At 38.6% G+C, this 566,702-nt stretch overlaps 2 protein-coding genes across 4 annotated transcripts; both read left to right on the top strand.

The window, feature by feature from the left end:
* The first annotated feature begins 11,901 nt into the window (after positions 1-11,901).
* Positions 11,902-38,493, top strand: FH (fumarate hydratase). Its single transcript, XM_012751271.3, has 10 exons — positions 11,902-12,086; positions 16,546-16,680; positions 19,468-19,578; positions 21,086-21,262; positions 22,798-22,980; positions 28,392-28,557; positions 31,843-32,046; positions 33,711-33,838; positions 35,669-35,822; positions 38,304-38,493. Exons 1-10 carry the CDS (start codon positions 11,961-11,963, stop codon positions 38,444-38,446), a joined length of 1,527 nt encoding a protein of 508 aa, XP_012606725.1. The 5' UTR covers positions 11,902-11,960; the 3' UTR covers positions 38,447-38,493.
* A 105,751-nt stretch (positions 38,494-144,244) lies between these two features.
* On the top strand, positions 144,245-546,032 carry RGS7 (regulator of G protein signaling 7). 3 transcript variants are annotated; one of them, XM_012751212.3, is made up of 19 exons: positions 144,245-144,572; positions 145,634-145,759; positions 337,479-337,575; positions 419,008-419,058; positions 448,065-448,171; positions 452,676-452,727; positions 483,465-483,529; positions 484,430-484,506; positions 484,613-484,694; positions 507,670-507,744; positions 514,445-514,543; positions 515,742-515,803; positions 516,858-516,968; positions 518,070-518,195; positions 523,830-524,016; positions 526,878-526,967; positions 528,359-528,412; positions 529,155-529,235; positions 545,325-546,032. In XM_012751212.3, exons 2-18 carry the CDS (start codon positions 145,682-145,684, stop codon positions 529,227-529,229), a joined length of 1,488 nt encoding a protein of 495 aa, XP_012606666.1. In that variant the 5' UTR covers positions 144,245-144,572; positions 145,634-145,681; the 3' UTR covers positions 529,230-529,235; positions 545,325-546,032. The 3 variants fall into 3 exon arrangements, with proteins under 3 accessions (XP_012606666.1, XP_012606670.1, XP_075851623.1); XM_012751216.3 differs by lacking the exon at positions 528,359-528,412; XM_075995508.1 differs by lacking the exons at positions 528,359-528,412; positions 529,155-529,235.
* The last annotated feature ends 20,670 nt before the right edge of the window (positions 546,033-566,702 follow it).

Here is a 566,702-nt window from a genome sequence, read left to right as displayed (position 1 = left end):
AATTGTAGTTTTTTTCTGGAACATAAAATAAGAACATAAATGAAGATGCTTCTTCACTTTCAGTGAGAGCGCAAAGAATTCAGAACAGTTTTTCCTCGGTTGGGAATTAGTTCAACATCATTCAATAGTGACCCCTTGTGGATAAGTAAGGTTAAGTATTTTATTAATTTATTTTGAATAGGTGATACATTCACATGATATCAAATTCAAAAGACATAAAGGGGTACTCAGTGAGTGAATAGTAATTCTTTTCCTAACCCTGACCTTTGGCCACCTATTTCTCCTGCCCAGAGACAACTGTTTTGGTGTGTGGGTACCTTATTCTTCTACAAGCTTGTTTATGTCCTTGCTTGTTCTTTCCTTGTTTTTCTCTCTCTTTCTCTCCCTCTCTCTCTCTCTTTCTCTATCTCTGTCTGTCTTTCTGTCCCTCTCTCATTATCTGTCTCTTGCTTTCACTTTCTTCCTGCTTCCCTTCCTTCCTTTGTTTTTAAACATAAATGGCAGTAAATTTTACACCCTTCCTCACACCCTTCCTATTTTTTCACTTTACAATGTATAGCTCAAGAATTCTTCAATATCAATATATAGAGAACTGTATCTTTTTTTTTTAAAGCTTTTAAATTATGGACTGTAACACAAATGTACAGCATATGAACTTAAGCAAGCATGCACGTAACTACCACTCAGGTCCAAAGACAGAACATCTCCAGAATCCCAGAAGTCTGTGTGTCCCTTGCTAATCACCTCTCCTTTACAGAGGTAACCACCATACTGGCTTTATTACCTCCTTGCTTTTATTTATGATCGGGCCACCATACTTACATTCCTAAAACAGTTTAGTTTCACCTTTTTCTGCTATACATGAACTCATACTGATTTTTTTCTTTATACAACTTGTTTCTTTTTCTAAATACTATTTCTTAAGTCCATCTGTGTTGCTGCATGCAGCTCTAATTCATTCATTTCATTCATTCATTATTGTCATATATTATTTAATCCATTCTATTGTTGATGGACATTTGGGTGTTTTCAATTTTTTAAATATCATGAATAATGTTGCTGTCACACAAATTCATATATATATATATATATACACACAATGTAGTACACACATGTATGAGTATCTCTAGGATTGATATGCTCCCTATGCATATTTTTAACCTTCCTAAATAAACAAAAGTTACATTCCAAAGTAGGGTACTAACTTGAACTTGACACAGTGTATGAAGTTTGTCTGCTGCCACATTCTCACCAACATGTATGTTGCAGGAATTTTTAGTTTTTGCCAGTCTGATGGGTGTACACTATATCTCACTGTCCTTGTAATTTGCAGTCCTTTGATTATTAGTGGAGTCGAGCACCTTTTTATACCTGTTTATTCACAATTCGTTTTTCTTCTTTCGTATGGATATAAATAGATTTTGGGGGAGGTTGTCTCTTTTCTTTTTGACTCTCATTGGATATGAGCTTTATTGTTTATATATGTTGCAAATTACTTCTTCTTCTCTAAGGCTTGCTAGTTTGCTTTCTTAGTGGTACCTTTTGATGAAAGGATAGTCTTCATTTTAACATATTCAAATTTATCAGTCCTTTCCTTTGTGGTTGGAGCTTTTCATGTCATGTTTTATAATTTGTTTCATAAGCTTGAGGATATGAGGATATTCTTCTATGTTATCTTCTAAACGATTTATAATTTACCTCTCATTTTTAGGTCTATAATCAACATGGTGTTAGTTTTTCTGAATGTTATGATATACAAGCCAAAATTTTATTTTTTTCCCCAAATGAATACTCACTCTTCTTGGTACTACTAAATAAAAAGACTCTCCTTTTCCCACAGCTGCCTTTGTTGTAGATCCAGTGTTCATGTATGTATGGGTTTGGTTTCAGGTTTCTACGTTATTTCATTCCATCTAGTCTATACTTGCCTAGACCAATGCCAATTCCACAGCCAAATTACTAGAGCTTTAAAATATTCCTTGACATCGTAATCAATTCACTCACCTTGTCCTTCATTACAATGGCTATTCTTGGTGTATTACATTTCCATCTAGGTTTTAGAATCAGTTTGTCAATTTCATTAAAAACAACAACAACAACAACACCAGAAAAACTATTGGGATTGCTTTGAAGTTGTAGAGCTATCTGAAAAGAATAACAGATTTAAGCTACTCAGTTTTCAATCCATAAACATAGTATATCTCTGCCCCCATTTTTTGTCACCTCCAAGTTGACAACCTCACAAGTTGTCCAAACCTCACAAAGTTTTATTCTTTCACCTGTAGAGGTTTTGCCCCTTTTATTAGATTAATTTTGGGTATGTATTTTTATTTTATTATAAATTATATCTTTAATTTCATTTCTACTATTGCTAGCATGTCAACATAATTAATTTTTGTTTATTGGGCTTTCATCCCATAACATTACAAAACTATTTCCTTAATTCTATTAATTTGTCTGCAGATTCTTTTGGATTTTTTTTTTTGCTCACCACAATTATAATGATGGTTTTGTTTCTTTCTTTCTTATTGGTTGACTGAATGATTACCTTACTGTGCTGGCTAGTCTCTTCAGGACAATGTAGAACAGAAGTGTATTTCTTTTTATTTTTTTATTTATTTATTTTGAGACAGAGTCTCGCTTTGTTGCCCAGGCTAGAGTGCCATGGCGTCAGCCTAGCTCACAGCAACCTCAAACACCTGGGCTCAAGCGAGCCTCCTGCCTCAGTCTCCCAAGTAGCTGGGACTACAGGCATGCGCCACCATGCCCAGCTAATTTTTTCTATATATATTAGTTGGCCAATTAATTTCTTTCTATTTATAGTAGAGACGGGATCTCGCTCTTGCTCAGGGTGGTTTCGAACTCCTGACCTTGAGCAATCCGCCCGCCTCGGCCTCCCAGAGTGCTAGGATTACAGGCGTGAGCCACCGCGCCCGGCCTAGAAGTGTATTTCTTAAGTTTCAAATACATGGGGTTTCCTAGTTATCCTATTGTTATTGAATTTTAGCCAAAGTTCATTGTGGCCAGGTAATATGCTCTATAAATCTTCAAACATTTAAAACTGGTTAAGGCTTGTTTGCTGGCCAAAAAAAAAAAGGGTAAATTTCTGTAAATGCTTCTTACGTGCTTGAAAAAAATGTGTGCCCTGTAGTTATTGTATTTTCCTATACATATCCATTAGGTAAAGTCTATTAATCATGTGCTCAAAATTTTCATATTCTTACTAACTTGTAGTCTGCTTTTTTTGTCAATTACTGAAAGAGGTACCTTAAAAAATCTCACACTGAGATGATATTGGTGATTGATATTTGTCTATTTCTTCAGAGTTCCTCTCTATATGGAACTATCCACCTTTAAAACTGCTACCAATTACTGGTAAAATGAAGCTTTTATCATTATGAGGCACCCTTTTTATCTCAAAGAATGATTTTTGCCTTAAAGTTTAATTGCTTAATATTAATATTAGATTTTTATATTTGGTTAGCATTTACATATTATATCTTTTCCAATTTTTTTATTTCAACTGTCTTGTATCCTTATGTGGCCTTTGTAAACAGAATTCTGTTGAATATTTTAAAAATCCAATCTATATAATCTTTATCTTTTAACTTGAGCCACTGGTTTTATGTAGGTTCACTAATATGTATCTAGGTAAAAATTTTTTTTTGAATCCTAGTAGGGATTATTGGATTTTTTAAAACAGAGATTGATTTCTTTCATCAGTTCTGAAATATTCTCAGCCCCTACACCTTCAAATATTGTTTAGTCTTCAATGTCTCTTACCCTTTTATCTGTATTTTCATCTTTTGTCCTTTTGTGTTTGATTATGATAGTTTCTTTTAATGTATTATCCAATTCCTCAATTCTCTTTTCTGCTGTGTCTAATCAGCTGATAAACTCATCAATTGTGTTCTTCATTGTGATTATTGCAAATTTTTGTTCTGAAAATTTGATTTCTTTTTCCTATATACTAAATTATTTTTTAGTTTCTAATACCCTTACCAAAATTCTCAAGCTTGTGTTTATTACTTAACATAATAAAAATGATTGCCTTATGAGCTGTGTCGGATAATTCCTATTGTGAGTTTGTTTTCATGGTTGTTAATTCACATTTTTGTGAGTATGTATTTTATCTAATTTCCATGTGGGCATTTTAAACTTTAAGTGCTCAAAATTGTACTTGGAAAAAACCAAACAAAATATAAGTAGTTTGAGACTTAGGATACCAGTATATTGCTTTGAAGATTTATTTTTGCTTGCATGTGATTCAGCCCTCAGTCACTGTGTATTACTGAGGTCTGTCTGTCTGCTATAGTTGTTCTTTTGGTATCTACATAGCCGATATGAGACTAAACTAGTGATCTTCATGTTTTTTGCTATCTTTTAGCCTAAGGGAAATCTTTTCCCACAAGACATCACATGCTCATTTTAAATGTTATTCATTTGAAAGACAAGCTCTCATGGAAGTACTCCATGGCAGTTTGACTACAGATAAGAGAGCCTCAAGTTTACTTACAATTCTGTGCTTAATAGCTGGAAACTTACCCTTTCTCTTTGACCCAAAGAAGCACACATTCAATTGTATATTATTATTTGAGTAATATTGCATCACTTATTTTTAAAAAACAATTTTCAAAATTTGATATTTTAATTCTTATATATAACATATTGTGACCCATCTCTCAATTTTATAAAACAATGTTTTATAAAATTGAAATTGACTATGAAGATGCTAACAACTGTTGTTTGATGATGTTTCTAGATCATTTATGAGGTGAGTCAAAAAATCTTTTATTTATGGGCCAAAAAATTATTTATCAAGCAGAGATTTTACATAAAAGAGATTAATAATGCAATCATGCAGTTCTATGCAGCTTATAAGCAATATGCTAATAGATTGATAATTAATAGCTATTATTACTTTGTTACTAAGTCTGAGCTCTTTTCTCAGTTCACTCTAGAATAGGTAAAATTATTTCATATTATTACCTCTTAGGAATTTCCCCAATCCCTGTAATAGGGAGAGTCAGTAATATATGATTGTTTCTCCAAAAGAGTTTCAAATCTCATCTTGTGTTTTCTGGATGATCCAAATCTAAATCTAAATAAAATTTAAGTTGATAAAGTAGCTACATTTTATAACAACACTTCAATAATTTGTATTTGATGTTGTTTGAGTTGGAAGCAGATGGAAAAGGTAATTAACTTTTTGTATGAGGTTAGGCAAAAGAAAACAGATCTGGGTAGAATGACACCATTGATGATTTTTAGAAGTTGAAGGATAGTGTGAGAGTCCCCAGTGCCTGGTAAGAGAAAGGGCAGCAAAAGCTGGAAAAAAGTCCAATGATTATAAAGTTCCAATTTTGACCAGGGCTACTTATCCCTCTATTCATCCTAAAGGTCAGGTAGAAAGCACTGCTTTGGAGAAGCCTCAGGAGGGTTCAAGATCACCACCCCTTCCTTCTCCATATGACTTTCTGGAAGGAGAGAAGAACTGATAGACTGGTTTTTCCCATTCTCAGAGCCTGAAGGATTTGAGAGTGTGGGACAAGTTAGGGATTTTCAGAGTAATTTGTGTCAATAGCAGCAAGCAATTCATCCTCATTGAGATTCAGTTATTTGTTAATCCCTAAAATGGGTACTTTTACCACAGAATGATTCCAAGAGAAATATACTTTTGTGAACTAAAATAAATCCTAAGCCCCCCACTGATGGAACAGACCCCCTTTGGCCAAGGAGACCACAGAGAAACCTTAAATCTGAGTTCCTAACCCTGATAGGATGGGAGGTCAGACACGCCTCATTATACCCCAGTCCCTTGCTAATGGCCATTGGGCTTTTTTCTTAAGGGCTAAACAGAAACCAGTCTCATGATCCAGACCAGCATTCTTTTTTAATAAGAGACTACCAACCTTGAAGCATGTGTTCCTGGCTTTTGGCCGGGGCTCTGATTTCTAGCCTGTTGGAATGGGCACCCACAGGCTCCAACCTTTCATGAAAAGTAAAGTTCTCCTTTCCAAATTTATGAACCTTGTAATTTCTTCAGTTAACACTTTATATCAGGCACCAAATATTTCCACTTTTCTCTGTACATATTTATGTATTTAACAAATAAGCATTATTGGGAATAATAAAAATCTATGAAAAGAAATTAAAATTTAGTAGAGGATCAATCAATCAATACAGTGTTTGCTCTCCTGTTTTCGACATTCTCAGACTGTTAAAGTTGACAGAACATTGTCTCAATTTGTTTGACGAACTCAGCTTGCTCAATAACTGTTTATTCATTTTACTAGGTCTTTGCACTTGCAGCTCTCTGCCCAGAATGCTTTTCTACCATTGCATGGATGGCTCTCATTGTTTAAGTCTCAGCTCAAGTACAATATCTTTAGCTTGATCACCTTATCTAAAAAGAAGTATTCTCTCCATCATTCTTGAAGCCTCTTCTTGCTTATTTCTTCTGTTGTGTTTACTATTATAGAAACTACCTGGTTTATTTGTTTACTTATATTTTAATAAATAGATATTGGTGAAAAGAAAAAGAGAGGAAAGCAAATAGACTCCAGATACAATTTTGAGGCAGAATGGCCAAAATTTGTTAGTTAATTGGACCATGTACACATGAATTTGGGAAATGGGGCAGATTTCAGGAATCAAGGAAAACTTGTGGGTTTCTAGCTTGAATAACTGGTAGCACCATTAACTGAGCATGAAAGACGGGGGTGAGGGTGCCCATTAATTAGGGATTATCATTTGGGGTATATCGAATTTGAAATACAAGTATTGAGTTAGATAACTAAATAGAGATATTGAGTATAGCATTGGATATGCGAATCTGGAGCTGGGAGAAACCTAGGTTGGAAAAATAAGTTTGGCATCTTAGTATATCAGCACAAATATGGTCCTAAAAACCATGAGAGTGGAGAACCCACCTAAGGAGAGAAGACTGGTTGATAAAGAGAATAATAGCATTTATAATTCAATGTCATTTACATAAAATTTTTAAAATGCACAGAACAACTGTACAAATTTTACAAGAGTACATATAAACAAAAGAATACAAAATAAAACATTATAATTGTTTTCAAGGGGTCTGAAAGGAGAACAGATACAGGAAATAGGAATAGAGATAGAAAAGGAAATAAATGTTTAAATAAAGTAAGAATGGATTTTATACACCATAATGTGTCATAAAGTTAGTGTAGTTCACTCAAGCCTCCCTATCTGAGGTCCACTAAAAATTTTTTTAAAGGGGGGGAAAAAAGGGAAAGACCATTTAAGACTGAGCTCATTTATAGGTGCGAATCTGGCAAAGATTAGTATGAAGGTGTAGCCAGTGAAATAAAGTGAGGATGGAGGTGGGGGAGGGAGAGAAGGAGAGTTCAATATTTTAAATATCAAGAAAGAGATATTTTTAAGGGGAAAGTGTGTCAACTGCGTCAATGCTACTGAAAAGAAAGAAAACTGTTTATTGGATTTGCAACTTGGAGGTCATCGGTGATCTTGACAAGAGCAGTATCGATGGATGGAGTGATTCGTCCTGGAGGCAGAGCGTAATAGAATGAGGAAAGAAAGAGATGTGCAGAAGTGAAGATGTCGATCAAGTATGTCCTAGAGATGAGGAGGTAGTTGAAGTGATATGCAAACTTGGGCCAGCTTTTGTTTGTTTGTCTTCAATATGAGAACTAAGGCAGCAAAGTTACGGTATTAACTTATAACAGGGGCCAAGAAGGAGAAATAAACCGATGAAGTAGGGAAAAGAGTGGAAAATTAAATAGGCCATGTTCATGAGGGGGCATGAAATCCAGCATTAGCAGAGGAATTGATCTTTTTCTTTGTTTTTCTTGGGAAGTGGAGAGAGTGGTTGGCTAACTTTTTTGTTGTTAATTTTAGTGTTTTGCAAAGTCTTCGTACATGCACATAGTCTTTTTTTTTGTTTATTTTTTATTTTTTTTTTACTTAAGTTTGCGAGATCTGAATGCACATAGTCTTGGAAATAAAAAAGTTGTACGGGATATCCAACATAAACAGTAGTTGCCCTCTCTACCGCTCCATCATTTACCCTTGCTCAGAGGCATTACTTCCAACTCCCACGTATATACTACCATATCTCTGAATATTACTTCCTGGTTTTTTTTAGTTTGTGGTTTTAGGTATTAGATCATGACATCTCACTACCAAAGATGAGGATTGTTTTCTCACTGTCTCCTAATCTCTCTAGATACCCATACTCTTTCCATCTCCCCATTCTTTCAATATATTTACATCACAATTTTGGTTAGATCAATATTCAATATATGATTTATTATAACTATGGCCATTCCAAGTAGATAATTATTATTCTTCCTTTCCTGAAAAATATAACTATTTGTACTTCTCAGTTTCATAATTATTGTGTTTTTTCCCCCTTTGGTTACTTTTCTAAGACTTGTCATAAATTCAACCTCCAAACTCTCCCCCAGTCATCAAAATCTCTTCTCAGTACATTCAAAGCATTAGAAATTTTATGTTTTTGAAGAAATATCTCATGGAGGCTGTGATCTGCTCCTGTCTGAGATGGTTGATTTCTGTGCTAAGTGCTCAGCTGTCATATCCTCATCCAGGGAATTTTCCATGTCTATCTGCTGTGTCAAAGATACTGTTTTCGGAAGCCCATAAGTTCCTCTTTTACAGTTTACTCCCAAGTTATGGTGGAATACTTTCTTGAGGAGTTTTCTGAAAAGAAAAAAAAAATGTAGATAGGAAGTAAATTTTCTGAGATCTTAACCATGTGAAAATATTTTTATTCTATCCACACACTTGATTTTGCTAGGTATAGAACTAAAAGTTGGAAATAATTTACCTTCAACAATTTGAAGACAGAAATCAACTGTTGTCTGGCTTCCAATCTTGCTGTTGGGGAGTTCTAAGGATTCCTAATGCTTTTTATGGGACTTATTTATTTTTCTCTCTAGAGGATTCTAGGCTCTTCTCTTTGACCTCAGTATTTTAACATTTCTTGTTGACATGACTTGTTCTGGCTAGTTCACATCTACTAGGTCTATGACATTTTAATTTTTAAAGGTTTCTTCTACTTTTCCTAATGTTTCTCCTACATTATTCAGATGTTGAACATACTGGACTGTTTCTCTAATTTTATGAACTTAGCTCTTTTATTTCCTTCTCTTTGAATATTCTCTGTACTTTCTGGGAGACTTTTACAGTTATGTCTTCCAAACTTTGTTAAGCTTCCTCTAAGAATTGCCCTGGTAATCTCAGAGGCTGTGAGGTATCCTAAATTAGAATTTTCAAAAAGTCTTCATTTAGAATAATGAAAACATTTTGGTTGATAAGATTCGAACTTTGCTATCAATTTTGTTGAGCTTTAGAACAGAGGAAAGAGAACACCATTGCATTGTTCCCCTGTCCCTCATGGCAGGACACTGATTATACCCTAACTTGAACAGAAAGCAAAGTAAAACAAACACTAATAAACCAGGAAAGTATTAACAAGAAGAAAGCAAGTCAATATTATTATCAGACAAGTCCAAGGTTTAAGAAAAAAAAAACAAACTCTAAGCAAGGTAAAAACATCATTTTAAATACACAAAAGGTTGCACCCTAAAATGAAGACATATAATGTCAAACATTAACTTAAAAGCTTTAAATACATTTTTATTATTAAGTAACAAAAATAAATTAACTAAGCCAATGTTTTCCAAATTTCAATCATTTATATAGCACCTTTACGATATACTTAATATTTTGCTTCAAATTGATGTACATTTTATTTTAGATTAAAATAGAACTTCATATGGCTGGTGCATATAGAAAAATTAGTTTCACTAATAAATAGAAGGGAAACACACAAAGAAGTACTTGGATGCTGTTGGGCATCAATTTTTTCTTATATTAACAGGAATAATAAAGGTACCTATCTCATTGGGTGTTTTTGAGTGTAAAAAGAGTACATGTAAAGTGCTCAGAAAATTTTCTAGAACATAATATGTATCATAGATGATTGTTAAAAGAGACTAAAATAACTGATTTATAAAAAGCTTTAATTTGGATTTAAAAAAGTTAAACTGTATGGTAGAAATAGGAGATAATCTCATATCAAAAATGAAACAAAATACAATAAAATGAGAAATAGACATCAGGCAAACAATAAACAAAACTGAAATATAGAAATATCAATATTTTTAAAAGAGTTTAAAATAACAAGCAACAATAGGGATAAAGAAGGACATTACCCAATGAAGAGAGAATCTATGAAGAAATTGTAAACTTAAGTTCATTGAGGCATTGTAACTGCAAAAAAGTCTATTAAGAAACTGGATAAATACAATTCTTTATATTCATGCAAGGCATATAATTAAGTTAAAAAGATCATGGCTATGTCTCAAAAGCATAGAATTCCATTATAGGCCATTAAAACTTTAAAGTGAAATTTAAAAACCATTGTTTGCCTACCAGTATGCGAAACAAAAAATACACAGGTGAACTTAAAGGATACATATTAAAATAATGATAGCTGCTAGGAATACGGGGAAGAAAATGCTACTCCATTATAAATAGCATTTTATTTTTTGAGGGATAGGAAGCGAAAACATCAAAATGATAGCATTTTCTAGAAAATGCTAATACCTGTTAGTAAGCGTTTGTTATTATAGTTTTCTGTTAAACCAATGATAACAAAAATAACAATATTACAATAATAACAATATTATCTTCACATTAAACATTAAAAGTGTTGTTTGCCTTTTGATGCTGGCAAACATATGAGTAAACATATAATGAAATAGGTGGCTTGTTGTTTCCTAAAACCATTGCTTTATCTTTTGATTCATTTTTTTTTCTTTTATTTTGAAGTTCTACCTTCTAAATAATCCTTGGTTTCATTTTTTCATCAAGTATTTCTGTAATTTCCGAATCATTAGTTGACAGAGAGAGGAGATACTGAGCTATAAAAAATACCCGTGGGTTTTCTGGAGTGTTTTGATTGTAATTCTGCTATTACAATCTTTCATTTAAATTTTTTTTATTTTAAATGAGTCAAATTCATAAGTCATAAAATAACACAAACAATGTTTCCAAGAATTTTAACAGAGCCACTGTCACTTGTGACCTTGCCTTTGCAGTTTCTGTACTTTTGACTTCTGGACATTGTCCAGTGTTTCTCTTTATTAATTGCCATCTGGTTCCAAACAATAGAAAGGAGAAGAGGAGATAAAATTGTGGTTCAGATGCAATTTTATGTCAGTTTATGTTTTCTGTCATCACCTATCATATTAAAGCTATATACCTTTCTTAATTTGAAAATGCCTACATTAGCTATGCAAAAAACCTGTATACAAATAATACAAATTCCAAGGTCACCTATTTATGGACATCTTTCTCACTACATTTAAAAAAGAGAGTTCTGAGAGTACAGGCTGAGAAAGGAAATTGTGGAGACCTCAAAATTAAAAGAAATGAGTAATTATTTTATTTTTGAGTAGTGAGATTATGAGTAATTCTCTGTATTTTGCTTCGCTTTCCAAACTTTCTACACTTAAGATATCTGGAAGAGATGAAAAAGGGTTTCAAAATAGAACATGTAATGAGTGATTACTCGATAAATACAAAAATAAATATTGCTTTCTAGCATATTTCACCAACCAAACACTAACTGATTCATTAACTAATACTCTCGCCTCCTAACGGACATACACAAACTGGCTCTAAGAAAAGCCTGAACTTCGTTTCCCATGATCCCCTTCTTTCTAGTTTCCCAAGAATCTGTGGGCTTTAAACACCACACCGCTACAATTAGGAAGTTAACCTGCCCCCTCACTCTTTATTGGCCACTCACGCTTGGCTCTGCCCCCTCTCTAGGTTTTAGGCTGTTGATTGGATAAGAGCGGCAGGACTGGCTCTGACAGCCGGCGCGGAGGCGTGGCCACAGCAGCCCAGAAATCTACCCAGGCTTCCTCAGCACCATGTACCGAGCACTCCGGATCCTCGCGCGCTCGCGGCGCCTCCCGCGGGCTCCAGCCTCAGCCTCAGCTCCGGGCTTGAGTGGCGCAGCCGTCCCTCCATCCTGGCCCCCGAACGCGGCTCGAATGGTGAGCGCAGGCCGTCTGCCCCCTGGCCTCCCTGCGGTGACCTTCAGCCCTCCTGCTCGCCGGCCCGGGCGCCCGCGGGCTGGCGGGAGGGATTTCCCGGGCGTACCTGCCGAGCCCGGCTCTGGGCTCCGCGCCCGCTCCGGCGTGGCGGGCCTCCCAGCTCCGGGCGCCTCCTCCAGCGCGGGGATGGGTCCTCTGCTCTAGTCCGGCGCTTGGGAGGGCCTGTGAGGGTCCTGCTGGGCCCGCTCCTGGCGGCTCCCCGGAGCTCCCACAGCTGGGCCGAAGCCGGGGCGTTTTGGGGTAACCCGCCTCAGCCGTGCTTACCGCTGCGCGCCTGCCCTGGGGAGGCCGCCAGCCCCGGGGCACCGGGCCGGGTGGGAGCAGGACGTTGAGAGAGAGGCAGCTCCCGCCCCTGCCTGCCCCTTAGCTGGGCCTTGCAGGCCGGACACCTGCCGCTTGCTCATCTAGTCGCCTCCGAACCGTGGCTTCTTGGCTAACCAAGGTGCAGTGCACTGCTTTCAGCCTTCAGGGGTGCTGGAAGGTTCTTAAAAGGGTTTACTTCTCAAGAAATTGCCTCTTCAGTTTGTTAGGCTGAGTATGGTTTCCCCCACAACTTTTGTAAAACCCTGAAACTCGTAAACATAGGCATAGTGTTCTGAAGCATGTCTGAGCAAATCGGATTGGACCTAACTAAAAGCTGAATCAGTACTTTTTATTCAGAAAAACAGTCAAGGAACTTCAGAGATCCAAGTTCAAGTTATGACATGCTTCCTTAAGCCCTGAAGAGTGTCACCTTCGGTAAATTTTAGGCTTTGAAAAGCATTAAGTGTATTATGTATATTGTTAGAAAGAGTTTGAGAAATTAATGACAGTTTAGGGAAAGTTATAATTCTGCACTCTTCTCTGTGGTTTGCAGTCTAAGAGATATCTGTAATCTCACTTTGCTGCTCAGTTGAGACTTTGGGCAAATTGTCTTTGCACCTTAGTTTCCACGTGTAAAATTGAAATAATTACAGCTATTTAGCAAGATTGCACATGTGAAAATACCATGTATTGAGTGGTCATTAAATAAATGCTCCATCTAGGGTATTTCAAAGGATCAGTACATTTTCTGGACTGTAAACTTTAAGATAATTCAATTAAATCACTGTACCTGAAACTACAAAATCCAGGATGCTTTACATTCCTGGAACCCCCTGCCGTAATAATTTTAGTACATTTTAGAACATGTAAAATTTTTTATTTCAAAAGGTAAACTACAGGACACCAAGAAAAAAAAAGTTTAAAAGTTTAAAAATATAATTAAAAATTTTTTTTATTTTTTATTTATGTACTATTTTATGAGGGGGAACAGGGAACTTCTGAATCTGTTATATCTTGTCAGGGCAAATGTCAAAAAATAGCACTGCTTTCCTCTTAAGTTTGTAATATTAGCTAAAATAACATGAAGATAGATATTTTTGTTCGTAGTTCTAAACACATCTTTCACCCTCTGTCCTTCTCTCTCAGTTCTAAAATCTCTGTTGATTTTGTTAAAAGTTCTTCCTGTTCCTAGTGTTAAGAAATTTACAAAACCCTAGATGCCCCTACTTACCTTTCATTTAAAAGAACACATACAAGTTCATTCACTAGAAAGTGTGTTTTTTGAATGCCTTGTATGTATTGAGCCCTGTAAATAAGACACAGTCCCTATGGGCTAGAGTTTGGAGACTACTGGGAGAGATTAAATAAGCAAAGCAGTTAAATAAGCAAAGAAATCACACATGAATAATTACAATGTGATCTTTTAATTCCAGGCCATAAAGTCTGGAAAGATAGATAATCTGTATTGCAATGTAAAATCAATAAACTATTATTATATATTTGCCTATTTTGAGACTTCGTAGTAACCTTCTATTTTAGAACCAGGCAGACTTTTTCAGGAAGAAACTGAAAACCCAAAGCACAATGAAATCAAATATTGAAATTTTATCCCTTGTGACAGTCTTTTTGCATAAAAAATTATTTGGATTTTCTTGAACACTGAAATACTCTTAAGCCACTTTAAGACTGTGAATCTGAAAAGCGTTTTATTTTTTCTTTAGGAAATGCCTTGGTTTAGTTTAATGGGGATGTCTTACAGGCCCAAGGACTGTATTTTTTTTTTTTTGAAGCCTGTATCTTTTGGCTGAGCTAGCATGCAAATTTTGGGACCACCTTATCAGTTCCCGAGGTTCCTGGGGCTTTTAGCAGTACTTGGTATTTCTAGGACTTAATAGCATTCATTACCCACCCATTATTCCCCAGGAGGAGAAGTGATTGTAAATGTCAGAAACCAATCTCTCTTCTTTGGAGCCAGCATCAACAAGGTGATGAAGAGAAAGAAGATCCTAGTATTCTTGGTGCCACTGCTGTCACTGCTAATGTTATTGGTTCAAAGTATGTTTGAACATACTAGGATATTTACTTAGGATATCTAAAACAAAGATCACAATGCAAAATATTTTTATTTTGATTTACATGGTAGGAGGCAAATTGGTGTACAGTGGTGTGTCAGTGTAACCAAGTTCCATTACAGAAAAATCTAACTGCACATATTCAGCCCCTTTTATTTTACAGGCTAGGGGTACAACTCAAAGACTTGTTGTGGGCTGACCTGTAGTTACCCCCTCAGTTTCTTGGCTTATGGAGGTGGTGACAGAAAAGTAAATCTAAACAGCTCTTAGAGTCCAACACAATAGGGTTTGAATCTAGGCCTTCCCCCTTGCTATCTGGGTGATTTGCTGAGGTTATTTAATCTTTCCAAGCCTGGTTGTCTCTTTTAAGGTGGGAATAGTAATAGTAAAATCTCCTAGGTTGGTTATGAAAGTCAAATTAGGCAATACATGAAGAGCATTTGCTATATAGCTCTGTAAATGCCAGGGTATGATTCTTTTTATTATTAACTGCCACTGCTTATTGGTCTAGGCCAGTCCTCTACCTACCTTTTTACATAGAAAAAAATGTACTTCATTGGTTAGACTTCTGTATTTCTTCCTACATATGATGATATTTTTCTTTTCCTGTATCATAAAGTATTTTGTAACTCTAGTCCCAGGGGATAACTATAAATTAAAATTTTCTTGTTAGTGGACTATTTACTAAAATGAAATTACTTGGCTTGGGATTTTAAAATTTTGAGTCATCCAATCATCTTTATTTCATACCTAATGGAAGATGAACATATTAAAGTTCTGACTATCTTTCTGCAGGCTCCTGAATATAAACCTATCATGTGTAGATTCCAAATTTCTAGTGTTTTACAGTAAGTTTTTTTTTTACAATATTATAAATATTTTGCATAGTTACTAATTTTTATTAGTATTAGTTGATGTACTTGGTAGAATACTGGCTTCTCCCTAAAAGCGAGTTTGGGTCCATGAGTTCTTACTCTGGGTGGTGATTTGCCTTCAAGATGGAACCTCCCTAAATTATTTGTAAAATTGTGCATAAATGTGTTTATGTTCATGTTTCCAGAAAAAGGATTCATAGCTTTCCTCAGATTCTCAGAGGATTCTATCACTCTGAAAAGGTTAAGAACTAACCTAGCCCATCTCCCCGTGTCTGTACATTTATTTAATTTATAGATGAGAAAACTGACTTGTTGAAGGCAACACGGCTACCAAGTGGTGGGTTGTCTGACTACGAAGCCTGGGCTGTTTGTATTGTACTATGCTATCTCTCAGCATAGTGTTTATAGACCACATCTAAGCTTGCTTAAATCTATATTTACAAATTTCAAAGTATCATACTTAGACTATTTTCAAAAGTTCACAGTAAATATTAATCTAAATACATTGAATTGGGCAAATCTTGACCAGTAATAGGCATGCTCCTGAAATGGAAGATCACTATTTGTATTTCAAAGACTTCCTTTATATTTATTATCTGCATAGTATATGAATCCTACAATCTGTCTTTAATATCTTCATTAATATATTTGTGTGGTCCCAAACTTTGCATGCTAGTCTAAACCAGAAAGGTCAGCCAAAAAATATGGAGTTCAAAAAAATACAGTCCTTGGGCCTATAAGATGTCCCTATTAAACTAAACCATGGCATTTCCTAAAGAAAAAATAAAATGCTTTTCAGATTCTCAGTCTAAAGTGGCTTAAGAGTATTTCAGTGTTTAAGAAAATCCAAATCATTTTTTATGCAAAAAGACTGTCACAGAGATAAAAATTCAACATTTGATTTCATAGTGCTTTGGGTTTCCAGTTTCTTCCTAAAAAAGCCTGTGTGGTTCTAAAATAGAGGGTAACCACCAAATCAAAACAAAATTTTCTCAAGGAAGGAACTTGAAGGCAGGGAGTAGAATGAGAATCAAAATGGAGTTTTGTGTCTCTGTGTTACTTCATAAGATTTCTTTCCCTTTACAACTGATAAGATGCTGATACTTGGTTTCTTTTCAAGCTGTAACGCTGCCTTACCCTTGTTTTTAGGCGAGTCAAAATACTTTCCGGATAGAATATGACACCTTTGGTGAACTCAAGGTCCCAAATGACAAGTATTATGGCGCTCAGACTGTGAGATCTACAATGAACTTTAAGATTGGAGGTGTGACGGAACGCATGCCGGTAAGTGGCTTTTGTGGAAATGTTAGCTTATTTTGAATGAACCGAGCTGTACTCACATAAGTCACTTTATAAATAAATATTTCAGGGAGTTACGATGTAAAGTTATTAGAGAACTAGCTTTGTGAGTAATAAGATGTTCTCTTTCATTAACACGTCAAAGAACTTTTTGAAGTTTTAACGTGTTATTATTTTGAGCTATGGCTTTGCATATTTTGGATTTTTATTTGATAGAACTAAATGCTTATCTTTTTATTCTTGCTGGGTATTTATGCATTTTTACTAGGATTTTAACATTTATATTTCAATACTCAAATTCTTTTCTTTCCCACTGATTTAAAACTCTGATTTTTTTTTTCATATCATACATTCTATCTTGGTTTCAGTTTCCAGAAAAGTGTATAGCACATAAATACATCAACGTATTACTCTTCACCATGTTTGACATGTAGTAGCATATAATAGATACCATGTTTGACATATAATAGATAATATGTAACTATTTGTTTAATGTCAGATGAATGATTTAATGGTTAGAAAACTTTTCACCACCTTTCATTAAATTTAAGGTGCCATCAATTAGAAGATGCACTGATACACACCACTAAGAAAGAAAAAGACTGCCAATTAAGGTTGTGACCTGTCATTGATTGTAAGGTGCATCTTGATTTCAGAGATGTTAAAGTGTGAAAAGAATTGATAAACTACATAATGTATTCTATGGAGCCCAACTGGAGTATGAAAAACAGTCAATACAGGAGTGCAGGATAGGCTTTAGTAAGGTTTCATCTGGTGAGATATTCTTTAACAGTTATCATCTAAATATACTTTTATTTTGTATAATTTAACTTCCATTTTTTAACTCATTCTTAAACCTTCATGACTAACTCTTTATAGATTTATAGAACTTAACAGGCAGCGGAATCTTTGAGGAAAATCTTTTTGTCATTGCCCCCCAAAGCCTGCTTGGTAGCAAGGTAAACAGGATCTGACTCCATGGTTGGGTGACAAAGGGTAGCGACCAATCCTCAAATACTTTTATATAATTCAGCTCCTGGTATTAGGTGGTCAGCTCCAGCCAATATTGGTGGAAGTGAGCATGGCTCATGTTTTAATCGTCCTGCTCTACCCCACAGGTTATGTGGTTCTAGGGGTGTGTGATTGCTGCTTGCTCCAGAGACAGGGCTGCCATTTGGATTGTATGTCTGTGAAAGGTAGACACTGGGACTCTCGATTCTGTCACATTTGACTTCGTCCGGATTAATATCCTGAACTTCATTAAATATAAAACAGATTACATGTACTGAGTAGCATGATTAAACTCAACCCTTTTTACCTGAGGTCCAAAGGAAAACAAAACCAAAAAAGATTATGACCTTCTAATGTGAGTGCATTAAGAATAATGTAACCTGTCTTTTCTACCCAGTGATACATTTTGCCATTTTATCTTAATGGTGTTCAGTAAAACTATTTCTGCTATGACCCTTTTTCATTTTTATGGGTCCATAAATATTGGGGTCAGTCACTCCATTCAGATAGCCAGTGTTGATTGATATTCAATTAAGATTTTGGTAGTGGTTCAGCCCACTATACTGTGTTTGTTCTTGTTGAAATTTAAATCCTCATTTGTTTTCATGTTTAAGGCTTTGCAGTTTCTAATCCTGTGTTCTATTTGTCTCTATTTCATTTGAATAAAACATTTATAATGTTTTAATTTTAATTACTTAAAATACAAAAATGAAATGAAAACTTAAAATACAAAAACAGAAAATTCTTTTCTGTTTGCCCCTCAGCTAATACTTACTCAGGTCCAGGTTTATGTGTTTAGTGTGTCTTACTCATTACTATACTTTGCTTTTTCTACTTTGATTCCCCTCTGAGGACTATAGCTTCTCTTTTCTTCTGTTTTGTCCCCATTCGAACCTGGTATAGGATCTGTACCACAGTCTGTATTATTAATTTTAATAAGAACTCATAAGTCAGTTGTCTTACCAAAAGTAGGTTATCATTTCATAAAATGTCATCAAAAGTTATTCCATTTATCTTTTTAAAGTTTGGTGAGGTGATTTGAGATAGATGATGAAATGATCTACTGACTAACAGGGTCTGAAAATATGGTTACATATATCAGAAGCTATCAACTTTAAGTCTGGAGAACACTGGTTTTAAAAAATAAAATTTTTCTGAGAGAAATTTCCAGTGATTATCACTGGAAGTGTCAAGGCTTCACTAACTTAACTAGAATATATTGCTTTGGAGTGAAATGATAACCCATTCAGTAACTGGTAATCTCATACTGATTGGCAGTTAAATATATCGTTGACTTTTTTTTAAGAGAGGAAAAAAATTATAATGCAAAATGGGACCCAGTAAGGGAAAATAATGACTCTTGCTGGTGAAATGATTGAGTACCACTTGTTTTCATATATAGTGTATGAAATAAGCACATATACTTTATAGTGCATGTATGTGTATATAATAGGATGAATAATGCATTGTATATGTTTGAATATGTGTGCGTGTGTATGTATGTCTATGTGAGAGGCATACACACACATATATATGAAGAGTCAATGTATTTGCCTTTATTTGGTTCCCTAAACAAATAGATATATGATAATGGTGATTCTTGGTTCATTGTTTATCTGTTTATAATCTTTACATCCTAAATATTTTAAGATTATAGTATTAATTAAGTTATTATTTTATGCTCAGGTTTTACATCTTCCTTAAATAATAAACTTTCATGATTAAATTATAAATTTGAGATATTTTTCTGATTAATTTTAGATCCCAGTTATTAAAGCTTTTGGCATCTTGAAGCGAGCGGCCGCTGAAGTCAACCAGGATTATGGTCTTGATCCAAAGATTGCTAATGCAATAATGAAGGCAGCAGATGAGGTAAGAGGTGATAAGTGTGTTTACTTAGCATCAGGCCCATGTCCTCCACTAGATGATGATATACTCTGGCAGGAGGAAAGGGGCATTGTGAATTCTTGAGTTAATAAATTTCGAGGTCGAGCATTAGCATTATTGTTTAGTGAGAATATTAATATGGTAGTTAAAATATTATGACAAAATTTCTGGATGATTTTATACCTTTTATGTTTAAGCCTTTTGACATCCTTTTTAATTTACATAGTTTTAAAAACATTTTTTGGAAAGACACTGTTGGAACTTTATTTCTTTTATGTATAAATGGCTCCTTTTAAAACTAGTTAATTATTTGATAATATGTATCAAGGATATAAGTTCACTAATGGACTAATAACATTGCCTTAAGGAAGCAAGCAGAAATAACAGTTTAAAAACTCTATAAATAGTGTGTAGTATTGTTCATTACAGTACTATTTATAATAACAAATTAGACAGTATCTAACTATGATAACTGCTTATGTAAATTATAGTTACATTGTGAATTATAGAAAATTAGTTTTTTGAATATTGGCATGGAACAAGGCCTAGCCTATGAGAAATAAATAGAAAAGTTTGCAAAAATGTGTATGTATTTTATAATCCTAATTTTGTTTAGAAAAAAATACACAGAAAATGTGTTCATATAGCCACACACCCACCCATTATGTGGGATAAGAGACTGGAAGGAGACACCAACGTGCTAAAGTCATAATTTCTGAAGATTAGAACCATAGTGACTATTTATTGTATTTTTCTTAGTTCTCAAAATTTCTACATTGATTACCTATTATATAAGTAGAAAAAAAGTTTTATTTTAAAATGGATCAATTGTGCATTCTGATTTTTTTTAAGCTAAAATCATTCCAGAAGTTATACATGCACTCTTTAGAAAGCATACAATCCAAAAACTAACATGAGCTGAAAGTAAAAAAATATGACAAAAATAGGGGCAAATCTGGGCAGTGTTTGTTTCTACATTTGGCAATTGCTGCTCATTGGACATCTGTGCAATGAAGTAGCTATTAGTGAACTCACATTTTCAAGTCACTAGCTCATTATCCCGCTGACTCTGGTGGTAACATCTGTTGGATATTCCTGCTGAGCACCAACAATAAATGTATCTAAAGACTTCACATACTTGCCAGCCTTAACAGGTGGCCTGCTTTTAGAGGAGGCAGTTGGAGAAAAATAAGAAAGATGGCTTTGGTTCAGTTTTCATTTGTAACCAGTGAATTGTCATGCCATTCAGAATAGATAATATTTCACTTTCTAAAGTATCAGTGGTTGGAATAAGTGATGGCTGCAGAAGCTTAGATTTGTGGAGCAACTGTATTCAAACTCTTTGGGACCATCAGTAAGTCATTTAGCATATGAAAACAATGAACATCTTTAAAATAGTTTTATAAATGGAACTTACTTAGTCATAGTTGACTAAAATAGCTAAAAGAATATTATTTATTTTAAAAAATTCATTTTTAACATTTTCCTGCAGGTAGCCGAAGGTAAATTAAATGATCATTTTCCTCTCGTGGTGTGGCAGACTGGATCAGGAACCCAGACAAATATGAATGTAAATGAAGTCATTAGCAATAGAGCAATTGAAATGTTAGGAGGTGAACTTGGTAGCAAGAAACCTGTGCATCCCAATGATCATGTTAATAAAAGCCAGGTCAGTATATGATCTCTTCTTTTTTTTATTATAAATTAAAAAGCATACCTGAGATTTTTCTTGTAAAACAAGCACTGGCTTTTTGACAAGGGGAGTTCATTCAGCTTATATTCTTTAACAAAGAAAACTTCTTATGTGTCTTATTTCTTTTAGGAATCTTGGCTTTATGTCTCAAACTTTATAAAAGTCATTTTTAGGATACCTAAATTTAGTATATATGTATATTTTTATTATTTGGTTTATTTTTAAAATGCTTTATTCCGAAATAATTTTATATTTATTAAAGACTTTCAAGAATATTTCAGAGTTCCTAGTTACTATATTCCCTTCACTCAACTTCCTTTAATGTTAACATCTTACATAGCCATGGTATATTTATCAAAACTAAGAAAGTAACCTTGATACAATATTCTCAGCTAAACAGATTTTGTAGGATTTCCCTAGTTTTTTCACCTACGTCCTTTTTCTGTTACAGGATTCAGGCCAGGCTATACATTACATTTAGTCACATGTCTTAGGTTCTTCCAATCTGTGACATTTTCTTGGTCTTTTGTCTTTTGTGATTATCTCAGTCCATTGGGGCTGCTGTAACAAAATACAATAGACTGGGTAGCTTATAAATAACAGAAATCAATTTCTTGCACTTCTGAAGACTGAAAATCTAAGATCAGCCACCAGCAGAGCCATTGTATGTTGAGGGTCCACTTCCTGGTTCGTAGATGGCCATCTTTTCTCCATGTCCTTATGTGGTGGAAGGGATGAGGCAGCTCTCTGGGATCTCTTTTATAAAGGCACTAATTTCATTGATGAAAACTCTGCCCCTGTGACCTAATCACCCCTTAAAGGCCCTGCCTCCTGATGCCATTACCTTGGAGGTTGGGATTTCAACATATGAATTTATGAGGGATACACACTCTCAGACCATGGTAGTGACCTTGACACTTTTGATAGTAGTGGTCAGATATTTTGTAGAATGTCCCTCAATTATTGTGTGTCTGATGTCTTCTCATGATTTGACCAAGACTCTGATTTTTAGGGAAGATTATCATAGAAGTGATGGTCCCCAAGGGACTGAGTGTTTCCAGGTCCTAAATATTTTGGCAAGTCACATACTCTCTTTGAGAGCGTGGCTTTCCTACTTTTAAAGTGTTGACCTACATCACAGAATATTCCTAAACTTAATAAATAAATGTTCATGAAAGACTATGCACTGTTATTATTATCCTCAAATGTAGTTGTGAATGATACTTCTCAATGTTTTACTGTCAATTATTAGCAGGAAGATATAATATGTATCTTATATATATACATAATACATTCAGTATATGTGGTATATATACTGAGCATATTATATATAGGAAACCAAATTGCTTCTTATTTGATCCTAAGTGACCTATGTGACTTGCCACACATAAATGTTGAGTACTACATACAGAGTTTTGAGCATTAGTGAGTGTTTTAATTGAAACATTTAAGTTTGTTTATTGTTGCCTCTGATTTAACATTTTATATTTCTTTTGCAAAATTTCCAACAGAGCTCAAATGATACTTTCCCCACAGCAATGCACATTGCTGCGGCAGTAGAAGTTCATGAAGTACTGCTACCAGGACTACAGAAGCTACATGATGCTCTCAATGCAAAATCCAAAGAGTTTGCACAGATCATCAAAATTGGGCGTACTCATACTCAGGATGCTGTTCCACTTACTCTTGGGCAGGTATAGTTTGACTACATTTATTCAATTCAGGGCTTGATACAAATGGCCAATGTATCACCCTCAAAATCTTACTGATTTAAAAGGCCAACTTTATAACAATTAAGTTTGGTGACAGGGATTGTTCTGTATCAACCAATCAGTAGTTTCTATTGACATCCACTTAGAAGAAGAGCAGAGCGTACTGGCTGTAAGCTAGACTTGGGTCAGCCTGCTTGATTTCGAATCTTAGCTCTGCTGTATGTAAGCTGTGGGACACAGGAAAGTTATTTAGCCGTTTTCTGTGTCTCAGTTTTCTGAGCTGTAAAATGAGGAAAATAATTTTTCTTTCGCAGGATAGCTGCGAAGTTCTAATAAGCTGATTCATGTAGAGTGCTTAGAACCATTCCTTGCACAAAGTAAGTACCCATTAGTGTTAGCTGTTGTCATCATCATCTTCGTCAATATCATTATCATGATTTCTTTATCTTATTCTAAATTAATTCGTTATTTAAGACTTAATTTTAAGTGATTAAGCAAGGTAGGTCTTACTCTTTAAAATTGTTTTGACCACATGTGAAAGAGATATTATTCTCTTCTCCAAGATATGAGGAAGTATTTTCATGTTTCTTTATCAGTACCTTAAAGAATATCTAATAGTATTTAACGTGAAGGAAATGTAAGGAACAGATTTTGTCTCAATAAGCCCATATTCCAGTTTGGGAAGTAGGACTTATACAAATGATATCTCGAGGTGATTATAAATGCTAAGTATCAAATAATAGTTTCATAGAAATTGAGGTGAAGGTGAGAGTTTGGCTGCTGGTTACTTGGATAGTTTCTAATTTGTGATTTTGTTTAGATGATAGTAAATTCACACCTAACAGGTACAATGCACACTATCTGGGTAATGGGCATACTTATAACTTTTATTCAAACAGTACAAAAGCAATTTATGTAACCAAAACATTTGTACTCCCATAATATTCTGAAATTTAAAAAAAAAGGGTTGATCACTTAGCTTAACTTAATTATGGAATGAATGAGGAAAACTCAAAATGATTAATTGAAAAACAAATGATGGGACTAAATTGAATTCACTAGGTTATGTTGTCCCTTAAAGGCTGTGTTTCACTTCTCTTTGCACCATTGGTTCTTAGTACCATGCATAATTTCTAAGAAGAAATAGCGTATGTGTTTGAGACTTTTGAATAACCTTCAGGTTTCTATTTTTTTCCTCTTTTGGATGTGCCACATGTTGAAAATCACTATGCTAAAGGCCATTTGGACCATGACTCAGCCTTCTACATAAAATCATCATTCTACCTGTTATGACAGAAAATTATGTTTTTCTGTTTGACTTTTATCAGAAGCATTTATACTTGCTTTTATTGGAATTGTTTTTTGAGTTTGTGCATTTTTACCCAATCAAAATGTATTTCATAAGTTAATCAAGCTGGTGTAGGGGTATATGTGTATGTATTTGTGTGTATACCTATATATATAAACACAGTTGCTTAATGACAGGGATATATCCTAAGGAATAACACGTGTTGTTAGGCGATTTTGTCATTGTGTGAATGTCATTGAGTGAACTTATACAAGCCTAGATGGTAAAGCCTACTACACACCTAGGCTGTATGTGATAGCCCAGGGGTGGGGAACCTGTGGCCTTCTAGGTTCTTAAGCATGGCCCTTTGACTGAATCCAAATTTCACAGAACAAATCTTTTTATTTTTATTAATACGTTTTTGTTTGTCTTTTATATTTTTATTTTTAAAATGAGTATATTTAGAATATTAAAGTATAAAATAAGTTTCAATGAAATAACCAGATTGACCAGCACAATTAGAACATTAGCAAGCTATAAGATCTAAATTGATGGCTGCTACACTCATGATTTAGTTCTAACTTTCCTTGCCTGACTGGCACCGCTACCGCATGAGGCTGGTTGGAGAGAATTTAGGGGGCTCAAGTATGCCAGTCTGTTAACAGCTTTGACAGCGGTGTACTCTGTTTCTGTGTGAAGTGGAATTTGTGAATAGTTGCACAGCTCGACAGTATTTATTAATTCTGTCTGCTTAACAGCCCATCATGTCAAAGAAGACCAAGAGAACGCTGAAGGAAGAAAACAGATTTTTAAATGAGGATTGGGAATTGCAATATTATCTTGTTTCTGCTACAGATAAGATTATTTGCTTGCTTTGTGATACTGCAATATCAACATTAAAGAAATTCAATGCTCATCAGTGTTATAACACTCATAAGGACCACAGATATTTTAAAATTAGGGAGAGGCACAAAATGTTGTATTGCAGAAATTAAAAGATGAAAAGCAAAAGCAAAGACAACTCTTTCAAGCAGCAGTAAAAGCTGTAAATAATGCCACAAACAATTAATAAAGTACCTTATATATTTGGAAAAAAGGGAAGCTGTTCAGTGATGTAGAAACTGTAAAAGAATACATCACTGAAATTGTAATATGCTTAAGACCCCGATAATGTTTCAAAGTACAAACAACTGCCTTGTTCATGGAGAAACATAACTGACTGGCAGCGTGAATTAGCTTTCAACTTAATAGAACAACTTCTGAATCAACTGAGACTGCTGAGTTGGTGCAGGTTTTGTACTCCATTTGGGTCATAACAGATTTTCTTTGCTACAAAGAGTTACTTGCTTTGGGCACTCTTGGGAACAGAACACAGGGAATAGATATTTTCAACAACTTTCAAGATAAATGTGAAGTTAGATCGAATTTGGTAAATTCAGTGAGTGTATGTACAGACAGTGCACCTTCCATGACAGCAAAACATGAAGGGTTTATTGCATAGATAAAAAAAATATTAACGGATAAGAAAGCTCTCATTTCTTTTCATTGTTTCCTGCATCAGCAAAATCTCTGTGCTAAAGCTACTATTTTAAGTTACACTTTGCAACAAGTTATAAGTATTGTTAACTATTTTTATGCAAATGCAACATGGCATTGTCAGTTTTGTCACATGGTAAAAGTTGAAGGGGATAAGGTATTCAGTGTGGATTTGCCCTATCATTCAAAAGTGCACTGGCTATTATAGGGACAGGTATTAGCCACAATTTTATTTCTGTAAGAACAGATAGTTAAATTTTATGAAGAACAGAATCAGCAATGTGAATTATTGTAAGAAGATTTCTATAGAAATACAGCATTTATGTGTGATACATCAAATCAAAACAATTTGGCCGGGCGTGGTGGCTCACGCCTGTAATCCTAGCACTTTGGGAGGCTGAGGCGGGCGGATTGCTCAAGGTCAGGAGTTCGAAACCAGCCTGAGCGAGACCCTGTCTCTACTAAAAATAGAAATAAATTAATTGACCAACTAAAAATATATATATACAAAAAATTAGCCGGGCATGGTGGCGCATGCCTGTAGTCCCAGCTACTCGGGAGGCTGAGGCAGTAGGATCGCTGAACCCCGGAGATTGAGGTTGCTGTGAGCCAGGCTGACGCCACGGCACTCACTCTAGCCTGGGCAACAAAGTGAGACTCTGTCTCAAAAAAAAAAAACAATTTGAATATTTCTTTGCAATGTAAAACTAAGTCTGTGTATGATGTGTGGCAAAAAATCAAGCTATCTTTTTTAAAACACTTCTTCAAAAGGAAATTACAGATTAACATTTTGCCCAGTTAGCAAAGGTCATTGATGAGCAGGATCATCATTTGAATCATTTGAAGAATATGCAGCTGTTATAGGACTATTAATTGGAGAATACATTGAAAGCTTCACTGACTTTGAGAATCATGACATCACACTCAAATTAGCTTTTCAGTGTCATCTAGTTGATATCACCAAGACACCTAAAGAGCTACAGATGGAATTGATTAAGGTCTCAGTAGATGACATTTTAAAGTCATTGTTTGATGCTAAGAGAGATCCAATTGAAATATGGAAAAATGCAGTAGAAATACCCATGCCTTAGGCAACATGCCTGAAAAATACTTTCTTGCTTTTCAACCACCTATTGCTGCGAATCTGCATTCTCCTACTTAAACCAAATCAAGATACCCTTAAGATTACAAGTGACTGAAACCCATCTAGAGGATCAGCTGAAACTGCAGACCTCCATGCTGCAACCAAATATTCAAACGCTTTCCAACAAAAAGCACACAACAAAGTCATTAAAAGGTTAGTTAACTTTTACAATTAACAAATAGTTTACATTTTTAAAATTATTAAGTACATAGTAGTTAGATTATTATAAAATACTATACATTTTTAAGTATTTCTAATTAAAGTTTCTTGAATGAGGCCTTATTTGATTACAGCTAAATTAATGTGGCCTTCCAACATGAAAAGGTTCCCCATCCCTTGGTATAGATAGCCTATTACTCCTAGGCTACAAACCTGTATGGTAAGTTACTGTACTGAATATCATAGGCAACTGTAACATAATGGTAAGTATTTGTGTATCTAAACATAGAAAAAGTATAGTAAAAATATGGTATTATAGTCTTATGGTAGCTGTTATAGATGCTGTATGTCTTTGACCGAAACATTGTTAGGTGGCGTATATGAGATGTTCTGTCAGATGGATTAGTTCTACCTAAAGGAAGTTATATCTTTTGAAATGTTTTCTTTAGAACAGCGTGAAATTCTAATACTTATCAAATTTATTCATGGTTTTCAGGCAAGAAAGAAAGATAGATTTAATGTGACCATGTATTTTGGCTTGCCCATTTAATTCCTAGTTTATGCCTTTCGTCCCTGCATAATTATTAGTAGGGCCCTCCTATGTTCAAAGCATGATAAATTCTATGGTTGCCTTAATTAAAGTGTGTCATAGTTTGGGAACCAGTGTGACATTGGCAGCAGAATTAAAATGCTTATTGAAGCTATAGTCTGACTCTAACGTTAGTATTTTGTGCTGTTCAGTGAGTCATTTAGCTTCCCAAGTCCCTATAAAATGTCCTGATGTTCCTTATCAAGTTTTTGAACTAAAATTATATAGAGAATATTTCTATGTTTTCATTTTTCTTGTTAAGAGGATTTAGTGTTTTTTTCTTTCTCAAAGTTGTCTGGGGCACACTAAATAATAAGAAGTTACTTCAGTTTATTTAGTAGACCGTGAATAAACTAATAATTTAATGTAGTAAAGTTGTTCTGTTTAAAATCTTATTTCCTATATTGTTTTTCTTTGCTTTCTAGTAGTAAAAAACTAGATTATAAAGAGCCTGCTGCATGTTATCAGTGGCATTGCCCTACCTTATAGTTTTATAAACCATCATCCTTCCACATATTTGCTTATCATATGAATTAAACTAGTATAAATACCTCTTGGGTAGCTTATAATTTAGTATTCTGAAATACATTTTAAAAACCTTCTCTTTAATGCAGTTAGAATAACTTACAAGCCATTAGGAATAATTTATTCTCATCTTAATTTTCTTTTCTTTTCAGGAATTTAGTGGTTATGTTCAACAAGTGTCATATGCGATGGCAAGAATAAAAGCTGCCATGCCAAGAATCTATGAGCTTGCAGCTGGAGGCACCGCTGTCGGTACCGGTTTAAATACTAGAATTGGCTTTGCAGAAAAGGTTGCTGCAAAAGTGGCTGCACTCACAGGTTAGTGACCACATGAATTATTTTTTATTTTCATTATGCTAGTCTATCAGGGGTTCGTGACATCCCCAATAAAGATAGGGTCCCCTGGCAGACTGTGTTATAAGAGATGAGGAAAAACAAAGACACAGACACAGAAATAATAGTTAAGAAAGCAGGAAGGTCAGGGGACCAACAGCACTCCCGTGCTAAGGTGGCAGTGACTGAACCCCAGCACTTGCTTTTTATTCTCTTTGCCATGTTGCAAAATACAATGATCTCATGTGAAAAAATCATGGGATACAATGATCAAAGGTTTCGGGGGTCCCCCCAAAGTCACAAAGTGTCCTAGCTAATTTCTTTCTCTTTTCTAGAAGTAAAAAACACAATTCTTCAGTAGGTACAACCCTTTTGATCAAGGTAAACTGATTTGTCCCAAGCTCAAGGTATGTACATGAATATCAATCTTTAATGTCAGTAGCTGTGACCCATTTGATCAAGGAACAAGGAAACTACATGCTTCCCACTGGGAGACTGGTTTTACATGAACTGAGGCATTGTTGAGAGAAAGAGAGAGAAGGAACTTGGCCCAGGGTTCAAACACTATGGAAGCCTTGAGACTCTTCTCCCAGGCTGACTTATTGCAATCTACCTCTACACCCATGAGTTTTCATGTCAGGCCACTCGCGGCTTTTCACGCATGAGACCCCTTAGGCTCTGAGGTTGGAGCATGCTTTGCTGTACTCCCAGGTTGCTGATATATGTCCCCCAACTAAGCAGTTAATATCTGCACTTATTTTAGGCTTCTGCTCAGGCAATTCCTTCACCTCTTATCATCTGACAGCCTTAGACGTAGCATCCCTAAGTCTTAGTGGTCTTAATCCCATCACTAGTCTAGGTGTTTCTGCCTTGAATATTTCTAAATTTAAAGTTAGAATTAATATTTTCTCATCAAACTTGTGTTTTATATCTATTTCCAAAGTTGTAATGTTAATTCTTTTGCTTTTTAAAAGTTTTCATATAGGAGTTTATAAGTCATGCAATAAAAATCTACCAGTGTTAACTTTGTTTACTATCTGGTGATATTCAATTATTTTCCCTTTAAAGTGATTTTGAATAGCAATTTTCAAAATAGGCAGAAACAACTGATTGTTGAAAAAATTATTTGAATGGTAAATATGTTGTAGACAGGCATAATTTCTTTTTTTTCCTATATTATGCTGTGAATTATTGACTTTTTTGAATCCTGTCTTCAGTAGAGGAAGTACTATGCTCTAGATACTGATAACTATTATTAGTGCCTAGTTGTCATCTCTGGAAAACTATTAAGATGCAGATGTTACCAGAGCATTAAGGTAGAGATAATTATACACTGCACATTATACTAGTTGATTTGGGGTTTTTTTTGTTTGTTGTGTTTTTTTTTTATCGTTGATTTGTTTTTTAATCAAATTTTACTAGAAAAGAAATGTATTCTTTGGGTTTAGAATATGTATATCTTTAAAATTTTTAACATGGGAGAGATCAACTGAGAACTTATAACTCATTATAGGTCCCTATTCTCTCAGGGATCTTATGGGCCCCTGGCTAGTGAAGAGAATGGGACAGAATAAAGTGGACAAAGAAAATTTTTTTTTAATCGTATTAAGAAAAGAGTGTGGAATAAAGCAGAGATAATTCTACCTACTTTTCATCTTTACTCAAGAGTGGTCAAGCATCATACATGCGTGTTTGCAAAAGGATGGTGTTTTTTCTTTCAATACATATTGCACTCGATAATTCATCCTTTAAATATAGTATCAGATTCTTTGTATTCCTTCAAGACTACTTTAAAAAATGTAGACAAAGCTTGAGTCTCACAAAGCAGACAAAAACATACACTGAGGAAAGGACACCCTGTTCAGTAAATTGTGTTTAGAAAATTGGATAGCCATGTGCAGAAGAATGAACCTGGATCCCTATCTCTTATCATATATAAAAATTAACTCAATATGGATTAAAGACTTAAATGTAAGACCTGAAACCATAAAAATTTTAGAAGAAAACTTAGGAAAAACTCTTCTGGACATTGGCCTAGACAAAGAATTTATGACTAAAGCCTCAAAAGCAAATGCAACAAAAACAAAAATAAATAAAGAGGACTTAATTATTAAACTAAAAAGCTTCAGCACAGCTATAAGAAATAATCAACAGAATAAATAGAAAACCTGCAGAATGGGAGAAAATATTTGTAAACTGTGCATCCAACAAAGGATATACCCAGAATCTACACAGAACTCAAACAACTTAGCAAGAAAAAGACAAATAACCCCATTGAAAAGTGGGCAAACAATGTAAACAGACATTTTTCAAAAGAAGATATATAATGGCCAATAAACATATGACAAAATGTTCAACATCACAAATCAACAGAAATGCAAATTAAAACCACAATGATATACCATCTTACTCCAGTTAGAATGGCCATTGTTAAAAAGTCAAAACACAATAGATGTTGGCGTGGATGTGGTGAAAAGGGATTGCTTATACACTGTGGAAAAGTAAATTAATATAACCTCTGGGGAAAACAGTATGGAGATTTCCCAAAGAATATTTCAAAAGTAGATCTACCATTTGATTCAGCGATCCCACTACTGAAGATCTACCCAAAGGAAAAGAAGTCATTATATCAAAAAGATACCCGTGCTTGTATGTTTATAGCAGCACAGTTCACAATTGCAAAGGTATGGAATAAACCTAAGTGTCCATCAGCTGATGAGTGGATAAAGACATTGTGATATATATGCCATGAAATAGTACTCACTCATAAAAAAGAATGCAATAATAATATCTTTTGCAGCAATTTGGATGGAACTGGAGATCATTATCCTAAGTGAAGTAACTCAGGAACATAAAAACCAAATGCCACATATTCTTACTTATAAGTGGGTGCTAAGCTATAGGTTTGCATGGTCATACAGAATGGAATAATAGTCACTGGTGATTCCAAAGGTTGGAGGGTGGGGGAGGTGAGGGATGAAAAATTACCTATGGGGTACAATGTACACAATTGAGGTGATGGGTGTACTAAAAGCCTAGACTTCACCACTATACAACATATCCATGTAACAAAATTGCATTTGTACCCCTACATCTATGGGGGCGGGGGGAGGGGTAGGAAAGCTTGAGTTTTAAACATTTTTTCCTAATGTAAAATTTTTATTGTTTTTGTTTTTCGTATGTTGAAACTTTCTGTTTAACTTGCTGATAGTAGAAAAATGTTGATTTTTACCTGTTCACTTATACAGGTTATTTTTTTTTCCCCTTCAGGCTTGCCTTTTGTCACTGCTCCAAATAAATTTGAAGCTCTGGCTGCTCATGATGCTCTGGTTGAGCTCAGTGGAGCCATGAACACCACCGCTTGCAGTCTGATGAAGATCGCAAATGATATTCGTTTTCTGGGTTCTGGTCCTCGGTCGGGTCTGGGTGAACTGATCTTGCCTGAAAATGAACCAGGAAGCAGTATCATGCCAGGTAATCACGTAGCTAACAAATGTTGGTGTTTGAATGTGGATGTTCTCAGCTGATCCCAAAGCTGAGTGGGGATATGTGGGGCACACTTGTTTCAGAGTGTCCAGGGGCCATTTTTGATCAGGATTTCTGAGAACATCACCTAACGAGATAGGAAAAAAGAATCTGAGTTAACAGCATGTATTTTGATTCCCACCTTAGAAAATGGATAGTAATTCTGTCTTTCATAGGCCAAAGCCAAGAGAATTCTACAGTAGGCTGTTAAAGTGATCAGCATGGGTTGAATAAAAACAAGACATACCAAACTCCTCTTATTTGATTTTTTTCATTGTGTTGTGGGCCTCTTAGGTAAGGAGAGTGAACAGACGCTGGAAGTCTGGATTTCAGCAACTTATTTGGTAGAGTGGCATGATATTCATTGACTCCAGTGGAGCAACCTGGGCAGTGCTGGTCTGGTAAATGAGTGTAGCTGGGTGAATAGTGACATTTAAGGAGTGGACTAATGTGCTGACTTCAATCTGGAGGAATATTTTGGTAACAAGTTGAAGGGCTCTGCCCCTTTACCACTTTACTGGTGACCGAGGGTGAAGGCAGAGAATACCTGCTGATCATATTAGCAAATAACAAAGTTGAGCTAGCAATATGTTAGGTGACAGAATTGAAATACATAAAGGCCTCTGCAGGTTGGACTGAAACTGACAAGGTGACTTATAAATGGTAGGAAAGAGAAGCCTGACTGCAAATTCGTTTAAATCTATCCATGTGTAGAATGAGAAGAGATCTGGTTTTAAAGTATTTCATGTTGAAAAATGACATAAGAGTTTAGTTGATTGCAAATCCAAGGTGATTGCCTAAAAAGAAGTGGGAAATTACAGATAAAGGAAGTAATCTTCCTAGTGTCTTACTTTGTACTACTTAGAGGAATCGGGGATATTTGGTTCAAACATGAGCTTATCTGAGGAGTATTACCAGGATGTTGGTGTTCCAGAGATTCATGTGATGAACAGGATAATTTCAGCTTAAATCAGCCTCCCATTTGTTGGTGATGGGTCTCTCTTATAAGTGTCCCTAGAGCAGCATACACTTCTCTGATTTACTCCTTATCTATTGTAACTGCCAGTTCTCTCTCCCTAGCCTCCAAGTTCTGTGAGGGCAGGGCCTGCATCTTTCTTCACCATTGCATATTCAGTGCCTGGCTCCATAAATATTTATAGAGGGTGCAGTGGCATGTGCCTATAATCCCAGCTATTTGGGAGGCTGAGGTGGGAGGATCACTTGAGCTCAGTTCAAGACCAGCCTGGGCAACATAATAAGAACCTGTCTCTATAAAAAATAAAATGAATAAAAATTTTTTAAAAAATCAAGTTCCGTAAATATTTATAGAATGAACAAAAGCCATGAAGGTGGAGAACTATGTTTAATGTATAGTTAAGGTTACTTATTAGCAATTGAATGATTCAGTTGTGGATACCCATCCGCCTTTCCTTGGTTTGTTTTATCAAATTGACACTGATGGTTGGGCCTTGCTTTATTGTAATGTATTACTTTATGTAAAGAAATTGGGTTTCCTTCTTTTCTGATTATTTGGATTAAATTCTAATATTAACTGATACTTGAAACCATGAGTGTATCTGATGTGGACTCTGTCACTGGTGGTTTTCTTGAAGGCAAGGTGAACCCCACTCAGTGTGAAGCGATGACTATGGTCGCAGCCCAAGTCATGGGGAATCATGTCGCTGTAACCGTTGGAGGCAGCAATGGACATTTCGAGTTGAATGTTTTCAAGCCAATGATGGTAACTTTAAATTTGATTTTTAATGTTTTTTGACTGAAGGCTAATTGTCTTGTTTTTTTGTCTTTCATAAAGGTTCGTAGAGATTCCATATTAGAAAGCTGGATGACATAAGTAACAATTGCAAATCAAGCCTTTATTAATGTTAGCAGAATAAACCTGGATATTAGGATTTAGGTGACTTTTAACTTCAGTGATTTGGTGGTTTGCTTTTTTTTTTTTAATAGCACCATTTAAAAAAAAAGTCTTCCCCACAACCGTGTCGCCTTTCTCAGGCTGCTGTTTTCTTCTTTCTTCAAATTCAGTCTTGAAAGAATAAGCCATATTCACTTTCATTTACACTATAATCACTGCAGTCCAGCTCAGCCCCGTCTACTTGCACTTAAATTGCTCTCCCATTCATATTGGCCTCCTCACTCCACTAGACACGCAGGGTTCTTCTTCCCAACACCTGATGTTGACTGTTCCTCCTTGAAACATTCTTCATCCTTGGTTTCCTCAACATTTATGCCCAAGTTCTCTTCCTGTTCCCTCTCAAGCTTTCTTTCATTGATTGCTTTTACCTCCTCCACATACCTTGAAAACATTATCGTGTCCACCAAAACTGTTCTTTTGCTTTCATCTTTACAAAGACTGAATCATCTTTCATCTAGTTTCCTCAGCTCAGACAGTGGAGCTGTCCTCATCATTTAGAGTCCTTCATTTGCGTAAAGTGTTAGCGGCTTATTTCCTCTTAGTGTCTGATGTAAAGACTAGTTTTAATTTGATAAGAATATGTAAATGTCAAATTTGAAGTATAGTCATTCAGTGTATTCACCAAATATCTATTGAGCACTACTCTCTCTGGCATTGTACTGGGTCCTAGCTACAGAGCAGTGAACAACATGGATTTTTTTTCCCCCTCATGGAATGTATATGCTAGTAGTAAATAAAAAGGCAGGTCAAAGCAGAATTCAGACCTATAAAATTTTGCTTCCAGGTCAGATTCCAAACAGTTAATACCAGCTGCCTGGCATATTTAGGTGCTAACAATAAATGCCATTTTAATCTACTTTTTGTCTTGAATATAAAATAAATTAAGGTAATCAACATTTGCCTTATAATGAAGTCATTAGTTTCAAATTAAACCTTAAATTTCCTTGCCTTCTATTAGAGTCCATTATGGGAAGTATAGTTTTCAGACCCTGGGTTTTAGAGCAAAGGGTTTAGGATATGGATATATCTTAATACATATTAGAAATGTTACCAAAAAGAAAAAAATGCTAAAACAGACTAATTGATTTTATACTGTCTTTAAACACTGTATGAAAAGTTATTTTAAAGTGACTGTGGAATATTTGTTTTATTAAGTATAAAAAGCCTGGTAATCATTGAGAACTAGGAAGCCCTGACTTTACTGATTGCGTCCCACACATGCTGAACTTTCTCACCTTTGCACCATTGCTGCCCTTCGTTCTGCATGGAAGAGTCTTCTTCCATCTCTGGCTGTCTCAGTCCTCTCCATCAAATAGGGCTTCGTGGTTCCTGCAACTGGAATTAATGTCTCTTTCTCCATGATCTCTAACACTCCATAACTCTGTTTTAAATACCACAGATTATCTTGTATTTTAGTTATTTAGATCTTTTTTACCTTTTTTAGACTTCTCTGCCTTCTGATGTTTATAATTTCTTTCTTTCACATTTGTTTTCTTGGGTGTAAAGCACTAGCCTTATAATAGGTAGGAGTGCTATATGTTTATTGAATTATATATTTACTATGAACCAGCAAATAATATGTTATTGGACAACAAAATGTCAGGCTTAGTAATTTCTCTCTTTCTCTCTCTCTCAAAGATTAAAAATGTGTTACACTCAGCCAGGCTGCTGGGGGACGCTTCAGTTTCCTTCACAGAAAACTGCGTGGTGGGCATCCAGGCCAACACAGAAAGGATCAACAAGCTCATGAACGAGTCTCTAATGTTGGTGACAGCTCTCAATCCTCACATAGGTAAGGGTTTAAGGAACAATAACGTCATTTGAATACAAAGTAGAAAAGCTGAAAAATTTTTAAGAGAATACTGAATTCGTATTTGAGGACAGCAAATTCCTTTTGGATGTTGTTTCAGTAAAATCTCTTAAAATATTTAAGATTGTTAAAAGAAACTATATATAACATTTATAGTGTCATAGTTCTTTCAAAAACTTGATCCATTATGCTTTATTTTATTCCAAATGTGTTGTATTCAGAAGTAGAAGTTCAAACTTATTTTAATCATAATGGAATTCAGATGCTAAATATTCTATGCAGACACTTAGGGAAGATTAACTATAAGAACCTCAACTGGTACTGTCACTAGGTGGCACTGGCTGATTAGCAGCTTGGAATGACTTCATTTTTCTGCCTTCTCTAGGTGCTCTACAATGCTTTGATTTTGTTGTTTTATTCATTTCAAGACTGAAAAGTTATAATTAAAATCAAAGAGAAAAGGTTATGTATTCATTGCTTATAGGGAATAGGAGGAAAATGGAAATGTTTTACCTAAAACCATGCTTTTGTATTGCAAGCCTTTTTCAGAATTATAAATATTTCATTAGGTAGAATTAAGCGTACATGTTTGGATTGTAGAGTGACGATAGTGATCTCATTGAGTAGATTGTTTTGACTTTTGTAGGTTTTGAGGCATTCATTGCATTGTGTTATCGTATGTTAAAAGCCATTTTCCCCCTTCTCCTTTCTGCTGAGTTGAGGTTCACATATTTTTCTATTTCCTATTTTAGAACAAGTTATGATACAGTCATTTGGCATGATATGGTTATTGCTTTAAAACATTCTTTTGTAATCCTGAATTTTCAAGGCAGACTTTATATTCCTGGTTTCACATCAAGCTATAATTATACTTCATTAATGTTAGAGCTCATTTGACTCCTTTAGGTTGCTCTAAGCCCAATATATCATTGTGTGTATGTGTGGGGTGTGTGTGTGTGTGTGTGTGTGTGTGTGTGTAGTAGTGAGATTGGTAATGATATTTTGATCCATTTAAAATTTTATTGTACATCAGCGTTCAACTGGAAAGATGCAAAGGGGAACCCAAAGGCTGCTATGAGAAATGTTTCATCAGGTCCTTATTTCAGAACATGTTGCCAAAACTTTTAAAATAGAGATATCTCCTGAAGCTGGATGATTGGTAAATCGTTCTTGAAATCAATGTAATGTGAGGTAAAAAGGCTTGTCAGAGGTCACGGAAGGATAAGATGGGCAAACACCACCTTCCTAGATGGCTGAGCACAAGCCTTACAGCCCTCCAAATCATGGGTTCTCAGTGTCCTCATTATTTAACGGGCCGATTGCTAATAATGTGGGACTTGAGAACAGAAAGTGGTGAGCACTAATACTTAGACTTTAAAGTCATCATGAACATAAAAGTGCAGGATATTATATTGACCCCAAGAGTTTAATACATTCTTTGTCAGAGCTACTCTGCTTTGAGAAAGATGTTCTTTTCAGTAAATGGCATCAGTAAATGCCCTTTTCAACATGTTTAGCATTCACAAATTCAGTTAAGTAATAAAATTTAGTATGCCTTTAATTTGTTTTATAAATGGTTAATAATTGCATACTGACACATAACATCATGTCTGCTTGATGATCATATTGCCTCAGCAGGCCTCTTCCCTTTGGTCATCTTCCTCTGACCTCGTTTTCTTGGTTCATTGGTTTCATTTCCATTCTTGCTTTAGACGCCTGACTTTTTTTGAGGTTATGTTGAGACATCTGGGAGAACTACCCTGCCCCTACCTTCATTCATATAAAAAGCAAACAACTCTGAAGTGAACAGTATACCTGTGATCTTTTGTACAAGTCTCTATTTCTGCCAAAACTCCCCCTTGTAACGTCAGGGAAGAGGCCAGGGAATGGAAGCCATTGCAGCGGAGAGCTACGTAGACAAGAGTCGCTGCAAGCAGGTCTGGAGGTGCCTGTCCTCAGAGCCCTGCCTGCCCCCCTCACTGTGAGAGGACTCCTCTTCTCACCTTGCAGAGCCAGCCACCACTGTTGCCAGTCATGCAATGCTGTATTTTCTGCAGGACTGGAACATTTAGCTTGTTAATGCTTCTTTAGAAAGTAATTATTTCTGGTTAAACATGTTGTTTGAAAAATATCCCCAGATTTTTATGTTTTGGTGCTACAGTTTCTTGCCCCCTACCCATGAAAATATCTGAGTTAGTAGGCAGTTTCAACTTAGGAACAAACCGGTTGTAGTAAGTGAGGTGTGTTTAAGTCTATATTTCTTAAGAAAAGTAAAGAAAGGTTTTTTTCTATAAAAGAAATGACAGTTATTGACATAACCAGTTAAATATTTTTAAAAATAAAAAATGTTACTTAAGAGGCTAATATAGCATTAATATCAAGTAAACAATGATGATTACCTTTTGCTTTAGAAAACCAAATTTCACTACTAACTCCTATGTCATCTTTTTATTTTTTCTTCAGGATATGATAAGGCAGCAAAGATTGCTAAGACAGCACACAAAAATGGATCAACCTTAAAGGAAACGGCTATTGAACTTGGCTATCTCACAGCAGAGCAGTTTGATGAGTGGGTAAAACCTAAGGACATGCTGGGTCCAAAATGATTTAAATACATTTATAATGGAAATAAACATGTTGTGTAAAATAAAAAGACTCCTTCTATTTTTAAAAAATGGATAAATTTGAAAGGAAATTGCTATTGAACTTAAGTGTCTGTAGAAGAATGATTTGATCAGTGTATAAAACCCCAGGATGTTCTAGATCCAAGGTGAATTACATAAGTATAAAATAAAATACATTGTGTAAAAGAAACCAGAATAACTTTCCTTTTATATTAATTGACTTATAGTTGAATCTCTGAGTTTTGTGCATGTACTCATGACTTTAAGTTTTCTAAAAGAGCCGTATGAATTTTTAAAGACTTTTAATTTTTTTGGTTGGTGGTGATTTTAAAAAATTCCCTATAATGTCTTGTTATCTCATTCCCAAATCATGTTCTTAGCCATCTTTTATTTTCCTGCGATTTGGGGTATAAGCTGACAAAAACCCTTCTGAGTAGGGATATATGTGTATGTGTGTATATGTGCACATGCACATATATGTATATATGTTAGGAAATAGCATAGGTTAAGAAAATTGGGATATATGTATCCTATGTACTAATCACACAAACACAGACACACAAACTCCCCCTCTGACCCTATTTGTATTATAGAAAGGCTGGGTCAAAAATTACAGGACATAACCTTAACACTTATACCCCCATAATACACTAAAAAAAAAAAAAAAACTCAAAAAAAAAAATTACAGGACAAAAATTAGGTAAAGGAAGTAGGCATGAAGATTAGAAAGGAAGGAAAGAAGGATGTTGTGAAAGTGAGTCTTGCCCATCATCCCTCTGCACCAGTGCCAAGATTTTTCAGCAGGAATTCACTTGAAACAGCCTCAGGGGATTTTGAATTAGCAGTTCTAGGGAGATCCAGAATAGTTTGACCTAAACCCAAAGCTAAAGGACTTATTTAAAATAGAAGCAGCCTCTGTTGTGTGGGGAGTTGAAACAGACGTTGGGTTTCTTTTTTACTTCTTCCACATACATAATAAATAACAGGATCGTGAAGAAATTCCTGAGCTAAATTCCCTTCTATAAGTGGCAGTTGATCTGGTACATTTTTAAAAATGGGATACTTACCCCTAATACCATTCCTGGAAAATTAATCACATTAATACCAGCTGCCCTGTGGAAGTTTGAAAGTAGTTGCTTTATATAGAATTTAAAAGTATAAAACAAAAGTTCTAGAAACATTGTGATGAAAGATGAAATTTATATTCTAACTAATTTCTTTAGTTTGAGTGAACTCTCTTATTGTATTAATAAAAAGGGTTTTAAACTTTTTCAGTAGTACTATAGAGCCCATAGGATCTACTTTTCAGCCCATGCGATACTGTTTTTGCCAGTGTTTTTCAGATGGCGATGATATGATGCTTGTGCAGCTTGTTTTAAAACAAAGGATGCTTTCCCTAGTCCATTTGGTTTAAAAGATGATTTTTATTGGAAATAATAAAATCAATCAGACTGTGTAGCAGTGCTTGGAACTCAAGAACCAAACTGGCAACTGATCTATATTTGTGAAACAGTTTAGCTCCAGTGATGCTGAGTGTTTTGCCTTAGCAGGCATTCTCAATCTAAATAGGCTGTCACTTGAGGGTCACTAGAGACATAATGACTTATGTAATAAAGATTACAGCTGATCAAGTTCCTAGCTTCAAACAGTCTTTGCGCAGCTGTCTGCTATATCTCAGCATATTATAAGCCATCATGGAGTCCTTTGAGTTGACAGTCATCTTTCTGTGATGTTAGTGAAGTAAAATTGTGCTTTATGGCGTAATCTAAATAAGGCTTTTAGAATTCCCTGTTGGAGGGTTGTAATGAAAGTCAACATCAGTGCTTTTTCACTGAGGGCAATTTTGTCTCCCAAGGGACGTTTGGCAATGTCTGGAGACATTTTTGGTTTTCACAAATGGGGAAGGGGATGCTACTGGCATCTAATGGGTAGAGAGAGGCCAGAGACGTTGCTGAACATAATGTACAGGAAAATACCCTACAACAAAGAATTTCCCAGCCCAAGGGATTAATAATGCCAAGATTGAGAAACTTAAAACCAAATAGTATTATCTCTAGAAATACTTACCATTCAGTTAGGCTTCACTCTCTGTGTGTATGTCCTGGAGTTGCTGTGACTTTATTCATTGAAACCCTGGGATGTCATGTGAACATGGACAAGAAAGTGTTCATGAAACATTAACTGATCATGGTGCTCATGCCTTGGAATGACCTATTCCCAGCAAGGTGTCCAAAGATTTGTGTTGGATAAACACAATGAGGGTCAAGGCCTTGCAAAAATGTCAGGTAGATATGTTAATGGTGGAGACAGAAGCAATCCATTGATCTCTCTGAGCAAACATGAAGAAGGACAGGGGCTTTCTTGAGCAAACAGATTGCAGAGGAGGAAAGTCATGGGAGTCATGAACTGGTCCATCTGGAACCACCCGTCACTCAATACACAGGCAGCAGAGGAATTCATAGTAAGCCACTGGTCAAATTCACTCAATTTTTACTGTTTAGTTTGGTTAACAGAAAAAAATATGCACAAAATTTTTTTGAGAATATTTCATGTGCAGTTTAAATATTATGCTCTTGTGTATGGCTATGTTACATTTCTTTCTCTTCTTCCTCTTCAGCTCTCCTTTTGGTCTTTACAGCAGAAGGAAGTCTGGGATAGACAAATGTGTGTACATATATAAATATATATGTTTTTAAAGGGTATTATAAAAATAAGATTAAAGCTAGTAAACTAAAGTGATTTTTTTGGGTGGAGAGCAGGGAGTAAATTCGTTGACTTGGCCATTCAACCATTGACTTTGGAGCAGTTGAGCTAGAGCTTCTACATGCAATCTGGGTGAGGAGAAAGAAGCTGCTGGTTATTGTCTGCCATTGGTGATGTTAAGAAGCAGAGCGTTGAGATCATAAAACACCTGTGTCAAGCCAGGTAGATGAGGCCATTGTATTAGTATCTCCTGATCATCTTGGAGCTACCTGCTGAGATTTCACCCTGCTCTTCAAGGCTCTTCCCAGAAGACTGACAGTGGGTACCCAGCCATAGACCAGGGTATTAAGACGGGTACCACAACAGCTTGTTCCATCCCACTTGTTGCATTAGCATTAAATATCTGCTCATAAACCTATGAGACCTGAGAATGAAAAGTCCTGTGTCCTTAGGATTAAGAGGTAGAAGAAAATGAGATATGTTTCCTATATCAAACATTGCACTCTCAAGGATGAACCTTCTTTTTAAGAACTTGGGGTCCAGCGTGCTGAATCAGGTGAGGAAGGATTTAGAAAGCTGAGTTCTTGATGAGAGTTATACATATCAAGATTTAAACAGAGGTGAGATTTAAAGCTGAAACGATAATGGCCAAGGAAGATGAGAGATAACCACTGAAGGAGAAAGATGTGGTCCTGGCAGTTAAATTGGAGTGGCTCATATTATAGACACTGAGGGAAGAAAGGGAAAAAGCTGGTAGATCCAGTGGGGCTAAATTCCACCTCTGCTGCCTACTAGTTAACATTTCTGGGCACCACTTTATGTCTATAAACCCATTTCCTTATCCTTACAATGGAGCTATGGATACATGTTTTCATATTTACATGCCTAAGCCCATGTGCATACATAAAGCACTCAGCACAATGTCTGCCTCAGTTAGCTTTCTAATTCCCTGAAAAGAATGGGCAAAATTACCAAATGGTGAATAGATTTTAAGAGGGTAAGACTGAGGTAAAATTGGATTAAGCCATTTTTTTTCTTCAAGAAGAGTATTGAACTACATAATTTAACATCCAAACTCAAACACTTTGAAGAATGAAAAGAAAGAGGTACCAAAATTTAAATTGTGTAATTTTTGAAATTTTTATTGACCAAAGAATTAGTTTTTATCACATTGGTGGAGCTATAAATGGTGCTACTCAAAAGCTAATATTTCAAAAATAGAATTTTCTCCAAAATAATAAAAACATACATATGAGTATGTGTGTATACATTCAAAAGCAAAATTTTTAAAAAATTTCTATTGATTATCTGAACATTGACAATAACAGAATAATTGTTCTTGGTACATATTCACATAATTTGATCAGTTTTTTATTATTTATGTTTAATAAATGTCACTGGCATTTTTCTAAAGAATATTTTTTCAAATAGAGTCTTATTATTTTCAACTTTTCTATAAAATTGTGTACAATCTTCTTTAAAATTCCAATTATGGTGAATAAATGTAAAATGTTGACATTTTCAATGAGCTCTTCTCTATAGATTGCAATATTTTTAATTGAACAATTAGTCTCTCTATAGCTGCTAATGTACCTAAAAAGCTCAGAGCAAATTCTAATAAATGAAGAGTACTTTCAATACTATATTTTTTAATTGAAATGTGTAAATATTTTAACCTAATATTCTCTTTTTGCCTATATTCAGACTAAATTTGATAAATATTTTTTTAAAAAACAAAATTTATCAAATAAGGTGTTACTATTTCTGATTCATTTGCCATATTTAGATGCTGCAAAATTTTAGGATCGCTCAATTGATCCTATTCCAGTACGGAATATAAATTTGCACAATTATAAGTAGGAATTTCATCAAATGATTTTTCTCAAAAGCTGAGATACTTCAAGTTAAAGCTCATGCATGATTTGAACTCTCATCATTTAATTTGTTCAGATCTCCTCTTATTTTTGTTGATATAGATTTCAAAGTCTTCTATTTGCAAGCTTTGTTTTCAATCATTGCAACTCAAAGAGCTAAAATCCTGAAGTTTTGGTGATATATTCATCAAATACCTTGATTAAAGATTTCCAACTCTGTAACAAATTACCGCAAATTTGGTGGCTCAAAACAATAGAAATTTATTCTCTCACAGTTCTGGAGGCCAAAAGTCTGAAATCAGTTTCGCAGGGCTGGTGGTTGCCAGCAATTCTTGGCCTGTGGCTACATCACTCCAGTCTATGATCTCATGGTGACAGTGCCTTTTCCTCTTCTGCCTGTGTCAAATTTTCTTCTGTCCCTCTTATAAAAATAAAGGTACATGTGATTGCATTTAGGGTCCACCTAGATAATACAGGACAATCTCCCCATCTCAATCCTCATCTTAATCCCATCTGTGAAGTCTTTCTTGGCCATATAAAATAACATTCACAGATTCCAGGGGTTAGGACCTAGATACATTCTTGGTAGCCATTATTTAGCCTACTACACCAAATAATATTGAACAAAATGCAAATAAAATTTAGAAGATGCATTCACAAAAATAATTCCACTGTGGGATGGTTAGGATGATTTATAAAGTAATTCTAAAAGCTTTAGGAAATGTGTGTACTACCAACCTAGATTATGTTGTTTTCAATGTCAGCTTCATCACAAAACTTTTTGATTCAGTTGCTCTAAAGTTGTATACACTTTGACATGGACAATTTCTATTTTAATTGGGAAAATATCCCAGCTTGTTTCAATTGTGTTTGGATCACAACCATTTCTAATTACACTTTTACTCCACAGGCTTCTTGATTTAGTAAAAATATTGCCTTTACCACAACCCTGTGCTCCACCAAAATAAGTAACCATATTACTGTAAGATCAAATTACTTTATCTTCAATGTTGAGTTTTTAATAGAACTTACAGTAACATTCATGATACTGTTTCACCTTCAACACCTCAACAAAAAGAACTTCCAGCCATTATTGAAAATAATCAATTTTCTATTGGAAACATCTGATGCCTGATACAAAGATGGTATTGTGTAACTCTTTTATTAATGAATACAACGTCATAAATTAGCCCATGAAATGGATAATTATTTATATCTGAAAGCTGAAACAAGAAGGTAGAGCCTCACCTTGTTTGACCTCAGCTGGGAGCATGCATGTTAAGTGGCCCATGTCTTTTGCCACTCTGTGTGGGTCCATAAATGACTGCAAAAGTGCCACAAGAATTGATTTGGGGGTTGCAAACAGACGTTTGCCCGTAGGTGAATACAGAATCTAAAGATAATGAAGATTGCCTGTATTACGAAGCTCTTTTTCAGAGAAGTAGTACAAATTCACTCTGCTAGTAGGATGTATGAGGATATTTTTTTCAACCAACAATGACCATTGTCATTTCAAAAATTTACCAAATTAACCTTTTAAAAGTACCTCATTGTTTTAATCTGAATTTCCTTAGTCACTATTGTAGTAAAAAATTTGTAGGCATTTATTACTCATTTGTTTTTCTATAAAGTTTTTGTTTCTTAACTTTGCTCACTTTTCTATTGGGATTTTAGTGTTTTCATATTGATTTGAATGAATTTTGTATGTATCAAGTTTATGGACCCTTTGACATATTTCATGTAAATATTTTTTCCAGTTTTTTTGTTTGTCTTATAACTGAGTTTACAGAATGTTTTGGCATACAGAAATTTTGTGGGTTGTTTTTTTTTATGGAGTTCTCAAATCCACCATCATTTCCCTTAGGCTCTTTCAAAATATTTGTAAATAAAGGAAAGAGACAGGGCTTTATCTTAAGGGACAAGGAGAGTCCAGGAACGTTTGATTCCTGCTTATTTTTTCTCCCTCCCTCACCCCTGCCTTCCTCCTTTCTTCCATTACTCTTATTCCTTCCTTCTTTCCTTCCTTTACTTAAAAGATGCTGAAACCTGAACTTTTTATTGACATAGAAATAGATTTGAAGTGAAAACAGACCAAAGATACAAGAAGGAGGTGTTTGATGGGGTCTGTCCCAAAAGAAAAAGGAATAGTTTTTACAGATAGTTTAAAATTCAATTCAGCAAGAAATAGGATGTAGTTTTCATTTTAAACTGGAGGGTGCTGAAAGTGAAGAGGAATTAGGTGACCTAAGGAGAGGTATCTTATTCTTTTCTGGAGTTTCTGTGCTCTAGAAAGCCTGGCACATTGGGGGAGGTTGCTCGACAAATTCTTCAGTAGCTGAAGGTTGGTGGCATAGCTGGGATCGTGGTCAAGAACTTTCTTCTTACACCACTTTTTTAAAGTTCACCAATGGGCTTTTTTGTTTCTTTAAGTGCTGTGCCTTACCGGTGCACATGTGAGACAGTATTTTAACGATTGAAACAACACAATGAATACGTACATCTTTAACCCAGTGATATGAAGAGTCTTGGTCTCAATTGTCATTCCCTTAAATATTCTTTAGAAACCAAGAATGAAAGGTAAATGCTGCTAACCAAGAATGAAGGTGCATGTCTGCTTAACCACTTCGGTACGAGAGTCGACTATAGTCGATAGCCACAGATGAACGCACACAGCAACTTTAGCCGACAGCCATGATATGACTTTTCTAATTTTTCATTTATCAAAATAAAATTGTGAACATTTTAAAATAACGCCATGAAAACATATATGCATATGTTACCTATTCTGATTTACATTACAAGTTAAGCTGCCTGTAAAGTAAAACAAGCTGTCAGTGCTTTAAGGCTTTCCTCATCACACAAGAGCAAAACGGACCCATCGTCAATGCGCAGCACAAACTATCTTGGGGACTGTGAGCTGTGAGCTGTGGGCAAGAGTTCGCGGCCGGTGAGCGCCAGATCGAAGTGGTTAATAGCAGAAAGTTAACTGTCTTTCCCATCAGAGACTAACTTGACTTTAACTCTTTCATTGAAAACTGTATTGAAGACTGAACCGTTGAGAAAACTATCAGGCTAGGCGCGGTGGCTCATGCCTGTAACCCTCATCCTAGCACTCTGGGAGGCCAAGGCAAAAGGATCGCTCAAGATCAGGAGTTCGAAACCAGCCTGAGCAAGAGCCAGATCCCGTCTCTACCAAAAATAGAAAGAAATTAATTGGCCAATTAAAAATATATAGAAAAAATTAGCTGGGCATGGTAGTGCATGCCTGTAGTCCCAGCTACTCGGGAGGCTGAGGCAAGGGGATTGCTTGAGCCCAGGAGTTTGAGGTTGCTGTGAGCTAGGCTGACACCACGGCACTCTAGCCCAGGTAACAGAGTAAGACTCTGTCACAAAAACACATAATAAAAAAAGAGGAAACTCTCATCCAGAATTCTTGTGGATTAAGCCAAACAGATTTATCAAATCAACCATGTCCTTTATGGCTTACAGGGAGGAGGACTAAAGGGTTGTTTAAATAGAAATTGTATGTTCTTGTTACTGTTACACCAACCAGCAAGGATGATGGAAATGGTCGCCTTTTCACAACAGTAGCTAAAGATGTGTTAATTTTAATTAAAGCTATTCCAAATACATTTCACAGCTTTTGCAAGGTACGAAGTGCTTTACAAGCAAGTAACCCAGAAAAAGATTGTTTCCTTATTTGTTTTGTTTTTTAAATTATTAATGAATTAGTTAAGAAAATTATCAGTGTAACTTACAAATTTTGATTCTGGATTATGTAACTATATATGGTTTTATTTGGTATATGAGTAGACACACACAACAAAAATACAGGTTTAGATTTACATCATGTAGTCATCTTTTTTTGTGGGAGTGGGAAGGGGAGAAAAAATTAAACTAAGAACATTTTTTTTTTTTTTTTTTGGAGACAGAGTCTCGCTTTGTTGTCCAGGCTAGAGTGAGTGCCATGGCGTCAGCCTAGCTCACAGCAACCTCAAACTCCTGGGCTCCAGTGATCCTTCTGCCTCAGCCTCCCGGGTAGCTGGGACTACAGGCATGTGCCACCATGCCCGGCTAATTTTTTATATATATATCAGTTGGCCAATTAATTTCTTTCTATTTATAGTAGAGACGGGGTCTCGCTCTTGCTCAGGCTGGTTTTGAACTCCTGACCTTGAGCAATCCGCCCGCCTCGGCCTCCCAAGAGCTAGGATTACAGGCGTGAGCCACAGCGCCCGGCCTTAAGAACATTTTATATACAAAAATAATCTTTAGTGAAATGGGATGAATTTTCATTCCACTTGGGATAAGATAATGATAAACTAAATTCTTCTGACTTTGTTATTTTGGGTCATGTTTATAATTATCATTATTTATATTCAATTTACTTAGCATATTTCCTGGCATCCATTTCTATTAAAGTCCAAGAATATTGCTTCAAGGACTGAATTATGGTATATCTTGCCAAAATGTAATTTTTGATTATAGTATTTATCTTGTATATCAAATGACAGATATATTTGAATAAAAAGCATCTATAACAGTAATTCTCACTCTAGTTATGGGAGAGAGACACATTAGAATATCTTTGGAAATTTTTAACACATCAATATCCAACTCAACCTCTCTTGAATTAAACCATAATTTCTGAGGAAGGGGACTGGGTACTGGTATATTTATAAAAAAAATGTCCCAGGTGATTTTTATGTGTAGCCAGAATTGAGAACCACCAATCTGTATAACACAATGGTAATTTTTCAATATGGAAATTACTAATCAATTATATTCAAGATAAAGTTATAATCATTTCTAGTGTGACTCATGAACGTACATTGTGCCATCCTTGTTCTGAATCTGTTTGGGTAATCTGGGCAGGATTTCACATTATCCATCACTTCTCTTCCTTTAAATTCTCTAGTTATTTCTCTTTTATTGCCTTGAAGTCTTAAAGGACTTTAATTACTAAGGAAGAAAAATTTCATTGCCATTTTATCCTAATAATCAAACATTTTTTCAAAAGTGATTTCTTGGCTGGGTGCAGTGGCTCACGCCTGTAATCACTGCACTTTGGGAGACCGAGGTGGAAGAATCACTTGAGGCCAGGAGTTCGAGCCCAGCCTGAGCAACATAGTGAGACTCTGTCTCTACAAAAAATAAAATAATTAGCTGGATGTGGTGGTGTACACCTGTAGTCCCAGCTACTTGGGAGGCTGAGGCAGGAGGATCACTTGAGCTCAGGAGTTTGGGGTTGCAGTGAGCCATGATCGTACCACTGCACTCCAGTCTGGGCAACAGAGCAAGACCCTGTCTTGAAAAAAAAGTGATTTTTCTATATTAATGACAGCCTTTCTTTCTTTCTTTTTTTTTTTTTTTGAGACAGAGTCTCACTGTGTTGTCGGGGCTAGAGTGCTGTGGCTTCAGCCTAGCTCACAGCAACCTCAAACTCCTGGGCTCAAGCAATCCTATTGCCTCAGCCTCCCGAGTAGCTGAGTCTACAGGCATGCGCCACCATGCCCAGCTAATTTTTTCTATATATTTTTAGTTGGCCAATTAATTTGTTTCTATTTTTAGTAGAGACGGGGTCTCACTCTTGCTTAGGCTGGTTTCGAACTCCTGACCTTGAGCAATCCTCCCACCTTGACCTCCCAGAGTGCGAGGATTACAGGTGTGAGCCACCGTGGCCAGCCTCTAACAGCCTTTTGATGAGAATAATAACATCACAGTTTCTTGGAATTTTGTGTTATTTTTCCCAAAGGAAAAAGCCCTTTCCCCAGCACTCATACAGTTAGCAAGTATTCTCTACTGATACTCTGACTTTAACCTAAGCAGTATTTGACTTTATGTTATACTTTCATAATTGTTAGATATAATTTTATTGACTGTTTCTCACTTTTCTTTTCAACATACATCAAAAATGAGCAGGCATTCCAGAAAATTATCCTAACTTTATAGGTAAAAATAACTAAAACACAGTAAAACACCATGTTTCCCCCAAAATAAGACCTACCCATAAAATAAGCCCTAGCAGGATTTCTAAGCATGTGTGGAATAGAAGCCCTACCCTGAAAATAAGCCCTAGTGCTGGGCGTGGCTACGCAGTGCATCTGCACAACCCATGCATTTCGTCATGGACTGGTAAAGAAGACAAGCAGCCCTTCTCATCTGCCCCATCGTGACAGCCACTATCCCAGAGGTGACCGGAAAGGTGCGGGCAGCCCCACCAACAAGGTCGGCTCCCCCTGTCAGGTCCCGGCCATCCTGTGCGTGCTGCAAGCTGAGGCTTTGAGGGGAAGATAACTCATCCCCTGAAAATAAGCCCTAGGGTGTCTTCTTCAGGAAAAATAAATATAAGACTCCGTCTTATTTTCAGGGAAACATGGTACATCCCATAGTATTTTCTCATTCAATATGTGAGAAAGAAAATATGTGTGGCAGTTTACTCCCTATTACTTTAACATAGTTCTAAGCTGTGTGGGCAGTCAAACCTGAGCTGAAAACCAGGGTGTTTGTGTCTAGATTGCTTTGGTTGAGTCATGGAAGTTTATTTATTTATTTATTTATTTTGAGCTAAAAAATTGGATCAAAGACTTCCTGTCACCTAACTTCAGTTCATTTTCCCAGCTGTGTGACTAGCGTCCTAGTGTTTGCCTCACTGACTACTCGCTATTTTTATTTGACTTTATTTTATGAAACTTTGTATTTTGACCTATTTTAGACTTACAGGGAAGTTGGAAAAAGAGTATGAAAAGTTCCTTTATATTTTTCACCCAGCTTACCTTAATAGTAACATCTTACATAACCATAGTGCAATGGTCAAGAACAGGAAATTAATGTTGGTTGGTACAATATTATTATTAACTAAACTATAGAATTTTTCTCAAATTCTACCAATTTTTCCATTATCATCCTTTCTTTGTTCCAGGATCCTATCCCACATTACATTTGTTGTTCACTCTTCTTAGTCTCTTCCAGTCTGTAAAGGTTGTCTTGCATCACTTGACGCTCATTGCATCACTTGATCACTCATTGTCTTGCATCACTTGACGCTCGTAAAGAGTATAGATCAATTGTTATTTTGTTTCGTTTTGTTTCGTGTTAAAGACAGCATCTCATTATGCTGCCCAGGATGGAGTGTAGTGGCTATACACAGGTGCAATCGTAGCTCACTGTAGCCTCCAACTCCTGGGCACAAGCGATCCTCCCATCTCAGCCTCCCAAGTAGTTGGGACTACAGGAAGATATCACCACACCCAGCTTGATCAGCTGGTTTATAGAATGTCCCTCAATTTGTATTCTTCTGATATTTTCTCATGGTTGGAATGAAGTGATGCACTATTGGCAAGAATACCACAGAAATGATCTTGTGGTGTCCTTGGTACCTCATATTAACGGGTTCATGACCTCTTTATCTTATGACTTACCTTGATTGCTTGGTTAAGTGGGTGTCTGCCATGTTTCCATACTGTAAATATGCTGTTTCTCCGTTTGTAGTTAACAAATATCTTGGGGAAATATGGTGAAATTATTCGACTCCTGTTTCTTCTCAAACTTTCACCCACAAATTTTTGTATCCATAGGTGAATCTTGTCTGTTACAGTTATTATTGTGGTGGTTGCCTAATGGTGATTTTTTTTCTTTCTTTCTACATTTACTTATTGAAATTATACTATAAGAAAGAGTTTTTTCTTCTCCCATGTATTTGCTTATTATATTATTTATTTATAACTGTATGGAACTATGGATATTTTTTTTATTCTGAGTCCAGTACTATCATTATTTTCTTTGTGACTCAATTTGTTCTAACTTTGGCCATTCAGGTGAGCCCTTGTGCTTTGATGAGCCCTAATTTTTATTTTATTTTTTTGAGTGTTTCCTTACTTTTCTGGGGCCACAGAATGTTCTTCATTTTGTATGCCTAGGATCTTCAAGCATATCTGTAATGAAATAGAACTGCTCCTGTAAACTTTGAAGTGAAAAGTTGATTAATTTATGTGACTGGTAGTTATCTACTTTATGAATTAGCTCACTTCTATGTCACAAGCTGTACAATTGTAAAACACTAGTGGACTGTGCCTCAGTGAGACCACTGTTACATGATACTAGTGAGTAACTGAATATCGACTAAATATCACCCACAAATGAAAAACAATAGACTGAATTCATGTCTTTGTCTGGGGGAGGATGGGGTGGAGTTTCATGTACGTTGTGTGTATTTTCAAATGAACCCAGCAATACTTTAGATCATTGTAGGGGGTTCGAGGAATTGACTGAGGGACTGATTAAGTAAAAAGACATGATCACAACGTAGGAATAGCACATACCAGCTTTGCTCCTCTTTGACAGGTTTGCACAGGGAAGGAGTCTCTCTCAGCATGTGACCCTCTAGAGCAGGGGTCCTCAAACTTTTTAAACAGGGGGCCAGTTCACTGTCCCTCAGACCGTTGGAGGGCCGTTGGAGAGTGCGGTGCACATTCCACACATGCGCACTGTGGGCGGGGGACAAGTCGGCTGCTAAGCAGGACAAGCAGCGGCAGCAAAAACACCCAGTGGGCTGGATAAATGTCCTTGGTGGGCCGCATGTGGCCCTCGGGTGGTAGTTTGAGGATGCCTGCTCCAGAGCCTAAGGGGAGGAGGGCAAGGGAACGTCCAGGGGAGAAGAGAATTGGAGAGAGGGCTTATGTGTTTACATGCTGTCATTCAGCAGCACAGCCGGAGTCTCTGAGTCAGAGAGCTCCAAAGGGCAGCTGTAACTTGGGGTCATTATGGCCTAGAGCTTATCTCATCTATTGCCAGCAGATGTTGGGTACAGTTTTACAGGGGACACAATGTAGACTCTAAATGGCTAAAAGTCTGCTTGTTTGGGCTACCTGCTTATTTGGACTGATTTAACAATCAGATGTGTAAAAGTTTGAGGTTGGTGCTGGCAGGCTTTTGAGCTAATGAGTCTCTGCCTACAGCAAAGAAATAAGCAACCTAGAGTCTAACCCACAGAGCCATCATTGCTTCATTTGCATAACACTCTTAAAGTAGCACCATACATTTTCATGCTACATTGACTTTCAGTTTCATGAATATAATGAATGATTATGGAGGGTGAGCTGGAGAGCTGAGCAGCTGGAGAGCTGTCAATCAGCTGTTTCATTTTATGCAGCAAAAATGATATGTTATTAGCTTGGGACTATTGCAATAGTAATATTTTAAAACCTGCATTGCAACTCTAGTCTTCCACCACGTGTGCATCCAATGAGGAGCTGAAGATGGCATGCAAATCCTGATGATCTACTCATACATCTCCAAGGGGAACTTGGGGGGAATTTGAGTTGGCACCTGTGGTGAAATGGACAATGGTGGACTTAGAGTTCAAAGTAGTCTTCAGATCCCAACAGTGCTACTTATTTGTCTGCGGCCATAGGTAGAGGACTTTAGCTTTGCAACAGCCAGTTTCCTCTGCAAAATGGGAATAGGACTATCTACCTAACATGGTGGTTGTTTGTGCTGAAATGAGTCCCAGAATGTAAATGCTGCCAAGGACGACCTTCTAAAGATTGTCTGTAGTTCATGTGGTCACAGTGCTGTTGATCTCCCTACCTGATGTGATTTGAAGAGTATTGAGACCACCACTCTACAGTGTTGACTTGAAGACCCTCTACATTATAGTGCTCCCTGAGACAGGGACCTGTGCATTTTGCCTACCTCTGAATATTGGACACCTTACACAGTGCCTGGTTCAATAGGTACTATATAAAGACATCCCTTGAACCACTTCTCTGAGAAAACCTCAACGGAAGGCATGTATGGGAAATGAATAAGTTCTAGAAATCTCCTGTACAACATTGTGCCTATAGTTAGTCATACTGCATTGTGCTCTTAAAAATTTAAGAGGGTACGAAACCTTAAAATCTGTACCCCCATAATATGCTGAAATAAAAAATAAAAAAATAATAAAATAAAATATGGTCTACAAAATGAAAAAAAAATTTAAGAGGGTAGATCTCAGGTTAAATACATTATAATACTAAAAAAATACAAATAAAAAGGCAACAATCCCTGATAAATGCAAATATTATCTATTAAATCATTAATGTCTTGGCTTATTGCAATCAATCAAATTAACTTCGGTCAGTTAGCAGTACCCTAAAGGAATGGGCATATTTCGATGGAAGGAGGTCTAGAGCACGAGCTATTGGTGAGTAAGGAAAACGTGGTGTTGGGGCAGGTAGTTGCTGGGCGGACAGTAGGGAGTGAGAAGAGGATAAATGCATTGGAAGGAAAACCCTCAAAACGAGGAGAGGGCTCATGAAAATAGTCACTGACAACAAACATGAGCAACTTCCCAGGAATGAGTTCTGTGCCTACACAATGTTTAATGTGTATAATTCTCTATCTTACTGAGGATAAGATATGATGGAGTGAATTGTATCTTGAACATGGCTTGTTTTTACTAGAAGTGCAATAGCATTTTTGCAGGCTCCAATAGGCAAAGGAAGATAGAGGAGAGGGAGTGGGGGAAGAGAGCGACGGAAATGGGGATTGAGTGAAGGAGGGAAGAGGCAAGGGAAAATAAGGGGGAGAAAAGGAAAAATGAGATGCCGGTAAGACTGAGAGTTGATGCCATAGGTACCACAGCTCCTGCTCTACTCAGCGACTTCCTGACGTAGGCTAAAGTCCTCAGATAACTTTTTCCCTGTCATTTTCATCCACAAATCTCAACTACAATTGCCTTTTGAAAGGTACTCATCTGCTTCTCAAATGTTGTTCCTACAGAAAGACATCTTTCGAATCTAAACACTATTGTGTGTCTCAGCCACCTGAAAAGAACAATTACGGAGAGTAATTGGGCAAATTAAGGGTATAAATCCCAGAAGAAACAATGTATTTTGACAAGAAAAATTGGTTGGCAAATGTTAGGTTTTTATGAGTAATCATGATGGTTCTTTAAGTAATTATAATTTGTTCTACACTCTGTCACAGTTGTTTTGATTTGTGGCTTTTTATTAGTGAATAAAGTTATTTGGTTGTCCTTATTTTTAGGAAGAGATTCACAGTATTGAAATATTTCAAATACCAGTGATGTTAAATTTCTTGAATATCTTCCCTTTCTAGTGTCTGATGAGTCATTGGACTGTCATTCTGTCCCGAGAACATTATGGTGACACCAGTCTTAGTCACAAAATCATTACTGTGGCAACTGGGCGGGGGGCAGGATACGGGAAGAAATCTACACAATGAGAAAGAATTTGGCTTAATCTTAAGGTTGAAGTTATCACCCACAATTTTAAAGCAAATTTATCTTAAAGTACATTTTCAAATTTCCCAATGCTCTGCTGCCCTGTTATAAGGCTAATCTCAGATGAATGAAGTCTAGGGGCTGCAGGGATATGCAATTTGGATGCTGTAGCTTCATAATTCAATTTTCTTTTCACAAACATGATGAATGAGGATTAGGAGTATTATTCTGCAGGAAAACTAAGTGCAGTCATGGAACGTAAGCCCAGCTGTGTTCTGTTACACCCTAGAAGCATAATGCTAGAGCACATCTAAAGGCTATCTGGTTCAGTGCTCAGCTGAAATATAAAACTCACAATAATAACGCTCTTATTTTCACCTTCATGTGGAAGCAAACAGACATCAAATATTGATTGGTTAGTAAAGCATTTGCATTGGTAATGCATTGCATACTGTTGAAAAATCTGAATAGAAAGAGCTGTTTTCAAACACAATAAATAGATCAAATAGCTCTTCTGTAAGAATCAAAGCAGCTTTCCTAGTTATTTTCCAACTCATCAAAATATAACACAATATTGTGACTTTCATTTTTCAGTGTAAAAATGAGTTACAAGTGGAACGACAAGTAGAACTGACTTTGTTTTTCACTACTCTTCGGAACTGGGTGGTCAAAGATTTGACAACAGGCAAGGAAGATAATATGAATAATTAACACTGTAAATTTGTCTCCCTTATTAATACATTAAAACTCAAAGAAACTAGTCGGGAATCTAACGTTATCTAACAAACATTCTTTCCACAGTGAGTATTTAACCTGTACTGTCTTTGGCTCTTCATTAGGCCTAAGGCTTAAAAGCCAAATAAGACAATCTTAACACATTGACTACCACACTAGGATAAAAAAAATTCTTCTTGGGGCCACTGTGTTTTATTACAAAAATAGAATAAAAATTTTGAAAGCAAAATGATCCTTGCTAATTTAAGGAAAAACGAAATTTATTGACTTCATTCATTTAATCCACACTTTTAGAATTAATTTGTCAATATTAATTGTAACAGTAAGAACATCAACAAGTAAGATCTTCATGAACCAGCTGCAGGGTTTTGCCCAGGTTTTGCTTCACAAAGAAAAAAAAAATGCAGCCTCAGTAACTGTTGGGAGCAAGAAATGTCCTAGCCAAGCTCAGTGAGGAAGCAGCAGCAGAATGGCAGGGCTTGGGGCACGTGATCGCACATTTCATATACTTGGCAGCACCTCAGACTTTCATAGGAATAGAAATGAAAGACTTTTTAGTTCTCAAAAATAAAATGTTTCAGATTTGATTCGCCTCTGAATTATACTTAGGAATAGGGGAAAATTAGCTCAATCTCCAAGACACCCTCCAACCCTCCATCTGCCTGTTCACCCCCATGCCACCCCAACACCTTCTGTGCTCCTATCCCACCACCAGTGCCCACCGGATTTTGTTCCCACAGGCGTCTCTCTGAGCCTCTAGTCTAGGCATCGTCAAACTATGGCCCGTGGGCCACACGCGGGTGTTTTTGCTCGTTTGTTTTTTTACTTCAAAATAAGGTATGTGCATTGTGCATAGGAATTTGTTCATAGTTTTTATAAAAACTATAGTCCGGCCCTCCAACGGTCTGAGGGACAGTGAACTGGCCCCCTGTTTAAAAAGTTTGAGGACCCCTGCTCTAGTCTCTGCTACTGGTCTATACCCTACAAACTACGTTCACCACCCAACGCCAAAGCCTTCTTAACACTCCCAGCAAGCCTGCAAATCCCACTCCAGGAACAACGTTGTATCTAATGTCACAAGCCGTTGAACCTCCTTTAGGGACAATTTTGAAAGCCTGGCTTTTATGCTTCCAATAGTTGTGATTTGTGAGCAAATTACCAAACCCAGAAAGGCTGCTAATCTTTGCTACTTGCTCCTATGAGCATGTTGTTAATAACGTCATTATATTATTTGTTAATGATAATCATGTATTATTTTGTTATGGTAATGAACTATTGTTCTTTCAGATTAACTCCACAAGGGCATTCATCTAGCCTCTACTTTTGCCTGAATCTGTTAATTAAATGGCCAGAGGTATCTCTATAAATTAATCACTTCACCCACCACTGAAACCTAACAGCTGTCTATATGACACAGAACTGTTGTTTGCTTTGGTGAGAAGCTGTCTCCCCACAGTTCTGGCCAGAAATGAAGATGAGTAACATAATGAATAAGCATCATAAGGGAAAATTCAGGGCAATTTAAATTAAATCATTTCTGCTTTGCTGAATTGCCCATGTATGGCATGATACAAAAATTAATACGTGATTTAAAATACTGGAGACAGGAAAGAAAGCCCGCCATTTACTTTCTTCTCAGAATTGGAAAATAGAGCACAGATACACCGTCTTCCTCAGCTTATTGCTTATTATTTTTATAAATCTCATGATTATTGGGATCTTGGTTTTTGGAGGACAATAGACAATGAGGAAAGCCATTATTTCTACTTTCAGATCTCCCACACTCCTAGTCCTTGGCAGTTTAATCCGAATAAAAAATGATCACTCACTTTTCTCTAATTTTCTTTCTTTCTTCCCCATCATCTGGTCCATATTCATAATTACTCCCTTAGATTCAGATAATTGTAGAGATTTTGATAAACATGCCATGATATCTGTGCATTCACAACAACCGAAATCGATTTGGTAACAGCATTCGATAAATATGTTGAGCAACTGACTAGTAAGTTGGCTAACAGAATTGTCTCTCAGGATTTTCCTAGCATGGTCCCTACCCAGTAAAATATATAGAAATTACTTGTGAACAGGAGGGTGACTTGAAGGAAGCACATTTTTGTTCCTCCGCCCAAATTTCTACTTAAATGACCACTAAAATATACCACTATATTTTTACAACAGCTGAAAACTAGACATAAACACCATCCATACACTGTACATTTTGATCTACAGGAAGGCTGGCATGATTGTCTGATTCTGAGAAATCAGGGTGTAGAGAGTGTGAATGAGAGAATGCCTTGAAGACTTCCTCTTGATCAGTCTTAAAGTTCAAGAACTAGAGGCAAAAATGCATTCTGCAGCTTTAAAGTCCCTCTTAGCTTTTCCCACCCGCAAGATTTGGACTTTGCTAGTAAATCACAGGTCTCATGTTCACTCCTGTTTTGTGGGGCCTAGAAAGTAGAGATCAGAGACAGCTCAGGTGTGCTCCTTATGCTCACGAGATTATGAGGAGAGAAATGGCAGGACCGCCTGTATAGTGACCTGACAATATTGATGGTATAGATGAATGTTTACTAAGTGAGAATCTGTCACTTATGTTCTCTCTCCACACCCCAGGCTGTTAGATCATGAAAATGGTTTGTATCTGCAGACTGTTCTAGACTGGGACCAAAAGGATTCACCCTAATTCCCATTGGACCCAACATTTCCCTGTGGGATGAGTTAAACTGAAATATTGTTGGATCTATGGAAATATGCTGTAGTTTGTATGAAATGGATCGCCGAAAAACAATTAGATCTACTGCCCTCTTCTGAAATGGAGTTTTCTGCCTCACTAAGAAAGGAAATTCTAATGCCTAACAAAATGAAGAATCCATTGATTCTTTGTATGATTTTATGATCAGTATTGGTGAAGTGGAGACAATTTTAGGACAAGAAGGATTATGTGGAGATGAAAAACTTAAATGTTAAAATCTAAAAGACGGTGAGGTGAAGACATATGCAAAGTAAGTTACTAATTTATTAATTGCAAATAATAGAAGGAGGCAGCAAGTTAATCTTTCTTCCTTGATGTGAGAAATAGAGAAAACCACAGAATATTTGAGGGGGAAACAGTTTTCAAAACACAGTCCATATCACAGTATGTGAAAAAAATAAGGAGAGTATAGATGTCTTAAATAAAAAGAAAGCAAGCAAAAAGTATGATAATTGGCATTAGTCAAACATGTCATTTTGGCAACGTAAATGGATGACATTCCCTGATTAAAGTGAAAAATTTTCAGATTGGTTAAAAATTAAACCGAACAACCCCAAATCCATACGATACTATTGTAAGAAATATACCCAAAATAAGAACAATGAACTATTAAAAATAGAGAAGGGCAAAGATATATTAGATGAGCACAAAATAAAGGAAAGCAGAGGCATTGGCATTAATAAGCCAGTCATCATTTTTTCTATTCCCATTCATTCATTTCCATCATGATGTACCTCTTATGTGCCAGGCAATTTTCTAGGCACTGGGAATATGACTGAGTGAAACAGAGAAAGTTCCAACCCTAATTGCGCTTGCTTTGTAATGGGGGAAACACATTAAACAAGTAATTGCATAACATAAAGTCCAATAATGACAAAGGAAACTAAAGAAGAGAATGACTGAAGCAGCCATTTTAGAAGGGAGGACATGACATTTGTCAGGGACCTGAACGGAACAAAGGAGAGTCGTGTTATTTGGGGATGCTTCAGCGATCTAGAACATTTCTTCTCAAAGTACAGCCTATGGCACATTTGTTTCCAATTAGTGATAAGGTAAGAAGATTGCCCCCAGAGTGCAAACCAACTACATCAGTAAGGACCCTGATTGCTGCAGCCAACATTTTTCTCCTTTATTGTGAGACTTTCTCGATGAAGGAAGTAGAGTGTTCGTTTGCACTCTGGCTCTTGCTTTTTTTTTTTAATTATGGCATATTATGGGGGTACAGATTTTAAGGTTTCAATAAATGCCCATTTCCCCCCCTCCCCCCACAAGTCTGAGTCTCCATCATTGGCTCTTGCTCTTTATCCTGTGGCACTCTCAGTCATCCTGTAGACAGAGGGAGCAAAGTGCAGAGGCCTGAGATAAAAGCATAATTAGCATATCAGGCAAGGTAAACTGATCAAGGAGATGAAGCTGTAAGAAATAAGTGTATTTGTCTTACCTACAACCAATAATTAACTAAATAATGATTTGACTTAGATCATTGTCTTAATTGTTTAAATAATTAGAAATATTCCTTTCAGAGATATCAACATTCAAAAATCTGTAAAGATCTCTGTCCTGAACCCACGACTTGCATCAAGACACATACATATAATTTTCAACTCACTCACATGTCACTTTGCTGTCAGTCCCAGCGTGTCTCCAGCTGCTGTCCAGCTCACAGATTCCTGAATCTCACTCTGTCGCCTTTCCTCTGGGTCATTGAGAGAGAGAGAGAGAGAAAGAGTAAAAACGGTTCAATAAGGAAGTCAGAATATATGGTTCTTATTTTATCCATTGCTCTGCCAGCCATAAGATATGATATTACTAGTGGTAAAACAGTGATGATTTCAGTTATAAATCGTTTACTATCCCCATAGAAAGTTGAAATGAAGTTGGTTATGTTTTCTTCCATTTAAACAGCTTGCTCTGGGAGCTAGCCCTGTTTTCTAGACCTAGTTTGGCACTGAATTCCAGTATTCTGTAGGTCTTATTAAATACATAAATCTTGTGTATTCTAACATACTGCTTTCTATCAACAAACCACCTCAAGTGCTTACTCTCATTTTAAAGGACAAGAACTTTGGGGAATACTAGGAATATATTGGTTTTAGCTAGAAAATGCTAACATTTGATGCTTGGATGTAGCAGAATAGCCTCAGAGTGTCCATACTCAGCCAACTAGGTGAAGTTTTAGTTCTCTGTTTGTAGGGAAAAAAAAGTCTCAGGGTACCAGCTCTAGGAGTATCACTTCCCAGGCCTCCCTATCATTCTAGGGTATAAAGAAAAGTAAAGTGGTCCCATCAAGGAAGAGTTAAATTTAAATGCTCTCATAATATAGCACTTGAAAATAGTAAATTTTTTTCGACAAGCAGTAATAAATAGTACCTTACATTTGTCTGAAATTTATACTTTACAAAGTGCTTTTAAATATACCATGTCATTAAATTTCACAACAATTTGGCAAGAAAGAAATGATAATCTCCATTTTGTTGATGAGTAATGAAAGCTATTATCTACTTCACACTCACTTCTTGCCAGACACCATGCTAAGCACTCATTCGATCCTTGCAACACTCTTGTGACGTATGTGCTATTATTATCCTTGTAATACTTACATTGAAAGCGAGGCTCAGAAAAATGAAGGAATTTTCCTAGGGTCAGGCAATTAGCAAGTGGCAGAGTGGAGATTTGAACACAGGTTTTTCTAACTCATAGTGCTCTAAACCAGTGGTTTCCACAATATTTTTGGCCACACGATGTTTAAATGCTCTGTGTGCTACTGTGTTCCTATGTGCATTCAAATATATACAAAAATAGAAATTAAAAAGAGAATAAGATAAAAAGTGCAAATAGAAATTTAAATTATTTCTCTCTACACTCCAATAGAGTATCTTGTACAACCCATGAACTTAATCTAGATGATGATGCTTCTAGATGATTACCCTCTATGGGCTTGTGTGGATGAGGACACCAAGGCCCATCATGTCTTGGTAACTTGCCCATAATCACACAATCAGTAAAGGATTCAGTGAGAACTCCACCTCGCCTCTTCTAACTCTCGGTCCTTTCCCATTCCATTCCATCGCCTCTCAGCCAGCCTCTGACCATGGCATTCTGTATCATGCTCTTGGCTAAAGGCCCACAATCCCTAGACTGGTCACAAATACCTACCCCTCTGAGCACTAGTACCACTGTTAGACTCTGAAAAGAATGCTATGGTTTGAATGTTCTCTCCAAAACTTGTTGAAATGTGGTTGCCATTGTGATGGGGTTGAGAAGTGGGGCCTTTAAGAGTTCATTAGGGCTAGGCATGGTGGCTCATGCCTGTAATCCTAGCACTCTGGGAGGCAGAGGTGGGCAGGTTATTTGAGCTCAGGAGTTCAAGACCAGCCTGAGCAAGAGTGAGACCTGTCTCTACTAAAAACTGACAAAATTAGCTGGACAACTAAAAATACATAGAAAAAAAAATTAGCCAGGTATGGTGGCACATGCCTGTAGTCACAGCTACTCTGGAGGCTGCTGAGGCAGGAGGATTACTTAAGCTCAAGAGTTTGAGGTTGCTGTAAGCTAGGCTGACACCATGGCACTCTAGCCCAGGCAACAGAGTGAGAGTCTCTCTCTCAAAAAAAAAAAAAAAAGGCCATGAGGACCCTGCCCTCAAGAATGGATTAATGCCATTGTCATGGGAGTGTGTTAGTTATCACGGAAGTGCCTTCCTGATAAAAGGATGAATTCGGCCCGATTTCCTCTCTCTGTCTTGTGAGCTTGTTTCCACCTTTTACCCCTTTGCCATGGGATGACCCTTGCCAGATGCCAGTGCCATGCTCTTGGATTTCCCAGCCTCCAGAATTGTGAGCCAAATAAATCTCTTTTTGTTATAAATTACCCAATCTATCGTATTCTGTTATAGCAGCAGAAAATGAACTAAGACAGAGTAAGAGAAATTAGTATTCCAGCTATTATAATTGTTTGAATAAATCAGGTCCAAATCCTCTTAAATTCCAAATTTTCTTGATTGACAACATCTGCTTTCATTGGATAACTGCTCACTTCTCCCCTTGATGCCATGGAGGGCTGCCTGTTTAGCACAGTCCAACATATACTTTTTTTTTTTTTTTTTTGCTAGAGTTTGTATTTGACTGTACTCTCATTTGGGGGCTGGACACTCCCCAATTTAGTGTTTACCACTTTACTTGTTTTTGTTAACATCTAGTGATTCTGTGAGTTCACTTTAATATGAACAATATAAACTGTTGTACCTAACATTGTAGGTGTCCTCAGCATACGGAAATCATCATGTCTGATCCTGAGTGCTTACCTATTTTGGGGCCAAAGGTGGCACTGCAAAATTGCCAGAGTGGTGAAGCCTCCAGGTGTGGGATGAGATGGGGTTGGAAGCCCGGCGTGGTTTCTTTCCCATAGGTGAGTATGAGCCTGAACAAGCAATGCCACATCACTAAGTGTCCTTAGCAAGAGTCTGCCAGGGACTACTATACAAACACAGGACAGGAAAAGTGAATCCAGAAGGCAGGACTCTGGAAAGAAACCAAGGGGAGCAATTGCTTTATTGAGTTGGGTTTTTTGTTTTTTGTTTTGTTTTGTTTTGTTTTTTTGAGACAGAGTCTCACTCTGTTGACTGGGCTAGAGTGCGTTTGCATCAGCCTAGCTCACAGCAACCTCAACTCCTGGGCTCAAGCAATCCTTCTGCCTCAACCTCGCGAGTAGCTGGGACTACAGGCATGCACCACCATGCTCGACTAATTTTTTCTATATATTTTTAGTTGGCCAATTAATTAATCTTTCTATTTTTAGTAGAGGCAGGGTCTCACTCTTGCTCAGGCTAGTCACGAACTCCTGAGCTCAAACGATCTGCCCATCTCGGCCTCCCAGAGTGCTAGGATTACAGGCTTGAGCCACCGCGCCCAGCCCTTTATTGAGCTTTTTATTCCAGGGACTCAAACCTTTACCTTTAAGAGTCAATTCAAAACTCCCCAGCTCTAGCCATTTATTTTTTAAAAACCATTCATTTTCATCAAATATAATGCCAGGCAAGTAATAAAAGAAATTATATTCCCTTTCTTACATTTTGTTTGCTTCAAAGAGTAGCCTATCAAAGACAAGGAAGTCGGTACTGCTGCAAATCATTTTATTTGATTTGATCTCCCTTATTCAAAAGACATGTAAGAAGTTCCTGCCATATGCCAAGTATGATGATTTGTGCTGGAGGATACAATGAGCAAGACAGGCTCCCTGTCCTTCAAAAGCCTGTAGCCTGGGAAAGGAGAGAAGGCACACACAGTCAGCTGCACTACAATTTACTACGTGACGTGTCCTGGAAGTGGTTTGGGTGTTAACTGTCTGGAAGTTCATACAAAACACAGCACTAGTTTAACTCCCTTTATCTCACCCACTTCTATATCTACAGAGACTTCAGGTGGGCTGGACACTTCACACAAGGATAAAACAAATACCTGCGGTCAACCTGGAATAGGACTGGGGCCTCTGGGTAACTGGACTGATGCCCTTGGCATTTGGCCACACTGTCTTCCTTTAGGGCATTGTGAGTGGATCACTCTTGAAAGATGTGTTCGGGATCCTTCAGTGATGGGACCTTGAATCCAGTAACAATGAGAATGACTAGATCCATCGCCTGCCTTCTTTAAGAAATCTCTGAGAAGAGCTAGAGCAAAGGCCCTTATGAGCTGGCCCCCCTCTTTGCCCCAGAAAGGGGATTTTCATGTTTATTCCTTTAGGGCATCTAACTCCAGTCATCCACAGTGATTTCTTCTCACTGACACTTGGGAAAATGTTATTTGCTGTATTTCAGCTCCTCCTGCAGGCCTAGCCCACGCCAGAGTCACAGTAAACAGAGGATAGGTGTGATCTCCCTGAGCACTCTGTCTGAAACAGCACCCACCTTCCCTTGCTTTATTTCCTTGGACTTCGCAGCTGATGGAGTGTATCTCGTTACGCTTGTGTTGTGGTCTGTGCTTCCCAGTAGAGCGTAAGTGCCTCACCAGCAGGGCCTTGGTCTAGCTTGTCAGCTGTTTTGTTTCCAATTCATAGAACCCCACTGGGCCCAATGATTGTTGGCCGGTTGAATGAATGAGCAAAGATACAGACAAACAGTTGAATATCTTGCTCTGTGAATATCTTGCAAAAAGGCCAATTCTATTAAATTCTTACCAAGTAGGTGCTGTTTAAGAAACTCAAAGATAGCCTTTCACAAACCAGACCTCCTATATTTGTGACCCTTCATTCTCTTGAAGGCATTATTTGCATATTCTTAACCCCTACGGGCCTTTCACTAGAGTTGTTTGAGTGACTTGGAATTCTAGAATGACTTTCACGTGTTCCAGTTATCAAGGCTCCCCAAGGGGGGTACATTTTATCTGTCTGACAGTGTATTCAGCACACTAGGGTCCCAGGTTTCCCGGAGAGCCCTTCAGAATAAAGTCTTTCCATCAGGTTTTAAGCAAGCACTTTTTTAGTCATCAAATAGAGACTCCCTAATGCTACTTCAAGTGATGGTGTGTCTATGGAGGGGAGGAGTGGTGGTTATCGTAGTAACATAGACACAAGGAAACCCACGGAAATCTGCACAGCCAGGCCTTGGGAAAGTGGGGGTTCTGTAGCAAAAGCAACTGCAACAGCAAAAAGGGTGGATTTGTTCAGGTAGTCTCAGCTACCTGCCACAGGCCTGTTTTTTATACTATTATCTCTTCTGACGCTCTCTCTGTTATAGATTTCTGTGTAAATAGGAATATTAAGGTAGATGTCTTCTGTCTACCTTACAGTTTCTGCTTACTCCTTTTTTTCTGTTACCACATAACTACAACTTGCACAGGTTCATCATGAGCCATCCAACCTCTCTCTTCATTAGAACTTTTGTAAGGATATATAGCAGGTTCTTGAATAAAGTTGTTTCATGCCATGTTGTTTTGTTCAATATCAAACTTGGCTATAACATTGAAGAGAAAAAAAAATTGATTCCTGGCCAGGATCACTGTCTGTGTGGAGTTGGTACATCTTCTTCATGTCTGTGTGGGTTTTCTCTGGGTTCTCCTGTTTCCTCCCACATTCCAAAGCCTGCTAGGTGAGTTGGTGTGTCTACCTGGTCACAGTGTGAATGAGTGTGGATGTGGGTGCTAGTGTGCCCTGCAGTGCGACGGTGTCCTGTACAGGGTGGATGCCAGCCTAGTGCCCTGAGCTGCTGGCATAGGCTCTGGCCACCCCGGACCCTGAGCTGGAATAAGAGGGTTGGAAAGAGAATGAGTGCGTGAATACAAATTATTGTATAACAAAATTTCATCAAGTATACAATAATCATACAAATGCACGACAATAAACATTGCAGTAAGAAAGCACCCAGTGAGCCAGTGAGCCTGCCTATTTGTTATTGATCTTTTCTTCTTTCTTTCTTTCTTTCTTTCTTTCTTTCTTTCTTTCTTTCTTTCTTTCTTTCTTTCTTCCTTCCTTCCTTCCTTCCTTCCTTCCTTCCTTCCTTCCTTCCTTCCTTCCTTCCTTCCTTTCTTTCTTTCTTTCTTTCTTTCTTTCTTTCTTTCTTTCTTTCTTTCTTTCTTTCTCTCTCTCTTTCTTTCTTTCTCTCTTTCTTTCTCTCTTTCTTTCTCTCTTTCTGTCTTCTTTCTCTCCTTCCTTCCTTCCTTCCTTCCTTCCTTCCTTCCTTCCTTCCTTCCTTCCTTCCTTTTCCTTCTCTCTCTTTCTTTCTCCTTCCTTCCTTCCTTCCTTCCTTCCTTCCTTCCTTCCTTCCTTCCTTCCTTCCTTCCTTCCTTTTCCTTCTCTCTCTTTCTTTCTCCTTCCTTCCTTCCTTCCTTCCTTCCTTCCTTCCTTCCTTCCTTCCTTCCTTCCTTCCTTCCTTTTCCTTCTCTCTCTTTCTTTCTCTCTTCTTCCTTCCTTCCTTCCTTTTCCTTCTCTCTCTTTCTTTCTCTCTTCTTCCTTCCTTCCTTCCTTCCTTCCTTCCTTCCTTCCTTCCTTCCTTCCTTCCTTCCTTCCTTCCTTCCTTCCTTCCTTCCTTCCTTTTCCTTCTCTCTCTTTCTCCTTCCTTCCTTCCTTCCTTCCTTCCTTCCTTCCTTCCTTCCTTCCTTCCTTCCTTCCTTCCTTCCTTCCTTCCTTCCTTCCTTCTTTGACAAGGTTCCCTCTGTTGCCCATAATGGAGTGCAGTGGTGCAATCATAGCTCACAACAACCTCAAATTCCTGGGCTCAAGTGATCCTCCTGCCTCAGCCTTCTGGGTATCTGGGATTACAGGCATGCACCACTGTGCACAGCTATTGTTTGTTTTTGAACTGTGTAGTAGTACAAGGTGCTCTTGACAATTTTTACTTTGCAAACATTTATTCCTTGATTTAACCCACCACCACTATGGCCTCCATAACTCACTGATTCACCAAAAATTGGATAAATAATTATCTTGTTTTTTATTAATCTTTCTTAAATGCAAATGCATTTAAGCTATAAACATAGCTCACATTTATTTTAATATTTAATATTAGAAGTGTTTTGGTCTGTATTTAGAAGTTTGATGATGTTTCACAAACACTGACTTCTGCAAAAGGAAAAATAAATAATTTAAGAAGTTTGGTGATGTTTTTGTGACCAGAAATATACTGTAGGAAATTAACTCTTGTTTATATCAATTAGTCTATGGTAATACTGGTTTCCTCATGTGTCCCTTTGCTTAAAGTCAGAGTTTCCAAGAACGTATTAATGATGTTAAATGAGTACTTACTGTATACAAATTAAAAATAAGAGGCTTAATTTTTTTTTATTGAAAATAAGGGAAGAGATTTTCCTTTCTTCCTTTTTCTTTGAGCATGTACTTTAGGAAACTTCTAATTGTAAGTATTTTTGCCTCTCTTTGAAATGTATATAAATCCTTTTGAAGACTAGACAGGACTTTCCTCAGATTTAGACCCTAGAATGTCTTTCCCAAGGACTGGCAGCCATCTCTTTGAAATGTAAATATCAAGGGAGACGGCACGCTTATCTCCCAGTTTCTATGGCAGGGTAAAAGCCTAACTTCAGTGGGTACCTTGCTCCAAATTGCAAAACTACTTCCTGTCATAAGATATGAGAAGTTTGTTTTTTTATTTTTATCTTTTTCAGGTAAAGCCAAGTAGCTAATGCTGGTGGTCTTCCCCATTACCAGGCAATGTCAGGATGAACTATGTGTGATAAATGGTGCTACCAAGTCCTTTTACTTGAGGACTAGTTATTGCTTATCTTGAGAATATGTATGTAATGGGTTGTAGCTCTTGGCTATATAAAAGGGTGAGATTTCTTTCCATCTTTGCAATCTCTTAGTGGGTTGCCCGTGGTGTACATTGCATTCCGGCTTAATGCTATAAAATAAGATTTATGGGTGGGCATTGTTTGGACTGAGCCCCTGCACTAGGCCCCAACAGACCAAGCCAAAAGGGAGTCACTCATGCTAAGTACCACATAATCAAACTGAAACTTTAAGGAAGTAAGAAAATCCCCAAACAACCAGTTTTTTTCTAAAAACAAGAGATTTACAGCCATCAATCAGAAAGAACCCAATCAACCTGAGCCAGCATTATAAGGAAGAAAGAAAGTAACCTAAAGTAACTTGATGTTAACCAATCTACTTTTTAAATATTATTCTGTTTCCCTGTTCCTACACAAATTACCTTACAAAAAAAACCCAACTGTTCTACCATGTCCAACAGAGCTCCCTCTGTTTTTAGACAGGATGCTGCCTGATTCATGAATTGCTAGTAAAAGGCACTTCAATCTTTAAATTTGTTAAAATTCTGTTTTTAAAACGATGCTTATTCAATCATGAAAATTGTTTTCTTTCTATACTACCTGTGTGGAGAGGATTTCTGGGTTGGGAGAAAATTTTCTTTTTAATTCTATTTTTCCAACTCCTATCCCTTTTATTTTCTATAGCTTCCTGACTATTTTCCTTTTCTTCATTCAAATTTCTTGGAGAAAGAATATTATTGGACAGCTCTCCCTTTTGAGCAAGGTTGTCAACCTATGAACAGGCTGGCAGTGGATGAAGTGCCCTCTCCTGGTCCAATCTGTGAGGCCAGAGGTGAAGCAGGATCTTCTGCCCTACACATGGTGCTAAAGACTGCTCATCAGTCGTGGTTGCGAGCTAAGTGCCTCTCTATATGAAACTTTTGAACATTTTTGAAAAGCTAAGGAATACAAAGATACTGGCTGGTTGCTCCTCATGTTTCCGGACAAAGTGGTGAAAGAAAAGAATGAGTCCAGCGAGTTGAATCCTCAGCTGAAGAAACATAAATGACCCAAGATCTTCAGGATGTGCCCCGAAGAAGAGCCTTATCTCCTGTAGTTGCAGGGCTGAAATTGCTGAAAATCAATTGTAAGACCTCATCCTGTGATTGGCTATGCTACAGTGTGAGTTGAACTCCCAGACTTCTAGGTTGCCAACTGTTAAAATGAGGGCATTGAGTGGGAAAGAATGAGACCCTGTAAGTTGGGATGGAGACATCTGGGAAGACACTGATGAAGCTGGGGACATTAAGCCCTTAAATTCTGATAATTTTTCTTTGCCAGAGGAAGAGATCTTTCCATCTCCTGCAGAAGAGGCCTCCCTAGTCCCAGTGGCCCGCAGTGGTAGAGGCTTTTCCACTTCTGTCTCAGGGGTTTAACTCTGCATTGCCTGAAGAAATGGTAATGGCCACTCCAGGGAAAGTTGCCAAGTAAGAAAATTCTGATTCTCTTCAGGTTCTTCATGACCTCTCTTTGGTTCTAGACCTATAACTTGACTCAAGTCCCAGCAGGCCCCTAAAGGTGAGGTACACAGTGTGACCTGTGAGGAGGTGTGCTACACTCCAAAGAACTGCTTGAATTTTCTAATTTGTATAAGCAGAAATCCAGGGAACAAGTGTGGGAATAGGTTTTAGGGGTGTGGAACAACGCAGAAGGAACATCAAGTTGGATCAGTCAAATGTACTGACATGGGCTCACTAAGCAGGGATTATGCATTTAATGTTGCAGCTTGGGGGATTAGAAAAAGCTCCAATACTTTGGTTGGATGAAATGTGGGCCAAAAGATGACTTACCATCAGTGAATTTTGAAATGCCTGACTTCCCTTAGTTTAATGTAGAGGAAGGGGTTCAAAGGCTTAGGAGATTGGAATGTTAGAGTGGATTTGTCATTTAAGACCTACTCATCTACACTGGGAGGGTCCAGGAGACATACTTTTCACTAATACTTTGAGGAATAAATTTGCAAGGGAAACCCCAGCATTCTTGTAGAGCTCTGTGATTACTTTTTTGTAGGCCAGACCTTATAGTGGGAAGCATAGCCAATCAACTAGACAACCTATATACAATGGGAATAATCGAATCCCATTGTGCCAGGGGCTAAGTGACAGCAGTTATTCACCAAAGGCAAGGTGGGCGTAGTTACTGTAATGGAGAGCACATCCAAACCAGCAATCAGAAGAGTCTGACCCCAGGAGACCTATGGTGTTGGCTAGTTAACCATGGTGTTCCTAGAAATGAAAAAAGTAGGAAGCCAACTAAATTCTTACTTGATCAGTATAAGCAGAAAAGTTCTAGGTCAAAGAACGAAAGTCTAACTCAAATCATAAAAACAGAGAATCAGGGCCATTCAATCAATTCTAAAACCTGAGCCAGTCTACAGATCTAGAGCCCCTTGAGTGAAGGGGAGGCCAGGAACCCTGGTAGGACCATGGTATAATACCAAAATTTTATAGTCTTAATCCTTCTCCAGCCTTCCCCAAAGGTACCTATGGCCAGATTCAGCTATGGTGATTCCCACCACATCTCCATTCATCTCTCCTATTTGGCCTGTGCAGAGGACAGATGGGTCTTGGAGAATGAGAGTGGGTTGTCGTAAACTTAACCATGTGGTGACTCCAATTGCAGCTGCTGTCCCAGATGTGGTTTTATTTTTTGAGCAAATTAACATATACTCTGGCACCCGGTATGCAGCTACTGACTCAGAATATGCTTTTTTCTCCATCCCTGTCTATAAGTCCCACCAGAAGCAGCTTGCTTTCGGTTGGCAAGGCCAGCAATACACCTTCACTGTCCTATCTTAGAGGTCTATCAACTCTCCAGCCCTATGCCATTATTTAGTTCACAGGGATCTTGATCACCTTTCCCTTCTGCAAGATATCACTCTGGCCCGTTACACTGATGATATTACGCTGATTGGACCTGGTGAGTGAGAAGTAGCAAACTCTGTAGACTTACTGGTAAGAACTTTGGGTGTCAGAGGGTTGGAAATAAATCTGAACGAAATTCAGGGACCTCCTACCTCAGTGAAATTTGTAGGTGTTCAGTGGTGTGAAGCCTTTGGCAGGTTCATATAAGTGAATCAAAAAGTTCAGGACTTTAGGATTTTGGAGCAAGGCCCTGACGTCCCCTGCAGATAACTACTCTCCTTTGGCAAGACAGGCCTTTTGTGAGGCCTGCTACTAGGCCTCACTGGATACTGAATGGTTGGCTATGTGGCACCAGGTTAGGACGTGACCTGAGATGCCCATTAAACCTGGGTGTTATCTGGCCAGCAAGCCTTAAAGTTGAACAGGCACGACAACACCTCATCACCAAATGGCAGTGTTATATACATGACCAGGCCCAAGTAGGCGGTGAAGGCACAGTAACTTACATGAAGAAGTAGCCCAAATGCCCATGGCCTCCAGTTGTGCTACATTGTCTTCTATCTCCCAGGCTGCACTCATGGCCTCCTGGGGAGTTCCTTGTGATCAGTTGAGAGAGGAAGAGAAGACTTGGGCCTGGTTTATAGATGGCTCTGCATGGTATACAGGCACCACCCAAAAGTGGACAGCTGCAGAACTCTAGCCTCTCTCTAGGACATCCCTGGAGGATAGTGGTGGGAAGAAATTCTTCCAGTGGGCAGAACTTCAGGCATTGCACCTGACTGGGCACTTTGCTTAGAAGGAGAAATGACTAGATGTGCAGTTATAAACTGATTCATGGGCTGTAGCCAATGGTTTGGCTGGATGGTCAGGGACTTGGAAGAAACATGACTGGAAAATTGGTGACAAATTTAGGCAAAAGGAATGTGGATAGACACCTATGAATGGGCAAACTATGTGAAGATATTTGTGTTCCATGTGAATGCTCACCAAAAGTGACCACAGCAGAAGAGGACTTTAATAGTCAAGTGGATGAGATGACCCATTCTGTGGATAATAGCCTCTTTCCCTGGCCACCTCTGTTATTGCCCCATGGGCTCACAAACAAAGTAGCCATGCTGGCAAGAATGGAGGTTATGCATGGGCTCAGCAGCATGGATTTGCACTCACCAAGGCCAACCTAGTTATGGCTGTCACTGAGTGCCCAATCTGCAAACAGCAGAGACCAACACTGAGTCCCCGAGATGGCACCATTCCCCGGGGTGATCAGGGAGCTGGTGATCACCCTGGTGGCAGAGTGATTACACTGTACTGTTTCCATTATGGAAGGGGCAGTTTTATGTCCTCAGTGGAGCAGACGCTTCTCTGGATATGGGTTTCCTTCCATGTACAGTGCTTTTACCAAAACTCCCATCTATAGACTTAGTGCCTTATCTGACACCATGGTATTTCACACAGCATTACTTGGGATCAAGGAACTTATTTCACAGCAAAAGAAGTGCAGCAATGGGCCCAAACTCATGGAATCCACTGGTCCCATCATGTTCCCCACTATCCTGAAGCATCTGGCTTGATAAAATTCTGCAATGACCTTTTGAAGACCCAGTTGCAATGCCAGGTAGACAGCAATACCTTTCAGGGTCAGGGCAAGATTCTCAGCATGCCATATATGTTTTGATTCAGCATCCAATACATGGTGCCATTTCTTCCACAGGAAGGATTTACAGGTCCAAGACTGTATGCTTTGCTGCCCTGCAGGTGTTAGTTCTGAACGAGAAATGCTTCCAGCAGGAAACACACGATTCCATTATGTTGGAAGTTAAGACAGCCGCCCAGCCACTTGGGCTCCTCATGCCTTGCATTCAACAGGTAAAGAAGGGAGGTAGGTGTTGGCTGGGGTGATTGATCCAGACTACCAAGGGGAATTGGACTACTACTCCACAGTGGAGGCAGGAAAAAGTACGTCCAGAAAACTACAACAACACAATACAGGCAGGGCTACTAATGGCCTAGAACCTGCAGGTTTGGATCATCCTGCAAGGTGAAGAACCATGACAAGGTGAGGTATTTGCGGAAGGCAAATACAGAATGAGTGGCAGAAGAGGGTGTTTATAAACACCAGCTAAAAATAAGTGATTAGCTGCAGAAATGAAGAGTGTAATTGCCATGAGTATTTCCTCCTTATTTTGTTATGAATAAATACATTCGTGTGTATGTATACATATATTAAGCAACTATATTCATTCCTTTCTTATTCCATTATCATATAAGAAGTATTGACTTTTATCAACATTTAAATATTTAAGTGTTGTTAATTTTACACTATAGCATTTAAGTTAGAAGGTATCAGAAGAGTAAAACATCACTCAAGGACTTTACCTTTTCTTCTAGGGAAGGGATTAGTGTGTTTTTGGTTGCACACAGAATAGTTGCATTATGTTTGGTGTAGTTATGAGCTTATTGTTGTCTTTATTTGGAGGTAAGTATGGTTTCAGAAGATGCATAGAGTTGATTCGTGAGGGCTGGACTTGTGATGGTTATTTTATGTGTCAACTTGGCTGGGCTAAGGGGTGCCAAGGTAACTGGTAAAACATTATTTCTAGGTGTGTCTGTGAAGGTGTTCCCAGAAAAGATTAGCATTTGAATCAGTAGACTAAGTACAGAAGATTACCCTCACCAACGTGGGTAGGCATCAGCCAACCCACTGACAACCCAAATAGAATGAAACAGCAGAAGAAGGGTGAATTTGCTCTCTTTCCTCTTGCAGCCGGAGCGTCCATATTCTCCTGCCCTTTGTCATGGGCACTCCAGGTTCTGGGGCCTTTAGACTCAGATTAGGACTTATACCATTGGTGCTCCAGTTCTTGGGCCTCTGAAGTTGGAGTGAATTACACCGTTGCCTTTCCTGGTTCTCTAGCCTGCACTGTGGGACTTCTTGGCCTCCATAGTTGAATGAGCCAATTTCTATAACTCTCACTCTCTCTTTCTATCTACCTATCTATATGTGTATGTATACAGAATATATATGTGTGTGCATATGTATATTCTGTATGTATATTTTCCCTCTATATATGTACATACACACATTCTGTTTATCTGGAGAACGCTGACTAATATAATATTTTAAGAATTTAAATAAGGTCATGTTTCTTTAGCAGAAAATCCTGAGATTCTTTCCTTTGATGGCATAGATTCAGTCATTCAACTCCACCGCACAGCTGTGACCACTGGGCTTTGTGAAATCTCCCTCTCTGGAGAAAACTCACGCAGTTTCATAAAATTACTTTTGTCTTCAGGATGGAGGTTTATTGGTTCCCTGCACAACTGGAAAATCATTCCTTTTGCACTATGGAGAATCTTGATTACTTCTTCCAAATTAGTTTTTACTTCCTCTGCTGGAACTTTGAATCAGTACAGTTTTCCGGGAATAAGGCAATATATCCAGAAAATGGAATGCTACCAGGCTTTGCAAATAGCCATTTCCCAGGAGGCCTATAATTTCTCACTTCATCCTATGAAAAAAATGGGCAATGAATGGAAACAAACATATACTGAGACTTACTAAGTTCCCGGTCCTACTGAGGTGCTTCATAAGGGATATCTCATTGAATACATGTAACACTCTTACGATGTAGATACCATTTTAAAAAGACTACATGAAGCCCAAACAAAGTGAGTAATTTTCCCAAGAACTACATTGTGTAAAGTGATGGACATAGATTTGACTCCTAATGTTGGGCTTTCTGTATTATAGCTGCTTGCTACCTGTTATCCTCCAATTAGGCCTGGGCTAACAACAAGGCTGAAGTGGTGCTATTTAATAAGATTGATGCAGCTGAACCAATTTTTTGCCATCTACAGGAGGAAGACAAAAAGTTTTATAAAGCTCCTCCCCTAACCCACAACAAACCACTCAGCTCTAATTTTGCTTCTTTAATGGAGACACTATTTTTTTTTTAATTCCTCTGGACATGTATTCCCTCTTATTAATTCAATTTCTTTCTTTTAATTTTTCCTCTGTGGTCTTTTCTACCCTTTAAGCAAATCAGTGAGATTTACTGTCCTAGTGAAAGGTGGGCAGGTATAGCCCAAGTCCATAGGGTAGGAGAGAAGAAAGTGATGACTAGGAATATTCCTCCTAGACAGGAAGTGGAAGTAGAAGCTCTTCCTGGGTTATAGGTCAGGGAGAAAAAGAAATTAAGGGAAGAATATCCAAGGGTCAGGATGTTACCTGGATCCCTCAACAACCCAGAGCCTCTAGCCTTCAGGAATTACACATGAGGCTGAGGAGTGCAGGAGCCAGCAAGAAGGAACAGAGGATAGGGAAGGCAGACACTTTAGAGGACAAAAATCCCATTTATAGGAAGTTAGGTTGTTAGATATGAAGTATTTTTTATCAGAAAAAACAAGGTTACCTTATCCTGGTCAATTCCAGGGTTTCTTACCAGCTGGTCAGTGAGAATAGGGCCTCTGCATTAGGATGAGAGAAATGATATTAAATGGAAAAGTCTACATTTGTAGCACATCCTGCATTTGTAGTGTATTAATTTTAGACAATGTTGTGCTTCCATAAGTTATTCTTTTGGATTATTAATAAGAGCTCCTCTCAAAATACAAAGAGATCATCTGGGAGGCGTTGCTAAGCATCAACATATGGCATGAATCGGGTGATTGTGGCTCATCTCAGGGATGTGGAGAGACCTTCAAGGACCCAGTAGAGACTGATATGATGGGGCTATGGTCCATAGGGTAAGTCCCTGCTGAGAGACGCCAGGCCCAGGAAGGACTCTATTTTGTAGAAACCTAAATCTAGGGACAAAAAGTGGATATCTAGGCCTTAGCACTTGGGAATGGCCGGAGAGGACAAGGAAAGGTAGGCAAGGAGATGAGGTTGGGTTGGGGCACCTGCAAGCATATATCATGCTCCATGTGTTTGCATGGCAGCAATTTGAACCTTAAATGGCTATCTTCAAAAATGCATAGAAGAATATGAGTCATCACAATTTATTAAGCTGTATCAGTTAGCATATGCTCCCTAACAAATAAAATTTAGTGGCTTGACATAATAATCATTTATTTAGCTCATGATTCTGTGGGGTAGCAATTTGGGCTGTGCGGTTCTTCTGCTGAGCTCAGCTAGGTGCGCTCACGTGGCTAAGGTGCAGTGCTGCTTAGCCGGACAGCTTTGCCTCTGGGGACAATGGGTAACTGGAGCTCGTGCCTTTCATCGTCTAGCAGGTTAGACTGGGCTCTTTCACAAAATTGTCCTGGGTTCCAAGAACAGCATTCCCAGTTTTTAGAGGATGCATCTCTCAATTTTCAAGTATTCCCTTCCAGTCATCTGTCATCTAATTATGTCCTCAAGTATAAGCGACGTCCTCAATAAAATATATTATATTTTATGCAGATATTTCTTCTACACCTCTTTGTGTGAACCTTTCTTGAAAATAAAACCGTTTATTCTTTCAAGGAGCTCACATTTTAGTGAAGACAAAAAAATACCACCCATAATTATAAAAAAACACACACACACACACAAAAAAAAGGGGGTATATGAGATACGGGAATGTTAAGTGGAGCACTAAAACCAGTCTGGTGAATGGAGAGATGGAACAGTCAGGAAAAATTTCTTGGTGGAGGTGGTGCCTAAACTAAAATCTCAAAGGAGTTCACCTTGATGGGTGGAATGGGGAGATACAGTAGATAATGGTTAATAATTGTTGTAATGAATGAACCCTCAAATTTCAGTGGCCAACATAGTGAAAGTGTCTTTGTTCTCATTAGAGTTCCATGCAGGTGTTCCTGTCTGCGGAGTAGGGGTGCTGCTGGCAGAGTAGGGGTGCTGCTCTGCCTCTGAAGTCATCGGGGGATCAAGGCTGACAGACACTGTGCCTTTTCCAGTGCACAACCTCTACCGTCCCATTGGCATCGTGGGGAGAAAGGACAGGATGTAGAAGGCAAATCTACATCTGAACCCCTTCCCCATGCATCGGTGCTATGAAGACTGCAGTGGTGAGACTAACCACATGGCCCGGCCATGGGGACGGGGACTTCTGCTTTGTTCACTGCGGGGTTCCCTGCACAAGGAGCAGCCCCCAATACATGCCAAGTGTACAGCAGACACTTGTCAAATTTATCTGTGATCGAATGGATTCTGGTACTATTAGCACAGCATTTACCATACTTTCTATAAATATTTGTAAAAATGTAGCTTTCCATCCTCTCCATTCCTGTTGTTCAATGGTGTTAAAATGTAGCGAAAAATCTGAGACATGGGAATACATGGACTTCTTAGTTATGAACCTGAGAGCTATCACAGGCTGGAAAAGGCCTAGGAAATATTTGTTTGTTGGGCACCAAAGATGAACAGTAGCTCTATAATCACACTCTCTCCCAGCTGATGAATTCTTTCCTTCCTCCCTCACTCCATCCCTCCCTCCTTTCCTTTCTTCCATTTCTCTGGGCATGGACATATTCCATAGTGCTGCTGTCCTACGTGTTCAGGGGCATACGGAGATTTAGTAGAAAAGGATTCCAGAGACATCACCAAGAACAAGTGAAAAGCAAACAGTGAAAAGCACAGATAGCAGCACCCCCTTGCCTGTTCTGCGGGGCTGACGGGGGGCTAGCTCTAAAACACTTTCCACATCAGCTGTGCCCTTTCTCCATATGGACTCCCTGGTACATATAAAGTGCAGGTGTCACCTTCCATTTCCTTGTTCCAGTGAGGGGAAAGTGGCAAAAAGATGACTGTGTGAAGGCTTTCTACCGGCAAAGCCATAATTTTCATGTCAACATCTTATGCCTCCCAAGAGATCTTTACTGTCATATATATGTGTCTGAAAATTATTCTTCCCATGAAGAATATTCTTGGTTGTCAGGCCCATGGATTAGAGTGACGCATGCCAGAAGGACAATTTATACCCTCTTTAAGAAGTAAATTAACGATAATATGTATAAATAGCTGTTCCCACAGATGCAGCTGAGTTCGGAGGACATGGTAAGCAGCAGGGGTTATTGATATTTTTATGTGATCAGAAGAACCGGCTTAAACAAACATTGCTTCCCAGTGAGACATTCGAAAGTCAGCACATAAAGTCAAAAAGTTCCAAGTTCTCAAGGATTTTGTATTAAATGTATCATAAGTCCTTCAGTAGCTTGAGGAATATGATGTACATGTAGCCCTGGGGATTCATACTTAGTTACAAGTATTACAGGGCTGACTGATGGCTCCCAAGGGCACCAAGGTTAATGTTAAGTTAATGTCATTAGAAGAAAAACAAAGATTCCCACTACATTTCTTTTTTATGAATAAAGGCAGTAAGGCAAATATGAACATAAAACGTGTCTTGTTGAGATATCAGCTGAGTGGTCGTTCGTGTTTTCAATTTCAAAGGAAGACAGGGAAAACGTGGAATATCTTCAATTTTAGTCATATAACTCTAGGAGAGTCAAAACTCCACCTCCACTCTCTTAGGATCCTGGCTGGGCCAGAGGATTAAACTGACAGATAGATTAACAGGAGAAAAGCGTACTAAAGACCCAAAGAAACAGAGTCATTCACTTATATATTGAATTGGACAAAGAATACTAAATTGTGAAATGTGGTTAGGTAAAGGGGCTTAGTCAAGAGTAGTTAATTGGGTGGCAAAGTGACTAGGAAGACAAGGGTTAGTCTAACAAGGTGTGCGTATAGTGATTTCCTTGGTTTTAACTTTCTGTTCTTGGTAAGAATGATGCTTTCATAGGGAGAACATCTTTGACGTGGCAATTCACCTCCTGCTTTTAAGAAACAGAATGAAGGTCAGAGTGATCTTCTTGTACCTACTGTTTTTTAAGGTGCCTTTGCCTTAAATGATCAATCTTCCAGAGCAGCACACTTTTGGGTGGCATATTCATAACTCTTTCATCGCCAAGAGCTACATTGTAAGCATTTTTAACTACATGAGCCAAATTCTTGGTGTCAGTCATGAAAAGACATCTAAATGGAATTTATTTTCTTTAAGGTTTGTGAGGAAGGAAAAAAACACTCTGGGTGGGAAGAAAGGTACCTAGTTTCCTGTAAACTGTTGTCTAATAACGGTCAATTCAAAAGTAACAGGGTTGTTTCACTTTTAAGAAAGCCGACCTTCCTTCCACAGGTGTACTTAGCAAAAGCAGTGCGAGCCGTACACTCCTTGCATCTGTGGCCCCTGTGACTCTAGGACCACTGTTCCCTAAACTTGTTTCCAGGTCATCATCCAACCCAGGATGCAGTCGCAGTACCCCTGAAAGTTTCTTAATAAACAATCTATAAAGTATGCATTTATTAGGATTAGAAAGGGTATCTCTATTTTAGGAAGCAATGTGAATAGTGACAAATATTCAGAATCATATTGTTCATTTATCAGAATAACGACTTTCAAAATGATGTGCTGATTCAGAGAACCAAATCTGTATTTCCATTCTGCCACTTACTATCTGACTTTGGACAGATAGTAAACTGTTTCGCTAAACTGTTCTGAGTTCCATTCACTCGTTAATCTTTAGAATGGAGGTAATATGCTTTGCCTTCCAACTCCAAGGAAGTTATTTTAAAGTATGAAATAAGGTAAATAATGTGAAAATGCCATTTAAGCTAGAAACAGCTACAAACTATTAAGATAAAATAACAAATAGCCCACGTATATTAATACTTATGTTTGTAAATGTGAGGTGATAAATCCTATCTATTCTACAGTAAAAAAAATACCCAAGACCAGATAAAATGAGCCACAATACTTTATTGTTCCTATTATTTTTAGCTCTGGAGGTATGTTGATTTGGAAGCAAACTACTTTAAAGCTTACTAGATCTCCACAACTGCTTGCTGTGTTAAAGCAACTTTGAATAAAACTTAAGTTAATAAAACCACTAGACAGAGAAAATGATAATCCTCAGAGACTGGACATTTGGAAACAGTGTCTTGCCTCTTCATTAAAAGCTTGGACAGAATTTTTGTAGACTTTATAGTCAGAGAGTACTTATTCTTGACTCTACTTATCTTTGAAGTTACGAGGGCAAATGAATGTCTCAGTATCTTAAAGTGAATCTATAGATTCCTACATGAGCCTAACACACTGACTTTTTAAAAAATATGAAGAGTAAACTTTGGCCTACATTATTCTAAATGATGGATTGTGCTTACAGTTAGCTACTGAAGTAACCAGTTTTGGGGTTTCAGATAACTTCAGTCAGAATGTGAATTTGGTTGATCAAAGATACATGCTCTTTAGCAGAAAGCATTTAATCCTAATGCAATTCGATACCTGCACACCTCCTCTTCTGTGAAGCTGAGAGTTGAGAGACTGTAGAAACAAATATTTGCACAGGAAGGATCTTCGGTATATTCCAAGTCTGGGTTGGTGCTAAGCTATATTTCAATGCCTTGAAGAGAATGTAAAAGTGAAAATCTCCAGTGGCTCCTTTTCTCTTTTTGGAGCCAAGCACCTCATCATTTACTGCTGATGTATGAGTGACAGTTGATGATTAGTTTTCCATGTAGCAGATGTATCTTGATGAATAGAGGAAGAAAACGTTCTCCAAGCATTTTGGGGGAACTAGATGATGCACTGTATTTGATTTTAACCCATGTTGAATCATCAATAATCAACAATGCAATATTATAAAACAGACTTTTGCATGGCATTTCATTTTTTAAAAAAATAAAACAGAAACTTTTATTGAAATATTAAAAATATTTCATCTGACTCTTGCAAAAACTCTATGAGCTTGGTAATTTTATTAGCTCCTAGTCTTTATTGAAAGTTGAGAACATTGAGGTACAGAAATTGCAAGAGAACAGTCAAAGCATTTATTGTTGTGAGAGGAAAATTAACACAAATACTGAAGTATAAGCAAATAGTGAGCTGACTCTATATGGATGCATATACAAATATGAGCTTCAAAAGTCAGTTTGGCAACTGTCATTGAATGGTGCCCCCCACAGTTAATGTCCACCTGAAACCTCAAGATGTGACCTCATTTGGTAATGAGGTCTTTGCAGTTGTAATTAGTTAAGGATCATGAGATTAAATCATCCTGGATTTAGTGTGGGCCCCAAGTCCAGTGACTGGTGGCCTTATCAGAAGAGAAGAGAACACAGAGAGACACGTAGAGAAGAAGGCCTTGTGAAGATAGAGGCAGATATTGAAGTTATGCTGTCACAAGCCAAGGAATGCTTAGAGCTACCAGAAGCTGGAGGAGGCAAGGAACAGTTGTTCATCAGAAGCTTTAGAGGGACTGTAGCTTTAATATTACTTAAATTATAGAAGTCCAGACTCCAGCAGTGTATAAGAGTAAATTTCTGTGATGTGATTTTAAGCCATGAAATTCTGGTAATTTGTTACAGCAGACCTAGGAAGCTAATACAGGAACACACAGGCAGGACTTACAGTGGAGTGGAGTAAGAGATTTGGTACTTCATTTTCCCAAAAGGCAGTAAGTTAGAGAACTATTTCAGGACTCTGGAAATTGATAAAGTCAGAGAAAATAAGAAGCAGTTATTCATGAAAATCCACTGAATCTGAAATATTATTGCCTGGAGCTGCTCCACTCTTCTCTCTGGCTTGGGAGCTCCACAGTCAATTTGAGATGATAGAAAAAATAATATGTGAGTTAAAAGACAGATCAATAGAAATTATCAATCTGAAAATAATAGAGAAAAAGAATGATGAAAAAGAATGATGAAAAATTAACAGCTCTTGCCGGGCGTGGTGGCTCACGCCTGTAATCCTAGCACTTTGGGAGGCCGAGGCGGGCGGATTGCTCAAGGTCAGGAGTTCGAAACCAGCCTGAGCGAGACCTCGTCTCTACCAAAAATAGAAATAAATTAATTGACCAACTGAAAATATATATACAAAAAAATTAGCCGGGCATGGTGGCGCATGCCTGTAGTCCCAGCTACTCGGGAGGCTGAGGCAGTAGGATCACTGAGCCCCGGAGATTGACGTTGCTGTGAGCCAGACTAATGCCACGGCACTCACTCTAGCCTGGGCAACAAAGTGAGACTCTGTCTCAAAAAAAAAAAAAAAAAAAATTAACAGCTCTTCAGAGGCTTGCGGGACAAACTCAAGTACACCCACAAGTATCAATAGATGAGTAATGGGAGTTTCAGAAGGTGATCAGAGTGAGGGAGGGGCAGATATAAAGTATCTGAAGGAATAATAGCTCCAAAGTCCCACATTTGATTAAAAACATTGATCTACAGATCCAAGAAGTTTGACAGACTCCAAGTAGAATGAATACACAGAGAACCACAGCTAGAAAATCTAAGTCAAGCTGTTGGAAATCAAAGACAAAAAGAAAATCTGGAACCCAGCAAGACAAAACTGATCCATCATGTGCAGGGGAACAGCTACTGGACTTGTCATTTTCAAAAAGGAGGCCAGAAGACAATGAAATGAAATATTCAAAGTGGTGAAAAATTTTGTCAATCAAGAATTCTATACCCAGCAAAACTATACTTCAAACATAAAGGAGGAATAATGACATTTGGAAATAAAATAATACCAAAAAATTTTGTTACCTGCAGACCAAGCCTTACAAGAAATATTTAAGAAATTCATCCAGTCAAAGAAAAGAAATGACATCAGACAGTAACTTAAATTACACCGAGAAGTGAAGAGCATGGGAAAAGGTAAATCTGTGGGTAAATATAAAATACTATATAAAAATATATTTTTCTTTTTTTCAGTTAACTTTTTAAAAAGATATAAGATTTCATAAAACACTAATTAAAACAGTACATTTTGGAGTTTGTAATATACATCGATATAATATGGATGACAGTAATATATATTAAATGTGAATGAAACTAAACACTCCAATCAAAAGGCAGATGTCATCAGACTAGATATGAAAAAAACAACATCCAACTCTATGCTGTCTATATACTTAAATTCAAAGGTACAATAGGTTGAAAGGAAAAGGAAAAAGATATAACATGCAAATAGTAACTATACCAGTGGCTATATTAATAGACTAGATTAATATAGATACAACTGACTTTAAGACAAATCATATTCTTAGAGACAAAGAGGGATAATTTATAATGATAAAAATGTCAATTTATCAGGAAGATATAACAACTAAAAATATATGTGCAAGTGACAACAGAGCTCTAAAATTTATGAAGAAAAAATTGAAACAATTAAAAGGGGAAGTATACAATTCAGGAACAACAGTTAGAGATTTCAATAACCTACTCTCAATAATTGATAGAACAAAACGAAAAATCAGCAAGGATTTATAGACTTGAACAAAACTATCAACCAACTAATACTAATAAATTGTATAGAATGTTCCACTCAATGACAAGAAACCATACAATCTTGTCAAGTGCACATGGAATATTCTTCAAAAAAGATCAGATGTCAGGCCTTAAAACAAGTTTCAATAAATTTAAAAAAGATTGTAATCATAGAAAATATGATTGACTTAGAAATTAACAATAGAATGAGATTTGGAAAAATCCCCCATTATTAGGAAATTTTAAAAATATACTTTTAAATAACTCAATGGTCAAAGAATTTGCAAGGGGAATTGGATATATTTAAACATTTAATGGGTGGCTGTAAAATGGCATAACTACGTTGGAAAACAACTTGCCCATTTCTTAAAAAGCTAAATGTAATCCTACCATATGACCCAGTAATTCCACTCTTAGCTGTCCAGAAGAGAAATGAAAGCATATTCCCACAAAAGACATTAATGTTTCTAGCAGCATTATTCATAATAGCCCGAAACTGGAAACACATGTTCAGCTATGGGTAAATAGATAAACAAAATCTAGTATATCCCTACTATGGGAGATTATTTGACAATGAAAGAACAAACTGGTAATATATGCTATAAAATGGATGAACCTCAAAAACATTATGCTAAGTAAAAAAAGCCATATGCAAAATACTAAATATTATATGATTCCATTCGTACAAAATGTTCAAAAAAGGCAAACTATAGAGACAGAAGGCAGGTCAGTGGTTGCTTAGGTCTGGGGTCAGAAGGGAGATTGACTCCAAATGAACACAAAGGAATTTTAGGGGAATGACAAAAATATTCTAAAATTAGATTTTTGTGATGGTTGCACAATCCTGTAAATTTACTAAAAAAATTGTTGAATTGTGCAGTACAGTGAATGTAAATTCTACCTCAATAAAGCTATAAAATAATAATAGCCATTAGCGGGTAGAGGGTGGAGAAGAACAGATGAAATAAGATTGACAATGTGTTTACAATTGTTGGAGCTGGCTGACTTATAATGGGAGTCCACTATATTATTTTTTCAACTTTTATGCATGTTCAAGTATTTTCATAATGAAAAGTTTCTTAGAGGTCAATATTAAAACAAAATAAATAAAACCTAAGTTGGACTTTCCACGCTTCTGGTATCTAAAGTATCACCACCTCTCTTTAAAGAGGCACAGTATCCATCCTCAAATGTCTCATTACATAAGTCAACTATGAATTAACAAATTCAATTCAACTTCACAGATTTTGATTGAGCATCAGCTATGTGCAGAGTTTTGTCTTGATGGTTTCTGTATTTTTATTTCTTCAGTTTCTATTTGGTTGAAGCAGATATTCATGCCATTGTTTTTAAATTTGGTGATTTTTGTGTTTTTGTGTGTGTGTTTTTTGTTTTTTGTTTTTCTTTCCTCTGAAATTTTATTATTGACAATGGTATAAATTTAGATATATTCTGTTCTATCTCTTGCTAGATTATCTATCCTTTTTATGTTTTGTCTGTAAATAATAGAAGTTTCTTTATAAATAATGGAGTTTTTACCCCCACAATTCAAAACATCTGATGGCTAAAGTAAAATACTTTGCAACATGCTAAGATAATTGAGTTTTGGGAAAAGTAATTAGCCCCCTCAGGTGATGTCCAGCAGAGGCAGTAATTCACTGCTATGCTCTGAGTGGCAACAAGGTCTCACTTTGTAAAGCTCATTTACTCTACTTATAAATGACATGGGTGAGTTTTACCCATCAAAGGCAATGTACTTACTGAAGTAGTGTAGTCATAATTCTAGCTTCACTTATTTGAAAATCCCAAAAGAAATAGAAAGATTAAGGACCAATTTTAGAAGGTTTTGCATTACCTGCTTCCCATGAAAATAGAATCAACAATGGTAGGACATTTAACAAATTACATGCACAGCCCTCATAGAGATATTTATTGGGAGGAAGTGGTTAGAACCAAAGCAAGACTGACTTCTTTCTCTTGATAGTCTCTAGGGATTATCCAGCCCCAAACAGTACTAACTTCTAGGTATAATGTCAGGAAAGTCAACATAAATTAAACATATTAACTATGTATAACCATACATAAAATATAAGATTATGAAAGCTTCCTAAAGTTCATCCTAGTCTTAGAAGAATCTCTGAAACATTTATCAAAAAACTCAGGTGTTTCTGAAATCCCCCCATTTCTTATGATGCCTGTCAAAGAGCAGGAGCTTAGTAAAAATGCATCAAACTAAATGTTGAACTTACCAGCGTCAACAGTGACTAATGTAAGATAAACTAGAAGCCTATTAATGATGTTGTGCTTCAGGTAAAAACAATATATTAATATAAGTGTTATGATATGTTAAGTCAAGGACAAAGAAACTTAAAAGTGTGTGTGTGTGTGTGTAGTGACTAAGGAAAAAAGACATCATCTCTAAGAGGTAGGAGAATGTCTGTTACTAGAAAAGCAAACTACAAAGTAAAGTAGGAAAAAATATCCAGGTTACAACACAACCTAGATGAAATGTTTTACAAGACACTCTTAACCTCTTTGCTCTGTTTTACCAAACCACCATCTGATTATTTAATCTGTATGGAAAAACTTTCCAAACTGGAAGGCAACAGATACGAGTATATTGGTCATCAAAAAGATAGCCTCCATTGGACATTAAAATTGAAATCATGCTGTGTCGATCAGTGTTTAGTCTCAACTTAGCTAGCATTAGTTGTGTGACCTTGAGAAAATCAATTCACTTCTCTGTGAAGAAAATCAGTTTCTTCACTTGCACAATTACAGCATGAGATTAGGTCAGCAACCCTTCCTCCACCCCACCGTTTTTCTCAGAATGAAAGTTTTAGCAAAGTGCTCGATCTGCCAGAACGACTGGACATCCACATGCAAAAAAATAAATATAGACACAGACCTTACTTCTTTTACAAAAGCTAACTAAATTGGATCATAAACATAATTTAAAACACAAAACGATAATACTAGTAAAAGATAACATAGGAGAAAATTGAGGTGACCTTGGGTTTGGCAATGACTTTTTAGATAAAATACTAAAAACACATGTTCCATGAAAGAAAAAACTGATGAGTTAGAGTTTATTAAAATTAAAAATTTTTGTCCTGTGAAAGACTGTTTGGAGAATGCAACAAGCAACATGCTGGGAAAAATATTTGCAAAATACATATCTGATAAAGGATTTGCAATTATGCAAATAAACTCTCAAAACTCAACAATAAGAGAACAAACAAACTAATTTAAAAATGGAGAAAAGATCTGAGCAGACACCTTACCAAATATGATATACAGATGGAAAATAGGTTTATGAAAAGATGCTTGACATCATACGTTATCAGGCAAATTAAAATAACCAGAGATGCCACTACATACCTGTTAGAGTGATGAAAATCTAAAACGCTGGCAACACCAAATGCTGGTGAGTATGCACAGCAACAGGAACTTTCCTGCATTGCCGGTGGGAATGCAAAACAGTACCGACACTTTAGAAGACAGTTCGGCAGTTTCTTGGAAAACTAAAAATATTCTTACCATATGATACAAGAATTGCTCTTCTAAGTACTTACCCAAATGAATGGAAAACTTATGTCCACGTAAAAAACTCACACAGAAATATTCATAGCAGTTTTATTTGTAATTGCCCAAACCTAGAAGCAACCAAGATGGATAAACAAACTGTGGTATATCCAGACAATGGAATGACATTCAGAGATAAAACGAAATGAGCTATCAAGCCACAAAAAGACATGAATACACATTGCTAAGCAAAAGAAGCCAGTTTGATAAGGCTGCATACTCTATGATTCCAACCATATGACATTCTGGAAAAGACAAAACTACAGAGACGTTAAAAAGATCAGTGATTATCAGGGACTCTAGGAGAAGAAGGGAGGCATGAATAAGAGTAGCACAGGAGATTTTTAGGGAAGGGAAACTATTTTGTCTGACACTGTAAGGGTGAATACATATCATTATGTATCTGTCAAAACCCATAGAATGTACAAAGCAAAGAGTGAACCCTAATGTAAACTATGGAATTTTTGTTATTAATAATGTATCAATATCGGCTCAGCAATTATAACAAAGGTACCGCACTAATGCAAAATGTTAATAATAGGGGTGAAATGAAGGGAGAATTGGTTAGAAGGCTAAGAAGATATATGGAAACTCTGTACTTTTCATTCAAATTTTCTGTAAATCTAAAACTGCACACACACAAATATGAAGTCTATTAACTTTTTTAAACAGGTGCTCAGTGTAAAAAGGGTTTTATGGCCAAGTAATTTTTGGAGATGATTCATACTGTTTGAGATTCTCTTTGTGATTCATATAGAATATTAGGTTTGAAAGAATGAGAAATCTTGCAGTAAAAAAAGTATGCTTAATATTGTTTATCCTTCTAGTAATGAATATTTGCCCCCACACCCAGAAAAAGCGCCTTTTCTTTTACTTAATTGAAATAGGGAGCCATTGAGGATGTTTGAGCAGAAGAGTAATTGACTTAAGTTAAAGGATTGCTGTGCTGAGAATAGACCCAGATAGTTTGAACATCTAATTTATGGTTGCCCATTCACTGTATCTCATTGGGTTGAGGTTAGAAAGGATTTAACAAGACCAAAATCATGGCAAAGGTTCATTACGCCAAGATGGGCCCCGGAGAGGAGTTGGCTGTAAGTTAAGCCTAGAATTAACATAGTGATGGATGTAGGACTCCAGCAACAGAGTGGTAATTAGAAAAGGAAAATGTGGCTTCATAATCTCAGCCTTACTCTTAAGTTTGTTTTCTTGGATGCACATCTCTTTTTTCTCCATCTTGTGGAAAGATTTCAGTTTTTAGAGACTGAATTTTCTCTAAAAGATTTCGTGTTTAGTTACACATAAAACTTGAACTTTCAAGGTCAATGACCAAAAAAAAAAAAATCCCACTGTAAACCTAATTCATATATTTTTGAGCATACACCATTAGTCACATGAAAGTCTTTTAATATCTGTTGATTGATTCTCTTGTTTTCATTGTTTTCCTTCTCTTTTTGCCTGTCTAGTTTCACTTAAAGAATTCACTTTAGAATAATTTTCCAAATAAATGTGAGAATCTCTCTTGTCCTCTTTTGGTGACACCAGTTCTCTTTTCCCCAATTTAGAAATTAGAAAGTAAGAGATGCTCCTACTCTCAAATAGCCATATGTATTGCTTTGATACTCCTTTCTCTCTTATCTAAACCATGGATTATTATTCATGTTTTTGACTATAAATTAAAAAATACAGATACTGAGCACCCATTAAATTTAAAGCACTGTGCTGGCGATTGAAATATGAAGATGGGCAGGCGTACCCTCTGAGCTCAAGGAGCTCAAAAGCCAGTGGTCATCTCACTCCAGGTGACACTTTCTTATAGGGCCCTAATTAAGTCATTCCCTAGTACTTTAACCCATAGCATGGCCATGCAGAATTAACTGAGATGACTGGGGTATTGGCTACCTCTCCTTACTGCACTGATATTAAGGAATAGGTCAGCTAAGACTGTAGGAACCTTCACATCTTGAGACACTGTATAGCCTGGGGTCACCTTTCACTCTAGGTGACCTTCTTAGCTCACTCTCATCTTGTAAGATCACTATGGGGATTCAGACTTGCAGGAGTGTTTCATATATTTGAACGATTTTTGAAGAAAACCAATACATACAAATCCATATTTAAATAAGTCAATAACTGATAATTCATTTTACCAAAAGATTTATAACCAAATACTTTGAGGCAAGATCTACTTAAGCATTTAAAAATATGATCAAATCCATTAAGTATTCACAATTGACATGCTCCTCTTTAGGGATTCAAATAGCAGAGAAAGAGAGGTATAGTTACACCTGAGATGTAGTATTAACTCGTCGTATTAGCTCTCCAAATTGAAAAGATAACAGCGTTGGAACTGGGGGTTCCATGAAGATAAAACCTGTGTCGAAGAAACTGAAGGCAGTTCATTGTACCAAAGAGAGAGAGGGAAGGAGAAATCCATTGTCATTCCTCAAGGGCACACTGAGGAGAAGAAAAAGGAGCTGTACTTTTCCACTTCCTCCAACAAAAGGAACAGCTTTTAGAAGACACTGTATTTTTTAAATACCTTTCCTATTTTCTGTGATTCTGTTTATTTGTGTGTGTGTGTTATCTATGTGTCTATATTTATGTGGATAGATCCCTCTCTCTATATATAGGGAGAAATAGACATAAACATATTTGTGGTAAATATTGCTACCTAATACATAATTTTATCTATTTATATTCTCTTTCTCTCTGTGTCATCCACCTATACCTTTGTGCGTATAAACAGCATAAAAACTCTGTTCAAGATGAACAGGGCAAAACATTTTGTGAATGTTTTACACAAAAATCTTTCCATTTCTAATTCTAGCCGGCTCTGGAACCTAGTGTCGTAAATCCATGAATCACTCCAAAAGTGAGAGATTATTATGGGTCTCTTTCATTTTCCCATATATTATATTTCAAGGCACTTCGACAAATCAAACGGCAAAGCCACCGTCGTCGCCGTGTGGCAGATAACCACACCGCAGGCACACACGTTGTCTTCTTAGAGTTTATCGTCTACCCAGAAGGTGAGCCAAAGGCCCGCAGGGGAGATTCAGGTACACGGGCTCCCGGTGCAGGGAGCGGAGGACGCGGGCACACGGGGGTGCGCAGAGGCCACCTGGACGTCTCGGTGCATCCTTTGCGCGACCCCCGCGCGGCAAGACCCCCACACCGACTTAATCACTGGCGACAACGAGTAGACCCTTTCCTTTCTTTTTCAAGCTTTTAACCTCATTTTTGAAGGACACACCCCTGCCTTCTGCCCCTCCTCCGAAAGCCCTGCAGGTGGCTGAGTCACCTGGGGGGGGGGGGTGCGGCGCCCCTCCCCCGTCTGTCTCTGCAGGCTCCCCATGCATCCACGACCCACCGACACGGTCACCACCGAATCAACGTGTCCTTCCCTACACGCCTGCACCCCTGCTGCCGGGATTCCCGAGGTCGTGGGAGGCCACGAGATGCCCACAGCGTGCCAATTTTAATTTATCCAACGTATGCCATCTATCGCCCTTCGATCAGAGGAGACTGCAGGAGAGAAACAGAGACAAACACTTAAACCAAGGGAGAGCGTGAGCAGGCGTCCCAGAGTCAGAGGCCCTGGTCCCTCGTCTTCCACAGGGGGCGCTGCCGGACGGGGCCCCCCCAAAGAGGACGTAAGTGAAAAAGTCCGCAGAGCTCACCTGTGAGGGCCCAGGCAACCACCTCCGTCACTCATCTCTTTCAGGTCCCCAGGCACTGCTTAAGGTCCTGAAGCCACGCTCTCGTACTGGGGTGATTTAGTGGCTTGCAGGAACATTTGGCCGAGATTACACAGTCTTGGCTCAGGGCTGAAGCATACGGCTGGAGAGAGCCTGACTCATTATTTTCTGATAATGTTTACAGCCCAAGCCATCCACTCAGATCTAAAATACCATGCGTTCCGTGGTGGCATCTGCATGTGACTGTGACTCACGGTGCTGCAGCGCTGGCTCCATTCTGTGGATGGAAGAACTCACCTGGTTTCCACAATGTAACCACCATGTCATGGCTGTCGATTAGCTACAGGCACCGTGACTTGCACTGTCGTTCTCCTTTTGGTCCTCTATGGTGCAGTTTTACCCCAACTATAGATTAAAGTGATGAAATATAAAAAAGTGCCAATTCTTGCATCATTCAGGTTGGGTTCAAATCTCAGTTCCACATCTTAGTAAATGGGAAAAACTGAGCCAGGCACATAGGCTCAGAGCCTTGGCTTATTTGTTGGTAAAATGGGAATAATATCATGCCATCCACCACACAGGATTATTGTGAGGAATAAATTAGATCATGGAGGTTGGCATGACTAGAGTGTAAGAAATGCTAGTATTGCCACTGGCAAACCTGCAGCCAAAGCTCCTTTCCGTGAGCTGGGTTATAGGCGACTGTATCCCTGCTGATTTACGTAGTAGGTGCAGCTGAATGCATTCCACCCAATATAGAATTTTCTACCTGACAGGAGATGCTGCAAGTCAGATTCTAAAATGTAGAATTGGCCGAGAGCAGGAAATGGGGCTTTGGACAGTGAGGTCTCAGATATTTTAGGCTGCAAATCTGATGACCTTTATTATGTGGTGGCCAGACATTTGGTCAGATTGTCACCTGCTGTTCCTTGGGATACAGACCATGAGCCATGGCAGCTTTGTTATTAGGATAGATAAGTAGTAGGAAAAATTCAGAATGCTGGCATATGGTTATAGATATTTTTTTTATTTTTGAAGAAGTCTGTGCTCAGACTGGAGTTAGCCAGTCTACAAGCAGAAATGGAAGATGTATTCTTTACCTGTACTCTAAATTGACTGAGAACCCTACATTTTGGGTGCTGCAGAGTCTTAAAAAGAAATTTATCCTTATCAAAATGAGCAGGCAAGGACAGTGACAGCAAATCTGTAGCCTAAGTAGATTGGGACCTTATGACTTTCCCATCAGTCTCTTACAAGTTCTTCAGACAAATGTCAGTGGGCATTACACTTGGTATCTCCCCATCGTCATTTTGAATGATTTCCAGGCATTGGCTACTAAGCTATGAAATAGAGGACTGGGCAAAGCCCAGAGATCAACAAGTAAGGGAAGGGAATCTTCAGACTGAATATTTTTTTTTTTTATTTTGGCATATTATGGGGGTACAGATTTTAAGGTTTCAATAAATGCCCATTTCCCCCCTAGACTGAATATTAATACCATGTCTGGATAAGCTCTTTGCCTGTGGTTATTTACACATGGAATTAATTGACGAAGAGCAATTATTCCAAGATTGGAAATTTTATAAACTTTTGAGGGAATTGTATTGTCAAAGGCTAAGAAGAGCCTATAAATAGAGCCTATAAAGGCATCAGTATCTGTGGTCCCAAAGGAAGTGATCTTCTATAATACTTGCTTCATATGTGGTCATGGATGACAACAGTCAGGGAAGAATCTCCCTGGGAGCAGGACCCGAAAATGCTGGAATGGGTGACCAAGGACAGCACCTATTGATAGAGCACAGGAATCCTGAGTTTTCCTGCCAGACAACGTTTGGTATTTACTTGGCACTGTCTCTGTTGTGTGCCTCCCATTGTTCTCTTTTCTGAACAGGAGTTAATGTTGCTTCTAATTAAATATTAAATAATAATTTAGAAGGAGCAGAATAAGTGCATTATTAGTAAGTGCAGCAGGTAGCATTTGGTATCTGTCCCTCCTCTTTCTTTCCTCTCTTCTTTTTCTTCTACTTCTTCTTCTTCTCTCTCTCTCTTTTTTTTTTTTTGGCTAAAATTAAGCATCAGTGCCTGGAGGTGGAGTAGCCATGTGGAGACCATTACAACAGAAGCCATGTGCTAAAGATGGAGGAACAGTAGGCTAGCTGGAAAGAATCGGTTCTGGATGACTTCCTTGAGCAGTTACACCAGCTCCAGACTGACTGTCAACTTCTAGATTTGTTGTCATGTAAAAATAAAAAAGTTTTACTCATTTAGTTCCCTGGAGCTTAGTTTTTGTGTAAATGCCTGTTTGTGGCTAAATTTTAATAAACCATGGCTTGATTGGCAAGAGAAATCAGAGGTCATGGAAAAGAGAGGACGGTCACATGTTCTCAGTTTGGGGCAGTCAGTGGAAGCAGTAGCGGAATGGATGGACATGGCAGTGGGGTAGTGCAGGAGGCTGGTGGAGGGATGGTGCTCGGGCAAGTTGAGGAGGTAGAAGAACGTGGCTGTGTCTGGGGACAAAACAACAGTTGAGAGGCAGGAGCAATGGTCAGAAGGACAGATAGGACAAGGAGTAGGCAGCAGTGATCTCTTAGGCAAAATACCCTGGGGGCAGATGAGGACCTGTGTCCAGTGAGGTACAGTCTACCGTGGCTCAGGTACAATCTGGCAAATGTCACTTAGTGCAGGTTGGAGCTCAGTGGTGGAAGATTCAGTGGGACAATTCCCCATCTTCTTGACATCCTGTGTAGAGGCCTGTCTGAACTGATGTGCAGCTGGTCATATCACGGGGCTCCTATTCTGTGTTTTTACAGGACAAGCAGGGGAACAGTCACTGAGAGGGCTGAAGAGTCTGGGTTTAGGCTTGGGTGCCTGTTTTCTAGAAGAGTTGTCTGAGTATGCACCAGTTTCTCATTTCTGGTAAGTCAGAGGGAACCTGGGCTGAGCGAGTAGAGCAGCCACCACCCAGGCCTCCAGAATTTCCCGCAGTTAAACCCGCTTCACTCTCCTTGGCTTGGGAAGGCATTTATTTGCCTTTCATATATTTTTTAATTTGCTAATTGCATTTCTGCCAATGAGATGCACCATTAGGAATAGAGTCTCTTTGTCTAATGAAGGTATAACTGAATTCTAGTTAAGAAAAGCAACATCTTGGTTACCTATATAAATATCTGAACCATTTCCTTGGTCTCTCTAATGTTTCCTGATTTCTGTTCTTGCATTTTAAGAAATTACAAAGGAAGAAGCCTATGTTCTCAGACATAACAGTCGTCTAAGCCCCAAGTGGACCTAAATTTGGAATGTCTGAAATTTGAAGCTCTGATAATGGATTTGCTCAAATCAAGCAGAAGGAAAATGGCATGAATAAAAATGATCATAACCTTTACTTTAAGTGGCATGGACTGAATTTTGTAATTCTGAGAAAGGAAACATAAAATGGTGTAAGAAAATGGGAAAATCTGCCCATTCCTGTTATATCACCCTTTTGCTTCTGTATCAGCCAGGGTTAGGACTAGGTTAGGATATAGAAATATAGAAAGAGAGATATAGCTATATAGAGATATAAATATATATTTTCTTATAGGTCATAAAATAAATGTATACATACATAATATAATTGCATATAATTTACATAATATAAATAATATACCTTATATATTTATATAGATAGATAGCTAGAGGAGAGAGAGAGAAAGAGAGGGAGAGAGAGAGAGAAATTTATGATAAGGAATTGGCTCACACAATTAAGCTGGAGGCCCAGGAGTGCTGATGGTATAGTATTATTCTAAAACCCAGCAGTCTTGAAACACAGGAAGAACCAATGTTTCAGTTCAAGTCTCAAAGCAGGAGAAAATCAATGTCCCAGGTTGGAGGCAGCTAGGCAAGGGGAGTTCCCCCATACTCAACTTTTTTGTTCTCTTCAGGCCTTCAACTGACTGACATCAGGGAGGGCAATCTGCTTGACTCAGTCACTGACTCAAGTGTTAATCCCATCTCAAAACAACCTCACAGACACCCAGAATAATGTTCGACCAAATATCAATCCAACCTCATGGCCCAGCCAAGTTGACACCTGAAATTAACCATCACAACCTAACCGAGATGAAAAAGTACATGTTTATAGCCTAGATCTGGCTCAGAGGCCAATGTTTTTTTGAAGACTTTTCTAGCTAATTGTTGTTAAGCCAATAGATCAGAGACTACCGGGAACATATCTGTAGTGAAAACACAATTAGATTTCTTTACATTCTTGCAGCAAGGGTGGTTTCCCTCTGGAAAACCCCTGGAGCATTCAGTAAGGAGTAGTGGAGGGGGTATTCTTTTAGGGTTTGGGCTTGTGTTAGATGATTTTGAGGAGGGATAGGGAAGCAGAGATCAGTTCTGGGATTTCAGACTGCTAAGAAGCTAGGTCAATGCAGAGGTTGGGTATCTTTCTTTTTTATTTCAGGGTATTATGAGGGTACAAACATTTTGGATACATTTTATGTCTTTGCCTCACCCAAGCGAGGGTTACAGGCATGCCCTTCCCCTCTACAATGCTCACCATGTCCTTAAATTGTGTGTTTACCCCATGCTCCCCCCCACTGCAACCCCTAATCCCTGGAGAACATTACTACCACATGAGCACCATAGTGTTTACCAATCAGTACCAATTTGATGGCGAGTACAAGTGGAGCCTATTCTTCCAATCTTGTGTTGCCTCACTTCTTATAATGGGCTTAAGCTCAACCCAGGAAAATATAAGAGGTACTAGATCACTGTTGTTTCTTATAATTGAGTAGTATTCCATTGTATACATATACCAAATTTTAATAATCCACTCGTAAATTGATGGGCACTTGGGTTGTTTCCACATACTTGCAATAGTGAATTGTGCTGCCATAAACATTCGGGTGCAGATGTCTTTATTATAGATTGTTGCACAGGTTGGGTATCTTAATGATTTTTTTCTTGGAGGTGGAAGCATTAAAGTGGGTCTAGAGGTATAATTGTTACCAAAGAAGTATCCACTCAGAGACAGATGATGTTAGTCTGAAGAAGGGGATGTTTAGTCATTTTGGTGGTACAGCTTAGACTTTGCTATGTATTTTCCAAATATGATTATGGAGAGACCTTATCTATGTCTGGTTTTGAGCATTATTTGTGATCTTTAGGGAACATTGTGGTCTGGTTGTAAGTGTGGCCATTTTTCACTTTCTCATTACCAACATTGCAAAATCAGGAGATTTTTGCCTAAAATCTAGGTTTGTCTTCTCTTGCAGAAATTTGAAATAATTGGGCAATGTTGGGCTTTTATTTCCAGATGACACTAATTGGCAATCTCAACTCCAGTTTGCCCTAGTCTCCACCTACTTCTTTTTTTTTTTTTTTTTTTTGAGACAGAGTCTCGCTTTGTTGCCCAGGCTAGAGTGAGTGCCATGGCATCAGCCTAGCTCACAGCAACCTCAAACTCCTGGGCTCAAGCAATCCTCCTGCCTCAGCCTCCCAAGTAGCTGGGACTACAGGCATGCGCCACCATGCCCGGCTAATTTTTTCTATATATATTATTTGGCCAATTAATTTTTCTATTTATAGTAGAGACGGGGTCTCGCTCTTGCTCAGGTTGGTTTCGAACTCCTGAACTCAAACGATCCGCCCGGCTCGGCCTCCCAGAGAGCTAGGATTACAGGCGTGAGCCACCGCGCCCGGCCTCCACCTACTTCTTACTATTTGACACCAAGCATACTTTGTTTTTTTTTTTTTTTATGTTATCTTCCTAGCCTTTGCATACATATGCATTTTCAACCTCTGGTTTAGATGATTAGCTAACCAGAGATTTGCAATGGCCTGGCATTAGCATTTCCAATTAATGCAAAGGTTCAATTTTCAAAAATGTTTCACAGTTCAAAATGAAAGCATTTATCATCATTTAACTAAAGCGCTATACATTAAAATTTGGTCTATCTTACTTTTGGGAAAATAAAATGAAAACCTTGAAGCATAATTTATCATATTTCAATTGATTGATTAGTCTCTAAGTGGCTCAGCTGATTTATGTTGTCTTTAAAAGATAGTAAAGAAAACTCCTTGTCTTTTTCTAGCTAACCCCCACTGAATGGCTATAACTTGCCTATCAGTGGGACTCTTTAGTGCCAGTGACAGAATAATCTCACTCAAGCGGGCTTAAACAAACAAACAAAAATTATTGGCTCACATAAATGAAAAGCCAAGGATAAAGTCTGTCTGTACATTTTGATCCAGGCATATAAATACAGCTATCTCTGGGTATGGTCTTTTGCATTTCTCGTCTGGTCTTTGTTATGTTGATATCAATCTCAAGCTTTGCATAGAAGTGGCGTGGCTTTTAGACTTGACATGCTCACATGCTTAAAAACAGAGGACTGTTTTCCCAAGAGGGTGAAGGAGAGTTTTTGGTCCAAATGCCATTGGTCCAAACTGGGTAAGACATTCATCCCTACGCTACTCATTTTGCAAAAATAGAATAAAAGGATTGTCTCAGTTCTACTTCATATGTCTGATCCTGGAACTTGAGGTAGTCAGCTCCACCCATAGACATTGAGTGGATCTCAAAACAAAAGTTGGAGTGCCACTAATGCAGAAAAGGTAAAAAAGAGGCGGGAGTTTCAAACAATAAATGTTTGGGAGTCTCACACAATAAATGTTCACTGCAACTTGGTAGGGTCACTACTTGTTCAGGGTGTGATCTTTGAGAGGTTTAGCAACAGCACTTGCAGATGTGTCAGGTCATGGGTTCTAAATGGATGCAAACCTATTGGAAACTGATTTGTATAATCGCCTCAGGCCTCCTAGGAATCAGTCTCTGAGCTGAAGACATGTGCAGGAAGTTTATTGAAGAGTTCTCTGAGCATGTTTGTGAAGGAGTGAAGAAAGTTGAACTGGGAAGAAGAAAAAGTTTGAATGTGAGGAAGTCACCATAAAAGGGCTTCAGCTGATGTGATGGGGAACTCCAGAGCAGGACCGGTCCTTTAATATGAGAGCCAAGACTTTATGTTATCTCCTTGGGTGTAGGTTGTTCCAGAAAAGGGGCACGGTGACTCTCTTTAGAGGAAAGCAAATCCCAAAGAGTGACTCAGCTGGGAGCTGTCAGGGACTAACACTCCCAGCAGCCGGGCGGGGTGGTGTGAGGGGTAGGTCTTGGTAGCATAGAACAGCATCCACTACAGTAATGTACAACTCGATCCCAGATGTATAAATACTACGTCAGTTCATCAGAGCATCCTATTCAAAGAATGCAAGTTTTTCTTGGAAAACAAAATAACTATCAAGATGTCACTTGGTGAACAAAGTAATAAGACAACAAAGTAGAGTAGAAGTGCACTTAAAAGGATCTATCTCCCTGCAGCCTTGGATTGTGTTTGCTCCCATCATATTCATACATCTGCCCACGAGGCAGAGCAGAAAGCTCACATTCTGCCGAGGTGAACCAGACCAATTCCTTCTCACAGCAGATCCTGGATCATGTATGTGTTGATCCCTACTTTTCAACTCACTTTATCTAGGATTTCTTATTAATTACCCCAAACTTCTATCTTTCCCAAATGTTCTCATGACAAACTTCCTGTGCTTTTCTGATACATCCGACCTTCTATTACTGATACTAATGGAATACTTGCCTTTCCAGGAAGGCAACTGAGGGGCTCCCCTGAGAGCTTGAAGAAGCACCCTTTTTTCATCAGCAACACTGACAAATTATGCCTCACTTTGGCTGGTTAATTCATCTGTTTATGTAAATTCCTTTTAGTTTAACCAGAGACTCATTCTGACCTGCCCTCCTAGTTATGTGGTCTTGGTCAAATTATTTAACCTCTCAAATTCTCAATTTTCTCATCTGTAGAATGAACTATTATAGGACATGTCTCTAAGAAGACCTCTAGTGTTCTAAGATCCTAATGTTCTCGGATTGCTTTTCTTTCATTTATTTATGATAAAAATAAAACAGATTCAGTGGTCCATGGGACATATTCAAATGACTGCCTTCCTGTTCTATCAGTCAATGGGCAATCAGGAGACAGAACAGTAAATTCGAATCTCTAGTAAACACACATATATCAATGATGGCAGACAGATACAGGGTTCCAAAAGAATAGTTATAATTGGATGAGTTACTTTGCTTATGAATTTAAGGAAGCTAGACTGTGTGTGCTTTTCTTATGGAATCTGTGTAAATTATACCAGAAAATAAATTTGATTCTGAAAACTGGGGCTATTTCTTAATGCTAACAATATGTTGCATGCCTTTCATGTCACAGGCAAGGCAATTCACAATTCATAGAAGTTGCCTGGTACTGTCATGAATCAGAGATCTAAGTTCTAATTCTATCTAATTCTATCTATTCTATTCTATCTGTTTTAAATGCTTTATGTGTATAATCTTATTTAACCCTTATAATAACTCCAAAGTTACAAATGAGAAAACCAAAGTTCAGATTAAATGATTTTCCTAAGGTCCTAGAGGCTATAAAATAGTATAGCTGGGATTCAAACTCTGGAATTCTGACTCCAGAAACTATCTACTAACCTTACTCCATAGATATATGTCAAAATTAATATATAAAACTATTTATGTCTGTTCCTGAACAAGAGATAAAAAGGATTTGATGGTATATGTCAGAAATATATTTTCAGATCCATTGTATGTAGATGAAAATTTAACATGTAATTTTCTTCTTGTAAACAATTTTCTTTCTACTATATATATATATATACTAGAGCCCTATAGTATATACATTACAAATATAGTTTAATATTTGAGTGTTTCTTCTTTTTAAAGTTGTGCATTCTCTTGTTTCTAAATTCTCAATTCAATTTATCCATCTCACCACTTCTATGCATAAATTAATGAAAGCACCAAAAAATCAGCAGTATCTGCAATATATCACACACTGTTGGTAGGAATACAAAAGTGGTAGGAATACAAAAGCAAACACAACACATTCTCTTTCTTCAAAGAGCGCAGAGTTCAGTAGGGGATTCAGACAAATAAACAAATAATTACAATCTAATGGGCTGAATGCTATCACAGCTGTATGTGCGTGGTGCTATGAGACCAAGGCTGTTAGATCTAATTCTGCCTATCGTGGGTGTGGGTAGGATGAGCAGGAAAAGTTTCACACAGTAAATACTCACTGAGCACCTACCATGTTGCATACCTATGCAGAGAGCTGGGTACAATGAAAATGAGAAAGCCCTCATATGGTTACCACCCATAAAAGATGAGGAGGAGTTTGTCAGAGGGAAGGTGGTTAGTGACATTCCCAGCAATGGAATAATAATGTGCTAAGATAGTAAGACATAACCTGTTTAGAAAACTCCAAGAATTTCAATGTTCCTGGGAGAGGGGCAGAAGGTGAACATGAAAAGATAGGAAAAACCGAATCACAGAAAGCCATGAATGTATGAATTGTACATTATAAGAGATGAAGAGCATTCAAGGTGTTTTAATTTGAGTCATAATATAAGCAAATTTCTATCTATGCAGATAATTATAGCATCTGTGTGAAAATGGATTACAGAAATCTGAGATAGGAGAAAGGAAACCAATTAGAGATCATTAGATATGTTAATTTTTGAGTTAAGGGTTTAGACTAAGGCATGAGCAGTGGAGGGAAATTTCAATAGATCTAGAAGTAGAACGAATGAGATTTTGTGTCTCAAATATGGGAGGAGTCCACAAATGAATGCTGAAGATGATACCTTGAGTTTCTGGGTAATGAGTGTGGTGCCACTAATAAAGACAGTTATTTAATATTTAAATATAAGGGGGTACAGGAGTAGGTAGGTAGGGTGAGGAGGAGAAAACAATTCCATTTTATAGATACCAAGTTTGTAGTACTTGCCTGCATTATAATGCTTTCCAGAAAGCAGGTGGATGCATGGGCCTGAAACTCAGAACACTGGGGCTGAGATATATAGATTTATAAAACATCAACCCCGGAACTGAAGAACAGAGGCAGTTGAGAGGGAGAATGTTTAAAATTTTAGAGGGAGGCTGGGATGGTACCTGGGGTACAGCAACATTTTAAATGTAGTTGGGCAAAGCAAAACAATGGGAGAGACTTACAGGTAAAAAGAGTATGACATTTTAAAGACAATGGAAAGATGGGTTTCAGGATGGGAGTGCAGGCAATAGTGCCCACAGTGGCAGAGAAGTGAAATAAAATAAAAACGAGAAGTAGTTTTTAGATTTGGCATCTTGATGACTGTAATAGTTTTGGGCATCGATGGGGGGATACATTTAATAAGCCAGGTGGATTGAGGAATGAGTGGGAGATGAAGAAAGAGTGGGTGTAGCTTGACTTTTCCGGAAGTGTGGTGTCTTATTCCATTTTGTGCTGCTCTAACAGAATCCCACAGATTGGATAATGAACAAAAATGTACTGGGCTACAGCTCTGGAGGCTGGGAAGTCTAAGATCAAGGCATCAGCAGGTATGGCAACTCTGACTCCAAATGGCACCCTGAACACTGCAACCTCCGGAAGAGAGGAGTGCCTCATCTCCACAAGCAGGGCTGAAGGCAAAAAGACAAGAGGAGAAAAAGGGGCCAAACTTGACCTTTTATAAAGACATTAATCTCACCCATAAGAGCAGAGCCCTCATGGCCTAATCACCTCTTAAAGGTCCCACTTCAAACATTCAAGCCATAGCACTTGGCAATTAAGGAATAAAGAGATGGGATGGCTAGAGGAGCTCTCAGGGAAGAAGGCTAACCTTTCTTGGTGATTTGTTTTGTTATTGTTGATTTTATTACAGGTGGGGAAGAAGTGAATATGTATACAAGCAGACAGGGCAAAGCTATGGAGAGCAAGTTCCTAATGGGCTGTGAGGGTATTCATGGAGAAGGAACACAATGGAGACAGGAGATGATGAAATTTAAAGCACAGCTAGGGGAAATGGCTCACTGGTTCTCAGGCCTAGTTGTGCATTAGATGCATCTGAAGAATATTCACAAAATACCAATGCTGAGACCCTGTTCTAGACCAGTGAAATTATAATCTTTGTGAGTGGGGCCCAGGCACGGGTATTTGTAAAAGTTCTTCAGAGGACATCAATGTACAGCCAGAACTCCCTAAGACAAATAAGACATAGCCAACCTTATCAGAAGTGTTGAAGAGTAGGGGATATTTCCAAGGCTAGGATATCATGAAAGGTGCTTGAGTTGATCCTCCCTAGCCTGGGCACTTGTCAGGCTTTTATTTTTATATTTTTGTCTGGAATCTGACCAGTTACAGAAGTAAGACGTGGTGGCCTTGAAATGAGTCCAGAGCAGTGCAACAGTGAATGACCAAAAAGGTCGAAAGAGTCCTCCAGGGTCCAGGCTTCAAGGAATTGAATTAATTTTTCCAGAAGAGAAGGCTGTGGAGGCACTTAATTACAGTCATTGAGGAGTGATCAGATTTTGTTAGCGGGAGGTGAACATCTGTTCACCCTGTTCACTGAGGCCAAGACAAAGGGGAAATGACTTATAATTCAGCAAGATGCTAATTAGATACTAAGAAAAATACATACTCTCTGGTCACATATATGGGTTTTGATGTGATGAGTAATATGTCTAAAAAAGTTATTTTGTTTAGAGAAAACAGACAATGTAGACACAGAAATGGATTAAGTCAATTCTAGGGATCTTTGCAATTCTTGAGAAACTTGTACATTGATTTACTTCATAAACCTCCTGTCATTTCTGTGGGAGAAAAGATCGATTTCTAATTCTTTCAACAACATTCCACCAATACATATATACACAGACACATACACAAACCTGAAGCTAAAAGCAAAACCAAAAGACCAATATTTAGAATTTATATCAATTATGAATATCTTTGCCTGTAGGCAGCAAAGCATTGTGACTCCGGTGATTTAGCCCCTAGGAGTTTTTCACACAAGGTCACTGAAAGCCAGTAGCTGTTAGTGTTGACCAAATGACTCGAGAATGACAAGGCCAGAAACCTTGTGATTTGTTTGTCCTTTATCCTTCCATTCCACCTCTTGGGATCAATCCACATTCAAGGCTAGGAGAGCAAGGGACAGGGGCTCTGCAGGCTGCGACTTCTCTACTTTATGAGGAAAGCAAGGCTCTCCTGAAATCTCCCTCAGCGGCAGAGACTGACGGCTGCTTATACAACTTTCATTCTCCAGCAAGAACGCAGGTTTGTCTGGGGCGTCACTGCGCTCAGATGAAAGACCACGTTTTCCAGCTTCCCTGGTAGCTCGAAGTTGTCAGTGTTGTGGCATAGCAGTTGCTGGGTGTGGCTCTCAGGAAAGCTCCTCAGGGGCTGGTTGGGACACAGCTTTCGTGTCCTCCTGTATTTATTCCCTGTCCCTGTCCCCCAAGTCCTGCCTGTAACGTGGCATCATGGCTGGGGCCCAGAGTCTCCAGAGGGGCCCTCCCACTTCCTGGCAGCACACAGAGAGCAGGAATGGCCCCTGCTTCTTGACCACATGTTTCCAGTTTCTTAGCCCACGCTAGTGACCCTGGTATGGTGACTGGAGGGCAGAGGTGACACACTGGGGAACCCCCTCCACAGGGAGGGAGAGATGCCAAGAGCAGAGAAGCAGCATCCACTCACCAACCTGCCTTACCTTTTAATTTTCTAAACCCACGGGACTTAATTAGTTAGCGTATAAATGACCAACTCCAAGACTAAAATCAGTGGTTTTTTTTTCAGGAGACCTGTTCTCAGCACTGTCCCTTTGTGTATTCTGCTAGGATCGGGGGTGGACAGTTTATATTTTACCCTCAAAGGAGTTTGACATGAACCCCTACAAACCATTAATCAAAGTGACTCTGAAGCCAAACTCCAAGGCAGAAAATCCATTTCCTATTCTATATTCTATTCCCTGTTCTATTTGCTGTCCCCAACCATGTCGAGCCATGTCCCCAAATAGACTTTTGAAGTTCCGCAGTGAGACTGGATGACAACATTACCACACTTTAATGATAAAATGTCAACAGAGGGATGTCCTACATTTGGATATAACTTCCTTCCCATTATCACATTTGCAGGGCACAATTAAAGCTGACAGATTAATTCCCTTTGCCCTGATAACTAAAAAACCAAAAAAAATTAAAAGCTCCAAATCTCTTCTGCCTAACCTTTTATTGTACTCTGACCTGGCTAGAGGGGTATCAGGCAAGGCTGGGCTGGACTCGGGCAGCTGTGAGCTGAGCTGCCTCATGCTCTAGTCATTGTTCAAAGCCTCAGAGACTCTATTAGTTCAATATTAATTCTTTGAGACGCCTACTTATTAAGGAGGATGAAAAGCTAATAATAATAGTAATACCTAATAGCTAACTCTGTTCTAGACATTTTTCTAAGTATTGTGCTATTTAACTCTTTGACTATGACTATATTCACTATATGGTGGTGTTATTCTCACTTTTAGATTAACAAAATTGAGGGAAGGCAATTAAGAAATTTTCCTGAAGTGATTGAACTAGTTTAGGGAAGACACAAGTGCAGGCAGTCCAAAAGTCCATTATTCTGTCTCACACCTCCAGATTTACAAACAAGCTAATTCCCAGTTTTGAGAATAGTTAATCCAGGTAAAATTATTTTCGGACAACCTCGTTCTCAGTGATGTCAAAGACCAGGAAAGAAAAATTCAATCGTTTCTAAAGAAAAGAAGGTAAGTGGAGGAAACAATTTTGGATTTAGTCTTTTTCACAGATAACAGTTTAGAGTTCAAACTTAAGTTGGAAGAAATTACCCACCAAGTGGTTAATTTGCAAATAACGCATATACCAAGACTGGGGTTGGGACAAGTAGCTCTCCCGGGCACCCACTTTCCTCTCTCATGGAGAGTGGCATTTGAGGCATTGCTATATTTATGCAAAGTTGAGCAATTTGCCAGGGTGACCTCCAAACAACCAGGTCTTATCTGAGGTGCTTGTATTGCCATTCATCATACTTCCCACATCCCCACTTGCATGTCCTTTTGGAAATCGAAGGTTCTGGATACAGTGCTGATCTAGAAGTGGGCTCTGCCCAATGGACCGGCCTCGGATGTCCCTTTGGGGCGTCTCCTGTCACATGTCATATGGATGCTGCCACTCCTCACTCTATGGAGTTCTTTAAACCTGTGAATCCCATCCGCTATGAAACTGTTTTTCCTCATCCCCCTCCAGAATCCTCAGCTCAGCAGCTGCTGTGATGATTTCAAAACTCTGGAGCTTAGCAAGGACCAAATTCACTGCTTTCTTGCTTCAATATCCCAGACTCTAAGTAGTGCTTCCTACTGTTACGCCTTTTCTTGCAGGAATAAGAACCAGCTCCGCCGTTTCTCTTTTCCTTCTGCAACTTATCCACTGTGTTTGTAATGCTTTAACTTACTGCTTTGATCAGTCCCTTTCTTTCTCGAAAACTCACAGGCCCCTCTTAGCACAGGGACCACCTGGGTGCTCCTGAGATGACTGCAGCACCTTGAAATTCATCCAGCTACCCTGTAAGTATTTAAAAACCCTCAGTCTTTGGGCAAGCTACACATATTCAAGGTTATCCATTCACCATTTGCTCCTTGGCCCCAAAAGCAGAACAAAATTTGGGCAGCAGATCTAGCACTTTCCACCTAGGCTTGGCATTAATAATTTCAAGGTAAATTCTTCCTAGTGTCTTTAGCATACCTGGAATACAGCTGCCTTGGAATTCAAAAGCAATAATTATTTATTTCTTCTGCCCACCAATGCGTAAAAGGCCTGTGCATGGAAAGGTTCTCTTTGTCCTAGAGTGGAATCCTTACTTCAGCTACAACAGCTTAGAAAAAGTGTGCCTTCTAGTTTAAGGTCAAGCTGTGGTGACCAGCACCCCACAGCACACGGTATCTCTCCTGAGGCAATTGTACTGTTCTCCAAACCCCAGTGCTCACAGCTTTGTCTCTATAGAAACGGCAGCTCACTGTGGACAAAGTTGCAGTAAGCTGATCTGAACCACCACGGTGAAAAATCCCACATGGCTGTGCCTAAGGCGTAAAGCAGTATTCCATGGTAAGGACAGCTAAAAGCTAAATAGATGCACAGTTGTAAGAAAAAGCCACATGGCTCAGGGTAATCTCTCGAGGTTGTTCAGGTCAAAGCTGTGTGCTTACCGAAGTCCAAATTCCTGTGCCCTGGCCTAAACTAAAGACTCAGCACGTGTAGTTGTTTCAGTTTGGTTCTCAGATTTCCAGCCCAACATAATGAATATTGAACACGATATTTTTTCCCCTGTCCAAATGTTGAACCAATCGAGAAAGAGAGGGGAAGTGGCACGCATGCCAGCTTTATGCCCCAAACTCACCAGTTAGATGAAGGGATTTCTCTGGTTTTGAGAGAGAGACTGTTACACCAAGGAAACCCCATCCAGGAGGAAGGAAACATTAGGCTCAGAGAGGTTAAGCAATGTGTGCAAGATTGTAGCATTCAGTAGTATTAATGCTGGAATTTGAACCCGGGTTGAACAACTTAAAAGCCACTGCCCACTCATGCCTCATTTGCACAACTCTGTTCCTTGTGCCTACCGCTCTCACTACATCAATTACAGCACTTTGCTGTAGTTCACAACACGGCTGACTCCCCTACCAGGCAGAGATCATGACTGCCATCTTGGAGTCTCCATCTTGGAATCCATAGCACGTGACCCATGGTAGGAATTCAATACATGCTTGTTGAGTCCAGCTGGACTGAACTGGTGTCTTTAGAAGGAACTTGTGATTGTTCCTGTTCTGATTGCAATCACTGCGTAAGAAATTACCCTCCAAAGTAGGAGCATAGAACGGCCATTCTATTTTCCTTATGATTTTGTGAGTCCATAATTCTGGAAGAGTGAGCTGATGCTATGCTTGCTTCATGTCTCTCATGTAGTTGTAGTCAGATGTTGGCTGGACAGGACTGGCTGTTAAGATGGCGCTATCGTGTGGCCGGAAGTTGATGCTGGCTGTAGGATGGATGGGAACTCAGCTGGGACTGACAGCAGAACTGCTTCCTCTCCAGCCTGGTGACCCCAGGGTAGGCAGACTGGCTTTCTCCAGCAAGCCTCCCAGGAAAATCAGGTGGAAACTGGGGGGCTTTTTCTGATGAAGCACTGGAAGTCACTTCTGCTCTATTTTATTGGTACAAGTTAGTCACTCAGATCAGCCCAGATTCAAGGTGAGGAGAGATAGACCCTACCTCCCAATGGGAGCAATGCCAACACATTTGTGGACAAATTTTGAAACTCCCACATGAGCTTCCCCATTCGATTATCCACCTCCTCTCGACCCTCACCCCCTAGAAATCCATAACTTATCTCCTTTGTGCTCATTCCTCTCAAAACTGATAAATTAACTACTTTTTAACTAATCCAGTGAACATTTGTGAATAAATATATTGCTTCTCTAAAGTAAAATATTAAAGAATGCACTCAGAACTGAAAAAAGAGCTAGACTAGGTTCTTGATTTTCAAGAACGATGCTTCGTGCAGAATACGTTTTTGAGAAGACAAGGCTTTCAGTGGGACTGAAGTCACATAGCTTGTAACTAACTGCATATAGATGGAATAAAATATGGGGATTGTGTCCTAGGTAAATGTATTTATATAAAGTCAGGTCCTAGGATATCAAGTGCAATTGAGGGAGATAAAACTTGTCGGTTATTTTAGTGCAGTGACTGCCAACCTAGAAAGGTACTGATGATCTCAAATACTGTGTGAAATTCTCAAAATACACATTTTAACTTGAAAAATATATGCCCTGTGGTACTCCTTAGAGCAGAAAACTACAGGGTGGGGCCGTGATAATAGAATGGCGCTCTGGATTGCTGTGATGGTTCACTCTGGTTGTTTGGTGATCAGGGCTGAAGGGGCCTCAGATTGAGATCATATTCAGTGAAAGAAGCGAGATAATATTTTTGGAACATCTTGGAAAACTTAATTTATATTTCAATATAAAAAAGGTGTCTGTAAGTATTCTGTTTGGGGCAATGTATCAGACTAAAAAAATCTCCTGGTAGACGCCAAATTAAAGTATACAAAACATCTGTTTTGGGGAAACATTTTTGACTGAAATGCAATATATATTCAGAAGAGTTCACAAATCATAAATATCTCTAAAACTTTTACAATTGCTATTTTGAAGTTAATGCTGAGATTAAGAATATTATCAGCCTCTCAGCACCCTCTCTCAATCTTTGTCACTATTCTGACGGCTACAACCACAGGTTAGTTTTGTCTGTGTTTGAACTTTACACATACAGAATGTTATGGTATGAGCCCCATTGTGTCTGGCTTCCTTTTTTGCATGTTGTTCATTATAATGGTAATTTTCTTATTTTTACTGCTATGTAATATTGTAATGAATTAATATGCTCCCCATTTTTTTTATTTATACTACCATTGACAGGTTTTTGGATTTTTTTCAATTTAGGACAGTGGTTTTCAACTAAGGGTGATTTTGCTGCCCCTGGGGGACATTTGGCAATGTCTCGAGACATTTTTGGTTGTTACGGCTGGGAAAGGCTACTGGAATCTAGTGAATAGAGGTCAGGGGTTCTGGTAATCATCCTACAAAGCCCCTCACCACAATAAAAAACTATCCAGCCCAACATGTCAATAGTGCTGACATCAAGCAAGTCTACTTTAGGACTACTGCTGTAATCTGATTACAAACACTATTGTATGTATCTTTTAGTAAATTATGTATGCATTTCTCTTAGGTAAATACTTAGAACTATAATTTCTGGGTAATAGAATAGGCACATATTCAGCTTTCCAAAGTTTACCAATTTACATTCCCACCACCAGTATAGGAGAGTTCCAATTGCTCTACGTCTACACCAACATCAGATTTCTGTAGTCTTTTGAGCTGTGGCCATTCTGGTGGTTGTGTAGTCATATCTCTTTGTGCTTTCAATTTCCATTTTAGTGATGACTAGGGGAGATCACCCTTTCACTTACATGCTGAAGTCTGTGCTTCCTCCCACCAAAAAAAAAAATTATATTAAATTAAACGATGACTAGAAATTATGAATGCTTTTTCATATGGTTACTGGCCATTTAAATATTCCCTTTGATGACGTGCCTATTCAAATGTTTAGTAGTTTCTATAAGGTTGTTTGACGTTTGCTTATTCATTGTAGAATTTCTTTACACATTTTGTACATGCATTGAACTCAGGACTTTGTTCTTGATGCCACGATGTGTCCATACATATTCAGCCTGAAAGTGCAGGGAGCCATGGCCTTTTAGAGTGAGCTTTTGAAAGCTGGGAAATAAGAATTGATGGATAAATGTTTTGCCTTTTTATCTCACTCTGGACAAACATCCTGAAAGCATGTTATATGTTTACTCAGCTCATTCCATGGATTGAGCAACCAGTTGCCCAGATGAGAGGCCAACTCAATAATTTATGCTTAAACTCCAAAATCGAAAGAACTCTCCCAAGACTTTCCTGAAAAATGATCTGTTGTGGTTCAGAGTTTGGGATACCATAAAACTACATGTACTGTTTTTAAGTCGATCTTGATTGATCACATGAGTAACGTGAGTACTCAAGGTCTCAAGAAATCCAACTGTGTCCATACCCTTGGAGAGAATATAATATTGATATTAGAAGAAATACATGCTAGCAATTATCTTGTCTCTCTGCAATGTTCACTCCGGAAGCTTTCTTAGAGTTGTCTGCCCCAGAACTCAGCTTACCCCTTCTTTGAATTGCTCTAAGTATCATACAGTATTTTTTAAATGAAGAGCCAAAATGTATTCATCTCCAATTTTCACAAAACAATAGATAACTTTCAGTGTGTATTTGCTATATTTACAATACTTTGCTAAGCCTTTTATGTGCATATCAGCAAATCCTCACGTGCAAAATGATCATTCTATTCTTAGCCCCATTTCACAGATGAGAAGATTGCACATAGAAGTTTAGCAACTTATCCAAGATTAGGTAGCTCATATGTTCTGAAATACATTTGTATTTTTTGGTTCAAAAATCCTATTTTATTAACTGCAAATTTCCACTGCTTCACTTTGATCATAGCTCTCAATCCAAACATCATATATTTGCAATTTCAAGCATATGGACATGGCCACTGTGTTTTTCCTTAAGGCTGCTTATCCGTGTTTTCATATTGATGATGACGAGGAGGTGGAGAATGAAGATGAGAATGATGACTATAAATCACCTAGTCTGGCTTCCTTTCTAAGATACAAAGTTGGGAAATCTCGCGGGGAAAAATGTCGTCTGCCTGTAGAGGAACAGATGGCTCCAGTTTATAAGGAACTAGGCAAACACAACTAGGAAACTGGAACCTGCCCCTAAGCATACAGTGGGCTAATAAAAGAAAACAAACATTTAGTAACCAGTGTTGAATGAGATAACAAGAAAAAATAACCGCATCCATAATAACAGGGCTTTGAGCGAGCCACCGTGAACATAAAGGGAATCTCACTCTTGCAACAGTGTAGTTATCTCCCTATTTTCTCATCCTGAGAACATTTAATCTCTGTTTTATTACTAGTGACTAACTCACAGAAGGCAGAGATTACAGTGAAAGGACCACGGGCTTTGAGGCGGCACATACTTGGGTTTAATATCAGACTTTGCCACTTACCAGCTCTATCTCTTTGGGATCATTGCTTGATCTCTGAGGCTCAATTTTCTCCCCTGTAAAATGAGATGGATAAAACAGTGCCTTCCAGCGATTTTGTGAAAGGAGGTGTCTGGGACTGGTTTCCTGGCAAACATGATGAGATGGCAATTTGCATGTTAGAGTTTTATTGAGCTGTTCTCAGGATTGACACCTGTAAGGGAGGGAAGAAAGCAAGACTCGTTTAATGCAGGTGCAACAGAAACCTCGTCTGACCCTGCAAGAGCTCTGCAGGGGCTAGCCCTGAATTCAGAGTTAGCCTGCCTATGGCAAGGGGGTAGGCCTGCATGCTTTTCTCCCTTAGACCAGACATTGGATGTGAGCTGCTCCCGGGGAGACCGCGTGACCTTGGGCTAGGTGGCTCTCTTTAGCCTAAGCAGATTCCCAGAGAGATGATTCCCCAAGGACTAGGGAGGAAATGAGTGTTTCGGTTGTGAAGGGGGATCTGGCAATGGCCAGATCTAGAGCAGATATTATGCCAACCCCACGATTCAGTACACACCTCCTCACCTTGACCCTCCTTCCCAGAGTCTCCTTGCATTTTCCCTTATCACAGTATAATTGGACTTCAAGGTGCCACTACTGGGGGCCACCCGAGGCTTTGCCTGTCTTCCTGGTCCCAGTCCCAGTTTCCTTCCCTGCTCTAGCCTTTCAGGCAAGACCCAGCCACCCAATTTGGAGACTTTTAGAGCTTCCTAAAAGCCATCAGCTTTTCAAGCCCAGGTTTTAGAGCTATTTACCTTGGATGTCTTTGTACGTCACTATTGATTTTTGCTTAGTCCAGATACTGGAGCTTAATCTCCAAATGTGAATCTGGCTCAAGTGAGACAGTACAAAAAACTGCCAGTCGCCAAGCAGGCCAGGCAGAAGCCTACAAAACAAGCCCCACTGAAAGTGTTGGTGTGCAGGGACGGGGACGGGGTAGGGAAAATGAGTGACCTAGCTGGGGACAGCCAGCTGCCATACACTGCTCCCCTCATGGGCCCCAGGACGACTGGGTTTTATTTTGCACAATACGCAAACCCTTCCACAGCAGTGCTGGCTTTGATTGATAGCAGCTAATATTTATTCAGCCCTCATTGTGGGTCACGTGCTGGGCTAAATGCTCCGTGTGGGTGATCTCATCCTGTCCTCACCGCTGCTTGATGAAGCTCCCATAAGGAGGGGAATATTATTTTCCCCATTTTTTTTTAACTGAGGAACACTGAGGCTTAGAAATTATTTGCTTGTGAAAGGTCCGCGTACTTTGTATCCAGGCAGTCTGACTGTTAACATCCATGCATGAATTACGGCCTAAGGCATCGGGAGAGGAGCAGGATTTTTACCTGCTCCCTGACATCCACAAATGACCCTTTTCTGTCACATGGAGCCACATGGTATACAGTGGGTTGAATAGCATCCCCCTAAATTTATGTCTACCCGAAACCTCAGAACGTGACCTCATTTGGAAATAAGGTCTCCGCAGATATGATTAGTTAAGAATCTTAAGATGAAATCATCCAGGATTTAAGGTATAAGTCCCAAACCCAGTTACCGTTGTTCTTACAAGATGAGTAGAGGACACAGAGAAATACACAAAAGGAAAGGCCATGTGGAGACAGAGGCAGAGATTGGGGCGATATGGCCACAAGCAAAGGATGCCTAGGACCAGCAGAAGTTGGAAGAGGCAAGAAAGAATTCTTCCAGGAGGACTTCATGAAAAGCGTGACCTGGCTTACTATTTGATTTCAGACTTCCGTGCTCCAGAACTTTGTAAGAATACATTTCTGTGGTCTTAAGCCACCAAATTTGTGCTAATTTGTTACAGCAGCCCTAGGAAACTAATACATGGTGTGACTGAAACAGCTAACCTGGGAACCACTGGCCTTGTTCTCTGGGCCAATTTCTTCTATAAAATCAAGAGTTTGGTGTGAATGACCTATGGGATCTCTTCGTCCCTCAGTGTGTGATTCTAAATCTTGCCATTCCCCAGCGCATTCTTGGTACCAGCCATTCTATCTGTCACATTTGCTAGGACTAGTACCCAGGTGCAGTCATTTGGCTCCTATGATATTCCTCTTTAAATGGCTTTTGCCCTGCAAAACTCTTAAATAAAATGCAATCTAAAATGACTTCAATTTCGAAAATACCCTTCATTTGTTCTTGCCATTTCTTCACCTCCTCATCCAGGCACTTACAGCACAAATGACAGCATCAAAGGTTAATGCAAGCATTTAGATTTGCCTGAATTTGTCATTTTTTCCAGTGGACTGTGTCAGTAATGTCTAGGCCCTGGAGAGAACCTGACTTTTAGAAACAGACAATCATATAAATAGCCCAAACAAGGGTGAAGGCTACGCAATGCAGCACTTTTTACAGCAGAGACAATGCCCATGTGATTGGTCTTCTTTAACTTTGATGAGAAAAGACTGTGACAAGCACCTCCTCTTCCTAGGAGTAGAAAAACTAAAATGATACAATAGTTGACGTCAACCCCTAATTGTCGGTGGTAATTATAAAAGGCAAAAACCCACATTTGATTAAGGTAGCACTGTAGAGGAAGTGGGATGCAATATTAAGGAGGCGGAAGTTAGATATGGGAATTAATTTGATGTGAAAGATGCAGGAGACAGAAGGCTGAGGTAGAGAACACCTGCGTTGTGTCTTGGTAAATAAGTGTATGGTGGTGACAGTCACTTAGGGAAGGAGTACAGGAAGAGGAGGGATATGCTGGGAGACAGACGGTGGGTTCTGTTTTGGACATGCCAATTGTACACCTATTCCTATGGAGGTGTTCAGTAGACAGTTGTCTAAAGGGTGGGTATATTAATCCCACTTTTTGCATCTCTCCAGATTTGCTTGGCTGCTTTTGCCTTCCAAACATATGGCCACTTGCTTAATGGATAGCCCCGACGGCTGCCACCTAGACAGTCAACACTCCTTTCGGTCTCAGCCACTCCTGTGGGGGACCAGGCTCTGGCAGCTTCTGCTGTCCCCAGTACAAAGGGAGCCACTGCCATTCTGGCCTCCAAAGCTGGCCTGATCCATGGCTCTCGCTTCTCCCACCACCTCTGGACTCAGATGAGTGCTATGCTGAGCGGTTGGCTATCCCCACAGTTTCCCATAACCTGGAAGGACAGGGAAATAAACATTCCATGTGGCACAATTTGACTAATAAGAGGCAAAAGAGGAGAGAGCCAGCAGATCTATTATCCTCCTCTTTTTCTCTCTACTGACCATTCCACAGCACGGTGATTCCAACATCCTCTCTGGAGATATCCCTCATGAAGGAGCGACAGAGCTGTGCATTCTTGGAGGCTGTAGTCAACTTGGCCATGCGTAACTTTATGTTATATTTGTTCTCCCTATTTTTCCTCTCATTCTTGATTCCTGGATTGTACCTCCTACCTAAAGAAAGCATTAGCACGCAGCCTTTGCCTTTGCCTCTCGTTTGCCAGGGAGCTTGGATTATGACAGTTGGCACAGGAGTGGCTCTAGAAGCAGATAGTCAGCATGGGATTTTGACAATGGTTTTCCCACCTGTCTAAAGGCAAGAAGAACCTGAAGTCTAAGTGTGATGGCAAAACCCCACTGGCATATAGAACATGTGAAATACTAAAGCTTTCATATACATTTAATTGGGCAAGGGAAGGAGATGAGAGATTAAGTGGGTGCTGTATTAGATTGGTATAATTACAAGAGCTGTGGTAAGTATTTTTAACAGTAATGAAGATCTTGCAAAAATATGAAAACAGTAGGTCCAGAGTTATTTGCCAACTTAAGGAATACTATAAAATTAGAATCTTTCTAATTTAAAGCCATAAAGGAGATGATTGTCATCTGAAGCCTGAGATCCCACTCTGCTGAAATTTCAGTTTTAGTATTTGATTATAATTGTGACTGAGTTGCAAAGAAGGCTGAATGCATAGCCTTGAAAAGTTTCCTAGGTCAAAGTCAGGGCACTGACAGGAAACTAGTAGACCTTGAGACCTGGCATGGAGACATGTGGGAGGACTAACCTAAACCTTATACCCATAAATTCCTCCCGAGTCCTTCTGGCAGGCAAAACAAGCTTCTTGCTTTTGCCAGAGAAGAATAGATTTTCCTTGCCTGGAAACTGTCCAAGATCTCATCTGAATGAGGTCACTTACAATACAATGTTGGGTCCCAGGTTCCACTCTTTCGACTTCTCATTGACTTCAAGCCAATGAATGAGCAGGGTCAGACCTTAGCACAGACTGAACAGGGAAGTGCCTCTGCTTCGGGAAAAATATATGACCAAAACATGTAAAATGAACTGCAGACATGACTAATATGAGCTAATATCAGAAATGGGTGGGAAAGGCAATATTTAGGGTGTTAGACTTGGGTGGTGAGCAAACTGGAGCATGGGGAATAGAGATGAGTTTATTGACATGGGCAAAACTCACCTGTGACTTGGGATTGAATATTTTGCCCTAGAAAGACATGTGTGCAAGACGTGAGGCATACTTCTGGTGAAGGCTCACGGGCCTGGCATATTAGTGAAATGAAACTGAGACTCCTGCCTGAAGCTGGTTCTTATATTTTGTTGGGATGACTCCTTGAAGCCGAGACATGACAATGGGCTAGAATAAATAAGAAGATGCCAGAATTTCCTTGGCCTAAGATTGAGGAAGGGGTCAGACAACTCAGGGAAATGCAGTATTGGGATGGATGTGCATGTAAGAGGCCCAAACCCACCACGTGGCAACATTTCTCAGGAGTGTCGAGGATGTTCGTTTCACCAAGGCAACAAGAATGCACTGGTGGGGGAGGGGAGGGACCAGAATCTCTGAAAACCTTGGTGATGCTCTTCTGCAGGGCGGGGTTGAGAGTGGGAGATGCTACCGCGGAAATGGTTTCCCTTATAACAAGGGGTGTTGTGGGTGTCTGGAAAGTCAGAGGCCTGGTGGGTGGAGCATTTAACTCTCAGAAGCAAAGTAAACATATTGTGTTAGTTATATATTGCTACATGCATTTAATAATTCTAATGGTTTGCAGATTCCTTCATGTTTTTTACATATGTAATCATGTAGTCTGTACAAATTGAGAGTCATGTCCATTCCTTTCTGGTCCTTATAGTGTTTTCTTTTATCCTTTTATTGCCTCTTAAAATGCTAACAGTTTTGTCTCTGCCCTAATCTCAAGAGAAAATATGTCAATATTTCATAATTAAATATAATGTTTGCTGTAGATTTTTTATAGATATCTTTTTTCAGGTTAAAGAAGGTCCTTTCTCTCCCTAGTTTGCTAAGAGATTTTCTTCTTCTCATTGTTATCATTATCACTATTAATGGGTGTTGATTTTTAAATTATTTTTCTAAATTTATAAAAATTATCTTTAATTTTTCTTTTTTCTGTTAATGTGGTGAATAATCTTGATTGCTGTTTGAATGTTAAAACATCCTTACATTCCTGTAATAAACTCAATATTTTGTGAGATATTTTTGTTTTGTATCATTGAATTTTATTTGCCTATTTAGTTTATTTTGTAATATATGTATCCATGAGCAATATTGATCCTAATTCTACTTTTTTAGTAATGTTCCTGTCAGATTTTAGAATTAAGTTAATGCTGACCTCAAAAAAAATCAGGATATTTTCTTTTTTTTCCTAACCTCTAAAAGAGTTTATGTGAGATTCACATTATTTCCTCCTTAAATGTTTGAAACAATTAATCAATAAGACCATCTAGGTCTGAATATTTCTTCATGAGAAAAGTTTTAATAATGAGTTTAGTTTCAGTAATGGTTTTAAGACTATGCCTAAGTTATTTTTTCAAGGACTGCTTCCAGCTCATTGTCAAATTTATTATCTTTAAGTTGTTAATAATATGTTATTGATTATTTTTTATTGTCTGTGTGGTAGTAATGTTATCATTTTTATTCCTGATATTGGTAATCTATGTTTTCTCTCTCTTTTTTCTTTGATCAGTCTGGCTAGAAGCTCTTTAGTTTCATTAATTATTTTGTAGACCCTGTGTTTGAATTGTTATTTTATTTCTGTTGTTCATTTAATCTCATTTCATTGATTTTGACTTTTATATTTACTATTTATTTCATTTGATTTGTTTTTTCTATTTATAGTAACAAATTCTTAGATTATTTATTTTCTGCCTTTCTTCTTTGGTAATACATGTATATACACCTATACATTTCCTTTTTCTGAGTACTGTTTCTGCTTTATTATACAAGTTTTGACATGTTACAATTGCACTCAAATTAAATTCAAAATATTTTCTAATATTCATTTTAAGTTTTTTGAATTATGTGTTATTTAGAAGCTTGTTGATTTATATTTTTCACACTTAGAAATTTCTGGTTGTCTTTTTGTTAATGACGTCTAGCTTAATTGCACAACAATTAAAGAACATACTATCCAGGGGAGGATCAAGATGGCGGACGAGAAACACCGCCAGACAGAGTGTCTCTGCAGAAAAGACAGATTATAGCAGAAATTAGAAAAAAGAAGCAAAAAGACGAGTATACAGCGGACGAGGGTCAGAAGGACGGGTACCTGAGATCCCGGGAGACTCCACGGGAGGAGGCTGCAGAGGAGAACTGGAAGCTGAGACCACCGGTGCAGCCCGGACACCAGCGGGAAGGGTAAGTGGATCAGTCACCTTTCCCCTCCCCTGCATTTGGGACTGCTGGTGGGCTCCCCAGCGGGTGGAGAGACCTGTGGACACCAGCCCAGAGACAGCCGCCGCCAGCTAGCGGTGAGCCTGTAGCGGACTCGGCACCAGGCTCCCAACTCCCTCCCGGCATCTCCCTGTGCACAGACCCGAGCCATGCGGCAGGCGCCATATTGCCTCCTCCTCCCCTCCCCCGACCCTACCCGTGGCTGCTCAGAGAGACAATACAGCCACAAGCTGGAGGCACCTCCAGGGAACGGGACCTTCCCTTTTGGGACCCTACAGCTGACTAAGGGGAACTCAGACTGTGAGCTCCCTACCCGCCAGCCCTCCCAGGTGCTGCTGGCACGGTGTTCCCAGGAGAACGGTGCCAACTCAGAGGCTGAGAGACATAGACCCAGCTTGGGCTCCCTGTGGGTGAATTGGGACCGGGACTCCTCTCCCTGGTGGGGATATAGTTTGAACGCTGGGACCCAGAGGTCGGACCTGCAGACCAGATCCCGTGCACCAAGGTCTAGCATTGCCCGGGGCACAGAAGGGATATACCTGAACAGCCTACTGAGGTGTGTGTGCCCTCAGGGTGAAGGGCACACTTCAACAAGAAGAGATAACAATTTTAAATATATATGCACCCAACTTAGGTGCACCCAGTTTCATAAAGCAAACCTTACTGGATCTAAGCAAATGGATTAATAGCAACTCCATAATCACCGGAGATTTCAACACCCCACTGATGGCACGAGACAGATCTTCCAAACAGAAAATTAATAAAGAAATAATGGACTTAAACAAAACCCTGAAACAATTGGGTCTGACTGACATCTACAGGACATTCTACCCCAAATCCACTGAATATACGTTCTTCTCATCAGCTCACAGGACATTCTCTAAGATTGACCATATCCTAGGACACAAAGTAAATCTCAAGAAATTTAAAAAAATAGAAATCATACCATGTACCTTCTCAGATCACAGTGGAATAAAATTAGAAATCAACCCTAACAGAAACTCACATTTCTACACAAAAACGTGGAAATTAAACAACCTCCCACTAAATGATTACTTCATTAATCAAGAAATCAAGATGGAAATAAAAAAATTCTATGAAGAAAATGACAATGGAGAGACAAGTTATCAAATCCTCTGGGACACAGCTAAAGCAGTTCTGAGAGGAAAGTTTATCTCCATAAATGCCTATAACCAAAAGACAAAAAGATCACAAATAGACAAGCTAACGAAACGACTCAAAGAGCTGGAAAAAGAAGAACAGACCAACCCCAAACCCAGCAGAAGAAGTGAAATCAACAAGATCAAGTCAGAACTAAACGAAATTGAAAACAGGGAAGCTATTCAGGAGATCAACAAAACAAAAAGTTGGTTCTTTGAAAAAATAAACAAAATTGACACACCATTGGCTAATCTAACAAAAAGCAGAAAAGAGAAATCTCTAATAAGCTCCATCAGGAACAAAAAAGGAGATATCACAACTGATCCCAAAGAGATACAAGATATAATTTATGAATACTACAAAAATCTTTATGCACACAAACTGGAAAATGTGGAAGAAATGGACAAATTTCTAGAAACACACAGCCTCCCTAGGTTCAACCAGGAAGAAATAGATTTCCTGAAAAGACCAATCTCAAGAGCTGAAATAGAAACAGCAATTAAAAATCTCCCTAAAAAGAAAAGTCCCGGTCCAGATGGCTTCACACCCGAATTTTACCACACTTACAAAGAAGAACTAGTACCTATCATGCAGAAACTATTCCACAACATGGAGAAGAACAGAAACCTCCTTGACACCTTTTATGAAGCGAATATTACTCTGATACCAAAACCAGAAAAGGATGCAACAAAAAAAGAAAACTACAGACCAATATCCCTAATGAATATAGATGCCAAAATTTTCAACAAAATCTTAGCTAACCGAATCCAGGCGCTTATCAAAAAAATAATCCACCACGACCAAGTGGGCTTCATCCCAGGGATGCAGGGATGGTTCAACATACGTAAATCTATAAATGCAATTCACCACATAAACAGAAGCAAAAACAAAGACCACATGATTCTTTCAATAGATGCAGAGAAAGCTTTTGACAAAATTCAACACCCTTTCATGATATGAACACTTAAGAAAATAGGCATAGAAGGGACATACCTAAAAATGATAGAAGCCATATATGACAGACCTATAGCCAACATCATACTGAATGGGGAAAAATCGAAAGCATTCCCACTTAGAACTGGAACCAGACAAGGCTGCCCACTATCTCCACTTCTGTTCAATATAGTGCTGGAAGTCTTGGCTACAGCAATCAGACAGGAAAATGGAATTAAAGGTATCCAAATAGGGGCAGAAGAGATCAAACTTTCACTGTTTGCTGATGATATGATAGTATATCTAGAAAACCCCAAAGATTCAACCAAGAAACTCCTGGAACTGATCAATGAATTTAGTAAAGTCTCAGGATACAAAATCAATACACAGAAATCAGAGGCATTCATACACTCCAACAACAATCTAATTGAGAACCAAATCAAAGACTCAATTCCCTTCACAATAGCAACAAAGAAATTAAAGTACCTAGGAATATACTTAACCAAGGAGGTAAAAGACCTCTACTGGGAGAACTATGAAACACTGAGGAAGGAAGGAAATAGCAGAGGATGTAAACAGATGGAAATCCATACCATGCTCGTGGATCGGCAGACTCAACATCATCAAAATGTCTATACTACCCAAACTGATCTACAGATTCAATGCAATACCTATTAAAATCCCATCAGCATTCTTCACAGATATAGAAAAAATAATTTTACGCTTCGTATGGAACCAAAGAAGACCCCGGATATCAAAAGCAATTCTAGGCAACAAAAACAAAATGGGAGGCATTAATATGCCAGATATCAAACTATACTACAAAGCTGTAGTAATTAAATCAATATTGTATTGGCACAAAAATAGGAATATTGACCAGTGGAACAGATGTGAGAATCCTGATATAAAACTATCCTCATATAGCCATCTAATCTTTGACAAAGCAGACAAAAACATACGCTGGGGAAAAGAATCCTTTTTCAATAAACGGTGCTGGGAAAACTGGATAGCCACCTGTAGAAGGCTAAAACAGGACCCACACCTTTCACCTCTCACAAAAATCAACTCACGCTGGATAACAGACTTAAACCTAAGGTATGAAACTATTAGAACTCTAGAGGAAAAAGTTGGAAACACTCTCCTAGACATCAGCCTAGGTAAAGAATTTATGAAGAAGTCCCCAAAGGCAATCACAGCAGCAACAAAAATAAATAAATGGGACATGATCAAACTACAATGCTTCTGCACAGCCATAGAAATAGTCATGAAAGTAAACAGACAACCTACAGAATGGGAGAAAATTTTTGCATCCTATGCATCTGATAAGTGACTGATAACTAGAATATACTTAGAACTCACGAAAATCAGCAAGAAAAAATCAAATATCCCTATTAAAAAGTGGGCAAAGGACTTAAACAGAAACTTTTCTAAAGAAGACAGAAGAGCCGGGCGCGGTGGCTCACGCCTGTAATCCTAGCACTCTGGGAGGCTGAGGCGGGCGGATTGCTCGAGGTCAGGAGTTCGAAACCAGCCTGAGCAAGAGCGAGACCCCGTCTCTACTATAAATAGAAAGAAATTAATTGGCCAACTAATATATATATAAAAAATTAGCCAGGCATGGTGGCACATGCCTGTAGTCCCAGCTACTCGGGAGGCTGAGGCAGCAGGATTGCTTGAGCCCAGGAGTTGAGGTTGCTGTGAGCTAGGCTGACGCCACGGCACTCACTCTAGCCTGGGCAACAAGTGAGACTCTGACTCAAAAAAAAAAAAAAAGAAGAAGACAGAAGAATGGCCAACAAACATATGAAAAAATGCTCAACATCTCTAATCATCAGGGAAATTCAAATCAAAACCACAATGAGATATCACTTAACCCCAGTGAGAATGGCCTTTATCAAAAAGTCTCCGAACAATAAATGCTGGCGTGGATGCAGAGAGAGAGGAACACTCCTACACTGCTGGTGGGACTGCAAACTAGTTCAACCTCTGTGGAAAGCAATATGGAGATACCTTAAAGCGATACAAGTGAATCTACCATTTGATCCAGCAATCCCATTGCTGGGCATCTACCCAAAAGATCCAATGACACTCTACAAAAAAGACACCTGCACTCGAATGTTTATAGCAGCACAATTCATAATTGCAAGGCTGTGGAAACAGCCCAAGTGCCTATCAATCCAAGAATAGATTAATAAAATGTGGTATATGTATACCATGGAGTACTATTCAGCTCTAAGAAACAACGGTGATATAGCACATCTTATATTTTCCTGGTTAGAGCTGGAACCCATACTATTAAGTGAAGTTTCCCAAGAATGGAAAAACAAGCACCACATATACTCACCAGCAAATTGGTATTAACTGAGCAGCACCTAAGTGGTCACATAGATACTACAGTAATAGGGTATTGGGCAGGTGGGAGGGGGGAGGGGGCAGGTATATACATATATAATGAGTGAGATGTGCACCATCTGGGGAATGGTCATGCTGGAGACTCAGACTTGTGGGGGGAGGGGAGGAAATGGGCATTTATTGAAACCTTAAAATCTGTACCCCCATGATATGCCAAAATAAAAAAAATAAATAAATAAAAATAAAAAAATTAAAAAAAAGAACATACTATCGATTATTTTAAATCTTTGAAATGTATGGAGGCTTACTTTCTGATGCAGCATGTGGAGAGTTTTGGTCAATGCTTATGTGTATTCTGTCATTCTTGGGCATTGTGTTATCTATTAATGTATGTGAAGTATGTAATGTTCACATTTCTACATTGTTATTATTATTTATCTCTTAGTTCTAGCACTTATTGAGAAAGATGTGTTAAAATCCCCCAATTTGATTGAGGATTTATATATTTATTGAAATTTTCCTTTATTATAATATCTTTGTCTGTTTTAGTGCTAGGTTATAGAATAAGTTAGGAAGTATTCTTCTGCTTCTATTTCTTAAAAGATATTATAGAAAATTAGTATTATTTCTTCCTTAAATGTTTGGTAGAATTTACTAGTGAAAGCATCTGGGCCTGGTTCTTTCTGTTTTGGAAGGGTATTAATTGTTGATTCAATTTCATTAATAAACATATGCCTATTCAGATTATTATTTTTTCTTGAATGAGTTTTGGTCGATTATTTCTTTCAAGGAACTGGCCCATTTGTGGGTCTAGAGTTGTTCACAATATTCCTTTATTGTTCTTTTAATGTTCATGGCATCAGTAATGATGGCCCATATTTCCTTCCTGTTATTAGCAATTTGTGTCTTTTCTCTCTGTCTCTTTCGTTGTTGTTGTTACCCTGGCTTCAATTTTATTGATCTTTTCAAAGAAGCAGCTTTTGGTTTTTGTTCCTTTTCTCTATTAATTTCCTGTTTTCAACTTCTTGATTTCTACTCTGATTTTTATTATTTCTTTTCTTCTGCTTACTTTGGATTTGATACGTTCTCCTTTTTCTTATTTACTACTATGAAAGCTTAGATACTTATATTTAGATCTTCTTTTCCAATATATGCCTTCAATGCTATAAATTTCCATCTAACCCCTGCTTTTGCTGCATTCCACAAATTTTCATGAGTTGTATTTTCATTTTTCACTAAGTTCAAAATACTTTTTAATTTCTCTTGAGAATTTTTCTTTGGCCCAATGTGTTGTTTATATATGTGTTGTTTAATCTCCAGATATTTTGAGATTTACTAGCTCTTTTTCTGTTATTTATTTTCATTCTGGTCTGAAAGTATACTTTTTATGAGTTATATTCTTTTAAACTTGGTGAGATGTGTTTTATGCCTAGGATGTTGGTGAATGTCCCATGTGAACTTGAAAAGAATGTATGTTCTATTGTTGTTGGATGAAGCATTCCATAAACATTTGTTAGATCCAGTTGACTGATAGTATTTGGTTCAATTATAGCCTTAATGATTTTTTTGCATGCTAGAACTGTTATTAAATAATTACTGAGAGAGGTGTTGAAGTTGCCGGCTATGGTAATATATTTTTCTACTTGTCCTTATAATTCTATTAGTTTTTGTTTCATGTAGTTTGAAACATGGTACATACTTTGTTGGTACATACATAATAAGAGAGAATTGGCCCCTTTATAATGTCCGTCTTTATCCTTCATAGTTTGTGTTGCTCGAAATATACTTTGAAATTAACATAGGTAGTCTACCTTTATTTTCATTAGTGTTAGCATAGTGTAGCTTTGTACATCCCTTTTTCATTATACTCCACAAATATTTTCCACTCATTACTATATTTCCTTTTCATTTTTAATCCAAGTATTTCCATTTGATTATTTTCTGTTAATATGTCTTCCAGTTCAATAACCCTGTCTTCTGCCGTGTCAAAACTGCTTTAACTCACCTGTTTAGATTTTTAGCTTGAGTTATTATATTTATCTGTTACAGAATTTAAATTTGTATTAGATTGAATTAAATATAATTTTTCTGGTGAAGGTCTCCATCTCTCATCCATTTTGGGCATCTTTGCCTACATTCCTGCATATGATAATCATAGTTATTTTAACATCCTTGTCTGCTAATCTACTGTCTTGATTGCCTTCGGGTCTGTTAATTGTCCTTTTCACCTCTCTTAGCTTGCAATCATATGCTCTTGTCTCTTGGCATGCTTAGTAATTTTTTTTTACTTTAAAGGTAGACATTATATATAAAAATTGTAGAGGGTCCAGTTACTATTTTTACACGGATGCTTTACCTTTTCTCTGTTGGACATGAATAGAGAGGCTTGTGATTTTCCTCTAGAAGCTGTGCTGAGTCAAGGCTGTGTTTTATTTTCTGAAAGGCTCTGTCTACCTCATAGTTACTTTAAAATCCTTGTTTGCTATGGATTGCAGGATGTGGATTTTTAGTGCTTTCTTCTGAGAGCCTAGTATGTTCACTGGGGGCCTTGCCCTTGGCAAACCCTGAACTCTAATTCTTGTATCAGTATTGCAGGGAGACTGCAGAAAGCAATGGTCTGCACGTGTGAGAACTTACGCAGGGGAATAGCCTCTCAAGTCATTCGGCTTCAGAAATACGCAAATTCCTAGAGGGGAAAATGGCTCTCTCCTAGGCTCTCCACTCTGCCTTTCTCACTGGAGTGCTGCCTGCTCAAGTTCAAGTTCTCAATTTTGTCTCTCTAGTCTTGTGAGACTTTCACAGTCTCTTCTGGTTCTGTCCCCCAGCTGTGGCCCTCTGCCTGAGAATAGCCCCAAACCAGCTTCTTATTTTGCAACTAGAGTAGACAAATGGCCTCTGTTATAAAGTAGCTGCCAAACATCAGCATGCCTTTCTGCGGTTTTTCACTCTCCAGAATCTTGGTTCATTTAATCCTTGCTGCTTTGGTAACTGTCTGATACTGTTAAACAAATATTTTTAAAATGTTTTGTAGTCATTCTCAATAGGGACTACAGGTCCATTGCAAGCTGCTCTATCCTGCCTGGCAATAGAAATCCAAATTACCCTTCTTTGAAGTGAAAGATGTCAATCTAGGATGTTTTCAAGAAGACTTTCACTTTTTCTAAGGATCTAGAAAATACAGAGATATTTTAGCTTGAGCATAAATGTTGAAGCAGTTTAAGTAATAAGAAAAGAAAGTGATCTCAGATTCCAAGTTCAAGGAAAATTGTGTTGGGTGAAAGAGAAAGAATTAGGTAAAGCATGTACTGGATATTGAAATATTTCTAATTTACGTAACACCAAATGAATGACATGAGACTATGGAACCTATAATGCCCTCATTCTTTTTCTTTGTATTATGAAATACCCTTGAAAAATAAATAGTAATAATTGCTGTTTGAATATGTAGAACAGCTTTGGACTGGATCTAGGAGTGGGTCGCACAAGATAAAGGATCAGGCAGTAAATGTTAATGACCTGATCTTGTTTTGTCCTTTGTGACATGGGGGTAGCAGTATAATGTTACTTCAGAGACGGGACATGATTCCAACTGGAGACGCCTCTGTTAGAGAGCTCATTAAGGTTTCCTGTTTACTCGTAGGTAATTCCTTTGGGAGTGTTTATCTTATAAAGACATTTTATGGTGAGCAGTGCAAAAGAAAACCTCCATAATGATGGAATTTTTAGTGCTGTGTAGCCATTCAGATTTCTCTAAGTATATGTAAAGCTAGTTCTGTTCATTGGTCATGAACATCTGTGTTTTTGATTACACATGCGAGTATGGAACGGGTCTGATTTGACGCCATCCATGACACCCAATCTCACTTTCTCTGGGTGGAAAGAAGTGAATTTATTGTCCTTTGCTTCTCTTCCATTCTCTCCTTTTGCCAATGGAAACATTCTTCGCTGGTTTCTTTCACCAGGAAAAAGTGTAGTCTTAAGTGACTGAAATAGCTCTTGGTGTCAGATTAATGTCTGACTGTAAAGCTATTGCCTTCAGGAAAAAAAAAAAAAAAATTCTAGCTTTAAGCTATTGAAATTTACAAGTAAGCAAGAGAGCTGTTGGAGATATGAAAAAAAACAAAAAACAAAAACGGAGCATGATTGAACGCTGTTTGTGGATTTTAACATTTTGTTGTTGTTGTTGCCAAATGTCCAAGGCTAAAAGTTACTTTGCAGCAATGTCAATATATGGAATTCATAATCAGCTGTTACATAATGTATCAAATGCATACTTTCCATCAGTTTCCATTGGTTCCACTGGTTTCCATTGGATTTGTTGATGACTTTGTGGTAGTTTCTGGGAAACTTAAAGAAAAATAATGTGAGACAAACTCATTTCTGCTCCAAGAAAAACACCTCAACGTTCTCATCTTGTGAAAGCAGCTTAGTGAAATTGCCTTCCTGCAACTAGACCACAGGAAAAAAAAAAAAAACATTTTTAAAATTCTACAGGTTAATGTAAGCTCTATGTACCTTATTTAAAATGTATTTTGTGATCATTTCTTTCCAATCATTTAGTTATCAATAGATTTAAAAAAAAATGGTGATGATTACTTTCTTAGAAGTCATCTAAAACTCCCATTCATTTAACAAATGAAGATATCAGACCCAAAGCAGTTAAATAGCATCCCAAGAGATACGCAGCTGTTTGTGATTGGTGGGGAGGGTGGGGACCAAAGACAAAGCGGTTTTTGAGGTTTTTCTATCCTCTCACTGGTCATCTGGCCTGTTACACCAACCCTCAAGTGGCTACTTCTGTCTCCACCTCTTCTACCAGCTGCTTGTTTTTTCCTTATTTTATGTCAGCTTCTTGGAATAATTCTGCTGTATGCTGTGGGTGACAGCATCAAATTGATAACACCTATTTTCTTCGGAAGATTTCCTGAAAATGAGGCTTTCTTATATAATTTTTTGAATAAATAATTCACTGTCATGGCTTACAATAAAAAAAAAATGTAGAAAGCACTATACTGTGAAAATGCTCGTGCTACCCTGCCACTCACTCAGCCACCAAATTCCCCTCCCCACAGGCTACCTGTGCGTAGTACGTTCATGTGCAGCTTTGCAGATGTGTTTAATGAATGTGCAAGAAAATAAACCCTGTATATTCTTACAGTGTCCCTTTTCAGCAACAGCTTTTACTGTGATGATAAACAAGTCCAAATGCCAATGGCAAACACCAAGGAACTTTTTTGCTCATGGGTCTCTGGGTCAACTGTGGCTCAGCTGGGTCCAGTGGGGATCATTTGAACCAGGTTTGGTTCAAGTCAAGTCAGCTCCATGTGTCTCTTTCTGGGATCCAAGCTGAGGGAGCAGCAGCGACCTGGGCATGCTCCTCTTAGGACAGATGGTTGGAGCTCCAGAGGGACTCGCGAAAACATATGCTGCTCTAACTCCTTTCCTTATGATTGGCACTGTCTCATTTTCACTCACATGCCATTGGTCAAAGCAAGTCACATGGTCCAATCAAGAGTCAATGGGGTGGAGAAGCATATTCCTCCCGCAGGGTGATCAAGGGAGTGAATATTTGATGGCTAATGATGCTGCTTATTAACTTAGTATGGGCTTATAAATTATATGCACTGTATTTTTACTTACTATATCTTGGGGATATTTGTATGTCAGTATCTAAACGCTTTTTTAAAAAATTTGATTACTATACAACATTCCATTTTATGGACATCCCTAATGTAATTAATCAGTTTTTTATTGATGGAAATTTTAATTATTTCTAGCACTCTGCTATTACAAACATTACTGCAATGAGTACTCTCATACATATATCATTTTGCATATGTGCAAGTTCTATCTGCAAGATAAATTCCTTGAAGTTAAATTGTTTGACCCAAAGACAGATATTTAATTGGGGTAAATATTGCAAATTTCCCCTCCAAAGACACTGTATCCATATACACCCCCAACAGCAACATGTGAAAGGGCCTGTTTTGCCACACTTCTGCCAGCTCACAATATTGCCAAGCTTTTGAATCTTTTTTCAATCTCGTGGAAAATAGCATAGTGTCTTTGTTGTTGTTTTGTTTTGTTTTTAATAACAGTTAGGTTTGGATGTAATTCACTTACCATAAAATTTACTCTTTGAATGTGTACAATTCAGATTTTAGAATATTGACAGAATTGTTCAGCCATCAACCAAATATAATTCTAGAACATTTTTACCACCCCAAAAGAAATCTTGTACCCATATCAGTGATTTTCCATTCTCCCTCCTCTTAGACCTTATCAAATGCTAATATACTTTTTATCTCTATGAACTTGCTTATTCCAGACATTTCATATAATAGAATCATACAATACATACCCTTTTGTGACTGATTTGTTTTTCTTTGCATATTGTTGTCAAAGTTCATCCACTGAACCTTGTTGTGGCATGTGTCAATACTTTATTCCTTTTTATTACTACATAATTTCTCATTATATGGACACACCACATTTTATTTATCCATCCCTCAGTTCATGGGCATTTGGATTGTTTCCACTTTTTGGCTATTTTTCATAATGCTTCTATAAACATTTGTAAAGAAGTTTTTTGTGTAGACATGTTTTCATTTCTTTTGGTTAGATATCTAGGTGTGGAATTGTTGGGTCATTTGGTAATTCCTTATTTAACAATATAAAGAACTGCCAAACTGTTTTCCAAAGTGGAAGCACAATTTTACAATCCTTCAACAATGAATGAAGATTCCAGTTTCTCCACATCCTCACCAACACTCTTTAATTTCAGGCATTCTAGTGGAGGTGAAGTTGTATCACACAGTGATTTCGATTTGCATTTTCCTAGTGCTAATGATTTTGAGCAAGTTTCCATGAACTTTTTGGCCATTGCTATATCTACTTTGGCAAATATCTTTCCCCTAATTTTTAATTTGATTATTTGTCTTTTTATTGTGTAATTGTAAGAGTTGTTTATATATTCTGGGTATCAGTCTTTTATCAGATACATGATTTTGAAATATTTTATTCTATCATATGAATTGTCTTTGTTAACAAAACCATTCTCTTCCCATTGAACGTTCTTGGTTTCCTTGCCCAAAATCAATTGACCATAGATGTATGGAATTTATTTTGGGCTCTTAATCCTAATTTGTTCATCTATGTGTTTATTCTTGTGCATTTGTCATGTCTTGATTTCTATAGCTTTGTAGTAAAGTTGAAATAGGGAGGTATGAGTCCTTCAACTTTGCTTCTCTTTTTTCAAAATTGTTTTGAATATTTTGGGTTTCTTGAATTTCAGTATGAATTTTAAGGTCAACTTGTAAATTTCTCCTGAAAAGGCAGCTGCAATTTTGATAGAAATTTTTGCATTGAATCTAGTCAGTGTAGTTTTAAATTGCATTTATTTATGAATTAGATAGGATATATTTTTTCATATTCTAAATGCCATTTGTATTTCTGTTTCTGAATGAAGAGCTCATATCTCTGGCTCTTTTTTTGTGAGTATCATTTCCAGTTCTGTTCTTACACCACTGAAATTATGTTTGGAAACAAGAATAGAAGGATGAGAATGTTTCATAATTAACTGGAATATAGAGTCATATATACTTTTCTCCATGATTTTCTCAAAAACATTATGCACATTGATATTGTGGTATAAAATATTTCTGATTAAAACAACCATACCCAAGAAATTAAGTTAAATTACCAAGGAAAAAAACCCTATTTTTCCCTTTTGCTCAGAATACTAAGTTGTCCTTATTAAAATGCCTGTGGATTTAAAAATGTCCCAAAATAAGTTTCATTAAAATATTCAGACAACTCATCCTTGGAAGAAAGTCATTGCACAAGAGTTTATTCTTAATGTGTATTTTTACACATTATTCTTAATGTGTATTTTTCCATCAGTTGAGTTTTCTTAAGATGTTTCATTTCTCTGTTCTTTATGGAGAGAATTTGTGGGATTCTTGCCCTTCCTCTGTTTTGAAGAAATTTTCTTAGTTTTGTGTATGTTGTCTCTTCTTCTTCTCTTATCTTGTATGAGCTTATAATTATTTATGCTTCTTTGTATTTCCCAGGTTTCTAAGTCTAATTTATGGATCTTAAATTTAGTGCAGTCATGCTCCTTGGGAGAAAGGAGCTTAGGTATATAGTAGCTATGTCTTGATAAGAGAAACAGCTCCCAGATGTGTTAAGGCCAGAAAATCAAGTGACATACAATGATGGAAGGATAGGGAGCACTCTCTCTGCATGTGTTGCTATAAAGGAATACCTGAGACTAGGTAATTTATAGAGAAAAGAGGGTTTTTTTTTGGCTCAGGGTTCTGTAGGCTGTACAAGAACCATGGCACTGGCATCTGTTTTTGGTGAGGGCCTTAGGCTGCTTCCACTCATAGCAGAAGGTGAAGGGGAGCCAGTGTGTGCAGAGGTCACATAGCAAGAGAGGAAGTGAGAGAGATGGAGGGGAGGTGCCAGCCCCTTTTAACAACCAGCTCTTGTGGGAACTAACAGAGTGAAAACTCACTCATCCTACCCCATCCCTCCTCCTCACCAGGTAGGGCAATAATCTACTCATGAGGGATCTGCTCTCAAGGCCCAAACACCTCCCAGCAGGCCCCACTTCCAACATTGGGGATCAAATTTCAACATGTGATTTAGAGAACACAAATATCCAAACTGTAGCAACCACTCTCCCTACTGATCAAAGGTCAAGGTCACTTATTTTGCTCTTCTCTCAACTATGCTACAGGTAAAATTATAAGTACAGGCCTTTTCAGCCTGGAGTGCTGAAAAGGTGCATTTTCATTCCCTCTAAACTGGCTGTCAATGCCAATGGGTATTAATCAATTCTAGACCACTAAACGACTCTGTAGATTACTAAGTGGCTCCTACAGTCCTTGATAACACATTAGAGAATGAATAAGGCAGTGGCATTAGAACATAATTAAATTCAACTCATAAGCAAGGTAAGATGACCATGCTTTTTAAGCAAGTTTTTTTCTAAGAGCTTGCTGCTTTCTCTTTGAAAATCTACTCTTGGGAGTAGCTAATGTTTTCCATCTGCCCAATCTCTCTCACCTTTTTAATGTATATTGTTCTATATGATGTCTCATCACTATTTTTGGTGACAGACACAGTCTTGCTAATGGACACAGTCTTGCCCATGGACCTATGGGCTCCCTGGGGAAATGGCATCAAATACCCAGTAGTGGGATTGCTAGATCAAATGCTAAATCTATTATTAGTTCTTTGAGGAGTCTCCATACTGTTTTTCATAGAGGAAAATTTTTAGTTCTACCAACAGTGAATAAGCATTCCTTTTTCACCTCATCCATGTCAACCTCCATTGTTTATTTTCTTATTTTTTAGTAATAGCCATTCTTATAGTAATAAGGTGGTATCTCGTTGTGGTTTTAATTTGCATTTCCCTGATGATTAGTGATGTTGAGCATTTTTCATATGTATCTTGGCCATTTGTTTATCGTATTTTGAAAAAAGCTTTGTTCATATCTTTTGCCTACTCTTTAATGGGGTTATTTGGTTGTTTCTTGCTGATTTGGTTGAGTTCTTTGTAGATTCTGGATATTAGTTATTTGTCAGAAGTATAGTTTGAGAAATCTCCTTTTCTGTAGGGTGTGTATGTGATATATATATATATATATATATATATATATATATATATATATACACACACCATGGAGTACTACTCAACGATAAAAAGAATGAAATAATGTCTTTTGCAGCAACTTGGATGGAACTGGAAACCATTATCCTCAGTGAAGTATCTCAGGAATAAACAAACAACTGCATGTTATTATTAATAAGTGGGAGCTAAATAATGGGTACACATGGCCACATAGTGGTATAAAGGATGCTAGAAACTAAGAAGGGGAAGGGTGGGATGGAGGTGAGGAATAAAAACTTACCTATTGGGTACAATGTGTACTACTCTGGTGATGGGCACACTAAATGCCCTGACTTCAGCATTTTACAATTCATCCATGCAACAACAACAACAAAAAACACTTATACCCCCTTAAAATTTTGGCAAAAAAGTAATACAGTATGGAGTCTGGATGTGGCATTTCTGCCGAAAAGTAATCTGAATGAAATTTTGCTTGTACTTATTTAACTTCATTCTCCTAAGAAGGCCAAGGAACTTTATGTATGTCACTATGAATCATCTCTGCATCACTCAGAAGTGGTACCAAATCCAGAAAGCCTTTTAATGGTGCTAGTATTAGCAGAGAGGATTGATGTTTGGCATTCCTGGTTAACCATGTTCTACAGGCTTTTTCAATTCAGTTTTTTCAGAGAATAAGATTTACTTCAGTTGTGGCTAAAGCTATTTCATCAAGAAATTGAGGGAAGAAAGAATCTAACCTCTATAGAGGTCCTCTTAAGTGCCAGACAATATGTTAGATGATCAAGAAGTATTATCACATTTGATCCTGTGAGAGTCCTATGAGGTAGGTTTTATTATCTTCACTTATTTCAAATGAGGAAAATGTGTGGACATGAGATCAAGGTCATGCAGCTCTAACATGGCAGAAGTGGGCTTTGAGACCTGGTCTAACTCCGCAGCTTAAACTTTCTCTTCTGAGCTCACTGTTCAACCCACATAGAAGCCTGTGTTCAGGGCACCGTGGAAGGGACTCAGTTTCCCTGGCCTAAGCCCTCCTTGTCCATATAATCAATCACATTGCTATTATATTCCAAAGTGCATTTTCCCCTACAGGGATTTAGAAAATGCTTTTCAATACTTGTAGCTTTTTTTCTAGGACAGGGGCTATTTCTCAAGCTCCTAGTCAAGTTCACTGGATATGGGTCTTTTGTTTGAAGAGGCAAAGCATGACAGAAGTCCCTGTTACAAGTCAGCTATACCAAGAGTCACCTGTGGATGGCATTTTTGGGCCACTTCACTCTTAACATAAGGATGTGAGACTAAAATGTTTATTCGAGGAGAGGCTATATTTTCTCCTGCTCTATAAGCATGGCCAGAGAATGAGGGTTGGGGGAGCAAGAAGTAGCTGAGGTCAAAATAGAAGAAAGCAAGCAAGCCAGGGAAACTGATAACTGTATCATGTCAGCTCCATTGATGGGACTAACCTACTACAGCTGTCAGGCCTGGAAGGGAACTCAGAGATCATCCAGCTTAACCACCCACTTTTCAGACAGAACAATTGAGCCCTTAGAGAAAAAGTGACGCACCCAAAGTTATACAGTTCAAGACTCCTCACTTCTAGTCCAATGCCCTTTCTTTTGTTTTTTTTTTTTCTTTTATTTCCGGTATTATGAGGGTATAAACATTGTTGTTACATTTTATTTTTTATTTTTTTTTTATTTTAGCGTATTATGGGGTTACAAGTGTTAAGGTTACATATATTGCCCATGCCCCCCTCCCACCTCAAGTAAGAGCTTCACGCATGTCCATCCCCCAAACGTTGCACATCTTACTCGTTGTGGTTGTATATACCCGTCCCTTCCTCCCCCTTCCCACCCTCCCGACACCCGATAAATGTTACTCCTATATGTCCACTTAGGTGTTGATCCGTTAATATCAATTTGCTGGTGAGTACATGTGGTGCTGGTTTTTCCATTCCTGAGATACTTCACTTAGTAGAATGGGTTCCAGCTGTATCTAGGAATATACAAGAGGTGTTATACCACCATTGTTTCTTAAAGCTGAGTAGCATTCCATGGTATATATATACCACATATTATATTTCAAGGCTATGGAATGTAGATGGCTTATAATTTTTCTATTTTCAGTCTGATATATGATGTGTTTTATATACGCTACATTTAATTTGCCAATCTGAACTTTTCTTGAGCAAGAAATAACCTTTTTATTTTAAGCCACTGAGATTTTTTGTCCATTAGCACAGCATAGCCTGCCTGTCCTGAATAATGTATGCTATTGAGATGATCATGTATTTTCTTATATTAAAATATTTTCTGATGTTGAGTTACCCTTGCAGTCTTGAGACAGTCTTTAGATTATGGTGTAGGTACACAGACATGATTTATTTTATATATACTACATTTAATTAACTAATATTTTGTATAGTTTTTGACTCTATGATTACAAGTGAGATCAGTCTTTCATGTCTTGTTCTTGTCCAGTTTTGATATCAGGTTACACTAGATTCATAAACTGGCTGACTTTTTCTCTTTTTGTGTTCTGTAAAACAGCTTATATAAGATAGAGATGATCTCTTCCTTGAGCTGTGAGCAAAGGGGAATGTAGCATAAGGTGAAGTTGAAGAGGTGATGAGGGGCCGGATGATTTAGGATCTTGTAGGCTACAATGAGAATTTTGAATTTCATTCTAAGGACATTGAGAAACTATTGAAGGATTGAAGCTGCTGAATGCCATCACGATCTATTGTGTGTTTTGAATGCAGTCGTGGGTCGTTTAATGACAGGGATATTTTCTGAGAAATGTGTCATTAGGTGATTTTGTCATTGTGTGAACATCAAAGCGTGCACTTACACGAATCTAGATGGTATCGCCTACTACAAGTCTAGTCTACAAGTCTGTACAGCATGTTACGGTACTGACTACTATAGGCAAATGTAACACAACGATATTTGTGTGTGTGTACATATCTAAACATAGAAAAGGTATAGTAGAAATATGGTATTATAATCTTACGGGACAACCATCATGCGTATGGTCTGTTGTTGATGGAAATGTCATTAAATGGCACATGCCTTGATCTTGCAGCATCTACTATCTGAAGAATGCATTAAGGTATTTGAGAATGGAAGCATAAAGACCAGTTGCAAGACTACTTAAGTAGTCAAGGTAAGAGATGATAGTGTCTTGGGATAGAAAGTGGCGGAAAGGGTGGGAGAATTCATTTCTTTTCATGTGATATTTATTTTAATATATATCAACAGTATTTTTAAATAGATTACATACAAGAATAAGGAAAGGGGAAGGCTTATGGCTTTCTGGCATGACTCCTAGATTTTTGCCTATGTAACTGGGTAGAGAATGTCCTACTTATTTATATGGGGAATTCTGGAAAAGGAAGAATTCTGGGGAAGTAGGTAGGGAAACCAGTAGTTCTATTTTGGATCTGTTTAAGTAGAAATGGCTGTTAAATGTTCCACTGAAGATGTAAAGTAAGCAGTTGGAAATACGGGTTTAGAGCTCAGGAGAGAAATCAGGGTATCATCAGTGGCACTCAAAGCCATGGAACTAGATGAGACCACCAAAAAAAGAGTGGAGAGGTGAAGAAGAGATCTCAGGACAGACATCTGGAGTAGGCAAAAGAGGAGATCATTAAGTGCTAATCATTAAGTGCTAATCATTAAGTGCTTAATGATTAAAGGATTGATTGATTCAGAAAAAAATGCTGTTATTTCTGGGGCTGATGCTTCGGAATCAGTAGGAGCTCTCATGGGCAGCTTCCCAGGCCCCTCTCCACCTGCAGTGGCTCAATGGAGAGACTTCAGGTCCTTTCTCCTCAAGGATTTCCTAGTCTAAATGTTCTGCTTTTGGTCAGAGTAGAGTAGTATCGCCGTGTTTGGGAGTCTATCTCATGCTAATTTGGGATGGGAACTGGGTGTTTGGGATGGTTGCATCTAGTATCCATCATATACAGGTCCCAGGAGGAAAGGACAGCCTTGAGCCAGGGCAAATCTGACAGCCTAAAATGTCTTATCCCTCATCCAGGGCAGAGACAGTTAATCGGTCATAGCATTCCTTTTGCTGATCTTTCAAATGTTTTCAGCTCTTTCTTAACAGACAGTGCTCAAGGTGGCTGAACAAAAACAAAAGAAAAAACTTTTTTGCCAATCAGGAATAGATAGATGTTGGATTTAAGAGCTGTTTGGGGAGTTCAGTGACGCGTGTTTAGAATCTCAAAAGGACCAAAAGAGATGGCTCCAGGCCCCTTGGCCTGCTGCTGCTGTAGGGTCAGCTCCCAGATGGCCACAGGGCTGAGGACCTTGAAAAAACTCTTGAGAAGATATTGTCTTCCAAATATCTAGTTAATGGGCTTTATTGGTCAAAGGTAAAAACAATTGATTTTCATACCTTGAAAAATTAGCCCTGAAATTACCCATGATCAGGAAAGAAAGCCATTTCTTAGAGTCTGATATTTAAGGGGCAGTAGAACACACCAACCGTATCAAGTAGATTGAAAACTGGAGAGTAGTTGGATACCGTACTATAAGAGAAAAACTAACACAGCACAAAAACTTAGTTCAGGTCGCTAAGCTCTGTACTATGGATTGTTCTAGTCTTTTGATGACAGCATCGTGTGTTGGTAGTGACGTCTTATAAAATTCAAAGAAAAGGAGAATCAAATAACTACAAGTGAGTTTTTGACTTGGGTGAGCAGGTGCCCTCTTATCCTGATCACAACAGAATTTCCATCTGCCAAGGAACTGTAAGGTGCTGACCAACAGATGCATTTCAGACAACCATGTGGAGAAGACCAACCTCATAATAACACATAATATTATAAATGCTTCTGGGTGTGCCATAAAGCCTAAAGCAGCTTTTCTCACGGTCACACTTCAGCAATGACCATCATACATCCTTTCTGCCTTTCCAATATTCAAAGCTAAGTCAGTCCCCTCCGCCACATGAAGCCTTCCCTGGCGCTACCATAACTCAAAATGAACTCAATGAGAGAAACTATTACTGGTATCATTCATCTGCCATTTTTAATATTTCATGCCAATCTTCTCCCAATTTAGATTAAAATCATTCAAAGTCCTCATAGAACAATGATAGTGTTCAGTTTTCAAATGACTTCCTCTTAGAGCATCTCATTTTGTAGTCAGAGAACATGGAAATTGGAAATAACTTTTGTAGTCACCTAGCCCGGCATCCTCAGGGTAACCGACCCCTCAGCAGCCTCTCAGACTGGGGCCATTCAGCTTTCCTCAGACACCCTCACTCACAGCCGTGTGGCTCACCTCCTCCTTAAAGCCATGTTAAACAGTCCTAATTGTTAGAAAGTACTTCCTTGTGTTGAACTGAAATCTGTCTGCCTGACATGTCTATATAATATATCACACTTAAATTTGTCCTCTGGGGCTTGAACTATTATGTTTGATTCTTTTTCCACAGAAGGGAAAGGGCTCTTCCAAAGAGCCCTTTCATGTTTTAAGATCATAATCACGTATCACCCAAGCCTTTTCTTTCAGGGACAAAATGTCTTCTATTTCTTCCAGTCATCAGAGTGACTTTGAGCACATCTGCCATTCTCACTGCTTTCCTCCCATTTCACTGAGTCACTCCCTCAGTGAATAGCTACTGTACCCTGCTCTGTGCCTGGCACTGGTCTAGGCACTGTGTATACACTAAGGGTGAACTAAGTAGTGAAAATAGGACAGAAATCTCTATGTTCATGGATCTTGCATCACAGAGGTAGAGTCAGAGCATAAATGAAGGATTTATGTCCTTGGCACATGGCATCCAGAATGTTCTAGACGCATCTGCACAGAGCAATTCTGTGACAGGCTTGCTTTCTACCACCTCCATTCATTTGGTGTATATTTCTCCACCACTGTATTTCTAGCAAAGCAGCTTGTCATTGCATTATCTGTTTGGGGTAGTTGCAGGCTCTTTTTGAACAATACTGAGTTTGCTTTCAACTACAAACAAAATCCCTGCGGAAAAACATTTCATTTGAACTGGTGCTCACTCATATCTTGTCCGTCTTGTATTTAATGTTAATTCAACTCTTTCCTATGTCTTAGTCTGTTCCAGCTGCTATAATAAAATACCATACACTGTGTGGGTTATAAACAGCAAACACTTATTTCTCACAGTTCTGGAGGCTGGAAAGTCCAAGATCAGTCAGTGTCTCGTGGCCCACTTCCTGGTTCAGGGATGGCCATCTTTTTGCTGTGATCTCATGTGATGGGAGGGTTGCCAGGGAGCTCTTCAGGGATTCTTTTGTAAGAGCAGCAATCCCATTCATGAGGGCTGCACCCTTATGGCCTAATCACCTCCAAAGGTCTCACCTCCTTACATTAATACCATCACTTTGGGAGTTAGGATTTCAACATATGAATTCTTGGGGGACACAAACAGTAAGACCATTGCACCCACCCAAGTATAAGGCTTACCATGTACACTTTCTGAATTTCATCTTTTTTGGCTCAGCCCATCTTTTCAGGCTTCCCAGGTGTCCTTGGGTCCCCATGCCATTATTCAGTGCATTAGCTATTCCTCATAGCTTTGTGCTATTTATAAATTTGATAGGTGGGTTATTTATTCTCTGACTTGAGTCACTGTGCCCAAGAGCAAATAGAACAAGGACATTCTGAGGGCAGAACTCTGAATCTTCCCCATGAACTCTCCTTTTCAGGTGTGTCCTAGTCAATTAATCAGTACTTTTTTTTGCTAGCCTCTTTCAGCATGTTCTGATTCCAGTGAACTGTTATTCAAGCCCCAATTTTACCACTATGTTTTCAAAGCCAATACCAAAGAACCTGTCAAATACCTTGCTGAAAAACATATACTGCTTTAATGTAGCCCTCAATGGACAGGTTAGAGACCATACTTAAAGAGGAAATGAGGCTAGTCTGGCATGATGTGTGGTTGGTGAACATTCATTGACCCAATTCTCACCATTTTTCTCTTTAAGTGTTCAAAACTCATCCACTTGTCGATTGTTAAAGCCCAAACTTTCCAGCATGTGTTGTAGGTTCTTCACAATCTGTCAACAAGTTATTGACCAGCTTCATTTCCATCAATATCTCTCCCTCTCTTTGAAACCAGCCATACTAAATTTTTGCAATATAGCAAACTTTAGCCTTTATTTACACTTCTGTAATTTGGCACGCATTAGTTATTTCGCCCTCCTGAAATGCTGCTGTGTTCTTCCTCCTCTTCATCCATCTAGACGATTCCTGATCAATTTCTAAAGATCCTATTAAAATGTCCCCTTTTTTGTGGAAAGTGTGCTTGACTCTTATCTCTGTGCTTTCGTAACACTTTGTAGGCAAATGCACTTCACACGCCTGCACTTCAGTGATTTGTATGTCTGTCTGTCCTACCAACCTCTGCCTTGGAGAAGGTCTGTTCGCTGTCAGAGACTGCCACATGCCTGGCATGGTGTAGGAGCTTAATAAACATTTGTTGAATTCCATTGCAGAATTTTCCTATGGGCGGGCTCTCCGTACAGATCCAGCTCATGTATTTATTTCATGCATTCGTTTCAGGCAAAGTGGCTCCATTTTGATCTTTTGCTCTTTTTTCCTCCACCATGGGAATTTCATTTCCAAATCCTCTCAGTGGCAATGGCTGGAACTGCTCTGACTGGTGAGAACCACCACTGAGTGCTCTTTTACTGTTTCTCCCCTTATCTTGGATTTCAGTTGCCTCTTGGAGAGTGAATGTAAGAAGCACCAGATTTGGGATCTGAAGACTGGGGGGTAAGTCCTGGCTCTAACTCCGCCTAGGTGTGTGACCTTGAGAAAGTAAACTCACTTCACCAAAGCCCAGATTCTTCATTTGCAATTTAAGTGTTATCTCTTCCGGTTTTTATTATTTTGTTATTCTAAGTATGTCTTTTATCATTTCTAATATGAAGACTGTCCTTGTTTTGGAAACCAATCGCGAGACGAGTTGCTCTGTGTTTTCCTGCCTTCAGGGGTTGTGATCTCCTCTCCACGGATCCCATCGTCCAGCTGCTGGAGCTGTGCTCCCATAATGCTGCCCCAGGAGTGGCCTGTTACTGTCACGCTCAGCCCTCCTGTGGGGACTCTGCCTCTCATCTCTCCTCTGTCATTCTGATCCAGTCACCAGGCTTGTCACCACGCTTTGGACACCACACACGACTTGTTGGATGGACTGTTTTCAATTATTGTAGCTACAGCTGCTCCCAAAGTCTGCCTGGCAGAAATGGTGGTTAATTTCTAGGCCACTGCTTCTATCGATATGGCCAGCACGACTGCTACTGGAATGTCTTTCCAAATGCTTCATTTGCCTTGGAATAAAATGAGTTTCACAGCAGAGCAAGACAAGGCAGATGACACAAATTTTGCTTTGGGAAACCGAAGCTTAGAATGGTCAAATCAATTGCCCAGCGTTACCTAGATTTTAAGCAGTGGAGTCAGGGCTAAAGCTCAAATGTTTTGATAGCTCCTTTAGTGGTATTCCACCATGTAGAAAGGGCAGGAACAAAGGCTCAACACTTTCTGCCTTCCTTCTCAAACACTATACCACATCTCATTCACAATATGTGCTCCGTTAATGACCTTTAAATATTGAGCAATTTTGGAAGTACTCTAAATCAGACTTTAAACATTTCAATAGGAAGAGAAGATTAAACTTATAATAAAGACTAATCTTAGTTTTTACTTCTTTTTTTTTCCCGCCAGCCCTATGACATTGGTATAGAAGTTCTAAGGGCTACAAAGTAGACAAAACTATGGCAAAATTGAAGAATAATTCATTAATGAGAATATTGTGCTGTAAATAATTGGGAGTTCACTACTAAAAAGAAAGCGTCTCTTAAAAACCTGTCATTTTAGGGTGAGATTTCTCAAGCCACTTTGCTTTTTTCATCCTGCTTATACCAATCTTCAATCAATTATCCCATAAAATGCCCATGTAGCGTTGGTTGCAAACAGCGTCATCCCTTTAACATGGTTCTCATCTTTGTGCTTGCCCCATGTTGCTTACAATTCTTTCACACAATAAAAGCCTCAAATTAATAAAGTGCTTCTCTTAGAAAATCAAAATGCTTTCTCCACATTGCCATTTAATTAATTCTCAAAGCTTTCCTCTGCAGAGTGGGGGTGTGGTGTGAAACGGAATTATTCTTTCCCTTTATGACACATAGGAAACAGGTTGCAAGGGAGATCATGTCTATCCACAGTGGAACTTGGTGCTAATTCAGTTCAGTTCAAGGTTGTTGACTGGGCTCTTACAGTCTGCCCAGTGTTTCAGACAAAATCAAGCTCATTAACTTATTTACTTAGTAATCAGCCCATGATTATTGGGTGCCCACTCTTTGTCAGATCCTGTCCTAGACACTGGGGATATAGCAGTGAACAGGAGAGGGAAAAAAATACCTACCCTCATGGAATTTAAATTTTTCTAGGGGGAGACAGACATCAAACATAGTCAATAGGTAAATTATACAGTAGATTAGAAGGAGATAAATGCTCAGTGTAAAGAGGAATGGGAGTGCAGGGAGGGTGCATAGATTTACATGAGATAGAGTAGATCTTAGTGAGAGGGTGCCTTAGTGAGAGAGTAATGAGTTGGAGAAAGAGAGGAGCAATACCAAAGGGAAGAGCATTCAAGGCGGATGAACAGCCAGTGCAAATGCCCTGAGGCAGCCACATGCTTGCAATGTTTAAAGAATCCAGGAGGGCAGTGTGGCTGGAACAGGATAAGAGGAAGAAAAGAGCACAAATTGAGGTCAGATGTGGCAACAGAGGGCTCATGTAAGGAGGCCATGTCAGCATTTTAAAGATGTCTTTCCCGTTGAGAGACATGGTGTACCTTGGAGGGTGTTAAGTAGAGGAGGAACTTGATCGCGCAAGCTACTGTGCTGAGAAGAGACAGGGGTGAGAAAGGGTGCGAGCAGAGAGCCAGGTAAGAGGCCATTGACTCCATCCAGGAGAGAGTCCATGGTGGCTCACAGCAGGGCGGGATTAGAGGAGATGCTGAGAGGAAACAGACCAGGGACACACATTTTACGCAGAGCCAATAGGATTTGCTGATTGCATTGATGTAAACTGTGAGAGAAAGAGAGGAATCTTACCTTCTGAACTAGACTGGGAACTCCTTGAGGACAAAAGGCACCTATTATATTTCTCTATGTTCTTTATAGAAACAGAAGCATGCTTCATGCACAATAAATAAATGAATAAGTACTTGTTGAATAAAAAAAGGAAGAAAAAAGCAAGTCTACATCAGTTGTTCACCATTTGGGCTTCCTGTACCCCTAGACATTTTCAAATATAGGCTCTATTTCCTGTATTTCAAAAAATAGAAAAAAATTGACTTTTTTTTTCAAGGTAAGACTGATAAAACCAAAAAACAAACCCCCAAACCTTTAAATGTCTTTGTTTGGGCTGGAATTGCATTATCTTGGCATGATAACAGGTCTTTTCTCTGCTATTCAGAAGTTCTACCTGGCACATAATTATATGTGCCACGTATATTATAATTTAATTTATTTGACAAAAATATCACAAAATATAAGGTATAGTCAAATAGCTTTTGGATGATGATGGTTGGAAATCTTATATTTACATGATTTTGAAAGAAACAGGAAGAAAACCCCACAATATACATTTTTTTTTTGCTTGTTTACAAAATATTGTCCCAATTACATATGAAGGAATCACACAAGAGAACATATTGAATCTTATCATGTGTTTTTGGAGATGATCTAGTCTAATTCCCTCAGTTTCTATTAGAAAAATGTGAGTCCTAGAAACGCTAAGGTGATAGGCATAATGTTGTTTCCAATATACAGTAACACAAATTATGAGTTGTCTAATGAGGCTTAGCAATAGCAGTAGAGAAAAATGGTGATATATGTTCTCGCTCGAATCTTCCTCCTTGGTATGTGTCTGGTAACAGTAATTAGCCATGAACAACCTTGAGTCATAACTGCCCAGACAGCAGGTGAGAATTAGGTGTGTGGAGGGATGACAGATGAGGGAGACAATAGAATGAGAGGCATCTTGGTGGAAGAACTGTAGATTTTTAAACTCATACTGTTGCTAGGAGGCATTTGTGCATAATTTTTTTACAGGGCTTTAGAGTCACACAGAGGCATATTTGAATCCAAGCTCTGATATTTAGAAGGTATATGACCACGGCCAAGTTTCCTAACTTGGACACTGGTTTTTTATATACTTTTATAGGGTAAATTTTGTCAGCTATTGTGAGACTATTTTTAACGTGTTTAAGGATAGCAGGGATTCGATACGTGGTAGTTTTAATACTAGTAATTTTCTCAGTGGGTTTCAGCATTTCTTGCTTTTGTGCTTTCATAGAAACCCTTTCACCCTCCATATCCACAGGTAGATATCCTGTCAGTCCTTGAAGAGCCCAGTTTGAATGTTAACCTCTTTCCTTTAGTCAGCTCACATAGCGTCTATCATTCAATTTTGCACTGACATGCAGCTATTTGTTTCAAGGTCTTATCTCCTTAAGTTGGATTTCTTTTGGAATAGTGAAAAGAATCTGGAAGACTTAGATCTGTTATGGAAGAAAGCCACAACGAGTATAATGGAATAAAGGATGTATTACAAGAATAAAAATTTACACTATTGTGGAGAAAGCTGTAAAGGTGATTTTCCACAAGAGGGGATTGACAGATCTGAGAAGAGTCACTGCTAGACCCTCTGAGGTCCTTGTGGGGGTGGGGGGGGCAAGTCAGAGTATACAGAGAAATCTGGGAAGTCAGGCATGTCCAGGTGTTGGGGGTGGGGCTTGAAGGTGAGCTGGAAGGAAATTCAATGGAAAACTGTGGCCTGTGCCTGGCTATTGCCTGTTTAAGTCCATGGTAAAGCCCTTGGGATAGGCGTGTGGCTACTGTTGGTCATCTGGGCTGGAAATTTGGAAGATCTGGGTGTGAAGTAGGGAAGTAGGGGCTGCCAGGACATGCTAGGACACTCCAAGACTCTGCATGGGTTACTACATCCAACTACAAAGACCTTCAGAGAGGAATAGGTGCTATTATACCCTGTTTCCCAAATCTTGCACGAGTTCCTCTTTTGGCCAACTGTACTCACATGCATACAGACAAAAGGAATGCCATTCCAGCTAATCAAGCTGACACAGCACAAACCACCGGAAGCATTATTGCCTATGTTGGTATCAGACACTTTACTCAGCCGAATTTCTGATCCTTTCCTTCCCTATTGGTGTATTGATGTAAAAGAGATTATAACTATTGTAACAATTATAACTAGCTCTGTATGGTTGTTAGTAGGGATTAAATAGATAATAATGTAAAAAATCCATTGCAAAATATAAAATAACTGATAAGATTGCTGTTATTAGATACGTCCATTAATTCAGTTCATGTATGTTTACTATGCATCTACTGTGGGCCAGTAACTATCCTATGCCTGGAATACATAGCAGTGAACTATGTAGACAATCTCTCCGTTAGCACAAAGATAATGAATGAGATATATATTAGATATGTAAAAATAAGCAGTTGACAAACTGAATTTCAGGGAATAGGTCCAGGTTAAAAGTGTATATTTGGGAGTGATTGTATTTAGGTAGCATTGAAAGGTATGAACCTGAATTAGCTCGCTTAAGGAGTGCGTGTAAACTGAAAGATGATGAGGCTCAAAGTCTGAGATCTGAGGCAGAATCTGGGGGTCAGTAAGATAAAGAAGAACAAGCAATGAGGCTGACAAAAAGCACCAGTGACACAGAAAGAGAAACAACAGACAGTGGTGTCCAGGTAGGTAGACGTAGAAAGTTTTTGAGAAAGTGAGAGGGATCAACTTTAACTTCTGCTGAAAAGTCAGCTCCTGTGATAATGGAGAACTGACCATTGGTTTAGCGACCCAGAGATCACTGCCAGAGTGGAATGGGCATAAGACAGAATGGGAAGAAGGGAAGTTTTTGGTGTGAAGGGAAGCACAAAAATAGGGTGGTAATAAGTGGAAAGTGTGTCAAGGGAGATTTTATATATACACATCTATATTTGTGTGTGTGTGTCCTGTTAGTTGCTGATGGGCATGGCCCATCAGTGCTTGTGTAGGGCTCTCTATCAGGATAGACCTTTACAGAGAGCTACAAGGGCCAAAGCCTGCTTCATTCAGGCACTTCCCTCTTAAGAGGAAAATGGTCAAACAATGCTCGGTTCTACTTCCAAACCCATTAACCCAAGTCATGTCACCTTCCCAGGAGTAGACTGAGCAAAACGGGGAGAAAGAGGTTCAAGGAGAAGAAGTCGGTTCCAGCTACAGCAAGGATGTTAAGGAAATATTCAGAGAAATTGAAAGCGAAGCGAATTTTTGCTGAAGAAGAGGGCACAATGCAAAGACCTGGGGACCTGGGGAAGAGCGGGAGGTGGGTCAGCCTAGGGCGTGTGGGGAGTAGTTTGAGACGATGATCTTTGTCCCGTAGTATTTGCAACAGGGTCTTGGTCGGATATATATTTGTTCCTTGAGAGAAACCCGACAGGGCCTGCGAGGGTGGGGGAAACGCATTGGTCCACAGAGCCCCCTCCTCGAGTAGCTGCCTGCGGCCGGATGAGTTGTATCTGCTTAGGCCCAGGGCTAGGGAGGGGCTTGGTGTCATTGTCGTCTACCTTCCGCCCTGTCCTCCACACCTGGCCCAGCGGAGGATGGAAAACCACTTCAAATATTTACAGCTTCCCAACACCGCCCCTGAAGGCCAGAGACACAAGTGGCAAAAGTGATTTTTCTCCTTCCCGTCGTTCTCACAGGAGACTCTGTGGCACCGACCTGAAGAATGGCCCGAGGGGTGCGCCCGCGGACGCTCTGTGCCAACTGCTGGCGGATGAGGCAGTGGGCGAGGGCAGAGTTCCTCGGGCACCGTCTGGAGGAGCCAGGCACTGGGGACGTTCCTCCAGTTCCCGAGACCCCGGGCTGGCAGCCTCCAAATCGTTTCCCATTTCTGCAACTTAGGAGGAAGCTGTGAAAGCCGCAGGCGAACGAGGCTGAGTGAGTCACTGGGTCCTGGCCACTCCTTTCAGTCCTAGGCTGTCTCAGGGTCTCTGCACTCCGTGCTTTAAGCGTACTGATGACCAGTCACCTGCTTCCCGGTAGTGTCAGCGCGGCCTTCGGGCACGTGAGGGCACCTGCTGGATGCACGGCCCCGCGCCTGCAGGGCCGTCGGTCCTCCCCCACCGGCGCCGAAGCGTCCCTCCCTCCCGCCCCCTCGGGGCCCCGGCTCCGTGCTGTCAGGCCCGGGCGGCGCGTCCCCCGGGCGGGCGGGCGGGCGGAGTGCGGGAGCGGTGCGGGCCGCGCGGGCAGGGCCGCGGCCTCCCGGGGGCGAGAGGGCGGGCGCGGAGGCCCGGGCGGCCCGCGCGGAGCGGCGGCGGCCCAGCCGAGCCCGAGCGAGCCGGCACCTTCGGACGGCCCTGCCCCACGTGACCGTCCCCTCCTCCCCGCTGCCAGTCGCGCGCACGGGCCGGGCGTCTCGCCTCCCGCGCGCGCTCGGCTGGTCCAGGTCCCCGGGAGGAGCGGCGGAGGCGGAGGGACGAGCGGCGAGGCGGCCCCGGGGAGCGGGCGCGAGCGGCGGCTGCGGAGCCGCCTGTGCACGGGCGGGCGGCGGCGAGGGTGGCGGTCGCCTGCGCGGGAGAGCCGGGCGGCGCGGGATCCGCATCCGCCGCGAGTGTGATGAGGCTGCCCTGCCTCGCTGCTCCGCTCGCCGCCAGCTGACAGCGCCCGCGCCCAGCGCGCCCGGGAGGGGAGCCGCCGGGGCCGTGACCTTGGCGGAGGAGGTAAATAGGGGCGGCGGGCGGGGAGGAGGCAGCGCCGCCCGGAGCCCGCCCGGCCCGGCCCGCGCCCGCCCTCGCCCTCGCCGTGCGCCGCGGGAGCGCCCGCGGGCGCAGGGCGGCCGCCCGGGGACCCCGCGCCGGGGCCGGGCTGCGGGCTCCGAGCGCCCCGCGCCGTCCCCGGCGCCGAAACTGCTGCCCGGAGCCGGCGGCGGCCGCGGCGGGGCACTGGCCCGCCTGCCATTTGCTGCCGCCGCGAGCGCCGGGCGAGGGGCGCCGGGCTCTCCGGGTCTCGCCTCCCTGCCTGGTGGCTTTGAGGCTTCTGCAGTTGGGGTTTCACCCCTGGCGACCTGGGTCATTGCCTGGGGGCGCGACCTCCCAGCCGTTCTTGTTGCCGGGACTTGTTCTGGCGCCTCCGTGCAAGGCTGGGCAGGGTTACCTCTCGACTTCCCGAGTGGAGTGGGGTGACAGGAGAGGAGCCTGGCAGCGCAGGCAGGTGAAAGTAGGGAACATGACTCCGGCTCTGCGTGGGAGACCGGGGGGAACGAGGAGCAAACACATGTGCTGGAGAATGACGCTGGGAATGGGCCTCCCGGACGCGCCTGCATGAGGGAAACCAGACAGACACCCGGGAGAAAGTGTGCTGCCCACCCCCCTCCGGGTGTCGCCTTTCCGCCCCTTTGGGAAAACATCATCAAGTGGAGGGGCAAGTATTGGGAGAAAAAGAGAACTCTGTACTGTGAGAATGGCACCCATGGGCTCTTAGGGTGAGCGTCAGGCACTTTTTAACACGAGTACCCAGAGCATGCAGTCAGTTCAAACCACAGACAAATGGCTCTGTCTACCTGGAAGACTGTAATTTCTAAATTTCCCTGGAGGCATTGTAGGTGGAAATTCATTTTTTTAAATCCATGTCCTGGGTCACTTCCTCCAGCCAGCCCTAGCTTGTATGTAGGCACACTCCGTGTTGGGTGCATGATGTGAGTGAGGAAGAAGAATCGCGGCAGTTTTAGCCCCTGTTCAGCACGACCACTAGGTCTCACTGAAGTCTCTCTCAACCTTTGCAGGGCAGACTGATAATTCCTGTATCCGAGAGTGGACCAACTTTGGGTGACATGGCCCAGGGGAATAATTATGGGCAGACCAGCAACGGGGTGGCAGATGAATCACCCAACATGCTGGTGTACAGAAAGGTAAGAATTTCTTCACTTTCTTGGAAAAAAGGGAAACTTATGGCTTTCTCGATTTTTTTTTCCACCTAAATCAGAGTATATGTCAACTTTGTGGCCTTGTGGATTCCCCAAATCGCTGATGTTTGCATGCCGTACTTGAAGATGATCTGACGTTCTCAAGTGACACATATGTGTAGAAACACAGTGAAGTAAATGAGGCCTCACACTTTCCCTGCTGGTTTTAAATAGATTAATCTGTCATGAGCAATCACAGCAAGTTTGGGCATTCCAGATATTTTGTTTGTTATACGCATGATTTAATAGCATCCATAATAATTTTAGAAGCCTTTTTCTTATACTTCTTCTAAACATTTAGGTTATAATAATTACATAAGTGTATCACATTTTAGAAATAAAAATAGACCACTTTGCAGTTCCGTGACAAGAGTGAATGTGTCTGTGTGAATGCATGTGGTTTCATGATTTTACTCCTAACTAAACAATGGTAGTTTTTTTGTCTTAGCCTAAATTATTTTTTTTTACTTTGCTTTATTTTTATTATTTTGCTTATGGCTATTTATATTCTAGTGTCATGCTCATTAAATAACTCTCTATATTCCAGTAGATATATATTTTTTTGTGGCCATAAACAGATCTGATAGCTTTATGCATTTAGTAGAACTGCTATCAACAACAAACTTGTAGACATTGAGCCACCATAATAAAGATGCATTTGAATATTGCATGTGCTTTAGAGTGGTTGCTTAGGTAACTTCACTCTGGCCATAATCAACAATCTGACTTAAATTAAGGATGCAGTATTCTTTATTTAACTTATGCACCAGTCGTTTCTGTTGCATTTTATGGCTGATTTTTTTTTAGCATATTACCAAGAGTGCTTATTGGGCAAGATTTCTTTAGTAAAATGCTAACAATGGTAAAAGGAAATCATACCTTGAAATTTAAAAAAATGTGAAAGATTTTGATTATAGCGAGCCCATTGAAGAGTCCAGGATGAGTTTGCATATGTTTTTTTTTTTTTTATTTTCGGTAAGAGGATCAGAACTGATTATGAATAAAGATGAAAGGCTATGTGCTACCTTGACCTCACTAAATCAAAACTTTTCGTCTATGTAGCCCAGAATCATTAAAAGGTAGTGATGACTGTGTGTTTGAGGGAATATTGTTACTGCTTTAAGGAGAAGATCCTGGTACAATGCTAGCTGTTTTGGTCTCTAGCCTTGCAGGCAGTACTGTAGTGTGTACCTGTGACTGTAGCTATATGTGTCTAGGATAACATAGTGTGATGAAAAAGAAAAACTGGGCATTAGTTGTCTATTTTAGTCTTAGAGCATTCTCACTGCATAAATCGGGAAAATAATCCACTTGAGCTTAGATTATTACTATTGTATGCCTACGCTGATTGAAATAACTGCATATTTGCCTATTCTATTTAGAGTTGATTTTGAGAAAAAACATTTTGGGTGGCAGCTAGGTGATTTTAAATGAGTCACGATATTTTCTATTGTTTGGTATGACTGAATTTTGTAATATACGAGATGTAAGAATTTTGAATTCCGTTTTATGGGTGTGTATAATGTGTAGAGTTGGACTTTTGGATGGAAAATTATGGTAGTATTTTTTTGTTGGGCCAAACAACTGTATTATTTCTGTTTCCCTAAGAAAGATTAAGGGCTGAATAGATCAGACACCTAACTGTTATCTTGATTAGAAATAAACATAATGTGACAGCAACCAGTGTGTCTCATTTAATTATCATGAGAACAAATAAAATAAGAAGATAGTAGTTTTAGAAATAGTTATTTTATTATTTATTATATCTGAGTCTCATATTGCTAGTTTTTAATTTACTCTATACATTGTTGTATAGCAACAAATTGCTAGTAATTCTACTTTTAAGTTAACAAACTATGATGACTTCAGGAAGAGAATGTAATACATTTTTTTAAGCATTATTTTGTTGGTTAAGCTTGGAACTTCTGTGCTGCTCAGTTTGCCATCCTTTTTTTTGGCTCTTTGTGTTTAGGGTTAATGACATATATAATTTATTTTTCAGAAAAAGATTTCCCTGATCAATCATTGTTGGAAAAAAGTAACTTCTTTCAGTAAATTTTACTCATAATCCTTGACTATGGATTGCCTGACTTTTCTTTTATTCTTTGAACATATTATTTTTTTACTTTACTTTTGATATAAATAATAATGTATAAATCAATGCCAGGTAGCTTACAAAGAAACACAGTGTCCTTGGTTATCAAATGCTGGTTATCAAGTCGAGTGGTCTATGTCTTTGTACAGGCATGCAACATGACATCATGGATTTCATATGACCTTTGTATGTCTATTTCTTGTATCTTATATGGGTTTTCCACTTAATATCTTCTTAGTAGTGGTCAAATTTTAATGTGAAGAAGAGCAAAGTAATTGGAGAGGGATATACGTTGAATACATGTGTTCAAATATTTCAACTGCTCCACCTGCATACAAGAATAAGCACTGTATTATAATGCTTATCAATCGGGAATTCAATTGAAGGCCTAGAAAAGCAGTTCAGTTCCAATAGAACCTTGCTCAATAAGAGTGGAGGGAAATGGTAGAGGAATTCCCATGATATTGACTCATGTCCATTTTCCACCTCTACTTCTCCATTGCAGCACAGTTCTTGAAACTGAGTTCTAAATTAGCAACATTCACAATGTCATCACCATTTCCCCCACTCTCCTACCCACGACACCTCGTTTCCTTACTGCTCAAGATTCTGATAATTTACACACACGATGTGTATGTGCTGTTTCCACTTTATCTTCATAGGCTAAAATGACACTCAGCGACATTCCTGGGAGGGCTAGGAAACAGTGAGTGGTTACCCAAGTGGAATACACAGAAAAGCTGGGGTGTGTGAATTTCCTTTTGGTCTGATGCGTCTCTCCACCTTGATTATCCTCACACAAATTATGTAAGTCCCTCCAAATCACGGAAAAATTCCAGGGATCTTTTTTTCATGGAGAAGTCTATAGTGATTTATGGAAAAAATGCACGGTGGATAAAACTCTGATCCTTCAGGCAGAGTGGATGCCATCCTAGTGTAGGCCACAGGTGACAGTAATGTTGCCTCATAGGCAGGGTGGGTGACTGCAAGTCAGTCTTGTATGGTTGGCAGTAGCTTTTTGGCTTAATATGAACAGTCGCTATTTGATGTCAGAGATATGTTTTAAAAATATGTGGCCAGGCCCAGTGGCTTGCGCCTGTAATCCTAGCACTCTGGGACGCTGAGGTGGGCGGATTGCTCAAGGTCAGGAGATTGAAACCAGCCTGAGCAAGAGCAAGACCCTGTCTCTACTAAAAATAGAAAGAAATTAATTGGCCAACTAAAAATATATAGAAAAAATTAGCCAGGCATGGTGGTGCATGCCTGTAGTCCGAGCTACTCGGGAAGCTGAGGCAGTAGGATCGCTTGAGCCCAGGAGTTGGAGGTTGCTGTGAGCTAGGCTGACGCCACGGCACTCTAGCCAGGGCAACAGAGTGAGACTCTGACTCAAAAATAAAAATAAAAATACATATGGACAAAGTATTTGCCTTACTAATTCTTCAATTTATAATGCTGCCTTTTCATAAGCAGGTGATTAAACTAGAGTGGTTATGTTGTTTGATGTATCTCATTTCAAAACACACACAATTATGAGGTTTGCCTACATTTATTCTTGGGACTTGTTAGGCTCCCTTCAGACAGGCCCAAACTAGATTGGAACTAGAAGTCATGAACCTCCTTGAGAAGAGATGTGATTAGCTCCAAGAAGCCTTGCATCCAGACCAGCTTCTTGAAGAATCTGTAGCAGTGATGAGTCAGAACTCAGTGTTGTTTTGGGTAGATGGACCTTAAACACTACTTTCAGTTTTGGTCTGTTTTGGATGAAACCCATTTCTGTGCACCTGTGGCTGAAAAGGACTACCAGGCTAGAACCCAGAGCACAGGGAGACAATCCAAATCTGGTGTCTGGCCAGCACGCTGCCCACCAGACAGTATATATCACTTTTTGTCCAGAGGCTGACATTCATGCATTTGGAAAACAAAATTACTAGGGCACTTTGGGGCCAGGGTTTCAAATTGGCTGGAATGCTGGCCTCTCACTAGCAAGAATGCTCAAAAACATGTCCAATAATTTCCGATATCACTGCAGCAGCCCTTTATGCTCCAGCTGTCAGAAAAGAAAATGAAAATGTTTTCCTCATTTGGTGTCTTACTAGAATGTACAGGTTTTTGGAAATAGCAAACTTACTAATGCACCATGCCTCTTCCCTCACCTCCCTCTCTTCACTTTCCCCTTCTCCCATTCTTGCCTTCATCCCACTCTCTGCCCTCCTCTCCTCTCTCTTTATTTTCTATAGTTTCTTGCCTTCCATTTGTTTCTTTTTTTTTTTTCCTTTTCAAAGCAGAAAAGATAAAAATTTCACTAGGATGCTGATTCATTTTAGTTGTAAAAGAAAACACAATGTCTTCTGGAGAAGAGAATGGATACCAGCCTTGTTGGAGAACCTGTGAAGCACAGGCACTTGGATAAATCTTTTAAACATGGTATCGTGTTGTGGTAGTGATACAAGGTTAGTATTATTGGCTTAGGACTGTTTCATTCTGGAATGGCAACATGGGGGCACTGGCGTTTCTTCCATGAAGGCACAGTGGGAGCTGACACCCCACTAGGAAGGTCACTTATGTTGATTGGCTTAGCCCAAATGTTGTCTTTGAACACTACCTCTGAAGTCGGTCTGTTCTGTTTGAGGAGACATTCCTACAAGAAAGTGGAGTGGCTTGATGTGCTCTTCAGAGGAGACTGAGCCACAGACATTACTAGTGTCTTAGTGGTGAGGTAGCCGACATTTTCTACATTAACTCGGGGCATTTGGCTCTGCAGAATTGCCAATCTGGTCAACCTTGAGGGTGTCAACCCCCATAGTAAAAATTAATTTTTTATTTTTTGAGACAAGGTCTTGCTATGTTGCTCAGGTTGTTCTTGACCTCCTGGGCTCAAGTGCTCCTCCTCCCACCTCAGCCTCCCAAGTAGCTGGGACTACAGGCGCGCACCACTGTGCCCAGGTTATCTTTGACATTTTTGAACCTGAGTTATCTTAATCTGTCTGGGTTTACTGCGTGTTAGTAGAGAATATTTACAGGTGGCAACAAGACAAAGGCCCATTAGAAAAGGAAAGAATGTGTATAAATAGATCATCCCAAAAGGCATGGGCCTTTTAAGCCCTCAGATTTTTAAATTAGGGGCTCAGATGGCAGATAGGCACTGAGAGAAATGTCTCACCATGTCTGAAAAATTCTAAAATGGAGTGTCTCCTCGAAATCAGATTATTTGAAAGAACCTTTCTGCACCAAGGGATGTTGTCTACTATAAATGTTCAGGTCTGTTTTTCTTTCAGTGACAAAAATGCTAACATGAGCCCTGAGATAGGATAGAACCATCATCGATTCCATGATGATATTTCTCGATAAGAAGTAGGTAGAAGCATTATATGAGTAATAATTTAATGATGAATTTTGGATAATAATTAACTTGAGTTCTGAGCAGGAAAACCTTCCAGGGCTGAGCTCGTTCCTCACCAGTCATTGCCTGTCAGTGCTATTTGTGGGATTAAGATAAGGATTTGTGGCCTGAATTTTATTTCTTTCATTTCCCACCTCCAATCTCTCTGAATCTAATTGATCAGAGGAAACTGCAGATGTACAAAAGAGAAGCTCTCTAGGGATTTTATTACCTTCTAATAGCCTTTGTGGTTCTGCTGAGAGATGGAAAACAGGGTATTTTTAGGCAGTGTGGGTGACAGAATGTGATCACTGCAGGGACTACAGAAATATTTTGGGTTTGGACAGTTTGGTGACTTAATAAATGTTAAGTCTCCTTGAAAACAGGTTTGTGGAAAATAAGCAACACAAACAAGTGACCCCACTTCACAACAGTGATGAGCAGGCATTTGAATGTCAGGGTTACGGAGACTTCTATTCTACAAAATATCAACCTCATTGTAAAATAATTGTAAATGATGGAGTGGGTGCCCAGTTCCTTAGGAAACAGAGGCCCTGCTTCTCTCTTCTTCTTGCTCACAGCAATATAAAGACTTAACTTGCCTTTTTTAAAAATTTCCCTTTGTCTTGTGTCTAACTCAATCAGCCAAGGTCTCAGGACATTGGAACTCTAATAGACAACCATGACCTCGATTTTAGCTTCATTGAAGTTGCCACCTGGTCTGGACCAGAAAATATTTTGGCTGAGGGGCCTATCCAGTAAGATAAATTGTTATTCTGTCTTCTGAAAAAACACACAGGAAAACAGCAGCTTTGTGAGGTCAGCTGGGTTCTCCAGAAAAAGTCTAGGAGCCTTCTTATTTTTGGTCCTTTCTGGTGATTAGCAAGTAAAAACTTTCCTAGGGAGAGAATGGGCTGAAATGGAAGAAGCATGTGCACTAGAATTGAGTAGTCTTGGATTTAAAATCTCAGCTCTGCTACTGTTTAGTTGAGTGCCTGTGGGTTAATGACATAACTGCTTTCACATCAGGTTCTTTATTTATAAAATGATGAAAAAAATGTTTTCTTCATTAGGGCTGTTTAATGACAAAAATGAGATAGCCTTGGGAAAGTGCCTCGCATAGAACCTAGTATGTATTAGGTCTAGGATAAATGCCTGCTGTTATAACTAATATTATTATTATCTTATTACTGTTTAATAAAAATTATTAAACACCTTGTATGTGCCAGGTGGGGTACAATATGCTGTTACATTTTTTTGTTAAAGGAAAAAAGTGAACATTTTTACCACCTCCAGTTATATTTTTCTGGTAAAGAGGCGGATTCTGTAGGATACTTTGGTCATACCATTTTTATGACACAATGCCCTGTCTTTTATTGTTTAGCCCCATATAGCTGGCTGCTTCTACTTGTTAATAAGCTGTTCGAAGTCTTGTCATGTATATCTTTGAAGCGTGCACAGTTCCTTGGATATTATGTAAACTACATGAAGCCTTAGAATCCAGGAATTTCCGAGGTGAAAAAGAACTCAGAATATATCTACTTTTTTATTTTGCAGGTTGTAAAATCAGAGAAGTAACACAATTTGTCTAAAGGCACAAAGGCTTGAACTCGGGTCTTTATTGCTTTGTCTTCCTATGATTTCTCTCTCTCTCTCTCTCTCTTTAAACGCAGTAACTCTCTGTGTTTGTAATTCAGCGTCAGTGAGTAGTCAGCGTGCTGGCTGTTCCACGGACATCCATGGCTTTTACACCAGGATGTCTAATCACCCACTGTAAATAGATTAACTACCCTTTTCCCAGACCTGTAGGAAACCCTAGGAATGATGAGGCTGGGATCTTAGTCTGACCTATCCTGGTACTGATTTTGTTCTTTTTTGATCCTGGTTGGAAGTTCTGGGCTGATAAAGACCCAGGATTTGGTGCTCTGTGGAAGTGCTATCCAATAGGACTTTCCTTTGTGATGGAGATGTCCTGTATATGCACTGTCCAATTCAGTAGCCACTAGCCACATGAGGGAATTGAATACTTGAAGTGTGGAGAGCATCAGTGAGGACCTGAATTGTAAATTGTGTTTAATTTTATATTTATTTATTTGGAGACAGGGTCTTGCTTTATTGCCCAGGCTGAAGTGCATTGGCGTGATCATAGCTCACTGCAATCTGGAACTCCTAGCCCCAAGCGATCTTCCCACCTCGGCCTCCCAAAGTGCTGGGATTATAGACATGAGCCACCATACCCAGCCAAATTGTATTTAATTTTAATTAATTCAAATTTAAATTTAAATAGTCCATGTGGCTAGCAGTATTAGATTGGACAGCACAGTGATATGGAATAAAGGACTTTGGAAAAATAGCATCAAATCCAAGAGAAGAAATAAAAGAATATGCTATACTTAGCTCAACATTTGCATACAGTGCTTAAAACAAAGTAGGGCTCAGCAGAAGATTTTTTAAAAAGAATATAACAAAAGTTTTAAAGGAAGACCATGGCCTGATAAGGGAATGGTAGATATCATGATAAATGACGTCAAGTATTTACTCACTTTATGACTTTTTTTTTTTCTGAGACTTTCTGTGGTCTGAGTGGGTAGCCCTCCTAAGGTTAGATGACAGAGGCTGTCTTTCAGTAAGACAAAAAAAGCCTGTGCATAGCATGAATATACCATGCAGGGAGCCTATAGGGCCTCAGGTGATTTGCTGATGTGGAAAGTATTCCAACTAACCCTTATCGTGTAGCATCCCCAAGATGCATCAGCGCCCTTCCAATTTCTGACAAGAATGAGGGGAAACCAGAAGGTTCTGGGTGAAAGAGATTTAAAGTAGTCGGAATCTTTTTTGAGAATTTAAAATTGGGGTATAATGGGATCTATTTCATTTGTTTATAAGCACCATTCTCTCCTTTATGTCTTGGAACTTTTAAAGGAAGGAGACAGTGCATGCAGAGATAGTAGTGGTGGACAGTCAGAAGACTGCAAGTCAATAGGGCTACATGTGAATTCCGGCGTTACCCCTGACTAGCTGTGTGAGCTTAGGCAAGTGTCTTAACTTCTTTTAGTGTCCGTGCAAGAACAGACTTTGCAAAGAGCTTCCTGACAAGTCTTCCCCTGCTTGCTGGGCGTCCCCATGGCCATGGGTCATTCAGAAGCCCAATTGACATGATTTCCCCTGTTTGCTCATTGCTGGAAGATGTCAAGAACAATACAAATCTGCAAGACCTTTATTGGCCCCAGAGAGTTCTCAAGGTCAGCCAAACTGGTTCAGTAGAAATGTTTTCTCTAGTACAGAAATCTGTGGAAATTTTTCACCCTTAATCATTGAGATGATGTATTTCAAAGGATTTAAAAAAAAATAGAGTACTGTATAGACAGAACACATTAATACCAATATTACTATTAACACATAATTCATATTACTACTAATATTTCTCTCTCGGAACTTGTCTAGATGCATTTCCTCTGGAAATCAATGTCCTTTGTCACTTGTTCTAAATTTTACACTTAGTACTTTGTTTTTAGATTTTTGGTTTATTGTTAATTATTGAGTGCTTACTTACCATGTGCCAGGTCTTTTACATATATGACCTGTTTTCCTTAAAATAATGTGTTTCAGGGCCTAGAACAATGGCACACAAATATTGGTTGCATAAATGTATGAATGAATAATGAAATGAATGAATGCCTGGCCCAAAGACTCTACTCTTACTTCTTCACTGTGTTGCTGTCCAGATAAATTAATGGACAGGACACTCGGAATGCAATTCCATTCATTACACATGCACGCAGCCTTGGCTATGTATCGAGTGGCTGTGCATGTGGTAGGCACCGAGGATGGATTTATGGGCAACTAGACACAGTCTGAGCCATCATGGAGCTCATTTTATAGTGGCAAAGACAGATGTCAATCATCTCATCATGGAGTGATTAATGCCACGAGAGAGGAAGAAACTGCATGATATGAAAAGTATTTTATTTTGGTCATCTGGTTTCTAAAATAAAAAATATATATATTATGTTGATTGCTATCTTCTGATTATGATTTTGGATGCCTAGTGCGGTGCCCAAGGTCTGACTGCCTCTGGCACTTAGTAAATGCTTAGTAAATGAACTAAATTGAGCTAAGCTCATGTTGAAAATCCTCAGGGCTTTCCTAAAACAAATGAGGCAAAGGTGTTGATCATGTGTCTTAGAAAACCAAAGATCTCTTTCTGTACGCTGCCAACCAAGCTTCCCTAATTCTGGCAGTTGAGGATTGATGAGAATGGCTAAATTAGCTAGCAAGAAAGGATAAAAACTAATTCTGTAATTAGTAATGTAGTTGTAGTGTAATATACTTGTTAAACTTAAGGATTTGCACGCAGACTGCCTAGGTTAAAATGTGCCTAATATAAGTCAATTTACTTTACCTTTTTGAGTCTCAGTCTCCTCATCTATAAAATGGGGGTGTGAATAATAGGTTACTATTAGGATTACATAAATAGTACATGTAAAGTTTGTATAAGTAGGAACCCTTCCATATATATTAATTATTAATTATAAGTGCCCACAAAAAAAGGACCTGGATTTCCCTACAAATGGAAGCATCTAAGGCATTTACAAAGCATTTTCCTTTTAAAAGTTTCTTAATCATATTTTAGAATTTGCTGCTCTTCATTGGCTCTTGATATTTTGTTTAACACTGTTTTATATGGTACAGCTACAATAAGAAGTACTTAAAATTTTTCAGTATTGCACAGTTCAAACAAATACAAGAGTAGAGAAAATAATACAAAGGACCTTCATGTCCCCATCACACAGTGTCAACAATTATTAACCACAGGTAAACCTTGTTTCATTTATACTTGTCCACCTCGGCTATCCCTCAGTTGATTATTTTGGAGCAAATCCCAGAAAATATATCATTTAAGATATAAATTCTTTAGTATGCGTATGAGATATGAGGTACTTTTAAAGAAGATGAAGGTAAATAAAATGGTAATTAGTATTTGTCGTAGATGTCTAAAATGACATAAGTAAGCTCTATGAGCTTGTATAATTTTTTTACATGTATACAAGTACATCTATTCTTTATTTTTCCTCTTCTTATTGTGGTAAAATATACATGACATAAAATTTACCATTTTAACCATTTTTAAGTGTACAGTTCAGTGGCATTAAGTACATTCACATTGCTGTGCGATCATCATCACCCTCCATCTCCAGAACTTTTTTCATCTTCCCAAACTGAAACTTTTTGTATCCATTAAACAATAACTCCTCATTCTCCCTGCCCCCAGCCCCTGGCAACCACCATTCTACTTTCTCTGTCTCTGAAATAAACTACTCTGGGTACCTCATGTAAGCAGAAACATACAGTATTTGTCCTTTTGTGACTGGCTTATGTCACTAGTATAATGTCCTCACGGTTCATCCATGTTGTAACATGTGCCAGAATTTCCTTCTTTTTAAATGCTGAATAATGTTCCTATGTACATATGTACTACATTTTGTTTATCCGTTCATTTACCAGTGGGCACTTGGATTACTTTTGCCTTTAGCTATTATAAATTATACTGCAGTGAACATGGGTGTATAAACATCTGTTCAGATTTCTGCTTTCAGTTCTTTTGGTGCACACCCAAAACTGGAATTGCTGGATTATATGGTAATTGTATTTTGAATTTTTTGAGGAACTGCCAAACCATTTTCTGTAGTGGGCGCACAACTTTACATTTCCACCAGCAGAACACGAGTGTTCTGATTTCTCCATGTCCTCACCAACACTGGTTATTTTGTTTCTTTGGTAATAGTTGTCCTAATGAAAGCGGTATTCCATTGGGGTCTTGATTTGCATTCCCTTAATGATTGAGCATCTTTTAAATTTTGTATTGGCAATTTTAATTGTTTTTTGGAGAGTCGATGAGCTTTTAAAGGCAGAGGTTGGATTGTCCTTAGTCGGGAGTTTGGGCTTACAATCACTTAGATTTCTTTCTAACCAAAATACTGTTATTTTTGTTTGTATTTATTAGCTACCTTTTTAATAATGTGGAGGTCTTTAAAGACTTTGTAAACTTTTAAATTGCTTTACATTTACTTATTAGCTCAGTATCCACTGGGGAACTATGAACTCTCAGCTCCATAAGTTAATTTGTAATTTTATTAGCAATTGAAATAATTTCATGGGGGTTTCCCTCCTTCCTGCAGCACTCTTGTTGACCTTATCAGTTGACTGATGTTATTCTCATTTCCTTAGATCACCTTTATTACTACTGGATACTGAAATAACATTTGTTGAATCTCTTGGTGAGGGGATAAGGATTTTACGTGCTGGAGTGCTGACGGGCCTGATATTTTCTTATTCCTCCCTCTATGATGAGATTGTTGTGATGTTCACTATTTCCCACAGGACTGTTATTTCTAGCTGACTAATATCAAGGCGGTATAAAAGTTAACAGTACCTATCTATACCAGACTGTGTGGATTTGAATCCAGGCCCTGCCACTAAACTAACGGTATGATTTGGTCAAGTTACTAAACCTCTTCAAGGTTCACTTTCCTTATCTGAACATTGGAGTAGTAATAGCACCTGCCATATAGAGTTGCTATGGTGATTAAATGAGCAAAGACTTAGCACAGTGCCTGGCATACAGTAACACAATGCTAGCCGTTGTTATTGGGTTTGTCTATTTCCCCTTCTTTCTCTCTCCCTCCCTCCCTCCCCCCTCCCTTCCTTCCTTCCTCCCTTCCTTCCTTTTCTCTTCTTCCTCCTCCTTCTCCTCCTCCTCCACTTCCTCCTCTTTCTTTTTCACCATTTTCCATCCTAATAGTTTAAAGAAGCAGCAGCATATAAAACTCCATATAATTTTTACACTGAACATTTTAGCTTTAGTAAATATCTGGCAAATTATGTTTTTCGGTTTATAAGCTATTTTTACATATACTCTCATTATATATGAGAACCTGTGGACTTGTTGTTAATTACTTTTACTTTACAGACAGATGTCATGGAGGTTAAGTGACTTGTCCATAACTCATCTAATGAGTTGAAGGTGTGGGACTCAGATTGGTTCCAGATAATAATGGACAAGTCACTTTCTCTCTCTGAGCCTCAGTGAGAAGCGGGCATAATAGTGCCTGCTTCTAATCAGTTTTTTAAATTTTTTTTTAATTATCTTATATTATGTGGGTACAAATATTGTTAGGGTTACATATCTTGCCCCTGTCCCCCCTCCCCACCCTGCTATGCCAGAGCTTCAAGCATGTCCAGCCTCCAGGTGGTGTGCACTGCACCCACCATGTAAGTGCGTACCCTTCCCCTCCGCCCCCTTCCACCTGTTCACCTTCCAGTAACAGATTTTTTTTTGTAGACATTTTGGTTACAGTGTGTATCTTTGCCTCTCCCTAAAAAGGGATAGAGGTAATCCCTTCCCCCTAAAATGCTCGCCACATCCTTAAGATGTGGGTCTCTTCTAATCAGTTTTAACCAATGATGTCGTAAGGATCAGATCTGATGCCCTAAGAAATCAACTCTGGAGCTACCATTTAATGACTGTGTGGCGTGGGTGGAATGTCTCCACGAGGTTTTGTGTTTTAATATGTAAAATCTGGGGCATATAAAAATAGGGCTGCAACATACTTGGTGTCCACCTAATGGTGGCTACATTCAAATCAAGTTTTTCCTACTAAATAATTGCCTAGATGGAGCACCCCGTGCAGAGACCCTCACGCAGTCCCATCCCTGCGAAGAGGGTTGCTCTCTAGCTCCCTGCCAAAGCCTCCTCTTTCCCTTCTGCTCTCTTCCTTCTCTGTATATGACGCCGGGCATCGATGTTCTCATTACTGCTTCCATCTCTCTCTCCCTTACTCTCTTGCTTCTCCCATTTTCCTTTAAATTCATCCTCTCCTTCTCTGATTCACTATCTAGTGTTTCATTTTGCTTCTAGTTTCCGTACTTTTATCTTCCTCCCATTTGTATTTTTCTCTTGTCTTTTCCTTATTCTTACCTTTCTATCTTTAGCTTTTAGGGTGTCAGAATAAAACCTCAATAATTGTCCCTTTGGGGTGATGGTAGTGATAAAGTTTAATTAATACAAACAGTAAGGTAATATAGCACATTGATAAACAAATTCAGTTTTATTTGTTTTGAATCTATGAAATAACTGCTTTTGGGGGTGTTGGGATGGAATAGGCAACCCACAGCTCTTAAAACTCTTATAAATGATTTAAGGAATATCACAGACTTTCTCACAATCATTTAATTCTTCCCTTTTTTTGGCTTTGTTTGGTCTCCCTATCCTTTTATTCCTGAGGCATTTAAATTTGGATGGTATTAGTGACTATAGAGTGTTCCCTCTATTCTCAAAGTAAGAAGAGAGACGTATTTGATTACAACTAGCAAAATGACTATTCATTTAAATTAGTGTAGAGAGATCATTTCAAATGGCTCTCTCCTTTCATCTTAAATCCTGGTCTTATGCAGTAATTTATTTTTGTCAAACTATTTAATTAACTTGATGTAGCTTAGTATTAAGTCTTAGTATAGATGATTTGGGATGGGAATTTAAATCGCTTCAATCAAAAGCAGTTATCTGTTGGCAATGGGTTCTAACTCTCCTCATTAACTAGCATTGGCCTTAACACTCGTGTGATAGCCTTACTCTGAAAGTTTGTTAGATACTAATTAATTTGCTTGCTCTGTATTGATTTGTTTGACTCAAAGCTCATTGTCACTTTATAAAACTGTAGTAAATCTCTCTATCCTTAATATTTCTTTTCCTCTTCTTTTGTAGTAGCACTCCCCATTCTTCCAGGGACATGGACACTAGAATAAACATTACATTTCCCAGCTTCTCAAGGAGCTAGGCATGGCCATATGATATATTTTGGCCAGTGAGGTGTGAACAGCTGGGATATAATATCCGCAAAGTGCCCTTAAAGAAAGGGGATGTATTTTTTTTTTTTCTTTTATTATTCCTGCTGGCTGGAGAGCAATCATCTTGGCCAGGAGGTAGAAGCTGAGAGGTGATGATAGTAGAACAATAAAAGAGGATGAACCTGGGTCCCTGATGATTACAGAGTTACCATACTGGCCTGCCCTGCCCACATAAACTGTTAAGTTAGAGAAAAAAGTAACGTCTGTCCTTCTTCAAGCTGTTGTAATTTGGGTTCTATGTTCCCTTGCAACTAAATGGAAATCTAACCAATTCAACAACTCTATCCAATGCCTTTTATTTTTAATCTGTAAGATAGAAATAAGACTCAAGCTTCATTTGGAATATAAGTTTCTTGTTTGATTTTAAGAACAATCTACTTAGTCTCCAGGAGTAAGTCTAGTTTCTTTTAAACAACTTAATTGAGAGACTCTGACTTTGATTAATTATGCATATGGTTCAGTTTAATTTAGCAAGCATTTTTTGAATAATTATTATGTGCAAGACAATTTGCTAGAAGTGGCTTGGGTAAAGATTCAGTGAAGATGTTAATACGTTCTTTGTCAGAGCACTGTACAATCCCAAGGTTGGAGAACCTACAGGTTCAAGTACTTTCACATATATATATATACACACACACACATACATACACACATGATACACATACATATACTGGGAGTATATATGCAAGTTTATATACATAGAAATATATATATATATATATTTATAACAACCTCATAATGGAGTAGTTATTGAGTTTCTTAGAAATTTCTGTATTCCTATAAGGAAACTGAAGCCTGGAAAGATTGTCATTTGCCAATATCAAAGAATAAATGCAAATAAAAATCTTCTGATTCATTTTATCGTCAACTCATATGCCAGGGGTAAGAGGAAGAAAAATTTGAAATATTTAAACAGATTTCTTTACCCAGAAAATTGGTTACTTATGTGACAGGTTGTGTAGCTAAAGAAGCTCTTCTTGCAATATCTTTGCTTATTTGGAAGTTTAGCTGATTTAAAAATGGAATCATTTTACATAATAAAATGAAAGCTGCTTGAAGTTGTAGAGATAGGCCAGTACTGCATAGATTTATTTCAGCACTGTATTTGATAAACTATTTTATGTTTAGAAGCATTTTATTAAACATATTGTGAAAAGTAGTATGATTTGTCCCCTCTTTGGTGGAAATTGTTCCACCATCCTTAACCATGGAGATAAGGGGCTGAGTTTGATTTTAACAGAGTCAAATAAAGCCACCAATTTGTGGTGCCTCAGTATATAAAAAATATCCACACAACAAAAGAAAATACGGGCATTTCTACTATAGCATAACACATGTGTCCCTTTAAAAAAATTCCACATTCTGAAATATCACACACTAAAAATAACTGGCATTTGGAGGAAAATAGAATTGGAACAGATCACTCAAAACATTTTAACCACTCAAAACATTTTACGTTCTAATTAAATACTAACCAAAACAATAGCAGTCTTATTAAAAATACTAGTACAACTGTAAAAACACGTGAACTTCCCTACAAATAAAGAAATAACGCAGTAAATATCGGACATCTTCAAAAAGTGAAAGAGAAGGTAGCTTGATGCAAGAGTCCATAGGCAAGTATGGAGTTGGCTGAGTTATGGAAACAAAGTCAGAGGGACACTGGCACCAGAATTTGCAGGTGGAGAAGCAGTGACAGGCTTAGCATGAGATGGTTCTGGCTCCTTCTCTAGTGTTTGCTTGTTTGTTTTGTGCAAATATCTGAGAGAAATGTGGCATGAATGCCTTTGGAACCAAGCATGTAGCCAGACTGAGCCAGGAGGAAGAGTGTGGTCTAAATGGGCAGTGGGTGCAGTGCTGGATTCCTCTGTGGCTTGGTCTTGGTGGCACAACATACAATACGCTAAGAAAAACTGCGCAAGAACCAGTGGGGCTTCCATATTGGACGGCCATCATTCCCTGATTTCCCAGTTATGGGTGGGTGGATTCTTGTACAGCAGTATATACTCTGTATGAAATGTACTGTCTATCAAATGACGGTTAAACTTCTCACTATTGAACGGGGGAGGGCTGCCAAGTCAGGGCAAGAAACAAAACGAGTGTGTTTGAAATAAGGATGGTACAAGGGAAAGAGGCGTGAACAATGGTGTAGAGAAAGGTAGAAAAATGGAGGTGAATGTTTTGAGAACCTACCCTGTGCCAAATTTTATTTTGTTTGATCTTTGTAACAGTCCAGTGAGGTAAGTCTCCTTCTCCCATTGTGTAAAGGAGAAAAATGAGGCCCAGAGAAAGTAAGGATTTTTGCCCAAGATCACAGAGATAGGAAATGGTGGTGTCAGAATTTAAAATCCAGTATGTCTAACTCCACACCCTGTTTTCTCTAAACTATACCAGGCTCCCTCCCTCCTGGGTTGGAATATGCAGCGTGAAGCCCATGCGCTCAAGGCAGGGAGCCTCCACTCCATAGCTTTGTGAACTTGATTGAGTCTTTCAAACTGAGCCTCTTTATCGTCACATATGAAGGAACTAGGAATATTCTACTCCAGAGGATTATTGTGACAACTGTGTGATAACCCATAGGGAAGTGCTTTGTAAATGTTAAAACATTTATGCAAGCAATAAGGCGTTTTATTTTCCCTCCACAAAACCTCCAGCTCTTTGCATTAAGAATGATTATAAATAATTTTTAAGATTATAGAGTTAATAGTTTATATAGTCATAAGAAAGAAAAAGAGAAAGAGGAGGGTTTCTGGAAGGAGGCAAAGATGTTTGGTTCCAAAGCAAAATGCATCTGCGTGCGAAGAAAGAAGAAAGCCGAAGGAGGGACCACTGCTTACAGCTGCAGGCGCTGTTGAAATTTAACCGCAAAACCAAACAGGTGGCGTGCCATTCAATCCTGTCTGGGGGTTTCTGCAGAAGCAAAAATATTCTTGCCTGGATTCCTATATTTTAGGAATTATCCTTTCCCTAGTTCCCACTTCCCTCCCCTTCTTCCGCATACAGACATTCTACTATTGAATATTTGAAATGATTAAGAATGTGCAGAAGTGGCAGGCTCTGCAGATGTATTTTGTAGGCTCTACATGGTCATATGGTGACAGGGGAAGGGCTCAGGAAGGCTGAGTGCTAAATGAAATCTTATGATGCCTCTGAGAAGTCGGACACTCCGTATAGCATTTCCTTTCTTAGCTCTATCAGGACAAATGGCCCTAAAGCTAATCTGAGGTGCTGTCGAAATATTTTAGCCTCTCTACTCATCAGGTAATTCTGGTAATGCCAGAGCTATCTAGAAAAAGTGGTCTGGGATAAAAATCATTCTACTAGTACTGATCTAGAAAATGTTCTCGGTAAAACAGGTTGGATGCTGAAAAGGAATGTTGAAAAGAAGAAAAAGCAACCATAATCCCACTACTCTAAGATAACAACTATAAAATATTGATTCATTCTTTTATATATACATATATATAATTTACATGCGTATGAGTGTGTGCATATATATATGTATCCATATTCTTGTGTGTGTGTGTGTGTATCAGTCATGATGCAGTAGAGCCAGCTTAGACAGGCTTCTATACGTCTCTCCAAACCCACAAGTCCATGTTCACTGATACTGGAAGATTGAAATCATCCGTAGTAGGAGTATTCACACCATGGGATCTACCAGCACACCACTGTGTGTGTGTTTACGTTTTAATCTTTTGAGCTCCTTAAGAACAGGATCTCATTGTGATTTCTTTGTGTGTCCCTACAGTACCTAACACATTGCCCAACAAATTTAGCGAATTTTTTAATAAATGCCTGACAAGGGTAAAGAATGTACGAAGGAGGGAATGGTTAGAATTGTGGGTAAAATTTTGACGAACGATTCAGTACATTTGCTGACTAATACTTTATTAATAAGCAGTTCCACCAACCCAGACAAAAATGGCAGTTTCAAAGTTTTCTGTGTAACTTGTTGAATTCATAGAGATTGCATTTGCTCCAATTCCAGGAGCATTAAATATCCATTTTAAGTCCCCGCAGAGTGGAATGTGCATAGGACTAATCCAAAGACCCTAGTCGTGACCTTGCTCGATTACTAGGGGTTTGATTTGGACAACCTGTTGGGTCTTAATTCCTAAATTTGTGACATGTGCATGTGTGTGTGTGTCTGTGTGTGTGGAAGGGGTACAGGCCATGTAAAGACGATTTCCATGCACTGCTGAGTTTTCAAGATGCGATTTCGGGTGCTGGAAGAACTTTCTGTGATCCCCTGGAAACCTGGGAGACATGATTCATTTCTCAAGGTTGCAGACTCCCCCTTATGAGTGGGATTGGTCTTTAGTTTCTTGCTGTGCTGTTTTAATTTTATTTGATTTAGCCCTACTTATTAGTTTGGAGATTGAAATAATCAATGTTCAGGAAATTAATTGCCCCATGAATATTATTTTTGACTGCTCAGAACATTAAACTGGCAGAACCCAGTGCCCCTGCCTGCTGATTGCTAATGACTCCTAATATGTCATAATTTAATAATGCTTGTAGAAGTAAATGTTTGCTTTATTTCGTATTTGCGTATATTAAAAAGTCTTTGCGTAACTCAACTAATGATTCTTGAAGTGATTCTATAACTAGAATACTGATAGGGCTTTCTGCCAAGAGGTGCCCTTTTCAAATTGCAATTTCTTCTTTAGTAAAGACACAGAATGGTCATAGCGTTTAAGGGAAACTGAAAAATCCATGCATAGTTTATGCTACTCAAAAAAAAGAAAAACAACTACAATATGGAAAGAGAACTTCATGAATTGAGTGGGTGCTACTGTTTTGCAGGGAATGCTCAATTTGCTATATAGTCCCTTCTCACTGTATTGCTCTGCAATGTAAAAAGAGCTTTCTGACTGTGGCAGCCATTCAGTTGTAGAATGAGCTGCTCCAGTAAGGTTTCCTCTCCTGAGAGGTGCACCAGCTAGAGGGACTGACCACTTGGGGGCTGGGGGGAGTCTAACTGAACTTATTAAAGAATCCCATGGTCTAGAATGATATTTATGATTCAGCCAACCCTAGCTGGACTCTAGTACTTGGACTCTTCATCTCCTTTGCTCTTCAGCAACTAAGAAGTGCAAACCTGAGGATGAACCTCGCTATTTCAACCATTGGCCTGGTGATTAGTGGGAAGATTGATGACTCCTTAATGGAAAAAGATATTTAACTTCTCAATTAACTGCCATCTTCATAACTTCAGTCCAGAAGCTGAGAATTCTTAAAAGCTTTTACTCTTCTCATCCATTTTCTGCTTATTCTAGGTAGAGATTTGATCTCTGGTTTATCTTTTTTTTGGGGGGGGGATAGGGGAGTAATATACATATTGTATATACAATATGCAATTTGTATGTACAATACAAATTTCAATGACTTATTCCACAGGTATTATATTTCTGAGCAAGTTCATTTGTGGTTATGGCTTTTGGTTTGTTTAAATATTGTAGAACCAAACAGTGTTCATGAAACTATAATGTTATAATTGCTATTGCAATTATATTTATTGTTATTTATGTAGAAGTCATCCAACTCTCACAGAAACTTATTAAAACAGAAATATGAAGGAGTAGTTTTTAATTAAAAAGATGAGAGAACTAAGATGCAAAATAAACAGAAAATTTTTTGTACTAAAGAAGAAATCTAAAACTCAAACAGGCTTTTAATAGTCTTTCAAATAGATCATATTATCTAAACAAAGTATAACACAAATAGTTTTAATGTCCTTACTAAAATAAGAAAACATTGTGAATTTCCTTAAATCACTATTAAATTATTGAGATTTAAGTCAAACCATGACTATTCGGTATAGTAAAAGACTGTCATATCATAAGACTTAGACAGTATTTTGGACTACACAAAGTGCTTTCCACAGTATTATTTACTTTCCACAGTATTATTTTTAATCTTTGTAGTAATCCTCTTTAGGTATGGTAAATGAAAAACCTGAGTCACAGATTTCTCCAAGATCCTAGGTATGGGGACATGAACTCAAGTTTTCTAACTCACAAAGTAGATCTTATTCTCCCAGCTCAGGTCTCTTCTTATCCCCAGCCTTATCCGGATGTCAGTTTGCATCCATCCATTATAGTGGACGCAAAGCAACAATTGGAGTGAGCCAGCTGAGGCACGCCACCAGGTCACCCACGGCAAATTGCCACGTGTGAAGCTTCTCTTGCTCCCAACCGCCCCATCTCACCAGCTGCGTGGTTTTCTATCAAAACCAGTAGTCTAGCTGCCCTTGAGAGGAAAGTGGCTGAGAAAGCCCCGGGAGACAAATGACAATACTGTAGCTGGCGGTGCCTTTAAGGAGCGCCCGGGTCTGTGTCTCTGTTGATCTGCTTTGGAGATTCTTGCTGAACTACAACCCCTGAATTGCCTCACTGTGAAAGACCTTTCAAAACAAAATAAAGCCTTGTGTTTCTTATCCTTTCTGTCCCCCAGGTGGGGAGGGAATGGAGACAGAGTGGGGGGCGCAGCCTGCCGTCCCTGTTCATCATTTTGGAATAAAACTCGCCCTCCCTTGCAGGTGGCTTGGATACAACAAGGGCTGGTGGGGAGATGGGCCTGTTCCCTGCATTCCTAGAATATGTCAGCCCCCCTCCTGGGTGGTTCAGCGGTTGGAATTTTAATTTTTTTTTTTTCTTGCTCCTGTTCATGTTCATTTGTGTGCAGAATTGAGAGTTTTTAGTTTACTGGCTATGCTAAGCCCTCCAAGGAAAGTGAAGCTGCCAGTGAGCTTCTGCTTTTGTTTGGCTTGCAGATATGCAAATGGAAGATGTAAAACACAATCAAGTTTTCAAAACAGCTTCCCACAATTAATTAGGTTTTCTCTAAAAGAGAAGTGTTTGATCGTGTTAGATAGTTCATAGACTGTGAGGGAGCCGTGGAAGTTCTCTCCTTCAGTGGTCCCCAACCTTTTTTGGCACCAGGGACCATTTTCATAGAAGACAGATTTTTCATAGACTGGGCAGGGGGTGGTTTGGGGATAATTCAAGCAAATTTCATTTATTGTGCACTTGATTTCCATTCTTATTACACTGTAATGTATAATGAAATGATTATACAACTAGGCATAAGTTGGGGACCTCCTCACCATGCCAGAGTTTTCTCCGTCAGGGTGACATCTCTTAGGAGAAAGGAGTCCACATCCTCAGGAGGAAATCATGGATGGACACCTCAAACCATTATTGATTAGTCCCTTACATTAATATAAAATGTATTTCTCTGGCATTCTTTCACTGTGGTTCTAATTTACATTTCTGGGATTTATGTAAGATATCTAATCTTCTTTCACACAGATCACTTCACCTGTACCAAAATATCAATCATGGCTTCCCTAAGCCTTCTCTTTCCCAGGATTAGAATTTCTATTTCATTTAATCAAGTCTCACATGATGTGGTTTGCAGACCCATTATCCTTCTTGTCGGCCTCTTCCGGACAAACTCTAACTGGCTGATGCTTCTCTTAATTCCAGTCCTGTGCTTAAAATTTCTATTACTGCTCCTCCTGTGATTATTTTTAAAAACTACATGATGCTGTTTGGAATAAATGTTTAAGAGTCAACCTCATAAAAATGTAAAGACTGCAGCAGAGGCTGAGGGTGCAGTGGTGGAACGGCGATTGAGCGATGAAAGTAACCCAAGAATAATTTAGAAACTAGGTTGTTCTCTTAGTCCATTACAATTTAAACATTCCTGGGCCAACAAAATTCCTCCTGCATTTGCTGAACTCCCTCAGAGTTTTATTGATGTTTCTCTCATGACATTGATCATTTTTCATCTCTGCATTACCATAAATCTTTGTGCTGTGAATGAATGAATAATCACCTTATGACTTTCCAACGTTGGATGTCTGAATGTAAGCTGTATTGCTCATTTTGACTCTCTGTAAAACATTGCTGGTCAGACTTCTACCTAGCAATAAAATTGCCCAAACTCTACCCCTGAATATTTGCTTATTTACATCTTTCTTATTAGAAAGACTGTGTATTGGGTGAAATTAGTAAGAAAATACAGAAATAAAATAGCAAACACAATTGCTAAATCTCAAGTCTAAAACTTTGCCTCACAGTATGCAAAAGTGAGTAAGTAATAATAATATCAATAGCAACAACAAAATAGTGAAAATGTATTATGCCTTGACCATATGTTGGTCATTGTGCTAAGCACTTATGCTATGTAACTTAATCCTTAAACTACTCACAGATTTGGAGAAGGTAAGGAACATTCCAAGGATAAACTACATGTGGCAGAGCCAGGATTCAAACCCAGATTTTTTAAAGCCTGCTCTCTCAACCATTATAAGAGTCTCAGTACATTTTCGTTAGCATTTTTCCTTTCTGAAAATAGAGCTCAGAGGTCTTATAATCTGAGAGATGACTTTTAGTTTAATAAATAACAGGGCAATGAGTGAGTGAATGGAAATACTGTCTTTCTTAAATTAGACTCTTTCTCTTGTTTTTAATAGAAAGGATCTGAAGTTGGTAGCATATTTGAAGTGCCTCTTAGTTGGTCTTTGACATTTGCTGAAGTGAACAGTTTAAAGAAATGGAAGAAAGGATCTACAGAAGAACATATTTAATGAAGGAATCATGGAAAGCCAAACTAAATAGAGATGAATCAATACACCAGTGCAAGTTTGTTGCATACAAACAGCAACAGGGTTTTGTTTTTCTGTGTGGTATGGAAGAATATGCCATTAGACTCTAGGGTAAAATAGAGTTCCTATAAGCAAATTAAACTACATGGATGACTTGACTAATAGAGTGTATGGCGAAACTCTTACCACCTGTTTTCTGGACACTATAATTCCATTAATGCATGAATATTTTCAAGAGTTTTTTTTTTTTTATCACCCTCTTTACACTTTTAGATCATACTGAGTTTGCAATCAAAGGAAGACTCCAGGTTTTTTTCAGATAAGCTTTTTCATAACTGGACTCTCTTCAAGTTCTACTTTGGTGATTGATTAATCCAACCTACACACTGGCTTTATAAATAAATCTCTTTAATTACATTTTATTAAATTCAATTTGGCTTTCCATCATGTTGGGTTTTTAACCTGATAAATCTTATGCCATATCCCTTATCACCCTCGGGTGTATGGCATCTGCAACTTAAAGCAGACCATGTCAGATGAGAGAGCCATGAGGCCTCGCTTGAGTTAGAACTTGCCATCAAATTTCTATTGACTTATTGATTAGCACTTTCCTGTATAGAGCTGTGAAGCATAGTTATAAACCATCCTGTATGTTTTGTATCTACATCTCATCTACCAGCATCACTCAAGACACTTTGTCAAATGTCTCCCAGGATTTCACTCAAGTTACTAAAGCTAAAGGAAACCTTCTTTTTATCTAGTAACAAGGACAGTCCCAAGGGAACACATTATGCAGATATCACCAAGCCTTGTGTGAAAGGTGAGCTCTTTGTTGCATTATCATCAAGTGTCCTGTGAATGATTTTGTGAAGGATAATGCTGGAAGGAGACAGGATTTTTACTATTAGTGATGGGCACCCCATCTGTGAAGACTGTCAAGCAGGTGTAACTGGGTTCTTAAGCATTTGGAAATTTTAAACTCTTTAAGCAACCAATTGCACCTTCCATACCTTTCTGATCTTCATTGACAGAATGCTTTTCTTTGCTCTCAAACAGGCTTTTTCACTTTTTCTAATGATGGTGTCCCTTTTATCTAATCAAGGTAAATTTGGAATAGATTCTGTAATTCCCTTGAAATCAGTTGATTACTTTTTTAACTCTCTAGTGTACCTTGGATATGGAAGGTTTTGGTGTGGCTACGAGGTGTAGCCAATCCCCTGAAAACATGAGGGGATAAAAGAAACCCTCAAAGTTGGCCAGTGAGGAAGGATAGACTGGCTGCTAGTAGCATTCTACAGATAAAAAGACTTTTTGAAGATGGAAACATGCTAACTGTATAACAACAATGGTTATCTTCATCCCTTTATGTTTCCCCCAAGGGAAAAGAAAGAGAGCATTGTTTATAGAGGTAGGTGGTGATGGCTTCATTTCACATGTATTGTTGATTTTTAGATATGAGTCTGTGCATAATGTTCTAGAGAATAAAAAAAAAAAAAATCCGCCATCTCTGGTGGACCTGTTAGTTGGTTGAGCATCAACTTCCTGGAGTGTTTTCATAAAATAAATTATCCTACTGTAGATTTATTTTGGAGTAGGTAACAAAAGCTAAGATAGCCTTTTCTAAAGTGTTCATATAAAGACCCAAGATTTAATAAATTGTGGTACAATAAGGCAATATAATATATTAAAGAAGCCACCAGACAGTAGCCAAGCCTAGGAGATGAACAGGCATGCTGCAGTGCCTAGCTGTCAGAGATCAGAACAGGCAGCCATGATACAGGTTAGTTAGGGAGTAGATGAAAGTTAGAGATGAGAGTAGGTGGAAGGTTGAAATTCAGAAAGATTGAATTAATCTGGGCAACGTGCTGGCCATCCAAGTGTGGCTATAGGAGTTTGCATTGGTACAAATAACTTTATTTATAGTCCACCAGGACATATTCTAGACTTGGGCTTGTAGTTTCTGATAGCTAAGCAGCTGCACCCTGGCTTAAAGTTGGTGAGTTAGTGGTTTTCTCAAAAGCCCACAGGGTCATAAAATGTAGGGCATACACTGGACCCGCTAGTCCTTTATTTTATATATGAGGAGATAAAATTGTCTAGAAGATAAATGACTTGTCCAAGGTTGCTAGCTAGTGGCAAAGCCAAGACTCCAATCACAGTCACCCATCATGCATCAAATTATGTTAACAGGAGTAAGTTACTATGAAAAACCCACATGGGCTATTTTTTTTAGCAGTCCTTAAGAGGATTCAGCTCTTGCAAAATATACACTCCAGATTTTTCTGTGACAATCCTGACTTTATAGAAAATTTCCAAGAAGCCATTAAATGCAAAATCAAATGTAATTTAAGATGGTCACAAATTGTAGTCTTTTATAAAAATAAACTTCCAAAATCAAATATCATTTTTGAAGCCATATGTTCTGATTTCTGCTTTGAAAAATATGGTCACTTTGCCCTACAGTCCATACTATAATGTGCTAGTTGTACTCTGGGAGACCTCTTTCTATCAAAAATTGAGTTATGCTCATAATTATTTCATTGGGAAAAATGACAGTAAGGAGTTTTGTATTTTCAGTTATAGTTATTTTTCCCTATAGGAATTTCAATAATAAGAACTTTTAAAATATCTATAAACATATATTCATAAAACCTAAATGTCCCTAAGTGAATTTATTCTTGACCGTTTCTAACTTTTGCCCTAGAGTAATGGCTTTTCTTTTCTTTCCACCACCAGAACTATCATGAGCATTGCATTCTTTCACATTCTTATCGCATTTACCAACGAATGACACAATCTCTTGGACAGATATTTTTTGGGAATATAGTGCTCGATGCTCCAGTAATAATTGGCATCCATTATTCATGGTTGGATTATGAAAACTTACGCTGTAGGCTTTTCTTCTTGCCTGTTATGTATATTATTTAAAATGGAATCCCATACCAACCTGTTCTTCCTCTTTAGGCTTTTCAGTTCATCTCCTTCATCACTGCAATATTTATATATCCATACTCAACAGATTAAGTCTTATGAAGTTTACTTCAGATACTGTATTTCCTGTAATCAATTGCATTTTCCCTGAAACACTGAGATGTTCAGAGTCATACCTGTAATGGAGTGCAAGGGACTACGTGGCAGGTATTCTGATTACCTAACTCTACCTATGGCTTGATTCCACTTTGTCTCCTCTTCTTTTTGCTTCCTTGGGATTTGCTTATTTTTGAAATGTAATGTATCTTTTTAATTGGCCTTTCATGTTTTTAAAAGATAACGCATGGCGCAAATAATAATTAGAGAAATATCAAATAACATTTTTTAAACAACAAGATGAAGTCCAGGTAATAAATATGTGCAAAATTTGCTGAAGCTGTTGTGGACAGGTCTACTGAGACGTAGAAAAAGAAAGGCAATGATAGCTGGAGGATTCTGTACATTTAATAAGCTGATGTGCAAATGAGGAAGAGGTTACTTATGCCCAGAAGACAAATTATGGTCTATCCAATTCTTAGAGGGAGGTCTTGAGAGGAAGCCAGGCTAAGAACGGTGTTCCTTTGCTCCACACTCTGGAGTTGGTGTGCTTACTACATGACTGGTGCCCCAAGAGGAGGCTGCTGAGGGATTTCTTCTTTCCCTCAGTCTTTTCCAATCAGTGCTAGAACCGGAGATGAGGCTCCTGGAGATGCCTCTGTTTGGGTACAAATCCTAGGGGGAAACTGAGTGCTTTGAAGAGTTTTATGACTTTTCCAAGGAAGCTAGTAGCCACTGGGGAAGCTGACCTTTGCTGGGTGAAGCGGCAAAGGGATTACTTTGTTTTTTCAGAAGATCCTTTTCCCCTGCATTTTAGCTTAACAGTGTAGCCTCCTGAGTAGAGGGTACTGGGACATAGTGCAAAGAAGAAGAAAAATGTAATGGTTGTTCCAAGTCACCCTGTTTGCCTGGAGAAGTGAGGAAAACTACATTTCCCTGTAACTGACTTAACAGATATTCTAACTCTGGTCTCCCCCCTCCTCCTTCTCTCTCTGTCTCAATATTTGATGAAGATTGAATTAAAAAGAAGAGCTCATGATCAGAATGCTGCTGTTGTGTATATATGTGATATAGACACAACAAATATCAGATTTGAAATCCATGCATGATTCCATAGTCTTTTTTAAAAATTAATTAATTTTTTTATTTTAGCGTATTATGGGTGTACAAGTGTTAAGGTTACATATGTTGCCCATGCCCCCCTCCCCCCTCGAGTAAGAGCTTCAAGCATGTCCATCCCCCAAACGTTGCACATCTTACTCGCTGTGGTTGTGTATACCCCTCCCCTCCTTCCCCCTCCCATCCTCCCAACACCCAATAAATGTTACTCCTATATGTCCACTTAAGTGTTGATCCGTTAATACCAATTTGCTGGTGAGTACATGTGGTGCTTGTTTTTCCGTTCTTGAGCTACTTCACTTAGTAGAATGGGCTCCAGCTGTATCCAGGAATATACAAGAGGTGCTATATTACCATTGTTTCTTAAAGCTGAGTAGTATTCCATGGTACACATATACCACATTTTATTAATCCACTCATGAATTGATGGGCACTTGGGTTGTTTCCATAGCTTTGCAATTGTGAATTGTGCTGCTATAAACATTCGAGTGCAGGTGTCTTTTTCATAAAGTGACTTTTGATCTTTTGGGTAGATGCCCAGTAGTGGAATTGCTGGATCAAATGGTAGATCTACTTGTATCGCTTTGAGGTATCTCCATATTGCTTTCCACAGAGGTTGAACTAGTTTGCAGTCCCTCCTGCAAACATGGAGTCTTTATGTAAAGGTTGCCAGTGACCCAGATGGAGTGAGAACCTCTTGCCAACAGGCACATGTTGCTCCCCTCCTACAGGAATGAAGGAAAAGTCAGTAAAGGTTTATTTGAAAGCAGGTTCAGGTGTGCACCTGAGTCTGGCAGGGTGCTACGCTTATATGAAAGATGCTGTGAAGCTGTTCAGATCCTTTCATTTTCTCCTACTTCCAACACTTATATTAACGATATAAATATCTTTTTCACTGTCGTATGGTCATTTTGCATTTTTTGTTTACAGCTTTGTGTGAGTAAATGTGGAGAGCCACATTATGGATTTCAGCAGCAAAATAGTGTATACTGTATGACTTCTATGTAACCAGTAGGTACACAAGTCCCCCGCTAGTTTGGATCATGGTGATCACTCAGTAAGAATTAACTGAAAAGGGCTGCATTGCTCCCTCATACCTAGTTTCACCTTGTTGTACTCAAGAGCACCAACTTATTAGGAAAGTTTGTCACATTGAAATAGAGAAAATCTTTGTTGTTTACATCATTTGGGTTTTGTTTTTCCTTAGTAACTGGAATCTCTTTTATTTCTTCAGAATCAGGACATGAGGATATTAAATTATATCCTATAGAATAGTTTCAAATATGTTTACCAATGTTTTTCCCCTATCAAGGTTCCCTTGTTTATGGATGTCATGATCATTTTTTTCATTCTTCATTTAAAATGTAGCTACCACTTATTTTGAAAGATAAAGCCTTAGCTTTATAACAGAATGTTGTGTCTTATAATAGAAATATAGAGTGCTTTGTGACCACAGCATATTGTTAGTTCAGCATATAGGGATAAGAGAGATTTTATCAAGAAAGAACATTTGAACATAGCTTTAAGACATAGGTCAAAAACTTATGTTCTTACCCAGACCTATAAGTCAGAAGAGGATTTTAGGCAAGGAAAAAAGGCCAGAGAAAATGAATAGATAAAAGAAAGGGCCGTGGGAAGCTGGTGGGCAACAGTAGGGGGTGAAGCAAGGAACTGGGAGCAGATTGTGAAGGGTCACAATGGTCCTTGTAAGGGAATCTAGACTTTGATCAGCAGTGGTGTGCAATAGAAGAATTTTTCATTAGAGGTGACTATGAATTGGGAGATTTTTTTTCCTGATGCAGTGCAAAAAGAGTGCATATATGAGAAAGCAAGAGGTTCAGTGATGAGGCCATCATAAAATCTCCATGAGAGGTAATGAGTGCATGAGTTGTACTCTTTGCAGAGAAAATGGGTTATATATGAGATTTAGAATCAATGGTGGTGGTAGGAAGAAAAGTGAGAAATCTAAGTTTTAAGTAAAAAGTTGCTTTGGGTTTCTGCTTTCATATCTATTTTTATTCCACCCCAAACCGTCTCCAAGGCAATGCCATGCTATGTTTAAAATATTAACTATAATAGTCTACCTATTTTTTAAAGTGGACAGCTGGTAATAAGCAACTAGAGTTAAGTTAAATTTAAAGCTCATTTATTCCTCTGTTGAGCCATTATGCCAGTGTGGAAAACAAAATCATCGTTATTGTCGTTGTCATTCTCATGATCATGATCAGCATCTAACAGCACTGAAGGCTATCTGTGCTAACCACTATGCATCCATCATCTCACTTATTGCTCATAATAACCCTTTGAGGCACTGCTATTATATCCATTTTACACATGAGAAATATGAGACTAAGAGTGATTAAATAACTTGCCTAGGGCCACACGGGTAACAAATGACAGAGCTGGGCTTTGGGCTCAGGCAGCCTGGGCTTTTAAAAATTGCTACTTTCCTATGCCTCTTTGTTACAGGGGGTCTATCAGTGGGTTAAATTATATTCTTATGAACTTCTGAATATGTCCCATCATTTGAATGCCTTATGGCTCTGTGGAGTTGAGGTTGGGTTATATTTCAGGGTAGTTGTAAGCCTGCAGGTCAACTGGAGTCAGAACCTCAAGGCATCAGGACCTTGGGCAGCTCTCGCATCTGATCTTTGAGGCCATCTTCATTTACTAGCCTTGTTTTGTACTCTGTTCTATCATAGATCTATGCTAGCTCATTCTCCTGATTTGCAATCTAAATTTTTGAGATTCAAACCTGATTTCCTGGTTTATTTTTTAATACTTGGGCATAGATTTGCCACCGACTAGTTTGCTCCATTGGCTGTCTTTAAGTGAGGACACACTTCTTATTCATATAACTGGGCCTCGGGGGAAGACTGTGGTACTTACTAAGCCATATCCCCCTCTACCTGGCCTTTTAGCATGTACAGTTGGTGGCAAAAGTTCTAAAAAGGCAACTTTATGCTTTAGAGGAGGTAAAGAGTGTATCTTGCAAATGCATACCTATTTAAGTGACAAAACTTGTTACAACATCTATTGGTATTTAAGACATTGCCTATTATCCCAAGTTTGGTGTATGCATTGACACTTATCACCAAAGAAACATATTATCAAGAAACGTTATGTTATCACAAAACCAAATGCTTCACGTTTTCTCATTTCCAAGTGAAAATATCAGAGCAGTTTTGGGGGGTTTGCAGTGTACCAGAATAAATAAAATATTTAAATGATTAAATAAAATAATTAAAATCCCTTGGGTTTTTTGTTTGTTTTCTACCTTGATAAGGTTTGTATTTCTGTTTTTTTACTGTCAGTAGAATTTTGGAGTCATTTTTTCCCCTAGCCATACCAAATTGATTTCTGTCCTTCAGTGTTGTCTTACATTGCAGCATAAAAATTCAAGGTCTGAGCAACATTTGTGATTCTATTTTTATTTGTCCCTCACTTGGGAATTAATGAATTACAATACCTTTATTTTATATTTTATAGAATATTTTGCTAGGAATGGTAAGATTATTGGTGGGCCATATAACTGTATGGTGGTTATACTTACTAATAACTACTGCATGATCTAAAAGGATTTCCAAACTAACATTTTCAATAGTAGCTATGTTGGTATTTATCATTCTATGCCATAAGGGCCTTAATGTTCTCTGAGGTTGAAATTTATGAAATATCTAAGGGATTGCCTAGCATCAAGGCTCAGACCACCCATGAAAAGCAACACATGCAGCAGATAATAGAATTCAGGGTGGCAGATATGCTAACCTCCTCTTTAACTTGAATTTGTATGAGTAGCATATTCAAACATTGGAATTTTTCATACTCTCTTTTTATATGAGAAACAAACAAGCGGCAGATAAGCTGCTATCAGAGATTGATTTGCTAAAACAACTTCTAATGTCAGTTGTAGGGTGAACACAGAGGCAATCAATATCTTGCAACATCTGACTCTATCAAATAATGGCAGTGGATATGCATGATTATGTGAAGAAAGGAAGGAAGTCTAAAATGCCTTCTGAATTGTTATTTTAAAAGGTTAAGCCACTCACTTGTAGTTCTGTTATTGCGTACCTACCATGTGCTAACTGCTGATGTGAGGGCTACAAAGGGGAGAAAGATATGGTAGAAGTGGCAAGAGAGATATAAGCCAACAGAGGAGAGTGTAGAGGGCAGAGACATTGCACTCTGATGGGACCATGTGGGCAGGCTTCATGGAAGAGGGCTTTTGATGAGTTGAGTTTGAATAGTTGAAAAGGGAGAAAGGTTGGTCTAGTGGAAAAAACTGTGAGAGAGCAGATGTGGAGGTGGGATGCAGTCTTTTGGGGACAGCATATAGATTTTGCATGGGACATGTGGCTAAATCAGCAAAGGGGCCAGATTGGAGCCAGATTATGATGAGTTTGAATTCCAGGCCAGTGGATTGGACTTTATTCCATAAGTAATGAGCAAGAATTACGCACTGTCGAAAGATTTTTTTGAGCTAATTTTTAAGAAATCTATCTGGCTAGCATGTGTGGAATAGATTACAGAGGGTTATTTAGAATTATGGCTATTATTAAATAGTTCTAGGTACAGTTTGTTCTTGAAGGTTGGCAGTAAATATATGATATGTGTCTTAATTCTCACATGCAATGGGAGCAGCAACAACCTCCCATCTTCCTTTTGTTTTGCACAAATGACAGTGTTCTATGGCTTAAAGTAAACGTTGTGAGAAAGAAAAGTTTGAAAGAGATAAAAGTTGAAATAGTTAAAAAAATCTAACTTGTGATTCTGATGAAGATGTTTCGTTTTGCCTTTGGAAAGCGCATCTGACGTGCTTGCCCAGCGTCGTGTCCGTGGAGCTGCATGGAGCCAGGGTGAGGCGGAAGGGAGGCTGGGTTTGAATCCAGCTGGAGACTCCGAATTGCTTTGGAACAAAGCAGTGGGGATGAAAAACGGCTCATGTGCATTCTTTTTTTTAAAAAAATAGAGATACGGTTTTATTCCTTTAGTCCATTCCTTTGGGGTCTAGGAAGGGCAATAATGTCCAAAGTTGAAATAGCAAAAAAATGACTTTGTCATTCCAGAACAATGAAATCCAACAGAATCCCTGTCTGTGGTGGTGCAATTTGCGGAGAAATCATGTACCATCCTCCCCCGCCCCAACTTTGGACCTACAAACTGAATTTCGGAAACAATAAATCGATACTAGATTTAAATGTTTATGAAGTCTTCCTCAAATTCCCTTTTCCGAATTTATATTTTTCTGTAGTGAGTGACAGAATGTCTTCCCATCTTCCACTGTGAGCCAGTGTTCACAATCGTGGGTTCTTCTGTTTTCTGTCCATTCAAATTACATAACATCAAGTTGATGATATTAGCCAGGCAATCATTGATGATATTAGTCATTGATGATATTAATGTCAGTCATTAATGATAATATAGTCATTGATGATAATGTAGTCATTGATGATATTAGTCATTGATGACATTAGTCAGGCAGGTATCTAGTCCAGTCTCTATTGTGTGTCTCCACGCCCCACACCACCCCTTTTTGTTACTGCCGCAGAAAGTGTCTCAATGCAGCAACTGGAACACTCTAAGTGTAGATTTACCTGCCCGTTTCTACCACTCCCGGTTTGTGGAGGAAAGAAGAACTGTCACTCCTGTCTGTGTTCCAGTGCCTAACACAGAACCTGGCACTTACTTTGCCACCAGTCGATGTTTATTGAGTGAATACTCTTTTATTAAATTGATGGATTGCATTTACCCAAATCACTGTAACCCTTTTTAAGGTGTCAAAACACCTAGCTGGTTTTACCACTCTAGTCAAACAGTCAGTCCCTTAAGTGAGAGGAAAACAGAAAGGTCAGCCATTCGTTTATATTATGGGCATGTCAAAGTTGCTTATCCATTCATTCATCTCCTTATTCGGTAGGCACTGTGCTAAATCACTGGGGAATGACGCGTTCCACAGTTGTTCCCTTGTGATAATGCTTACCGTTGACGGATGCATAGAGGTCTGTCGCCAAAGGATGAGCGTTTATATTGTACTGGAGAGCTCAGAAAGGCTCCCTGGAGAAGGTTTTAAAGGGAAACCAGGAGTTAGTTACTTCAGGAACAGAGAGAGGGGACAGTGAGGTATCAGGAACAGCGCCTTCAACGGCTCAGAGTTGGAGTCATGGAAATGCTTCAGCGTGGTGGGGAAAAACACCAGGATGTAGTTAGCTTCCTTTAGACATTTTCAAACATTTTTAAAACAGAAATTAAATTATAAAATATTTTCTGGAAGATATTTAATAAGTAAAATGAGATATGGTTATGTTCTCTCTCTCTTTTTTAAATGTCAGAGTATTACGGGGGTACAAAAGTTCTGGTTACCTGAATTGCTTTTGTGCCATTTGAGTCAAAGTTATCACCAAGATAGTGTGCATTGTACCCTTTATGTTTGAATGTTCTCATCCCCACTTCTTCCCTCTTATCTGCTTGATTTCTGCTGAGTTTTAATATCCCATGTGCACATGAATGTCGATCAATTAGTTCCAATTTAATAGTGAATACACATGTTGTTTGTCTATTCTTGCAATACTGTACTTAGAGGAATGGTCTCCTGTTCCATCCAGCTTGTAACAAAGGGTATTAGTTCACCATTTTTTAATGGCTGAATAGTATTATATGGTATACATATACCACATTTTATTAATCCACTCATATATTCATAGGCATTTGGATTGTTTCTACATCTTCGTGATTGTGAATTGTGATGGTGTAAACTTTGAATGCAAGGGGAGCATGGCACAAGAAAAGAGACATAGACCTATGGATCAGAACAGAGAACCCAGATGTAAAACCATCCTCATATAGCCATCTGATCTTTGACAAAGCAGACAAAAACATACACTGGGGAAAGAATCCTTATTCAATAAATGGTGCTGGGAGAATTGGATAGCCACATGTAGAAGACTGAAACAGGATCCATACCTCTCATCACTCACAAAAATTAATCCATTTATCTTTATTAAAAGTAAAATTTTATTTCTCTATCCCAAGAGTAATGCATAGTCAGTATAGAAGCTTGGCTAGCATAGAAAACACAAAATAAAATGAAACACCCCCTTTAATTCCTCCATTCGGGGAGACTACCACCATTAACATTTCGGTGTATTTTGTTGTAGTTCTTCTTATGCCAATATTTAACAGATACCACGAACAGTAATATTTTGATGTATTCTTATATTTTTTTTCTTTTATATAACTTTCATATTTTATTCCATGGATATAGAACATGGGAAAATCAAAGTGAAGTCATATTTTTGTAAGAAATCATCATTAAATACCTTTTATATTAGAAAGGGAGAAGAAAGTTAACATTTATGGACAACCTACTAGGTGTTTCATGTTAAATATTATCAGTCAACCAAGTTAAAGTTGCCAGAGGCGTCCAGGCTGCAATCTCTAAGGATAACAAGTTCTCATGGGTGCTATCATGCCTACAGAGATCTCATGTTGCAGCTCAGGTTGTTCACTTAATTGTTTTAACACTCTGATGAATCATTTGAAAAATCACAGATGATCCAAATATCTTGCTTGAGTGGTAATTTATGGAATAGTGCCCCTCATTTGATCATCTCATTCTACTTTTGTGTTATTAAAAAGTCACGTGCCATGCATTTTTAAAGAGTTAATTAAGCCTATTCACTCTTTTGTAAATAAAGCAGGGACTTGAACAATCAAATACTTATTGCTTTATAATGATTAAAAAGTAATACAAATGTCGATCATTTCTGCTTATAAAACAACAGTCCTACATTGAAAGGTTTCAGGATAGAAACACTTTAAATCTTGGTAAGTGCACACATGCACACAGAATATTTTAAAATGCTATCAAATATAAAAAGTGGCTTTTTAAAGTGGGGAGCTCTTTAATTTCATCCACTTGGTAAATTTTAAATGAGTCTTTTTTTATACTTAATGTGAAATATTATAGATTCCTAAAGTTTTATCATTATTTTATTATTAAAACTGAGATGCTTTAGTGTTTGCTCTTTGGATTCCAATGTTGACTTAATAATTTTAACCTTTAGTCTGTGTTTGTGTATGTATGTGTGTATGTGTGTGTGTGTGTGTGTGTGTATGTCTTTACTCACCTATTTCTATCAGAAGGCTTACTCTTTGGTTATGAACTCGTGGGTGACAGGGGATATGTCTATAACACTTAGACGACTGTATTGTACAACAGTAATTATTATGCTCAAACTCTCAATTGGGGAGGTGAAGTGAGTCAGGGGTACCCGGGTGGCGGAATATGGTTTCATGTGGAATACACAAAGAAAGGATTTAGTTTATGTAGGGAAGCCAAGGCCTTGAAAGGAAATCTCTGAAGAACTGGGATGGCATATGATTCAGTGTTTACTGCCAAATGTTATCTTCTGCTTTGGCAGAGGAGATGATGATATTATTGTCCTTATAAGATATATTCGGAACCTAAAAATATATCCAACAGAAGCGACTGATGAGTGGCCAAGAAGCAGAAGTCTGAAACATTGATAATCCAAGGAGATACATCTAATAATGTGAACAGTAGAGATGTTTATTCCATGATGTTTTATAAAGGGTGCACACTTTATAGCCACTTTTCTCCCCAAACCCATTACTGCAATCCTGGCTGGCTGGGTATGTAGTCCTCATTGTCATGGGTTCTTATGTGAGATATCAAGAAGCCTGGTTCAGGGTTCAGGGTTTGGTTCATATGAAAGGTTGGGAGTAGCTTCCCTTGTGCACATTGGGAGACCCAAGAAAAGAGCAATGCAGAAAGTAAAGGGGAGGTCTTTTCCCTACATTTGGCTCCAGATTATCCTAACGAGTTGTTTACTGAAGACCAAGCTGCAGTGGTGTGCTAGAGCTGACTTGTACTATTTCACAAGAGCCAATTGTTAAGTTCTCAGTAACTTCATGTGTTGGCTGCATTTAACATAGCTAGTATTAAATAATAAATTATGTAAACTTATAGTTCATTAAATTATATTAAAAGGAGGTAATACTCTAAACTCATAACTCCCTAGTTATTTTTCCCCATTTGCTATTATCTGTTCTTTTGAGGTTGTTTGCAACTTGTAAGTAAACTGCTCATCTCTTCTCATCTCCGCATTCCATATTAAATACTGGAAGCTTAAAATCAGTCCTGTCGGTAGTATTTACACCACAGGAGTCGGCAAATACTTCAAATTGGTGCTTGATTGTTTTATCAACTGTCTAGACTTCAGAAAGTGATGGAGAAAATGTTAACAATGCAGATATAAACTTAAAAGTGCCTCATATCTGTTGCTATTATATTATAAATAGTAAAAAAATATTCATGCTGTATTTGAAAACTATTAAACTGTTATCTATCTGATTCAACAACAAAAAAGTTGCTTATATCATTGATATACAAATGAAGTTTTGATTCATCTTACAATAAATTGAAGAAAAAGGAATACTTATAAACTCATTTTATGAGGCCAGGATTACCCTGTTACCAAAGCCAGATGAAGACACTTACAAAAACAAGAAAATTACAGACCAATATCTGAGATGAATATAGATGCAAAAATTCTCTACAAAATACTAGCAAATGAACTTCAGCAGCACATTAAAAGTATCATACGCAATGACCTAGTGGGATTCATTCCTGGGATGCAAGAATGGCTGAACCCATGTGATATTGTGAAACATAGGTTTGGTCTTCCTTCAGTTTTCTGGCATACCACTCCGAAAATCCTTAGAATCTCCAAAGTGATGTGTCTTTTTGTATGCTAATGAGCTGCTTGCCCACCCTGGCCTTGGTAGCTTCAGGTTGGGGGCTGGTCCTTGGAGAGACTGAGGAATGATTAGAGAGGTAGGACTTTTAGCCCTGTCCCTCAACTTACAGGGAGAGGAGAGGGACTGAAGATTGAGTTGATCACCAAATGGCCAATAATTTAACCAATTATGCGTATGTAATGAAAATTCCATAAGAACTCAAAAGGACTGGGTTTAAAAAACTTTTGGATAGCTGAAAACTTATGGAGGCCCCTGGAGGAGGTGGTGCACCCAGAGAGGGTATGGAAATTCTGCACCTATACTTGCCCCATCCATATCTTCATCTGTGTTCCTTGTTATCCTTTGTAATATACTTTATAATAATCCAGTAGGTGTAGGTGTTTCCAGTCAGGGGTCCTCAAACTTTTTAAACAGGGGGCCAAGGGGTTCTCAAACTTTTTAAACAGGGGGCCAGTTCACTGTCCATCCGACCATTGGAGGGCCGTTGGAGAGTGCGGCGCACATTCCACACATGCGCACTGTGGGCCCAGGATGAGTCAGCTGCTAAGCAGGACAGGCAGCGGCGGCAAAAACACCTGGCAGGCTGGATAAATGTCCTTGGCAGGCCGCCTGTGGCCTGTGGGCCGTAATTTGAGGACCCCTTAGGGCCTAAGTTCTGTGAGTCCCTGTAGCAAACTAAAGGAACTCAAGGAGGAGGTTGTGGGAACCCTGATTTCATAGCTGGTTGGTCAGGGCACAGGTGAAGCAAGCTGGTGATTGCTATCGGCATCTGAAGCTGGGGGTGGGGAGGTGGTGGGCAGTCTTGGGGACTGAGCCATCAGCCTGTGGGACCTGGTGCTGTCTCTAGGTAGATAGTATTGGAATTGAATTGGAGGACACCCACTGGTGTCCATTGTAGAAATGATTGCTTGCGTGATGTGTGGGGAAGAATCCCACACACAAATGGTGTCAGAAGCATGTTATAAAAGTACAGTAGGAAAAATGGAGGCTGTTTTTCTACTCATTCACAATTAATGTAGTTCCTCATATTGATGGAATGAAGTATAAAAATCACATGATCATCTCAAAAGATGCAGAGGGAGCGTTTGACAAAACTCAACAGTGTTTCGTGATAAAAACTCTCAACAAGCCACATATAGAAGGGATGTACCTCGATATAATAAAGGCCATATATGAAAATGCCACAGCTAACATCATAGTTAATGGCGAAACACTAAAAACTTTTTCTCTGAGATCAAGATAGGATAAGGAAACCGCCAACAACACTTTTATTTCAGCCTCTTCTGGCTTTCCACCTGCAATTCTCACCAAGTTTGTTGTTTCTAACTTTTGATTTCAGGTGAGAGATACGTGACTCTTCCTTTCACTTAAACACTTAGAGGCCATTTTAGGGTTTTAATTGGCCTCATTTCAATACCGTTGTGTCTCTGGGAATAATGAGGCCAAGGGAGAGAAATGGGGACCAGCTGGTCAGTGGAGCAGTGAGAACACATATAACATTCATCCAGTAAGTTCACCATCTTATACGGGAGTGGCTCATGGTGCCCCAAAACAATGTCAGTGGTAACATTAAAGATCACTGGTCACAGATCATCATAATAGATATCATGATAATGAAAAAGCTTGAAATGCTATTGTGAGAATTACCAAAATGTGACACAGAGACACAAAGCGAGCACCTGCTGTTGGCGAAGTGGTGCTGATGGCCTTGCTCAGTGCAGGTTTGCAGTGAGCCTTCGGTCTGTGAAAAAAGGCAGTATCTACCAAGTGCAGTAAAGTGAAGCCAGGGCCTGCATACGCATCTCTGTGCTGCTGTTTGTAGTCTGTTTCCGTCACTAGAGTGTAAGCTGTGTGAAGACAGTTACCTGTGTCTGTTTTGTTCACTGGTGCATCTCCAGTGCCTGACACATAATAGGTGCACAATAAATATTTACTGAATAAATAAAGATCAGAAATAAAAATTTGTTGAATAATTGGAAAATGAAAGGTGATGTATGTTCAGTAATCTGCCAGTTAGTGATCTAACTTTGTGAGATTTAAAGTTTGAGACTCAAAGTTAGTAATATGCTAGGAAGACCCAGGCGTGGTGAAACTCACTTTTGAAGCCTTCTATTTTTTTAAAGCATCAAATGTTTACCTATTTGCTTATAAGAAGAGGGAAGCTCAGAGCATCACTGAGTTGCTTCTTCCATGTATGTACTCTTTTTAAGTAACAGGGCAAAGAGAATCAACTGATTTTCTCTTAATTTGGGGGCGGGTTTCCAGTTTGGGGACACATTTTATGATACAGTCGGTTCTGCTATAATGCTCATTTGAAAACACAATTTGTTCCAACACAGTTGATATATTAGGGAGCAATTTTCATGCAATGTGACTTTTCTGATTGTTTATGTGTGCTTTCATTTGTGAGCAAATGTAGAAAACTGCAGCCCGTTGAGTTGAGCCCTATGGAAACACATAAAATGCCCATTTCTCAAACATCTGCCAGCTACTTCACAGTTCAGGCCTGTGTTATGAGCCACACCACCTCCGTCTGGTGATGCAACTCTAATTTCAGACAACCCTCTTTCCTATCACTTCACTGTAACTCACAAGCTGTAATTCTGCCAGGCCCACTTCCATAAGCCAACTTCCAGGTCTTTTTCAAGGTTGAAACAATATATTGTCTTGAAAATGTGTAACCATTATGGTGTGTATGTGGTTCTCAGCCAACTGACATGTGAAAAATATCTGTGCTATCATTTTTATTAGGTTCCTATCTTTGTTTTGTATATGTCGCAAACGAAGTTCTTAGAGTGTTGTGCCCCTAATTCTATTCTTTTTTTTCCTCACAAGCTCTGTGTTTTTTATTGCACAATTTTGCGTAGTACATGATGTTGAAGAATGCCCAAGTTGTGTTATATAGCAAAACTAACTGTGTTTTCAAAAGGGACCAGCAATAGCATTAAAATCAGTAATACTTTTAATTATCTTATGCTTTTCGATCTATGGTTTTTATTTTTGTCATCTCATTTTTTATTTTCATAGCTACTCTCTGGGGAAGAGATTTTCTAAGTAAAGAGTCAAAAGATGAGAGAGGGTTCGAACTTTCTTGGCCAAAAATTAGCCAGTGTCAGACTGTGGTCAAATCCAAGTCTTCTGTCTTCTAGTGTAGCTCTTCTGTGTTACCAATTCCAAGGACCAAGATGAGAGGGTACTGGCTCATTTCTTTCACCACTGTCTTGCAAACGTACATTGCGTAGCCCTCTGTGGGGGAAATATTTCTCATAGCCAGATGAGCTCCCTTGATAGAACAGTGAATTTAAAAAAGCACCACGAAAATCTTAAATTAAGGAATTTTTTAAATTGGAGGTAGCAACAGATTGAATAGAAAAGAGGACAGTTCTGAATTGGATGAGAGAAGCATTTAAAGGCTGAGAATGATTCCTTTATTCCTCGAAGCACCTCTTCATGAGCAGCCATTGACTTCCTGGGAATTTTCTGATGCCCAGGATATTATCCTAGGCATTGGTAACTTTCTTGATGGTAGTGGGCAGGACATAGGTAAAAAGGACACATTCCTGTCTTCTTGTGTTATGTATCTCTTCCTCTCTCTCTCATCTCCCTGTCTCTCTCTCTCACACACACACATACACACAGACACACACCCTCCCTTTCTTCATCTAGGTCTTAATTGATACTGTTTCCTAAGATAAATATTCTTAGGAGAAAATGGTTGTCTTGGCTACATTAGAAGCCGGCTGGCTACCAGGAATCCATTTCTCAAGTTCTTGACTTTTTTCATAAAGGCAGTCATGACTGTAAGTATTGATTTCTTTTGTCCTTTTGTAATGAAAGTTTGTTCTTTGGGGAAAAAAAAATCCACCTTTTAGATATCAAGAAGTAGCAAACATGCTGCCTGCCTTGGAGACACGCCATGTTAACTCATAACGGAAATTCTCACAGGGCAGCATTGCATGTCGTTTTTGGGCTGACACATCTCTTCCCTTGCTCTGGGATGCTGTCTTGTGACTAGCATCCACCATGGTGTCACAACACCACTCACTAGAGTTCTTAAGGATACTTATGCCAGTGCGGCAGAAATCGCTTCTTTTAAATTAAATAAAAAAGAATCTGGGCACTGGGTGGTGAGCTGTTAAACTGCGACAGTCGTGGGGATTCGGGAATCTGTGCTACTTTGATGCACATGGTAAGTGCAATGTTGTAATATGAGATTAATTCTAACATTTGCATTTTGCCTTGCTTCCGATGCCAGAGAACCAAATGTCACAATCTGCATCTCCTTCCTAAATTTTCAGTAAATCAGGACTCCTGAATAGGAAAAGGCGCTGTGAAGTATAACATTATAGCACAGTGTTCCTCAGACCTTCACATTTTACTGACTTTGCCACATGTAGCATTCTAGTAATGCTTTAAGGGAGGAGCTTATTGTCTATATCCTCCCTATCCAGTGGCAAATGTCAGATGCCTACAATTTTAAAACCAGATGCCATAGTATTTTAAAAATTTCTTTTGGCAATCAGCTTTCTTCATAGCAGCCTGCAACATGACCAGGGTGATTGAATGCTTTCTGTTTCTCATGGACTCCTTAGGTTGTTTGGTTTTGCCATTTTCTATCGAATACCTGCATACTCTGCTACTGAAGTCACTGGGAGATAAGCAAATGAAATAAAATGAACAGCTTTTGTGTTCCTCTCTTGTCCACGTATTCACTCATTCATGGCCCTCTGGTGCAGCTGATGGCTGTCCTCTGTTCAGATGGCATGATGGCGACCTGACCTTATATGAACTGGTCTGTGCAATTTTTAAAAATCTAGCATTTTTGGGGAAAAAAATTTCTGCATTGGCTAGCTTTCCCTTAATGAATTCCCCTTTCTTTTCCTTGCTGAATCGACTGTCTTTTCTGTGTGCAGTAAGCTAAGAGGATCCACACATAGTAGAGTATAAGTACTTGGTGAATCAATGAACAGGCCCGGAGAACATGCTGGGAAAAGCAGGCAAGAGTCATGATTGGATCTACTAGGGTGAGGGCACTTGTGTCCAGGCCATGATAGAAACCTCAAAGAATTAGCGACTGTGTAGCCCAAGCCCTTCGAAGCATTCACACAGCTGAGCACCGTCCTCTCTGTGTCCCTCAGGTAACAGACCAGCTGGAAAAAGCCAGTGTGCTCTGGTCCTCTGTCCGGCTTGTTGCTGGGATCTCGCAGAGCAGGTGCCTCACCCAGGTGCTTAATCCACATCACTGTGAAAACACAATGTTGCCCTGTGCTTTCCAGCAATGGACAAGTTAAGCAAAACTGAAGTTTTTAGAATATAGCTGTTTTAGGCTGGTATTTTGGTGGTTCTAGGCTAAATACTGAAATGGGATCATGGCTGCTTCTCTCCCCAGTGGACTGTAAGGGATCTGACATGGACGCCAGGTTGTCCCTGTTTCTCCATGCTGGTGTCTGTGTCCTGCACTGCAGGCTCAAGAAAGCACCCAGTGTCCCCACTGCCCCTCCACACATTCTGCTCATCTCCCCGGCAACCGCGATGGCACCGTTTCTAATTGGCATCATTGCCTGAAACAGGCCCCTGAGAAAGAATAAGCATCATTGTCCCCAAAGTTATTCCTAATTTCCCTTAGGTAAGAGTGTTTGCCTCCATATGCACAAACATTTTAAGTGCAAAGTCACAAGAATTAAATCATTTGTTGGAATGAGGTGAAAAGCCAAGTATCAGCATATAACTGAAATCCTCACTGCACGCATTTCCTTATTGCCTCTGATTTCTTTACTCTGAGGCAGAGAGTGGGGTAACTTTTGTGGAGGACACCCACCCAGCGCTGTGGAGCTGGGGGCTAATCACTCCTCTGGGAAGACACCCTGTTCATTCATTTATTCATGCAAAAGTATTGACCCATCATCTGTCGTTGTATCAGACGCACGGGTGCTGGAATGTACGGCAGAGAAACAAACAAACAAATACGACTCTTTCTCTTATTGAATTTTTATTCCATGGGAGAGATATTCATTTCTTTTCTTTTCTTTTTTTTTATCGAGACAGAGTCTTGCTTTGTTGCCCAGGCTAGAGTGAGTGCCATGGCGTCAGCCTAGCTCACAGCAACCTCAAACTCCTGGGCTCAAGCGATCCTCCTGCCTCAGCCTCCGGAGTAGCTGGGACTACAGGCATGCACCACCATGCCAGGCTAATTTTTTCTAGATATATATTAGTTGGCCAATTAATTTCTTTCTATTTATAGTAGAGACGGGGGTCTTGCTCTTGCTCAGGCTGGTTTCGAACTCCTGACCTCGAGCAATCCACCCGCCTCAGCCTCCCAGAGTGCTAGGATTACAGGCGTGAGCCACCGCGCCCGGCCGACATTCATGACTTGATTTAAGGCATGAATAGGGCCTAGCAAAAGGCCTGCCGTAGTATGGTGATCAGTGGTGGGTAACCTCTTCTTATCTTCTTATCTAGATTTTAATTTTCTAAAGTATACCTATGTCTTTTAGTTGGTTTGAATGAATACCTAAATCTCTTTCAATAGTTTGTTGAGATCTATCCATGAATTAATTGAAACATACTGAAAAGGCCTACCCACTGTCTTCACTAAGTGGGAGGTACCAAGATAATTGATACACTCAACAGTCTCATGTTTATTTTTACATAGTAAGCATTTGGTATTATTTATTTCCCATGACAGTTGGTTACATTGAATTTTCATTAGATTCTTCTTCGTTGTGGCATTATTAATAGGCACATAAATTTAGTAAGTTTTCCTTTAACCACTTCTAAATTCATTAGGAGGGAGTACAGAGGAGTGCACTTTGAGGGCCCACTCATAGTATTTCGGATGTTTTCAGCATCCTCTCCATAAATGACTCATTCATTAAATTGCAGGTAGAGATTGGACGGGAGCAAGAGCATTTTCTATGGTCACATTTACAGCAAAGCTGGAAGAATAATATTTAAACCACAGGAAACACAATACAATCTTTCAATAAAAATCTACTCAAACAAAACACACTCAACAGGTGAACAAATACTGATTTGGCTGCTGAGGACTTTTATTTCATTTTTACAGCCTTTGTGCTTTACAAACCATCTCATTACCTTATTGTTAGTGTGCTATGAAAAAAAAAATGCTGGGACAACCAGTCATATAACATCTGTTTTGCCAATTAATCTCTTCTGTTCCGAAGTAGGTATCTAGGGTTTTGTGTGTGTGTGTGTGTGTGTGTGTGAAAAAGAGAGAGATGAGAGAAAGACAGGAGAGAGAGAGAATATAGTTATTCAGAAAATACATTAATGTCCTTTCTATTTATTCTTATGTGAATTCCATATTTCTGGACCCATAAACCATATCCAAATTCATTTCCATGGGCTGGTTACAATAACCTTAGAGGAAGTCATTTCACTACTCTGTAGCTTTTTCTTTCTATCAGAAAGAAGGTGGGAAGAGTGAAGTTCCATCAGAAAACCTTCACAGCCCATCCAGCTGTACGATTATTTCATTCTTGTGATAAGTGTCTTGGAGGAGAACATCTGCTCAGATTCTCTGCCTCTGTCCCCTAAGAGCCTGACATGCTCGTTAGCAGCGGTGGCCATGCCTGAGCTGTGAGAACTTAGATGATCAATGAGATAAAACTTGACCTAGAAACCTGAGTTAGAATATGATGTGGAGTTCAGAATCAGTTTTGTTTTTTTTTTATGAATGGCTTGTTTCTCCAGTTGCAAGTTTTCTATTAATAAGTTAGAGAAAACCAGTCAGTGGGGTTAGAAGTGCTGGGAAAAATATATTCATTTTTAAATTATTTCATGAAAACTTGGACAAGGAAATTAGCCAGTGAAAGCAGTTAAAACCCCCTAAAAGAATCTACCTGGGAAAAATATGAAATATCTTCAATGGCATCAGGCAATTGCGCCATTTAAAAACAGAATGTTTGAAAATTTTAAAACCTTTTACATAATATACCAGATAAGATTTATTGTCAAATTTGACTGTTAAGTAAAAGAACAACTTTCTTTTTGCCAGATTAAGAGAGTTACAACAGGTTATAATTACTACAATTAGTAATTGTGATTTAATTCACAGAATACATGCCACCTTCCTAATAAGCACCCATTTAATGCCCCATTGTGCCCACAGCTCTGACCCAGAACTTCGGATTTTCTAACATGACAGTTACATACGTAGTTTATGCCTTTAATTTACATATTAAAATCAACATGCACTTTACATATTTAAACATTAGGACAGTGCCTGGAAGATAGTGGTTATTCAAAACAATTTTTTTTTTGAATGAATAGTGGTAGCGTCTGTGAATGTCACAGAATTTTTCTCTTCCTTTGATTGACACTTCTGATATATTACCTGACTATCCATTTAAAGTATACTTTTGGAAGATTGAGCTGCTGGAAATACCTTTTGAAATTGATAAAGATGGTGCACATTGCTTTAGATTCTATTCAAAAGGTCAATACAAGCTGTTTCTGCACCAAAATGCTGAGGAGGGAACCTTTTACTATCCTAAGTATCTTAAAAATAAAATCGATATGCTTCAAGAGGAAAATGAATGACAGCTTCATCAGTTTGCTTCCAAAGTGGATTTCCCTTTATTTTAATAAATTCACAAATTTTAGTGGGAATGCTGGTTCTTTCGGATCCTACTGCACTTGCAGAAAGCCTTTCTCTCCAGTTCCCATAGTCCTTCCACACGCTCAGACAGCTTAACATGCTGCTTCCTCCGTCAGTTCATCTAGATTGCTTAACCCCTGTACCCACTAACCGCCATCCCTAAATATTCAAGGGAACGGCCCAGTAGGAACTTCAAGGAAGAGCAAATCTCCTTCCTTTGTGGACTTTCAAGCAAACATGGGTGATTCTAAATGAATCCCCCAATGTCAGGGCCTAAGCAAAGAGCTTGAGAACTTGTTTGATGCTTTTTCATATATGTAGTCGAGGCGCCGGGGCCTAAATGCTGTATTAAATTGTCTGGTTTTTGAATTACTTTCTATTTCCACGCAGCTTTCTTTGCTCCAGCAAACAAAATGAGCTGTTTCAGTGACCCAGGAATTGTAGCTCGGCAGTGTAGAATGTGAGAAGCATGGCTTATTCTTTGATTGAATCACAGCCAACTGATCATTGAAGGGCTTGTTTTTATTCTGTTGCACAGGGGATTTGGTGGGAAACTCAGGCCGTGGTAGAGATATGACTAAAAGGAAAGGCCTGGGAAGTAAGTATATGAAAAGATGCTCAATATGTGTGTCACTAGGGAATGACAAAGCCAAGTAACAATGAGATACCATTATACACCTATGAAAATGGACAGAGTTCAAAATGCTGACACTAAATATTGGCAAAGATGTAAAGTGACAGGAACTCTCATGCATTGCTGGTGGGAATGCAAAATGGCACAGCCACTTTGAAAGACAGTTTGGCAGTTTCTAACAAAACTAAATATACTCTTATCATGTGAGCCAGCCATTGCACTCCTTGGTGTAACCCAAATAAATTGGACACTTATGTCCACCAAAAAACTTGTGCACAAATGTTTATAGCAGCTTTATTCATAATTGTTAAAACTTGGAAACCACCAAGATGTCTTGCAGTGGGTGAATGGATAAAACACTGTGGTACATCCAGACAATGCGATATTATTTAGTGTTAAAAGGCATTAGCTATCAAGCCAGAGAAAGGCATGGGAGACTCCTAAATGCATATTACTAAGTGAAAGAAGCTGATCTAAAAAGGCTATACACTATATGATTCTAGCTGTGTGACATTCTGGAAAAAAACAAAACTATGGAGACAGTAAAAACATCAGTGGCTGCCAAGGGTTCAGGGGGTAGGAAGGATAGATACATGGCAAAGGTGTCCTGAGACGTTGCAAGAGCAGCTCAGTTGACCTTACTGCATTTGTTTCTGTATTTTTTCCCTAGAAGCTTATCTTAAAGTAGTCAGAACACCATGAAAGGAATACAAACGATGGACACTATATTTTTTTCTCTGTCATCATTGGAATCTCCTTAGAAGATTAGGTGATGGAGTCTTGGAGACTTTGGAAGAGCCATGACCTTTCATGATATTGCTACTGCCAGTTAACAGCCAGCATGGTTTCCCCGTGGCTGCTACTACTCAGATGTTTGCTTCACGTTTGACATGTGCAGAAAGGAGTGAGATGTATCTGAGGAAGATTCTTTCTGAGACGCTTCTGTGGTCTACTCTCTGTGGGTTCTAGAACTTTCTCTAAAGTTGTATCTTGACTTCCTCTTAGGCTAAGTATCTCTATAATAATACACGAGGATGCAGACAATCATGTTGAGTGCTAAGAAGCAACAGGAGAAGGTGCAATCAGGGAATGTATCAGAAGACCTGATTTAGTTGGAGGGACGAGGTAGGGAAGGTCTCCTTGAATTGGTGACATGTAAGCTGGGACCTGAAGAGCTAGTAGGTGTCAATCAGGAAAACCCCGAGTTAGACTAACTGACCTTATTTCAATGTTTCAAACATAATATGAGCTCCGTCATCAAAGTCTTCACACACACCGCTGCTACTTTGGCTAGGAACGCTGGTCTCCGCCTATTTTGCAATTACTTCTGTTTGTGATTATCTATCTAATATCAGTCTTCCCTTGTAATCTTCAATCAGATGATTTTTTTTTTTTACCTTTATCATTCTCTATTTGGGTACCTTAGCATCATTTGTGATTCCTCTTTTATATCCCGTTGGTCACTGTCCAACCAACTTTTCCTTTGAAGGGAGCAGTTTAAGATGCTGATAGCAGATCTGTATGAGAAATACATGAGACTTGGCTTGGAGATCTTCCTGTGCTGCTTGAGTTTAATGAATGATTTTGTTGGTTTTCTGATTGACCTTTTCCAAAAAGTATTAAAATATTGATTTGCCATTTATAGTGATAGCACACCTGTGTTTCAATGTTTGGTTGAGATCTAGTAGTAATTAAACTTTGTAACATATTAGAGGTGTTCCTTCACCATTTCACCAGATGCCTTCAGACTGAAGTAGGTGCTTGGACGTGTTGCCATTTTGAGGCAAATTGCTTGATTTTTACTTTCTTTGGCACTTTTCATTAGAAAAGGATTATCCACTTACCTCTCAGGATTAGCATGTTTTTAAAATGCTATACCTCCTTAAATCAATCAGTTATTGAAGACTAGATTAATGGGAGACTTGAGAGTTTATAATGTCAAAAGCTAACAATTTCAGATTCAGCCCTGACATTGTTTTCATGTAGCATTCATAGCAGCTCAAGCTTTACTCTGCAGTTCTTCCTGGCATTGGCTGATTATACTGTTGGGTTTTTATCTTGTGCTGATTTGCTGGTGACATGGTCACGCTTATTTGCTTAACACATTCTTAAATTTCTGAAATGGAATGTATAGCATGACAGAGGTTCTTATGGATTCCATAGCCCTGGTCCCTGAGTAGTTCTGAAGAATCAAAGTTACCTCCAAGCTGGAAATAGAGAAGGCCGATTGAGTCTATATTCCCATATCTCATTACACCAATTCATGTCTTCTCCCCACATGAGTGGAGCATCCTTTTCACATCCTCTTTGTATTCAACCCACTCACCTTGACCTGGTTTTGTAAGGGTGCTGCTGTTCTTCTGAGGATTTATTCTCATAATGTATCTCTGCTCTTCCCACCTCTTCTTTCATAAATCCATTCCACAGGCAGCCATTGAGCTCATTCCATTGGCCAGACACTGATTTAAATTCTGGGGATACAGTAGTCTATTGAATACACAAAAATCACTTCCTTTATGGAGTTCATATCCTAAAATGGTGAGATAATGAGTAAAACAAATAAGTGAAGTATAGTCAGGGGCAAGGTGAGCATGAGCAAGACCCACCAGGTTCATCTTTGCAGGGATATTTCAGGTGTGAAAAGTTTCCTCTTTAATATGAAGGGAAAGAGTCAATGTGATAAAGGAGTTGCTAAAACTGTGACTTAAAAAAAAATGAAACTAATTAAAACAAATTCAATTGGACTTGATAAATATTTATTTTTAGATCAGGAAGCAAGGAATTAATTTGTCTCTCCTGCCTGCTACCTTACCGCATGACAGATTTCATCATCCCAGTAATTATAGAAAATACTCCAAATCAGACAGTGCTCGCCGACACCTGCAACCAGACTGAGCTCCACACAGCAGCGTCGGAAAGAGCAACTTCATTCCCATGCAGGCTGCAGACGGGGATGCAGTTAGTGACGGACAGAGTTAGAATACAATGGTGGTTCTGTCGGTTGCTGTGGCGATGGCCTCAAACTGTTAGCACTCAAGAGATGAACATCTCCAGTCCATCTGGATGAAGCAAAAATGACTTGATGCTTAGGGTCTTGGACTCGAGATGTGTTTTTAAAATGGCAGTTCCCCCAGAAACATGTCCATTCCAATTACATCAGACTCGGTGATTTGATTTCTTAGTTTTGACTTTAAAGATTTTTATGTCACTTGATCTCCCAATCACAATGTCCAGTAGCCATTTCTCAGCACTCTGCCTCTTGGAACTTTGCACAACACGTTGCGCTGGGAGTGACTCTCTTGTGGGCACTCAGCTCCTCCTCTGCGGTGCTGAAATACGTGCTCTTCTTGCTTCTGTTTGCATCTTCTGGCTCCGTCTGTGGCCACTTCTCTTCTGCAGTGTGGTCTTTCCATCTCTTCTCCTATCTTCTTTTTCTGGCTTTTCTGCACCTCATCTTCCTCCTCCCCCCTCTCCTTCCTCTCCTGCTCTTTCTCTCCGGGTCTGCCCTTTAGTGTCCTTTAGTATCTGACCACCTCTCACGTGTGTACAGATGATTCCATATCCATTATCACCGGCCCAGGCTTCTCTTTTAAGTTGCAACTTCACATTTCTCAATCCCAGTTGGAATCTCCTCAAGATGCTCCGTGGACACTTTAAGCTCAACATGTTCAAAATAGACTTCACATGTCCCTCCTCCAGTTTTTGTGAATAATCTAGATCCCTGACTTAGTCCCTCAGAATGGAGTCTCCGAAGCCTTCTTCAGTCCTGTCCTCTCCCAGGCGTTGACACGCAGCCATTGGCCGAGTCTTGTACCCGACACGCACATCGACCATGTCACTGAGACCACTTGGTCAGGCAGGTGCTGCCTGCCAGTTGGATGGTCACACTAGCCTCTCACCTCTAATCCATTGAAATGGAGACATTACCTGCTGGAGTAAAAATACAGCCCTTTGTGATATTCAAAATCTGTACTGTGGACAGTAGACATTGACCGTCCCTAAATATGGCCTTGAGGACCCTTTTCTGACTGCAGTCTCTATTCCGGCCTCACCGGGCTTCCGTTCTCACTCACCCCAATTCTACAGTCACTTTCCTGCCACGACTTGTGTTTTCTCACTGACTCGTCTTTGCTGATATTGCCCTTTTGCTCTGAAAGCTCTTTCCCTCAACCTCCATGTCTGTGTATTTGTAAATTTATCTATTTTTCTTAAAACATAACAAGTTTTAAATTATGAAAATCACCTCACAGAAATTTTGGAAGAGAATAGAAGAATAGTAGCAAGGAACTAAAATTCTTGCATAGTCACATCACTCAGATGCAGGAACTATTATATCATTTAAGTTTCTTTTCATTGCACAGTCATGTTTTGCTTAATGACAGGGATATGTTCTGAGAAAGGCGTCCTTAGGTGATCTCATCACTGTGCGACCATCATACAGTGTGCTTACAAACCTAGATAGTATGGCCACTTCACACCTAGATGGCATGGCCACTTCACACCTAGATGGTATGGCCACTTCACACCTAGATGATATAGCCACTTCACACCTAGATGGCATGGCCACTTCACACCTAGATGATATAGTCACTTCACACCTAGATGGTTTGGCCACTTCACACCTAGATGATATAGCCACTTCACACCTAGATGGTATGGCCACTTCACACCTACATGTTATAGCCACTTCACACCTAGATGGTATGGCCACTTCACACCCAGATGGTATGGCCACTTCACACCTAGATGATATAGCCACTTCACACCTAGATGGTATGGCCACTTCACACCTAGATGATATAGTCACTTCACACCTAGATGGTTTGGCCACTTCACACCTAGATGATATAGCCACTTCACACCTAGATGGCATGGCCACTTCACACCTAGATGATATAGCCACTTCACACCTAGATGGTATGGCCACTTCACACCTACATGTTATAGCCACTTCACACCTAGATGGTATGGCCACTTCACACCCAGATGGTATGGCCACTTCACACCTAGATGATATAGCCACTTCACACCTAGATGGTATGGCCACTTCACACCTAGATGATATAGTCACTTCACACCTAGATGGTTTGGCCACTTCACACCTAGATGATATAGCCACTTCACACCTAGATGGTATGGCCACTTCACACCTAGATGATATAGTCACTTCACACCCAGATGGTATGGCCACTTCACACCTAGATGATATAGCCACTTCACACCTAGATGGTTTGGCCACTTCACACCTAGATGGTATGGCCACTTCACACCTGGATGGTATGGCCACTTCACACCTAGATGATTTAGCCACTTCACACCTAGATGGTTTGGCCACTTCACACCTAGATGTTATAGCCACTTCACACCTAGATGGTATGGCCACTTCACACCTAGATGATATAGCCACTTCACACCTAGATGATATAGCCACTTCACACCTAGATGTCATGGCCACTTCACACCTAGATGGTATGGCCACTTCACACCTAGGCTATATGGCACAGCCTACTGTTCCAGGCTACAAACCTGTGCAGCATGTTACTGTACTGAATGCTGCAGAGAATTGTAACACAATGGAAAGAGTTTGTGTATCTAAATATAGGAAAGGTACAGTAAAAATATGGTGTAAAAGTTAAAAAATGGTATACCTCTATAGAGCACTTACCATGACTGAAGCTTGCAGGACCGGAAGTTGCTCTCAGCGAGTCAGTGGTGAGCGAATGTCAAGGCCTAGGCTAGGACATTACTGTACCCTACTGTAGACTTGATGAGCACTGTACATTTAGGCTACACTAAATTTATAAAAAAATTTTTTTATTTCTTCAGTAATAAATTAACCTTAGTTTACTATAACTTTTTACTTTATAAACTTTTAATTTTTTTTAACTTTTTGACTCTTATTTATAAAAATATTTTCTTTCTTTATATCCTTATTTTATAAGCCTTTTTCTGTTTAATTTTTTTTTTTTTTTTTTTTTTTTTACTTTTTAACTTTTTATGTCAGAAACTAAGGAAGAAATGCATCCATTAGCCTAGGCCTACACAGGGTCAGGATCATCAATATCTTTGTCTTCCACCTGTACATCTTGTCCCACTGGAAGGTCTTTAGGGACAGTAACATGCATGAAGCTGTCATCTCCTCTGATAACAATGCCTTCTTCTGGAAGGACCTGAAGAACCTGCCATAGGCTGTTTTATGGTTAACTTATTTTTTTATAAGTGGAAGGAGTACATTCGAAAATAATTTTAAAAAATAGTCAATATATAAAGCAGTAACATAGTCATTTATTACCGTCTTCAAGCATTATGTACTGTACATAGTTACATGTGCTATCCTTTTCTATGACTGGCAGTTCAGTAGGCCTGTTTATACCAGTGTCATGTGAGTACTGTGTTGCACTATGACATTATCATGGCTATGACATAACTAGGCTATAGAAAAATTTCAGCTTCATTATAGTCTTATGGGAACCCCATCATATATGGAGACCACTCATTGACTAAAACATTGTTAGATGGTGCATGATTTTCTGTCTACCATATGTGCAAAGTTTTGTAAAATTGACAAACACTGTATATACAGGTTTTGCATTCAGCTCTTTTCACTTAATATTACATTGTAAGAATTTTCTGGTGCCTTTAATATTATCTGAGAATGTGAGTGCTAAGAGCTGCAAAATTGTATCACATGGATGCACTGTAATTTACTTAAAATATTCTGGTTTGCGTAGTAAATAATTTTAAAAAGCTATTCTTTACCTCCAAATTTTCAGAATCATTGTTTCTGTACTATCTTTTCAAGACTCAGGTCTCTTTCCTCCCTCCCTCCCTCCCTCCTTCCTTTCTCTCCATTTTCTCTTTATTTTTCTCGGAGTGAAGAATGCTTAAGACAGATTAGATGTTGGCCATAGCAGAGTAGATGGCTTGTCCAGGGATCCACCCACTGGACAAGCCTCTTCTCAGGTGGTGATGCTGTGAACAGCTTTAACCCTGAGCCCTGCACTGTCCTGTTGGATTAATGGGACCCTCTTCCATCCCCACTATTTGTCTCTCTGGTTGACTGCATGGTGGAGTGCATGAAAATCCCCCAGTCAACACTGCTACCAGGACTCTTCTCCAGAGCCCACTGCACACGCTGCCCTATTGCTTGTCAAAATCACGTCCCTTTCCAGGGAGAAGTTTATTTTCTGACTTCACCTCTTTGGATCCTCCCTTTTTATTTTTTGGAAGTAGTCTCTGTCGAGAGCTGTGGGAAGAATAGTATGGATTAAAGGAGAGGCCAAGACATGGTTTCTGGCCCTCTCTCTCAGGGGTTGTGCTACAGACAGAGGCTCCTAGTGCTTTGCTTGGAATGGCAGGAATTCCCTAAGCCAGAGTGGGAAGGACAAGGCTTGCATCTGCCCTCCCTCAGGTTGGCAGCATTGCTCCATTTTAGGCAATAAGCTATTTTCTGTCCTAGTGTGAGCTTTGGTTTAGCTCCAAAAGTTGGTGACCAGTGGAAATTCCTCCAGGCTTCTTTATTAGAGTCTCATCTGCCTCAATTTCTATCCTTTCCTGTGTTTGCACATGTATTTCCACTGAAGGACCTAATTAAGAACTATACACTGCTCGTCAGGAAGGTCCCTACCAATTCTATAAGATCCGTCTAAAATGATCCCTTCATTAGGTTGATCCTGATGTCCCAAGGGAACTTGGCACCTGGTTTTTCTCCCTTAAGTTCTCATATCACCTGGATTCATTTGCTCTCAAAGTGTGTATCTTTCTTGGCCTAATCTATGTGCATTTTGACCCCTGTACTAGTCTAAGTTCCTGAAGGACAGAGAAGTGCCTTATTTCTCTTATCATTTGCCCAACCCAGCAAAAACTCTTTAAATCTGATAACGAGATAGGGCAAGTGGAAACAGAATATGAGCACCCACTCTGCACTGGGCTCTGTGCAGGACATTTTACTGGTGCCATTTTGTGCTGCCATTATATTCTGATTAATTGCATCCATGCACGCAAATCTCCTTTAAATTCTAATGTCACATTAAAAAGTAGAGTTCATATACACAAGTGTTTGTAAATGACAAGTTTGTAATCCATCTAGCCGTTCCATGAGGTGTTGTCTACTGTCATCTCTGTGGACAGTTGAGAAAATCGAGGTCTAGAGAGTTTATGTAATTTATCCAGATTCACACAGCTACAAAGTGACAAAACATGACAAAATCCAGGTCAAACCAATTCCTAGGCCCCTTGGCCACCCTCTTACCTGATCCCCCTTCGTTTGTAAATTTGTGCTCAAGTGTTCGGTGAATGTGCAATTGAGTAGATTGTTTATTATTCTGGGAGAGTTCATTCTCTTGTTTAATCAAGCAAGCAACCTAACGTGAAATAAGAAAATTTCCCTCTTGCTTAGCATAAATAAAAATGAAACAAATAAATTTTATTTTGTATTCTGAGTTAGTGGGATGATGAGAGCTAGATATATAGGATCTCATATAACCATGCTATTTTTATGTCATTGCTCTATTTTGGTAAGCTTTTGTCAGAGAAACTATTCATATATCTTAAAAATTCAATCTGTTAGCTAGTAGACCATGTCTGGGAGAAATGTGCAGACATTCTTTGGAATGGCAGTTAATTTTCAAATCACGTGAATCGCACGTTTTGGTATCAGCTGCTGCTGTTTTTCCTCCCGATCATCTTGCCTATAGCAGTTCTGGGTGAGACGTTATTACATATGCACTCCCTAAATGACAAACTCCTCATTTACAAATACCTGTAGACATAAACCCTGGTTTCTAATGGGGCATTTGAATTTAAAGGGAGATTTGCATGCATGTATGAAACTAACCAGAATATAAGAATACTGAGATGAGAAAAGGCAGTATTGCTTTAGCCTTTGCATCAGTTCTAATGCTAGGTCTCCTGGCAGGATAAGAAGGTTCACAACAGAAGATGCACCCTGAGCTGGAGTAAGTGATGGCGCTAAGACCTGCCTCTTCCCATGTGGGCGCACTAGGCTGTGCCGTGCAGAGTGTGCATCTGCTCAACCTTGTCTCCACCTTTCTCGTCTTCTTACTTAGGTAACAGCTGGCACAGTCATGCCCTTACTCCAGTCTTCCTGCTTTTCCCTATCCCCAACCCCCAGGCACCGATTGTTTGAGAATCCTCGCAGGGATCTCTCCTGCACCCAAGAGACTGCGGAGAGAAAGGCTACTTTAACTTAGAATCGGTGCTCAGGAACTCATGTGCTTTCTACATAGACTTCATCGCGGCCCTCCATAAACATTTGTTCAGTCAATGAGTGAATCAGGGGCACACTTTCATTAAGCAGTTCTTTAGCAACTACTATGTGATCGAATTTGGAAATATAAAAGTGAACGAGAAAACTTTCTAAAGTGCCATAGAATCTAATCGTTGGTGGGGGTGCACAGATGAAGGCAGTAGCTGTCACTATACAATTTGGTGAGTACTGTGACAGAGGAATGGCCAGGCTGTCAAGCGAGCACAGAGGAAGGACTGCTAAATCAAGCTTGTACATCAAGGAGTGTTTCTCAGATGACAGGACAATGGAAGGGTAAGTGGGCATTTTCTAGATGGAGAAGGTCTGCACGGCAGCAAGAAGGAACAATTTGTACTAAGAAAAGTACAGAGGTAGGGAAAAGGATGATGTGTTTACAAATAATGTGAATTGACTGGAGAAGGGGGGAGGGGACAGTTAGATGCCACCGGGGCTTGATGGAGAGACAGGAGCTGGGTCACAGAGGGCTCCTGTGCTAGGCGTCTTGTGGGAAGGCTGACTTGCATTGTCCTCGGTAGGGGGGCCGCTCTGAGGACAGCACCCTTAATGGAGGCAAGAATTGGCGCATGGATTTATTTTGCATATTAGGCCTTGTACAACCAAAGCAAGCGACAACAACAAGTGGCCTGGGTGTTTTCAGAGGCTGAATGGTGTTATACAATCACTGAACAGGCAGGTCGTTTTGGTTTTGCTTGGGTCTGGTGTCGGGAGAATGTGGTCACTGGGTGGCATCCCTGCGATAATTGTCCTCCAGAAAGGCTTAGTTATAATGAATAGCTGAAGGGCAGGGGCAGAGGGACCCTTCTGCAGCCAGAACGTCTAAGCAAATGTGGAACACAAATTCCAGAGGTTGGAGAGGAGTCCCATCCTGCAAGGCCTTAGTTTTTTGACCAGAGAGGCTTTGGGCAGGGCACAATAAAGAAAATTTTCAACTTTCCAGAAACAAACTCATTCCATTACCGGATTTTGCAATGGTCAGGAGCCACCGGTTTGACAGTAAAGGTAGCCCTTGCATCTTCTCTCACTTTTGCGTGCTGACAGATGAGCTTGGGCTCTGCAGCAAAGCGGCTTCCCATCCGAGGTGTCTTGCAGATCAGAGAGGGGGTTCCTGTCCTTTACGCTACTGCACGTACTCCAGCATGGCGCAGCAGATTTAGGTGGAGTTTGAAGGAGGATCTGCTGAACTCTCCCGACTGCTCACTTCCTCCAGAAAGCTTTCCCTGAGGAGAAATAACAGGCATGCCGGCCTCCCTACCCAATCAGAGATGAAGGAGCCTAAACTAGGTACCTGAGAATGAACAGAGCATTAGGGTGGCACGAACCTGGAATCAAATCCTGAATCTTCTCATCAGTAGCCATGCGATCTTGAGCAACTTCTTTTATCTCTCTTAAGTCTGTTTTCATGTGTGTGAAATGGAGACACTGCCTACTTCATGGGTAACGAAGTAGCAAGTGCTTGGCCACATGAAATATATGCTGTCAATGTTCATTTCTTCTGCAGTGCCAACACTTCACCGTTTTTGTATTGTGCACATTTTTACTCTTTTACATAAGTTTCTGCATCAACTAAAATGTTAATTGGTTTGCAAGTGGGTGTCCCCCATTTTCTAGGAGGGTCCCATTTTTAAATAATTTGTCCAGTATCCTATATCTCGATTTGTTGATCAGAAAATATGGCCACCATGTATGACCAAGCCTGAGAGTCATTAGCTTTAGAACCGGGCAAGAGCCTGATTCCTGGCAATACATATGATATTTACTCTTGAGAAGTCCATCTGGGATGTGTGTGTATGTGTATGTGTGTGTGTATGCACACAGTAGGGTATCTAAAAAATTAAGGGTAACCAAAGGGGCTCTCCTTTGCCTAAGATTATTATATGAGGCAGGATAGCTTGCAGGTTATAGAAAAATAAAACCAGGAAAACTAGAGGCAGGGACTTAAATGCCATATGCTTTACTGGTGACCTCACTGCTACTTGTCCCTTATGCCCTCAGAATAGGTTTTTGCCTTTACTGAAATTCGTTATGTTAATGGGCAGAGACTGCTTCTTTGGTACTGAGACTCCCGGACATATCATGACTTTTCTCAGCATTGATTGGCTTAAAATGATCTTATAATGTCTACGTTTGTCAGTGTCCAGTGGCTTATTTTCTTTTAAAGAATACTGCAGTCGTCTGTACTTTGAGATTTAAGGACAGGTTATTTCATTGTGACACACAGAAATCTATATCGTGCAAGCGTTCACAACAGTGTGTTCAGATGAGGCTGCAGGGATTTGGCACTGGATTCTAGATGCCCCTTGCTGATTGTAGTGGGTGGTGTAGGTCACCGAACAGAACAGGAGGGCTGCAAGTGGCATGTTCATGGGACTGTGAAGTCACTTTAATGATATTTCTCTTCCTTGAGCAATGTGGCATAACCAGAGACTTCTGGAAAATTACTGTATTCAAGCTGGCAGCAGCAAGCCACAGGGGGCTGGCACTTGTTCAGGAAGCTGAGAAGACCTGAGAGAAAGATTCCAGTTGGGGCCAGATGGAGAGGAGGAGCAGGAGCTCTGAGGTTGAATCAGACTGATTTCCTGGCGAGGCAGGTTTGATATGATCTGCGTGGTGGAACAACTAGAGAGTCTGTGCATTCGCGCTGATTGACGGGGTGACCATTGTGCATCCTCCTCCATTGCCTCCCCCCCCTTTTTTTTGCAGTGGGAATTCTTCTTGCTGGTATTCCTGAATTATGTTTAGATGAAAGGAATGGAAGCGACTTGCGTGAGAAATAAGAAACAATCTCCTACCACTTTATCAGAGCTGGAGAAGGGAGTCAGTGTGTAGCATGTGGAATGAATATAGTACTGTGTTCTAGTCATGGTTTTACCACTGTGAAGCAGGGCAACATTGCTTAGTTCACTTAGTTATCTTGTCACCTGTAAAAAGATCCCTAAAGTTCCTCCCATCTTAATGCTTTTGTAACTTTCAGTGTGGCAGAAGGTAACAGCATTGTTGAAGTTTTATTAAAAGGGATGGAGATGTCTTGGGATAAAGGCTGAGAGAATGGAAGTGACTAAAAGAAGAGCATTTGAAAGAATGATTACCTTGAAGATAATGCAGCAAGAATTTGGAAGAAAATAAAAAGTGTTGAACTCAAAAGAATGTGATCAATACACACAAGGATTAATTATAATTGCATTCATGGTTCTCATTTTGAGGTTATTGTTAGCTTTCATGATGGACTTTCAAAAGTAAGGGATGTGATTGATTTTTATGCTTATAGCCCTGTATCTTTTAAATTTGGTATACTTTTGTGGATAAGGGGTGGGGAAAGGGTGGGACATGTAACCTGAGGGCTGTGTCCCACAGAGGGCACTCCCACCTATTCTGAAATAATCGGGTGTCCAGCCCTGCAGGGACAGACCAACCAAGACAAAGGAGGAGCTTCCTCATGAAAATTTATTATTTAGAAGGAGTGCTATATAGTGTACTGACTCTGGAGCCTAACTTACTGAGTTTGAAACCTAGTTTTGCCAGTATTAGCATGTGACCTTAGACAAGCTACTTGACCTCTCTGTGACTCACTTTCCCCATATGTAAAATGGAGATGTTAGTAATTCCACTTCAGAAGGTTATTATGAGAATTAAATGAGTAAATGCAAAATATCTAAGACAGACTCTTGTTTCCAAGAAGATGGGGTAGACATAGTTTTCCTTACCCAATCCTCTAAGTACAATTAAAAACTCTGGATACTACATAAAACAAATGCATTTTCTACAACTATTAATTAAAGGAAACAAGGATATAGTAATATTAGATAAATTAGGCTTTGGACAAAGAAAATTATTGGAGACAGAAAGTGACATTATATAATGATAAAAATGTCAGTCGACCAAAAATAGAGACAGCAATTCTAAATGTGTATGCACACATGCAAAAACAAACAAACAAACAAACAGTTCCTAAATATTTGCAACAAAACTGATAGACTTGAAAGAAGAAATACACAAATTTACAATTATAACTAGAATCCCTAACACTTCTCTCTCACAAATGGGTAGAACAACTAGATAGCAAACCAGAAGGGATAGAGAAGAATGCAACTTCACTGTCAACCAATCCAATTGATATTTAAAGAACACTACACAAAACAACAGCAGTATACATGTACTTTTAAGTGCTCATAGAAAATATACCAAGATAAACCACATCGTGGGACACAAAACATACCTCAGTAATTTAAAAGAATTGATTCCATACAAAATGTATTTTCCAACAATAGTGGAAACAAATTAGAAATCAAGAATAAAATGATAAAAAATCTCCAAACACTCGGCAACCAAATAACCCATTTTCAAATACATCAGAAATCAAAGAGGAAGACAAACATTAAACAGTTAAAAAATATATTAAACTGAATGAAAATGAGAATACAATATACCAAAATTTGTGAGAGACAGTTAAAGCAGTGCTGAGGGAAAATTTTATAGTACTGAATACATATATAATAAAATAGGAAAAGTATCAAATTAGTAATCTAAGCTCCTCAAGAACCTAGAAAACAAGCAACAAAACAATAGCAAAGCAAACAGAAGGAAAGAAATAATAAAGATAAGAACACATATCAATAACATTGAAAATTAAAAACAACAGAGAAAATCAATGAACAACAAACCGATTCTTTGAAAAGATCTATTAATATAAATTGACAGATCTCTAGCAAGATTACCAATATAAAAGAGAGAAGACATAAATTACCAATATCAAAAACTAATAGTAGCTATCACTACAGGTACTATAGATAATAAAGATAAGGGAATACTCTACATACATCAATTTGACAACTTATACAAAACAGACCACTTCCTCAAAAAACAGAAGTTACTACAACTCATTCAAGATGAAGTAGGTAATTTGAATAACCCTATAACTGTAAAGGAAATTGAATTCATAATTTTGAAATTCCCCCCCAAAAAGCTACAGGTCCAGATGGTTTCACTGGAGAATTCCACTAAATGTTTAAAGAATTAATATCAATTCTATGCAATTTCTTCAAGAAAATAGGGAGGAGATAACACTTTTCAACTCATTTTATGAAGCTAGTATTAATTATATACTATAATCAAACAAAAACTGCACCAAAAAGAAAAAAAAAAAAAGAAAGAAAACCTCAGGCCAATACCCCTAATGGATATAAATGCAAAAATGTTTAACAAAATAATCACAAAGATAATTCACACCATGATCAGGTGGAGTTGATTTCAAGTATGTAAGGTCAGTTTAATGGTGGGAAATCTATTATTGTAAACTTCTGTATTAGAAAGCTAAAAAGGAAAAATTTCATGATCATATTAATCTATGCAAAAAAAAAAAAGTACTGGACAGAATTTAACACTCATGCATGAAAAAAACTCTCAGGAAACTAGGAATAGAAAGAAACTTCTTCAATTTGGTAAAGAACATCTATAAAGCCCTATAGCTAATGTTATTGTTAATGGTGAAAGACTAAATGCTTTCCCCCTAAGATCAGGAACAAGGAAAAGATGTCTGTCCTTATGACTGTTATTTAACACAGTGCTTGATGTTTTTGCCAATGCAACAAGGCATGGGGAAAGAAGGAAAAGGACATTCAGATCAGAAAGGAAGAGGTTGGTTTTTTTTTTTTTTTTTTTTGCAAATGACATGACTGTCTATGTAGAAAATCCCAAGAGATCTACATAAAAACTCCTAGAACTAATAAGTGAGTCCAGCAAGGTCACAGAGTAAAAGATATATATCCAAAAATTAATTGTATTTCTGTGTTACTGTAATGAATATGTGGACATCAAAGTTAAAAATATAATACCATTTACAATTGCTAAACATTAAAATGAAATGTATATCTAACAAAACATGTACAGGACTTGTTTTGAAAATTATACAATGGTGATCAAAGAAATCAAAGCAAATCTAAATAAACTGAGAGACATACCATATCCATGGATTGGAAGACTCAATATAGTAATGATGTCAATTCTCTCCAAACTCATATATAGGTTTAATACAATTCCTATCAAAATCCCAATATGATTTTTTTGTACATATAGACAAGAGTATTCTAAAATTTATAATGAAAGACAGAGGAACTAGAATAGTGAAACAATTTCAGAAAACAAAAATGAAGTTGAGAGAATCCATTTTCTCAATTTCAATACTTACTAACTATGTGGTATTGGCAGAGATATAGATCAATGGAACAGAATAGAGAAACCAGACATAGATTCATATGAATATTATCAACTAATTTTTGACAAAGGTGCACAAGAAATTCAATGGACAAAAGATAGCATTTTTCAACAAATTGTTCTGGAGCAATTAGACATCCATGGGCAAAAATGAACCACAACTTCTGATAAGTCCCACATGAATTTCTTGTACAATAGTCACATAAGTACCATACTGCATTTATCAATTCCGTAAGTTTATGTCATCTTTCTGCAAGGGCAGGTACCACAGCTGCAGACCTCAATCTAAGGTACATTACAAGCAATTCAATTTTTCTCGTAATGTCACGACTTTTCTCTGCTTATTGGGGTCACTTTCAGTGTCACTAGTGGCACTTTGTATGGGTCCTATGGTGTTGTTCAGGGTTTGTGGTATTGTACTAAACATGATGAAAAACATGTGAGAACCTCAAGAGATCATTTTTTTGCTGCAATATGTAATTTACTGGAGAGACGAGCTGCCCACGTGGAGATGATTAGGGTCACATGGCATTTTAAGAGGATAATTGAGCTCATCACAAAAGCAATAGGAGGTGGCTGCAAAATTATCATAGTAAAGTATATGCTGCAGTTAATTTTTATGCATGCAATTATAATTTAATACTGCATCTTTATGTTTGTTTATATTTCTCTTGACTGTGAATGGTGCCATGTAACTTCTGTGTTTTGTAAGTTTTGATAAATATTTTTTATAGTGAAGTCATTGTGTATATTTTATGGTTGTAAATGATAAAATAGACTAGTATTCACATATATTTTATGCATTCTTCATATACCTTTCTCTTAATGTTTTTGATATTTCTAGGCTACATTGTTTTTCTACAAGTTTTTTTTTTTTTTTTTTTTTGAGACAGTCTCTCACTTTGTTGCCCAGGCTAGAGTGAGTGCCGTGGTGTCAGCCTGGCTCACAGCAACCTCAATCTCCAGGGCTCAGAGATCCTACTGCCTCAGCCTCCCGAGTAGCTGGGACTACAGGCATGCACCACCATGCCCGGCTAATTTTTTGTATATATATTTTTAGTTGGTCAATTAATTTATTTCTATTTTTGGTAGAGATGGGGTCTCGCTCAGGCTGGTTTCGAACTCCTGACCTTGAGCAATCCGCCCGCCTCGGCCTCCCAAAGTGCTAGGATTACAGGCGTGAGCCACCACGCCCGGCCTTCTACAAGTTTTTACATTGTGACAAATGTCTAAAAATATTTCCAATATATTTATTTAAAAATTTGCATACAAGTTGACTCATCTACTTCAACCGTGTGTGCTTCAAGAGTCAACTGCAGTTTGGCAGTTTCTTAGAAAAGTAAAATTGCAACTACCATTTTATCTTCCTAGCATTTGCACTCCTAGGCAGAGAGAATTGAAGACTATGCCCACACAAAAACTTGTACACAAGTGTTGCAGCAGCTTTATTGGCAGTAGTTCTGTGTTCATTTGCTGGAACTTCTGTAACAAAGTACTACAGACTGGGTGGCTTAAACAATAGAAATGTATTGTCTCACGGTTTGAAGACTAGAAGTCTGAGGTCGAGGTAGCAGAGGGCTGGTTCTTTCTGAAGCTGGGAGGAGGAATGTGTTCCATGCCTCTCTTTTGGTTTCTGGTTGGTTTTTGGCAATGACTGGCATTCTTTAGCTTGTAGGTGCATCATATGATCTCTGTCTTCATGTTCCTGTGGCGTTCTCCCTGTGTAGCTATCTGTGTCCAAATTTCCCTTTTTTATATAGACACCAGTCACATTGGATTAGGGGCCCATCCTACTACAGTATGCTTCATCTTAACTGATGATATATGCAACAATTTTATTTCCAAATAAGGTCACGTTCTTAGTTACTAAGGCTTGGGACTTCAACATAAATTTTTGGCACACAATTTAACCCACAGCAAATCTCAAACTAGAAATAATCCAGATGTTCTTCAACAGGTGATTGCTTAAACAAACTGATATAGCCACACCTTAGAATACTACTTAGCAATAAAAAGGGACAAACTATTGATACATGCGACAACCTGGATGAATCTCTATAAAATTAGGCTGGGTGAAAAAAAGCCAATCCCCAAAGTTTACATGCTGTATAATTTCATTTATATAACATTCTTGAAATGACAAAATTATAGAAATGAAGAACAGATTAGTGGTTGCCAGGAGTGATGTAGAAGGTGAAGTAGAGGAAAGTGGGTTTGGCTATAAAATGGCATTAAGAAGGATCCCTGGAGTAATAGATATAGTCTGTCCTGACCCTACTAATGTCAGTATCCTGGTTGTGATATTATATTACACTTTTGCAAGATGTTACCACTGGGAGAGTCTAGCTAGAGTTCAAGGGATCTCTCTGTATTAATTATTACAAATGCACACCAAACTATAGTTATATCAAAATAAAGTTGTAACACAAAAAATGCCTACGATCTAGGCACATGGTACATAGCTAAGTGCTCAGTGAATATTATTATCTTTGATTAAAAAAAAACATTTTTCCCTTGCAACTGCAACACCTAGTGTGTTTACATAGAATGAATTTGTTCTTTGCCTTCCCTCAAAGAAGAAACACAGAAAGAATAAGAAAATCAGTGGGAACCAACACTCATCCTTCACTGTAACTGAGCTCTGCCCTTTTTTCTGAGCCCTCAGTGGAGCTGTCTGAGCTCTCTTGGGTACTAAACAAAGTAAAATCTTTTTCCTAATCTCTTCTCTGTTTCCCAGTGTATTACTGTGCTCACTTATACTGTGGAGAAGTTAGGAGATTCTGCTGCATTTCACATTGCCCATCCATGGTCTTCACTGGGGAAGGAGCAACCCAGAGTGAGCACAAAGTACGTCGTACCATGGGGAAGGTGGGTGTGTTGGTGGAGGTGCCCAGATGAATAGCTGTGGGAATGTCTTCCTTTTATGGTGGAGTGAAGAGAGGGCTACTTCCATTTTTTCTCAGGAAATGAGATTAGAAATAGGATAGATAAAATCCATTTTCAGTGGCACCAGAAGGCATTTGGGGTTTGCCACCCCAAGCCCCAGTATGTGAGCAAGGGTGGGCAAGTGCACTGAACAATGTCAAGGAGAAGTGTGTGGAGAGTCTGAGTCAGGGTGCTTGCAATGGCAGTTCACAGACAAAGCCAACAGAACATAGATCTTCAGTGTAGGTGGCACAGCCTCAGGGGAAAAAACCACCATCCATCATTGGGAACGGTGGTGAGGTGCTGGAGGGGGGAAGGTTAAGTAGTGGTTGCGGGTGAATGAGAAATGAACATTGTTGTACCGTGGTTGTGAGGTGGGTGATGAGAGAGGATCAGCACTGGGAGCCTCCTGCAGCTGCTGGAAGGACCCTCACCCAACCCTGCACCACGAGGGCCCTCCCTAACAACCTGTACATAGCTGCCTCACAAAGAACTCACCTTATCCAAAGACAAGTGATGCAGTGAGGGGTGGGGTGGAGTGAGGAGAAGAACCAGGAACAGATTCTGTACAGAAATAATATAGACAGAATTAGAAAAAACAAATATAAGTGGCAGATGGAGAGCATGCACCTAAAAAATCTTCCCCAAACAAAACGACATTTGTGTTTAAAATATTGGCCTATGTTGCTTTTTTTCTTAAAGAAAGCAACGGGTTCCATAAAATAGAAACTTAAACCACGCATGTAAGAGTTCATGAAAGATGTGGGGAAGCCATGGAAGAAGGTGAAACATGAGCTCGTCAAGCTTAGGAAATATGTGGAAGAAAGAAAATAAAAATCATTAAACATGAAGTCCTATTTGGAAGCAACACAAGGGAAATTAGAGATTTTTTAAAATATGGCAAGAAATATGGATGTGGAGCATTGAGAACAGCAAGTGAATGAAGAGGATATGAGCGAAGGGTTAAAATAATTTTCAAAAATGATAAATATGGAAGACAGATAAAGTGAATCAACAAATATTTGCTATTCCTGAAGAAGGGAATCGAAGAATGAAATGGAAAACAAATTCTAATGATGCAATTTAAGAAAACTTTTTATACCCAAAAGAAGCCTGCACTCAAGATTTGAGTGCTAAAAAATTTTAACATAATGATCAAAATATTCTAATAAATTTACTAGACTTCAAAATTGAGAAAATAATTCTTTAGTCATAACAGGATTAAAGAGATGAGCCCAGCCTTAGATCTTTCAACAGAATTATGTAGAACAGAAATAGAAGACATTGGAGTAATGCATATGATGAGAGTATATACCTAGAATGTAGCAACTCTAACAGTATGGAATGATTTCTAAGTTATATTTTAAATGAAAAACAGATGCTATTTTATATATATGTCTTAGGATATATTTTAAAAACTGATGATAGAGATTGTCTCTGGGCAGGGATACAAGAGATACTTCAGTTAATTTCCATCCCCTTTTACTATTGCATGCACTAGTACAATAAAAAAAAACATAAAAAAAAAACAGACTTGTTCATTCAAAATATCACCTCTACTAGAGCCTGAAAATTCCCCATTAAATTTGCTTTTCAGTTTAATTCATTGCCTTTCATTTTAAGTTGCAAATATTCATGTGCCAGGTAGAAAACTGAGAGTCCTTTGGGAAAGAAGGATCATCTTTTGTTATTCTTCAAAATACTTTTATCAAAGAAGATGCTTAATACACACTGATTGTCTGGACATTGACTAAGCCAAAATGAAGCAACAAAAGATGATGCTTATGATGATTCATACTGTTGCTTGAGTATGCAAATCTTAGCAGATTGTCATCATTGCCCCTTAAACCCATTTAGCAAAATGAAATAGGGAATTGAGAATTGGAAATAAAATTTTCACTTGCAGGCCATTTCCTACGCTGCCTTAAGAACTGTATTTTTCCTTTTTGGCCAGAAAGATATATATCTCTGCCTGTGAATGGTCACATAGAATCAATATTAACCTCTTAGGCTTTATCAAGGGCTAATGTACTAATGGCAAGAGTTGTCCCATGTTAATTGTGTTAGGCTAAACCATTTATAGATTATTTTGATCATTGCTCTTTATAGGGCATTGCACAAATGAGGTCCCAGGGTTCTTTTGTGCTCTGATCCATTCTGAGCTGTTCTCTTAAAGTCTGATTTATACTTCAATCATTTCCAAATTCTGTAGGACAAATCTTACTGTAACCTCCATATTCCCACTACCAACACAAAAGTTAAGAACAGAAAAAAGCTTTAATAGGAAGCAGGTAATAAATATAATTGGATGTCCTCAGTATCTCAGATACAACCACTTACTCTCTCATCCATCAGCATGCCATCTTTCAGCTGTGATTTAACCCACACAAGCCTGTATAATGTACCTACTTAGAATCATTAAAAGCTTCAAATAACTAAGTCTCCATCTGAATTATTGGTAGGTTTTGCCTTGGTTGCTAAAGCTCTACCAAACAAATACATTTTTCTTTTACTAGTTTGATTTTGTTTGTTGCTGTAACTCTTTGAGTAGTGTACATACAAGTGATAGAGCTGAGTGATAAGTTGCAGCTAAAATGCCTTCTGGAATGGCAATGCTTGCACCTTGTCTGGTTAAAAATGCATGTTTGATGCTCTCGGTGGAATCACTGGATAAAGAAGTTCCCTGCCAGACTGACTTACACGGATAAATATCCTGTCTCCTCTTAACTCCTGTTTTCCTATCTGGGGGCCATTAGTAAAGATCTACCAGCTGATCCTAATTGCTTCAAGAGAGTGAAAGATGCTCTCAAGGGTCATCAGAGTTTCCTATCATGGAGGGTTTTAAAGAATCAAGTCAACATCTTAAACTATCATGGGATGCAAATAGGAGGCCAGCATACTCCCAAGGCAACCGAGTCTAAGAACATCTAAACAAGTATCCTGTTAGGGGTGTGTTATGACATGTATTTTTATAGATGCAAATGACTCATTGCACAAACTGTTCCTACTAAATATTACCTTTCCTTGGAGTGAAAAAAATAGACAGCTTTCTTAGCTCAGAATCCAAATCAGTAGGTACTGAGCAATGTTTTGTCAGTCTCAGGTCAACACATTATTGCTGCACTGTGGCTATTGATGTGTGGCTGTGGCCACATTTGAAGTGTTTTCTTAATAATCTGCTCTGTTCCCCCAACCAGAGCTGAATGGGGGCCAGTTTTACTCAGTCTTGATGGTGAAAGGAGGTCTGAAAAATTGTTCCGCTGAGCCAGCCGTTGGCTTGCTTGTGGTATTTGATGCCACAAGCACACTCACTGTACAGTGACTGTTTTGACCCTTGTTTCACGGGCCTGTCGGTAAACCCAAGTAGCTTTTCAGATAATATAAAAGCAAGTTCACTCTGCCAAAGTTAATTTGAATAATCAATCCCTCCTGGATAAGGAAATGTCTTCGCAGTGCTCTGGTTATGATATTATCTGGAAGCACATATTTAGAAGGGGAATGATACAGATAATTCAGTCTAATTTCTCAGCCTAATATGAACCAGGGGAAATGTAGGCTTAACAATTTTCCATAGTCAATCATGAGATTGAGAAGAAATACTGAGTGTAACCACAGGACATTTCCATGGGCGGTAATGAGGTTTTACTAGTAATATAATTGTATTCATTTTAAACCTGGAAAAGTCATTAATAATGAACCAGGTCATCTCTTCCATTTAAAAAAAATTCTAAATTTGTATATTTTCCACTAAATACATCAGAGTTTACTTTTTCCTTCTCAGTTAATGTCATAATTATATCTGCACAAATTACAATGATTTTTCTTCATCTGCAAAATCTATACAGACTTCAGTGTTTCAAGATCATGATAAATAATATTGGTTCCAAGTACAAAGTTGCCTTAGAATGGCATCATTACTAAAAATGATTTAAATAGTTCTGTTATTTATGTAATCTTTTCCTCTTCAAAAAATTCTGGGCACATTTATTTTTATCTTTTTCCCATAAGATGTCTGCTTAATACAAGCAATTAGGTATCTTATTAATACCACTCTACTTCTTTTTATGTATCCAACAGAAATTTTAATGAGTGACTACCAAATACCAGTACCAGTTGAGATGCTGCAAATATAAAGATGAAAAAACCATGGTGGAACTTCCACATCTGGATAGATGTAGGAAGTTATAAGAGACTGTCACTCTTGTTCTAATCTTGACCTCAAGACAGATACTCCACAGCAGTCTAGCTTTTCAAACCCATTAGAGCTAAGTATGCAAAGAAAGACAATTAACTGAATTCCAGAGAGTAACAAGCCATTTCCATGAGAGAAGAGACCCACAGTTGCTCTCATTCTTGGTGGATTTGTAGAAGAAAAATCTACCTTAGATAAAGAGAGGTAAGGTTTGCCAATGCTTAGATAATCTTGTTAAACAGAAAATCCTAATCATGTCTTCAACCTTGTAAAGCCAGTGATTAACTGAATCTCACTAAAGCAAAACCAGGCTCAGACCCATCTCAAATACAGATTAGCCTAACTCCACCCTGATAGAAGAAGGAGTGTATTCTCTTTGAAGGTTATTATTATTTGCTTTAGTCTCTAATATTATTTTACCTACAATGTTTGAACCACAATAAAAATTGATGAATTACATGAAGAAACAAGAAATATGACTCAAGATCAATGGAGGAATAGTCAATAGAAGTGGATCCAGGGGCGAGTCAGATGGTGGAATTATCAGACAGATTTTATATATATATATATATATATATATATAAAAATATATATTTATATATTATATATATAAATATATATATAACATATATATGTTAAAGCATCAGTGGAAAATGGACAATAAAAATGTAGAGGAAATATCAGCAGAGAGATAGAAACTATAAAAAAGAATTAAATGGCTATGTTACAAATAAAAAGTACAATATCAGAAATAAAAACTTTATTTGATAAGCTTAATAGCATATAAGACATAGAAGAGGAAGGGATCAGTAAACTTGAACAAGTGAGTAGAATTTATCTGAATTGCAAAATAGAGAAAAAGAATGAAAAAAATGAAACAGGCTACTTTAGACCTGAAGACAATATCAAATGGTCTAATTGGAGTCCAGAGGAAGGGAGGAAAGATGAGAAAAAAGAAACATTTGAAGAGATAGTGGCTAAGAATTTAAAGACCCCAATCATTGGAAACAGAGCTAGCGAGGGCATTTTCAAGATGTCTAACTAGAAGAAGCATTTCAAACATACCTTTTCTGCTTAGAAGAACCAAAATAGTGTGTAGACACAATCACAGTTCGAATCCATTGTCCAAGAGGGAATACAAGAGTTTGACAGAAACATGACAGGAAACACCAAAAACTAGGAAGGTGAAAGAAAACTAGCAGCCTGCTTGGCTAGGAGAGAGTAAGTGAGAGTCTTTCTGTAGTCCGTTTTCCCACTGGGGGATTGTGCAATTCAGGCCATAGGAGAGCATCTTGACCCTCATGAGTCCTGAATCTAACTTAGGAAGTGATGAGGAGGCTATAAGAAGAACTGTTACAGAGAGGGAATTCATCCTGTCTCCCAAGCCCTTTCTGAAACCTAAGCAGCTAAAGCTTGAAGGCATTCTCAATCCTAGCTATTAAAAGACTGTGTGTGGTCCTGGGAAACAGCATTGCCAGTCCTAGGCATTAGAAAACTTGGACTGCTGCTTGCAGAACTGGGACATGAGTTGGGGGTGGACTCCCACACCAGGACTGAGAAGTGAGTGTTGTGTGGGCTGCAACTGATGGCATTCAAAGCAGGCACCACCGCCCCCAGGACTTGAGTGGAAGGAGAGAGTTGCCACAGAGCCTTGCTCTAGAGCTGGGTGGGGGCTCCTACAGCTTGGGGCTGAGTTGTGGGCTAAGTACAAACTACCAGGCCTGATGGAACAGCTGGGTCATCTGCAACAGCCAGGACTGGGGATTAAGCCCTGCTGGGATTGGCACTGGGGCATCAGAGGAATATAAGTCTCCCGCTTATCGACCAAGGCTGTGGCTGTTGGGGCCAGCTGCACCTTCCCCATGGCAGGACCTCAGTACAGCAGTAGCCATCCCTCACCCAAGCATAGCATTCTGCCAGAGGCCTGAGGATCACCTTGCTGCAGCCTGTCATGGCTAGTGCATGCACTTACCAACGGGGGACCTGAGCAGAATTGATTGGTCTGGTCTCACCTGCTTCACTGCCCACCTCCCCACACACACATCAAGACAGAGTGCAGGATATAGCATCCTGAGGGTTGAACAACTCACCATCTGGGACACCCAAGCACTCCTCTTGGGGGACTGAAGTTGGGCATAAATGTTCTACCACTCAGCTAGCTTCTACCTACAAAGTGCCACCTGCCACCGTAGAGGCTGGCTTGCACAGCCCATTACAACCACTGCCAGCACAAGCACACAGTGCTTGGGACCTAGAAGAGCATCTCACTAGTGGTACTGCCGTTGCCCTTACCACACCAGCTGTCCAGGTGTTTAACAGCCATTCACCTACCTGGTACACCGCTACTACAACCAAAATTTATGAAAGCCACCTAGAGATCTGTAACTGCCAACAAACGTGCCAGTGTACACCACCCTCAGGCACAAGAATAGCCCACCACTGCTAATACTGAAACCTGAAGATGGGCCCATCTAGCCTCCCATTCCTCAGCACAACTTCACCATAGGTTCCACCAATAACTGCACCCTAACTCACAAAGGAAACCATAGATACTATTAACAATTTATAGCCAATGAAATCATAGAGACACTTCACTACTGCACACATCCAGAAGCAAAGCTAAAGGACCCTATCCAACCAACATCACAAACACATCTTCAGGAAAAAGACCCCTGTTCAATGAAACTAAATTCAAAAATAGGAAGAAGTGACTGTTATACCAGATGTGCAGAAATCAATGCAAAGAATCAGGAAACATGGAAAAACAAGGTAATATGATACCCTCAATGGAGCACAGTAATTCTCCAGCATTAGATCTTAACCAAAAAGAATGTCTTGAAATCCCAGAAAAAGAATTAAAATATTGATTTTAAACAAGTTCAATGAGATGTAAGAGAAATCTAAAAACCAATAGCAAGAACTTAGATAAACAATTCAGAAGATGACTATTTACCAAAAAGATAGATATCTTAAAAAAAACTAAACAAACAAATTCTGAAGCTGAAAAAACTTATTGAAGAAATATAAATATATTCCAAAGCTTAAAAAATAGACTAGATCAAGCAGAAGAAAGAATTTTAGAACTTGAATCCAGGTCTTTTGAAACAATCCAGTCAGACAAAAATAAAGAAAAAAGAATAAAAAAGAATGAACAAGGCTTCAACATAAAGCAAACAAATTTATATATTATCAATATCTCTAAGGATGAGGAGAGATCAAAAAGTTAAAAAAACTATCAAGAAAGATGAAAACCTCCTAAGTTTAGCAAGAGATTTAGATATCCAGATCAGAAGGTCCAGTGATCCTCAGGGAAATACAATGCACAAGATGACTTTGCCACAGCACATTATAATGAGACTGTCTTAAGAGAAAGTGAGAAAGGGAATTCTAAAAATAGCAAGAGAAAAGCATCTAGTCACCTATAAAGGAAACCCCATCAGAATAACAGTGGACTTCTCAGCAGAAATCTTATAGACCAGAAGAAAATTGAATGATCTATTCAAAGTGGTGATAAAGAAAAACTGCCAGCCAAAATTTCTATTTCCAGCCAGATTTACCTTGATAAATGAAGTAGAAATAGTCTTTCTCAGAGAAGCAAATGCTGAGGAAATTCATCATCACTAGATTGACCCTACAAGAAATGCTCAAGGGAGTCCTAAACTTGGAGGTGAGAGGATGACATTTGCCATCATGAAACACATGAAAGTATAAAACTCATTGGTAAAGCAAAAAAGTAAGGGAAAGGAATCAGATAGCATCACTACAGAATTCCACTGAACCACAATGACAAACAGAGAAAAAGAAAGAAACAAAGAATTTATACAACAACTAGAAAACAATTAACAATATGGCAAGAATAAAACCTTACATATCAATATTAGCCTTGAATGTAAATGGATTAAATGCTCCACTTAAAAAATGATCCAACCATATGCTGCTTATAAGAAACTCACCTTACCTGTAAAGGGGTGGAAAAGATATTCCATGCAAACAGAAACCATAAGCAAACAGGAGTAGGTACACTTATATCAGATAAAACAGACTTAAAGTCAAAAACAGTATAAAAAAAGAGAAGGTAGTTATTAACATATAATGTTAACAGATGAATTCAGCAAGATGATATAACAATTCTGAATATATGTGCACCCAGCACTAGAACACCCAGATTCATAAAAGAAATATTACTAGGCCTAAAAAGAGAGATAGACAGCAATCCAAAAATAGTGGGGACTTCAACACCCCACTCACAGCATTAGACAGATCATTTAGATGAAAAATCAACAAAGAAACATTGCACTTCAATTGGACTTTAGAGCAAATGGATCTAATAGACATTTACAGAAGCTTGTACCCAACAACTAAAGAATATACATTCTGTACTTCAGCACATGGAACATTCTTTAAGATATACCATATGTCAGGCCACAAGACTAGTCTCAACAAATTTTTAAAAGATTAAAACTACAGACCAATGTCCCTGATGAATACATACACAAAAATACTAGGAAACCAAATCCAACAGCACATGAAAAATATAATACACCATGATAAAGTAGGTTTTATACAAGGGATGCAAAGATGGTTCGACATATGAAAAAAAATAAACATATTATATCACATGAAAAGAATCAAGGACAAATACCATATGATTATCTCAATAGATCCAGAAAAAGCATTTGATAAAATTTGGCATACTTTTATGATAAAAACCCTCAATAAATTAGGAATAGAAGGAACATATCTCAAAATAATAAAGGCCATATATGATAAACTCATAGCCAACATCATACTGAATGGGGAAAAGTTGAAAGCATTTCCTGCAAGTGCTAGAACAAGACAAGGATGCCCACTTTTTCCTCCTAATCAACATAGTGCTGGAAGTCCTAGCCAGAGCAATTAGGCATGAGAAAGAAATAAAAGGCATCTAAATTTAAAAAGAGGAAGTCAAATTATCCCTATTTGCTGATGATATGGTCTTTTAGCTAGAAAAATCTAAAGACTCCACCAAAAAACTCATAGATTTAATAGATGAATTCAGTCAAGTTACAGGATACAAAAATCAATGTACAAAACCCAGCATTTCTATACACCAATAAAACTTTTGCTGAGAAAGAGATAAAGAATGCAATTCCATTTACAATGGCTATAAAAAATATCTAGGGGTGTATTTAACCAAGGAGGTGAAAGATCTCTACAGAAAAACTACAAAACACTAATAAAAGAAATTGTAGATGACACAAACAAATGGAAAAACATCCCCTGCTCATGGATCAGAAGAATTATTATTAAAATGACTGTAGTATGCAAAGGAATCTACAGATTCAATGCAATTCTTATCAAAATACCAACATCATTTTTCATAGAATTAGAAAAAAAAATCTTAAAATTCATATGGAACCCAGAAAGAACCCAAATAGCTAGTTATTCTGAGAAAAAAAGTAGAACAAAGTTGGAAGCATCATATTACCTGACTTTAAATTAAATTAAAAGGCTATAGTAACCCAAACAGCATGGTATTGGTATAAATGTAGAGGCATAGACCAATAGAGAACCCAGAAATAAAACCATGTGTTTACAGCAAACAGATCTTTGACAAAGCAGAAAAGAACATACATTAGGGAAAGGACACCCTTTTCATTAAATGGTCCTGGGAAAATTGAACAGCTATATGCAGAAGAATGAAACTGGACCCCTAATTCTCACTATACACAAAAATCAACTCAAAATGGATTAAAAATTTAAACATAGGCCTGAAATTATAAAAATACCAGAAGAAAACCCAGAGAACACTTTTCTGGACATTGGTCTAGGCAAAGAATGTATGACTAAGACTTCAAAAACACAGACAACAAAAACAAAAATGGACAACTGGGACTTAATTAAACTAAAAAGTTTCTGCACAGCAAAATAAATAAATTACTAAAGTAATAACCTGTATAGTGAGAGAAACTATATGCAAACTATTCATCCAATAGGGGACTAATATCCAGAATATACAAGGAACTCAAACAACTCAATAAAACAACAAAATGACCAATAATCCAATTAAAAGTGGGCAAAGAACATGAATAGACATTTTTTAAAAAAGGCATACAAGTGGCCATTGAGTATATGAAAAAATATTCAACATTATTAATCATCAGACAAATACAAATTAAAACCACATTGAGACATCATCTTATCTCAGTTGGAATGGCTGTTATTAAAAAGACAAAAAATTACAGATGTTGGTTGGGAATGCAGAGGAAAGAGAATTCTTATATACTATTGGTGGGAATGTAAATTAGTATACCCTCTATGGAAAATAGTTTGGAGGATTCTCAAAATGGATTGGATTCTCAATGGATCGGATGAGGCTCACCTACATTGGGGAGGACCATCTGCTCTACTTAGTCCACCAATTCACATGCTAATATTTTACAGAAACCCCCTCAAAGACACACAGCATAATAATGTTTAACCAAATACATGGACACTCCTGTGACCCAGTCACATTGACACATAAAATTAACCATCACTGAAGTGTTGGGCAAGTCCTGCTATGAGAAGCCATTGGAACATCTTAATACATTTAATGGGAATTGTTTGAACTAGGGGAACACCCAGGCGAATTTTCACATTTAATTTCCTTTTTCCCCCTTTTGAGACATAAATATTTCAGTTCAGTACAGATTTTTTTATTGGTCCTCGTATGATACCAGTCTTTCCAGTCAAGTACATTATTAAGCTTAGAGATCTTTGGGTTTTAAAGGTTTTAAAATCTGTTTATAATTTTGCACTTTTAAGTCCACATCATAAAGGAGCCATTTTAGCCACGTAAGTTCCCACCAACGGAAAATATATAGGTTCATTTTCCACACTGGTGTGAAATGAGATGTGAATGCTTCAGCCGCTGCAGTGCTATGGGGAAAAGGGATGTGCTATGTCTGCTTCATAGTTATTCTGAATGTCAGGTCCTCTGCATTCCTCATGACACAGAGCAACAACCTCCCCAGAAGAAGGAAAAGATGACCTATTAGAACTCCCAGTGACGCTTGTTTTCTTTCAACTAAGACAAGTCTTCAATCTCTTGAGTTGTCAGTGCACTCTCCAAGCATATCAGCTTGGAGAAAACTGCTTCAGTTTTCGTGTAAGCCATGGGAGGATGGTTTAAATTTTGTCTGTTAAAAAAAAAAAAAGGTTTAAGTAGATTTAGGATAAAGATTTATCCTTGTAAGATTTTGCAATGCAAAGAACAAAATGACCACAAGATCATTAAGAGAATATTTCTGCATCCCAAGATGGATGGAAGGAATGCATTTCTGTTGTTCCTTGTGTCAAATTTAAAATATGGTGATCGTCAAAGAGCATGAGCTTGCTTTTGTCGTAGACCAAGAGCCCCATTCTACCTGGCTGGGCTGAACTGGAGCAGTTCAATAGGAATTGGCCCCATGGGAGAGGAAAAGTCTGGCTAAACCTAGGATTAGCGGGAGGATCAGGGAGGCAGGGCGAGGCATTCAGAAATGCCAGTAGTGGGCAGGGCTGGCACACCAGGCCTCTCGGAAGGCGTGAGGCTTAAGCATAGTTCTGAAGGAAATGAGGTGAATTAACTATAATTCTGCAATACTCAAGGTCCCTGAGTTTATTTAAAAAAAACCCAAAACATATATCTGCTTTTGTGTGCTATCCAACTCATTATGCTTACCGGTAGATGCACCGTGAAAAATAACGAGGTTCAGGAAGAGTGAGCTATAGTTAACAGCTTCATAATGCTCTGTGTTTGCCAACCAATTTCCGGTTGACAGGCCTAAATGGCTAGGATGATATACCGTGCTGCAGGATTCACTCTTGTATTATTCAGACAGCAGTGTAAAACTCCACTTGAAAATCCATACATTCAGTTGTTAAAAAATAACCCAATAGGTCTAATTGATTAAAAAAATCCAACAGGTCTAATTGACCTATGATACATTTAGATAGAGGAAATGTATATACGGCTCAAAGAGTAGCAGCTCTCCTGCTCATCATTGAAATCATCTTTCTTTTTCAGTTTCTTTCCTTTTCAATTCTACTTCCTTTTTTTTTTTTCTTTTTTCCTAATTTTTCCTGGACTTAATCTTTTCTCTTCTCTTTTCCTTGCTTTCTAAATCTTACCAGGAGCATATGGATGCACAAGCTGAACACACACCTTCTGGTAATTATTCTTGGAAAATGCTTTGGCAAATTATGTGATAATTGTGTTACTACTCTTACCACCTAGGGGAATCTATCATGACAAAAATATGCGATTCGACAGGAGGCCTTGCCTGAGAGCCCCCTGGGAGGGAGCGTGGGGTGGTGCCCAGCCCTCTTTCAGGTTTATTCTTCCTTGCTGGCATCCTCCAGGCATTGCTGCGTGGGTCCAGCAGGAGGTGTCTACCCACATTTCCACAAAATGTAGCCTTGGACCACAGCGTGTGCCACCTCCACAGTCCTCCTCTCGTGTTCAGCCAAGGCTTCTAGGCTGGTTACAAAAGAGATTCTCTCAAAAGAGACTGTTCCATTTTCTTTAAACAATTAAGACTAATCTCGAGCAGCGACGGGGCAGGCAGCCGGCGGTGAGGATGTGAGCGCCCTCCCCCCTTCATCTCTTTAGATGCCACCCGCATAGTAGTGGCTGTGGGGTTGAGGGTCAGGAGCTGTTTTTGTCCATGCCCAGGAGCTACCCACCCGCAAGGTGACCGGCCAGGAGATGGTCACCCAGATCAAGGCTCATATAGCCTCACTGCAGGACATTGCCTGGGAAGATCAAGCCGTGCTTCTGGCAGGCAGGACCCTGGAAGTCGAGGCCACCCTGGGCCAGTGTGGGGTGGAGGCGCTGACAACTCCGGAAATAGCCGGCTGCACCCTTGGAGGTGAAGTCCATGGTTCACTGACCCCGTGCTGGGAAAGTGAGAGGTCAGACTCCTATGGTGGGCAAACAGGACATATGGCACAATCAGCACTTTGTCAATGTGGTACCTACCTTGGGCAAAAAGAAGGTCCCCCAATGCTAACGCTGAAGTCCTTTGTAATCCTGGCCTTTTCTATTAAAAAGCCACTTAGCCCAGTAAAAATAAATAAACAAACAAACAAATAGATAAAAACGAATCTCTTGGGAACACAAGTTAGGAAAAGAAAAAATGGTGTGGGTGATCAGTGTTACTCTCTATAATTAGTAAGAATCTCTAGAATAACGACTGAAGAAATTCCTTATATATTATATTTATATAAACAAAATAAACAAGGAATCAAATTTGTCAAGTAATAGTACAGGTTTCTAGTTAAACCTATGCATGTTTCAAAAGTCCACGTAAATGGCAGTAAAAGGCATAAAAGACGAGGTTAACAGTGAGAAGAAAGGAATGAGGAGCCAGCTAGAGGTGATTGTACATTTTTGGGATATTTAAAGAGGTTGGAGCTGTGGGGACTGATTTAGCAGAAGGATGAAGCCCTGACTCAGTCCTGCAGGTTTCGTGAGAGCAGCCCTCCCCAGACTCCCGTAATGGCACACGATAGAAGATTTTAGGTACCATGCACAGCAAGGATAACAGCAAAAAAATCTACCTATGCAGGATTTAGACCCCCACGTTCTCCCCCATGTCTCTTAGCTTCAGATATTCGCCCCTCCCTTGCTTCCAAAGAAAGCTAGAACTTTATAACCGGATAAATAACTGGGGAAACTTGAGCTACAGGGGGCCCAAACACACTGTGGGGCAGTTAGCCCACCCCAGGGGACACTTGGCAATGTCTGGAGACAATTTTTGTTGTCACAACTTGGAGGTGCTCCTGGCATGTAGTAGGTAGAGGCCAGGGATCTGCTAAACATCCTAGAATGCACAGAGCGGCCTCCCATAGCAGAGGATTAGCCAGCCCAAGATGCCAGTCGGGCCGAGGTTAAGAGAAACCTGCTGTAGGGTGAGGAGAGGCACAGGGCTGGAAACTCGCAGGGGATGAACTGAAGTCTGTGTGTTGAACGTGGGAGCCCAGCTCCCCCCACCTCTGCTTCCAGAATGTGGAGTGGCAGCAGCTTGGATGATTATCTCCCCAAGAGAGCAGAAAAGGCCTCTAGCCAGTGACTTTGGAGGTGTCCCAGTAAAAAAGCTCTCACTGCTCAATCATCCAATATCAAGGCCCACCAGCTGGCAAGACCACTAGTATGCACAATGGTACAGTCAGCTTTTTAACATCTTTGTTTCAAATGCAAAGGACAGGGAATAATGTTAGAAACGTTTCAGAGTTAGACATTTTAGAACAATCTCTAAAAGGAAAGGCACATACTATAATAAAATAAACAAACTGAAGTTAAAATTCCAAAAGTATAAAAAGAGGAAGTATAAATTGTATAGAAGTTAGGAGTTAAGCTGCGAGGGAAAAAAAATGTATAGAAGAAAAGAACACTTAGAAAAACATCATAATTAATACCTCAGAGTGATAATAGAAGATCCAATGTATTCTATGCTAAATAGAGAAATCAGAGAACAGGAAAGAGTTATTTGGAATTAAAAAATATGTGAATATATAATATATTCAAAAAATGAAAATTTTTGAAAAAATGAATAGGAGTCTTAAACAATAAAGTTGAAGAAATCTCCCAGAGAGGACAATAAGGCAAAGAAATTGACAATGGGGGGGGTCCTAGCATGTGATTATAAGGTCGAAGAAGTCAAGAGGGGAGTAAAAGCCACAACTAATGGAAGCTGAACGCACTGTATGGGGGAGGGACATGCTTGTAGCCCTGGATTGGGTAGGACAAACATATTACATGTAACCAAAATGTTTGTACCCCCACAATATCCTGAATAAGTAAATAAAAAAAAGAAGTCAATAGAAACGACGTGAGAATAATTCCCCAAACCGAAGACTGTGCCTCTCCAGAGGGAAAGGACTGCCAAGTAGACAGCAGCAAAAACTGTAAGAGAAAAATCAAGGCAAGTCACGATGAATTTTTAGAACACCAAAGAGAAAAAATAGGACCAAACAAAGGATTGGGAATAGGAGTAGAGTCAGCAGCACGCGGGAACACTAGAAATCAATGCATAGTCCCTTCAGAATGCTGAAGAACCATGGCCGGCTATGGCCACAGTCATCCAAAATGGGATTCTAGACCCAGGCAGTCCCTCCATAAAAGATGAGGAAGGACTAAAGATATTTCAGACAGCCAGCGGTACCTAAATCTACCTTTTATGCATTCTTTTTTTTTTTTTCTTTGAGAAAGATGCTGGAAAAGGGGAGAAACAGAGATGGAGCTGGGATTCTGGAAGTCAGGCACCAAGCCTCAGGGCTTGTCTGAGGACAGATGCAGAATAGCTGTGTTAGCGCCTCCAAGTGGGGCCTTTTCCAGGTTCTTGGTGATCACTGGGAGAGAAGAATTTTAAGTAGCTTTTTTTTTTTTAATTGAAAGATTGAAAGGAAAAGTTCTCTCTCCCTCTCTCTCTCTGTCTGTCAGAAAGAGGAGCAGGCTCAAAAAGAGCAATGGTTTCTGGTCTTTTGAAGTCTTACTAATTGAGGGGAAGAATATTCAAGGCTAAGGGGTTGGCTTTTACTAAGAATTTGGGTGGTAATTCCTAGAGTTGGGTGCCCTCCCATTTTTGTACTTTATGTGATTTTCTTGGAACTGTCATGGTGATTTCAAGGGTGGAGAAATTTTGAAACCACAATGTAAATGGTATTGTAATTCTCCAAAGTTCATGTAAGGTGATCTAGCTAGCTGACAAGCCGGTTGAAGCCGGTCCTTGTCTGTGGTTATCAGCCCCCCCCTTAGTTAGACTTTAACTCCTACACCCACTCTGCAAGCCCCTGCATCCAGTCTCAGCCCTGTCTCCTAGTCTCCTACCCTAACAGCTGTACAGGTGGCCAGAAAAAGTACCAATTCTAACCTGTAGACAAAGGCACAGGCTCCAAGGCAGAAGTCACCAGGGAGAGGGAAATGAAACTGGATGGTTTCCTGATTTGTTGGACTCGTGGAACACAGGTTTCATTGAACTCAAGCAGACTTAGGTTTTACTTGCTTCCTCATGGCACATTCAGAGGGCAAAGGTCAGGATGATAGGACCAATCTCACAAGTACAATCCTCCATCCAGAATCTGAGGAGTTTTTAGGGAAAGGGAGAAAAAGAACTTGTCTTGGTTTCATTGTCACATTTTATGTCAAAAAGGACTACTAACACTCCTTAAAATAAAACTGTATTCTTCACTAAGTTCCTAAAGTTTCTACTCAAGGCTTAGCAAATATCAGGTGCACCATGAATAAAACTAGTTGAATGAATGAATGAATACTTCAACTATGGGTCTTAGTCCTACAAAGAGTGGGAGAATACAAAAGACCTCACAGAAGCCTTTAGTAAACGTATTGAAGAAAGATAATGCAAGTGAAACAGCCCTGCCTTCAAATGAGAAAGCTCAGGAAATGAATGGGTGTTCAACAGCGACTAAGACCGGGATAGAGTTTTTAAATGAAAGGAAAAGGAATGGAGACATTTAGCCAATTATGGAGCCAAGATAATCCTGATAAAAGCCACTTTCAAAAATTAGAGAATGGAATAAGCGTGTGATCTTGACAATACTCAACTCCCCAATCCTAGGGGTTTAGCTAACAGATTTAATGAGGCACCCAATTATTTTGAAAAAAAATCACAAAGACCTGGCGTGATGCCAGAGCTAAGCATAGACAGCTGCTGCAAAATAGTTTTTAAAATAGGTGAATAACAGTCTTGAAATTTGGTATTAATCCTCAGAACAGTACCGCGATTAAAATGAGATAGGGTAGAAGAATGGCAAGGGCCTGGGATTCTGAATTCTCCTGGTTCACAATTACCCTGGCCCTCTTCCCAAACTGCCCCTGTAGATCAACTCTATTCCAGCCTCTGGAAGCAGGTCTGTCTTGTGTATTAAAAGGCAGAGAGGAAGAAGAGGGAAGTGAATATAAATTGCCAGTCTACTACTCAGATGTTAATAACTTGGGATTAAGGTGAGCTAGCTGCTAATATTTTATCCCATGAGTCAATGTGAGTAATCAAATTTCTGTGTTGTTTTTTTTTTTCTGAGACTGAGCATTCATTGATCTATTTATATCTGTCCCCCTCTGGCTCTGTCCTTGTCTTGATAACTGGTCTAATCCTTTCTTTATTTTGCTTGTCTGACCTATGAAAATCTTGGAGCCCTGTCCCCACCTCCAGCCATCTTGCCCGGACTCCATGTTGATCTCATCAGACTGCCTCTGGCTGGGCCTCCTGTGGCTGTTTCCCACCTGCCTACAGAAAGCCTCAGTGCATCTTCTTGGCCTCACCTGGATGCCATTTACACCCCTACCGTCTGTGTACTCAGAATCATCGGTGTGGTTTAACTTGGCCCATGAACGAGTCTGTTTGAATGTGTACTCATCACCCCATTGGTGAGAGGACTCCATGGTCACAGGGCACCTGACACTGGATGTGTGACATGGACATAGGTGTATTGATCACCTACACTCACAGCCTGGGAGGGGGGGAACACCACACCACACAGAGCCTCCTAGAGGCTGCTCTTGGGCACGGCAGGAACAAGCAGGGAAGGCGGGAGGCAGCCTTCCTTGTGACAAGAGGTTGGGGCTACCCCCTGGTTCCCATGAAAGGGTGTGATTGGCTCGTTTGAATAATTCCATCCACTGGAAGGAACCGGAGCCCGCTACTCAGGGGTAAGCGGGAACTGCACTCCTTGATAGGGAGGGTTGTTTGGCTAGAGGATCTTATCTGTGGGAGGACAGTGGGGAGGGGAGCATGCAGCCAGGCCACCTGAGGCCCTCCTGGGTTTCCCCAGATGTGAAGGCACGTGCAATATTGAGCTTTAGTTTTAGGTCTTCATACCACCCTGTCCTTCCTCTGTCTCCTGCCCTGTGTGTGTGTGTGTGTGTGTGTGTGTGTGTGTGTGTGTGTGTGTGTGATCCTGCCCTGCCCCAAGCACAGCATTTACCCTTTCATCTCTTACCACATCATGGGACAACGTCAAGCCACGGCATCGATCTGCTTAGCGTCATAAGATAACGCGGCTCCACGGAAACCTCAAGGTTGCCCGCCCGAATAACCTCAGTTCACAGCCGAGGAAGCTGAGGCTTTGGAACGCCCTGACCACAGCCCCCATAGCTAGTTGTGACCAGAAAGAGCATCTTGAAAGCATGACTGTAACATTTTAAAGGTTTTTTTCATCAATAAATAGAATTACTATAATATGTTGAAAAGAAGACATGTTCCTGTGAGAAACTATTTGTTCATAGTTTATGGAAATTTAAAAAATACTCCAAGTTAAAGTATTAATAGCTAAGTAAATAATGCTGTACATTGGATAAGCTTTTAAGACTTTCTCAAATTCAGGGTGGTGCACAGTGGCTACTAATAATAAACAACATAGACAACTTTGGGATTATTTATTATTATAATTTGGAAAGGACAATGATTTTCTTACCTCCTTATTTAAAAGCTCAAAGCCGCCATTTATCTGAAAAATCCCTGATGTGAAGTTTTGTGGCATTCGACTTGTTCCTGCTACATTTTCTGTGGATATTAGAGCATCCAGGCCTGTTTTCCTCTTTCTGGCCCCAAGAGAGTTTGGAATGTCAGGAGATGCAATCCATTTGGGAAATGTAAGTTCCATGGAACTGGCATTCCATACTCTTTTTTTGAAATTCATTATTTTTTTTGATTGACACATAGTAAATGTATGTATTTATGGGATACAATTCGATATTTTGATACATATATATGTTGTATAATGACCAAATCAGAGTATTTAGCGTGTCTGTCATCTTGTACTTTTATCATTTCTTCTCTGCTGCATCTTCAGTCCCTTGGCGCATACCAGGCACCCTGTAAATGCCTGCTGAATCATGAATGCATTAAGCAGATCCATTGGCTGCCAGAAGTTACCTCCTGGGCTAAGGAATATTGAGCCCACCTCACTCTAATCAGTATAATCGCTTCTGTTTTCTGTGTACGTGACAGATATTGACAGATGGACAGAGATGCTCAACTTTGGGCTCTTACAGAATAAGTCAGAGAAGTGCCAGGGACCAGCCCTATTGGTTTTACTCACCATGCTATACCTATACCTTTAGAGCCATTCCAGTGAAAAATATAAATTCCTAATTGGTCATTCCATGTTTCCCAGAGACAGGGTTATTGGCTAGAAGCAGGTTGGAAGAATTATAGGAAGTGTGCCCATTATAAATTCTTGATGATATTTTAAATAAATAAGGCAAATATTATGATATGTTGGTTTTCTTAGTGAAACGCAAATAGAAACCAGAAGCAGAGACTGCCTGTAGCTTTGACTCTTTTGAAGAAGTGCAATATCTCTGTTTAGAAATTGGGAAATAAAAAGTCAGGGAGGTCTCCTTTGGGAACAATTGACCTATAAATTTTAAACTCTGTGATTTTATAGTTATATGGCTACTAACAATAGTAACAATGTAAGATGGGGCCACAGTTCTGAACTATTGATTCAGAGGTTAAGCTAATTTTCTATTTTGCTTCAAAGCTCACAAACAAATCTCTATTCCCACAGACCTGCATTAAGGACAGGTAAAACAACCTCTCTCGTGAGGCTTATTGAGATTATTGATAGTGTCCATGAATTTCTGGCAGCCCTTTGGTTGAAAGCTATTGCCGCCCTGGATATGATGCCATGAAGATAAAATATTCATTTATTTGATTGATAGTGAGATACTTTACAATCCCATCGAAGAGTCATAGAATGGCTGGGTCCCCACCAGCTGAAATGGGACCCTAAATATTTTAAGAACTACAGTAATGGGCTATTAGCTATAGACACATGGATCTCTCCTGCAGCCTCTGCAGTATTTGGGACCCATCCAGAGTGGCCTCCTTCCCTCTTCCATTCCAGAAACACTCTGAAATACCAAAATCATGCAAGGGGAAATGAGAGATGGGGTAGAGTGGGAGAGTTACAACCTTGTATTGAGGGCCTAAAATTCAGACTTTGAGGATATGGAAAATGTGTCTTCCTGTTAATTACAATTTCATTTCACTTGAAAAATCCTTTTTTCCACCTATCCTTTAAAAAGAAAAACTATGTGGCCAACCCACATAGTATACATGCAATACATATTTACTATTTTAATTTTAATCGGAAAAATTTCTCTTATTTTTCCACCTTCAAATAAACTATAAAGAGTCAAAGAAAATAGCATTTTTGATTTCTTGCTTTACTAACCGTCATGGGTTTTCTATAGACATAGTATTATTAAATGGATGGTTTTCTTCTTCTTTTTTTTTTTTCCTTTCTTCCTTCCTTCATTCCTTTCTTTTTTTTTTTTTTGGTTAATATCATGGCCACCGATCCTTATTTAGCACCTGTCTTCCAGGCATAAAAGAGTAGAATAGAATGACAGAGCTGGAAAGGATTTAGGTGACCACTTAAATCATTGTGCTTACTTTTGAGAGGAGCAACTTACAACTCAAGAGAAACTAAAACTAGAACATAGGTCTTCTAGTCCCAGCTCCTGTGCTTTCCAGTCCGCAAGAACAGCAATCCTTCTATTAAAACACTCCACCTCTGTGGAGGAGTTCCACTTTCAGCCTGTTTAGGTCAGCTCCTTAGATGTCTGATGGCACCTTCCTAGGAATTATAGAATGACGCAAAGGATGAGCAAAGATCAGTAGGATGGAGAAAATGGGCATTAAGGTGGTTTACTCTTGACATTCACAATTGTCATTAACCTTCACAGTATCATGCACCTGTAAAGTAGGTAATATTATCCCCATAGTGTAGCTGAGGAGTTTAGGAGTCCCCAAGATTAAGTGCTTTATCCAAGGTCTATGTACATTTGGGTCAAAAAACAAGAAAAATCAACTATACCATACTTTAGCTTTACTTTTTTCCTTATTCACACCTAAGCTGCATTCCTTTTAAATTTTGAAGCACAAATGCTTGAATTAGCTGCCCTGTGTAAAGTAGCTGTGCCACTTTGAAGACAGGTATGGCTTTTTCAGGTAATAGCAGGTATTTGATATATCCGATAGAAATGAACAGAAACAGTGAGGTTACATTAAAGGATTCGATTACCGAGCAAGTATTTAAAGCCGATTTTTCTGTGCCCAACAGAAGCTAGGATCAAAGGAGCAGTACTGAGCAATCAGTCCCTCCCCTAGAGTGACCATATTGTGTTTCCAACAAGAAACAATAGAGTAATTGATAGGACAGTTGTGGCTTAGCCTGTGAGTGTTGTAGCAGCTCAAAGAAAAGTGAGACCCATAGAGAAGAGCTCCATAGTGAAGGTGAGGCTTTGGGTGGAACAAGCAGTGAGAATTTGGGTGGGTGTAGGATAAATCTCATATGAAAAGGAGACAGCATGGCATAGCTGAAAGAGCATAGGACTTGCATTCATTCTGGTCTTCACAATTCAACAAATTAATTATGGGATTATGAAAAAATATTTTAATCCATAGGTTAGGTCCTAAAATGAGGAAATAAGACTATATGATCACTAAGGTCCTTTCCAGTGCTAACATTTTACAATTTTAAACTGTACCAATTAATTAGAGTGGTATCAGTTGAGGCTGGGGTACATGTCATGAGAATAAGGATGCAGGGACACATGCAGGTGGCACAGGGACCCAGCGTCCTTCATGCTTTTTCCTGGACACTTTCACTCTTGGCCATCAAAAAATGGTGTTGCTGTTAGATTAGCATTTTAGTGGTTTATAATTTGTTCCCCATTTCATTCTTTGTGGTATCTTTTTGGTCCTTATACCTTTACATGTCACCCCTGAAAGTCCATTTACTTGTGAACTTCTTAAGACAGGGTAGAGCCTAACTAATATTAATATTATGCCTAATATCATGTTTGCCACATATTTGCTGCTCAAAAAATGTTTGCCAGATAGAATTAAGCAAAATATTTAATGTGCTTGTCAGCATTTTGGAACATGAGAACATGAGTTGCAGTAGTCCTTAAAATTGATGCTACTAACTGGGAAAAGGGGCAGGGGTCAAAGAAGGGAGAAGTGGCTAGTTCCTTGGGGGAAGAAACTAGCACTCATACCTCCATCTCTATATAATTTTCATACTCTGTAATATGGTCCCCTGTTGCAACTGATACTGCCTACAGTCGTGGAGCATCACTATTCCTAGTTAGATGTAGAAATATTTTTTTAAAAAATGAAAGTATAGATTTTAGACTGTGTTTTCTTTGAGGTCCTGTAGGATAACACTCTGGACATGTGAATTATCGTGTTGCTAGGCAAAGTTCATAGATGTAGAAGATTTTCCTTGTATCTTACCTCCCACAGAAGATCATTGGAGTAGTTTTTTTTCCACCTGAATTTTTGCTTGTTAAAATTCAGTCTTCAGTGATGCTCATAGAGTTTCTAGCCCTTATCAGTATAATTAGAACCTACCGAGGGCATCTGTTCCTTGTTAGGGCTGTAAGTGTTCTGACCTACGTGACCTTGGTCTTTGCTAATGGAAGTATGGATTAGGAACAAGCTGTGGCTACCTGGGAAAGGGGTTATATTTTATGACTTCCTCCTTTTATCTGTTTAATTCTATTCCTTAAAAGACATTGGTATGCGAGCTTGATGTAGCTCTCGCTAACTATGTAACTAAATTAATTGCCTTGGAAAAGGTCACCAATAGCATTAGACATTATAAATTAAGAGATTCAATGAAATGAAATTCTGCCATTAACATCCCTCTATTACTTCTTGAGTCTGAAACATATAAGACCTTTAGTCTAGAATGGTTTTCTCATTTCTCTCCCACCCACGTATCCTGTCAATTTGTTTTATCTACATATGTCTAGGTCTTTTTCCTCATTTCCCCAGGGTAAATGGGATTCACTGAGATTATTGAAGTGCTGCAATTAATTCTACTTCTGTAAGAGAAGGGAAATCTTTCCAGCTTCAGTAAATCTGAATGAAATGGGATGAAATGAAAAAAATAAAAATAAAAATAAACCTCTTGCCAACCCAGTACACTATATATGGGAATTATCAGATATAGTCTCATTAGACAGTCAATTGACTTTTCCTTAAGTGTATCTGAGGCTTTCAGGAGATCTACATTTTTAGGAGGTTGGAATTTATAATGTCTTTACACTATACTACAGTGTCTTTTTACTATATAGATGGCTGTGTACTATTTACATCATCCTACCTGCATTGTATGATAGATGATTAATTTTCGATGACAATAAACAAACTGTATTCTTCCTACTTATTTAATATTTGATCTAGTAGAGTAAAAGCTAATTCTAATTCTAGCAAGCACTTTCTACATGAAATCTGTCAAGGCATTTCAATTCTTTGTACCTCTGGTTCCTTATCTATGAGACAACACAGAATAGGTTTTCTTCTTTTGTGTGTGTGTGTATGTGTGTGTGTGTGTATGTGTGTTGTGGGGGGGGTAGGAATATCAGGGGTAGGGAGAGAAAAGGTGGGGAAAGAATCCTTAGAATCCTTCGGTATTAAAAAATTGATGCTTTACTTACACTTTGGACAGAATTTAAGCCTCCAGAGGACAATATATTGTTTTACCTTAAATTAGATTATAAGCATTTTGAAGGCAGGGACTGAATCTTCCCCATATTATCTGAGAGTATTCAGGGAACAGCCTCAAAAATAGCAAATTTTTATTTCATATACTGGTTCATTTGGGCATAGTCTCACTTGGTTGTTTTAACTTTTTTTGGAAAGTATTCCAAAGTGTGCATCAGAAGACAGTAATTATTATGGTTTGAATATTTGTGTCCCTCCAAAAGTTATGTTGAATCTTAATCCCCAATGCATTAAGATGTGGGCCTTTAGGAATTGAGTAGGTCATGAGGGTTATACCATCATACATGGGATTGGTGCTCTTATAAAATGGCTTGAGGGAATCTGTTAGTCCCTTTTTTGCCCTTTTACCGTGTGCAGAAGAGAAATAAATTTCTGTTGTTTACAATTACCCAGTTTAAGGTATTTTGTTACAACAGCCCAAATAGACTGAGAGTAGGCTTAGAAAAGTAACGTTCACATATATTTTTCTAGTAGCAGTTTAAAAATCATTGGGTTCTTGCCCAGAAGAGAAGTTTGAGAAGGTCCTAGCTACAGACTGAATGCTCATCTTTCTCCAAAATTCATATGTTGGAATCCTAAAGTTCATATGTTGAATTGTAATGGTAGTAGGAAGTAGAATGTTTGGGAGATCAACAGGTTGTGAGGGTGGAGCCCTCATGATTGGGCTTGGTGCTCCTAGAAGAAGAGACACAAGAGCTAGTTCTCCCTCTCTCTGCTCTCCACATGTGAGGGACACGGTGGGAAGGTGGCCATCTGCAAGCCAGGAAGGGGACCCTCACCACACACCAGATCTGGCAGCACCTTGATCTTGGAGTTTTAACCTTCAAAACTATGAGAAGTAAATTTCTGTTGTGAAGCCATCCAGCCTATGGTATTCTTGTTATAGAAACTTAAGCTGACTAAGACAGTCCCTTGAAGGAATTGTGAAAATTGTAAATAAGTGACCCATGGAAATACCTTCCAGTTACAGTGAATCTTCTTCCTCAATGATTGACTGAAGTGCTCCAGTGGATACCAGTTGTTTGATACTTTTCTTCCTGGAAGCTCTTTGAAATCATACTTGGTGCTGTACAAACATTTTGTTCAGAGCATGAAAGTCTTTTTAATAATTTCTAAATTTTTGGAGAGAGAATGTAAATTTTTACAAATAGCTAGAGATACTTTGGAGATGCATAATTTTAAATTATGCATAAATTTTAAAATACTGATACCCTAAATTCTTATATAATCTTATATGAATAGTAAATAGATAATTCAGACTTGTTACAATGAATTTGTTTTATTTTGGGGGGGGTGCTATGGGATTACAGAATAGGGGTTCCCAACTGGTGAACTGATGTCTTCAAATATTTTGAAACTTTACCTAATCCATGCCCAGTTGTGTTAATATTATTACTCCCAACCTCTCCTCTTTTTATAGTATTTTCTAGCATTTTTCAGGGATTTTTTTCAATCTATTCCTTTCTCCATGTCTGGTGTTATAAAATGTCAAGAAATATAGCTTATTTTCATAAATATATTTTGGAGTCCCAGTTAGAACTTCTGGTTTCTCATGCTAGTGGAATAACTCAAGTTCTGTTTTGCAATGCATGTTTACTTAGTGAACACCCATTTAGGAGTTTCAGTCAAGTGCATAAATGTAGGAAACACTGTATTTCCAGTCAAACCTGAATTCAGAGCCCTTTCCTCTCCCCTTCCATCTAAAGAAGGAAGCATATGGCAAATCTCTCAGGGCTTAAGCCCTGTCTGCTTAAGTTTGGACTATGGGCTCCTTAAACGTTCCCAGTTTCTCTTCACCACCCTTACTCAGTTTAAACACAGTAATTGTAATTTTTGTTGTTCCCTCAAGTTCAGGGCCTGCTCATATTTCTGTCTGGCCTTCGAATGCCTTTTGTTTAGTTCATGTTTCTTGCCATGGACAGTCAGTCCCTAGAATTCTGTTTGGTTTGGGTTGAACCACACTGTGTACAAGACATGGGTGTTACTGAATATACCTATCAGTGATATGATGGGAGGTTTTTAGGTGATGATTAATGCCAGTCTCTTTTCTACAAAACCCAATTTCAGGAGTGAAACATTATAGATAGGTTCTCATTCCCAGGAGAAGCTCAGAGTGTATTTATTTACACTTCTTAAAATTGAGCACAGCTGATTCAGAACTGGTGATACTGTGATTGTACTGTTTCACATTTATCACCCAGATGACCTGAAAAACAATAGTTGCTGACTGGTAATTATATAATCAGGATCAGAAGAAGGTGCTGTTCACTTATTTAAAAGAATAGTAAGAACTTCAGCAAGCTGGCTCCTGAGATTATGTATACACAGGGTTAGAGAGATGACTTCTTCCATTCTCTGTGAGACATTCTATGTTTCTTTGCCTGTAAAAGAAGATTGTTGGATGAGATGGGATGATCTGAAATTCTATGATGCCAAGTTGTGGGTGTTTCCGCATAGAGTTGGTGAGTTTTAGTATCAGCCTCAGGAATAAGTTGAATATTTCTTGGGAAATCTCAAAAATGTTGGTATCCATATCTTTTTGGGTGGTAAAATGCAGAACAATGTAGTTTTTACTCTATCATTGTGGATTTGCAATTTACTCAGTTGACATACTATTCTGGGAATAAATAGGTGGCAGTTGATTAATAATCCATAAGTCTTATATAACTAAAATCCCCCAAACCAGCTTTGTATGGACTGTTTGTGTCCCCTTCCCCATAATTCATATGTTGAAGCCCTAATCCCTGATGTGATGTTATTTGGAGGCCTTTGGGAGATAGTTGGATTTGGATGAAGTCATGGGCTCAGCACCCTTGTAAGGGGATGATGGGACCAGAGCTCTCTTTCAGCCCACCATGTGAGAGCACAGCAAGAAGATTCCATCTGCAAACCAGGAAGAGGGTTGTTACCGGGATCCAACCATCATGGCACCTTGATCTTGGACTTCCCAGCCTCCAGAGCTGTGAGAAGTAAATAAATTTTTGTTGTTTAAGTCACTACCACCCAATCTGTGGTGTTCTGTTATGGCAGCCCAAACTGACTAAGCCACAGCTGCAGAAAATCTCCCCTTCTCTGTGGATTCTGTTGTCTACAAACATGATCTTACCATCTCCTCAAACTACTCCCATGTTCTTATGCCTTTATAGCATGGCTTTAGCATTTACTTTTTAACAGTATCCATCAACCATCGAAACCAATGACCTCTGCTTAGTGCCCTCCTTCTCAATTTCTTAACCACATGGGATATTGTCCTCCAGGATGGGACATTCCATTTCTGGAGTGGTTCCTTAGGTCTATTTCTGACCTCTCCTTTTCTGTTTCCTTGAAAGAAAGAAGAGGGGGCCGCCTGTACTTTTAACCTCTAAACCACTAGTTGTATGCCAGGGAAGAAGGAAGACCATGGATTCAGAGACCCTGGGGGAGCTTTTCAACATCCACAGGGTGCACATTGTCCTCAAGCCACACACCATGAATCAGAGTTGCAGAGGGAGAGAAATGTGCTGGGCCCATGTGCACAACTGCACAATGATGGAAATAAAGTCCTCAAATAGCACTTCTATTGCCAGGTACTAATTAATGGAGGGCCATAAGGATTAGTATTTCATATTTGCCTCTTGTACAATTAAGGATCCATTTTTATTTCCACTCTAAGAAGAAAATGACTCTTTCTATCAAATGTAATTTAGACTCTCCCTCCTGTCATCAGAATGCCTGAAAGGACACCCATGTCACAGACATCTACAACCACCAGGGAGCCCTCTGGAAGCGAAAAGTGGGTACAAGTCTACTTCAAACTGCACAGACTACAAAAACAAGCCAGACCGAAACCAGTCTTCCAGCCCCACTGGCTTTTATTTCTCACTTCTCTTACTGAGATGACACTTAATAGAGACAGACACCAGAATCTACTGTTTATCTCCTACTAATAGTGTGCCACATGTAGATATGCCAAGTATATGATAACTGTTTTCATCTGAGTTAGTATCAACAATGTTGTTTGTCTTTATACATTCTAGAGCTAAACTGCATGAGCAGAGGCAAAAATAGGTAGAACCCTATCTGACAGATATAGCTGATAAGCAGCTGCTCAGACTAGAAAGAAAAGAAAAGAAATAATGGAATTCTATCTCAAGGTTATTTCTGACCCTGGAATACTACATATTACGTAGGCTATCCCCGAGTATCTGGAAAGGTGAGAATCTTCAGAGAACTAGTGCTGTTAATTTCTCAGCACGACAGCAAACCCTGGAAGTACATCTGAGGGTGAAAGGGGCAGTGTGCCTGGGGTTGGTTCAGCTGACTTAGTCTTCTGCCCCCAGGCCCAAGCAAAATAAACTCTCCTTCCTTATGAATCCTATCTAGAGGAGGAGGAAATGCCATGACAACTACCCCAAAAAGACTTACAAATTATTTATCTCAGAAGCTAATTTTGGATGCACGTGGGTGGAAGCTGCCCTGAGACTTGGCAAAATCCAGGCAAGAGATGCCTAAGTATGGTCTCAAGGCCTCCTCTCCCTCTGAATTCTGTGCTCCTCCTGGAAAAAGGGATTCACATCATAGAATTTCTCTACGGCTTACTTAGGAAACGTGTAAATGAACTGAGAAGACACTAGGTTGTGTGTGACATGTTGCCCAGATATCGAAACATCACAGGGATGTTTCTTGAAGAAAGAAAACCACCATGTGATCCTTGGTGTGCTGTCAGCTCAGGGGCATGGTGACTTATGGGGAACTAGGGCCTCTGCCTCAGTAGTAAGCTCTTCTTTCATCGTCTGTTTCAGTTGCTTTCAGAATCATCAAGAAAGAAGGCCAAGAGCCGGCCTTCTCTTGCCTGTGCTTATGGAGGACAAGTCATGCTTGGCCCGCTAGGCTCTGCAGCCCTACCTTGGGGGAGGCTCCTGGGGGATTTTTTGCTCTTCACAGATCCCCCAAATCATTCACCTCTCCAATAGCAAAAGGATGTCCTCCATATGATTTAAATGTTTAGACCTTGAGTAAATATTCTTGAAAAAAAAATCAGCGTCCCTTAACTGGGAGAACCTTCTCCACTCCAGACAAACTTGATGTGCTTAACCTTCAGACGATTTCCTTCCTTTACCTTCTTCCTCGCGATTGTGTTTTCTCTACTGTGAGTACATAACAGTAAAACATTTTGGCACAGAGTCTTATCTTGCTAAACTACAATGATAAAGTGAGACATCTGAGTAATCAACAGTGTCTTCAGGCTTCAAAGTCGAAGCCTTCAGTACTTTTACAGTAGTGCCAAACACAAAAATTAATTAAAAGCAGATGGGGATTAATTTTTATCTACGTCATTGGTAGTATCTTCTCAGTATCAAATAGTTATTTGAATAATGCCTCAAAATATTGTAAAAGTGCATAGACACATTCAAATAGTTCATGATTTGGCTCAGAAGCAGAAGGTTTGGGAATATACCATGAAAGATGGCTTTGAAATGTTATTAGTTTGCATTGATAGACAGTTATCAGGATATCAATCAAGGACACTTGCTGAGCGCCAGTGCTACGTTAGAGATGCAAGGATGAACCAGGTATAGTCTATGCCTTTCAGGTGAGCAGAGGAGACAGACATGTAAATAACAGATGCAGCAGAACCACTCCCTATTCAGGGGACTTCCAGACAAACACAGGGCTCAGCCTCACCATTTGCTGAATTCCTGTTGCTACCAATACTTCTTGGTTTGTACAGGTTATTTTTTCCTCTTGTGTTATTAGAGTTTATATTTGTTACTCGACAGATGACAGGCACTATTTGACAGTTGTGCAAACATTCCTCAAACACCCATTTGTCAAGAGGCCTACTGCTATAAAGGCACAATGTTTACAAGAGAAGGGCCTGGGAATACGAGGAAAGGGGTAGAAGAGGAAGCTTTGGTCTGCATTTTTTTTTTTTAATTATTTTTTTTATTTTGGTATATTATGGGGGTACAGATTTTAAGGTTTCAATAAATGCCCATTTCCCCCCCTCCCCCCAAAAGTCTGAGTCTCCATCATGACCATCCCCCAGATGGTGCACATCTCACTCACTATGTATGTATATACCCGCCCCCCTCCCCCCTCCCACCTGCCCAATACCCTATATTTTCTGTGATGTTTTTCTCCAAAGAACAACATTTACTCCCACATTGTAAAGTGCTTTAGTTACTTTGAAGAAAGGTGGGTATCAAAAAAAATGCAATATTAACAGGTTTGCATTGGTGACTCTTGGTATTATTTAGGACATTGTTTTGCAGCTAATAGGCTAAAAGTAGAATGATATAAATAAGGAAACAATTACACAATCATAGAAGAAAAAGAACCATAAGTGCTTTTGCATTGTTTCACTAGTGTAAGTTTTAATTTACTCTTAGCCCTCTCCCTCAATAAAATTCTTTGCTCTTTCATTTTAAAAATGATTTTTACTAAACATTAAATAGAAAAGAATAGTGTAAAAAATGTATGTATGTCATATAGAATAACACTTCAATAAACATCTATGTGCTTGCTACCAACATGAAGAGATACAACTTTGGGGCCCTCCCAAGTTTATCACTCCCTCCCACTAAAAAGTTACTTATCCTGAATTTTGTGTTTGTCATTCCTTAGCACTTGCATGTGAGTGCACTTGTCTGAGAGTACTTGTCTGAGAGTTTCTAAGACATGTACCTAGGAAGGGGTTGCTGGGTCACAATGTATGCATATGTTCATAAGATACAATATTACTAGTATGTCAGTTCTCTCACAAAACATCTATAGATTCATTTCAATCTCAATTGAAATCCCAGCTGGCTTTTTGAGTACAACCTGACAAATTGATTCTAAAATTTACATGGAAATGTGAAAGGCCTAGAATTGCCAAAACAACTTTGAAAATGAAGGTCAGAGTTAAATAATTTATATGACTGATTTCATGACTTATTATAAAGTAAGTAAAACAGTGAGGTGTTGGCATAAAAATAGGCCATTAGGTCAATGGAACAGAATAGGAACCTAGAAATAAATCACACATATGTGGTCAATGATTTTTGATAAAATGCTAGGGCAATTCAATGGGGAAAAGATAATCTTTTCAAAAAGTTGTGTTATGGCAATTAGGTACTCACATGCAACAACAACAAAAAAGGAACCCAACCCTTACCATGGACCATATACAAAAATTGACTTAAAATGACTCATACCATAAAAATCAAAACCTAAAACTATAAAACTTTTAGAAGAACATCTTGGTGTCCTTAGGTTTGACAAAGATTTCTCACATGCAACACAAAAAACACAAACTATAAACGAAAAGAGTCAACAAGTAAGACTTCATGAAAATTAAAAACTTTGTCTCTGCAGAAACCCTTTGAAGTTGATGAAAAGGGACGCTTCAGACTGAGAGAGTATCTTTTTGAAATACAAATCCAACAAAGCACTTGTACCTAGATTATATAAAGAACTCTTACGACTCAACAAAATCCAGTTAAAAATAGGGCAAAATGTTTTTAAAAATATATAAAAATCCAGTAACTCAAGAGGAAAAAGTAACCTTTACAACCAAGAAATATTGTTAGCATTAGAAGTTCAGCAAATGATGAGGCTCTCTTGAGGATGTCTGAAAGGCCCTCTGAACAGTGAGTAGTTCTGCTGTATTTGTGATTTACATGTCTGTCTCCTCTGCTCTGAAAGGCACTATGCCTTGCTCATCTTTGAATCCCTAACACTTAGCATTGGTGCTCAAAGTAGACTGTGACAAGTTAAGGATGGCATATTTTTATTCCTAGAGCAATTTAAAAATACTAAGAGAGTGCAGCTTAAAAGACAACAGAGGAGATAGAAATAAAATTTTAAAAATATCACTTCACCCAAAAGAATATAGGAAATAGGAGCCAGGCGTGCTGGCTCACACCTGTAATCCTAGCACTCTGGGGGGGGCCAAGGTGGGTGGATTGCTCAAGGTCAGGAGTTCTAGACCAGCCTGAGCAAGAGTGAGACCCCGTCTCTAATAAAAATAGAAAGAAATTAATTCACCAACTAAAAATATATAGCAAAAAAATTATCAAGGCGTGGTGGCACATGCCTGTAGTCCCAGCTACTCAGGAGGCTGAGGCAGAAGGATTGCTTGAGCCCAGGAGTTTGAGGTTGCTGTGAGCTAGGCTGATGCCACGGCACTTTAGCCTAGGCAATAGAGTAAGACTCTGTCTCAAAAAAAAAAAAAAAATATATATATATATATATATATATATATATATATATATATATGAAATAGGAAATGAGGGACAAAGCAACAAAGATCAGAGGTACCAAATAGGAACCAAACAGCAAGATGGGAGACTTAAACACAACCATATCAATAATTACATTAAATGTAAATGGATAAAACCCTTTTTTTCCAAAAGGAAGAGATCAGTTTGATTACATAAAAAAAAATCAGGACTCAACCATATGGTGTCCACACATACATACTTTAAATATAAAAGCACATACCACTTGAAAGTAAATGTATGGAAAAATGCTTATTATCGCAATGACTAAGTATAAGAAAGCTTCTGTGGCTATTTAAATATTAACATCAAGGCAGATTTCAAGACAAGGAATCTTACCAGACATAAAGCAGGTGAAATCATAATAATAAAAAAGTAAATTAATAAATTATTCATAGTAATCCTAAATGCTTATCCACTGAATAACATAACTTTAGTACACATAAAGCAAGAGTTGACAGAAATAAAGGAAAAAAGATAAAGCTCTATAAACATATTTGGACATTTTAACATTTTTCTTTTAGTAATTGACAGGAAAGTGATGAAAAATTAGTGAGGACATAGAACCCTTGAGAAACGCTACTCATTAACTTGACCACATTGACAGTCATGCAATAATAATCCAGTTACTGCAGGATATACACTCATTTTAAGTGTACATGGAACATTGAAGAGAGCCTATATGCTTGGTCACAAAACAAATCTACTGGTACAAGACATTAATACCTTTTTAAATTTCATCATGAGGACAAATGTTTTAAAATTATTTTCTTATTAATTTTTAAGGGTAGTTAGAGATTTAGCATCACTGTCCTTATTTTTTTTCAGTTGAGAAAATGAATCTTTGTTAGTCCGCAGGTTATTCTAATTAAAGCAAATTCTATGCTCCTTTATGGTGGCCACACATACACTTACATGATTGCATGACATTAAGAAAGGTGTTATAAAGCCTTACCCCTCGGCCCTCCTTGGTTGGTTACCTCTAGTACTGTTTGTAAAGAACAATAACATGTCACCATCTCTTCCAACTAAATGTACACAGAATCCCTTTCTTTCTACTATTACAACTCTAGGCTCCTCTAAAAGCAGTTTATTCCCAACATTAATAGCATTGGAATATGACGAAGTGTAAAGTAATGCTGATTTAAAATTAATTGAACTATTCAAATTAAAAGGTTTGATTCAAGGACATCCCTATCCTTTCACTTGGAAATAATTATTAAGCCTTTCTGACTTGGTAGGTCCTGGTTTTAAAAGAGCTTACAGCCCAGAAAAGGAGACAGGCAAGTGTTCCAGGTGTGTCTCATTTTGGAGACAAAATGAGAACATGTTGTCTTTTAAAGAGAATGGCCCCAGCCTCTCTTTGAGTGCAATAATTTTAGTCTTTTGAAAAGTTCTCTTCCTGTATATTTCTGGGAGTTCCCAGGGGATGGTTGCCATTAAATGAATTCCTTCCAGTTTCTGCTGTGTTCTTCAGCAGACATCCTTCTCAGCTCTGCCCAAGGACCACTGCCAGCCTTCCTCTGTGCCCCCACTTCTGCAGTGGCTTCCTTTGGACTGCTGCTGTTTTCCCCACTGATGCTTCATCAACCATGGGCCCCTAATTCTACAATATTTATAATATGTTCAATAACAAATGAGGAAAAAAAAAAAAAACCCAATCGATAGTGGCTACTAGATATGGCTGCTGTGAAAGCAGACATACCCAGACCCTCAGCTGCTAGCCTGTTGTCCTGTTGGAGAAGTCAGTTAACCTACCACAAAGGACTGCTCATGTGTAGATACTACCCATTCAAAATCCAGAGCCATGTCTCCTCCAAGTTTCTGAGGAAGAGGAAGATTTCTTCTTCTCATCTTCATTCTTTCTAGTTTAAGACACGCCTTCCCAAACCTTGTGTCTATACCAGAGTGCATCTCTCCATTGGAACATGGAGAGTGAAAATATCTACTTTCTTCAGAAAAAAACTTTGCCTTCTACCCACAAGGGACATGGTCTGGTTCTAGGATTTTAATCACATAGTCATCCTGGACCTCAATAGGGAAGCATCAGTATATTTCTCTAAGTCTTGAGTTATTTTCTAGAAATATTGGCAAGTGGAAAAAGTCAGATAGACTTTATGAAGCCAGGTTCCTCTTCCTTCTGCAACCATGTCTCCCTTTCTAGCAGACTCTGTGGCCCATATATGCTTCCTAGTAATGTTGGATTTTTAGGGGGAATATCAATTCCTGATTTTCCTTTGAGATAGTTCACTCAATCTTCATATGCACCCCATCACCACAGAAAGACACATTTTCTAAGAAAGTAATAATATATACCTCTATAGGTCAGTTTAAATTTATACTTGGAAAGAGAATCTTGCTCTAAAGGAAACAATCTGTAGGCATTCCACTCTGCCCACCATGAAATATCTCTTTTACATGATTTTAGCTTCTAACACCTCTGCACCCAGAAAAATCTCTGCTATACATTTACATATCTTATGGTCCTTCTGATGAAATGTTCTCTGAATAATGAGATGGTTTGCCTCCAAGGCAAAAGCAAATTTTTCATCTTGCAATAGAATACTTCTCTGCTGGATGCTCCAAGATGACAGGATTTTCAAGTTCTTGTCTTCCCATTAAAAAGAGGTGGCTGTCTTCCTTCATTTCTATTTGTATGTTTAGTAAGCATCTGAAACATAATGCGACCAAAACAGAACTCTTGATTTCCTTCCCTCTCCAAATTTCCCCTATTCCTCTGTACCCCATCTCATTAAAGGGCAACCCCAAGGATTTGGTTGCTCAAGTAAGAAACTAGGTATCTTCTTTGATCCATCTCTTTTCCTCACCAGACCTCTTCCCCCCTCTTTCCAAGCCATTAACTGTTGTCTTCCTAGTTCCATACAAAACATATCCCAAATCCATCATTTCTTTACCCCCAGTCACACGATCCTATGATTATTGCAGTAATCCTCTAACTAGTCTCTCTGTTCCTGTTCTTGTATTCCCTAGAAGCCTGAGTGATTTTTTTTAATGTGAAATTCAAATAATGTCATTTTTCTGCTAAAAACCAAACAATGGTTTCCTACCACTCTTAGAATATCCAGACTCCAGAATATCCATGACCTACAAAATCCTACATGATGAAGGAAAAATCCTTGAACTTGGTGACTGATTGGCTATGGGGGGAGAGGAGGTGTCGAGACGAAATGTCCAACATGAAATGTGTCAGGGAGTGTCCAAGGGAGTTCAGGGGACACTCACCAACTCTTTAGCTTCTTTGGTTCAAGTGCTAAGTACAGGCTTCTGGTTAAATCACCTTCTAGAGGATAAAGAGTCCTCCAGAGGGAAAATGGGTGACCTGTGATGAAGATGAAGAAGTGACAGCAGCTGTTGGAAGGAACTTAAAGGCATTTTGATGTCAAATTCTCCCAAATCTTGGAGGCCAGCACTAGTCCTCAGAAGAGTACTTAATGTAAGCAGAAAGGGCTCAGGGAGTGGGACAGTGAGTTGTTTACTTTAGTATTTGCTCCCAAATAATAATATCTTACCTATGTTTTTAATGATATAATTTAAAATTCTAATGTTACAAAATGCTATAATTTAATGTTTTCTTTTTCTTTTTTAGTTTAGGATCGACAGTGGAATATAATTTAATGTTTTATGTTATAATTAACATGCTATAATTTCACTGTTATAATATAGTTATAATTATATTCCTAATTATATATGTATGAAATTCCTAACTCTATATATGTTTCAATACACACATACACACACACATGTACACATACACTTAGCAGACTCACATTTCTATGAGATCTACTCTTTTGCGTGGTTATACCTTAGAAGTGGCAACCTAGTTTGATCTTATAATAGGTTTTGTTTTGTTACCAGTAATGTTTATATACACACACACACACTTACATGCATAATATTTGTGACCGTGTTTAAAGGACAAACTCTCTAGCTCCATCAGACTTACCTCTTACTTAGGTCCAGTACTGGTCAGAACCATGCAGGCCTACTGGAAGCATCAGTCACTTCCACCTGTTGGCAGGGTCAGTTCACTGTGTCACTAAGAACAGCACGTGTCATACTTCTCATTCTGCCCAGGTGCCCACCCAGGCACTTGGCTGTGTCAGTGACCAATAGATGACTCAGCTCTTTTTGCCATGCATCCTCTTCCTCCTGCAGCACCTCGGTTTTAGTTTTCCCCTGACCATGTGTCTTACACTTGAGTAAGCCATTTTGCCTTTCCAGGCCTCGTGTTTATCCTTTACGAAATGATGAGATGGGACTGTTCAACCTCCTGAACACTTGAGGCACTAAGAGTTTCTGTTTCTGTGATGTTTGATTTCTCGAGCTACGGAGATGCCTACTCATAATCCATTTACTCTCCTCGAACCCCTTCTGTTTGAGCTTGAACAAGTGACCCGATGGTCTTCACTTCTGCCACCTGTGCATTTAGCAGGCAACGTAGTCATCGCTGGCATGCTAGTTCTTTGCACACCATCTAGCTTCTCTGCGATGCAAGCAGAACAAATGCAAGCATAAGATACTCAGACCTTGTTTATGGATTGCTGGCCCCATCCCCAGAGTTTCTGACTCAGTAGATCTGAGGCGCCCTTTGCTGATATTGATAATACCTCTTGAGAACCACTGATCTAGCCTAAGAACAGGGTGCAATTTATCTCTGGCAAGGAGAGTGGCAAGCTGAAAGAGATGGAGACACACAAGACCGTGGCACATTTGGGGTGTTACATGGTTGATTTGTTTAAAGCATATGTCACAAAGTGAGCAAGTAAGAAGAAAAGAGTCAGATGATAGAGGGCTGGACAAATGAGACTAAACTGTTTGAACTTTATCCTGAAGGGCTGTTGGGAGAAGGTATTGAAGGATTTTAGTGGAGGAGGGACATGGTGAGACTTGTAATTTACAAAGATTACTCTGCCTGCAGGGTGGGGAACATTCTGGATGGCACCCAAACTGGAAGCAAGGCGGCCAACCAGCAGACACAGTCAGCCAGATTAGAACAGGAGAAGTTAATGGTGTGGAACCAGTACAGTGGCAATGAGAATTAAGAGTTAGAATCAATAGTTCTTTGGAGACTTAGTGGCCAATTAAATATGGAAGAAAAGTTTCATAACAAATAAAAAAAAAATCATCAGGCTCTTTAGTGTCTCATTACCACTTTATCTTTCCACCTTTAATATTTCTAGACATTATACCTATACTTATTTTGTGAAATTCTTAATTTTCTTTTTTTACATCATTTCTTCCTGGGTCATTCAGTATATTTAGTAGATCAAAGAGAGGGTAAGTAAAGGAAAATTGTATTTATTAAAATTCTTGGGGCAACTGTGTATGTAATAAAACTGCTGTTGAGGTCTGTTTTGTTGACACAGTGTAGCTGGTCCCAAAGCAATTGGTCCTCAATTAGTGGAACCCACCGGTAGGTTGCAAGCAAGGCCACGCGATAGTCACAAAAACATTACCTGCACAAGATCATAATATCTGTGGGCAGACATTGCAGCCACCATTGCTTTCCTTTCTGTCTTCTATCCAGATCGCCACATGCGTGCACGTGGTGGGCTCAGGCACCGGCTGAATCAATCGCATTTCCCTCTTAGCACTTTGCATGCTGCTTTGTTGCTCTCTCTCTGTGCGTTTGCCTTGCCCTTTGGCCTGTGAAGCTCTCAACAGTAGGAACTCTCAGAAAAGAGGAGCAGAGGGAGCAAATTATCCCTCAGCTTCCCGACTTAGACCCAGGGACTGTCTGGGTGGATGGAGTTTAAAGCTCTTGCAGAAAGACTGTTAGTTTCAGGATATCTGTAGAACCCTTGGTAAATCTTGTCTTGCCTAAACTGGCTGGAATTCTCTGAAGAGCTTGAGAACAACTTTCTTTCCTAGGGGATGCTAGAACACAGTAAAAAACTGTATTGATGTCTTTCCTGGCTCAAATTATACTTGAAGAGTGTTGTCTGGGGGCTGTATCCTATATTAACCTTTGCTCAAAGACAACATTCAGAAGTGCACTACATAATCTATGTACCATTAGAACCATTTTGGTTGCCGGTCACACCTCCCTTCCTTCTCTGGGTGGAACCTCTCTACCTGGTACTGAAGAGAGTGTTCCTCAACTTCTTTTTGGTCACATTTTTAAATTAAATGATTTAATTTAAGTCCCTAAATAAAACTTTTAAATTTTATCTTCTGTGTATGCCTTCCTACCAAGGAAGTTTTGTGGAATCTCAGTTTCTGTGGATAATATTAGGGGAAAAATATGTTTCTTAAACATACTTGCACCTGTAGACTTTCTGATGGGGACTCTTAAGGAGCTGCCAGACCTGTGGGTGGAGTTTGAGACTACTGGTACAGGGTCATGTGCGCAAAGCCTCAGCCAAGCAGAACTTGGTACCTGTGACCTGCCCACTGCCATTTTCCTTATATTAATCTGAGCAAGGGTGGATGTGAGCTGAGACCCTAAATTTTGTTTTTCCTCTAAATTATAATCCCTAAAAATAAATTAGTTTTAAATGAAATATTCTGAGCTGGGATTAAGAATTCTGTGTTCCAAAAGCAGTGCCTATTTCTTAAATAGTTTAGGAATGTGACAAAAGTCACTAAACTTCTATTTTTGTTGTCCTTATAATTGGATTATTGGCTAGCTTTTTAAAAAATATTTTATTTTCTTTCATCCTCTGGTTTGCACAATCACCTTTGACCCAGCACTTGTCTGTGCACTTAAATCACATTCTCCAAAGACCATTAACAGGTGCTTGCTGTGCACATCTCTTGTGCTGCTCCCCATGGGAAATGCTACATAATGAACTAAAATGGGCAAAGCAGAGCTGTTGGGAAGAAAGAGAGTAGCTTTTCTTTGTCATATTAACAAGGCATAGGTTTCACTCCTAGAATTTATATACAGTGAAGATCAGAGAGACTTCTTTTTTTAGATCCTAGAATTATGTTGAGTCCTTAATCTGTGGAAGGTTTTCTTTCTGTAGGTTTTCTGCTCAACCCTATATTCAAGTTTTTACCTGTATCAGCTGCAAATTCAAACCCAGCTCATATTACTTCTTCAGTGATGTAACTTGGGTGTGTTAATAAAGCTGGAAGCTTCTACTTGGGTTTGCTTTGTCCTAGAATCTTTGTATTCTGTCAAACAAAACCATGCTCGGTGCAAGTGTGACTTAGCGGTTTGGTGGCAGGTAGTGTGCACCATTTAGTAAGATAGGAGGCCTTCCTTGTCCATAACCACTACTTTTACAGATCAGATATATAAAATAAAGAAATAAACACCATACGATACATGTGATGGGTGTGCAGGAGTTCTTAGTGTGGGTCAAACTATGAGGTGTTAACAGCAGAGATTAGCATCCATAGAAAGTTTAGCTAGGTCATTCGATACCTAAATTTGCTTCCTGACTAACTCTACACACCAAGTAAAAGAAAACCTTGAATGGTGAAATTGCATGTTGTATATTATAAACTTCCTGGATGGATTTCACTTTTTATTATTCATAGTTTCCAGGTGGAAATACAAGGTGACTGGTTTCTTTCTAAGTGCTTGCATATGTACACACATGTACTAGCCAATCTGCTTTAATGGTAGCCATGCATGCAGTTATTTAAAATGTAGGGTGGGGGGGGGTGTCAATGACTCCTAATATCAGAGGTCTCAGACACTTTATAACTTTTCCTTCAACTATTCTCAAAGAGTTGGCTTTTGGTTCTCTAGTTTGTTATCTCATGGTCCCTAACTGCAGACTTTAAAAACATATAAACAAATAAAAAAGCATATAAAAACAGAAAGTAAGGGGCAGCCAAGAAAGCCAGAGGACTCACTCTCACTCTCCTCTCTTTCTCTCTTAAACACTTCCCAGAGCATCTTCTAGAGATTTCCTCTTGTGTCCCACTTCCCTCCACCAGGTTAAGGGAAAAGGGGAAAGAGGTGCCTGGCATTCTTAGTCAGTATCCTGGGAAGCAGATTCAGTAAACAAGGAAGAATGGGGGAAAGGAATTGCTGTCAAGTGCAAAAAAATAAAAATTAAAATAAAAACAGCACTCCACAATCAGAATGAAAAAAAAAGAACAATAAGCATTGTTGGAGTTTATTCATCCATTCTGTTGCCCTGTAGCTGATATTGCCATAGAAACCAGGCAGGAATAGAGCTGCCTGGTTCCTGTCTGTTCCAAGCTTTGGATCCTGTAAATTCCCAGATTTTAAAAGGATTTTTGCTTACGTGCTAGTCAGTTTGCTCTTTACAACCAAAGGCACCTAACTGAGTCCAAGAGTACCGAATTGGAAGTCAGATTATCTGGGTTTTGACATCAGGTCTGCCATTCGGTGTTTGTGTGACCTGGAATTAGTCATGTCACCTCTCTCAACCTCAGCTTTTTCATCTGTGGAATCAAGTTGTTTCATTGCTTGAAACCTATTGTCATTATCGGTTCTATGATTTTGTGAGATCTATTATTATAGTCAATTACAGGCCTTCTGTTCTTGAATATCCATGGAATCATTGAATAAATTTGCTTTTTTCTTCTACATCAAAAACCAAACAGCTTATTAACATTATGATGAATAAATTAGAATAGAAATTAGACTTTAAAAATCGGAGAGGCCTCTAAAGGCCAAATTGTTTACCTGAAATATTATGATTTTAGTACCCTGGAAATAGATTTGGTGACCATATGAAGCAGCAAATATTCCATCAAACATTTTGTGTTTACTTTTGCTATCCTTTTGCAGTAAATTAGCAAATATCAGTTAAGTACTTACTATGCATTAGGCACAGCATCAGATACTGAGAATGTGACAACATGTGGTGTATATCACTTTGGATTAAGTCTGGCAACAGGTAACAGAGACCAAATAAAACAACAGTTTAAGGAGGGGAGAATTGTTTTGTTTTTTTCATGGATAGCCTAGAAGTAGGCAGTCCAGGGTCCTACAGAGACCCAGGCTCTTCCTGTATTGTTGCTTTGTCCCAGGTGAGTCTCTATGCCCCAGGTCACCTCATGGTCAGGGTGGCCAGTCCATCTTTATCTGTCTCAGCTGATTGTAGCTAGCAAGAGAAGAAAGTGTTAAAGAAGGAAGAGAGAAAAAGTGCACAGTGGCTATTTTTTAGGGAAGGTCTCTGGAAGCTGCCTCATGAACTCCTTCTCACTGGCCACAAGATAGTCTTACTGCTACATCGAACCATAGGGGAGGCTGGAAAATATAGTACTTATTTATTTATTTATTTATTTATTCATTTTGCCTAGTAAAAAATTAGGGGTTCTATTATTTTGGAAGAAGATGATGGATAAATAACTAGCAGGCTTTGCTATACATGGTGACTCAGTTTTCTTGAGATGTACGTGTAAGTACTTAGTTAAAATGCAGTATAGAAATAACAATGTGAATGTACACACTTGTGCATTTCAAAGTAGAAAGTAAATGGTAGAGCAGGTAGAGAGAAATCTGGAAAGGCTTCAAGGATGAGGTAATGCCTAAAGTGAGACTTGAGACATAAGTTAAATTTAAGCAAAAAACAACATAGGCTTGTGGGCTACTATCGAAAATTCAGTACTAATCATCAGATAAATGCAAATCAAAACCACAGTGAGAGGACAGGCGAGGTGGCTCACGCCTGTAATCCTAGCACTCTGGGAGGCCGAGGTGGGTGGATTGCTCGAGGTTGGGAGTTCGAAACCATCCTGAGCGAGACCCCGTCTCTACTAAAAATAGAAAGAAATTAATTGACCAACTAAAAATATATATACAAAAAATTAGCCGGGCATGGTGGCACATGCCTGTAGTCCCAGCTACTCGGGAGGCTGAGGCAGGAGGATCGCTTGAGCCCAGGAGTTTGAGGTTGCTGTGAGCTAGGCACTCACTCTAGCCAGGGCAACAAAAGTAAGACTCTGTCTCAAAAAAAAAAAAAAAAAAAAACACAGTGAGATATGATCTCATCCAGTTATATTGGCTTTTGTCAAAAAGACAGAGGGTAGCAGATAGTGGTGGAGATGTAGAGAAAGGAGAACCTTCGTACACGGTTAGTGGGAATGTGTTCTCCATAGTCAGTACAGCCACTATGGAGAACAGTATAGAGGTTCCTCAAAAAATAGAGAAAAATAGAACTACCCTATGACCCAGTAATTTCCTCATTGGGTATATAGCCAAAAGAAAGAAAATCAGAACATCAAAGAGACATCTGTACTCTCGTGTTTATTGCAGCACTATGCACAAGAGTCAAGATATGGAATCAATCTATACGTCCATCAACAAAGGAATAAAGAATATGTGGTGTGTGTGTGTGTGTGTATGTATATAATTGAATATTATTCAGTCATATAAAAGAATGAAATCCTGTCATTTTCAGTAACATGGATGGAACTGGAGGTCATTATGTTAAATGAAAAAAGTTTAATAGAAAAAATAAGACCTGGTGTTCAATAGGCCAGGAGGGTGATTATAGTTAACATTAATCAATTATGCAGTTCAAAATAGCTAGAAGAGAATAATTTGAATGTTCCTAGCATAAAGAAAGGAAAAGGTGGTGAATATACCAATTATTCTGATTTGATTATATGAATATACAAAATTATCACAGGTACCCTTAAAATATGTACATCTAATATGTATCAATAAAAATTCAGTGCTAAGGGAACATATATTCACAGTTATGGATCCTGGAGCATGATGTTGGAGTAGCAGGGAGAGATTATGTTGTGGAGCTCTTTTCATATGATCATATGAATCCTATAAAAAGATCATAAGATTTTATTTTATATAAACCAGTATACAAAACTATAGTAATTATAGTCCTACATGCTAGCAATGGACAATCTAACAATAAAAGTAGCATCAAAATTACAAAGCACTTAGGAATAAATGTAACAAAACAAGTGCAAGAAATATACACTGAAAACTACAAATTATGGATGTGGGAAATTAAAGAAGGTCTAAATAAATGGAGAGACCTCACACATTCATGGATTGGAAGACTCAATGTAGTTATGATGGTCATTCTGCAATTGATCTATAGATTCAACACAATTCCTATTTAAATCCCCATGAGCTTCCCCCCCCCCAAGAATTGACAAACTGATTCTAAAATGTATATATATGGATATGTAAAGGATCCAGAATAGTGAAGCAATTTTAAAAAAGAGAAGAAGAAAGTTGGAGGAACTACACTATTTAATTCAAAGCTTATGATAAGCCTACATTCATCAGGCAGTGTGGTTTTGGTTTAAGAATAGATATATAAATCAATGGTACAGAATTAAGAGATCAAAAATAAACTCTCATATTTATGGTCAGTGGATTTTTAACAAAGGTGTCAAGGCAATTCAAAGGGGGTAAGGATAATTTTTTTCCCCCACAAATAGTACTGGGACAATTAGATATCCACATGTATAGCAGGGAATATATATCCTTATCTTACACTATATGTAAAATTATCTCAAAGTGAATCATAGACCTGAAGATAAGAGCAAAAGTTATAAAACTTCTAAAAGAAAACATAGCAGGAAATTTTTGTGATCTTGGGTTAGGCAATGAGTTCTTAGCTATGACACCAAAGCCACAATACATAAAAGAAAAACTGATAAAGTGTCCTTTGTCAAAATTAAAACCCTTTGCTCTTCAAAAGATACCATTAAGAAAACAGGCAAGCCATATCCTGAGAGAAAATATTTGCAAGTCATTTATCTAATAAAAGACATGTATTCAGAATACATGGAGAAATCTTACAACTCAATAATAAGAAAATTCATTTTAAAAAAATAGGAAAATACCTGAACAGACACCTAACCAAAGAAGATATACAGGGCAAGTGAGCACATGAAAAGATGCTTAACATCATTTGTCATTAGGGAATTACAAATAAAACTGCAGTGAAATACCACTTCATACTCGCTAGAATGTCTATCATCAGAAAGACAGATAATTAAAAGTATTGGTGAGGATTTGGAGAAAAAGGAAACCTTTGTGCATTACCCAAGCTAATTGAAAATATATGTCCCCATGAAAATTTGTACCAACATGTTCGTAATGGAATTACTCAGTCACGAGAGATCCAAACAATCCAAATGTCCATCAGATGCTGAATGACTAAACAAAACGGGGTATAAGCATACAATGGAAAACTTCCACTGTTGTTATTCAGCAACAAAAAGGAACAAATTACTGTTATAAGTTGCAAATTGAAGGAACCTCAGAAACATTAGTCTAAGTGAAAGAAGCCAGACTTCATAGATTTTATTTGTATTATTATATTTAAATGAAAAGGACAGGACAGGCAAATCTATAGGGACAGAAAGCAGACACCTTTCAAGTGCCTCCATTATCCATCTTTTTGCTTTCTGTGTTGCTTTCAATTACCTGTGGTCAGCCACAGTCTAAAAATATTAAATGGAAAATCTCAGAAACAGAAAATTCATATGTTTTAATTTACATGCCTTTCTGGGTAGTTGATAACATGTTGCTCTGTCTTGTTCCATCCTGTCTGGGACTCAAGTCCTCCCTTTGTCTAGCACATCCACATTGGATACCTGACCTCCCTGTCAGTCATTTAGTAGCCCTTTCTGTCATCAGATCTATGGTGGTAGAATAGGCAGTGTTCGTGTTCAAAGTCAATAGTAGCCTGACGCTACATCACAATCCCTGTATCATTCACCTTGTGCATCTCATCTTGTAGGCAGCTTACGTCATCATAAGAAGGGTGAGTACAGTACGATAAGATACTGTGAAAAAGAGAAAGAGAGAATGAATGAATGAATGGAGGGTTTGGTTCTAGACCACCATGATAAAGTGAATATTGCAATAAAGCAAGTCACGTGAATTTTTTTGTTTTCTAGTGCATGGAAAAGTTATGTTTATGCTCTACTGTAGTCTGTTAAGTGTGTAGTAGCGTTATGTCTTAAAAATCCTGCCTTAATTAAAAATAACATTTTATTGGTAAAACATGTGAAAAAATCATCTGAGCCTTCGGCGAGTCATAATCTTTTTGCTAGTGGAGAGTCCTGTCTTGATCTGACGGCTGCTGACTGATCAGGGTGGTGGTTGCTGAAGGGTGAGGTGGCTGTAGCAATTTCTTAAAATAAGACAACAATGACATTCGTGATGTCGATTGACTCTTCCTTTTGCAAAAGGTTTCTCTGTAGCACACAATGCTGTTGGATAGCATTTTACCCACAGTGAAACTTTCAGAATTGGAGTCAGTGCTTCTCAAACCCTGCAACTGATTTATCAGCTAGGTTTATGTAAGATTCTAAATCCTTTGTTGTCATTTCAACAATGTTCACAGCATCTTCAACAGGAGTAAATTCCATTTCAAGAAACCACTTTCTTTCCTCACCGATAAGAAGCAATTTCCCATCCATTCAAGTTTTATCATGAGAGTGCAGCAATTCATCACATTTCCACTCTCTACTTTTAATTCTAGTTCTCTTACTGTTTCTAAGATATCTGCAGTTACTGCAGCCTCCACTGCAGTCTTGAAGTCGTCCGTGAGGGTTGGAATCAACTTCTTCCAAATTCCTGATTAATACTAATATTTTGACCTCTCCCCATGAACCATGAATGTTTTTTTATGGCATCTAGAATCCTGAATTCTTCCCATAAGGTTTTCAATTTTCTTTGCCCAGATGTATGAAGAGAAATCAGTCCCTATCCATGGCAGCTATCATGTTACAAAATGTATTTCATAAGACGTGAAAGTCAAAATTATTCCTGGAACAATGGGCTGCAGAATGGATGTTGTGTTAGCAGACATGAAAACAACATTGATCTTCTTGTATATCCCCACCAGAGCTCTTAGGTGACCAGGTGCATTGACACTGAGCAGTAATATTTTGAAAGGAATCTTTTTACAGGAGCAGAAGTTCTCAACAGTGGGCTTAAAATATTCAGTGAACTGTGCTGTAAACAGACGTGCTGTCATCCAGGCTTTGTTATTTCATTTATAGAACACAGGCAGAGTAGATTTGACATAATTCCTAAGAGCCCTAGGATTTTCAGAATGCTAAATGGACATTGGCTTCAACATAAAGTCACCAGCTGCATTAGCCCCTAACAAGAGAGTCAGCCAGTCCTGGGAAACTTTGAGGCTAGACATAGACTTTTCCTTTCTAGCTATGAAAGTCTGTGAAGACATATTCTTCCAATAGAGAGATATTTCATCTACATTGAAAATGTGTTGTTTAGTGTAGCCACCTTCATCAATTACCTTGGCTAGATCATCTGGAAAGCTTGCTGCAGCCTCTATATCAGCACTTGCTGCTGCTTCACTTTGCACTTTTATGTTATGGAGATGGCTTCTTTCCTTAAACCTCAGGAACCCAAATCAGCTAGCTTCAAAGCTTCCTTCTGCAGCTTCCTCACCTCTCTCAGCCTTCATAGAGTTGAAGAGAGTTTGGACCTTGCTCTGGATTAGGCTTTGACTTAAAGGCATGTTGTGGCTGGTTTGATCTTCTATCCAGACCACTAACACTTTCCCCGCATCAGCGATAAGGCTGTTTCACTGTGTTATCATTGGTATGTTCACTGACGTATAATAGCACTTTGATAACTTTTTCTTTGCATTCACAACTTGGCCAACTGTTTAGTGCAAGAAGCCTAGCTTGTGGCTTATCTTGGCTTTCGACATGCCTTCTTCACTAAGTTTAATCATTTCTAACTTTTGAATCAATGTGAGAGATGTGTGTGTGACTTTTCCTTTCCCTTGAACACTTAGAGGCCATTTGTAGGGTTATTAATTGGCCTAATTTCGATATTGTTGTGAGACAGGAAATGGGGAGGCCCGAGGAGAGAGAGGAAGAGAGACAGGGAACGGCCAGGTCCGTAGAGCAGTCAGAACACGGACATTTATTGATTAAGTTTGTCATCTTATGTGGTTATGGTTCTTGGTGTCCCAAAACAATTACAACAGTAATATCCAAGATCACTGATCACAAATCACCATAACAGATGCAATAATAATGAAAACTTTTGAAATATAGCTAGAATTACCAAAATGTGACGTAGATACATGAAGTGAGCACGTTATTGGCAAAATGACACCAATAGACTTGCTTGACACAGGGTCACTACAGAGCTTCAATTTGTAAAAAATGCAGTATCTACAAAGCACAATGAAGGGAATAACAATAAAAGAAAGTATACTTGTATTAGGATTCAGTACTATTCAAGGCTTCAGGCATCCATTGGGGGGTCTTAAAATGAATCCTCCAAGGATAACGAGAGATTCCTACAGTAGTTTCCCAGGCTTGGGGGCTAGAAGCCAATTTCACTGCAGATGAGCACAATAGAATCTTTTAGGGGATTTAAAATGTATTTAATACTGGATTGTGGTTATGGTTGATCAACTCTATAAATTTACTAAAAATCAAGTTATTGTATACTTAAAATGGGTGACTTTTATGGTATATAAATTATACCTAAGTAGAGGTCTCAACAAAGCAAAACTGAAGAAAACACAGTCTGAATTAGAGAGGTCTGTGGTCTGAAATAGAGACAGGAAGCAGAAACCCTAGGAAGAATTCTGAATATATACGTGTTCAGACTCTTCCCTGGTGGTTCTGATTCTCCAGGTTTGAAGTGGGCTTGGGCATTTATTCTATGTAAATGCTTCTGGGTGATTTTGATGTGTACTGTTAGATAATAATACAGTATGGAGACACTGAAGGCCTGGAATTAGGCAGGGCCATGGTTAAACTCATCTTTTAGGTGTATTAATAGAACAAGGGTGATGTAGTGGAGGGTGGATTTGAAGGTGATTTGTCTGCAGCCTAGAGATCTGTTAGGAGCTTGTAGCACTTGTCCAGGGAAATAATAAGTACTCAATTGGGAGGAGCTAATGTGATTGTTTCCTCATCTGTGAAATGGGGATAACAGGGCCACTTTATCCAACCTTTCTTCATAAAGTAGTTGTGAGGATTAAATGAGTTTATATATGCAAGCTGGTCAGAACAGCTCCTAGCACATAGGTTAGGCAAGTGTTTGCAGTTATTATTTTTATTATTACATAAGTATTGGCAGTTATTATTGTTGTTATTATTTTTATTATTAACAGTGGCATTTGGGAGATGCCTGGGGATCAGAAATGTAGATTCGGATGATTAGATGAAAGTGATAGTATTGACTCTCTAAGAGAGAAAAGGGACCAGGAACTAAGACAACACAGGAGAGAAGAGGACAGGAAGAAGGCTGGGACTAGGCCCCCTCACTCTGGTGTTCTGGACTAGGAACACTAGGGTGGATGTAGTCTTAGGTATGCTTGTGGCTGGGGAGGGGTAGGAATCTCAAGATGGAAACAGGCACTGTTTGGGGCTGGTGCTCTGGGAAGAAGAATGCAAATTTGTTTACCGAGAGAGTCATGGTAGTAGACATAGAGAAGCAACTTAATGCAGTGTAAATTCTAACTTCCTCATCTTTTCAAGCTTTACCTCTGCTTGTGATACTTTCATTTGTTGTTGCTCAGTACTCTCTTCTGTTTCCCTCATTGACAAGTCTAGAAATCATTCCTTCTTATACCCTCCACCTTTTCATCTTTTTCCTTAGGTCAGCACTTTCTCAAGTTGTCTTTGATGAAACTGGATCTGAAATGGCTTCTAGTTTACTCATTTGTTCATAAAATATACTGTACGACTGGGCAAGAGGGTGGCAAGAATACCCCTTGAGGACAGCCAGGGAGGACTCTGCCAGGACTTTTGTATTTTACAAAATGACAGAGCATCTATTTATTTATCTCTTTTGAGGACATAAAATATAACAGGCTGTTTAATCAAAATTAATAGTGCCCCCTTTGGTTCTAATAAAAAATTCATTTATTATGATAATATCTTTATAAATGTGAAGTGTTTTCCTCTTAATGATTTTCTAGAACTCTAGTGGTAAATCACATTTTGCTTCCTCCTAACCCTGGGAGATAGTTGAAAACAAGAACAGAGTAACCTGATCAGCTATTTATAGCAAAGACCAAGGATATAGCTTCTTAGAGTTATTTGACATCTTAGAGAGACAATAAGATGTGATCTACTTTTACAAATAATAGAACGATTAAAGAAAGAGAGAAAAATATAAAGAAGTGAAAATGACTAACAACTGACAATGTTCATATAACTATTTTACCTAGTGTGATTGGAGAATAGGAACTCCTAATTATATATGATTCTAATAGAGAGATTTCCATGCAAAACCAAGGATAACTAATTTTCAAAGAATCAGAATAAAGCAAACCATGTTTGGCCCTATGGCTTCATTAAACATAATTTAATTAGAATTAATGATTCAGTAAATGCTCAGGAATTGCACAGGCCTGGGGTCAATGTCATTGCTCAGACAGAGTACAGAACCATCAGGTCATACCCAACAATCGTTTCTAGAAAAATTAGTTTGTGTGTCCCCAGTTTAATTGTGTTTTCTGAGTATATGGACTCGCATTAAGTAGGAATTTGCAAGAATGATAAGGCAAGGACTGAAAGTAGGAAGTCAGCCTATTATTAGAGGGGCAGCACAATACAAGAGAAAAGAACCTTGAATATAGATTGAAAGAGGTTATTGATTTTGTGAACTGATAGACTGATCACCTTGCGGCCAAAATCTGACTGTGGTGCAGGAATTCTTTACGCTGAACTTATAGAGGTTATTTGTTTCCTGTGATAGACCCTCAGCAGTATATTTTTAACATAACAAATCTCTATGGTTTTGAGGTGGGGGGGCCTCAAAGCCCATCACTATTCTGCATGTTGAGTGTCTTTATCTTCCTGGATAAGATTTATGAATGTTCCCAGAATTTCAAGATTTGCACTGGCAAAATTGTTTTAAAATGGTTCCGATCGTTTCCCGGAAATTTCTCCTTCACTGTCCCCGTGATGGTATGGCAGGGTTCCCAGACCAGTCAAGTTCCATTCGCAGGATACACTGATAAGATGCATATTTCCCTGAGGAGGGAAGGAGGAAGTGGCCTACTTCACCGTTAGGGGGGAAAAAAGAAAGCCTCTTTCAATATTTTATTAAACCATCTCTGGTGCAACCCCATTTCTGTCTCTTCAAATATTTAGAGCAGCTCAATTAGCTTTGGAAAGCAGTTTCCGAGAGCTTTCCGCTAGCTCGTGGCCACAGACAGATGGCATCGAGTGACTGGAGTGCGGGGGACTCTCCCCTCTAAGTGAGGGCCGGTAGACGTGGAAGCTGCATGCAAGAGGCCTCTTGGCAGGAACAGAGCTGGTGGCTGCCAGAGAAATTCAAAGGTCGGAGAAGAGGGTTAGAGATTTCACTGCCGTGGGAAGTTTCCCATTGTTTGCTTCCTAAATTCGTTTTCTCAGAAGTGTTCTGCCTGCAATGTGCTAGTCTATAGACGGTGTGTGTGTGAGGGCTCTTCCTCAGGCAAGGCCTGAAGGAGAAGTCCCCGCTGGACCATCTGTGCCCGCTTTATTGGTGAGCTGAAAGGAGGGTGCAAAGGAAAATTGCATCTAAAAGCTTTCTCAAGTACCGGGCTTTGCATTTTCCAAACACCTTCTTAAAAACCCTACAAGCGAGGGACGGTTTTTATTTTGATTTAATTTTAGACTTACAAGAAGTTGCAAGAATAGTACACAGAGTTCCCCTTTACCCCTCACCCAGCTTGCTTTACTGTGAACATCTTATACAATCATAGTTTAATAATCAAAACCAGGGAATTAACATTAATATGACTCTGTTAAACTACAGACCTTATGCCAATTTCACTGGTTTTCCCACTATTTTCCTTTGTTCGTATTCTTCCTGTGTGAAAATAAGAGCATCAAGACACAAAGTAAATTTACCTAAGGATGTAACCAGCCCAGGTTTGATGCCAAAGCATGTGATTTTTCTTTTTTTTGCTACATCGCCCTTGTAATATTCTGGATTTAGATTCTATGACTCTTCAGGAAATCTAGTTATTTTCCTGAATCCGCCTTTATTAACAGTATATCTGGATCCAGGTCATTTTTCTCTGATTTCAGTGTCCTCGAATGTACTTTTTATCAATTTACTGATATGTCTGTAAGATTGTATTTGTGATTCTGCAATCTACTTGGCTTTATCTATCCGTGCCATAGGTTTCTCATCTGTTCAAAGTGCTCAATGCCCATGATAATCTCTGTAAAAACAATATAACATTTGTTTCAGTGATTTATTTCTGTGTAACAAACCCTCTCAACCTAGTGGATTTTATTGGTATTTATATAATGTTATTGTGCCTGTGCTCACAGTTTCTGTGAGTTAGGAATTAGACAAGGCATAGTGGGGTGGCTTAATTCTGCTTCATGGTTTCTTGCGGCTCAGGTAGAAAGACTCAAATGGCTGGGAAGGGGTCATTTCTAAAATGGTTTCCCCATTCACATTTTTTGGCATCTTGGCAGGGGTGGACAAAAATGCTGGGCTCACCTGGGACTGTCCACTGGAGCTGCAGTCCCTAACCCCTGGGCCGGACTGGTACCGGTCCATGGCCTGTTGGGAACTAGGCTGCACCCCTGCCTGAGCTCCATCTCCCCCTAACCCCCATCCATGGAAAAATTGTCTTCCAGGAAACTTAGAAACGAGGCTGCACAGCAGGAGGTGAGCGGCAGGTGAGCAGCATGCTAGCAAGCGAGGTGAGGCTTCATTTGTATTTACAGCCGCTCCCCATTGCTCGCATCACCGCCTGAGCTCCTCCTCCCTCCCCCACCCCACCCGTAGAAAAATTGTCTTCCTTGAAACCAGTCCCTGGTGCTAGAAAGTTTGGGGACCGCTGCACTAGAGTGTCAATATGTGGCCATTCCAGTGTGGCAGTGTCAGCCTGCTTCCATGGTGGGTGGCTTCCCCAGAGCAGGTGTCCCAGGAGACCCAAGCAGAAGCTCCATGGCCTTTCTGACATAGCCTGAAAAGTCACTCAGTGCCACTGCCACCACATTCTGTTAGATACCAGCAACTCACAACACAGCCCAGATCCAAGGGGAGACAAATGAGACTTCACTTCTTGATGTGGGAATGGCAAGGTCACGCTGTAGAAGAGCATATGGAATAAGAGATATTGAGGGTGGGCATCTTTAGGAAACATAATCTGCCACAACAGTAAATAAAATAATGAAAATGAAGAGTCCCCAGCCAAAGAGAATATTCCGTCAAGGTACTCAGTTACAAATCACTATTGCTTGTTAAGGCTCTTGAAGGCAAATAAAACTGTGTCTTGGGCTTTTGGACTTCATACCAATTGCCTGCCACCAAATACACCTTACCTTCTACCTCTGGTTTTTGCCATTCAGCTTTATTTTATCCAAAGAGGGTTTCCATCATGCTCCAATGTGCAGCAGCGCCCTCAGCCTTTGTCACTTCCTGGCTGGACAACCTGAGCTATCTCTTTAATCTCTATAAGCCTCTCATTTTAGGTATGAGAAGTTTGGGGTAGATGGCTCCTATTGTCCTCCACAGCTCTCTCATATTCTCTCATTGCATACATGCACGTGGATATATTCCTATGCATGGATTTTGTCAATATTTTGCTATGATGAATTCCTCCTTTTCCCCAGCTGATGTAAGGAAATTTGAAGATCCTTGGAATTCCTCACCAGAGCCAAGCAACTTTTGTATTGTTAGTTCATAATCGCTGCTGCTCTCAGATCCCAAGTTCACCTTCTGAAAGCAAAAGCCACACATGTTCTTATGCATTTGAAGGTTCACATAAATAAGATAAAAAGATCATGACAATTTTTAATGAAGTCATCTGGGCAAAGAAAACCTATTTTCAATTACAGTGTGGTTTCTAAAACTTTTCCTTTTTAAAATTATTTTTATAGATGTACATAGGGGTACATTTGCAGATTTGTCATGTGGATATATTGTACAGTGGTGAAATCTAGGCTTTCTGTGAACTCTCACCCAATTAGCATACATGTACTCATTACGCAATTTCTCATCCACTACCCCCCACCCTCCTGCCCTTCTGAGTATCCAAATATCTATTATTCCACTCCCTATGTCCCTGTGTACTCATTATTTAGCTCCCACTTATAAGTGAGAACATACAGTGTTTTATTTTCCTGTTTCTGAATTCTTTCACGTAAGATGATGGGCTCCAATTCCATCCGTGTTGCTGCTACAGACATGATTTCATTCTTTTTTATGGCTGAGTAGTAGTGGGGTGTGTGTGTGTGTGTTCTTTATCATTTTCTTTATCCAATCATCACTAATGGACACTTAAGTTGATTCCATAGCTCTTTCAAACCTCAGAATTAAAAAACGCAAAACCAAGAACACCTACGTGCAGAATAAATTGTTAATGTGAAGAGTTTTGAAAGTGGTTATTTCCTATTCCTATCAAGGGTGATAATGGCTTCCTTTCGTCAATTCCTGCCTATGTGTTAGCGTTCAGCTCAGTGTCAGCTCCTCAGAGAATTAACTAGGTCAGATTTCACTATTGTATAAACTCCTAGTACCATTTCTTCTCTTCACATATCATAATTGTAATTGAATAAGTTCCTCGTTGAATATCTTTTCCCCTCTGCTTTTGTACAAGCAGCATGAGTGCAGGGGTGGTCTGGCTACCTGATTACACCCACCAGCCCCACGCCTGGTGCACTTCCTGGCTGCTAATAGGTGCTCAGAAAAGGCTGACTATATGAATGCAAAATGTGTAGCCCTCCCAATCCATTATATTGAGGTAGAGCTGTCTTTCTATCCAATAATCCTAACTGCCAGACCCTTTGAGACTTGCTTTCTCTCAAGCATGGCAGAAGCAAGTGCTCATAGACTAGATGCTCACTTCCCTCCAACCTCTTCCTAGGGGTTGCATACGATGACAGTAGGATGCTCATTGTTTTGCATGTTTTAGAAAAGCATTTAGTATTCCCGCGAAAAAATTTTATTTGTATTTTTCACCCGGAGGATAAGATGTATTTCCTTGTTTTGTCTTCCTTTTTCTAAGCGAGCATCTTTATTTGGCTAACAGTACTCTCTTCTTTTACCAACGAGCATACCAGGGAATTTTAAAGATCTTGGGGTGCTCTCAACGACTATCACTCTTAGTTTGATATCTAGCCACGGGACCGTCTTTTTTTTTGTGAACGAAGCAGTGCTCTCTCGATTGTGTGCAAACTTTCTACTGGCTCCCAGCCCAAGTTTTGAGTGACGTTGCAAATGTCAGTTCCCTTGAGGACGTCTCATATGTTTCGTACCAATGGATCAACTTTTTCTTACTCTCCCCACTGTTAAATGGCACTCTTCGTTCGGCGTTAGCAAAACAGAGCCAACTTAACATGGAAACTGCGATTTGAAAGTTGGCATACAGTTCCTGTTTATATCTGGCTCAGGCTGGACTGTTATCACTGTTGATAACTGTACCTAACAAGTCAGAAATAACCAAGCTCAAGAAAGTATTCATACTTTCACCCTCCCTGTCAACATGAACTTTAAGATACTAAGTAAGTCATATGCTCAAAGACAAGCTTGGTGGAAATACCATAGACACTCAAAGGCCTGTAATAGCTCCCTAAAAGGCATATCGAACATTTAACATCCAAAGCCTTCCCATTCATTCATTCATTCATTCATTCACTCATTCATCCAGTCAATGTTTGCAGAGCAGACAGTATGTGCCAGGTGCTAGTGACAGAGCAGTGAACATGGGGGACCTCCTCCCTGCCCTTGTAGGTCTTGCCCTGTTCTATGAAAGAAGAACTGAGCATAGAATTTGAAGATTTGTTTAAAGTTCTTATATCAGCAATAAAGTCAGGTATATTTTACCTTAAGACAGTTGCTATATTCACCACATGTGTATTTTTTGGAGCATTGCATGAATTATATAGGTAATTGAAGCCCAATTCTTTCTTTGACTTTTCCCTTAAAAGATATCTGTCTGAAAAGTATTTTCCTTAAATTGCACGTGTTCCTCAGTTCTGTACTGTGCTGTGACTGTGGGGCCACAAACAACTTTTATTTGATCGAGGTCATTTCCAAGTCAAACTTTTGTTGAACCCCTGTTGCATTGCAATCACTGTGTTAGACTGTGGAGGAGCCAGAGCTGTAGTGGGCCTGTTCGGAAGAGCCCCCATGTCTCGAGAAGTTGAGATGATGCAGACTGAAGAAACTAAATGGCGTGATTGATCATGGCTGGGACTGAAGAGGAGAGACATGGGCCTCCATTCTACCTTAGGAAGTGTTCTCTCTACTGTATGCATTTTGTGATATTCACATTCAAATAAGGTGACTATTTTAGACTTAGCCTCCTATGAAGTCTTCAGCAAACCACAGTTGACCAAAATTATTGTTGTGGATTTTCTCTAATTTTAGTGGTGGGAAGAAAGAGACTGAATAGCCTGCTAAATGGCTTTGGAAAACGTATGTTACATAAATAGATGGGTTGTGCTTTGTTCATCAGTTATTAGACAAGGCATCTCATGAAACATCCTTTTTGGGGAACCCAAGATATGTCAGGATAGAATCTTAGGACTGGAATGGACCTTAATGGCTATTTTTTTTTTAACTTTGATTCATTTTTCCTTTTTATTACAATAGAACCTCAATTCTTTTTTTTTTTTTTTTTTTTTTTGAGACAGAGTCTCACTTTGTTGTCCAGGCTAGAGTGAGTGCCGTGGCGTCAGCCTAGCTCACAGCAACCTCAAACTCCTGGGCTCGAGTGATCCTTCTGCCTCAGCCTCCCGAGTAGCTGGGACTACAGGCATGTGCCACTATGCCCGGCTTATTTTATATATATATATATATCAGTTGGCCAATTAATTTCTTTCTGTTTATAGTAGAGACGGGGTCTCGCTCTTGCTCAGGCTGGTTTTGAACTCCTGACCTTGAGCAATCCGCCCGCCTCGGCCTCCCAAGAGCTAGGATTACAGGCGTGAGCCACAGCGCCCGGCCTAGAACCTCAATTCTTAATATGATTATAAACAGTTTTAATAATATCAACAATTACACTCTTATAGGAAGAGCCCACCTGCCCCAAGGTTAAAGCAGTCCTGATAACTCAGTAGGGTTCATTAAAAACAAAACAAAACACCACAACCAATTCATATTATTAGAATATGGGGTTTCTTTCTCATTATTTCCTTTCCTACTTAGAAAAAAAAAAAAAAGGAATGGAGCGAGGAGTGAGAGGAGAGAAAAGCAATTTTCTCTCAGAGATAGATTCTGCTTTCAAAAGTTCTTGACACGGGTCGCACATTAAAACCACCCTGTGGAGCTTTAAGGACACTCTGTGCCTTTACCCCGTCCCCAGACATTTTGCCTTAATTGGTCTGCAGTGTGGCTCAGGCATTGGTATTTTTAAGAAGATCTTTAGGTGAATGCAACCAGGGATAAGAATGACTTCTGTAATATCTTTAGATGAATATGATGAGAGCAGGGATTACTTCTTGAGGTCAGGAATTGTTTCTTTTAAAAATTCCTTTTATTAACAGGATTAAAATCTGGACTTGCAAATTTGGACATTTATTTAAATACCAAATACATTTTCTCCATGGTCTTTCCAAGTTGGCAATATAACAAAATGAAGCAGAGCATGTAACAGTCAGGTGAAGAAGAAATCGATGATGGAGCCTCTGAAGTAGAAATTGACTTCTTATTGACAAGTCAGGTTAGAGATTAGTGAATATTCTTGGTGGAATCTAAAGGTTTCCTGTGGTATCACGTACAACAGATAAAGGAATATGGATTTTCATATGAATAGCAATTTAGGATCTCGATGATTTTTATGAAGAAGGCCGAAGCAAGCCATCATCTTCCTTGATTGGCACGATCATTCCAACTGGTGGCTTTGAGATTCAGCTAAACCAAGAATGAAAAATGAGAATGTTTTGATGTAATTCAATTTTTATGTTTATGAAGCTTTTAAAATAGGTACATAATGTGAATAAAGTCATGTATGACTTCTTTGTAAATTCTGGGTATTAGTCCTTTGTCAGACATATAGTTTGCAAATATTTTCTCCCATTTTGTAGGTTGTCTGTTTACTCTGATTATTTCCTTTGCTGTGCAGAAGCTTTTTAATTTAATTAAGTCACCTTTATTTATTTTTGTTCCGGCTGTGTTTGCCTGTGGGGTCTTAATCATAAATCTTTGCCTAGGCTGATGTCTAGAAGAGATTTTCCTTTGTTTTTTTCTAGAAATTTTATGATTTCATGCCTTACATTTAAGTCTTTAACCCAACTTGAATTAAGTTTTATATATAGCAAGACATATAATTCCTGTTTATTTCTTCTGCATGTGGCTATCAGTTTTCCTAGCATAATTTATTGAATAGGGTGTCTTTTCCCCAATGTATATTTTTGTTGAAGATCACTTGGTTATAGATATATGGATATATTTCTGGGTTTTCTATTCTTTTCCATTGGTCCGTGTCTCTAGTTTTATACCCAGTAGCATGATATTTTGGTTACTATAGCCTTGTTGTATAATTTAAAGTCAGGTAGCTTGATGCCTCCAGATTTGTTCTTTTTGCTTAAGATTGTTTTGGGTATTTGGCTTGTTTTTGGTTACAAATGAAGCTTAGGAAAAATAAATCATTTTATCAAAAAGATACCCGCACTTGGATGCTTATTACAGCACAATTTACAATTGCAAAGATGTGGAATCAACCTAAGTGTCCATCAATTCGTGAGTGGATAAAGAAAACGGGCTGTGTATATACTATGGAATACTACCTAGCCTTAAAAAGGAATGAAACAATGTCTTTTGCAGCAACTCAGATGGAACTGGAGATCGTTACCCTAAGTGAAGAATCTCAGGAATGGAGAAACAAACACCCCCTGTTCTCACTAATAAGTGGGAGCTAAATAAATGGGCACACAAGGCCACAAAGAGACGTAAAGGACATTGGAAACCAAGAAGTGGGGAGCATGGGAGAGGGGTGAGGAATTAAAACTTACCTCTCAGGTACAATGAACACAATGTCCTGGTAATGAGCACACTAAAAGCCCTGACTTCAGCATGATACAAGGTATTCATGTCACAAAAACATTTGGATCCCCTTAATATTATGAAATTAAAAATATATGTATGTAGCAAGCAAGGGGTTAACAAAACAATGCTTCCTCCTTCTGCATGAAGATTTGGCCTTCACTTGTGTATTTTGCTCTGTTTCTCTGCAATCATATATAGATGATATGGGTCAACTTCGTCACTAGGCAACAGTGTAAAATTGACCCCTGACCGGTGCTGATGGGTACTGCTCTGCTCGTGGGCTGAGAGACCTATAAATACCTGACAGGAAGCCGTAACTCTGACCTTCCAAGACCGTCACTCGGGTAACCGTCATGTCTCTTGTGGGGTCCCTGGAAACTATGTCTATGGAGCTATCACAAGAGGTGTGAGGCATGTGGCTTCTAGGCCAGGGTGCCCTCACAGGCTGGAGTCTTCTAGCTCCTGACGACTGGGTGCATGACTGCAAGGACTTCCACAGGAATGTGAGCACTTGCGGATTTCCGGCGGGCAAGCTGCATTCTTGTCCTATAGCTTCTTAGCCCCTGGTTCTCAAAGTGTGGTCCCCCAGTCCAGCAGCGTCATCATCCTGGGAAAATTATTAAAAATTCAAATTCTGTCCACACCCCTCAGCCCCCACACTCCCAGGCCTAAGGCATCAGAAATCCAGGTGGAGTGGGGGAGGGATGGGAGCAGTGATCTGTTTTAACAATCCCCCTGGGTGATTCTGACACAGGCTCAAGTTTGACAGCCACTGCTCCAAAGGAGCCCGAGTCAGTTGTGGCCTATGGCAGGTCCATGAGTCTGAGTATGGAGTTGAACCTACAGAAATGATCTTCTCTGTTGAGCATTGTGTGTTAACTGTACTCTAAGGTGTGTTTGGGGAATGCACTCATCTTCCCAATGGGTAGAAGTGGTTTTGGCATTTACCTGGGGCTCAGTTTGGCATGTATTTTATGGATCATAATATGAGGCAAATAGAAGGTTCGAATTTTGGTGAAACTCACTGACGGTAAATTTGACTTCTTAAATTCCATTTCCCTTAAAGCAAAGGTTCTCCTCTGGAGAAGGGGGTGGGGAGGAAGGGAAGGTGAAAAAAATACATTTGAGTTGAGGCTCTTTTGCAAGAAACACATCTTAGAGTCTTTATTCCTAGAGTCTATTGGAATTTGAGGGTGAAGAAGAACGTCATGCGAATATACACACACATGCACACACAGAAATATATATATATATATTTATATGTAATTTCACCAGGTGTTTGATTCACATATGAGTCTTTTTTATTAATGCCTCAAAATCTAGAAAGGAATACAGCTACTAAATAATTGTCTTTGCTCCTTTGAGTTTTGGAACTTGCAAAATTGGTTGAAAACTGCCTGAAAGCTAATCCTGCAGTAGAGAATTCTTTATTGTCATTTTCAGTGTTATCCTCTTGGGCCAAGTTGAAATAATCTTGAATGGCCTGGTGTGACCTGGCTCTGGTTTGAGGGAAATGTAATTAGCTTACGCTTAACATGTACATAGTTAAGTGAATAATTGGCGCCAATCATGGGGTTGAATAGCCCCTTAGCTTTAATTGGAACCTTTATTTTTGCCAGTGAGCCACTTGAAACGTAAAAGAAAACTTAAAAGGTGCATTTAAAAGGCTTTTGTTGGCACAGTGGATTTTCAATCTTGGTGGAATCCCTTGCTGATCCTATTAAGGGTTTTCTCAAATCATTTGGGTTTTAACCGAGGGGCAGTTTTGCCAGTGGAGTGAATTAGCGTCACAGGGTTACGATACAAATCTGCCTTTGGACCCTTACTTCCTGTATTACGAAGACTCATACTTTTAAGTGACCCCAACTGTAGTAGTCTACTCAGGCTGCCACAACAAAAAAACATAGACTGGGGGGCTTAAACAGTAGACATTTATTTTCTCACAGTTCTGGAGGCTAGAAGTCCGTGCTTAAGGTGTCAGAAAATTCAGTTTCAAGTAAGCTCGCCTTTCCTGGCTCATAACCGGCCGCCTGCTCACTATGTCCTCACGTGGCATTTCCTCCGTGCATGTGCATGGAGAGACAGAGAGCAAATTCGTATAAAGATACCAATCCTATCTGATCAGGGCCCCACCTTTATGACCTCATTTAACTGTAATTACATACAGCCACTCTTGGGATTAGGACTTCAACATAAGAATTTGGCCAGGGGTTGGGGGATGGGGTGGGGGTCGTGTGGACACAAACGTTCACTCTATAACACCCATTCAAGTGAAAATGTCTTAAGAGTAATTAACAATAATTAAATGGTTCATATAACTGAAAGATCTGGGCTAGATTCAGGTTTAAATGAAATAGGACTTTGTCCTTATATATTTCTTAGTGTTGATTTTCATTCTTAGGCAAGTTCTTTTTAAGAGGTGCCAAGCTGGCCACATCAGTTCCAAGTTTATATTCTACCACCTACCTCAATGAAAAGAAAGCTTCTCCTTACCACTTGGTTTATTCGGATTCCCAGGATTGTGTCTCTTTCCATTTATTTGGGCCACAAGCTCACTCCTAAATCAAATACCTTGACAAGGAGGCCAACTGGTCAACCTGGGTTATGTGGCTGGAGCAAGAGTGGACATGTCCAATAGCTTGAATAGAGAATAGAGGAGGAGAAATTATGCAAAGGAAGCCATATGCAATAAAAATTATGCAAAGGAGACCATATGCAATAAAAATAAAGACAATAAATTTTTTTTTGAAGTGACCTGGATTTAGAGTCACTTCATGGACAAATCAAATATGAAGGCTTGATTATGGTAATTCATTCTCTAATCAGGTACATTTTAAAGCTTCTTTTTGCCACCTTCATGGCTGGACCTGGTGCCTTCCACCCTTGCTCAGATCCTACCTCCAGAAAGCCAGCTTTGCTTAATTTTTAAATTTATAAAGCAATCTGTCTTTGCAGACAAATGAGCTGAAATTGAGAGGTTTGAACAATGCCGCCTTTTGGAGTATTCCTTCTTCTGCTAGGGATTTAAAAGCACATTATCTTCTTCACTCATGTGAGATATAAGAGGCTCAGACGTTGGATATTTACCAGCTAATGTGAAAGATACAACAATTGTTATGACTGTGCTGATGTGTTTCAGTGAATAGAAGCCAAGGGGGCACACAGGTTTTTGTTACATGCATGGTTAAGAGAGCCACACACAGGAGTTTGCAGTCTAATCTGAGAGACAGTCCCTGCAGCAGAAACACAAAGCCATGTCAGTTTTCTGGGCTGAAGGGGCTGTTACTGAAATCATGAACTCTGAAGTAACTCTCTTGCTTATTAGCTTTTGTGAACTTGAACAAGTTCCTTAAAATTCTGGACTTTAGTTTCTTCATTTATAGAATAAAAATAATAGAATCCACCACAGAGGACTGTTATGAGAATTAAAGAAGTTAATATATATTAAACGTTCATAAGAGAGTCTGGGTACAGAGTAAATACTGGCCATTATTATTTGGAGAGAGGGGCACATGGCCTTTTTTATGATCTATTTTTTCAATAATTTTGTTCAGCATTCAACTAATGGGGACACCGTGATCTTGGTGACAACAGAAGAGCTTGCGTAAGACTAAACCTTCTGCTAATGACATTATAAACTCTAGGAAGAAAATAGAAAAAAAAAATTTCAAGCCACTGGAAAGCAATCAAAAGCAGATGCAATTAGAAGGCATTCAACTCTTTAAGAAAGGGCACAACACGGGTGGAGATTCACATTTCTAAGGCACTGAGAGCATGTCCCAAATCCCATCTCTTGGGTGGCCAGAACTGAAGCCAGAGGTTGAAATGCGATTAGCCCGAGGAGCCAGAGAAACAGTTTACAACAGCCAGAGTAGCTTGAAACGGAGGGAAGAAATACTAGAAAAGAGAAAGACGTGCAAGGAGGAGCTGCAAAATATGGACATAAACGCCTCTCAAATCTTGGGTTGAGCCCTGAACTGCACATGTGTTGGGGAGATAGCCAAGGAGCCCCAGAGGGAAACAACAGAAGACCCAGAGAGCTTAGTGGGGATTTCAGCTGCTTCCTGGTGCTCAGAGATGGAGTTTGGAGTTTGAGTCCCGTCAAGTTAGAAGACACTGATAAATGCCTTGAACTTTTCATTGAAAACCTATAAAGGCCACCCCTTAGGAATAAACGCTATGTATCAGGATTGAGAGATTTGCCCTAAACCTAAGGGCATACCCCAAATAGGCATATCCCCATGAAACATAATATCAAATCTCAACATATTCAAGGTGATTCACCAATAATTTAATTGCCTGCGAGTACCAAGCTCATTGCTCTTCAAAGGACAATTACAATGAGTCATCTACAATGCCACTATACAATCAAAAGCTATTTTGACCAGGGAAGGTTGAAAATCACTAGATGTAGTCAAGAAAAAATAAGTTAATAGAAACAGACCCAGGCATAATCCTGATATTGGAATTAGTAGACAAACACTTTAAATAAACTAGCATAAATACATAAAGAGTTTACAGGAAAAGATAGATATAACAGAGAAAGAAATGGGGAATTTCAGGGAAAAAAATCAGAAACTTTGTCACTGGCAGATCTACAGTATTAGAAATGCTAAAGTTGAGTTCTTCAGACTGCAGGGAAATGAGGCCAGATGACAACTTAGATTTACTAGAAAGCAAGACAAGTAAAGGGCATTGTTAATCTGTAGGTAAGTAGAAAGAATTTTTCTTTTTTAAAAAAATTATTTAAAATCCACTGAATGTTCACACCTGACAAAGTACACTGAGGACAATATACTGTGACATTTATAAGCTAGGTAGAAGTAAACTTTAAGCAGTAACAAAAGGATTGGGAGAAGAGGGAGGATCGCTTGAGGTTAAGAGTTCAAGACCAGTCTGAGCAAGAGTGACATCCTGTCTCTACTAAAAATAGAAAATATTAGGCGGGCGTGTTGTGGTGCACACCTGTAGCCCCAGCTACTCAGGAGGCTGAGGCAGGAGGATCCATCACTTGAGCCCAGGAGATTTAGGTTGCAGTGAGCTAGGCTGATGCCATAGCACTTTAGCCCGGGCAACAGAACAAAACTCTGTCTCAAAAAAAAAAAAAAAAAAAAAAAAAAAAATTGGGAAGTCTGTAATTGGAATTATACAGTTAAGAGGTTCGTACATTATATTCAAGTGGTATGACATTGGTTCAAGGTAAACTATGATAAGTTAAGAACACATAGCATAATCACCATGGTAACAACTAAAAGACTAGTGCAAAAAGGAATATCTAACAATTCCAGAGACGCTGAGTGTGCCATGAGCAGGGACGCTGACTGGCTCTTGTACAGACTTCAATGTCATTTCCCTGTTTTCTAGTTCTACGGCTTTCACCTCCCGTCCTAGTTGGTTCATTTTGACATGAATTCCAGCAGCCTGCATCAGCTAACTTGAAAGGAGATTTGCATTCAGAATTCGTTCTGATTTGTATGCGATGAACATAAAGTCATGATTAGAGCAGAAGGCATTTTGACTGCTTTGCTCCTGCCAGTGAGATTTACGGTCAGTCATGAAAACTGCAGCGGCTGGTACCCAAGGACGTGCCTGTAAACAAGACATTATCTATCAGCGGGTCCGCATTCGGTGGAAACATTTGAACAGCTAGATGACACGACACCCTAAATGTGTTCCAAGTCAGCACCATCAATGCGGAGCCCATAGCATTTGTCCGAGGGTTATTCTCAGGTACATTTCACCAGCAAGCTGGCAATAATTGAGGATAAATAGAAAAACAACAACAACAACAACAACAAAAAAAAACATGTGCACGGTGACACTCAGATTGATATAGAGGGGTCAGTCTATTTTTTTAGTGACTGGTTTTGAGAAAATGTCGAAGAGTTACCATATAAGTGGAGCTGTGGCCCACACAGCAGTAGGAGGAGGTGCCAGTTACAAAACAGACATCTGTGATCTGGGACACAAAACAGTCCTGCAACAGCATCTGCTTATATTCCAGGGCAGGCCATTTGTTAGACAGAAGATAGAGACCACACCACTGGTGAGCCGGGCACCTCGGGCAAATTGCTGAAACTTTGGGAGCCTATCATTTCTTTGGTTAAAATGAGAGGTGGGTCTGAATGTTTTCCAAGAGGCCTCAAGATGCTTGTCCCGACCCCCAGGACCAGTTATTAGTGGGGTCCTCGGAGGAGGGAGTGGGACCTGGGAAAGGCATAAGACACAGCAATGGCGACAAGACAGGAGTCTGATCAAGTCTCGTTTATTAGGAACAGAGTGCAGACTTACATGCCAGTAGCTCGGCGGGTTTCTCCGAGAGGCAAAGGATAACCGTATAAGGAAGGCAGTAAAGGGTCTGGGGGCTACGTCATGTCGGAGGAACAGAGAGTATGCAATTCCTGTCTCCCGATCATGACCAGGCTGGCTATGTGAGGTTGTGGCAGCCATCAGGAGCTGCGGCTCCAGACAGATGCTAATTCAGCAACTGAGTCCCACTTTCCTGCCCAGACAACTGGGAGCTTCCTTCTCTAAGTACACCTCTCCGTTTCCCCCAAGCCCTGGTAATTTCAGACTCTGCTTTTATTCACACCGGCAGGACTGGCTACACAATTTGTGAAGTCCAGCACACACAAAAAAATTTCAAATTAGTTTTTGTTCAAATGCTAACGAAGAGTTTCAAGACAGAGACAGCAGAGCAGTAAACCAACCACAAGGCCCTTCTAGGTTTGGAACCCTGGGTGACCATCCAGGTGACCAAAAAGGTGACATACCTGTGAAGCCGGCCCTGCTCCCTGGGCTTTGGATATAAACATTTGGGCAGTGACACAGATTATTCTAAATGACAAACAGGTAAATAGTATGTATTGGATGTTGGCATATTTATAAACCATGACTGTATATACATGCCTGCTTACAGTATAACTTTGATATCTAGCATGTTGGAGAAATGATGCTAATGGTTAATCCTAATCTTTATTGACTGAAATATTTAATGTAATTACTAGTAATGATATTGATTTTTTATAGCCATATAACTTGTCACCATACACAGAATGCTTTTCACCTAACACAAATATATTGCTTTCTTAGAATCCTATGAAAAAATATAATTATTTTCCAGGTTAAGAAACTGAGGCATTGAGACAATGATTCAAATCTATTTTTTTGAATTCTCAGTCTAGTTTTCTACAATACCATGATGCCTCATTACATCAGCACTTGGAACTTTTTCAAGCTTACTGGAACCTATAGACACTTCCACTTAGAAAATTCAAGCTGCTTTAGGTGCAAATTCCCAGTAGAAGATTGATTTAATTCTTGTAAAAATAGGACTGGTATAGCAATTAGGAAACTAGCCTCCATGCAGCAAACTTTTATGAGTACCGGCTATACACTAAGCTAACCTTGGCTACAAGGTCTTTTGTGAGTTCTTTTGTTGGGTACAGAGGAGAGCTACGTGAATGGCTTTGATTCCACATGGCGTTTCTCGCTGCCTGAGCTAAGGTGATGGGTCTTCAGGCATCTCAAAGCTCAGGGATTTCTAAACCTCACAGAGAAGCTGCTGTTTCAGAAATGGGGTAGCATGGTTGCTAGCTAATATCGAAACTCTTGTCTGCCTAATACTATGCTATGCCTGCCTTTCATGTCCTGGTGGGGTCTGGGTGGGTAGAGGATAGCCTGGTAAATAAATACATAGGGTCTGGAGTTCAGATTCCAGCTCTGCCACTTACTGTGTGATGTTGGGTAGGTTACTTACCCTCTCTGTGACTATAAAATATGGGGAAATATTTGTACCTACTAGAAAGGATTTTTGTGCTGACTGGAAGAAATGTAAACCACATAGTTTGCCCCCTAAATTTAGATAATTATAATTACTTTTTTTAGAAGGAGGTAAAGTGATGAGTTGATAGAAAAATGTTCCAAAATACTTTTGTTAGCAGCTTGGTGAGCCTCTCCAGGACTGGGGAATGAACTAGGGCGAGTAACATTTAAAGTGCGGATATGGTGAGATGACAAAAATGGAAGGAGATTGTGGAAAACCAAACTTATGGGGGAAATGACAATAATAATAGAACTAACAACACACAAGCAAACAAATGAAAGACTCCAAAAAACTTGAAATAAACTTCAGAAGAGTAAAATTAGCCAAATCAGATTATACAACAAAGTATAATCTTCAATTCAATTAATTTATTTACTCAGAACATGCATTGCACTGAAAAGTAAATTAAGCAAACGCAGAAGGAACTAGAAATTGTGGGAAGCAAATAAGGTTAAGGTCATTTGTGGCCGTGTTCAAATTCAAATGGCTATGGTTTTGCTTTATGTCAATGCACTCTTGAAAGACCTATTTGTAGCATTTTCAAAATAATAGGTAACAGGTTTTTTTTTTTTTTTTAAATAATCATTTCTAGTCAGGAGACAATAAGCTGTAAGCTTATAAATAAGGCATAATTCCTGCTTGGGGTAGTCTGGCTTTAAAAAGCCAATAAATATTTATTGAATTTAATTGAAACACTTGGAAGTATAGGTAGAGGTTTTCCAGAGGACTTTTAATTTAGTTGCTATAGTTTACCTCTAGCGTCACATTTTCTGATGTTGCTCTGTTACCAAAATAGTGTTTGCAGTTTGTCCCTTTCAGACTCACAGAGCAGGGGTCCTCCGAGGTCACTGGCCCTGTGTTTCAGCCACTGCTGTTATGTCATTGTCCTCATCCTCAGTGGCTTCAGCCACTGCCTGCACACCTTCGTTGAGGTGTGATTTCCATCTCACAGAGAAATCCCACCAGAAAGCTTTCGATTGAGCCCCTAATTCATTCTCTTTCACATCTAATCCTTGTTCTTTGTAATCTGAGAAAGTCAAAGTAAATATTCTACAGAATGTGCTTGCTGTCTTTTTCATGGTTAAACCCTGAAGCAGAGGGACACACGTCTCAGCCTTCTTAAAACTGGACGTTCCTAAAGCTTTGAGGACCCGGCTCAAACCCTGCTGTTCCTCCCCTCTTTCTTTTATTTAGACATAAATACACCAGACTTTCCTGTTGATCGTTCCTCTTTACAAGTGGTTACATTCCTTGTCACTCTAACCTGTTCCTTGGGGCTCTGTTTTGCCCAAACAGAATACAGTAAGTGTAGTCTGATGTGAACAGACTAAAGAAGTGTTATCAATTACCTTGTTCTAAACACTTTTCTGTAGCAACACTTAAGATCACATTAATAGTTTTGACAGTCACATCACTTGATTGATTCATTCTAAGGCACTTTATGTCTTTATGCCTTGATTTCGTCACCTGTAGAATTGGGAAGCCAATAATGTGCTTCAAGGCTTTTGTAGAGATTTAGTGAGTAGGTGATTAGAGCAATGCTTGGTACACGGCAAACTCTCAATAAATGCTAGCTGCTATTATGATTATTATTACTATTATTAATGGTCAATTAAAACTCCTAAATCTTAATCGTATTGATGTCCACTTACATTCTCCCTATACACTCTCATGTGGTTTTTATTTTTAATTTTTAAGGTAAGTTTGGGGTTTATTAAATACCATCTTGTTGAATTTCCATTATGCTACCTTATCTGGCTCAAGACCCTCTTATCCAACATAGTTAGCCTGTGTTCCTCTTGGCTGTGTGTTAGTGCACATAGATAAGTGTGTCATCTGTGTGCCCCAGGCTGTCAAGTCACTGTTAAAAAGTGTCACAGTGGACAGTGCCTCAGACAATGCCCTGCGGCAGACTACTGGAGACATCTCTCTGTTGACACTGATTTAATAATTAGTGTTCTTTGGGGACAGACACTCCACCAGTAAAAAGCTCCCAGAATTTATTACCATTCAGCCTGTATTCAGTGAGAAGATGGATTCTGCATCCAGGGCTGCAGTGTTGCTGTTCCTGCCTTCAAAGGAGCTCCTGTTCTGCCCGAGTGCTCAGAGATTTCTGTCACTCTGTGATCTCTTAGGCAAGCTCTTTCAGTACCTGGTAAGTACTCAAAACCACCAAGAGGTCTCTTACTTCACCTGACTATCTCTTTATTAATTGCATTTTTTAATCTCTTAAGCTTTCTTCTTTTTCCCAGGCCTCTTAGGCAAATTAGAAGAACAGGAGCATTGCTTGTTTGAAAAGCTTCTACAGTGTCACTGACAGTGTTTGGGATCTTGTTTCTGATCCTGGCATGGGGCTAGGGAGGGAGACTTGGGTAAAACAGGGAAACTATAATATACCATTGCACCTGGGATGTTCCTCTATGTCATGGTGAAGGAGGTAACTGCATAGGGACTGGGCCAACTGGGAAGGGCTGAGGGTTGAAATTCCGCCAGCTCATTGAGGTGCTAATTATCACTGGGACAACAGCAGAGCAGACAGAATTGCTGCCATTTTCCTATTTTTCCTCGCCAACAGAATCCTGGTGTGGTCCCTAAATGCCTCCTGTTCCATGTGCATCACCAAGCTGGGCATAGTCACTGCGTCCCCGTGGTCAGTGCTTGGCTTAGACACAGGCATGGGGTGCACGGCGTGGGGCAAAGGCCAAAGCAGAAGGGTTATGTCATATTCCCAATGCAGGAATTACTACTATTTTTATTTAGAGTGTGGGAATAAGAGGAAACTCCCCCTTTCCCTCCCAAAAAGTTTGCTGAAAGATCAACTCACAATAAAATACATTAGTAAGAGAAAGAGGTTTATTTACTGTGCACATGGGAGAATCACAAAGTGATTACCCAATATCCCAATGGGGTTCAGAAATTTTTATACCCTCTTTTTAGAGGGGATGGGGATAAGGAATATAAGTAATTCTATTTAGGGGCAATAAATGGTAGCTAGGGAGTATGAATGGATGGGAGAAAGTTATTCACTTGTAAATGATTCTCTTTGCAAATTATATTAACTTTAGAGACAGGTATTATGTTTTAAATGATTTGGGCCAGGTCTGGTTGCATTCCTAACCTTCCTTCATACACTTTAGTGAGGTAACAGGGAAGGGAAGCCCATTGTTCTTTTTGATGGGTCCATTTGGTTTATGCAGATAGAGGGGAAGACCCTTTTAAAGCTTGTTGATCTCTAAGGTCCTTTAATTCAAAATGTTCTTTATACCAAAGAGTTATATTTTGGGGTGAAATTTCCTGAGCTCCTTCGAGAGAAAAAAAAAAAAACAACAGAATGTGGTGTGGTGTGTGTGTGTGTGTGTGTGTGTGTGTGTGTATTTTAAACTCAACAGTTCTGACAACAAGATGTTCAAGTATGAATTTCGAGTGCAAGGTATTTTAAAGTTCTCAAATGGAGTATTTCATTATTGATACTGTTGACTATATCATCTATTTTATAGCTCATATAATTGCTGCTCCATAAAAAGCTTATTTAAAATGTTAGTGAAAAACCCAGAGTTTGCCATCATTAGCATTTCTTTTCACATGCTCATTCTTTTTTCCTAGAGAGTAGGAAGAAGACAAAAACAACAAAAAGGCACTTGAGACAATTGTCTCTTCACTTTTGTTGATAAATATAGCTGACTTTTAAAGATAATTCTCTAAATTGGATTCTTTTGTTTTTAAATATTTCTGTTCTAAATTGGCAGACATCACAATTATTATCTTTTCAGAGAGAAAAGAAAAAGAATGCTATAGTTACCTAATTTTAATTTTTTTTTGCTAAATGAATTTCCTCTTCATTTACTTTGAAAATTGTCCAATATCTACCTAAAATTTGTGATATGGAATATATATTTTAAGAATACCCAATGCACCCCTACGAACTATAGGATAAAATAAAACTGCAGAGCTTGATGGGCAAACACAACAACAATTTGGCCTTTTCTTTTCTAACTTTCTCTTCCTCTGAAATCCTTTTCAATCCAACCATGTATCCTCCTCCTTGTGTGTTCACTGAGATTCTTGATCTCCCTTTTTTGTGCTGTTTCTAAGAATACTTCACCATATATGGTTCCATTTTTCCCCCTCCACACATATCTAAGTTCTTCCTATCATTTCAGGCTCATTCTTTCTAAAGTTTCTTTTAAACTTTGGTCTAACTGTTAGGTTTCAGTCTGAAACCATCGGTTATTTGTGTGCCCATGGTCGAAGAATGACCAGACATGCCAAAGTTAGGCAAGCACAAAAATGAGGTTTATTGAAAAGAGAAAGGTAGGATTATAGGGCAAGAGCAAGATATAGATTTACAGAGCGTGGTGCATACACCATGGATGACCACTCGACCCACTGTCGCAGAAAAACAGACAAAAGGAAGGGCCAAGAAGAGAGAGCTTGGCTGTGGTCTCCTATCCTATTTTATAGTGTCCAGATAGGGACCTCCTTTGTGGTTCAAAGGTCACCATGGAACCACTTTGATTAGACAGTTGGGAGTCACATTACCTCAGCCTTAACTACACCTATGGGTTCTAGGTCACTTTCCAGACTTTATGGTACCCATGCGGCATGGCCCATGGGCTAGAGAGTCCTCTGCATTCTTTTGCAGCTGGCACGCCAAGTTCTGATTGGCAGATTCATAGATTATTCCCTCCTCCCCCAGGTATGGAGAATTAGGGTTGGGCAGGACCAAGATAGGGCCAACAGCACCCACTTTCATCCCTAGGAGACCTGGAATCCTTCTCTACCTACCTAACACAACCGTCCGGGAAAGTCCTGTGATATTTTCTGATTCTGTGTATCTGAACAAATTAATTTCTTACCTGGCATCGGAAACAGCAGCATCAACCTCTTGGGCAAAGTAAAGATTTCTTTTCCTGAAGTTTCTTGCTTTCTGACTCTGACTGTAGCACATAGAAACTGCTTTTGTGGAGTGCAATCAAAGCCGTACAGTGTTCCCATGTCTGACTTTCAACTTTCTCAACACGGTGCCTCAAGCTAGGCCCCAAGTTGAAAATTAGGTTTTGTCTTAGGGCTGTTAAGAAATGTTGGGAAAGTCCTCAAGCTATTTATGAAGAAGAGTTGTCGCCATTATTTTTATTTGGTTACTCTCCAGCAGACCTCAAGGTGGCCAGCAAGTCCTGTAACATCCACCGGGCATACGAAGCCAATGCCCTTGGGAATAATCTGCAACTTTGACCTATACTCTCCGTATATTGTAGGTGTTAGGTTAAAACTGACTCAGAAGCATGACTAGTGTTTTCTCACCATCCTTCCTCCAGCCATTACATGAGTAGGTGTTGTGGCTGAGTGTGTGCTGGGAGGATGACAATTTAGGCCTCCCAGCTGTATGCTTTGCTGCAGATTTTCTGGGTTTTTTGTCTAGACTATCAGAAGGCATTGGTTGGGGGGTGTGCAAAAAGCAAAGGATTTTTGGATCACACCTAAAAGTAGCTAATCTAAACCCATATAACCACTTGTCTCTCAGACTCATGAACCATGCTTTCTATAGGCTTTGAAATAAAAACTTATGGCTGTTCAATTCCTAAACCATGTTTTATATACATTATGATATTTGATATTCATAACAACGCTGTGACCTGAATAAGGCAAGCATCTTTATTTGCACAGGAAAGGAAAGGAAGATGCAGGCAATCAAAGTATCAAGATTCACTGGAAAAAAATGAGCCAGAGTAGGGGCCAGAGGATGGAGTTCACAGAGTGTGGCTCAAGTCCTAGAACTTCACCTTAGGAAAGAGTGACTTTGGCAAGTGACATAAAACCTCTGGGCCTCAGTTTATACATATGAAAAACTAGGGTAAGAATATTCATCATGTACGATTTATTACAGGAAAAATCATTTGGAAACTGTATTTAATATACCAAATGGTCTAATAATGTCTAAGGAAAAAATTTGCAATAGCTGATCTATGTTTCCTTTCTAGGACCAAACGGGTATGCCAAGAAAATTCCTTGGCTCCCTCTTATTGCAAAAAAATATGAGAGAAAGAAGTCCTGATTGTTGCAATGTATCCTTAAAATCATTTGCCTTTGTGTTCTTTAAGGGGGTATAGCAATTCTGAGAAAAACAATAGCGCAGTTACTGGTGCATTCTCTCTGAACTTTTTTTTTTTTTTCGGCATATTATGGGGGTACAGATTTTAAGGTTTCAATAAATGCCCATTGCCCCCCTCCCCCCACAAGTCTGAGTCTCCATCATGACCATCCCCCAGATGGTGCACATCTCACTCATTATGTATGTATATACCCACCCCCCTCCTCCCTCCCACCTGCCCAATACTCTATTACCGTAGAACCTATGTGACCACTTAGGTGCTGCTCAGTTAATACCAATTTGCTGGTGAGTACATGTGGTGCTTGTTTTCCCATTCTTGGGAAACTTCACTTAATAGTATGGGTTCCAGCTCTAACCAGGAAAATATAAGATGTGCTATGTCACCATTGTTTCTTAGAGCTGAATAGTACTCCATGGTATACATATACCACATTTTATTAATCCATTCTTGGATTGATGGGCACTTGGGCTGTTTCCACAGCCTTGCAATTATGAATTGTGCTGCTATAAACATTCGAGTGCAGGTGTCTTTTTTGTAGAGTGTCATTGGATCTTTTGGGTAGATGCCCAGCAATGGGATTGCTGGATCAAATGGTAGATTCAGTTGTATCACTTTAAGGTATCTCCATATTGCTTTCCACAGAGGTTGAACTAGTTTGCAGTCCCACCAGCAGTGTAGGAGTGTTCCTCTCTCTCTCTCTCTCTCTCTCTCTCTCTCTCTCTCTCTCTCTCTCTCTCTCTCTCTCTCTCTCTCTCTCTCTCTCTCTCTCCTCACCAGCATTTATTGTTTGGAGATTTTTTGATAAAGGCCATTCTCACTGGGGTTAAGTGATATCTCATTGTGGTTTTGATTTGCATTTCCCTGATGATTAGAGATGTTGAGCATTTTTTCATATGTTTGTTGGCCATTCTTCTGTCTTCTTTAGAAAAGTTTCTGTTCAAGTCCTTTGCCCACTTTTTAATGGGGTTATTTCTCTCTGAACTTTGAAAATAAAATTTCCTTCCTTGCTGCTTTTGTCCTTTTCCACTCAACAGAAATAGATGACTCATGTCTCCAGGCCTGAAGATGGCAATGATTTAAAGTTTTCAAAGTCACCAACAAATTAACTTGACTTCTCAAAGTCAAGGCTGCAATTAGACTCACAATCAGGTTGGCTTTGTCCTTGGGCTGTCAGTTCCAAACTTGGATAATTCTTTCTAACACGAGTCCAATTGCTGTCTACTTAGCATAGCGTTAAACTATGGGTGGTACCTTAATTTCATTGAGCAAGTTTAAAAGAAGGTCCAAAGTCCAATCGCCATATACTTTTCTTTCCTTTCTTATTCCTATTAGGTATTGGATTCCAAGATGCTCTCTTTTTTTCCCTTAGTGACTGTAATTATTTCAAATCTTAAACATAATACCTCTTTTTTTATTTTACCATCTTAATATTTTTTTTATTTTGCATTTTCCTCATCCAAGTCAATGCGTCAAAAGCACAATTGATGCCAGGAAAAACTGGAATTTAGATTGCTGTGCTTTATTTATTTATTTTTTCCTAAACTTGGCAGAATCAGAAAACAGAAGACAAAAGCAAGTACCTTGACAACACAAAAGTGATTGTATAAACAATAGAAATAATGAAAAAGCAGCTTCTGGTACATGCTAATTTTTGGCAGAGAAACCCTGTGTTGCTAAGGACTTGTCTGAGTATAATCGCAGCACTTAACCTTTGTATCTCACAATTTTCCATTTATTAAATTGTGAAATTAATGCTCTTCTTTCTGGGTTGTTAAGTGGGGCATTTCAAGAAGAGCCCAGACACTAGCTCTACACAATGTCAAAGCAGCCCGTTGAAACATGGTGAGTCTGCTTGCTTGTCTGCAGGATGCTTTAGCTTTAACTGATTTGATTTGTTTTATTTTTGTTTTTTTTTAATCTATTAAACTGAGTGATTAGTAAAACATTACAGAATTGTTTAAAGTAGCTGATTATCTGAGGAATGTGTAGAGAAAACTGAAATTCTTTCCATTTCATGGATTTCTGTTGCTCATGGATACAGAACAAAATTAATTCATTTCTCAAAATACCCCAAGTATTCCCACGCACAGTTCAGTGGCAGGTAATATTTCATCATAAAGTGATTTAAAATCCCCTAGGACTCAATTACCACCTTAAAAACCAACTCTGGAAAAGTTTTGAATCATGTTATAATTATAGATTTACATTCATACTTAAACTTTCTGACATTTTACTTCATGAAACTGTAGGTCATATTAGTGGTTAATGAATGAGTTCATTGAATAAATAGATGTATAAATAAAAGAACATTTATAGGAGTTAAAAGAAGTAGGTTGTTTACATGACTAAGATGAAGTGGCCTCAGTTGCCTTGTTGGCACAGTAAGAACAATGTCTGCCTTATGGGATTATGGTGAGAAATGAGGAAAAACTTTGGAGACTACTAATAGCTTGATTTAAATGTAATGTGATATGTCTTTTTTAGTATGGTAGCATTTGGTTTTTCCAATATTATGAGAAAATGACAGAGTTGATGAATGAAATTTCAAAGCATTCACCTATTTAAGTAGTATTTAAAAATAACTCATTTGACAGAAACATTTATAAAATATGGCATGTGTTTTTTTCCTTTATTAACTAGAACATAATGAACATAATTTAACCTTACATTAATGACTCATGGTTATTATTATAAAGTGTGTGGCAAAGCAATAATTTTTTCTTGATGGTTAAAGTTTGTAGGACTGATGGCTCCTACACTGAATCCTTACATGGCCCAGAGTTCTTTACTTCTCTAATTAGACTATTCCTATCACCAGTCACTTCTCACTATCCTAAAAAGATGACATTATTGCTTCTATCATTGAGTCCTCTGTAGGCTTGGATGAAACAGAGTTTAAAGGAGAAAATAGAAATCTAAGCCTGTTAAGGTTAATAGTATCGGTTCACCCAAAATGCAAAGTAAATAATTTTTACCCCTGGAACTGGAGTGATTCACTGTCTGTGCTACAAAAGTAGAGTGAAATCTTTCCTATTACATAACAAGTCACTTTCTCCACCCCTCAACATCTTCATTGGCCTTTTGCATATTAGTCCATATTTATAATTGCATAATCACTCTACTAGCCTATCTCTTCCATGACACCATGGTAACCTTAAGGGCAGAAATCATAAAGTATACATTCTGTCACAGTGCCTCACATACATAGTAAGTTTATAATAAATGTTTTAAAAAATTAATGCATAAGAGATTTGCAATCTCTCTTTGCTCTGTGTCCAAATAGGGCTAATGTGTTTATCTCTTCAGGATGATTGCAAAGTTGTCTGGAATCAAACCATATTAACTAATGATTGCAGTTCATTACAAAATTCAGGATTGATTAATGCAGGTTTCACTTATAAGTGTCGTTTTTTTAGTTTTTAAAAGTTATTATCCATTTGACAAATAAAAGGAGGGAGGCAGGAAAGAAAAGCATATAAATAAAAATTAAGTTCATTATTTCAAATCTTTGGAAATTAATTGAAAGCAAAACACATTCTATAAAAAAGACATCTGTGCTCGAATATTTTTAGCAGCACAATTTATAATTGCAAAGAGTGGAAACAACCCAAATGCCCATTAATGCATGAGTTGAGTCGATTAATAAAATGTGATATGTGTATGCCATGGAGTACTACTTAGCCATAAAAATGATGAACTAATAGCTCTTGTATTATTCTGGATGGAGCTGGACCATCCCATTCTTCTAAGTGAAGTATCACAAGAATGGAAAAATAAACACCACATGTACTTACTATCAAATTGGAACTAATCGATCAACACTTATGTGCATATATGGAAATAACATTCACTGGAAATCAAGCAGGTGGGAGGGGGAAGGAGAGGAGGGTTAAATTCACATCTAACAGGTATAATAACTTTGACTCAAATGGTACAAAAGCAATTTATGTAACCAAAGCGTTTGTACCGCCATAATATTCTGAAATAAAAACAATAATATTTTTCTCTTATGTAAGAAGACAGTGATAAGAATTAATCTGATAAAGCCCGGTAAGTAAGTAAATATGTGTGTCGTTTTCAGGTTGTTGCAGTCGAATAGAGATCATCTTTAAAGCTCCATATAAGTATGGCAAATATTTCTTCTGGAAAACCAAGCTCTTGAAAAATGGAGAGTAGCAAACATTTTGTGCTTATCATGTTCAGAGCAGTGTGAATTCATTTGACTCTTATTTCTTTAAGAGTCAGTGATGTCTGGTGCATCTGGCTGTACTGAGAGCTTGGAGTCTGTCAATCTGGTGAGGAGATCCCACTGCGAGTGTTGTTAAAAGTCCCGCTGTGTTTTTCTCTTTTACCCTCCCCTGGTCCTGGCTTCCAGGATCAGCACACTGGAAGGATTGTTATGACTAGAATTGACCATCGTGTTTAAATTTCCAAAGGAGCCAGCATTCTTTGATTTTTCTTCTGTCCAAACCACATGTTACTTGTACCTGACCAAAATGGCATTTTATTTAAAGAGCGATAAGCTTCTGGCAAGCTCTAGAAAGATAAGAGGAAAGTAATTGGTGAAATCATTGACCTTTACGGTAACTATTCTGGCTTTTTGGAGTAAACATTCCAATTTGATTTGATTTAGCTTTAGGTGTTTTGAATGGAAGGCACAGGAGGAACACCGGGGGCTGCCAGGGGCCGCCTTTGTCTGCTTCCCAAGAAGTCCATGAGTGTGGCTGCCAAGAGGTCAACAAATGGTACTCCGGGGACTGGCCCAGCCTTGCAGACTCAGACATCTGATTTGGCTCACACCTGGAAAGTCACTCCATCCTGCAGCATGCAAATACACATCACCCCAGCTCATAATATTGCTACCTATGGCAGAGCAGGATTTATTCACAGCAAATTAATCTGCAGCAAAAAATATAATTGGCAAAGGTGTCAGAAACTTGTGTCTTCTGGTCAACCCAAACTATGTCTCCAGACAAAATGCATACAAAGAAAGCAAGTTGGCGACCCTGTATTTGAAAAGAGGAGCACTAGGCAGTCATCTCCACACTTATCCTTGGATAAGACTGAACAGGCCGAGCTAAGCCACCCTGTTTTCACTGATAGGATTGGGAGGTCATTAATTACCCAGGATTTCGTCAGGCCCCTTGTTTTCCTGGCTGTCTCACATTAACCCCTTTCTGAGTTGTGTTAAGTGGTTAAGCCTTCCTGGCCACGGAGCCAGTGTCTTTTTAATCCAACTTTGCACATATTTGCTGCAGTCATGCTGTTTTTGTATGGTAAATTCCTAGAACTTCTAACTCCCTTTTTTACACATTTTTTTTACACATACTTTTACACATTTTTAAAAGTAGCACTGTCATTTTCAATTTGCCAACTCTAGGTCTGCATTCTAAATATGAGACAGGCTTTAATGAAGGCAGCAATTATCGATGGACTGTAAACTGTGGTTCACGGTAAACCAGAGTCGGACTGCCTCAGTTCAAATTCTGCTCCTTTGCCTATTAGCTGTGTAAACTTGGGAAAGAAACTTACAACTTTAAGACTCAGTTTTCCCATTCGTAAAATGGGGATAATAATGGTAATTTCTACTAAATAGAACAGTTATGATTAAATAAGATGAAACATAGACAATGTTAAGACAACTTCCTGGCATTTATGGAAATGAGCGTTAAATTTAATATTAGTTATTATTATTAACAGTATTATAGGCTGTGCCATTGTGTAAACATTTTTAATCGTATCTTAAAAACTCCAGTTAGGGGAAGAATGCTAACCACATCTGAATGGAGATTTTTGTAGATGTAAAATCTGTCAGGTGCCACAGCTTTTCTGTGTCAGTGGAAAAGTTTCAGGATCCTCTGACTGCTACTTATGGATACATTGATTACTATGATTCATTTTTATGGCTAAGTTCCATAAAAAAACTATATGTAATTGTTTTGGGTGTCATTCATTCATGTCTAACTGGATTCAAAATGCACTGCCCACCATATCCCTTCTAATTTCAGATGAGCAAAGTAGGCAAACAACATGAGTCTACTTTGCAAAGTCCTGCTGTATGTAGATGGTAAGGCCTGAATGGTTTGCTGAGGTCAGGAAAAGATGTCTCAAATTTCAGTGAAAAGATTTAATACGTTGGAACTGTGCCGTAAAATATGCAGCTTCTCCACAACTGCAGGACAATTTAGATATCAAATTGACTAATCACCATTTTAATTCTGAATTGATGGGTTACCATTTTGAAACAGTTCTTATCGTAAAGGTACGATTGAGAATATATGTAAAGAGCCAATACGTAAAACTGACGGTGAAATTTGTGAGCATGAAAGTTGCAACACTATTTTACATTCAAACGTACATTCTGCATCTCAGCTCTTGACTGCTACTCCTTTTACTTTTTTCCTCACTTCATTCAGCTAATACATCACTTTCCCTGACGTGGAAGGGGGACTGAGTAATGCCTGTCATTCAAATCTGACATGATTTTATAAAGAGGGTGAGATCTGACTCAGAGCTCTTTGGACTGTTCATAGTAAAGGTGTTTGGTTGATCTGTGTGGGCTGCTGAGTCATGGTCTGTATCACAAGATGATAAAGAAAGGATGGAATATTTCTTTTCCAAAGCCCTTTCTTGATGACACTTAGCCACAAATGTTTCGAGATTGAAATCCTACATCTGATGGGTTACAAAAGATAAAAGAACCCGTATTAGCTAAACTAGGAAACTCTAGCTCGTAGTACTTAAGGAAAATATGAAGTTTTAAGTGCTCTATCAAAAGTGTGACAAAATGGCCCAAGGAGCAGGTGTGCTTCCTGCCCAATTGACTTAACCTTTCCCAGAGGTGCCCCAGTCTCTCCCCTGCTGTGCTTGTGGACCTTGCCCCCCTTCCTATCCCATCTGCCTGGCTGCCTTCTGCTTGTCCTGCATGAACCTAACTCAGTATCACCTCCTCTTAAAAATGCTTTCCAAACTAGCCAACCTCGAGTCTCACTTAGGTGTGTTTTTTCTAGGTTCTTTGGTCCCAGAACGCTTTGCTGGTATCTCAAAGCTCTTATCAACCAAACAGAGATAGCTTATTTGTTATGCATTTTTGAGTATATAATAGATGTTCAATATCAATAAAGAATCACTGAGTTCATGGGTCAATGGATGGATGGATGGAATAAATGGCTATTTTTACCTGGGGTAGTTGGAAAGTTTGAGTTATTCTAGAAGGATGAGTAGTTGTTTTTCAATAAGATGAGAGAGAAGGAGTTTCTGTGTAGAAAAAGCAGCCCGTGCAAAGGAGCTGAAGAAAACACATGGCAAATGGAGGAAGAGTAAATTCTTTGGTGTTTAGTGAAACGAGTGGGTGAGATAGAGTGAAATCAGGTGTGTAATACAGACCCTAATGCTGGACAGATCAGGTAAGATTAAATTATGAAAGGCTTTTAAAGCCAGGATAAGCAGAAAAGGAAGCATTGTAACTGTTTAGGCAAGCGACTGATAGAATAAAAATGAATTATGTGTTCATAAACAATATAAAAGATAAGAAACATTTGTCATTTCTTTGTGAATGCCATATGGAGTTTGTGGAATTTATGGAGTTTGTGAACTACACAACCCTCGATATATCTTGAAATATAAGAACAAGCATAATCTCCTGAGTGCTATTTTGAGACATATTGCAGAAACAAATTGATGGATGGAGAGACAAAGAGATGGTTTCAATGGGGGAATTCATAATAAAATTGATTTTTATGATTTTCAGTGGTTATGAAAACCCTAGCCATTTTTGTTTAATTGACCTTTAATGTGGCCTTTGGGATTGAAACATTTCTAATCTTCTGATATCTTTGGCCATATAATTTTAGGCACCTGAAGAGTAAGTGCTTTTGCGTCAAAGCCATTGACTTGCAGGGGCAAAGTAAAATCCTGGAGCTTGTAGGGAAAAGGTCATGGAAACATTTTCTACTTTAGTTGGGGAAATAGGGGGGCAGAGATCTAAAATACCCTTCATGCTAAAACAGAAAATAGGTATCGTCATTGCTGGCATATTGCTTATTGCTTGTGTTAAAACATGCATCTACCCATTCATCTATTTAACATAAAAATGACTCCATTTATTTGACAAATATTACTTTTCTAGTAATGCAGATATTTTGACTAAAAAGATATGAAGAAAGACAGCCCTTAAATTCGAGCATAAATTGGGATCTGTAAATCATTGTGTACTTCTTTGGAAGGTGTTTAGTGTTTAGTGAGGGGCTAGGTACTTACAGACATGGGTATAGATAGCAAGTCTATCTATGAGAGTATCCAAATTGGATGTTTACCAATAAGCTGATGTGTGACATTGTGCCTTGAAACCCTAAATCTCATAGCTCCGGGGCTGGCAAAGTTTTTCTGCAAAGGGCCAGATAATAAACATATTCGGCTTTGAAGGCCATCTGGTATCTGTCACAACTTTCCAGCTCTGCCATTATAATGCAAAAGTGGCCAAAGACTATATGTAAATGAATGAGTGGCTGTGTTCTAATAAAAGTTGATTTGGACACTGAAAAATTAGATTTCATATAATTTTCATGTATCGTGAAGTATTATGCTTTTTTATTTTTGTCAACTACAGAAATACCTGAAAACGTTCTTAGCTTGTGGGCCATACAAAAACAGGTGGCAGGCCAGATTTGGCCCATGGGCCAATATTTGTTAACCTGTGACAAGGATAACCATTTCTGCATTTAGAATAACTGTCTGAATTTGCCTAATGGATCTATTTGCAAGCTGCATGGATGAGAAGCATTCATTCCTTAGAAGCCAGTGGGTTTTTTTTTTTGTTGTTTTGTTTTTTTTTTGAGACAGAGTCTCTCTCTGTTGCCTGGGCTAGAGTGCCATGGCATCAGCCTAGCTCACAGCAACTTCCACCTCCTGGGCTCAAGTGATCCTCCTGCCTCAGCCTCCCGAGTAGCTGGGACTACAGGCACATGCCATCATGCCTGGCTAATTTTTTCTATATATTTTTAGTTGGCCAATTAATTTCTTTGTATTTTTAGTAGAGATGGGGTCTCGCTCTTGGGCTCAGGCTGGTTTTGAACTCCCGACCTTGAGCGATCTGCCCGCCTCAGCCTCCCAGAGTGCTAGGATTACACGCATGAGCCACCGTGCCGGGCCACAAGCCAGTTTTTACTTAAGTATAGATGACAATGATTCCAGCACCAGCGATGAGCTACTTTTTACAGCAAGTGGTTGATCTCATGAGGCAACACAAGGAACATGCAGTGACTCCTGGAGGGAAGGTTACACAAGGGGCCCCCTCGCCTGCTTTCAAAGGTTTTCCAGTCCCAACTCCTCTTCCTCTTCACTGGCACAGGTCAAAGCATCAGCCTTTTCAGGAGCTGGTACCAGCCAGGAGGAGGGAGGTGGAAACCATGGAAGAAGGGGTTTGGCAGGAGCAGAGAGGCACTTATCTCTGCGTTTGGTTCTGGCTGTCTTTCGTTTTCTTCTTTTCCAAGAGCTGCCAGTGGCAAGGAAAGTGAAAGTCTTAACATGCTTACCCTTGGATTTTTAAAATATATACGTGTGCTCACACCTGTGTATGCATGTATGCGTGTACAGGAAGCAGACTGTAGTTAGGGTTTGGGATATAGGACACTAATTAAGAAATCTTTGGTACCAACATCTGGAAGGGAGGAGAAGGAAACAGGAGTGAGGGCAGGCAGAGACTGAGCTGCAATGCAGACCTAGTATCAGAGACCCCACGGAAAACTCCAGAATCACAGTGGGCCTTCAGAGTTGGGCCAGGTTGGGCCAAGACAGGCAGGTTTTTATGCCCTCACGTTGACTGTGTCAATAGGTTGTGAGCCACCCAGGAGAGGGTGTGACCTTTCATGAGACAGTTCTCTGCAGTGTTGAGTCGATCTGGGACAGGGTTGACAGCCAGAGGCTGTCTCCTGACTGCTGTCTCAGACCTGTCATTTGATGAAAGAATATATCTTCCTTCCTCCCTTCCTTCCTTCCTTTTCTTTTTTTTTTCTTCCTTTCTTCCTTTTTCCTTTTCTTTTCTATCATTTCCCTATCTCTGTATTTCTCTATCTATCTCAAGTATGTCTGTGTGTAAATTTAGGAACTCTAATAGTCCAGACCCTAGCACAGTGTCCAGCACTGGAAATGATTGCAGGACTTGCTGTGATTGATGTCTGGCTAAGAATCATAATCCCTGTGGAGGCTGCTGTGATTTTATTTGATCTTATAGAAAGGACTAAGAAGTAATTGAGGCTTACAGAGAAGAAGAGAGAACCCAAAAGAAGGTTTTCTGATTCTCAGCCTACGATCCATTTGGCCGTTTCTAAAAACTAGACAGAATCTAAGTGTTAGATTGAAGAATCACTCCACTTGAAACCTGATGCTCAGTTGTAAAATTCAATTTCTTTGGGTAATTTTTTTCCACTTAAAAAGAAAAAAACAAATTCTACTGAAAATCTCATTTTGAGACTGGGGAAATCATTTTCCTTAATACTTATTTTTGAAAACCTCATTTTAAAGGTGCTTATTTAGGGTTAGCTTTCCTAGTTAACTGGGCAGCCCAGGTCTTTTGCAAGTTTTCTTCAAGCCAGCATAAAGTTTGGACAATGTGATTCTCAGAGTTTTCTTACAGTTCTCAAATCTCTGGGCTTTTCATTGGTCTCTAAAAAAGACCAAAAAAATTGCCCTATTTCTTTTTTCCTGCTACCAAATTAATCTATGCACATCTCCATTTTTATTTTTTGAAGACACATACTCAAAGTGATTGTATTGCAGTATCGACTTGCTGAAAGTATTTATTTTGTTCTCATTAGTAAACATTAAATTTGCCTTTTTGAAGTTTATCTTGAGAATAGTGAGTTTGTGATAGATATTTTTATGGCTTTTATTCTGATTTTCTTTTTTGTGTCTGGTCTATACTTTTTTCTTTTTAAAAAATATGGCTGTCTGGATGATACATATATTCTTTTGTTGCGAGTTCCTGTCATTGTTGACTACATCTTCCCTGGGCATGATCATTCATCAGATGGCCTCCTGTCCTATCTCTGCTGTCACTGACAGTGAAAGCCGGCCGGTGACCTCGAATTGTCTGTCATTTCTCTCCTCTTTGCCCTTGTCATCCAATATGTTTCCCAGCTCTGCCAACTTTACCTTCATGTGAGTTTTCAGATTTTAGCACCTGCAGTCACTGCCCAAGGCTGGGTTCTAATTATCTCACACCTGAAATATTAGAATGGCCTCTGGCCAGTTTTCCTGACATTCTGCAAGACACCCCAAGCTCAGCAGCAAATTCGTTTTCAAGAATGTTCTAATCACTTCGCCTTCTCTGAGTGCTGTCCTGGCTCTCACTGGCCTTTTCTTTCATTTCAAAGCCCCCTGACCTTGGACTTTAGGGTCCTCCTCCAGCTCCTGCTAGCCTGTTAGCACTTTGTTCTCCTGGGCTCACCCCTCCTTGTCACCTGGGGCTACACCAGCCTCCTAGGAAGTCAAACCAGTTTTTCCTGGAGGTCTATATGGTTGCCTTTGTTTCTGCTTGAGATTCTTCTCTCGCTGTTTTCTTCTTTGGGGTTTTCTGTCTCCTAGCACTTAGGACTCTGCTCAAAGACAGTTGTCACAGCCCAGACTTCTCCAACCACCAGCCCCCACTACCTTCTGCCTCCTTCCTCTCTTTTATTTTTATTCATGACATTGATCAGTATCTGAAAATGCATCCTGTACATATTATTAATATTTGTTCCTTATCTAATTTCTTCCGCACTAGAATGTCAGCACAAAAGCAGGACCTGTGTCTGTTTCTTTACAGGGCTGTCTGTGACTGGGCACAGAGAGAGCATAGCAGCTACCCTATCTGTGTAATTGCACATTTATATCATGCACATGAGAGCACTTTACAGAGCTTAAAATACGTACAGAAAAGAGCAGTAGTCCTTTATTTTGTACCATAGCACTGCGCCCTGGAATACTTCCCATCCTCTCCCTTCCAAACCCTGCCTCTTCCTTCCTTCCAAACTCAGCTTAAGGCTGGGCTTCTCCAAGAGAACTTTCCATGACTGTATTTGAGGAGATCAATGAACAGCACCTGCTGCTCTGCCCAGATTCTGGACAAATTAAGAAGTAGAACTAAGTCGTAAGGCCACGTTACAACCATTATTACTGATAAAGGCCGCTCTGAAGGATGTGGTTTTAGATTTGCGGGCAAATGTGCTGAACACCCAAAGCAGATAGATTTACCTGAACAGACACAGGCAGCTCCAGACTGCGGCAAAGCTCCCGGCTCTGTTGGGGAAGATCTCCCCAGAGGAGCAGTGCAGAATGTTCCCCTTAATGCATTTTCCTTTTCAGCCCTTCATAAATCTAACCACTTTTGTTTTTCAAATTATCTGAGCTCATAGGTATAATTTGCATAACTCTCTTTTTTTTTTTTTGCCAAATTTTCAGCACCTCTTTATATACATTATAATGTGATGCTTCATAGTAAACACTCAGCGATCATTATTAATTTTCATGTAGATTGAGCGGAATTGCACCCAGCTTGAAGGCAGTGCCCTTTGTTGCACAGCACCTGCACGAATGAACGCTGTGCCCTCACTGCAGCTGTCAGCACTCCTGATGCAACCCTACTTTATTCTGTGGCTCTCAGTCATGACAGATGCATGCCATTTCTCTCTTACCAAATGAACAACATCCATCTGTGGGTTTACGTGCAAATCCACAATGACTGTTCATGATCAGTCGATGTTTATTCTGAGTGACCTTTCATGGGAAATCTATTATCTATATTACCCCAAATTCCAATTACACAATTCATAGATTTTTTTTTTATTAATAAAAATATGCACCGAATTGCAGTCCAAGCATATTCAGTAGGTGTTCTGATCAGTAAATATCAGTAAGGGGATACACATTAAGACTCTCATATCAGTCAGGGTAGTTTAACAGATGGTAACCTCCGAATCTCAGGGGCTTAAAGCAAATTTTTCTTCCTCACTTGTGGCACATGGCTGACTCAGGCATGTGGGAGCACCACTCCTCAAGGTCCTCAGCCCCTGGATCCCTGCTGGCCTCTGGGAGGAGGAAGAGAGTGTTCCCACACCAGCACACAGGTATTAATAAAGTGATTGGCAGAAGTGGCATGTCTCTTTCGGTCACAACTCATTGGCCAGATCTAGCCACATGGGTCCACTGAACATAGGGGTTCTAGTCTCATTCTCCTACCATTTTACCACATAGCAGAGAGCCAAAAATACTTGATAAGGAGTATGAGTGACTATTGCTGGCTACGCTGACTCAGCAAGACCAAAGCACGCTCTATTATGGCCAAATCACCTGGAGTGTCCAATAGGATTAAGGAAGGAGTTGCATTCAGTGACAAAAGAAATGGCAATTGCTATTGATGAAGTTCTCAATATTTTTTAATAACTTGAAAGGGCTTTTACTAGGGTACCACTGCTCTTTCTTCAATGAATAATAACATTTTCAATAGTGACGCCAAAAAAATTTCCTGAGACGTGTATTTTCCTGTTTTTAAATAATACACATGGTATGATATCATGATATGGTGCTTAGTAGATATTTTTTAACCTGCAGGTTTTCTTTTGTTCCAGAGTTAGAGTTAAAAGTATCGTACATACTTTCACCAAACATGCATGGCACTTGTATTCAGCTCTTTATTTCCCTTTCTTCTCAGTACTTGGACTTATCCAAATGTTTATTTTTCTTGGCTTTCAGTAAAGTAGAGTTATTGGCTTTTTTTGTTTTTGTTTTTCATTAAGTCATTCATTGAAATTGATGAGAATGATGTTTATAGGGCCAAGCATCGGTTATAAATAAGAAACAAGTACTTGGAAAGTTCTGGAATAGTTTTGGTGATGAAGTGAATATACCGCTAGCATAGTTTGCCAAGGTGGCTCCATCCACAGCTGAAGAGAAAGGAAACATTTTTAGAGCTGGCCCATGGCACCATGGAGTTGGAATTCTAATCACAATACCTGTAGATGCCAACATGAAAATTCATTTCTCCCTCTGTGATCAAATTCTTTAACATTAATTGAAGAGGAATTCTACTTGTTATTTTCCTGGTCCGTCTAACGAAGGCTTCATATTATAGTGCATCTTCTCACTGGAATAGCAAGACCGTGGAAATGGAGTCATCTCGCTGGATGTAACCCAAGTGTTTTGCAGCATGAAGTCCACACCCGAAAGGGTCCCTAGTCCATCCCGTCAGTTCACTTGACGTTTTCCATCTGCAGTGTCCTTGACAGAGTTGGGTGTTTCTCCTCTGGGGGTTGTTTACAATCCCTTCTTCAGCCCTCAGTCCCTACACACCAGTGACACCCCTTCCTTTTCCTTCTGATGGAGTCTCCTCGCATGGCTGGGCAGAGCCTAAAGCGCGTCAACTTTCTTTGCTCTGACACTCCGAGGGCATAGGTTGTTGCCCACTCCTCAGGCCACCATCAAAACTGTTCTCAGCCACCGTCTCTCTTCCCATGGATTGAGACAGTGCAAATCAGACATAGGTCTCCATGATGGTTGATATTAAATGTCAGCTTGACTGGCTTGAGGGATGCCTAGATGGCTGGTGAAGCATTGTTTCTGCGAAGGTATTTCCAGAGGAGACAGGTATGTGAGTTGGTGGATTGAGTGGGGAAGATCCTTCCTAAATGTGAGCAGGCACCACCCAATCAGCTAGAGACCAAGTGGAAGAAGAACAGATTCTCGCTCTTGCTTTCTGTCCCCTTTGGAGCCAGGATGCCCTTCTTCTCCTTTCCTTGGTTGTCAGAACTACAAGTTTCCAGCTGTTGGACTGTAGCACTTGCACCAGTGGGCCCTGGGCTCTTGTGCCTTCTGCCTTAGGCTGAGAGTTACACCATTAGTGTTCTTGGTTCCGAGGCCTTCAGACTTGGACTGAGCCATGTTACCAGCTTCCCTGGGTCTCCAGCTTGCAGATGGCCTGTCATGGGACTTCTCAGCCTCCATAATCGTGTGAGCCAATTCCCCTAAAAGTTTCCTCTCATATATCTATATTCATATGTATAATATATCCTATTGGTTCTGTCTCTGTGGGGAACCCTAATGTAGTCTCCAAGCCTCAGGAGATACATACCAAGATTTCCAAACACTTTCACCAGGATTAAGGTGAGAGGCAAACTCCCTAACTCTCCCATTATGCAAAGGGATTTATAGCATGACTTATTAAAATGAACCCTATTTTAATTTCCAGGCCAACCATTTGAACCCTCAATATGAATATCACTTTTATATCCTCCATATGGCTGAAAGACTAAGAGTCATAAATTGTTTTTTACTTACCATCTTGTATGCAAAGCCTGGTTGGTAAGGACTTGGGTCTTCAGACAAAACTGAAACTGAAATAATTCCATTTTCATATTTTTACCATACAGACATTTCTTCCCAAATGTCTCTGCAAGTTAACATAGAGTGAAAACATACATCTCTATAAGTTGATTAAATATTGTACCAAATATAATTTCGTTAGTCACTGTAGTTGTTTATATTCCTAAACAAGTTGCAATCTTTCATTATCTCTCTTCATTGTATGGTCCAAATTATTTTTTCTTTGGTCATATATACTGATTTGGAATTCAAGAACAAAGAAGGACAGCCTCTCTTTAACTCATGAGCATTGTACCCTCAGTCTGTGTGTGCCCCATCTGTGGGGGGCAGGGGTAGGGTGGTTCAGAAGAAATGTCTATGGTTCCCTTCTTCACTGTAGGTCTCCATTGAGCATGTAGCAGATATCCCCACCAGCCTCTTTACTCATCCCCCAAAATATTTATGGCCATTGCACTATGGTTATGGGGTGTGGTTAACCAAGTATTAACTAACAGCTACCCATGGTTTATAGAATATGGTCCAGCCACTTACTGCACAAAGGGAAAGGGATCATTTGTGTGTAGAACTTACAACTTGCTTTGGAAAACAGGGTCATGTCTGCATAACATGGCGGGGGGTAGAGGGAGAATGCCACAACAAAACAGAAAGTCATGGAGTGGCTTTAGTAAAAAAGAAAATGCTCACATTTTCTACTTATGAAGTTAATTGGCTATATTTTCCACTTTCCATTTGGTTGATTGCTGTGTGTATATGTAACACTTGAGGAATGTTTTCTGCTTTGATGTCAGAAGCACAGACATTTGTGCTAGATGGAACATTGAAGATCATCCAATCCAGTAATGTCCTGTAGGAGTGTGAAGATCTTTTAGTATGTCAAAATAGTTGTAATTGTACTTTCTGTATGCGCTTATTAAGTAAATATGTAGTAACAAAAAAAACTATTATAAATTCAACAATGCTTTTAAATGACACTGGCTTTCTTAGGCATAAAAGCATACATGTATGTGAAACTGTTATGATATTTGTTTTATATGTATTATGCATATACACATATATATGACAATGTGTTCCATCTTTACATAAGCTTAGAATGTATATGGACTTTTATATCTTTGCAATAACTCCAGTCTCATCTCAGCTGGTTGGGAACTATCAGCCTTATCTGTCTCTATCATTTTATGAATGAAGAAAACATCAGGTGAAGTGACTTGCCCTAGGTCATACCATGATGGAAGGGCTGTCTGTCAGTTACTGTTATGATTGTTATTTACATTTTAACTAATTCTTTTTTGAGCCTATTGGGTCAAGCACTAGGGCACTGAGCTAAGTACTAGGAACAAGGTATTAAGACCTGACCCATCAGAAATTAAGAAAGACCTACATAGGGAAACAAAAGGGTCCCTATCTTATATTGGCAGTAATTATCAGTACAATCAGTTCATTACTATCTGGCTAAATAGAAGTGAAGTCAATAGAAAATGTGAAACAACCATATAGTCTGTGTAAAGCTATCCTGTCACCAGGAACATAGATACAGTGAGAGCCTGTGATGCTTAACATACTTCCTAGAAAAATAGTCATCACTCAATAAATATTTGTAGAATGAACAAAAATTGATAATGAGAAGGATACAAAGTGAGAAAATAACAGTTTTGAGTCCTACTATGGTATTATGTTGATTCTTACATATATAACACATATATAGCTTAATCTAGATGGGATTATTAATCTGCCCCCAAAAAAGTAAGGGGGGGGAGTCAATATTCTGTTACCTTGTGAATTGCTTCAGAAAATGATTTACAATGTGCTTTCGTGGTAGCTTGGATTAGAAATTACATGTTGAAACTGTGTGATTTACTGGAAGTATCAGTGTGATTACTTGAATCATTTGTGTCTGTCATTATCAAACCCATTTCTATCTTTCCTTAGTTATAAAACACGGAGAAGAAAAAATGTGCTATATTTTGTAGACAGTAGAAGACAAAGACAAAGAAAGAAAGGCAATATGAGTTACCTGAGTTAATATAGCAAGTACCTTCATCCAAAACTGAAAAAATAATCTTACTTAGAGTGAACGCTTTAGGTTAAGGTTTGCTAATCACAGAAAACTGCACTGACGGTCAAACCTTACAACACACTGAAATTAATTTACATTATGCAGTTTGGGTGGATAATGAATAATCACATTGGACACAAATGAGTGTGGGAGGAAAATAACTGGGAACATTGAATTTCTTCACATTATTCATTGCCTCCCCCGATTTTTATAATAATCTCTGGACCTTTCTCTGACTAGGCAGTGGGTAATTTCTTTCTGGAGGATGCCCTTGATGACAAATGGAATCTTGTGTGTGGATGTGTTGTTAGTTCCATGTGGCAGGCTGGAGGTGATTATTATAAACAGCAAGGATGCTTCAAATATGAAAAATAATGTACAATCAGAGTGGCAAAATCGAACTATCTTGATAAGGCAAAGGAAAAAGAGCATTGCTATATGGTCTGAGTGTTAAAAGTCATGTGTTGAAATCCTCACCCCTAATGCGAGGGGTGTTAGTAGGCAGGGCCTTTGGAGGTGATTAGGGCATGAAAATGGAACCTTCAGGAAAGGGATTAGGGCCCACACAATAAGAGAGCAAAGTCCATGAGCCAGGAAGTGGGTCCTCACTAGACACCAAATCTGCTGGCACCTTGACCTTGGACTACTCAGCCTCTGGAGCAATAAGCAACACATTTCCATTGTTTATAAGCCACCCAGGCTATAACATTTTGTTATAGCAGCCTTAATGGACTAAAACAAAAATGCTTTTCTTAAGGAAACGCAATGAGTGACCTCAGGGCAAAAGAAGAGAATCTCTTATTTTCTTACTTTGCCGTATAGTGTAGATTGGGAATTGTGTTCTGGAACCATTTATGAGCAGAGGTCAGCTCCTATAATAGCATCAGGTTTTCCACATGTTTCTTTTGAGGCTGACGTTTTATTGAGCAAGGATAAGGAAATAGTTGTGTGCCTATTCTACTCCTACATCAATGGCTTCTGGAAGCACAGAGTCATCCTTCAGTATCTGCAGGGGATTGATTCCAGAATGTTCCTCAGAGACCAAAACTCAAGGGTGCTCGAGTCGCTAATATGAAATGGTGGAATATTTGCATATATAATAACATATGCACATCCTCCAGTATACTTCAAATCATCTCTAGATTACTTATAATACCTAATGCAGTATAAATCCTATATACATAATGGTTATATTCTATTGTTTTTTAAAATGTATATATTTTTAAAATCATTGTATTGTTATTTTTTTCCAAGTATTTTTGATCCTTGGTTAGTTGAATTCAAGATGCATAACTGTGGATGGAAGGAGGGCTGACTGTTTTTGTTTTTCCTTCCTGAACCTTCCTCAGCTACCACACCCACCCTCCCCAGAGCCAAGCTGTGGTTACCTCTTCACTTTGGCTTCAGCCAACAGATCAAAACGGTTTATCCTTTCCAAACTGTGAGATTCAAGTGCTACTGCTTTTCCCCTGAAAGAAAAACTTAAGTGAGAAAAATCTTATAACTTGTATTTCTCTCAAAGTGGAAAAGGGATATCAGGAAATATGCAAGATAGCAAAATACCCCAGGAAAACACAAGCTTCGTTATACAGTCACCATCAGTGCTGTCCCTTATATTGGACATAAGATCATGGCATCATAGAATTTTTTTTTTTTTTGAGACAGAGTCTCGCTTTCTTGCCTAGGCTAGAGTGAGTGCCGTGGCATCAGCCTAGCTCACAGCAACCTCAAACTCCTGGGCTCAAGTGATCCTCCTGCCTCAGCCTCCCGAGTAGCTGGGACTACAGGCACGAGCCACCATGCCCGGCTGATTTTTATATTATATATATTAGTTGGCCAATTAATTTCTTTCTATTTTTATGGTAGAGACGGGGTCTCACTCAGGCTGGTTTTGAACTCCTGACCTTGAGCAATCCGCCCGCCTCGGCCTCCCAGAGTGCTAGGATTACAGGCGTGAGCCACCGCGCCCGGCCCATAGAATTTTTAAGTGGCAGAAAACCTTGAAGGCTCTCTGATCCAAACTTGATCTAAAACTGGAAATCTCTTGTCAAAAGCTTGAATACGGCCGGGCGCGATGGCTCACGCCTGTAATCCTAGCACTTGGGAGGCCAAGGCTGGTGGATTGCTCGAGGTCAGGAGTTCAAAACCAGCCTGAGCAAGAGCAAGACCCCGTCTCTACTATAAATAGAAAGAAAATTAATTGGCCAACTAATATATAGAGAAAATATTAGCCGGGCATGGTGGTGCATGCCTGTAGTCCCAGCTACTGGGGAGGCTGAAGCAGAAGGATTGCTTGAGCCCAGGAGTCTGAGGTTGCTGTGAGCTAGGCTGACGCCACGGCACTCACTCTAGCCTGGGCAACAAAGCGAGACTGTCTCAAAAAAAAAAAAAAAAAAAAAAAAAAAGCTTGAATACTTCCAGCAGTGGTCAGGACACTTTCTGTCATGTCCCCTCCGAGGCTTTTTATGGAACTCTTACTGGTCTAAGTCTCTGGCTTCAAATTCTGCCATTTATAACTGAGGTGGGAAAGCCAGAGGTGGGAAAGCAGGAACAGGAGGAAAGAAGAAGGAACACTCTCTCTCTCTCTCTCTCTCTCTCTCTCTCTCTCTCTCTCTCTCTCACACACACACACACACACACACACACACACACACACACACACACACTCCTGCCCTGCCAATGCCTCCTGACTCACTTCAGCCAGCCCTTTGAGAGGTTAAGATTTTAAGGAAGAAAAGGGGACAGCAGAGTGAAGAGGAGACACGGTCCTGGTCCTTGCTGTGCTCCCGCAGCTGCCTGGAGTGGGAGGGCTCAGTGCCCACCACGTGCCTGTGGGCTTGGCTGGCTGTCAGCTCTGCGCTGCAGGCTTCTTGCTGCTATGAGGGACGGCAGATTTCAAATCCCAAGTTTAGCATCCTCTGCGGTATCTCGCAAACACAGCCAGATAAACAGCACTTATCAGGGCGGGTGCAGCGCAGCACGTGGGCCGAGATGATTAGGCGTCTGCTGAGGAGTGCCAGCTCTCTGAAAGCGGTGGCCCAGCAGGTCGACACCCTGCCTCAGTGCTGCCCAGTGAAGCCACACTGCATCTGTGGCTTCCCAAGGCAGGGAGGGTTCCCAAGGTACGTAGGTTCACAAAGCTGCCTCGGTGATTAAAGCTCTGAGTAAGTCATAGTAGTCTGCAAATTCTTACCTATCAGGCTTTTTGCCAGACTTCACTGTCAGGCTGAGAGTCTGGTAGAAGTGGGTCTTACCTACCATACGTGTGTGTGTGTGTGTGTGCGCGCGCGCGCGTGTGCATGCACACACATGTGCAAGTGATGGATGTGCTTGCAGGAAAGGTTTGGTATAGGTACCAGAGAGATAAGAACCATATGCATCAGAAAGCATGTGCATGTCAATTTGGATGAGAATTTTAACTTTTTTTTAAACAGTAAGCACTGTAGTCCAGCTTCCAGAAGTAATCTGTTTAAAAAATGGTTTTTTTCTATTTGTTACAAGAACAAACTTGGAAAGCTATCAAAATCTGTATATTATTCTTAGTCCTTTCAGACCGCTATAACAAAATACCATAAACTGAATGGCTTGTGAACAACAGAAATTGATTTCTCACAGTTCTGGATGCTGGGAAGTCCAAGATCAAGGTCCTGGCAGACCGAGTGACCAGTGAAGATTCGTTTCCTGGTTCATAGATGATAACTTCTCATTGTGTTCTTCATAGGGCCAAAGGGGCAAACAAGTTCCCTCGGACCTCTTTTATAAGGGAACTGATCCCATTTATAAATGCTTTGCCCTCACTATCTAATCAGTTCCCAAAGGTCCCACCTGTTAATACTTTGGGGATTAAGTCTCAACCTGTGAATTTTTGCAAGGACACAACATTCAGATCATAGCACTTATAGTATTTCACATAAATAAGTAGTTTAATTCTATGAAAGATGCATCATTCCCTTGCTTGCCTTAGGGATTCCATTGAGAGCTGCCTGTGTCTAGGCTTACCCTCACAGGGTATAACCACCTCCCCGAAACCTTGCAAAAATGCAGATTTCTCGTCCTGCCCACAGAGATTCCAGTTCATTGAGTCTAGAGTGGACTCAAAGTGGAAAAAACCCAAATATCTGTCACAGCTGGTAAATGGATAAATAAATTGTGGTACATTCATACAATGGAATGCTATCTGGGAGAAACAGAGAGAGTAGTAGGTGGGAGGGGTGGAGAGAGAGAGGAAGAGAAGGAAGAGGAGGGAGGAAGGAGAGAAAGAAGAAAGGAAGGAAGGAAGGAAGGAAGGAAGGAAGGAAGGAAGGAAGGAAGGAAGGAAGGAAGGAAGGAAGGAAGGAAGGAGAGAGAAAGAAAAAAGAGAAAGAGAAAGAAGAAAGGAAGGAAGGGAGGAAGGAAGAAAGAAAGATGGGGCTGTGGGCAGGAGGGAACAATCTACTGGTACCAGCTACAACATGGATGAACCTAAAAAACCTTCTGCTAAGCAAAGGAAGCCAGACACATAATGTATGATTCCATTACATGACATATCCAGAAAATGTCAATCAATAGAGACAGACTTTTGAAGTGTTTTTAATTTTTGGTGGTATTTCCCTTCTCTTTGGTCCTGAAGTTGAGTGTTATTGATGGTTTTATATCATGTATTACAGAAAATATCCTAGAGTTGGTACTTTGCTTAATGTCCAATGTGTTTGTTTAGCTCTAATCTGGATTATGGAGATTTGTGAATTTTAAAAAAAAGCATATTATGGGGGGGAGGACCTGCAAAGCTGTTTAAGAGAAATGGAAATAGCCCCCAAAGCTTTTAACAAAATATTTTTTAAGAGAACTTCAAGCAGTAAGTGGAAAGAATGGAAATGACTTTTTCAAATGGAGAATATAGACAATAAGCCAGACAGGTGACATAGAAAGACACAGCCTATGCCGTTATTTTAATGTACTCTCAGTATCCACGAGTTTGCTATAGCTAGATCACAACAATAGATGTAGTTCGTTCTGTAACCAAATTCCACAGATGCCAGGTGTGTTTGAGTCAGACTCTCCCGCCATGCTGTGTGCTGTGTGTTATTCAGGTCACCCTCTCCCCCCTCCCATGCTCCTGTGGGGTGCTTAGCACCAGTTGTCCACCTGCGTCCAGCCAGTTCCAGATCCTCAAATCTCCCCTCTCCTTCTCTCTCTCCTGCTCTCTCTCCACCTCCTCTCTGATGCTTCCCTCCATAATTTCGTTTGACCTCTGCATCTCTCATTTCTGACATCTGTATCACTTATTATCTATGCCGTAACTTTGACTCTTGAATATATTAAATTTAGAGCTTGATTATATTTAGTTTATTATTCTCTAATTTCTTTGTGTTTAGTCATATGATCTTTTCAAATGATGGCATTCAAGTTCCTTTTGGGTAGCATATAGGCACCCCTTCCTTGTGACCCATTAGAAACAGTGATTTGATTTGCAGTATTTGCCAAATTGCTGTGGTATGAATACTCCTGCCGTTGGCAGTTTCAAACTATCAGTTGTTTAACAGCTGCTCAGACAATTCCTGAACATTTAACCATCAGCTCTTGCGAGCAGGTATGTGTCAGCTCCAGCACACACTGCATCTAGAATGAGCCTGACCTAATGTCCACCAGCCTAATGTTTAGGGACAGTCCAAGTTCACCCATGATGGAAGTTATAACAGTTGAATTTTTAGGATCTATTAATAAATATCAAATTTGGGAGCTCAAAGTCATAAAAGACCCCATATAAGCTCTTATATATTTATATTCCCTAAAATAATAAAAAAAGGTGACACAATAAATAAAGGTATCAATAACATGCTACATAGCTTAAATTAGCAGTAACAGGCTTAGTATTTTTAATTCAGTTATAATTCTTTAAAATTATTTATTTGATGTAGACTTTGTGTCAGTCTCTGGCTGAAGCCCTAGAAATGCAAAGACCAAGGAAACATAACTACTTCCCTCAAGGAGCCCACAGTAGGAAAGAAAAAAAAGTAAAAAGAAATGCCAATAAAATACAATCTTTGATGATGGGACATTCAGAAACATAGATATCAGACTTGGGGGTAAGAACGAGGGACTAGGATAAGGGAAAACTTTCTAAAGAAATGATGCCTGAACACTCATTTAAGCTACTGTAAGTCCTCTGTCATAGTTTGGTTTAAATGAGTCTTTGGTACAGCAAATTATCGCAAGATCACCTTGTCCAGACCTAGACTTGGAATCAACCTGTTCTCTTTCTGGTGGGGAATGGCATTTAGAATCCAGGATTAGGTTTACTCACTGTCACTGTGTCAGTGTTTCTAAGGTTTTCCAGTAGAAAGAACCATGGGGGTAGATTATGTATCTATTCTCTAATTCACATGATTTTTTTTCCAGTTCAAATTTAATAACAAAAAAATGAACAAGAGAAAATTAATATTATGTTTGTTCTTTTCTTGATTTCTTTTTTTAAATGTTTATATCTCCTTTTCCTTAGAGCAAACACCATGGTGGCTAATATACACAGATATTCCTAATTCTCCACTGTATTACATTTTATTAGTCTCAAAATTAGAATACCGATATTACTACTAGCAATAAACACATGAATAAAATTTAAGATGTGTTTTTCAGACCTTTTTCTTTTTTGCCCTTAGATTTATATGTCCCACCCAAACTGGCAAAGGAGCTATGTTCAAAAGTTATTTGAGAAATAATTTTTTTTCCTGTGCTTATTTATCAATCTGATGTATTATCAATTTCATTTATTTCTGTTTATATTTAATCCTATGTAAAATGTTTTTCTTTTTCTTTTTTACATATTGCTATCATAATTATATTTTCTATTCTTTATCAGTGTAAATAAACCATGTTTTAGCTGTATTATACTTTTTATAATGCATTATATTTTATAATGCAATGTATTAAAATTATAGCATTTCACTATTTTTTGGAACTTTTTTTCTAGAAAAAGCATTCTAGTAATTTGAGTTAACTTTAACAATAAAACCCATTTTTTAAATTTTGAGATTGTTTGCTTGTATTCTGTGAAATTTTGTGCTAATATAACCCCCTCCAAAAAGGGAAATACCTCCTCTCCCAAATATGCACCATGTGCTCTCATGGTGTCCTGAACTTGTGACGATTATATTTAATTATTTTGTTGTGTGACTAGCTTTTCCTTTGATTAAACAAACATTGTGGGAACTTTGCTGTCTGCCAGGTGTGGTGGTTTTTGTTAAAAGCTGGTAGACTGTACACTCCATGAGGACAAAGGGCTTGTCTTTCACATCCATCCTTTTACTCCCAATCATAGCAGACCTGGGCCCATGTAGGTGCTCCATAAATAATTATTGAGCAGATACATGCATAGATAATAGTTCTCTGGGCTCCACTCTACATGTGGAAATGGGGAAATCATTCAATCAAGTCCTCATGACATTTAAAAAAAAATTCTTTTACATTTCCACCTAAAAAAATGTCGGACCTTCCCCCAACCCCATTCCTTTACCTTTTAATTATCTCTGTGAATGACACATGAGAGCAAGTATAAAATTGTCCTCCGGCTTTCAGAGAGGATTAAATTGTGCTCCTGGGAGCTTCTTATTAATGACAAAGTGATCAGAATCCCTGGCTCATGCATCCTAGCAGTCCTTTGTGAGATATACCACAGTAGACTCCATCCTTCTTTCTTTTTATTAAGTCCAGTCCCTCACATTTTCCAGTTAGGATGAATGATAATGCCACATTTTGTTTGCTATACTTTTAAATATCATCTCTTCTTAACAGGATATGTAACATGAATCAAGTAATGAAGCAGACCATTAACAAAATGTCTTTCATTCTCTGTTTGGCTAATAAATATTTCCCCTGCATTTTATTCTGGGGCAGCTAGCAGAGGGAGCCAAAGTGGGGTTTTCCCCCTTTTTCTTTTTTTATTCAATGAAGTAACATTAGGTATTATGCATGATCAGCACCAGCTTGAACATTTGTAATGCTTTGATTTGAAAGAGTGCAAAAGAAAAAGTGAGGGCCGTGGTGATGTTGTGAGGAAAAATTCTGGTAAATTCATGGCAGTTTTGATGTTTTTTATTTTTGATTTTTAAATACTTTTCTACTTTGCCCCCAACTCCCAGACATATATCTAAAAACAAAAAACAAAAAAAGACAACAACAACAAAAAATTCTCCTCCTCACACCCACCAACTTTTAGCAATCTTCTAGAACAGTGGTTCTCAGAGGGTTCTTTGCAGGCTAGCAACATGAGATAGTATCGCCTGGAAAATTGTTAAGAATGCAAATTTTCCAGGCCCTACCATAGACCTCCTGACTTGGCAACTCTGGAAGTGGAATCCAGCAATGTGCGTTTTAACTAGCCCTACAAATGATTCTGATGCAGCCTCCAGTTTGAGAGCTATTGTTCTAGAAAGAGAGAAATAACATGCTCATTTTAGTGATTAGATTCAAGTGACTGAGCAGAGATTCAAATTCTCTTACATTTCCAAATAATCATTTGGCTTTTTCCCCTATGTGCTAGGAATATTTAAATTCGAGAAGCAGTATGACTCATGGATGACTCTGGAAAGGTATTTTTATTTTCAAGGTACAGAGAGTAAAGTCTAAAGGAGAAAAACATATTTTACTTAATTTCTTAAAAGTGAATCATACCAGTGGTATAGAGATGTCATTTTTCATACTGGCATTAAAGAAATGTCTGTAACAAAGTTAATGTTGCTTTAAAATTATAGCCGTCACTATCATATTACAGCCCATTCTTTAAGAGCAGAATTAGCTGGCTTCTTGTTTTCTTTCATTTTGTAATTAAACCTTTTCCCCCCCATTATTTTGTGTTTAACTGTTATTAACACCTGTCCTCAAAGATGGATGGGACAAAAAAAGGAACTGTCATCTTTAGATTATATCTGGAAGGGACATTTAAAAACAAACCCAAACCACCCAATCCAAACCCGTAATGGTTCAGGCAAGGAAACCAAGGTTCATGTAATTTAAGTGATTTGCAAAAATCAGATCTTTTGTGTTTTAGTTCAGTATGTTTTCCACTGTTTGCTGTTAGCAATTTTTGCACCTACTTAGAAAAAAAATGTTTTAGAGCTACTGACTCAGAAATCTAATTTTTGGCATGAAGTCATTACTGAATTTTATTTTAGCATTTTTCTTTTTGTCTCTCCTCTTACCAACAGACATGAAAAATTGAAAGCTACCTGCAGGATTTGAAGCAGTAATTACTTGCTCAAATGTTGCCAAGCAGAATAACAAATTCATTCCAGGACTTTTTTTACGTGTCAAAATCATTCTAGTTCTTAAAAGTGGAAATGAGCAATGGTCCATAATACAACTAAAAGCAGTGACTCAGAGCCTATTATTTTTTTTAATTGTTGTTGTTCATCATTTAAAATAGATAATTAACTCTCAAATTAATTCCTGGAAAATTAAAGGAACATCTGGTGCAGTATATTATTTTTGGACTTTTATATAAAAGGGGTTACCAAGTGGGTTCTTGCTGGCCTAGAAAAATTTTAACCTCCACCTCCATTTTCCTTCCTTTTTAAAGTCAGCCAACAATATTCATGCCACATAGAAGTTTAATATCTCCATGTACGATGGCAGACTGACAACCTGAAGGATGCAGTTGCTGAGCAGTGATAGAAACTCTCTCACTACATCCTTACCCTAATAATAGCTTCAGAGTGGGGGGGATCAGAGTGATGATACAATATACAACACTTGCAATTCTAAAATACTCAGAAAAAGCTCAGTTACATCTTCGATTTGATGTAATAGGAATTCTTAAAAAGCAATTTTAAAATCATATTAAGAGATCTAAGATGAACTTTGATTGATTACCTATGAATCATCCCCCCTCCCCCCCTTTGCTAACGTACCTCCAGGCTCCCATCTGCTTTAGGGCAGTGCCAAGTGTTCTGGGAAGGATCAGCAGCAGCACTGACACCTAGAAGTTTTTTGGAAATGCAAACTCATGGGCCCCAGCCTCTACCTACTACTGATTCCTGTGTGGAGCCCAGAATGTGTTGAGTAAACTCTCTGAGTAACTCTGGTGCACAGTCAGGTTTGAGAATTACTGCTCTTTGGGGGGTTGATTGCATATATGTCATTCTCTTTTCCAGTGATTGGCTTATGAAGTGTACTTGACCGATTCTGGCTCATGGGACCTGAACGGACATTTTTTGCTGAGGGTTCTGGGAAAGCTGCTTAGCATTTAAAGAAAGGAAAGCTAAGAGATAGACCCTACTTTTGCCTTTGATATTGGTATGGGAAAATGTGATGCCAGGAGTGCTGTGGCCACGTAGTGACCATGAAGGTCACATGCTAATGGTGTAAAGTAGAAGTATGGGAAGAATCTGGTTAAATCAAGACTGAAATCATGCTACCTTGGGTCTTTTTTTTTTTTTTTTTGTGAAATTTAAAAACAAACAAAAAACCTTTTATTACTTGAAGCATTTTTGGTTCACTTTTGGTTTGTTTTTAGTGGCCAGTGTCCCCTATGTGATACCTTTCAACACACAAGCTCAATTATGGTATTTGCAAGTAAATCTTTTGGAGAATTTGGGTGTTACTTATTGTGAAGACTGAGGGTAAAAAAATTCACCCCTTTTCACGTCAATTCTGTTTTTCAAACTCTCAAAATGTTAGAAATGTATGATTTAGAGAAATTCTTTAAGTTATAAATTATGCTTAATTATCCCTCTCCTTGGTGCTATTTGGCATATTAATAGTAGCTGTCCTTTTATTAATATTTCTGGGTAGCAACATCAACATAATTATTTAGTTGTTCAACTGGTATTTAATTTACTTTCTTTCTGATTCCATGAGAGATATTGGGGGGGCAGTATGTGAATTAATCCAAAGCTAAAATACCTTAGGAGTTACCATCTCATTATATGAAATTCTCTACCTACTCCTCAAAGAGCTGCTTTTCTTTGCTTATAATTCTGTGCAAATAGCATTTAAGTAACTAGTCTCTGAGAAATTGCTTTATAAAATAATTTTGAAATATTTCATAGAGATATAAGATATACTTATATATCTTCCATAATTCATATTTTTTGATGTTCTGAAATATTTTCTGAAAATTTTTTATAACATATCCTTCCATAATTCCTCTTCGAATCTATTCAACTATACTTTTAAAAGCTCAGCGTTGTTATTTTCAGTTGAAATGTATCATCCTCATATATTTATGAAATATGTTAAATCATTTGCTGAGAACAATCTCTAAAACTATGTTTCTATATCTAAATATATGTACACTTATATCTGCAGTCCCCCAACCCCTGGGCTATGGACCAGAACAGGTCCATGGCCTGTTAAGGAACTGGGGTGCACAGCAGGGAGGTGAGCAGCGGGCGAGCTTTGTCTGTATTTACAGCCATAGCTCCCGTCACCACCTGAGCTCTGGGTCCCCACCAGCCCCCTGCCTCCCAGGTTCATGGAAAAATTGTCGTCCATGAAACTGGTCCCTGGTGCCAAAAAGGCTGGAGACTGCTGACCTATATAATACTATTTATAGCCAACACCATTTAAACATTTACTTCTATCTATTAATTTTAATTGATAAAATAAAATGGAAATTTATTATGTTTAAATGGTAATCTAGTGTGGATTATTGACTGTTTTAGTCATTTATTTGTAGCCTAATAGAACTGTGGTTTTTGTATGATTTCAATCCTTAAAATGTTTTGAGACATGCTTTATGCCCAGTACATGATGTTTTCTTAAAATAATTGCTATATGTGAGCTTAAAAAAATATGGATTCTGAAAAAAATTGCCCAAATATTGCAAATATTCATATTTTTATTTGGCAAACTCCTATTTATCTTTCAAGACTCAGCTACAATGTCACTTTCTCAGGGAAGGGTATCCTGATAGTTTTAGGCAGAATTAGATGTTCCTTCTTCTGGGTTGCTTCTATAATATTATCTTGACATTGAATTGAAATTTAAATATTTATGTGCATATTCTCCTTAGACCATGAGATTCTCAGGTCAAAATTATCTTCTAAATTTTCTTTACTGCTGTACTTAGTCTAATACTGTATCTTGCACATAGTGGGAATTTGGAATGTATTTCTGGAAGGAGGGAAGGACGGAAGGAAAGAAAGAAGGAAGGAAGGGAGGGAAGAAGGAAGGGAAGGAGGGAGGGAAATGAGTAATATGATGCTAATATGTTGGATTTAATTATATGCTTAGGACTCTGCAAGGTTGGTTTCTATAGTTAGGCAATGCTGTCACCTAGACCAAAAAAAAAAAAAAAAAAAAATCAACATAGAATTGCTAAATAAAGAATGCATGATTTGAAAAGAAGAAATAATTATAGTTAACACTTCTGTGGTATTTCTCTGTGCCAGGCACTTTCCTAAGCTCTCTAGTGGGCGTATGGGGGCCTGGGGGTAGGAGAGTGTAAACTCCTCTAATTCTCATAATAACTCTGTGAGGTGGATACTATTATTTATCATATCTATTTTTCGGTTGCTGAGATTGAGGCAATAGCACACTGAATAACTTTTCCAAGGTCAGAAACTAGAGAGTAGCAGAGCTTTGAGTTTCTCCCAGGCAGGCTGGCTCACTCTGGGGCCCAGGCCTTGAATTCCCAAGCTCCACGGCTTCCCAATATGCCCAAATGGGGAAACCTCAATTATTAGCATTTTGGAGAGCAAAAGCAGTCAAATTTGAAAACTCTTTGTGACACAATATAGTCTTCTGACACTAGAATGGGGTCACCAAGACTCCGGGTCCCAGCTCCTGTTTTGCCATGACACTCCCTACCAGCAGCCTGGGGAGTCGTTTAACTTACTGACATCTCTCCGGGCTCCATCTGAACGTTGGAGATAAGGGCATTTTTTCCTACCTTAGAGACAAGCTGTGAGAATTAGTGAAATAATGTCTGAAAGCACTTTAAGTTCCTAAGAGGAAATAAGATCTAGGTAGTACAAGGGATTTAATGTATGCCTGCCCTGATCCTTATAAATTAGACCAGGAGGATAAACTCTCCTGCAGCCTCAGGCTGCTTGGGGCCGGGTCACAGTGAAGAGGACCCCACTTAGAGCTATAAATATTTACATACGTATTATTTCCTAAGCACCTACTATGTGTCTAAATTACATTCGTTTAGAAAAATAGAGAGATGGTTTTGTTCTTTTAACAATTGGCATGAGAATTTGTCCTAAATAGAGAACTGCCTTTGTTGGGAAAATTTCTTGCTGAGTATACTTGGCATAGATGCTGAAAGCTGAGTGTAAGGGAAGAAGTTCTGCAGGAGAGCAAAGGAGGGACCCTTTGTTTTTTGGGGAGGATGGAGAGGATGGGGTAAGTGTGTGTGTGTGTGGGGGGGGGTGTGCGCGCGCGCACCTCTGGACAACTGGAGGAAGCAGGCAGACACCTAGAAAAATAACTCTCTCCTCTCCAAATATTGCCTGAATTCTAGACAGGTAATAAAATGCTAGGAGTGAGTAGCATTCTTGCGGCGACTGGTGGAAGGACTGAGCTTGAGCCCAACGTGGTGCAGGTGCAGAACCGTGATCGCGTGCGTGGATAGCACTCAGCCATGCAAAGAATTAGCAGAAATGGCCAGGTCACTTAAGACTTATTCAGACTGTCCAAGGGGAGGGTCAAGGCAATCCTACATAGAATACATAGACTCCAAGGACACAAAGTTCCCAGTTGACGTCTAGGTTATAGTTCACGAAGCAAAAGGCATGACTGTGCCAAACAATTTATGATTGCCAAGAAGCATTTTCTGCCTGATGTCTTGGGTGGGGGCAAATGCTTTAGTCCCTGAGGAAGGCCTCAGGCTTCTGTCTGTAGCCAAGTTTTTTCAGGCCTCGCCAGTCTCTTGGTACAAAGAGAATCAGTTGCTCAGTAAAAATCCAGGTTCGCCGGTCCTTGCCTCTACTTGCCTACCGCTCCCTGTAATGTCCCATCGGTTCTTCCCAAGCTCTCCTGGCAGGCCCCGAGATGTGTCTCCCATGTCCACACAATCAGCTCAGCTCCCTGGGGGCCCTCATGTTTCCACTGGAAGCCAGAAGGGCTCTAGCCCAGCCACTGGGCCCCTCCCCCCACAGTCCACACCAGAGTTCCTGGACTTCGCTCTACAAGAAGCCGAGATTGGTTGTGAAGCATTGCCGCTGGTTCCCACCTAATGCTGCCACAGTTTTAATAGAACAGCCTTTTATTATTATTTTTTCCCTTTGATTGTCACCTCTCACCCCCTACCCTAGCCATCCATAGGAATGAGATAAAAATCTAAAGGGAGAACAGGGCTGTCCTCAAAATCACTCTCCCATCTGTTGACTAATGCTTTTATAAAGCTTGCTCAGGAAAAGGCCTTCTTTCCACCTCTGGGTCTTACTAAGAGGGATATTCTCTAAACACCTTTCCTGGCTTATCCCCACCCCTCTATTAACTCTTAGCCTGGAAAACTGGGGTGATTCATTTGATCAGTAACTTTGAGAAAAATAACTGAGCATGCTAGGTCCAGCTGCACCTTTCTTCTCCCTCTTGGGGGTCAAGCTCCCCCCAAGGGGCACACGTTCTCCTACTTCTCCAGGGGCAGGAGCTCCCCTAGGGTGGGGCGGAGGGCTCAGTGGGGACTGCCCAGCCGGGTGCTGCCAGGACTGGGGGATAAATCTGCATCATTCTGGGGTTAAGTATTATCGAGCCTATCTGATGTGTCGTGTTCTTTTTTCTGGCCCCTGAGCCTTTGATTGGTTGTTCTTTAGGGAGAACACACTTGCCAGGGTGTGGGCAGAATTGGAGTGGAAGGAAGGGTTGGCGTTGGCTTTGTGCTCAGCCCAGCCATAGCTGTGTGAACTAAGGCAGTTGTTTTGGAGACAGAAAAGAGCAGCTGGTTTTGAGAGGTGTTGACAAGGTAGAGTAAAGAGAATTTGGAGGCTGATTAGATAATGGAGGAGTAATGAGAAAGAGGGAGCTGTTGATCCGGCCAGACTTAAGGTCCCAGAGCCAAGGGTCTTGCTGAGGCTATGGATGTGGGGGTTGCGGCAGGCAGGGCCGTGGGCAAGTCGTCAGAGAGCCCAGATTGAGGCCAACCTTTTTCATGTCCTCCAGGGTTCATGGGCACTTGTGAGAAGAGCTACACTGAGTTCCAGAAGCCTCTGTGATTGCACAAAAGCAGGAAGTTTTCTTTATTTATTTGCTTGGCAGTCACTTATCAAGCACCTAATGTGTACAGATGATTCCCAACTTACCATGGTTCGACATAATATTTTTCACCTTTACCGTGGGTGCAAAAGAAATATGCATTCAGTGGAAATCGTACTTCAGGTGCCCCTACAACCATTCTGTTTTTCACTTTCTGTACTGTCTTCAATAAATTACATGAGATAGTCAATGCTTAATTATACAATAGGCTTTGGTTAGATGATTTTGGCCAACTCTAGGCTCAGTAAGTGTTCTGAGCATGTTTAGGGTAGTCTAGCCTAAGCTATGATGTTTGGTAAATTGGGTGCATTAAATGCAGTTTTGGCTTACAGTACTTTCAACTTCAGACGGGTTTATCAGGGCATACCCCATGGTAAATTAAGGAGCATCTGTGCTACACATTAGGCATTTAGGCGGCGGAGAATGGGGAGAATGCTAAATAGAAGGTACAAGTACTAGCTAAAGACCACATATTCTTTCAATTTTTCACTCTTTACTCCTTCAATTTGCCAACAAGATGAATGAAGTGCCAAGTGGTTGGATCACTTTAGTGTGAACCCACTGAACAATTTCACTGAAGGTGGCAACCGCATTTGTATAACAAAGGATTTGCCAAAGGAAATGTACAAGTGATTTTTAAAAAGTAATAAAGCAGTCCTGGAACAGAACTTAATAATTACCTTTGGAAAAAGAATTAACAATTGCAACACAGGGGAACTGGTATAATATATATATCAAATCTTTCTTCTCCAAAGAAGTTGCAAGTTGATCATGACAAGACATTTAGAGTAATGCGGTCGCCTATAAGCTTCCAACCAACCCTCCCTGTCATCACCCCACCCCCCAGATGTATTGTACTGAAAAGCCACACCATAGCTTGTCACATTTGATGTATGGCATCACCAACTATAGGGTACATTTTCAAACAGATTTCCAAATGACAGTTTTATTGTTGCCGCTTCTCAGGGACTTGTTTTTTGTTCCTTTTTCCTTTGTTGTTTTTTTCATCACCCTAACCTAAACCCATACACATACCTCAGAAAGTCTCCACATGTGTTCCACTGAGCCTTAGCCCTTGAAATTCTCCTGCAAAGTAAAATTTTTTTAGCTAAATTGTTTTAGAAGCACTGCAAACCATAATTCCCTTTTAGAGATATTTGGTGCAAGTTAGAAAATTAAGACCTTTAGAAGCCTTTCGACATCTGTTCAAAACTTTTTTTTTTCACAAAATATTTCATAATTTGGCCACCAAATCCCTTTTCTTTATATCATCTATTAACTCTCTAAATGTCCTCTCTAAGTATCCTTCAGAGTCAGGAGAAACACAAGAAGCCCAGCCAGGGTGTTTAATGGAGTAAGGAATGCTACCTCCAGTGAGATCACAGTCCAGAGAGAAGTATTCATGGACAGTTTGTTAATGAATTACAAACCTTCTACTGGGGTCTAAATACATGTATGGAGTCCTTGCCTCTAATATTTCTCCAAAGTCCAGACTGTGGTGTGAAGCAGGTGCCTTAATCTATTTAAAATATGCCTAATTTATGCATCTCCATTCTAAATTCTCCATGCTCCATGTCCTAAACTATGGACACCAACTAAACCCAGTAGCCTGCTGTTGTGCTAGCAGGAGTGGCACTTTTCTTGGCAGTCACCTGTCCTTATTGTCCTCACCCCACAGGCCTTGGCTTTTCTAGGCCTGAGACCAGTTCTGCCAGTGAATGGGGAGCACAAAGAACCTGAGGGAATATCTAGCCCACTCACTCTTAATTCAACAACAAAGTATACTTTGGATGCATGTATGCGCTAGGCAAAAATATCCCTGGACAAGACAGAATTTCCACCTATAAGAAATTCACAGTTTAGTGAAAAGAGACAGATAAGTAAGCAAATACAACATTAGATGCTAAGTAGCACTATGATAGAGGCAGGTAGAGAGCAAAGTGTGTGAGAGAAGGCTCCTCAAAGCCACTGAGCTTCAGCAGAATCTTGCAAGAGAAGCTGGCTTAAAAGAATAACTGGAAAACAAGCTCTGTGTTCCAGACATGGGTATTTGGCAGACTGTTTTGTTTTTTATTTTTTAATGAAGAAAATGAGCTTGTCACTTCAAGGAAAACAACTGGCAGTATTAGTTGCCAGTTTCAAAGTTCAAGCTTTTAAGTGAAAGTTAGATTTTCAGAAAACTCATACTTGTCATGGTGAGCCTGGCAGCTTCCCAGTAGTTGAAGGCTTTTCTCATGAGATTGGCAGTGATGTTAACAAATGTCATTTTTGATATTGTATAATGAAGTGCGTCAGCATTGGAGAGATCTGCGTAACTCAGTGGATCAATATTTTCCAAGTTACTAGTGCATGCTTTCCTGGTAAAATATCCATGCAGAGTCCAGAATAGGACATGGATTTTAATGCAGTAGAATATGAAAAGTTCATTGATAAAGGTTTCAGACTCTATAGCCCAGCTAACCATTAACTACTACATGTGGAGTTTTAGTGTTGTAGCAAAGAGAAGTGTCCTCAAATGTCTGAAAAGGCTATGAAAATAGCCCTTTCTTTTCAAAGTATTTTCTGTGTAAGGCTGGAATTTTTTTCAACCAAAACAACATATTGCAACCCATCGAATGCAGAAATAGATATGAAAATCCAGCTGTCTTTTAAGCCAAACATTGAAGAGATTTGTAAAAATGTAAAATAATGTCACTCTTCTCACTTAATACTATAATAAAGGATGTAGTTATTTGTGACAAATCTTTATGTTACCCTATAATGGATTTATTATTGTAATTTTAATGAAATAATTATATACTTTTATTGCTTAGTTTTCATTTAAAAAATGCTAAATATCAATGGATATAACACATTTGACAAAAAGCTCTTTGGAAGTCTCAATAATGTTTAAAAGTGTACAGGGGTCCTGAGATAAAAAATGTGATAGCTACTAAGATAGACAACTCTTTCTGAAATACAAGAGGTTTTTACTTAACACAAAATGAGACAAAGTGGTTGCCAGAGGAGGACTGGGAGGTTTTTTTGTTTTTTCAATTTTTTGGGGGTGGATTTTCAGGGTGGAAACTTCTTGCATATGTTTATTTCCTCATAGGATGTACCCAACAGAGTAGTCTTATACTAACTACCATTTGAATTGTGTTCCATTAGTGGGTTGTGAAACATTTGAGGAGGTTGTAACTAGTATTTTTACCTTCATGTAGTGGAATAGAGTGGAAAATATTAGACTTCATTACTCATAGGAAGGATATCTGTTGTTTTGTAAAACTTTTGTTTCAATTCAATCTATGTATATAGGAATCTGTATGTGCTAGGTCATGATGAAGAATGTTTCTTTTTCAGTTAGGTGGCTGCCAAAAGTTTGAAAGCTTTTGCAGGAGAGGGTTGTGCTAGCCCAGACTCTGCCTGGATTCTGAGCTCATGCTGTCAAGATTCTCTGAGGCACTGGCTATTATTCCCAATGCCATTTCCTGATTTCCTACACAAGGTCCTTTTTTTTTGTCTTCATTGGCTTCTCCACATTGAACTTAAAATAATCTGATTTGAATTATTAATACATTACAGCTTTTCTTTCTTTCTATGGTTGTTTCTTCTTTTTTACCAATGTTCCATTTCCACTCAAGCCTGTAGGTAACACTCTTCCACTTTAACCCACAGGTAACACTCCACAATCTGTTCTGGTCCAATTAATCAGAAGCTCTCTCAGTGCTGCAGTTTTGCTTAAGTCCCTGCACTCAGTTTATCTGATTTGCACTCAAGGCTCAAAGCACAACTCAAGGACCTCTCTCTCCTCTGGGAAGTCATTTCTCACCTCCTTTCCTATCACCAGCCACAGACCTCAATAGGCATTTAACATTTCTATGTCATCCAAAAGACCACCAACATGGTGAAATAGAAGTAAGGAGAGCTTTATTGGCAATATCAATTTGTAAACAAGGGAGAGATAGTCTCTGGAGTGGCCCGAAGGTGCTCTCTCTTCAAAGAAGTAAAGGGCAGCTTGGGTTTTATGCCTCACAGGGTCTGAATCACACAATAGAGTCATGCATATTCAGCAGGTTCAGAGAGAAAGTGAAACATTTATAAGGGGAATAAGTGCTGTGCAATGAATGGGACACGTATATGTAGCACACATTCCATTTTCACTCTGGGGCAGGGTTTTAGCATTAAAATGAGGTGGAATTTGGCTCTCTATGTCAAAAGGTGAACTATAGGGCACAAGGACAGTTTGTGCATAGACTCTGTAAGCTAGCTGAAACTGGCTTGAGGTCTGTAGTTGCTTATAAGAAAAGAATGTTTGTAAGCCTGGGTTCCCTGTTTAATCAGAGTGTGGTGGTCTGAGTTGTACAACAGAGCTAGAAGGGGTTTGTTAGCTTGCCTGATAGCTCCTGTTATTAGGGAGTTTAGCAAAAGTGTGGTTTTTCTTGTAGCCTTAGGAATTTAGAAATTTGCCATGCCACTTGGAACCTGAACCCTCCACTCATAGATACCTTTTGTTTTCTTAACCTTAGGGTTCATCTTAGTTGATAAAGGGTGTCTATTTTTGTTTCTCAGATCACATCTACAAGGTAGATTCACAAAAATACTAGCTACTTCAGTGAGGCATTTAGAATCATAAAACATTTTCTTCAACAATGGCCATCTAGATCAAATAACATAGGTTCTGTATAGTTTCAAAAATTCTGTAAATCCAAGCAGCAAGTCCTAGGGAATGCATGAAGACAAGAATAACTTGAAGTGAGAACATTTCAAAGTCTTGATTGAAATGCAAAGCATTGTTACCATCGTATGCAATCCATCAAATGGAACATTTTCAGTGCCATATACCTTTCCCCCAAATTTCTCCTGAAAGGAGACTGTGTTCAGGGACGTTTATATTTTATTTGAAGAGAAAATTGACATTCTTTATTTTGCAGTATATGATTTTTTGGAATAGCATTGCCTTGTTCTGCAAGTGCACCCCTGTATACTACCTCACTAGAAGGTCCCCCTTCTTACCAACTGTGTAACTTTGAATCTATCACTTTAATTTTCAGAACCCAGATGCTGTTGCCTCTAACAAGAAGTTACCAATATTTACATTATCTATATTACATGGTTTGTTAGGAGTAAATTAAAGAATGTATATAAAAGTAGAGTGAAAATTTTAGTTTATTAGTAAGTGAACTATTATGTCTTGCTCACCCTCTCTTTTTCCCCTCATAAGTTTGGAGTCTCATGGGAGATAAAGAAGTTAGAAAGGCATTACAGAAAGCCAGATCTGGTGCCAAAAGTATGCACAACACCAGGAGAGGCCAGAAGGCTGGCAGCCAAAGCCTGCTCGGTGAGGCCAGCCACTTTACACATGGGAAATTCACAGCAATGGAAAAATCAGTGTATAGTACATTTCCTTAAATAATATTTTTATAGAGGGAGCTTGTATTTATTTTAAAAGATATGTTGGCATACTAAATCGATTTTTATAGCTGGGGGATGAGTACATGGAGGCTCAATGTAGTCTGTCGATTTTCGTGACTATTTAAAATTTCCCACAATAAAAGTTTTAAAAATTACATCTATAACACAGATTTTACTGCAGTCTAAGTATAGGTCATGTAATATTTGATTTAATATGACTCTACTTTCTAAGTCCACAGATTTCCTAAATAAGACATAGTCATTGTTTTTCATGTCAATCCATACCTAATACCAACTGGAAAGACACAAGAATGGTTCTTTAGGGAACAAGGTAAAGGATGTTTATACTCTGCAAGGGAATTGGTCCAAAACAGGTGACAAGGGGTTACAAGAAGAGGAGGAGAGGCCAAGCCCAAGACATACCCTATCCATTATGTTGCATATCAATGCAAATACAGTGAGGGGAGATAATCATTTCTTCTCCCATTGAGAATTCTTAGATTTTCAGGACTCAGGAAGGTAGGCAAGTGGACTTTTCAAAAAGTGAATTGATATTTAGTAGAAGGTTAAATGTCTCCCTGAAGACGTTGTATAACTTTATGCCGATGGCTCTTAACTGAGCAGTATAATATTGCTGGATACGAAGTAGTGGGTGTTTAGTTTGGGTCTTTAGAGCTTCTAAGGAATAAAAACTTAAACCAACAACTTATCCAGAGGTTCAGTTCCAACCATTCTTAAACACAGGAGTAATGTATTTCTGATCAGTTGTTCAGCTAGTTACCAAACCAGTGTTTGATTTGACCCCAATATCTATTAGTCATAGAATGTTAGAACTGGAAGGGGACTTTGCTTCTATAGAAGACATCATTTTAGAAAAGGATTTACTCCAAATCCTTTCTTGGAATTCAGTGAGATATACATGAATAAATACATATTTCGAGTGTGGAAATAAATGAAAGCCATCCAAATGAAAACAAAGAAAGGATATGTATTCAGAGCTTGCTAGAGCAAGGGAACCATACACCAAGACTTTTGTTTAGCATAGACTCAAAGGCAGGCAGAGGAGTGGGAAAGCTTTGTAGTAAAAACAGAAAGAGAGAGGGAGAGAGAGAAGGAGAGAAAGTGTGTACTGATTGGAGGTTGTTGTACAGGGAAGCTGGGGATTGGGTATCTTACGTGACTGGTTTGGGGAATATCTTTAGCTTTCTCTGACTGGCTCAGAGTTGGAAGCATGGAAAAAATTAGGGAAGGTGGTCATCATTGCCCAAGTCCTGGCTGTTCTGGACCCATTGCTGCTGAGTTTGTGGTTTGGCTTTCCAGACAGGTTTCAGAGACCGTGTGCCACAGCTCTGTGCCTCTATATAGTCTGGCCATTGTCCCTTTGGATATTCAGTCTCTCCAAAGGTACTGTTGTTCAGATACAGATGTGACCAAATCAGTATTCATCCTAAAGAAACTTCCAGTAACAGAGAACAACAACATAAAAGATATATACACAGACAAATGTAATGTAGTACAAAGTACGGCATAGTAAGGGAATAAAAAGAAAGTCATAATGGGCACTGGGAAAACAGGACACCCTCAGTTCAGAGTGGGGACGCCCCTGGAAACAGTGTCATTTCAGAGCCTGCACAGGAAGGAGGAAGGGGAACAAACGCTGTCAGGCACATGTTCCACCAAACAAGTGATATTCCCATTTTATAAGGAAGGAGTACAAAGACCCAGAGAGGTTACATTACTTTCCTGAAATCATCCAGCAAGTGACAGGCCTGAGATTTGCACATGGCTCTGCTGGGCCACAAGGGGACATTCTTTCCACTCCAAGTTCACAAAGACGTGTATCCGTGCAGGTATCAGGGTGTTAAGGGAGCAGGTGTAGTTTTAAAGATACATTCAGTATTTTCATTTTTCTTTAAGACCATAAAAACCAAAGCTGTTGTTTTTCATCCTTCTAGCTCTGGAAAGTAAAGCTCCCCGAGTGCCTCTCGGCTGGTGGAGACATACAGAATCTTTGACTGTCAGTGGAGGGCATTTCAAATTATCTGGAAGTCTCTGTGTGAGACTTACCACTTATCAAAAGGGGAATCGTTTTAAGTGATTCAGTGTCACTGCCGTGACCTTCTGGTGTCTGTGTTCTAACCATAAGATAGTAGTCACAGATAATTATGAATAATTAAGGCACATTCCTTATTTTGTATTCATTTTCTCATGGAATTCATTGAGAATTATTGTCAGAAAGAAGGCAGCCAGGCATTCTGATTTTCTTGGCACTCATAAGGAAAATAAAATTGTGGGGGATATAAAAGAGCCAGTTATCGAGCTAGGAGTTATATGTTTGTGTGTCTAGGCTTAGACCGACCTTGCTTTGGGATTTTATATGAATTAGTCCACCACTCATTCTAATTTCTCTCTTGAGAGTAGAGTGGAATGAATGAATAGTCCTGTGCAGAGCGCTCTCTTTCATAGATGGATCGGTAAGAAGAACCTGCTTTGGCTAAATGCCCATCCCCAGCCTTCCAGCTGTAAAGGTTGATTCCAAAACGTCACATGGAATTTTCTCTTCTTTAAAGCTAACTTTTCAGTGGGTTGGAAAGATCAATATTGCTGTTCAAACGCTTCTGAAAAATAAAACCCATTTTAACGTTGTAGTGTCTGGAACTGGCAGCACTAGCAAGGGTACAATTAAGGTGGAAATCCATTTCCTTTTGCTTTTCTGCTGTTTACTCATCGATCTCAAAAGAATTGTAGGAATTGGAAATTTAAAAATCAATATATGAAATAAGTAAACCAGGAATGTCACATGGAGAAAAAGGTCAGGCTCAGCAGCAGCAGAAACCAAGTTAAAACTTTGAAACACATAAGGCAAATAATCAAGTCATATATGCACATTTAAAAAAATTTTTTTAGTGTATATATCTGAAATAAATCTTCCTCATTGGCATGATGATACTTCTGTCCTTTTTAAGTGCTTTTGCCTTACCTTCAGGTTATAAACGCTTTTTTAAATTTTTTTTGAGAATGAGAGTCACAGACATGGTATTGATTCTTTAACTAAACCAGCTGGGTGGACCAGGCTGAGCACTGCTCATATGTAAGGTGGCAATGACTGTAAGGTCTCCCTTTTAATCACCCTGGGTAGAACTATACTAAAATCATCCCAAGGACATCTCTTGACCTCATATTACAAATAAATTGTCATAAAAGTAAACTCCTTGTGAAATATAATATTTCTTGATATCACATCATATGTGTGTGTGTATATATATATACATATACATATATATATATATATTTTTTTTTTTTTAGGCCTGCCTCCACTTAATCCATAGCCCTCATGTTTTATCTCAGTGGAAGCACAGCACAACTCTAGCCTGAAGCTTCCAAAAGAACACTCAATGCCCTGACAGTTAGATTCTTCCCAGAACAGCACGCTCAACCCAGGTTTCCTGAGAATATTAAACCAAAATGACCTAAGGGAATCAATTGTAAGTAATAAATAAACTTCTCTCCTGTGTTGGTCCTGGACCAACCTTGAAAGTCATGATATGCTGAAGTGTTCTAGGTCTTCAGCAAATATGGCATCCTCTGAATTGTGAAACACCGTGCAGCAGGGCTTTCTACTTGCCAGGGTTAAGTTTGTTGTTCTCAACCAGAATATGGGAATGACAGAGAAGCTTGTGGTCTTCAGCAGACGTTCACTCTTATGCTGTGGTTTTCAGTGTAGGAGTAGGATGGATAAAAGAGGCACATGACTGGGGAGAGCATCTATTTGACAGGCATCTGTAAATAAGTCTGTGGTGCACAGTAGCCAGGAATTGATCAGACGATCTTCACAAATCCAAGGCGGGGCAGACAGTTGTAGAAGGATGTGCTCCATACAAAACTATGAGAAAGGCAGGACCTGCTGATCATGGAAAGGACGATGGGACAGTCTGGGTCGGGATTTATGGATTTATGAATACCATGAGTATGATAAACAAAATGTTAGTCACTAAATTCTGAGACCCTGAAATGGTGGGGTTTCTTTTATGCGTGGGAGAGGCAGGCATTAAAAATAAGAACTATGTATGAATTCAGGTAGCAGGCAATTTACATACAGAATTTATTATCCAAAGATCATAGAAACTTAAATGGCTTCCATAAGATTTATATGAATTTATAAACAACAAAGACATAAATGGCTAGAAAGAGAGGCTGGGATTTAAATCAAAGAACTGAAACATTACAGTAATTCTTATATGCCAAAGCTATTGTAAATCTATTGTACCCTGTGGAGGTATTGTGAGGCCCTTTTCCTTTGGTGAGAATATTTTAAAATGTCAAGTTCAGCCAAGAGCCCCTTGACATCTTCTATTAGTCTTTCCTGCCAAAAATCTCAGAGATTAACTAAATCCGGGGCATGTTCTGCATTCTCAGCCTTTTTCTTTCATCCAAATCAATGCCTATCTTTAGATATTCTGTTTCCTACATACTCATTGATGGTGTTATTTTAAAGGAATGATTGGTCTATCTTTGTTAAACCTAGAGGTTGTTGAATTTCAAATCGATTCCAGAAACGAAAATAGGAGAGAAGCTTATCTGAAATCAAGCATCTGCATCAGTAAAACGGCCACCAGAGAGGCCTGTCATGTGTCAGGAATTCTGGTCACTCCTTCTCAGAGAGGGTTGATGAGACTGCTGATTCTGATTTCTAGGGGTATAAGAGATGTGACTAACAAAAAAAAGAAGGTAGACAATTTAGTCCATTAGTTCTGAATTTAAAATACAAAAAAAAAAAAAGGAATTTCTGGATAGACTGGTTTAGTTACTAAAGGTCAGTGGCAATTACACAGAATGTTTACAGATACATATTTTTATATATGGATATATATTTATTTGTTTTGATATATATATATATATGTTTTGGGACAAGGTCTCACTCTGTTGCCCAGGCTAGAGTGCAGTGGCATCATCATAGTTCACAGTAACCGCAAACTTCTGAGCTCAAGCAATCCTGCTGCCTCAGTCTCCCAAGTAGCTGGGACTATAGGCATGCACCACCATGCCCAGCTAATTTTTTAATTTTTTTAGGTTAGAGGTTTCGCTCTTGCTCAGGCTGGTCTTGAATTCCTGACCTGAAGCAATCTTCCCACCTTGGCCTCCCGAAGTGCTAGGATTAGAGGCATGAGCCACTGTGCCTGGCCACAGACAGTATATTATAATGGGCAGTTGGGGGATATTTGACCCCCAAATATGTAACAATAGATGTTTGAATAAAAGACTTAAAGTTCAAGATTTTAATCCTATTAAAGTGAGAATTCTTAAATAGTCCAAATAAAAAAAAATATTAATACATACTTGTGGTAAAACAACAATAGCAGTGTACAGACACAACACAGAAGTATATGAGGTCAAAAGTGGGGTCCTTCATAATTCCTCATAGCCCATGCCCCAGATAGCAAAACGGATGCAAATCATAAAAGCATTTATAATCTAGAGGGAATGATGTATATGTATATAAATTATGTACATAAGTCATATAAAGTAAGGTGGGGTAAATAAAACTATAGATCAAGATCCCCTGTTCAGAGGGGTATGATTGTATTCAGTTGGGATGAGAGAGGGGAAAGGCAAGGAAAGACTTCTGTAAGAAAGTAAAATTTGAAATGATCCTAGAAGCACAGTTGGATTTCCACAGGCACAGATGGGAAAGGAGAGGGTGCTCCTGGTGCGATGAATGGTATGTGAGAAGGTTAGGCAGGAAGTGATTGCTGAGCATGTTGGGAGCTTGAGGTGCAGTTAAGAGAAGCACGTTATAAGGCTAGAATGGCAGTTTGGGGTCCCACTGTGGAGGAATTTGAGTAATCAATTTTAACTTGTAGAGAACTCATGGGGTTTTCAGGTCAATGGAAAGTTTAAACAAGAAGTGAAATATTCAGGCTTGTTCCCAAGTTAATTCTGGGATTTGCCAACTGAAAGGACTGATGTGGGCTCAAGCAAGAGCTAAAGGAGTTCCTTTAAGAGAGAATTTCAATCAGGCAGTATGTGAGCTGGGTTGATGGCAGTGTAGAAGTGATTTTGAGAATCACTACAGATTCATCCTTCAGAGAGATTAAAATTATTAGAATGGAAAGGGCAGAAGAAGGGTACACAAACAACTTATCACCCTATTTAAGAGTCTTACTCATCCCCATTGTGAAGCTAAGGACAAAGTAATTGGTTCAGTATTCGCATGCTCTGGTTCCTCCTTCCCTGTCCATCTCTATATCCTGCCTACCTGCTCAGGTCAGCTTAATCTTACCTCTCCCATGAAGCCTTTCCCCAGCATTGCAGGGGATATTGACAAGTCTCCTACTTGAACTCAGACCACAATAGAGATTAACTATCATGCTCCTTTTGAAAGTTAAAGAAGTGACACCTCATAGGAACAAAAAAAAAAATCTGAAAACCTAAGTTACCCTGTCACATATATTTAACAGTTTGGCAGTTTCTACCTATGGAGCAAATACTACCATGAGCAAAGATTACATGTATTAACCAGATAGTGTATTTGGTCATGTTATTTCCTTCTTTTCATCTTTCATAGCTGTGAAAACTCATTCAGTTGTTTTGCTTGTCTGCTCAAAGTTTTTTTCTGCATTTGTGTTTGTTGTTCTTTGGTTCTCTATTCAGCAATCTCTCTCTCTCTCTCTCTCTCTCCTTTTTTTCTAGACTGCTTTTCTTTTCTTTTTTATTTCAGAATATTACAGAGGTACAAATGTTTTGGTGGCATAAATTGTTTTTGTACCATTTGAGTCAAAGTTATAAGTGTGCCCATCACCCAGATAGTGTACATTATACCCATCAGGTGTGAATTTACCCATCCCCTCCTTCCCCCTCCCACCTTCTTGATTTATGATGAATGTTATTTCCATATCTGCACCTAAGTTCCAATGTAAGTACATGTAGTGTTTATTTTTCAATTCTTGTGATACTTCACTTAGAAGAATGATCTCCAGTTCCATCCAGGTTAATATAAGAAGTATTAGTTCACCATTTTTATTTATGGCTGAGTAGTACTCCATGGTGTACATATACCACATTTTATAAAGCTACTCATGTATTGATGGGCACTTGGGTTGTTTCCACATCTTTGCAATTGTGAATTGTGCTGCTATAAACATGTGAGTGCAGATGTCTTTTGTATAGAATGTCTTTTTATCCTTTGGATAAATATCCAGTAGTGGGATTGCTGGATCAGATGGTAGTTTCATTTTTAATTCTTTGAGGTGTCTCCATACTACTTTCCGTAGAGGTTGTTGTAGTTTGCAGTCCCACCAACAGCATATGAGTGTCCCTATCTCTCTACATCCACACCAGCATCTGTTGTTTGGGATGTTTTGCTAAAAGCCATGTTCACTGAAGTTAAGTGAAATCTCATTGTGGTTTTGATTTGCATTTCCCTGATGATTAGAGATATTGAGCAATTTTTCATGTGTTTTTTGGCCATTAGTCTGTCTTCTTTTGAAAAGTTTCTGCTCATGTTTTTTGTCCACTTTTTAAGGAGGTTGTTTGATTTTTTTCCTTGCTGATTTGCTTGAGTTCTTCATAGATTCTAGTTATCAGCCAATTATTGGATGTATAGCATGCAAATATTTTCTCCCATTCTGTAGGTTGTCTGTTTGCTCTAATGATTGTTTCCTTGGCTGTACAGAAGCTTTTTAATTTGATCAGGTCCCATTTATTTATTTTTGTTGTTGCTGTGATTGCTTTTGGGCCCCTCTTCATAAATTCTTTGCCAAGGCTGATGTCTATAAGAGTTTTTACAACATTTTCTTCTAGAATTCTTATAGTTTCATGCCTTAGGTTTTAATTCTGTTATTCATTGTGAGTTGATTTTTGTGAGTGGTGAGAGGTGGGGGTCTGGTTTTAGTCTTCTACATGTGGCTATCCAATTTGTCCAGCACCATTTATTGAATAAGGATTCTTTTCCTCAGTGTATATTTTTGTCTGCTTTGTCAAAGATTAGATAGTAATATGAAGATGGTTTTATAGCTGGGTTCTCTGTTCTAATCCATTGGTCTGTGTCTCTGTTCTTGTGCTACTACCATGATGTTTTGGTTGCTATAACCTTGTACTATAGCTTGAAGTCTGGTAAATTGATGCCTCCATTTGTTTTTTTGTTTTGTTTTTTTTTTTTTTTTTTTTGCTTAAGGTTGCTTTGACTATATGGGATCTTCTCTGGTTCCATATAAAATATAGAATTATTTTTTCTAGATCTGTGAAAAATGATGTTGGTATTTTAATAGGGATTGCATTGAATCTGTAGATCACTTTGGGTAGTATTGACATTTTAACAGTGTTGATTCTGCTGATCTATGAGCATGGTATTTTTTTCCCTCTGTTTACATCCTCCGATAGTGCCTTCTTCAGTGTTTCATAGTTCTTCTTGTAGAGGTCTTTCACCTCCTTACTTAAATATATTCCTAGGTATTTTGTTTTCTTTGCTGCTATTGTGAAAGGTGTTGAGTCTTTGATTTGGTTCTCAGTTTGAGTGTTGTTGGAGTATATGAATGCTACTGACTTGCGTACACTGATTTTGTAACCTGAGACTTTGCTTAATTTATCAAGTCCAGTAGTCAATTGACATAATCTTTGGGGTTTTCTAGATATAAGATCAAATTGTCAGCAAAGAGAGATAGTTTGACCTCTTCTGCCCCCATTTGCATGCCCTTGATTTCCTTCTCTTGTCTGATTGCTCTGGCTAGGACTTCCAGCACTATGTTGAACAGAAGTGATGGTAGTGGGCAGCCTTCCCTGGTTCCATTTCTAAGTGGGAATGCTTTCAGTTTTTCCCCATTCAGTATGACGTTGGCTATAGGTTTGTCATATATGACTTTTATAATTTTAAGGTAAGTACTATTTATGCCTATTTTTTAAAGTGTTCTTATTATAAAAGGGTACTAAATTTTGTCAAATGCTTTTTCTATGTCTATTGAGAGGATCATATGGTCTTTGTTTTTACCTCTATTCATGTGGAGAATTGCATTAATAGATTTGCACATGTTGAACCATTCTTGCATCTCTGGGATGAAGCCCACTTGGTTGTGATGGATTATTTTTTTGATGAGCAGCTGAGTTCGGTTTGCTAGGATTTTATTGAGAATTTTTGCATCTATATTCATAAGGGATGTTGGTCTGTGGTTTTCATTTTTTGTTGTGTGCTTTCCTGGCTTTGGTATCAGGGTGATGTTGGCTTTTGTATAATATGTTGGGGTGGATTCCTTCCTTCTTGATGTTATGGAATAATATCTGCAGGATAGATACGAGTTCTTGTTTGTAAGTCTGGTAAAATTCGAGTGTGAAACCATCTGCTCTGGGACATTTTGTTGTTAAGATTATTTATTGCTGCTTCAATTTCATTATTTGATACTGGCCTGTTCAGGAACTCAGTTTCTTCCTGATTGAACATAGGGAGGCTGTGTATCCCTAAGAATTTGTCTATTTCCTCCACATTTTCAAGTTTATGTGCATAGACATTTTTATGGTATTCAAAGATGATGTTTTGTATTTTCATGGTATCAGTTGTAATTTCTCCTTTTTCATTCCTGATTGAACTTATTAAAGTCCCTTTTTTTCTGCTTTTAGTTAATCTAGTGAGAGGCCTGTCAATTTTGTTTATCTTTTCAGAGAACCAACTAGTTGTTTCATTAATCTGTATAGTTCTTTTGTTATCAATTTTATTTAGTTCTGCTTTGATCTTGATTGTTTCTTTTCTTCTGCTGTGTTTGGGATTGGTTTGCTCATCCTTTTCCAGTTCCTTGAAATGATTCATTAGATTGTTGATTTGTGATCTTTCTGTCTTTTGGAGGTAGGCATCTATGGATATGAATTTTCCTCTCTGGACTGCTTTGTGTTGCATCCCACAGATTTTGATAACTTGTGCACCCTTTATAATTTAGTTAAAAGAATCTTTTGATTTCCTCCATCTTCATTTCCTCATTGACCCACCTATCATTCAGCAGTAGGTTTTAGTTTCCATGACATTGTGTAGAAATGAGTGTTTCTGTTGGAGTTGATTTCTACTTTTATTCCACTGTGGTCTGAGAAGATGCATGGTGTGGCCTAGGATGTGACCAGTCTTAGAGAATGTTCCATCAACTGATGAGAAGAATGTACATTCAGTGTTTGGGGGGTAGAATGTTGTAAAAATGTCTGTTAGGCCCATTTGATCTAGGTTTGTTTAAGTCCATTGTTTGTCTATTTCTATTTGGAGGATCTGTCCTATACTGTCAGAGAGGTATTGAAGTCCCCCAACTATTATGATGCTGCTGTTTATTATTTTGTTTAGATCAAGTAGGAATTACTTTATGAATCTGGGTGTACCTATGTTAGGTGCCCAGACTACTTTTCTTACAATTTTTCTATTATAGAACTCTATCCCTGTGTCTTTCAATAGGTTTTCATATTGAATACAGTGATAATGAACACCATTGTTTTGTCTGCCCAGCACCCCTTCCACCTCCACTTCCCTCCAGTGTTTGGGGACAAAAAGAAATCAGAGTTTTTGTCCCAAAATTCAGGTATGGAAATAAGAGAGGGAAGTAATCTCTTCCTATGTTCCTGGACTATGAACTATAAAGTTCAGACAGTATGGGTGCTGTTTTGTTGTTCTGTGCATTGGAGAACTAAGAGAAGACCCTGAGCCAAGAAGAAAAGTGAGGTTACCACAAGAAGAAGAATCAGAGGAGGCAGCAGTAATGTCCCGAAGGTGGGCTATGTCTGAGACCCACTTATGTTCCCATCTTTGAGTTACAGAAACCGTCCCACAATACGTACAACGCATTTCCTCATTTGTGATGATTTAAGTTGGGCTTCTGTCACTTGTAACCCAAGTAATCTCCACAGATACAACGAGCATGGTTTTTTCTTTATCTGTTTATTTATTTTGGGTAAAGGTTATATTCCTTGATTCGGATATGAGAAAAGCTTTATTTGAAAAAAATAGAAACAATGTCCGTAAATCGGAAAATAAATATTTACCTCTACTTTATTTCTGTAAAATCAGAAAAAAAGTAAAAGCTCTCTAAATAAATAAATCTATATTCAGGATGAACTAGGACAGGTTTGCATGTGACTAGATTTTACTAGTTTCTGTTTTTAGTCATAATTATTCATGAAAATGGCAGCTTTTTTATATGAAAAGAGTAATTAATTCTGAGTTAAGATACCGACTGCCATCAACTGTAATGTGGAAGAAAATCATATCAATTAGAAGCACCTTTAATTGAATTATTGCAGCAGAAAACAGTTTGTGTTGCAAATTTTAATCTCATTATTCTTATTTAACTTTCATTAGAGAGCATCCCTACTTTCTCTGCCTTCACTGCTGAATTGAGAAGTGCCAATCATTTTCTTCCTTAGAAAGGCTTCCTGAAGGGAAAAGAATTATAGGCAGATTTAAATTATGAAATATCTGCCACCATGTAATTGCCCAAGAAATCCAACAAGCACTTTAGTGATCATTTCTCTCATTTTCATAGCTAGCACTTATAAAATGATGGTACACGCAATAATTTGAAAGTATGTGCACATAGGAAAAAAACCATTCAATATGCCCATTTAGTGTCTCATTTATATCTCCAAATGCCTGTGCTTAATGGTAGGGTACAACACGAAGAAGGAAAACTTCCTTTGAAATTTTGATTGATTCATTTCTCTTTCAGAACTGCAGGGTACAAAATGTTTTTGCTTTACTTCCTACAAATATTTCGCCTACAGTCAAGGTGTCTCTGTAAAGCTATTGGCTTAATGAAATCAATAATAATGACATTGTGGTGAAGTTCTGGCAAATCCAGCTACAAGTAAATTTAATTAAACTCCCATTGTTGTTTAGAACATTAAAGAACTGGAAAGGTTTCAAGGCAGTGATTTTGTTTTCATCAGTATGTGGGAGCCCTGTCTGGCAGCCCCTTTTGAATAATTAGTAACCCTCTTCAAAGAAGATGTACCTGCAAAACGTGGTCCCTCTGTCATTTCGCCAAGTGTGTAGGTGGAGACTGTTTAACCCAGGCAGGATTTGAAATACATCACAAGCCCTGAAGTGACATCTAAACTATTCCAACAGAAAGGCTAATTATGAATTCCTGGAAAAAGAGCAGGGTGTTGAAGTTCAGTAGTGCCTTTCATGCTGAGAGCTTACACATGACAATGAACTTAAGTGTCACATCTACAAGCAAGAGGACAGCCTTATAAACAGCCACTGATTTACTCTTATGCATTAAAGGAAGAAATACCTCTAATGAGTAAGCTGAAGAATCCCTGCATTAAAGAAAGCAAAAAAAATGAGTTATTTTAATCTACAGTACCTTGGGCTATTCTGTTCTACTATTTCTGACTGTCATACCTTGTTTTTTGGCCAAAAGTTAGGTAAAAAGAAAAGAAGCATTTTAAACTTCTTAAAACCAAATCTTTAATTCAACTTTCACTTTTGTTTTGGGTGTTTCAGAAAAGACACATATATGCCTTAAAAATTCAGCACCCCTCTTAGCCACCCATTTTTTATTGAGTCTCGGTTATGAGCCAGGCATTTTATATATTAGCACTACAAAGATGAGTATGGTTTGTGTTCTTTCTTCAAGAAGTTCACTTCCAAGGGAAAACGAATAGTTATGCCAGTTAACAAATGTGAAGTATTCTATAATACAGGTATAAAATAGTTTTGAATGAGTCGAGCCATAGATATTCTCAAAAGTACTTTGCAAAAGATGATTATTTTACTTTTATCACACATAGTGAATCACTTTGCATAGAAAAAAGATTAAGTGCTGTCAAGAGTACTCAATTCAATTGAATTCTTTGTTCTTCTAAAGAATTTCAAGAGGAAAATTCATCAAGTAAATATGAGAGCAGAGACATTTTCATTTTGTCAAAACAGGATGCAATCTCATTACCCCCTTCCTTCTAACTGTGATTTTTTTCATAGCTTATAGTTTTTGCTTATATGCACAGATATTATCCCAGATGTTTCTTCTAATCAAATCCCCCATCTTTCAGGGGCCAACATAAGTCTAGTCTTCTACAAGTAAAAGAAGATAGAGCTTATCCATAGGTATCTTTGTCTACTCAGTGCTTCACAATTTATTGCGTCTAATAAATATTTGGCACTTTAATACAGCTGTCTTTGCCAGCTGAATTGTAAGAGAAAAAGGTGTGTCTTCGTACACGGTGATGAGAGAAGAAATGTTGATGATGAGGAGGAGGATGATGGCGGTAGTGGTGGTGGTTGTGGTGGTACCAGATGGTGGTGATGGTGGCATTATGGTAATCATCTATTTAGTTATGTTTCACTATCATAGTTCTCACCCTTAATAAAGATGTGCACTATTATTAATAGCTCAGTTTTACAGATAAGAAAACTGAGTCTTAGAGTGATAAACTAACTTACCTGTTCATATAGCTTGTGAGTAGAACAGCCAGGATTCAAACTCAGATCTGACTGGCCTAAATGCATGCTCTTAATCACTCTGTTTGCATTAAAATGCAAATGTGCCGACAGTTGGAAGCAAATATACTTGTAAAAGGCCCTGCTCAAGTTAATAGACTCATCAATTTGTCTCTGACAGGAAATTGGCTCTTTGACTTAGTGAGGAAACTTACCCACTTCTGAACATTAATGATTATTTCCAGACTTCAACAATTTTGTAGTTAGAAGAAATCGTATAGTTCAGTGCTTCTAACCTCTTGTTGTCACAGCAAAAACAAATGTTGACACCAGTATTTGCATCAAGAGAGAAAACGGTGTTTTTTGCAGGGTACCAAGCAAGGAGAATGGGCAGCTAAGGGTTTATAAAGGGAGGGTTGAAAGGATTTCCAAAGTGGGTTGAGGGTTGGAGGATTCTGGAACTTCCTTAACCATTTTCTGTTTCTAGTTGTCCAGAGGTCTGTGACAACGGTCAGCATTTTCTATCTGCTGGAGGTCTTGGTTTCTGAAAATCCACTCAAGGACACATGTCAAGATGTTATCTTTAGTTTCTGTAGGAAACCAAACATCTTGTGACTCTAACTTTTTTGGATGACCATTGTTTAAGCTATTATTATCTTCTTGATTAGCAGCTTATATTCCTTTACTTCTCTAAGTGCTGGTTGCAGGCTTAGCGAGGTATCTGGAATTTCCCTTGAAGGGACTCAGAATTTTTTCTTTAATTCCATACTTGGAGCTTGAGTGAGTGGGTTACCCAGCAGATTATCAGGAGGAGTCCCTGCTCTGTTTCAATACTTGAGGTACCAGAGTCTTTTGTCCCTAGGAGTTTTAATATTTATTAGTATTGCTGCTTACAGTCTCTCATACTTCTTGCTGTCTAGTAAGTTCTATTATTTTGCTTGCTTTTAGCATTCTCCTTCTTATGCAGTTGTTATTGATAATAGAGGAACACAGATAATCAAGCATGTTCAAGCTGTGCTTACTATAAAAATTGATAGACTCTGAGTGAATGCCTGAGGGACCTTCCGTAGATAAGATGGACGTGTTTTTTATATGTGGTCTTTATGATTGATTTAGTTTTCAGAAGCCACGTTTGTTTTTGTTTTTTTTTTTTTTTTTGCCTTTGCTTCTGTTGTTATTGTTTTGCATTGTTGTTTTTTTTTTCATTCGAGGCCCTGGCAAAGTTCATGGATAAATCATATCTGAATAAAGACAAAAACAGCTGAATACATTTCCATGATCACATTTTCAGTCTAAAAACGTAAATCCCACTCTTACTTGGAATTTAGATATTTTTGTTTCCTATTGAACAATAGGAAGATTTTAAATTACGGCTCAGAAAGGTTTTGAAATGCAAGCGCAGAAGTCACTTTCAGTTCCCAGCCTCCTAGTCTCACTCCTTTGGGATCCAAGGAACTGAGATCGATTTCACTTTACGGAGAAAATGCCCCTACTCATAGCGATGAGCCTTAATTCAGCCCCTAAGCAGAGGTGACTATTCCCACAACCCTAGGTGCTGAGACAATTAGAGCAGGGAGTCGGAGAGGTTTCCATGTCCGCCTAATCCGGCCTGGTTTAAGCCATTAAGCAGATAATACAAGGGCTTAGAGGCCGCCACTAGGTAAGGCAAAGCAGCTTATTCTGCATTTCTGAACACCGTGTCAGGTCAGTCAGGAGCAAATACCAATGGAATAAAAAATCACCAGAGTGTGTCTATTTTCATGTCTATACTCTGATGAGATGGCTTCATTACATGAGAATAAGTAGGGTTTCTGGTTATTGTTGGGGTCTTTTGGAGCCCTGTTAAAACACACACACACACACACACACACACACACACACACACACACACACACACACACACACACAGAAACACCTTCCTTTCATGCTTGAATTCTGAACCAAGTGAGAACCACAACCAAAGTGAAAGACACACAGGGGTCACACAACCACCTTGATTGCTAATCAAGCTACTCCTGAAGAGCGTTTGTGCACAAGCAAACTTGAATCCTGAAACCTCGTCCTGGACCAATTTGCCGGCCCACTAGGGCAGGCCTCTACATCACAGAGTTGGACGTGGGCTTCCAGCCAAGAGAAGAGGGATGGACCCTATAGCCCAATTTCTCCTTCCTAACTCTTCTATCAGCCCTGCTCCCCTGCAGTAAGTTAGGGGGCAGAAAGAGGCAGGAGGGTTAGGGTAGTGGCGCTCCTTCCATGTGACTAGAAACGTGAAGATAGAACATAAGCATCCCCAAATATCAGGGGAGTGTGTGCACATTTTTAGTCCAATATTTATCATCCTGTCTACATAACAGGCTTTACATATGTTGTATCATTCAACATTAAAATACTTTACCTCACTCAGCACCAACACAATCCCATGAAGAACTTTGTGAGGGAGTTATAAGTATCATTATCACCACTCTATGGAGAGGAACTGGGCCCTAGAGAGGTTATTTAACTTGCTCAGACAACGTGGATAATAACTAGAAGAGCTGAGAGTCAAATACAGGCCTGTCTCACTTAAAAACCTGCTGTTCCCATATCCCCAGTTATGTATCGTGTTAATAAATCCAATGATACTTATCCAAGCAAATTAGATTTCTTAGTTGAAAACCATTCTGAAGCTGTAATGATGGGAATTTGGTAATTCACTGAAATGAAGTTTAGGCTGTGATTTCTTTTTACTTTTTATTTTGAAATAATTTGGAACTTAGAGAAATGATATGGAATTAATGGAGAATTTTCATCTACCCTTTATTCAGCTCCCAGATTGTAAACATCTCATCTAACGGTTGGCAAAATTATCAAAATAAGAAATCGAATTGGTGCAACACTTTTAACTAGACTGCAAACTTTACTCAGATTTAACCTTGGTTTTCACTATTGACTGTGAATTTTTTGAGAGTAGGATCTGATCAATATTCATTTTTATATCCACAATGCCCAGTGGTAATTCTGGTCTAGAGTCAGTGATTAGTGAACTGAATAAATGGATAAATGAGTTTTGAGTTCTGCACTACAAGTTGTACATGCTTGTGTGTATGTGCATCTCCTCGGTTTAGAGAAAGTCTGAGGCTGTGATTTGAATGAATATTATTCATAATGGAGTTCCACACTAGACTTTGTAAAGCACAGCCCTTTAGAATTAAAGAATTTGCAAAAGAAAAAGAGTGTACTAACAGGATTGAAAGAAAGCGTGAAATCTGCTAAATGGGTAGAAGGCTATGGTGTCACATTCATTTTAGTGTGTGTGTATGTGTGTATGTATGTGTGTGTATGTGTGTGTGTATGTGTGTATATGTGTGTATGTATGTGTGTGTATGTGTGTGGCCTATATCACACTTCAGTAAGTGCCTGGGCAAGAGGTAGGTTTTAGAACTGTAATGTTCAATTAAATCATAGAAACTCTTTTGCTTAAAGAGGAAGTCCAAGTAGATCTTTTAAGGCTTCTACTTTCTTCCACAATGAGTTCAGTGGAGATAACATTAAGGAAGTAGGAATTCGCTATGACAGTGGTTTCTGACAACTTTAAAAATAAACACCTTTTCATCTCAACATTTATAACCAAAGTATGTGAAACCAGGAGAAAGGCACATTCAAAGCACAAAATTCCTATTAGTAGCTTAATGGATCCTAAAAATGGCCATTTTCTTGCTGTTTCCTCCATATCCTGTTAACACAATTTAAATAATTAATGTGGCAAAGTCTACAAAGGCAAGAATATGGCATTATCCTTAGGTGGGCAAAACTAGAATGAATACAAAATTGTTATGACAGCTGATTTTTATCAAAAAGGTCAACTTCGTAAAAGTTTTAATTATTTTATTATTGTTTAGATGGAAGACGTCATAGCACGCATGCAAGATGAAAAGAATGGAATTCCTATTCGTACTGTCAAAAGCTTTCTTTCCAAGATACCTAGCGTCTTCTCTGGTAAGTCTGCATGGGGCATAGCTCTACTCTCTCCAACACCTTTCATGTAACTATTTAAAACCAATTCCAGCCGTCCACTCCTGAAACTTTCTCTCTAACCCATTACTCAATAACTACTTACAAAATGCCCATGGTATGTTCATCTTCGTGTGAGACACTTCAAATGATGGTAAAACAAAAAGACCCCAAACACCAAAAAGTCATGACCCTTCTCTAAGTTAGTTTGTAAAGGTAGAATGAACAAATGTGAAATAACAGAAAATGATATTAAAATAAATAAAGAAGTATACAACGATGTTATGTTCGTTTATCTATGGAAGTTAGGAAGGTGAAGAAAAGCAGTGTTTGTTTTTTTTTTTTCCTGACTGATGAGGAGTCAGGAAATGGTTCCTACAGGGACAAACAGAGTTGGGTCAGATTTTGAGGGCCTTTGAGTCTAATTCTGATCTATGGGGAAATATGGAGACATTTAAAATTTGGAGCAAGGGACGTGGTGAAGAAAGCGCTTGGGATAAGCTGGCATTCGGTAAGGGCTGCGGCCACTGTGGTGGGGTGGACGGTCTCGCAGGAATAGTTTGGGTGCTGAGATTCTGAAATCTGAAGCTGAAGGCACAGAGAGAACAGAGCGTGAGGATTTGGTGAGTAACTGGGCAGGCAGAATAAAAGAGGACACAGCCCCATGGATCTTACGTTTTGTTGGTTGATGGGGAAAATGAGAGATGAAGAAATCATTATAAGAAGTAAGGAAAGCCCACAGGTTTGATTGGAAGTGACTAGAGAAACCTAAGGCAAAATGAGGAGTAAAGGGTTGAAAGTCTGCGCCTGACTCCATCCATGGGCAGCGAAGGCCCCAGCTGTGGGGATCGCTGTGTGCAGAGGGGCGTGGCCGGGTGAGACCTGGAGACCCAAAGCCTCAACTGCCAGAAATAAGAATGAGGAAGCCACTGTGGAGTGGGGTGAGGGTGCTGGACGGGCGTCCTGCACAAGGCTGGTGTGACGCCTCCCTGTGAATTGAGATCAAGGGGCCACCCACCATCAGGAGGCCCCCAACCTTGGGAAGAGGGTAAGGACCAGGATCGGAATAATAAGAAAGCTGGCCCTGGTGCTGGAGTTTGAGAGCTGCATTGCTCTCAGAGAGGAGAGAGGGAGCTCGGAGCAGGTGAGAGCTACCGTGGAAGGAATGACGTTTTGCTCTAACAGAATGTGTCCTCCTTTTTCCCTGTTACTCCCTCTCACGCCCACGTTGTTGCAGTTTCTGCTCTCCACATCTGTGGCCTCATTCCATGTTTCTCTCCTCACCTTGCCAGGCCATCCTGCCTGTTAAATCCCACCCATTCTTCAACTGTCAGCTCAGAGAGCTCTTTGGGGAAACCGTCCCAAACTTCTTATCTCTGTGCTCTCAAAAACCTTGGTCTTTGCTTCTCTTATAGCAGTTATTATGCTCCACTTTGTCTTGCGGTTATTTTTGTCTATGTCCTATATCCCCAGGTAAACCATAAGCTCCCTTTGTTCAAGAACTCAGCGAGTTAACTGTGCATGTAAAAATCAATATGAAAACGTAGCTAATATTTTCATGAGCCAATAAAAGGGATGCACTTGTCTCTTTCAGGATACAAGCAGATAAATGCACTAGGTTGCCTGCACTGGGAACAGTCATCAATTCAACCGTGCATGGCCTATCTAAAGGATTCCAATTCAGGAATGTTTATGAAAATACACAGGCTAAACAAAAACGTGTGCCCATCAGATTAAGCTAGGCTGCAGGTTTGAGTTATCTACTCTGCTGGTGTCTACAGTTTTTGATTGAGTTCTTTAGAGAACAATGACCTCAACAACAACCTGTGGGAAGAACTCTTGGTTGACAACATTAAGATTTTAATTTAAAAATAAGATCGGACATATAGATTGAGAAGAACTTTGAAATCTGACAATTGTTTTAGTGTTCACTGATATAAAACAACAGCGGTAGCTGTTACATAAAGAAAATATCAGTGACATTTTTCATATCACTATGATTAGGTTCAAATTATCATTTTATGTTCCCTAGAAACTTTTCAACAGCTCTCTGCCTCACAGGTTCAATTAGATGCTCTGCCAGAGATTTAATTGCTATGTTTGGTATTATGTCTGGTATTTATCAGCCTCTTTATATTAAAATCCCCAAATTATAATGTTCTTTGCCCCCATCCACTTTACTAGAAGTTTCTGATGTTTTTCCAGTAATTTTCCTCCCCAGATATTTCTTGGGATCGTTAATTCCCCTGTCCTTTTGTGGCCCAACTTGCTACGTGCCCCTCGCTTTCCTGGATCTTTCTGCTTCTTTCTCCTCTCCCCGAGCCTGGGTCACGTTCTACTGCAGAGCTGTTAATAGCAGTCAAACAAGGGATCTGCCTATTTCATCACCTGCAGTAGAATCAGAAACCAACAGTGATGAAGACCTGTGTGTGCGAGAGGGGGGTGGCATGATGCTATGGACTGTTCTGCAGGGAAGAAAGGATCTCAAATATTATTACTCTGACTTTCTCAGGTCACACATTCATGCTCCCCAGAACCTTGATACTTCTATGGACCAATACTATCAATGTCACCTGGAAATTTATGGGGAGAGATGTGTGAAAGGATACAAAATTACAGCCAGATGGAGAAATAAATTCTACTGTAGAACTTATTAACTGTGGATGACTATAGTTAACAATAATATATTAAAGAGTTTCAAATAGCTAAAAGGAGGTTATTAAATGTTCCCAACACCAAGAAATGATAAATGTTTGAGACGATATGCTTATTACTCTGATCTGATCACTATATATAATATGTATCAAAACACCACTATGTATACCTCATGGATAAGTACAATTATTATTTGTCAATTAAAATAAAATAAAATAAAATAATGTAGTATCAGGGGCACAGTCCTGCAATCTACACAAACTTCTTGTTTCCTCATCTCTTCCAGGCCTCCACCATAAAACACCTACCTTTTGTTTTGCTATGTTCTCTACTTCCCTTTGCTAGTTCAAACTTTTACCACATCACTATTTCTTCAAATTATATCCAGGAGTCACCCTCTAAAGCACATATATTAGACACAAAGTCCTTATAGCTGCAAAAAACAAAAAAAATGGGCCAGGTGCAGTGCTCACGCCTGTAATCCTAGCACTCTGGGAGACCGAGGCGGAGGATCGCTCAAGGTCAGGAGTTCGAAACCAGCCTGAGCAAGAGCGACACCCTGTCTCTACTATAAATAGAAACAAATTAATTGGCCAACTAATATATATAGAAAAAATTAGCCGGGCATGGTGGCGCATGCCTGTAGTCCCAGCTACTTGAGAGGCTGAGGCAGGAGGATCGCTTGAGCCCAGGAGTTTGAGGTTGCTGTGAGCTAAGCTGATGCCATGGCACTCTAGCCCAGGCAACAGAGTGAGACTCTGTCTCAAAAAAAAAAAAAATGAGTATACATAAAAAATGAATGTACGTAAAAAAGGCATAAAAGGGGAATTGACATTTTGGGCAGTGTCAAATGCTGCCTTGGAGCATGGCTGCAATGTTTCATTGGAGAGGTTTTCAGGAGTGCAGATTTCCAAACTTGGACTGTAGATATTCTAATTGATCAGGACTAGGATAGACCAGGGAATATGTATTTTTACGCTCATTTTTAAAATAACAGGATTGGCATCTGCTAGTCTTAGATGCCAATATTTTATAACTATATTTTCCTTTATGGTTTTTATTCAATTTATTGAGCATTGATCAAATACTCACTATGTTCCAGTTACTATACTGGGTTTTGAGGGGTAATATTTTAATTTTACTGGGGAAATAGATTACATGTATGTTGACATTTAAGTGTTCAACTGATATGATGGACCAAGGTGAGTTCTGTTAGCAGAGGTTAAAAAAATCAGTTATAGGGGCAGAGCTGTTTAAATGCTATCATTTTGTAATGTGATCTTCAACAAAGAACCAGAATTATATGACCTTAACTACTGAAAGAAATGCTTTTATGAGGTTTAGGTATAATGGTATCAAAGCCTTTATAGTAGGCGGACACACAATTATTTGCATAGTATTATGTAAATTTGCAGAGTTGTAGTCAAAGATATTTACTATGTGTTTTCTAAGTTTCTAATGAGAAGATCAATGAAATAATTTTATTCTATAATAAACTAAGAAAACTGTGTACTTGAAGATAAACTTGACTTTTTCCTTTTTTAAAATAATAAGAAATGTATAACCTGTATTTTTCGTTGCCTTTTTTCTCTAGTTACCAGGAAGTTAATTGATAAATTTAATGTTTGATTCATTTTTTTTCTGACCTGATTCAAACTGACATTTATCTTCCTTATCTTCTAATTGTTTTTTTGGTCTATCTTTTATTATTATTATTGTTGTTTTAATTTAGCATGGGGGACATTAATATTGTAAAATTGATTAAAGTTATATTTTGGAGGTAGATATGGAGTAAGTCCTGAAGAAATATCTGAGAACTCTCTACTGTGTGTTAAGGAGTGGTTTTGCCCAGAATCCTCCATTCAAGTAAGGCTACATGTTGGCTTTGAACTGAAGCGCTCCATCACAATATAAAATGAAAGATTATGTTCAAATGTTACTGCTTGGGAGTTTCATAAAACTCCCATGCAATATTTATACAATTGTATCTTTAAATTGGGAAAAATAACTATAAAGCTAAAAATATATTTGAAGATTTTGCTGAAGATTTTTTTTAAATGAATCCCATAAGTCCTATTCTTGCATGATAGCTATTTCCCCAGAATTCATATCCTGTGGCTTACAATGTTTATTCATTCTCTCATCTTAAAATCTTTGGTAAAGCCAACTATGACACTCATATCAGCTCAAAATCCTTTGTATTTAAACTCTGAATTTTAGCAGAATAGAGATCTAAATCTAGATGGAGTACAAAAGTTTATGAATAAAAGAGGAAATAATTTTATACTTTAAAGGATATTTGGTCCATTTTTTACTGTATTTTACAACTATACCGCTTGCCTTGGCTATATGCATATTGGAATGAACTAAAACTTATAACATAGGTTTTCAGTTGCTTAACAAGATGGAGAAATAGTGAGAGGGGTTTATTTTGTGCTTTATTTCTAGAAAATATATTACTTTTCTTTAATATTGAATATTTTTTGGATATAGAATTTTGATTCATAATCATAGATGCTTTTTAGAGTTTAAATGTAATACAACATATAATAAATAGGCTTATTATCCTGATGAGAGGAATAACTGCCTTTTCAATATTTTAAACAATATGTAATATTTCAAAATAGTTTGAATGAGCCCTGGGATTTTTTTTTTTAATGATAAAGTTTTGTTATTTTGATAGCATCTATTTTTACTTCATTACCTTGTAGGAAAATATTAGCTAGTGATTTGGGAATCTGCTATGTAGTTAGTGGCTCTCAATACGCTAGTTTTATTCCTTACAGCAGTGCGAGGTAATTATTGTTTATCTCCATTTCATAGAGAAGGAAATAAAGGGTCCGAGATTTCAAGCTTTTGGCTCAATTTCGCCCAGTTTACTAATATTGAAACCACAGTGGGTCCAATTCAAAATCCCATTCCTTTTCTCAGCACCACCATGAGTTCCCCATATGTGTATTGTCCTTTGCACAATGTGCCCGTGTCGTTTCATCAAGACAAACACACACATATCAGAACCTGTAGGATTCTGGGCACTAGGGAGTCTAACGTTCACCTCCCAGCATGTCGCCACTCAAGATGGAAACCCTTTGGAGTAGTCATCAAAAAGACCTGAGCCTTTGTCTCACTTTTACCTCTGAGGAGCAGCATGGCCTTGAGTAACCCACTGCCATTTCTTCACCTCCAAAATTTGGAGATTAGACCTGATGATCTCCAAGTTTCCTTTCCACATAAATTCTATAATTCGGAGAACCCAGTGGAGGATTAATAAAAGAGAACATGATAGACTAGACTATTCCTAAGGTAACTGGAGTAGCAACACATCATTGGAAATCTTTCTCTATTTTCTTTCCCAAGACAATGCCATCCATGCTTATGACTTTTAATTACAAATCTCATGCACCCTTCCAAATATATATCTCTAGTTTAGACCGTTTCTTCGAACTCCAGTAAAGTCAACTTCTTATACTATGCTTCCACTCGAATAACTCAAAGAAGCCTCAAACTCAGCATGTCCAAAATGAAATCTGTAGACTTATCCTGAGCCCTGTCCCTGCTCTCTGTCTCAGTAAACATTGCATGTGCCAGACATGCTGGAACCACCTTGACTCTGTATTTCTATAGGCCCCTCTTCTCATATCAGTTCCATCCACAAGTGCTGCCAATTTTCTCTTCTAAGTAGTCGTCAAATATCTTGGCTTGTGACCATCAACCCTTGTACTGCTCTAGTCCAGTGGATCATCTTCACTCACCTGAACTCTCACACCATCTTCTCACTGGTCCCCACATCCACCCTACACTTCGCCCCCTCTTTCTCCAAAGAGCTTCCACACTGGCATTTTCAACTTGCAAATCTGACTAATCAAAATTCTTCTCTCATTTTAAGATTAAGACCTAAATGCTTAATAAGACCTCTGTAGGGGAAGAAAAACTTTTCCTCTACCCTCTTATGATCTGTTTGTGGGTCCTACTAATTGAGATAACAAAAGGCAGATTATACAGTAATAGGGTATTGGGCAAGGGGGAGGGGGAGGGGGCGGGTATATACATACATAATGAGTGAGATGTGCACCATCTGGGGGATGGTCATGCTGGAGACTCAGACTTGTGGGGGGAAGGGGGGAAAGGGCATTTATTGAAACCTTAAAATCTGTACCCCCATAATATGCTGAAATAAAAAAAAGGCAGATTAACAGGAGAAAAGCATAAACATTTTATTTGATGTTAATACTTTTATATGACATGGGGGAGCGATTCTTAGAAAAGAAGTGAAAACTCCAAAGAAATGGTTAGAGTTGGGGGCTCATATACTGTTTTAATATAAGGTGATAAATTGTGGAGAAGTGACTAGAAAAAGGAAAAGGGTTTGGGCTTCTAGAAGCAGTAAATTGTGGAGTAAGTGACTCAGGAAATATATGAGGGAAACCAATGGAAGATAAGGGTGATTTTAGTCAGATTTGTTTATGCAGAGTGATACGGGATGGTATCCACTATCTCGGATGGTAAGGTATTCTCCTCTTCCTCATACCAGAAGGGCACCTTTCTCATGTGAAATTTATGCCCTGCATTTATGCAGAAAGGAGTAGGGTCGAGAGCCCTTCCTGCATCTTCTGTTTCCCAATTGCCTTTATCTCAAAATAATGAATATGCCAAAACGGTACGTTTTGTGGTGGCATGTTCTAGTCCCCGTCACTCTTAAGCAGAGGCGTGGTTACATCCTGCCTGCCCCTCAGACCTCATCTCATACCCCCTCCCTCTGGCTCTCTCGGCTCCAGCTAGAGGGCTGCTTTTCAGTTCCTTCCTGTATCAAGCTCAGTCTTGCCAAGGGGGCTTTTTACTGCTATGCTTTTTTTCTCTGAAATGCTTTCCCTCCTTTTCCCCTTTGCCTAATTTAGACCCATTTGCCTTAGGTCTAAGCCAGTTTGCTTTCTTATATGGTCCCATAAATCCACATTCTTTTTCTTTTTAGAGTACTTCAGTCCATTGTATAATTATAAACTCATTAATGGTGGTATTTCATATGGTCACCGTTGTAACCCCAGCACCAAACAAACACAGCATCAAACATAGGAGGTGTTCATTCAATATTTGTTATATGGGTGAATAATAATTGTAGTTTTTAGAGGGAATATTTGCATTCATATGGATTTGCAGAATAGTTCCACTTTGTGACTGTGTGTCTTTGTCAACATATGTAAATTATTTGAATTGTTAAAAACCTTTTAACTTTTTTATGCTTTGAATTGTGTTCAAGTGAAAAGAAGTTTCTCTGAAATTATTTTATTGACAATATAAGTTATATAAACAAAATCAACATTAATTCCTTGGTTTCTTAAAATGGGTATCTGAAGCTGGCTATTCCATGGGATCTATAGAATCCTATTTGTTAATAATAAATTAAACATGTGTTGAGTGCCTGCTCTATGTGAGCATTTTGTCAGGCCTGGAGATACAGAAAAGTAAGACATGCTTTCTGCCCTTGAGGGGATCCCTCTGTAGTGAGGAGATAGACAGATGAGGGAAGTGAGATAATTTCCACAGTACAGGTAAACCCGGAGTGCTGCAGTGTGGAATCTCACCTGGACTCCTGGGGTCAGAGACATTTCTTAGAGAAGGTGACATTGTAAAGCATGAGTCAGACTCGGCTAAAAGACAGAAGAGCACTTGTGCAACAACTGGGAGGTGTGAAAGAGAGTGGTGAGCTCTTGGAACTTCGGATATTGCAGAGAGACCTTTGTACAGAGATGAGGAATTTGGAGGGTGCAGGTAGAGTCTAGAGAGGAAGGCAGAAGACAGTAGTTAGAATTTTGAGAAATTAGAATTGTATTCTGAAAAGAATAAAGAGCAATTGACAATGTTTAAGGGGGGAGATAGGATTATTCAATTTTTAAAACAGACTTCTCTAGAAAAATTTAGAAAATAAATGTCAGTTTGTAGAGAAAGGAGGGAGATAAAGCCGAGGGCTGTGGCTACAGTCTAGAGCAGTGATGAGAAAGGCCTGACTTCAAGGCGGGGCCAGTGGAATTTAAGGAAAAATAGGAGGTATAAAAGACTTTGAGGACTTAGAAAGGACTTCATGCCAATTCAATGGCAGGACTGATGGCAGGGAATGAGATGGCAGGTGGGTTAAGGAAAAGGGCATTGCCAACAATGACACCCATATTTGTGACCTTGTGAATGAATACACCACTCTGGCTTTCACAAACACACTGGGAAACACATGAGATTCTCTCTCATTCCCTCTCTCTCTTTTCACAGGTGTGATGGGGAAGGGATGATAAGTTTTAGATATATTGAATTTTAGACATACCTAGAAGGATCAGATGAGATGTCCAGGAAATTGTTGGATCTACATATGTGGAATTTACGGGGATGTGTTAACACAAATATTTGATACCAGTGAGTAGATGAGAGCCCTCTTGGGGTTGCTTGTGGAATGAGAAAATCAGATAACCAAAGATAAGGGGCCTTTGAGGAACAGAAACTCTTAGGGGAAAAAGAGTTCATGGCTCCTACCTGCTTGCTCTTCAGTCCTGGAAGGCAGGACTGTTTGACTGGGTTCACTTGCAGCAGTGAGGGAGATGGGCTCAAGGGGAGATGTTCTTAGGAACCTTAAAGACCTTGTATAAGTGACCAAGAATCACACGATGCTGTGTCTTGAGCTCTAGCACTCAGTGGATAGGGCTTTAGTGGTTGTACTTGAATCTTAACAAAGAGAATAAGTCAGCACATGCAGTCCAAACTTGACATTAGTCTGCTTTTTTCAAAATGGGCCATGATCTGTGCACTGTAAAAAGTATGAGGGAGAAGCTATCGCTGTGTTCGTGATGTATAAGCTTAGAACCAATATAAGCTTGGCCAAACCGCAAATAAACTCTCTAGAAATACCCACCACTGCTGCCCCAACCCCTCCAAATTACCCTAGCTGAAAATGATAACACATTTACTGGCATGATGCTCCACAATGTTCTCGTGTTCTTGACATTCAGTAATTCTGTTATTCTAGCATGGAGAAATATTGGATGAGTTCCATTTTTCTCCTTGGCTAGGAAATTACTGTGTTTCCAATGTAAGCCACAGAAGAAAATAAACCAGAATTCTCTTCTTAGTTCTTTGTAAATGGTGCAGCTTTTCATTAAACTTAAATTGGACCTGCTTGTGAAGCAGCCCACTGACATCATAAAAGACTGTAGGACCACCTGTTGGCAGCAATCAAATAAAAAGGCTCCTATTAAACCAGGTCATTGAATGCGTTTGAAGATGGGACTTACTGAACTAATTCTCAGCAGCCAAAAAGGCAGGTACCTGCTCAGATCACCAAGCACTATTAATAGGGCAGAAAGTAGTCAAAAATTAATAGGGAGTTCTACTCAGCCATTCCTATGTTTTATATATTTTCGCCTTTTATCTTCTATTAACTTGAGAAGGTTCTTCATCATAGACATGCTGACAATTAAGGAGTAGAGTCTCTGCCACTCTTTTGTCACAACTTAACTTCCATTCCTCATCTGAATTTGTCACTTTTAACCTGCTGTCTTACAAATGGCTTACCACCAATCGGCAAGAGCAAAATTTGTGGTCAAAGTATTGTCTAATAGTCTTTATGTCATATGAGTGTGGCTGGCATTATATCTTGGGGTTCAGAAAAGCATCTTTAATTCTCTAGACCCCATTCTAACCATTTTTTCTCAATGTTCTATTCTTTTTCTCAGCAAGTTTGCTAACAAAAGAAGCCCTAACTAATGACATGTTGATTGACCTTAATTGCTTAAAAATAGGAACTGTTATATTGCATGCTATTGTATATGAAGTAAATATTCATCTTTTATCATTTTGCTCCTCTAACAATATGCACAGTTCTCTGGGATGGCTTCTTGTTTTTAGCCATGTATATGAAAACTAGGCAGTATATGAGCTTACAAATCAAGTTGGCTTTAAATGTAATGATTTGACTGTGTCCTCCTTCTCAATCCCTTATTCCTCCAAGGGTTGCATAAATATTTATCAGTGTCATGGAAAGATGATTAATCTAGACTTAAACTTGACATGTGGGCAGCTATATGGGTAAGAAGTAAAAGGCACAAGCTTGGTAAAATGGACTGAGCCACTGCAAGTTTACTAAGGACATACTCTGTACCTAAATGTTTTGGGGAACAACTTTTAAGATAGCTTATCTGACTCAACCCTGATTATATTCGGAGTCAATTTGAAGATGATAAGTACTGTGGAAATTTTTCTGTGGAGCTTGTAAGACCACCTAGATAGTTCTAAGAGGCTTCTAAGACTCTTAAGAATACTCCTTAGAGTCTTGGGAGTTTCCTCCTGAAACTGCCAACTTACTGTAAGGGTTTCCCGCCCACTCTCCCCAACCATCATAGGAATGACTGCCCTGGTTTCTACAGAAATTCAGAGAGATTTAGATTGCTGTTGAAAACAATTTTAAAATATTGTCTCAGAAATTATGTTTGCAATACTTTTTCTTTTATAATATTCCCAAGAAAATTCAAGCGTACGAATGGAAAAATTTTGAGACATGAGAAAGAAAAAAAGTGTACTGAAAATATTGGCAGTTGTTAAAGTTCAATTCTGAAAAAAAAATTCTAGAAGAAAACAAGAAACATTAACTAGGTCTGCAAGAGACATAAATGTTTGCAGAAAGCTGGACCGTTCGTTGTTGTCTTGACACATCCTCTCCGACAGAGCTGGGTGATAAAACAACTTGCACTTAATAACTAAATAGCCAGCTGAGCTGAGGAATAGGAGGAGAAGCAGAGATGTCAAGTAATCAAATGGATCCTTAAATTATCTTTGCTATGAAAGATTCTATAGCCCCTTTTGTTTTGCTACTCTTTTCTTATTGTAAAATAGCATCACAAAGTGGTTAGAAATAGTAAAAAATTTTAATCTCAGCCACTTGGATACTCTGGCATATGTTCTAGATAATTCTCTTTCTAATAGCTAAATCCTCCTGGGAAATGGCAAAATTAGCTGTTTATTGGGTTCTCACTGTATTTGTAGAAAAATGATTTATTTTATTTTATTTTTACTGATATATCATAGTTGTACATATTTTGGGGGTACATGTGATATTTTGATACATGTATACAATGTGTAATGACCAAGGGTAATTGGGATATCCACCACCTCAAATATTTACCTTTTCTTCATGTTGAGAACATTACAATCCTTTTCTAGCTATTTTGAAATATATATAATAAATCATTATTAACTATAATTCCCCTATTGTACTATCAAATACTGGAACTTACTTTTTCTATTTAACTGTATTTTTATATCCATTAACCAACTTCTGTTCATCTTCCCCTGCCCCAGCCCCTGTTCCCTTCCAGCCTCCTGTAACCACCATTCTGCTTAGAGAAATGATTTATTTTAAAATGTGGCTGGAAAAATTTGCAATGACCAAAGATGAAAAGCAAGCTCTGACTTTTCTTATTTTCATCAGAATGTTTGAAGAAACAGTACAAATTCAGGGATATCTAAATGCTTTGATTTTTAACTTTAGCTTTCTTTATAGCCATATGTTCTAGGCCCAGGAGCTGCTTTTCTCTTTCTGGATAACTGTAGATAGTGGTGCCGTTTCCATGTAGTCCTTTCTGAACATCTGAATTTACTGTTTTATATTTTATTTTATTTTATTTTTTATTTATTTATTTATTTTTTGAGACAGAGTCTCACTTTGTTGCCCAGGCTAGAGTGAGTGCCATGGCATCAGCCTAGCTCACAGCAACCTCGAACTCCTGGGCTCAAGCAATCCTCCTGTCTCAGCCTCCCAAGTAGCTGGGATTACAGGCATGCACCACCATGCCCGGCTAAGTTTTTCTATATATATTAGTTGGCCAAATAATTTCTTTCTATTTATAGTAGAGACGGGGTCTCGCTCTTGCTCAGGCTGGTCTCGAACTCCTGACCTCGAGCAATCCTCCTGCCTCGGCCTCCCAGAGTGCTAGGATTACAGGCGTGAGCCACCGTGCCCGGCCTGTTTTATATTTTAAGTGAATATTATTGGGACTGGAGATAATTTTAGAATGGGACTATAAAACATTAGATTTCTGAGGTCCCCATTGAATTATTGTGTGAATCACAATAATGCCCTTGAGTTCTTTCTGTGCAAGCAACTCAGGCAAACACACATATTCCCAAACTCAGCTGGACTCTTTTTCCTCCAGATGGAAAATTTTATCCAAATACATAAATATGTCTATTAGAGTCTACAAAGAAGACTTTTCTCTAACAACTGTGTTGATTTTCTGGAATAGTTCTAGCACACCATCCCTTGCTTAGAACATCATGCCTTCTCCCCTGTAACAGACTTGGTAAAGGAAAGTGTCTTCCTAGCACAGCTGAATTGCTGTATTGTGGTGTAACCAAAAGCTACAAATAAATCTCTGGAGAGGGATTGTTCTACTTAAGATTGTAAACAGAACTCAAGAGTAAATCATTAACAATTGGCCAAAATGACAAATTTTCTGTGACCAGTATCACTGTACCTATAGAATGTTGCATTTCTATCCTTAAAGGAGCTCTCTGGAAAAGACTCCAGGAATCATATAGAGGAACCACTTGCTCTCTCATCCCTACATGGAAATCCAATAGGATCTACACAATGTGCAAGCACACAGCCAAGATTCTTTGAAGAAATATCGAGCCTCACTAAGATTGTAACTTCTTTTTTTAGAGTTTGGGAAAAGTGAAAATTGGTCTACTTCACTTAGTATTTCCAAAACCATTTACACGTTTTTACAAAAAAAAAAAAAAAAAAAAACCCTCAAAAACCGGAAAACACAGTGCAGGCATAAACAAACAACTTTCTGGAAGTCTGAGGAATCCCAGCTGGTGTTGAATTTCATCTTAGTTAGCATTGAAATGTTATCTTTATAGGCATCTGGAATCTTCAGAACTACAGATGATGGCAAATTGTACTAAAAAGTGAAAATCCAAGCCAAGAAGGAAAAAATTCAAAGATGAGAACACTGAGATATATGAAGGTCCAGAAAGTTATCAAGAGAGCTCTAATTTAGCCACATAGAAAGTGATACATTTATAAAAATAATGCAAAGTCAAATTCTGGGAGGATAGGTTTAGCACTAATAGTTAAGGCCCATGAAAGGGACCAGAGGGTCACCAACAGACCCTAAAGTCACTGTTCCATTGTTCCAGTGTGTTCTTTTGATCAATAATACCTCACAAGGTCTTGAGTATGGTCTTCAGTATAGCCTGAGAGGATATTGGACAGAAACAAAAAAAACTATCCTGCTCATATTCAAAACCATGTAAACAAGGGCTCTGTGAACCATATATTAAATGAGGGCCATTTTATGCCATCTTTTTTTATCCGACCTCAAGGCCCACTTTACAGAGCTTGAGAAGTTTCCATAAAAGGGCATCCCTTGAAAAAGAAACTTTTGGATATAAAGAGATATTAATAATTTACATAGCCCAAGTAATTAAAAGGTAGAACTTCTTACCCGTCATGTGTTAACAATACAAATAGTTCAAACACTGTTAAATAACTAGGGATAATACATGCACAAGAGATGAACAAGAAAAACATGGGATATTTAGGCTTTATCCTTAAGTTTTGATGGTGGTGGACACTGGACAATTCACTATTTCTAACCGGTGTGTGTAGCACTTAGAAGATGAGAAATAAATGGAAACAGTATTATAGTTACTACTATTATTATCAGTGACTTTATTGCCATCGTCAAAGGCTTGGATTAGGCCCAGATTTGGGCATTTTCTTACCTACTAAGTAGTTAATCTGTTGTAAGGCCAAGGAATTACTTTATGGTAGATGTGCTGTGTAGTAAATGGCACAGCGTTTCTAATGCGATACTCAAAAGGGTATTTGTTAAATTCTTAGCTGCTATTTTCATTAAATGATAATAATTCCTCACATTCTCAAGGTGCCTCATAGCTTTTAACACTCTTTAATGTGTCTTATCTTTTATTTTTCACAACAAATAACTCTACACACCAAATTAAAATCTAGGGCCATAAAAGTCTTAATTGTTCTTTTCATACCTTATCATTTGAACGTAAGATCATTACATACTGATATTGATTTTTTTCCCCTTAAATGAATCCCATTTTGACTTTTTAAACTAATTTCTTTGTTATGATGATGTCAATACTCAGTGGATTGTGCCATCTGGGCTATTAATGAAAGAACAAAATTGTGAAAGTCAGAGGCAATATTGCAAATTTTAACTGATGCAGACAACACTCCATTTTCATTTTGTAGTAATCAACTCTGCAAATTGTTTCTCACAAATATTGACTGTTTTTTTTTAAAGCAACAGACCTGAGAAGCTTACTTCTGTTCATTGGTGAATTTTTTAAAAAATCCTAGAAATCATAGGTTGCTTGGAAAAGCCCATGGGGTGAAGGTGAGGCTGGCTTTATGTCTTTGAATTAACACGTTAACATTGCTTTTTTTTGAGAAGAGATGAAAACCCTAGAGATAGACATTTAGTTAGGATAACACTAAAGCCTTCATTATCCTCAAGAAGAAATAAATCTTGATGACTGAATTTTGCTAGTCTCAATATGTTTTTGTGCAATAATGAATTAATGCACAACACATTCAAGGTGCATGTGTAAACTACAGTTTTGCACTGCCTTTTTATGCTGATGACATTATCTGGCTTTCTCTTCGTATCCCTCTCTCTTTCTTTGTACACATGTAGAAGGGCTCCAAATTTTCACCTCCTGATAATCCTAGGAGAGAGAACTGTCCCTGTCTTTAGCCTTCTTCCCATCACATCCCCATCCCCAAGCCAGCTTTAGTTAATCATTCCTTTCTTCTTCATCATAGAATTTACTTTAGTTAACATTTCCTTCTGGATGGGCATAGATATGGCTAGAGGATAGAGGCGTTAAACACCTGGAGTATGAGAATTATCTCTTATGTCAGTGCATATTGTCTGTAGTCCTTAGTGCCTGGCACATAGTAGACACTCAGCAAATGTTAATGACTTTTCATAGGACAGCTGATGTCCCCAGCACTCAGGTGCGTCCACAGCAAATTTCACTTTCCATTTCATTGGCTCTGGAAAGAGCACTCAGCCTAATTATTTGCTCTGTTGGCATCCAGTGCTGCATGAGGCTTTTATCTCAGCAGGGAACACTAGAAAGACAGCAACTCTGCTTTGCTGTCTGTTACTAGTTTAGATGGGTTTCAGGATGGAGAACTGGGAAATTAAACACAATTTTCTAATTCCTCCAGAGCCCCAGAACACTCTCAATTGAAATTTTATTATTTCATTTACAGTTAATTTTTAGAAGACTGGATATTCTCATATTCAAATGTAAATATTCCTCAAAGCCTGTCTGGAATGCTGGAAAGAGTACAGACTGTTGGTAAAGACACCTGGATTTGAGTCCTGTTTCTCATGTTGCAAACGAGAACATTATACTTTAAATGACAGCTCTGGTACTGGTGCGTATATGATTATGAATGTGTTTTGATCATCCCAGCTGTCATCGCAACTACTAGCATTTATTCAGTGCTTACATTGTACTCAGCATTCAGTCGGCATCCTCTTGAAATGTATTATTTTATATATTTGTGGCCTTATAAAGATAATAAAGAGAAGTTAAATAATTTGTCCCAGGTATTACTGTTAGTAAGTAACAGAGCTGACATTCGAATCTAAGTTAATCTGATATATATGGAACAAGAATGGCAAAGAATACAGATTATTTTATAGTACTAGATTTGGATACATATATGTGTGTATATATGTATATTTATATTTGTGTGTATGTATGCATACATATATGCAGAAGCACAGACCGTATATACAATATTTCAGTGAACATTGTGTATATTTTATATATATAGTATTTTTGTGATCTGTGCTTTTATGGTATCAGATTGTGTCATATATGTGTGTGTGTGTATACTATCTATATGCATATACACAGACACACACACACATTTATGCACAAACCAGAAGCACAGACTATGGAAATAGCAACAGAGCAACAGAGAAAAGAAAAGACTGAAATCGTCCAGAACCTGGGCCAGATGGTGACACGTCCAGTACGTCCATCACTTCTCTCCAAATACCACGATCTCTGGGGTTCTTATTGTTGATCACCCCAGAATGTATTCATTCTTGTCTGTTTTATTTATTCTTTATTCTTTGGGTCCAGTTTCTGTGAACCCCTATCCACTTGCATGACTGCCCCATTGTTTTCACGGAAACGGTTGTACCTTCTGTATAAATTAAGACTTTGTTCTAACTTCCTTTTGTCCTATTTTGTTATGGAGGAATATTTGGGGTAGTTTATTTTTAAATGTATTCTCTTGAAACCTTTTTTATAGAACTCATATGCAAAATTTTTATTCTGAGTTAATCCTATTTTTACTGTGTACACAGGACTCAATTGAGAAAGAAGAATAGTTGATATAAGAGGGTGTGCTTGAACCAAGGAGAGGCAAAAAAGGGAAGTTACAAGGTTGGACTTTTAGTTTTATCTCTAGCCTGTCATGTGGAATGAACTTGGTGCATGACTTCTTTCCTTAGCTGGAGATTTTGGGGAATTATTGACATAAAGTCAGATTTTACCAGGTGAACAAAAATGACAATTCTGAAAGCTATACCCTTTCTTATGAGGCACTAGAGTTTCTCACTGAGCAAAATGTTTCCCATTGCTTATAGCAGAGTGCTTGATTCCCATGTAAAAGAACCTAATGTGCAAAGAATTATCAGGCTGTAAACAGAAATCCATTGAACAGTGGGTGCAGCAGAGACCAAGGACAAAATTCTCTTCCTTTAAACAGAAATTATACACTCAGACTGTATCCAAATGGATGGACACTAAATTAAGTCCAAGGATCACTTCAATGTGATTTTGGGTCCCATTCTTATTGGTATGAGCAATACCCAGGCTAGAATGCAGTGGCATCATCATAGCTCATGGCAATCTCAAACTTATGGGTTCAGGCGATCCTCCTGCCTGAGCCTCCCGAGTAGCTGGGACTATAGGTGCGTGCCACAAGGCCTGGCTAATTTTCCTATTTTTAGTAGAGATGGGGTCTCACTCTTGCTCAGGCTGGTCTTGAACTCCTGAGTTCAAGCTATCCTCCTGCCTCGGCCTCCCAGAGTGCTAGGATTACGTTAGTAGTGGGTGAGCCACCACACCCAGCCAATAACAATATCTTAAGGGACAAGCTACTTTGGTGGCTCTTTCTAGAAGGACAATTTTCATGACCCAAACGTCTTCATGAGACTGTGTTTTGACTGACCATTCTCCTCCAGAACAAATTCCCTTTTAGGAATCTTCCAGGGCCTGTAATGCGGAAAATTCTGAAATTCCTGAGACCTGGATTGCAGGTAGTAGGCCTGCTTTCCCTCTCTCTTCTCCTCCTTATCAAAAATTTATTAATAAAGGGTTAATGATTCCCAAGTATAAAATCTTTTGTTTCTAAAGGTTTTTGTTACCTGACCTATTTCTCCTTACCTTAGCCTAAGCCTTAGAAAACCCAAAAGGGAGTTAAAAATAGAACTAACATTTTCTTTAGAAATTTAAAGAATCTTCCTCTTTTGGATGAGAGAGAGGTTTTTCTTTAATATTTGACTTTTTCCCCCTTCTTTTCTTGGCAGCCTTCAAATGTACAAATCTCACTGAAGTCATTCCAGGCTGAAAGCATTTAAAATCAAATACCAGGAAGCTAAAAATAAATATTCTACCCTTTCAGTAGAGGCTATTGGATATTTCTCTTAACCTTTCTGATCAGGTGGCCTTTTGGCAAGAGTTGGATGCTAATAGTTGCCTGGGGGGCGAATGCTATGGGAAGATCAGTAAATAATTTAAAAATAACTAAACTCAAAACCAGCCCTCAGTGCTAGGTAATATGGCTTGTCTCAGAACTTAAAGATTTTTTTTTTTTAAATCGGTGATGCAGCCAAAACTCCAGGGCCAGTATTATCTTACACCAATCGTAGCTATCAGATTTGCTGGTTTCAAAGCCCCCCCTTTGAAAGGTGGCAACAACCTTCTCCCACCCTCAGTTCATCTGGTTTGGGGGCAACCCAATGCTCTGCCTTAAGAGTGACTCAGGCTTGGCAAATCAGAAACTGATGGCCAATACTTTTGCTAGAATCACTGGGGAAAGAGAATCTCTCTGCATGGGTTGCTAAATTGGTAGGTGTAAATCTAAGGATGAAATTTGTCTAAAAGTGAAGCCGGCGCAGAACCACAGAGTGAAATTTGATCATATCAATAGCTTTTGAGCATCTGGCTCCAGCTGTGTCTGAATCTTTTCAGCTACTGAGACAATAACTTCTCACTTTACTCCCATTATCTCAATCTGGGATTCTGGTAACTGAGTTTTGATAACGCAGCCCTCTGCAGTATCCTCTCTTCCTTAATCTTCATTTATTTCCAAGGGGTTCTTTATATCTGACACCAATTTTGGTTATTTTGATTGTTTGTTTGTTTTTTACCTTTGGCTGAAAATTTTCTTTTAAAGTTGCATATTTGTATTTCTTTGGATTGCAAAATCAAAACCAAAGCATCATTTCTCCACTTAAAATTAAAACAAGCTAATAGACAAGGACAGTTAATCGTCTCTACTTTTATCACTGAGATCCAGGACGTAAACTTGACTTGCCACGATTGCAGGGATTCATAGAAGGAAGGATTCATTTATAAAGGATGTTGAAGGGTGAATTAATTCCACAGAGTGTTATTCCTTAACTTCTTAATTGAGTGATTATAAGATGCTTTCTGTGACTTTTGCTGCCTCCCAGGACTTAGAAAGACTAGGGCACAGCTGGATAATGCACACTCTTGTCTCCTCTCCAGCTTTGCAGATGCACCACTTTTCAAGGCAGCTCCACCACATTCTTGAACATAAAGAGTAAGAATTGTGTTTTACCTACCCTTACATCCATCGTCGTTGACGGTCCTGGTATAGAATACCTGCCCTGAAAATATTTGCCGAACCAAACTAGTTTATCTAACTTCGCAGGCAAAGTGTACATTTGTCACGTGTAGCCAACTGTTCAATGACAGTTTCTTTTTAAGCACCTTCTACAGTCAGGTTCTAAGAAACATCTGGAGGATACAAAGATGAGGAAGTATATCCCGCTCAGCTGCACTGGGGATTTCTCAATACAAATAGAGGACTGGCCAACAGAGTTCATCTCCTGTTCTTCCCCAAACCCACAGAAGTGGCTACAAAGGAATGCAATAAAACATTACTTCCTATCTTGGTTTGCCTCATGTCCACAGATTAAAAGGTGGTAATCCACAAGGACGAGGAGAACGGAAGAGAAGGAAACAATGAATGTGAGATGGGATATATATATATATATATATATATATATATATATATATATTTTTTTTTTTTTTTTTTTTAGGAAAAAGGGAAGTGATGGAATTGTCTTAGCAGAGTAAATAGAGCTATAACCCAACCCCCAACTGGGAGTAAGAAATGAGCCAGTTCACAACATGGAACTCAGCACCCGGAGAGACTCAGTTGAGGAAGAGGGCTAGAAACCGATGGGTTTATTGAAAGAATGGATCTAAAGCAACTGGATCCCCAGGGCCCTTCCCAACTTTGTGTAGCTTCCTGGCAAGGCCACAGAGTTTTATTTTTTGAAAATACCAGGAAACTCCTGACTTGAGAACATCAGGCACAGTGGCAAGACCTGGGGTGGAGAAGGCATCTAAGCGCATGTCTATATTACTGAACTTGGAGACTTTGGCCACCTTTCCCCAGCCTGCCTCCAGGGTGCTACCATGTGCATACTATCTAGCTGGGAGCTTAGGAGATTCCCCTCTAGAAAAGATAAGTGCGTACATACACACACCTGGAGAAAAGCATTGATTGAGCTTCAGTAATTCCGCACATATGTGTTTAGGGTCGACGACAGCCCAGACCCTGTGGAATTGAAGGTACCCCGCAGTTAAGAGGGTCCCCACACTGGCCAGGGAGGGAACTATGTTCTTCTTTCTGAATTTAGAGAGTAAATGATAGACCTTAAAGAACTTAAAGGCTGTTTACCTAAATATTCCAAGTAATTTAAAACTTTGTTCTTCTGGGCTTTTAGTTTACCTACAGTAGTTTTAACTGGAAAAAAAAAAGGTTCTGGTTAATTTAAAGGTAACATGTTTTATGTATCTTTTTCTGTCTTTAGACAGTTTATTCTGCATTTCATTTTTGTTAATATTTTTCAAAATCACTATTAGCTTCTTACATTTATGATCATCTTCTTCTATTTTATCTTTTTTTTTCTCTCCAGTACAAATGGGAATCCTTATTTCATTCCTTTGGTTCTCCCCTTGAGATCAAGACTATGTCTCATCCACTTGTAGCTCTACTCACACAGAGATGTTAAATGGATGGTTGGTTTTTTTTTATATATGTCTATTGTCACGTGGCCAAGCAGCCCCTAAGCAGCAGGGCAATGTTCTCTCCTCTCTTGACTTGTCCCACATCCACAGATTTGACCAGTAAAGGGACAACAAAGCCCAAATGTAAATATTGATACATTCAGATAGTTTCACTTGCGAATACCAAAAGCAAGATCAGTATGGTATCAGCTCCCTACGTCCCTGTTCCAACAGGACACCATCCAACCAGAGGGACCGCATGGCACACAACACAAGGAGTGTGTCACTCTGCAGTTGAGAAGTCGGTTTCACACTGCAGCTACGTGGTAGTATAGTCTGCAGCTGTACCCAAAGAAAGGTGAGGTGGAAAATTGCATGCCTCACTGGAACCAGGTAGGTGGATGGGAAAGAGCTGTGTGACAACCTTCTGCAGGACACGGGACTTCCTGCAGGATAGGGTGGTGGATGAGAAATGGCCTGCAACAGCCCATGGGCAGTTTGCTCACATTGCCATGTTCCAGAAAGGAGCACATTCTTCTCAGGCACGGTTCAGACTACAGTTGAGTCTTGCCTACATGGCTTTTGTGGAGCCTTCAAGACCACAGGGTACTTTGGCTGAGCCATCCATCAATTGATCACTCTTCGAGGTCTTCCTGAAATTTCTAGCACTGTGATGTTTTAACAAAAGTTTTAGCTTTTACCTTCACCTAACTTAACTCATCAGATGTGCTATGTGTTTATCAGATGTCTTTCGAAATATATTTACCAATTACATTACTAAATTGTGGGCCTATAATGAGAAATATTGTAAGTATTTTAATTCTATCTATTTCTTAAACTGATAACCCCACCTTTCTTTACTGTAGTAACTTTGAAAATGATAATAAATTCTTCAGTAAGTTAAAATAAAATGCTATTTAAGAAGAAATATCACATTGTACATCATTTTCAAAGGGAAAATCTTCCTTTCTTCATTCCTTTGTTTCTTCTTTCTCTCCTTCTTCCTTCTTCTTTCTCTCCTTCCCTCTCTCTGCCTTCAGTGAGATGGGTGGTGTGATCCCATGTTCCTCTATGAAAGGAAGTGTTTGGTAATCTGATTTAATAGAGAGTTGGGATTCAGATTCGAACATTCATCTTACATATATAAATATTTTTAATTTCAATATATTTGGGGACAGTACAGTTTTGTTACATGTATAATATATATTGTATAGAGGTGGGGTCTGGGCTTTATTCTCTATTTCTTGATTAGACTTTTGATTATTAATTGCTGTTTGCATCTTTTTGGTGAGTTTCAGCAGATAAGGAAATTAAGGAGTACATAGAGATTTAAGTAACATCATGATATGATATATACTTAAAGTACAATATTCTTAGTAAAATGATACCTTAAAATTAATTTAGCATCTAAGAATTAACAAATATTTTACAAAGTGTTTTCTTTGAGCCTTTCAAAAGCCTTGTGAGGTAAGCAGAGGTGATTTTATCCCCATTTTAAAGCAAAGTGACTGAAGATCAAAGAAAAAAAATTTCTTGACCAAAATCTCACTGCTAATAAATATGGGGAGAAAAGAAAAACTTGAACATAGGTCTGGCATATTTTTCCTTATTTGTAATTATCTTTAATCTCGTTCTCGAATGCAAAAACCAGAAGGTGAGAAATTCAGTAATTAAACCACGTTTTACATTTTTTTAGGCTAATCTAGCCTTCTGTTCAGGATCAATTCCTATCATAGCCCATAGAATGTCTAGTAAATCAATGCTCTGAAAGATGAACGAATTTATTTTTATTTTTGTGATGAGTCTCAAAATACGTGGCAATATTACTGTGAGAAATATCCTATTACTTAAGATATAGCCAGTCCAGTTCAAAACCACCTACCCAGCAAGGGAAATGGAAGACATAAATAAATAATATATCCCCTACCTATAAAGTAAAATTCCTATAGAGATATTTTTAAAAATTAAAAGTAGTAAAGAATGGTAGGTTTTGTAGAAAATGCCACCTATTACCAAGACAGCCAGAGAACACATATTTAGTAAATGCCACAAAAAGGAGAACAATCAAACTCATTTTATTCCATTTCACAATAGTTGCTTATCTTAGAAACCCAATCCTCTTGGCAAACTTTCTGAGAAACAATGGGCATTTTTTATCATCCTCATTCACCCCTTTGAGTTATGTGCTTATGGTGGAGTCTCTCTCATTTTCTCTTCCAAACAAGGAGCCTCCCACATTGCACTTGATGGCTAGCTCTACCCAAACGTGGCCTTCTGTTGGGCTGTCGTGATATTTTCATGTAGCAGCTTGCTGAGGCCCATGCCTAATATAGACATTGCACATTCCAGCCCTCCCTGAACGTTCTCTGGCTTTGCTCTTGTGCCCACTAGCAGGGCAGCTGGACCTGCAATGACACTATCCTCCTTTGCAAGCTTAGCTCTGTCCAGCCCTAATCAAAGCCTCGAGAGGCACATTTTTTTATGACATTATATGGAAAACAATGTTTCCAAACCTCATAAAGCATTTTGTGAGGTCATCTTTAGGACAAGGTGAACTTAAAAAGCAGTTGCCCAGTGGGGCCAGAAAACAATTGCTTGGTGACCATTAGAAAACCTCTCATTCCCCAACTTATAAAAGTGACAAGTCACAAATGAGTTGATTTTGTTTGGAGTACTCTAATGACTTCTTGGCTGGTATCTCATTTACATTTCTCCCCAGCTGTGGACAATTCCACAGGTTTATTTGGATTGCTGGGCTTTCTGCGATAACACTGCAAGCTTTTAGCAAGTAACTCAGCAATGTATCTTTCATGAAAATGACCAGCTCAGCTGCTCCTGGTGAACTTTCTTCTCCTACTCATATTTCCAAATGTTACAGTCCCTCCTCACCATTGTCCCACCTGCCCACTTCACCGTGGGGTCAGAACAGATGGGTGAATAATGTCCCTGTGAGCAGGGTGACCACTGTCCTTTGGATGAGTCTGTATTGTTGTGACCAGAGGCTTTGTCATCTCTTTGAAACCTGCCTGACTTGTACATGACATTAGGCAAAGTACCTAGTGTATCTAAAACCCAATGTTCCCATCAGTATTATAGTACCTGGTTGCGGATAAAGAATGCTCAGGAAGTTTTAGCTATGTATTGTATTATCTGCCACAGAGCAGAACAATGAGAAAAAGCTGAAGGAAACCCGCAATGTCCAGATTTCCTTTGCTTTCGTTATTTAGTACAATCGATGTCTTTTAAAAATGATTATTGGTCTTATAGGTAGTAGTTGATTCATATATATTATTCATGGGTAGAACCCCAAAACAAAGTAAACTTTATTTTCTCTGTTAAAAATACTGACCCAGTAAATCAATGCAGCTGAACACTGCATTCAATTTTCTGTTGACCTCATCCCATGTCTGGCTGCTGCAGAACTTGTGGCCAAGAGCAAAACTCATGAGTTGCTACCCAGTCAGCTCCCTTCTATATTGTAGCTTTTTAAAAATCTAAGTATAGAGCTTTAGTTTTACAAATCCATCTTATTGGACTCAGCCCATCAGTTCCAGTCTACATTTCAGTGGGAACAATTGCCCATGCCTCTAAACCATTAGGCTAGGAGTTCGTTAGAAAACAAAAATTTTTATTGTCATGATTATAATTATCTCTGAAATTATTAACTTATTTGCAGATCTTATTCTTAGAAAAAAATTTTCCTTGTTCAGTAGGTTTCTGGGTTTTCCATGAATGTTCACTCACTGGGGCTGGGTATATCGGTGTTCAAAGCCCTGGAAAGACAGATAGTTCTCCCGGGTCTTTGAGCTACCTCACTTATTTGACAAACATTAATTGAGTGCCTACTAAGTGTCAAGCTAGGATTGGGGAATACAGAGGTAAATCAGGCATGATATACTTACAGAGTTTCCATTGTATCAGGGAGAGAGAGTTGGTTTTCATAACACAGTGTCCTAAGCCTTACAAAAGAAATAGAAAGGAGAGTACAACTAAATCAAGCCACAGTAGGGATCAAACACAGTAGGGATACTTCCTTTTGCTTCATCTAACTATTGCAGCTTTTTACGACAAATGGGAACATTTGCGCTTAAGGACACACAACAGGCATCTTCACACAGCTAATTAGCAGTTAAGCCCTCTGGAAAATTCAAACCTCCTGATGCTAAACCATGCAAAGTAGGACACACTGTATTTCAGTGCAGGAGGGAAACATTTCATTTCTTTCCTTTCCACTGCAAATGAATTATTTGTTTTGCTGGTCCCAGAGGCTTCTTGACAGCCAGGTGTGTCTGAAGATTCTATCTTGTCTCCTCACACAGCAAGCTAAGGGGCCAAGCACTTCAGTCTCACCTTAGTATCTGGAAGTCTTGCAAGAATGTTCTGCACAGCACATCTACATAGATTACAGTTCTGTTGTTTTTGTTCCTAAGTCAATTAAGTGCCTTAATTTAAAAGCTCCAATGAGTGTCTTTAAGTGGATTTTAGATGTGATAGTGATTACGATTTGAGGAGCAAGAGAAAAGAGACTGCACAGTTGGGCTCATCTAAAGAGATGAGGGTCCTTCGGAAAAAAGAAAGAAGGCTGTAAGAACATTATGTTGAGAACATAGTGTTGTTAATCGTAAGTATTAAATCAAGAGTACGCATTGTTTTATTTTTAATAGTAACTAACCTGGAATATGGGTAGGGAGAAGGAAACAGAAATGAGCACTGCAGCTAACCATTTACCAAGAGGTCCTACCAATATAGTTTCTTTATTTGCATTGCTTATACTAGGAAAATTAGAGCACACCTGAGCTGGAAATGTGTCCTTTCTTCCACATGATCCCTTTGTGTGGGGTCCATCTTCGAATGGACTAGATGCTCTGGGGGTCCACATCCAGCAGGTATCAGTGCATATGTGGTTCTGGTTGTTCATCCTTTCACTCATATAGGCAGTCCCATCAAGAGGAATGCCTTCATTGGAGATAGAAATAAAGTTAGAAGTGGTAAAAAAAAAATCAAAATTACATAAAGGTGGTAGTTGAGTTTTCTTACATAAGATGAGATAAATGAGAATTTCATTTACCCCATTATTCATTTACAAGATATACTTTATACTATACTCTTACTTAGGTAGTTTATATGCCCTTTTTACCTTTTTAAGATACGTTTTTTTAACCCTGTATCTTCAGTAACTACTCTCTGTCTGGTAAAGAATACTAAATAGCCTTGTTAGAGTGCATGTCAAATGCCAGGTATTGTTCTAAGTATTATGTGTGATTTACCTTATTTAATCCCCACAACAATCCTATGTGATACTATTCTCAACCTAATTTAATCCATAAGAAGTTTGAGCCTAAGAAATAGTTCTTCCAAAAGCACTCAGCTAATAAATGTTTATTTATACCCAGACAGTCAGACTTGCCTCTTCTACTTGACAATATACCTTCTCAGTAAATTTATTGGATGGCCAAAGTAGATTTGATGAACGAGTACAACTGATTTGCTTTTTAAGATAACTATAAATAATCTAGAAAGAATGAGAAACATTTTATATTACTAAACATTAAAAATTTTGCATCCAAGCTTTCTGGTAACTTACACTAAAAAGAAATATGGTGGTTCAAATAACTCCCATTGATATAAAATGGAAATATAATATTTTAACCAAAGTGATGAACTTGGAGTTGGCACTGATTTCTAAAGTAAATTTAACATTTTGATGTTTCATACAACATAAAGGCCAGTGCTTTCAAGAACAGCATTTCAGAAAACATACACAAAAATAGTTTTTATATGGCTACTCTATAAAATCTGACAACACTGGGGAGAGAGAGGGGTCGAACTTGGGGAGTGCCCAGTGTGAGCCAGCTCCTTTGCCAGGCGTCTATAAATCTTCTAATCTGAACAACCATCTTGTCATTATTAATATTTGCTGCTATTGTCCCCATTTTATAAATGAGAAAACCCATCTTGTCATTATTAATATTTGCTACTATTGTCCCCATTTTGTAAATGAGAAAACCAAGGCCCACAAAGATGAAACACCTTGTCAAGTTTACACAGTAAGTAGTGGAGGTATATCTTCCTGATTTTAAAATCCATGCTTTCTCTGCTATGCCATGTTAAAAAAAAAAAAAAAAAAATATATATATATATATATATATATATATATATATATATATATATATATATATAGTGATGGGGAAGCTAAAGAGTCTCATAGTTGTGACTTTCTAGTAGAAAGTCACTACACTTAAAAGAAGTGATTTTTTTCAAAGAAATTCTATCACTGACACCCAGGTTTGTTCCTGAGGACACCACACAGGAAGCTGAGTAACGGAAGAATTGAAAGTGGGGTTATTTCTGTTGAAGGGAGCGTGCACCTCTCTTCCTCCTCCCTCATTACTGGGACTTCTATGGCACTGCAGATGCGCAAGGAATTCTCAGAGTAATAGTTAAAATGCAGATTCCTGGGCCCGGACCCAGGGCCTGTGAATCTGCATTTTAAATGAGCAGTTCAAGTGATTCTGATATAGGCACCTTGACAAAAACACTAAAAAAAGGCACAGATTTGAAAATCAGTCCCTTCCTTGATTTTAAAGTCTGAGTGGCCTTGGTTTTTTTTGACAAGATTTTCTAGATTCTTCAATACAGGTACATTTTACTTAGATTGTTTTAACTTGCAAAAGCAAATGCTGATTTCATTTATTATATCACCACCACCAATTGTAAATGCAATAAAAAAAACAGAGCAGTGCCTGACACACAATAGGTTGCTCATATGATTGACATCCTCTTGGATGGATGAGTGAGTGCATGGGTGAATATCATAATTGCAAGAAATCGCTCCTTGTCGGAAAATAGGATGAAACGAAATACATGAGTCCAGTGTGAAAGAATGTTAAATTGAGTTGGGGTGCTAAGACTTTTGCAATAACTAAAGAGTGTCACGGATCAACATTTGAGTTTTAGCTGGGCGTGGTGGCTCGCACCTGTAATCCCAGGTACTCGGGAACCTGAAGTAGGAGAATTACTTGGGGCCAGGAGTTCAAGAGCATTTGAGTTTTTATGCGTACGATTTATGGCTAGTAATTATAAAATATTTTTAAATATTTACAACAATTTACAATGAGATTGCTCAAACAGCTTTCAACTCTGTAAAACACTAATGCTGAAATCCTACTGATTCTTTACTCGTTTGTTACTTCAGAGTAGCTTCTGGAAGTAGAACATGGGACGGAAAGAAAAAGGAAGGTGGGTGAAAGCAGGACGTTTTAAGTGGTTCTCCAGTAAATAAATCCTGTACCTTTAAAGCGAATAGGCCCTGTGTTTAAAATAGCTGCTTTGGGGCCTATTGACTAAATCACCTGTCTCCTGGGAGCCACATGCTGAGAAGCTGTAATTCTGCTCTGAATCTCTGTATGGAAGCCTGCAGTTCTCCTGACAGTTGGTCAGGCCCTAATCCAAGCCCAAAACAAGCCATTTACTGCCTTTTTCAGAGGAGAATATCAAGTAAATGCGTGGTAATCAAACCTCCACTTTGTATTCACCATAAACCCGGTAATGGAATGTCTGCTTAGACTGCAGCATTGCAGTGCAATGCTAATGTTCTTGTTCCTTAGGATTTCTATTTTTATGTTTGCTTCTTTTGCATCCTGGTAGTAACTGCTGCAATGGTAAAAATTGGGATGATCCGTATTAGGTTTATGCAGGCAAAGGACTAGTGTTGAAGAACTGTCTATGCTGTGCTTAACCGTGTTTCCCCGAAAATAAGACCTACCCATAAAATAAGCCCTCGCAGGATTTCTAAGCATTTGTGCAATAGAAGCCCTACCCCGAAAATAAGACCTAGTGATGGGCGTGGGTACGCAGTGTGTCTGCACAGCCCACGCATGTCGTCTCGGAGCGGTAAAGAAGACAAGCAGCCCTTCTCATCTGCCCCATGAGAACTCTCTTGCTTCACATGAGAGACTGGGGCCAATGGTTCTAAAGGAAATAGAGTCGCAAGAAATTCAGGATGGAATGCGGGGTTTGGAGAGTTATGATGATGTTCCAGAAGAAAACCACTTAACTATATTTGAATAAATGTAGATTGTCGTACCAAAATTAAAAAAAAAAGAACACATCCCCTGAAAATAAGCCCTAGGGTGTCTTCTTGAGGAAAAATAAATATAAGACTCTGTCATATTTTCGGGGAAACACGGTATTTACTGCAACCAAACGAACATCAGAAAGAGGTTTGCCACTTCAAACTACTACATACAGTTGACATGAGCACCTTAGACTATAAAGCACTCATATCTGCGTGTGCCTGAACTCACTGGAGGGGCAACACCGCCTTTCCCAATCCGTGTTGCATAGATTGGTGTTAATAATAATAATACTGCGGGGCGAAAACCTGTTCTGTGCTCAGACACACTTGCGAAATGAGGAATTCAACAAAGTAAAGCTAGGCTATTTGCTGAAATACTACAGTCTTTAACAAGCTAGTGTTCAGTGTGCCTCTTCAAACAGGGGCTACCCTGTACAGGGTTTCCCACTGTTATTTCACAAGAGACGCCATTTTTAGAGCATCTCACAGGAACGGTGGGTTCAGGAAGACACTTTGTAAAATATCGCCTTAGTATACTTATAGGGGAGCAAAACACTTTGAGGGGAAAAAGTGGACTGTATTTGTTTATTTTTCTCTTCGGAAAGAGCTGGGAAATATTAGCAGCCTCGGGAGACAGTTCAGTAACTGCAGATTCTGGGGAAAACAACTTTGGTTTTAGGTCATCTATTTTGATATCACTCCCATATGCAATGCTCTAATTCTTCAAAACAATTAAATTCCATCAGGAGATAGAAGTAATTTGCGTCTCTCCTACCTTGCTCTCTGTGATAACATTTTCACCAGTAATCTGATGTTGGTGAGAAGTTGTGAGGAACAAGGCTAAATAAAAACTAAGTGAGGATTTGATGGCATTGGAGATGGTAACAGGATGATGAGATGTCAAGAGAGAAGGGCTGCTGTTAGCTGAGAAGTTTCCATATAGTCTCAGTTAAATGACCGTAGTTATGATGTGCCATCCAGGTAGCTATGTCCATTGAATGTGTATTTATGAATACACGATTCTAAACAATATGCACTGGTCACTTTTCATGAGAAGGAAGCCTTTTCCGTACGAGCTTCTATCCATTGGGAAGGATTTCCTATAAAAGATAACTTCTGAGTAAAGCTTTGGAAGAGGGCGATGATGCAAGCTGCCATTTGTTTAATGACTAACAGAAGTGCAGGGGATCCTTGAAGGAAAAACAAAATTAGAAACTGTGAGCGAATCAGCCGTAGTGGAATGGAACACATGGGCTGCAATTCTGGAATGCTGGGATATGATCAAGCATGGAGCTCGGAACTAGAACGGCCTTGTAGGTGGTGCAGATGCAGAAGTGGGCGGAGAGTGAAAGTTCAGCGCAGCAGATTTAATAGATAACAGGGAGCTAACAGATGCTGGGCTGGGCCAGCAGGAAGTGTTGGGAGATCTAACTCAAAGTGATGACTGGATCCCACCAAAGGGATCCGCTCAGCTGATTTAATTGTCTTCCTGTGTGCTCTCATAGTACCCCATGTATGTCTCTATCTTAGCACTTGTTAGGAATGAATTAAGACATTTAGAGGTCCCTTTTACTGGGGAGACAAAACTATGTGTAACCCCACATATAATGAAAAGAAAAATATTAAATTATAACATAAGGTTAAGGTTGTCTATAAAGCTCTGGACTTGTCAAATATTGTTTGTTTTGTTTCTTGTTTCTATCAACTCTATCAAATTTTTCTAAATTTTTTGATGTCCTTTGTGCCATGCTATGCTGATGTCCTAAACGTGAGTTTGATCTGCCTCTTAGATGACACAGCTTCAACATGTATTTACTTAAATGACTCATTCCAGTGTTTATTTCCACCAATATACAGTGAGCTCTTAAAGAGAACATGACCCATTCCTCATTGTATTCCAGGAGTTTGCTGAACTGGACTGTCATGCTCAGGGGTCTCAGCTGGTCCTGGTAGCCCAGATTCTGTAGGGGGCGACTGTTCCCCTTTAGTTCCATTCAGGCAAAGATGAGTCAGTCTTAGACACCGTGTGGTGCTCAGACAGCTCATCGCGGCAGTCCTCTTATGAGACGGACAGCAGGAGCAGGATGGCACCACGAACCAGATACAGTCGGGGGCTTTGATGACCTGTTGACCAAGAGGGTCTCCATTCAGAGACCATTCTTTGAGTTTGGGGGATTCTTTCCCCTTTCTTATATCTGTATTCACTCCAGGTCAGTAACCAGGTGTTTCTTTCATAAAGGGAATTTAAGCTGTTCTATTAAGGGTAAGCTTTGTTTTAAGGTTTATGAGAATTGCATCTGTGCTGAGGTGGTCTCACTTCCTGGGCGAGGATGCGCCATGCTGCTAAGTGACCCAGGTGCAGGCCCCGTGAGACGTTCGAGTGGGCCTATGGCTGTCATTAATCTTATAGCCATGGCATGTCTCTGATAGTATAGTATACAGGGGTATCTAAACTTTGGTGGAGCATCGAGAAGTCATTTGCAGTAGGTTCAGGATATAAATCAATAGGCTTTAGGGAAACTCTCAGCCTCCAGGTTTGGGGTATACTCCAGTGCTTAAGAGGAACCTGGGAGTGGAGGTAGGGAAAAAAGGGAATCATTTCTTTCCTAAAGAGAATGAGACATATAGTAAGATGTGAATTTGAGGCTCAATATCAGGACTAGAAAAGCTGCAAATGTGGTTTAATGTTGAACCAAAAAGTGTTAGGTCATTATTCCTGAAATCTCACACTACTCTCCACCTCCAAGTTACGTGAAATGTTTGTGCCAGAAACCAGGTTAAAAATATTGGTGTACTCCTAAGGGGGCACATAGGTACTACAGTAATAGGGTATAGGGCAGGTGGGAGGGGTGGGGGGTGGGCATATACATACATAATGAGTGAGATGTGCACCATCTGGGGGATGGTCATGCTGGAAACTCAGACTTGTGGGGGTAGGGGGGAAAGGGCATTTATTGAAACCTTAAAATCTGTACCCCCATAATATGCCAAAATAAAAAAATATTGGTGTACTGATAGATTTATTGAACTTTTTTTCCTAATTATATTTTTTTCATTTGTTTAAGAGCCTGCTGGATGTCAAACACTATTTTGTACAAAAGATACAAAGGTTAACAGTGATAGACCCAATCTATGATGTAACACAGTTTACAGACCAGGAGAGAACACAATGGCAGCAATAACCGGGCTTGTTTAAAGTGGTGGTTACAACTATGTTTCATTGTAAGTGGGTTGGTGTTTGGTTTGACTGGTTGGTGCTCATACTAGTTAACAATTGTTAGATATTTTCTCTCGCACTCCTATTTTCCCATAAGTAGCTCCAATATAATTAGAATACAGGTTTCCATTTCATAAGAATCTCTCTGGCTGCTGTGTAGAGAACACAGTAGGAGGGTCGAGGTTGGGGTTAGGGGATTGTGGTGACCCAGGGGAGAGAGAGGAGCTGAGTTTAGGGAGTGCCAGCAGAAATGGAGAGCCGTGGATGGATCCGAGAATGATTTAGGTGATGATGTTAATGGAGCTTGCTAATTGATTGACCGTGGGATATGATGAAATGAGAGACATTAAAGCTAAGATCCAGATTTCTGGCTTGGCCCATTGAGGGAATGTGTGGCCATTCACCGAGGAAAAGAATACGGAGGAGCGAGTTTGTGCGAAGAGGATCAGTTCAGTTCTGGACATGTTGATCTTAATATATAAGGTACTACCCAATAGATGTTCAAGATACATGAATCTTACTTTGAACTCTGTGTCTGGTAGGAGCAGTCAAATACAGGTTGAATCAGGTGGCAAAGTTCTTTGTGAGGGGGGAGACACAGTCTAGGAGTCCAGTCCTGGAGTGATGCTTCCAAGGTATGGGCTGCTGTGCATGCTGGATCTTCACAGAGCCAAACACATAGCTCATGCATCCCTCATTGCACAAACAAAGAATGGTTTCTAACGTGGCTGTCTAATTCAGCCCTCTGGGAGGGACTCTGATGACATACTATGAAGCAGTCGGAAAGCCACCTCTGGAATATGTATCCAAGTGACGTGCTCCAAATGTTAGCTCGCCATCTCTGGAGTGTGGATTCCTTATTTGGATGTTTCAAATGCTGACTAATCCACTCTACACATACAACACTGTTTATATTGAACGATTTTTTAAAGTAGGTCATCACTTTTTATCACTGTGTCAGATCTGAAGCTTATTGGAAAGGTCTGTGCTGGAGGTATAGATTTTAAAATCCTTAGCATATGGATGGTAAAGCAAAGGCAAAAGAGGACGGTGTGTAAAGTGTATCACATGTTCTCACGGGATGCGATAAATTAGGATGAGAAATGTCTTTGGAAGTTTGTTGTTGACTTTGGCGAGAAGAGTTTCAATGGCATCAATGGGGGTGAAAACCAGGTTGCAGTGGGTTAAGGAGAAAATCAAAGGTGAATCCATGCAGACACAGCCAACACCTTCAAGAAGAGTAGTCAATGCCTGAATCACAGGCACTCAGAAAGGACCTCAGATTTCATCTAGTTTATCTTAAAACTGTTGCATAAATCCATCTCAACTCCTGACCATTTTTAAAGTAAATATTGAATACTTACTGCATGCAAGGCACTGAGCTAATTGTCCCAGATTGTTTAAAGATGGGCACACTCTTTACACTTATGTAGTTTCCAATCTGCTGGAAGAATGAAATGAGTACACAGATAAGCTAATGTAAGATCCAAGGATTCACAATTTGTACATTTAACTCTTAGAGAAATGAAGAGGAACACAGATCTTACAGTAAGAGGTGAATAAGGGTGTGAATTCTGGAGTTAGACTACCTAGGTTCAAACCATCTTCACCACTTACTATGTCTTATTTATTCTCTTTGCCTCATTCTCCTCATAAGTAAAATGGGAAATATAATACTACCTACTTCATAAGCTTTTTGCAAAGATTCATTGAGGCTTAATTTTAACTAGTGTATGGAGTGTAATAAGTCCTGATAAATAGTAGAAATTCTTTTTTCACCTAAACTGGCCCTCTTATTGTATAAGTGAGAAGCCTGAGGCTCAAGGAATTTAAATGATTTATCCAAACATTTCATCTAGTTAAGGTGAGAGGTAGGACCAGGACATTAAATAAATGACTTCTCGTCCTGTGTTCCTATTTTCAACAAACCATGTTCTAATCTATCTTCTATGAAAATTCAGAGAAAGTCATACTCATACAGTACACGTACTACAAAATTATCGATTTGGCTAATTCTCCACAGCTAAAAAAAAAAATTAGTTTGTGTTTAAAGTCATGTTAACTAAATCAATAATGTCAGAAAAAATTCACTGTGTTGGAAGTAAATTGCTATAAAGAAATTAAAGAGTTATATTAACCATAGCAATGGTGTGCATGTTGGCACGAGCTGGGAAATCAAATGAGAGGAAAGGAAAAAACGGCCTCTCTGTATTCTAAACAGGTAGTACACATGGTAGTAAGTAGAAGAGAAACAAAGTCTATTAAGTCAGTCTGTCCTAATTTTAAATAAGTGTTTTTATTTATGTACGTGTTTGTGCAGTTTTAATCATGGTTGCCCCGAAAGAAACCACTGCCTATTAAATGACTATGTAATAATAACTATTTATTCTTTCCACATAAAGAAAGGAGAAGCCAGACCCCATAATTAACAGTTTAATGTGCTGAAATGAATGGCCTCTTGGACTGAACACAAAGCCAAAGGGAGGAGTTTTGAATACTAATTCTACTGCTTCCAGTTTTTCTCAAAGCCCAGGAGGGACCACAGATTTCCCCAGTTATGCCTCCACAAAGGAGGATTATGTCTTCAGTTTTCTTTATTCATTCAACAGATACTTATTGAGGACCTATTGTAGGATAAACATTGTTCTTTGTACAGAGGATACGGTAGTAAACCAGACAGATGTGGCCCTCAGGGAGATTTACATTCTAATAGAGAGAAGTAGAAAACAAAGACACAAACAAATCAGTAAATGAGTGAGATGAGATGGGTACAGTGCTCAGAGGAAGCTTACCCACAGTGATGGGACAGCCATAGTGAAAGGCTCAGGAAAGAAGGTGCTACTTAAGAAATAGGCTGCATAATTGGAGGTGATGCTTGAATTGAGAAATGAATAGTAAGAAAGAACCATCCATGTGAAAAATCTAAGAATAAATTATTCCAGGAAAAAGGAATACTATGTGCAAAGCTCCTGAGGCATGGGAAAGCTTGGTTGATTGAGGGTGAGGACAGAACTCTGATCTTTTTTCTTTTGCTAAAAACTCCTTCCTAAGGAGGCCAGCTGGGTCAGGCTAACAAACGCTAAATTCCCACTAAGCGGCTTTTGTTAACCAAATAAAGCGGTGGTGGTTTACTTCCCAACCTGATTCTGGTATGGCATTAACGTCACCTAAAAGATAAGAAGCCTCTGTCTTAACTCAAGCATCCTAGCAGATGCCTATCATAAATTTAAAATATCTTAACTCAAGCATCCTAGCAGATGCCTATTCGAATTTAAAGCATCCTAGCAGGCGCCTATTGTAAATTTAAAATGTCCTCCTGTCTGGACCTCCCAGAGTGCTCACACCCTTATCTTAAAATAAGCATATCCTTTCTGGTCTTCTAGATGAAGTCTAACTCTCTCAGCTAATTGCCAGCTAAAGAATCTTTAAACCCACCTATAACCTGTAAGCCCCCGCTTGGAGATGTCCCACCTTTTGGGGCCAAACCAATGTATGCCTCTCATGTATTGATTTGTGACTTTGCCTGTAACCCCTGTCTCTCTGAAAATGTATAAAACTGAACTGTAACCCAGCCACAGCGAGTCCACTTGCCCAAGGCCTCTTGGCAGTGAGTGGCTCTGGGCTATGGTCCTCAAATTTGTCTCAGAATAAATCTCTTTAAAATTATTTCACAGAGTTTGGCTTTTTTCCGTTGACAAGGGCTAGGGCTAGAATGAAGATTAGTGAGACTGTAGCACAGATTACAAGGTACAGGGTTGTATAAGAAAAGATTAGAGAGGCGATCATGAGTCAGATCATGTAGTTTGGGGCTTGCAAACATTTTTCTGAACATGACTCGTATTGAAAATTATGTTTTGTATTGCAAAGAAGTACACACATAGCTTAATTTGATGTTGTGATTTATAATAAAATAAACATATATATTTTTTGTCTTGTTTCCTGGCACAGATCTTCTAAAACCCTTGGAATCTCCAAAGCATCTTTTTGTATGCTAATGAAATGACTAGTGGCTGGGGACCTCTGGGTAGCCTCAGGATAGGAGCTGGTTGCCAGGGAAACCAACCACCAAACTTAGAGAGATAGAACTTTCAACTCCACCCTCAACCTCCAGCGAGAGGGGAGGGGCTGAAGGTTGAGTCACTCACCAATGGCCAATGATGTAATCGATCATGCCTATGCCATGAAGCCTCCATGAAATCGCAAAAGGGCTGGGTTTGGAGAGCTTCCAGATAGCAGAACCCCTGGAGATTCCTGCAGGGTAACATGCCAGGGAGGGCGTAGAAACTCTGTGCCCCTTCTTTCACCACTTGCCCATGTCTTTCTTACCTATGGCTGTTTATAGACCCACAGGGCCACAGTGGCACGTATCCCACACGAGACTGCTTGTCCCATAGGGTGTCCAGAATAACCTCACTGTAGGCATTTGAGAAAATATTTGAAAGTTTATTTTGTGCAGCCAAGAAATAAGAAGGAATGTCTAAGCAAGAAGGGCTGGATAGGCTTTTACTGAGTAGACGAGTTACATGGGGTCAAGTTTCACTGAGTTCTGGTGAACTACTTCATGGTGGCATCAATCTTCATTTTATTCCTGAAAGTCTAAATCTGTGTCAAGAGGTATTTTTGGCGTGATTGCCTTATGATAAGGGATTCCTCTTCCAAATTCACATTCCTTTAGGGAAAAAACCGTATACATTTTTGAAGCACCTAGAATTTAGTCAAATATATGGAGGTGACATTCAAATCAAGCAGAGGATGGTGAGAATTAGGGTGAAGAAATTATCTTGTTCTGGCAGACAGATGACACAATTAGGCTATGTTTAAGCTAAGCTATACAGCTGCTTTCTACTCATTTTCAGAAATCCGTGTTCTGTCAAAAAAAGAAAAAGAAAGAAAGCATCCACACTGTGCAGGAAAATTCAAGCTTTAGGATCATTTTTCCTGAGCAAATTGCTTTGCATCAGGGAATAGCTATTAGTTTAATACTTTTTTTTGGGGGGGGGGAATTGTTAAGAATTAGATCAAGCTCAATTAGAGGATCTTTAAGACTAAATCAACTCACCAAATTTTGAAATAAAGTAGATAGTTTTCCAACCTTGACATGGAGCGTCAGAGGGGGTAGTTATTTCACTATTTGTCTAAAAAGAGCAGGTCAAGCTAAGACATGGAACATTCCAGCGTGTGTGGGGCAAAGGGTTCAGAGTAGCATGCCATGCCTTGCCGTACCCCTGGGCTTTGATGTTGCTCTTATCCCTGACTGGAAACTTCCTCCTGGCCTGTGTCCTCTTGCTCATTTCTACTCACCTGTTAGGATTCACTTCAAGTGTCCCATCACCTGGGAATGTTACCCCTTCCCCCCCCACCCAAATCTCTTCTCCTTCTGCACGAGGTTGGTTGTGTCCGCTCCTGTCGGGCTCTGCAATGCACCTCTGTCAGAGAATTTCACATCCCGCATTCACAATTAATGTTTCCATTGTCCTGGGAAACTGTGAAACTCTCAAGGGCAGGAACATTGTGTTATTCCTACTCGTATCCCTAGCATCTAATACAGGGTTTGATAGACGCCAGACTCTTGGGAAGTGTTCAGCTTATTCGAACTGGCTGTGGTCACGCCTGCTGTGTACAGGATGGTTATAGCAGGTGTTCACATCCCTGGGGAAGCTCAACAAGGCTTCTCGGATAAGGTCGTGCTGGCAAAGGGGCTCCGTGCAGGACTCCAGAGGCTGGGTTTGGGAACTGACTCCTCCACTTAATCTGTGTGTAGTAGTGGACACGTTATTCAACCTCTTGGTTCTTCAGTTTTCTCATCTGTGAAATGAGCTGATCTTAATAGTCATAACTACTGAATAAGGCAATATAAGAATTGGATAGGATAACACATGCCAAGTGCTTCGTATGGTATCTGACACAGAGAGCCATTTCATATGTGTTATCAGTTACTCAACAAGCAAGGCACGTGCCTCAGTTTTCCCATTGTGTGTGTTTATGTGTGTGTGTGTGATTTAGAAAATCTGTTGGTTCTCATTTTTTTTAATCTGACTTAGAAAATCTATTTAGTTTTTGTATTTTGAGTTCTCTCTACCCATGGAAGTTATTTAAACAATGTGAATTGGTTGTCTAGTTAAACAAGAAAGGGAGAAGGAGGGAAGAAGCGAGGGAAATAGAGGAGAGAAAAAGAGAGTGAGAGAGAGTCAGAGAGACAGAGATGGAGAAAGGAGACAGATTATTTGGCCAAGCAAGGAAGCAAAGAACAAAGGCTAGGACATGAAGTCTTTGCTTCACTCTTATCTGGTTGACTTCTTCGATCTCCCTCTCTTTCTTTAGGGTCCCTTTCAATGAACAACAGGGTGTAATTCATTCCACTGCTGCCGGTGAAGCGTCTGAGTGCCCGTAACCAAACTGCAGGTGGTTACAGCCTGTGATGGACAGAATAATGCCCCCCCATGTTTGTTGCTTAACCCCAAGAACCTGTGAATATGTGAGGCCACATGGCAAGGGGGAACTCAGATTTCAGATGAATGAGTCATGTAATTTCCTTGAGATTCTGTTTTCTCATCTTGGCTGCTTGCTTCCCTGCTGCTCTCTGCTCTTCCTGGGATCTGCAACTGCTGCCCCTGGAGTCCACCAGCGTGTAGAGGGGCACCCAGACTCACCCTAACGTTTACAGCAAGAGAGTGCAAATAGAAACCCTCATAGCGCAGGCTTTAACAGATGATCCTTAGCAACATGGGGGTGAGGGGTGCTGACCCCCCCCCTGCATGCACTTGAAAATCTCTGTATAATTTTTGGCTCCCTAAAAACTTGACCACTAATTGCCTACTATTGACCAGAGGCCTTACAGTTAATATAAACAGTTAATTAACTCATATTTTTTATGCTACCTGTATTATATGCGTTCTTACAATAAAGTAAGGTCAAAAAAGGACAATGTTATATAAGAAAGACATAAGAAAGAGAAAATATATTTGCGGTTTATTAAAGGGAAGTGAATCATCATAAAGGTCTTTATCTTCATTGTCTTCCTGTTGAGTAGACTGAGGAGGAAGAGGGAGAGGAAGGGTTGGTCTTGCTGTCTCAGGGGTGGCAGAGATGGAAGAAACTACACGTATAAGTGGACTCTCATAGTTTGAACCTGTGTTGTTCAAGGGTCAACTGTACTTCAGAGTTAAAAATTAGGCTAAAACAATGTTGAATAATACATTTCTATCTGCCCACCCTGACAAGTCTACCTTCATAATGACAAGGAAGGCCAGATTCCCATTTGGAATTGTTGGACTCCTTAGCGTTCCACGATGGAATGCCATGGCCCCGGCAGGGCCAGCCCCCAGCCCCCCCTGCTTCCCTTTCCACCCCTGGATTTTTCTTGCGTGCCATCTTTCCCCACAAGAATTTCTTACAGAAAGATCCATTGGTTCCTAGTGGGTCTACACAGCAGTTTGTCTGATGTACCCACTAGCATCATATTTATGGTTAAGATGTGACTCCTGCTACCTGTAATAGGTAGAATATAACCTATTACAAAAGTAAATTGTGATTAAGGGAGGTAGGGGAGCTCTTTCTCTCAGCTATCCACTGTAGCAAGATCATTAAGACACTTTAATAAAAGAGTGAAGGCTACAATGTCTTTTGAGATTTAAATTGACTACATAGTCCATTTATCTTTAGATGTACTACGAAGGTCAAGAATTTTCCAACTAAATAAAATTTTCTTTGTTTCTAATGCATGTATGTTGTGAATGAGAATTGATAGAGACAGCTCAGAACTCTGTAAAGAAGTAAATGAGATACCATCAGTAATGTTCAATTCATTGTAAAGGGCAACAAAACCAAGTTTTCAGAAACGTACTCAAATATATTTAAGTCAATGGCAACAGTTTTCTGATCTTAGTGAATGTTGTAAGTTGAGTTGTGTCCCCCAAAAGGATATGTTAAAGATCTAACCTGCAACACTTGTGAATGTGGCCTTTTTTGGAAATAGGGTCTTTGAAGAAGTAGCAAGGTTAAGATGAGGTCTTTGGGGTGGACCCTAATCCAATATGATGGGTGTACTTATACAAACAGGAAAAGAGACAAAGATATAGACACAAGGGAGGAGAACACCATGTGGCAACAAAGGGAGAGATTGAAGTGTTGCAGCTGCAAGCCAGAGAACGTTAAGGATTGTCAGCAAACCACCAGAAGCTAGGAAGCAGCAAGGAAGATGCCTTTACAAATTTCAGGGGGAATGTAGTCCTGTTGACACATGGATTTCAGATTTCTAGACTCTAGAACCATGAGACAATACATTTCTCTTGTTTTAAACCGCAGAGTTTGTGATACTTTGTTATGGCAACCCTAGAAAGCTAACACAGTGCAGAAGAACAGGATGAAGAAACCGGAGGAAGAGGAGACCTTATGTATGCTATCCTCATGAGGCATAGACCATGGCCTCAGAGGGAGAGTAGCAAACTGTACCTAGACTTCTTAGCGAGGCCACTGCAGCCCCAGTAGAGTAAGTTACTCACCCAGGTGATGAGTTCATGGCACGTTGGGCCAAACACTATAATTCAGGTGTTCTGACCTGCAATAGTTGTACGCTCTTTCCCCGGGAGCATGCAGCATCTCTGCTTAGTCAATGGTGTTAAATAATCCTGAGAAACAAGAGTCATGCAGGTGCAGAGATTTGATAAACATTATTTGATACAGATGTGACTTTTACCCCCAATGAAATGAGGCATAGATTTAATAGCAAACTTTCTAGTTGCATCCAAGATGTTAGGAACAATTTGTCATTATTTGGCAAATTTAGAAAAGAAATTTGAAGTAGGCTTATTTCATATCTTCCAGAGAGTTTGAATGGAAAAAGGATACAACACATAGTAGTTTTAGTAATAACACAGTCGCAGTGACAGCGTGGCCTGTGGGTGCGAGGCTGGGAGGCCACGTGCCCACGGTGGGCTTCTCCCCCCAGATTTGTGCAGGTGTCTACTAAAGGTTTGGGGTGGGAGGAGTGGGAAGAAAGTAGATTCATTTTGTTCCTAATAAAAATTATCCAAACTTTGTTTTTTCAAAACTTTAATAATTCTTATGAGACTATAAGATTTGGTATAGGATTTACTTTTACATTTTATTTCTGTGTCTCGTTAGGCTAGTGGGGAGGTGGGGCGTTAGACTGGTTTCCAGATAATCCCTGTCCTGGGATTACGAACATAGAAGGACCTAAAGCAGGAACAAGGTGACAACACAGGAACACTTTTGTCCTGAGTCAAAGGAATGCACTTTCGACTCTTTCCTTTTGAACTTGGTAATGGTGCGCGCACACACACACACACACACACACACACACACACACACACACACACCATACACAGGCCATTAAGAAGTGTACAACAAAGTGACCATAATCACCGATGAGTTAGGGTGTACTGTGATATAACTAAAAGAGTGAAATTAGAATGTTTCTAACACAAAGAAATGTTAAATGCCTAGGGTGATGGATACCCCAATTACCCTGATTTGATTAGCTCACATTGTATGCCTGTATCAAAACACCACATGCACATTATAAACATGTACAACTATTATGTACCCATAATAATTAAAAGTAAAATAAATTAAACTGTGAACAATATTTGGCAGAGAAGATTTGAATGGTGTATAGTTTAAATTGGCTTAAATATTCAAGTGTACTGAGTTTACTACTGGTTCATAGGGGGCATTTCCCTCCAATTAATTATGTACTAACAGTGACATTTGAGTGCTGAGTTCCCCGTTGAAGTGTGTTATGTTATATTTCATAATGCTGAAGTACATTAAATAGTATAATACAGACATTTGAACCATTCGAATTGTATTGTTGTAAACACATGTTTAACAGACCATGCTGTGCAGATCTGACCCCAAGTGAAAGAGAGAAGGAAAGTACAAAGAAGGAAGAACAGAAGGAAGGAAGGAAAGAGAAAGAGGGAGGTAAAGAAGGAAAGTTGTCTTAGAATTGAGTGAAGCTCTATAAAAAATTCAGCAAAGCCATTGGGAAGTTCTCATGCTAAGATCACTGTGAGAGTGTAGTGTCTCTCTCTCAGTAAACCCACTGGGCTTAGTCATTGGCTGGGAGCAACCTGGGAGAAGTCTGAACTCAGTGCAAATCCCAAACCAACTGATTGTCTCTGTAACATTTCCTTTTGCCCTGAACAATGGTAATTAAGATAATAAATACAGGCTTTAAGGCCTTGTAGCCCTCTGCCACTAAGTAGATCTGAGACTGATCCCTCAGGTTTTGGGCTCATGGACTGCTCAGAAAATCAGGGGGGATGACAGCATTTGAAGGAGAGACATTAGCATTTCTCTGCATCCTAAGTTCCTCCTGAACTCATTTGGGGGAACTAGGGGTATTTAAAACTAAACTTGAGTGAATCCCAATCACTCTACTGGATACTGTACATTCTATTTATAGGAAATTGCTAGATTGAACAGGAAGAGAAAGAGGAAAAGAAAAATCCTCGTGGCTAAAGAGAAGCATAAAAAACTTCTGTTTACAGATGAAGTGTAGGCCATTCAAGTTATCCTTTAGGGGAGATTAATCTGTATATATAGCACTGGGCACCAAGCATACAAAGATGAATAGAGTGTTATCATACCTGTGAGAGAGTCTCATATATTCAGATAAGCGTCATCACTGGTACTCTCAGACTTTGAAGGGCCAGGACTGGGGATGTGGGCAGTTCAAAAAAGATGTGGAAAAACCCATTTGAAGTTCTTTCTCCCCATTAAACATAAATGGTTCTTCAAGGCCTTCATTTGAATGACATTAAAAAACTGACCACTTTCTTCCTCTGGCCAACTGAGGAAATAGGCAAATCTTTAAGGATCAAATGACTCTACTCAAAATGTCAGCAGAAAACAAAATTGTTAGAGAGAATATGAAAATATCCTAAACTCATAAACCGCAAAGGATCTCACAAGAAGTTTGGCAGCTCTACTCCAAGTAGATAAGGAAGTCAAAATCCTAAAGGTACCTTCCTGGACCACGCACATATTCAGTTTTGTGAAGTTGGTTACAGGGGATTCAGGGTAATTGATGGAAAAGAGAGAAGAGACACAATCTCCTGCCTTTTCCCTTCCCTGGCAACGATTTTCCTGAAATGCTTTAAAGAGAATAAAAACCAGGGGAGCCGTCCTGCTCCTGTTCTAAGGAGATTTTTCAAACAATGTGCAGGAAAACAAGGATGGGTTTCAAGGACAATCCATCTGTTCTATTTTGGAGCAAAAGGCAGGTATGCATTGAATCACTCAAAGATACCTAGACATAAAATATCTAACCTATGTTAAATTTATGCAACATGTGGCCTAAGACTGAAAGGAGGAGTCTAGCATGCTAAAGACTGACTTAAGAACACATTTTGGAAGAATGCACACTCAAGGAATGAGAAGAATATTCTAGACAAGTGTTTTACAACATGAAGGAATTTAATAAAATGTAAGGTGTATCATCTAATGTTCTGAGTAAAAGGATCAAAGCTGAGATGATAATGTGGGTGAATTAGATGTAAAGGGAGCTAGCCGTGTTCAAGACAGAAGCTGAAGAGAAAGTAATTGCCGTCACAGAAATGAAAAACTCTTTAGAAACTTGAAGAACCAGCACTACAGAGCTGCACCAGAGGGAGGGAGAGGGACACTGAGAAAATGAGCCAGAGTTTAGGGCAAAAAAAAGGAGAGGTTAAAGCAGTTAACTAATTATTTTAATTACTGTTTTAAGCATTTATTCTATGCAAGAAGATGCTCCAAATTCTTTACGTTTGTTAATATTTAATAAGACAGAAGATTATAAGTACAGAGGCAAGAAACGAGGATCAAGCTTAGGGATCATGGTTATACCTGGAGATAATATCAGAACAACAACAACAAAAATCATTTTCTAGACATAAATTCAGACCAGAATCTGTGGATCAATATGAGTCAAGATGTTCCAGGCATGTGTATTGCAAAGAAACTAACACTAAGACAACTGCAGTAGGTTATTGAAATGCAAGGATCCATAAATATTTCTACAAGAATATGTGCAAAAGAAATACAGCCATCCTTAGTACCTAACGACATTGATTCCATGACCCCCTGTGGATATCAAGACCCACACATGCTCTCAAGTCCTTTATGTAAAATGGCATATTTTCAAATGACCTACACACACCCTCCCATATACTTTAAATCATCTCTAGATTACTTATAATGCCTAATACAATATAAATACTACATAGTTTTTATACTTCATTGGGCCTTTTTACTTGCATTTTTTGTTGTATTATTATTTGTGGGTTTTTTGTTTGTTTTTTAAAAGTATTTTTGATCTGCAGTTGGTTGAAACCCACAGATATACGGATGGCCAACTGTATTATAAAAGAAAACACTAGCCCGAATTCAGACTTTTCCCTCAGCAGCACCGTGTCTCCAAAAGACAACGAAGGAATATCTACAAAGTTTGACACAAAATAGTGTAACTGAAGTACTAGTTAAATTGTTGCGTACATAAAAAGAAAATAAAAATATATGAATAAATATTCAAAGATTCAGAACATTTCAAAGACTCATGAAACATATTAGAAGGTATAATCTAATGAACTGAAAATTGATAATAATTTTTAAAAACTCATTTGTCAAATTAATTAATGAATGCTCATTAATGCTAGTAATGAGCAATTAAAATCATTTGAGCATAGCTATTGAAAATATTGGATACACAAAATAAAGCAAGTGTGATGCTACATAATATAAAGTAACAATAACTTCACTAAGATACAGTGGGTATAATCTTGGCACGTGCTACAGTAAATTGGCAGTGAGAGGAAGTAAACTACTCCTGGTCTTTTACATGTTTTTTTTTTTTTAATATGTATTGTTTTATGTCTAAACTTAATATATTAAGAACTTTGTTAAAATATGCTATTTAAAGTTATAAAAGATCAAAGAGACAAATTCCCTTCATCTTATAAAAAGGAAAGAAGTACAAACCATATAGCAAAAACAGAAATCAAAATAAATCATAGGCAGCATAGACACAGACATACCTAAAACTGTTTATCTGGGATGATGCTCACATAAATGTCAGTGGAAGCATTTTTCTGCATGGCAGACTTTTAGGGGATTTTGGCTTCATGATAATCCCTTTTTATATTGCCTGAATGTTGTACAGCAAGTATGAGATATCTTTGTAAACAAGCTACATACATGTAGTTAAGGGATAATATGTACTTATAGGCCCCACACAAGTAACAGGATTTATCTGGAAGAAACTGCAGCCATTGTCCTTTTTTTTTCCTAAGAGTTTTCTGTCTCTACATAACATGAGAGATTCAGATCTACCTAGTTGACTTAGGAACAGGAGGTGTTCCATTGCAGTGTCTTCATCTGTATGGATGGTCAAGGATGTCTTGTCTTCTTTCTCATTTACTAAGTCATCCCACAAAGATTTACAGACAGCCCACTCTACTCTAGCACTTGATAGGTTCTAGGGATACAAAAACAAATAAGATATGCTACCAATCCACAAGAAGTTCGAAGTCTAGCAGGACAGTCAGTTCACAAAAGGGTATCATCTCTCCTTCACCAAAGATATTGCAATAACTTAGTTCATGGCCAGAGTCCTGAGTTAGGACTCTGAGCCTGGGTGCTAAGAGCCCTAAGTCCTAACTGTGATATATAACTTGAGTCTGAACTCCCTCTTTGCCCTTTTTGTGTTAGAAAATCTGTAAATTTGGCGTAGGTCTAGTTTGGGGTCTGATATATGGTGGCTTCATTTCTGGAGAACACATGCGCATGGGAGGATTGGGGAAGATGGGAATTTTGGGGTCAGAGGAACAGGAGTACCTTTTTGATTAGACAGGGAGAACTCTGGCTTCAGAAAATGTCAGCATTTGAGGTTTAATGCCAAAGTAGAAGGCAGGGCTACAACACTTCTAGGGGACATTACTGTGTCAAATACTCACAAGAGAGATTGCTTGCACACCTGCCCAGGGACATTAATTCAGATAAGCTTCTGCAAGTGTTGTTTTCAAGCCTCAGCTTATCAAGTAAATAGTGTATTAAAAAAGAAGTGAACTGATGAGAAGGAAAAAAAAGAATGTAGCATCAAACTCTGAATTTTGAAATCATTGGAATTAGTTTGACCTTAGTGAAAGATCTATGCAGTAAAACTTACAGCCCAGTAATATCTTGCAGTTCAGAGGAATTCATAAAACTAAAATACTAAAACAATAAAAAATATTATAATAAGCCTTTTATCAATATTTCAAAAGAATTTATACTTCCTAAGTATTTTTTCTTTCAGTTCACTTTCAAAATGAAATAACCAAAATAAATATTAATATACTCATATACCTTTAAAAGTATGTTATATTTTCTGAGTCTCATAATTTAAACATTGAATTCATGAATCCTAGCGCAATCTTATATCTACTTTTGCCTCTTAACTCCATATTTAATTGCATTATGCACACACAGACACACTTTTCTTGGATAATATGGTAACTTTACTTAAAAGAGAGTTGCAGGTGCATGTTCCTATAAAAGAGGAACATCATATTCTGTTGGTTAAATAGAACAGAGAAGATTTATAATAGCCAGGGCAAGAAGACTTCTGAGAAGGGGAAATCTTTTTTTTTTTTTTTTTGGTTTATAAAAAAGCAAAGTGAAAAATGTGAGTCTACATATTTTCCATGATCATCTATACATGTCAAGCTGCTTGTAAGAGAACTTTGGACAAAGTGACATTCAGTAGAAAAAGCTATTCATTAAGTACCCTGTGCCTATGCGTGTCAAATGTATTTAGAGGCGCATTTGCCCAAATCAATAAAACTCTTTGGAAAAGAACTTTAGGGTTAACGCATAAATGATTTCTCTTTACTTTTCTCGTGGCTCTATCTCATCAAAGTCTGGTCAGATGCTTTCTCAAGAACGGACTTTATTTGCAGCAAACATTAAAAGGCCCAGAGCTATCTAAAGAAGATTTGGCCACCTTGGGTTGTTCATAACAGTTTTCCTGCAGGGAAGGGTCTTAAAGAGTCCATATAACTAATCCCTCTCCTCCCTAGTATATCTTCATAAGGAGATGGAGGGTAGCATATTAAGAGATGCAGCAGCTGGACATTGAAATCATTTTATGTCCCGTCTCCTGTTAGCACAGGTGCGAGTGTATTGCTAGGGTAATTCCATTTGCTGTAACAGCAAAGACTCTGAATCTGGGTGACTTAACACAATTGTACAAGTAAATTCCAAAGCAAATATTTCTGATCAGATGTCAGCTTTCCTCCCAGTGGTGATTCGGGGATCAAACGTCCTTCCACGTTACGGCTTTGCTAGTGTCTCCAGGTAATGTTCAAGGTATCTGGCTTGTCTTTGCATCAGGATCACATGCAAAAAAATTTTGCTGGCCAGGCCTAGAAAGCAGCACATATCACTTCACTCATTTTCGAGGGTTGGAACCTAGTTGTACACGACAACTAACTGAGAAGGATCAGGAGAAATCTTGTGTCACTGCATGCTAAGGAAAAAGCAGAAATGAGCTCAGCGATCAACTGACCAGTCTTTTGCACAGTCTACTTTCTGGTCTCCATATATCTGTTTCATTTTTCTTCTGGCATGTAGAACACACTTACAACCCACCCACGTGCCAAAGATAATCCCCAATCCCATTCAGCTTCTGTGTCTGACTCGAAGAATAGGATCTCTCCAGTGCAATGCGGCCATCTGGCAGGACTAGAAATGGCTCCTTGTTGTCTGTCTGTGAACAGGAAGATCAGTCGGTTATCCTCTTCGCACCCCCGATGTCCAATCCCACAGTGGAGAAAGATTAAGCGCACTAATAAATTCTCAAATTCTGTCAGGGAAAGCGAATAATGGGAGGCAGACACATTCCCCGGACAAAGGAACTACAGATTCTTGCTAGGCAGATATCCTGAATGCCCCAACCTTAGAAAGAGGGAAGGTGTGTTGATTAGATCCTAACACACAGGTATACTCCTTTGTCATTCTCTGTGGTCACATCAGAAGTGCACAGTGTGGGACATTCTCTCCTGGAGGGGCTGCCTGACTTTCATTGCCCACTTCTTATTTGCACAAATTTGGGGACCTAAGTGTGGTCTTAGCAACACTTCATGCATTTGAGGTCTTCAAGCAGCCAAATGTTTTTTTTTTTTTTTTAATTTAGGTTCCACGAGGTGCAGTGGCTCACACCTGTAATCCCAGCACTTTGGGAGGCCGAGGTGGGAGGATCGTTTGAGCTCAGGAGTTCGAGACGAGCCTGAGCAAGAGCGAGACCCCTTGTCTACCAAAAATAGAAAAAATTAGCTGGGTGCAGTGGTGGGCACCTGTAGTTCCAGCTACTAGGGAGGCTGAGGCAGGAGGATCACTTGAGCCAGGAGTTGGAGGTTGCAGTGAGCTAGGCTGACGCCACGGCACTCCAGCCTAGGCGACACAACGAGACTCTGTCTCAAAAACAAAAAAAATAAAAAATCAAATCAATAAAATAAAATTTAGGTTCAAGGTTTTTCTGACAATGGCAACATAATTCCCTTAAGAACTTAGGAGTCTCTGATGTTTGTTCTTCCAATCAGTTCCATATGCCAGCAATCAAACCCAAACTTTTTACTAAATATAGCTGTCAAATCTGCTTTCTTCGCTTCCCTGGCCCAGTGCCTCTCTTTCTCAACTTAATTGTGGATGTGCTGTGGCCTTGAGAAAGTACAAGCTTGAGTGGGAAGGTAACATCTTTAAACTGCTCTTTGCTGCAGGGCTGAATCATTTCTTTGAACTGAAATATCTTTTTGCTCAAAGATAGTTTTCAGGCTTACCTTTTGCAGTTTGGAATACACAAACAGGCTGGATTTTCCAACCCTACAAGGCACTTACTTGATCATTAACACTTTTAACTCTACTGGAGAACTAGGAGATTTACTCCACTGCCTAGTTCTACTAGAAAACTAGCCAATTCTTGCCTAAAAACACCTTTATTATTTATTTATTTATTTTTGAGACAGAGTCTCACTTTGTTGTCCAAGCTAGAGTGAGTGCCGTGGTATCAGCCTAGCTCACAGCAACATCAATCTCCTGGGCTCAAGCAATCCTCCTGCCTCAGCCTCCCGAGTAGCTGGGACTACAGGCATGCACCACCATGTCCGGCTAATTTTTTCTATATATATATATTAGTTGGCCAATTAATTTCTTTCTATTTATAGTAGAGACGGGGTCTCGCCCTTGCTTAGGCTGGTTTCGAACTCCTGACCTTGAGCAATCCGCCCGCCTCGGCCTCCCAGAGTGCTAGGATTACAGGCGTGCGCCACCATGCCCAGCCTATTTATTTTTATTGTGCTAACTTGCCAGTGGCAGCCAACTGTAGCAAATAAACACTAAGGTTCTAACTGTCCCCATCTAATGTCCCCAGAGTTGCATTTAGTTGGTCTTCCAAGTTATTGCAGATGACAGACTCCCCAAATGTTTTGTCTCTGAGTAACACAGATCTCCCTCTCTCCAGCCTCTAATGCATGTACCTAGCCATGTACCTCATGACTACTAAGCCAAGTTAAGGCTTCTCTTAGAGTAGCATTCCCCTTTCAGATACTAATTCCTGCATTAGTTAAGATACCACAGACGCTTTGGTAGATAAACCCTCAAATCCTAGTGATTTATTATAATAGAAGTTTGTTACCCATAGAAAGTCCCAAACATGTGTCCCTAGTCACCTCTCTCCCAGGTTGTGACTCAGGGATTCAAGCTTCATCCATCTTGTGGTTTTTTTTTTCAACTTAAGTATTCGGCTCCCACAATCACCATACTTGTTAGTGGAGCGCAATAGGACAATGCCTGGAAGGTCACACATGGGAGGTTCTTACACACAAGGACTGGAAATCTCTGCTTATCTTATATTGGCTAGTACCCCATCAGAGGGCCACACCTAACTGCAAGGAAAACTGTCCTTAAAAAATTTAAATAAGTAACTTACATCTATACTATAATGTGGAAAGTGATTTTTTTTTCCATTAAGGAACTTTACCCAGGAAGAGAAAATCTCATTGAAGGGAAGATAATCAGGAGCATATCCAGGGAATATGGCATTTCAGCTGAAATTTTGAAGCAAAGTTACATTTAAATAGTTAAGGTGTGGAAAGGTTTAGAATAATGATAAGCAAACAGCAGGCATTCACTAAATGTTCACTATAATGATAATAGTGATGATGATGGGGGTGTCGGTAGTAATGGCGGTGGTGATGGTGATGGTAGTTGTGGAATGATGGTAGTGAGCTTGCAGGGGGTGCGGTGGTGTTGATAGTGGTGGGGTTGGGGTTAGTGGTGGCATTGGTGATTGTATACATCGATTTGGCCATAAAGTTTAGTAAAAAAATTTAACACACCCTTAGAATTCTCAGTCACTCTGAGGGATATTGAGAAAAGCAGATTACAGAATTATTTTGAGTGTATTTTGACCTATATCCCAGTTCTGAAATTTCTCATAGTAATCCCAGCCAGAAAAGATGTTCCCTTCTCTGAATCCCAATGGATCCCTCCTTGAAATGATCTCAGGGTGCTTTTATTTTTTAACTCCTTATACTGTTTGTATACATGGAGGAATTTTGCATCCCTGCTTTCTTCCACATTTTGATGAGCCATCTAACCTGGAAATTCTAGGAGTGCACTTAGACACTCCGTTTATAGCACTTCACTTGATTTCAGAGCAAATGACTACCTAATCCCTGTATTCTGTGCCCCAAACTCACTATTCTAGCTCCCTGCTAGCAAACGCTGCCCCCAGAAAAGGGACCTTGCCTTTCTTTATTGTATCCTGGGACCTATAGCCCCTCTCACATCCTGGGTCGACAGCATTAAAAATCTCCACAATTTCTCCTGTTCAGTGATTTCTCTCTTAATAGAGGGTCCATTCTGCCCTAAATATCTATTACTATTAAGCAGGAGAAGAACTAGAGGGTTAGAAGACGAAGACAGGATAGATGCCTCTCGCTTCGTAAATAAGTGTCCGTCCTTGCTCTCAAAATCGTTTTCTATCAGCAATGTGATGTTTGTAAACTGATTCATCCTTGTGCTGGTTTTAATTATCTTGTCATTATTCAGTCTCTTTGACACTGGTATATTGGCTCTCTGACTTTTCCTTATGGTCTCAATAAATCCTAACCTGAATGAGTAACCTCTTTTGCCCCTTCATGCATGACACGGTATAAGACATCTCTAAACAGGTGCTAATTATAAAACTTCTTGTGCTTTGTTATATAACTAGCATACTTTTACAGCAAGAAGCATAATGTTCTTCAGTATTTTTTTTAAGTATTTATTGTTTCCTTTTGAAGAGGAGCTTTGTAACTGTCTCATGACTCTTTATCATCAGATGGACCTGGTTACCTCTAACTTACAAGCACAGGAACAATAGCTTTGTAACATCCTGTTCCACCACACATTTCTAAGCCTCTTGCTTTGTTCAGTGCTTGATACCTGTGCAGATAGTTTTTTGTCTTCCGCTGCTCCGCTATGCTCGATAGTTACTCTGGCAACAGTAATATAACTTCAGTAAAGGTCTCAAGATGCTGTTTCAAATTCATACAATGGCTTGACATTTCAAAGTCATTTGGGAAAATATAAGCATATGAATGGAGATTATTTTTCACGAATGTACAGACCAAGCTAAGAAAGGAATATATTGAAAATTCTAAGGTTGTGGTCCAGGGTGACATGGCACAAACATCTGAATTTACACCTTAATTTCTTTTGTGTCCCTTGGCTTCCTCTTTCTATAAAAAATGTAACGATGCATTTATATTTATGCATTTATATTTGCTAGCAAACTTCCAATGAGTGGCGAACTTCCTAGGAAAAGTCTCTAAGATGAGTCTTCATGATAAAGTTCCTTGGTTAAATAATTGTGGGATATGTTGTGTACTGTATCTTCTTTTTGGAGATTCATAATGTACATTAGAATTTTTAAGGTTGTGAGAAATTCTGTGATTAGGATACTTTTTTATTTAATGAGAATATTTAATAATAAAATCCCCTTGTCTTTTTTTTTTTTTTTTTTTTTTTTGCAGGCAACCCCGGTTACAATTTAGGATACACTTTGTAACTGTATGTTCTAGATTAATGATTCCCAAAGGTTTGGATATTATGAACAAATAAAATTAAACAATATATTAGGGAACTGCCACAAGCCTTATTTTGCCAAGTGGAGACATATAAAGTATACTGTAATCTGTTATCACCATAATCTGTTAAAAAGATAGGCATTTTATCACCAAAACTGAGAAAAAAAATAGAAAAGGTAGTAAAGAATAAACAAACATTAAAAATTAAGCATATTTAGCTTCATAAAAATTTTAATATATCATTTTTATTTTTCTCATCTCAATTTGGACCAATGAGAATTTCATCATGAACATGTAATGCATATCCATTGTTTTTGCCTGTGGAACACTCCTTCCCCTTTTGATATAGCAGAACCCCCACTTTGTATTAGAATTCACTTAGTGTGGTTTGTTTGGGGGTGTTGTGGAGCAGGGATGCTCCCTGTGCTCCTCAGCCTGGGCTGGGGGTGGGCTGGGTGTCACTTGTACTGACCCACCAAGACCACCGTCACCCGATCGCAACCTTGGACTGTTCACTTCCGTCTTTATTGCCATGTCGGGACGATTCTTTAAAGAGGGGCATTTTTTTCATTATTACTTTGGCTGCTACGTGGAAAATAGCTTCAGGAGGAAGAGGAGGATCCAGGAGATGCACCGGCTCCCAGATTGCCATGGTATAGTCCAGGGGAGAGAGGATGGCAGCTTAGACTAGGGAGGCCACAGGGGAGATGAGAATACGTTTTAACATTCTTTTAGCAACCGAGTGATAATAGGAGCAGTAAAGAAAAGAGGGGCAGACCAAGGGGACTTAAGGTTTGGGTTTGAGCAATTGCAATTGGATGGGAGGTGGAGCCATCTAAGCAGGTTGTATGTATACCTATCTGTGTACATACATAGATATGTGTTTGTATGGGTGTATGTGTGTACATATATTACATTTATATATTTATACATGACATATATGAGAGACATAACTCGGCAAAACCAGACCAATGTAAAATAATTTTATTCCAATCTCTGTGGGAGAATAGAAACCCACATCTATCATTTAGTACTGGCTGCACCTGTTGTGTCTCAACAGCCCGTGGGGGATGTAGAAGAAAAAAGAAACTGTCTGAAGCCTTTCAGCCAATCAGGTTTGCCATTGCCTCGATTGAACTAGGAGCAAAACCCTACATCTAGCTTATACCTTTAAATAAATTGCTGAACATCAGCAAGAACATGGCAAGCTAAGAACAGTGATCTTTACGCTCAGGGTAATAGTTTAATCAAATCATCTTGGACAGACACGGAATCTGTAATGTTGTGTTGCACGTCATTCAAGAAAGCCTTCAGGAGAAAACTGTAGAACCACCATGGATATAATGGAGGTATACGTTATTTGTGCATCTTCTACTTCACAAACTGCCATAACTGTTTCTATTTTAAAAGGTAAATAGCACCATAAATAGATGAAATAAGAAGAGAAATGAAATAAGATCAGGCTAATGCCGTCTTTTGGGCAGCTGCTGTTTATATCAGACCTGATGCTTGTAAGCAATCACTTCTGTATAGTATATTTGCGTGTTGATGCTGTGAAATTTGGATGTTTAGGGACAAGCTGTAAGAGTATGTCACCCCCTTTAGGAGGAATTATTCAATTTAGCAGTAAATAGATCAGCATGCTGGGAAAACTAATGGTAAATAAGACCCTGGGATGCAAGATAATTGAATAATCATTACATTTATTCTTGTTCAGACATGGTAACATTCATCTTGAAGGTTGAGAATATTAAATTTCTTATTTTGCACATGTCATTGCACTCCGAATATTCTGCTCAAAGGGCAACAGCAGTTTCCTTAGCAGATGTGTGGAAACTCATTTCCAAAATGTTTGACTTGTCACCAAAATCATCGTTGACCACAATTCCAAGCCCCATGTCAGATATTTTTTTTTTAAATTAGAAAGCTGTATTTTGGTTATGTTTAAAATGAATGAATATAATTACATGGGTTTTTAAAATTTCATAAAAGGGCAATGAAAATAAGTATCGATGCCTGTGCCTGAAGCTAAAAGAAATTGTGTGCAATTTATTCTGCGGGATTGCTACATTTTTTCCCCCATAGTCATGTTGTGCCAGGAAATAGTTGGATTTGTACCAGTTTGTAGAATGACTTCCCCTAGTTTCTGGTTGTTTTTCTTCCAACAACCTACAACCCTACTGGACCAACCTCTAGAAATTTCTTTATTTCCTCTTCAACTATCTTTCATTATCCCCCAGGACAAACCTGCTGTTCTACCCCAACAGATCATCTGATTTCTCCCACCTGCCCACGTTGGCCAGACCCCTCACTTGGAACATAGTTCTGCCTCTCTCCACTCATCTTATTCCTACCTTCTCTAAAATACATAAATAGTATCTTTTGAAGCCCTCCCTGGCTGCCCAGATTGTGAGCCCCTCATAGACAAGAATAGTATTGTTGACTATTTGTGTCTCTTGACTTGTTGTTTGCTTTTCAACTATCCAAAGGGTATCTGTGCCCTCAACTCCACCAACTCTGCCTCTCTGGTCCTCACTGATCGCCCCTGCTCTACCTCCATTCTACCTGTCTCTTCAGCAGCATCTCTTGACTAAAACACCTTTGTTGGTGGATTTAAGTGGCCACATGCTGTCCTGGCTCCCTTCCTCCCTGTCTCACTGGCATCTCATTCCCTCTCGCCAAGAAAATCTAATAGCAAAGCAAATCCAGTGACAGCTGTGTACCATGCTCCTCTTCTATCCTCTAACTGTATGTATGGTTGCTAATTGCATAATAGGTGTAACATTGCAACGAAAAGCTTTACATATATACAAGCTCTAATTACATTTATTTCTACAAACTAAATGTGAGTTCCAAGCTCTCTTCCAGCGGAGAAGTTAATGTTGGCACTTTCAGATAAATTCAATTAAACAAGGTGATTTCTTGGGCAAAGTGATCAACATATTCCCAGTCCAAATCAAAACTCTGTCCATCAGCATCCTGTTCAGAACTCTGTAGTTGAGTCTGTATAGCGAGGAATGTATGTAACCATAACATCCAGGCATTGATGTGGAGGGACGGCTGGTACCTACTTCTTAAGCATCACTGAGGCCTTGGTCCTGTGCTGCCCCACCTTCACTTTGTGATGCCCAGCACTCATCAAGGGCAATGCCCAGTAGCCATGCTCACAGGTGACATATGTTCCTGGCTGTGATGGTCCCACAAAGTAAAGCCATTTCCTCTTGCACTAGTTGGAAATGAGCCAACTAGCACAGATTTGCACTAAATTAATAAATTACATATCTCCTGTTACAAGAGAGTGCCATCTGTATGTTGACTATTTCAAAATAATGTCTATATTCTTCTATATACCTAACATTCTACTTGGATAGCTTACGTGTGTCTCAAATTTACGTTTGACAAAGCCCAATTCTTGATTCCCATCCCCTCTTCCTATTAATATTTCTCCTCCGTACTTATCCATCTCAGTAGATGGCTCTGCTCTCATTCATTTGTGCAGATCCAAAGCTAGAGTGGCCTTGATCTATCCCTCTTTTCCTCACTGCCCCATCAACAAGTCCTATTGGCTCTGTCACTGAAAGAATTTCACAACCTGACTGGTTCCCATCCCCCCATTGCCACCCTAGTCTCAGCCACTCTCCTCTCTGTATTAAGGCAGTCTGGGAGCAGTGGGTCTCCTGGCTTCCACTCTTCCTCCTCAAGCTGTTCTCCACGTAGCTGCCAAAGTAATCTTTAAAACTGCACATCGTATCATGTTCTTCCCCTACGTAAGGTCACCCACCAACTTCCTGCCCCAGTGAGAATAAAAACAGATTCCTTATTATGGTGCATTTCGGGATCCCCGCTCACGTCTCGAGTTTCTCCTTCCAACCTCCCAACCCACTACACTTCCATGGACCTTCTTTTTTTTCTTCAAACACAACATGCTCGTTCCTACCTCAGGACCTTTGCACTTACCATTTCTTTTTTCTTTTTTTTTTTATTTCGGCATATTATGGGGGAACAGATTTTAAGGTTTCAATAAATGCCCTCCCCCCCCCACAAGTCTGAGTTTCCAGCATGACCATCCCCCAGATGGTGCACATCTCACTCCTTATGTATATATATACCTGCCCCCCTCCCCCCCTCCCACCTGCCCAATACCCTATTACTGTAGCACCTATGTGTCCACTTAGGTGCTACTCAGTTAATACCAGTTTGCTGGAGAATATATCTGGTGCTTGTTTTTCCATTCTTGGGATACTTCACTTAGTAGTATGGGTTCCAGCTCTAACCAGGAAAATATAAGGTGTGCTATATCACCATTGTTTCTTAGAGCTGAATAGTACTCCATGGTATACATATACCACATTTTATTAATCCATTCTTTGATTGATGGGCACTTGGGCTGTTTCCACAGCCTTGCAATTATGAATTGTGCTGCTATAAACATTCGAGTGCAGGTGTCTTTTTTGTAGAGTGTCATTGGATCATTTGGGTAGATGCCCAGCAACGGGATTGCTGGATCAAATGGTAGATTCACTTGTATCGCTTTAAGGTATTTCCATATTTCTTTCCACAGAGGTTGAACTAGTTTGCAGTCCCACCAGCAGTGTAGGAGTGTTCCTCTCTCTCCACAACCACGCCAGCATTTGTTATTTGGAGACTTTTTGATAAAGGCCATTCTCACTGGAGTTAAGTGATATCTCATTGTAGTTTTGATTTGCATTTCCCTGATGATTAGAGATGATGAGCATTTTTTCATATGTTTGTTGGCCATTCTTCTGTCTTCTTTAGAAAAGTTTCAGTTCAAGTCCTTTGCCCACTTTTTAATAGGTTTATTTGATTTTTTCTTGCTGATTTTCGTGAGTTCTAAGTATATTCTAGTTATCAGCCCTTTATCGGATACATAGGATGCAAAAATTTTCTCCCATTCTGTAGGTTGTCTGTTTACTTTCATGACTATTTCTTTGGCTGTGCAGAAGCTTTGTAGTTTGATCATGTCCCATTTATTTATTTTTGTTGCTGCTTTGATTGCCTTTGGGGACTTCTTCATAAACTCTTTGCCTAGGTCAATGTCTAGGAGAGTGTTTCAAACTTTTTCCTCTAGAATTCTAATAGTTTCATACCTTAGGTTTAAGTCTGTTATCCAGCATGAGTTGATTTTTGTGAGAGGTGAAAGGTGTGGGTCCTGCTTTAGCCTTCTACAAGTGGCTATCCAGTTTTCCCAGCACCATTTATTGAAAAAGGATTCTTTTCCCCAGCGTATGTTTTTGTCTGCTTTGTCAAAGATTAGATGGCTATATGAGGATGGTTTTATATCAGGATTCTCAGAGCTGTTCCACTGGTCAATATTCCTATTTTTGTGCCAATACCAGATTGTTTTAATTACTACAGCTTTGTAGTATAGTTTGATATCTGGCATATTAATACCTCCCATTTTGTTTTTGTTGCCTAGAATTGCTCTTGATATTCAGGGTCTTCTTTGGTTCCATACAAAGCGTAAAATTATTTTTTCTATATCTGTGAAGAATGCTGATGGGATTTTAATAGGTATTGCATTGACTCTGTAGATCAGTTTGGGTAGTATAGACATTTTAATGATGTTGAGTCTCCCGATCCACGAGCATGGAATGGATTTCCATTCCCTTTCCTTTGATCCACTCATGCATGTCTTCCTATGATCGCTCAAAGACAGGGCTTCTAAGACCACTCAACTTAATATTTGATGTTCCCATTCCCCTCACCCAGTAGTCTCTCTCACTCACAGGAACCTCTTGATTTTTTTCGCAGTATTTACCAATGTCTCCAATAATTTTATTTATGCATAGGTCACAATTGTCTTTCTCACTATAATGTAAGTGCCACCAGAGCATATGACCTGGACTGTCTGGCTTCACTGCTAGCTTTCTGGTGCACAAAGTCATGCCTGACAGATGGAGGGCACTCAGTAAAAATTAGTAGAACATGTTAACAAGTCTGCATTATATAGAAAAATGCCTTACATTTATCCAGTCAACGCATATTACTCACTGAGATATCTCTGTGTATGAGGTACTCCACTCGACATGGGGGCGACAAAGTATAGTAAGAGAGACACGTAGTTGCTGCTCATCCAGAGCTTCCATTCAGATGGTAGAAGCAGGCACTAAATAAATGCTCAGTTAATTATTTACATAATGTGTTGAGTGCTGTGGAGATGTTAACTCCTATATTATATTAAAGAGATAATTTGCCAATAGACAGCTTATATTGCTGCGTTTAGAATGTCTGTCTACATTCCCCTGTACTATTCATACTCTGTGCTGCGCAGACAGCATAAAGAATTTAGACTGTATTTCCCCCGAGGGATATGTCATTTCATTGTGATTCAGTTTTAGCACCAGCCCACCCTTTCTTCCAGAAACTTAGTGCACTATCGATCATATTTTGTGAATTATCCAGTAGATATCTGAGCGTTTGGATTCTGCAGTCCCCTCCAGTCCCTCTGTTGGGTAACTGAATTCATTGACAAGGATCCCCGTGACAGTTATGTTCCTGTTATGAGCTGTAGTAGCCTCCATCACGGAAAAAGCTTCTAGAATGTCCCATTTTTGTACATGCTTCATCTTTCTGGTGCTTGAGGCATAAAGGAAAAAGACAATCCTGTGTACTCCAGATTTGGTTGTGTTGATTTTCAGCAACGTGGGGGCTGCACCGCTCCCTGCCCAGCCCTGGGGCACTGGGCATCCTGAGTGGTTAGTGCATTGGAATCAGACTTCAGTTTCAAATCTCGGCTTCCCAGCTCCGAGACCTTGGACCAGCAACGGAATTCTTCTTTATTTTATTTTCCTTGGCTACAGATGGGGGATAGTGATAGCATCTGAAGCATTGTTGTGAGGATTAAAATGCCTAATACATGTAAGACCCTTGGATCAGTCCTAAGCACTTAGCGTTCACTAATGCTTAGGGTAGCACGATCTAATTACTACTGTTGTTAATACTGCTGACCACTGGTCTATCTTCTTCAATCCTGTTGTGCGTTCCTTGCAGTTTGTCCTTTCCTTGAAACCTGGTATCTTTGCACTTGAGAGTATATTACATAACCTAAAATACTTTGCCTTTTATAAATTGAAATTTGTCTTCTCTACCAAGTGTGGCATTCACTTTTGCTGATAGTGTTTTAGATTTCCTCATAATACAAGCTGAAACCAGTTGGCCCCAGAGGCAAATTCCCAGGGACTCAATAGAATGAAAGCTATTGCAGCACTTGAAAGTTTCTAAATTTAGTAGCTCTCAATAAGAATTTATCAAAAATTAAAATGGATAGAAATTAACATTTTAATTTGCAATCAGCAGTCTCTTTGATTTACTCTAGTTCTTGATAAAGGGGTGAGAGTATCACATTTGCTTTTCTAATATGGGCACAGTATAAAACAGGCCTAAATTATCCCCAGTTAAAATTAATACATAAGTGTCTCAAATCAATGAGCTGCAAGGTCTTTTTGAGTAACAATACACATCTCTCTCCACAATTTCCTTTGTGCTCTGAATGCATATGTTAGTTTCTGTGACTAACCTTGACTTTCTGCTCCATAATTTAGTCCTTTATTTGGCATCCTTAAACCCATTGTGCTTCAGTGTTCTATCTTTGAAATGGTCATACAAAAGCCCAACCAAAGCAAAAATTCCACTAAACACTGTAAAGAAGAAAGGAAGCCTTTATTCAAGGCTAATACAGTGGGGCAGAGAAGCCAGAGTGCATTCAGGACTCAACTCTGCTGAAACGAAGGATGGTAGAGATTTTAGGAACTTATCTGGTAATGGAAACTAATTAAATAGGGTTTCATAAATACAAAATTGGAATGTTACCATACCCTTTGGATCTTGTTTTGTTTTGCTTTGTTTTCCTAGACAGAGTCTCTCTCTGTCACCCGGACTAGAGTGCTGCGGTGTCAGCCTCGCTCACAGCAACCTCAAACTCCTGGGCTCAGGCGATCCTTCTGGCTCAGCCTCCCAAGAAGCTGGAACTACAGGTGTGCACCACCATGGCTGGCTAATTTTTTTCTATATTTAGTAGATACAGAATCTCAGTCTTGCTCAGGCTGGTCTTGAACTCCTTACCTCAAGCAATCCTCCCATCTTGGCCTCCCAGAGTGCCAGGATTATAGGCATGAGCCACCATGCCTGGCCTGGAATATTTTCATATAGATCTTTAGTAGTAAAGAAAAAGACTTTAGGTCCCAGTTAATAATCTACCCTCCCATCTCCTTTTTTCTCCGTTAATAGGTTTAAAAGTTACGAATAGAGAATCTAAAACTGCCCACGTATCACTGTCAGCGAATACCTGGTTCTTATTCTAAAACTGGGTATGTATTCCTGTGAATCCAATTCCAGAAAGCTGCAATATGCCATAGCCAGGCACCCGTCGTCAGAGGTGCAGTTGCTGTCTAGATGCTTTCCATACACTCGGAAGCGAAGCCAAAGAATTCTGTCCAAGAGACTGTCCAAACATTTTGAAAATGAATTACAGACCTGGGAAATAAAACCAGTAGGCTGGCTTTTGAAACAACCCTTTTTGTCTGTCTCCTCGCTCTCCTCTCTACCCAGCTCTCCACCCCACCCCGGCATGTGCACTGAGCCAGGGGAAGAAAACAGCAACTCTGCTTGTCGCAGGAGAATGAGGACTCGCAAACAGCTGCTGTGGTGTGGCGGAGGAGGATAGCTAAGCGCAAATTGCGCATTGTCAGTGGTGCATGCAAATAGAATTTCTTGGCTTCTGGAGATTGCAATTCCAGAAAGAAAATAAGAAGATGAGGCAGTACAGCTATGTTGACAGCACCGATAAGGAGCTCTCCCAGCTCTGCGAGTCTCCCTGTCAGCATTTCTAATTAAACCGTAAACATTAACTGCTTTGCTCTTCTGTCTTAATTTCCCATTTACAACATAAGAACCATATTATTTGCTTCCTCTCTATTCAAAGGAATGATCCCAAATTGCCTCTGTGGATAAAATATTGTGATCTACTTGAGGGGAAAACCAGTAAGTTGATAACAGTTGATCATGTTTCCTTGAGTATCTGGCCCTGATGAATCTATTATATTGGACAAAGAAATAAACACACTCCTTTCGATTCTTCTAGGGCAATCTAGAACTTTTCATAGAACTTTAAAATGAATCCATTGGCCAAATTGATAGGCTGATTCAGTCCAAAAGCTAATTTAGCTAATAAATCTGGGAAGGGTGTACAGTGGTTACCCCCCCAAATATGTCTGTGCTGTAATCCGCAGAACCTACAAATGTGACCTTATTTGGAAAATCCCACCTTTGCAGATGGAATTAAGTTACAGACCTCAAGATGAGATCATCCTGGCTTATCTGGTGGGCCATAAGTTGCATAAGGACAATTGTCCTTATAAGAGATAAGAACTGAGAAGACACAGAGAAAGCCCTGTGAAGACTGAGGCGGAGATTGGAGTTATGCAACCACAAGGAATGCCTACAGCCACTGGAAGCTAGATGAGGCAAGGAAGAATTTTCCCTGAAAAATTCTTTGGAGGCAGTATGGCTCTGCCAGTGCCTTGATTTTGGACTTCTGACCTCCAGAACTGTGAAAAAATAGATATTCCTGTTTATTGAAGCCACCAGGTTTGTGGTCATTTTTACAGCAGGCATAGGAAACTAATATATGCATATTTTATTGACTAGACGGACAACATCACTGGATTGAGCAATTCATTGGATCATTCTGTTTTCAGATACGGCATGTGACGCAGCTAGTTGACACATTATTATAAAATAAAATCTATTTAACTATAAAATACGCCATATTTATATTATTCTAAATCAAGTTGGTGAGCCAACAATTTGTTTCTTTTAATTCATTGACACAGTAACTCGGCATTATAGAGAATAGGGGAAAGGATTGATTAAGCCCCTACTTCATGCCAGGTTTTAGAGATTATTCCCTCACTGCAGATTTATAAGGTAAGTCATTTTATACCCATTTTTTTTTCAGATAAAAAGTAATGCAAATAGAGATTTAGTAACTTGCTTAAAGATTCTCATAGATATGAAGAGATGAAACTTTCACCTTCATCTCCAATAGGTGATGAGTTTGGACGCCATCACTCTCATTCCTACAGCAAGAAAACCCTGAACAAGCTGAAAATCAATGACTTTTCTTGTAGCTATCAGAGAACTGATTTCACAGGTCAACGTGTCACCCTAAAATCAGTAGAGACAGGCTTATCCAGAGAGATAGAGTGCAGAAAGAATTGCTCACCTGGAGCGGATGATGTTGGATGCCATAAACTGGTTGGAACATTTAAATAATAACTTTGATGAATTACTGGAGGCCAAGGGCAGACTAGCATTAGAGTCTGGGGGCCCTGGTCATGCTTTTTGCTTCAGGAACAGACCAGATTCTCTTGCTTAGGCTCTGAGAAACATCCCTTCATGGCCTTGGCAGGGGGAAGGGGAGAGAAAATGTACCAGACTTTTTCTCTAACAGAAGTCTAATCTCCAGAAGGAAGGAGTTTTTCAGAGGGCGATTCCAAAACCTCATCCCAACTGCAGATGGGAATCTGCCCCACTCCTAAGGAAACAAAAGAAAAAACTACAGTCATTAGGGGACAGGACTTTGAGGAAACAGATTGGGAACACTGAAACCTGGGAAGGAAGAAGGGACAGTATAGGAGGGAACATATAGTCCTTGAGGAGGGAGGTGCAGAAACAGCTGTGAAGGCCACAGCCCCAAGAAACAGTCCCACTGAATGAGAATTAATCAGAATATTATAGAGTGCCTCCTTCTGCTGCAACCTACAGCCACACCAATTAAACCTCCAGTACAGTAACAGTGTATTGCAGCTGACAGACCTGCAAGACACAGACTTTCTTGAGGACTGCTACCAGGAATAGCTCCCAAATCAAGAGAAAAGACAAAGAAGTAAAATCAAAAAGACAAACCCTAGAGGAATTTGAAGACCGTGGTACCTATAGCTGCAACAAACATTAAACATAGCCCAACTCCTAGCCAGATTAATAAAGATCCTAATACTGAGGTCTGTTTACCTCAGTCCCTATTACCAGATGCAATGTATTTGGCTTTCAACAAAAAATCACAAGGCATATGAACATGAGGGGAAAAAAGTACCCTAAAGAGACAAAGCAATCATCAGAACCCAACAAACATATGAAACAGATGTCAGAATTATCAAACAGGGAATTTAAAATTACCATGACTAACATTTTAAAAGCTCTAATGGAAAAAAAAAATAGATAATATAAAAGAACAGAAGAGTAAGTAGGATTAAAAACAAAACAAAAACAAAAATCTAGGCTTATCATATTCAACTGCCATAAATCAAGACAAAGGGAAAATCTTGTAGGAAGTCAGAGGGGGATAAAAACTGCTTAATCTATAGAAGAACTTGTGTAGGAATTACAGCAGACTTTTCATTAAAAGCTATGCAATCAAGAAGAGGATAGAGTGAAATCTTTGAAGTATTGAAAGAAAAATCTACCAACCTAGAATTCTGTCTAATTAACTTATATTTCAAAGGTGTTAGAGAATTAAAAATTTTTTTCAGACAAGTAAAAACGGAGAGAATTCACTGCCTGCAGAACTACCCTGAAAAAGACTTCAAAGGAAGTTCTTTAGGCAGAAGTAAAATGGCATAGATCAGAAACTTACTTGCACACAAAGAAACGGTGAGCATCAGAAAAGGAATACGTGGAGATAAAATAAAATATTTGCTTTTTATTACTCTTAATTACTCTAAAGTATAACTTTGCTTAAAGCAATAATAATAACAATGTATTGGGTGAGCATAGAATATAGATAAATGAATTAAATGAGAGCATTGCTACAAGGGAAGGGAAGAATTTTAGGAATTAGGTACCTATACTTCTAACTACGTAATGTAGTATTATTTGAAGGTAGATATAGACTATTTAAAAATGTATATTCTGATTTCAGTAGATCCTGTAACAGATATTATTTTAATCTTGATCACTGGGGGGGGGGAAAAGAAAATACTTGCTCTGAAGAGGATATAATCTAAGTGAAATTATTCTAAATAAATAACTGCCATTACTTTAATTAGATTAATTTATATAAATTCACTTGGTAGTGATGGTAAAACCAATGTGCCAAAATTTTGAGCAAATTAATGTAAAAAGGAGGTTGACATTTATTTGGTACTATCAATCAGTTAAAGATCAATCATTTAATCTAAAATTTGCAAGGCTATAAACCTTCTGGGAAGGAAATTCAGCTCAAAGTATTTACTTTGGTTATAAGTGTCTTTATTGAATAGTTCCTGCATTATATTTTGTGTTCTGAGCTATAGAGCAGAGCAGTGAGCCTAGAAAGTACAGGGCAGCTGAACATAATGAAATGAAATTGCAGGTAAAATAAAAATGTATCATTAAAAATCATGGCTTTCCTAAACTTCTAAAAGATTAATTTAAAAGATCTTGGACTTTCAAAAAAATTCAGTAAGTTTAGGGGGATACAAGTGGGTTTTTGTTACATTGATGAATCTTATGGTGGTGAAATCGGGGCTTTTAGTGTACCTGTCATGTGAATAGAGTACATTATACCCAACAGGTGGTTTTTGATCCCTCACCCTCCTCCCTTCTGAGTCTCCCAAGTCTATATTATACCACTCTGTATGACCATGTATACCCATCCTTTAGTGCCCACTTATGAGTACATGTGGAATATGGTTTTCTGTTCCTGAGATACTTCATGTAGGATGATGGCTTCCAGTTCCTTCCAGGTTGTGGCAAAAGATATTGTTTCATTCTTTTTTTCTGACTGAGTAGTAGTCCATGATGTATATTTACCACATTTTCTTTATCCATTCCTCAGTTGATGGGCACTTAGGTTGATTGTATACCTTTGCTATGGTTAATTGTGCTTCCATAAACATGTGAGGGTTGGTATCTTTTTGATATGATGACTTCTTTTCCTTTGGGTAGATACCCAGTAGTGGGATTGCTGGATCAAATGACAGGTTGACTTTTAGTACTTCGAGGAATCTCCAGACTATTTTCCATAGAGATTGCACTAATTTACATTCCCACAAACAGTGTATAAGTGTTCCCTTTTTGTTGCGCCCATGCCAGCATCTATTGTTTATCAATTTGTTTAAATAATGGTCATTCTGACAGAGGTAAGGTGAAACCTCGTGATTTTAATTTTATTTCCCTGATGATTAGTGATGCTGAGCATTTTTTCCTATTATTGTTGTCCATTTATATATCTTCTTTTAAAAAATATCTGTTCGTGTCTTTTGCCCACTTTTTAATGCTGTTATTTATTTCCTACTGATTCATTTGAGTTCCTTATACATTCTAGGTTTTAGTTCTTTGTCAGATGTAGACTTTGTGAATATTTTCTTCTATTCGATAGGCTGTCTATTTACTCTGTTGATTACCTCTTTTGCTGTGCAGAAACTTTTTAGTTTAATTAAGTCCCACTTATGTATTTTTGTTTTTGTTGTATTTGGCTCTGTTCCATTGATCTATGTGTCTACTTTTATACCAATACCCTGCTGGTTTGGTTACAATAGCCTCACAGTATCATTTGAAGTTGAGTAATGTGATGCCTCTAGATTTGTTCCTTTTGCCTAGGATTATTTTGGCTATTTGGGCCATTTTTTGATTCCATGTGAACTTTAGTATTGTTTTTTTTTTTTTTTAATTCTGTGAAAAATGATGTTGGTATTTTGATGAAAATTGCGTTGACCCTATAAATCACTTGGGGCAATATGGACATTTTACCAATATTGATTCTTCCAATCTATGAGCATGGGATAGTTTTCCATTTGTTTGTATCATCAGTGATTTCTTTCATTGGTGTTTTGTAGTTCTACTTGTAGAGATCCTTCATGACCTTGGTATTTTGTTTTATTTTATTTTATCTTATCTTTTGCAGCTATTAAAAATGGAATTGAGTTCTTGATCTGATTCTCAGCTTAGCTGTTCTTAGTGTATAATAATGCTTCTGATTTGCATACATTAATTTGTAACTTGAAACCTTAATGAATATATTTATCAATTCTAAGAGTCTTGTAGAGGAGTCTTTAGCATTTTCTAGACATTAGATGATATCATTGGCATAGGAGGATAGTTTAATCTCCTCTTTTCCTTTTGAATACCCTTTATTTCTTTGTCTTGTCTGATTTCTTTGGCTAGAGTCAAGTAGGCATCCTTGTCTTGTTCCAGTTCTTAGGGGAATGCTTTAAACTTTACTCCATTCAGTATGGTGCTGGACGTAGCTTTGTCATATATGGCTTTTATTATTTTGAGGTATGTTCTTTAGATGCCTAGTTCTTGAGAGTTTTTATCATAAAGCGGAGCTGGATTTTATTGAATGCATTTTCTGCATCTATTGAGATGATCATATGGATTTTGTTTTTAATTCTGTTTATGTGGTGAATCGCGTTCATTGATTTACATATAAGGAACCATCCTTGCATCCCTGGGATGAAACCCACTTGATCCTAGTAAATGTTTTTTTTATATGCTCTTGGATTTGGTTTGCTAGTATTTTGTTGAGGATTTTTGCATGCACATTCATGAAGGATATTGGTGTGTAGTTTTCTTTTTTTATTGTGTCCTTTCCTGGCTTTGGTATCAGGGTGATACTGACGTCATAGAATGAGTTAGGAAGGATTTACTCATTTTTAATGTTATGGAACAATTTCAGTAGGATAGGTACTAGTTCTTCTTTGTAGGTCTGGTAGAATTAAGCTATGAATCCATCTGTTCCTGGGCTTTATGTGTGTGTGTGTGTGTGTGTGTGTGTGTGTGTGTTTATTTAATATTACTACTTGTTATTGATCTGTTCAGAATTTCTATTTCTTCCTGATTCAAGCTTGGGAGGTTGTTTCCAAAAATATATCAATTTCTTCTATATTTTCCAGTTTTTGTGCATAAAGATGTTCATAGTAGTCTTGGAAGATCTTTTGTATTTCTGTGGTACCAGTTGTAATATCCCCCTTTTCATTTCTGATTGAGCTTATTTGAATCCTCTCTCTTCTTTTTTGGTTAATCTAGCTAGTGGGCTATCAACTTTGTTGATCTTGATCTTTCTTTGAGAGCCCAAAGATAAAAAAAAAATTCAAAGCTTTTGGAAACTATGAAACTTCAGATTTAGAGGTATCTTAATCATGAGTTATGAACATGTAAAGAATTTTAAATTTGTTACTGAATGCTCATAAACACACCAGAGACTAAGGGAGTCTTTTTAAATCTGGCAGTTTTTTTAGTTTTATCTCAAACTGTTTCCTTATAGCCAAGCTGAACTGGACTACTTGCTATTCCCATTAAAAATATTTCTTTTCATGCAAGTCATGGAAACTGATTTTCTCTTTGTGGGGTCTCATTTCTCAGTCTGGCCAGCTACCCATTCTTCAAGGCCGGTTGAAATGCCTTTTCTGATCACCAGAGCCAAGAATGATTTGTTTTTCCTCAAGATTCCTCATAGTTATTTCTACCACTCATATAGAAACTTTTAACTGTAGTTATTTGTGGAAATGTTTTACTTCCCTCATGTGATTATAGGTACCATGGTGCTTCCTGGAACAGAATAAATATTCAAAGAATATTAATGAATGAATGAATGAGTTGTGCAGTTTCCATGTTTAGAAAATGACTGTACAGTTACATGGCTGGTTCAGTAATTTCCGCTGTCTTAACAGTCTTGTGATATCATTGGGCCACAGCCTAAATGACTGGAGAAAGCAAAAGTTTAATTCTGTGGATACCCACAGACAAGTAGCATAGAGTGCATCAGTCTAGTGGATTCAAAATTGATGAGGTGCTGTCTGAACCATTAATGTTTAAAATTTCACCTTTAGATAAAATTTCACCTGAAAGGCTAATGTAATAAATATATGTAGACACTACCCAAATGATGTTACCTGATTGTTGGACAGACTCGTGCTTTGTATATTGTAGACTGGATGCAAATGTAGGGCATCCCCTGATGGAGATCGTTTTGATTTTATAGAGTTGACTGTTGGACCGTCTTGTCTTATAAGACTTAACACTCAAAACATGTAGAAAACGAAAGATTGTAAAAGATAAATTATTTTTACAAAGAGAAGTAGGATGAACACATAGGCTTGGTGATGTGAATCTGATATTTGACAGCTCAGACTTTTTTAGAAACAATGTTTTAAAGTCTTTTATCTGGAGCAGACCATCACCGCCATTTCTCAAATGAACGCCCTGATGCCAGTGAGGTTGCATGAGAAGGACGTTATCCTTGTAGCTTCCATTCTTCGGAATTTTACTGAGAGTGGAATTTAACAAGGTTAATTACATTATCAAGCTAAAAGGTTCCATTAATATGCTGACGCTCAGGAGTGATGTTACCTAGCTTTGTCCCATCCTGTCATTATGTCTTCTACTAATGTGATATGGTAGAGTCATTTTAATTATGGTAGCGTAACAGCGAGGAAATGAATGTAGGCAACGTCCCTATTGTTCCACTTTTAGGTAACAACTTTTTAATCTATTGACAAGGGTCATTTCCTTTTGTGCTGCATGAGTGGGAAGAGACATATTTGTTGAGCTGGATTTGCTCACCAGCAGAGAAGAGGCAGTAAGCCAGATGAGCTATGAAATAGGAGAGTGTCCTTTCCAGATCCCTAGTGTAGCTTGTTTAAAGTAGACCCCCACAACACACCAACAGTGGGCAGAGTGTGTACATCTTTTTTATTTCTGTTGAAGGGGAGAAAAAATATAATTTATTTTCTCAACTCTCAGGAGTTCTTAGCTGGGACATGTCATCCAAAAGACTAAATACTAAACAGGAGAACATTATTGGCCATATCGGTTTGCAAACCTGGAACAGATAGTCTCCAGTGTGGGCCAAAGCTGCTCTCTCTTCAAAGAGAGGAAGGACAAATTGGGTTTTGTGCCTCACAGGGCTTGCATTAATATTTAGCGGATTTGGGGAAAAAGCTTGACATATGTATGAGGGGAATTGAGAACATACACAATGGGTAAACATATGTGTAGCATACATCCCATGTTCACTTTAGATTGGGGTTTGAGCATTAAAATGAGGTACATTTTGGCTCTTTACATCAAAAAAGATACTATAAGACTCAAAAACAGTTTGTGCGGAGTCTCTATGAGTTGGCTGAAACTGGTTTGAGGTTTGCAATTGCGTATCAGAAAAGAATGTTTGTAAAAGCCAGTCTTGAGTTCCGTCAGAGTTGGTCTGGGCTATAAATCAGAGTTAGGATGGTTTGCCTAATAGCTCCATTGCTAGGAAGTTTAGGGAGAGTGAGGTTTTTCTTATATCAGTAGGGCTTTAGAAAATGGCTGTATTATTCAGGCCCTGAACCCTCCACCTGTGGTGAACTTTTTGTTTCCTTAACCTTAGGGTTTGTCTTAGTTGATAAAAGAGTGTCTATTTTGGTCTGTCAGATCACAGACATCTCTGTAACAAAAGACAGATTAACAGGAGAAAAAGGCATACAAATGTATTAATGTGACTATGGACACAGGAGCCAAACACGAAGTATGAGACTCAAAGGAAGAGCCAGATGACTGAAGTTTTTATACCACCCAGAGGTTACAGAAAGAATAGGGGCTTGGGGCTTCTGAAGGGAGGTGGCATCACAGGTTATAGGAGAGTGAAGAGGAGAAGGCTTGGCAAGCAAAGGCTACCTCGTTAGGCAGATGAAACCCTCACGGGTAGCAGCCCTCAGAAAGAATACGTGGTAGCCAGTGGTAAAAGTTTCTCTGTTGGACATTTAAAAGACTCAGACTTTAAGTCTCCTTTTCCTGTGTGTTTTTATTTCCTAGATTAAGCCTGGCTGTTTTCTTCACTAATGAGATTTCTCTACAGATGTGAATCTCCCCCATAAAAAGCAGATTTTCGGGGCTATTCTTGTCTGCAGCCCCTCTGAATAGCCATCTCAAAACATGCCAAAGAAGTGTATTTCGAGGTGGCATATTTTTGGTTTCTTTCACTGTATAAGTGACCTGGTCGTCCTCATAAGCCCTGTTTCATTTATGGATGAAGGGTCAGGAAGGGGGGATAGTGAGAGAGTTTGAAATTGTGGCTTGATCTTGCCTTTTATGAACACTTTCTGGTTATTCTGTCACTTCCTGGTGACTTTTTGTCATTGGGTAAAGTTTCTTCCCAAGTCCACTTCCCTTTGCTTTTCCTTTTCTTGAATGGCTTTCTGGTGCAAGGCAGGGTAGGTTACATGTCCTCAAACCTTGGCAGGAGGGACAGTGGACCTTTCGCTGGCTTCTGGTCTTTGGTCTTCTGCCCTCACTGACCTTCACTGAGATGTCATGTCCTACTGTGTCTATGGGTCTTGCTCTCTGCCTGGCTCCATCCACTGTCCAGTCTTCCAGCATCGGCATAGCTTGTGGTCTTTTCTCTGTGTATGGTCAATATAACACCCTCCTCGCTGCATTTCTGCTGTTGTCTGTAATTGGCCACCATCATCTAAAGGTCTTCCCATCCACACTGTAGAGCTCCTAGTAGACAACTTAATTTTCACCTGGCTTTCACTTCTAAAACTCAAGGGGACTCAGGAACTTTGTGAGCCTCTTCCACCACTCCTAGGCCCTCCTGTAGCGAGCATAGCCGGCTTCCATTGCTTCTTGACCGAAGCTGCTCCACTTTGCTGTCTGCTGTTCCACAAGGCTGGGTGATCCCTGGTGCCAGGAAGGAAGTGGCACATATGTCCTTCTGCCTTAGGTCCCTGGGCCTAAATGGATTATTCCGGAAGAATGGGCACTGTCTTTCTGTGGCAGTCAACCATACTTTTTGTGGAATATTGCAATACAAGAATTTATTTTTAAGTAAAAAATACGTTTTTGTTTCTTAGGCTGTTCCAGCTGGATTAGCTGTCTGTGGGAGAATACTCCCTGAGCTCTTTTGAAGGCTCTTCTCTGTTTTAAACAGAACCAACTTTCTTTTTATTTCAACAGAGTTATATATCCATTTTAGCTCAAATAAAACACACATAGTCTCTGTTAGAGGCCCAAATAATCTGTGTGCCGATTGTACATGATTTATGAAAACTGTCCCATTATACAGATTTACTAGGCATAGGGCCACATCGACAGAGGGAAAAGCCATGCAGGAAGAAAGGTGGTGACAGCCTTTCTGGTGACAACACCGAGCCTTTGATGGAGCTCATCACCTCTTCCACCAGAGGCACGTGCACATCCTTCCTCCCTGTTACGGCACTGCAGATGCCAGGATGCCCCGATGAGACCCACTGATAGGGTTATCAGGAAATTGGTGCATTGGCCACGAAGACATTAACTCAAAAGTCACAAAACCACAAAGGGGCTGGTCTTTTGAACATTAACTAATATGCAGATGGATTGCTAGTTGAGAAGTTAAGCTTTTGATCTATGGATTTTAATTTCATTTCTGACTCTTAGCCTTTAGGGGGGAGAGCAGCATAAAGCATCCCAAAAATTTCAGTTTCATTCTTGGCATTTTGCAAATGACCAGCGCTTGTTCCTTTCTGGGTGTTGAACTTGTCAGGGACAGATCATCACAAAGCAGCGTTCTTAATCCATTTGGGACTGTTTTCCTGGTGTGTTTGGGTTAGGAACATGAAAGCGTATGTTGCTAAGTGTTTCTGCCATATGTATCTAAATCCGTGCGTATTTTGTTGGAAATGTTAATCCACTGGAGGATCCCAATTCTTTGGCTCTATGACATGCATCCAGACTGTGGACTGGTGCACTATCAGGTATTCATTTTCAGCACCAGCAGGGTAATCACTTCGGAGAAGTCTCCTTCAGATACTCAAGCCCAGAGAGTCATACCATGTCTCTTAACACCTGTCCTTCTAGGTGCTGCACAAATACCATCTCATCAACCTGACTCTTTGTAATTGAGCTTTCATCCAACCCCTTCCTCCCACTTCCCAGTTCATCCCCCATTGTTGACTCTCCTTCCAACCAGTCACAGCATGCTTTCTGGCATGCCTGTTCAGGTATGGCAGTGACAAAGGTGTCCACTTCCCATTTTGTGGTCGACGGTCATGTGTTAGTCTATCCCCGGGGTGCTGGCTGATAATACCAGTTTTGAACTTAAAAATGACTGGGGAAATTTGGGAATGGCACCTTCTATTGGAACTATACCCTCCAAACTATGTGTTACCATTTAGATCAGTGTAGACTCCTTCATCATAGAGACCCAAAAGACCATCTGTCTTTCTTTTGCTCCTTCTCTGAGATCTGCCAGCTTCTCTACCTAGATTCTCAAACAGAAAAGCTCTACTAGGTCACTCAGAGTTGATTGACACTCCTCAGGTGCTGAGCAGCCACACTGTCACCTGAGAGCTGGCTAAAATGCAGAATCTCGGGCCCCAAAACCTGGTTTACTGAATCAGAATCTGTATCTGAACAAGATTTTAACAATGTGATTTATATGCACATTAAATTTTGAGAAGCAGCAGTCTAGGTAACATGCTGGCATCTTCATCTTTCAAGAGGAGAAAAAATAGAGTTTTATCTCAGTTGCTAAATCTTGCTATATATAGAAAGTTTTTTACAGGCTCAGTCTCTTTATAGAAAATTCCTTTAGATTCTTGGTCTTAACAGCAACTTGGTCTTTCCTGAAGGACACATCTTTTTTTTACTGCCACACAAAGCAGGGGCTGAACATTTGCCTACATATCACATATTTGTGTATTTGAAGCACAGTAACAAAGAAAAAGGCAGAGTTTTCCTAACTCGATTACCACTCAAGACGTTTGAATGCCCTCTTATTCTTTTGCAGACAGAAATTAAGGCTACTGAGGCAGAAATAATTTGATAAACGTTTGTTGAAATCCAAATGTGAAGACCTACCCAGGAAGACACACCAACAAAGTTGTGCATGTTCCAAAGTCTGTTACAAGTTGGAATGTTTTTATAAGAACGTTTAGGAGAAGGGGGACTCCTCGTATCAGAGTTGTCCCTTGTGATTAGAAGGTGCAATGCAGAGGTTACAATTCATTGGCTGTAGCCAATTATCATGTATAGGCTGAAATGTTTTACGTGCAAGATAATCAGAAAAAAACTTCATGATTCAGAAATAAATCAGCGTCCTTTTTAATGGCAGTAGGTTAAGTATTAATCATTACATCAATCGTGAGGAACTCACGATAAGATTCCTTACTCAAGAACAGGATGTACACAATGAATCATAACACTTTCTCCAGGAGGTTAATTTGGAAGCCTGCCAAATGTGGCCTGCAGGTTGTTATTTTCAACAATGTTTCTAACCCTCCCCGCCACCCCAGACTATTGAATGGCTTCCAGGGTCTTTGGCAGTCACGCTTTGAAATCCACCTGCTTTCTCTGTGAGCTTGGACCTACACGGTTGGGTGTTGCAGGTGGAAGTCTCACAGCTGTAATCACTGGTGCTTCCCAGCCTCACCTGGGCCCTCAAGGGCTCTCAGCAAAACCTCCTACTAATCCTTTGTCATCAGCCTCTCCCATTTCTTATAGTAGCACTTCCAATCCCTCCCCTCTTTCTTCAAGTCCCAAGTGCCACCTGAAGCTGCCTCAAAAGGTTGTCATGCCTTTCATAGGAAAAATTAAGGCACAGAGATACTAATTCCATACTTTTAAATTGCTTTCACTTTCTAGTCCCTATCTTTCTTACTTCCCATCTCAGAAAAAGAATTTTGACTCTCTTTCCCCTTAAATCAAATCCCTTTATACAGTCGACCCTTGAACAACATGGGGGTCAGGGGCACTGACCCCCTGTGCCATCGCAAATCAGTGTATAACTTTTGACTCCCCCAAACTTAACTACTAAATAGCCTGCTGTTAACTGGAAGCCTTACCAATCACATAAACAGCAGATAAATCATATTTTGTATGTTATATGCCCTCTATACTGTATTCTTAACAATAAAGTATGCTAGAGAATGAAAAATGTTATTGAGAAAATCATAAGGAAGAGAAAATGTATTTACTATTCACTAAGTGGAAGTGGATTGCCATAATGGTCTTCAGCCTTCTTGTCTTCATGGTGAGTAGGCTGAGGAGGAGGAGGAGGAAGAGGAGGGGCTGGTCTTGCTGTCTCAGGGGTGGTGGAGGTGGAAGAACATCCACTTATGTGTGGACTCGTGCATCAAGCCTGTGTTGTTGAAGGATCGATTGCCCTTTGATGCTAATTCCATCCTATCTCCTGTAGCACTTTCCTTATCTATAAATTTTTTCTCATCTGTAGGTTCAACATTTTCTATCCAAGTGTTCTGAGAAGCCTCCTGAGTTTCCAAACTAAACAGGGATTCTGTTTTAAACTTTGATTGTTCCCTTTAGTTTTCCTTCACAGAACTTTTCACTTTGTATGACTATTTGGACACTATTTTCCCAGGCCACATCCTAGTTCCCGCCTGGCCCTCCCAAAGAGGAAGGGAGCATGCCTTTCACCTGGAGGAAGCCTGGTCCTGGGTTCCCACATGAGTGAAACTGTGTGAAAAGGAAAAGGCCCATTCTCTAGAGAAGACAGAGAGTTGCCCTTTTATTCCTCCTCTAAGAGCCCCACCTCCTACACCCCTTCTCCTAATGATTTTAAGCACAATGCATTTGCAGCAAAGGTTAGCTTGCACTGTTAGCATTTCTCCATAATTTGTTTTCTTCTGCAAACCCCAATGGGCTTAATAGGAAGGTCTGTGATCATCCAGAGAGGAGAGTAGTTGTAGGGGGAAAACGGAGGCGGCAGTGGAATAGAGACGTCTAAAGAGCTATAAATTCCAAATCCCTTTTTAAAACTTCTCTATCATCATCATCATGTTATTTCCATATTGTCTATCACCCTTCCCTCCCGAAACCCATCTTTGATACAGCAGTCAGCTTGGGCAGGCAGACACCGTCTCTGCTCAGCTCAATCGGAGTAAAATCCCAAGCTCTTAAATGGTCCTAAAGGCACTGTGGAACCTGATCCCACCCCCCCCCCCTTTGTCTTCATCTCTTGTCACTTTCATCTGCACTAATGCCATCACACCTGCATTTACTTCCTTGCTGGTTCTCCAGCACACCCATCAGGATTCTGCCTTTGGGCTTTGGAACTTGTTTTTTCAGCTTGAAATATTCTGCCCTAGACACCCCCGTAGTTTATCCCAGTGATTCCTTCATATCACTGCTTTACCAGGGATGTCTTTACCTAACACTCTATAAAAAAATAGTAACACACCTACCTACCCCTAACTCCAGGCTCCCTGCCTCATTACTCTGCTTTTTTTTTCCCCCCACAGGAATTATCTCTACCTGACATATTAGCTACTTCCATGTTTGTTTGCTTATTGTCTGTCTACTTCCATCACAGTGTAAGAGCCAGTGATTTTGTTTACTGCTGTCTTCCCAGCTCCCAGGTATGGACTGGCCCGCTAGAGGCACCGCACTCTTCCAGAAACTCTCATTTCTGGATGGTCTGCATGGCTGGGAATTCTGTAAGATGCTTAGAATGCATTTTCTCTTCAAATCATGCTAAGCCTCTGAGAGAGATAATTATTATTATTCCAATAGATAAATAAACCATTGAACCTTAGGAAAGTCATATGCAAATTAAGTAACTTAGCATTTAAATAACATGTGGCTAAACTTTAAACAGCAAGAGAAGGGATAGAACAGACATACTAAGAAAGATGAAACAGGATCTTCTAAAGGAAGGCATCAAGGATAAATCTATTAGATGGATTGTAGAAAATATGGTACAGTGAAATCAATAAAGGGGATGTTAGTGACAAATTGAAATAGGAAGAGTAGATAAAGAATCATCTGCCAATTAGATATCACTTCCCTTTCCACTGGTTTGCTTCATAATGTGATTTTTGTTAAGAAAATGAAGCAGAACAGAAATCAATGACACTCTATCTGCAACCTAAAAATTCTAATTATTTTTAAACAATCTATAAGACAAGTAAAATTGTGTCTATGAAAATATTTCTCACTGAAATATAAGAACTTTTTAAAAAAGTAGATTATGTAATTATTTTTAAAAACATACCCCTAAGTTATATCACAACTATTAGCCTATATCATGGTAAGTTGTGAAATGAGAAAGTAGGCTATAATAGAACAAGAGATAGGTCAAAAAACACTTATTTTTCCAAAAGAGTAATATCCTAGCTTTAAAAAAAAATGACTTCATTTCTCACACCTTACAGAAATTCTGCAGTTTTTTAAATTAAACTGAGTTAAACTTGTTTTTGCATGAAGAATTTTAAAAATCATGGCAATGTGAGATACACTGGGGTGTCATAAAATGCTAGCTGGGAGTTGCTGTTAAAGTGGATTTTTTTCAGCATTTGGGTCCTCTGTGCATAGAGTGTATGTCTGTAAACATTGAGTCATACCTTCAATAAATATTTAATGACAATCTCTGTTGAGGCACTTTGAAGAGAATAGTGGAAATGTCATGAGTAAGACATTGTTTCTTCTCTCAAGAGACTCACAGATGAGTGAATCTGCTTCTCTCTGCATCTTTTTTCTCATCCCTGTGACTCCAGGTCCACAGCTAAGCTTGCATAGAAACTCAGCAAATGCTCACTAGATGTTACGATGAGTGTTTATGATGCTTATTTCAAGAAACTAAGGATAATGTTGGAAAAAATATTTTTCAGATACATAGGATGTCTTCTGTTTAGCAAGAGATTTTAAGAATAGTTATCAAAGCATGGATTATTTATGGTGCTCATTAAATAAAATGAAGAATTGCATTGCCAGCACCTGTGCCTATGACGTGCTGAGGTTCTGGAAAAGTTATGTAGGCAGAGCAAAAGCCTGTTCATTTTTCTGAAAGAGAAACATTGCCAAGGTTAATGTATTTGTCTTAAGAATAATTTAGGCCCCTTCTATTGTGATTAAGAGCTAAAGTTTTCATTAATTGCTTTAGTTGAGATTATGAAAAGGGTTTATTTTTGTAAAGGATACAGATCATATTTGTAACATTTTGCTTGCTTACAAAGTCCTCATCTGTCATTTTTACAAAAGTTTTGCAATTTTTTTTAAGTGAATGCCTAATATTTTTTATGAACCTGTCATTCAGGTTCAGCATGTGGGTAGCTGTAGTTGGTACTCGTAGCTGAGCTGGTACTCTGATCCGGGGAGGGGATGGGGACTGCACTCTAAACAATTCAGGTTCAGCACAGAGCCTGGTCCAGGACTTACCACTCTGCAGTGGGACAGAGTTGAGGAAGTTCCTTTACCATTCCGATCCACAGCATGGACAAGGAGGCAATATTGATGTTTCTCTGTCTTTTATTCACTTGCTTTAATTATCAGTAGGAGTTGTAAAATCATAGCCTGAGAAAAGGAAAATCATCACTGCAGAAGGTGATTATGGTAGCTAAAAATCACATGCCCTAGAATAGTCTTTGTATGAGAGATAGCATCCTTTTGTAAACTCTCTTAGGGTAGGACATAAGAGGAGGAGTCCTGCTGTTCATTCATCCGTTCATGCATTTACTAATCACTTTTTAGGAGTCAGAAACTGGTTTGGAAGTTTGGGATCCAAAGATTAATGATGCATACTCCCTGCCTTCGAGGAATTCATGGTGCTAAGGGGAAGATAGATAAAAGTAAAAAGAGGATGATAAAACCATTGATAAGTGAAACGAATGGTAGGATATTAATAAAACAGAAATGAGAAACACTTTATCTAGTAAACTGGGATGGGTGGTATGCTGAATAGGCTTCCCAGAGTAGGTAATATCTGAACTGAACTTCATGGGATCCACTGGGATTTTCCACAGGGGGGAAAAAAGATGAAAATAGAATAGCATTAGCAGCATCATAGTTGAAAGAAACAATGTAGATGTTCAGAAACTATGTGCAGTGTGGTGAGGAAGAATTTTGCTTGTAGGTTTTTGCTTATTTTCATTTCAAAACATACATTACTGGGATTACACAATAATGAAATGTCTACTGCTTTTGCTGAGTAGGGAGAACACATAACTTTGTAATTCTAAAAGTGATACATGCCTCTAAGAGCTCAAAACAGGAGTATGGGCACTGACAGGGCTAAACTTTCCAGAGGCTATAATCAAAGAGGAATACCACAAAAACAAAAAAACAGTAACAACAACAAAAAAACCCTGCATGTTTTTTTTGAGGTCTCCAAAATAAATATAAATAAAACTCTAAAATACTCTGGACATATACATTTGTACATGAAAAATTTTAGCAGATCTGTCCCTTTATTCATTAAACATAAAGTTAGAAAATTGCTGGAAAGATGGCATTCCTTCCTACACTTCTCCTGACTATGATGCTCCATTTTAAATTTGAATCACACTTCTCAAGATGACTCTATGCTAGCACATTTCTGTTTCAGTCCTCTGGTTTTATTAAGATTATGATTTTCTTCCCCTCTTAATCTGCCTCTACCTATCTCCTCAAGGAGCCAAGGTCTTACACTCTCATAGACAAAAAACAGGTGAATGTGGTGAGGGGGTGTGCATTTTGCAATAAAAAAAAATCATAATGTTTCAAATTAAAACCATAAATATATTGGGGTGATCACACAACAATAAAACTACTACAGCATCTGCTAAGCAACACTGACAGTTTGATCCAGTAGAGTGAAATTAACTCTTGCAGAGCTGAACCCAGAATAGACTTGGGACAGAAATACCCAAAACTAGGCTACAAAGAAAGTTTCCTATACCCTGAATTAAACATAGTTTCAAATTAGGCCTCTTTGTATTTCTTTTTTTTTCTGGAAAAAAATAAAAGAAAACTTTTTTTTTTAACTGTCTCTGATAGCATTTTTAAAGACATTTTCTACAATAAAATGTTTTTATAGACCTGGAACCAATGTTTGGCTCTCTTCAAAAGAATGGAACATTTCCAATGGCTGCTCACATATGTTCCCCAAATAGATGCTTAACTGTGAAAAAAATGAGCGTGATGCCTAAAGAATGTGTGGAAGATTTGGGTATCTGGGATTTTACATTGGTCAAGAATCACTACATATATATTTGAAAAACTCAGCCCCCTTTTCTTTTTCAAAGGGAAGCTCATGTCTCAAGCTAACTTAAACTGTACGGTTGAAGGTGACACTGTTGACATTGTGGTACCTGACTTCCTGAGAGTGGTCTCCTTTTGTTTAGACCCTCAGAGCTGAAACTCCCTTTAGGATACGGATGAGTCTATCTTCTCAAATGCAATTAAATCAATGGCAGCTGTAAAAAGAACAGCTATAAAAAAATACAAGTTGGATTCAACACTTGGAAGTTATTTTAGAGGGGCATGCATATTGAAATTGATGTTGGGTATGAGTGTTCCTATAACTTTTTGGATGCTGTGGTCAAGTTTGATAATCAAATTTATTTTGAACTTAGTTTTGAACTATTTTAATTCAATCAGCTAGAGTTACTTTTGCCAATGTTTATGTAATTCATTTGCCAAATCTCCGAGGTGGGTGGGGGAGCACCTGCAGCCGGGCTCCAGGACAGGTTGAAATGGAATCTCTGTTCACATTGGAATGTCATCCATGCAGCCATGACGCAGCTCACTGTGTATGCAAACAATTCACACACATATTTTTCCAATTTTATGTAGAAATGAATGATACTGAAAACCACATTTAAATGTGAATGAACATCTCAAGCAGATCAGCTGCTGATTCTCCTGTTTCTGCTCTAACTTTCCATTCATCCAGCTCCTGGGCTGGAAACCATTACTTCTCTTTTAATCTTTCATACCGGTCAGCCTCATATCTAATCAGTCACAAGGTCCTGAAACAAGTCTAATTTTTCGAAATTCATTTTTTTTTACTGAACTCATTCAGGACCTCATTATCCATCCATCCTGGATCACAACCAGTAGAATTGTGGACTCCCTGTTTTCTTTTTTGACTAGCCTAAGATAGTCCACATAAATTTCCCATCAGATTCCTTAAACTTTCTTTGATAATGTCATTCTTCTACTCAAAAATGTTATATGTCTCTTAGTCTCTGTTTTCTTTATAGAAAAACAAAATCCAAATCCTTTGGTCTGAATTCAAAACCTGCTAAATGTACCACGAACACTTTTATTACCATAAATTTACTATAAATATTACTCCAAGCACTTATATATAGAAAGTGTGCAGCAAATAGTTTCTGTTGACTGTTTTCCACCTTTAAACTTTTACATAGACCCCTCAGCACCTACGTTTCTCCCTTATTCATGCATCGAAATCAAAATCTAGCTCAAATCTTACGTTTTCTGCAGACCCTCTCTCATTTCTTCCATACGAAGTGAAAACACATTCACTCGTGTTTTGTATTCACCACACATTGTGGTCACTTGCTATGCCCCAAATAATCCAAGATGACTACAACTCCCTGATTAAAGGTACTTATTTGGGGGCTTTAATCAAATAAACAGCTGTGACGTGGTGTGGTCAACATTACAATTAAAGACTACATACTGATTCCAGGGAGGTCCCGTGAAGGGTGTTGTAAACTCAGTGGACAAATGTGCGGGCCAAGGAAGGTTCTGTTGTTTCAATGAATCTTAGTGTCATGAAAATAGTGGGAAGGCATTTCAGTCAGAGAGAATGGTGCCATAAAGACCCAGAGGTTTGAAATACACAGAAGTGTTCAAAAACCAAACACAAATTTACCTTGGCTTGAAAGCAGGTCCAAGGGTGAGTACAACCGGAAACGAAACAGAAGCCATCTTACAAAGTAGTGGTTATAGCTTCTAAGAATTGAGCCAAAAAGATAGTAGGTACTCAATAAACACTTATTCAATAAATAAATCATGCCCTCTACTATTAGTATAGTAAATATTTATATTTAAATATTTTGTATTTAACGATTTACCAGTTTGTGCCTTGGTTCATTGAAGAACTACTGTGTATTCACACTTTGTGTTTTTAGTACTTTATCTGTGGTAGATCCTTAACCTGTGATTATAACAATTAAAAAAAACTTGCTACTAATGCGAGTGCCAATAGCGGAGAATTCTTTAAATTAACATGTATAAACAAAATGTTCATATCTATTTGTGTTTTTTCTTTTTTCTTTTTCTAGGGTCAGACATTGTTCAGTGGTTAATAAAGAACTTAACTATAGAAGACCCAGGTAAAAAAATCATTTTTCCATTGCTAGATTTGTGTATGTGTGTGTGTGGTTTTAAAAAATACGATTTCTCGGGACTATTTAATTGGGCAAGCAAGTAAACCTTCTGAAAAATTGCAATTAAATTTGAACTGTGCTTCTTTTAGCATTTATACAAATTTTATGGCAGTCAACATATATTTAACTAAAATTTAGCATAATTTTTATAATATTTTACAGATTTAATGCCCCATTATATGTTATTTGATTCAAATGATTGGTGATTGTTAGAATGGAGAGCTGTGTAAACATCAATAAATAATTATACAGATAATTTATAGCAAGTAATTATAAAGTAATAAAATTTCCCTTTATAAGACACATAAAAGTAAATCTGATTAGTTTATAATTTTGCTTTAACTTCATTTTAGAATGACGTTCAAAAACAGTATGCTATTTATAATTCTGGTTCTTTAAACAAAATGTGTGTGTGTTAAATGCTCTGTTTAAGGCATAAACCCAGTCCCTGTGATGGACATTGTGTCTGTTCTGTAGTAGAAAACTAACTTTGGGAGTAAGGGAACAGTTTCTACCAGCTCATATTTGGTATTGCCTGGAATAAATTCCTACATATGTGAAGCATTTAACACCTTTTTAAAAACATCATGTAAAACCTTTCACATGTTGCCAGCAATTCACATTACTGAAATAAAAATAAAATGCATATTGTTTAGAGAAGATTCTGAGAAAACCAAAAATAATAGCTTATGCAAATATAATTAGATAGCATGAACAATATTTGAGAGTACAACAAAGTGACCATAATCAAGAATAAGTTAGCGTGTACTTTAAAAGAGTGAAATTAGAATGTTTCTAACACAAAAAAATGATAAATGACTGAGGTGATAGACACTCCAGTTACCCTGATTAGATTAATTCACATTGCATGCCTGTATCAAAACATCACTCATACCCTGTAAATATATACAACTATTGTGTACCCATAATATTAATAATTAAAAGTAAAAAAATTTAAAAAGACTATAATACCAAGTGTTGGTGAGGATGTGGAACAATTGGAATTCTCATGGAAGTGTAAATGGTACATCTAGTTTGGAAAATACTTGATGGTTTCTTACAAAGGTAAATATATACTTAACATAGGACCCAGCAATTTCACTTCCAGATATTTAGCCCCCGTAAAGGAAAGCATGTGTCTACAAGAAATCTGGATGCAAATTTTTATTAAAAAGTTACTTATATGTTATTCCTACTGGAAATGATCCAAGAATGTATAAATAGTTGTGATATGTTCATACAATGGCATATTATCTGGCATTTAAAAGGGACAAACGGCTGATACACTTAACAACATGGATGAATTGAAAAATATTCATCTCTGAAAAATATTCTTCTGAGTAAAAGTCACATACTGCATGATTCCACCTATATAACATACACATAACAGGAAAAGGTAATTAATAGTGATGCATGCCTGTATCAAAACATCACTTGTACCCTGTAAATATATACAGCTATTATGTACCCATAATATTATTAATAATTAAAAGTAAAAAAAAATTTAAATTTTTTTAAAATTTAAATCCTTTTAAAAATTTAAATCAGTATTTGCCTGAAACTGGAGGTGGGGGTGAATTGACTGCAATGGACCATAAAGGGAACTTTATATGAAACGATGGGAATGTTTTATTATCTTAATTGGGGTTGTAATTACATGGGTATATATATGTTCATCAAAACTCATTGAACCATACTCTTAAAATGGGTGCATTTCACTGTATTAATATGTAAAGTATATTTCACAAGTAAAAAAAGAAAAGCTTATGAAAAACTGGGGTTAAAGAGACAACAGATGCTAGGATAGAAAAGGCCAGTGACGTGCTAGCCTAGGCGGCACACCCTCCCGTCCACAGAGAGGAATTTGGGATGGCGTGGCTCCCGCCTCTGTGATTACCATCTTAGGATGGTTTAGAATTAACAGTACGTGGAGACACAAGGTTTTCATTTCTTCCTGTACAGAAAGGCCTGTGGACACCACCTGCCCATTTGGTCCATGAGCTTTTAACCCTTTGTACTCGAATGTCGAGTGTGACTCGACATGGTTAGCAAAAATTATAGAGATTAAAATTATTCTTTGAATGTATCAATAATTTGAAATATAAAAAAAATCCAAATAAATAAGTTTATATGAAAAGAAACTCCGATTTTTTATTCTACTGCCGTGCTTTGTAAAATCTGGGGTATTTAAAAAATTAAATCCCGAGTAGAATAAAGGAATCGAGAAAAAAAAGCAAGTGAGTGCAAAGGGTTAAAATCTTACCATTGCGGGTTAAATGGAATAAAAATGATTAAGTAAAGATGAGGCAGCTGTTCCCAGCATCATGTTACATTTTATAGTATATGTGCTGCCTAAGTGAGCACAATGATCACATTATTACTTAGTGAAAAGAGATAATTATTAGGAAAGGAAGCTACAGTCTTACGAAGTTCCCATTTCAGCTTCGCCTCAGTAGCATGCCTGATTTTTATAAACTATAGCACCAGACAAATAATCCCAGTGCTAAAACACAGATTGACATAGTCACAGATGACCAGGTAACTACTGATTTTCAAAGAATATGATAGATCATAGGGTGAAGTGGATTTGACAGAGTATTTCTTCGTTAAGTTAAAGGCTGAAGGTGTATTTCAGTAATAGTTGGAGAAACAGGAAAAATATTTGTAGATATAATAAGCCAATAAGAAATAATGATGTTTACAATTTACATGTGAATTATGTTTGAATGTAAATTATAAACATAATTTACATTCTATCTGTAATATGTATGAAAAATTGATTTTATTTACTTGCTCAACACTTTAAGGGAATTGTGATGCTTCATTAGAAGGTATATGAAGAGATAAAGCCAATCATATCCGGGAAGGAACATATGTGATCTTTGGTCATATTAATAACAGGTTTAGACTTTAGTTTTTATTTTTTTGGATTGTTTCTTTGAAGGAACTAATTTACCCTGTACGGAGTATAAGGCTCTGTACTAGGCTTTTAGAAAAGTAAGGAGAGAAGAAGATGATTGTTCTGAATATATAACAGATTGTACACACAGCCACCCTACCCTCAGGGTTTCACTATGAGATTATGTTGTCTCTGAGTGCGATGAACCCCGTTTTATGGGATACATTTCTGTCTTATATTCAACTTTGTCAGTTGCCCAGCTGCTTTCAAAGTATGGCCATGGCTGGTTTCTTCCTTGGTGTTTGCTCTCCACCGTGGGAGAGAGAAGCAGTCCACACGTGCGGTTTCATTGTTGGTGCAGCCCGACCCCAGCTGCTTTGGGTGCTGTTGACCCACTGCAGTGAACAGGAGCCAAAGTGGTGTGCTGCCTTCCCCCCTGTTTCCTGCTCTCCCCACTTGCTGTTGGGGGTTTTGCTAGTAATCTTCTCGAGTCTTCTCTATTCAGTATTGTGCTGCTCTCTCAGGAGGGTGTTGCAGTCTGGTCTCATACATGGAATACTTGTTAACCTTTGAGAGCATATGCTTTGGCATCCTTCCCTAGTTTTTAGTGCCAGTGCAGGTCTTTATTTGTGTGATTTTTTTCATAGCATGGATAGTTATAAACTTTATGTTGCCATCCTGCCAGAAGTTAATATTTTTATTAATACCTTTCAACAATATATCACTGAGAATCTAGAAGGGGTACATGTATGTGCATATATATGTGTGTGTATATGTATATATATAGTGTGTGTATGTTACATATATAATTCACATATGAAAATGCTAAGCACAGAATAAATTGCATTGGTCTTACCGTTGGACCGTAGTTGACAGATTAAACAAAATGGCTACTTTGATTTCACAGAGAGGAAAATTGATGTTCAGCACCTGTTGGATGGGGAAGGAGATTAGAGAGAAGGATTTAGTCCTTGGTGAACACATATCCACATTGTTGAAATCTGTACTAGTCAGGCTTCTCCAGAAGAACAGAACCAAGCAGAACATGTGTGTGTGTGTGTGTGTGTGTGTGTGTGTGTGTGTGTGTGTGTGAATAGAGAGAGAGATTTTAAGACATTGGCTTACACAATTGTGGGGACTGGCAAGTCTGAAATTCACAGGGCAGGCTGGCAGGCTGGAGACCCAGGAAGCAGAATTCCTTCTTCCTTGGAGTTAAGTCAGTCTTTTTCTCTTAAAGCTGATAGAATGAAGCCCACCCACGCTACGGAGGATAATCTACTTTATCAAAGTCTACTGATTTAAATATTAAACTCCTCTAAAAATAACGTCACAGCAACATCTAGACTGGTGTTTGACCAAAATTGGGTAGAGTGGCCTAGCCAGTTTGACATATATTCATAAAATTAACCATCACAGCATCCACTGGGAAGCGTGCTACCCACCACCAATGCTGTCCGTGGGCAGCCCACCCAGTTGCTTCCGTGTTGTTACTTGTTCGCGCTGGCAGAGTCCCTTCCTATTTAGTGACACTCTTTGCTTTGGCCAAGGTCACCGTGAGGGCTCAGCAAGCGATTTGTCCTCAAATCAGGAAAGTGAGTTGTGCTTCCTGAAGCTCTGTGCTGTTTTTCTATGTTACTCCCAGTTGCATGAAGGAAATTCTTCTGCTCTCTTGTCATTCGGAGGTCTGGGATTCTCTGAAGCTGTGCAAGGCTCCTTTTGCCTGGACCTTCCACACGGTCCTTCCCGCAGTGAGATCATTTTGGTGTCCCCAGGTCTCTGTGCAGGAAGCAAAGAACATGTGCTCTCTTTTCTTAGCTGTAATAATTTTTGCTTGTTTTCCTTATTGCCTGAAATATTATTCTATCATATCAATTAGTTTTTAGTGTATGCTAAACTACCCTAAAACTCTGTAGCCTAAAAAAAATAAATAACAGCCATTTTATTTAGCTCATGATCCTGTGGATCAGCTGGTCCCCACTTCTGGCCTGGGGCTGTTGGCTGTTTTCTGCTTTGCTCCCTGGTGCACTGTAGCCAGATTGTGCGTGGATGACCTCAGGTTTTTGGCATATCTGGTGCTTGGTAGGCTGTCTGCGAAATGTTTCTCATTCTCTCATCCTTCAGCCTGCGAGCGCTGGCTTCTTACCCTGGTGTTCTCAGGGTTTCAAACTCAACATGAGTTTCTGTTTATGCCCCATTCACTGTTCTCCCATTTGCTAAAGCAAATCCCATAGATAAGTCACTATAGAAAAGGACTATGTAAGGCGTGGATGCAGGAATGTGTGAACAGTTTGGGGCCATGCCTGCAACCATCTTCCACACCTGTATCTCCCCCGACTTTCAGACCTTCTGTTCAGTGATATGTCCTACTCACCTTCGGTTTAGATTTTCAAAATTAATCTTCCAGAACCCGTTCATTTTTTTCTTAGCAAACATGCTTTATGTCTAACATCATGTCATATTAATTATGGATAATACTCTGAGCAAATCTATCAAAATACAAAGCTCCAAGGAAGTTTGCATCCTTCACAAAATTATTGACAGATAGCGATCATGCTTTGATGTCACCCTGCTCATTTGTGATCCCCGTTGCCTCTCACCGCAAGAGCTCCTAAAGCGACGCTGACCAAGGTGAAGACTATCATAAGACCCTCAGTCTTATGAATGGCTGGGATTTGAAATGAGTCTTGCTATAACCCCTGGTGTCAAGGAACACTATGTATTTCTGTGTTCTTTGAGTGGCAGCTACTTGCTCCACCTTTCTCCATCTACCCGTCATCCTTTGCTTCTTGAGGTGTCAGCATTGGTTGAGAGGCGTCCTGGTATTTAAGATGGCCATGGGCTTTGCAGACAGGCTTAAGCTCGAATCCTAATTCAAAGGGCTTAACTGGCCGCAGACATTGGTAAAGTTAATTTCTGTGCTTTTGTTTTTCCTTCCTCTGTAGAATGCTTCTAATACTATGTTTCATGAAGCTTAAATAAACCAACATGCAAGTGGGCCAGAATCCTCGTTTTGTTTTTAAATAGGCCAGACTCTTTTTAAGCTCTGAACAGTTTGCAAGCAGATTTAACAGAATTGAATTCTTTTTTTAAATGCATGTAATTTTTAAACTAGCCTTCAAATACAACCTCTTCCACGAAGCCTTTCTTCTCTAATTCACTCCCATCGACTTTTCTTTACCATGAACTACAACATTTACATTTGATACCACGCAATCTGTTGCTTAATTTAATTATCCTTTAATTTTTATTTCACTTTGTTTGTCTTACCACTTCAGTTGAATCTAAGCAATGCAATGGCAGAGGGTACACAGTCTCTCCAGCCAGTGACCGAAGTGCCAAGGTCAATCAGTTCTCAATAATCACTTGATCGTTTTACTAATGGGAATTAGCCCAAGTGATAGCAAGTTTATGGTAACTGATAATTCAGTTTGTGCTTTCCTAAATGGATGGGAAAAAGTAAGAAAAAATTTTTAAATGGATTGTTCTTCATCTGAACTAAACCTGGTGTAAAAAGAAATGGCAATGGCTTAAGGTGCAGATAGAAAAACAAGATTAGGGATAAGTATGGAGTTATCTAGGATAAAAACTTAATTATAAATTGTTGCAAAATTTCTCCCTTTAGAAGGAATATCTGTTGTAAAAATACCAATGAAAACTGAGATTCAGGCAAATCAACCAGATTTTTTTTGCTTACACATTATCAAAAAACTGTATTGAGCAATTTAATTATCACTGAATAGTTAAATCAATCCATTGTGCCCAGCATTATACAGTCTGTTATCTGCCTCCCTAGCCTGCCACAAGTCCTCTGAGAAAAGTGCTCTAAATTCTGATAATTAATTTAGTAAAACTCCATTATAAATGGCCTTTGTATCCCATGGATTTAGTTAAACTGCCAATAAAATCACAGCCCTATGAACATGTGGGTGCATTTCAGAACTGTGAAAGTATAGCACGTCTCTATTATACTTGGTCATATTTTTGACTTGCAAAGTGTTGTATGCTTTTCAAATCATTTTAAATAGATTATTACAATTTATTGTCACATGAAGATCATGAAGTAGCCCGGCAAATATTTAATCATTTTACAACTGGAAAATCAACAGAAAGAAATTTGTGAATGCCCAAAGTGACATAAAAACCTTAAAGTAGAACCATGGTCTCCCAATCTCTACCCCTTGTGCCTGCTTCTATTTGAATAGTTATTTCAGATCTGGATTCTGCTTTTCCATAAATGGCTGGCAACCATGAGAGGGACATGGACCCACTGACCAGATGGCACATTACATGGTGTCCTTTGGAATAAAGTAATTGATTTTCTTGGATTTTGTGTTACATTGCATTCTGGGCTCATCCTTTTGCCAGGGCCATTTCCAAAATATTTCAGTGCCTTTGTATTACAGATAAAATTTTTAAAAAGATATTTTCTGTATGTTCTTCAAATTGTCTGAAACAACAATCTTACTTGAGAGGATGGAGGGTAGAAGTATTTAAAATACTCTTGAAAATAATCAAGGCCTTTATGAGCCTACAGAAATTCCTATATTATTGTCCAATCTGCAAGCTATCATGTCAATATGAAAAATAAAAGTGACCGTGTTATTATTGTGCCAGTGCTAGTAAATCATTATGTGAAAACATTCTGGGTTTTTAAAGCATCATTTAACACTCTGATGATAAAATGGAAGAAGTCATAGATCAGAGTCATCAAGTATACCTGTAACAAGATTGATTAGTTTGACCTAGTTTCAAGATAATAGACATTGCCCAAGCATTCATCTTGCAAATGTGCATTTTGTTATAAATAATACTTAGTGGGGGAAAAAAAAAAACCTAACAAATTCCTCCAATCTTTGGGCACCTGCTCCCAATTCACACCCCTGGCTACTACAGCCAGAACTTCATAGTTGTGTACACAGGGAACCTCATGTACAATACTAATTATTTCATGTGAAATGAATCATAGTTTCCTTTGTGCATTCATTTCAGTGTGTTATGAACTTCCCCTCAGAAGAGAATCAATTCCTTTCTGCCTATATTCTGTTAGTGCCCCATCTATGTCTGTTCAGACTGCTATAACAGAATGCAATAGACTTGGTATCTCAGACAATAGAAACATTTCTTTCTCACAGTTCTGGAGGGTGGAAATTTCGCCATCAAGGCACTGGCGGATTTGATGTCTGATGAGGGCCGGCTTGCTGGTTCATAGATGACCATCTTCTCACTGTGGCCTCACGTGGCAGAAGGGGAGAGGAGACCCTCTAGGTCTTCTTTTATAAAAGCACTGATCCCATTCATGAGGGCTCAACCTCCAAATAGTGTCACATTGGGAGTTAGGTTTCAACATATGAATTTTTGGGGGAAACAGATATTTAGTCAGTATCTTACCCCTCCCCAATTACAGTACCTTATACATTTAAGTATGTATCTTTTGGTGGCCTTTGCCCATTGGGAATGCTCTGGCACAGTATAGAGTGGAAAGTCTGTCAATGTTACTCTGTGATGTCGGCCATTCAAAGTAATCAATGCCGTCAAGTATAGTCCAAGCACATTTCAGTCTGCCGGGAATAATTGTCTTATTTAACTTAGTAGCTAGCCATATGCTTTTCTTTTTCTCTCCACACTATGTATTTATTTAGTTATTTTTGGTCTTGCATTTGCATTTAAATTCCACCTCTTGTAATGGAGCAAGTGACTGTTGTTTCCATTGACTAGTATAATTAGGTAGCTGCTTGACGCAACTAAAACTCCAAGCCCAGCATGTACAGAGAGTGTTTTATGAAGTTCATGAATTGAAGTTTTCATTGCCAAAATAGGGGGTATTACCTCCAGCATGTCTGCCATTATTTCAGGCCGTCTTTCCTGTTGATAAAGGCCTTTTGTGGTTCTAGATTTCTGGCTGCGTTCCCTTCCCTGTTCTACTACTGTATTGCAGTCACAGAACAAAAGAACTATCACACATGAGCATTCAGGAATTGGGTGCCCCTAGGCTGGATGTTGTCCTCCTCTTTAGTTCTTGTAAACATTCCAAGAAGAGGGGGAAAAAGGTCACATTCGTTGAACGCCAATGAAGTGCCAAGCACCGTGTTGAGAACTTGATATATGTTATTCACTCTTCAAACTACGGCAGAAAACTTTATGACATGGGGGGTACATAAAACATCTAAGTCTCAGATCATGAGCTCATAAGAGAGAACCAGCATTCAAACCCAGATACATTTCATGTCAAAGCATAAACCCTTTTTGCTCCAGGTCAGGTATGTCCACCTCACTTTACAGACGAGGCCCCTGAGATTCCAAGCAGAGTTTGATCCATACCCGGTGTGTGAGAGGTAATGCCAGCACAGTATATGTCGTTAGAGATCCAGCAGGTAGGTGGGCTGTCCCAGTCCCCTTTTTTGGTTTGTGCTGGCAGCACGTGTATCTATAAATGCCAGTCCCAGAGTTTTGTGACCTCTCCCATGTTTACCTGATTGGCTTATTTTTTATATGTTGCTTATTAGAGTAGTCAACTATTAAGAAAAATACTAAAAGTATCTGGAAATCTAATTAGAATTTCTGTCTTTTATCTTATAGAACTTGAATAAGTGTAATAAGGCCAGGGTTCGATGGACTTTTAAATATTTGTTTAACTACACTTAGGAACATCTCCTATTACAGCAGAGCTTGATATTTCTATATTATCCACCAGGAAAAAAAAACCATGAAGATGACTCCACAGACCTTTTGGAAAAGCACAATTTTGCTGTGGCATTGTCTGATTCTTCCAGTAGCTGGTTTACCTATTTGCTTTTTTCTTTTCTCTCTCTCTCTTTTTTTTTTTGTAGGTCTTTACTTTTTATTGTATTAACTGTCTGCATAGACACGTTCCTGTTATAAGCCAACTTGATTGCTTTGTTTGAGAAAGAAAGAGGCCATAAACAACCTTCTGTTAAAAAGGAAAAAGGGAGGAAAGGAAGGCGGGAAGAAGATAAGAAAAATAGAAAGAAGGAAAGAAAAATGAAAAGGATTTGAAGAAGCTACGAAGGCCTAGAGCACAGGATTTAATCTAGAGATATACCTATTCATCAGGATGGCCGCTCAGAAAATGACAGGGAAACGTATGATTACATCTGTTAGCCAGAAGGGGCCATAGGCAATTGTGTAAAAGCTGTCTGAAAAGTCAGGTCCCATTATCTTTTATTAAAGATAACACAGTATTTTTTATTTCCCAGCTAAGGAATGAGTTCGGTTTTTTTCCCCTCCACACTTGAGAACAACGCTACTCGTTCTATTTATATGTCATGTTTCATGAAGCTTTTTTCTTTTATTACAACTAAGAATGGTAGGAAATGCTAGCTGCAGCAGTACAAAAAGCATGATGAGAGTGCTGACGGAAGCTTTGTAATCTCACTCTGATCCTACCTTGGCATGAATGTGCCCATCTCTTCACCACCGTGTGTTGCAAACCGCAAATAAGGCTTCTGATGTGCTGTGAAAAGATCACTCATTCTAAAATAATGAGCCTAAGAACCCCGACTGTAACATGTAATATGATTTCTAAATTCTGAAAATTCCCCTTTAGGCGCGGGACTCATCAAATCTAATAAGACTAAAATGCTTTTGTTGATTTTGTAGTTATATTAAATTCAAGTGATTGGGTCCTCTTGAATTATCTAGAATTCCTGCTTCCTGCCGTGCTCCCTAATACCTGGGCTTGGAGACCCATGAGAGCACATTATGAGCACCGTGTAGAATTCTGATTATCTCCATGTCACCTGGGGCACATCCTCAGATTGCGATTTGTGTCATTTCCTATCCAGAACTGCTCTTTGGATTTAAAATTAAATTTTTTGAAGGGGATCTGCCAGGTGTCACTCTCATTGTGATGTGACTGAAAGCCCATAAGAACAGGGAACGTCGGGTTCTCAGACTGTCCAGGGGTCCTGGTTTGCTTCATGCATGACATTTGCTTCTTCCTCTACTGGGGTTCATCTGTGAAAAATGTGTGTGGTGTGGGTAGCCGTGGACTTCTGTGTGAGAAGCAATGAACACATCACTCCTTTATGCTATTCTGGAAGCTTTGCTGGTGAATAGTTGGCCCTCACTAACGTGATCTGCTGGGTCTTCCTTGGGTTTCCTCAACCAACTGCTTGGCAGATGGTTCAGCAGTCTTGGCTTAGGGATAGAAGTCAGATGTCACATTTTTCTTAGAACATGTTGAATTCTAAAAAAGCAGTAGAAGTCTACCATGTATAATTTGGGAAATATGAAAAAATAAAAAGAAGAGACTAAACAACACTCATAAAAAGCCCCTTAAGATAGCCATGGCTCAAATTCTAGCACGTCCATCAGCCTTGTTTGTAGGCCTGAGCCAACACTGGCTCTATTATTGGAGCTAGCCCCACTCACTATGTTCCCCCAGCCCCATATCTGTTAGTTTTCTTGGGCTGCTCATGAGCCAGTAACTCATGTCTCTTTGCTCCCATCTACTGGTGTTGCTCACACCCTTCCACAGCCTCCTTTCAAGATCCCTGCTTCTTGGGGTACAATCACTCTGACCCTAAGGGTACTGATTCCGCCTGGGGTATTACAAAGCCTGTACCACTTCACAGACTTCCTATGTGGTCTCTTGGACTCTAACCTTTCACAAGATTTACTTGAGCTCCGGGGACAGTACAAGGAAAACACAACACACAGAGTAACTATGGCCCTTTCACAGCCCAGATCTATCCTTGAGTCCATTAGAAGCTACTTCTCTGTGGCTCTTCTAATGCCTAGGGTCAGTGGTCAACATCAGCACTGAAAATCTCCTAGGTATGTTTAGGCCCAGAGTCTACTTTGGGCTAAATTGACTCCTAGTCAAAGAGAAAAGAGTAAAGTTTTCTTTCATCCTACTCTGAGTCACATTTTCTGAATTCTCATATCTGACTCTTGGATTGACCTCTTTGAAGGACTTCTTAAGAGTGACCTCTTCCAAGTATATCTTGACATGACAGACACCATCCCTGTTGATAAGGGCGTGGACCATACCCCATTATTGACACATAATGGTCTAACTTCAGGACATTTCCCAAAGTCGGGGGCACAAATTCACTAGAGTATGAGCTTTGTAAGTAGAAAGACTTTGTCATATTCTTTGCTCTGCCTCTGAGCCCCATAGAGTGCCTGGCACACATTGGGTGCTGGGTAAATATTATTAAATTGAATATAATTAACAAAGAGAATATGAACATTTAAAATGACTTGTTTTATCTTACATATTTCACTTAAAAATATATGAGACATTTCCACATTCATAGGTTAAGGTATAAGTGGAGGTTACTTCAAATTGAAAAACCCCAGATTCTCATGATCCTCCACGACACAGAAAGTGTTTAGTTGTAAACAGAAAGGGAAACTTCCCAGGATTGTCATCTATAGATTTCAAATAATCTATCTTTTTTCTCTAAGTAAAAGCAAGGAGAGTTGTTACCCAACTGCAGGAAAATGCTCTCAGTGTTCTGAAACAGCCTAAGGAACTTGCTTTTATTCCACGGAAAAGAGTGTTATGAGCAAATAGTAGCTCCTGTTAGAAAGAAAACATGATTTAATGGTTGAAATGCTTGGACATTCTCAAAAACCCAAGCAAAGGCATAGCAAGGTCATAATGAGAATTTCATAAAAATCGTAAAAGACAAATTTTTCAGTTGGAAGTTTATCCCTAAGCCTAAAATAATATCATATTGAGTGAAACAACTGCTTTAGGTTATGCTTTGATATTTTTCCCTGAGAGTTTTTTTCAAAAAATCTAACACTATTATAAAATATCTTAACACCTTGTAGATAATCTATCTTTAAAAAAAATGATACAAGGTCAGATCACTTCTGGTTTAGAAAAGTAGCATTTCTAAGTAGATATTTCTTTTCCTCTAGTTTAGGGAGAATGAGTAGGTGGGTCATCATTTCTGGAATGACAGGTTCATGCCAGTGAATAGCAGTTGATAAGATGAAGGTGTTGGGTGGTTGTGCCACACAAAGCTCAAAATTGCTCCACTGAGATACTTTTGCTCAGTCTGGTGTGCAATCAATGAACAGTCATTAAGGAAGGATAACACCTTGTCCCTCTACAATAAGGAAATTTCCACTGCCTTGCCTTTTTACGAACACTCCCTCTAAGCATATTAATGCTTTCCAGCTCCCAACTGGGCCCTCAAATTTGATAAATATTCCAGATTTATTAACAGATGTCCAATGGCAGCCTAATAAATTTCTGGTCACTGGTGTGGTACCATAAACAGAAACAAATTATTGAAAATGTAAAAACTTTTATCCAATGCCCTAACTTGTGTGTCAAGCCTCCAGCCAATAGGAACTAAAATTTCCTTCACTGGAAATGATGGCAACATGCCCCTGCTGCTCCACTGAGCCCTTTACAAGAGAAATGGGAACACACAGTGAAGTGTGACCAGCCTGGCAGCTGGCACCCCCCTCCCCCCTCCCTGCCTTGCTGCTGGGAAGGAGGGGCTGGTGGCAGCTATTCTGAGCCCTGTTCACTCTGCACCTGCACATCCTGCCGGTTTTGTCAGATGGTCACTCACTTTACATGAGCACTCACGCTATGGAAATCCTGGGGACATGGCTTGAGGGGCTGCCACTAAGAGTCAAATAACGCTGTGTGGTTGGGGCCACCTCTGTAACTGGAAAGTGAGACATTTTACCAAACGATCTATTTAAGGCACATGAAGTCAGAGAAAAAAGATTCAAGGAAATTGGCAGTGAGGTGAAGTTTCAAAATAAGGAATGGAAGAGAAATATAGCCATTGCTTAGATTACATCATACAAATGATGTGAAAATTCTCCCAGCGTCTTAAATGGGACCTCTGTGGGCTCCTACATTTTGTGGACAATGAGAACGGTAGAGGCCTGACAGAGAGAGTGGAATGAGTAGTGCTGAAGTCATTAAGGAGTTTAGAGGTAAACGTATGAGAATAATAAAATAAGGCCAAAAACATTTTCTTGAGAGATGCAAAGGTAAAGAGCATAATTTCATGCAATGATATTTTTCACTGCATTGAAACTGAAACATCAACTTGTTTGAAGATGTCTGAAGTTAACACGTCTAGTTGGTCACCGTTAGACCAACTAGACAGTTGATGGTGATCAGCTAGAGATGTTCCATGCAGGGGAAGAGCCCAGGGTTTAGACCACACATGAGGCACTTACCCGAGAGAACAGAACAAGTGTCTGAAAAGGAAACATTATTTTAAATCAGTGGGATGTCAGGAAAGGCAAGCAAATATTCTTTTCAGGAACTCTTTAAAAATAGATATATTACAAAAAAGACACCTGCGCTCGAATGTTTATAATAGCACAATTCACAATTGCAAAGCTGTGGAAACAACCCAAGTGCCCATCAATTCATGAGTGGATTAATAAAATGTGGTATATATATATATATATATATACACCATGGAGTACTATTCAGCTTTAAGAAACAATGGTGATGTAGCACCTCTTGTATATTCCTGGATAGAGCTGGAGCCCATTCTACTAAGTGAAGTATCTCAAGAATGGAAAAACAAGCACCACATGTACTCACCAGCAAATTGGTATTAACAGATCAACACCTAAGTAGACATATAGGAATAACATTTATTGGGTGTCGGGCAGGTGGGAGGGGGGAGGGGGGATGGGTATATACAAACACAAGGAGTAAGATGTGGAAAGTTTAGGGGATGGACACGCTTGAAGCTCTGACTCGAGGTGGGAGTGGGGCATGGGCAATATACGTAACCTTAACACTTGTACCCCCATAATACGCTAAAATAAAAAAAATTAAAATTAAAAAAATAAAGTGTACAATGCAATGGTTTAAGAATAAAAAAATAGATATGATATCTCTTCTTCTCTGATGGTCAAAATATTTTGTCTTGAGTAAAATGCCCCTTTTAGTAGATCATAAGGTAAACAATCTAGATATTCCCCCCTGTGATAATGGCACAGTGATAAAATAGAGAAATCGGGTTTGGAGAAAGGACTAGTTATGCATTTAATAAATTATTAATGTATATACAGAATGTGTCTGTGCTTCATTGGAGGCACAGTGGGGATCAATATACCCATCACTGCCTCTCTTACAGGTAAGGACGACTTTGGAACAATCATTACATCAGCAGCAAAACAACCAGATACTTCAACTAACGGCTGCCCTCAATTCCCTCTAATCTTGTCCTTCCAACACATCCACCAAGGGAGTGTCTGGTCCTGGATCAATCTCACTATGTTCTTATCTCTATCTGAAACTGTGCATATTGCTATTGAAAAATCACTCAACTCTATATACATTATTGCTGCCAAGATGTTGTGGTTCCCAACTCCAATCAGGCCTTCACGACTTCCTAGCAATCATATTTTCTAGTTGGATCTATCTGCCAGTTAGTGTGGTGATCATTTAAAGCTCTCTCTGCTTCCTTTACCTCTAGTATCATGCTTCATTCTTTATCATCTGCAATATCAGAACATAACCTTTCAGAGGACAGAGAAAGCAATGATCTAACTCCCTGTGCTGTACAAAGACACTTTGACTCTGTGTTTACCATTCTCTCCATCTTTCATCGAGGTTGAGCTTCCCTGTCCTCATTGTCATCCTCACACCACCCCAGAACTCTTGTTCCATCCCTTATGTTTCTCTTTTTTATTCTAAACAACCATATCTTTATTGGCTTATTCCCCACAGTTCTCTCCCATCATAAAACTTTCCTACAATGATCCATGATCTGCTCTAGCTATTTTCCTATATCTTTCCTATTTTCACAACCTCAGTTGCATTTACTGTCTCTAATTCCTTTCTCTCCAATTTAGTTCTCAGTTCACTAGAATCTTGCTTGTATCCTCCACTTATACACTGAAACTTGATTTGCTGTGGTCACCGATATTCTTGTTGCTAAATTCAATTATCACTTTTCAGTCCTTAAACTGACCTCACTGTAGCATTTTTCACTCCTTTTTGTCTTTCACTACTCCACTCCCTGTTTGACCATAACTTTATCACCTCCTATCTTAGTATCTTTCACAGATTCTTCTACCTGCCTCTTAACAATCAGAATTTTGGAGACCCAGCCATAGGATTGCTTATTTATTGACTCTTCAAACTTCATGCACTTCCTTATTTTTCTCACTGTTGGTATGACAACTACTGCAAATACACATCTAGACTCTCTTTGGAGCTCCTGACCAACTGCATACTACAAGATATCCATGTGGGTGTTTAACAAGCGTCTCGTATATTCAACAAATACAAAATTGACCTTATTGTTTCATCCCCAAATCTGTATAGATTTTGCTTCCTGAATATCTATCAGATCTGTCTACTTCTCTCCATCCCCACTGCCTCTGTCTTCATTCCAACCACAGTTAAATCCCACTGGGAACTGCCACAGTCTTCTAACTTGCATCCCTTCTTGAAGGTCCCATGCCAGTACCTTCATTTCACTGCATCTAAAATGACCATTCCAAAACTCAGATCTAATCAGGTCTCTTCTGAGGTTCAATAACTCTAATAGATTCCCCATTGTTCTCAGGATAAAATCCAAACTTTTTAGCTTCAATATAAAGTCCTTTTGTGATATAGGCACATTCACCACTGCATCTGCTCAGATCACAACTCTTTAACCCACCCTGTCCCTTCCAGCCACCAAACTGATGACTGTTTCTCAAATGACACTCTACCTTTGATCACAATCGTTTGCATATGCTGCTTTCTTTACTTGGAACCTTCTCTTGCCTCCTGTCTTTTTATTTGGAACTTGAATAATTACCAACTCCTCCAGAACACTTCCCTGAGCTCCCAAGACTAGATTGGATATTCCTTTAATGTGTTCCCAGAAAACACTCTGCACTTACCCTGGTGAAATTCTTATTATAGTGTGTAGTTAAGTGTCCACAGCCTTGCCAGTTTCACCTGTTAAATAGACTGCACAGTTCTCAAGAACAGGGCTGGCACCTTGTTCAGTGTCTTTTATTTGTTTGTTTTCCCATGAATTGAATAAATGATACCTGAGCTGTACATTTGGTAATCAAACCTTTAAAATCAGATGCGCTTGCCAAAGAAGAAAGAATATAGAAAGAGACAAAGGAAAAGGGAAGCCATAGCACAAATTGTAAGAGACATTTTACTGTAGAGAGTGGAAAGGGGAAGGTAGGGAATTATAGGTCTGGAATCAGAGGGAAGGGGAGAGTAGGTAGAGTGTGGTTCCAGGAAGAGACATTCACAGCTTGTTTAAGGAAAAAAGTACTGGGATGGAGGGGAGAAGCTGTAGGACTTTTCTATTAGGAGGTCACTGGTGACCGTTGAGAGAGCAGTAGACTTTGGGGGAGCAGAAGGCAGAGTACAGTGAGCTGAGGAAGGGGTTGCAGTCAGAAGTGGGGCATACATGTGCCTAATACTCTTTCATGAAGAATGACCTCAAAAGAAAGCAGATCAAATTGCAATAGGGTAGTACTTGGGAAGGTAGCAAAATTAAAGACCAGTTAGTCCTTCCTTCCTCCCTTCCATTCTTCCTTCCCTTCCCTCCCTGCTTCCTTCTTTTCTTTCTTTCTCTCTTTCCTCCCTTTATTTTTCTTCCTTCCTTCCTGACTCCCTCCCTCACTTCTCTCTTTCTCCTCCTTCCTCCTTTTCTCCCTCTTTTTACTCCCTCCTCCTCTTTCTTCTCTCTCATTTAATAATAAAGCTTTGAATGTACTTATAGGGCTGCCAAGAAAAAAACTATTTAATGAGGATAAAGAGCTTGATGATTCCCAAGAAAGAAGGGTTCTTTGATGAGGCACAGCCCTAGAAATTGCTGAGTGAGCAGAACTTTCACATTAGTGAAGAAAAATGGATTAAAAATACACATAAAGGGGAGAACCTTAGGAATGAAGACAGATGTCCCTTCTTGTGATATGAGAAAAGCGAGATTTATGGCAAGGATAGCACACAATTTGGGTGATAAAAAAATAACGGAGTTCAAGTTAAATGAATGCTATCTTCTTAGCAATGTATTAGATGAAGACAAGCACAGATTTGGGGGAACAACCTTGAAATATGAGCTTGAATAAAGTGGAAAGTTTTGAACGATATATTAATCAAGTAAAGATAGAATGTGGAAACCTCAGATTCCATATTGATAAACACTTGTGAATTTGGAACTCTTTGCTGCCTTCTAATGTCCTTGAAAATGTTCTTCCCCCTGTAAACTGTTATCTTCAGAAAGATGCTAATTCAATGCCAAATGCCATTTGAGCCATTACGTGTGCCCCGTTGCATGTTGTAGTTGTTGACATCACAAGGGACGATATACATTTAAAGTTAGGTAGAGTATGCCAACAGGTAGCATATTACCTAACACATTGCTGGTCTATTTATGATATATCTTGGCACTTCAGTAGTTCAAAAAGCAGCTTTCATTTGAATCGAAAATAAACACGAGCATATTAATAGTAAATTTCTGAAGATTTCACTTAAATCTAAATTGAACTCCCAATTTATCATAAATTATTATTATTATTTTAAGGCAGATAAAACAATGTTGTTCATCCATCCTTACAACCTGGATCCCACACATTGATATCACTGTTGTATTTTCTGATGGGGAGGAGGAGGTGGCAGAGGAGCTTAAAAAGTGAAGCAAAATATCGGTATGAAACTTGCATTTCTCTGTTACAGTATGTTTTCCTATCATTGCATAATCTTTAACTGAAAGAAAGGGTGGTATTTTCATTTCCTAAATGCCATGATTTTTTCTAGTGACTTTGCTCTTTTTATGTTCAAATTGGCTACATTTATATGCATTACTTTATAGATCATTTTTATTACTTTTACCATTTTAATCAATAAAAACTAAATGATTCAAATAATTAGTCATCTCATTGATCATCTGAATGGAAATTTCTGGATTCAATCATTTATTAGTCATAGCTTTTGTCTTCTTTATCCCAATTTCACCAAAATTTCTCTTAACATTCAAATTCAAATTCTGAAAATGCTAAAATATTAATATAATTAAAATAGATTCTACCACCCAGCCTATCTTTATTTATAATTGCACTTGGCATGCCATTCCAGTCAGATACTTTTATAATTAGCCTAAAGTTCAGTAATAACATTTTTATGTGAAAAAAAGAGACTTGCTTTTTTTCAGCATAGTTAGGTCTCAAGCTGTGTTGCTTTTATAAATTAAGTTCTCACTTTCAGAATTTACTTTAATGAATTTCTTCTAAAATGTTTTTTTTCAGCTCCCTCTAAGGAAATGTGGCATCACTGCCCATTAAGGAACTGTGCGTAGGTTAAGGCATGTCACCCGAGGAAGAATGAGTGGGGTCTCAACTTCCCTGAGTCTCATCCTAAGTTTCATTAGTCTACTGAGCATTTTACTTGATTTTTAAAGTTGAGTTCAAAATACTTCTGAAAGAAAAGCAAACTGACGTTTTGGCCATTTTTCATTCCACATGTATCTAAACATGTACTTGCATTTTTAAATATTGAGTGATGGGTTGGAACAATTATTGTGCTCACACTGGGTTACTCTGTGCTCACTCTGTGTTAATTAAAAACAGAGCCAATGATATTTGAAGATTTTTATCCTTTATTGTTTTAGGAAATTTAATAAATTCTCAAGACTTGTATGATAAACAGTGTGATTTTTTTAGATACAAAATAACAAGTTTAAAATCCTTACATACAAATTACATATAGTCATGCCCCAAATGACGTTTCAGTCAATGATGGTGGTCTCGTAGGGTTATAATACTGTATTTTTACTGTATCTTTTCTATGCTTAGATATGTTTAGATACGCAAGTACTTACCAGTATTTGGTACTTGTCTGCAGTATTCTGTACAAATGCCTGCCCCCAGTATTTAGCACAGTAGCTTGCTGCATGGGCCTGCCTGCAATGCCACATAGCCTAAGTGCGTAGTAAGCTACACCATCTAGGTTTGTGTAGGTGCACTCTATGATGTTTGCACAATGACAAAATCGCCTAGGATATAGTTCTCTGAATGTATCCCCATTGTTAAATGGTGCATGACTATGTTTTCCTCTTATTTATTTTCAGAGCAGCTATTAGATGAGCAGCTTCAATCCAGGCATTGATTTATTTAATTTAGCAGTCAAAAGTAATATATCAGCCCAAATAAAGCAAACTTTAATCATATCCAGTACCAAAGCAAAGTGGGCATTTATTATAAGTATCAAAGAACTACTCTAAAATAAACATTTTCGTTTAAAGTTAAATTCACTGCCCTTTATATTTTAAATTCAAATTCTGCAGGTGTAAAGTGCATGGCCATGGAAACAAAAAGAGTTTAAGCAAAGTTCTTGCCTTTCGAGATCTTTATAAAATAACAGGAAAGGCTTATAACACAATTCATTACAGTAAAAGACAGGTATTGGGGGCTCATGGGAGGGAGAGCTTGCTCTTGGGGAAACAGAAAAGGTCTCCAGAGGGAGGACTGTATTTGAGTGGACCCAGAGAGTTGGATAGAATTAAACCAGGTGAAGAAAAGCAAGAAGGAAGCTCTTTTAGATATACATAGTGCTAAAGCAAAGGCCCAGAGGAGAGAGCCAGCCTGCACCAGGTCCCTGAGAGATTCAGCTGGACTGGAAGAGCTAGTAAATGTAACATAAAGGCAGGGTGTGGGCTGGCTGAGTTCTGAGGAGCTGGTTCTTTATAGAAGAATAAAAGTTGACCTGCAGAGCACCATGAAGGAGTGAGTCGAATAAGGGGAAGAAAGTGAAGACCACAATCAAAGCATGTCCTATTCAATGACATGGAAGAGTTGAAATGGTGTCCCAGCATGCAGACCAAAGCCACTAGACAAGAAGAGGTAAAATGGTGTGTCCGTTACCTCCCCAAACAGCCTCCAGCCTTGTTACCTTTCCATCCATTCTCCAGTTTGGGAGAATGATTTTTTTAAAGAGCAAACTCTAACCTTGTGTTTGTTGCAAAAATAAAAGACAGTGAAGCTAAAGTATCTAACCCAGTATCTGGAACACAGTAGAAACAAATAAATGTAGCTACCTCGCTAGCATTGTTTTGTCACTTTCCAAAGTCAAACCTCTTCAAAGGTTCTGCCTTCTCAGAGGAAGAAGTACCAATAAGGACTTTCAGCACACAGCCCTGCCTCCTTCCCCAGCCTGATGCTTGCCCATTTTGCAGTTATGCCAGACTGACTGCAATTCCTCCAGTGTACCCAGCCACCGCATGGCCTTTGCTTGAACCAGTCTGCCCTTCAATGCTCTCTCCCTCATGGGCTTCTACTTATTCTTTAAGTCACTGCCCAAGGAAAGGTCACCATCTTTGGAAAACATTCTCCAACTTCCTCCCTGTACTTGTCTGTTTGATGTCCTGCATACACCTTTCCACACAGGGCATGCAGTAGATTTTTGAATTGTAATTTGTTCTTTAAAAACACATTATTTTGGAATAGATTTAGATTTACAGAAAAAAAAAATCACAAAATAATACAAGAGTTCCCATATCCCCAACACCAGTTTCCCTGTTATTGACATCTTATATTAGTAGGATACATTTGTCACCACTAATGAACTAATATTGATACTGATTGATATTACCATTAACAGGATTGGTTAATATTAAAGAATTTAACATTAATTAATATTAACTGAAGTCCATACTTTTTCTGAATTCCTCTCTTTTCACCTAATGTCCTTCTTCTGTCCTGGGATGCCATCCAAGATATCACATTACATTTCGTAGTCATGCCTCCTTAGGCTCCTCTAGACTGTGACAGTTTCTCATGCTTTTCTTGTTTTTGACGACCTTGACAGTTTTGTGGAGTACTGGTCGGGTATTTTGTACAATGTCCCTGAATTGGGATTTGTTTAATGTTTTTACTCATGATGAGACAGGCGTTACGAGTTTTGCGGTGGAAAACCACAGAGATAAAGTGCCATTTTCATCACATCAGGAAATCATTGATGGTTTTTTACCATCTCTATTGTTTCACCTTTACCTGAATGTCATATAAGTGGAGTCAAATACGCTATAGGCTTCTTACACTGGCTTCTTTCAGTTCGTAAATATGCATTGAGGTGTATGTACTATAAACATGACATCACTGTTGATGTAAAATTCGTTGTAAAGGGACTCGTTTTTTCCCTGTTTTCTTTCTTTTTAGAAAGAAGTTACTAAGTGCAGAGCAAATGTAAGGGGTGAGGAGTTATGCTCCACCTCATTCAGTTTGAAGTTTCTACATAAATTATTTAGAATCTTTGGCAAGGGAGATTTGCCTGTTCTCCCCCATTTGTTTATTTATTCAAATATTTATTTTCATCAGCATGAACCCTTAGATATATCATACTATATAATCTAATACTAATTTAATTTTAATTTTTGCTAAATTTAGTCCATCTTTGGCCAGTGGGGACTCTTTGAGTTGGCTCCTGCATCTCTTTGGCATACCCCATCATGGTGAGCGTTTTCTGTTTTTTTAAGTTTTAGGTTTTTGTTTTTAGCCCTTCCTTTCTGGCACTACAAGATGCTCCAGGATTACTTTATATATTTCCTGCCCCAGCCCTAGATTCAGATGTTTCTCCAAGACGCCGTAGTTCCTATTTTTGGAGAACGTTATCAGAAATTAGAGTCTAGGTGGGCTCACTGCTGTCAGGTATAGCTTCTTCAAGTTCCTCTCAGCTGGGCAGGGCAGGGAGATTTATGTGTGTGTACTATCCTGTGTGTGCACACATCTATCATATAAAAATTTCTGCATGTAAGCGTCTGTTATCTATGTAAGGGTGAACTTGAGTTTATACTGATGTCTTCAAATTGAATCCATTATCACATGTGCCAGTTTAGACTCTTCCTCTTGCTTGTCTATAACCTCCCACTCCAAGGGTAAGAATTGTGATTCACACATTTGCCATCCATTTACTTTGATTGTGCAATCCCACTATACTGGTGATACAAGGGTTTCCAGAGTCATTAGCCCACACCCGCAAGGGGCAACCTTATCAACTAGAGTACAGTGCTTACAAATAGTTCCTTCCTCCTTTGGTCTTAAAACCTTACTCATTTCCAAGGTTACATAGGCCAGCAACTTTTTACCCTACCCTCTTCCATGAGGTTGTTTCATACATGTGCAATGTAGTTAGATTATTCTGTCATAGTCTGAATTCCATTTGTGGACCCCTCAACTCCCTGCACGATTTTTTTTTAAATTGCACACATTGAGGTTTACTTTATGTGAGGTAATACCCTGTGGGTTTTGACAAATCCATAGCATCATGTACCTTTGCATTCATACAGAATAGTTTCACCCCCCCCCCCAAATTTCCTGCGATTCACCTATTCAACTCTCCCCTCAGCAGACTCCTGGCAACCAGTGATCTTTTCCATCTCTATGGCTTTGCCTTTTCTGGAAATGTCATATAAATGGAATCACAGAGTATGTAACCTTTTCAGACTGGTTTCTTTCAGTTAGCAAAATGCATTTATAATCTGTCAATGTCTTTGGGTGACTTGATATTTCACAACTTTTTATTGATAAATAATATTTCATTGTATGGAAGTGCAATTTGTTTGCCCATCTATTAAAGGAAATCTTGGTCACTTCTAGTTTTGGGCACTATAAATAAAAAATACTGTAGACATTCATGTGCTAGTTTTTGTGGGGGCTTAAGTTTTCCAATCAGTTGGGTAAATACTTAGGATCAGAAAATGGCTGTTTTTACCTTTATAAAGAAAATAGAAAACTGTTTTTTAATGTGGCTGCACTATTTTGCATTCCCAGCAGAAAAGAATGAGAGTTCCTGACACTTTGTAACCTTTCCGTCGATATGTATCATCGATGTTTTTGGATTTTGATCATTCTAATAGGTGTGCAGGGGTATCTAGTTACTTTTTTAATTTTTATTTTCTTAATTATTCATATGTTTGTCATCTGTATATATTTTTTTCAGTGTGTCTATACTAACTCCTATTATTGAGAAAAAAATAAGCTTACTTCAAAAACCTCTAAATATTGTAATAGTGTATTTTTACTTGGCTTTGTTGGAGAATAAAATGTTCTGCATATTTCTACATTCGTCATTTCTACATGACGAATTTTACCTTTTCAAATGCCAGTTCTAAAAATAAGTATAATATTTTGGAGGATTTCTAAAATGACCACTTCTGTGTCTTCTTAAACAGAGAATTACAATCCAACAAAAGTCTTCCTTTGTGACTCAGAATCCTCATGGAGAAGGGCTGCTCTTTTACTACTAAGTAACTTTACTTTGTTTACTTGTTAAGATTTCTATTTCCTTGATGCCATATCATAAGCAGTCATTTTCTTTTCTATTTAGAGTGACTTCTAAAATATTTCTCCCCATCTCCTTAATCATATTTATGTTGTACATTGATAATGAAACAACCACATTTTTATTTTATTTTTATTTACTTATTTATTTTTGAGACAGAGTCTCACTTTGTTACCCAGGCTAGAGTGAGTGCCTTGGCGTCAGCCTAGCTCACAGCAACCTCAAACTCCTGGGCTCAAGTAATCCTCTTGCCTCAGCCTCCCGAGTAGCTAGGACTACAGGCATGCGCCACCATGCCCGGCTAATTTTTTTTTTTTCTATATATATTAGTTGGCCAATTAATTTCTTTTTGTTTATAGTAGAGACGGGGTCTCGCTCTTGCTCAGGCTGGTTTCGAACTCCTGACCTCGAGCAATCTACCCGCCTCGGCCTCCCAGAGAGCTAGGATTATAGGCGTGAGCCACCGAGCCTGGCCAACCACATTTTTAAATACCTGCACATAAAAGTGCACATAAAAGTAAGTAACATATGACAAGAATATAAATATAAGATTTAGTGAGATGTTTTTTGATTATTATTTTTTTAACTCAGAGGCATTTTTTATCACTTATAAATTATGGGTTATATTTGGAAGGAGATAAGGGTGCTAGAAGTTGAGCCCCTAGATAAGGGAAATAATGACTGAGCTTTGAAATTATATTGTAAATATAGAGCACTTTCCACTGAAGAACTCAAACCTCTTTTATAATATGCTTTTCATCCTGTTAACTTTTCGAAGTAGCTGTGGTCAAAAGAAAATTATGCCGTGTAGAATTCCCTTTGCTTTTAGAGAGTGATGGCAATTCTATTGCTTCAAAATTTGGGGTGAAGTCATTCTCTGAGTGCGTCAGACTTAACAAAAGCTGCACTAGGCTGTTGACAAGACCAACAGTTGTTTGGAGCTGGATTTTTAGTTTTCCATGTGCTCATGGTTTGAAATGAAAAATAAACTGGGATTTCTTGGTAGGTTAATTGTCGAACTTTAGCTGTGTGAGTGAAGCAAATAACACGTGTACAAGAAGATTAAGTAGCGATTATTTTGCGGAGAAGCGTAACATAACTGAGCCATCTGGTGTGCCGTTATTAGGAGGGGGACTTTGATGGATTACTCATTAAACTCTTTCAACACTTTGTTCCAGGACTGTCAGTGATCTTCTGACTCTTATTAGATTAAGGGGGTGCTGATTTAGGAGGAGTTGGGAGCACAGGGAAGCTCCATGTTCATCACTAACAATTAACAAGGCAACCTTGAGAACACTACCCCAAGCCCACTCTAAGATCTCTTCTTGGCATTTAAGATGTTAATATCACTATTATCTTTTCCCACAACAAAATAGCTCCAATAGCCCCATCTCCAAAGCTCATAAAAATATTTGGAAAAAGGAGTATGAACATCTATATTATCTTGGAAGAGCTGAACAAGCCATTCATCATTGCAACACAAAATAATTAGTTTGGTACGTTTCCATGCAGTGCTGTTTTTCATGTGTCATTTATTCATAAATTTACTTGTTCATTCATCAAATATTGATTCAATAGCAATTTTCGCTATTGACAAGCTAAGTGCCAAGCTTATAGTCTTAAATGAAGCAGCAAATTCACCCCAACTTCCTGATTTTTCATCTAAGCATTTATTCTGCCCTCGAGCCATGTTTTCCGGAGGTCCCATAATGAGCACCTAGTGCCAACTATAATCTCAATCTCTCTAGCTTACTATTTGAGCGAAGTCCTTGAAATCATTTTATAAGCATTGTTAAAGAGTCAGTCCTCTTAAATATTAAGTCAAAAGATTTGATTTGACCTTAACATATGAGGTCTTGTCTATATCCCCATCAATATATCTCTACTGAATTTGTGGCATGATGCAAACTCATCAAAACAAATTGTCCTTAATCATACAATGATAGAACATGAGTATCACTTGGAGGAGGTGTAAAATGGGAATGCATATCATCAAATCAAACAAAAATAGAATATTGTACCTTAGAAAAAGAGAAGTAGAGGTTACTAGCCAATTCACTCTCTGTCATTCTCATCAGCATGCATTTATTAAGGCCTAATTATGGTAGTGCTACATAAAGAAGAACCTGCAAACATACACCGTGCCCTCCAGAGGTGTATGAGCTATATAAGAGAGTTAGCAGCTAATAAGCTGCAGGGAACAAGACATTCTTGTGCTCATTCACTGCTGATTGTCTTTTTTGCTGTCTCTTTGTATTTACTTTCACTATACTTTTATAATCCTCATCAACACTTTAGTGCCTAACTGCTTTTGGTTGTTTCTTGCTTTGATTTTAGTCACACTGTTTCCTGTGATTAGAGCTCAGAAGCTATTTACTGTCTATTTCTGGGCACCGCAGGTTCTCTTTCTTGTTTCTATACTCTGCAAACTTCCCCGTGTGCTGTAACTTAATTTCTCTTTCTGGAAAGTGTGCTAACACGATTTTTCCAGCCCGATGACTGCTGGGACTAAAATAAATAACAATGTCTATAAGAAGAGAGGTGGTCCACCTCACTTTGAAATCCTGCAACTATTGTTGTATCCCTGGCTGGGGTGGGCTGTCCAGGGATTCAGATGTGACCAAGGTGTTAGCACCTGCTCCTTGCTATGGCCCTGCTATCCTGATAGACCCCTTTATCATCTCAATTTTACAGATAATCCAAAAGAAAAGAAAAAGGATAGAAATGTATATTTAGGACTGTCAACTTCCCTCACTCAGCCTAGTTTTTTTGTACATATTTATAGGGTACAGAGTAATATTTGGATGCATGTGCACAGTGAGTAATGATCAAATCCGGGATTAGCCTATCCATCACTTTAACCATTTATCATCTCTTTGTGATGGGAACATGCACTCAGCCTACTTGAAGTCACATTTGTGGAAGTGGATTCTCTGAAAGCACATTGGATAAAAGTAAAAATCATTCAGTGTGTAAAGAGTGAAGCCCAATAGCTACCGTATCCTGAGTATATGCTAGGCAGGAGGCACTGCTCCTACTTCATTTCTGGTATATTCTTATGTAATTTTTACACCAACCCTGCACAGTAAGTTTATTGCCTTTATCAATAGATGGGGGAGACACTGAGGATGTAAGTAACAAAAGATAGTGGATGTCTCCAAAGTTCTCGTCTTTCTTACAGTTACACCCTAACACCAGAATTTTAATAAAAGTAAAGATGTTGCTGTAAGCAGTGCATGCTTTGAGAAGGCCTTGACTTTGAACTGAAAGGATATGGAAATGTTGGGAAACACACACACAAACAAATTGATGGAAAAACTTGCTCCTTTGTAGAAAAACAACATTCTATGCTGTGGGAGACTTGATTGGAAGTTTGGAGAAGGTGACTGGGGCATTTAATAACAGTCTTCCAGAGACATGGCAGAGGAGGATTAGCAGTTGTTCTTTATTAAAGAAGTAGAAGTTATCAATTAAAATGCTTGCAAGATGCTAGGTACCAATTCCAAGGGGCAACGTAGTACCGCATGATAAAAATTTAACAACAAATGTATGATTTATGTGGGTGTGGGGGATGGGAGGGAGGGGAGTCTTACACTCAGCTGTGCCATAGCTGGCTGCGTAGTGACTCAGTTCTCACTAAGGTGTAAAAACCCCGTGACTGATGGCTGGAGATACAGATAGATCCACATAGTCCTGGAACTGCTGTGAGAATCCTAAAGAGCTATTTTAGCTATATAGAAATAAATCTATAAATTAATTATATATAAAGATACACAAACAAATGTAAATTTTTAAAATATTTTCTATATGAAGTTGTCCCCTCCCATCTGTAGGCTCTATATCCACGGATCCAACCAACCACAGATTGAAAATCCAAGGATATAGAGGGTGGACTGGGGGACTTAACCATCTGCAGATTTTGGTATCCAAGGAGGTCCTGAAGCTGATCCCCTGGGACACCGAGAGATAACCATACATATAATTTTATATTGGACTAGAAAACTATTTTGCATAGTTCCATACTTTCTAAACTTCAAGTTAGCAAACTTTATGTCATCCCTGCACCAATGCTGCAATAACCCTCTTGACCAAATTTTATTAACCCTTTGTTGGAAGAAAGCGTTGGCTGCTATAGAAGGAGTCTGAGTATTACAGCCTAATATTATGACTAGAATATTTTGATTGTCAAATAAACCTTTTCCTAGTCCATATCTAAGATACTGTAATGAATAGCCAAAGCTAGAACAGTCCAGAAGATCACAAAACTGTAGACTCAATAGCACAGCACAGACAGTCCTTGATGCCTTAACATTCCGTGTTAGCATCACGTAATATAATGGACCATATCATTAGAAAAGCTGCTGACAGCACTAGATGTCCATGACTTGGAGAAAGGGGTGTAAGCGAAGATTTTTTGAAGTCTAAAGTGCTATATGAATGCCAAGTGGAAGTTTGTTTGTGGGAGAATATTAACACAGAGCGAACACATACCCCATCTATCAGAAGAGTGACCCAGACCCTGAAGATTCTGAAGAGCCTTCCAGTTTCAATGTTCTGTAACTTCATCTCGCCATGGGCAGGTTGTCCTGGGCATGAGTCTGATGACCACAGTCACTACCAGGAACCAGGCCCTTCTTAGTACCTTGTGTGAAAGAGCTGAAATAAAAGAGAATAAATACAAAGCCAGGTTTTCAGAATGCAGAGAATATGCCCTCAAAAGGAAGCACACAAAATGTTCTACAAATCAATAAACAAAAAAGCTTTCACATCTTCTTTGTTTCCATGACACAGTGGAGGCGCTGCATTTGGGAACGTTGATGGCGGCCCATGGCTACTTCTTTCCCATCTCCGATCACGTCCTCACGCTCAAGGATGATGGCACCTTTTACCGGTTTCAAGTAAGTTCCGTGGAGATGTTCTTTAAGAGTAAACTAGAAGCATTGTGTTTGGTTGTTAGTTTTCTAATTTTACAGAACTTTTGAAAACTATGACTCATTTTACTTTGACTTAGGCTAGTTAGAAACCAATTAATGTTAAACTTAAGTCATAAAAAGCAATAAACACAGAGATGGAACGTGCTTGGTTAAGATGATCTTTGAAAGCTAACTTGTGTGATGATTAAAGTTCTTTTTTATATAAAAAGCTTAAGGGGAATTCAGAAAGTGACTTAATGGAATTCAGGAAGATTGAAGAATCATCATTATCTGTAAGTTGCATTTAGCTACTAGGGAGGCATTTGAGAGATATAAATAAATTGATTATACTCTGGCCCTTGCCTGTGATCCAGAATCATCTTCAGTCCAGGTGGACTCTTGTAAGGGTGCTAAAGCTGCAGGGTAAAATTGTGCTAATTATATCAACCATCCACATGTCAGTATCTGAGGCCCTGCCACAAGTCTGTGAAGACTAACATATGTTGTGTGTGCACAGTCATCTTAGAGAGGATACCTTAGATAACCTGCAAACCTGATGAGTCATTTTAGGTCATTTTCAAATGACACAGATGCTGTTCTTCTTTCAAGCAATGATTGTGGACTCTAATTTCATTCACTGTGCATATAGTTGACACTTGAGTTGACAATGATTTCTCTGAAATGTATTCTACATTTCATTAGACATTATGGCTCATTAATAACTGCCTAGTAGATTCTAGGCCGTAAATATAATGCCAGGTTTCAGATTCTAGCTAATTTCTTGTAGGTATTTTGTGGAGGGTTCTCCCCATTGTCCAACTTTCAGACATTGGAGCATTGTTCTCATTTGTTCTTAGTATTATTCAATGCTTTTGAATGATTGAATGCTTATTCAATCATTTAAATAAATTATTTATTAGTAATTTGGGTACCTAAAATTTGTTCGGAACAACTGAGAACAAAGACGAAATATACCTTAAAAAATCGTTTTAATCCTTTGCTTTAAAAACTCATTTCAGAGATCATTGTCTTCCTAGAACAGTTTCCCTGCCCCACCCTAAGGGCCATTTCTCCCAGGGCAAATAATCATAGGACATCTTTGCACTGAATAGCTAGAAATAAAGCTGTCTCCTGAAACTGTGGTACTGACCTAGGTATTCAAGCGTTTAGTTAAATTACTTAATTTTAAAAGGGTTCAAAAATAATGGAGCTTTTTTCTTTCTACAGCTGCACTTAAAGTAATGGTAGAGTAAAACAGCTTATCATTAAGTTGGAGTAACTTGTGGTCCCAATGGTAACATTTAAAAAAAAAATACGAATTATTGGTGATTAGCAAATCAATTGTTTATATGCTACTAACGCTTCTTGATTTTTATTTATTTATTTATTTATTTATTTTGAGCCAGAGTCTCGCTTTGTTGCCCAGGCTAGAGTGAGTGCCATGGCGTCAGCCTAGCTCACAGCAACCTCAAACTCCTGGGCTCGAGCGATCCTTCTGCCTCAGCCTCCCGAGTAGCTGGGACTACAGGCATGCGCCACCATGCCGGGCTAATAGCTTCTTGATTTTTAAAGGTGACTCCATTCCCAGACTGAAATGAGTAGGCAGAAAAGGTGTAAATATCTTAGTCATGCTCATGGGTCAAAAATGGCCTATGAAGGAAGGAACTACCATACATTTAGGAGAAAAGGAGAAACTTTTAAAAAAAGCTTTAAAAAGCAAGGGAATGGGTACAAATGATGTGTGAATTGTGTAACTCTAGGTATAGGCAGAGACTTATCAAGTTCAATGTGCTAAAATAGAAAGACTTAAAACAAACATTATATATATATACTCATCACACTAAAATTACATTAATTAATGTCAAATATTAAATATTACATATTTTAATAACCCATCCATATTTGAAATAGTATATAAATATAACATATTTATAAATCTAATAATCATAGAATCCTAAAACAAAGATTAAAAAAAACCAAAAAACAGAAAAGTCAGGCTTCACTGAATTCCTACCATAATGTCTACCAAGGCATTAATCAGTCTCTATTTGAACAGCTTTATTAATAGAAAACCCATTATCATTCAAGGTGTTCACTTCCATTTTTATGTTAGTTCCAAATGGCAGGAAGTTCTTTATTACATTGAACTGAAATTCAAGTCCTTGAAGGATTTTAAAAACCATAAATAAATAAAATAGGAAAGTTGGGAGGCCAGGTGTATAATTCCTCCAGTGAATGACTGAGAGTCTAACCATCAGTAGGAATCTAAGGAAGCCTCGGAGCATGGATTTGAGACAGACAGAACTCTTGACTTAATTTCACTGGCATGACACAGTGTGTAAATTTGTCTCAGATTCTTAGTACATGTTTTAATCATGTGATTTTTTTGGTATTTATCTTAAACTCACAATTGCCTAATCCTCCCCTCTTAGCTAATTGAAATCGAGATCTGATGCTGTTCTCTAGGTCTCTTTCGTGATTTTCCACACATTAGTATGTGGGCCAGAGGTTACCGAGCAGTGGCTGGACTTCCAGTGAGTTTCCTCCTAGCTAAGGAAGCCAACACTGAAAAACAGAGAAACTCATGCATTAAAATGTCTTAAAGTCCAGTAGAACTATAAAAACAGGCATTTAAATGCCAATGAACTATAAGGGTTTGTTATTCTCATATTATCTTTTACTATAAATCAAAACTTTTTTCCTAGGAAAACAAAACTTCCAATATTAGTAAGGAATGTTGCTTTATGGCATTTCCACATATTTGCACGGGATAAAATTGCTTCATTCTTTATTTTTAGAGTCATGAAATTCTCACTAAAGTAAATGGTGAAGAGTAAAGAAAAATTATAAGAATTCAGCTAAGAATATTTCTTGTGGTTTTGAGAAATACATATATATATATATATATATATATATATATATATATATATATATATGTCTGACCAGTCTGACTAGAATAGATATTTTAAAATTAGGAAAGTAGATATGCACAAACACACATACACACATACACACCAAAATAAAGAACCAACCAACCCAAAGGGAGTAATGTAGTCTATGAGAAGCATCTCAAAAACTAGCACCCCACATGAAAGCAAGTTTTTAACTATTTTGTCTTCATATGGCACCCTGAGAATCTGGATCCAGTTTTATTTCCAAGAAATCAAGTCCTCGTAGCTTCATCTCCCATGAAGTCAAGTGAGATTGGGGTAATCAGGGTGACTCATATAAAGTCTCGATGTCCCCCTATATCTAGTGGTTCAATCTTTTTTCTTCTTCTTCTAAATTCCTGCTATGATTTTATTCACATGTGCACAAAACCACTACCAGTAATCTTCTTGGTTATGCTGCTGTAATTCCCAGCAAAGAGTGGGGGTTGAGTCAATGTCCCCCCCCCCGTGGGTTTCAGACAGTTTAGAAGGACTGTCCCCCAAAGGTTTAAACAGTTCTCCCCAACAACCCATTTTCCCTTCCTGAGAGTTACTCTTCTAGAAGGTAAAAATATCCGATAATCAGAAATTATCCCAAATATGCTTGCTACCCATAGCTAGTTAATATAATTAACTAAAGCATATAAGTAAGCCCATGATACTGATGCACTAACATCTGTAGCTGCTGTGCCACTGAATCTTGGAGACATCATCATTCCAGGGAATAGTGGTGGATAAGTAGACAGTTGGTCATTGCGTTTCCTCAAGACCAGGAGTCAAGCATGTCCAGCTAGCAGAACTAGAAAAAACTTTTTAGAAAATATAAAATGTTGATGATAATAATAGGATTTATTTTCTTGCTCATTTTCTTTATAGTTTAGTCCATCAGTTTCTAGAATTTGACAGATTCAGAATTTGACCTATTTATCGCATCAATTGAGATATTATTAGTTTCAAAAAATGATATCTTGTTTGTGTAGTTTAAAACTTTAGAGCAGTTGGTATCTTTATGAAGAAATATTTTTAAGCGTGCGGCTAACAAGTTGTTTAAATCTAGCTGGATAATGTTGAGAGCTTCGTTATATAATTAATGGAGCCAGGCAAATGATCGCCATATCTCAGAGAAAGATGATGGTTGAGGTTTTCAGATCTACCAAAGGCAGTGTTGAGATACATGATGCACAGAAAACAATTTGTTCTATTTAGACATATTTTATATTGAGTCTTGCTGAATATAAGATTCTTTCAGTCTTCTCGGTGGATGAACTTTCCTTTTTGTTTGAATAATGCAAAACTTTCATGTCAGTTGCTATGAAATTGTAACAAATGTGTAACATCTTAAACACCTGCTTGCTGGTACTATACATATAGGAGCCTGAGTGATTGGTCAGCATGGTAAACGTACAGTGTCTCTCTGAGAACTTGTTCTGGATTATAAAACCTATCTCATTGGCAAACTGTTCTAGATACTTGCTGAAGATGAACACAGCTCACACACCAGAAGCTCCTCTAATTTTTTAATTTGTCTAACCTGGGTTCCACTTCTTTTCATTCCACAGACCCCCTATTTTTGGCCATCAAACTGTTGGGAGCCGGAAAACACGGACTATGGTTAGTGCTGTTTCTCACCATTTTATTATTGACAGCCGATATGTTTGGATGCATGCATACTTGCATTTTATTGCCTTTGTCATTGAGAAAAAGGAAACCACAGTTCTCAGTATGGGACCAACATTTCTAACATTGAATTTATAAATGTCCTTGGTTTGTAAGGCACCAAACCTGGTGGCAGCTTTCTCTGTGATAGTGTCCTCTGCAACTATTAAAGAAAAACTTCTGAGTAAGAAAAAGAGCTACAAACAAGCTTAAAGGGGTTACTATTGTTTTTTCATAGCAGCCTGGTCTAGTAGGAAGAATAACAAAGGGGCCCAGAGAGCCAGAGTTCTAGTTCAACTCTCCCCCTTAGCTGTGTGATTTTTCGTAAGTCCCTTGACTTTCCACGGCTCCACTTTTCTCACTGTCATATGAAGCATCCTATGATTTTTATAAGCAGAGGATTATGTTAAGATTGAGAGGCTAATTACAAGCAAAATTAAAGGTAGCAGAGGAGGTTTAATACTAATAAATCAAGTTCTGTGAACTTGATTTAGAACAAAGTCTGTTCAACGGCCATGATTTCAGTTAAGCTCAAGGAGAAAAATCAGCCCCTAGTAAGTTGTCATCTTCTCACATCTTCCTGAAGGGTACAGTTTGCAAAGACAAGGCTGCAGGGTTTTTAAATGTCATTTCTACAAATACTTATTGAGAATTTTTTTCCTATGCAGAATGGTGTAGTAGACACTGCAGTAACAAAAGTGACTGTCTTCATTTACACTATTGGGTAGCACATAGGCTGGGTGGGAAAGCAGAGTTACACAGAAGGGGTTACTACAGAGTGGTGAATGTAAGAGCAGTGCATGCAAAATTATATGGACGATTAAAAGAATGAGAGATTGACTTTCCTGGGGGGAGGGGGAGGGGTTCCAGAATGATGTCACAAAAGAACTGGTAGCATCTGAGCTGGATTTTAAAAGAGGAAGGGATTCAGGTGAGAAGGCACGGCAATCATTTGAGGCAGAAGAGCTAGCATAATAGACAAAGGCAGTGAGAAGCTCACAGCAACTTGGCTTTCTTTGGTATTGCCCCTGGAGAGACACCTTTGTAAGAAAAAATATAAGAAAATTGATAGAAAACCAGTGGAGCTAACCTTCACATTTGTCATTGAAAAACTTGAATTTAGGAGTTCATCCAAGAGTTTGTCAAGTGCTATTCAAAATATTCAAACTACACCAGCTTTCTTTGGTTTCCATTTGCATGGAATATTGTTTTCCACCCCTTCACCTTGAGCCCGAATGAGTCCTTGTGGGTTAGATGTGTTTCCTGGAGACAGCAGATATTTGGCTTGTATTTTTATAATCCATTCAGCCAGTGGGGAGCTCAAATTAAAAGGCTTCTGCACAGCTAAGGAAACAATCGTTAGAGTGAATGGACAGCCTACAAAATGGGAGAAAATATTTGCATGCTACACATCGAATAAAGGGCTGATAACTGGAATCTATAAAGAACTCAGGCAAATCAGTAAGAAAAAAAAAAATCAAACGACCCCCATTAAGAAGTGGGTAAAGGACATGAAGAGAAACTTTTCAAAAGACGATAGATTAATGGCCAAGAAACATATGAAAACATGCTCAACATCTCTAATCATCAGGGAAATGCAAATCAAAACCACAATGAGATATCACTTAACTCCAGTGAGAATGGCCTTTATCAAAAAGTCTCAAAACAACAAATGTTGGTGTGGATGCGGAGAGATAGGAGCATTCATACACTGCTGATGGGACTGCAAACTAGTACAACCTTGGTGGAAAGTAATACGGAGATCCCTCAAAGAGCTACAAGTAGAACTCCCATTTGATCCAACAATGTCACTACTGGGTATTTACCCAAAGGGAAAAAAAAAGACATTTTATAAAAAAGACATCTTCACTACAATATTTATAGCAACACAATTCACAATTGCAAAGATGTGGAAACAGCTTGAATGCCCATAAATATATGAGTGGATTAATAAAATGTGGTATATGTATTAATATACAATGGAGTGCTACTCAACCATAAAAAATAGTGACCTAACACCTCTTGTATTATCCTGGATGGAACTGAAGACCATTCTTCTAAGTGAAGTATCACAAGACTGGAAAAACAAACACCACATGTATTCACTATTAAATTGGTACTAATTGATCAATACATGCATATAAGGAAGTAACATTCATTGGCATTCAGGCAAGTTGAGGGGGAAGGGGATAGGTAAATTCACACCTAATCGGTGTGGTGCACACTTTCTGGGGGATGGGCATGCTTGTAGCTTTGGCACAGGAGGGAGCAAAGGCAATTTATGTGACCCAAGAGTTTGTACCCCCATAATATTCTGATATAATTTTTAAAATATTCAAATACAACTCATGAAAAAAAATCCAGGAAACTGAAAAATTAATATGGAGACTAAAATATTTCATTCCAGGAGTGAGAATGCCAATTTTTTCATCGCACACATTCTCAAAACTGGGGTCCTTCGACAAAGAAATTATTTAGAAAACAGTTGCTGATTTGTAGACCTGAGTTGGGGAACTTTCTGGTGCATTTTGTCCAGCCCGGGATGATGTCTGAGGACTGTTTCACTAAGGATTATACCATTCTAGTGGAGGAGCCACTTCCACAGCTGAGAGAGAGCAAGAAATGGGCAAAGGACATGAAGAGAAACTTTTCAAACGAAGATAGACTAATGGCCAAGAAACATACGAAAAAATGCTCAACATCTCTAATCATCAGGGAAATGCAAATCAAAACCACAATGAGATATCACTTAACTCCAGTGAGAATGGCCTTTATCAAAAAGTCCCAAAACAACAAATGTTGGTGTGGATGTGGAGAGATAGGAGCATCCATACACTGCTGATGGGACTGCAAACTAGTTCAACCTCTGTGGAAAGTAATATGGAGATACCTCATATTAGAGAAAGGCCCAGGTGTTGCAGACAGACCTGTCCCCAAATACTGTCACAGCCACACACCAACTATGTGCCTTCAGGTGAGGCATGTAACATCTCTGAGCCTCGCTTTGCTCACTTTTCAGACAGAAATAATAATAATTGGCTTTCTAAAGTTGTTGAAATAATTCAAATGAATATGCCTAAGGAAACTAGTATTGCTTCTCTCACATTCTCACATTGAAATCATTGTTTTGTGCTCACTATCATTACTGCCTGACACATACACTGCCACTTCTTGGTGAAAAGCAAGCTCCCAGTCTCAGTGTTACTTTCTATTCATCTTGTATGTCTTTCAGAAATGTGGTAGAATGTTCATAATTAAAAGTCCTGTTTCATCATTTTATAGTAGATTGATGTTTCAATGGTGAGCCTGAGGAAATGTCATGGCCTACACAGCAAATCATTCATGAAACATCCTTCAAAGTGGGTCATCCCAAAATGATGACTGTTACCCAGTTTCAAATTGCCTCCCATCCGTGTCCATTTCAGAGGGAGCAATCTTCTAAACTTTCTCCCCAAACTTGGAATACCTATTTGTCGACTCACTGTAAACTTATTCTTTAATTATTATGTTTGAGTTTTTCCTACTGAAGAAACATATTCTTGTTTGTCTAGCTTGCTTGAATCATACACAAGTGAAAAATAAAATAATTATTCAATAAGAGGTTACAGGAAAAAAAAAATGAGAGGAAGGGAATCGACAGTGATCTTCATTGACATGTAGGTACCTCTCCTGCAGGCAATGATGTTTCATCTTCTGTGATTTTTCTTTTTAGGTGCAAATAAATTATAGCAGCCATATGAATTATCCAACTTGGAATTTCCTACTGCCATGTGTTTAAAGCATACTGTTATAAAACCTAGTCCCTTGCTTTTAAAGAGGATACTGATGGTGTGATGTAGTTGAAATGTGAGGCCTAATGCTTGGTGACTACTTAGGCTGTGTTTGCTAAGACATCTTGGTGGCAGATGGAGTTTATTGCATAAATCAGGTTTAAAGAACAGTTTCTCTCACTCTACTAGCATCCTGACCTCTGTTGCCATAACCAGTTTGAACTTAACCAGGTAGGTTCTGCAGAACATAAGCCTCTATAGATCGGTTGCTATGGAAAAACACTTTTCCACAGTTACCTTGGACTTGTAGGAAAACAAAATGTGTTGATTCTGTCCAATGACAAGCCAATATGGACTCCAAGGCCTACATCTTTATGAGCTCCATTCTTTGAAAATCAAGCGGGATGAGATTTCTGATATTTTTCATTCAAGTACAAAAAGCATTAGGCCAGTTAAAATAGAGTCAGGAATAGGCTTCCCATGTGTGTTTGCGTCATTAAGAGTGATCCGGCACTGATGGGTTTGCATGGAGGCTGGAGGCCAATGCACATGGAAGCTCTAGAGAACTTTGGGGAGATGTAGAGAGAGTATCAGCAGTAGAAAACTGGAACAGAAGCCAGGGACAGGGTCTTTACTGGTGTCTCTGGGCACACACATTGCACATTGGGGGCTCTAGAGAGGAGTGCACATTGACCAACGTCTTTAGACTGGCTTCTTTTGAGAGATGAATGTTCAATGTCCAAATAGGATTTTAACCTGAAGAAACTGAAATGTCCAATAAAGACAGAAGCTGCCCCTGTGCTTGTATGACTCACCTCCCTCATCACACCCAAATCTTAGCCTTGACTGTCTTTCTCATCTTGGGTTCAGTGGTTTGCCCTCTGACCTTAATCCTCTGATGGATCTAGGAATTATTGGATTTTACCTTGCTCAGCTTTTCTGCTTGTGAGGTGGATGGGAGCAAGACTTCTAAGTTCCTTGCATGCAGAGAAGACACCAGACAACAGATTTTTACAAGGGAAGGAAGGATAAGCAAAGCATGACTAAGCAGGTTGTTTTTATTTGTTTTGTTTCTGATCTGAGTCAACATCTGAGAGCAATAGGATACTTAAAGTTGGTTTGTTCTCCTCCATGTGTTTTACCTTCTCACTGAGCTTTGGAAAGTGTTGAAATCTAATCATTAGTGTCATGGAAAAGGTTTCTTTTGAGGTTATTATATTTCCCGTGGTTTCCCTGTAGCTTTGGAGCTGCCATGGAACAGAAATGGAGAGAAATCTGGCACTTTCAATTGGTAGGGTTTTATAAAAGGACAAGAAATAAAATAAGAGTGTGTTTAATCAAAATCCTAATTGCAAAATCCTAAGACTTGCATGTTTTTAAACTTTACATGTGTTCTACCATCAACCTGTAAAGAGTACAATTAACACATGAATGTTCCAGCATTTTTCCCCAAAGCTATCATGATCAATGGGTGTTTCTAAATCCGTGTGCCCTGGAACAAGATCAGAGGTAGACCCAGGAAGAAAAATAAAACATTGCATCTTACCAGGAATATCTCATCATCATTCAAATTACTGATGCTCTGGGACAATTGAAATTTTAAAGCATAAAATAAGAAGCATTAAAAATCTACACTGATTCAGGGAAATTGTAGTAATATAATCTCCTAATATGTACATTCTGGCTTAGGTGGAGCTTTTACCTGGTGGAGACAGAGTAGAAGGGAGGTGAGGGGGGTGTTGACAGTGTCAGTGTTAAAGCAAAACTTCCCATATGTTAAGGTAGGCTTAAGAACTATATGAAGCACATTTATTTCATAAAGAAAAATGACTAACCATGGTGGCCATGATAAAAGCAAAAGCTGTTCCGATTTCTTAGGGAGACTTTCTGAAGATCAAAGAATGGAAGGGAAAATTTAAAAATACAGAAAGACCACGGGCAAGATTATTTATAATTTAAATATGCATTAATAGCATGTAGTATATGAAGTAGCAGTCTTACTTCATGAGATTCAATTTTCTCAGGTCTAGCAATTAAGGCCGACAAGATGGTCTTGGTAGATAAATGTATTAACAAGAGAGGCCTCATCCTTTCATTGCTTAAATATTGGGGGGCTGTGGGGAAGCAGATCATAGTTCACTTATTAGGGGACAGGATTTAGTTTTGGGTCACACAGTGAAGTTTTCTCAACCTGGGGAGGTAGAGATAGGGACTTTCACTAACACCCTGGGAGGTAAATATTCTATATTTGGTGCACCCCTTGCTTGGAATCAAGCTTTTTTTTGCCCTAGAACTGAAACAGCATAGAACTGAAACAACAACACTACTTTTTAAGCTCAAGTGATCTGCAAAAACAATTAAATTAAAGCCTGCTTACAGGGTGACACCTTTCTCAGCTCATCTTTTCCTTGAGCAAAGAAGGAATTGGGAAACTTTAGTATTTTGTTTCTACGTTGTCTTAACAGAAGGGAGATTTGTACCATTTTGTTTCACACTGAACAAGAGGAGAATAAACCAGAGGACCCCAAGTCAGGTTTTGAAATTGTTTTAGGCATAGCAGTTGCACGAACTACAACTCTCCCTTGCCCCAGGATGTCAATGTCAGTGCTAAAGCCTGACTTCCTCCAGTCATGCAGTGTCGAAGCTGGAGGGAACCAATTCAACTGACTGAGGTCAAGGTGCAGCGGCCAGAGAGAGCCATGGGACTCACCAAGCCAAGGTCACGCCTCTCATTGGCCAACTTTAGAACCTACTGAAAAGTTAGATGAGTAGGAAGATGCCTGAATCCCTACTTGGTAGAAAGCTCAATAAAGATTTTCTATAACTTACTCTTAAATGGTTGCACCTTGTCTCAGGCTGTGAAGTATCCCAAACGCACTGTGACATTGTATTTCTAGCATTGTTGCAGAACAAATTCAGTCAAGCTGCACTTTATGTAACTGACCTTTCTTGCCAAGTTTGAGGTGTCAGATTCTTGTTAAAGAAGTTTCTGTCTAAGCCAAGAAATATTTTTCCAAGGCAGCCCAGCACCCTGCAGTTGCTTTCTGGTTTCTTTGTAAAGCTCTGGTCAGCTCCCAGCTGGTATAATAAAAGTAACAGTGATAACATATTCTCCTCCCAGATCACTGTGTTATTTGCCAAGTTCTAGTGATATATTTTGGGCTGGATTCCCTGGACGGAGGAGGAAATGGCAAGGCTTGCTAAGACTTCTTAGACCTATTTCTGTGATAGACATATTTTGTTAGCGAGGGAAGAACAATGTCTCTGCTTAGGTTGTAGGGAGAACTTAGGATTCCTCTGCCCACGTGACTGACCATTCCAATTCTCAGTTCAAATCACCAGGTGAAATACACGACAGCTAAAATGTGTCAAGGGGGACTTCTGGGTATGGAATCCCCAGAACACCACTTTGCCATTGCAAAAGGAGGTTACATCCTATACAACAGCTAAAGCAGTAGTCTGAGAGGGCGTTTAAAGATACACCTGTGCAGATTGTCCAAAGCACAGATGCGCAGACACATGAGGGATTATCAAAGTGAACTGTTCCATAGCCTCTTTCCAGAGTGATCAGCACAGCCTCGGGGTGGACTTTACAGATATTCGCTTAGAGATCTAGACTATAGCTAGTATTTATATGCATTAGTCCGCTGTAGTGAATATACGCTCAGAGGGCCACCCTGCTAAAACCTGTGTGGCAATATGGGTAGTGCCGTGCAGGTGGACGGTGTTAGATGGAGACTGGGAAATTAGTAGCTCCAGATTCAAAGCCCCAGTTGGCATTTTCACTGATTAATTTTATATCATACCTAACCTGACCCATTCTGCCAATGCACATCTACAGATATTTATTGAGCACCTAGTGGTGTGCAAAACATTGTGCTCATGCAATGGCAAGAATAGAGGAAAGAGAGATAGCCTCCCTGGGCCATGTCATCTTATAGTCAAGGAGAAAGGAATAGGCAGGGTCCACAAACAAACTTTACATTTCAGTATACCTCCAGCATGACCTTTCCCTGACCTCTAAGTCTTTGTCCAGGACATAGATCAGCTCAGGACTGGAACTCCACCTGAGCACTTCCAGTGAGCGCCCTGAGCCCGTTGCATTTTCCCATTCCTGCTGTACGATGCACCAGGAAGAGTATGAGTTTTGGAATCGGACAAACCGTGCTTCATATGCTGGCTCAGCTTTTAATAGTTGTGACCTGTGTCTGTGATTTCATTATTTGAGCCTCAGTTTCCTCATCTGTAAAATAGCATCGCAAAATCAGATCCCATTGTACAACCAGCAGAGCATCAGTCACACACAGTTACTCACTCCTTCCTCTGTCTGCTCACTCTGATAAACTGCTGGTTCTTTCTGACTCTCCTATTATCTTTATTTAAGATATTGCAAAATCTTTGCTGTAACAAGAGTTATTTTGCATACTCTTTATTATGTTTGACATATATCATGTTCATAGAGCAGACAGATAAGAAAATGAGGGTTGCTGTCTCAGTTATTGCTAATTCATGGAACATACGATTTTTTTCTGACTTCCTAAGAAACTATGGCAAGTACTAGTTAACACAGTGCTGTTGCAGCAGTCTTAAGTGGATTTTGATTTGCAGCTCATATAATTCTTGTCTTGAAATATCTTCATTGGTTTCCTTGGAAACTTTAAATTGATTTTAAGGTGTGCATTCTAAGTTTCAAGGTTCATAACCATAGTGATATGGATCGTTTTAGCACCTCATGGACTTTAATTCTTTTGCACTGTGAACTGGCAAAAGTGTCAGCTACTGGTAATTTTTAATAGTAGGCACCCTGCAATGTTTTATAATCATTCATGATGTTTATATATTTAGTAATGTGTGCAACATTTTAAGTACTATGCATCATGAACTGAAATTGGAAAGAATCTTAATTGCATTTTTTTGATGTTGTTTTAAAAAATATGTGTATATCCATGTGCCTATGTGATTCTTCTACAGACTAAGGCTGAAGTCCCACGTCATCTAGCTTGGTTGGCCAGTGATCAATATTCTGTGTTATGCCATGCATATAAACTTTTTCATACATTCTTTCCCCACCCCCCAGTGCAAGAACAATTTCATTTATTCAATAAACCCAAAATGGGAGAAAAGTAGGTTTTCTAAAATTTAAGTTTCTATTGCTTAATCCCTCTGGGCAATTTGAGAGAGACAGAGATCAGAAGACAGGGAGGATAAATGCTATTCTTGTATAAAACTGCAGGTTACAAGTATATATTTCAAAAAGAAGCCCCAAATACCCAATGTGTGACTCTAAGTAGACTTACTCCAAAATTACATAAGAAAATAAGTTTATTTTATCCTCATGGTTGGAAATAAATGTGTGTGTGTATGTGTGTGTGTGTGTGTGTGTGTGTGTGTGTGTGTGTGTTGAAGAGATACATACGGATCATATACAAAATGCAGCGAAGCATGCTTTAAGAAATGTCAAAGCTTTGTGTCACTCCCAGACTCGATCTTTTCTGGGAGAAGGTATCATATTGCTTACTTTTATTAATAGCTCATATGTTGGTTATTTTAATTTTTAAAATTAATTTTATTCTTTCTTCATCCTGCCTCTTTCCTCCCCAGGAGAGGGAATGGCATGTATCTTGGAATTAAGAGAAGCTAAACACTTACTTGGAATGAAGATGAGGATGCGGAGTAGTAACAGATGTCATCTTTGTAATTAAAAGCTGTCTTAGTCTGTTTAGTGTCACTATAAAGGAATACCTGAGGCTGGGTAATTCATAAAGAGAAAAGGCTTATTTGGCTCACAGTTCTGTAGGCTGCACAAGAAGCATGGCGCCAGCATCTGCTTATGGTGAGAGCTTCAAGCTGCTTCCACTCAAGGAAGAAAGCGAAGGGGTAGTGGCCTGTGCAGAGATCACTTGGTGAGGGAGGGAGCAAAAGAGAGGGAGGGAGGGGCCAGGTGCTTTTCAACAACCAGCTCTCTTGGGAACTAATAGAGTGAGAACTCATTACCACGAAGACATCACTAAGCCATTCACGAGGGATCCATTCCCATGACCAAAACACTTCTCAGTAGGCCCATCTCCAACACTGGGGCTCAGATTTCTACATGAGGGATCAAATAGTCAAACCATAGCAAAAGGCAAATGTTGCATGGTCTTTGACTCCTGTTGGGAAAATCGGCACTGTCGTGGGATAAATAACAAGACTAGTTCTACCCATGACAGTTATTTGTTTTTAATATATAATTCATATATCACTGCTACAAAGATCTTTTCTCTTTCCACTAATGAATAAGTGACTTCAGTGACCAAGTAGATCTGCACTGAGCTGCAGGGAAGCCATACATTTCATGTGACTATTTAAATTTAAATGTTAATTAATTACAATTAAATTAAATTAGGAATTCAGTTCCTTAGTCTCCTAGTCACATTTTAAATGCTCTGTAGCCACATATGGTTAACGGCTGCCATATTGGACAGCACAGGCATACTGCATGTCCATTACCAAGGAAAGTTCTATCAGGCAGCACTGATGAGCAAATTTTCAGGCCCAATTTGTTCTAGTTGTGTTCTCCTCTTTTAGACCCAGCTGATTCTCTTTTGCATAATCCATGTTGTTCTTACCACTCACCAAATCTGTGCAGCATGGGCTTGAAATTTTCACTCTGCATTTGTGATTATTTAAAGTTTTCTATCAGAACATCATTTTTTTCTTTCATTTTATTATATAAGTAATTTTTATTCCCTATAGAAAATTTGCAAAGTATGGAGGATAAATACAGGATAATACAAGACAATCTAACCCTTCCTCTGCCTGGAATGGTTAGCACTTCTAACATTATAGTATGTTGCATTTTGTTATTTTTAATACATACACATATTTTTTCAAAATATAACTGTATGTCCTATTTTTTTGCTTTGACATTTTATTATGATCCTTTACTAATATCATTTAATTCTCTTCAAAAACATTCTTTTAATATTCACAATATTCTATCATGTAGATGTCACATAGTCTGTTTGGATATGTAGTTTTGTTTTCCAACTTCTCCCTGTTATAAACAAACCTATAATGAATAATCTTGGACCCAAGTAATTGCATTTTTCTGATTTTTTTTCAAAAATAAAATTCTTGAGGTAAAATTGTCAAACCTAAGGGTGTGAATTTTTTAATTGAATTTGCTTTTCTCTAATTATTAAAGAAATAAGCATTTATTTTAAAAATATATGAACATGCATGAGAATTGAATAGAAAGGACAAGGCCAAACATTGCAAACATATTGTTTTCCTGTTTTTGTGGTTTAAGATGTGATCTAGGGGCTCCTGTATATAATCCCAACCTCAAACTTTCCTGTTAGTTAAAGATGCCAAGAAATACAATAATAGTGTATTCCAGAAAAAATATAAGAGATAACAATAGTTGTGAAATAGAATATATCTTTTGTTTTAAATTAACAATGCATTTCAGCATCTTTTGCACAATATTAGCAGAAGATTAGCTCCTCACAGCAGAAGTTCTATAGTAAGTAGGGATACAACTTAAGAAAAAGTAATTCTCCCTGTTTGTAAATATTTTTGTAGTTTAAATTCAACCGATTCTTTGTAATGTGGTATTTTTTATACAATTGGCAAGAAATATTAGATTTTACCTCCCTGATGGTTTTAATACAGTTTGCATTTGAAATAGTTTTCAACTGAGACCTTCTGTCTTACCGACTGATTGCATTAATGGAAACCCTTTTGTGGGACAATCCGTGAGGGATAGCACAGCCTTTCTAATGAGTAACAGCTGAAGAGAAAAACATCTGAATGGTTATATTGGTTCTTAATGGAAGTGGTCGTCAGAGCTAAAACAAATGCCCTCTTTCTTCAAACACAAAGAAACGGCGGCTAAAATGTAACAATACATAGCTAAGTATGCCAGAGAAAATCTATAACTAGATGTCTGAAACAAAAAATGAATTTAAATGAAGAGTGATAAGTTTGAAAGCCTCCAGAGGTCTGGGAGAATATTGGATTGAATGTTAGAAAGAATAGGCATGGGGATGGGAATTCATGCCCCCAAGGTGACAGTGCATGTGAAATGGGGACTAGGGATGGTGAGGAGCAGAGGCTGAGACCCCAGAATACAGACAGGACCTCGGTGTTATGCAGTTATAACTATACCAACCAGCCCAAGGAAGCAAGAAAGAAGCAGAAAGAGAAGCAAATTAATATCTCAGGAAAAGTACAATTCCAGTCCTGTGATATGCGTAAGTATGAAGTCAGGAGCCACCAGGCCATACTTAAATATAAAAACTGGCTTCAGGCATGCAAGCTCCTTGCAATACCTGGAAGAAGTAAAACTAAAATTGCTACTGAGCGTTGTTTCCTAGCCCATTGCATATAGAATTCCCATGGGAAAAAAAATTAGTCTGTTGAAGATGAGCTCACAATGAAAATGAGAAATCATTCAAGGAAACACTATATCAAAAATGAGAGTCAACAAACCAACAAGAAATGTATATTAAAATAATCTAAGTAATATTTTAGATAATTAATATGATATAAAGAGAGCTAGATAATATCAGGGGGAAAATGGGATTTTGGAAAAATTCCAGGAAGATTTGAGAAACAACCCGAGACCCCAATAGTCCAGAATTACATAATTTGTAAGTTTTTAAATTTATGTTGAAAATATTTAAAGTCAAATTTAAAATATGCCTTTCTAAATTATTTTGTTTGTTTTTCGAAGCAAGGGCATGAGCAAAATGCATTTAACAATCACTCCTCTACAGAGGACATCCCTGAAGCAAGGTTGGACATAGTATGTTTCAGATAGAAGAATATTGAGACTTACTCCTAAATAATTTCCAGAGAAGTGTGATTAAATATTTGTTTGCAAATACTATCAGAGGAATATGCCTGGTTTAGCATAACCTAGCTGGCAAAGGGAAAAGAAAGGAAATTTGCTTCTGCCAAGAATTTACATGTAAAAACCCACCTGCTGCTTTACTTAAAACCTTCTTATTTCTTAAAGATTTCCTTATTGTAACTCTTCATCATTAAAGTGTTTATGTCTACAGTGCAAGGGATAAGAGAATCAATGAAAAACTGGGTCATGTAGAAAGTTCATGACGAGGTTAATACTCCAGGCCCTGCAAGATGCAGAAAACATACTGTCAGTTTAGGAAAACCTTCCTTGACCTCCAGTCCACCCAGAATAGACCACGGTGGTCGTGAGGACTGGAGAGCTGTCTCTGCCACCGGATTGAGCCACTTGAAGGTGTGAGAACTACCTCTTTCTATTACCAGTTCCTAGGAGGATATGCAGCACTTAAGCATGTATTCAGTAAAGAAGTATTGAGTGAATGAATGAATGAATTCTAAGCCAAAGTCTTGATTCGTAGAATGTATTAATATTATGTGATCCGATGATATAATAATATTTATCTCTAAAGACACCTACTATCTATACCCAAATTGATAATTAGAAAAGAGTGTAGTGTTGTGAAAAGGAACATTTTAGATGACAATTTCTGAATTTCATTGAGAAACTATATGCTTGTCCTATGGGCTCTTGACTTTAGAGAATTATATTGGTCACTTATTTCCGTAGTTTGTAGTAACAGTCAAGTGAATACACAAAGATAGCCCTTGTTCTAGAACCTCTAGAGAAATTTTAAGGGACATAATTGTAAGATATCAAAAATATATCAAAGTTTGTCAGATGAAGAAAGCAATTCAGAATACTTGGTTTTAATTTCATATTCTAAAAGAACACATGACTGTTAGGAGGCCTCAAAAGAGAATAGAAACAAAGTGTATAAGAGAAAAGTAAAATATACTAAGGGAACCATTAGCATATAATTATATGATTCATTAGATATAGTCTGATTTAATTATCTTCTATGAACACTAAATAAAGAAGCAGTGTGAGTAATAAAAACCACAAACTACCATCCCAGGAACAGTATGTTGCTCAGCGATGATAAGATCCTCCCATCTTCTCAGAGTCTCTGGGGTCTTCTCGGAACTTCTCGCCCTAAAATCTCTATTTGAGCCCTGGCTCTGCTACCTTCTAGCTCAGACCTTTAGCTGAACTCTTTTCCATTCTCAGCCACATATTTCAAATCTAATAACAAAAGTAATAAAATAAATGTATGGTTTTTAACTCACACCATCACTGTAATGTTCAGAGGAGACAACATACATGAAAGTGACTTGCAAACTAAATCGGCGTGTAAAGCAGTTGTGGCTATTCACTTACCTATGCAATGCATAGCAAAATATTAAAAGTAATTATTGTTTACCTACTTGTTTGTCTCCTCCCAGTTTAACGTAATTACTAGGAGACTAGGAACATGGTCTGAATTGTTTATCTGTATCTTCGTACCTAGAACATTACCTGGCACATTGAATGAATTAACGACTGAATGAATACATTTAACTTAATGTAAAATTACATCCTACATCTGGGGGAAAAAGCGCCTCCATTTTCATTTCTTACTTGATACATTTTGGGTGTAGCTTAAAGAAACATATGCATTATGTAGAAATTCTAAATGTAAATACACTGCTATTATAAGAAATCAAATTATTGCTAAGGTCATGATGCCAAATTCTAATTTATTTCTAAAAATTATATGTTCATTTGTATCTGAAGTAACACTTAGAATTATAATTGCACTTGACTAAAGAGCTGATAATCAGTCACACTGCAGATATATTTAATCTTATATTAGCATAATGCATTATGAGCTTTCAAAGAGCTTTTACATTGATCATTTCCTTCAATTTTCATAACCACCCCAGTGAAGTCAGAGAAGACATCATTAAAATACCCCTTTCTCAGGGCTCTGGCTCAGAGAGGGCAGGTGATTTGCTGAAGTCACCTAACTAGGAACAGGGATCAATTTACTGAATTTTGCAAATGATTTTTATCTGTGTATTTGGGAAAGCCCTGACTTTAACCCACATTTTTTTTTGGGGGGGGGGAGACTGTGGAACAATTTGGTTCACTTAGTTGCTTACAATCCTAACTATAATAATTCTACGCCCATTTGCAGGTCGGAGTGCTGCTCTGATCACAAACGACTTTCCCCCCAAAATTTCAGCACTCAAAAAATTATGCTTGGAACCTCAGGGGAATTTCAAATGGAAAGGAACCTATCAGAGGTTGCAAAGTAGATGAAAGTGATATAATGAACAGGTGAAATTTAAGGGGAAAAAATTAAAGTACAACTTCATAAAGTTAAAGAAACTGTTTTTTAAAGTGTTTTGCAAAGTCTGTCTCATCCTAATCCTCTTTTTCTGCATTGATCAGGCTACTTTAACGTTCTTTCCTTACACTCCCAGAATATCCTAGGCCTTTTATTTCAGCAGGAGGATGTTTGATAACTGCTCTCCAAGTTACCCTACACTTGTGGATTCGTCCTTGATTCAGTTTGTACTGAATATTTCTCCAAATGAGAATGGCTCTTCCCAGACAACTGGGTTCAAATGCCAACTTAGCCATTTCTTAGTTGTACAACTCGAACAAGTTCTGTAAACTCTCTGTGCCTCAATTTCCTCATCTGAAAAATGGCAGTAACTATAATACACTCACCACATAGGGTTGTTTGGAGAAATAATTGGTTAATTTATAAAGCATTTATAAATTCATAAAACACTGTAAATTTATAAATTTACAGTGCCTGGCACATGCTAGTGAAGTGTTAACTGTTATTATAATTATTGCAGCTGTTATTATTATTTTCATTATCCTTATGTTCAAGCATTGTTTTTTCATTGTTCTTGGTATTTCTGAGTTATTAATATTATCATAATCGTCTACAAAGAGGGCAGGCCAGGCATTGTGCCGCACACCTATAATCCCAGCTACTTGGGAGGCTAAGGTGGGAGGATCACTTGAGCGTAGGGGTTGGAGGTTGCACTGAGCTATGATCATGCCACGACACTCTAGCCTGGGCAACAGAGCAAGACTCTGTCTCAGGGGAGAAAAAAAAAAAAAAGGAAGGGCAAAGGCCCCAGGGGTCACTGTGGTTATGTCAACCAGGAAACAGATTGCTTCGTTTTATCAAAGTTACTTCATGCAGGGCTGAGGAGTGGAGGGCAGGGAGAGGGAAACAAAGATTCTGCAGAGCAGTGATTGTTTGGCAACTAGGAGGAGTGAAGGAACAAAAGATGGGAACTTAGAGAAGGAATTGTACCTAGGTCAGCTAAGTCATTTGGAAAATCAGCTTTTTGCACGACACTGGCTGCTTCCCTGAACCGCCACTGCATGTTGAGGAAGGGCCACTAGAGGAACAGGCCCAGGGCTGTTTTCAGGTCACCATCATTTAGGGATGTTCTGTGCTAGATTTTCAAAATCACCACTTGAGTCATATCAGACTGATCTCTATTGAGGTAAATAAGAGAACCCAGGTGGGTTATTTTGGAACCAAAAAAAAATGTATTTCAGCCATCAAATAGCAATGATATTGTGTTGTTTTTCTATTGCATTATCATTATCAAAAATTATGTGCTACCTACTTTAGCTCTTTCACAATCCATTCGCCTCACAGAAGCTTGAGTAATTTTTTAAACGTAAGCCTTATCATGTCACCCCTCTCGCCACCTTCAGAAGTCTCCATTGCTGTCCAAGCCACATCTGAGCCCGTGGCTGGAGCTCCCAGGGCTCCGGGCTCAGCCCCAGCACCCGAACTTTACTTCTCCGTTCTCTCCAGCTCCAGCCCTCTGCTGCTGGTGTCTCCTTCCTGGCCTTTGTCTGGACGACTTTCTTCTTATTTTCTGCTCAGAGCAGTCCTTGCTATACTCTCATGATGCTCTCTGCCCCCAGATCTTCCCAGGCTGGTTCCTTCTTCCAATTTAGATCTCAGCTCAAGAGTTACCTCTTCACAGAACCTTTGATGATCATAAAATCTGAATTATCTCTGCCCCTCCCTCCCTCCCCCCACCTCCACTTTGTCCCAGTCTCTCGCCATCACACAAGCCTGGTGATGACAGCCAAGTGGTTAACGTGGTAAGTTCTGGTCTAACGCCTGGCTTTGACTCTTGCCTCAACCAGGAAATTCCTCAATCTCATCCTGCCTAAATCGTGTCATCTGCGAAATAGGAAAGTTGATAGCACCTCTTCTCACCGTGGCTATGCAGCTTAAACAAGATAGCATATGTGAGATGCTTGAATAGTTCTAGGCACATGGAAAGCATTCAATGAATATTGGACATTGTTATGACTTTATTCATGGCACTGTACATCGTCGATCACACCGTGGAACAGTACAAAGCAAGCCCTGTAAGAGCAATGATAGCCCACTGGGTTTATCCTTGTGTCCCCAGGGCTTAGAAAAAGCCTGGCACAGGGTTAAACAAATGGCTGCATTCAATATCTGTACATGCTTATTTCACTCTTCCTTCTTCTTATATTTTCTTCCATTAAAGGCAGGGATTCTGTTCTTCTCCAGAAGCAGAAGATACTTTGTAGCTGCATGCAATTATGCAATTAGCCCGCATAGACCCCCTTCTCCCCTTAGGATTCCTAAAATCTTTATAAAGCTGACAGCTGTTAGTTTTACCAGGTGAGACTGGAAGCGTACTTGGTGCCGTGGTGCCCTCTGCATGTGGCGGATAGGATTAAGGTGGCCCGGCTCCAGAATCTTGGCTCCAGATGGCCATGGCGCCTGCACACAGGGCAACAGGAAACTCGGTCTTCTCTACCCCTTCCAGGCCGTCGTTGCTTTGGATTTCTCTGGAATGTAGCCTCATCAAGGATAGAGCCTCTGTCTCTACTACCAACCCCAACCCATCACCTACTACTATATGCCCAGCATATAGTAGGTATCCAGTGCATGTTTGTTAAGTGAATAAATGAATGAATGGAAAAAGGTAGTTTTCCATCTTTTTCTCCCCAAATGGCCTAGCAACTTGGGGTACGAGTAATAGAAAATATGGATCATTTGCTTAATTGCATGCAAGGTTTGGGTAGCAAGATGATAAAGGGTGACAAGAATAAAAAGAATGAAAGAACAGAAAGAATAAAGAACTACATTGAAAATAAAAAATATAATGACACTGAGCTCCCTGTCATCAGTGAAACTAGTCATATGTTTAAAATGAAAATATATTTTGAGATAAAATTTTTTACAAGATTTCAAGGTCATTGGGCAGTATATTCCAGATGCAACAGACATATGTACTTAATCTTTATTATTTAAAATTCTTGGCAGTGCTGACTCATGGCAGTTGTGCAAGGAAGAGACACTTGACAAATGAGATACTCAGATAACTCCAACAGTGTCCATCCCTGTGCTATCTCATTAAAAAAAATAACTTTATATAAAAATCTATACCCCAAAAAGCCTTTAAAAGGATATTTCATTTATACAAGTATCTGCTATAATTTTCTTTTAAGTAGACACTTCCTAAGTGAACTAACAGGGCAATACAATCATCTCCAATAATCTTAATCTCAGTCCTATAGGATAGATTCACTGTGTATTTTTATTCTCATTAGACAGGTGAGCGAATTGAATCTTAGGGAGGTTAAGTAACTCATCCAAAACCATAGTTAATGAGGGAGGCCAGAACCCAAGATATCCAAACTCACCGACCATTGTTCCTTCTGTCATATTAATACTACATTCCATGGCCTTTGCTAGAATATCTGTGAATTTGTCTTTCCACATTAATAATCAGGGGATCAGACAATAGGCATAGCGTGACTCTATGAGTAATTTAGTCAGAAATTTGGGACTGGGAGTCTCATTTTTTTGGTTCATACTCTTATTTAACACTCTGCCTATATCTCTCTTCTTTTATCTGAGAAACTAAAGAAAGAAAAAAGAAAGAAGCAGAGGGTTTGGGGGGAATCAAGTTCAGATTATCCAAAAGTCATGATCATTTCGATTCAGATGCAATGAGCACAGATTACTTGTTCACTTGAAAGTTGCCCAGCTCCTCTGGGCTTATGCAGTGTGTCCTCTTCCACTAGGTGGTTTATGTGGTACTCCCAAAGAAGGTGCAAGCTCTCAGAACCTGTTGCTTTGCTTAATACATTTAAATAAGAGACAGAGGAATTAAGAACCCTTGACCAAGTATTCTGGGAGATTTACTTGTAAATTAACATTTTAACAATTTTGATTGAAACAGTGGTTCAGAATTATGAGAATAGTTAAATTATGGTATTTCTTATTCTGCTACATTTTAAATTATTAAGTTATTGCATTGCTCTAAAAATCTGCTAAATAGTATAAGCAGAAGAGGTATACATGCTAGCTATGAATGGATGGAAAGTCAGGAGTTATTGCAGATTTTTAGCAGAGCCTCTGAAAGTTTTGTATATATCATTGTTATTACAGAAAACATCAATTTTAACCACTGCTCCCCACAGAGGGAATAAGACACGTATAATTGATTCTTGGTTCTTGTATATTTGATTTGATTCTTGCAATCGTGAGGTTCTATAAAGTTGCCTTGAACACTGAATGAGTGGCTACTGAACCATTGCTCCTAGGGGAAATGCAAGGGTAGTTTCTAGCAAGCCTTTGGTCACATTTTTTTGGTCAACTGATCAACACATAACCTTACTGTATGTGTGTTTCTGTTTTTAGAAAACCTTATTTAACATACACTGTTGACTAACTTCATACTGAGGGCAAGGCCAACAGCACTGTAACTCATACGGGAATGGAGCTAATCTAACACATGTATTTTCTCCAGAACGCACATCATATGTAGCCTTCTTGTACTGAGGGACACTGCACAGCACTTCAGCACTACTCTTGGGAACATTTGAAATAGCAATATCATTTTTTAAAGAAAGCAATCAAATGCAAAAAGCCTGGCACTACGTGTACCACGAAAAGGTGCATTTGTTTACAGTATGGAAGTTGAAACAAGGAGGCAGAATGTCGCCTTGTTTGACCTCAGCTGGGAATGTGACCGTAAGGCGACTCAGGTTTTTGCCATTCTGTGAATGGTCGTAAATATCTGTGAAAGCACCATGAGTTATTGATTTGGAGGCTACAAGTAAATTGTAGCAAGTAAGAAATTTGCAGATATGGAACCAGCAAATAATGAGGATGGAATGTAATTTTTAAGGGAGACACAGTAAATTGGGGAAGAATAAAGTATACATAAAAAATAAGGAATTAGTAATTGCCAAAACTCATGAACATTAGGAAGCAACAAGCTGGGTAGTGTTGGCTCACACCTGTAAACCCAGCAATTCAGGAGGCTGAGGTGGGAGGATTACTTCAGCCAGGAGTTTAAGACCAGCCTGGACAACACAGCAAGACCCCATCTCTAAAAAAATGTTTAGAGACCTCATCTCTAAAAAAAAAATCTTTTTTAACTAACTGGGCATGATGGTGTGCCTATAATCCCAGCTACTTGGGAGGATGATGTGAGATTGCTTGAGCCCAGGAGCTCTAGGCTGCATGATCATGCCACTGTGCTTTAGCCTGGATGATAGAGAGAGACCCTGTCTTTTGGGGGAAAAAAGAGAAAAAGGAAAAAGAAAAGCAAAAGCAACCAACCCTTTTATGAGCTGTTGATATATTTACAAAAAAAAGGGATCATTTAAATGGCTTTACTTTGTTTCTTTTAGTAATTTAAATGGTGGGAGTAAAGGTACCGGACGTACAATCTGTAATGTAATTTATGGATGAATGCACAGAGAGCTGAATTGAAATACGTAAAAATTCACAATGACGATAATAGCTCTTACCAGGATGAGCAACGTTCTCACAAATGAAGAATAATGGACCCATGTAGGAAGCGACACTCAAAGGCCAGAAGTTTCTTCCTCCCTTTTCAGCACTGACATCGTGTGTGGGATTTTCCCCTTCACGGCCACTGCCTTCACATTTTATGCATCATAAGCATCTCTTTTGTGATCACAGAGACCCATGAAGCCTTCACTCACGTGCACTGTTTGTATGGCCCCAGGAGGGGACTTAGGCTGTCTGAGTGTCACTGTTAACCATCAATTAAAGAAAGATAACAGTACCTTCTTTCTGGGATAGTTGGTTGAGTTAAAGGTCTGGATAAGTTAATACATGTAACCACCTATGATAGAGCATAATCATAAAGAGCCTCATGGTAAAATCATTAAATGACATTTCCTTTTCCTTAAAAAGACACAGAAACTCACAGCTCTAATTCTTTCCATATTTATAGTGCCTGGCTAGTATTCCAGAGGTGTCCTAAAGGAATTCTTTCTCCTTAAGGACTAGACCTCCCATTAGAGTGTGTAAAGATTTTCAAAGTCCAAGTGTTCAATTTTCACAGCTGAGCTTTTCTTATCTTGATAAGCCTTCTCTTATCAAGGTGTAGGATCCCATATAATAGTTAATTCCTGCTCTTACTTTATGGTAACACAGTCTTCATTACTAACATATATCAGAAAATCAAATCATTAAAAACCATTTATATAATATTTTCTCTAGTTGTTTTTTGTTAAGATTCAATTTCCCTTATAGTTAATTAATGTTTAAGTTGCGGTTGAGTCATAACTTTAAAAAAATTAAAATTCTCTAAATTACTTTCTTTTTTTAACTTTTCATTCCTACTAATGTGTTGCTACTCTCTAAATCTTTAAATGAATGTTAGATTTTAGAGCCTTCTATTAAAATTTAAAATACTTTCATTTGAGGAATTATTTTAGAAATTCTGCATACAAAAAAGATAATTGTCTCTTTTCTTTAGTGTGAAGATAAGGATAATTTCAGTACATATATTTTTAAAAATCCAAAAGTCATTGTGGTTTTAAATATATATCTGTTCAGCTTCAATAGACTGAAAATATATTTGAGTCTTGGGATAGATGTAAGAAGTAACAACTGATTAGCACACTGTACTTTCCAGTAATTCCCCAAAATTGCCCCTCTCCCTTGCAAAGAACAAAATAAATTAAACAAAGGCAAAACTAGATTGGAAGGAATCATTAGAAAGCTCATCTGAAAGATTAACATTTTTCTAGAATCAATACAATGTAGCCAAATGGAAAGGACTTGATGGTATCAGATTTATAATTTCTTCTCTTAAAAAATTAGGGAAGCTTTATAGAATTGGATAAGATGCTGACCAATTCCATTAATGATTCCCAATATCAATACAGGAGGGCTGGAAGTATGAGTAAGTTTTGGGAGAGCAGAGGAGGGCTTTCCACCATCTCGGATCGAGGTTTCTTAGGCTTGAAACATGGCACCGGAAGAGAAAGCCTTGGTCCCTGACCTCAGTTGGTAGAGAGTACAGTGTCTCTCAGACACTTGGGAGCAAGCTAAAGAGCAGATGGGAGACCCTGGGAGAAGAACAATGCAGTGTGCTTGAAGGATTGGTGCAGCTCTGTCAACAGCTGTAACAGAAAACCCAGGATTAACAGCGTATTTCTCTAGTTCAACTTCACTAATGTACCCATGTCATCTCCCACACAAATGAGCCAATGCCAAAGGTCACAAGAAATAAGACAGAATCCAAAATATTAATAGATAATATCTTTCATTTTGGAAAGATCTGGGCTCTGATAGAATAGCTTCAACACAAAATTTAGACTTTAAAAAAATATACTGTGCAAAAGTTTTCTGGCCTTAATTTTCCAAAACACCAGCTTTCTCTGCATGCCCTCCAATAATTGTAATAGCAATGTGTTCTGAATGGAATGTGAATACTGTGACAGAGTATACAGTAAATTCTGGTCATTAAAAAAAATAGGAAGACTGGAGGGAGTGAAGATGTGCTAATTTCTTTATCATTTATGGAGGAAACCATTAGGCAGTGTTTAACTTCTGAGGTTAAAATTCAAAAATATATATTTTAGCATTGATTTAAAGATATAAAGATGGTAACCAGTTTTATTACTTCTAAATTGTTAATGTAATAATTAAAGAAAACTCACTCCATATAACAAAAGGTATAAAACAAAGGAAATACCATCAGAGAGTGGGAGAGATGAAGACATGAGAAAAGGAAAACCCAACATAACTATTATAAGAATGAATGGAAATATTTAAATTCATCTATTAAAAAAACGAGTATCTTTAGGTCAGGTCAGAAATAAGATCCAAGAATGTCTAGAGAAAGAGAAGTAAAACAAATGAATTCAGGTAAAATGAATGGTGAGGCAAAGATATACCAGGAGAAACTGATATTAGAGGTTGCACTACTAATCAAATGAAAGATAATCCCAAGTAAAAAGTATTAAATGGAGCAAATTAGTGAAGGGAACATTCCATGGAAATCTTTTACATAAAAATCTATGATATGAAAACTATTAGAGATAAGAGAAAAGCGATACAGAAATATAATGAAAGTATTGAAATGAAAGTAAACTTTACCACCACTTTCAAGGCAGATTGACAAAAATTCCAGTCTGGAATTAAGGGGAGGATGTTTGTACATTGCTGGGAGGGAATTATGAATAGAAATTTGGCAGTGCCATAAAATTCAAACTGTGCCCATCACCACAACTCCAATATCATTTCCAGGAATATATGCCTAGAGAAACCGTCACTGGATCATTATAATGAATAAAAGGAAAAAAAGAAAGAAAGAAAAAAAGAGCTTAAGGATTTAACAATAGGGATATGACTAAACAGTATGTGCTACATTCGTTGTGTAGACTACGTTGGTTAAGAGAAACAAGCTATATCTGTAGAAAACAGCCTGGGTAAATCTCAGTAATGTTATATTGAGTGAAAAAAGCAGATTGCGGAATCTGTACTGTTGATGCAATGTGTGTATGTGTGTGTATGTGTGTGTGTGTGTGTATAGATACATAAATGTATTTTATATATAAATATATAGAGATATGTATACCAAATCAATGTTTACTGAAGTATACTGAAATTGTCTTCATTTCTTATTAAACTTTTCTACAGAAGCCTGGGAAAAATATATTTCCTATGTGTATATCTGACATTAGTGTTTCTCTCTAATAGACAAATGTGCCTAAGTCTAATAAGAAAAAGCCAAATCCTACAATAAAAATATTAGCAAAGTCATGAATAGTTAATTCACACACACAGAAAAAGAAAGAAACCCCAAAACACACAAGCCAAAAATCTCCAGTGGCCAATAAACATTATTGTTTTCACTCAACGAATATGTTTTGAGCACCTACTATGCGCCAGGCGCTGCTCTAGGAAAAGGGGGTCCATCAGTGAACAAAACAGGGAAAACTCTCTGTCCTCATGGGGCTGACGTTCTAGTACCGGGTGGGGAGAGGACAGGGGGAAGAGGAGCTGGGGAGAAAAACTAAGATGTTAACCACATAAGTGAATACATACGTTGTATGTTAGGAGGTGAAAAGTTGTGTGGAGAAAACATGAGAAGGAGGTAGGTGGGGTGGGTGGGAGATGCCTGGGAGAGAATTCAGTCCAGTCCTGGGGGTAGAGCTCTCCAGGGATGTCTGGTGTGTGGCTCAGGCTGAGCCGGAGAGCAATGGGACAGGAGGCTGAGGGTGACTTGTGAGGAAGCAAGGACTTTGGCTTTTCCTGGAGAGAGACGAGAGGGGGAGAAGTTGATAAAATGGAGGTTTGTGAGTGCAGCGACTATCTGATTTACGTTTTAACAGAGTAACTCTGCTTTGCTGAGAATAGACTCTACAGAGTTGGAGAGGGTATGAGAGATACTCGTATCTAAACTTTCTGGAATTTGGTTATAAGAATCACAAAGCTTGAAAGATGTATACCCTTTCACTCAGCAATGACACTTTTAGGAGATTAGCGATTTCTAAAAAATAGAGATACATATATACTTTCCCATATACATATGTACATACAGGTGTACAGAAATATTAGTATATGCAATAGCAAAATGATAGATGCAACCCAATTATCTAATAGTAAGGGCTCATTTAAATAAATTATGGTATATCTCAATACTGTATTATTACCACGAAATAATTTTTAAAAATATTACAGCCCAGTACTTATTGATATGAAAAGTTAGCCACAGTATACAATTAAAGAGAAAAGTAATACAGTAAAACAGTGGTACAGTTTGAGCACATTTAAAAAATAAATAAACAAATATATGTAGATAGATTTTTATATAAATATAGATATTTGTATGCATATTCATGGATGTCTCTGTAAAGGAAAAAAATCCAGAATATATACCAAAATAATGACAGAAGTAATATTATAATGATTTTTTACTTTATATATTTTTTCTGTATCATCTGAACTTTTACCATGAGGGAGTAAGGTCTTAAAAATTAAATTATTTCAACTTTTTAGGCACAACAATTTGTATGCATTGTTTTGAATGATGATCTAGTATATTGTTGAACGCTCTTCATAATTGGGTTATATTCCCAGAAAAACAAGTACTGAAAACTATGGCCATGAATATTTTAAGGCTTCATTACTCACTGCCACACCCTTTCCAAGGAGGTACTTCCTGTTTACAAGCCTACCAGCCGTGCTGTTTCACTCTTCGATTACCAGAATATATTATTCCCACTCTTAAACGCCTTTGCCATTTTGCTGAGTGGTGAATGATTTTTGTAACAGGATGCTAGCATGGAAACCCAGCCAAAGCGATCCAGTCGCATCTGGATCAAGACCAGACGTGAAAGGGCTGGACTCCACTGACAAAGGAATGATCGCAGTAGTTGCTTTCAGCTCACCTTGAGAATATTAAGGGCAAGATATTATTAATAGTTTGAAGACCGACTTCGGAGCTCTTAACATGGCATTGCCCCCAGCAGCCCTGTGTGAATGGGCCGGGGGTGCCTGCCCTTCACCCCACTCCCAGTGGGAGACCTCAAGGGGCTGCTGAGAGTGCTTGACAGGTGTCTTGTGCCCCTGGGAACACAATAGAGTTCTAGGCCACAGGATTATAAAGGGCAAGAAGCAGGCTGTCTAGCCGTGGATGGAAGAGTTGAAAGACAAGTGGTTGGGTTCTGCAGCCTTCTTTCAGGGCAAAGAGTATGTGAATGTTTCTCTTAGACATGATCTAAGCAGTGTAAGACAGTCTGTCCTGCAAGGCAGCCTAGAGGGATAAATAGCTAGAGATGCACCCCAACTACTATGGCGTTGGTCAGTCCCCACAGGGCACTGCAGGGAGAGATCCCCAGTGATGGGGAGGGAGAGGATCCCCAGAGAATCCACAGAAGTACCGTTAAAAACGTAAGGAGCTTCAAATATGTGTCAAGTCCAGAAAGAGGCAAGCTAGATCACCCTAGTGGCATCGGTCAAGCAAGAAAACAAATAGCCGATTAAGTAATGGACAAATGACCTGAACAGACATTTCTCAAAAGAAGAAATACAAGCCGGGCGCGGTGGCTCTCGCCTGTAATCCTAGCACTCTGGGAGGCTGAGGCGGGTGGATTGCTCGAGGTCAGGAGTTCGAAACCAGCCTGAGCAAGAGTGAGACCCCGTCTCTACTATAAACAGAAAGAAATTAATTGGCCAACTAATATACATAGAAAAACTTATCCGGGCATGGTGGCGCATGCCTGTAGTCCCAGCTACTTGGGAGGCTGAGGCAGGAGGATTGCTTGAGCCCAGGAGTTTGAGGTTGCTGTGAGCTAGGCTGACGCCATGGCACTCACTCTAGCCTGGGAAAACAAAGCGAGACTCTGTCTCAAAAAAAAAAAAAAAAAAAAAAAGAAGAAATACAGATGGCCAACAGGTATGTGAAAAGGTGCTTAATATCACTAATTATCAGGGAAACGCAAGTTAAAGCTATGATGAGATATTACCTCACACCTGTAAGAATGGCTTTGGTCTGATGGATGAAAGGTAAGTGTTGGTGAAGATGTGGAGAAAAGGGAATGATCATATGCTGATGGCGGGAATGTAAATTAGTACAGACGCTGTGGAAAACAGCACGGCAGTTCCGCAAACAATTAAAAACAGAACTATCCTCAGATCCAGAAACCCCACCACTGGGTATGTATCCACAGGAAATGAAATCACTATGTGGAAGAGATATCTGCACCCCCATGTTTATTGCAGCATTAGTCACAATGGCTGAAATATAGAATCAGCCTAAATGTCCACCAGCAGATGAATGGACAAAGAAAATGTGGCTTGTGTACCCAGTGGCATACTATGCAACCTTAAAATCCAAGGAAAAGCTGTCATCTGCAACAACATGGATGAACCTGGAGGATATCATGTTAGGTGAAGTAAGCTAGGCATAGGAAGACAAATACTACATGATCTCATTCATATGTGGAAATTTACAGAAGCGGAGAGTAGAATGGTGGTTACCAGGGTCTGGGGATGGGGCTGGGGAATGAGGAGTTGTTAATTAAAGGGTACAAAGCTTCAGTTAGACAGCAGGAATAAGTTCTGGAGATCTGTGGTACAGCATGGTGATGAAAATTGCTGAGGGAGAAGATTTTAAATGTTGTCATCACAAAAAAGGATAAGGATTTAAGGTGACGGATATGTTATTTAGCTTGATTAAGCCATTCCACAATGTATACATGTGTCAACACATCACATGGTACAACACAAATATTTATAATTTTTAATTTGTCAATCCAATAACTAAATAATTTTTAAAAATTAAAAAATAAAAAGTAAAGTTCTTGTAAGCATGTATTTTATTTCAGTTACCTACTATGATAAATTTAACTTTTTATCTCAGCACTAAAATTGAAATTATGTATCAAAATATAATGAAGATCTATTATAAGGGGGAAAAAGAATGCCAATACTGCCCTTTCCTCTCTTTCCTTCCTACACTCCAACCCCAGAAGGATAAAAAGCTTCAGTCAGTGGTTCTTGGTAGGGGTTAGAGGAGGACCTGCTGGGAGGAGAAAGAAGTCACACACACTTATTTAACCCGCAAGCGGGGTGACTATTTGATTATTACTTGGATCGACATTCTTATTAATAATTTAGGACTCTTTGAATTACCCAAGCATGAGAAGCAAGATTGCACAAACTGCTTTTTTAAATTCAGGAACATGGGATGAATTAGCCCACAAAATAAACAATAAAAGATAAAAAACATATATATATATAGCAAGTTGCTTTATGACAATATCAGTTACATTTGCATTACTTGGGTTGTAAGTTGAGTAATTTTCAAGTATTTGCTCAGCTTTTGTATTTCTAGTTTTTGTGAATTACATATTCATATCTTTTCCATATTTTGATATTGGAATCTTAGTGATTTTCTCACTGATCTGTGTAATACAGCTCAATACTTTTGTCATGAACAACAGTGTTTGCTTAAGAGACTACTCCACCATACAGAGCTTTATGACATTAAAGGGAAAGACCTAATGCCAGCATTCACTTTCTATCATTTCTGCTCAATTAGAGATATGATCCAGAAACTTTGACTTTTCCATCCAAATTCTAAGTTGCATATGGACCAATTTCTATGCCTTTACTAGGGAGCTATTTTAACCAGAGTAGCACTTCAGGCCTTCCCAAACTTTCTACCACTTAGTAGCATAGCCTCCTATTAAATTATGTACTTGTTTGACTCCCAAGTCCTCAAAATTGTCTCATTATGGTCTTCCAGAAAACTACTGCAAAAAGCTATATTTAAACTTGGAATTTAAATCAAACCCTCATTAATAGAAAAACAACATTTTAAATAGAACCCCAGAAACAGCATCTTTAGTTGATATTTTCAGTATTTTGGCAGAGCAGGAAAAATTCAAAGGTTGTGTATTAAAAGATTCATTCTCTGTATCTGGACCTAGGTCCATACATAGCACCATCTAGAGCACTTTCAGTGTCTAAATAATTTAGGGATTAGCACAGAAACATTTGGTCTGAGCTGTAGTTTTGGCTATGCATAAGTACTCTCATTTTTTCAATCTTTGATGAATTGGAAAATTGCCTGGAATTGGAACTCTTTCTCATCTACTTGGACTTCCTGCCTCATGCACAATTTGCCAGTCCTGATACTCTCTGCCAAGAAAGAAGAAAAAGTATCCTCTATACCTATCCGCATACTGCAACTACATCTAGGCTAGATTGGTGGGGTGTACACCTTTCCATTCATGAACATATTTGCTCTACCTTCAACAGTATCCAGATTATTCTTTACTCTGCCAACCCAGAATTTTATCTTTTCCCCTCTTTCTTTATACCAAAGGATCAAGTAGACATTTGGGGAGATTTTATCACTTAAGTTGATTTGACTTCTAAGTAGCTCCTTCTGAAAATATCCTATTCATTCATCTGTGCATTCTCTCATGCAACAAACAGATGTGAAACAATTACTCCGTGCCTGGCGCTGTCTGTTCACACCTTCATTTTGTTCCCCAGAGAATTAAAGAAAAATCACGTTTTAGGACACCTGTATTAAAGGATGCGTAACATCTTTGTGACCAATCATCATCATCAATAACAAAAATCATTCCACTCCTGCTTTAATTTATTAGTTTATCTAATGAGGTTAGAAACATGTTTCCCAAAAGGGGGCTGATTTTGCAAAGAACAAGGCTTCAATGGCCAGAACTAATAAAGCAAGTGGACCCTGACGTGGGAGGAGACACAGGAGGGCTGGCTGATGGAGGGCTTAGCTGGGGCTTGAAATTTGATTAAAGGTAATTCCACAGGAAAGCTGAAATTATTTAATTAGATATTTAAGAAGATTCAATCTTCCTCTCATGAAGGGACACCCTCAGGGGTATTTAACATACGCTCCAATTTCTTTTACCAACCACTTAGAACATTTTTGATATTTCGTGCAAGTCACGGTGATCTCTGTAGTTAAGAATCCTGCAGGAGTGAGTTTAAGCTATAACCAATTAGGAAATTAACTCATCAGGTCACTTTTGTTTTTGAAGTCTGACTGTTGAAAATTACTAATATTAATAGAAAAATAAAATTACCATGGTAGATTGTAGAAAGATGCCTTCTAAAATCATATACTGGGTTCTTAGTATTTGTAGAAGTGTTAGCCTTATTCTGTGGTTGGCTCTCTTCCATGCCTGTTCGTCATACAGGAAACCCTACAGAAATTGAGTAAATAGTTATCCACATTTGCAGTGGCCTCAAATTTTCTGCGTATTGTTTTTTTTTCAGGGATGCTAGCTGGATGTTGTTATCCAAAACTAAAGGTGATACAGCTTAGTGCAAAGTTGATGGCATTTCTAAGGCATCCCCACAGAGCTAGCCTTGCAAGAAGTAATATTTGATGCTCCTCAGCTAATCGATTCATTACACATCTAGAATAGATATAATTTATCTTGAATTTCACGAGACTCAAATACCATGAAAGAAATGACAAAAAAATATTGAGGTTCTACCGGAGGGCTCTGAATGTCTTGATATTGTCACGAGAGTCCCCAGGATACCCTGAAATCACTGAAGACAGTTGCTCCATCACAACACTGCTGTCACCATCCTCTTCTCCCTCTGCTGCCCAGATGGACTTTACACGACAGCCGAGGGGACTGAGTCCTCAAAAGAATGGAAATATTGCAAAAGCTGCTGTATTTTACACAGCTAAGATGTTACACCCTTCTAGTGACAAAATGATTAATGGTTGGCCCTTGTGAAATGAAGCAAACAAGATGCCAGGAAGACTTCCGTTCACATTAACAGATTCTTTCAGTTGATAGCAAAACCTAGAAATTGTTGAATGTGCCAATAATGATTCCCTCTTCATACAATTCCTTTGTACATCTAGATTTTTACATCCATTTGATGTCTCTTTTAAAAGGCTTTATTTTTTCCCTTGTTTACTTAGGATGTTAAAATTGTAACCACCGTTGAATAAAAGTAGAAAAAAATGGTTACCAGGTTTCTTAACATGTTGATTTTTTTAGGATACCATAAATGCCACTGTGTTTGAATTCCAATAATAATATTACATCATTGTTTATTTTTTGTCTAAATAAAAATCAAGATAAAAAATTACAACTTGGGGAAAAATGACAAGTGTCTTGATTTCTAATGCTATGTTTTTATTTATACTACTTTGATGTTAATAGGCAGGCAAGAAATGATCCATTTTTCCCCCTTTCAGCCGTTTACCTCTGCAAGAGAACAATGCAAAACAAGGCAAGATTGGAGCTAGCAGACTATGAAGCTGTAAGTACCAAGGACTTTCTGGTAAAGAAAGTCCTATGTGGTTTTTGTTTTGTTTTTTTTTTTCTGTGTACTCTGTTAACCTTCCACATTATTATTTGTAAAGATCAGATTTCCAGGGATCAGACAGACCAACACCTTTAAAAATCCCTGCTTGTTTCTTCTCTTCATTCACATTGAGTATGGTGAAATTCTATAAATTCACAGACTCAAATTCTAAATACACAAACTCAAATAAGAAGCATATCTTATTTTCTAAAAATCAATTTAACTCTGAAATCTTCAGATATATACTGTAGTGAAGCCATCCAAACTCTGAGAATTAAAGACCATCGACTGGGAAAGATTTTGCAAAACCTTCAGGTTGGTCACCACCAGTAGATAAAATTAATGTGATGTCATTTGTTCATATGGTTGCTATGTTGTGATTTACTGAATTCAAAGCAGTGTGTGGAAATGGGCTGTGGATTGCCAAGGGTTTACATTTATTGTCAGGAACTGGATAGGCTGATAAAATCAGTGGTAGGAATGTATTGCTTTCCTGTCTCTACATAAAGTGGGCACAGAAAAGTCCAATGGATTCACCTGGAGTGCTTCCATCATTACAAGTATATTTTGGTATTTTGTAGATACATAGTGGATTTTTAGTTGTGTTCTCTAAAGTCAGTTTTTCACAAAAATTAATATTTGTAACAGGTCTTTCTGCTTCCTCTGAGACTATTAATATGAAGATTAGCTGAATTTAGTGAACATGACTTATCATTCAGAACCAGAACATTCAGAACCAGAACATACTTTAGAAATGTTATACTTGTTTTATTGACAGATGCATATGGTGAATAAACTAGAAGGGTGTAGTGAAGATGGACAGTAGCGTGTCTTCACCTGGTGTATGTTTTTCAGGAGAGCCTGGCCCGGCTGCAGAGAGCATTTGCCCGGAAGTGGGAGTTCATTTTCATGCAAGCAGAGGCACAAGCAAAGTGAGTCCTTGTGAGTCTTTTGGAAGATTTGTTCCAGTTGTGGCCTTTTGTCCAGAGAGGCACTACAATTAACGCTGCTTATCATTCATTGTTACGATGTTGACAGAGTGGACAAGAAGAGAGACAAAATCGAAAGGAAGATTCTTGATAGCCAAGAGAGAGCATTCTGGGATGTACACAGGCCTGTGGTAAGCAAACACACCATTGTCGCCTCGAATCCATATTCTCAGTCTTTGGCAAGTGAGAGGTGCCCTGCAAAAGCAAAGGAAAGACTATGGTAACCCCATTGCACATCCTGGAGTATCTTGGTGAATTGGCTAAGAAAAGATTGCCGCTTTTGTGTAGCATGACCCAGATTTCAATAGTGTAATATTTTATTTATAAAACTATGCATTTTTCCACCAGGATATTATTGCTTACTTTTGGCATTTGAGGTGCTTGATGCTTCTCTATACTCTTGAAAGATAAAAACACTGCAACAAAGTAGTTCCTTATGGTTTACTGTTTATATTTCTTTCTGACTTTATGGTAAAAGTATAAGTCAAAGTGTTATTCCTCCCTAATTTTTCTTTTTTCAAAGCTATCAGTAACCTGCTTTGGTTGTCGAATTTCACAGACTAACATTTTACATGGTTCAAATTCAAATCAGTTCATATTTTCAAGGGTATAACGTTGGATCTGTATACACTAACTTAGCTGGTTTTCTTCCTTATTAATGTGAAATTATGTGCCTCAGAATAACAAATAATAAATGTCCTCAATTAATACCAGAAAACTGTGGAAGGAATTAAACAATGATTACAAACATCCATAAGACAGCATGTCTAACCTCTTCTATTTCTTTGTATGTTGATGCTCTATCTTTTTCTTCTGTAGATGTCTTTAAATACAGAAAAGGCACTAGAGAATGATATTTGCATAATTATTATTAAAATAAATAGCAGGTTCACAGCATGAGAGACAAATCAAGATTGATAAGGACACCTTAAAATTTTCCTCTTGACCACCTTTAGAGTCAGACCAAAATAGAAAGAATCCAGAGGTTTGTTTATGCACGTATGTATTTCAATTTCAGATAGCAATGCAATTGTTAAATGCTATATTGAATTTTCTCTGTCTTTTGAATTCTCAAAAGATTAAAATTGAGAGTGAACTGGCTTTGCTACTCAAAATTCAGTTTGGGTTTTATTGCTCATGGAGAAAAAGGATTATGAAGTCACACACATAGCTATTGCAAGGACATGAAGTAGGATTTTTATTTTTTTGTTTGTTTTAAGCGGCTTCTAGAAACCAGTCAATACGTTCTGTTCCCATGTTTATCCAGTTTGTCTCCCTGGACATCTGGTGGCCCATATCCATCCTCGTTCAGCTTGCATGGCCTGGTCCTCCAAGAGGAGGAGTCCCTTCAGCACTTTGACAAGTAGAATTTTTACTTTGATTTAACTAGATGCTAAAATTCTATTATTACAGACTACTAAAACAATTAGCCTTTGCAGGGAGGGGTTCATAAAAGTATTGAAACATTGAATACACAGGCCGACCCACGCACTACATTATCTTTGACATATTGTAATTTAGTGTATTTCTCCCACTATAATCTTGAGTAGTTAGTTTCTGGCAATTTTGTCTGGAGTTCTTTGTAAGTGAAGAGTCCTTTTGAGTGTCATGGCCTTAATTTTTGTTCCAGAGTAAACATTGGTATGCTTAGAGAAGCTAACATTATTTTATAGAGGTGTTAAATACTAGAATGATTATTCTGTGTCAAGCTGACCTAAAAGTGACCTCATGGTTTTTTAGAAAGTAAAATCATATTTCATATATTTTCTACATCTCTAGATCTAAATTCATGGAATATGCTATTATGTTTTACATGAAATTGACTTTCAGTATATTTTAAAGATGCTGAGCTGCTGTTTCAGATTTGTCTTTCGCTAGATTTTCTGGCTAATGCTTTTCATTTTTCCCCATTTAGTACGATATTAGCTGTTGATTTATCATATATGGCCTTAATAATTTTAAGGAATATCCCATCTCTGCCTATTTTGTTGAGAGTTTTTATCATAAACATGTGCTGGATTTTGTCAAATGCTTTTTCTGCATCTATTGGGAGAATCATATGGTCTTTGTTCTTGCTTTTATTTATGTAGCGAATTGCATGTATAGCAGAGTTGTGTAAGTTGAACCAGCCTTACATCTCTGGGATAAAGCCCACCTGGTCACGATGAATTATTTTTTTGATGTGCTGTTGGATTCAATTTGCTAAGATTTTGTTGAGGATTTTTGCATCTATATTCGCGAGGGATATTGGTCTGTAGTTTTCTGTTTTTGTTTTGTCCTTTCCTGACTTTGGTATCAAGGTGATATTGGCTTCGTAAAATGAGTTGGGGAGGATAGCATCCTTCTCAATGTTTTTGGAATAATTTCTGCAATGTAGATACGAGTTCTTCTTTGCAGGTTTGGTAGAATTCAGGTGTGAACCCATCTGGTTCAGGACTCTTCCTTGGTGGAAGGCTTTTAATTGCTGCACCAATTTCTGTGCTTGATATTTGTCTGTACAGGAATTCGATTTCCTCCTGATTGAGCTTAGGGAGGCTGTGTGTTTTCAAGAATTTGTCCATTTCCTCCACATTTTGTAGTTTGGGGGCATATAGATTTTTATAGTATTAAAAGATAATGTTTTGTATTTCTGCGATGTCTATAGTGACCTCTCCTTTTTGATTTCTGATTGAGTTTACTAAAGTCCTTTCCTTTCTAGTTCTTGTCAATCTAGCAAGAGGGCTATCAATTTTGTTTATCTTTTCGAAAAACCAACTTTTGGCTTTATCGATCTTCTGTATAGTTCTTTTATTCTCAATTTCATTTAGTTCTGCTCTGATCTTAGTTATTTCTTTTCTTCTGCTAGGTTTAGAATTAATTTGCTCTTCCTTTTCCAGTTCCCTGAAACGGTTTATTAGTTTGTTGATTTGTGAGCTGTCTTTTGGATGTGAGCATTTAATGCTATTACTTTTCCTCTCAGGAATGCTTTTGCTGTATCCCACAGATTTTGATAACTTGTGGCCCCATTATCATTTAGTTCAAAGAAATCTTTTGAATTCCATCTAGATTTCCTTCTTTACCCTGTAGTCATTCAGCAATAGATTGTTTAATTTCCATGACTTTGCGAAATGGTGACTGTTTCTGTTGGAATTGATCTCTAGTTTTATATTACTATGGTCTGAGAAAATACATGGTACAATTTCTGTTTTTTTAAGCAATCAAGTTGTCCTTTTATAAGATACTGTGGTTTATTCATACAATGGAATGTTTTTTAGCAATAGAAAGCTGTGAGTTATCAAGCCACACAAAAAGGCATGGAGGAACCTTAACTATGCATAGTGATAAATGAAAGAAACTATTCCCCAAAGGCTAGCTATGGTGTGATTCCAACTCTATAACATTCTGGAAAGGAAAAACTATAGAGACAGGAAAAAGATCAGTGTTTTTAGGGGTTGAAGGGAAAGCGGGGAGAGATGAAGAGGAGGAGCACAGGAGATGTTATGGCAGTGAACTATTTTGTAGGGTACAGCAATGCTGGACACATGTCAAAGCCCATAGAATACACAACACCAAGAGTGAATTTAATGTAAGCTATAGATTTTAGTTAATAATAATGTATCAGTGTTGGTTCATCAATTGTAACAAACACAGTGCACTAACATAAGATGTTAATACAGGGGACACTGGGGTGGGTGAGGGGAAATATGGGAATTCTCTGTCCTCTCTGCTCAAAATTTCTGTAAACATAAAGTATATAAAATATATATATTATTTTTTAAAAAAAACAAAACTTTTTTACAAAGTGAAACAGAAGGCATGTCACAGGAAGAGTAATGAACCCAACAAAATCTTTGACCACAAGGACAAAACAGTATCATATCATGATATCAGCAGATAAGAATGAATTTTATTTGCTTAACACCAGGTCTGTCTTTGTAGAAAAGGTGCTGGTTCTTTCATTTTGTGTCTTTGTACGCTGTATAGAGAAGATCTTTAAGTAGAAGGCAAAGCCGTTTGTTGGTTTTCTGTTTTATACAGCGTGCTTAGTTTTGTTTGTCTTATATGGTAAATTCATTCTTGACATGATCAGGTGGTTAAAAAGAAAGCAGTTTCACAAAAATGGCTCTCAGATATTTTTTTATCTCTTTGAAAAATCAAGCTAATAGTCCACATATTGTGATCAGGCCTATAGTAGAGCTATGAATATAGCTATTTAAAAATAGAGATTTACATTGAACTCATGTTAGGATAGAGAAAACTTCTCATGCTTAAAGACAGCAGAAGAAATCACAAAGATAAGTGGTAAATAAAGTTTACTTAAAAATTAGTTTTCATGCTTAAAATATAATTGAAAGGCAAATGGACAACATTTGAAAAATATTTGGAGTAAGTATGATAAATTTTAATGTTCTGATAGGTAAAGTAATTATATAATTCAGAAAGAAAATATTCTGATTTCACATAAAATAGAAACTGTTTAAACTGGCAATTTATAAAAGAATATATAAATTGCTATTAAAATTATGAAAAAAGATTAACCTTTATAGTCATAAAAAATTAAGACAAAGAAATAACACATTGAATTTTCTTCCATTTTTATTTTATTTTAAAAATTTAAAATTAATCATAGGAATCTTGGCGAGAGTTATAGGTAACTATTTCTAAATGGTATAGTAGGTGTCTGCATTAGTATTATCTTTCTAAAAATTAATTAGACAATATGAATTAAAAAGTTAAAATCTTTTGCAAAAGTAGGTTAATTTGACCAGAGCTATGAGTGGTTAAATGTAAGGGTAGCTAAAATCTGAAAGAGCATAACTATTCAACAATGAGGATGGTTAAATAAGATATATGCACAAGACTATGTATTATATAACTCAAAATGAGAATTTCAAAGATGTGGAGAAAACTTACGCTGCAAAGCGAAATGAAATTTCTAAATATAAAATTACACGAAATATGATGCCAACCATGTTTAAAATATTAGATGCCTAGAGAAACAGTTAGGGGAGACTATACCAAATGTTGATTATAATTATTCTAAAGATATTTGAAATCACAGGTAATTTTAAATTTCTATAAAGAGCATGTATCACTCTGAAAAATTGTGCATAATAAAATATTCTTAGACCCTTGTCTCTGACCCATAACATCTGGGGCAAGGGTAGGCATGCTTCCGCCATGCCCGGAAGTAGTCAGAACACTTCTGGTGTATGGGAGGCCATCCCAGGCACTGCATTCCCAGGGCCTGACTTGTAGAACTACTTAGCCATCTTTTTTGAGCAGAATGACCAGAGCAGGGTAGAGAGGAAATAAAATGTAGAAGAGCAAGTGAGAAGATATGAGAAATTAAGGAGAAAGCAGAGAAATTAGGTGCTATTACTCATCTGTTTTCAGATTAGGTGCTATTACTCATCTGTTTTCAGATTAGGTGCTATTACTCATCTGTTTTTGAGCAGCTATCATTGTCGAAAGGAGAAGAATTAGCCTGCTTTACTTTGGATAAAAGGTGGCAGATTTTGTCTTGAGTGGAAAATGTTTCCATTGCTTTAATTGTCCAGTGGGTGGCATCACAGCGCAGGGAGATCTCCTGTCATCTGAGTAGTCCAGGGTTGGGGCATAGGGCTTGCCTCTCCCGGGGTCATTACTTGGACCTCCACTCCTGTGACTCAGCTTCTCTTTAAGAGAGGGTGAAATTGGACTGATATTGACTAAAGAACCTCAGATTGAAATTTCCAACCAACTTAATAAAAAGAGATGGTACATAATGCTTTTTATCAACTCAAATTTTAAGTTCAACATATTACTGATTTTATAATGTAATAAGCAAACTGGGAACGGAGGATTCCCAGGGAAGGAAGAAGGGAGGAAGGAAAGAAGGGAGGAAGAGGGAGGAAAAAGAGTTTGAGATTTAAACTCTAGTTGTTACATTATCGACAGTAGAAGGTTGAGCCTTGACTGAGCATTTTTTTCCCATGCCCGAAGTCTATTATTATTCATGTGAAATTAATATCTGATTCTCTTTCAGCCAATGATATGCTATTTAGTTAAGACTGGGGTGTGATTTTCACACATGTGAAAGCAGTCATCTAAATTGTCTCTATTTTGTTCAGCCTCAAAGACGTACATATGACATTTCTCTGAAACAGCTCCAGAAAGGAGGTTCCAGAGGTGCTCCCAGGAGAACCTGCCTGAATGTTTTTAGTGTGTTCCATAATCAGCGTGGATTGTCACATATTTACCATTTCTAAAATGAATAACATACTTTGAAATCTGGTAGTACATTGAGTGACTGCTCCTTTTGTCTTGTAAGTTCAAAAATTGAACCAATTTTGGCAGGTACCACCATCTGTTTTTCTGGCTATCGTTACTGTGGTGTTAAATTTCCAGATGATTCCCATCATTGGCTTCATTATCTCAAATGTTGGGCATGTAGCTTTTGTATTAATCTCAACTAAGAAGTTGTATCTCATATTATGTTTGAGAAAGTCTTGTCATAATAGAATAATATAACTTTTGCTATAGTTATTTCATGTTGATAACATGTTTGGTTAACTCGAGGAAGCAATTCCTTTAAAAATTTCCCTAATCCACCATAGTAATTTCTGATAAGCCTGTTCTTTATTTACTATGTTAAGGGAAGTGATTGCAACCTAAGTACATTCTCCGAGGAAGACAATATTTTCTTCAGGAAAGAGTATGTTTAGTAATTTTTTTTTTCTGAGAAAATCAGGCCTAGAAATCTCTTAACACGTGCATGTAGTTCTTTTATCTTGTTTATTCGTATGATGTCCAACCTTTTATCTTTTCATTTTAAAATATCCAAAAAAATGCACTAGAAGAGACTTACATGATTGGTTACCCTAAGCAACTTTTATTAAAGCTTGACATTTCACCACCAGTTCTTAACACACATTGATAAAGGTGGTCACAGATAATATTACTTATAATCTAGATGAACCTAAAACTGGTCTTTTCCTTCATCAAGTCTAATAATGTTCCTAAAAAGTATCACTCAAAGCAACATAAAACCCCAGGGAGTCCTCAGCCTGAATTACTGTTCATGCACCTGAGAGACAGGAAGATGTGTTGTTTATAGTGATGACTTCCTGTTTACCTTGCTTGGTTCTTAGTGACCATTGCTTGTGAGGGAGGAGGGTGAGGTCCTATATTCTTGTGTCCCTGCGGCTTCCTCCCGGGAGAGCAAAGGCAACACTGGGAGGACAAACACCTCTGTCACCACCGTGTTGGACAAGAAGATGGGTGGTAGGTAGAAACAATTAATTTGTTAGTGCCTGGGGAACATTCCCCAGGTGCCAGGCACTATTCATTTTTTTGTTGTTTTTATTTCAGCATAGTATGGGGGTACAAATTTTAAGGTTTGAAATAATGCCCTTGCCCCTCCTCCCCCTACAAGTCTGAACTTTAAGCGTGACCATCCCCCAGACGGTGCACATCTTACTTGTTATGTATGTATATACCCACCCCCCTCCGTGCCCTCCCACCCACCCAATACCCAATTAATGTAGTTCCTATGTGTCCACTTAGGTGTTGATTAGTTAATACCAATTTGCTGGTGAGTACATGTGGTGCTTGTTTTTCCATTCTCAGGATATTTCACTTAGTAGTATGGGTTCCAGCTCTATCCAGGAAAATACAAGATGTGCTATATCACTGTTGTTTCTTAGAGCTGAATAGTACTCCATGGTATACATATACCACATTTTATTAATCCACTCATGAATTGATGGGCACTTGGGTTGTTTCCACAGCTTTGCAATTGTGAATTGTGCTGCTATAAACATTCGAGTGCAGGTGTCTTTTTTGTAGAGTGTCATTTGATCTCTTGGGTAGATGCCCAGTAAGGGACTGCTGGATCAAATGGTAGATCTACTTGTATCGCTTTAAGATACCTCCATATTGCTTTCCATATCGGTTGAACTAGTTTGCAGTCCCACCAGCAGTGTAGGAGTGTTCCTATCTCTCCGCATCCACGCCAACATCTATTGTTTTGGGACTTTTCGATAAAGTTGTAGTTTTGATTTACATTCCCCTGATGATTAGAGATGTTGAACATTTTTCACATGTTTGGTAGCCATTATTCTGTCTTCTTTAGAAAAGTTTCTGTTCATGTCCTTTGCCCACTTTTTGATAGGGTTGTTTGATTTTTTCTTGCTGATTTTCGTGAGTTCTAAGTAGATTCTAGTTATCAGCCCCTTATCAGATGCATAGGATGTGAAAATTTTCTCCCATTCTGTAGGTTGTCTGTTTGCTTTCATGACTGTTTCTTTGGCACTTTATATAAATTAGCTTATGCAGTCATCACAACCACTGCAGGAAGTATCGTGATCTGCTCTTTACAGCTAAGGAATCTCAGACACAGGAAATTTGAGTTGCACAAGGCCTGGCAAGTACTAAGTGAGGCAGCTGGTATGGAAAGCAGGTGTGGTGGTCTCAGGGCCCATACTCAATCAGCACAACTTTCTGCCTCTTGGTAAAGCCAGTATTGGTGTGAAGTGTGATCATTTACAAATTTTCTTTTTAATCCTCACATTACTGTTAGGTTGGCATTCATTTTATCCCCATTTCACAAATAAGGAAACTGCAGATCACAGAGATGGAGTTTTGTTTTGCTTTCCCGTAGCACTTGTTTTCCTTTAGGAAGAGCTGGGAATGAACCCAAGTGTTCTGGGTGGCAGCTCGATGTTTCTTCCACTAATTTGGGTGCTGCTGCTCCAAGACCACCCCTGAGGTTAATGCCAGAGGTCACGAAGGAAAGCACTTGGGATAAGTGAGTTAGGACTTACAGTAAACCATGGAAAAGGGAAGGTGTAACTTGTTGGAGAAAATAAACTTTAATTAAAGGCAAGTCGAATAGGTCTTTCTAAGACCCGTCTAGAAATCTCACACCAATTGGTAGAATTATGCCAGGAAAATTTAGGGTGAAAGAAAGAAGAGAAAGCCTGGTGTATTTTCATTGGAATATACTAGAGGATCCTGTGCTAGGAAACAAATGATGAGTTCCTAACACAGATAACAAAATGGGAAAAAGGCATCATCTCGGTTGGAGATGTCACCTTCTGCACCTCCCCATTTTGACATCAGTACGTTTTACATCTGTTGCTCTAGACCCTCCCAATCTCACTTATTGCTCTTCATTTTAGATTTTTCCTAGTTATTTTTCTGTGTGAACTTTGCAACCAATTGTCTAGCACCAGCAAGGAGCACATTTTTTTGGCATTTGAATGTGTTAAATTTATAGAACACTTGGGAAGATTGAATTTTTTTATGAAGTCGAATCATCCTAGCCATTTGTTCATATACCTACTTTTGTGCTGTTCAGGAGCATCTTAAATTTTCTTCAGGAAGGTTTTATGCATTTCTTGTTAAGTTTCTTGCTTTTTAAAAAACATCTCTATCTTATAAATGGGGTTTTCTTTTCTATTCGATCTTTTTTATTAAAAGTATGCATACAATGAAGAATGTAGACATTAATTTGTATCTTATATAATTGCGATTTTCAAGCATTTTGGTCTTATTTATTATTCCTTTTTACTCCTAAAAATTATTGTGTATCCAGCATTTTTATTTTTATGGGTTTTTATCTATTGGTATTTATTATATTAAAAATTAAAATAAAATTTTAAAATATTTATTCATGTAAGATAAGAATAAGAAGCCAATCCCTAAATAACATAATCAGCATAATTTTCATAAAAATTGACATATTTTCCAAAGGAAAACTAGTGAGGAGAATGGCACTCTTTTATACTTTTACAAATCACTTTAATCTTGAGCTTTCTAGAAGGCAGCTGCACTCACCTGTCTCCGTGTCCATTCAGTCCCTTGCTAGATCATGTGTCATTGCAATGCCTGGAAAAATCAACTGGACACGCTTGAGAGAATGACTGAGATATCTTAATATTTTTATGGAGGTAGTTTTGATCTTAAAAGAGAACCACTGTTGTAGTATGTGTGTGTTTGTTTTTACAAGTAGAAGTGATTGATAAATTATTTTCTAATTTATTAGAAAATTATTATTTAATAATTATTATTTAATATAATAAATACCAATATATAAAACTGATAAAAATAAAAACTCTGGATACACAATAATTTTTAGGAGTAAAAGGGAATAATAAATAAGACCAAAATGCTTGAAAACTGCAATTATATAAGATACAAATTAATGTCCACTTTTAATACATATGTCCTTACATATATCAATAATATGTGAATTCTATGAATGGATTTCCTAATGTTGAATTATCCTTGAAATTCCATAATTTAAAAAAAAACCACTTGGTCATGATGTATTATTTTCTTCATGTGATATTGAATTTTGTTGTTTTCTTTGTTTATTAAGAATTTTGTCATGCATGTTCAAAAGTGACACTGGCTTGTACTAGATGTCTTACTGATTTCTTTAACAAAATTTTTACTATAAAGAATGATAATGTTATTGATTTTTGGCATACTCCTCCATGATTTGTAAAAGCCTCATGCAGAATTTGTTATTCCTCTAATCTAGAGATGTCTGATGAGAAAAAATTGGGAAGGGCAACATTGTATCAAGAGCTAAATGCCCAAATGATGGATTATATAAAGATTCTCACTTCTGTCTCCACTCCTCCCACTATGCATAAACTCTACACATGGCAGCTTCTCTCCATTTGTATCTTCAGTGTCTCAAATACTTTTGACTTGGAGAGAACTAGCACAGCTGTGACAGTTTTATGTGGTGCAGTGTTCAAGAGATGCAACTGCAGCTAGTAAGATTTGGCTCAAATATCAACTTTTTTCTTGGGTGAGATTTTATTCAATGTCTCCGATTCCCAAACTCCACATTTGAAATCAAAATAATACTTACCCTTTAGGACCATTGAGAACACATGGAAATAGTATCTACAAATTGCTTAGGACAGTCCCTGGTACATAGTCATTGTTCAATAATTGGTAGCTGATGTTATTTTAGCAATCATGCTTTTAAAAGAAGAAAAGAAGGCAGGGAAGTATTAAAAAAAGTTAGCAGATAGCTATGACATGGTATAATCAGGAAAGACTTGAGAATCAGAAGAGTTGGTGTTGAAGTCTGAAGCTTGAGTAAGTATATTCATTATCTATTGCTGAGTAACAGATTACCCCCAAACTTAGCAGTCTAAAGCAACAAGCACCCATTGCTTTTAACAGCTTCTGAGAGTCAGGAATCCATGAGTATCTTTTCTGGGTGGTTCTGGCTCAGGGTCTCTCACGAGGCCATCAGTCAAGCTGTTGGCTGGGATGTAGTCATCTGCAGGCACTAATGGTCCTCTTCATTAACATGGTGGTTGGCAGGAGGCTTCAGTTCCTGGTCACCTAGACCTCTTCATAAGGGTGTCCAAGACAGAGCTTCCCCCATGTCTTCCGATTATATTAATAGAAAGGGAGCCACATGTCTGAAATCTTAGTCTCTTTATAGCCTAATCTCAGAAGTGGCATGCCATCACTTCTGCTACAGTCTCTTGGGTACACAGTCCAACCCCAGTACAGTGTGGGCAGGCACTATTGAGTATGGATACCAGGAGGAGGAGGTCACTGGGCACTCTTAAGGAGGGTACCTACAACAATTGAATTTGGGAAAAGGGAAAGAATTTGAAAATTTGATGGAAGAAATAAAACTAGGTCAGAGCCTAGCATGAATGCAACCCCTGCCACTGCAAATGGTGACCCATGCCAATGCTGATGGGACCACCGTGCAGTAACCTCTAAGCAGGAGGTGGAGAAGCAGAGCCCTAGATGAGGTGGAGGCGAAGGGCAGGGCCCTGTGTGCTTCCCGCAGCGGTGCCAGGCTATTTCTCTGCCAAATCCCCAGAGGAAGGACATGGAAGAGTAGTTCCTAAACTAAGGAATGCCTCTCACTACCCACATTAACTTTCAGATAAGTGATTTAAGCCGTCTCAATTTTAATTTCCACAATCTTTAAGCAGAGCTAATAATCTCTTTCGTAATTTTGACAAAAACAAAACTTTTGAGGTGAACACGAAAGCATCTTCTATAAATGCTTTTTCTTATTAGGGGTGCAATGGTAGCCATGAGGTAGCGCTGTCCCCTGTAAGAAGACAGAGACGAGACTTCCCTGGTGCCTAACTATGTTTTCAGCCCTCGGTCAAGTGCCAGGCACATAGTGGACACTCAGTGGATATATTTTGACCCGATGAGTGAATTAATAATTCTTGATCTCCCTCGGACCTGCATATATCCTTTTGGATGATGCTAAACACACTGAATTAGTTCATAAAGCACACAGGTTTTTCTGTCACAGGGCTCTGATATTTGAACGAACCAAGACATCAGTGACCAGATCTGGGGCAACAGAACTTTGTCAGCTCTGGAGAAGCTTGTTGATTTCTGGCATAGTCATGTAGCTGGTTGGGCTATTGCTCTGTTCAGATGGCATTACTCTGAAACACGCATAAAAGCACGTGCCACCTGGATATCTTCGCTACAAAATGTAAGAGAACAGCAATACATGTGGATTGCTATCGATGACAATAATAACATTGATTAGAACCTAGATCATGGTTTCTCGTTACAAAAGCTTTTTGCATTCATTATGCCACCTACAGAGACTTCATGGGATGGGTAACTATCGTCCTTAATTTACAAACAAGAGAAAGCAAGACTCTGAGGAAGTTGAGCTTTGTTGGCTATGATACGGCTAAAAGTCAAATCCTCAATTATAACTAGAAGCCTAGCATTTTTTGAAAGCCCCAGGCAATCTCTATTGAGCAGCATACAGTCTTTCTTTGTCAATTCATAATGCACACCAAGAAATTATGTCTCACCAGGGCTGGCTTTGTGCCCATCAACTAGCTTTTATTTTATATTAGTGAAGTTGTGGTGAAATGATTAATTGGGCTTTTCATTCGTTAAATGTACCTTGCATGTCTGCTGGATCTCCGAGGCAGGTGACGGGCAGTGTATGTCCATTGTCACAGCATCTGTGAGAGGTGGCTGTGTATTACCATGCTAGGCTGCTAGTCACAGCATGGAATGTCCCATGTAAATGTGACATGTGCAAATATTCCCTTGGAAAGCTCTGTGTCTGATTCTGGGCTCAAACCAGCAGGTATAGTATTCTGTAGATTGTAGGGAGGCTGCTTTTTAAACCTGCTATCTTACGTGCAATTTATGTGCATAATTTCACACGCTCATTCGGAGCTTAAACTGTACCAGAACTTTAATATCTTCTGTAACATTTCCCTTGGAAGATATCAATAATATACCTATTTTAACCTTTGGCAGTATCAGTTTTTGTGGTGTTCAGGAGAGACGAATTAGGTTGAAGTCAAGAGGAAGGATGCAGTTTTCTGTCCTTCATGGTCAAATCAGCCCATACTCAGGGTGCTATCTTCTCAAATAGTAGTATGTGATCTCAGTACTGATACCTTTAACTGTTTTAGGAAATCCAGAATGTGTTAATCCAAATTTAAATCTTTCTTTTGTGCTATGAAAAAGGAGCAGCATTTCTGTCTATTATTCCCATCTGTTCCTTTGGATTTAAAAATATTTTGACAATGTGGCTATCATGAGCCTCTACGAGTGAAACTGTTCTTTTTTGCTCCCCGGCTACGCCTTTTAGCATCTCTCTGCTCCTTCTATCCCTGAATAGATTTGTAGATACAGTGTCCCTATTATTATGTAATATCTGATGCTATTCATGTGAACCATGGGTAGACGGAGAATAAAAACCGCTTTCCCTATTATTAAGTCAGTGCTTCTATCGTCTGTGGATTGGCAACTTTTCAACATGATTTCTGTCCTGATTTTGCTGAAATGGTGAGGATGTGGATAGTGGGGGAGGCTGATCTTAGGAGGACAGCCCCGAGGGCCAGCAGCTACCTCTCAGGGCGGTGAGGAAGAGGAGAGTATTGACCTCAAGTGCTGACGGTATCTTGTCTAGTCCCGAGCTGTGGGCAGGTGTCGGGAGGGAAGGACAGCCCCTAGCCCCAGTATGCTATTGAGCAGCCATAGGAGTGGACCCGACTACCAAATGCTGCTGGAAAGGTAGACAGGGGCCTGCTTATGTCCCACCTTGTGGAACATGGCAGGGCGTTTGCAATTTTGCCCTAAGCGTGGTCAGAAGTGTAGGAGGTTTGAAGAGGAGAGTGACACGATGTTGCTGTAGTCTCAGAAGGTTGCTCTGGCTGCTGTGTAGAGAATACCTTGGGGAAAGGGTGGAGAAAGCAAGAAAGGAGTGATGACAAATGACAAGGCTGCTGTGACAGTCCAGCTGGGCGACAGTGGCAGCTTGAAGCAGGGTGGCAGCAATGAGTGTGGAGAGAAGCAAACAGATTCGGGGTGTGTTTGGAGGTAAAATTTGCAAGACTTGCTGATGAATCAAGTGTAGGAAGTAAGGAAAAAGCAAGAGGAGGGCGTGAGTGACTTGGTGAATGGTTGGAGGCATTCAGTGAAAGGAAGGAAACAGAAAGAAACAGGTTGGACGCAAGATAAATTAATTATTAGTTCTGGTTTGAACATTGTTTACCCTTTTTGGGAAGCTGAACCAAAGTTAGCACTGAGCCTGGAAGGCTCCTGGCACAGACGCTGGGTGGAGAATAGAGCATATCATTATTCACTCAGGGGCTGGGAACACGTCAGTTAGCTTTTCTTCCCACTCCTCAGAGCACAGAATGAATTTCCAGCTCCCAAATTTCATGCCATCCTTTGTCCTAGAACTCCAGACAAATGATGCCGTCTACTTCTGATCCCCTTCAATAGTTTATATAATATTTATGTCCTGGTAAATTTTCCTAAAGATAGCATGAGAAATTGTCCACGTTTTATTTGTTATAGCTTTTATACTTTCTCTTACATACCCCCAAATCTAACTTTATCCAAAACTCAGCCAAGAACTAAACTCAAAAAGTATTAACCAAAGTAGTGGTTAAACTCCCCCCACACTCTAACTTGTGCGCTTTGATTGGTTCATTTTCCAAAATGTGAGACCCTCTGTCAAAGTAGCATTTATGTGGTTTGCTGACCCGCATAGGAACCCAAGTAACAAATTAGAGGAGGATGGGATCTTGCTTCAGGCAAGGATGCTGAGAGCAGCAAAAAGTGACAGCTGACTGGGAGAAGGCAGAGGCACTAAAAATGGCATAAAATGACATAAAAGCTCAAAAAGCATTAGGGGTTAGAACCATTTAGCCTCAAAGGCACTGCTGTCTTAAGGATAGCAAAATAAGTGTTGTCCCCATAGTGACCTTGAATCATCAAGAAGAGATTGTGTTGTTTTGAATATGATTGCATAAGTACGCAGGGATGCATGGGAGTTATTTTAGAAGATTTTTCCCCTAACAGTGAAAAATGAAATAAAGTTTTGGCTCTTAGCAATAAATACGTAACCTAGAAAAGAAATTTATGTGAGCCCTCATTCCTGACAACACTAAATCTTTTCTCCTTTTGGAAATCAAGTTTAATGCAACAGAGTGTGTCTTTGAGATTAATATTTCAATCTGAAAACCTCTCAGTTGCTAAACTGAGAAGTGTGTTACAGTCCTTCTCTGTGTGTCTGTTTTGTAAAGGGAGTGCTCTAGTTGGGGTGATCCTGTCCCTTCCTACCCCCCCCCCAGTTCACCCCAGTTCATGTGTAGAAATCCTAACCCCCAAGGTGATGGTATTGGGAGGTGAGGCCTTTGGGAGCTGATTATATCACAAGGGCTCCATCCTCATGAATGGGCTTAGTGCTCTTGTAAAAGAGGCCAAGAGAAGTCCCTCATCCCTTCTACCATGTGAGGACACAGTGAGAAGGCACCCTCTATGAATCAGAGAGCCGGCCCCCAGCAGACATCAAATATGCTGGTGCCTTGACCTTGGACTTCTCAGCATTCAGAATTATGAGAAATAAATTTCTGTTGTTTATAAGCCACCCAGTTAATGGTGTTTTGTTTCAGTAGCCTGAACAAACTAAGACAGGAGGGTACACCTTTTTCCCATTGGGGAACGCATGATTTAGGAGCCTCTGTGTCCTTTGTAATTCAAGGCTATTGATTTCAAGGCTGCTATTGTAATTCAAGGTGAATTCCAATACATGATGATTTCCACAAACTTATTTATCATGGTCCCATTACTATCCATTATAGCGATTATTATTGTAAGCCTTTTGAACTTACTATGATTTATCTATACTATGAAGAATTTTATTTGGTTCTGTTTAGCCTTTAAAGCCTACCATTTAAATCATCCATACTAACAACAGCAATATCTACAAAATTAAAATTTATTTGTACCAATTCAGTTAACTAGTCCATTTTTCTTACTCTTTGGCATTTCATTTTTACACTGCGGAAATCACAGAGGCATTCTGGGTTTCATTTCTTAATTCCAACATTCAACAAACAAGTTAAAGGTTAAAGTTAAGACATGTATGTGTGTGTATAAGGTGTTTTATGGCATTAAGCCCATGGACAAGGAATCTCAGAATTCTGTGTTGCTACTCACCTTCCCACAAATGAGGTACTAGAGGAACAACATAATGTGAATCAAAATGCCATTTTGGTGATGGCTATGCAAGTGCCTGATATGCCAACCCAGGACACAGGGAGAGTTGGAACATTCATGTTAAGTCTCAAATCTAAGAGGGACATTTTTTCTCCTCCAGTTGAAAATCTGTGCGTGTCCCCATACTGCAGCCAGCTTTTCATAGGAAAAAATAAATTATGGAAAAGAAAAGGAGCTCAATCACTCATGCGCACAGCAGGCCAGGTGTGATAGAAAAGAGGTATCCATGTACATTTGTCTCAGGGCTTTTGTTTCTTCCTGGAGGAGTCCTTATTTTAAGGGTAATTATGACAACTTAGCTTCTACCCAGTGATTTTTTTATTTCAAAGCAATTCTAGCTGGGAACATTTTAAGTATTTTCAAGCTGAACATTATACGTGGGTAATCCCAGTGATTGTAAAGAAGTGACAAGCAGACGTACTTGTTAAAGTCCTCTTGGTAGCTCCTTGAGAACTGTGACAGTGTGTTTGTAGCTGTGCTTGCATGACAATTCGTAGTCTACTAAAAGAGAAAATCATTGAAGTATGCATAGATAGATTTGGGGCTGGAGTGTTCTGATTTCAACTAGAGCAGATTAAGAGAGCGTGGTAGACCCACTGAAGAGGAATTCAAGGAAGGGTAGTAGAGGCCCTGAGTAGTGGGAAGCAGCTCTGCCAGACTCTTGGTGATTGATGCTCATATGTTAATGTTGCGTGTTCAGTGATATGTTCATATCACCCATGATGATGCAGAAAAGCAATGACACAAAAAGATGAACCAAGGATAAATTATTATACAGGTATTTGTGTTGGAAATGCTCTGAGTCCTGAATCTTAATAGCAACTGGGAAAAGAGCTCCATCCCAGTCAATATGAACATGGTATGTAAGTAAATACAACCCAGGAGTCATCCTGGATTTCTGTTTTCTTTTCCATTTGTTTATCTCACAGGCTCCCCCACCTCTGTAGATGGCTTCACCTCACCCAGCTGGGAAAAACTAAGAGTCCCCTTTCCCTCAGCATGTTCACTGACACAACCCATCAGCGAGTTTTGTTGATTATAATTTCAAAATATATCCAGGTGCAACCACGTCCCATCATCTCTCATGCTGACATGCAAACCCACATCACCATAATCTGCCTTGGTAATTGCAATACCCTTCTAACTCATCCCCTTGGTTCTGCTTTGCCCTGAGTCCACCCAGGTAATCCACTCCCAAACTAGTCGTACTCCCGAGTGAGTTGGGTATTTCTTAATTGACTTCATTTTTTTGAGCAGTTTTGGGTTCACAGCAAAATTGAGCAGAAAGTATGAAGAGTTCTCCTTCCCCCCAACATGTGTAGCCTCCCCTATTGTCAGCATCTCCCGCCAGAGTGGCACATTTGTGAACATGATGAACCTACATTGACACGTCATCATCACCCAAAGTTCATAGCGTCTGTTAGGGTTCACTCTTGGTGTTGTACATTCTGTGTGTTTGGACAAATTTATAATGGCATGTATCCACTATTGTAGCATCATACGGAATAGTTTCACTGCCCTGAAAATCCTTTGTGCCTGTCCTTCCTTCCCCCTAGCCCCTGGCAACCACTAATCTTTTTACTGTCTCCATAGTTTTGCCTTTTCCAGAATATCATATGGTTGGAATCATGCAATATATGGCTTCTCCAGATTGGCTTCTGTCACTTACTAATGTGCATTTAAGTTTCCTCGATGTCTTTTTGTGGGTTAAGAGCTCATTTCTTTTTAATGCTCAATAACATTCTATTGTTTGTATGCCCAGTTATGCACCAGCTACAGGGATTGAACAAAGAGAGCTAGCTGTTCTCTACTCCTACCTCTCACTGTTGGTCTTCACCGTGTTTTCCCGAGGGGTCCTGAACACAAGTATGCCTTCTACTACAGCTAACAACAATGTGTTGTGCCTTGAAAGGAACTAAATAGTATTTAGCTTCTCTTAATAAAACATCAACAAGGAAATCAAGAATTCCAACTGCTCTTTTGCACCTCCTGAAGACACGTGAATACTGTAGCAGTAATATTTCTCAAAGATAACGTTCTTTTTACTCCTTCAGGAATGGGTTCCACAATATTAAATTCTATTTTCTAATACATGATATTGTAATAATGTTACAACCCAGCTTAGTTCGGTTGAGAATAAATTCACCTTTGAATCACTAGAAATAGCATGTTTCTCTTCTAGGCCAATGTAAATAGCACTTCGTTATTCTTTAAATCCAACAATACTAGATACTTAATACTATATCCAGCAAATAATACATATTTGGGCATTTTTATGGAGTGCCTATTTGGTAATAGTAATGTTATTTATATCTTATTGGGAAGTATGTTTAGTTCTGCAAAGAACAAATTATGCATAACATTTCATGAGGATCTGGTGCCAGCTAGTGGTTATCTATTATACATGCTTAAAAAAAAATAAATGCCTTTTATTTTTTAATAATTGAGGACAACATGATGTCATGAAAAGACAAAAAATTGCTTTAAAACAACATTTTAAAACGTATTTATTGGTCATGTTGGGGGGAAACAGCGTAATGTACGTAAGAGTGGGTATCTGAGATGTTCTGTTGTTGTGTCATGTTCCACGTCAACTTCTACCTAGTCATTATGTTCCCGTAGTGTGATCATTCCTGTGTCTTTTAGCCTTATTGAATTAAAAGGTTATTGAGGTATGGATTATGCCTCCATTTCTGTATCTTACCATTTATCACAAGATCTGACACTTAGATGCAGATAGAAGTATTTCTTGAATAAATAAAAGAATTCATAAAAATGATTGCCATATCTCATTGACCACAGTGTGTGACTTCCGAAAACACTTGTGCAGGGCTTATCAGCACTAAGTCATAACCTTAATTATTCTGAAGTATATTAGACAACTTTGGGCTTCGAAGCTTTTTTAGTTGTCAAGAATTTCCTAGTTAACTTAGATATCATAGATCTGTTTAACCATTAGCTGTCCCAAGAGGCTCATTAGAAATTACAGGAAGCTGGAGGGCCACGGAGACCAGCATCCCAGATGCAGTTTATTATTATACTTTAACTGTGTAGCCATTAGCAACACATTTTTAACTGGCAGATTTTATTTCCCTGGGATGGGAGCTGGGTTATAAAACGTTATCTTATGCTTCAGTCTCTGATAACCTTGGCTTTTAGACTCAATGCTTTCTTATTAATTTGCTGGTTAGTGGTGTTGTTAATAATTGGCTCAAGTGGGAATTTTAGAGGACTGCTGATGGTTCGTTAATCAAATTTAAAAAGTCACCATCTTTGAAATTTGAGGTTGAAAATGTAATTCTCTTTGGGACTGCCTGTCAGATACATTCCTATGAGGAGGAAGACCTTTCCACTCGCTCCTCCAATGGGTGACAGTTACTGGGGCTGTTTGTTAATCATCCCACCTGGTATGAAGTAAAGTCGAGTAGGATCCTCGCCGATGAAGGAGGGGGTTTAGAGTTCAATTAATTCAGACTCCTCAGATGTATAAAGAAAAAACAGTTCCTGTATTTTCTATGATTGGTCTATTTTCCTCAGAAACCTATTGGAAGGATAGATTTCAATGTGCGTGCTCTGCGTGCTGCCTTCGTTTAAAGAGTTGGTTTAGATAACTCAGTCGCATGTGGATAAATGATTATACTTGCAGTTCTCCTCGGACTTTCCCTGCTGCTGTCCAAGATTGGCTTTGGATAGGAGTTGGGGGTATAGAGGGGTTTATAAAAATTTCACTAGATTTAGAAAGTATATAAGTGAAGTTTTGTAATGTGGATATATTGTATAATGGCGAAGTCTAGACGTTAGGTGGACCCATCACTCGAACAGTGTACATTGTACCCCATAAGTAATTTTTCATCCCTCACCTCCTTCCATCCTCCCCTCTTTGGACCCTCCAGTGTCCATCATGTCATTCTGTATGACCATGCGTACTTGTCCATAGCTTAGCTCCCACTTATCAATGAGAACATGTGACATATGGGTTTTTGTTCTTAGCCACCAAACATATGAAAAGATGCTCAATGTCACTAACTATTGGAGGTGTTGTTTATATGATCTTGTGCAGTGAGGAATGAAGGCCAAGCATGCCCAGGGCATCTTCCAGATGCTTGTCCATGTCTGCTTTAGACAGGTTGGCGTGCGTGGTCTGCTCCTAGGACTGCTACAACAGGTACCATCTCTTCATCTGGTACTCACTGCTGGAGTTCATGTTCCAGAGAGCTGCTCCCAGCATGGAATCCCTGCACACGGTGGCCTTTGTCCCAACCTCGTGATCCCATCCACCTACTATTCTTTTCAAACCCACTGTGCCCTTTACTACTGGGGCATGCAAAAAATTCTTCCTTGCTGTGTGTGAGCCTTAGGAAGCATTGCTTTAAGCACATCTTTCTTGTTAATGCCCATACAATATTAAAGATTCATGTTAGATATGATCATGTGTGGGCTTCGTGTACAAGCCTGGGACTAGCTACCCCACAGGCTCTCTCATACTTATTTGGGAGTTTTTATCCCTCCCTCTCACCCCTCCTTCCTAAGATTTCTTACCCAAGGAGGAAAATAAGGCACCTTTATCTCTCTTTCCTCTAGGTCATGAAGAAACATGCTTTCCCTTTTCTGGATATCATATCCTAATTATTCCCACCCCTTAACATTTAGAAGAAAATCTCCATGACCTATCTTGCCATGCTTAGCTCTTGATATATTTATTTAAAGGAGGTTAAAGAATTTCCATGCCTCCCCTTCCCTAATGGCTCAGGCTTAGGGAGGGAAGGCTGCAAAGAACTAGAAACTGAATAGAAACGAAAACTTGATGCTTTAGTATTTTCAAAGCGTTATCTTTGTAGCATTGATCTTTACCTAGATCAATGATTGAGAACTCTAGCTGCATGTTAAAATCACTAGGGATTTTTAAAAAAAAAAGAATGCTTAGATTGATCACAGGAAAATTAAATCAGAATATCAGATATTGAGCAACCAGATGCTGGAGAATTTAAGTGCATTGCTCAGTGTCACTTAGTAAATTAGTCCCACTCAGCTGGGTGCTCTTCCTCCTCCTGCACTGCCAGGGTGACCACTGTGCTTTAGCTAGTTTTATTCCTAAGCAGATATACAAACCATACATGATTTATTTAATGTTTATAGTGCGATGTGTGTCTGTATGTCTATATTAAATATATTCCACTTGGAATCTTTGTGGAAAAAAATAAAGAAAAAATGCTCTCTTTGTTTACTTCCTTATATATCACAATATGAGGGTGGAGCTTTGCCTGAACAGCTATGCTATTAGGAGAGGATTCTTTAAGGAAAATGTCTTATGTCCTCATAATACAAAAAGCTGAGCCCCTTTGCTTGCCAATGGTTGCGGAGAGCAGCTTAGTCTTCTAATCACATCAGCATTGCCTTTTGTCCTTCCCCCCGTCCCCATCCCAAATCCACAAAAGACTGTTGCACATTCATGGTTTCTCTGGACTGCCTTCCAAGGACATCTAATGCTTTCATTTTCGTGCAGTCTGTGGGAAGAAATAGAGAAAATGAGCTGAGATGTACAACTCCATGTTTTTTACTATTAATAATACCAGAGATTCCTAAATCCTGTTCCAAAAGGAAACACAGTGTACATAACCACTAACTTCTAATCACTTCTAAAGGATCAGTGATATCTAAGGCCCTTTGTAGATTTACGAAAGCACGTATCTTTGAACCCCCTGCTTTCTCTGTTTCCTGATTCGTATTCTCTCCCCTCACTCCTTTCCCTTTTCTCTCTCTCTCACTTCTCTTTTTCTCTCCCTCCCCTCCTCCTACAAATATAAAAGGAGCTTGCAGCTCTTTCTGTGCAACAGAAACATAATTCTGGCAAAATGGGACTCCTGAGGTTGTCAGAAAGCTCATACTTTTCCTCCAACTCCCCATTTTAAAGGGTTTCGCCTGCCTTAGAGAAATGAAAAGGAAAGTTGGGAATTTGTGGGGAGAAGCATGGCCTACTATTTACCATTTTCTTTCTTGGCCTCCCTCATTTTAACCATGGACCCCATGGCACATTCTGTCTATGGAAAGCAAATATTCCCAGTCCCTGGACTTCACAATCAGTGCTAGAAAATTCACTCTAGGATCTGAATGGGCTCAACTAAATGCCATTTTAGTTTTCCAACGTGGGAAAAGCAATCAGCCACCCAATAACAGTGTCGCGTTTTATAAAGAGGGCACACTCTGTGGGAGGCTGTGTGCAGTTACCAGCAGGGGTGTCTGTCTGTCGTCCCATTTGTCTGTGGACACTCTTGCTCTGCCAGGTTAGCAGCTGTAAATACTGACACTCGCTGTCACATGCGAAGCTCAATTCCCTTTCCCTGTTTCTCTGGGAGTTATTGTGAATGGTATCTGAAGGCTTTCCAACGTGAGTAAAGGGGCTGGTGTATTTTATTACTGGCTGCTGCTGCTGCTGCTGGAAGTGGCTGCGGCCGCCCAGAAGGCGTTGCCTGTCATGTGTGTCATTGTGGCATTTGCTCAGGCTCTGGGGAGCGAGTCATTAATGAATGTCCTGGTCAGAACTCCACACCCAAAGACTCCTCTGTCTCTCTGTTTTTCCATTTCCAGCCTGGGTGTGTAAATACTACGGAAGTGGACATTAAGAAGTCATCCAGAATGAGAAACCCACACAAAACGCGGAAGGTAAAACCGACGTCCGTGCTGATCTTGGTGACGGGTTGCACTGTTTTCTGGACGTAGCCACAAAAAACGCTTTCCTCCTGTCACGAGGAGACTCTTCCCTGCTTTTTCTTGTCTTCTGTCATCCTCTCTCCCCACAAACAGCCTCCTGCCCATTGTTGAGCAGGCCAGGGCCGGGCAGAGGGGCAGCGCTGACTGGCTCCCACAGGAGAGGAGTGGGGAAGCTGAGGCCCCCTCACAGGGAAGGACACAGCCCTCAGAGCCCAGGAGATGTGGGGAGAAAGATGGTGGTCACCTGAGAGAAAGAGAGACTGAGGAGAGCAAGGCATTTTCAGGGAAAAGTCTGAGGGAAAGGGCGCACCTAAAAGATGTTTAATTACAAAAGGAAGAGTACAAAGGCCCCCTTTTAACTTCAGAATTGTGTGACACAGCCCTAAGAGAGTAGCTGTATGTTCAGTGTCTATTATGTGAGAGAATACCTAAGGGGGAGAGAAAAGCTATCCTGAACTCAGTGGCATTGTAAACAACACTTTGAAACTGCACAGCAATAATATCCACATTATTTTAAAGTAACATGTACGTGTAGACGACACAGTTATTTATTCCATAAAAAAAAAATTCTGATGCACCTCAGAGCGTCTGGCCTGTAGCAGTCACTCTGAGGACATGCCCACGTTCCCCAAAGTTCCCGGCCTTCTTTTTCCTTAAGTAGCCATAGCGTTCTCCAGAGTTGTGTGTCCCAGCAGTAGCCACTAAACATTTTTTTTTCTAGCCCAATCTCGTGTCATCTTTTTCTTCCATCCCTACAAAGCCTCATGTTCAAAGGCCCAGGATGGCCCATGTACTTTTTCTTTCTTTTAAAGTCGGTTTACCTTGATGTTAGGATGAAGAAGCCACGGCAAACTCCGTAAAACCAACTCAGATGCGGGGCTCCAATGCCTTTGCCCCTGAGAACTCTCCCGGGGAAGGAGGCAAAGCCAGACCAAAGCAACCCCTCTGCTGTTCTCCCTGGGCCCGCCCTGCTCAGCTCTTTCATCCTCTGCTCACAGCACGTCCCGAGTGTACCGGGTTGCACTCAGCTTTGCAGAGTGAGATTCAGAAATGCCATCAGCAATCCACAGTGCATAAAGCCACCTCTCCCCACTTTCTGAATAGTCAGGAGTCTCTGTTCAAAATACGTCACTGGGTGTCACATCCCCCCGACAGACACCAACTCAGACGTGCTCTGATGCAGAAGAGAAAGCACATGGGTTGAGAAGATGGCACTTAAACACAACAAAGGGGTTGTTTACACACTCTTTTTGGCACTGCGTTCAGTATTGATAATCTCCTCAGTGCTTCCCATGGCAGCCTTCTTTTCAAAAATTTGAAAAGCGTTAGTTGACAATGTTGTTCTTCACATACCATCAGCCCTCATTCAGTGATGGGAAATCCTCGAGGCATCACAAGGTGAAATGCTGTGAAGAAATGGAATCACTCAGATGGAGCTGTCTTTGTCTAGGATGCGGTCTCATTTCCTGGGGATCAATAACGGTAGAACAACGGGGCCTCACTGCAGAGCTGTAGAGCACTAAAATTTACCAGAGAAAAACAGAAGTTCTGAGAAATCCCGCAGCACAGAGCAGGCATGCCCTTGTTTTCCACAGTTGGAGAAAACTGGTTTTCTCACCTTTTGATCAATATTGCTTCTCGTAGTTGGAAGTGTTGAATTTGCTAGAATCTCCACAGTTGACAATGTTACTTTACATAGAAGGTTATAGGACTCTAAGCCACATACTGATTTGTCTCTTAGAATTATCACCACCTATACTTTGGCTCATATTTTTGTCAGGAATTGGAATGATCCATTCAGTCAGCAAAAGAAGCGAGTCTCTTCTACCCGACAGACCCGTGTTAGTCTTTAGATATTCCACGGTGGATGGGAAAAGGCAGGGCCAGGCTCCCCTGACTCATGGTCTAATAAGGGTGCAGATTTTGAACAAATAGGCAAACAAACTCTGTACATATGGATAATTATATGATTTTGTTAAGCATTATGTAGTCTGCTCGAGCTGCCTTAACAAAATACTGTAGACCAGGTGGCTTAAATTATAGGGATTTATTATCTCGCAATTCTGGAGACTAGAAGTCCAAGTTCAGGATGCTGGCAAGTTCATTTCCCAGGAGGGGAAGATGGCAGCTTGTAGATGGCAGCCTTGCTTTGTCTCCAAGGCCTTTCCTATACATGTGTGCCCAGAGACAGAGGAGAGAGGGAGAGAGACTTATTTTAAGGCAATGGCTCACATGATTGTGGAGGATTGGTAGGTCCAAAATCTGATCAGGGAGCCCGGCAGGCTGGACACCCAGGGAGGAGTTGCAGTTTAACGCCAAAGGCAATTTACAGGCAGAAGTCCTTCTTGCTCAGGGAAGATCAATCTTTGTTTTATTCAGGCCTTCAACAGATTGGATGAGACCCACCCACATTATGGAAGGCAATCCACTTTACTAAAAGTCCACCAATTTAAATATTAAATCTTATCCAATAAAAACCCTCACAGAAACATCTAGAATAATGTTTGACCCCATATCTGGGCACTGTGACCCATCCAAGTGGACACAAAATTTACTACCACAGGCTGGATCCTTCTACAGGACAATAGCTAGAGGGGTCCTAGAACACAAAACCTGAGGGAAATGGCAAAAGCATCTGCACGTGTGTGACTGAACCCACATTTTGGGTTGCCTCTCTTCTCAGTGTCTCTCTCTGTGCCAGCTCTCTCCGCATGGTGTCAGACAGAGACACAAACTATTCTCTAGTTGAGATGAGCAACCCAGGAAAAAAAGAGAAATATTTCCACACCAGTCCCAGTTACAAAAATCCCAGAGATTGCACTCCACATAGAAAGGCAGAAAAGCTTCTTGCACGTTGTAGTTTCTATATTAAAATCTCTGTCTTAGTCTTTTTGGTTGCTATGACAGAATACCTTAGACTAGGTAATGTATAAACAACAAAAATCTATTGTTCACAGTTTTGGAGTCTGGGAAGTACAAGAGCAAGGTGCCAGCAGATTCAGTATCTCGTGAGGGCTTGCTGTCTGCTTTGAAGATGGCATTTTCTTGCCATGTACTCACATGGAAGGGGCAAGCTCCCTCTGGCCTCTTTTATAAGGGCACTAATCCTATTCATAAAGGCTTTACCCTCATGACCTAATTACTTTCCCAAAGCTCCACCTCCTAATACCATCACATTGCTGGGGGGTGGGGCGAGATTTTCAACATATAAATTTTAGGAGGACACAAACATTCAGACCTTCACAGCACCACCCCCCCAAAAAAAAGTAGGGGAGAATTTTTCTTAGTTTCCTTCTAAAATGTGAAGGGAAATCACATATGAACAGAGTTATGCAGAAAGTCAGATCTGTTTCATGTAATGAATAGCCTACTCAGTATTCATTTGGATAGTGCTATATATATGAAAAATGCTCATCTAGACACCGTGGGGAATAAAAGGACATGTTAATCAAGTCAAAGCATCTAGATCAAGTAATTGATTTTGCTATTAAAACTGAATCCCACTTAATTAATTTGATTTTCCTCCAGCTGCAAATATTAAGACATTAAGAAGATTTCACTTCTCTTCCTCACTAGCCTTGTTGCCAACTCAGTGCCACTCCACCCTGTCCCACTATTTTAATACACTTCCTTATGCTAAAACATGCAAAGCCTTTCACATTGCAAATAATCTTCACAACTTGCCTGCCACAATGGGATCAATCTCTTTGTCCATAAAATAAGCCCTACATATAAAATTATACTCTTCATAGCTGTTTTCATTATAGCCAGGAATCAAGTTTAAAAACTATCATTGGTCCCCAGGAAATGAACTGCACTCAGATTGATGAAAATGATAGCTCATGATGGTTACTTTTATGTAACACAAAAAAAATGGACACTGTACATTAACCTCAGAACCAGAAGCCAGGCTCCTAGAAGACTACTTTAAGCAACACCTGCCAATGGTTTGGGCTATGCTTTCATATGGGCCCTTTATGACGCTTATGTGAAATGCACCAATGTGGAAATAGTTATAGAACTATAGAGATAGAAGATAACTCATGGATCATTTTGCTTTTATGCCACCACAACTGCTGTGTTTTTCTAGCTTTCTTTTTACTTATTTTTTAATCTTAGCCCAGAAACTTACTGTTAAAATTGTCAGCTATGTTTTTATTATAGGCACTGTTAACATAACCTGCAGGTTATTATTTTAAACATGTGAGTAATTAAACCAAGGTAAAAAAGAATGGAAAGCTCAAGTCTCATAGTCTTATTATTTTCCTTTTCAAAAGTTAATCTGATACTCCTGAGGAAATAGAAAATACTGGGAAGTACAACTATTATATAATTGGTGATCTTTCACTGCCTTTTTTTAGTTTTATTTTATTTTTAATTGACAAACAATAATTGTGTATATTCAATACACATATACACCAGGGAATAAACAAATCAGAGTAATCAGCATATTCATCACCTCTAATATTTATCATTTCTTTGTGGAAAGGACATTTAAAATCTTTTATTTTATCTACATTGAAAAATGCAACACATTAGTATTAACAATATTCACCTTGCTGTACAACAGAACACTAGGGCTTATTTCTCTTATGTAGCTGTAACTTTGTACCCATTGGCCAAACTCTTTCTTTTCCCCATTACCCACCCCTCAGCCTCTGGTAAACACCACTCTACTCTCTGCTTCTATGATTTTGACTTTTTTATATTCCACATATAAATGAGATCCTATAGTATTTGTCTTTCTTTGCCTGACTTGTCTAACTTAGCATAATGTCTTGTAGGTATATCCATGTTGTTGACAGTGACAGAATTTTCCTGTATTTTATAGGCTGAAGAAGTATTCCATTGTGTACATAGAGCACATAATTTTTAATACATAAACTTCAACTGTTATTTCGGAGTTCACAGGGTTGTTTCGTTTAATCATGTTGAAACATGGCTAGTGTCAGTTCATTTAGGCCATTTCTGTTTCTTCGATATAAACTAAAGGTCTTTGTACTCCAGGCCCCATGCTTGTTACTCTTTTTTCTTCATATGCCTTATCACAATTTTAATCATATATTTATCTGTGTGATTATTTTATAATTAACTTCTTTCCTCTACACTGGGTTGTGAGTTCCAGTGGAGGAGAAAGTGTATCTCTTTTGTTTACTTCTATTTCTATACTGCTTTGTACTATACCCAGTATACAGTAAGTGTTCAGCAAGTATAGAATGAATGAATGAGAGAACAAAGGAAAGAAAGAAAAGAGCAAGTCTAAGCCATTCAGCTTAGTCCTGCTAACAGTGAATTCAAAGCACACATGCTAGTCCTTGTGTTGCAATGGATGACTAGTGGTGGGAATTGGGTTCCAAAGGGTTGGTGTTAGGACAAAATGGGGGCTTGAAGGGCCCTACTCAAGATAGTACAGAATCAGATAATCTCGATGGTTAAACTGTCAAAATCTGTTAAAGAAAGTCTAAGTGCAAAATAATGGGGAGACACAGGAAAAAGCCAAGTCAAAGGATCCAGATATAAAGCTAAGAGGCAATGTTAAGAGGATGTTGGGGCCAAGTGAAAGCAGAACAGGAACAAAATATATTTGAATTTAGAGATACTGACATGTTTTGATGATAGGCCTGAAAATGAACTCCTATAAGCATCTAGATCTACCCTTGTCTAATTTTAATATTAAGGTCATTAAATATGAAATGTCTGATTTTGAATCAAAAGTATAGTTTATTATATCACAAGTGGAAAGCAGTGCAATTAATCAAAGTATGCACCTAAACTATCTACACAATTTTGCCCTCTTAACAGTAGCTTGTTTAAGCCAGCAGCAAAGATGCCTGGAGAGAGAATGGTGTGAAATTGTGAAAGGCGTTTTCCACAGCTTGTTGAGGGTAGTTTTTTTTAATCCTTTTAGTTACCAGATGTTTATTTATACTTACTAAGCAATAGGTCATTCTCTAAAAAGAGTCTTCCTAAAGCTAGTAGGTTTGACCTTTTCACAAATTAATAAAGAAGAATTGGGGCATCAAGAATTCCAAAAATAGGTGCAGCCTTTGGGGTCACTGATGTTTGCAAGTGGCACCCAATGGCAAGGCCGGTATTGTGAAACAAATAACCCAATGCTGCTATGGAAAGGTGGGAGCAATCTGGGATGTCTTTGATTACACTATCAGAAACAAAATCAGCAATAGAATTCTTAACCTCATCACTTTCTGCAGTACTCCATTCCGCTCCTATGTAAAAATTAGGTTACTTTTTAATCTTTTGGGGGGTTATTAAATTTCTATTCTATTCTATATCCATGCCTATTTTTTTTCTTAAATTGATGCTTATTAAATGTTATTTAGTGTTGACATTCTCCAACTTAGCATTCTCAGTCTACTTCCAAATTTTATCACACTCACCATGTTTTCTACATATAATCAATTATTATGTGAAAGTTAATAATCTAACCACATATTTCTTAAAAGCATTGTGTCTCTCTTTTACATACCTGTGATATTTATGATAGTAATGGCTTTTGAATTTTTACAAGAAGGTTATTCAAATAAGCTTTGAGTTACCTTACTGAATTTATAATATAAAATTATTTTTTAGGAAGTCTGTGACTATAAATAGTATTTTGTCCTAAAATGTTTATTTTTTTATTTTAATATAGTCTGTCTATGGTTTACAAAATGATATTAGGAGTCACAGTCCTACCCACACACCCACACCGGAAACTAAACCTCCAACAGAAGATGAGTTACACCAACAGGTGAGTCAACCTGTAACATGACCTATTAAAGGTTTACAGAGTAATAGCTATGGAGACCAAAGATAGTGAATGGTAATAGTGGATGTTTTAAAAGGTTGTATGGTCAACTGTTTCATATAGAAGATTTGCAGTTAAAAGATAAAGAAATTATCTAATTTTAAGACATATGCTTACTTGAAAATGTATCAATATACAGTAGTGGTTTTAAAACTCTCCACTCTTTGCCCCAATCCTCTTTCCTTTAACCAATTTTTAAAAATCACATACACTGATTTATATGTGACTCCATCATCAATAGTTATTTTGTACTCCTGAATTCTGTCTTAAACATGAGGGGACAAGATGTTGGGAGTACTGGGTCACACATTTCCTGTATCCAATGATGTGACTTTATCCTCATAAAAGAGCACTTATTCTTGTTTTCTACAGTTCTGATTTCTCTACACCTGTGGAAATTTTTCCTTATCAGCACTGGTGTACAGTGATGATGTATACTGCTTTTTGTTTTTAACAATTGATCAATAATTTTGGCTCCAAGTAATATTTCAAAGCAAACTCCAGTTTCTCTTATATCAAGTAATAGTTAAATCTCTTGATGGCCTTAGTAATGTCTTTTTTTGCCCTTTTGACTCTTTCCTCCGAATATTTTAATATGGTTTATCAAGAGTGTAATATATAATTTTCTAGTATATTTATAATCACCATGAAGGGAAATTAATTCAGAGAGTTTTTAATTAAAGTTTCCTGTGTGTAATTATGTCCATGTGAGCATTTTTCATGAATTGCTGATATAATTATTCTCAAAACACATATTATTGATGCTTTACTAGTATTAGAGGCAGGATTTATTTTTGAAATTACAGTAACAAATAATAAATACATTTGATTCTGGATTTAGGTTTTTGTCATGAATAAACATTTTAAATCTCCATAACACTTTTAAAATAAAGTTACATTTTGTTAATGTAGGCAGAATGTTCAAACTCATCGCTCTTCTAAAGCAATATCATTTATATTTACATTGAAACTTTTTGGTTAACTCCTTTTTAAGAGCCCATTCCTTTTATTTTTTTTACCAACTTTGAAATTTTACTTAGAATATACTCTTGTTCAGAATTGCTCAGTCTGTCAAAATTTAAAGTTGAAAATTGTGAGAATGTCATTACTTATGGAACTACTTCTCTAACCCCCTTTTCAGATAAAATATTGGCAAATACAGTTAGATAGACATCGGTTAAAAATGTCAAAAGTTGCTGATAGGTGAGTATTTCAAGATGCCCATTTAAACTGAAAATTTTTGTGGGGGGAGGGGGGCAAGGGCATTATGCGCAACCTTAAAATTTGTACCCTCATAATGTGCTGAAATTAAAAATAATGATAAGAGAACTGTTGGGAGAGGAGCTGAGATAAATAATTGGAATCCCGTAAATAATGTGATTTTGTTTTTCCTTTTGCACATAGAAACTTTCAAAGAAGTCTTTTGATGTAGTTTAAATGAAAAAATTATCATTATTGTCTTAAATGCCTAGAAGTCCAATCCTTGTGCAACCAAGACTCAGATTCAGAGATAATTCCACAGAGTTGAGTGCTTTCACTGCTGCTGGAAGAAATGAAGCCTTCAACGTACTGGTTACCCTTGGGCAACGTGGAGCCTCTCTGCAGACTTGTTTTAACATTCACAATCAACCGTTACTGCATGACTTCAGAATTTGAATGAAACTCAAGATTTTAGATGTTTTCCTTCTCTTCATTTAAATCTGTTCTTAATGTCATTCATATTCGTCACTTTTGGACATTGCCAAATCCTACCTCTCCAACTTCTAATTCCTTCTCCATTTTTGAAATTTAAATACAGACTTTTAAATTTTTTTGTCAGTGGCTCCCCTTTTATCTAATTCCTATAAAGATTTTTGGCAAAAATTCCCTTTTAATCCCTTCTCCAAGTTGGTTAAAATCAGTTCTGCTCTGGGTGGACTTGGTTAAACAAGGATTGGAACCGACCCTTAGCGCTTCTTTTCACGCACTGACCTCTTCCATGTTGCTTTATTCTGACAAAGAGCTATTGACTTGCATGGCTTAGGCATGGGGCGATATGGAATCCTTGGCCATACGTCTGCCAAGAAGCACAAGGTGTTGTTGCATGCACGTTACTGAAATGTAAAAGTTGCCATTGGATATCATTCTATAAGTGGGCAAGGATTCCCTGGTCAGACATTTTTATATTGTGTCCCTTACTTTGGATAGAGTGGAACCCTAGTCAGAAAACTAAGGAAATTGAAAATGTTTTGTTGTGTTTTTTTTTTTTTCTCCCTAGTCTACTCAGTTATACAGAACAGTATGTAGAATATGACCCGTTTCTTGTGCCACCTGATCCTTCTAACCCGTGGCTATCTGATGATACTACTTTCTGGGAACTTGAAGCAAGGTAGGTGGCATTTTATCTCTCAAATATATGACTTTATTTCAGGGTCTGAGTAAAGTAGGAAGAATACTATATAGCTGGTTAATTGTAAGTGTAATTTTACTGTGTCTACACTGGCTCATGATATAACGCTCTTGTTTTAGATAATGGTTTGTGAACCTTAGACATCTGCACTAAGATTTGCATTGACTGGGCAAAATTAGGTGTGCAGGAGTTTCAAAATGGATTAGTCAGAGTCGAGATCTTCGGTTCTTGAAATTTAGTTCATTGCTATTAGCTTCCCTGAAAATCCACATAGCCACGAAGTCCTATGTACTCAAGTAAAATGAATACTAAATCTATACATGCTTAAGCCCAATGCCATGCCTTTATAAATTCAGTTTTAAAACAAAATGAACTTACCATAAACACTTGAAGAGAAACTGACAAGAAATTGACTTCTCAGGGAAACCAAAGCACAATTTAGGACTCCCTCATTTCTTTCAGGAGCTCTATATAAGGGAAGAATTATATGATAAGTATAGCTCATTGCATACCACTTTACAAAGAGAGGATTAGTACCCTGTAGCACTTCTGTAGATTGCATTTATGGACTGTCTCTTTTACATCCAGCCATGGATCTTAAACACTTGACATGTCCAGAATTCTTCATGTACAAGTTAAAGATTTTATAGATGAGGAAGCCAGAATCCCAAAGTGTCTCGACTCAATCAGGACTAGTTCACACATTTATTTGACACCAGAGTCATAAACCAGTATTGAGGCCTTTTGGTTACCAATGCATTTTCTCCCATACAACATACGTCCATCACACTGCATTGTGTAGTGGTTAAGAAATGCAGAATTGGAACCAAAATGTCTGGACCTTTGCCCCTTATTACTTAGCACCTAAAACTTAATAAATGTTAGACTGTATTATTAATATCTAACTTATATCTCACTAAGATTTCATGCAGAGCCATTAGACAGAAGTATATTTTTTTTCTGAAACATAAGTTAAAGATGGAAACTTCAAGAAACACATGATTTTTAGGGGGAATGTAATAATACAAGCTAGGAATTCTAATGAAAGGAGTATATTTGGCTTTGTTTTATCTCCTCTAGCAAAGAACCGAGCCAGCAGAGGGTAAAACGATGGGGTTTTGGCATGGACGAGGCATTAAAAGACCCAGTTGGGAGAGAACAGTTCCTTAAATTTCTAGAATCAGAATTCAGCTCAGAAAATTTAAGGTAAGTCATGTTGCTTACATCTTATACTATAATCCACAGAGACATTATCTATGGTGTGTCTGGTTATTTTGGACTTAATAGACCAATTAATTATTCTCCCACCAACATGATGATATGAACTCATTGAGTTTCTGCCACCTAATGAAAGGGAAAAAAAATAACCAAGGCAAAGGCTATCCAATATATCAATTCCTTATAATAATTTATTTTTACACTGTCATTGGATCTTTTGACTCTATAAATTTAGTGCTTTTGAAATGGACTCCATAAAGAAGTGCAGTATTTAAACTAATGTTTGGCAAAGTGGAGAATGGCCAATGATATCTATGCAGTTAATTTAAAATATCACCTATTTATCAACACTGGCCTTGTTTGCATATCAATTCTCAAGTGCAATGGAGAAGAAGAGACTGGGCACCTATATCAAATAATTCAAGACAAAACTCTTGGGGCAACGCATTTACTTGACACATTTAAATACAGCCACAGGGCAATTGGGAGTAGCGCCATATTGAGCTGTTCATGGGACGGGGCACCTGTTCTGCCCAGCTTTTTGTCAACATCATCCTTATATGTTTTTGAAATTTGCTAGCTTAAGGGGCACCTGGAAAACTCATTTTTAAATATGAAACATTAGAGTGGATTTTAATAGCTCTATTTATGATCATTAAAGTGAGTAATAACTTTCCACTACATAAAACTGTTTTTCCAGGAGCTCTTTCATTCATTATTCTTTTGAAACCTGATATCCTGTTTTTACTTTTTCATGACTTATGCAGTCCTGTAAAATTCATTTACGGAAAGGTCTCAGCATTCATTTGTTTTCTTTGGAAAGAAGCAGCGACAGGCATTGTCACATTCATTTCAGGAGATTTAACGGACGCCAATAACGAACCATTCAGAACTATGTAGGACATTGACATATGTCTCATGGATGCAGCAAGATGGTCACAGACACAACCTGGGGCAGTTTAATTCTCTATGAGCACCTGTCATGGATTGTGGGGTGCAGCTTCCTATTCTCTTTCAAGTTTATGGGCACCCATCCTGGTGGAACTTGCGCAAGGTCTACAGCTGTTAAAGATTTCCATTGGGCCTACTCAATGACATTTTGTATATTGGGCTCACATCATCAACGATTGAGTACAAGGATGCTAAAAAATAAAAAGCAAAGCAGAGGTAAAGGGTAGTGTAGGTACTGTAGGTATTTTAGTGGACACAGAGATGGATTTACCCCTCAGTCTCTAAGTAAAAGATTGACAAATGTGTCTCTTTTGTAAAAGATGCTGACAGCATGGGTGTCATGATAAGGAAATAAACAAGTAATAAGCCAGCATCATGTAACCAAATGAAAGCAACTCCTGCTCTCATTAAAATTACAGTCTGGTGGTGGATACAGGCAAGAAAACAAAGCACAATACAAAATCGTGGATGTTTACATATGAGAAGCACAAAGGGATGCCTAACCCAGAGTGGGATCAGCAAAGGCACACGAGGGGAAATAACTTCTAGGCGGAGAACTGGGTGATGAGGAGGAGATAACCAGGGAAACAGGAAGAGGGAAGAAGCTTTGAGTCAAGGAGGAGAGCATGTGCCTACTCTGTGTCATGCACGCATTGAATCATTGCAAATCCCTTAATTCAAACCATTTCTTATCTTAATAATTCTATGCCTCACTAGTCTCCCTGCTAAGTAATTACATATCAGAAACATCAGATATTTCTTATGTATGTGTACACACACACATATATTTCTTAAGAATTTATTATATGCCTATCATGTTTCCTTACTTAGTATAAATAGATAAATCATAGAGAGATATAAATGTAGATATAATTCTTCAACACTTACTACACACAGAATATATTTAGCATCCATTACTTCTATAGACATGCTTATGCTACATTTTGTATTCATTATTTCTGATTGGCCCGCATGGAGCCATCACAATAAACATGAAAAGTAAATAGTATTGCCTCAATTTGTAGATAAACAAAATATGTCTGAGGAAGGTTAAGCACCTTGTGCAAGGTCAGACTGCATGTAAGTGGCACTCTCAGTTTTCTATAAACCAGTACTAAGCTGCTGGCCACTGTCCCCCAAATCTGAGTCCCACTCTGCTTCTGCCTATGTATTCATGTCACACACTGAGGGACACAAAATGGTTCAGCTGGTCAACAGGGCTGTTGACTATAAATAACTCATACACATAAATAACTCTCAGTGCATCTTACCTAAGCAGCAGCTTTCTAAGGACCTTGCTATTAATGGCAGCATGTCACTCATAGGAGCATTTTCTTCAAATATTAGGACAGGAAAAAGAGTCATGAAATACTGCTTATCCATAACTACTTATGCCCCACATATGACTCTGCTCTCCACTGGTGTGTTTTTACTCATTCCTTTTCCAGGCAAAACACCTAGCATAGAGCAAGTACGAAGCAAATGCAGTAATACATTTATTTTTTTTTTAATCATCAAGTCCCTAAAAATATGCCAAGCACTCTGCAGTGCCCTCTACATAATTTACGTCATTTCGTCCAATGGAAACCCAGTGAAATAAGGCATAACCATTCCATTTTACTGATAAGGAAATTAAGACTCAAAGACACTAAAATACTCATGCCCTGCTGGTGAGACTGCAAGCAGTACAACCCCTGTGGAAAGTAGTATGGAGAGATCTCAAAGAACTAAAAGAGACCTACCATTTGACCCAGCAGTGCCACTACTAGGTATTTACTCAAAGAAAGACATTCTGTAAAAAAGACATCTGCACCCGAATACTCATAGCAGCACAATTTGCAATTGCAAAGATGTGGAAACCCAAGTGCCCATCAATATATGAGTGGATTAATAAAATGTGGTATATGTATACCATGGAGTTCTATTCAGCCATAAAAAAAAAAGTGAACTAATGTCTTTTGTATTATTCTGGCCCATTCTTCTAAGTGAAGTATCACAAGAATGGAAAAACAAACACCACATGTACTCACCAGTAATTGGAACTAATCTATCAACACTTATGTGCAAATATGGAAATAACATTATCAGAAATCAAACAGGAGGGAGGGGAGAGAAAGGGATGGGCAAATTCACACCTAATGGGTATAATGCACACCGTCTGGGGGATGGGCACCATTATAACTTTGACTCAAATGGTACAAAAGCAATTTATGTAACCAAAATATTTGTACCCCTGTAATATTCTAAAATTTAAAAAAATTTTTTTTAAATTATACATTTTATGAAATAATTTGGCAATTTCGCTGCTAGTAATTTACTCTATGTGTATAGTTCCTTTTATATTTATAAACATATGCACAATGTTTATTTCTTTGATTCTGGTGGTAACAAAAATGTCAAAATAATTAGAGGAGGAACAATAATTTTTGATGACAACTTCCTACAATGAAAAACAGTGCAGCTCATCGAGCCAGATCTATATATGGAAAAATCTTCAAAGTTTATTTGAAACTATAAAAGAGAAAAATAAACCTAGAATAGTCACATTTGTATAAAATAATAATAAATAAATAAAATTTAAAAATTAAAAAAAAACAAAATACTGGAATTTAAAAATTCCCGCTACTATGAAATAAAGGGGGTGAGATTTTAACCAATGCCATTGACATTCTATTAAGTTATTGCAGTGATTCCAATGATGTCGAGGATGAGCAAGGCAATGGTGCTGTTGAGAGTCAGTGTGAGGGGGTGATATGAATGTGTTGTCTGCTGCAGATTAGCCAGGGGCAAACTCCAGCTATGCCACTACCAGTAACAGGCAACCTTAAATAAGTCACTTATCTTCATATGCTCAGTTTCCTCCTCTCTAAAATGGGGGAAATAATAGAACTTACTCTCTAGAGTTGTTATGGGAATTAAATGAGTTAGTACAGGTAAATCACTTGGAGCAGTGGCTGCACCTACATATCCGTGTAGGTGTTGTTGTTACTAACTTATCGGCCTTTTGATATTTTATCCCTATTTGCAGGTCCGTTTCAGATGTCACTGCATTTATAAGAGCTTTTCTAGACCCTTCCCCCCTTTTCCAGGCCAGCACTTGCCCCAGCAGAAGGATTCTGTCCTGCTGGGCATTCCCAGACCACTCAGCTTATTCTCTTCCTACAGAGCCTCTCATGTGCTTCCTGGTATTATGGGCATCTGAAGGGCATATCTTTTTTTCTAGTTGTTCTTTGAGGATGGGGACTTTCTTTGGATTAATGTGTCCAGAAAGTGCTGGAATGAACTTGAATGAGCACGTATTACATGCAGCACACATGTTCCCTCGGATTGCACATGGTAGTCCTGTTAGAGTGCACAGTGTTCAAATCTGTGTTTTAAGGGGGAGTGGTCTTGAGCCTTCCTTTCTAGAAGTCATAATAGTAGTTTCATATTTAAAGTAGTGTCTAAATTGGATTATCTGTTATATATATATCTGTAGGAAGACAAAATCTGGAAATGAAAACTCAGAAATCACTAGACTGAGTAGTATTTGATATTCTAATTCTAGTTCAAGTGCTTTCATTGCTGATTTCTGGCCCTTTATTAATGCCTAAGTTAAAAGTTAGCAGTTACAAAGGTACTGCTTGTCACCTGTGCCTTTTTTAAGACTCTGTGGCCTGAAGTTCCCTGTGTCTCTGTGTCATCCTCTCCATGTCTTGAATGCAAGTACTATTAGAGCAATGGCAGTGCCTACAGATGATAATGTAGGGCTAGCATTTCCTTTTTCAAGTATGATTTTTTTTCTATTAAGAAATCATGATATGCACATTTATCTTTTCAACATTATTTCTAGATCTAACCAAAAAAATACAACTAGAGCAAAATTTAAAGAAATGCAGCCCATTAATACAATGTGGCACCTGACCACTAGACTTTGCTGTTTGCTGTTGTCAACCAAAACATGGTTCTCATGTTCTTTCAGTAAATATATTCTATATACAAGGATACATTTAGAAGTAAGTCAGTATATATTTCTCCATGACTTCTGAATTGCTGTGACACCTCTGTGAACTTGAGTCTTTCAAAGAATTGCATTTGAAAGCATGCTGCTTCTGTCATTCCATGACTCTCTTGATTAAATAGCTTAAAATTGGTTAATTGTCCTGATTTTTCCAGCCAGGGCATTTTTCTGATCTTGTGTCCAGGCCTCTTTTAACTTCGGTAGATCTTCTTAGTAATTATTCCCTTACCAGGTAGAGCAGAAAAGTTTCTCCATGGTAGCCCTCATTGTTCAAATAGACAAAGGATCCAAAGAACACAGTGTAGCACACTACCTTGTCCCCCCTGTCAGATGCTGTGGATCCCATACCTTTAGCCCTTCAAACCCCTCCTCCCTTTTAATAAATGGTTAACAGTGCTTCTTTTCTTCTGTGAAATTAAAATTATACAGGGCCCTGGCAGATCTCCTTTTAACAACCAACACTTAAACGAGACTATTTTTCTTGTGAAGAATTTTATACCTTTAAATACAACTAATGGGTAAAAAGATCAGTGTAGGTCTGACATTGGAAGCCCTCAGAGAAAGTGAGTTAGCTGTTAGGCCTCACGATGAGCTGTGCGATCAGTAAATATCATGAGAAGGTTCAGAGTATGAGCCCTCCGAGTAACTCCTTGGTGTCACATGTGGCATAGGTTCTGGCTGGCAGTGGAGGACCTCAAGAAAAGGCCGATTAAAGAAGTGCCCTTGCGAGTCCAGGAAATATGGCAAGAATTTCTGGCTCCGGGAGCTCCCAGTGCCATTAACTTGGATTCTAAGAGTTATGACAAAACCACACAGAATGTGAAGGAACCGGGGCGATACACATTCGAAGACGCTCAGGTTGGTACGCGGGTGGCCCTCATATCGCAGTTGTGTTCTTGAGAAGTTGCCAGTTGAGATACTTTAGTTTTATTTTCGTTATAATTGGCAGCTATTTCTAACATTTCCAATTTAGGTAACTGTAAAATACTCTAACTGATCTGGAAAACAACAAAGACACTTTAAAGTGAATAGTTTTTTAAAGCCCGGAAATGTTTTCTGAATTTGAGTGTTTTTATATAAGAATTTCCTAAGGGGGCATGTTTGAAATATTTGAAAACTTTTACTTCATTTTCTCCTCTTTGTCCCCCAATATATGAGCAGACCCTATGTAATAATGACCCCGAGTCGGAAACATATGTTTAAAATCTTTAAGGTGTCTTCAGTATGGAAGTTCAAAAACTTTTGACATTCCTAAATTATTCATTATAACAAATTGTCTGAACTGAATTAGCTTAAAATTATGTCAAATTCAAACCAGTTCTGTTTCTGATGAAAAAAAGAAATAGTAGATTCAGGTATCGATTAATCGTTCAAGTTAATTTTTTAGTCTGTGGAAAGAAAAAAAAGAAATTTATTTTAACTTCCTCAGACAAATTTTGTAGTGTTCTTTTTGTAAACTGGATCTTAGCTGCCTTCTTAGAAACAATTTGGATTTCTGCTTTCTCTCAAAAAAATATTGGTGTTCAAGAAGAAAAATACACATGTAATGAGAGGATAGCATTTCCTAATGATGAGTTGAAGTTGGCTTTTAAGTCAAAACATGCATACTTTGTGATCTCTTAAAGTTCTTTTGAAGAAGAATATTAACTCTAAAAATTATCTTATTTTTTAATTAATAGCACTCCCAAAATAAAATATAGAAGCTGAAGAGTAAGATACGCATATGTCCTTTCTTGTTTCCACTCTCTGTAGAAAATACATCTCTCCTTGGCTTTGGTTTAAAGAAATTAGTGACTATGTAGAAAAGTAAGGATTTAAAAGCTAACCAGACACCCATCCCTTGTGGTCTAGCCATGGTCTCCTATGTAGAAATAATTGCATTCTGCAGACACATGACACAGAGCAGGGCAGAAATTCTGCTGATCATGTCTCTGCTAATTTTCCTTTCTTTCAGTTCAAGGTAAAAATGTCAAGCCTTTTTCTAGAGCCAACAATGTGTAAAATGTTTGGAATGTCCTTTCAGAGGCCTGAAAGAGAGCATTTCTTTGTTATCTGTGTCATTTCAAAATATTCTTACGTAATGGAGTCCCCAAAAGGTGAATAAGAAATATTTTCTATAGAGAACATTAGCACCTGACACTAGGTTTCTTTTTCAGTTAAGCTCAGATATTTAACTCTAGTTTTTTTGTTTGTAATTTTTATGAAATCCTATCTTCAAAGATTAATAATAGGAATCTCTCCCATTGTTTGAGAAGAGATGCAATGTCGTAAGAAAGAAAAATCTGGAGCTAAATGGCCTAGATTCTTATCTGAGCTCTGCTCTGAGACCTCTGCAAGTACTTTCCTTCTCCATTCCTCAGTTTCTACATATATAAAATGGACATATTAATGGTTACCAACTTCATCAGGGTTTTGTCAAGATTAAATTAACCAATACAGGCAAACTCTTAAAAGGGTACACGGTATGTACTGAAGTATATTTGAGCACTTACTATGCACACCCCATACTCGGGATTTATTATTTCTTTACTCCTCACAACAACGTTATTTTGTAGATTAGAAAATTAAGGATCAAAGAGGTGAATAAATTGGTCTAAATTTACACTGTAAGTGGTAGATCTTGAGCAAGTTAGGATCTGAATCCCAAAATACTTAACTCCAAAACCAAACCTTGCTCCCTTTCCAGACAAATTCTGAAACAGTTCCAAACTTAACATACTCTTGAAGATCAACCTTGAGCTATCTTGAGGCTTAATCCTGAATTTCTCTAAGTGGATTACAGTAACTTCAAATTATTTCTGGTGTGTTTCAAACCAGAGAAATGAAGTCATTTCTTAAAATAGGTATTTTCTTCAAACAAAAAAGAAATTGGGACATCCAGGACACTCTCAAATAGTTCAAAACTCTATATTTAACTGATATTTCACTACACTAGGAAGATCAAGGAGCATTTAAGCTCTCCTGAGCTGCAGTAGAACAGAGCAGAATCTCTCTAAATTGGGCCAACACTGAATTGGATAAATATATATTTTTCCTCTGACTTCTTTGTCTACCAACATTCTTCATCAAAATAGAACATTGCAGACTTCATAGAGGTGAATGATTAAATAAATATTTACCTAATCTGTCACTGAATACATCAAAAGTACACCAATTTGGAGATTTAGCAATTAAATAGCACAAAATTTATTTTTGGACTTGTGCTCTGACCCAAAGTGATTGTGGATGACAATTTTCCATAAAATTTGTACCAAAGCGATCATTCATCCGGGCCATCTGCCCCCTCCCAGTAAATGCAGAGGCCAAAGGTATCCAGGATGGTGACTCAGTCTTGAACTTCACGTCATCTGCTTTTGGACTGGCGTAATTTTAAGAGATAACAGATTTATTTATATTCACAGCTGATCTATATAAATCAGTAGCTTGATCTGAATTTATTTTATGCCATTCTTTTAACCAAATTCCATTTCTTTTAAATGGCTGGGTGTGGTTTACCTCCTTGGTAACTTTCAAACAAATTTAAACACTGAGGCATGAATGAGACAATGAATTTGAAGGTCTAAGTATCCTGTAAACATAAGGTATTCCCATCAGCATTATCATCACCATTTTTAGCAACTACCAGATTTGTTCTTTAACCCCATGTAATATTCTTATCATTATATTTTATTTTTCCCGAGAAATAATACAGAAGCACCTCAATCGTTATTTCTTTTTAGGAGCACATTTACAAACTGATGAAAAGTGATTCCTACCCACGTTTTATAAGATCCAGTGCCTATCAGGAACTTCTACAGGCAAAGAAAAAGGTATTGGTTCTTTGTGACCTTTTTTGACCTAGTTCTCAGTAGTAATTATTTGGAGTAATTACCTCTGCTGAGCCCAGGGTATTGGACAAATGGTAAGTGAACATATTCCAAGACCCTCCCTCAAACCTTTGCATTTTATAAGGGCTATTTGAGTTGTTTTTGTTTTTGTTTGTTTATTGCTTACTGTATTATTTTTTGTTTGTTTCTTCTAATGTTCATGCTTTACAAGTTTATTAGAAGCTATTTTCATGTTTCATGTTAGTCTTCTGTATGCTTAGTTTAAGAAAATCAAAAATTACCATAAAGAAAAGAAAGTTTAGGTCAAAAACTTAAAAAAGGGTTTTCTTTTTGTCTAGTAAGTTAGAATGTATGTTTTGAGACACAGACCTCATGACTAAAAATAGACACATTTTTTTCAATGACAGCTGCCAAAGTAGTCACGTTCGCTTTTGCATACTTTCATTTGGCACTTACGCTAAATCACTTAATATCTTAACAATGAATTTTACACACTTAAGATGGTAGCCAAGCACATTTTGAAAGCATTGTAGTAGACCTCATTATTCAATTAATGTTTACAATCAAAGTCTCACTGTTCATAACTCCTTATGTCATCAATAGGGGATGGAAAATCTGGACACAAGCATCAACAGCATTCGTTATGTTTTAATGTTAAAATAGTCCATAGCTTCTTGAAATTCTGGGATTAAATTATAATTTTGTGTAAGTCATCACAGCTATTTAGACTAATGAGATATTTGAAAGTCCATTGCCTTTGCAAATTGGAAATAGATACTCTCTAGTTGTGCAGCAGTTACTAGCCACATGGGACCCCAGTTTAAATTTTAATTTTAATTAATTAAAATTACATAAAACTCCAGCCAGATTTCAGGTGCTCAGTAACCACGGCAAGAGCCGTCTGTACTGGACAGCAAAAAATGATATTTCCATCTTTTCAGAAAGTTGTGTTAGACAGCAATGCTTCATAGAATTAATGATGTTATCAACCAAAAGTTAGCCCCGAGGGAAAATTATGAAGGATTTCTGAAGATATGCCACTAAAGTTTCAACTATTTAGTTTTTGCAGATATCAGTATAAAAAATTCACATATATATTCATTTCAGCTTAATTTGATTTTGCTTGAGATCACACCATTTTGTTTGTACCAGAAGAGTTTTTGGCATTAGCACTGATGAAAACAGAGCCCACGGCCCAAGGCCTTCCTCGGCAGTTCTCCTACCTTCTTGGGCCCTGTGATTTAGAACATGGATTTGGCATTGCATCATTTCATCATCCTGTCTTTTTCTGCTCTGTTTTCCTTGCTTTCTTCCTTTTTTATTTTTAATGTTCCTTTATTTCCCTTCACCCTTCCCCACCCCACACATGTAAGTCTGGAAACTCAATGGATCGCAGAACATCTCTTGAGAAATTTGCACAGAATGTGGTAAGTTTCATTTTTTGAGGAATTACAAATCATTAAGTCCAGTGAAATTTTTCCAATTTCCCTATTTCTAGCCCAACGTCCACCTTCTATGCTTTGATGTAATAGCAAAAGTATTGCTTTTGTTCAAATTCAGAACTTCATGTTTCCTACTTATCTTCCTGTCGCATCCCTTTCTAGATTAGAAAAAGATGTCACACATGAACAACTCCATGTATCGAGCTAAAGTTTGGAAAGAAGTGTATATTATGATATATCAAATGAAGGAATAAAAATTATTCTTTATATTTTTATATTTATTCCATGTGTCCCTTTCTTTATTAAAGATAGTGCATGCATTTCTATGCTTGTTCCCTTAGCTCTTCCTTGGGCTTAAAAGATTAAGAACAATGAGGGTTCTGTGCTTTCTACCTCTGCAAGGAGAAAATGATCTATTGAGCAGCTTAAAGCCAAAGACTTGCTATAAATGGTGGTTGGTGCCAAGAAATCCCCCACCAAAGACCCTCTAGCATGCTTCTCTTATGTTTTTATCTTTCAAGAAGGTATTGAAAACTGTTGCATAAACCATCTGGGAAACGAGTAGTTTTCCTACCAGTGTTTTCTTAGTATCTTGCTATGTGTTTTGATGATATATATTTGTTTGTGGGGTTCTTTTTTTTTTTTTTCTGTATTGTGCCAGTGCCTTTGGAACTTTCTGACATTGTGTAAGCTCAAACTAAAGCCTTCAACACATTTATTTTTATAGGGCAGAAACATCCCTATTTTCCCATGCCATAAAAACTGTACACCAACACTGAGGGCCAGCACTAACCTGTTATGAAAAGAGGTAGAAAAATCTTGGTTTATACTCAAGTTTGTCTGCATTGTCTGTTGAGTTGTGTGGTTAGCTCCATGCTGCTGTGTGTGTGTGTGTGTTGTGGCTTTTGCTGTGATGGCCAGTTAAGTGGAGTCATGTGTGTTGAAATGTAAGCAAACTGGATTCAACAAAGATACAGTTTTTGTTTTCAGTTTCCTTCAAGGATCCTTGTGGCGGGAAATGTTAATCAGTTCTACTTTTGAGTTACCATGTGACTGTCTACAGAGTATTTGAAAGACTTTAAACAGCAATATATACTTTGAATATTCAATGTGATTGCATGAATTAAAGGGATGAAGAATGAAGAACTCCAGGAATTAATCACACTATAAACTTTACAAAAGTTCAGCTGCCTCTATTGGAATCTCTGTCCTTTAATATAAAATTGTCTTAAACATGCCTTATAAGTCACCATGGGGAGATAATGACAATGTCAAAGAAATTCCCCAAGATATTCCTGGAGAAAATGGCTATAGGATAGTGTAATGTTTAAGAATTGTTTCAAATTAATCCTTTCCTAATGTAACGCTGACAGAATATTGTTTTTGAGATTGGAATGGAAATTTCTGTGATATAATTAAAATAGTAATGCAACTTGAGGAAGATGGAAAGGGAAAGCCAAGTGGCTGTCTCTCCTCCAACAACATCCCCAGATCTGACCCAATTCTCCAACTCCTAAAATAGCAGCACACTGTTGACACACTGCAAACTTTTTAAGAAAGAACGAATAGGAAATAAGGGGAAGAGAGGATTGATCATCCACACCTTCTATCAAAATCCATGCAAGTGTCCACCATATTCCAAATATTGTGCTATGTCTTCGGAACATGGAGAAGGTATAGATTAGATTGCAAAGGTACCCAATGGTATAAACATAACGTTGTGATGTACGTGGGAAAGATAAACTATTTCTACTTGGTATTAGGGTATGGAGGGAGGGCCCATATGTAATCTGAGAATTCCCAGAAAAAGTCACATTTAAGTGGATAAGTAGGATTTCACTAAACCAGGAAGGCCAACCACCCTCTTTAGGAGAAGGGAAATAAAAAAGGCTTTTCCTTCTTTTAAAAGAGAAGTTGAGTAACATTCACACACATACACACACACACACACACACACACATACATACATATATAATGTAGTAATAACTTTCAGACACAATTGTTTAGTGTTAATCCTTTTCCACCCAGGAAAATAAAATGTAATATTTTCACTGAATACTTGGTTTTGGTGTTACACTGAAGAAATGGGGTGAGGAAATTAGAAAGTTTCTCTGAATGTCTTTTTTGTTCAGTGTTCTTCCATATTGTAATGAGTTAAGAGTCAGCAGTTGTGTCAGGCATCCTACGTGTTTACATACTAAATTTTATAGGACATCTTTATAGGATCAATGAAATAATTTCAACATAAGATAAAGAATGAGTGACTTTATTATAATAGGATAGACTTATTGGAGTAAGGATGTAATTTACATAAATATTTTTTGAAAAATCTTAGGCGGCTCTGGTAGATACAGGCTATAAGACTGACAGTACCCAGGAAAGAAATGGAAGAGGGAGAGCAGACAAATGGATGTGTAGGCTATGAAAGGAACTGAGAAAATGCGATAATAACAACTCACGTTTATTGAGTACCACCTGCATACCAGGCTCTACACTGGGCACTTCATAGTATTATCCGGTTTAATCCATATACTTACCTTGCTAGAGAGGTATTATTATACCCATTATTTTACCCATTTTTCTGTTAAGAAACCTGAAGGCAGAGGGAAGGAATGTTATTTTCCCAGAGTCACATGGTTAGTGAAGGAGCCGGCACTGGTCCCAAATTTATTTTGTTCCCCAGTTCTATTTCCACTGATCCACCCTGCCCCTTGATACTCTCCCAACTGATGGAAGGTAAATAAACCTTGCCACCTGATGATATGCTCCTGTCCAGTCTGAGTCCAGTTTGTGCCTATTTTAGGAAGTTGATTTACATGTTCCAGCCTACTGTTTTTGTAACTTGGGTCATAAAAATGCCATCACTGCTTTTCCCAACACCCAGACTGATAAACCCTTGCCAGCACTTGAGAGAATAATTATAATAGATACCTAAGGGTTGCAATGCATTGTTAATCTTCCATGGGCATCCACTCCTGTCTGTGCGTTTATTTGTAGGTTTTGTCGTTGTTGTTTACACACATGACAGTGCTGGGAGGCAGTCAGGAAGGTGTCGCTTCTTTTTCACACATGAACAAATCAAGGAACAGTAAGGTGCAGTCACTTCATCAATTTATTACTTGTTGCGTGCTAGAGCCAGGACTGGAAGCAATTTTCTTTTTTTTTCCTTTAAATCCATCTCTCTTTATAGATTACTCTTCTTCTTTCTATTACACCCCGAACGGTTGGAATAGGAATCACTCACACTAGTGTAATGCCTTCACCTTGGCTCATTGTCTCAAGAAATCTCATTTCCTGTTATTTACTCTTTTGTTTCTTTATTTTTCTTGCTGTCAGAGAAGTCTTCTTAAGGTCTGTCTCTCAAGGGTTACTAAATGTCCTCTCATGCCTTTCAATGTTATTCTTACAAGTTGACCTTATTCCCTTTCGACCAAGTTCTTATGCTTTATTAATTGTGAAAATTGTTCTCTTGCTTTCAATCATCAAATCTGACACCATTTCTCCAGCTGTTAAAATATCGCCACATCTGTCTGCCACACGCACCATAAAGAGAAACAGAGACGAGACAAGAGAAAACCAGGGTGGGAGGGGCCCTGGGCCACATGTCAGTCAAGACCCATAAAAGTGCCGGCTGCATGACTCTCCTCCTCTCTTTAGTTTGTGTGAAGTGAAAATTAAATCAGCCTGGCTCTGGGATAGAAAAGTAGAAATGAATATTAGGTAACGTAAATGTTGAACTCCCAGAAGTTCACTGAAATCTAACCTCTTTTGGGAAATATTTTTACCCTGTCTCAATGAAAGCAGTTATCTACAGAGGCTCTAAAAGAAGCAGTAGAAAAGATCTGATGGCCTCATTGGCTGTTCCAGCCCCTCTGTCCTGGTGCTGGTGCCTTAAGCTCTTTAGTGATGCTCTGGAAACTTCGACAAATGACCAGGAGAAGTTGTGGAGACTCTGTAAGAGAGTTTTAACAGAAAGTCTGGGTTGGCTGTGAAATCAGTGGATCTTTTGGGATCAAATCTGTATTTCACTCTATAACTCAGTGGTTTAAAGGCTGATAGGAACAAATATAAATCCTCCAGCTTACTTGAAGTATTAAAAATGAGGAATATGCAATACTTAGGTCTTTTAGAATGTTCTTTTTGGTTAAATAGAATTAAAGTCTTTATCTAAGTCCGTTATGGAGTCTCTGGTTAATACGGACGTATGCAGATTGGGTATAAGCAATAAAATGTGGTATAAAGAGCCTAGGCCTGGGAGTTTGATGTGTTTATACTTAGGTTTGAAACTTCGTTCTACACTTTCTTGCCATGTGAATTTTAAAAAATCATTTAAACTGCTGAACCTCAGTTACTTCGTTTATAGATGAATCTCTCTACCCAGACATAGCTCCAATTAGCACTTTGCACAAATTTATGCAAATACTTAAGACCTGGAATTATATTTAATTATGTTTTTGAAACATGCTTTATTGACTTAAATTGCATTATAAATCTCTTCCGGGTCATTTAGTATTCTTCTACATGGTTCTACTTATTCACCACCCAAATTCCTTTGAATGGATATGCTCTTTAATGTATTTTTCTAATCCTCTAATTGATGGACATTGAGGTTGTTCCTTATATATTTATTCATTGCTATTATAGATCAGAGTATGATAAACATCCTTCAAGTTACATGCCTATTTTCTTCTCATAATATATTTATAAAAAATTGAATTTCTTGGTTAAATAGAATACAAATTTATAAGTCAAGAGGTATCTATCTTTTTCTCTCTCTCTACTTTTTTTTCCTAATGCAAGAGCATACACAGGGGGAAAATAATTTATTCTGGCAGGGAGGAATCAGACTCCAGATTCCTAATTCACAAAACCACTCATGTTACACATTAATGACACACCTCCCCCACCAGTTGGCCCTCAATCGGTGGAGAAGTGTAGTCACTTTCTGGGAGACTTACACTGTTTTTTAAAACATTGTCAAAGACTCTAAGGATTGTTTCTGGCCCCTGGTCAAATGATTTTTAATTTGGCTTTTATTAAATGTGAAATCTAGTATGAAACTTCCCCTACATACTCCAATGATCCCAAGTCTGTAAACTGGGAGCCGCCAGTCACCAGTCACCTATTTCCAGTTTAGTGAATACAGCCCCAGCCCAGCCACAGAGTCGTGCTAGGAGCAGAGCAGTGCAGCATCAAATCTGCTTCTACAGTCCTTCGACTGCACATGCTGGGCACATTTGGGCCAGACCTACGTTCTGTTTAGGATTGAGCCAGGTCGCTCCCGGTTGGGCCACTGGACTTTGCTCTTTGGCTTTCAGGCACATTGGTGTAAATGAGCTACGTTGGAAAGATCCTGGAGCACCTAAAAAAAGAAAACTTATAAACTTTCCACTGGGTTTGGTCACCAGGAATAACACCAGTAGAGAAAACCAACCTGGTGGCCTTGGAGCCACCCATAGGCTACATGTATATCACTGTTTTTATATACCATTATAGTTGTTCCTAGATCATTCATTCATCAACATATATTAAGTTTTGACTCTGTAACAGGTTATATACTACTCATATGTGGTTAAAAAAAGACAGCCTGTCTGTCCTTATTTTCATTTCCCTTGACATCAATTTCTATCACAATGAAGTAGAGAGAAACTGTAGAGTATTCATAAAGGCCATTTTCTAGATTATATTTATACTAAAGAAGTTGTAGTGCAGGAAGACCTCCATGGAGCTGGCAGAGCCTCGATTTACATAAATTCCCGTCATAATGAAGCAGATTTTCTGCTTCACATAAACATCCACATGGTATACAAACAGAGTGAGAACCTGTGAGAGGGAAAGTTTTGATTTTATATCTCTGCCCTTGTGAACTTACCTTAAAGATAAACTTTGTGCACATTACTTTCTGGTTGAATGCTATGGATTTCATTGCTTGGGATTACAGATATACTAATATAGATAAACCCTGCTTTAAAAATTCCGACAGCACCATAAGTGAAAATACTTTATAAACTGGTCATTGAACTTCCCCGCCGTAGATATTACCAGCAAACACATAAAGTGAGTCTAGTCAAGGACGAGCTATTTTCTCCTCTTCTGTTACAGTCCTGAAACCCATCTCATTTATTATTTTGCTGTTGGCAGATAACATGGCTATCCATCTTAGTTTATTGAAACTGGTTGCGATGATAACTTGCCTGAGAAAACAATTGTCGTTCCCCTGCAGCATGATGTAAATCGATTGGCGTGAAGTGGATTAGACCATGTAGCCTAATTTAGTTGGAACAATGTATCTTCATTTTCCCTGGTAGCATCATTAGTTCTTAAGTTGCCACTCAAGTTCTATAAACTGTGGATTGTATAGTGGGTTTGGGTCATGGAATAGCCAATGCAACCCTGGGGGTTTCCTAAGCAACGCGGCAGACTGCTGAGTAGACGGACAGCCCCAGTGGGAAACATTCCCCCTGCTGCTATGTATGCCAGAGGCAAACCTTTCAAAAGCATTTCCCAGAGTACTGTTCTAATGACTATGAAGCCTTGGGTTTATGCTAGTGGCTATAAGACCTCAGCTGGAGTCCATCCTGGGGGCTCTGTGTGGCAAGTTTGTAGACCAGTATCACCCACGTGTTCAGGTACTATGGATTCTTTTATCCAACAAAAATCAGTTATTGAGCACCTAGTATGGGGTCAGGCACTTTGCTCTTTATCTGAGAACACATAGATGATAAGACAAAGCCACTGCTCATAGGAAGCTAGTACTTAGAGGCAGTAACACTAAAACAGGCTGTTTACAATAGCCATACAATAGAAATCTTTATATAAATCACATGCATCTATAAGCATGGATGTATTAGGTGTATATCTACAGATACTGTATCATATTTTTCATATGGCTTTGGCAGATGCTATGCAGCCAGCCAGGATGGGCAAAATCTCATGCCCCCTGCATTGTGTGCTTCATTTTGATGACTGCTGTTGTCATGTTTTTTTGTTGTTGTTCTTCCCCCAATGGTCAGTACCTAAGAATAATAGTAGCAAACACTGGACAATCCTGAATACACTAATTATACCTGTAATTTCAACCAGCAGAGACCATTACTAAAATAGGCTGCGGCAGTTATTGGAAATTTAAAAGCCACTCTCTAAACTGCTCTATTATTTCTGGAAAATATAAAGTTCGCCTGTGGTTTTGGTTCTTCAAGTCATGCAGATCTTACTTGGGTATTAGAGATCTTCCCCACCCCCCCATATATTTAATCAGCAAAAAAAAAGGAGGGGGGGAATACTCGATAGCTATAGCTTATATTACTACAAAGGGGAATTACAAACACCCATTTTGTGAGATTGCTCACTTGAAGTATGCTTATTCATATCTAGTAAGAACATATTTCTATCTGTGATAGGAAAGATTATTGGGAAGTCTTTCTTTTCTGATTCTAAAATTTAAGTCTTCAGGGTATTTCCCAGAGATATTGAGAATGATGAAAGTTTTGAAGTCTCAGAATTGAAAAGGAAGGAACTTAGAGGCCTGTATTCCTCCAGGTCCAATCCTCAGCCCATTGCATGAATCTTTTCTGTAGGCCTGCGGTCCCCAAACCCCTGGCTGCAGACTGGTACTGGTCCGTGGCCTGTCAGGAACCTGGCCGCACAGCAGGAGGTGAGCGTCAGGCCAGCAGGTGAAGCTTCATCTGTAGGTACAGCTGCTCCCCATGGCTCGCAGCACCGCCTGAGCTCCACCTCCCATCAAATCCACAGCAGCATTAGATGCTCATAGGAGCGCGAACCCTGCTGTGAACTGTGCGTGTGAGGGTTCTAGGTTGCATGCTCCTTATGAGAACCTAACGCCTCCCAGTCCATGGAAAAATTGTCTTCCATGAAACCAGCCCCTGATGTCAAAAAGGTGGGGACCACTGCTGTAGACTCAATGACAAGTGAGCATCCAGCATGTGTCAGCTCCTAAGTTCCAGAAATAAGATAACCTTCGACAACAGAGGCAGTCCATTTCATCTTTTAGAAAACCCTTATTTTCTGTATAGACCACTTTTTTATGTAACTTCCAAGTATTGACCCCAGTTCTGCTGCCTGGAGCCATGCAGAATAATAATGCAAACCGTTGATGACAGCTGGTGAATTACTCAAAGGTGTGATTTGCATCAACTCTGCCCAGGTTTTCTGTTTGTTTCCACTAGTTAAAATCTCTCTACTTTATTGTTTTTCTAAAGTGTGGTCCAACTCCCCATACCTCCAAATCACCAGGAGCTTGGAAAATGCAAATTCTGTGACCTCACTCCGTTGGAATCATTCTCTCTCTCTTTCTTTCTGCTCAGCATTGGTTATAAGCATCTCAGACCAATGCAGTTTAAAGATCATGACCTAAATAGAAGCATTCCCACCTGACCTCTCGTTGCCAAACATCGGTGGTTCTCACTTGAACTGCATCAGAATCACTGGCTAGCTCATTATAGCACAGATTGATGGTCCCCACGTTCCAGAAAGTCTAATTAAGTCATTTTCTGATGGAATCCAATCAAAAATTTTTCATATTTAACCAATTCTCAGTGATGCTGATGCTGCTGGTTCTAAGGCCACGCTATGAAAACCACTGCCTTCGACAAACCAGTGCTCCCTGCTCTCTGCACTGGTGACTGTCAAAGGCACACCGAATGTCACAGCTGAGAAGCTAGTCTCCAGTTAAGTCCCCACACTTCTACAACCAGCAGTTAAATTGTAAGAGTCCATTGTGTTTGTTCCCATACCTATCATTCAATTCATTGCATTTTACACTTACATATTTTATTAAAATATTATATAAGCTGTTGAAATGTATGAGGAAAAGATAGGTCTATGAAAACTAAGCTGAATACTTTTTTAAAAACTTGATAAAGATGCCTTAGAAATCACTCACTATCAAATTGAATCTGAGTGAAGCTTACATTGGGAAGGTGGACTTCTAATGCTTTCTCATTTAATAATTTCCTGTTCTTTCACCATCTCAGTTGCTCACCTGAACGTTGCTCCAGTTCACCAATAGTCCTTCCACCCAAATCATAACTGGACACAGTGTTTGAGATGTGGCCCAACCAGCACAGAGTGGGAATATCGCGTCCCTGTCTTTGTATGCTTTTACAATCTAGCCTGAAAATTGCATACGTTTTCCTACACCAGCCCCCCATAGCAAAAAGTAGACTCATTGGAGGCTTAAAATAAAATTTTTCCTAGAAAACCCTAGAATTTCTTTTCTCATGTGCTGAGATTACATCACCCCAGTTTTGTCTTTTGCTGCTAAGTTTTTTGGTTTTTTTATTTACTTATTCATTTTAGTACATGTTTATTCTCTAACTTCCTTTCCACTCAGTTTCATCTTGTAAGGTATAGCTCCTCTTTATAACTTTACGTAAGTTTTTGGAGTATCTCTTTGTTATCCAGTCTTTTAAACAAGATTATTTATATTTGCATTATGCATGCATTTGATCAGAATTCCATCGGTGTAATCATTCAAATTACTGATTAAAATGCCATATGCCATAAAGAACAAGGAGGACAACAGAATTCCACTACTCTAATAGTTAATATACTTTGAAGATAGTCATTTGCTTAGTTATGACTGCATCTCTCTCTATCTCATCCAGAAATACCAAGCTCCTGTCCTCAAATAGGTAAACTCTCCAAAAATAAGTTAATCAGCATATTGATGTCAGATAAAGATCTGATATGGTTTATACTAGGAGTTCTTTGCAAACAAATAATCAAAAGAGCAACACACCATTAGAAGAATGAGCAAAGGACTTAGGCAGCTTTAACAGAATACAAATAGTCTACAAATATGTGAGAAAACAAAAAGAAGCCCTATTATTATTAATAACCATGTATAAGTCAGAAAGCAATAAAATAACTTTTTCCTCCAAATAGGTTAGTTCTTAAAAATAATATCTAATGTTAGAAAGGGGTTAAGAAAATAAGTGATCTCATGCACTGTTCATAAGAGTAGGAATTGCTATCACTTTTCAGGAATAGAACTTGACAAAATGTGCCAAAAACCTCAAAAATCTACCACTTTGAATCAGTAATTCAACTTCTGGTACTTTAATCCTAAGAAAACCCAGATGTTCACACACATACAAGAATATTCATTGCATCATATAGTTGCAAAATGTGGAGTACACTCTGAAAGTACAATAATTGTGAATTTCTTAAATACATCAAGGCATATCTACTGATAGAATATTGTGCAGATATTAAAAAGCAGATTTTAGAGCAGTGACTTTCATCTTTCCTTTAAGATGCTGCCTACATTTAACACATTTAACCAACACATTATACATATGTTTTTGTGTGTGTTCGTGTCTGTGTGTATACATATAAAGTTACTGTATAAACTCTATTCATGTATGTTTATGTGTGTATAGAACTGAAGTAACATTTCACAAATAATACATTCCCTTATTATGTGCATTGTACTCTGAAATTTTCTGGTCTGTTCTATAATGCTTAATTCTTTTCTAAAAATTTTTTGGTTGCATCTTTCTAAATTGATTTACTTACCAAATAATGCATTGAATTTGGAAAACAATATTATTTTAGAAGAAACCTATGCAACATGGGTAGTTGATCAAAGTATAATAATTTTAATATATATTATTCAAGCCATAATACTATGTGCAGAATAACTTTAATTTTGTAAAAAAATTTTTAAATATGTATTTTTGTATAAAAAAGGACATATTGGTATCCAAATTATTGCATTTTAAATAACATTTCTTCTCTATCTTTTTATATGTTTTTTCTCAATTTCTCTAGTAAAAATATTCTACTTTGTATTATGGGAAAATATTTTTAACTAAGGAAATGAAAGCAATTGGCCTTACTTGTTCCTTCTCAATTTTCACAGGAAGCTAGTGATGAGTATGTAAATGTATAGGTGTCCATAAACTCTCTCTTTTTAGTATGTAATACTGGAATTCTTTTCAGTGTTCCACATTAAACACAACAGCTCCAAAACCAGCTATAGAATCCTCTTTCTTTTTTCCTTTCCTTCATTAACCTCAAGAATTTGAGCTAATCTTTAACATTCTAGGAACTTATACACTCTCCACAGTTTTGCAAAAATTATTCACTTGCTTCAGTAAACACGCACTTGGAAGTTTACCTACAAGAATTGGTTTCATTTACATCAGGGAGGAACTTCCAAACACCTAGCCTAGTTTTAATTCTTTCTTATCACCGTCCCAGTGGAAAAGACACACACCATGTCAGTCAATTGATTAACATTTAGGATGTGAACACAGTGTCCTTTCTTCCCTCACCTACCATGTCTCTCCTCCCCTAAGTTACTCATGCCAGGACATTTGAATCTGATTTCTAGTTTATTTCTAAAGTGAGATTTCCAGCCAATGAGTTCAGCTCATGCAAACAATCAAGTACTTAACTGGGGACATCTCTAATATTAATGCTGTTTAACAGTGTTCTATTTCTTCACCAAGCCAGCTGACTTACAAAGTAATAAATACAAGATGGCCTGTATGCACTAGTGCAGGTTCTATGGGCAGGAAGAATTCAGAGAGGGAAGAGTTAATGGGGCATTTAGGAGGCTGCAGTGAGGACAAAGATAAGAAGTTCATCATTGAAGAGTGGGTAGGATTGGAACAGGTATAGACACAGACAGGTGACTCTAGCTGAGCAAGCAGCAGATGCAAAGGCTGACAAACAACCAACCACTCTGGAGAATGACAGTAGATGTTTGAAAGGCCCCAGACGCCAGATAAGGAAGAATTTTGAAATTCAGGCAAAGACACTTGTTATCTATAAGTGAAACAAGAGCATTTTTCAACATGAGAATAAAAGAACAAACAGACAACATCCTTTAGTTCAAGAGTCTCATGAGAGCACTCCCTATCTCTGGTCTAGTAGCATCTCATGACCACCAAATGGTCAGTTCTTTTTATTACATAGTTGTGGGGTTGGGCATCTGGTCAGACAATTGGATCACATAGTCCAGTGGAAAGGCAATAACAAGATTTTCTGTTTCTCATTTCCAGTTCTTCCCCATGGTCTCTGCAGCCTATGAGGCTTTCTAGAATGTATTTCTGAGTCTACAGCAATATATGGGAGAGATTTGGGGCCAATGGTAGGAGACAAGCAGGAATTGTAAGGGAATAGCAAGAGTTCCGAGGTTAAATTTTTCCAAAAAACCCCTAGAAAGTGCTGATAACCTCCCAGTCTTCTAAGTGTAAGCTCTTTTGTGGCCATCTCCTAAAAATCTACCCCATCATTTCTCCTCAGTCAGTTCAGTGTCTTCTAGACTGAGAAAGACTACTGTGTGTTTTTATGACAGTAATAAAATAAGTGGGCTTAGTCACCCAAGCAAATGTAGCTTCTCTCAGCTTCCTTTGTGGATGAGGGTCTGCAGGACAGGAATGTGGAAAGTTGCTTTTATCTCCCTGATGCCCAAGGCTTGCGGGCTGTAGTTAAGAGCTTGGGCTTCGTGTGGATTTCTCCTGACTCAGGGCTCCTTATTGTCAACTTTCTGTTACTACTTTAAGACCAAGAATGATTTTTTTTTTTTAAATCGGGTAAATTTCATAACTTTGATACCTCATTTGGAAGAGTTAAAAACAAACACATAGGTTGTTACTTTTGGTTAGGGGATTTTTTCCTACTAATTATAACAAAATCTCTACAAAGAATTTGGGATAGGAAGGAGTCAGTTTGGTGGAGATAAAGTTTTATTATGAGATCCTAGAAAACTCTCTTTGTTTATATGATTATTGTATTATAGGTTAGGGTGATGCTCTGTATTCACCTGGGTGCCAGCTACAGCCTCAGGTTTACTCTGTCCTGAAACTGGTCATGTGCTTCTTTTTCTAGCATATTGTCCATTAACTACATATTACAAAATCTCATAGAATCTTGAGTTTTTGTTTTCTTCTTTTGTCTTTGTCTATAGATTTCTGTTTCCACTATGATGTTTCCTTTAGAATCTGACAGGATGGATTTAAATCACATAACACATATATAATTATGTGGTTAAACACAGAATTATCAAGTTATTTTAAGCAATTTTGTTTTAAAAAAGTGCTGTTGGTAAGGGTTTATTATCCCTTTTAGTTTCTAGAATTGAGACTTTAGAAGTAGCTATAAAAATTTCTCAGAATCTTCAACTTGGAAAAATTATGAAAAGATTTTGGCAGGAGCTGGTTTCCTATAGCTTCCAAAGAACTGCCCTGAAAATGAACATTATAAAATGACTGACATGCAAATATTGTACCAATATCTACTTCCCTGGAAGAAGGGGTCCATATTGTTTTCAACTGAATACTTTCTAAAATAGATCAAGTAAGTGATATGTAATCACAATAGTTTCTTTTTGCACTAGAGTAGTGCCTGTGCATTTTCCTTTCCAGTATGTGAACAAAGCAGGATTTGCACATGGTTTGCAAATAGATGTAAGTGATCTAATCTTCAAATCTAGACGGCCCATTGGACAGCCATGCTATTTGCTTTGACCTCCATGGGGCACTTAAGTTCTTTTTGCTGTTAGTTGTTCCCAAGTTTGCTTTTTTATTGTCTCAGCACACAAAACAAATATCCCTATTGCAATATTTGGTGAGTCTGTATCACACAGATTTTTATTGTTTTACTATATTGAGATGCTACATGTATTTTCTCATTTTGCTCATTGTTATTTTATTATCACAAACCCCCAGGTTTACTGTAGGTGTGGATTTCTCTATAGGCTGCTACAAAAGAATGATTTTAATTATTTCCTGGGGCAAGAGTTTGTCAAGCTAAACTTGTACTGCATTCCATTTTTAATGAAGTCTGTATCTGGCCAAGTACTAGTAGATTTGAGGATTTAAGGATGTTTGAAGAAATGAAAAACAAACAAAAAAACAATAGACAACCATGTTTCTTTTTACTAAATGTATAAAGATGACAGTAGTTTTCATAGTCCAGATAAAAAATGACTGTACCTAAGATTCAAATGCCTTCTGATTTCAGTGTATCTATTTCATTCTTCTTCCCAGAATCTTGAATCAAATCACATTAATCTGTAGTTTTAAAACAGTTTTATATTAATATCTTGCCCCTAGTCTTCTACTCTATGAGAATTCACTCTTCTACCTCAATGTGTACTTCCCTTCATCCCACAAATGGCATTAGAAAGAGTAAGCACTTTTTAAAGATAAGTTATTCAGCTTCAGAATAAATATGTATGCACACAGGTATGCATTTATGTTAATAGCACATAGACCACAGTAGTAAATATAGGGAAATGTATAATCTTTAAATATTAAAAAGTATTTTTGATTACAACATTACTTGATTTAACTCATTGTCCAGGTTTGGGGTAGAAATGCCATATAATTCTAGCTTTCAAGTCATTAGCAATTTTCTTCCCTTTTCAGAATGAGAATAGTGACTTTGGGTTTGGGTGTCCTCATGATAAGAGCACATAATGATAGTATTAATAATAATAATAACATAAGGTAACAGTCAACATAAACTGAGTACATAGACTGTTCCAAGAATAGTTTTGAGCACTTGTATCAGTCTTCAGAACAAGCTGTTAAAGTAGATACTAGTGTTATCCTCATTTTATGGATGAGGAAACAGTCACAGAAGTAGAGGCAATATCCTAGTTCATTACAGTCTGCTACAGCAAAATAGAGCAGACCCACCTCCCTTGGGTCTCTTTTATAAGGACACTAATCCAACTCATATGGGCTTCCCCCTCATGACCTGGTCAATCAAAGGCCCCACCTCCAAATACCATCACATTGGTGATTAGGTTTTCAACATATGAACTTCTGGGGGACCCAAACATTCAGACAAGAGCAGGCAGGGAGTGCATATTTTATATAAAGTGGAGTCACTTGTTAACAAACTGCTATTTCTTTTATTATTTTTCCTCCCACAAAGTGACTAAAGCAAAGCCTAGTGGAAAATACCTTCATTAAATTTTGGTGTCCTCTACTCTGAGTTGCTGAAAGCTAAGTTGTGGACCCTTTTTCCAATTAAGACAAAACTAAGAGAAAAGTGGTGCTCGTTTTTTATTGCTCCTGTTCATGTCAGCAAAAGGGCCCATATTAGTAATTATACGGTGCATAAAGGAAGCTTGATTATGGAATTATTAGCCATTTCTTAAACATATTGCCCTTTTCCCAAAATATGGCTGCTATGATCTGAATGTTTATGTCCCTGCAAAATTCATGTGAAATCCTGACTTTTTTATTGTCTCAGCACACAAAACAAATATCCCTACTGCAATATTTGGTGAGTCTGTATCACACAGATTTTTATTGTTTTACTATATTGAGATGCTACATGTATTTTCTCATTTTGCTCATTTTTATTCTATTATCACAAACCCCCAGGTTTACTACTGTAGGTGTGGATTTCTCTATAGGCTTCTACGAAAGAATGATTTTAATTATTTCCTGGGACAAGAGTTTGTCAAGCTAAACTTGTACTGCATCCCATTTTTAACACCATCTGGAGGTGATGGTATTAGGATAGGGGTGGGTCTTTGGGAGGTGATTAGATCATGAGGGTGGAGTCTCATGAATGGGATTAGTACCTTGATAAAATAGGCTGCAGGGAATTCACTCCTTCTTTCCACTTTGTGAAAACACAGGGAGAGTCCATCATTTATGAGCCATGAACAGGGCCCTCACTAGACACTGAATCTGCAGGTATCTAGATGTAAGAGTTTCCAACTCTGGAAGCTGAAAATATTAAATAAATTCCTGTTGTTTGACAACACCCAGTCTTTGGGTGTTTCCTGTTTTGTTGTTTTACTATAGCAGTGCACATGGACTGAAACAGAGGCCAGGAGCGGTCATTTCTTTCCCAACACCACCTACCCCTCCATCAAACTCTGAGCCACATTAGGTAGCAAATCAAGACTATTGCTATGACTATAATTTATTACTAAAACATTATATTTGACAAAACAACTTTTGATTTTCCCTTATTATCTTCTGAGAAGTAAAAAAAAAAAAAATACATTACATAAGTGGACTACCTATTTTTATACTAGAACATATAAAATGAGAGATGAAACGAAAACCACCAACGAACATTCCGATCAGACATTTCAATTTCCTATCTCTCTAGAGTACTTGTAATTTACAAGAACAGTGATGATTTTCAAAATTTCCAAAAAATGAATATGTACTCTGTGCATTAGCACAGTATGTGGAATCAGAATATATCAGATTTTTCTGGGCTTGGGGTTGGAGGAAGTCAGCGAGGAAAGGAGAGGAAGACTTCAACAGTTTGAAATAGGGAACAAATAGACTTTTATTTTTAGATGTGCAATTGGCACCTTTTTCTCCATTACTATATAGGATAGTGGAGAGACTCAGTCTTGAGTTTCCACCAATCACACCCTCAAAGATGGATTTTTTAAAATTAAATCATATCCTTTACCTTTCTAGAAATTTATAAACGCAGCACTAATATCAGCCCTTGAACAAGAATGCATTCACATTGCTATCTTTTAGAGCAGCTTCCTAATATTTGTTGTAACATGTTTATAACCAGCTGGTATCCTAGGTGTTGCCTCATTGCTAAGCCTTGATGGAACGTTTATGGATATGTTTTATGATTTGCTAATCTGTGCTGTGAAACCATCAGTCTGTTTGCAGTGGGGAGGAAGAGGGTGAGAAGGGAAGTGGGGGTGGAGGGAGGGAGTTTTGTTTGATGTGTCAGGGGAGGGCGGGAGGAAGGGAAGGAAGGTTGATCATGAAGTTTGAACTAAGATGTACTTAAAGGGTCCAGTTTTGGCCCTTGCACAAAAATCAGCTGCAATAAAGAGGATACCAGTAAGCAAGTTTTCAGTGATCATACTTGATTTTCTTTCTTTCTTTTTTCTTGTTTTGTATTTCTTTTTTCTCAGGGGAAATCTCTCACGTCAAAGAGGTTAACAAGCCTTGTTCAGTCGTACTAAAAGGATCATCTTGTAGCACGGAAACAGAGTGGAGTCATTGCACATACATTGTAGCTCCTTGTTGTTACCCAGCGGTGCAGAGGACATTAGACCAAGATGTTGCATGAGCAAAGGACGTGAATTGTTATTTTTGTGTGTACATTCCATCTCCAAGGGACCCTTTACCATCTCAATGCCTCCATTTCAAACTGTTGTCTGCTTTTTTTCTCCTTCTACTAAGCTGTATCTATGTCTTTTCCTTTTTAACAAGTTCAAGTGAAGTAAAACCTGTTTTTTTATTTCTCTCTCTCTCTCTCTTTCTCTTAAAGCTACCACTAGACACACACAGTTCACTGAAAATTCAGTCAGTCACAAACTGGAAGAATTGTAAAAGAAAAAAAAAACCCGTATATCAATAAGTATACATATGGCTTCACATTTATTAAACAATAAATTAGCACAGAAGGTTTCATTTCACCAATGTACTCACAGTCAGAAACAAGCTCATGTTTTTGTTGTCTGTACACTCTCGGTTAATGTTTCTTGCATTTATTTTTATACCATATTTAAAGAAGAAACACCTTTTATTCCAAATGTATCAAAGTTGATCCCTTCTCTGTAAATTTGTGTATGTTTATATTGTTGTTTTATCTTTCATTAAAAGATGCAGAATCTCGTTGGCTTTTGTAACTTTTGACTTTCACACTAACTGAAAAAGAAAATGCTGAGAAAGTGTCCACAACCAAAGAGTTCCAGTTTAGGCTGTCACCTTGAAACTTATTTCAGGGTTTCAACACAAGCTTGCCTGATACAGCATCCAGAAGCAGATTGAAAGTATTTCATCTGGAGGCCAACCTGAAACCGGGTAGCTACTTTTCTTCCCATGGAAGAGCAACACAAATTGACCTTCCAGATTTTCAAAGCTATTTGGCAAGGTCTTTCTGCTTTGCTATGAATATGCATTTCTGTGTTTTGATAATGAATATTTTTGTTAAAATTAGACTTGAGTGTGATTTCCCAACTCAGGAACTGATTTTTTCTTTAAAACACAATTCTAAAAATACCTTAGGTCAGTGTCTCTTAACTTTTTGGTAGTTACAGATTCCTTTGAGAATACAAGTTGCCCCTTGGTATCCATGGGGGATTGGTTCCTAGACCCCCAAGGATACAAAAATTTAAGGATGCTCAAGTTCTTTATATGAAATGGCATACTATTTGCATGTATAACATACATATATTCTCTCCTGTATTTTAAATCATCTCTGGATTATTTCTAATACCTAGTACAATGTAAATGCCATATAAATAGTTGTTACACTGTATTTTAAAACTTATTTTTTATTGTTATTTTTTTCAAATATTTTCCATCTGAGGTTGGTTGAATCAGCAGATGCAGAACCCACGGCTACTGAGGGCTGACAGATGATGTAACCAGTAACTTTCAGTGAGTGCTTCCTGGGTGTCTGCCCATAAAATCCTCATGTTTAATCCTCACAGCCATCCTATAAAATCATTTCTGCAATTTTTAGAACACTGAAGCAGAGAGATTAAGCAACTTGTTTGAGGTCACCCACCAAGTGGTGGGTTGGGATTATAGGGGAGGAAAAAAAAAATCTTTTCCTTCTACCCACCTAGGTTCTCAGCTGGGGCTCTGTAACAAAAGCAGATTAACAAGAGCAAAGCACACAGATTTATTTAATAGAAGCTTTACGTGACACGGGAGCTGTCATAAGGAAATGAAGACCTGAAAAAGGTGGTTAAACCTGAGTGGCTCTTTTTTAATACTAGGTTAGGTGAAGAGTTGAAGATCATGGAAAAAGGTGATAGGGCAGAGGGATGGGAGCCAAGAGAAGTGAACTGGGGGAAACTTAGCGAGGCCTGGCCATTCGGATCCCTCTTGGCATCACTCCATCATCAGGGAGAAGAATGTTCCTTTCCTCTGGGTTTAGGGAGGACTCCTCTCTCATGAAGGTCACGGACTGATTTGGGGGAAGGTCACAGAGTCCTTCTTGCACCTGCATATCTCAGATTCCTTCACCTTGGACTATCCAACATGCCAAGGAGCCATATTTGGGGATAGTGTCGGGGAACCCCCATCAGCATACAAGTCCAAGCAGTGTGATGGCAGGGCCCACTATACTACACCTGTCCACTACTCCACTAACTGCTTTTGGTAAAGTCATGTGAAAATTCACATATACTCTCACACAAGAAACACTCGTACCAATGTTAGGACATTCACAAAGTAACCTCTGTAGCTCATCCACGGATGCCAAGTGAAAAAACCTGACTCACTTTAAGGGTTAGATCAGCCACAGAAAAGCTTTCCCAGCCAGCAGATAGGCCTGACTGCTTTGCATACACCAAGGCATTGCAGACTCTGGGTAGATAAAAAAAAGAGGTGGAGTTTTTAATGCCTATTGATTACTATAGGTAAATTTAAATTTCGTAAAAGTTTACCAACATTGGTGAGAAATTAGTAGTTGAGTCTGTTGGCTGGCTAATAAAACTTCTACCACAAAATGGAAGAGACTTGATAGGAGAAATTTGTATATAGGCTATAATCCTATCACTGTAAATAGTTTGAGAGATTTATTACATGCTCATGTGATTTTTTTAAAAAAAATACATAAAATGCAAATAAAATTAAGTAGATTGACTTTCTCCCTTAAAAACACTTAATTCAAAACAATCTTGGACAGCTGGCATTGAAGCTAAATTATAATTCTAGTTAGTAAAAACATGTAAAGGAAATCGATAACCCTGTGAAAAGAATAGGGTATGTAAACAATGAGACTTGCACAAATTGGATCAGTTATTTCAGTGGCTATCTTTCACAAATCGTCATTCCTTAGAAGTCCATCCTTCCTGGTAATTCCAAATCATGGAAAAAATTCCTCCTTCCTGGCAATTCCAATCATGGCAAAAGATAGCAGAGAAGAGAAACTCTCAGGCAAGTATTCCCAAATCGGGAACTTCTAATAAAAAAGTTATTCAAGTTTCTGGTTCAAGTACATAAAAGCTTTAAAAATGGCCTAATGACTCCATTTAATAAAATCTAGACAAGACTTGGATACAAAACAGTGGTGTTTTAGAAGAAGCACATAGAAAAGTTTTGGAATTCATTGCACTTAACTCCAATATACCCTGGGCAACCACCTCCCACCTCACCCCAAAACTATTTGATCTATAAAGTATAGAATAAAAATCTATCAAGTTTCTCTTGAATAAAATGGTTTTTAAGAAGTCTTTTTCTGCTTTAAGATTATCTGAAAAGTAATCCTACAATAACCCAGAGTTCCTACACTCAACATCGCAAAATTATTTTCATCCTTTAAATTGCACTGACCCAATTCTCCCCTTGGCAATGTTACAGTAACGTTTTCTGTGGATCTGCAAAGGATTTTCTGCTTGAATCAGAATAACAGAAATGTGGCCAGCAACCTTATCTAAGCTGTGTCCCAGCAGATGCCAGGAAAACAAATGAAGGCAGAAGCTCTTTCTCTTTGTTATGGGCAGTGTGTGATTTGATCAGTTCTCCTGGTTGACTGATCACTTCTTCTTATGTGATCCCCTATAAATAATTTTGGTCTCTTAGGAGAGCCACTAGCAGGAATTAGTCAAGCTACATTTATTGATTATGTCCCTGCATAGGATATTGTGTCCTTAAATACATATTTGAAAGAGCACGTTGAATATCCAATGGTTTCACTGTTGTTAGTGACTACCTCCTTGCATATTCTAACAGCCCTTTAAACATCAACAGGAAATAGCTAAAGGTACCAATCCATCAACGTTTGGGGGATGGACATGCTTGAAGCTCTTACTCGAGAGGGGATGGGGGCATGGGCAATATAAGTAACCTTAACACTTATACCCCCATAATACACTAAAATTAAAAAAAATCAAACATAACATATTTTAATATCTTTTAATCATATTCTAATAAAATTAATTTTGTTAAGTCTGAAAAAAAATAGTACATGTCAGTGAAGAATTTAAGGAATGAAAAAGAAAGAGGGGGAACTAAATTCATGTATCTCACACATACAAACACACAGAGGTATCTCATACATTTGGTTGTACAACCATGCATATGTATCATTTTGTTGAGAATGTTGTACCCCAGAACTCACTTTTTAACGACACCAAATGATGTATAAGACATAAAATGTTTTTAATTTAAAAGTCAGATTTATAATAAAAACTTGCCTATGCTCTTAGATATTTGAGGGAACTTTCCCAGAGGTGAAATATAATGTGTTTGTAACTTCTAAAGGTCATTAGAAGCTGAGTAGACATGAATACATCTTGATTAATAAATTGATTAATAAATCTTGATGCCTTTATTAGGTTATAGAACCTTAGTCATTTCACACTTGTTGGGAAATCAAATAAATTGGAGCACACTTGATAGCTTTTTAAAGGTTAATAACATCTGACTCCGGTATTGGTTAAAGAAATTAAGATAATGTATGTAAATCATCAAACACAGAGCTTGATTTCTTTACCACGTAATTGGTAAAGAAATCATCTCTATCTTACTCTATCCCCCTTCTTTTTCTCCAAAAGATCATCTCTGTAGAAAGATAAAAGAAATATTCAAACGCCCCTCCTGCCTGGGGTGGAGTCAGGGATGAAGTTCAGGAAGCCAAAACTGAGTGGTGATTCAGGAAACCAGAGGCCATGGGAAGCCCAGGAGTGCAGTCGGGTGTGATGGTGGGTTGGGGGAGTGGGAACCAGTCAGATAGAGTAGATAAAGTGGTCAGGACCAAAGAGGTGACAAAAGGTGATACTGGGCTAAGTCAAGAAGACAGTGATCTGAACAGGTGGATTCTAGAAACTGTAGCTCTGGAAGATAGAAGCAAGGGCTGTTTTGAAGGTATCTAATAGCTTCATGCTATGGTTTGTTTGAATGTGTGTCTCCTCTGAAACACAGGGTGAGAGCGAATCCCCCATGTAACAGTATTAAAACGTGAGGTATGTAAAGGGTGATTGGGTTATATTTGCTCTTCCCTTATAAATAGATCAATCCATTCATGGATTAATGGGTTAATAGGTTATCAAGAGAGCAGGTCTTTTATAGAAGCCAGTTTGGCTCTCTCAGCTCTCTCTCCAGGTGATGCCCTGTGCTGCTTCAGGACTCTGCAGAGAGCCCCCACCAAAAAGAAAGCCCTCATCATATCCTGGATTAAGCTTAAGCCCGTAATACAAAGCGAGACGACACAAGATCTGGAAAATGGGCTACACATCTACTCGCCATCAAATTGGTACTGACTGACTAAAACTAGGGTGCTCAAAAAGCAGTAGTGTTCAACAGGGATTTAGTGGGGAGACCCACATCTTAAGGAAGTGGCGAGCATTGTGGGGGGGAGGGATTACCTCTATCCCTTTTTAGGGAGAGGCAAAGATATACACTATACCCAAAATGTCTTAAAAAAATCTGTTATCGGGAGGTGGGCAGGTGGAAGGAGGAAGGAGGGGAAGGGTATATACTTACAAGGTGGGTGCAGTGTGCACCACCTAGAGGCTGGACACGCTTGAAGTTCTGGCATAGCGGGGTTGAGGGGGCAGGGGCAAGATATATGACCATGACAATATTTGTACCCCCATAATATGAGGTAATAAAAAAAAAGCCCTCATCAGATGCAACCCCTTGACCTTGGACTTCTCAGCCTACAACTGTGAAAAACAAACTTCTTTTTTAAAAAAAATTACCCAGTCTCAGGTATTCAGTTATAGCAACAGAAAATAGACTAAAACACCTCACCTGTGTGTAAAATGGAACATCTTATGGATATCTTGCCCCTAGGAGCTGGTGGTGAGGCAGAGAGTAGAGGAAGAGAGTGGTAATATAGCAGGGATAAAATCATCCCATCTTTCCCAGTTCAGGGTGGCCAAAGGTATTTTTGCCTGGGCCTAAAAGTATTTTTGTCCTATGAGTATAGGAACTTCTCCTTCCCTTCCCATATTAAGTTTCCAGAGGTCTCTTGGACTACACAGGAAGTGGGTATTCCTAACCCCATAGGGAGACTGAATGATTGGGCATACAAGGTTTTGGAGACCCCATAACCTCTTGATTCCCTGGCATGGTGACTGGGGTGTTTGCCAGGTGAGCTCTAAAGTCCAGGCTGGGTGATGCTCCCATGCAAGAGGTAGCTGCACACTTGACAAGTGAGACTGCGGTACACAGGCTGGGAAGACTCAATCTACGAGATAGAGAATGTATCCAGAATTGTTGCCTGCAGGTTACAGAGCTTGCACTGGCTATATAGGTGATATGGTGACTAGGTATACAGATATTAATACATTCCTCATGGCAGCTCTTATTGTAGTTTTTGTGCTTTTGCCAGATGTCCTAGTTCATCATTATTAAATTATGCATTCCATAAAGTCCTAGGACATGAACTCAAATCTTCCAAGTTCTTTGCAACTGTAAAAAAAGAGTGGGTGGTATTTGCTCTTCATTTCTGTCTGAGACCTCATTGGAATGGCTTTCACTGCCCTTATTATCAACACTCTGATCACAACCACTTAAATAATCTCTAAGAAGTTTTAGAGTTTCCCCACAACTCTCCTCTTCTTCTGAGTCCTTATCAGAGTCACCCTTAATGCTCTGTTTGTGGCAATACAGGCTAGAACATGAATATTACTAGATGCACAATAGATGGTGCTATGGTTTGAATGGATCCCCCCAAAGTTCACGTGTTGTAAATTTAATCCCTCTGCCCTCATGAATGGATTAATGAGAGCATTGCCCTCATTCATATCACTATCATAGGAGTAGATTCTAGCCTGCTCCTCCAAATTCCTCCAACCTCTGCCCGTTACCCAGTTCCAAAGCCGCATCCACATTTCCAGGTATTAGTTATAGCAACAACCCCACTTGGTGCCAATTTTCTGTCTTAGCTCGTTTTATGTTGTTATTAACATAATATATCATAGACTGGCTAATTTATAAAGAAGAGGAATTTATTTCTTTGTAGTTCTGGAGGCTGATAAATCCAAGAGGGTAGTGCTAGCATCTGGTGAGGACCTTCTTGCTGCATCCTAACATGGTAGGGAGCCAGAACAAGAGAGCCATAGAGAGCTTGCTTTTATAACAAAACCACTCCCGGAATAGCAAATCTACTCCTGTGATAGTGATATGAATGAGGGCAGTGCTCTCATTAATCCATTCATGAGGCAGAGGGATTAAATTTACAACACGTGAACTTTAGGGGGATACATTCAAACCATACCACCATCTGTTGTGCAGCCTGTGTTCATTCCACTAACCTACAAAGTTTTGCTTTGGATCACTTTGCAAAGATTGTTAAACTAAAAAATTAAGATGCTTCCATTTTGCCAATTAAAGCAATTAGCCTTTGAGTAAAGTCTTGGGAGGTTGAGTCTGCCAATTGTTTTAAAATTCTGAGGATTCGTGGTAGGCTGGGGTCCCCCAGTCACCACCGTTGAGATGATGCACTGTGCTATATCATACAAGGGAAGCCTGCCTCTCCTGGTTTGTGTTGAAAAATGTTGTTTTCCTTACATGACTACTTAAATTGTTCATAAGACACAAAAGAATACCAAAAAGTATATTGCACTGACTACAGGTAGGATTTTGACCAGTTGACTTATTAACTCTAGGCATGCATTCCCTTCTCTTTAAAATGTAGAAATTGGAATAGATAATCTCTAGATTCCTCCACCAGAAAGGTATTTCCTCAGGTTACTTTCTAGTGTTTTGAGAACTAAGGTGGCATGCAAAAACAGAAGCATCAGAATAATATTGCCTTTCAAGGGACAAGTTTGTAGCAGCATTGAACTCTACTATACCTTTGGGTATGACTGTTCAAAAGTAAAAGTAAATTAATTTTTAATATATGTATAATATAGTTTGTGTATATTAAAATATATACATATGTAGGGAAAAAAACGAACTCATACGAATAATTTTCTTATCAAATTTATTTGCTTTCTTGGTATATGCACTTGTAGACCCTAGCAACCTCCGTGACTTATCAAATATAATTTTCTTCCTCTTGTGTGCCTTGGCAAGTTTATTCTTGCTCCAGAGGCCTCTCTTCTGTTGCTTTACTATTTTTTTTAATTCACTTTCTTTTACTCTTTCTCAGATCCTGTTATGGTTTATTTCCATCATTTCAGACAACATTTAAATGACTCTCTGAACTAGGCAGTAAAGTTGCTAAGCAAACACAATTATGTAGGCAGTCCTCTGAGAGCAAGTTCTTTAACCACCCCCTTCATGAGTCTTTTTTTTTTTTTCAAAATATTATGGGAGTACAAATGGTTTTGTTTATATGAATCACTTTTGTAATGCTCCAGTCAGAGTTAAAAGTGTGCCCATTACCCAGATAGTGTACATTATACTCATTAGGTAGGTTTTCACCCATCTCCTTCTCCCCCTCCATCCCCCTGCATGATTTCCTTTAAGATTTACTTCTCTCTGTGCACATGTGTGTTCATCGGTTAGTTCCAATTTAATAGCAAGTACTTGTGGTATTTGTTTTTCCATTTCTTAGATGCTTCACTTAGGAGGATGGTGTCCAGTTTGATCCAAATTGTTGCAAAAGGCATTAATCCATCATTTTTTATGGCTCAGTAGTCTTTCATGTTATACATACACCACATTTGGTTAATCCTCTCATGTATTGATGGGCATTTGGGTTAATTCCACATCTTTGCAATTGTGAATTGCACTGCAATTCCAGTATAGGTATCCTTTTGATAAAATGACTTCTTTTCCTTTGGGTAAATACCCAGTAGTGGGATTGCTGGATCTAATGTTAGGTCTAATTTTAGTTCTTTGAGGAATCTCCATACTGTTTTCCATAGAGGTTGTATTAATTTGCAGTCCCACCAACAGTGTGTAAGTGTTCCTTTCTCTCTGCATCCACCCCAGCATCTATTGTTTTTTTTTAACTTTTTAATAAATGCCATTCTGACTGGAGAAACGTGATATCTCATTGTGGTTTTAATTGCATTTCCCTGATGATTAGTGATGCTGAGCATTTTTTCTTACGTTTATTGCTAGTCGCTGCATGATTCTAAACTCACATGCCCACTGCTCATCTTCAGGGTTAGCATGCAATTAAGGGAAAAGAAGAGACTTTTTATTCCAAGAGCCCTGATATGTAAGACACAAAGTTTGGTGATTTTTTTTTTATCCTAATAAGTGGGGGTTTTTTTGTTTTTTTTTTAAATGCAGTCTCTGATTGTCACTGTCATCAGAACACTCTCTAAATCTGGTTTGTCTTGTCACCACTTGATTTCCCTAGAGCTTTGCAGTCGTCTTTATTTTTTAATATAACCCGGGTCCATGGATGAATGTGCATCAGCAGTTCCATCACATGGGTGCAAAGACAGCGGAATCTATCTTTAAAATTTTATCTTTGAATATTTAAGATCATGGATGTCCCAGTTACACTGATTTAATCTTTACACATTATATGAAATATATCAGACTATCACATATACCCCCAAAATATGTATATTATGTATCAATTTTTTAAAAAATAAAAAATAAACATCATTGTATAAGATAAATTATCCCGGCATGAATCACAGACTCGTAAATTCTGGTAAAATTGATCCACATATTGGTACATTCTAAAACAGTGGGAATGTGACCCTCATGAAACATTGCCAAAGTCACTGATATCTTTTTTTTTTTTGATACTTCTCCATTATTTTATTTTTTTTTTTATTTAATTTTTTTTTTACTTCGGCATATTATGGGGGTACAGATTTTAAGGTTTCAATAAATGCCCTTCCCCCCCCAAGTCTGAGTTTCCAGCATGACCATCACCCAGATGGTGCACATCTCACTCATTATGTATGTATATACCCGCCACCCGCCCCCTCCCCCATGCCCAATACCCTATTACTGTAGTACCTACATGTCCACTTAGGTATTAACTGAGTAGCAGGTAGTAGCAGGTACTACTCAGTTAATACCAGTTTGCTGGTGAGTATATCTGGTGCTTGTTTTTCCATTCTTGGGATACTTCACTTAGTAGTATGGGTTCCAGCTCTAACCAGGAAAATATAAGATGTGCTATATCACCGTTGTTTCTTAGAGCTGAATGGTACTCCATGGTATACATATACCACATTTTATTAATCCATTCCTGGATTGATGGGCACTTGGGCTGTTTCCACAGCCTTGCAATTATGAATTGTGCTGCTATAAACATTCGAGTGCAGGTGTCTTTTTTTGTAGAGTGTCATTGGATCTTTTGGGTAGATGCCCAGCAATGGGATTGCTGGATCGAATGGTAGATTCACTTGTATCGCTTTAAGGTATCTCCATATTAATATCTTTTTAAAATGAAGAAACAGTGAGTGGTTTCCAAGCGTTGGGTGGGGAGCCGTGTAGGAAACTCCTAACTATTTAACAAGCCTGACATCTAGTGGTCAGCTGGTATTTCTAAGGTAGCTAAAGGAGCCGGGAGTTACCGCGATGAAGTGTTGTACAGGCGTTGCAGAGTACCTCTGACTGTCCCGATTAGTGGGCGGGACTGGGTTAGAAAGTGAAGAATGGAAGCGATGCAACTCACGCAGATGTTTGCTGTCCCATCCACAGTCAGATAACTTAGTGGATGGTGGGCCAAGAGACATGAGTTCCAGGCAGTCAGTCCCTTCACAAGGAAAAGGGGGACAGAGAGAGAAGAATGCACGTGGGACAGTGCAAGTCTCTTAATAATAACGGCGATAATAACTATTTTCCATGATACTGTATGATGAGCTTTATACTAAATGCTTCAAACATTGCTGTCTTCCCAACAACCTTGAAAAATGAGTATTATAATAATCATTTCATAGATGATGAAACTGACAAATTAAGGGACTTGCCAAGTTGCCTTTTGGTTAAATTCTTATAACCAAAAGTTAGTAGAACCAAATCGCTGTTGTAGATCTTTTATGTTCTAACTAGGCCACAATAGCCCAACGGCGCTATATTGTCTCAGTTATTGAATAGGCAGGAGGGAGAGAATAAAGACAAATTTTCCTCTTTGAATTAACAAATTATTATTGCATCATCTATCCATAGATTGAAGACAACTTTAAAAACCTTTAATACAGAGTTCTTGGGTGTTTGTGCTACACAATTGGCATGTGCATGTGAATCATGTTAGGCTCTCTTTGATCCTGTTTCATTTTTTTTTCTTTAGGATGTTGTCATCTCTGGCTGGAGACTGGATCAGAACAGGAAGGGCAATCAAATAAATTCTTACTCCTTCCATATCTTCACTTTCTAGTCAAAGAGCAAATTCCCACCCGAAGTGGCTAGCTTGTCATTTGAACCATTGCCAGGTCTTCACTCTTGCAGCGGCACCTTGACCAAGTAGGAGAATGGTGTAGGTGTGTTTCCAACCTAAAACCAGCCCTCTGAAGTTCAGTGACCTGCTCTAAGATTTTAAATGTACAGATTGCAGGGCTCAGGCAATAACCATGGCTGGGCCTTAAACTGCTTTGCAGGCCACATTTTGGGTCACTCTAAATGACCTATCCCATTATTCCGTTTGTAGCTCATAATTTCTGGAAGAACTGAATATCTGAATATCCATGACATCTAGGAACTTACCCACAGGGTCCTCCCAGATCCCTTGTTTGAATCGGATCAGACACCCCTACTACATATGAGCGAGAATCAGGCTTCCAGGGGAAATATGGTTTAAAAAAAAGAAAAAAGAAAACACTGAGCAAGTGACCCAGAAAATGTTCACATGTGTGATACCAAGGAAGCAGGGGTTGACATACATGTAGCAGGGGCCTGGGGTGGGGCACACTCACCGCTTACAACAGCCATTGGTCCTTTAACAGTGGGCAGCTGGCCCTTTAAGGGAAGTCTCAGAGCAGGAAAAGGACAGGCCTGGACACTGTTCACAGGAGAGGTGGACACTGGGCACTGCAGAGCCACCTGACTCTCAGGGTGGTGACTTAGAGACCAAGACTGTGAAGCCTATATGCTCAAACTGTTGTGTAACTAGAAGCCTAAGTTTGGAAGGCTGGCCCGTGTTGAGTGAGCAACGTTGGCCAAGTTTTGTGCTAATAGGTTTGGGCTTCTTAATCCCCCATGTGCCGACTCAGCGATGGGGGACCCTGTCCGCCACTTTCCAGCTTTGATGGGACCTCTGAACCCCTGGAAAGCCAAGCCCTGATGGGATTGTAGTTAGGTCACCCGTGGCCTAACTCAGGGGACGATGACTCCACCAGGTGCCAAAGATGGTTTGAACAGCAACAGCCATAAGGAGTGACATTCTCTGAGGGAGTGGGTACTATCTAGGACTGACCCTTTGGACATATCAATGTAAATAGGTGCAGTTTTGCTTTATGCCTAAAGTAGTGAAGCGAGATTACAGCTACAATCCCACAAGGTGTCGGCTAAAGATCATCAGTTACTGTGACACGCCACTGCTCTGAACTTTCCGTGACCATGGGCATGCCCAGAAGAGCAACAAGTCAATTCTAATTACCATTTAACTTCCAACTTGGGTGGGAAATGGGAATTAAAACCCCCAGGCCAGAAGGTTTTCACTCTAATAACTTATAAGGAGAGGGGGTAGAAATTTAAAATATATCTCTCTAGATGGGTTTGTTTTCCTTGGTTTTTTTTTTTTTTTTTTTTTTTACAAATGGTTTTCATTCTTTGAAAGTACCGGGAATATGCCTTTATTCTCGGTGTATGTACCTCGGACCCTGGCCGAGACTAAATGCTTAAAAAAGATACTTTGAAGAAAGTAAGACAGAGGGGAAAATTCCCGTGTGGTATAATCAATTTTTCCCTTTTCCAATGGCAGGAGAGAATAAATGAGATGGTCTGGATCTTTGCAGACAGTTTATCTACTATTCTCTCTTCTCCCTAATTTTTCCTCCTTTCTACAAAGGGTCTTAACACTTGCTTTTTTATTTTTTTAACCTTGTGTTTCTTTCTTCATGTTTTACTTTATACATCCTCAGTTGTTTTCACTTCTTACTTTTGCTATCTAATATTTAAGGCATGTAGAATCAAAGCAGTTTGAATCTTAATCTAGGTGTTTTATATCCTGTAGTAAAGAAAATAAATGTATCGTTGAATACATGCAAATTAGTGAATAAGCTTGAACTGAGACTTCTCTTTTCTTCTTTTCATTCCTAGGTGATCTGTTTTATCAAATTTCTTAGTTTTCACTTAAAACACATATCTAAGTCCAGTGCAGCGGCTCTCACCTGTGGTCTCAGCTACTTGGGAGGCTCAGGTGGGAGGATCACTTGAGCCCAAGAGTTCGTACAGCCTAGACAACATAGCGAGGCCCCATCTCTAAAAAAATTAAAAAATAAATGTGTATTCAATGATACTCAAATGTATAAACTCCTGGCCAAACTCCCTCCACCTTCTGCCCTAAACCCCAATCTCAACTATCCATGTGGACATCTAAGTGATCCAAAGTCCAAACTCTTGGTTCTCTTAGGGCGATAGTTGTGCCAGGTTTCCGTAGTGACCTTGCAGGTATCAGAATTGGCCACGTGGGCAAAGGCTTGAGCCACAGCTAATCTGGGCCATGACAGACGCCTTGTGCTTCCCCCAGAACACAAGAGGAGGAGAAGCCGGTGAGTTGCAGCTCGGAGACCATCTCTCACTCTCCTCCCACTCTCTCCCGGGAAGCTGTCAGGAGACAGTTTCTCGTCGCCTCTTGGGTCCTGATGAAATAGGGGGCTTTCTGCCAGCCACCCTCAGAATCGAGCTGCAGAAGCCACCGTGCTGCAGTCAAGAACTGGATTTTCAGTGACAAGGTGTGCCACACTCTGCTGTCATCATCCAGCCCATTTTGTTTCAGGTCATTATTTTCGTGTGTGGGACAAGGATCACAGGGGCCTGGCATCTTTTACTTACCCTTCTTTTCACTATCTATGTACCCAATAAACCGTATAAATCTAAAAGCGGCTCATGGTATCTTTACCAGTAGTGTCAGTTGAACAAGGCCTTGGCCTTGATCTTGATCTTGTGTGTAGGACCTTAGCAATTCCCACCCCCGCCTGCTTCCTTCTTCTACAATCGTCTCCATCTCAATAAATCACAACACCAACATTCAAAGCCTAAAAGTTTGCAGTCATCTTTGATCCTTACCTTTCTTTCTCAATCCACACTCTCCAGTATATCCTAAGTCCTATTGACTCAAATCCCAAAATATACCTAGAGTCTGACCATTTCTCACCACCTCTCGTACAACCCGGCCCCACCCTGTGCACGCACCAGCCCTCTCCCCAGGAAGATCGAATTCACTTATGACGTGGTCTCCTGACTTACTTTCTGTTCTCCTTCATCCCACATGGGCTCCAGGATGCTCCTTTTAAAAAGCATCAGAGCATGCTGTCTTTGCCCTGTGCACAACCTCCACCTTCCCCTCGCATCGCCTTAAAGTCTCTATGGGATCTGGCCCTGACCCCTCCCATCTCAGCTCCCACTGCTCTGTGCTTCCTCTGCCTCCCTCCTCCTCCTCAGACGGCGCAGTCCCACTCAGGACTGTCACAGTGTGGCTCCCTCTGCCTGGAACATTTGCCCTCTGGTCCCAGCACGGCCACCTTCCACTCTCTTCATGCTTCTATCAAATATCCCCTTATCAGTGGGACCTTCCTTGTTCACTCTGCTGCAAGCCCCTGCCCCCCACCCCTTGCATTTATTTTCTTTTTGTCCCTGTTTTGTTTCCTCTACAAGATCTGTCATGTGTTATGGGATTCATTTATTGTCCAATTGTATATCAGTCTGACTCTCAATAGAATGTAAGATCCATGAGGCCAGAGACTTCTTCTGCTCTGTTCCCTACTGTAATTCCAGCACCTAAAACCATTCCTGGCACCTACTAGGTGGTCAACTAATACCTCCGGAATGAATGATTGAGCCACGAAAACATGTGAATCCCTTCCTCAGTGAAACAACCATGGGGACCCAGTGCTCACTGTCCTGTAGATGGGTGAAGTTCAATCAATCTGTCTTGGTCCTATGATGGAATTTTCCCACTTTGAAAGGATACTATCTCAATGTTTGATTGCTATAATTTTATAAAGACGATTAAACTCAATTCATATTTGCTAAGTATTTATAATAGCATGCTAATGTAGTAGGGTAAGTTATAAAGTCCTGAATACCATATCATCTTTGATTTCAGAGAGTTCCCAATCTATTAGGGAAAACAGACTCGGACACAAATAGCTCTATTTTAAGTTTATTTAACAAATATGTTGTGATTGGCCATTAGAAGGTGAACATTAAATATCATCAGCTTCACAAAGTGCTGGTGCAACCTGATGTCACAGTTGTTTATGATGAAAGAACAAGTGAATTGTTCTGACAGGTGACAAAAGAAGACGGCGTGACTTTTTGAACCAGTCTGCATGGGCGACGCAGAGCCTTGGTGTTGGGTAGGAGGGGAAGATGTAGCAGGTCCCAGTGCCCAGCCTGAGGCCATTGGATGTGCAGTGAGAGGGAAAATAGCTGTCCCAACTAGGGACCAGTGGAAGTGGGAAATCATAAACAAAGCTTGACTGTTTTGAATTTCTTGTTATCTTTGCTTTTTCTTTTAAAAAAGAAAAGCTTTTTCTTTTAATTTGGGGATTGCTACAGTTTCCCAAAAAAAAAATCACACAAGCTAAAAATAAGGGTAAAATTGCATCAATGGAGAATCCATGCTATTCACAAGATACAAATTCTACTGAGTGAGAAAATATCATCTTTCATCAATTCCATTTCCCTTGAAAATAGTGGTTTCAATTAAGTGGAGAAAAAAAACTTAAAGAACTTAAGCTTCAGGAAATAGGATTTTATTTTTTTTTTAAGAAAATCAAAATATACAAAGTAGTTTGGTGAAATCAAACCATTACCAGATTCTTTATTTTTCCAGAAACATATTTGATAGTTAATCTAATTGGCTATTAAATGTATTGCCTTTATAAAGCCCATTATGTGGTACTCTGTTTCAAAGCTTTGGAAGAGAAATATAAATAGTATTTAATCGTAAGCAAAATTAAACCATCATAATTTCATTTGGAAGTAAATACTTAGATAAAGTTACAAATGTTCAAAAAAGTAAAATCTGTTAGAATCTGATAAAATTGTCCATAGTAAAATGGGAGCTTCAGGAGGAAGGACTACAATTGACATTTCTTTGAGACGAGAAAAGTATTAATTGTGAAGAAGTAAGGGAAAATAAATAATATCATGTTAACAAAAGGAAAGGCATAACTCTTTATAAAAGACACCGTCACCAATCACAGGCATGTTTTTGCAGACTTTCTTCCAGCGTAGATTTGCAAAACATGACAATTGAGCTCACCAAATCTCCAGCAGTTGCCTTGGGTAAAGAAATAGAAGTCATTCTCCCACATTTTTGTCTCCTTAACTACAAGCCCAAATTCCCATATGTATCAGATGAGAATTTTATAGGCCTTCAGATATCCTGGAATTTGTCCTACTACTTTGAGACATATTGTTAGAGGGGCCCATACATTTTGCTACTCTCCTAAGAATACATTCTAGGCCAGGCACAGTGGGTCACACCTGTAATCATAGCACTCTGGGAGGCCAAGGCAGGAGGGTCACTTGAGGCCAGGAGTTTGAGACCAGCTTGAGTAAGAGCTAGACTCCATCTCTACTAAAAATAGAAAAAATTAGCTGGGGATGCTGCTCATGTCTATAGTCCCAGCTACTCAGGAGGCTGAGGCAGGAAGGATTGCTTGAGCCCAGGAGTTTGAGGTTGCTGTGAGCTAGGCTGATGCCACGGTACTCGAGCCCGGATGACAGAGCCAGACTCTGTCTCCAAAAAAAAAGAATACGTGCTAATAGTTAATAGTTTTCAACTTTTAATTTCAGGAACTCTATTGAAATGTTTGCCATGATCTGGGATTGCAAGTAAATAATTCATGCTCAGTCATTGGGAAGATAAAAACAAAACCTTAGCACAACCTCCCCAAACTCTACACCTTCATGTTGTATTAATTGGCTTAATCTCAATCTCCATAGGGGTGCTCATGTCTGCCTTTCCCTTAATCTTTGTCATCATCACTGGTCTCCTCCAAACTGATGGTAATCCACACTTTAGAAATCAATGCAATTTTTATTGTATATTGCACGGAAGAAAACTAAGTTGCCCTACATCATCTCCTTAAAGGTGTCATTCTTCCACAGCCAAGATATGCACCTGTTGTGGGGAATTCTGAGATGGTTTGTTCCAAATACACTCAGAAGAAGTGTATGCTTTGTACTGCACGGCAATTTTTTTTTTTTTAAAGTCTAAGTGTAATTGCATAGCTAAATGCAAGTAAGTGCCCATGATTTACCAAGATGTAGCCATTTGGATGTACAAGAAAATGACTCTCAAGTCTAGGAACCAAGAATGTGTGTGTACACTTGTGTAATCTACACGTGTGTACGTGTATATTTGTGTGCTGCTAAGAGGGCTCCTAAGTCTTATTCAGGGCCAAACAACTCTAACAAAACAATATTTTGATGAGTTAAGTGTAAATGAATCAGAAACATACGGATTAAATTTCTCTTAATGCACATGGATTTAAAAATTAAGGGGAAAAAAAAATACTTGGCAAAGCTAATTTTGGCTTTTGCCAAAACCCAAAGCTTTGGAAAAATTGTTGGAGATGTTCAAAGATCCAACCAAGGAAAACGTGGCCCGCTTCCCCTCTCCCTTTTATAAAATCTTTATTTGATCGCACACATGGTATCAGAAAAGTTCATGGAGACGTTTCTATTGGAGACGACGCCTGCTTCTAAACAAGACTTTGTGAGAAAATCCCTTGTTTATTAGTGAACTTGCCAGGCATTTGCATTTAGGAGGTGCATGATTAATTCTCAAATCTTCTGAGGAATTATCACTCTCCCTTAACCGTCAGGAGAGAAAGGGCATTGCTTCTGCCTATGTTCTAGTGTCTGTTTCTACATCATAAATATATTTCCAAAGGACGCTCAGTAGAAAGCATCTTCTCTTAATTTTCTCCAGATGTTGTTCTTCGCAGGGACGATTTTTCTGCCCGAGTGTCTCCTAAATCCTGCTGGGTAATTCTGCACATGGTCATGGTTAACACGAGCATGTGACGAATCCCAGATGTGGAAGCAATCAAAGTGATCTACAGATCTAAGGCAATACTCTGGGGAGCTAATGAGGGATATTGTGAATCAGAGCAATTAATGAGGGTCACGCTGGAAGGTTTGGGAGTTATGGGACAGGGCAGGGAGGGAGCATGGAGTGGGGGGTGAAAGAATGGGAATCCCTCATATTTTAGGGTTACCACTCCTGTCTCAGGAAACAGGGATAGGTAAAAGAGGAGGGCCATAAAAAACCTTTGTAATCTATTATTGTTATGTGGATAGATATTCATCTCTTGTGTATGTGTTCTGAAGGCAAAAGATGACTAATGGATGTGATTGTTTAATTGAAAACCACTAGACCACTTTGTCAGAGACAGATAGAATAGAGAGACCCAAGGTAGACACAGAAGGTTAATAAAAACAAAATCTGGCTTACATATGGCGGAGAAAAACCAAGCAGGATGGTCTAGGTGGAGTGGGATGGCAGAAAGTAGATTTGCATTGGGAAAACTCCGAACGAAAATGCCATCAACACCTGGAGACACAGGGAACAATTTGTTTTTTTGACTCATAAAATACCATATATCTCAGAGGTTTGGCTTAAACAACAGTAAGTTTTGTTTCATATATTTACTTGGTTAAAAAGTGCCAGAATGTTGAGAAAAGAAGCTGTCATGAGTATTTTATTTGATTTTAGTCTTCTTCAAGAAATATGTTGTGTTCGTTTATTACAGAAGTAGTATACAATGTCACATATTTATTCAATTTAAACAATAGAGTTCCGTGCACTGGCTAATTAAAAAAAAAAATGCCCAAATCTCAGTGATTTGTTTCTTTATAGTTGCTATAATGAAAAAAAATAGAATATGGTAGAGAAGGTGGTACAATTCATAATAGTACCAAAAATTACAAAATTCTTGTGGATAAATTTAAGAAAATGATAGGCAACCTTCAGAAATAAATGTATTTATTAACTCTAAATTTAAAATAAGATACATTTATTAAATATATTTCCTAAAAGATGACATTAATAAATGAGATGGGATGAATTAGTGCTAGGAAGATGTTGAGTCTTCCCTAATCAATCCATAAATTAATATAGTAATTACTATAAAATTCTGAATATTTGGTTAACTTAATTTCCCCAAAACTCTAAAAGAATAAATTACAAAGATAATGAAGGCAACTTACAAAAAAGAAGATTGACATGTGTTAAAAGACATAAATAAATCCATAATTATCAAGAAGTATTCAATATTGTACTGACACAGATATAGGCAGAAATTAATGAAATATAGCATGCACAGCTCAGAAACAGATCCGTGTGTATTTGACAGCATGTTAAACGATAAAGATGGAGTCTTAGTTTATTCCAGGCTGCTATAACAAAATACCTTACAGTGGGTAACTTATAAACACAGGACATTTATTTTCTCATAATTCTGGAGGCTGGGAAGTCCTAGATAAAGGCTCTGGGAGATTCAGTCTCTGGTGATGGCCTGCTGCTCAGAGACTGTGCTTTCCACGTTTCCTCACATTCCAGGAGAGGAAAACATGATCCCTCCAGCCCTGTTATAAGGGTGCTAATCCCATTCACCTGGGTGGTTCGGATTTCAACATAAGAATTTTGGAGGGACACAAACAATCCAGCTCATAGCAGATGGCGCTTCTTAGCATAGAAAAATTAGGGATTACTGGATAATTGGTTGTATAATTACTGGCTATCAGAAAGAAGGAAAGAAAAGAAAAAAAAAGAGGATGAGTAAAGGAGGAAATGGAGAAGTAGAGGAAGAAGGAAGGAAAGAAAACAGGAAGAAAGAAAAAAGTTTGACTTTAACACCCAACTGTGAAGTAAAATTACAGATGCATTCATATTTTTAAAATAAAAATGAAAACTACAGCACATTTTAGGAAAATATAAAAGAGTATTGTTTTTTAATATTGAGGGCTGAAAAACTTTTTTGACATGCATAAATGGAGGAAAAGACTGATGAATTTGACTAAATACAATTTTCAAGCTTTCTGTGTAGAAAACAAAAATCACAAATAAATATTTGCAGCAAAAACAACAGCTAATGAGTTTTATTGCCATTTCCCTCCTTGAACTCTGAGATCAAGTCACACTGAGACTCTTCCCTGTGATCAAACGCTCCACCCTCTATTACTTCTGGGCTGGGCATCCACAAAGCTGCTCTTCCCGCTAACAGGAAGAGAGCTTGGCCGCATGCCAATACAACTTTATTTACAAAAAATAATGCCTTTCTGAAGAGCACATTTTGCATGACACCCAAAAATCTCACTTTCCTTTCTAAGGAAAGAATCTTATAAACACACAAAAAGATTTATTTACAAAAATGCACATTGCCACTATGCTGAAGAATTCTAGTGCTCAATAATAGAGACTGTTTGTTTTCTTTTTATTAGAGTACATTCACAAAATAAAATATTATGCTGTCATTTAAAATGATGTTCTAGTAAACAGATCAAATCTGGCCCACTGCCTGTTTTTGTAAAGAAAGTTGTATTGGAATGCAGCCAATCTCACTCATTTACATATTATCTGTGGTTGTTTTCTCAAAAGAATAACAGAATTAAGTAGTTGTGACAGACCTTGTGACCCAAAAAACCACAAATGTTTATTATATGTGCCTTTACAGAAAAAAATTGCTGTCCATGTTGCAGTACAATATTTGGTAGCTGGGTAACTGTTTCAAATGTATTATTAAGTGTGTTAGGGTAAAATACAAACTAGAAAAAAAAGCATAATGTAAATTTAAATACACATTAAATATACACATTATGTTTAATTATCTAACTGTAATCTGAAATAGATGTATTTATTATATCAGAAGCCCAGCAATGAAATATTATTTAGAGGTGTTGGAATTATGCAGTGTTTTCTTCTTTTTTCTTTTCCATTTTATACAGTCTATAATGAATATATATTATTTTCTAAAGCAGTTACATATATTAATAAATGTCATTTAACACATTAACTGCCATATGAATTGTATTTAACTCACACTAGTTTTAGGCCCAGGGCCTCTCAAAGCAAAGCCTACACAAAACCCTGCAGTTGGTTATTGAAAATCTTACTTGTTGATGTTCTCATTGTTACAATGAATACTGACAAACTAACACTAAAAATGTGGATTAAATGGATAGAAATAAATAAATTTCATTTTTCATTAAATTAGAAAGGATTGTTTGGTTTTTGAAGGTTTTATTCTATTTTCTTAATAAAACACTATGGCCCAAGGGGA

This window comes from Microcebus murinus, chromosome 19 (genome assembly GCF_040939455.1).
Source record: "Microcebus murinus isolate Inina chromosome 19, M.murinus_Inina_mat1.0, whole genome shotgun sequence".
In the NCBI taxonomy this organism is placed as follows: Eukaryota; Metazoa; Chordata; class Mammalia; order Primates; family Cheirogaleidae; genus Microcebus; species Microcebus murinus.
The sequence above is the reverse complement of the archived record's forward strand: the minus strand, read 5'-3'. Positions and strand labels throughout refer to the sequence as shown.

Coding starts and splice junctions, on each gene's coding strand:
- FH (XM_012751271.3), top strand. CDS start 11,961: ATGTACCGAGCACTCCGGATCCTCGCGCGCTCGCGGCGCCTCCCGCGG. Junction 16,681..19,467: donor GTGTGACGGAACGCATGCCG/GTAAGTGGCTTT, acceptor GATTAATTTTAG/ATCCCAGTTATTAAAGCTTT. Junction 32,047..33,710: donor AGGAAGCAGTATCATGCCAG/GTAATCACGTAG, acceptor GTTTTCTTGAAG/GCAAGGTGAACCCCACTCAG.
- RGS7 (XM_012751212.3), top strand. CDS start 145,682: ATGGCCCAGGGGAATAATTATGGGCAGACCAGCAACGGGGTGGCAGAT. Junction 484,695..507,669: donor GGGATGTACACAGGCCTGTG/GTAAGCAAACAC, acceptor TTCCATTTCCAG/CCTGGGTGTGTAAATACTAC. Junction 516,969..518,069: donor TTCTGGGAACTTGAAGCAAG/GTAGGTGGCATT, acceptor TATCTCCTCTAG/CAAAGAACCGAGCCAGCAGA.